The 474,882-nt window shown below is 54.1% G+C and overlaps 8 protein-coding genes, 1 long non-coding RNA gene, 1 other non-coding gene and 1 pseudogene across 11 annotated transcripts; 6 read left to right on the forward strand and 5 right to left on the reverse strand.

The window, feature by feature from the left end:
• Positions 1–82,278: 82,278 nt before the first annotated feature.
• Positions 82,279–89,499, reverse strand: CUNH3orf18 (chromosome unknown C3orf18 homolog). The gene is made up of 5 exons (XM_090284826.1): positions 89,199–89,499; positions 87,158–87,529; positions 84,445–84,470; positions 83,775–83,904; positions 82,279–82,910 (listed from the first exon to the last, which is right to left on the reverse strand). The coding sequence occupies exons 2-5, from the start codon at positions 87,431–87,433 to the stop codon at positions 82,830–82,832; spliced, it is 513 nt and encodes a 170-aa protein (XP_090140952.1). The 5' UTR covers positions 87,434–87,529; positions 89,199–89,499; the 3' UTR covers positions 82,279–82,829.
• Positions 89,500–92,188: 2,689 nt separating this feature from the next.
• Positions 92,189–100,639, forward strand: HEMK1 (HemK methyltransferase 1, mitochondrial release factors N(5)-glutamine). Its single transcript, XM_090284827.1, has 10 exons — positions 92,189–92,422; positions 92,714–92,805; positions 93,125–93,218; positions 97,244–97,378; positions 97,700–97,764; positions 97,988–98,037; positions 98,593–98,701; positions 99,536–99,631; positions 99,803–99,916; positions 100,058–100,639. Exons 1-10 carry the CDS (start codon positions 92,195–92,197, stop codon positions 100,149–100,151), a joined length of 1,077 nt encoding a protein of 358 aa, XP_090140953.1. The 5' UTR covers positions 92,189–92,194; the 3' UTR covers positions 100,152–100,639.
• Positions 100,640–116,009: 15,370 nt separating this feature from the next.
• Positions 116,010–121,096, reverse strand: CISH (cytokine inducible SH2 containing protein). Of its 2 annotated transcripts, none has more exons than XM_090284828.1 (3): positions 120,801–121,096; positions 117,803–118,011; positions 116,010–117,606 (listed from the first exon to the last, which is right to left on the reverse strand). In XM_090284828.1, exons 1-3 carry the CDS (start codon positions 120,818–120,820, stop codon positions 117,074–117,076), a joined length of 762 nt encoding a protein of 253 aa, XP_090140954.1. In that variant the 5' UTR covers positions 120,821–121,096; the 3' UTR covers positions 116,010–117,073. The 2 variants fall into 2 exon arrangements, with proteins under 2 accessions (XP_090140954.1, XP_090140955.1); XM_090284829.1 differs by lacking the exon at positions 120,801–121,096 and adding an exon at positions 119,508–119,538 and having other exon boundaries at positions 117,803–118,015.
• A 5,572-nt stretch (positions 121,097–126,668) lies between these two features.
• Positions 126,669–149,019, forward strand: MAPKAPK3 (MAPK activated protein kinase 3). The gene is made up of 11 exons (XM_090284830.1): positions 126,669–126,794; positions 127,037–127,313; positions 141,797–141,936; positions 143,355–143,419; positions 143,823–143,902; positions 145,518–145,641; positions 146,803–146,878; positions 147,127–147,251; positions 147,644–147,729; positions 147,972–148,052; positions 148,743–149,019. Exons 2-11 carry the CDS (start codon positions 127,089–127,091, stop codon positions 148,893–148,895), a joined length of 1,155 nt encoding a protein of 384 aa, XP_090140956.1. The 5' UTR covers positions 126,669–126,794; positions 127,037–127,088; the 3' UTR covers positions 148,896–149,019.
• Positions 149,020–165,338: 16,319 nt separating this feature from the next.
• On the forward strand, positions 165,339–383,806 carry DOCK3 (dedicator of cytokinesis 3). Its single transcript, XM_090284832.1, has 54 exons — positions 165,339–165,420; positions 197,528–197,611; positions 204,051–204,091; positions 206,206–206,261; positions 220,423–220,519; positions 244,209–244,357; positions 254,921–255,005; positions 260,220–260,261; positions 260,843–260,997; positions 287,116–287,197; positions 292,759–292,819; positions 293,982–294,129; positions 299,420–299,508; positions 305,773–305,898; positions 316,000–316,124; positions 317,513–317,675; positions 318,196–318,302; positions 318,748–318,919; positions 319,236–319,333; positions 320,540–320,623; positions 321,650–321,750; positions 323,678–323,759; positions 326,470–326,640; positions 329,497–329,689; positions 334,013–334,140; positions 336,359–336,505; positions 338,365–338,463; positions 343,398–343,492; positions 344,642–344,717; positions 345,207–345,307; positions 345,550–345,608; positions 347,733–347,881; positions 348,597–348,682; positions 350,861–350,887; positions 351,021–351,116; positions 353,508–353,568; positions 354,038–354,131; positions 356,196–356,344; positions 359,723–359,809; positions 361,155–361,259; positions 364,601–364,742; positions 365,597–365,763; positions 365,911–365,997; positions 366,409–366,588; positions 367,086–367,169; positions 367,291–367,407; positions 369,564–369,685; positions 370,781–370,919; positions 371,358–371,505; positions 375,752–375,870; positions 376,927–377,014; positions 380,699–380,821; positions 381,328–381,410; positions 382,066–383,806. Exons 1-54 carry the CDS (start codon positions 165,384–165,386, stop codon positions 382,573–382,575), a joined length of 6,216 nt encoding a protein of 2,071 aa, XP_090140958.1. The 5' UTR covers positions 165,339–165,383; the 3' UTR covers positions 382,576–383,806.
• On the reverse strand, positions 169,786–191,480 carry LOC150005500 (RWD domain-containing protein 1 pseudogene; annotated as a pseudogene).
• Positions 382,515–387,045, reverse strand: LOC150005501 (uncharacterized). The gene is made up of 2 exons (XR_016512455.1): positions 385,757–387,045; positions 382,515–382,842 (listed from the first exon to the last, which is right to left on the reverse strand). It is a non-coding gene; the product is annotated as an uncharacterized LOC150005501 (long non-coding RNA).
• LOC150005502 (U4atac minor spliceosomal RNA) lies at positions 384,651–384,778 on the forward strand. The gene has a single exon (XR_016512569.1). It is a non-coding gene; the product is annotated as a U4atac minor spliceosomal RNA (small nuclear RNA).
• On the forward strand, positions 386,257–389,439 carry MANF (mesencephalic astrocyte derived neurotrophic factor). The gene is made up of 4 exons (XM_090284833.1): positions 386,257–386,356; positions 387,065–387,192; positions 387,851–387,992; positions 389,010–389,439. The coding sequence occupies exons 1-4, from the start codon at positions 386,272–386,274 to the stop codon at positions 389,192–389,194; spliced, it is 540 nt and encodes a 179-aa protein (XP_090140959.1). The 5' UTR covers positions 386,257–386,271; the 3' UTR covers positions 389,195–389,439.
• Positions 389,440–391,277: 1,838 nt separating this feature from the next.
• Positions 391,278–394,104, forward strand: RBM15B (RNA binding motif protein 15B). Its single transcript, XM_090284834.1, has one exon. It carries the CDS (start codon positions 391,424–391,426, stop codon positions 394,094–394,096), a length of 2,673 nt encoding a protein of 890 aa, XP_090140960.1. The 5' UTR covers positions 391,278–391,423; the 3' UTR covers positions 394,097–394,104.
• A 3,400-nt stretch (positions 394,105–397,504) lies between these two features.
• On the reverse strand, positions 397,505–458,211 carry DCAF1 (DDB1 and CUL4 associated factor 1). Its single transcript, XM_090284835.1, has 24 exons — positions 458,075–458,211; positions 450,420–450,537; positions 445,616–445,692; positions 443,237–443,310; positions 440,514–440,627; positions 437,284–437,421; positions 435,557–436,069; positions 435,151–435,252; positions 432,904–433,062; positions 431,528–431,707; positions 430,830–431,039; positions 429,776–429,945; positions 426,413–426,537; positions 424,207–425,476; positions 423,428–423,626; positions 422,156–422,238; positions 421,582–421,666; positions 418,845–419,078; positions 418,176–418,269; positions 417,655–417,759; positions 417,370–417,443; positions 416,248–416,349; positions 401,765–402,017; positions 397,505–398,428 (listed from the first exon to the last, which is right to left on the reverse strand). Exons 2-24 carry the CDS (start codon positions 450,527–450,529, stop codon positions 398,370–398,372), a joined length of 4,530 nt encoding a protein of 1,509 aa, XP_090140961.1. The 5' UTR covers positions 450,530–450,537; positions 458,075–458,211; the 3' UTR covers positions 397,505–398,369.
• Between the last annotated feature and the right edge of the window lie 16,671 nt (positions 458,212–474,882).

Raw genomic sequence — 474,882 nt, forward strand, 5'->3', positions numbered from 1 at the left:
GGGTCCTGCCTCTGTCATGCCCAGCGCCAGCCTCGCTGTCCCCCATCTCCCCCCAGGTTCCAGTGCCTGTTCTGAATGGCCAATGAGGCCATCTGATTGGCTCATCAAGGGCAAATAATAGCTTTTGCTGAATCCAGCTGCAGCCAATCAGAGGCAATCAAGCACACAAGCCGCCTGATGGGCCACTCGGGCAGGCGCACCCCCGGGCACCAGACCCGGCCCCTCAGTCAGGTTCCAGAAGCCTCCCCCCTCTCCTCCTTTTGTGGGAGCTCTGGGGCGGTGGGGGGGGCTGAGTCCAGGAGGCCTCAGAGAAAGAAGGAAAAGGGACCCCGCTGGGCTCCACAGCACTTATTTGGCACCTGCTGTGTACCCCGAGCTCAGGAAAAGGACACACTCACCCCAGCACAGGTTCTGCAAAGCGGGCCCAGCTCCCAGGCCCCGGCAGGGCTCCCTTGCTTTCCTGCGCCCCATGTACCCTCCTCCCTCCCAGCACCTGCCCGCTGGCTGCCAGGCCGGCCCCCTGGGCGCCTCCGCGCCAAGTTCTCGCCTCTTCCCCGAGGAGAGCGCAGCCTCCAATCAGACCCTGGGGAGACGAGTCTTCAGTCTCCAACAGCAAACATTAATACCGCTAAAGCTAATTTTACAGATTTCCACTTCGAGGCCTCGCCTTTGTCCCAGAATCCCCCAGCCTAGGAGATTAGTAGTTCAGAGGCTGGAAAAAAGAAGGTATTTTAAAATTCAGCATAAAACTCTCTCTTAGCCACAGTGAACTAAAAAAAAAAAAAAAAATTAAAAAATTTTCTTTTTTATATTGCAAAGAGTCTGTTGGTGGGGGAGGAACCAGGTCCAGTCCTGGCCCCTGGTGGCGGGGGGCAGAGAAGGGGAGGAGTCAGGTCCCGGCTGCGTGTGCTGGGAACCCACAGGCCCTCTGCTCAAGGCTCTGGGGTGTGCGCAGCCCCCCTGAAGCCACCCAGGGCTTCCCTGATCCCAACCTCAAAACCCGCTGAGCTGCAGAGACATGGCCCGGCCCCTGGGACAGAACAGGCCACGGGCGCTTTGCCAGCGAGGCCGATTCCATTCCACGGCAGACTTTCCGGACTCAGTTTCCTCATCCAATCAGACGGCTCACGTCCCTGGCCACGGGACCCCTCCACCCCCCAGCACCTTCCAGCCCGGGCACCGCACAGCTCCGCACACCCCCGCCCAGGACCACACAGGCACGGGAGGAGTCTGCTGGCTCATTCCAGGAGCGCCTCTCCGTGGTGACGCTCGCAGCTGAACAGCACACAATCACTGGCTCTCCGGGGGCCACAAGCTCAGAAACATCCTAATGAAAAATAAATGTATTTACAGGGAGACGTCAAAGCCGCCAGGACGAGTCAAAGTAATATGCCTGCAACCAGCACGCGAACTCTTATTTCTTCTCCCTCCACGCTCCGGAGCTGCTCCTGCGGCGTGCAGAGATAAATATTTTAAATAGCGACACTTTGGCGATGCACAGTTATGCAAGACAAGGAATAATTAGAAAATAAATTACTTTTTTTAAACAGCGTTACAAATATCGGGCGCGTCAGATGACTGCTCTGCGCAGTCCAGGCCTGCGCCGCTCCAGAGGCCGGCACAGCAAGGGCCTTGGGGAGCAACAGCAGCCTGTCCCCACAGCCCCCAGAATGGTGACGTCCCCTCCCGCCCCTTCCGGGAGGCTCCAGAATCCAGTTGAAGACCACACTTGGCAGCTTCCAGAAAATCTCGGCGATGGAAAGGCTTCCTCCGGCTTCTCACCAGCAGGGGCGCAGACTAAAAATAGTTTAATCTCTTTGAAAGCAAAAGGAGCAATCAGCAAAACAGTCGCTAGGGCCGCGCGCTCCCCCCGCGCCCTGCCCCCGTCCAGCCGGGCTTGTCCCCAGTGCCAAGCATCATTAACCTCTGACCGACCCCTGGGCACCATCTTGAGACCAGCCCCCCAACCTGAGAAAGGTGTCGCTTGCCTGTTGTCCAGGACTCCTTGTGTCTATGGCCCCAAAAGGAAATACATTTGTGGTACGTGTCCTATAAACCCTGTGACATCTAGGAAGGAGGCAGGACAGGGAGCGTTACCCCTGCTTAACAGATGAAGAAACTGAGGCACAGAGCGGTGGAGTCATTTGCCCGAGAGAGAGGAGGCAGACCCAGGACTTGTCACTAGCCCCGGCTCCACCTCTGCAGGAAGGTGCTGGCGGCTTTTAACTAGCAACTAATCTGAGCCTCCATGCTTGGCTCCCAAGAAAACAAGACGCCCAGGGCAAGAAGGGACAAAGATGGTAGGGTGGGGGATGGGAGAGGCTCTCACACACATTCAGGGGATCCGGCCAGCTCTCAGCATGACTGAGTGGGTCTGTCACACAGATGTGCCTTGCTCACTGAGGCTGGAACGACACGGTGACTTCATTTCACCCACTGGCCTGGGATGGGATCTGGACACCTCTGTTCTGGCCCCAGGTCTACTCCAGCTTGCTGTGGGGCTGAGGGCCGGGTCCTGACCTCTCTGGGCCTCAGTTCCTCACAGACTGGCCAAGGTGACTGAGGGACTGAGGCCCTGGTGGCCCTCCTAGGCCTGCCTCACATACTCGCTGCCCCTCCTCACTCAGTCCTACCTCTGGGCTTTGTCCCCCTGCCCTTCCTTTGTACCCACCTGTCCCAAACCAGGAGCATAGACAGTGTCCTGTCCCCCGCGCCTGGTTTTACAGGAGAAATCTCAAAAACAGGGAGGGGACAGTCACGTACCCAAAGCCACCCTGGGGAGATCAGAGGCACAGCCAGGACCATGCCCTGGTCTCCCACCGGTCCCTGCCCAAGAGCTTCACTGCTTCCTCAGAGTCCAGAAGTGCCTGTCTCCTTCCCTCATCCTTCATCCAATGAAACCAGGACATAAAATAAACTGGCTCTGGTGGATGGTCCAGCTTGCCCCATGTCCCGAAATGCCATCGGAGAGGCTCAGAGACCCAGGGCTGTGCGGAAGAGTCACTAGAACAGCTGCCCCAAAGGGACAAGCCCTCAGCCACTGGCTAGCCTCAGGGAAAGGCCCTGGGTGACCCCACGTGCTGGGACCTACCACCTGGCCTACTCCACCTGAGCGCAATGAAGGTGGCGGGGGTGGGGGCCACCCAGGGAGTAGCTGCCCTGCTGTCAAGCAAAGACAGAACTTCACCCGCAAGGCGCTCTCCCACGCTGACGGTGTAAGCCAGGCAACCAGGGCTTCCCACTGTGCAGACGGGGAAACTGAGGCTCAGGATGAGGCACCTGATCCCAGGGAGAGAACCTGGCTGCTCAAGTCCCCCGGGAGGCCGTATGAGCCTCCTGCCTCTCTGCCTCCTCCCCGAACCCCTCTTCTGTCCACAGGGACTCTCTACAGCTCCCCCCTGCGTGGGCCTGGCCCAAGGGTCAGGCCAGGGCAGCAGTTCTTTGGCGCCCTAGGCAGTGGGCAGGGGAGCCTAGGCTCGCAGGGAGGGTCAGGGTAGTGGGGGGGAGGTCAGGAGCCTGGCCCGGGCACAATGCGTCCCTCAGCCAGAGCACGTCCTGCTGGCCCCGTCACCGTCCGGGCCCCGCATGGGTCCCACGGGGGAGCCCGGCACACTGAGCTTGCACTGGCCCTCAAGCCCCCACAACAGCGTAAAGGGCCACGCAGAACGGCATGAACCCCGGGTCAGAGAAAATGTGGAGGGGGCGCCAGGAATATTCTGAAGCTAGAAGCAGAGGGACCATGGTGACTGATGCAGCAGGCGCCCCTTTGCTGGTGGTAGGTCGGTGTCGGGGAACCCCAAAGACTAAGCCCTGAAACCCCAAATGGGAGACCAAGAGAAACTTCTGTAGGGAACCTGCAGCCCAGGAGGGCTATGTGGCCAGAGCACCCACAGTGGACCTTGGAGTCCACGAACCGCCCCCACGACGCCCAGCCCCCCCACCCCCACTCAGCATCCCGCTCTTTGGTGGGGCTTTGACTGGTTCTCTCTCTGTCTCTGAACTGTGAGCGGACCACGCGAAACCCCGCACGCTGGGGCAGACAGGCACACAGGAGTCTGACGCCAGCACAGACAGAGGGGACTGAAGGAACTGGGGTGCAGAGGGGGACGGTAGTGCAGAAAATGCAATAAATTATGCACGCTAGGGCTGAAGAAGAAGATCTGTTGTAGATAATGAGAACGAGGCTTCTCACTGTTGGAGAAGGAAGTCACCGGAAAGGAAGGGAGGGAGACTGGAACAAGCCCCGTTGTGCTGGCTTGGAGCCAGAGGGTTCAGTCTGAACGCACGGTTTCCAACACCTACAGAGGCACAGAGAAAGATGGGATTACAGGTATGTGCGGACGCATGGGTCGGTGCAGGTACACACATGCCCTGGGAAAGGGCCTGGAAGCACTGAGCACACTCAGCGCCGAGACTTTGGTTTCTAAATACCACCTGCCAATGAATGGAGCCCAAACGCCCTGGAGAAGCGGCGGACTCCAGGGAAGATGCTAGATGAGCGTAAGATACCTTCATGGTAAGAAAGTGCGCAGAAGGGTCGTGTGGAACGGGCACAAGAGCCAACCCGGAAGACTCCCAGTGGCCAAAGCTGGAACAATTTGAGCAAGAAAATAACTAATGATCGTGTGGAAGTGTAACCCAGAGAACAAGGGTCCCTGAGCCCATATGGATAGAAATAGAGCCTTGAAGCAGTTCTTCCTTACAGCAGGATTTCAGTTAACGAGCGTGGAAGGAATGAGGGACACAGAAGAACAACAACCGGTGCCACCGGCAAGCTCCGCCCACGGACGCTAAGATCCACGGGCGGAAGTCTGAGGAGAAACAGGGTATCTGCACAGCCTCAGAGCATCTCCCCCAAGAAATTAACTACAAAGAAAAACAGCAACTTCATAGTGGAGGAACCTTAACCAAATGATGAACATCACCAAACAATAAGACGTGCTCACACCGTGTGTCCCATCTGGTGTATGGAGAGGGACATGCCATTTCTAGGGTGTTCTTCCTCAAAAGGCATAGCCTTGACCTGCCCATAGGAGAACACCAGACAAACCAAAGGGAGGGACCTTAAACACAATAACTGACCGGTGCTTAAAAATATGTCAAGGTCATGAAAGGCAAGGGAAGACGGAGAAACTGTCCCAAGTGGGAGGAGACGAAGGAGGCGTGATAGCTAAATGCCACGTGGGACCTTGGACGGGACCCTGGGGTAGAAAAGGGACACGAGTGTGAAAACTGGCGGAACCCACGGCAGGTCTCCACATTGGTTAACAGAACTGTACCAACGTCAGCCCCTTAGTTCAGCTATTTGTCCTCTAGTTAAGCAAGACGACCACTGTAGAGGAAGTGGGGGGAAGGGTTAGGAAATTGCTGTGCTATTTTGGCAACCTCTCCAAGTTTAAAATTATTTCAAAATAAAAAAAAAATTTTTTTAAGACTATCATACACTCTCCCCAGAGAGCTTACAGGCATCATAGTAACAAGGAACCAAGAGCAAGATCTTATTTTGAAAATGCATCAGAATATGGCAACCAAACCGAGATGGCTCCTGATTAACAGACAGAGACGGAGAACGGGAGAGAGCGGAGGGAAGAAAGGAGAGGGTGGGAGGGAGAGGCTCTAGGAGGAGAACGCAGGGGAGAGAAGGGAGGAAACAGCCCAGGAACTCCCTCGAGGAAACGGCCCAGGGCTGAAGTGCCGCCGCGTGGAAGGGGTGAAAGGAGACTAAGAGCACCCCGCGCGCGGGGAGAGCACTGACAAGTTTCTAGAGACAAAAATCAGGTCGTGTCCGGGGGGCTGGGAACCTGAATGACTCCAGACCTCCTCGCGGCCACTCGGGGGGCTGGAAGGAATGGCGGGCCGCTTGGGAAAATCGGAGGCAAATGGTTTCCACCCTGGAGTTGCACACCCACCTAAAATCTCTGCCGAGCGTGGGAGAGAGGACAGGCTTTCTGCGGCCTCCCGCGGACCTCTTCTCTGGAAAGTCACGGCAAACGCTCTCTATCAAAATGAAGGAGACGACCAGAACCCGAGGAGGAGGAGGAGCCCACGGTGCCCAGGAAAGAGGGGCTCGGACCCAGAAGAGCGCTGACGGACGCCCCAGGCACACATGGAGCAGCAAGCTGGGCGGACGCGCAGTCAGGCGGCTCCAGGTCCGACTTCCCCAGACGGCGCGCTTGATGGGACCCCAGATGCGTCTGCAGGTATGAGGGGAGGTCGGAGAGAAGGGTGGGGAAGCGGGGGCAGGACTGGTAAAGATTCACAGAAAACTACACAAACTAACACCGGACAGTGTTACCTGCAGGGAAAAAGTGTAAAAACTACCCAAAAGTGGGGACTCGGCGTTCCGGTTCTGCTTAGCATTTGCCTGGTCAGGACAATGTCCCCATTGAACCCTGACCTGACCTTAGCACAATGTGGTGAGGGGGTCGGGGGAGGGATAGAACCGTGCATGGGCAGGGGGCCAGAGAACTAAGCTCTGCTCCCCCCACAGGGGGTGCCCCAAACCGAACAATCACAGAGCAGTGACGTCGTGGGCCACTTATAGAGATGTGGGCTCTAGGAGCAGAACGAGACAGCCCCTGGGGAGATGGGGATGGGGAGGAGGGGCCGCTAAGGCAGCGCAGGGACAACGATCACTTTATCCTGTGGGCGTGTGTGACGCTGATTTTAAAACCAGAGCATTCAGATTCCATTGAGAAATGTAAGGGGGAAAATGCAAAGGGCGAACAGGGGTGCGGAAGGGGGAGAGGAAAGAGAAAAACGCAGACAGAGTCAGGGACCGGACGGAGGGGGTGGGGCCTTAGGCTTTAACTCCCGTCTCTGGCTTTGAGACAGGGCCCCGCCAAGGGCTGCAGCGGGCGCTCCGCTCCGGTGTCCTCACTGTCACTGTGCCCTCTCGCTGCAGATTAAGACGGTTAGAGGTCTCAGTTCCCTGAGAGCCGAGTACAGAGTCCACACACCAGGCGCCTTTGACCAAAGCATCAGTTGGTGTTGGTGGGCCCTCCACCCCACACCTACATTTCCCAAACGCTGGGGGTAATCAGAAAGCGAGCTCACTGCCACCTGTCCCAGGGACAGTGGGGGACAGGGCCAGGTGGGGAGGGAGAAGCTCCGGGTCGAGTCTGTGCAGTCGTAGGTGCGCTCACTGTCTTTGCACCAACCAACCTCTGCGCTGGGGTCGGGGTGGCGCCCCTCGCTCAGACCCGCAGGCAGCCGGGCCTGGGGAGGGTGGGAGGGAAGGACGCAGAGGAAAGGAACTGCCTGAGAAGCAGGGCCGGGGGATGCAAATGTCCTTGCAGAGTAAGATGCTGCACTCAGACCCTCTGGGTGGGCTGGGTTCCCCTGGCAGGTCTTATGTCCCCCGGCAGGTCTTGAGTCTCAAAGGGGAAGAGGGAAAGCCAGGCGAGTACCCCAGGACAGGACCCTCCGTCACCGAGGCGTTGTCCGGGCCCAGGGAACCTCCATGCTCCTATGTGCTTCCTAGAGATCTCAGGTCCCCAGGGACCCAAGAACTTGCTGCTGCCCCGGGGTGTGATGCTGCTCCAAAACTCACCCTGCTCTACCCCATGGTTCACTGGGGGCCCGCCGCAGAAGGAGCCCCAGGGCCCCCCAACCCCATGGATGGACACCCTTTTTCAGCTCGGCCAAAGGTTTCTAAGGAGGCTCTGTGGGCGAGTGGGCTGCAGGTGGGAGAAGCATGCCTCCTGGGGCAGCAGAGGGACACATGTCCTATCCTGGGTGCCAGTCTGAGTTGGGAGGCAAAGTCCCAATCCGACGCCCCTGACCAATGAGGGAGCCCACCCAACTTCCTGGGAGCCCCTAGTCTGCAGTGAGGCGCAGCCACCGGCCTCACAAAGCTCTGGGGAGACATGGTGCAAGCTCCGGGCACCCTAGGCTGAGCTGGGAGGCTGTCGGACCCTCCTTGGTACAAAGCAGAGCGTTGCTCTCCAGGGCCGGCCTCCTGCCTCCCCACCAGACCTGCGTTCCCCTGAGCAGCTCTTGCACCACTTAGCAACGGAGTCGATTTACATAATGCATCGAGTGTGAGAGCAGTAATGGCTGGGGAAGCAGGGTGCCCGTGAAGTGAATGGCTCCTCAGGAGGGAAAATACCTGCTCCCACACCACCGCCTCCCCCACGGAATGGGGGCCAGCAGCTTGCTGGGAAGCAGGTGCCTTTAAGTGCTTGGTGGTGGCCAAAAGGGGCCCGGAAGCATCAAGCCGGCCCTAGAAATGGAGTGAGCCCAGGACAGAGACCCATTTGGGAGGAAATTTTCAAAGTACCCAAGTTTTGAACACAAACCCCCGCAGCCAGGCTCCTGGAGTCCACATGGCTGCTGGGCCAGGCTCTGCACCTGGAGCCTCCCTGGAGGAGGTGGCTCTCTGGCAGGTGGAAAGCTATAGCCGGGAGGCCAGGAAGCCAGGTTGCAGCAGCCCGGGAAGCAGTTAACACTCAAACACAAAGGCAGCGATGGAAGGGGGAGAATACATAAAAATTACCGGCACAGTAATTGCTTTTTATATAAATGATCTTTTTAAAAGCTTTCCCCGGTGTGAAAGACCCTCTTCAAAAAGAATAAATTCACGGCACACCAATTTATTCCGTGCCTATAGATGGAGCATAATGAAGGCTCCTCCGTCAACACCCGACGGAGAGGCAAGCAGCTTCCACTTGACCCAGCTCCGGGTTCTCCCTGCAGGAGGACAGGAGTGGCAGGGCCCAGGGCTCTGCGGGGGGCGCAGGGCAGCCCCGCAGAGGCCATCGGTGCCCAGGAGCAGCAGGCACACGGAGGAGTCAGAACAGGGGAGAGGGGCTATAGCAGCCGAGGAGCATGGCAGCCCTCCCTTTCTAGGGACAGGAGAGGGGAGGTGCCCGCATCACCTAGGGGATCAGGCTCCGGCTGCCTGCAGGGCATGAGGAGGAAGCTGGGAGATGACAGGGCACCTGGAGTGGCACGTGGGAGTGACTATCCTGGGCCGAAGGAAGCCTCCTGTAGCCCCCAGCTCTGCTGCACTCCTGCAGGCCCCCAAAGCGGCCCCCCCAGGGGAGAAGGGCTGCTCCCCCTCCCTGGGAGGCCCAGAACCTGGAAAGGAGGCTCCTGCCTAGTGCCCCTTGCAGCCACAGCTCTGTCATCTGTGAAGCGGGGACAAGGCCCCAGGTGGCCTCTCACAAGGCCTGTGCTCTCCACAGTGGGGTCCCTTAGTCCTGCACCCGTCCCGGGGCGCAGGCACACAGGAGTGTGAAGACACCTCCATTACAAACCGGCACGTCGCGCCCCACAGGGCCACGGAGCACAGGCCAGGCAGAAAGACTCGGGGACATGGTATATGAGCGCACACGGGAGCTCCTCACCCACAACTGTGCCTTCCCAGCCGCACTAATTAATCAGTTAAGTAGTTCTCGCCTGCTCAGGTGACAAGAGCTCCCGGCACCAGCCTCCTCGCAGTCCCAAGGCCCACAGGGTACCTGCTCCCACCTGCGCACAGAGCACGGAGAACCACGCACCCCATCGCATACACAGCGTGCACACGCAGGCTGGCTCCCACCCCCACGCAGCACATGCCTGTAGGAACACACGCTCGCACACACACGCACACGCAGGCCTGCTCACACCCCCATCCAGTACATGCCTGTGGGACCCCATGCTCGCACACACACGCACACGCAGGCTGGCTCACACCCCCGCGCAGCACATGCCTGTAGGAACACACACTCGCACACACACGCACACGCAGGCTGGCTCACACCCCCGCGCAGCACATGCCTGTAGGAACACACACTCGCACACACACGCACACGCAGGCTGGCTCACACCCCCGCGCAGCACATGCCTGTAGGAACACACGCTCGCACACACACGCACACGTAGGCCTGCTCCCACCCCCACATGCAGCATTTCATACAGGCCCAACCTCTCCCCCTTGTAGACCCACAAGTGCTCACCTGTTCCCCCCACCTGCACACGCATTGTCTACATGTACCCACACAGCATCATGCTTCTCTCTTCCACACGTGGTCGACTCCACTCCCGTCACCCAAGCCTCTAAAGGTCAGAGACTGTGCCCCCCCAGTGAGTCACGGCACCGAGAGCCAGCAAGCACCTGCCGCCTTCTAGGTCTGACTGCCCGTGTTCATGCCTGGGAGGCCTGGCCATGACCCTGCCCTTCTGGTCATGGTCTCCCTACCCCACACGACGGGGGGGCTGGACTGGGCCCCAGGGTGCTGGCAGCTCCTGCCTCCATGTGTACCCGAAGGGGGTGGGGAGCCGTGGGTACCACTGGCCTCAGCACTGATATGGAGGGCTTCCTGGGGGAGGGAGCTGTGGGCTGGGTTCCAAACTGGGGAGAGGCCTGAAAGGGATGAAGTACGTGAGGAGAGTGACGAGTGGATGAGGAGGAAGAAGCCCAGAAGTCTAGCTGGGGGAGTACCTGGGTGGCCTGGAAGCCCAAAGGCTCCTCGCTCGCCCTGCCCAGGTCACACACCTTGGCCAGGCCCTCGAGTCACTCTGGGAACAGCCAGCCTGCCATCTGGTGCCAGCTCTTCTCCTGAGTCCTTCTCCACGGGCCCTGCCTCTCCCGGGCCATCCGGCACCAAAGCTCTACTTTGAGGCACTGGGTCTCAGTTCCCCGACGTGGGGCCGGATGGCTCCCACTGTCCTGTGGGACAGAGTCAGGTCCCAGTCCCTCCCTCTTCAGTCCTCGGACGCTTATCCATCCACAGAGCAGTTATGAGCTGAGCACTGACTTTACGCCAGCCTGGTGGGTACATAATACACATGTGTACCCCACAGGTACCCGTGGCCTGTACATCCTCTCAGGTGGGGGCCCAGCCCCAACCCCGCGTCCTGAAGACAGGTGCTCAAGTCCTGGGGTCCCCTGATTTATGAGAACCAAGGACAGGTGAGGAGGGGGCCTAAGGAGCCCACCCAGGGCCTGCCCTCCGCCTCAGTCTCCCCCACACAAGGAGTTGGCCAGCCCCCCACAGGGGCACCAGGTTCCAGGGCTGAGAGAGAGGTGTGGGGAAGTGGGGGGCTGGGGGCTCTCTGTAAGCAGCCTGTGACACGAGATCCCCACACAGGAATTGGGGGACAGCAGGGGGGAGCCGGGCCTGGTCGTGGTGACTGCTGCTCCTGCCGCCGCTGGGGCTGGCTGGGCTTTGTCAGAACCAATTACTTCTCTGCTTCTGCCAAGTGCTTGGGGCTCCACGAATCTCAGGCAAGTGTCCGCGTGGCTGCCACACATCCAGCGATGGATGGGGGTGGAGAGGGGGGAGGCGTGCAGACAGGGTCAGCCTTCCCCAGGGGGCCCGGCATGGAAACCTTCCCAGCCTGCTATCCCCAGCCCCAACCTCCAGCACCCAACATGCAGACCAGCCCCCAGCGCTGGACATGCAGCCCCGTCCCTCTCCAGAGGCAGATGTAGGGGCCAGGGGGAGAGTCCTGCCCTAGGAAAGTCTGACAAGCACCCCAGATCCCCAAGATGGAAGGATTGAGGGCTGCCCGCTCCCGGGAAGGGGCCTGCAGCAAAGGGGCAGGCTCTCGGCCGAAACTACCCAAGAGAACAGTGTGCGTGCCTGCCTGGCGGGGTCTGATAGCAGCTGAGACTCGTCCTTAAACCGAGGGGGGCCTTGGTCACAGAACCCACCTGGTGCTGCCCGCTCAGGGGCCTCTGATCCCCCGCCCTGGCCTCGGCCACTTCTTTTTCTGACCCACTCACCTTGCATACCCAGGGCCAATACTGGGGCCTCTGCAGAGGCTGGTAGCTCCCTACGGCCCGGACTCCATTGCCAGCCAAGCCCCAGGCTGTCCTCTGAGCCCACCGGGACTGCGAGACAAGCTACCCAACGGTTGACTGATTTGAGAAACAGATCCCAGGTCCTTTCTCCACCTGCGCCTGCCTTCCCCACGGGTGCCTCGCCCAAGAAGCCACCCACCCTTCCCTGGCCCGTGGGTCCTGTTTCCTCAAGCCCCCATGGTCTTTGTGCCCCTCCCACTAAGACCCCCGAAAGATTCTGTCATGATCAACAGACGAGACAGACTGAATGTCTGTGTTCCCCCCAAATTAACAGGTAGAAACCTGATCCCCAGTGTGATGGCATTGGAGGCAGGCTCTGTGGGAGCCCCCAGGAATGGAACGAGTGCCCCGACAAGAAGACCCCAGCCAGATCCTGCCCCTGCTGCCATGTGAGGACACAGCGAGGAGACAGCCACCTGTGAACCAGGAAGTGGGCCTTCATCAGACACCCCGTTGCTGATGCCCAGATTGTGGGCCTCCCAGTCCCTGTTCTTTCCCAGCCACCCGGCTGCGGGGTTCTCTCAAAGAGGCCCGCGCGGACCAGGACGGCAGGGAAGAGGGAACCGACTTCCACACTCTTGGGCTGAGCCAAGCAAAGGGGACACCTTGGGCATTTGGACTTTCCAAAACTGTGACCAGCTCTTGGAGGACAGATAGTTGGCAGTGAAGGGCGGTCCGAAAGGCACCCCCATATTTGCAGGGCTCCACCTGCAGCCTTTCCTTGCCCCTGCCCTTCTGAGACCCTCACGTCTCGCAGGAGCACAGGGTTCCCCCGTCTCACAGGTGGGGAACCAAAGCTCAGAGGGGCAGGGCAGCATGGCCCAGGTGCCACAGCGTGGGACGTCCGGCCGGTCCTGCCTGCCCCCACCCCGCCCCTGCATTCAGCTGAGCCTGGCACACGCTCTAGGTTCCTATTCCGATTCTGCCGCTTACCAGCTGTGGGGCCTCAGGTGGGTCCCCCCTTTGGAAGGTACAGCTCTTCTCTCCTGCTCTGAGCTGTTTGCTCTCTGTCCTCTGGGCACTGACCTCGAATGTGGCCGCAGAGTGACCTCTTGGTACAAGCTGCAAGCCAATGGCCCCGCTCCCACGCCTGTTCCCACCAGACGCGGGTCTGCTGATCGCATCCAGAGGAGGCTCTCCCACAGACCTGTCCCCACCACAGCCGCGGCCTCCGCGGGAACCTGGGCAGCTGTCCCAGAACCGCAGCGGCCTCCGGGCAGAACTCCCTGTGCCCGCCTTCCCCGCCAGACTCTGAACCGGCCAGGAGACAACCACCCACTCATACCCATGCCCCTCTGGGGACCACCTTCCAGTCACTGCACCCGCTACCTGCTGGAGGTTCTTCTCACCCGACACCTGGCACTCTGGGGGGGCAGGAAGAGGAGAGGCCTGGGGAGGGGGGCGCAGGAGCAGAGAAGGAAGGGCGCTGGCCCTGACCCAGCCTCAGCAGCCCCAGCGGTGGGCGAGGCCCCGGGTGGCCGGTGCCCCTGGAAGGCAGGTGGACATGAGCAGGGGCCCCAGGGTCAGGTGTCTCGATGTAGCCCACTCCCCACAATGACCTCCTTGCACCCCCTTTGGGAGGGGAGCGGGAGACCCAAGCTGGCCTGCTGGCCCTCAGGCAGGCGCTCCTGCCACAGCTGAAACGGCTTTTGAAAAGCTTCGCCAAAATGGAATTTCCTCCTGCGGGTGACGAGGGCACGTGTGTGGGAGGTGGCAGCAGGAGGGCAGCAGCCCGCCCCTCCAACCTCACACAGTGACAGGAGAGAGCACCCCCCGACCTTGCAGTGTGCGGGGGGCTGGGCCAGGAGGGGCCACCCCTGGGACAGGGTGTGAGAAGGAAAGAGGTGGGGAGCAGGATGGGCTCAGGGGACAAAGAGGGGGTCCTGGCAGGGCTCCGGCTGGGCTCCCACAGATCTGCCTGCGTGTATCCAGTTACGCTCAAGTGGCGGCCTCCCCACGTCCCAGACGCCCTCTCCGGAGCGCCCTCGGCCCATGTATCCCCGCTGGGCGCTGAGCAAGAAGACCATATGGAGGGAATAATAAGACAATTAACTTTCCATTAAAGAATAATATATGTGGGTTTTTAGGGAGGCAAGCCGCAGCCATCCCTACCCAGCAGCATATTTCACACCCGCGCCCCCCACCACTGCCGCCCCGACGCGCCCCATATCCGATCATCTACCATGTACGCCAGGAGAGCGGGGGGCTCAGCTGGGTCTCACAGGGAGGTGGCTGGAGGGGGGTGGGGGCTGCAGGAGGAGCAAGCACAGAGCCCCTAGGACTCCGGTCCGGAGGCTTCTGGGAGCCTTGGGCGGGGGCCAGGATGGGCCTTGGGGGGCTCCCTCACCACCCCTCACGTGCCTCTGCGCACATCAGCTGGGACAGCCGCGGTGGTCCTGCGCGAGGGGGTCTGCCTGGCCAAGGAGCCATCTCCTGGGGCGCATGCGAACCACGGTGCTCTGACAGGACCAGCCGTTGGGGTCTGGGGTCACAGGGCTTGCGCTCCCCTTTCCTGGCCCTCCAGGGCTACTTCTGTCCTCTGGCACCTTCCCCACTGATAGGGTTCAGAGCTTGCCTGGTATTCCTGGACCCCACTAACCCTGCCTGAGAGGCCCTCCCCAAACGGGGGCCAGCCACAGCCTGGGCCAGCCCGCTCGGAGGCAGTGAGTGCACACATGCTGGAGGAGCTGGTGGGGAGGGTGGGGAATGGAAGGGGGGACACAGAGAGGCCTGGCTCTAAGGAGCCTGCACGGGGACCCTGTCCCCGCCCCTCTAAGCCCCTCAGGACAGGGGCCCTTGATGTGGCCAGACTTTGGTCCTTGCCGGGAGCCAGCTCCAGCTGCAGCGCTTCCAAATATTAATTACACATTCCCAGGGAGCGCCGAGCAGCCGGGTGCGCGGACGGCCAGAGGCAGGCAAGATGGGCGGGCTCGGTGCCGTCACAGGTTTGGAAGTACCGTTCCTGGCCATCTAAATGGTTGGGGGGCGGTGCACTGGACTGTCTGGAGAAGCACAGCAGTGGGGAGGGGAGCAGGAGACTTGGGGACAGGGAGCCCCCTGTCCTGGGGCCCTGCTCTCTGCGGACATAGCCCAGCAGGCGGGGGTGGGGGGTGGGGGTGGGGGGTGGGGGCTGCCCCAGGGTGGCTCCTTATGGCAGGCCCTGGGCCTGCACCTCTGCCTGGATACCTCTGCCCAACCCACCACGACTCAGGGCTGGCCTGTCGGGGCTCCTGGATGGGACTGGCTGGTGGAGACAGTCGGCCAGGACCTTGGTTCCCCCATTTGTATGACAGGGCCACAGGAGTAACCAGAAGCTGGGCTAATGCCCGCACAGGGGCTGAGGTGACCGGGGACACGGGCAGGGCCCTAGGCCATTTCTGCCCTGACCTGCAGGCCAGGGATGAGGGGGCGACTGTTGTTGACAGAAAGTCCTTCATAGATCCAGACTTAGCTTGAGCCTTCCTAGAAGGTGGCCCATGGTCCCCAGAGGTGGCCAGCCCAGGTCTCTGCTCCCAGCCCCGCTCTGGCCAGGCAGCATTCTCTCACCTCCGACCCCCACCCCAGACAGAGGACCTGCTATTCCTTCTGTAGCGCCCCTCCAAGAAGGGTGTCTCCTCCAGGTCAGGAACCCATCTCAGGGCTGCTGTACCTGATGAGCACTGGTCCTTCCTCACATCTGACTGCAGTCTCTCCTGCTTTGCTTTCCCCCAAGGTCTGCAGAGTTCTCGTCACCCTTCTACCCTGGACAGCCAGTCCGAAGGGGGCAGTTCCCTGGCTGCACCCATTGAAGTGACCTGGGCTTCGGAGCGGGGAGACAGGCCGTCTCAGCATCCTCCCCATGCACCCCCAGGCACCTGATGAATTATTTATCCTGATCAGTCTCATTATGTAAATGAGCTCAGAGCCCAAGCATATGCTCTCTGCTCCCCGCCCCCCGCAGGATGGATACAATATGGTGCTGATGGAGGAGGGTAGAGAAGGAGCTTGGGACACCTCGCTCAGCCTCCAGGGGCTCTGGGCAGGGCTGACAGCAGTAGGGGCCACACTTTTTCTACCTGTTCATGGCAGCAGGAGGTCAGGGCTGGGGGAAGGTGAGGCTGGTTACCCGGGGGGCGTGGCTCAGGAGGCTCTGGCTAAGCATGGCACCTGAGCACCAGGCCACAGAGGAAGCTCCTACTATGAGCTGGCCCTGGGGTTTGATGAGGAAACGTGACGGGGGTCTTCACAGACACAGCCCAGCACCCCACCGAGATGGGTCACGGTTCCAAACCTGTAAATGGGCCACAGTCTGCACCCAGCCATATCCCCAGGGGGTTGGGGTGGGGTTGGCAGGAAGGAAGTGCCAAGGCAAGGGAAACGCTCCCAAATGCCACTGTCGGCAGTTTCTGGGCTCTCACAGCTGCCAGCTCTTGTGGCTTCTAGCTCCGGGGGGGGCACCTCTCGGACTGGGACCAGCAGAGAGGGCAGCCATTTAGGGGAAGAAGGCCAAGGGGGACCAGATTCCAGGACCACCCCAGCGGCAAGCTGTTTGAGGCATCTCAGAATTAGCTCAGGGAGGTCTGGGGAGGGGCTGCCCCAACGGGAGAGCTGGTGCCAGGGCCCACGGGAGCGGCCCCAGCTGGGTCAGGGCTCTGCAGCAAGCGCCCTCCTGCCCTGTCGGAGCGGGGCACAGGCCGGGCACACGGCCCTCTCCTACACCCTGGAAGGAGAGCCGCGGTGGCTCAGTCCGGGTGGGGGTGGGAGCTGACTGGTCGGCTCCCATCGGCTCCCCCAGGGTGGCCTTTCCCTCTAGAACTCTTCACCTGCTCCCCTGCCACCCACCTCACCAGAGAGCCCTGTGCCAAGAAGCAGCCCCAGAGCCGTCAGCAGGAAGGAAGAGGCTGAGGAAGCAGGTGAGAAAAAACTAGAGCAGGACAGAGAGCCACTGGAGAGCTGGCAGCCGTCGGCAGGCCCAGCAATGCCAGGAGGAGCCGGGAACGCCAGGTCAGCACTTCGCCGGCTGCCAGGCTGCCCACCAGCAAACCACGCATGGCCCCTGCTCTTGCCCAGCTCCCACTGCCCACCTTCCCAAGAGCAGAGGCACTGGCAGAGGAGCCCCTGGAACAGGGGTCAGGGGTCAGGAGCCCAAGTCCTAGCCCCGGCTCCGCCAGGGTCAGCTGCGTGGCTTCGGCTTCCGCGGGGCGGGTGGGGGTGGGGGTGGGGGAAACTGGGCTCATGGATGAGTGTCTGGCATTGCTCAACTGCCCCCCGAAACGACAGAAACAGCGCATCCTAGGAGTGGAAATGATCAGTTAAGGGATTCAAAGCTCACTTCTAAAAAAGGGCGTGTACCCGCATCAGGCTGCCCACAGCCATGTTAACCACCTCGTCCTCCAGCCAGACCTCCCGGCCACACCATGGGTCAAGGATAAGGAGCAGAGAGGGTCCAGGGCTTGCCCAGGAGCACACAGTGGGTCCACTGAGCTAGGAGTCCATCTCTGGTCCTCACCATACAGGAAGCTCAGTGGTTCAGACAGAACCAAATCTCAGGTGTGAAAAATGAACGTTATTTTCTTACCGGTAAACCTTCTGGGCCTGAGTAGCCCATGACTATAAACTGACGGTGTCCTCGGTCGGGGTGAGGATTCAAAGCACGGGAGATTCTTGACTGGAGGTGCATGGTTAATGCCTTACAGGAGCTACACCTTCTGTCCCGATACGCAATGCGGCAGGACCCACGACACACATTCCAGGAAACTCTCGTTTCTTCATAGCCCCCCACACCGCACTTGGCAGCGCCCACCTAACCTGGTTAGTGCCAGGTGCCACTCCTGAGCATAAACTGATTTCGTTCCGGAACAGCTTCTCCTACAGCACCTTCTCGGCAAGCTCGGCCGGCCTCCGAGCACGGCTGAGTCATCGAGGGTTCACGGTTGGGGGGAGTGTGGGATGGGGATACTGTGATCCAAGCCCAACGACCGGGGTGGGAGGTTCAGAGAGGCCCGGCCACCGGGCGGACGACACCCAGCCTGGGGGTGGCTCTGACCTCCAGACCTGGACCCCCTCTCCCCGCCACCTTACCACCGCGTTAGACACCCCGATGAACCCCATCCTGTGCAGAGGCCCTACCTCCACAGCCCGTGTCACAGCCACCCCCATTTCCTAGGCGTGGGGAAAAGGACTGAGAACACGCCCTGGCAGCAGCCCCACAGAGGTTCCATCCACTGACCTGGCACTGACGGGGAGGGATGACAGGGACACCGGAGTATCTCCTTACAGAGCCCTAGGCCTGGACTCTCCATTGACCCTGCTGTTCCCAGGACAACCATCGGAGGAGACGCCCGTCAATCCCCTGGTCGGAACTCCTGGCCCCAGCCCCCGGCCCCTCCCAGGGCTCAGTTCTCTGAGCCTCTGTGTTCTCCCATAAAAAGCGATGGCTCAGGAGACTGACAGCGACACATCTTGCAGCCTTCTGGGGGTGACGGATGGCCTGCTCCTCACGTCGCTATTTCAAACATTAACATAATCTCCCAGGATGAATGTGGTCGCTCCCGTCTGATCAATCACCCGTCCCGCCCCTTGATCCCTCATCTCAGCAGGCCCGGACGTTCAACTCATCTCTCCTGACAGTGCCCTGAGCGGGCGGGCGGCGCTGCTCCCCGCTCTGTGTGGCCTGGCCACCCCACTCGCCGCGCGGACAGTCTCTGGCTTACGTGAACAGCTGCCTCGGCTGGACCCTCCAGGGCCTGGACTCCTGCCCCAGACGCTGCCTCAAACACCCTGACAACCTGCAAGGCCTGCCACCGGGGTGTCTGGGTGCCCCTGCCCACAGTCACCTGGGGAAGAGCAGACCAGGCCCCGAAGGAGTCGCTGTTTCTCTAGCTATGTCCCCACCTGCCCCCGAGGGTGCAGCCATGTGTGTTTCATGACGCCGCATCCTCAGCAATGCCCACCAAACCATCCTCGCGTCTCATTTCGGAAGCCCTTCCCCCACTCCCACGGGGAAGAGGGTCTGGGAAGGAACAGCCAGTCACGGCGGCCTTACCTCCCGGAGCTGCTGAACGCCCCCGAAGATCCGCATCACACCGTCGATCTCCTGCTCCAGGCGCCGGGCCCAGTGCTGCACCCTGCGTGCAGAGGAGAGAGGCGTCAGGGAGCCCGCCCAGCCCGGCACCCAGGGGTGCCCTGCAGCAGCCCCCCCTTCAGAAACCAGAGTGCACCCGTGATTCATTTGAAATCCAGACCCGGAGGCCCAGGGGGCCAGGGAGGAGAGCGGACTGAGGTTGAAATGCAGAGTCCAGGAACCTGCGGGGAGACTGTTTTCACAGAGAAGAGCCAGCCCTGCTGCTGCTGCTCTGAACACAGGGACCCTGGACACCAGGGAGGAAGGGAAGGGAGGGAGCCAGGTGGGGCCTGTTGGATCCAGGAGCCTCCTGTCCCCAAGGCTGGCTGAGGTCTGGGGAAGGGGAGGGAACACGAGTGGCTGCCGCCACCACCACGCCATTGTGTAACCGGGGAGGGCCCTGGCCCCTCTGGGCCTCTTCTGAGCAGTGGACTCGGACAGCTCCCAGCTCAGATGGCCCCGCCTTCCCAGCCCCTGGTAAACATGTGCTCATCTGAGGCCCTTGCTGGGCACCCAACATGGCCCACCCACCCACGGGTCCAGTTCAGACCATTTTGCCCCTTTCCCAGAACCTGGCAAGCCCCGTGCGTCCTTCACTCGAGCCACCAGCCTGAGCAGGTCTCCTTCGCACTGGGGCTGCCTCAGAGAGTATGAGAAGGACACAAGAGAACAGGCGGGTCCAGGGTGCTGCCCAGGGATCCTTGGAGTAGACAGGATGAACAGGTGGCCACACGGCCCTGTATTCTCAGCCCACACCCGTGAACAGGAGCTACCGGTACGTGGGGAGAGGCCTGGCCCAGGTTCTAACCCGTGACCCTCGTTCAGGCAATGCCCGATCAGGTGAGCACAGGGGCTGGCCAGGGAGACACTGTCCACACTGCCAAAGGTGCTTCCACTGTGACTGGGACCCCTTATCCCCATGCATCTGAAGAGGCCCCTCAACTTCCTGATCCCACAGACACAGCGAGGGCTCACAAGAGTTATCACAAGGAGTTAAATACACCACGGGTCAAGGGAGGGGGCTGGTGCCAGCCCCCCAGCCTCTGGAGAGCTACCCCAGAAGGCACAGGATTTGGAAGGCTGCATCTGGCCCCCGTGCCTGCCCCGAGCCTGCTACCTCTGTGTGTCCCCCGGTGCCACGTGCTGCCAGGACTCTGCTAGCTCTGGGGGTCAGAAGAGCTCGCCTCTGCCCCACAGCTCTCCTGTGGCTGGGGGGGCTGGGCCTGTGCCACTGTGTGTGCCCGGGTCGGTTGGCATGGGAACCCAGAGCAGGAGGCGGGCGGATCACTAATTGCAATTTGCCAAGCTGAATGTCAGGGCCATGATGAAGAAAAAGTCACCATCAAAAGAGGTATTAGCTTCGGCTTGTCGCCGGCTGAGCCTCAGTCTGATGTCCACCTCCACTCCCCCCCTTGGGGGAGAGCTAACCCCGAGCCCAGACAGAGGCCAGGCTGCAGGCCAGGCACGAAGGGCAACAGGCCTCGGCCTCCAGCTGCGCGAGGGCGAAGCCTGGTGGGGGACGGGGAGCCTGTTTGGCCCTGGCTCCCGTCCACCGGGCACGGATCGCTTGGCCCCGGCGATGGGCGGACAGAGTGGCAGGTGGCTGTTTTGTGTTCCTGAGACGGAGCCTGGGGGCAGGGCTAATGTTGAGATGGGCTGCTGCACAGCCCGGGGTCCAGCTAGGCAGGTGGCATGTGAATGGGTGATGTCAAGGAGCGGATCTTCTCGGGAGGCCATCAGTGCTGCCCTGGCCCTGACCCTGACCCCAGCCATTCACTAATCGTAATCCTTCCCGGGACTGCTACGTACAGGGTGCCCACTATGCATTCACGAGGTGCGGTGCCCGCACATCACCTCCTTCCTTGCTTCAGTCCTCACGAAGAACAGATGAGGAAACTGAGGCAGAGGGGTATCACGTGACCTGCCCAAGGTCACCGAGAGCCACCAGTGTGCACCTCTTCCCAACGACACCTTCGGTGCCGTCGTCACCTTGGGAGCTTGAGATCGGCCGTGGTGCGCATATTTATAAATCGGCGCACGCTGCCAGTCTCCGTGTTCTCTCTCCCCCAGAGAGCAGACCGCACCCCCTCACCGGCACCGCACTGACTCAGTCCCGGGCTGCTGGCTGTTTTCTAGTGTATCTATAGGTGTCCGGTTCTAGGATTGTGCAGATAAGGAAAGGAAAATTAATTAGAAGAACAGGCATGGATGCCAAGTTTTTATTTTGCTCAGACAACACATTATTATTATTTTTATCACCATTATTTCATCAAAAGAGGCTATTTTAACCCTAAAATTATTTTTTAAAAGAGCCAAATCTCAGGATAAAGTCTAATTCTTCTCCAAAACAGACACACTTCCTCCCTTCCTCCCTCTCGATCTTGCCCCCCCACCATGAGTGTGCGCACACACATACACAGTCTCCCCGCTCCCACCCAAAGGCTCAGCAGCTCTAGACTCTGCTTTGGGCTGCAGGGACTGGCCCACCCGTGACACACACCCCTTTCTGGGTCCTGGGGGGTGGGCTCTAGCCCTTGGTCTGGCACGTGGGGCCTGATGGGTAGACCCTAGCCCCCAGCTGCACTGCCCCTCACCTCAGTGCAGGGCAAAGTTATCTGATTATTCACCAACACCAAACCCAACTAAGAAGGCAATATGTGTGTCTAGAACACAGCAGACCCTTCACTTCATCTTCACAGAGATGAGACTTTGTGACTGGTGTCTCTGTACTGGCTCCAAGGGGTGACGCATGGGATGGAGGGGGACAGGAGTCAACTGTGCACCTGCAGAGTCGGGCCCCGAAGCCAGAGAAACCACCCATCGAACAGACTGACCCTGCAAGGCACAGTGGTCCTCACCCCAGCAGAAGGGCATGGGGGCTCTGGGAGGACCCACAGCCCCACTGGGTCCAAGGCAGACGGACCAAATCCCGCCTGGGCTTCCATCAGCTTGGGCCTAAGTGCCGGCTCTGCCGGTGCCTCCCTGGTCAGGCCGTGTGGACCCACCTGCTAGCTCCCTGCACCCCAATGACTTTTTATGCTCTTCACGGAGATGACACTGCTTATCTCCAAGTGCCAAATTAGCAAGACAACAGGAGAGAGAGTACCTGGGAGGAGGCACGTGGGAGCTGGGGCCAAAGTCAAGCACCGCCATGCCCTTGGAGGCAAGGTACCTGAACCTGGGGGCGTGGGGGTCGAGGCACTGCACCCCCTTTTCATAAATAAAACTGAAACCACTGGCAATGATGGGTGCGGAGCCACATACCATAGAGAAGCCAGACCTGTCTGCTGGGCCCTCCTCTGGGCTCCACGGCCCCGCCCTCCCAGGACTGTAGCCTCTAGGAAAGCCACCTCTGCCAGCCGCGTGACCTTGGAGAGTTCTGCCCCATCGGATCCCCAGCTTTCCTGGCTGTGAACAGGGGTACTAATGAGTGGCCAATGTTGGCCAAATCCACAAGGCGACCTTGATGGGCCGTATTATGATTGGACAGTCCCCTGAGGGTTAGCAGCCCCCACCCCCAGGCTTAGGAAATCTCCCATGAATGTCTGCCCTTGGGGGGAAGAGGTGCGGAGGGAGGGGGCTGTGGAGAGGAGTCCTTAGTGCTCCCTTCCACACCCTGTTCCCGAGATGAGAGGGGCCAAGGGCGGCCTGGGGAAGAAGCTGACACCCCGCTGTGCTGCGGGACCCCAGGCCTTATTCTCCAGGGCCAGCTCAGAACCAAGAAGTGAGGGAAGAGGTGGTGCCACCGCCAGGCAAGGTGCGGCGTGAGGGTCTGGGGCTGAGGACCCCCTTCAGGAGACAGAGCGCCCCAGCTGGGAGGTCCCTGGTCAAACTACAGAGCACTCAGTTGGGGGCCTCCAGCTCTGAAGCCTGTTGCATAGGCCCCCCCCAGAGGGGAGGTGGGGCAGGGCCAGGAGGAGGGGGAGGGGAGGAGGGGGAGGGAAGCAGAGAGGGGAGGGAAGAGAAGGGGCAGAAATGGATGGGGGGAGAGCCGGCATGCAGATGCAGCGGCATAGATTAAACTGTTGCCAGTCGTTAATTTTATACATGAAGTTGTTGATCAGAATGTGATTTAATTGTACAGTATAATCCAGGATTTTGGAATAAATTATGCAGAAAACTCATCTATAATTAAACAAATCAAAAAACCAGAGACAGGTGACACTGCAGGTTCACCTCAGAGGGCACGGGGAGGTGGGGGCAGCTGGACCCTGCAGAGGGGCAGGAGGGGGCGGGGGAAGGGGAGGGCTTCGTTCAAGAGCAGGCGGGGGAGGCCCGGGAGAGGCCAAGGTCTAGCAGGGGCCAGGCCCCTGGCACCCCCAACCTGGGCCTCTGCAGGCCTTCTCGCCACTCCCAAGGAGGCATATTTTGCCATCGAAGCCCTGCTACAGGCTGCCTCTACCAGGCAGACTGCCTGGATAAACCCCATTCCTCCAGCCGAGGGAGGAACGGCAGGCGAAGTGGGAGGGGTGGACGGCAGGACAGCACTGGGTTGGGGCAGGTGCGGGAAGTGGGGGGCAGGCCCAGCAGAGGCCACTTGCTGCCAAGGGCACTGTGAACCACACCTGGCGATGGTGTGAGCCCGCAGACCTCCTGCTTCTCTTCTGACAGGCTGGCCAATTATTCTCCCCGCTCTGGGGGAGGCAACAAGTTAAAATAAAGTGTTCTTTAATTACTCTGATTATATTTCAGCTGCCCTGCCACCTCCCACCTCCGTGCCTCTGCCATCTTCTAAAGAGGGAAGAAAAAAAGACAGGGCAGGAGGTAGGGGGGAGGGTGCAGAGGGCCTCCGTGTTAGGCTGACCCTGTCCCACAGCCACCAGAAGGAAGCTCAGCGAGCAGCTGTGGCCCCTGCTGAAGCAGAGCTGGGGTCGCGACCGGCCCCCCCCCGCCTAGGCCACAGCCCTGCTGCAAATGGCAGGAAGCTCAAAACTGTACTCCGGGACTGTGGCATTTCCAGAGCCACCTCCCCCTGGGAGTCCTCCGTGACCACCTAGATGATGGCCATCTTTACTTAGACTGAGTACCCAGATTCACCCCTGGCTCTTTCAAGACCTTGGACCAGGTGTGCCCCCAGAAGTCTTTGTTTTGCCACCTAGAAAACGGAGATGGGACTCATCACCGGTCCACTTCCCAGGATCCAAAGAGGAGGCAGGTGGAAACCAGAGCCCTGAGGGACTTGTGCACCCAGAGCCATTGGGATGGTGGGCCTCTTCCGCAACAGCTCCCCCCCTTCCTCAGACCTGCAGGTATCAGGCATGGACGGCTGTGTCCTGTCCTTAGACCAGGCCTCCAGGTGGGCTGAAGTGCCCCTGCCCTGCCTGAGACCCTGGAATGGGGGGAGACCCCTCGGGAAGGGCAGGGCCTCCTTCCTGCCTGTCTGCTCAGGAAAGAAGTCTCTTGGGCATCAGCTTCTTTCAGGGCTCAAAGCCCAGGATGGGCCCCCAACCCCAATTTGATCACAGCCTCCCAAGAACAACAGGGCTGGCAGAGGGCAAGTCCAGCCAAGGTCACAGACTCCCGGGAGGTCAGCTGGGGTCAGAGTGCCTGAAGGTGTGGAGCCCCACCAACCCTGGCCTCGGGCCGCACAAACCATGGCAGGCAAACGGAGGCAGGGTGTGAGGGGAGAGTCTGGGGCCTCCAGTGTGTGGCGGGATAAGGCTCCCAGCTAGCCACCCACCACTTCCCAAGCAGATGAACTAAGGCGCAGGACTCAGAGCGACAGGCTCATCCTCAGCGGGTTTGTGATTCAGCTGAAGGGACTCCTACTACAGGCAATGCTGTGCCCCCAGAGCACCGTCCCCACCCCCACCCGCCATCCCATGCACACAGGGACCTCATGCAGCTGGGGAGGGGCTGGTGTTGGCAAAGCTCGAATTACTCCAGATCCACTGGCCTCCACTATGTGTGTCTTGGGACCCTGCCCAAATACTGCTCCTTAATGAGGTGATTAATTACGGGCCGTCCCTTCCCTTTCTTTTCCAGGAAGAAAGCTCTCCCTTCCAGTTGGCTCTGAGCTGGGAGGCAGTAAGCCTGTGCCCCCCACTTCCATTAACGGTGAACAGTCACCCAGCTTTAATTAGGGCACCGGGTCCAGCCCAGTATTTACTCCTGATGGGGGAGGGGAGGAGCCAATGAGAGGAAGAGCAAGAGCCAGGGAGCAGTCTGGCCCAGGGCTGGGAGAGCCAGGCAGCCCACCTGGCCCCGAGAGAGATGCAGCACGTCCAGCCTTGCCCAGCAAATGGCCTCAGCCTCACTCCCCACCATCAGTGCAGGCTGCAGGGTCCACATGAGTAGCAGCAGTCAAGGAGGACTGCCTGGACGAGGCAAGCTAGGGACATGTGGTGGTGAGGACCGCTTGGAAAGCCCACCCGAGCCTGACTTCTTTTGCTGCCCCGGTTAGCTGTGTGACCTTTGTGACATCCTTGGCTTCCAGGTGAAGGCAGCAGTTATCACATCCACAGCCACGGGGTCCCTAGGCAGTGCCTCCGCCGGTCTGAGTTTTCCAGCAGCAGGAGAAGCCCCGAATGGGGACCATGCCCGCTTCCTAAACGGAAGCATCTGCCTGGCAGCCCTGCAGCGCCAGGAAAGGGGCTGGAGAGGGCCCTGAGGGGCGGGGAGCCAGAGGAGGTGCTGTGCTGGAGGGAAAGGCCCGTCTGTGGGAGAGGCTGGAGGGCTCTGCCTGGGTGGGAGGGCCCGGGGCTGACTCTCCACAGCCCCTGCTGGGGACCAGGCCCTGCTCTGTGCCCCCAGGAGCCTTCATTTTGCCACCTAGAAAATAGTCTGTTGCCAAGATGGCCTGAGGCCTCCACAGGCCATGTGGGGATCCATTTTCCAAGGGGTCTAATTGGGGCCTTCCTGCCTAGGGCCTGCACCTGTGAGCCAGGTGTCACAGCGGTGACAGGCCAGGGCTGTCCCAGTGCGGCCTTAATTCATCTTCATGGCAGTTGGGATTGTTCCCCCAGTCCTCAGAGGGGGAAAGGGAGGCGCCGAGCCACTGGGTGATGATGCCACCCAGTTAACGAAGGCCAATCACGATGACACACACACTTGTCCTCAGGAGGCCAGACTTGAATGCCCAGCTGCCAGAGCAATCACTTGGATAGCTAACGGGCCTCTCAAACTAAACGTGCCCCAAACTGAGACCCCCTGGATCCCCACTCTCTCTTCATTCCCCCGGGCTCCGAGGATGACAGCTCCCTCTGTTCAGGCCCGAAGCCTCGGGGGGACCTGGAACCTGTGGCTGTCACACGCACATCTAACCCACCAACAAGTCCTGGGCCTGAACCTGCCCACTGCCCACCCCGCCCACCGCCCGCCCCCCTAGGGTGAGTGCGGTTCTCAGCTCACGGGCCCTCCCACTGCACACCAGGGCTTGAACACACTGCCATATGGGCCTTTGCACACGCTGTTCCCTCTGCCTGCATCAGTCATTCCTCAGAAGGCCCCTCTCTCACCTCCTCCAGGTCTCTGCACACATACCGCCGGCTCGATGAAGTCGGCCTTGCCCCCCCATTTTAAGCGGTGCCCCTCCCTAGGCAGCCGCTGGCCTCCACGTGCCCTCCTGGGGTTACTGTTTTAGGCGGCACTCCCTTCAGCCTCTTCTCCCTGAGCTGTGAGCCCTGTGGGCAGAGGCTCCCGCTCTCCATCCTGGAAGGACACTTGCAGGCACACCTCCCAGAGTGCGGGAGGCCCCCCGCAGAGCCCTGCCCAGCCTGCAGGTGGCAGCCACGGGAGAGGGCAGGCGGACTGCACAGTGTAGGCCTGCGGAAGTGCAGGAGGCACTCGCTTTCCCCGGCTCCTCTCCAGATGAATTATTGAAGCTCATTTATGAGGGGCCTGCCCAGGCCTGTGGCTCCCGTGCATAATTCATGGCTCTCCCAGAAGGGCCAGGTGCCGGAGCAGCCGCTTCTTCCAGAAAGCCAGAAGAAAGTGCGGAGGAGGAGTGGCCCACCCCGGCTGCCCCCTTGTCTGTCACCTTTAGCAACAAGCAAGAAGAGTTCATGAACAGGCAGAGGCCTCCCCAGAGCAAAGCAAAGGATCCAGGCCAGGGACATGAGGTATCTGCCAGCCGCTCTGCCCACGTTCCACTACCTGCTCCCCAGGCCCAGGGCCACCTGCCCTAGTCACTGACACAGATCACAGGCAGTGGGAATCTCCAGTGCCTCCTCTCCCCGCACGCTCTCCAGGCAGTCAGACAAAACGGGAGTTGAACCCCTGCCCAGGCCCATTTAATAAGCAAGTCAACCGAGGTTCATCGAGGCTGGCTCTCGGGAGGTGGCTATATTGACACAGTGCCCAGGTGCCCAGCCAGGCGCTGGGATGGGGGAGCCATGCCCAGGCTGGGTCTCAGGAGTTGCGCTGTAGGGTCAGGGCACCTGTGAAGGTCACCAGGTGAGTCAGGGAGGACCTCCGGTCAGCTGAAACCTGACAGGAGGTGGCAAGATAGGCCCTGTGCACTTGTCACCAACCACCCTGGTCAGGTGCTGTCACTCATATGGCCCCATTGCCCCTTCTGCCGATCCTCCCTGTTAGGCAAACCCAGCAAAGCTTATCATTGACAAAATACTCTGCAGGTGTTCCCAACCTGGTGTAAACTCCCTACTAGCTCATTCCTCATGCATTCATTCATTATTCATTCATTCATTCATTCATTTATACAGTTATGAGCCAGGCTCCAGAGTGGGCGGAGGGAAGGGAGAGCGGGGAGCAGGGCCGATGCCGGCCTGCCCTCGGGAGCTAGAATTCAAGCAGAGCAGACATCTGATCTGACCACCCGGGGAGCCTTGCGGGGGGGGGGGGGGGGGGGAGTGAGGGGGGTCGGATGCACCATGAGGGGCCTGACCCAGGTGGAGGGGGCACTGCGGAGCTGGCGGGCAGTCGCACAGAGGGGGCAGCACTGGCCAGGCTCAGCAGGCAGCTCTGCCCAGGGCGATGCCCCATGAACAATCATCAGCCCAACATGGGCGCCAAAGCAGGCTGCCCTCCCGCAGTGAGAACTGCAGATTTCCAACCTCAAGCGGGCACATCCACGTGCCGGCTGGGGGAGGGTGGGGGGCTCCCCTCCAGGGGGAGATGGGGAGAGCAGGAGCAGGCAGGGACAGCAACCAAGGGCTCACAGGGCAGTCGGAGCCCAGGAGGAGCTCAGAAAATGCTGGCCGAACGACTGGGCGCTCCATCCTCACGAGGGCACAGCACAGGAAGTGCCCCATCGCAAAGAGGAGGAAAACGAGGCACAAAACGGCTCAAACAAGGTCGCCTACGGGATCCTCTGTATGACCCCCAGCCCCTCCCCTCCACAGTCACTGTCCCCTGGACCAGGCTTTCTGGCAGGCAGCAGGACACGGTAAGGCCAACGGAGCCCACGGCTACATGGCCCCGTGCGTGCACACCCCAGCCTTTTCCATTTTAGAGTAACGGCCTCCACCTGCCACCAGCCTGGATGGACATCACCTGGCTCCAGACCATGTCGGTCACTCAGTTTAATGGCTTCTGGGCTTGCCCCTGGTACCCCTCCCCAGCCACTCTGTGCCCGGGAACCTGGGGCTGCGGAAGCCCCAGGAATGAGCAGCGGTGGCCTTGGGGAGCATGTCAGCAGGAGCGGGATAGGAGATTCGGGAATTGGGGCTGGGTCAGCCTGGGTGAGCTTCTCCCCCACCCTACCCCCGCCCCTTAGCCTTGTCCCCCATAGGTGGCTTACCCCCATGGAAGGTGGCTCTGACTGCTCTCCGCAGGGCCTCCGGAACCCTGATCGGGAGGCCCAGGACCCCGGAATGGTGGGGACAGAGAGGGCCCGTTAGAAATCAGCCTGGAGGATGAGCCCCACCGCCCCTTGGACGCCTCCTGGAGCCCCAGCCACGCATGGCTACTACTCACTCAGCATCGCTCCCCCCTCCTTCACTGATGGTCCCCCCAGACCGCGAGCTCCCTCGGGCAGGTCTGGCCCATAGCTAAGTGAGGGGTAAGAGGCAGTCAGGAGGGGGGTCCTGCCCGAACCGTGCGCAGGCCGCGGAGTGGACAGCAGGGTGGGTGGGGCAAATATCAACGCAGAGGGGCAGCTGGGAAGGGGTGGGGCAGCCAGCTGAGGAGGCCCGGCGCTCCCTCTGGGACAGGTTGCAGACTCTGGCCACTGATCACATGCACTGGTACCTGGCAACAGTGGCTCTCACAAGCACTATGGCCAAGAGACTCCCAGAACCAGCAGGCTTTCTGGGGAGCCCCAGCCCCCCTTGCTAAGCATAGAGGGTGTCCTGTGTTTTTACCTCCTTGTCTCCTCTGATCATGGTTCTCTCTCTACCTTGTCGGCTCTGAAAAATGCAGATGCCCAGGTCCTGCCTTCACCCAATTAAATAACAAGAGAACCACAGGAAGATTTGGGGGGTAGCCTGTGGCACCAGGAGAGCCAGGCCCAGATGGGGCTCTGTCCCAGGCCATGTAAAAGCTGCTCAGACTTCCAAGACACAACCGCTGGGGCCGCGGACACCTGTAAAGACTCTCGGCTCAGCAAACACTTATTGGGCACCTGGTGTGTGCCTGCCTGGAGCTCCGGCCCACGACAGGCACCCACTGCCCCCCCCCCCCACAGGCACAGAGCCTCAAAGGGGAAGCAGCACGGCCTACAGCAGGACAAAACTGCTGGGCGGGGGGACCTTCAGGCAGCCGAGGAAGTAGGGGAGGCCTCGGGGAACAGTGACTCCCAGTAGAGCACTAAGGGACAGGCAGAGGTGAGCTGGACCCGGTGAGCCCTGCCTGAGGCTGTCAGGGCCCTTTGCAGCCCACCCAACCCCTCCCCCTCCCGGCTTTGTCCATGGTCAGTACATAGTAGGTGCTTGTTACACCCCAATGGAAGGAGTCGGCTGCAGTCCCGAGGGCGGAGACTCCTACCTGTGCTCACCAGGGAGGGCAGAGAGGACAGCCGCACAGAAGGGGTGGCAGGGGAGCGTCAGCTGCAGAGGAGCCATTACCCTGCAGGTCCCAGGCACGATGGGGACACTGAGGCTAAGAGGAGGGCAGGCGAGGGGCGTTCAGACCCCCACCGTGAGCTGGACACAGGTCAAGGCTAGGGTCGGGTAGAAGGAGAGGCACAGAAAGGGGGGAGGGGAGGCCAGATCCTGCGGCCCGAGCCCCTAAGGTTTCTGGGGCTGCACTAGCAGTGGTCTGGCTTCAACACTTGGACTTGCTGCCTCAGTGCTGCCTTGGGCAGCTCTAGGCACGGCCAGGGGGTGGGGTGGGGGTGGAGGAAGAGGGGTGGAGAGCTGGGGGAATGGGGAGTGGCTCTAGACTGCCCTGCTCGCACAGGTGGGGGCAGTACCACCAGCTCCCGGAAGCTTCCCGCAGGTGACCGCGGAGAAGGCCTCGGAAGGAAACCTAGATCAGAGGAAGCCTACTCTGGTCCGGAGGACCCACAGCTGTGCAGGTAACAGCCAGTCCAGGAAAGCCCCCTCCCCTCCGGTGACAGGTGAGGAGAGTGGCCAGAGGCGCATCCTGACTCAAGAACAGGACAGAGCCCAGGGCTGCTCCCAGGACCTGAGCCCTTGGCTGGCCTACTCCTGGAGCCAGGATGGGGGCAGGAACAGAACCCAGAGGGGGACAGGAAAGACCAGGGCCAGGTTCTGAGAACATGGCCTCATTGGAGTGTGGATCTTGTCATATCCACCAGGAAAGCCAACCAGTGGCACCAGTCCTCTGTGCAGTGAGTAGGCACAAGTACACCCCACTTTGTAGCTGCCCCTGACCCAGTTGAGAATGAAGTCTGGCAGGCAGCACCCAGACAAGGCCAGGCCCTCCCCTGGCCACACCCACGATCACCTCCTCAGCTGTGGCCTGTTTAGGTCAAGTCAGTTGCCCTGCTCCACAGCAGCAGGACAGGCCCCTCTGTTAGGGTCCTCTCAGTCACCCATGCCCTCCAGGGAGCGGAGGGGTGCCACAGGTCCGCGAGAAAGCCAGCGACGCCCCCCAAAACCACAGTCTGGGGACCTCCGCCTGAGGAAAGGTGGCCCTTGCAGAGGGATGGCTGTGATGGGAGAGCGTGGAAGTGTGGTCAGAGGACTGCTCGGAGGTGAGCTGCAGAAGGGCAGTGTGAGGCAGTGGCTGCGTGCTCCGTTACAGACTGCGGGTCCCCCAAAATCCCCAGAGCCTGCGGGTTGGGGGACAGGGAGAAGGGAACAGCTTTTTTTTTTTAATTTTATTTATTTATTTATTTATTTATTTATAGGGAGAAGGGAAGGAAGGGAGAAAGAGAGGGAGAGAAACATCAATGTGCAAGAGATACGTTGATTGGTTGCCTCTCACACGCCCCCAACTAAGGATCTGGCCTGCAACCCAGGCATGTGCCCTGACTGGGAATCAACCCATGATCTTTCGGGTCAAAGGTTGGCACTCAATCCACTGAGTCACACCAGCCAGGGGTGGGAACAGCTTTTAAGATGCCTTTGCATAACTATGGCTGGTAACTAGCATCTTCGTTATGCAAATGGTTTGGTTCTTCCAAGGCCCAAGGAGATGGGAGGGGTTTTGACTATGGAATAGAGAGGAAAGAGCCCCCAGGGCCTGCGCAAGGTTTCAACACTCATTGGGTTTCACACCAAGGCGCCTCGTGAAAGAGCCCCCTTTTGCTCTGTGACACTCCTATCCCAGAGCCGGGCTCTGCTCATCTTCTGTGTGATTTCAGCCTCACGCGGTCCTGCTGCCTCAATTTTTCCTGCCTGTGAAACAGGAATAAAAACGGACGGATCTCCTTGGATAGTGTATGTGAGATACGCCACGTGGGGTCGTGCTCACTGACGGGTGATGTGGTTGCCATAACTACTTCCTTTACAAACTGTCCCTCTAGCGTGCACGCCCTCTCTTCCCTTCCCCTCCCCTCCCACCTTCTGCCTCGGCCCCCAGCCGCAGGTTCACATCTCTTGTCTGCAAACAGACCCTGAGTCCTCAGTGTCCATCACTCCCCAGCCTCTTGCAAACGAAACTCAAGTCTGCAATCTCTCCCACCGCCAGCCCCAAGGTGACCCCATCCTTAGCTCAAGGGTAAAACCCTAATTAGCCTGAGCCAATCACAGTGCACCTTCAGTGACTGGTGTAGCGTGGCCATGTGACCCAGTGCTAGCCCATGAAATGTAAGGGAGAGTTGGATAAGCTTCTGAGCGAGGTTCCTCTTAAAAGGAACCCAGAGGGAACATCTCCTCTTGTACTCTTAACATCTGGTACGTGTGATGCCTGGGGCCGTGGCAGCCATTTTGTCGCCACCAGGAAAGTCAGCCACGGACAGACAGCCTACTAAAAGTGAGGCCAGCCAGGCGGAGTGCAGGGGAGGACTGGGTCCTCGATGACAGCATACACTCACCCACCTCGGGGTTCCCTGTCAGAATACTGAAGGCCTAACCATGATGGAAAAAATAATCCCCCGTGGTTACCAAGGTGCACACAGAGGTAGCCTCTTCTACTTGCGGCCAAACACAGACCTCAGACCCAGGGGCAGCAGTCAGCTCGGCGCCTGCTCCCGGAAAGCCCCCGCAAATGGGGCAGGGCCGCAGCAGGGGGCTCACAAGGAGCCAGGCGCCAGGCGAGGGACCCCGTCGGAATAGGTCCTGGCCTCGGTGCTCAGGTGGAGCGGGCTGGCTGGGCCAGGGGCGCGGGCAGCAAAGGCCGGCAGGTGCAGAGGCCAGAGCTCCTCCTGGGACGTGCAAGGGGCTGCCGGCTGGGCCGGAGCGTGGGTAACCCAGGGCCCGCGGCCAGAGACCAGAGCCGGCCCGCGCAGGCTTCTGGGGTGCAAGGCCACAGCTCACCCCCAGTGGGAGACACTGCAGCATGGCTACGGGGCCTGGGAAGGGAGGGAGGGACTCCCAGGTTCTCCCCCGACCCCTGACCCCCCCAGCTGTGAGAGGAGACATGCCTATCCCCGGGGGCCCCCAGCACAGGGGCCTGTTCTGCAGGCTCCCTTCTCTTTTCTGGTGCGTGAAGTGGGGGCAGGGCTGGGGTGGGTTGTTTGCTGTTTGTTTGCGGGAACCGGTGGCAGCACCAGGCCTGACCTTTAAGGCTTCAAACGCAGCATTTCAGGCGGCGCCGGCGGGAGGACGCGGCTGCAGGGGGACGTTATTAAGGCTAAAATGCCACATCAGGCTGGGAACACGCCGCGGAGCAGGGGTCTCTACCCACCTCAGGGACACGCCGGCCTGTCACGCCCACCCGCGGGGACACAGCTGTCCTTCCCGAGCCTAGCCGAAAGCCTCGCGGACTCTGAAGTGGCACAGAGGCGGGAGGGCTGCCGCAGGGACACAGCGGGCCCCAGGCCCCACACCGCCCCGGCTCCCGACTCCGCGGGCTTTGCGAGGAGGCCTCGCATCATCCCGCGTCCCAAGCTGGGGATGTTTTCAGTTGCGAGACCAGCTGTGCACCATCCCAGTGCAAGGACTGCCAAGCGGCGGTCCCCTCTCCAGCAGCCCGTACCGAGCACAGGGGACCAGGCTCTGCCCGCAGGGGCATGCAGCCCGCAGAAGTGGACCTGAAGGCTCCTTTCTGCCCCCATAGGCCTCAGCTTCCCCGTCTGCACGATGGCCCACCTGGGCCCCCAGGGGTTTCCGTGGCTGGGATCTATCTGCCTTTCCCAAGTCAGACTGTGCAAGGCCCATGGGGCCCAAGGAGATGGCCCCGCCCAGGCTCCTTGCCCCCACAGCCCTTCTTGGCCACGTCTGCCCTTTGCAGAAGCCCCGTCCCAAAATGCCAAGGACTCTGGGCTACCCCAGCACTGCCAACATGGGCCCTGAGGCTGCCAGGAGCACAAAGTCACAGTCACTCAGACACCAGAACCCATCAGTTCAAGGCCCACACAACAGCCCCAAGGACCAGCACCCAGCACAGGGCACCCAGACAGCCTTGTTTATGAAGAACCACTGGAGAAAGCCACTGGACGTCCCCCAAATAAAGGAGCATGTGGGGATTGACAGGGCAAAGCTTGGTACCCCAAATCGCCTGCAGCTACTGCGCAAACATCTGGCCGAGAACCCCAAACCTACAGCAGACGCCCCAAGGGATGCCCATCTCCCTTCTGTGGGCCGGCAGCAAGCTACCCCTCGGAGAGGGAAAGCCTCAGGCCAAGGCCACACAGCAGGGGTTCCACCCTGAGTCCCGACCCCACACAAGGGAAGGGCGGCTCGCAAAGCAGCGTGGCTCCACAAAGACTCGCCAGGTTCTCAGAGCCCCAAGTCCCCTGCGCCTCAAAATACTGTTCAATTTGCAAAACCGTGAATTACAAGGACGCAGCCTGTGTGTGTTCCCTTTGCTGTCGTCGAGCCAGTTGGGAGATGATCAAACTTTCCGGCTCAGCCTTCAACTCGGGCTGTTCCTGACATAAAAGTTTGCAAAGCCCTGGTTCTAACAACCAGGCAGCTTCATTTCTCACCGCCGGCATTTGCCCAGCCAAGCCCTGGCATTAACCTCAAAGGCAGGTGCAAAGGGGGGCACTGGGAGCGCATTCTGGGTGCAGAGATAAACTGTGTGCACGTCCACACACATAAGCACACACCACACACCTGCATTCATACGCACAGTACACGCACATACATCTGTGTGTGTGCATGAGCATGCATGTACACATACATGCATATAAACAACATGCAGCTAGGCACACACTGGCACACAAGCATGTCTTCATATACAAACGGACACTTGCAGATGTGTGCATACTTGAACACATCCAACACATGTGAACAAAAAACATAAGAGCACATGCATACAGACACTTCCACACACAAGCTTACACTTACACACAGGCCCAGGCAAGGGCCAAGCACAGGAGGACAGACCCGCAAACCACAGTGGAGTCTCAGGTGCGTGACGGGCTTAGCTGGGTGGTGGGCGCTGTGGGCCATGGGACAGGCGGCCAGCTCTCCGAGTGACTGAGAACGCTCCCCGACCCAGTCAGGGCCCATACGCCCTCAGCACGCACGCCCTGGGGACAGGCCTGTCCCTGGGACCTGGGACCTGGGACCTGTCACAGCCCGATCCTTTGAGGCCGCACCATCATGGGGCTCCTGTTTTAGAGAAGAGGCCCCATGACCCAGAGAGGCTGAGGAAGTTCTCAAGGTCACACAGCCTCAGACAGGCAGATGTAGCCAGCAGGAGAGGAGGGCATCAGGTGGGAGCCACGGCCCAGGGTGTGCGCAGGGCAGGGAAGAGAGGCAGAGGGGACAACCCTCCCCTGCCCCCCCCATCCCCCTCAGCCCTTTCTCCTTCATTTAAAGGAGTTATTTCCCAGGGAGGGGGAGATGGTTAATGATGAACAGAAAAGACTTCCTGTGCCCCTCCCTCTCTGCTAAACAATTAGGCTGATCACAGCTCCAAGTGGGTCAATGCAGGCGGCAGCCTCCACACACCCAAAGGGTGGCCGGAGGCCAGCGGGGAAGGTGCAGGCTTCCTCCTCACACAGGCAGACACGGGGTCCCCCTGGGCTGGGGGGCAGGCCTCACCCCACAGCTGGAGCACAGGGAGCAGCGGAGCTGGGCCCTGGACCTGTCTTCTCAGGGTACTGGGGCGTCTGAGTCAGAGGGCCTGCAGGAGAGGAAGCTGAGGCCCAGGGCGGCAGCGGGGCCTGTCCGAGGTCACCACCATGCTAGCCAGCCAGATGAGAGGACAGAGCTCCCCAGGGCCAGGCCAAGCCATACTGGGGACCCTCAGGCCCTGCATGTGAAGATTCCCGACCCTCCACACTTAATCCCAGGTAGACCAGGCCCCACCCCCACAGGCTCAGTCCCCAGCACCAGCAGTGGCCAGTGGCTGAGTGGGCTAGGGGAGGCAGGAGGGGGGCCCCATAAGGTAGGAGCAGGGCCAGGTCCCGGACACTAAACCAACAGCCCTGGAGTGGTGGGGCGGGGCGTCAGGCTCAGACTTCCTGAGCTTGAGTGACAGCACCCTTGACTTCCTGAGGTAGCTCCAAGAGATCCCCGTGGGGACCCTGCAAGTCCTCGAGGGGGATCTCGGTCCGCACCTGTACCGCCAACTCCCCTCTGAGCCACAGGCAGCTCAGGAGGCTCTTGGAGTTACACAGGACGAGAGAGGAAGGGAATGGGGAAGAAAAGCGAAAACCACACCTCCGCCCCCGCCTGGGAATAGGAGTATTGATTCTGTAGCTTGTTTAGACAGGAGGCACCAGAAACAAAAAAACTCAGCCTGACACAAAGAGATGCTCAGTCGGCTGGAGGTACCTGACCAGCATGGGGAAGCCCCCACCGTTGCCTTGACAGCACCCTAGGCCCTGGGCTCCCTCCCAGGCCTGAGGCCATGAGCCCCTCCCTTAAACACACAGGTCACCAGGTCTAAGGGCAGGTCAGCATTGGGGGGGCGGGGGCAGCCGTGGGCCAAGAAAGCCCCTCAGAGGACAGGGACAGGGACAGAGCTGGCAGGGCCAAAGCGGGGCTGCCTGGGTGCACCCCACATCTTAGGCCTCTTCATCTTCTCCCGAAGACTAAGGTTTGAGTCTCCACTGCCAACTTCCTGGGCCCTCTGCACAGACGTGCCCAGCCCCTGGGCAGGGCAGCTAAGTGACAAGGCGGTCCTTACCCAGAGCCACTCCAGGAGTTATGGAGCTTTGGGCAAGGTCCCTTTGTTTTTCTGAGTCTTAGTCTCCCCACCTGGGGGGGAGCATGACCACGGGTCTGAGGTCAGGGAGTGACCTGGGTAAGGGGCCCAGCCTGGGCGAAGTGAGGGGAGGCCACCATCAGCCTGGCGACCTCCCCCATCACAGTCAAACTGGGCTTCAGAGGGTGAGGGAAGTGGCCCAGTGTCTGTCCTCAAGGAGGTGACATCCCATGTGGGTGGATATGGCCTGAGCTAGGGGCACGACCCCAAGGCATCCGGAAGACTGGTGAGTGGGGGCCCATCCAGCTGTGGCCTGAGGCTGATGTTACAATAACTGCCATGGCACTCATGCCCAGACCCGCCCTGCCATCTTCCATTAATCCTCACCACCAGGACCTTAAGCAGATTCTATGATCTCAGTTGAGGAAACTGAGGCCAGGTCACCCCAATGGAGAGGGTCAGCTCTGAAGACCAAAGGGGGAGCCCACCGGGCCCACACCTGACATCCAGCATGCCCAGGGCCCACCCAGCCACATCTGAGCTGCCAAGAGCTGGCAGCTCCCACCTGTGTACACAGGCAGAGGGGAGAAGGGGGCTCATTCCACTCATGATTCAGTCCCTCCTTGGGGACACCAGTGGGACTGAGAGTCCAGAGTGAGACTCACCCGCAGACCAGGAAGGGACTCATCTAAAAACAGGCTCCCTTCCTTCTCCAGGGTTAGCCTGACACATCTTAGCCAGCAAGAGACAACCCATAAAGGTGGGGCACAGGGGGAACAGCAGCCCAAGGTCCCCTACAAATCCCGAACCCCAGCAGGGATGTGAGCACCTGGCAGCTCCGCACGTCAGTGTTGGCAGGAGGCCACCAAGCCTCACCCCCTCCTCCTTCCTGCAAAAGCTGCGGCAGGTTGTTGGGGAGACAGGAACCCAGATGTGTGATGCTGCCTTCCTCTAATGGGGAGAGTCACCGGGAGGTGAAGACGCGCTCAGAGGCCCAGACAGACACACGTCACCCACCATTAACCGTGGCGAGACTGACGCATGCCCGGTCGAGGCACTCAGGAAAAGGAGCACACACCCCAGCTGCCATCAATCTGCTGGGGCATCCGGACCCCTCAGGCTCCTCTCTGCTCCCCACTCGCTCACCATGGACACCCAGAGGAAGGGAGGCGCTGGTCAGCGCCGTCACTGGGGCAGCCAGCGGGCAGCTCAGCCGGGACCCCAAGGAGCAGGGCCAGAGAAACCCCCGGATGCAGGAGAACAGGGGATGGTGGGCCAACAGAGTTGACAGAAGAGGTGGGCAGGACAGGGTGGGCGCGAGATGAAAGGGAGGAGAAGGAAATGCAGGGGTGGTGGGGAAAAGATGAGAGACCCGGAGGAGGGGGCAGGGGAGGGAAAGGAGAGGGCCAGCATGGGGGGAGGAAAGCACACGGGAGGGGCAAGGCAGTGAGGGCCGCCCCTCAGCCAGCAGTGGCCTTTCCCAGCCACTCACCCACCCGCCCCCGCATGGGGGGAGCATAACTGGAAACTGGAAGAAGCAGGTGACCGGCGTGTGAGCTCGAACTCCACCTCACCCACCCCAGCCCCAGCCCCGCACAGGTGCGCGCACACACGCACTTGCGTACCTGGGGCCCCCCTCTTCTCTGAAACACTGATCCAGGTCCAGGTGGGATGACAGTGCCCCTCAGAACCAAAGCCCCGTCCCCCCTCCAGCTCTGACCGCTCCGCCCTCACTGTCAGCGGCAGCCTTGGGCCGCTTCGCCTGGTGGGCACAGAGCCACGCGGTCAGAGCCACGACAGAAATAACAGCCACCAGACCCTAAACCCACACCTGCTTAAATCCCAGCGGCTTGAAAAGCTGGGCCCCATCGTGCTGCCAGACGCTAATGAGGACATGACTTTCCCGTCTCAGGCCCTCACCACCGAGGTTCTCACCCCAGTGCCATGAGGCTGAGGGTCCCACTTCCTACCTCAGTAAGCCTCATCCTAGCCTGGGCATGCCTACCCTGGCGGGTTCAGGGAGGCCACCCCGCCACCCCCAGCAGCCCCAAGGCAGCAGCAGCCTGAGCCTTTATGTCGGTTCAACAAAAGCCCCAACTCCAACTAGCCATGGTGGTCACGAAGGGCGGTGAGCACACAGGGAGACCTCCCTCAATTCTCTCCCCTCTTCCTTCCAAGGATCAGTGAGCATCGCATCTGCAGGACCAGGGCAGCTGAAGGGCGCTGGCTGTCACAGTCAACCCTGTGTGTTGTCACACCATTAGTCACCTCCCCCGGACCCTCGGAGCTGCGCAGCTCCCCCCCCACCCCTTCCTCATTTTCTAATCACGGTTTCCAAGACACGTCCCAAACCCTCAAATTAGCTCCGACTCTCTCTACAGGATGAGAGCGTGCAGCGGGAAGTCACACCCACTGCTCACACCCGCCTCACCATCTTCTTGCTGGGGACAGAAGGTCAGGGGTTCGCTCTGGTCAGGGTCTCATGCTACCCTTCCGAGGGAGACCCACGGGGGCCCGGCAGCCACCTGACCCACGGCGGGCTGGAAGGAGAGGGAGTGAGGCGGGAAGAGGTGAAGAGAGACGTCTACGGACACCTCCTCTGGGGGATCTATGAAGCTGCTAGGGAATAATAACCGTGGCTTGGCTTTGAGGAATGAAAAACAACAAAGAAATAATTCTTTTGGTCTTTTTAAACATTGTAGCTTTAAGTTCATTTTCATCACAGCAAATGAAATACAAAAAGGCACCTACAAGCCCTCGACTTCCCTATGATTCTCTTCTCCCTACGTGCCCCCTACACACACACACACACACACACACACACACACACGAAACATCCAGACGTCTGATGTCTGACAGAGGACACGTCCGTGCGGCACCTGTAATTTGCCAACTGATCGCCCGCCTGAGCATCGCCAGGCTGTGCAAGGAGAGAGATGACAAGACGAAGAGAGACTCGGAGCAGTGCCTTTCCCGAGTTTGCCCCTCATCTAGCAGGTTTCCAGGCAGAACCGGGAGCCCCTTGCCTTGGGTGGGGCTGGTCCAGTGACGCACCGCCAGCCTCTCCCCGTCCCCAAGGCCAGATCCTTCCCCGTGGCCCCTGACAGCAGAGCTACCCGTTTCCCAAATCCTCAGCCGGGCCGCTGGTGAAGGAGACCAGGGACAGGTGGCTGCCCAGGGAGCTGAGAAGCAGATAACAGGCAGTAAGGTGGTCGCTGTGACCCAAAGCCACTAGGGGCAAGGGCCACCTGGGCACTGACACAGGCAGAGGCACGGTGTCCACAGAAGTGGTGGCCGTCCTGAAGGCCACACGCACTGAACGCCCACTTGCAGCCCCACACACATCTGGCCGGGCTCACCCCGCGGGAGCCCGAGTTTGTCGGCTCTTGGGGAGGGAGAGGAGGAAGCTTTAAGGGACACGAAAACCGGCAGAAGCTGGCAGGCCCCGGAGACGCTGTTTTCCTGCTGGCGGCGGCAGAAGGGGGCCGGGGTCCTCCCTGCCATTCACCTTCTGCCCCCATCCCAGAGCCTTCACCTCCCAATTGCGCTCAGCAGGGCACCTTTCTCCCAGGTATAATGGGGTGGCCAAGAACAGGGGACGCTGAACCCCTCGATGGCACTGGCCACAACCAGGTGCTCGTATCCTCTGCATCTGCCCCTCCCCCTCAAAGGAAAAAGCCAACAGAGACAGGTGTGGGGGTGCCCCCCCCACCTCTGGCTCGAAAGCGCCGGGTTACCACCCTGGAGAAAACGTGGGGCAGAGACGCGGCCCCAACTCCGCCGGGCAGGGGTCGCGGGCCACCCCCTCACCCAAGCCCAGGTTCCCCTTTCACCAGGACAGCGACAAGGGTAAAGGGTATCGGCTGGCAAGCTCCCCCCCAACCCCACCCCCGAAGCTCGGAGATCTTGCTCTGCTCTGTTCCGCCGGGTTGGGTGGGGGCTGGGGGGGAGACGGGGCACAGCGGGGAAGTTTCGCGACGCAGCCAGAAGCGCTGGGACCGCCGCTGCCTGCCCTCTGGGCTTGGGGCCACCACCCCCGGGCACAGCGGGACCCAGCGCTCCTGGCCCGCAGCGGGGCGCAGGGAGGAACGGGCACAGGCCGGGGGGCGGAGGGGGAGCAGGGCTCGGCCGGGGTCCGGCCGCCGGCCAAGGCCACTTACGTGTGCTGCTGGGGGAAGCTGTACGCTGAGGCTCCGGGGGCGGTGAGCAGCGGCAGCAGCAGCAGCAGCAGCGGCGGCAGAAACAGAAACAGCGGCCGGGGGGGCCCGGACGCACCAGCGCCGGACCGGGGGCCGCGGCGGGGCCGGGCTAGCGCGGTCCGCACGGGGCCGGGCCGGGAGGCGCCGCAGGTCCGAGCCGGCACCGCCATGTTTCCATTCAAGACGCGGCGCCGCGGGGAGGGAGAGGCGGCGGCGGCGGGCTGGGGGGCGCGGGCGGCGGGCGGCAGTCCAGCCTCTCTTCCTCCGCCTCCTCGCGTGGGGCCTCGGGGCTGCACGGGCCGCAGCGCCTCTGCGGGCTGCCGGCTGCGCGCCACGGTCTCTTCGACGCGCTGGCTGCTAGCGCTCTGAGCGCTCGGCCCGGGACCGGCGCTCAAATAGCGGCCGCCGCCAACCTGCCGGCACCGCCCTCGCGGCTCCCACCCCTCCCTCCCTCCGCGGCCGGCCCGCCCCCGCGCGCCCCCGCCGCGGCCACGCGCCCGCCCGTGCCTGCGCGTCCCTCGGCCTCGCGCAGCCGGGAGCCTGCCCTGCTGGCCCGCGCGACCGAGCGCAGCCCAGGCGCGCGCGTGCTGCGCCCCCGCCGCGGCCCGAGCTCCCGGTGTGCGCCCCTGCCCGCACGCCTCAGACCCCGCGCTCCTCTCCGCTGCCCCCGTGGGAAGCGGTCCCGGGCCCGTGGCCAGGGCAGGCCCATCCGTGACCCTTCTGGGGGCTCGACCTTCAACAAGCTGAAGGCCTCGGAGTCACAGGTTTAATGGAGAAATGGCTGGCTTCGCAGAGACCGGAGAAGGGGGCAGCGGTACTGAACCCAACCCCCCGGGGCTGGGGCTGTCTTCAAGAGTCCTCCAGGGGAAACTGGGTCCCCAGCGCCTGAGAGACAGCAAGGGCCTGAGTCTCCTTGCTCCCTGAGCGAGAACCTGGGTCCCGCTGCACAGTTGTGGGGGGCCGAGAATGGCAGGATGCAGGCTCTGCAGACACTCATTCAATTCCCTGGGCTAAGCAGGCACGGTGCGCAGACAGGCCCCAAGCCCCCGCCCGCGAGGCGTGCTCAGCCTCTGCTCAGACTCCTCCCGTGCTGGCTGGGGAGCGCACCCTTGCACGGAACAATCCTTCCTGCCCTGCAGGCCCCTGGCTGGCCCTTCCGCGCTGCAGGGCGACGTCTGGGGGGCTGGCCTCAATTCTTCCTCTTCTGCTTGTGGGCCTCTCAGAGCCTCCGTTTCCTCCCTTGTGAATGCGTGTGCCAGTGGCCACCCCCATTTCCAGGAGGAAGTGAGAATGGGGGTGAACTGCTTGGTAAACCAGAGCGCTCATGGTTGGGGGAAAGAGCACTCTGAGGTTCCCCGGAAGGTGCCCTGGGGCCCTGCGCTGCCCCTGCTGCAGATAGGGTGGGAGGATGCTCCCTGCCAGCTTCGCATGGGACAAGACTCTTAGCAGTGACCTCCTGCAGACTCTGTGCTTAACCCAAGGAGTGAGGGACAGCAGCCACCTGGGCAAGAGCCCCCACCTCACGGTAGCTGAGTGAGTCACCCATCAGCCACTCCCAAGTAGCCCGAAGAGGGTTTGCAGTTGGGAACAGTGGTGGCCCCTGGACTGAGGGCAGAGGTCAGGGGCTGGACCCAGGTCTCAGGACAACCTTTACTTGCTCCCCTTTCCTGGCTGGGCAGTTCCCACAAGCCAGGGCTTGACAAGGGAATGGTTTTAGATCCTCCTCCTCGCCTGACTTAAGTGAGTCTTCAGGGACCAGAATGAGGTTTGTCAACAGACCCCAGACTATTAGGCCCCCCAAAACATTATCTGAGGAAAGCAGTGCCCTGGGCCCCAGAACCCTGACAGGCTCCATCCCAGCTCCTCCAGCTGAAGCCTACCTCTACATCTCTGTCTCCCCTGTGCCCAGGGCAGCGCTGGCCTGTGACATCTTCCCCCATCTGTGTGCTGGACAAATGCCCATGCTCATGGCCCCAGGGAACCAGCACAAAGACTGTCACCCCTCCAGGGTGCCATCTGGGGTTAGGTAAGCCCCTTTCCAAGGCAAACTCTGCAGTGGCAGCGTGAGAAACTCCAGGACAGCTTCCCTGTCCTTTGACACCAGCGTGCCAATCCTGCTGCCAGAGCGCCCAGGCCATCAGGCCCCTGTACCCAGGCTGGGGGAGGCGCGGAGGCATTGGTAGTTGGGCATTTCAGTCCCAGCCTCTGCAGATGTGTACCTAATTGAGCCTCTGGCACCGAGGGAAAGGCGGGAGATTTTGGTTGACAGGCCGTTAAAGGAAGACAAATAAGGAAGGGAGATAATTAAGAGTAAACGGGTAGTAAGAGTTTACCCATTACAACCTCCAAGGCTCCCAGCAGCCTCGGTCTCCTGGCGGCGGGCTCCAGCCACAGGCTGAGATCATGGTGGGGGTAAGGGGGTAAATCAAGGGATCGGGAGTTCCATGGCAGGCACAGTGATGCCTTTGGCCGCAAAAGCCTGAGCTGCCCCCCTGGCCAGAGGGGCCTGTGCTGGAAGGGGTCGGGAGGCAGGAGCAGGTGAAGCTGCAGCCGCACAGAGAGGGACCTGTCCATGGCAGGGGGACGGGCAGGTGCTTGTTCTGTATGTGGGCTGAGGGGAGGTCAGTTCAGCAGACCAGAAGAAACTGAGAGGTCTTTGTGGAAACCCTACTATGTGCCAAATAAGTCGTGGGCTCAGTTATGCCCCCTGAAGAAGGAGGAAACCCATCAGGAACATCTGTCCAACATGCCCGGGGCAGCGAGATCCCCACTCCAGCCTGCCCACCCCCAGCCTCCCTTCCTAAGCTGCCACACAAGCCAGTGAGCTGATTGCTCCACTTTCTTAGCATTCCTACCTCTTGAAATACCCTCCCTCATCTCTACCACTTGAACCCAGGATATTTAGGGACCCACAAATACCACTCATTCCAAGAAGCTTTCCTGAACCCCTCCTTCAACTAGACAGGCCTCCGCCTTCCCGTCCCCACTCCCTGCCTCCTCCCCTCCCCTCCCCACATGTGGCAGCCTCTGCTTTGGGTTCAGGAAAACACTCGCACTCTGGACTCTTGTCAAGCTGGGACCTGAGTCTTCTTGTCCCTGTCACCCCCTCAGGGCCCCACACAGCCCCTGGCCATTGGGAGGACAGGACAAGAAGTGTTGGCATAAAAACTTTTGAGTGGCGTCTCCAGGAGCCCGCGGGCATGCCTAGGGAGAGTGGTCTGGTCTGGACATGAGAAGTAAAAGTTTGGGCGTCAGATATCACGGGTTGTCTAGGGGAGCCACTTTGCCTCTCTGAGCCTCTGTTTCTTTGTCCATATAATGGGAGACATGGTACCCACCTGGCATGGGTGGCCTGAAGACCCAAAGCATGTAATACCTCGAAGGCAGGACTTGGCACTCAGCAAAGGCTTAATGAAGGGGAACCACAGAGACTCAGGCATCCCCAGGAAGGGCAGGTCCTACACACAGGCAGGCAGGGAAGGCTTCCTGGGAAAGGAGTAGGGATTCCAGGCTGGCTTCACAAGATGAGCAAGGTGGGGTGGGCATATTAGGGAAGGAAGAAAAGGAGTCTCTCTGGGACTGGGCGTAACCTGGGTGAGGACCTGCCCTCCTGAGTCCTGTGGACCCCGCTCTGCCTCCACTCAGGTCAGCAGAGCTGGCCCTGGTGTTGAAAAGTGTCCTTCTACAACAGGAGGCTGTCCCTCCCTTGGGCTGGACTTCGTGGCCCTCAAAGGGCCCCAGCAGGACACACTCCATGAATGGGCTGACTGCCAGCGATCGCACCTGTCAGTGCCTACTTTGGCTTGCCACTCGTTCCTTGGGGACACCCAGGGATGCAGTTCCCCTGGCTGAGCATGGCGCAGAGGCAGCGTGGCCACCAGGTGCAGTCAGACAGGGACCCCACCTCTGAATGCATCAAGAGCCCTTCAGGGACCTTTCTCACAATAACCAACTCACAGTCAGTTGAGTGCCATTTATTATCATAAAAGGAGGGGCTGGAGTTCAACGCCCTCAGGTAGCATAAGCCGTGGCCACCTGCACGCCAAAGTTAGGACCACGTCTCACACTATAGACTGTCGGCACCTGCAGGATCCCCCCTCTTAGACAGAAAGTGGGACGGAGGCCCAGAGAGGGGAGACTTGCCCGAGTCCACCCAGGCATCAGCACAGATCAGGACGCCGGAGCTTTGAGTCTGCAGACCTGGGTTGTTACCCCAGCCCGTCTCCCTATGACCGGGAATGAGGCTAGTCAGAGCCCCCAGACCCCGAGCCCTGGTGACCCTGTTCTGGCCTCCAACATCAGAGAAGCCAAGAACGCAGTATGGGGCTCCTGGGGAAAACCAGACCTCCGTGGACTGCAGTGGAAGCTCCTTGGTTAGACTGTCAATACTACAAGGGTCACTGAACTTGGACTACTTGACCGAGAGAGGGCAGTGGCCAAATGGGTAGGTCTGGCAGATGTGAAAGGCTGGATCCTCGGCCCCTGGGAACTAACTCTCCATTCAGTGGGGAATACGGTACACAGGGACGACCGTGAACTTCTCAAATCATGAATAATGGTGTCACATAGGTGAAACAGGGCATGCGGTCGCTCAGCACTGTGAGGCTTGGGTGGTCAGGGATGGGGCCTTGAAACAGATGCAGAAGGGCAGGGAGGGCTTAGGTGGATGGAAGGCTGGAGTTGGGGAGCGAGCGGCCTGGCAGAGGGTCTGAGCAAAGGCCCGAGGGAGGACTGGGCCGAATTTGCACACAAACAGCGAGGAAGCTGTCTGCCCCAGCGCCTGCTTCTTCCTCTCTTGACCTCTTCACAGGGGGGCGGCGGGGGCGGGGGCAGCCTCCTGGGCCCACTCCCAGCAGAGGCAGGGGCAGGGGGACCCTATGTGTCCCTCACAGGCAGCACAGGCAGCGTGGGGACGGCCAGGCTCAGGGGTGACAATGAACCAGGAGGTCAGGACAGCCTGTTGGCCCCTGCACCCAGGATTCTAGGAGCCTGGGTGGCCTCATCCTTGGAGAAGGATCCTTGGCTGTGTGAGTGAGGGAAGCACAGCATTACCTTCACTGCCTCGGCTGCCTTTTCAAAGCTCGAGTCCTCCCAGCTGGCGCAGGGTGGAGGCAGGTGTGGGTGCCTGGCCAGAGGGACAGAGGGCCTGCCCCACCCAGCAGCCCTATCTCAGGGGTCCTGTTCCCACCAGGAGCTGTTCTGGACAGCCTGGAGATTTGTTCAGAGAGGTCTGGTCCCAAATGCCCTTCCACAGATGAGGAAATCAAGGCCCAGAGAGGGGCAGGCTGGTCTCATGGTTGTAGTGAGTCAGGAGACTCGGGCTCCAGGTTCAGGTGTCAGTGCTGTCCCCTGGGCCCCTCCAAGCCACCGGGGCATTCAGAGTCCTCAGCACCCCTCTCGGGAGGACCCTGACCTGAGCATCTGCTGGGGCGTCCCTTGGCACCACCCCATGTCCCACACGCAGTGGTATGTGTGGCGCACAGGCCCAAAGGCTGGGTGTGCCCCATCCCTGTAGCAAGAGAAAATAAGGACAAATAAAAGAGAAATTCTATCCTCAGAAGAGTATTAGATGTCTGTACAGCTTCCAAATAAATAAAAGTCTCCCCGGAGCTCCGGCCGGAATGGACAGCGGCTCTAACTCTCCAGGAGACGTGTTTTTCTGCCTCCAGGTGGAAGTGAAGAGTGTCAGCAACGGGCTAAGTAAGGCAGGCCCTGGTGGAGGCCGCCTTCCCCCTCCGTCTGCCTAATGCCCCGTCAGCGAAATGGCCATGGCAAATTGCCTCCCCTGATAACTGCCCCTCTGGGCCCTCGGAGAGCAGAGGAGTGGGCGCTGGCCTCCCCCACCAGGGCCGGAAGGGCTTTGGGCCAGCTTCCACCCCTGCCTGTGGCTGGGGTCTAGTTGTCAGGAATTCTGGAAACAACCTGTCTGTACCTGGCTCATTTTGCAAATGAGGAAACTGAGGCACCTAGGGCTTTGGCAACTTGAATGGAACCAGCCGCCATGGATGCGTCTCCTCCGCTCAGCAGAGGGAGAGAGTGTCCCCTCCCGCCACAAGAGGGGCAGGCGCTGAGTGGCAGCGTGCTGATGGACGTGACATGGCAGGAGAGATCCAGGTGAGACCAGGAAGTACCTGCTCAAATGAGGGGCTGGGGAAACTCCCTGAGGAAAGTCTTCGAATCTTCAGCTTCTTCTGCTAAAAGCATCTTTGGCTTTTGCCCATCAACCCTTTCGTGGCTCCGCCGCTGCTGGGCGGTTGAGGGGAGGGCAGGACCTGGCTCACCATCACTTAATTTAACTGATGGCTGCTGTTCCTGTGAGGGGCAGTTAGCACTTCATTTGTTGAGCCTGGAAGACGGATGAGGCCAGGTGTTCTTCGATTACTGCAGGAGGCGGGTGCCCAGGGAGGGTAGTGTTGGGAGGGGCTGCAAGGCCCCAAGGGAGGCTGCCCTGCCCATTTCATGAGGCCCCTGCTTTCTGGGGGTGGTGCTGGCACTCTGGACACTCCCCCTGAGTTCCTTGGACACCAGGCAAGGAGGAGAAGGGAGGCTTTCTGCCAAGATCCTGTCCAGCTTTCCCATTAGTGCTGGGCAAGGGTCTCCATCCGTAGCCCCTGTTGCCTGGGGCCTGAAGTGAGGTAGGGCAGGGGGCAGGGAGGAAGGAGGCAGGGACTCCTCCCCCCCTGACTGGAGAGCCCTGAGGACATAGATCCCGGAGGGGCCCCTCTCAGCCTGAATCTATTGCCAAAGAAGCCGGGCCGTTAGCTGAAAACATAACCCAAGCGCTCTTATGATTCAGCAACTACCCAGGCCCTTGGAGGAGGAGGAGGTTTTCCAACCCAGTTCCCTGTGACGTCTTCAATGGCACTGACCCAAGGGGGAATGGGTGCACCATTAGGATCTGCGGAGGAAGGTCACACTGCAGCGGAGGCTACTCTGCAGGCTAGAGGTGCAGTGGAGGCTGGGGACACCCAAGACCAGGCTCTGGTCCTTGCTTGGGGCCAGCCATGGCACACTCTTGTGGTCAGACCTGGCCCATGTCCCCACCTGGGGTGTCTCGTCTCCACTTGCTGGTTTGGGGCCAGTGCTGTGGCCAGGTAGGGGCCAGGACAAACGCAAACCGCAGAGGGCCCCTCGGTGGTCCAGAGACAGACCCTGAAGGTCTGGGAACCTCCTAGTCAGAGTCAAGCCCCTCTCTGCAGAGAAAGGCTGCCAGGCAGCTCTGACGGGGCGCTCGGGAAGCTGCACCTGTGTGGGGCAGTGAGCGTCCAGAGGAGAGTGAAGAGGCTCCTGCCCGCGTGGGTTCCCACCAGCTGGAAGGGCTCCCTCCCACCCACTGCCACAGCCTCCCGGAGCCCAGGCTGGCAGCTCTGCACCATCTTGCTGAGGTCTTAATTTCTAAATGAGTGAGGAGGAGCTTTGGAGAGGCAGAGGCGGATGGAGAGACATGCTCAGAGAGACAGAGAGACCTCGGGGAGGATCAGGATGTGGACTCAGCAGTTTGCAGCGAGCCTTTCAGGTCCTGACTGAAGATCTCAGCCAGCTGCCGTGGGTGGCGGGGAGCAGGCCACGGACAGGAAGACGGGCGATGAGTCAGGCACGGGCAGGCATGGGGGGATGGGGCTCGCGCCCAGGGGGCAGAGGGTCTGCCAGGCAGGCTCAGGCCCCGGGCGGGGAGGGGAGGGCCCTACCAAGCGTTAATGAATGACTCAATGACTGTGGGATCACGTATCCCCTCCATCGTGCTGGGATCTGGGCTCAGGGCTGCCATGGGACCCCTGCCAGTGCCGCAGCTCAGATCCCCGGCAGGGAGGTGGACGCTGCCGCAGAACTCCCCGGTTCCTGTGCCGCTCTCAGCCAGCCGCGCGCCTCTGGTTGCGCTGAGGGCTCTGTGTCAGCCCCGGCCCCCCGGGCCTCCGCCCCCTGGTACACATAAGGTAGCAAGTCTTCTGGGCACTCACAGGCGGGCTCCAGCACCCTGGCCTAGCTGCGCTTGTAGAAAGTTGGACAGGTCTGCAACCTCCTCACTCCGGGCTCTGCTGACCCCCTTGCCTTCCAGACCTGCCCTCGGCAGAATCTGGGGAGGATGCTGTGGTCTCACTGAGGGTCTGGCTGCAGCTTCTGAGTAACTGGGCACAGAGGAGGTTCAGCCCCCCACTGGAGTGGGCCTACTCCAATGTCCCCCCCGGGAACTGAGAACTTTATGTTTCCTGCACGGAAGACAAGACTTGCCTGGGTCACTGTGGCTTTCCTGTGATTTCCGAGCAAGAACTCAATGTTTCTTCCTGCAGGTGAATGAGAATCGCAACTGCACCACCGTCCCTCCTCCCCTCCGGTCCTTCCGTCCCCACTACACAGCAGGCACGGTGGAAAGACACCTAACTCCCACAGGAGAGTTCCAAGTGGGTAGCATTAGCCCCACTGAGCTGATGAGGAAACCCAGGTCTAGCAGATCCAAGGGGTTGTTCAGTCTGGCTGGGAAGCAGTGGAAATGGAATCTGCCTCTCAACCCATCTCTTTGTGGGTTGGGGCATGAGGACCACGTTATAATCTTAGAAAAAAAAATTTAATAAACCTGTCATATCTCAATATGCAAAACTATGCATATGACATGCAAATGAGCACTTCCTGCCTGCTCCGAGGGTGTCAGTGCAGCAGCCTTTGGGTTTAACCAGCATCCAGCAGTCAGGTGCCCTCTCTCTTGCTTGGACTAAACCTCTCTGCTCTGCCTGCCCCACCCAAGCGCCTCTGGGCAGGGCTTTAGGAAGCAGCTGGCACTTTGTCCCCAAATGGCCAGTGAGCAGGCCTCAGGGCCCCTGGGTAAGGCAAGGGCCTTCAGTCCCACCCCCTCCCCTTTCCAGGCCCAGCACAGTTGAACATGGACTCTGGATTCTGAGGACGGGGACAGCTTTCTTCTGTGGGAGTATGGGAGGGCTTTCTGGAAGCAGACAGGACATTCCAGGTGACAGCGACATGGCAGAGCTAGTAAAAGGTGTGAACGGACGTGGGCTCTGCCCCAGGAAAGCCAGTGAGGCGTTGAAGGTCTGCTCTGAGAAGCGAGGCTTTGCCATGATGAAAGAGCACAGGGCGCTGGAGCGGGCAGGCCAGGGGGCCACCAGGTGGGGGGTGGGGCCAGAGACAGCTGTGGCCGAACATCATGGGAGAAATGTCCCTTGAGCACAGGGTGGAAAGGACAGTCATTCCAGTGTGTTGGCCTGATTCACGGCTGGGGAGGCAGCAGACGTCCGGGGCCCAGGTGACTTTGAGCTCATTACCTAGTGTCACCATATCTCAGTCACCTTGAAGGTAAAATGGGTCCAATAATCTCCATCATTTTCCTCTCAGAGCTGCTGGGAGGCCACTGGGGGCTTGATCTGTTGCTGAGTCACCAGCATGCATGGAAGGGGTGCAGCCGGGTGCCCTTACACCCACCACCCTGCTGAGGTCAAGAGGCAGGCCCAGGCTGCCCCCGATGGCTTGGAACTTGAGCCGCCAGCCAGGGGCAGGGCTGGGACTGGAGCACATTTCAAGGACCAGTCCGTGAGGCTGGGGCAATATGCAGAGGCCTCCCTGGAGCTACTGAGGTATGCAGTGAAAAGGGGGTGACCTGTGGAGGAACGGGACAAATGGTGACAGGAAGTGGGTGGCCCAGGGCAGCCTGGATGCTTGTCTGCTGTTAGAGAGGCCCCAGGAAGCATCCCAGGGACTAAGCAGATTAGCTCGTTGAGTCGGTCAGATGGGGTCCGCTGCCCAGGAGGGAGGAGTCCGTGGAAGTCCTGCGGGCCGCTTCCAGTAGACAGGGTTCCCGTCTGTCTTTTTAAGCAACAAGGAATTCGTACATTTGATGCAGATCCCCCACGTGTGACTGGTTGAAGTGGGGTGCTCTGATGGAGGATGCTGGGTCCAGGGGTGTCCAGAGGCTCCCAGAACAGGCTTGGCATGCACATGCTATGCCTGAAGGGGGCCCAGGGAAGGATGGGGGCTGGGCCCAGGCCCCAGCTCCAAACAGGGTCTGAACTCGTCCAACCCTCCTTGGGTGACCTCAGGAAAGGCTTTTTGTGGCCGTGGGCCCCCTGCTGCCATCTACAGAACGGGTCCTTTTAGTACCTTGCCCTCCTGCTGGAATAGGAGCAGAGACTTCTCTCCGGGGCTGTCCCCCATCACAGAGACAGGGGTCTCTAGACAATGCTTCCAGAGCACTGAGGTCTCAGCAAACTCACTGGCCTCGTGGCTCAGCTCATTGGAACTGCTTCCCCTCATCCCCCCTCTGCCTCTCAGTAAGTTATGTGACTCCCCCCTGTCAGAGGCCGGGGTGACAGACAGCCCTGTCACAGCAGCCTAAGCGCCGGGAGAGCAATTGTTCTGGGGAAGACTGCCATTCCTCACGCCTGTGCCGTGTGAGGCACCGGGGGCAGAGCTGCCTGCCCTGCCCCGGCCCAGCCACCAGAGCCGGCTCCGCCTCGCCCGCCACGCACGGCTTCCGGTGTGTTATCCTTGTCATAACAATCAGAGCAGCCGAGAGGTATTGCTCTTAAACCCTCAACACACATTTTTATAACCTTTCTGTTTAATAAGAAAGAGACAGCTCCAATTAGCTGGGAATATTCCGCAGAAATGGGATTATTTTAAAAGCTCTGGCAATATTATAAAATAGCTTCAGTAAGTGAACAGCTGTCGCTGGGCCCCGCCCGACATGCGCACTGAGCCTCTCCCACCCTCTCTCTCCTGGCGGGGGGCCTCTCCCCCCTCCTCAAGGGCCCCTGAGCCCCTGAATTCTGCCCTGGCTGGTAGTCAGGGACCCCTCTCCCAGCAGCAGGGTGCCAGTTGTGGGGCACAGGGCACAGTGCCCCCCTGTCCAGCCTTGGAGTAGGGGGCTTCTTGGACCCCCGACTTCAGTTGGATCGTGACCTTGCTGGAGGGCTGCCCTTCCCAGGAAAGCCGAGCTCCAGCGTCATCTCTAAAAGGCCTCCAGCCCGTCCCGTTGCCCCTGGACCCGACGTGTCCCCCCTGGTGACAGGGCTCTCCTCCACTGTTCAAGTCTTCCCAGCCTCTCCCTTGCTCCTCCAGGCAAGGGGGCAGGGCAGCATTACCCAGCGGCTCCCTGTGGCTCCTGGGCCTTGTCTGAGTCCACTCCACCCAGGCCTGCCCCAGGGCCAGGTGAGCGTTTTACCTATGGGCCCGCGCCTCCTTTTTCTTGGGGCCAATGGCCAACGCCTCTCTGGAGCCTGCTCCACCCCCACCCACGGCCCACTGCACCCCTTCTCTCCAAAAGGACTCTCCGCTCTGTTTCTTTGCTCATCACAGCTGGCAGCTTTATCAGTCACCGTGTCTACGTCTCCAGAGCTGAGGGAAGGTCCTGGGGCTCCTGGCCTTTCTCCCTCTTCCCAAATGTGCTGGCAGAGCTTTGTAGAAAGAGGTTCTCACCTCCTGCCTCCCAAGGCTCCGGGGCTGCGTCTTATCCACAGCCCCCGCATTGGTGGGCAGCTTCACCTGGGCCACTTTGGGCAGTAGCCTGATGCCACCTTCTCTTGGAGCCAGCCCTGCCTCTGTGGGGAGGACCTGGGGACAGGGGTCTCAAGGAGGCCGTGGGTCCTCTTTGGCCTGCTGAGCAGGGGGGCAGAGGGCTCTGCTTTCTTGCCTCTCTGTCCCATGGCCCCCCCACGCACAGCAGTGATGACCTATGGTACCAGCCTCACCTCAAGGCTCAGGTGAAATGGCAGACAACATCTGAACAACCTTCAGCACCTCAGAGTCTGGCCCATGGACCCTGTCACTATGGTTGGGGAAACTGAGTCCAAGTAAGGAGAAGCTCCAAGGCTATATTCTAAGACAAGATGGAAGGCAGGACGCATGCTGTCCACCTCAGCCCTGGCATTCGACCCCGTGGGCCCTGGCACAGGTGATGATGGGATTTGAACCCTTGGCCCTGGTGTGGTGGGAAGGAATGAGCCTCAGTTATTCCTCCCCTCTCTGGGAGTCAGGAACCCTATGACGCCTGCCTTTGAGGGCAGGACTCCTGGGGCCAAGGATGAGGGGTGATTGAACACTGGGGTGAGCAGCTGGGCAGGGTGGCCTTCTATGGGCTCTCTGTGGCACAGCCGGGACACGGACTGGACCAACGGGGGCTCCTTGGGGTTCCCGATGCCCCACTCACCAACCCTGCCAAGTCCCCTCCAGGTCTGGCTGTAGATCGTGGGGCCTCAAGTTCCCCCTTGAGGCTAGTGGGAGGAGTAGCTCTGTGGCCAAGGGGACGCCTGACCCATGCGCCCCGACCTTGCCAGGCCTGGGTCTCAGGGACACTGCCTGGGGAATGGGAACAATCTGGGGGTGTGCTAGGAGGAGACCGCAGCCAGGAACTGCAGCAGGATGCAAATGCGCCATGTGCCAAATGGGGAAAAATGAATTTTACGCCCAGACAAAGTGACTTTTATCATGTTAACGACCATGGTTTGCTCATCATGTCTGCCGCAGTGAAATGGGGCCCACGGACGTTTTCTTTTAGTTCTGCTTTTAAATGACGGCATTTTCCCCCCTCGTAGCAGAGAAGCCAAGCCTCTTAGATTGGGATGACAAGTGCCAATTCAGCAAAAACAAAATGGGGGAATTAAAAAAAATCTTTATTTGTGCCTTCCAGACAAAATAGAGCTTAGGATGAGGAGCCAGAGTGTGGTGTGAAGGACCCTGGCCTGGAGGCAGGAACAAGGCTCTGGCCCAGCTCGTCCCTATCCATGTCCCTGTGAGACCTGAGACCTACCTCACCTCAGTTTGCCCGTGGGTACCAGGGCCCTAGGTTCTCACACTCAGGGAGCCCTCGTCCGAGGATCCGCGTCTAACTCGGCACACCGGGTGTGTCTGGATGCAGAGCCGCCTTATCCATCAGACTGGGACTCCCAGAGGGCGAGCCTGGGCAGTGGCGCCCCTAGTGGCCAGCAATGGGCCCTGCCGAGAAAGGGCCCAGATGTTTGCCGATGGAGTGTCCAAGAGGAGACTTGTTAGCCGAGCCCCTGACAGCCCCCCAGCCCCACACCCCATGCACATCACTGACACATGGCAGCTCCATATTGTGCTCATCAAGAGTCAGGAAAACACCATCTGATGCTTGTACAGCTGCCCAGCCCAGCACCCAGCCCTGCAGGAGGAGCCTCCGCTGCGCCCAGTGCCGGGAGCCTCGGCCCAGGCAAATGAAGAGGCCTTTGGGGCTGGCATATCTGGGAAACCTCTGCCCTGACACCGCGCTGTCCTCTCGGCAAGGCTCGCCGGGGTCAGGCAGGCAGGGCTTTCGATGAGCAGAGATCAGCCGACAATTAGCCGGCCCCAGCGGAGGTAATTAATCAACATCCCAGGCCTTCCGTCTGGGTCTGCCATGCGGATGCTGCCCCTGGGCCCTGGCGGAAGCAGGCTCGGGCCGGGCTGACACGGCTGGCTAGACACTGTTGGCACCCCCACCGCCACCAGCACCGTCACCAGCATGGCCTCTGGAGGCTCAGCGTTGCTGTCACCACCATAGTCACCGTCGCAGTCGCGTTGACCCCAGCCAGGGACCCACTGTCACCACCCCGGGCACACTCACCCGTGTTTACGCTTCCCGACTCAAGGCACTTTCACGCTGTCCCCTCGTTCGATTCTCCGCAATCGCAAAAGCTATGCAGGTGGCTGGCTGGTGGGGAGACTGAGGCATAGAGCAGAGAAGGGCCATGGTGGCTCAACCAGGGGAGATCCCGGCCTCCCAGCACATGGCCGACCGCCACTGCCTCTCCTCCCCGCCCTCTCCTGGTCCCACCTGCTCACGGGACGGAGCCTTCCAGTTGCACAGACAGGCCACAGTGGCACCGTAGTGGCTTCGCATAATGAAACTGATTTCTTTTCACTGCTAAAGGATCTGCTCCATGCCATCCTCACACTGAGACCCGGCGGACCAAAGAGCCCAAATCTGGAAAACGGTCATAGCAGAGCCAGGGGCTCTGAAAGGTCTCACAGTAGCGACAAGTGGCTTCTGCTCACCAGCCCCACTTGACCACTGGGACAGGGGTGGCTGGAGGGGCAGGAGGGGCAACTCTGCCTTTAGCACAGAAGCAGGAGAACAGGAACTTGACAACTGCCAACCGTGGCTGTGGATTTCCCCTTCCTGGTCTCTGTCTCCATCCCCCAGACCCACGCACCCACATTCTCCAGCCCCTGGCCCAGGAGGACTTCAGGGTTGAGAGGGGGCTTCCTCTGCCCTCCAGGAATCACAGGCTGGGCTTCGGGAAAGGATGCCCCAGGATGAGGCTGGGTGAGCCAAGAGGACCTGGGAGCCTGTCCTGTCCCGATGCAGCCTTGTGGGAAGGGAGGGAGGGTCTGAGCTGAGCTGTGGGCAGGGACTGGCCATGGGTACGGGGAGGGTTGGCACGGGAGAGGCTGAGGCAGAGACTGGGAAGTCGAGTGTTGGGAAGATTCAGAAGGGAAGAGGCTGGAAGCCTCAGCAGAGAGGCCAGGACAGGAGAAGGATGAATGAGGTGGAGAGAGAGGCCTCTAGCAGCTGTGGGTGTCCAGCTTGCTGGCTGATTATGGGCTGTGAGTCTCAGGGTCCATGCAGGGGTTTGTGGGCACCATCGGGGCACCCCAGGTACACACTGACCCTCCAAACCTCCAACCTGCAGCCTGGCTTCGCAGAGGAAATTGGAGCCTAGAGATTGGGGATGGAAACTGCTTGAGGGCTCGGGAACTGTGTCTGGGATTCTGGAACTCAGTTCCAGGGCTCCAGACCCCCAACTTCACGCTCATTTTGTTCCAGAGGCATGGGCCAGAGCCAGACGGGGCGGTGAGGAGGCAGGGCTGGGAGGGTCTGCGTCCAGGTGGGGCCACCTGGTGCCGAGGTGCCAGAACGGGGGCAAATGTGGCTCTTCCCACACCATCCATCACTGGGCTGGAGAAGGCTGATCAATAAAACAAACAATTATCCTGTCACTACTGATTGCAGACCTGGGGCACAGGCAGCAGCTGAGGGATAGCACTTGGGGCTCAGGGCAGCTTCTGGGGTGTTGGCCCAGCTTGCGGGTGCAGGGGATAAGAATTGTGGAGGCAGCTAGACGGAGCTGCTCTGGCGTGGGGGCAGGACCCAGGACCCAAAAAGCAGGGAGCCGAAGCTCTGTTGAAAGAGGTGGGAGGCAGGCCGGTCCCACCAGCTGGGGTAGGAGGCAACTCTGAGTAGGCTGGCTGGCCGTACCCTCTTCCCTGCCTTCTGGGGTTTCTCTCTCTCCCTGGGCAGCCTAAGTTTGGGGAAGGGGACTCAGGTCACCAAGAGTAATCCTGGCCAAAAATGAAGAAGGCTTCTCTGCCTGCCTATCCCACCTCCATCTTTAGCAGCTCTGGGTCCCTAAACACTCAGCCAAAATAATCTGGTCACCACTGCTCCGCGGGCATGTTGTCTTGGCTGCGCAGGCAGGGGACTGTCTGAGTATGGGGGAGGGGGTAGTCAGGGGGAAGCAGAGTGACCACCCCCACTCTGGAACCTGGGTCCCAGCTTCTGGCCTGGAGTGGAGGACCTGAGTGCCCCGAGCCCCTGGAAGGGTGGGGCAGGCCCAAGGGCCACAGACTCAGCAGAGAGGAGCCAGGGCTGCGTAGCCAGGGCCACTTCAGTCCCCCAGTTCTGTTCCCTGTCCTGTCCCCAGCCCCACGGAGGGGAAATCTCTCTCCATCAGAGGGAAGGGACGAAAGGAGAAGTGATTTATTATTCTATTCCATTATGCCTGTTTCCAGAGAAACTAATTATGGTGCATTGTTGTATTAGATACTTTCAGAAAGATTACATTTTCTTACTTTGGCCGATAAAAAAATTAAATCCATCAGTTTTCCTAAACACATTACAGTAAAGACAGACTTGCTCCTTGTAATTATTAATCAGCCGGATTTAATGCAAAGCGTGTGACTTAAGCTCAGTACAGTCACGAACAATGTCCCGGGATCGCATTTGGTATTGAAACAATTTTTCAATTTATTAAAAAGTCATTAAAGAGGTTGGGGTGGGAGGTGCGGAGAGCTGGGCTAAGCCGCTGAGTCAGGGTTGTGGATCTGGGGGAGGGTGGCAGGCAAGGGGGGCGCTCTGCAAGCAGGGAGAGACCCCACCTCTGTCTTACTCTAAGCCCAGCTCTATCCAAGGGGCCTGCTCCTGAGAAGTCAGCCCGTGCCCCACCCCAACAATCCCACCCTGAGCCCCCCAGAATCTGGCCATCCCGACTGTGAGCTCCAAAGGCCAGGGCGGTGGCAGTCAAGGGTCCCTCTGGGAACAGCTGGGCTTGCTGAGCCCCCTTCCTGTGGTCCTGCACAGAGCCCAGGGGCCCCCAGACTCCCATCCCTGGCAGGGAGAGAGGCCCCTCCTGCCAGCTCAGGCCCTTGGAGCCCCCAACTGGGGACATGTGGCTATTTGGAAGGACACCTGGTGTGGCCGGGTGCCTTGTTCCAGTCGCTGGCCCTGCTCACTCAATCATTTAATTACTCCTCTGACACTTCCTGCTCCCAGGAGGGATTTGCAATGGTTTATAGAGGCTGAAAAGCTACAAGCCCAGCTTAGCCTGAGTCCTGGCTGGGGTGGCAGCTGAGGGGCAGCAACAGGACCTGGCTCTGTCACGGCCCAACCACATGCGCATTGGTGACCTTGGGTAAATCAGTCAACCTCGCTGCACCTCCGTGTCAACTCTTGGAGAAAAGGGCTGCTGCCGCGTGTCTGGGTCTGCCCGTTCCTCGGCCCCTCTGACATCAAGGCACAGTTCTGGCTCCTCCCTCAGGGGCTACTTTATACATGTGTTCCCTCTGTCTGGAATACCAACCCCCGCCCCCACCCCAGCCATGGGTCGTCCTTCTGGAGAATTCCACCATCCTTCCTTCAGGACCCTGATTTTAATGACCTTCCTAAGATCTGAATGGGGCCTCTGGGTGTTCTCATGGCCCCTAAACTGCTTCCTCTCAGCACATAGTGCCCAACCAGGGACTCACCTGTCCTCATGAGCTATTGACTCCCGAAGGCCAAGTCCTGTCCCTGACATCCGCCAGCTGAGCTGAGCCCTGGTGCCCTTCCTCCATGCAAGACCCACCCTGGCCCAGCTGGGACCTTGCTTTACAGGGCAGGCCGTTCCTTCTGGGGCTGTAGTTAGAGGGTCTGGGACCCCCACAGCCAGAGGACTAGATGGCGCTGGGCCCTCATAGGCTTTCTTGATCAGTGCAGAGAGCCCCCTTCTGCAGCAGGACCTCTCAGCTCTGTCCCCTACCCTCACCCTAGTGCCCTGCTCTGGGTCTGCTGCCACGGAGAGAGCCTACAGGGGATTCAGCTCTTCCCACCCAGAAGCTCAGGGCCAGGTGGGGCTGGGAGCCAGGACTTACATTGCCACTGACTGCCAGGTGCCCTTGGCCGGCTCCACCTCTGTGTGCCTCTGATTTCCCGTCTGTATAATGTCCCAGCGCAACTAAACAGAGATGGAACCAGGGATCAAACCCTGAATGGAGTGGAGGCTCCAGAATAGGAAGGAGGACCTGGAGCAGGACCAGGGCTTGAGGGTCAGTGTAACTGAAGGGGCTGATGAGGTGGGGGCTGGGCCGCCTGCACAGGGTTGTCTGGCTCCGCCCTGTCACAGGCCACAGCCTCTGCAAACGACCGCCGGACACTGTGCGCCCTTCCCCCTCCCTCCCTGCACCTCTCACCTGCGGGCAGGTGGAATGGAGCGTGTTCCAGACACGTCATTTCCCGGGGAATTTATGGAGGGTTTTATCTTCCCTCCTTGATCACCAGTGAGCGGAAAGAGAGGGCACACGTGGTTCCCTCCCCTCCGGAGGGACAAGAACCGCAGCCCGGTCCCTCTCAAGCTTGGAAAATACTGTCTGAATCCCATCTCAGCAAACCCCTCTTCCCACTATGAGGCCTCGTCAGGGCCTGGGGGTACAAGGAGGGGATGGCAGCCATTTAGGCTGTCACGAGCTCCAACAGAGCATTTAAATCACTGGCACAGAGTAACAGCGCCGTAGATTACAGCGCGGGAGCCACACGGGAACGGCTTGGCAGAGGCGGAGGCGGGGGGTAAGAACGCACAGGCAGGCTGGTAGAGGCACTGCCCTGGCACCCTGGTCGGGGAGGCTCCCTGCAGCTGAGGTCGGCCTCCCTCTCTGCTCACACAGCCCCCACAGGAGCCCCCACACCCCTGAGCTTCTCCAGGGCCCTCCTCAGCTGGGGACCCATTCTTTGTACCCTCCACGCAACAGCTGAGGTGATGGCTCGTGTCTCCCCCAGGCTCCCTGTGGATCTTGCACCTAGAGGCCTCACAGTCACAGACACCCCTGTGAGCGGGTGGCGGAGGGGGGCTGGGGGCACCTGGCAGGGAGCTTGCCCGCTCCCATTCACAGGCACCCAGCTATTGTCTCTGATTGCATGGTATTAGCCATAAATTACAGTCTTTGGGAGGCCGCATGTAAAAATAAAATAAAATAAGCGTCAAAAGACAGAGAAAATATTGACTCTTCGGGGATGAGAAAGGATGGCTTGGTTAGATTAAAACTTGGGAGACAGGGAGTGTGGGAAGATGGCCCCCGGGACTGGAGAGCAGCCTGGGGCATGGTGGATGGAGGTAGCCGGGAGACCAGGATTCAGTTGGTCAACAAACATGCTGGTCCTGAGATCCTGGCTTGTCCAGGGCAACATGGAGGGGACACACGCAAGATGGGGCACTACTCATTTGGGAGACAACACACCCGTGAGATTCGCCAGGAGGAACCCCAGGCACTGACTATGGGGCCCAGGAGCCGCTGGGCTCAGGCCGCGCCCTGGCGAGGCTGTGGGAGCTCTCAGACGTGCTGAAGTGCACCCGCTGGGTGAGCGGCCCAGGGCCCATCCTGCCCTCCCAGCCCGGGGAAGAGTCTCAGGCCCCTCCCTCTCTTCCTGGGTCTGGGGCCTGGGGGGAGGCCAACATAGAGCGCGATTGCCCTCCTCGCCCAGGTCCCAGTTCGCTTTCTCACAAACACTCCTCTTCCAGTCCTTCCTCATCCTCTTCCCCTCTTTCCCCAGGCTGCCTCAGCAAGGGCAGAAACTATAGACAGAGGCAGGATGGACAGAGGTCCTGACTGCCTGGCACATTGGCCACGTCCACAATGACATTTCTGCAGCAGGTGGCAGTTTCCACTAGAGTCTGATACAGATCCCAGACCTACAGCACCTCGAGACCAGGTACTCAGCATCCCTGCAGCCCCAGACCCGTGGGGTTGGGCTGCGGCAGAGAGAACACTCAGAGCATGGGAAGGGTTGGCTCCTAAGGGCGGGAGTGGCAGAAAGCCACCCCCTCGCCACAGATTTCCTGGACCTCCAGGGGGCTCCCCTTGAAGGGACCAGGACAATTCTGAAGCTGCAGCTATTTTTCTAGCGGATCCTGGACTTCCGCTTGTTTCTTCAATGCGTGAAATGCCCTAAAAGGAATCCTACCTACTCCCAGCAACAATCTCTGGATCCTTCACTCACCTACCACAGCCATGGAAGGAGGAGACTCCAAGCCAGCCCGGCCCGGCTCCCTTTCCTGTTCTGAAGGGGGTCACAGCAGAACCACCTATAGGGTGCCCATCAAAGGAGACAATGAACTGGCTACAGCCGGGGCTGGGCAGCTGGACAAGGCCTGAGCTGGCTCCTTTCAGAGATGGGGGAGGGGCTCCTGGGGCTGAGACATCCCATCACCAGGAGCACCTGCCTGAACCTCTCCCCCCATCCTCACCTGCCCCTGGCTACTCCCACTTCCCAAGCCCACTGCCCAGTCTTGTTTGACCTCAAAGTGCGGCAGGATGGGGCACTGGAGCAGGCCAGCTGGGTGGGCCCTGGCACAGCCTCCGTTCTAGCTCCTGCACCCTCATTGGCAAGTGAGCCCCCACCCTGGAACACCTCTTCTGGTGAAGATGCCCGCCTGGCACCAGGCATCAGGGGTCGGGCCTAAGAGCCCCTCCTCGGCTCCTGCCCCTCCTCGGCACATCCATCCATTGCTGGTGTCCTTGAGCCTGTCCTCCCCTCCCTGTAGCTCGGCCCCCAGGGCAGCCTGTCCCCCCCCCCCCAGGCTCCCTCACCCCAGAAAGCCTGCGTGAGTGCCCTCCTTTGAACCTCCCCCTCCCTCTGAACCCCTCCCCTGCCCAGCCCAAGGGCCAGGCTGGCTGGTTTCACCTTGAAGCTCCCTTATCTCGGTCTCCATCTCCTGCTTGGCCTTGGCTGGAGCAAAATGGTTTTCTTTGTGCTTGCCCTGAGCAGCGGGGCCCAAGGGGGTGCAGGGGCGGGAAGTGGGCTATGGGGGGGAGAAATTTAAGTCCTGAAATCCAAGGGCCTCCCCTGCCTGCTTTTCCCACCCCCAGGCCCTATCCCTGGTCCCCGGCCCCAGACCCATGCACAGGCCTGACCCTACCCTATGTGCTGCTGACACCCACACTCACTGCACCCCTCTCACCCTGGGCGAGCAGATCGCGCAGAGCCCTGGGAGGCCCCCTCCCCTATGGGAACACGGTGGAGTCCCACAGGCCCACGCCCACATTTCTTTGGACTCCATTTTGCGCTGGTGCTTCCCTCTGGGCACGCACCCCCAGACAGAGAAAACATGTCCCACATACTTGTGCAGAGATCTGGGAGGTCGGAGCCCAGAGAAGCCCCAAGGTCCTCCACTCCCCTAACCCAGGCAGACACCCTGTTGTCCTGATGGGGAAGTAGAGGCCCCGGGGGTGGGGTGGGGTGGGGCAGGTGGGCGTCCTGGCAGGGGGGTGGGACTGCAAAGTTCCGGGGTGGGCGTTTGGGGTCCAGCAGCTTTCCCCGCCACTCTGAAGACAGGCCTCTCTGCTCGGCCATCCACCTGGGCACATTCCCTCGCCAGCCCTTCCTCTTGCCCACAGCAGTGAAGGACTCAGCACTCAGTCCTGGAGTGTCCCAGCCCCCACGTGCCTCCTCCCCTGTCCTCCTCCCTCCCTCCTCTCTCCCAAGCTCTCTCTCAGAAAAACCCCCTCACACCCCAGCCCTGCTCTGGAGCCCCAGCTCCAGGACCTTGCTGTGTGACTGCAGGCAGATCACTTCACCTCTCTGAGTCTCCATTTCCTCAGCAAAGGGAGTGGATAAGAGAGCGGACCTTCCAATCTCACCTGGTCTTGAGGAGCTGAAAGGTTCACCTGGAAGGGACTTAAGGCAGGGAGCAGGCCCTGGACCCACATAACAGTGATGGCCACGACCACCAGAGAGCTGCTGCCCTTCCCTGGCCCTAGCCTCCAGGATCTTTTCTTCTCTAGCAAACTTCTTGTGGGAGTTTCCTGCACCCCTGCCCTGCTTCTTCTCTACACACAAACTCCTACACATGCGTGCGCACCCGAGGGAGCGTGCCCCTCCACTCTGTAGCGCCAGGCACCACTCAGGACTCACCTGCACGGGCGCACACACCCACACACAGACGGGAAACAGAGTATAGTTCATTTGTAAAGGAGACTCCAGCCATGCCATCCGTCTTAAGCTAAAATTCAATGCTTCCAGGAGCGGCCCGCCGGCCACCCCACAGGGCCACTCCCCGGGACAGCGGAACACCAGTCGCCAGGGCCCAGTGGCGCTGGAGAGGGGAGCAGCGCTTCAGCCACCCCTTGAGGGGTCTCTAAGAGTCCTGCTGCCCGCGGAGGGCCAGAGCAGGAGCCTCTCTGACTTCTGCCTCCCACCTGTAGCCTTCAGGGCTTCAGAGGGTCCCTCTCTGATGCTGTTTTTTTGTTTTTTTTTCTCCCAGTCTTTTTGGGACCAGGGAGTGGGCTGAGGCCCTTCTCACGACCTGGGTGCCAACGGGCACTTCAGTTACACTTCTCCACCCCCGCCTCTCCCCGCCCCCAGCCACCCCCTCTGAAACAAAGTCCCCACCCTGCCTGCACTCGGTCCCCTTAGGCCTGTGGCACTCCCCAAGTCACCCTTCATTCCCTTCTTAACCTGGGGGACACCCATTCTGCAGGAGCCAGCCTGACCCTCCCTCTCCGGGGAGCAGCCGAGTCCCAGGTGTCAGGGAGGCTGGAGCCATGCGCAGGGCCACGGCGAGGAGGGATGGAGGACCTCACCCGGCCCCTGTCCTGCAGGCTCAGACGCCAGCCGGGCAATGGGGAGCCAAGGAGGGGGTTAAGGCGGGTGGGCAGCTCGGCCAAAGCAGGGCGCCTGGCCGTGGCTCTGAAAGGACGGGGCCGGCCTGCACGCGCCCGACACCGGAGGAGCCGGCCTGGCTGCCGGGGCGCCCGGGCTCCCATTAGCGCCGGGCCGGGCGCACTGGGGGAGTTGATGGCCCGCGCTGCTTGCTCCGCAATGGCCTGTGCTGTTTACGAACCCCTCTCCGGCTTGGAAATAGACTGTCTTTCCTGAATGATTTTCTCTTTTCCCATTTACTAAACATTGATTTCCCCCCTCCTGCGCCTCTAATAGAGCAGAAACCTATACGTCTTTGTTTGCTTTTCTCGCGCGTCGCGCTCGGGGCGCCAGCGGCGGGGGGGGGGGGGGGGGTGGTGGCGGTGTGGGGGGGGGGGGGGCGGGGAGCGCGGGCTGCTGCGCCAGGGCCGGCGGCCGCTCCGCGCATGTGCGTCCGTCCGTCCGTCCGTCCGGGTGGCGCTGCCCTCTGCCGCGGTGGCGACAGCTCCCGCGTGCCCGCAGGATGCCACGTCTGCGAGCCAGCCGGACCAGGAGCCCACGGCGTCTGGCGCTGCTAAGAGGACGGCTGGGGGCGGTCCCAGGAAGGCCACCTGTTCCCTGCCTCCCAGCTCGTCTCTGCCCAGGTGCCATTAGCAGCCGCTCACCTCCTCCAGAGCCTCCTTTGAAGTCCAGGTGCTTCGGGGGAGGGGCCGTTAGTGCCTGGGGCTGGATTCGGCAGTGGCCAGGCTGGGCTGGGACGCACGCCTTTCCTCTGGCACCAAGTCACCAAAGGGGTCAGAGCCCCTCCTCAGAGCAGGCCCGGTGCTGGCAGCTTGGCGTGGAGAAGGGTGACAGGTGACGTAGCTGCTTCCGGGGCTCTCACCACCGGGCCCACACTGCCTTCTCCTCAGAAGGGGCTGCAGGGAAGCCACTGCTCAGACCCAGAAAGCCCTTCCCCATCCCCGGAGGGGCAGCTCCAGCTCGGGAGGGCTGGGAGGAGATCGAATTCCCAGCAGTCAGCCTCTGGTGCGCTTCAGCAAAACTGGATTAAAATAGCTCCTGAACAGGTGCCTTCTGGATTAAGCATGGCCTCACCTGGCATAGTTTCTGGCACCATGTAGATGCTCAATTAAAGATCCTTCTCATCCTGGCCCTGACTTTTCCTTCACCCCACTGAAGAAGTACACAGGCCAGGGCAGGAAGGAAGGTACCTGAGTGGGAGATGACCTCAGTCACTGTGATCGTAGCCTGACCCACACATTCCCCAGGCCAGCCAATGGTACCAGCACTACCCCGGCAGGATGGGGGCCCATCTCCCAGCCATCAGGAAGCCGAGGAGCCTGGCAGATGGAGACCCTGCTAGACTGGGACTCACCTGTGACCTTGGCTCATCTCTTTCCTCTCTGAGCCTCAGTATTTCCATCTGGAACATGGATTCAGGGCCCAGGTGAGCTAACACTGCTGACCGAGGCTGGTGCTGTTCATCGCAACGCTCAGGAGCACCCAGACACATTCCCCAAGACAAGCTGCCAGAGCCCTGGATTCAAGTCCTACTCGCCCTTATTAACTGTGGGGACATGGGCGCCTCCCATCCCTCTCTGGAGCTGCTGATGGTCCCTACTTCATAGGGCTGTGCTGGAGATCAAATGGCATGAGGGAGCCCAGTTCCTAAAACCCAGTAATGGCTCCTTTCGTGGAGAGGGTAGAGGGGCTCAGAGAGGGAAGGGGGAGCCTGGGTGGGAGGTCCCCAAAGATGGGTAAAGACTGGGCCCCTGGTCTCCCTGCCCACTGGTTGTGTGCTTACAGTCTGCCCAGCAGACTCATGCTCTGCCCAAGAGCCCCATGAGGGGCCACGAAGAAACTGTAGTTCATTTCCATTTTACAGATGAGAAAAGTGAGAGCTCAGAGAGGGGATGGGTCTGGCCAAGTCACACAGCAAGAGGGAGGCAGACATATAACAGGCCCAGACCTCCTGACCCAAGGCTGAGGGGTCTGTGGTCACTGCATAGGCTAAGGGAAAGAGCAGGCACACTTGGCAGGGACGTCTGCTGGGAGCAAAGGCCTGGAGGCAGGAACATGTGCAACACAGGCTGAGGGGAATGGAGGTCAGGTTCAATTTTGACACTTCCCAGGAACTTGGCTCAGGCTTGTCTGTGAAACGCAGGAGGGGCCTCCATGGAGGCGTGCCTCACAGAGAAGGGAAAACCAGAGGTCTCGGGGTGGGGGCAGACTTTGAGGGAGGGTCCCAGACTCGGGCAGAGGCAAAGTCAGGCAAAACATCGGACTGGGAGGCCCGTCGACAGGCCAGGCAGACAGATGGATGGAGGACGGTGCAGATAGATGGCCAGACGATGAACAGATGGATGGACAAATGGACAGACCAATGAACAGATATTCAGAGAGCGCCAAGCAGCATTCAGCAGAGCCGAGAGGAGGAAGGGCATCCTAGGCAGGAGGACCTGGGCCAGCAAAGGCTCAGAGGTGTAACTGAGAGTGACCTCTGGGCTCTGGGCAATCGTGTCCTGTTTCCATAAATGTCAGAGGCCCAGGGCCACGAGGAAAGCAGGGCCAGCGTGGTGAGTGGTGGAGAGGCGGGAGCAGGGAGGGTTTGGCCCCTCCACACCCCTGCTGACCACAGGCAGCCCTCCCACAACAAGACAAAGGCAGTTCCCAGATGCAGGGCAGGGGGCGGGGGTCATTCACCTCCCACAAGGACCTCTGCACCCACAGCCGTATACAGCTGGTGCTCAGCGTGTGTCTGGGGGATGGACCTGGAGGGCGACACCCGCACTGCACCAGGAGCCAGGTGTGCTGGCCTCTGCAGCCGGGCTGTGACCCGGGAGGCTGACGGGGGCAGGAGGTGGGCCCGCCTTGGCCGCCCCGAGGGAGACAGCTGCAGCCACGCCTGGACCAATTAGTAAGGAAGGGGGTGCGGCAATAATTAAAAATCAAAAGCCAACAAGACAGCAGTTTAAAAGTGGAAAGAGTGAGTAAAGACAATTAGCAGAGACGAGGCGACAGGCTGGGCACGATACAAATGGAGCCGATCACAAAGCACTAATGACATCCGGAAACCACATTTTTACAGTGTCAGGGCTGCGTGATGAAACGCTGGGCCTGCTCTCCCGGACTGGCCTCCTGCAGTGGGAGGGTCCTGGGCTGGGCCTGGGAGGCTTGGGGGCCCGGAAACCGAGGCACGAGATAGAGGGGGGAATATGTCATCCCCTCCGTGTCCCCCCACAGGGCAGGGGCAGTGAAGTGCCGGACCTCCGGCGCACCTGGTTGCCGCGGAGACCCGGGGCCCTCCTGGCAGAGGGAGGCTGAGTCAGTGTGAGTAATGGCAGAGAACGCTGCCGCTGATGGGGAAAAATACATCTTCATAACAGGGTGAACCTTTTGGAAAATGAAATAAGTAAAATAATTGAGAGAAAGAAAATTGAGTTTTTATTGCTTTTTAAGTGTTTAAGTGGAGGTTTCATTTAGGGAAATTATTGTTGCTTTTATTTTTAGCCACTGGGTGGGGCGGGGGTGGGGGAAGCTTTGATTCAGGGTGGGGCTTGGGTCTCCTGCCCCTCCCCCAAGGAGCCCCAGAGGCACCCCCATCTCACAGAATGGAGAAGGAGATGGGGCTTCAGCAGAGGGTCTGGATCCCACCTTACTTCCTGGTGTCTCTTGGGGTCCTGCCATCAGGCTGGCCACTTGCCCCCTGTCTCGTGGGCCCCCCGACTCTGCAGGAATGCCCCCTCACCCTGATAGCTTTTGCCACACAGTCTGTGGGGGGGCCACCCCCTGAGCTCCCTCACCCCCCTGCACCTCCAGAGCCCCAACAGCTTCTTCCAGTTCCTCCACAGCATCAAGCTTTTCTCAACCCCAGGGCCTTTGCTCATGCTGTTTTCTCTGCTGAGAAAGTTTTTCCCCCTCACTTGGCCTGACCAAGCATAGGGGCTACTCTCACCTTTCAGCTCATAAATTAGGAGGCAGAAACCATGACTCATGGTACCACAGTCACAAAACAAATTTATTGGCACAAGTAACTGAAAAGCCCAGATGTGTGGGCTTCAGGCATGGCTGGATACAGGTGCTCAAATGTTATTACCAGAACACAGCCTCTCCATTTTGCTGTACTTCCCTGAGTGTGAACCTCATGCCCGGTCCGGCCCTCCCATGTCCTACCCCTTCAATGTATCTCATTCCCTGTCCCCTCAGCAGAAGCTCCAGAATCAAGTAGGTCACATGCCCATCCCAGAAAATCACTATGGTCCCTGAGATGGAGGAAGTTGATAGGCCGGTCCCTTCAGACGTGCCTTCTTCCAGCCGCCCCTGGACCATGGCTGTCCCTAGGGCTCTGTCCCCACTGGGGGTCTCATCCCTCCCCTCCCAGGCCATGCCCTCCCCTGCCATGCCCAGTGCCTGGTGCACATGCTGTTCTCATGAGTCCCTGATCACTGCCCCAGTCACCCATGAGACACCTCCTCCGGGTGTCTCTGATGCCTGGAACCCAGCAGGTCCATGTCAAGGTCAGGGTCTATCCCCAGATGTGCTGTTCCACCTGTTCCACATCCAATCCATCCCTCTTCCCAGCAGCCCCAGCAGAGACAAGGTCACGACAATCCATCCAGGACAATCCAGTTTCCAGAGGGGCCTCCCCACCACCACTTCTGCTCAAAACCATCCCTGGCTCCTTCCTGTCCTTGGGACCAGCCCAAGTTCACTGGTGGGCTCCAGGCACTCCCACACCCACCACACTGACTGCTCCAGCCCTGGGGCCCAGAAGGAAAGATGTGTGGTGTTTCCGAGCTCTGCAGCGCCCAGGGTTCTTTCTCTCTGGAACTGGAGGACGGAGCTTCCACCCGAGGACCAGGGAGGTGTGGACACAGCTTGCAGGCAGCACGTTGGGCTGCTGGGGGAGGGATGCAAACCTTCCCGGGACACAGCTCCCGTTTCTGTCCTGGAAATGTGCTCTCTACGGGGCCCTCCGGTCTCCGAAATGGAACAGGCCCTGGGATCAGCTGTTCCTCCCCTTTGGAGGGAAGCGGCCAGCGGAGTCTTTGTGCATCAGCCCTGCAAGGCTGACCTTGGAGATGGGAGGACAGTGGTCACTTTCCACAGCTCCCCTAACTCTTTTCTCTCCCTAAGGGAAGGCATGGGGGGAGAGGAAGGAGGGGAAAGGGGAAAAGGGAGGGAGGGGAGCGAGGAGTGGGAGAGAGGGAGGAAGGGAGGAGAGGAGAGGAAGAGGGAGAGGAGGGGAGGACACACCATCCTGACCAGCAGAGAGGCTGGAGGAGGGGCAGGCTGGCCACAGGGGAGTCCGCCATGGCTGCAGGAGACAGATAACGTGGGGAAGAAAGGCAGGCAGCTGATGGGAGCGCAGGGATTAGGGACTCCAAGGGCCTGTCCTGGGCCTGGGGGTGAACTAGGGAAGAAGAGAGGAGAGAGGAGAGAGATCCCACTTCTGGGGACCCTGTGCCTTGGGTGGCACGAGAGAGGCCCCGCCCCCACCGAAGGCGCCCAGGTCTCTGCCCTCGGGCGGTTCCCAGAGGGACAGGGCAGCGCGGACAGTCCCCTGGGCTCGGGACCCTCCCCAAATCAAAGAAGAAAAGCTACAGCCCATCTCCCACACGCCAGCCTGGCTCACTTACACCCTGACAGCAATGTGCGTTGCCCATGGAGGCACCAGGGACTGTCCCTGACCTGGTGGAGCTTGGCTGCCCTTCACCCAGGTGTCCCATAGAGCTGAGTCCTCACACACTTACAGCCACACTTGGCCTCTGGAGTTCTTACACTCTGCTTGGTGCCTGTGACCTCTCCCCAGGGCAGCCAAAGACCTGCCCGAGCCACTGGGTCCAGGCCTAGGTCAGGGAGGGACCCCGAGTGGCACTCTAGCATTCTCAGGGCTAGATTCCGAGGACACCCTTGTTCCCACCGTCTGGGGCAGGAGGAAGCAGGCCCCTATGGAAGCCCTCTGGGCCCCGACCTGGAGGTCATGGGGCTGGGCCTGGGAACCCAGCTATGTGGGGGCTGGGCACAGGCTCTGGCCTTGTTCACTGTGCTGTGCTCAGGGCCCAGCACAGGTGGGCACTCGGTGGGCACTCCCTGATGTTGGGGCGGATGAATCCTGAGCTGCCAGAAGCCGGGTCTCTGTGGTGCCCGGTGGGAGGGGCCCCTGCGGAACTGTGTGGGGACCTGCCTGAGGTGGCCTCCGCCCTGGGGGGGAGACTGAAGGGTTGCCCGGCATCAGCCCCGCGAGGTGGAGGTAGGGCCTGTGGGCAGAGAGCCTGGCTGCGGGGGGCAGCAGATGGAGATGAGTAGCCCCTGTTGGGGGTGGGGGTCAGGGCGGTGTAAGGCGGCCTCCGGCCAGATGGATGACTCAGGCCAGGCCGGGCCAGGAAGTTGCGGAAGCCTCCTGCAGTGGACCCGCCCAGGTAGCAGGGACCTGGCTGTCCGGTCTTCCCAGATCGCCCCCACAGGGACTGAGAGCATGGGGTGCAGCAGGGGCTGGCCCCACCCTGTCACAGATGTGGAAACTGAGGCCCTGCTGGAGTCTCAGTTCCCCAGTGGCCCAAGTCCCCACCAAGTGGTGGTTTTTCCCAGGTGTATTTGTCAAGCAGACCAAGGTCCTCCTCACAAAGACCTCAGGGAGGGGAGGGCTGGGCTGCTGGAGGGGCTTGGTACCAGACCTCATTCATTCATTCATTCATTCATTTCCCACATCTGCCCCTGGTATCCCTTCTGGCCTGCTATAAACCCTCCTGTGCCCAAGGCGGCCGGGCCCTCCCCTCTGCCTTGGCATCACCTGCCCATGCTCCTCTCCTCCTGCCACCTTGACCTCCTGGTTGTTTCTCCAAGAAGCCTCTGGACTTTTGCTTTTGCTGCTTTTACATTATTTTTTCCATTGGGAACCTTCCTGTCCTAGGTGCCTGCCTGACTAGCAACCCCTGACATTCAGGTGCCAGCCCAGTGCCTCAGGTGCCCTCCCCTCCTTGGTTGCCCACCTGAAGCTGCCCCCCTCGCATTTTTCACTTCCATATAACCTTAATTTGTTTCCTTTGGAGCCTAAAAATAGCATGTTTATTGGTTCACTGTTTATCATCTGCCTCCCCAAGGCATCGGGAGCCCCAAGGAGAAGGCACTGCACCAGGCCCCCCTCAGGAGCCAGGGTCCCAGCTGCTTTCCCTGCAGGCCCGTGAGTGCCCAGCCCCCCGGCCTCAGGTCAGTGTAAGGCAGGACCTGTCCACAGACCAGTAATAGGAGCGTCGTTGCCAGGGCGAAGGGCTGCCCATCTCCGAGGGCCCCACGTAAAGGCTTGGGGCTTGGGATCCAGGTTGTCAGAGGGAATCCAGATGGCCAGGATCACAAGGACCCCACACATCCAGAAAGCAGGTTCCCCAAGCCCTGCCTGGGCCAGGCCCTGTGGCTGGAGTCCAGAGAGGAAGCAGGCAGAGGTTGACATCACATCTGGGCACCTCCACCCCAGCATGGCAGAGATAACGAGAGGTGTCTGGAGCCAAGAGGTTGACAAGGAGGCTGGTGCAGCCTGTGTGATGCAGGGATTGGGAGGGACAGGCAGCAGGAGGGGAGATGCAGGGAGAACCCACACACCCTCCAGGACACCACCCTTGTGGGGACCGAGAGGAAATGTGCTCCGTGGGTCGGGGGCAGGGAGGTGGCTCCAGGGCTCAGCTCAGCCTCAGCTCACAGAGGGGCAATGCCAGAGCCTGTTAGGCCACCCTGGTGCTGAATTCTGGGTCTGGGACCAGACAGGGTCAGTGGAACCTCACCCAACAGTCCTGGTTCCTCGCCCCAGCTACCACACCCTCTGGTCTTTGCTTCTACCCTCCCAGTGTCCTTGGGCTTCAGGAAAGATCCTGTCTGGTTACCACCTGGGAATCAGTGGCCCTGGTTTTGGTGTGACTGTGGGTCAAGCTCCTGAGACCCGCAGCAGAAGCCCCTAGCCTATGTTCTTCCCGCCCAGCTAGTGCCCCTACAGCTACTGCAGGGGTGGTACTGAGAAAGCAGCCAGGGTCACCATCCCCACGTCCCTCTGAGATGGGAGGGGGTCTCTTTCCTTGAATGGGTTGTGGGCCCACCTTTCCTCAGCTCCTTGGAGGTCGGGGCTCCAGATAACCTCAGGGTCTCTTTGGAGGTCAAGACCACAGCTCCAAAGAGAAGGGAGGGAATGAGGGGAAATATGGCTTTCACTGCTGCCACCCGGTGGTTATAAGAGGCAAGGCACCTTCTTATTCAGTTCCCGGAAGGCAGTGGAGGGGACATCCCTCAGGTTCGGGGACAGAATATGCATTCTCCACATACCCCGCTAGGAGGCTGGCCAGCACCCTGGGCCTTCCTTCACTTGTCTGGACTCAGAGCTGGCCCAGGTGCCATTAGACATGTGCCCACCAGAACTTTCCAGAATGCCTTCAAAGGAGATCTGGCATCAGAGCGGGACTGTCTGGCCTCCACTGTCTTAAGGGAGGACGGAAGGGCTGAATGGCACCAGGGACATAGTTAATGCATCTTGATGGCAGAGAAGAGAGGGAGAACTGGGAGCCTGGAGGGAAGCAGGAAGAAGGGGGAGTGGGGAGAAGGGGGGAACGGGGAGCTGGGGGCATCCCGGCTGAGCCACGCCTGTCCTGTCTTTATCTTACAGGAGCAGCTGGCTCTCAGCACCCTGCGTTCCCCACTGGTTTCATAACAGCCCCCTCCTTTCTCTAGAATGGGGGGGGGGTTGCTCAGGACCCTCATGTTTGGCCAGCTGGAGCCAGCAGAGGGGTCTCCGGAGGAGCACATTTTCTTTCCAGCCACCCCTCAATTCCCTACCACGCTGCCTGCATCCAAGGTCATGCCAAGGTCACAAAACCTACTGAAGGAATTATGGTGTGGCAGGCAAAGTTAAAACTGGCTACAACCACGACTGTTCCCGGAGCCCACGGAATAAATCAAAAACAGCCCCTGTGTGGCTTTTCCGCTCCCTTTTCTCAGCCTGCAGGGGACCTACCCTACCCTGCCACCCTGTCCTGCTGGGGCTGACACAGCTTGCAGCGCCCCACCCTCCAGATCCCAGGACATGCTATTTCCCCAGGGGTACGTTTCCCAAACTCTCAATAATTCTGTCGAGAACAGCCTCCAAGAAGAGACAGTGTTTAAATCACTGGGGGATTTTTGCAGAGGTTTAACTTCTCTAAGTATAGAAAAGCCACAGGAGAAAAAAAAAATGGTTACATCTGACTACACACACAAATCAAACATTTCCACGTGGGAGAAAAAAATCAAAGTTTAAAGACAAGCAAGAAGCTGAAAGAAAAACCACACATTTCATAATGTATAAAGGGCTCCTATAACTCCAGAAGGAAAAGGCCAACGAACCCCCTGAAAAATGGGCAAAGCAGATGAGTATGTAGCTCACACACACGGAGACCCGAAAGCCTCAACCACAGAAGCCACGCTCAGCCTCTTTCCGCCGCGAGGAATGCAAATAAAACTGGCGAGGCTGGGAAAGGTCCCCGCGCGTGCCTGGCGAGCCCGGGGGGAGCAGAAAGTTGCGGGTGCCTGTGACGCTCACGTCGTGCGGCCTCCAGAAGGCAAGTCGGCAGTAGCTACCGCACTTACAAATGCACCTGGCGCTGTCCGCCGCTAGGAACCGGTCCTACAGATAAGCTCACGCGTCTGCTATGGACTCAGTCCCCAGCTTCGCCCCGGGTGTTCACTGGGCCACTTTGCGCCCAGAGAGTCGGCGGAGACAGCCTTCCCCGAGGAGCCGGCTGAGTGAAGACGGAGCATCCCGCCACCCAGACCACCCAGCTATTAAAACGGGCGCGGGTGGGACAGTGCCACCTGCAGCGATCTAAGAACAAGGTGTAGAGGATGCTCACTCAGGGTTTTTTGTTTTTGTTTTTTAAAGAGGGGCGAGTGTTCCGGGACACTGCCAACACCCTCCGGACTTCTCAGCTCCGTCTCCCCGGCTCTGTCCCCCAAAGGTGAGCTGTGTGGTGTGGGCAGTGCCCGGCTGGCTCCGCCCCCCGTGGAGGCGCTGGCCAATGGGAGCCCAGCAGGATTGAGCAGGCAGAAAGGGGGGGCTGGTGCTTGCTCCCGTGCCCCGCCCCAGTCCATTCTCCCCTTGATTTTTCCAAACGAAGATCTGATCGCATCCTTTCCTGTTCAAAACACTCCATGACTCCCTGTCACCCTCGGGGAGGGGAAGCCAAATCCCACCATGGGGCCCCACCATAGCCGTGTTTGAAGGTCTGCCCCTGCTGGCCTCTCATTCTGGATACTTCTCCAACTCTCTCAGGCCCCTAACCTCAGCACAGTTCCCTCTTGCCTGCAACCCTTCTCCTGCCCTGAGGGACAGCCTCAAAGGACCTCCTTGTCCAGCCCTTGCAGGGCCACCCCCCTTGTAGTGCCTGCCTCTGGGCTGGACCCTGCCAGGCAGCAGGAAGCAGGGAGCACCCACTCCCACACACCCCCAGTGTCCCCGGAATGCAGAATTTGGCTAACTGGACAGAGGTTCCACGGAGCTCTTAGCATCTGAAGTCCTTCAGGGTCTGTGTTCTGTAGCAGGACCCAGTCTGGTCCTTCTAGGCTTCGTAAAGAAGGTTCCCTGCTTGACTCAACTCTGGGAGGTGGGACCCAAAGAAGCCAGGGAGGACCCACAGGACTGGAGAGCAAGGCTTGAGGGAGGGCCCAGGGAGGGCTGCCTGTGGGAAGGGAGCTGTGTGCAATCAGTAAGAAGCCATGTTTTAAAAAATAAGTCTGCTGTTAGCAGTGGTGAAACAATATAATAAATATAAGAAATAAATCTCATTACCATGTAATGAGCTGCCTTATTAATGTGTTAAACTTGTAAGAAATGCTTAAGTGTTTAATTGGCACCTAATGAGGATGCCAATTAGGAATCATTATACATTTCTCTTAAAAATCCCAATTGGAAGGGGGGCATTTCAATCAATGCCACAGGGCTGGCTCCACAGGGCCCCTGTCCTGGTGGCACATCTGGTAGCTGTACCTGCAGGGCCACACAGCTGGTGCTCAGCCCCCTGGAGCCTACGGGAAGGTCAGGGCCACCTGGATGGGTCCGCTCCAAACCCCACTAGGCGCAGGGCCCAGTTTCTCCTGAGCCGCCGAGTCCTGCTGCTGATCAAAGGCCACCTGAAATGGCCTCTGTCAGGAAGCCCCCTGTTCCTCCAGCCGGATGGGGGGACTTGGTCTGTCTGGAGGCTTCGAGAGGCTGAAAGCTCACTAAGGACCAGGGCCGTGGCTCTTTGCCAGTGCCCAGCACACAGAACCTCAGCACCCCTCACTCAGCTCCCCCAGGAGCCCAGAGAATGAGTGACCAGGAGGCTGAGCTGGGGAAGGAGCTGCCGTGGCTGGAGACAGGCTGAGAAGCTGTGCATCTTGGGGTCTCCCCAGAGTCTGAACCTGGGCTTCTCTGCTAAATATCCTGGTGACCTTTACAAGGAGCTCCTATGTGCCTGGCAGGGCCTGGGGAAGGGCAGGCAATAAACTCAGAGTGATTTTGCACTGCCTGTCTCCAGGTCTGAGCCCCTTCCCAGAACAAGAAAAGCTGAGCAGATCTATATTCCAGGCCAGTCCAGCAGAAGGGAAACGTCCTGAGCAGCCGGATCATGATTAATTACCAAATTAATCACTCGGGTAATTGCCAGGGAGCTGGGAGGAGGGCAGGGAGGGAGGCTGCTGCCCATCACGGGCAGGGCCCAGCCAGGGGCGGGGTGGGGCATAACCCTGGTCCAGGCTTGGGGCAGGAGGGCAGAGGCAGGAGACAGGCTGCAGTCCGAGCAGATGGCTTGGGCAGACAGGGAAGCAGCAGGCGGAGGGCGTGGGAGGCCAGACCGGAGGCCTCCAGAGTTCAGTGGGAGCCTCGTGGCCCTGTGAGTGGAGGAGAGAGGGGCCTTGGGGGGGCAGCAGCAAGTGGGGCATGGCTGGGAGCCCAGGTTGGGTGCTGGGGCTAGGAGGCCAGGAAAGATGGCCGGGTGGTCTGTGTGGGCAGGCTTGGAAGACTTGCAGGGAGGGAGGTGACTGCCTTTGGGGGCTGCAGGCTGGGGGAAGGCAGTTGGCATCCCTGAGCTGGAAAGAGAATGAGTGGGTGCAATGGCCAGCCCCCCTCAGGCAGCCTGTGGACCCTCAGGCCTCCTGGGCCTGGAGCTTGTCTGTGGCTTTTGTTATCAGAAATGGCTTCTGGGGAGGTGGCCAAGGAACCTCTGCCATCCACTGATTTTCAGGAACCTGAGGGACCCCGTCCTTCCCAGGGGGAGACTACTCCAGGAGGCCGCTTGGAGCCAATCAGAAGGCTCTCCAGCCCCAGAGCTCAGCCGGCCTCAGCCTCCTCCTCTGCCCCAGCTGCTTCCACTTCTCCCGCCCCCGGCCAAGCCCAGAGGCTGGGCTGTGTTTCCAGGAGGCCCCAGGCCAGGCCTACCTTGGAGCAGTCACGGGCCTGACCCCGCCCTGGCAGTGGGGGACTTGGTGGGGCTACGCGCACACGGATGGGCAGACCCAAATTTAGAACTTGGGCCACGCAGGAGGGTTTGGAGAACAAGACCAGAGGCTGAGCCAGTAGGTGTGACCTGAGCCCGGCAGGCCCTGTGGGCCCCAGGGCCGCGGAAACACTGAGCCGGCCTTGACTCTGAGCTCCTGCCCCTGTGCAGGGCCACATCCCTGGCGCCACCTTTTGGCTCTTTAGTGTGTCATTTACTTAGCAGTATTTCCGACGTGTCAGGCATGGTCCTAGGCCCTCTACAAATACGAACTCTTAATCCTGTCGCGTAGGGAGGGCCTGCCCCTACGTACAGACAAGGAACATGAGGCCAGAGGTTCAGAGACTTGCCTGGGGTTGCAGAGTAGCCGAGCCAGGACTCCGATTAGCTTGTTCCTGCAGCAAGGGCCGTTCAGCTGAGTCCTGGTGCCCCGGGGTCCTGGAGCAGAGGTCTCTGGGGCACTGGCACTGGCACCACGGGGACAGGCAGAGCAGACCACCGCATGGCTGCTGCCCCGCCCCCTCCTCCTCCGACTCAGGTTGCCCCCATCAGCAGTAATCACTTTGCAGGAGCTGCTTGTTGCCTGCTATCTGCCTGGTTGGAGATGATGTATGGGGAGGAGGAGACGGTGTGGCTCCTGCCCGCCCCAGCCACACAGCTTGGCCGCTGCAGGCACCCACTGTCTATCTCACGGGGTCACTGACGGGGTGCAGATACAAGGAGGGGGACTCTCCATGACATGCCCGGGACCAGAGCTGGACACGCCATGGGAGATGTAAGGAGGAGCCAGAACTAGTCAGAGCCTGACCTGGGGGTCCCACAGAGCTGGGTTCAAACCCTGTGTGACCTAAGACCAGTCCCTGAGCCTTGCTGAGCTCAGCGGCAGGTGGGACAGCTGGCTGGTCTCAGGGGGGTCAGTGCAAGGGCGCCTCAAGGGTGGGGAAGGGGAGAGGTGTTTACTGCCTTTCTGTGTGACGCCCTGGTGCACACTGAAAGGGGCTGGCGTTTGAGACGAGGAGTTGACAAGTGTTTACAGTGACAGTCCAGGGTAGGAGTGATCCGCAGACACTGTGAGCTCGCGCCATGGCCACCAAAGGGCATGTCCCCAGCCTCACCCTTGCCCATCCTTCAGCCAGCTGAACCTGCCAGTGGGTCAGCCCTGCCAGGGACAGGAGGAGGGTGGCTCTCTCCACGCCCTGTGGAAGTCACGTGGTGAGGCTGAGAGGGGCCAGGCCCCTGTGCCACCCTCAGAGCTTGGCGCAGGCCTCCCCTGTCCCCAGACGCTCACAAGGGCTGCTGAGTTGAGTGGCGAGGTCTTTGTTCTCTGCTGGGAGAGGCTGTCTAGACCCCAGGCTAGCGCCCACAGCTTAGACACCCTAAACCCAAGGTGGGTGGGGGCCGCTGGGCTCCTGCTCCTGCTCTAGGAAGAACCATTCTACTTAATAAAAGTCCCAGAAAGTGCATACATTTATTGAAGTCCCCCGTGTGCTTTATATATATGAACTCACTTAATTTGTTGAGGCAAGACCCACCCGTTTTTTCAATCCTCCGTTCAATAAATTGCCACTGTGCACCGGACGGTCCAGGAGGCCCAGGGCCCAGCCCCGACCCAGCCCCAGCCCGGACCTGCTCCTGGCAGCGGGGAAGCAAGCAGCTTCCCTGCACCAGCCACCCACACTCCTGCAGAGGCCTCAAGGCCAAATTTCACCCAGGGCCCACCCCTCCTCACGGACCCCCCTGCCGCACTGCCACCTGGTGGCCACATTGGGAAGGGCGCCACTCACACAGGTCAGGCGTGGAACAGACCAGCGTCCCTCCGGAGCACGTGGAGGCGGGTGTGGTGTGGTGTCTCCGGGGCAGTCGTGCGGCCTGGGGAGTCTGGGAGAGCCGTGTCCGACGGACGACCCCCGCCCCCGCCCACCAGCAGCACCAGCGGGGCGCCCAGTATACAGGCGGTGTCTGTGTGCGACCCGAGGGGCCGGCCAGTGCAGTGCGGGCTCTGTGTTGGCAGGGGTCCCTGGTGAGGCCGCCATCGCTAGTGTCCTGGCTGGGAGGAAGCCCCTCGTCCTTACACCTTGCCCCCTGCGCAGCCGGAAGTGTCCCCCGTCACCTGTGTTCAAACAGTGCGAGACCCAACGCAGCGAAAGCCTCGCCTCGCCCGCGGTCAGAAGGGCCGATTCCTCCTCTGAGCCCTCCCGTCACCTCCCTGCATCTCTTGTTGCCTCCCGCGGAGGGGTGTCGCTCTTCTGTTCTCACGCTGTGCGGGACGGTCCCAAGGCCAGCGCCCCTGGGTGCCCTCGGCTTCGAAGAGAATGAATGAGGGGTGGCAGGAGAGGCCAGCTGTGTCTTCAGAGAACGTTCATTCCTTCTTTGGGAGTCTCGAGTGTGAGCTCTGGGGTGAGCCCACTTCGTGTCATATCTGGGCCTTGTCATAGGCGCCATGCCTCGGTGTCCCCATCTGTAATGTGAGGGCACAGCGGGGTCCATGCCCTGGGGCGGCTGGGGGGGGGGCGGGTTAATGGGCTCTGACTGCCTGTGCGCGCCCCAGGCGACCCACGCACGTGGACTCTGAGTCTGACCTACCCACAGGGATTGGAGCAGGAATCTGCCTCCTCCCCCACCCAGAGCTTTAGAGTGTCACCTTCTTGACTTGTTATCGAGTCACTGGTCCTGCCAGGGCTCACCCTCCAACCAAGTAGGAGGGAGAGGCTGAGTGCAGGGTGGGACTTGAAGGTGGGCCCACTAGACAGGCGGGGTGGGGGTGGGGGTGCCGAAGGGGCTGGGAGGGAAGGCAGGTCCCCTGCAGTGCCCGTAGCTGCCAACAGATGGCAGCAAGGAAGGCATTGGAGGCCGGAGGATTGGGGAGCGGAGTGCACCCACCCCACCCCTTAGGCTCAGCACCCTGCTGTTTGTAGGGCTTGCCTGACACTCCTTTCTGGCAGGTGTAGAAGAAAAGCAGAGCCCCTGGCTCTCAGCCTAGTGACCCCAGGGTCTCGATGGTGGATCGCTTCTCTTTAGGATGGGGGACAGTGCGTCCTCGCAGAGGGCACGAGGGTGAGGCGCGACTGTGCTGGGGTCGCATTGGGCGAGGGTAAGTGTTACTGGGACCAGATTCTGGCCCTTGAGGTGGCCCAAGGCCCATTGCCAAGGCCCCTGCTGGGCTGAGAACCCCGGAGTTTTCCCTGTATGGGGGAGACCGCCCTGTTTCTTGTTCCCCCCGCTGCACGCTGCTTACCTTTTCACCTGGCTCCCAAAGGTGTATACGGGGGGGTGTCTTCCTCTGATCTCCCAAGGTAAGGGGTGGGGGTGGGTAACCCTCTAAGGAGCTCTGAGGTGGGGCGAGGAAGGTGCCAAGGGCTGGTCTCCTGGAGTCGTGGGGCCCACCCACCCGAGGGTCTCCATGGGCGCCCTGGCCCTCCTCCTCCTCTCCCTGCACCCGAGGCTTGCACACTTCCGGCTTATTTCTCAGCATCCCTGGCCTTTCAAGACTGTCCTCTTCATGACCACAGATGCCCCTGCCTGCAGTTCCCCCCTGTCCTGAGCCCTGGGAGACCAGGTGGGATGGATGCCAGACGGGCGGTTCCTGATGCCCCCTGACATCCTCAGCCAAGGCCCTCGGCACTGGGGCCTGCTGTGCGGTGCCACTAGCAGGACAGGTTGGGGGTGTCTGCCCTCAGCCTGTGAACACCCCCAGGCACACCTGGACCCTGTCCCTTTCTTCTTCATATACTGTCGGCCCTCCCTATCTGCGCGTTCCACATCCAGAAATTCAACAAACCCTAGGTTGGAAATATCTGAAAAAGTTATGTTGTTGCAAAAAATTTACCTTGTTGCTGATGGGTACTATGTTGCTAGGTCTATGATGCTTACTTCTGTACTAAATACATACAGGTTTTCTTTATTTTACTTTCTTTATTTTCAGAGAGAGGGGAAGGGAGGGAGAAAGAGAGGGAGAGAAACATCAGTGTGTGGTTGCCTCTCGCGTACGCCCAACCGGGGACCTGGCCCGCAACCCAGGCGTGTGCCCTGACTGGGAATCGGACCCATGACCTTTCGGTTTGCAGGCTGGCACTCAACCCACTGCGCCACATCAGCCAGGGCAGATTATTTTTCTGGTCGCTCCCTAAACAATACAGTTAACAGCTAATTACCTGGCACTTGCATTGTATTAGGAATTATGAGTAACCTAGAGATGATTTAAAGTACAGGGAGGATGAGCCCGTTACTGACGAACACTGCCCCGTCTTCTATAAGGGACCTGAGCATCTGTGGATTTTGGTATCAGCAGATAGTCCTGGAGCCAATCTCCCGTGGGTACCAAGGGACCACTGTACCTGTAGATAGAAAGACACAGACATACGGTATGGTGTGTGTGTACACACCTAACACACATGTGCACACACACCCACTCATCCTTTTTGCCTGTTTGACTTTGATCTCCTTCCATCTCAAATGGAGACGCAGAGACTGGACAGATTCACTGACAGGACGGTGGTGTGGGGCCCGCAGAGGGGCTCGGTGATGTTTCTGGAAGGAATTCATGTCAAGGTCAGTCTGCTCTACTGGAGTTTCTGGGCTCCCCCACAGGACTTCCCTTTACATGCGGAAGGCGTCCCTGGCGTCTGCCCGCAGCCAGGCAACGGGATGATTGTATTCGCTTCAGCGCGAAGGTGACACTTTATGAAACATGAGGACCTCCTCTGAAGGCGCCTGCCCACATCCGCCATGATCCCACTTCCGCCCTGAAGCGCTGCTCGCTGTTCCTGAGGCGAGGTGTGCTTCCGAGGTGTGTGTGCCTGCATGTTTCGTGGGGGTCTTCCCCAAGGGGCCCCGTTAACTGTCAGTTTCGGGAGCAGTCATGGCAGGCGGGCGGCTCTGTCTCACTCCATCTGCCTGGCAGTGCGGGGAGTTCTGACCGGCCCACCAGGCCCAAGGTCACAGAAGGACATGCTAACCAGAACTTTCATCGCTTTCATATTTATTGATCTGACACTGTGGGAGACCCAGGAACTTGGGGGGAGTTTGGTTTCCCTCCAGGACTGGGCAAGAGCTACAGAACAGAAGGTGGGTGGGAGGGGAGAGGAGGAGGCTGTGAGGGACAAGGGAGGACAACCTGGTCCCCGTCACCCACCGTGGTCCCATCACCTAGCTGAGCCCACCTACCGGGAGAGGGGCCTGGGGCAGGCAGTGGGAGAGAAAGGGGTGGGGTCCTCCTGGAGCCCCCATCCCGGCCCTGGTCCCAGTCTTCCCCTGAAGGCCCCATTTTTGGGGTCCCCCAGATACTGGGTCTTCTTCAGCTTCCATATTCTTGGCCTGAGGTGCTACCCAGCAAATGGGAGTGGCCAGCCCACTCCCCCCTTCTCCTCTGGCCCCCGGTCCCCAGGGATTCTTTGCCTGCCTGCTGAGGGAAGAACCTCCCCTCAGACCAGGGTTGGCACGGACAGGCCCGGCGGTGACCCCAGTGCGGGCGGCTCGTGGGTGTGCTTGGGGCCCACACCCTTACCCAAGGCCTTGTCCTGTAGCCCCCACCTCTAGCCCAGGCCTCCACCTTGGAACTGGGGGGGCTTACCCCTCCTCATTTTCACTTCTGTTAGCCTGAAGGCTTAGCCCTTGAGGGAAGGTTCTGGTCACTTAAAGTCCTGGCTTGTGGGATATTTAATGCTAAAACTGGGACAGTCCTGAGAAAAGCAGGATGGCGGGTGACCTACTGTCACCCTCCCCCAGACCCTTCTGGACCCCGCAGGTGGGTCCCCCACACATAGCCCTTTCCACCCTTATCCATTCCTGTGCCCTGTGCTCTGGGAAAGACCCCATTATTTTGTCCCTTTTTGTGTTTCAGACCCAGCTCCCACGTGTCCTGAGGTGCCACACCTCCCCCCTGGCTTGAGGGGCTCAAGCACCCTCCCTCCTCTGGTCCCATAAGCTCCCGTTCACGCGAGCATCTCCCAAGGGGGTGGAGGCATCATGGCCTCGCAGTTGATGCCCGAGGCCCCAGTGCAGCCTCGAACTCAGGGTCAGCGGCCACTTCATCAGACAGATCAAGGAAAACCAAGCGGCTGCCACCGCGTAGCCGGGACTCCAGCGACGGCCCCATCCTGCCCCCACCCCTCCCGCCCTCCCTGGAGTTTCACGCGAGGTGCACAGGCCCGCACTCTCTTCACGGAGACGTCCTGACGACAGCTTTAATGCTCTCCCGCGAAGGTGCTGGGGGTTAAATCACAGCTCTGTGCGTCCTAAATTCTCCACAGCCCTCCGGTCCATTTAAGTGATAACCTATTTATAGCATCCAGAGGAGGGGATACATCCAGAATCTTCCCCCAGTGGGCCACCTAGGCCCTCACAACCTGACATGTGGTATTTGCCCAACAGAAGATTTGTACATGGCGCCCCCACGTCCCCTCCAACCAGTGGAGGACAGTGGCAGTGGCGAGGCTGGGCTCGGGGACCCACTCCTGGGCCTGCTCAGGTGCGCTGCAGGCCAGCAGCTCCTGGGGGCTGGGCGGCCCAGGGCCTCGCCCAGACCCCCCGGACTGGTTGGCTTCCTGCGAGGAATGGGGTGGGTGGGCGCCATGACCAGAAAACAGACCAGGTTTCTTGGGTCTTTTTCCCGACCAGCGATCCCCGCCCCACTCCAGGCAGTCAGAACACTGCCCCCCAGCCTGCAGCCCGCTAGCCACCCCCAGCCCCAGGTCCCCAATGTACAGGGGGACCATTTGCAGAAGCAGGTTCCCTGGCTTTTCAAGCCCAGGGAAGAGATGTAGGGGGCAGCTGCACCCTCACCTTTTCCTTCTCTTTCCTGCGGCCCCCGAGCATTGAAGGTAGAAGTGGCCACAGCCCCCAGCTCCTCACACCCCCTGGGGTCCTGGGCGACGTGAGGGTGGGGACCAGTGCAGAGGGTCTGCATCCTGCCCCCTGTGCTGGGGCCGGCACCCGGCTGTGCACATGCAGGAGCCCTTTCCGCAGGGCTGGGCCCTGTCTCTGTCCCCCGACTTCCACACCCATTCCCCCACTCCCCTCAGCTGCCGTCCTCGTTCAGGCCCAGCCAACTGCAGCCGCCAGCAGCAGCGGCTGGGAGGCCCCCCGGACACGCTGCCGCGTGGGCCTGCTTTCGGTATGAGCAGCCCTTCTGCCGGCACCCTCGCCCACCGGGCAGTTTCGGCTGCACCCTCGGGCGCCGCGACCTTACGTCCCTGAGGCCTGGGTGGTCACCTCTCCCACTCCAGAGGAGGCTCCAGGTCCCAAAGACAGGGCTCTCCCTCTGCTCCGCCCTCCCCTCCCTAGTCTCCCCGACTCCCCCCATGTGAGCGGGGCAGGCCCTGGTGTGCGGGGTCCGAGTGCGACACAGGGAAGCCGGCGGTGGCTCTCAGCATTCTGGGCAGGAGGGCTGTCCTCCGTGCTAGGACCCTCACGGCAGGGGACGTCAGTGGCCAGAGGCCCAGCCTGGAGAGCAAGCAGGTGGGTCCTCGGAACAGCGGGGGCCTCGGCGGAGCAGCCCCTGAGAGTAGGCCGCTCTGTGGGTACGGAGGCAGGTGTCTTCACCAGGGGTCCAGGCCTGTCCCTGGGCCGCTCACGCATGGATGGCATTGGCTACGTCAGCGAACACCAGCCGGCTGGGCCTCTGCAGGGGGCCCTGGGACGGGAGAGTGGTCTGCAGAGAGACAGGCACGGGCGTCAGGGACCTTGACCAAGGCCGCGCGCTCTGACCCCGTCCCCTCCATCCCCACTTCCGGTGCCCGCTTGCACTTGGCACCGGCTCCGCCTTCTACCTGGAATGCCCTCCCTGCAAGCTCAGCCTAGAAATTCCAGCCGGCTCGGGTGACTCCTCCCCCACAGCCCTCCCCCGCCGCCCTGGCAGCCCTCCCGCGTGGGCCTGGGGCCGCATGAATTATGCAGGCTCCGCGTCTCCCAGCAGAGCCGGGCTCACCTCTGTAACCCAAGGCCCAGCACAGTGCCGGCCCAAGGGAGGTGCGCAGGGAGCGACTGTCACACGGTCAGTGACCCCACGGGCTGTGGGGACTAAGGTTCTCAGCCCGACTTCTAGACTACCCCAAGGGGCAACGTGCCTTGATCCAGGTGACACAACTGGTGGCAAAACCAGGGGTCTCTGGTCACCTAGCCTGGCTTTTCCCGAGTCCAGCCTCCTAATTCTGCCCTTGGTAGGGCCAGACCCCCACTCCCAACACCCCAGCACCCTGTGTGGTCAAGGGACGGGGAAGTGCAAAGGGGCTTCATGGGTCAGGGGGAGACCAGGCCTCCTAACGGTGCTCTGGCCCTTGGGGTTTGGGGACTGACGGCAAGTGGCCACGCAGCAGGGCGTGCCTGTGGGCGGCCGTGGAGCAATTCTGTCCATTTCTAAGCGAACCTGACAAAACCCACACCCCCAACAGCTGTCACCTGACCTCACGGCAGGTGCCAGACCTCTGTGTGAGGAAGGAAGAGGGACGGGTGGGAGCCTCATGAACACGCTGCGGGGTGGGGGTGGGGGCTGTGGGGGAGCCTGGCGGGCGCCCACCTTGCCTTGCAGGGCCTGCACGGAGGCTGCGTCCCGCCCGTGCCCCAGCAGCTCCTGCTCCAGCTCGTCTTGCTCCTCCGTGGGGTCGAAGCTGTACATGGGCATGAGCTGGTGGCGTAGCTTCTCCAGCCTGGGGGTGGGGGTGCACAGGCTACGTGGGGCAAGGCAGGCCCCTGCCCTTTCACCAGCCTCCGGGTCCTGCCGGCTGACCGGCTGGGCCATAGCACACAACCACGTTTAGGAACCTAAGATTTCCCCTGGGATTAAATGAAAGCCATTTCTGTGCCAGCTCTGCCTCTCAGAGAGGTGGCCTGGGAGGGAGTTACACAGCCGCCATCTGTGGGGGTCCTTGGGGACTGCCTAGGTCAGTGCAGCAGGGCGAGGGTGGCGGGGCAGTTGGAGGTGATCCCAGCCTTCTCCTCGCCTCCTCTCCCACCCCCGATGCCAGGGTCACACCTGTCTGCCCTGTGTGGGACTCCTCGGGAGTCGGGCTCAACCCTCTTCGAGCAAAAGGGGCCACCATCAACCCTGAGAGTGCAGAAGGGGCCCTGACCCCCTGACCAGGGACAGGGGTGCTCTGGTGGGGGCCCTCCTTTCCCACCCCCATCCCTGGGAGCCCGGCCCAGCACCACCCACGGGCTGGGGTTTTGGGATGCAGCTAGGGAGTTACCTCTTCTTCTTCCTGATGTACAAAACCTGCAAGAGAAGAGCAGTGTCAAATGACCAGGAAAGGGGCCCTGAAGGGCCCAGCAGTCCCTCAGGACAAGGGACATGCTGAGGCCGATGAACGGGAGACTGTGGGTCCCCAAGTCCTCAGGGACCCAAACATCCTGCACTGTGCCCCTCTTTGAGGTTTCACTGGGGAGCCCAGCCTGGGAAGACCACAGTCCAGTCCAGCCCACACCAGCCAAGGACCCAGGCACTCAGCTCCTGCCTGGAGTCCCAGGGGCTCAGCACACCGCCTCCTCTCAACTGCCCCCAGGCCCAAAGACACGAGTGGGCAAAATCTAGGTGAGCCTCTGGGCTGGGTTCCTGGGGCTTCCAAGGGAGGCTGGTGGCCCTCAGTGGACAGGGACTAGGAAGAGGGCCTGAGCCACTGGACATAAGCCCAGATCAAACTCTGGCCCCCTGATGCTGGAGGGGCACAGGAAGACCCCAGGTCCCACACTCCATTGCACAGACTTGAAGACAAAGGCCCGAACAGCCCGAGAAACCATCCAAGACCCAAGAGCTCTGGGCTGGAGCAGGAAATCCTGGTACAAAGCACTGAAATGGGGGAGGAAGGGGTGACCACCGGGAAGGGACTCCAGGGACCTCTGCCACCAGCTTGTTCTCCCCGAGACTGGCTGATTCTGGCTACAGGAGCATGACCTTCTGCCTGGGGCACAGCCACGTCTCTAGGACCCGTCCCAAACCCTCTGTGGCTCTAATACTCTTTGTGGCCTATTTATAGCTTGACTCTGGTTTGGTTTCCAGTCTGGCCCAGAGCTCCTCCTGCTGCTCACTCTTGGGGGAGCCCCAAGGCCTGGGAAGAAACTGAGGTGCCCCTTGCTCCCCCATATCTCCTCCGGAGCGTTACATGTGGGTGGTACCTCTTGCTCTCCTGTGGGTGGGATTCGACAAGAGGTCTAGGTCTCTGGCCCAGCCCCAGCACCCTATATACACTCCCTCACCTCTCAGCCCGGCCCCTGACCCTCCTCCCTGCCCTGGGATACAGAAGGATCTCTGAGAGAGGCCAGAACCTTATCTCCATGCCTGTCCCCTGCTGTTCCCTCTGCCCCATCTGCTGACATCTCCGTCCTTCCTTTACAAATCTTTCCCCTCCTCACTGTCTAGCAGCAGCCCCGCCTCCTCTAGGAAGCCCTCTGCCACTGATTCTCCTCTGTGAGACATACAGCCTGGCACCGATTTGCTCCTCTGTGCACCCAGCATGCCGGCCTGGGGCTGGCGGGAGGAGAGAGCATCTCTGGCCCTGCTCCCTGGTGCTGAGGAGCTGTTTCCTGTCCTCTGGTGCCTTTGCTCCATAACCTCCCTCCCTTTCTGCTTTTGGCAAGAAGGCTGGCCATTCTGGCCCTCTGAACGTCCCTCCAGAGCCACGGGGAAGGGAGTCCTCCTAAGTTCCTGGGACAGACTCATGGAAAATTACAAGGGCAGACTCTAGGCCCTGTTCGGCCCCTGAGGTTAGGGTGTCTGCCTGTTTAACCGTTGCATGGGTGCCAAGGGGAAAGACTGGTGTTCTGCCTCGCCATGCCCTAGGAGACTGCTCAGAGCCTGGCCCCACTCGGCGTGTGGCATCCTGGCCAGCAGCTACTCCTTGGCAGTGATCCGGAGCCTGGGAGGCCCGTATGGCGACTCTGGTTTAACAGTAGCTCCAAACAGGCCGTGGATGAACCACCCATAGCCCTGTGTGTCAGAGCAGCACATTCCTGGGCCAAGGTCAGCCATCGGAGCCTGCGAGGGGCGGTGGGCACAATGCCACCCTCGCTGGGCATGCTGGGGGCCTCAGAGGCACCCGGCCCTTCCTGGTCTCAGGCTGCACAATCTGCAGTGACCCATCAGTGTCGTTCTGAGCACCCATGGATCACCCTGGAGAAGCTCGTATCTTCAGTGCAGACACCAGATGTGGAAGCATCCTGTGCGCTAGCAGGGGACCCTGCAGCCCTCACGCCAGCGCACCTCCATCCTGTTATCTGCCCAAGTCTGCCTTTCTTGTGACACCGTGGCCAGGCCTCCACCTTGAGGTCCCAGCTCTGATGTTGCCTCCTCGGTTGTCCCTGACCAGCCAGCCTAGAAAGGCGCCCCCCTGTCCAATTCCCCAACCCAGTGCCTATGAGCTCCCCTTGGCACCTTGGTTTTACGTCTTCCACTCCCTTTGGAAGGATCTAGTCCACAGGGCCCTGCAAGCTTGATCTGGGGCCAGTGCCCAGTAAATAATTGCCAAGTGAATGGATGAATGGACACTGCCAGTGGCCTGCCATCTGCAGGGCATCCCGCACACACTCCGCAGCCCCTAATCTGTCCCAAGCACCTCTGGCCTCTACTCCTGTTGTCCCATTCGTCTGCCTCACTGTTCTGCTTGCTGCTCATGGAACAGCCTGCCTCCCAATTTCTGTCCACCAGGATCCTCCACCTGGGAAACACCCTCCTCCCCAGCTCCTGTGTAGCTTGCATGGCCCAACTTAAAAACACCACGCATTCCTCAGAAATTTCTCTGGTTCTTCTGATTGCAGGCAGCCTCTCTGGTCTCTGGGCCCCAGTGGACAAATCCCTGGGGGAGGGGAGGATTGTGTGATCATTAACAGGGCACTCTTAAAATCGAAGCACTGACCACCCTCCTGCCACTGTGGGTCTTCGGGACAGCCCCAGCCGGCCCCCGCTCTCACCATGGCCACAGCCAGGCCGATCACTGTGATGATCCCGAAGGACAGAAGCATGGTGCCCATGCCAGCTGTGCCGCTACCCACATCAGGCATTCTTGTGTCATTAAAGCTGGTGGCTTCTGGGCTGAGGGTGGTGGTCTCAGAGGCTGGCCCCTCTGTGGCAGGCTCGAGGTCAGGCTCAGAGGTGGATGGGCAGGTGCTGAGCCAGCCCCTAGCAGACAGGATCCTGGAGTTCATGCTGAGGCTGAGGGAGTGTCTACGGTCAGTCAGCCTGCTCATTCACTTCTGGAATCAGGACTGTCCCAGGCTGTGGCCCTGCTACCCATGCAGGTGGCCACCTCCTTGGATAAAAGGAGCTTCCTGCTTCCCTGGATACTGGAAAGGAAAGTAGAAAAAATATGAGGCTGAGGATGGGACTCTGTGGCGAGATGAGGCCCCCTGAGTTCTTTTTTTTTTACTGTGTGGTTGCCTCTCACTCACGCCCCCAACTGGGTACCTGACGTGCAACCTAGTCATGTGCCCTGACTGGGAATTGAACCAGCGACACTTGGCTCATAGCCCCTGAGTTCTGAAGGCGCTGGGGAAATACAAGTGGAGGGCAAGGCACGTCTGGGGACATCAGGACATGTGCTTTATATAGCCACAGTTCCCATGTGGCTCCAGGAAGGTGGAAACGAAGCCCTGCCCCTCTGTGTGGGTCAGACGGCCTTACTAAGCATACTGGGACGACGTGAAAGGTAGTGGGGAGGTTCGAAAGAAAACAAGTCTCCCTGCATAATACCCTTCCCCCCAACTCTTCCTCCCCACGCCCCGCATCTCCATTTTCCCTGCCCCTGCATCCCTCATCTCCTGCCACTTTTTCCTCATCTGGAGGGAAACACTTGCCCAAGAGTCAGACAGGCCTGTCTTTGAATTCCAGCTCAGCCACTTAACTGGATGATCCTAGGCAAGTCACTCCACCTGTTCGTGCCTGCTTTTCAGACTCTAAGAACACCTCCCTCTAAGGGTCAGAGGGTCGTTGACATGTCAGAATGAACTAGTCCCGAGAAAAGACTTCGTTCAGTACCACCACCACCACCACCGCGCCCATGGTGAGCACCCAGGAAACGTGAGAGCTTCTCCCCCTGGCCCGCCCCCTTGGGCAAAGAAGTCATAGAAGCATGCCTGGAGCCGGCCCAGGCTGTGCTGGGAATGGGGCCTGGGACAGGTCTGGGGAGACGAGAAGACAGGAATAAGAGAGAGGCTAGAGTCAGGTTCTCTGGCAGGGCATCTCTGCAGGCTCTTGGGGTCACCGGATCCCCTACAGGGACCTAGTAGCTGTCAAGAACAAGGAGAAAAGCAAGGGGAGCGTGTCTTCTGAGGCAGGGAGGGAGCTTTCACTGTGAGGTGCTTTCTCCTCCCTTCCTGCCCCCCGACCCCCAGGAGCAGAGGATGGGAGATGTGCCCAGCCCAGGGTGTGGCTTGGGCCTTCCGGGCCAGAGGGCCCTGGCCAAGGTAGGGTAGGAAGGGGTCCTAGCCGAGCTGCAGTGTAGCCCAGGGAGAGAAGGGATCCACAGCCCGCAGCTGCACACACACCTCCCTGTGCTTGCTCCTGGGTATGTATATGGGGTGCCCCCCAGGGCAGATGCACGGGTGTGTGCGAGGGTGGCACACAGCTGTGATGGCTCCCTAGGCAGGGAAGAGGCTGGCAGACTGACAAGGGGTGGGAGAAGCTCGGCTCACTCTGCCCTCTACTTCCACCCAGGCTGGGCAGGTCAGGAGTCCCAGGTTTTTCCTTGGCTCTGCCACCAACCCCAGGACTGACCTTGGGCCAGACCCTTAGCCCTTTCAGAGGCTCCTTTAACGCCTGTGTCCAGAGAAGAAAAGGGGCCCTGCTCATCCCTGTCTGGGACTGCCTCGGGGTCCGAAGCGCAAGAGAAGGAAACCAGGACGAAAGGGGTCGACCCCGCGACCTCACTCCGAGCACCGCACACCCTTCTCCGCCAGGTTCCTCAGTCCTCCCTGACCCGATCACCACCCCCGCCCCCGCGACCTCAGCACTTACTTAATCCTCTCGGGGACGCCGAGCGCAGCGGGAGAGGCCAGGGGTGGTGGCGACAGGCGGGAGGACCGAGGCGGGGGTCTCCCCTAGGCCCCGGGTGAGGGGCGGCGGGTCTGACCCCAAGTCCGCCCGCCCTGTCCGCTCCGAGCACGGGCTGGGCCCGCTGCGCCGCACCGCCCGCAGCCGCGAGCGCCGGCTCCCCCAGTCTGGCCGGGATGAGCAAGGCTGGGACCCACCGCGGGAGTGGGGCCGAGGCCAGCAGCCGCGCGGGTCCGTGACGCTCCAGTGCCTCTCCTCCCTGCCGGCTCCGCGCCCCCGGGCCCCGATTGGCTGTCAGGTCCAGAGCCCTCCCGGCATTGGCCTGCTCGCCTGTCGCTGGGGTCCGGATCCGCCCCCAGCGGGAGCCGGGTGGTAGTTGTTGGACCCCACCCCTCACTGCCCGTGGCCTCTGCGGGAGTCCCGCGGGCACCGTGGGTGGCCAAACCCTTCCTGGGCCAGAACTCGGGCCCCGGGCCAGCCCGGCTCCACCTCCGCCGGGACAGAATCGAGGTCCTGTAACGCAGGCGGACGCTGCGGGCTTAGGGAGAGCATTGCACTGGGCATCCTCGGGCCTGCGTGGAACTCTGGTTCGACCCTGTTCTGGCTTTGTGAACTAGAGCGAGATGCTGCCCCTGCCCGGGTCTCGGATGCCTGCTCAGATGGGCTCTTGGCAAACGACACCCACCCGGGGGTACAGGTGGGGCATCTTTAGAGAAGTTGGGAGGACAGTATTAATTATCCTTGGAGTGGTGTTATTGGGCACCCCGACCCAGGCAAGGCTCCGAATACCCCTGACAACAGCCTCCATCCAGGGCGCGACCAGCTCAGCTCAGCCCAGCTCAGGGCAGGGGCCTTCAGGTACCTTCTCATCATCAGGTTTTCAGAGCGGTTTATGGAGATCACCGAAGGCGCTTGTTACGAACACTGATCCCCGCGGCTCCCCGGGAAGCTGTGCGTTCGAGTCCTCCGGTGAACAGCGATCTAGTTAGCAGCCGATTCTGGCGGGGGGAGGGGGCGTGGGCTGGCTACACTTCGCGGGACACCGCCATGAATTTTATAGGAGCAGCTGAGGGCCATAGAGGGCCGGGCACCAGGACAGAGCCTTACGACTAGTCAGCAAAGGAGTCAGGATTCAAACCCCGGCCCCCTACGTCCGGCTTCTAGTTCCCTGCTCCAAACCGGAAAGCGGGAGCGAGAGGGGCAAGAGCCGCCCTGGGGTTCCGTAGCCACCCGGCCCCCGCTCGGCTCGGGCGGGTCCGGGACCCTGGGTCCCGCCCACCAAACCGGCACGCGCCTCGGCTCTGTGACTGCGCGCGCGCAGCCCCGCCCCTCTCTGCTAGGCCACGCCCCCGGGCGTCGCGTCAGCTCCCGGACCCAGGGCCCGCCGGTGACACGCCTCCTTCCGGTCCGGCGGCGCGCCGCCCTGGCCGGGTGCCAGACGCCGCCTCGGAGCCGTGACCGGGAGCTGGAGCCGTGGTTCTGCCGTGACCTTCAGGAAGATCAGGGTCCCTAGGGAGCAACCCCACCCACAGCCAAGCACGTTCCCGCCGTGGGCCTGCATGCGTGGGGGGGAGTGGCGTTCACAGCGTCTCCCGCGGCCCTCGGGGGACTCTCCCGCGCGACCCAGTGGCGCTAGGAACCGTGGAGCTGGGCGACGGGGTTCGCCCGAGCCCTTTCTCAGCTGCGCCGAGCCCGGAAGCAGGGCGTCCGGGGCGCTCACCGCGGGCCGCGCACGTCCGGCAGCCCAGCCCGGGACCTTTCCTCCAGGCGCGCGGGCGGGTCGGGGAGCCCCTCAGGCAGGTATGCGCTAGAGGCGGGGCTCGGGTGGGGGCGCTGCCCGGGCTGCCACACCTTCGGGACACCCGCCTTCCCTCCGCACAACCCCCAGTGTGCATCTGGGGGTACAGGCTTGGGGGGAGGCGACCTTGCCTGGCACATCCATGTTGCGGCGTTGGACCGAGAGGGAAGCGCCCCCTGACTTCAGGCCTGCGCAGCGCTCAGGCGACAGAGACCCCTCTGCGGTCCGGAAGCCCCGGCTTCTGTCCTGCCCGGGACAGACAGTTCCCAGCTGGATGACTCGGGGCAAGTCGCTCCCCCTCTGCGGGCCCCCCTTTCCTCCCCCCGCTTGACTCTGAAGATGTGGCGCCTGGCAGGTGCGCAATAAACGCTTGTTCGGGCCTCGGGTTGTGTGAAAGGAAAGGGGACCACGGATTGGCAACCTTCGGGGAAACGCGCTTGTGATAAATACAAAATTAACAAAAAAGTGTCCGTGTCTTAGCTGGTGGGTAATGCTGACATTTAGGGTTATGGGTTCAGTTGGGGGTGGGGTGGGATGGCATTTCAGCGTCCCCCCCGTCAATGACAGCACAAAGTATCACAAGCAAACCCTCTAAGCAAAGGCAGCCCCCCTCCCCCAATACTGAGAGTATACAACACTGAGCCCCTCCTGGCTTGAGTGGCTCCCAGACCCTTGACATTCACTAATTCCCTGCTTGTCATAAAATTGGTGTTACTTCCCCTATTTTAGGGACAAGGAAGCTGAGACTCAGAAATAATGACTTTGCCCAGGTCATACGCTCTGGGTCCAAGGGGCTGTCCAACCCCGGGCCGACCCGTTCATTAGCAGGGGCTGAGCCCTGGGGTCGGCCCACTTCAGCCAAAAACGTGAAGGAAACGTCACTGATCACGACCAGAAGAGTCACATTGGTGGGTGAGGCCTAAAATGGAGTCAAGGAGGTGACAGCAAGAGCGTGCCCCTCTCAGGCAGCAGGTCAGAGGGGAGCGGGTCACGCAAGACTCAGCTGCTTCGTGGTTCTCCTTCCCTCTGCCAGGGCGGCAGCACATCTGAAGACCAGAGCCACGTAGAGGAGCCGGAGTCCGTGACCTCCATCTTGACCCAGCCGGGGCCAGTGACCTCTCAGCAGCTGACATCACAAGGAAGACTTGGGGACTTGGGGACCATGGAGCTTTGGGGTGGGATGTTGCGGGTCCTCCTGTCTGGCCCGGGGAGGAGGGGAGGCACTGGGGGCTGGGCCTTCAGCTCCCGGGGGCGCCATCCGCCGCCTGCTGGGCCATTGAGTGCCGCAGAGCTGGTCAACAAGTGGACAGCGGTCTTCGAGAAGAGGGGCGTCCCCGAGGCCCGGGCATCCAGTGAGTACATCGTGGCTCATGTCCTTGGAGCCAAAACAGTTAAGTGCAGTGTTGTTGTGGGGAGGGCAGGGCGGTCAGAGGACCTCGGGGAAGAGACTCCCAGGCTTTCCTGCCCCCCTGAGTGCTGATCTGAGGGAGATGCCATTTTTCTGCATGAATGCCCTAGGCGGGTACTCATTCATCCTGCAAACTGTTACCACGTGTGCCAGCCTAGAGGTTCAGGGATGACAAAGGCGGCCAGCGTCGGGCCCACGGGCGTTGTTCCCATAAGCAGTCTGGGTCAGGGTCTCTGGACCAGGGAGCCCTCATTCACGGTCTCTCTGGGGCAGTTTCAGAGCCTGAGGCCAGCACTTCGGAGGCAGCCCCTGACCCCTGGGCAACTACAGTGTGTCCAGGAGCTGAGCGTCCGCCGACTGCAAAGGTGAGCACCCCTGAGCCGGACCTGAGGGCTCTGTGAGGAGCAGGGGATCAGCACCCCGCAGCCCCGCCAAGTTCATGATCAGGAGGGAGGAAACTGCCCAAGGGCCAGGGAGGCGTTGGGCTGAGGGAGAGATGAGACTCTGGGGGTCGGAGTGATAAAGAGGAAGGAGGTAGGGAGGGAAGGCCTTGGCAGGAGTCCCAGTGCACAGGAGACACGGCCCTACCTTACACTTCCGGCCACGGGTGTTACCCCTCACCCAGGGTGTGGTGCTCTTGGTCCAGGCTCTGGCACCAATAGTCACCCAGCCACCCCTCCGCAGGATGCCTGTGCAGTACCTCCTTGGTGAATGGGACTTCCAGGGGCTCAGTCTGAAGATGGCGCCCCCAGTGTTCATCCCTCGGCCAGAAACAGAGGTGGGTGTGCCACCAGGACAGCAGGATGGGGATGAAGGTGGGGTTCAGGACATGTGCCCTACCCCAGACTTCCTCCAGGGGGTGCCCAGGCCCCATGGCTGCTCCCCTCTCTAAGTGCCCTTCCAAACTGGGTGTCCTGGCCGGCTGGGTTGATGAGGCCAAGAGGACAGACGTCTCCTGCTGGCTTCCTTGACTGTCCTCACCCCAAGCCATCGCCCCAGCTCCCAGGGCTGGCGGTGGCTCAGGGTGCCCTACCTGGTGCTGTCTACCAAGGACTTAGCCTGTGCCTGTCATTTCCCCAGGAGTCAGGCCTTAGGCTTGTGGCCTCCCTGACCCACAGGAAACAAACCTCCTCCCCGCAGGAGGCGTAGGCGAAGTGGGGAGGGCTGTGGCTGGGCGTCTGGGTACCTGCTATAGCTGTGTGGCCTCAGGCAGGTCCCTGCCCTCTCTGGGCCCAGATGATGAGAGGGTAGGGCCTCCAGACCAGGGAATCTGTGACTTGGTGGTTCTTTCAGATCTACTATCTGGTGAGGTAATCACCTCTGTCCCTCAGGTTACTAGGACTGGGGAGTGTGTGGCCCCAGCATGCTGTTCCCTGGCCAGGCACCCTGATCCTGAGAGACATGCTTTCTATGACCTTTCTTGTGCTTTCCTCTGCCTTTGTAGGTGGCAGAGCTGGGAGCCAGAGCAGAGCAGGGGGTGAGGCTGGGTGGGCCAGTGGGTGGGCCAGAGGGCACCAGGTTCTGAGAAAGGGGCGCTCCTAGAAAGGCACCCAGGCACACAAGCATTCCTGGGAGAGATCAGGCCATGTCTGCCTGCCCACCAGGGACCCAGAGCCCCTCTTCACTGTTCCAGCCTCTCTCCCTGAGCCAGGAAGTCCTCTCCCTGCACTCACCCCCACATCACGGTCCTTGCTGCCCTGCCCAGCGTCAGGACGGGGACAGTAGGGAGTCCAAGATCTTGCTGAAGTCACAGTGCTGCTGAAGGGCAGTGGAGTGGTGCGGGGAGAGGGGGTAATATGGGGGTAGCACTCAGACACCTTGACTCCCGGGTCAGGGCCCCACATGTCACCTGGGACTGCCCCATCTGGGATTGACTGAGCTGGAAAGAGGTGCTGAGACCCAGAGTAGGATGTGGCTTGCCACCTGCAGGCTTTTAGGAGGTCACCCTGTGGCCACCCCCCAAGTGTGTGACCTCTGACCAGGAGGTCAGTCACTATTCCCTGAAGCTGCCAAGGGTCAGGGTAAGGGAGGGAAGCTACCGTGATGACTTCTGAGCCCCCTTAGAGTTGACCTGGCGCCAGCCATATATTCCAGGGTTCTGAGTGTAGACTTCCGGCTCCCACGTGGGCCCCCCTTTCCTGGCTGGGTCAGGGCCAGGAGAGCATTTCTGCTGCAGCGGGAGGGGGTGGGGGGAGGGAGGCTGCGGCTGGGAGCCCGAGTCCTCGCCTCACTGTACAGACGTTTCTCAGAACTTGCCAGGCTCACCCCGATGTGAAGCCACACTGGGGGTGCATTACCAAGAACTCGAGAGGACGTGGCCTGTGGCAGGGAGTCGGAGACGGGCGCAGGGGAGGGGCGTGCTGCCTGGGTCCTCTCTGTCCACTGAAGGCTGGTTTCTGATAAAGGGTGCAGAGGTCTGAAACGTGAAGCCGTAGGTGTGCGGCCTGACACGTTGGGCTTCCCCTGGGGCTGGGCAGGCGGCTCAGACCCGGCCTGCAGCGTGTACAGTGAGAAACCTGAGGCTGGGGGGAGGGCGTTCCCACCCAGCCTGGTGGGGTACGGGGGGGGCTCTGTGCAGTGTGGGAGGCTCCACGTCGCATCTGTGATTGGCTTGAGGGAGGCAGTGCCACCGTCCTGGGGATGCCCCACCAGGGACGTGATCCTAGCCGAGGGTGCAGGGGCTCTTGGGTCCTGCCGAGGCCTTGGCCATCCTCTGGAGGGCGTGTGGAGTCCGGGGCAGGAGGTGGCTCCAGGCAGGGCCGACAGCTGCCTGCTCCCTGTGTCCTTCCTGCGTGTCCCTCTGCCCTCACCCCATGGTGTCCTTAGAGTCTTCCCTTGTTCACCTGCAACAGCTGCCCTGGGCCGGTGACCAACTCAGCTTTCGGCCCCCCTGCCCCCCCAATGGAGCCACCCAGGGAGGCTCTTCACTGGGTGAGGGAGGGAGAGCTTCTGGACTTCTTAGGGGTGTTCTCCACCCTTCTCCCCGGTGGTCCCACAGCCAAGGCGGCCCTCCTGTGGTCTGGAGTATAAGAGAGAGATGAGGGGGTGCTGGTGGCAGTGGGGGGTGCTGTCTCTCAGCTTCACACCCTGCCCACGGTGGCCACTCACACATGTGGGGTGTGTCTCTGAGGTTGGGGGTGTCTATTAGGGAGCTGGCCGCCGTGGTTGGCTGAGGGGTCATTCTCCAGCCAGAGGAGGTCTGTCTGTGGGCAGGAAACCCAGAGAGGCTCCCAGCCCTGACCAGTCTCAGCCATTCCACCAGCCGCTTCATACATGGCCTCCCCACTGAGACCGCAGGCTCTCGGCCACGGCCCTAGGCTGCTCGCCCTTTGCCAGTCTCAGCGCTGGGGCCCAGCTTGCTGCCAGTGCCCCACGCCTCCCGGCGTGCTTGGTGCAGGGCCCCCCCTGGCTGGAGCCGGGCCATCTCGCCTGTAACCAGTAGCTTGTGCGGTGCAGGGAGGGTGGGGCCTGCTGCCCAAGTTCTGCCTGCCGTGGGCTTGCTACTCTTGGGACAGGGGAGCTTTGCCCCTGGGTTTGGGGTACCTGACAGGAAGAAGTGCTTTTGGGGACTCAGCATGGAAGGGCTTCTGTGGAGAGTGGGGCCTGACTGTTGATTTTGGGGATTTGGAGGCACCTAGGGTCTGGGACTCAGAGCATAGCTCCCACGGCCACAGAGAGTTTTCCCCGCCCCTGGGAAGTGGCTGAGAGGCCCCGCTGTGGGCCAAGCCTTGCTGGTGGGGGACACCCCTGGATGCGTTAGGTCCCTGGTCTTGCCGTCATGGAGCCTGCAGTCTGGTGGGAAAGGCTCCCAGGGGGGAAAGTCATGGGGGAGAGCCTGGCAGGGGTTGAGCAGGTCTTCCTGGAGGAGGTGGACCTTTTTCAGAGGAGGGAAGCGCCTGCCTGCTGAGCCCTCCCGCCACGCCCAGAGCCAGGCCTCACTGAAAGGGATGCCTTGGGGGAGGGGCCACACCGCCCTTGCCCTGCGCCACCGCCACCGGGGCCCCCAATCCACTGCTGGTTAGAAACGCTTGGCCTGGGGCAGCAGCAGCCTCCCCCCTACCTGGGCTTCTGGGCACAGTCCCTGTGGGTGGCAGATGTGTGGGTGAGACTCGAAACCCTGCTGCTTCCAAAGCGACATGGTCTGAAAGGGTCTCCTGCTGCCGAGGTGGGTATGGCGCAGGCAGGACTGTGTTCTCACCCCACCCACCCCGTCTCACCCACCACAGAGGGGCTGTCCCTTCGGCCAGAAGCCTCCTGGGGGGCCTCCTAAGCTCAGCTCTGTGAGGAAGCTGGGGACGTCCCGGCCCTTGATAACTGGCCTTCATGAGCCACAAGGCAGGCTGAAGGCCAGATCATCACACTTGGGCCCAAGTTTCCTCACGGACCTGTTGTGAGGACCCGACAGATTCGTGTAGGGGACGTTCTGGAAGCTGGGCCAGGCACAGAGGGAATAGCCAGGGACCGTCAAGAGTGGTTGTTAGCATGGCCTCTAGCTGGGGATTATTGAGCACTCACCGTGTACCGTGTTCATAAACCATGTACTGATACCGTGTAGTTCACCAGCGTGGGTTGATTTACTCCCCACCCCGACGAGGTGGGTTATCCTCAACTGTGCTTACGTTTACAGATGGGGAAACGGAGGCAGCAGGACCTGCCCGTGGTCCCAGCACACATGAAGTTCAGTGTGGCTTTAGCCACGCCCCCTCCGGCGTTCACGCAGAGGCTGATATGCTGGGGTCTCCGTACCAAGACCCCAGGGGCCAGATTAGCGCCACCTCTGATCCAGACCTCTGCACCCCGCAGGAGCTGGTGGAATGGGTGCTGGAGGAGGTGGCCCGGAGGCACTGTGCGGTGGAAGCCCAGGGAGGCCCCGTCATCCTGGAGGTGGGCTGTGGGTCGGGAGCCGTCTCCCTCAGCCTGCTCAGCCAGCTCCCCCAGGTGAGCTTCCTCGGCACCCTGCACCGCACCCCCACCCCCGGGTAGGCCGCCTGGCGCTCACTGTCCCTGCCCGAGCTGCCTCTGCTAGAAGCGCTTGAGGGGAAGCCACCAGATGCAGGAGGACAGGGCTGCCCCCGGCCCACCACGGTCACAGCCTCTACCTCCATCCGCTTCTGTCTGGCCGGACCCTGGCCCACAGAGAGAGCGCAGGTGGGAGTATTTCCCTCCCTTCCTGGCCAGCGGTTGTCGGGGGCTGTGGTCCCCAGGCCTGGCCTCCCTGGCCCCTTCTTCCCATGTACCCTTCATGCGCTCTCGGAGCAGGGCAGAGTCATCGCTGTGGATAAGGGAGAGGCTGCCGTCTGCCTGACCCACGAGAATGCGGAGAGGTAGGCGGGCTGAGGACCAGAGGGTCAGGGCGGGGGCCATGGGGCTTGGGCTTGCTCTCAGCCCCCGTTCAGGTAGCAGACCCGCCGAGGCACGGGGAGTGGGTGGTGTGGCTCCCACTGGGCACCAGGTGTCTTGCAGTCCGCGGCGGGTTTATCCTCCGGGTCTTCGCGGCCGCGGGCTGGAGTCTGCCCCTGTGCTCACCCCGCCTTCCCATCTCCGCAGGCTGCGTCTGCAGGACAGGATTCAGGTCGTGCCCCTCGATGTGACCTTAGGTACTTCCCCACCCACGTTCCCCGGGGTGGGGTCCTGGGGACAGGTGCTGCTGGGTGGGTGAGGCACTCTGCAGAGCTGCCGGGGGGCTTCTCAGCATTTACTCTGCACACACACACACACACACATGCATGTAACACTCATACATGCACTCACATGCACACACAGGGGTGTCTCTCAGACCAATCCTTGTTGAGGACAGGCAAGTCCCTGCTGCCTCCTGGGCAGACCAGCCCCAGGGTTATTCTTATCTTCCAAATCCCCCGTAACTAATGAGTTATCTGGGGCCTGCTTGTTGTCAAGAGATAAGCAGGAGGTTAAGAGAAAGCCCCCCTGGAGCGCCCCTCTGCGCCCACCTTGCCCAGGCACAGCACGGCTTGGCCACGTTCTTGACCGAGTGTCTAGGCTGCTGGCCTGGGACCCTGGGCCCAGTTCTGCGGGTCTGGCTTATCAGGTCCCGAGGTGGGCCCCAGGTGTGGCTTGGGGAGAGGGACGTGGTGATGGGTGGAGCAACCACTCGACCTCCCCTTTTCTGCTGTGTGTGCCCTGAACCACAGAGGGGGGCTGGGCACGCCTTCTGCCCTGGGGCCCCATGGACCTGATCGTGAGCAACCCTCCCTACGTCTTCCACCGGGACATGGAGCAGCTGGCCCCCGAGATCCGCAGGTGCGGCGTGGGGTGGGACAGGGTGCAGGCCCGAGGGGGCCGAGTGGGGTGGGTCTGCCGGGGAGGGCCACACGTCAGGGGGTGCGGAGAGGGGAGGGTGCTGAAATGGTTCTGGTGTTGGAAGGGAGCTCACTCTGGAGCCCACAGACCTACCTATCTTCCCACTTAAGACCACTGGTCGACCACGGCGCCTCTCGAGCCTCGGTGTCCTGCCTCCGAAAGGGGGTGGCTGTGCTTTGCGGGGCCCTGGGAGGACTCGGCAATGACGCCGTGCAGAGTATCAGCCATGGGACAGAATACGCAGAGGGGCCTCAGGTGGGTGCGTCATTTTACAGAAGACTGAGGCCCAGAGAGGGAAGGTGCCATGTCCAAGGTCACGTGGGGGCATAGCAGGAAAGCTGGGACCAAGCCTCTGCTCCAGGCTTTGCACTGAGCCACCCTGCTCTCCAGAGCCCCAGAGCCCCAGACGAGGCAGTGGCCGTGTGGAGCGGGGTGCCGGTTCCCCTCTCTGGGCTCTCAGGGGTGGCCAGAGCCGGCTCCGGGCCTCCCGGACCAAGAACAGGAGCAGGCTCGGTGGGGAGACAGTCGCTCATGCCCTGGGGGCTGCTGGCCGATGGGATTCACGGAGCACGCGTGGCACTGCCTGGTGCGTGCTGCTTGTGGGATCAAGGGGGGTGGGAGGTGCCGTCATCTGGGGGCCCCTCCTCGGGGCCCTCAGGCTCTCAGCCCAGAGGAAGTTCCCAGGGCCCCCTCCATGGAGGCTCCGCTCAGCTCTGCCACACTTTTTGGACACCCCCTGTCCCAGGCTCTCACCTCCCACTGCTTCCCCTTCAGCTATGAAGACCCAGCAGCCCTGGACGGCGGGGAGAAGGGCATGGATGTCATTGTACACGTGCTGGCCCTGGCCCCTCGGCTCCTGAAGGACTCTGGGTATGGATGGGGCGGGTCCCCTGGGTCAGTCTCCAGCAGCCTCAGTCCCTCCCAGGGTGTCCTGGGCCTGCCCTGGCTGTCATTCTGCCCCCGCTGCTGCCAGCTTGGGTAACACTAAGGTGCAGGTCCCAGCCCTGTCTGGCTGAGCCACCCCATTTCTCCCCCGTGTAGAAGCATCTTCTTAGAAGTGGACCCAAGACACCCAGAGCTTGTTGGCAGCTGGCTTCAGAGCCGGCCTGAACTGTCCCTCAGCCTGGTTGCTGTGCGCAGGGACTTCTGTGGGAGGTGAGTGTCTACCTTCCTCCAGCCACACCGATCCTTCCACTGGTCCCTCACAGCTCCTGCCGTGGGGACAGGGGCTGTTCCCACTCATTGCTCACTCCCGGGGCCCGGGCGGTCACTGGCCCCTCGCTCCTGTCTCCTTAGGTCCCGGTTCCTGCACATCCAGAGGTCCGGGCCACAGGGCGGCTGCCCTGAGGATGCCGGGCCGGGGCCCCAGCCTGCCAGAGTGCCTGGATGACGCTTCTTCCCGGAGAGAGGGGGACCGGGCCTTCCAGAGTCCCGGACGCTTGGGGCATTTCCCAGGACTCTGGGATGCCCCTGCTCTGCATTTCTAGGAGGCGTGGGGGGAGAAGGAAGGACAGGGTGTCTTTCCTGGGGTGGTGAAGAGCAAGAGCACCCACAGTCTGGCTCAGGAGCCCAGTCTGGCTCTGTCACACCAGTGTGGCCAGTGCAGGCTGCTCTGTGTCTCTGGCTGGAGCAGCTCTGGGAATGGCAGGAGATTTGGCCAATCAAGTGTCAGACTGGCCCTGGCTGGTGTGGCTCGGCCGGGCAGAGCGTGTCCCATACACCCGAAGGCTGCGGGTTTGGTCCCGTCGAGGGCGTGCGAGAAGCAACCGATCAATGTCTCTCTCTCACATCGATGTTTCTCTCCCTCTCTCGCTCCTTTTCCCTCCCTCTAAAATCAATAAGGATCTCCTTGGGTGAGGATGAAAGAATAAATAAATAAACAAAAACGTGTCAAGAGACCAACAAAGGGTGACCTCACGTTTTGTCACCGTGCGTGACAGGCCCTCTGACCCCTCGTCCCCAGCAGTGCTGGGGGTGGGAGTGTCCTGCCCAGAAGTGTGGCGGGAGAGCAGTTGGACGGAGACACCCAGGGGCCCCTGGCTTTGGACACCGGGGGCCGGGCACTGGGCAATCTCTCCTGAAGGCTGACCCAGCCCTCCGCCGCCCTGGGTGCCCTCCTGCACCTCCCTGCAGACAGGGCCGAGGCTCAGCACAGGACCTCATCTATGCTTCGACTGGGGGATGGCTGCCTGATTTGGGGGCATGGGGGGCTGAGCGTCCTTGCTGCAGTTTGGGGTCTCAAGTCCACATTCATTTAGCCGAGGGCTTAAGCCAGTGAGGGGTGAGCAGGGCTTGTGTTTACTTTATTCCCATAGCTTTTAGCTAAGCCGTCCCTTCCTAATGGGTTTGTCCCTGGCTGGGGCCAAGGGAGTGAGAAGCCGAGACAGGGTGGGCACCAGCGTGCCCTCCACCCCAGCCCTTCTGTCCACAGCGACAGGAGACTGCCAGGTGACGCAGGTGGGAGCCTACCTTGGGTGGCTCAGAGGAACGTGGCAGACCAGGCCGGCTCGTTGTGCCAGACTCCGCTCTCTCCCGGGAATTGTAAGGGCCTGCCTGGCGGGCAGTGTGGTTTGGTGGGATGCTGGCTCCGGGCTTATGTCTTGCAGTGGGACCTTGGGCAGCAGCTTTTCCTGTGAGGAGCTGGCTCTTCTGGCCCCAGGGCCAGAGCAGGGTGGCGGCCTCGTTTTATTCTGTCAGCGAGGTGGCGTGTGCAGCTGGCACCTGAGTGCCTGCTCCCAGGGCTGGGACTTCCCAAGAGAAGACATGGCTGCCTGAGGTCCCATGGTGAGAGGTGGGCAGGCGGAGACAGGAAGTTAGGTCTCTCCCTTCGGGGAGTCTGTATTGCTGGGGTCACACCTGGTTTGAGTGACTTCCCTGCTATGGCTGGGGGTCACTTTTCCCTTGGCAGAAGTCACACTACAGATCCTAGGACCCTGGTATCTGCCCCTTGCCCGGCCCCAGCTGCAGGGACTCCCAGTTGCCCCTGGCACCCCTTGAGGAGGAGCCAGGCACTGCACCTCACGGCTGTTCTGGAAGGAACAGCCTGGGCGGCCGGGGTGTGGGAGGCTTGGCTTTGTGAGGCCGGCCGCTGGGTCCTCACCAGAGCTGCCGTTCCTCTCCCGCCTGTGCCCTGGGCTCTTGCTGTGTCCAGCGTGAGCACCTCAGGGCAGCTTCCCTGACCCGGCAGCCTGGCGTCCCCTTGTCCCACAGCCTTGGCCCGCCTCGGCCAGTGCTGGCTTCCCTGGCGCTCTCGCCGCCCGGCTCTGGCCCGTCCCTGAGGGAAGGCCTTGGCGAGCATGTGGGGGGGGGCGCCCCCAAGAGAGTATAACGGAGAGTGACAGTGGAGGGACAGCCGGGGTCACTGCGGCAGGAGCCGCCCTTGGGGACATCCTTCCCAGAAAACAGCAAGGCTTGACTCCCCTGGGACGGAGGCCCAGGCCAAGGGCACTGGCGGGGCCTCAAGCCCGCAACCGAAGGCTCGATGAGGCCTCGGACGTTGACCTCCCACGTGGGAGCCACACCAGCCTGGGTACAGATCCTGGCGTTTGCCCGTCACCAGGAAGTGTGTGACCTTGGGCAGATGCCTCCATCTCCCACGGCCTTGGCTTCCACGCCTGAGAAATGTGACAAGCGCTTTATCTTACAGGACAGCCATTTGGAGCCTGCAGGATGGCCCTGTCACGGGGCACTGTTTCCATCGCCGGCCTTGGAGGGCAGGCAGGGGCATCCTGTAGCCTCGGGCACCTGTCTGGTGCTCGCACCAACACAAGGCGGGCGGTGACGTGGGGGTCTGGAGGGCAAGGCAGGCAGGAGTTTCCGTCTTGCACTCCTGACTCCTCTCTGCCCTCCAGGGCCTTAAATCCCCCGAGGTCCAGGCCAGAGCAGCCAGTGGCTCGGCCCAGGGAAGGCCCGGCTCTCCTCCTCCTCCTTCCTGGGGTCGGAGCCAGAGACGAGCTGCCTCCTTCAGCATGTGTCCCAGGGCCCTGCAGGCGGAAGGCAGGAGGGTGTGGGGCTGATAGTGGAGTCCAGGCCCCTGAGGGCTTGAGAGCCGTGCCTGCTGCCCGCCTGGGCTCCTTCAGGCCTGGGGTGTAGAGGTCTGATGGGCGTATTCCGGGAGGACGATTCCACCCCCTCTTCTGACAGCTGAGGAAACTGAGGCTTTGCCTCGTAATGGAATGCTTTCCCAGCTGCGCATGGGTTTCTCCAGGGGCACATCAGCTGCTGTATTGAAATGTGCCCCCAGACTCTTTCCTGCTCTTCCTCATCCCCACCTGGGCCATTAACTTCCCAGTCCCTGCCCTAAACCCGTGGCCCGCTCCCTGTGACCACGTGTGGTGTCGGTGACCCGCAGAGCCCGGGTCTGAAAGGCAGAGGAGGATGGCTACGGGAAGGGCCTGGGGACTCCGGCCGAGGGCCCTCGGTACTCGGAGGGATCCTCCAGCGGAGCCAAGGTGCCCAGCCTCTGCAGGCCGCCGGTGCATCCCTGCCCACCTGCGGGCTCCTCTCCACCGCCCTGGCCTCCAGCCGCCCCGCAGGGCTGTGGTCCTGCCCAGCCACGCCCCCCCGCCCCCACCGTCAGCCAGGAGTGCCCTTGCCCACCACGGCCATCCACATTATCCTCTTCTTCAAGCTCCAGCGCCAACCACCTCCTGGAACACCCGTCCTGTCCTGACCGCTGTTCCCCCCGCCCGCGCCTCGCCCAGGCTTTGGCCAGTGGCGGTGACTCTCGGTCTCTTGCTTCTGGAAACCCCTCTGTCTCCCAGTCTCTCAGAGGCTCCACGCGGATCTGGCACCACCCGAGCTCGGTCAGTGCCCACCCGTAAGCCGGCAGCACACGTGTTCTCTAGAGCGGAGCTGGAACTTCCCACGTGGCTCCCGTCTGACCTGACAGCAGCCCTGACTGCCCGGGCAGCAGGGAGAGGGAGCCCTGAGGGCCTGCCCCCCCCCCGCCCCCGGGCCCAGCTGCTGCTTGAGCTGAGCCACGGCCACTTCCAGGGGTCAAGTCCACCTGATCTCTGCACAGCGGCCTTGCCAGGAGAACAGGCTGTCCTTGGCGACAGTGGGGGCAGGCACGAGGTTTCCTGGAGCTCTGGGCTCCGGCCAGCCCCCAGCCAGCATGTTGGTCAGAACAGCGGCCTGATCACCCCTGGTGACCCCTCTGTCCTGGACAAGCCCTCTGGATGGGGGTTGGGACTGGCAAGCAATCCTACCGCTCCTGTGACAGGAAGAACAATGGCCCCAGGATGCCCACCTTCTCATCCCCAAACCTGTGAATATCTCGCCTTACAAGGCAAAAGGATCTTGAGATGGGGAGGTTACCCTGGGTTGTCCAGGTGGGCTCGGGGCAGTCACAAGGGTCCTTATGGGAGGGAGACAGCCGTGTCAGGCGGGCGGGCTGAGGAGTGCAGACCGTTTGCAGGTGCCGGGAAAGACGAGGAGAGGGACTCTCCCCTAGAGCCTCACAAGAGCAGGCAACCCTGCCCTCACCTGGACTTTAGCCCAGTAAAACATTGGGCTGCAGCAATATTTCATAGGTATTCTGTACGCTAATATTGGTCCCCAAACATTGGGGTGAGGTAGTATTTCATAGAGAAATATTGTGTGCGCTAGTTTTGTGTCCCTCAGGTTCCTGGTATAGGCAGCTTCTGCCTCTCCCAGGAAGCCTGCCCTGACTGCTCCACTCCTACATGTCCTAGAGGATCCCCGTGCCTCCTCTCCCCCAGGGGAGTGTCCCAGCACATGAGTCTGGGCCACATGCTCCTGGAAAGTCTCAAGAGTCCACGACCCTGTCCTGGCTCTGGTGAGGACCTTCCAAGTACTCAGTCCCTGGTCCTGGGGCACGGAAGAAGTCCCCACGCAGGGAATAGGGACTAGGGGCTTCCCTGGGGCCTCTGATGGTGTCTCTGGAGGTGGGGGATCAGGGAACCCCATGCCCCTGAAAGCCTGGGCTCTCTGCAGTTCTAGTGCCTTTGCTTCTGGGAACTCACGGTGCTTTGGAAAGAGAAATGAGAAGAGGAGTCCCGGGGCCCCAGTGCCATCACACCCCCCCCTTCCTGTCCCCCTTCCGCTGAGTCACAGCTAAGAGCTCAGCACCTCAGCCTCCTCTGGGGGCCGCCGGGGTGGGGTGGAATTCAGGGTCATGGGAGGACACAGCATCTGGGGCAAGTCCTCTCATCCTGTCAACAGCCTCCATGAGGGGCCTTCAGTGTCTGAGAACCGAGGCCACCTCCCAAGCCTGGAGAGGGGGTGACTGAGGTCCCTGTCCTGTCTCCCCTTTCATCCCGAGGCCCTGCTCTCCCCCATAAGCATGGAGCACCAGCTGGACGCCTGGCCCAGGGCAGTGGCCGGTTCTGGTGGGGCCTGTCCTGGAGGAACGCGTGGACTTGGAAGTGGACTCCTGCTGACAGGCCCTTAAGGAGTGGCTGGGTTTTCAGGCTTGGTCCTCAGCAATGGGGAGTGTCCCCCTCGCCCCCCACCTGCTGGTCTCCCCCACTACTAAACGTAAAAATTGACCCTGAAACGGTGGGAGCCACGCCCGGGCCTGCCCTGCCCTTCAGACTTTGCCAGTCCCTGAGTCACCCTGGAGCTAGCGGAGGACACAGCGCGGCTGCCAGCATTGCCACCTGCCCCCAACACTGCTCCTTTCCTGAAGGCCTGGCAACGCCCTGTGTGCCCTCCCAGGGGGCTGAGGGGGCCTGGGGCACTGTGCTCTGGGCGCAATGAGGCCCTCAGGGTCCCCCGTTTCGGGTCTTGTTTGTCCCTGCACACGCTGGGCACCCCTCTGCTGTGTGCCAGGCCCGTCCATGTGATGGGGCAAAGGTGGGGCCGGACAAGGTGGCCAACACCCTCCGGTGAGTTGGGCGCTGCTCTCTCACTAAAGGGCCCGAGACCGTTCTCTGCTCCTGTGCACAGCGCTTCCCTCCCACTTGGTCTCGGGGCAGAGAGGCTGCCTTTGCCCCACGAGGCTCTGAGCCCACCCCTACCTGGCTGTCCCCTCACTCTGCCCCCCCACCCCGACTGTCTGGGGCTGCAGCTGCTGGCCTTGCTGCATCCCAGGGAATGGTGACGGCCACCCCCCACCCCCTACCTCCCCATTACAGTCAGCTGGTGTGCATCTGGGCCAGCTCAGGGCTGGGGCTGGGGGCACATCAGGACCTTGCCTGTGCACCTGGCTCGGAGGCCACGGGGAACGTTTGGGGGTGCTGGGGGGCAGGAGGGTAAGACTCAGCCAGGAGGCAGGGGGCTTGCAGTTCCACATGATTCGCTTCCTCCTCCGCAGGCTGCCCAGGCCGGTGGCTCTAAGGAAAAGTTATCACTGCCCACGTCACACAGGCGTACTGGTAGCGATCCACAGAGAGGTGGCCTCAGCTGTTCTCGCCGGGGCCGGGAAAGCTGCTAATGTGTGAGGTTTATCTTATCGCTGGCCACCCTCCTGACTTCTCTAAGGTCTGCTGTTCTTTGCTTCGTTTGCAACTTCTACACTTAACTTTTACCACAAAAAAGAGTGATAGATTTGTCTTTTCCTTTCTTATTGGTTTTCCTTGTCCTGGAACTTGGCCAAGACCATCAATATAGTATCGAAAAACAGTGACGGCCGGAGTGTTTGTCACTTGCGTCCTGCGAATGCAGGGCCGGCCTAAGTGCGGGCCATTGGTTTTGGATTGATGACCTTTCTCTGGTTTAGGGCTCGGTCAGTCCTGGCCGACTCAGAATCTTCTTCATTTATTCTAGAAGCACATTTGTTGGCATCACTCATGCAACAACCCTTGACTGAGTATTTGCTGATTGCCAGGCCTGCTCTGGGGCACGAGTATGAAGGAGAAATTGACACAGACCCGGCCCACCTGCAGCTCCTGGCCTAGTGGAGGAGAGAGGCAAGTGAACAGGACCTTGTCCCTGGCCCACGTGGCCTGCATTCGATCGCTGTCAGCTCGGCATTTTGCCAGTCACTGGGGACGGGCCGTATTCAGATAAGGCCCTGCTCACATGGAAGCCACATGGAACCCAAGAGGCTCACTTCCCCTTGCCCTCAGGTTCCCACACTGCAGCTGTGGTGCTCAGCCTGACTTCCTCTGCTGCAGAGGCCAGCTTGGTAAGTGACCAAAAGTGCCAGAGAGCTTACCCCACAGCCCCCGAGGCAGCCCTAAGCCAGTGCAGGGAGGGAGGTGGTGGATACACACCCCAGCTTCCTCACCCTGTGGGGCCACAACCCTGAGGCATGTTCCACCCATCGCTCTCCTGAGGGCTGAGCCTCAGCTGCCTGCAGAGGGACCCGCTCAGCCACACACCTGCTTTGGCTGCATTTCCTCCCCTGCCTCCCTTTCCCTCCCCTCTAGGGAAGCCGCTGCGTGAACCGGCCCTATTCCCAAGGATGCTGCAGAAGACACAGACCTCCCGGCTCAGAAACAAAGATCAGCTTGTCACTCCCAGTCGCAGCAGCAGATGAGCATCTTCTTACCCCACGTCCCCAAACCTCAGTGCCCACAGGGTGACTCAGTGAGGGCTGGTGACACTTGCATAGGCAAGAGGGTTACATTAGGAAGAGGAACCTGGGGCCAAGGGAACCCGGATCTTTTATAATAGGCTACGAGCAAACCTGCGCAAGCTTTACCCCGAAGGGAGATATGATCGCTATTATATTGGAGAATAAACAAATCTGCCTCTTTCCTGGAGGGAGTTGCTATCTGTCTTCTAAGGCTGTGCATTATAATCATCACCTTTAAAAGGATTGTTTGAAACAAGGGCAGTTGGGGCCCCTACCGGCAGGTGAACAGAATGGGGGGAGAACTGTGGAGCCTTGCCTCAGAGTCGCCTCCCAGATAAATTACTTGTGTTTGGATCCTTGTCTGAGAGCCTGCTTCTGGGAGAACCCCCAAGGCGAGGAGATGGTACTCAGTGGATTCAGATGTGGCACTCCTTTCTCTACAACTGCCCTGCAAAGAATGCAAGCGAGGCACCTGAAGGAAGAAAGGCTTCCTGGCCCAGAGTGAATACGGTTGTGATGTGCCTAGGAAGGTGCTCTAGAACAGTGGTCCCCAACCTTTTTGGCACCAGGGATCAGTTTTGCGGAAGGCCATTGTTTCATGGACCGGGCTTGGGAGTGGGGGACGGTTTGGGGGTGATTCAAGCACATTACATTCAAGCTCACCCTCTGATGTGCGGCCCGGTTCCCCACAGGCTCAGAGGTTGGGGACCCCTGCTCTGAAGGACTCAGAGTTTCATTGATCATGTTTTAATATTTAGTCCATCTAGAATTTATGGTGGTTTCCTGTGTGAGGAAGACAGTGGACTTTATTTATTTTTTTTTAATTAAAAAAATTATTTATTTATTTATTTTTTAGGGAGAGGGGAAGGGAGGGAGAAAGAGAGGGAGAGAAACACCAATATGTGGTTGCCTCTCGCACACCCCAACTGGAGACATGGCCCGAAACCCAGGCATGCGTCCTGACTGGGAATCGAACCGGCGACCCTTTGGTTCCACTGAGCCACACCAGCCAGGGCTAATTTCAATAATTTTTTATATCTGACTTTCTCTTATAGTTTATATGCCTTTCAGACATAAAAACCACAGGTTTACAGATTTTTATTGTTGTGAAAGTTCATTTGCTGAGAAGGAGGATAGCACAGTCTTGGGGTCTCCTTCTGAGTCCTGTCCCGAGTCCATGTGGACATGAGCCCCACTTTTTCTGTGGACGCATCTGCTTTGCCCACTGACACACAGGCCCGAGAACCAGCGCTGCACAGCACAGTGATGAACTATGGCCCTGGTTGCCCCCCACCCCCTCATCCTGCAGGGGTCAAAGGACTTCTCTGTCACAGCCCCTCCTCACAGTCCCCATGGGCAGTCTCAGCCCTTCTTGACCCCAGGACTGGCCCCTGGAGAATGGGCAGGGGGCCCTCTCCCTGTGACATGTACTGAGGGACAGCTGAGCAGTGACCTGAGGGCATGAGGGTGGAGCCAAGTCCCTGCCCACAGCTGTGTCCAGCCTTGGCCAGGGGCGCCTCTCCATTCTTCGGAAGGCAAACAGGTCCTCAGTGGCTAAAAAGCTTCCCGAGGACCACCAGCCAGAGAGGGACCACCTTTTCTTCCCTCCAGGCCCATCTAGGCCTGCGCCGGTCCCCTCTGCCGGTGCTGACCCTGGGACCCTATGAGGGAAAACCACTTACAGCCATTCCTCCAAAGCGGGTTTCGGCCGCCACCCAGTCCCAGGCCTGGACCACACCCCCCCAGCTGTCCTGGGAGCCCTGCAGTCTCTGCTCTCCGTTCTCCAGACAGGGACTCGGAGGCACCGCAGGCCGATGCGTGCTCAAGGTTACACAGACCCATGCTGGCGGTGGGGCTGCTCGTGGTGGCCTGGCCCGAAAGGGTGACAGAAGTCGCAGCCAGAGGCTGCCCGTCCACCAGCAAGGGGGCACTCAGTGAGCAGGGCCTGGCCCTGCTGACCCCACTGTGCCCTTGTGCCTGACTTCCCACGTACACCCGTGTGCCCACACCCACGCACTGCCTCTCCCCACGCATATATGCCGCCTATTTTCTCTACTGTTTCTGGCTGTGCGCTCTGTGCCCGCCCTCGGCTGGATGCAGAAGCTGTGCCAGACCTGGACTTGTGTTGACAGAGTCCTTAGAGGGGCCCAGCAGATTCACTGCCAAGATGGGGGTGTCTAAGGAGGCACCTGAAGTCAAGGATGGCTTCCTGGAGGCAGGGGCCCAAGCTGAGGCCTTAGCACCCCCTCCCCCTCAACTAGGTCATTGCTCGTCTTCTGAGCCTCTCTCCCTAGAGCGGCCAGCAAATTCCAAGAAGCGTCCACTCTCCCTGCAGCGCTGATTCCAAGAACTTCAGCTCCTGGCTGCGTTTGCTCAGGGTTCCTTCCTAGAACATAGGCCTCACCCTGCCCGGGCCACTAGCGTCTCATTGGGCAGCTGGTGGAGGTAGCGGAGGATTGGGTATCCTGGGAGGAGCGTCTCTAGGGACCCATCGCTGGGAGGGGGTGGCCCCATTGGGCAGGGGACAGGGGATCAGTGTATGTGGAGGCACTTCGACTCCCAGTCAGCTCTGGGGCAGGCTCAGTGATTCAGCTCAGACCCTCCCCGCACACACGGGAGGCTCAATCCTCGGCCCGGAACTCCAGCCAGCTTGCTGCAGGCTACCCTCCAGCTCCCCCTGCCCCCCACTAGCCAAATACCCCTGGGTCCCATCCCGTAGGCTAATGACCCAGGCCTTCCTCTGGCCACAGACCTCAGATAACCTCCAGAGGGACAGACCAGGGGATAGAGTGACAGACTCTGAGCAGGGAAGCGGAGACGTGACAGTGAGTCTTGGGGCCCTTGGAAGGACCTGGCACCCATATTATTAATCTTGTGAGAATTTCATGTTGCCTGGTCCTAACAGGAAGTCACCCCACTCCACACCCCAGCAAGTCAGGTCGGGTTGGTGGGGGTCAGAGGTGACCAGCCTTGATTCAGGGGCAAGGACAGGGCCCAGCTTCCCTCAAGGTCATGGGCCTCCCCCTCTGGGGCGTGTCCTCCACCCCCACCACAGCTGAGCTGGCACCACGCCTGCCCACTCGCCTGGGACCTGCCAGATCAGGTTGAGCAACCAGTTCCTGAGAAGCGTTGAAGGCTGTTTGGTTTAAAATTAACTCCCCACTTCCCCCGCCCCGGCCTCCTCGGAGTTCTTGGAAGAGGCGCTCTGCGCTCCTTTCCTGGGAAGAGGCCTCCGGCCGCAGCTGCTTCCATTCTAGCGAAAAACCTCACCCTGGGTGGGGGCGGGGTGGGGGCGGCCGCACCTTCTCTGCCCTGCACGAGGCCCAGAGATCTCCTGGAGCCTGGGGACCCCAGCTCTCCTGCTGAGACCCAGAGGAGAAAGGGGTGCTACTGCTCCCAAAGGACCCCCCGCCCCCCCGGCGGGCGCTGGCTTTGAGGGAAGAGGTCAAGAGCTACAGAGAGCAGCCGGGGCCCCCCTGGGGTAGGGGGAGAGGGAGCCCATGGCAGTGGCAGCAAAGCCAGGACTTGGGTCTCCTTTGAGACAGACATGGCTCAGGGAGATGAAGCCACCTGCTTAGGTCACCCACCGCGACTTTTCCTAGGTGCCCCGCTGGCAACACTGAGCTGGCGAGGGTCCCCCGGGCCACCTCCACAGCCATCACAGGGGGGGAGGGTGCTCTCTGCCAGGGAGCCACGCCTGTGTCTCACCCACACCCCTGCAACCTACCCCCTGGATAGGCTTCCCTGGGCCTCACCTCTCTGGGGCTCTGGAGAAAAGGTTTCCTGAGAACCTGCTCTTCTGCCAGGGCCCTGCACCCGAAGGAGCTGAGAAAGCACAGGGACGTTGGCCAAGTGCAAAAGTCAGCACACACGAGCACACACACGCACGCACACGCACCGAGCGATGTTACTCGGAAGCGGGGTGGGCAGCTGTGAAGTGCTCCTTTGGAGGAAGAGGCTTTGGCCCAATCCCGACTTTGAGTCAAACCCTTACCTCAGATGACGGAGGAGCCCAGCTCTGGTCACGGGGAAGGCCCAGTGTGGCTCACTGGTGCTGGGCGTGGAGAAAGTCCCTGGGACGGGGCTCTGCCTGGGAGCGTCGGCTGGGTATCACCCTCCCTCCAGCCGCAGGGTCAGAGTGTGGGTCTCCCCAGTGGGGACTGTCTGGCTACCTCCTGTGCTCTGGGCCCTGCCTGCGTCAAACAGACCTGGCCCACGGAAGCAAAATGTCTTTTCATTGAGCTTCGACCGCACTGTAAAGGCTGCTCCCGCTCTGGGCTGCGGAGAGACGAGCAAACGCTTCCATTCACTCTGTTCCCCGGAGCCGGGCCCACCCTTCCCAGTCGTCCCATGGCAGGGGCTCTCCCGCTGCCCTGGTCAGGCAGCTGGGGAACCGGGAAACCAAGGCTCCACGCGCTCTCACTACTCGCCGGAGTGATTTTGGAAGGGCTGAGCTTTGAACCCTCCTGTGTTCTTCCTTCTCACTTGGCTGATTTGCCTCTTCAAAGACACCCCCGGGGACTTTCAGAGGAAGCATGATGTGTGTGTGTGTGTGTGTGTGTGTGTGTGAGAGAGAGAGAGAGAGAGAGAGAGAGAGAGAGAGAGAGAGAGAGAGAGACGGGGGAATTTCATAAGAAGCCAAAGAAAGCCTGGTTTTAATCTTTTCTGGAAGGCCTGCTTTCTCCTCCTTAGGCCGGAGACCTGGGAAAACTCAAGCTCTGGAAGGTTCCACAGCATGCAGTGGGGGACCCAGAGCAGGCATGAGCAGAGGCCGGGGAAGTTAGAGGAGGCTTCTTAGAAAAGGGGCGTTAGAGTTGGTCTGGAAAGAGAGAGGAAGTTTGCCCTGCAGGACTGAGGAGGAAGGGCATTCCAGGACATGGTGGGACCCTTGGGGGCGGGGTGGGGGAGCCGAATGCAATGGCTTGGCCTTGGGAAAGCCAGACCCTGGACCCTGGAGTATCGCTTGGGTGAGATAAGGGAGAGGCCTGTGAACATCGCTCGTGGGGTCGGGAGGGCCAGGTTGGGTTCGTGAGCACCTCGCGCTGGAGCTGGTGGTCGGGCTGATGAGGAGGCCGTCGGGAGGGTCCAGGCAGATGACTGAGAGGTGATGAGGCTAGACCTGGGCAAGACAGCCATGGGGGCAGCAGGAGGGGCCAGGGCAAGGCGAACGGACTTGGAGATCAGCAGGCCAGGAGTGAACGTAGGGTTGTCCCCAAGACGGGGGAAGGGTGGAGGTATGTCTAGGGGCAGCGAAGGGTCCAGGTCTGGACGCCAGGATCCTGGGTGGCCTTGAACCCAGTTGTCCGCGTTGCTAGCAAGCAGGCAGCCGTCTCCAGTTCAAGAGCTCTAGGGAGAGGGGGACAAGGTCTCCGGCCTGGAATTTAAACCCCGTATGCCCGCTTTCTTCGTCGTTGATGACAGATCCGCTGCTTTGGCTCTGCGGGTCCCAGGCTTGCACCTTTGAAACGAAGCAGACCTGGCGGTGCCCGCCCAGCTCCCCTCCCTCACCTGTAACTCACCTTCGAGGGCACGGACCACGGAGGGACGGGCAAGCAACAGGCCTGAGGGAGACCCACGCCTGGGTCTGGGGCAAGGGTAGCAGATGGTCTAGTCTGTAGTGGAGCCGGAAAAGAAGTTGCTAGAAGATTGGGCTAGGCTTGTCTCCACCCCGATCCACACGGAGACCAAAAACGAAGGCCCTGGATGGCAAATGGTGCTGGAGGGTGCAGGGCTGGGCCTGGAGGACAGCGGCAGAGCTGATGGGGTTGGTGGCTTCTCAGAGGCCCAGGGAGTCCCGGCCCATCTCCGCTGCAGCCCCCACGGGGACCTCAGGGGACCCCCACACCTTTCCCGTCCATCTCTCAAATGGGATTAAAAGAAACAGACAAGGAGTAGTTACAGTGACCGCTGTAGCAGCTGCCAGATTGAACCTCGTCAGGCTCTCCTGAGCGTCACCTCAAAAATCCCCCTGGACCCGTCATGGCCCCTCTGAGAGAGGCGCTTGTCATGTTCCGTTTCTCAGCCAAGCGACCGTCTGAATTTAGCGCGACGGAGGGAACCTTCCCAGAACCAAGTGCACAGCGCTCGGTCCAGGCTGGAGGGGAGGCTGGACGAAACCTCAGGGGCCTCCCCTCTCTCCAGTCCTGGACACAGGAGCCCTAGCCTGCTGCCCAGAGAGGCTGTTGGGGTGACCTGCTGGGCGGCTGGCTGTGTGGCCAGCTGAAGCCAGGCACGGGGCCCCACACCCTGCAGTCAGGGGTGGGCGGAGGATATGCTCGCAAGCGGAGGAGATTGGATTTCCGGCAGAGCTCGAACCTGCTTCTTTTGAGGCTGGCCTGACGGGGGGTTTGCAAGGGCTGCGCAGGCTCCCCTTCTCCCGGAGCGGGGCCTCTGGGAGCTCCACGGGGTCCTCCAGGTGCTTGGCCGCACCATGTGCCCCCTCTGCCCTGGGCAGCCATTCCAGACTCCTTACTCCTGTCCTACCAGATGTGTACCTGCCCAGGCAGTTCCTGCCACCTGGGGTGTCCTTGCCCTAAGTTGTCACCATAGCCAGCTCCTACTTTTTGCTCGGGTGTCCAGGCTCAGTGCCACCCTGCTCTGGAGCTTTTTCCAAACCTCTCATCTGCAACAGGGTCCCCACACCCAAAGCCACTCTGCCCCACCCTCTGCTTTGCTTTATTTGCTCTCAAAACTTGCCCCGAGTGCCCACTTATTCACTTGCATGCTGCCACTTGCCCACCAGCCCATGAGCTCCCAAGGATGGGCACTGTGTCCATCTTGTTCCCTGCTGTGTCCCCAGGGCCTAGACGGAGTCCGGCCCAGTTGGTACCGAAGGAGCACGTGAGCTGGTACAGGACTTAGTTGGTAAAGCGTTGCCATCAGTTGTCAGTACGTGGCGCCAGGTCCGGCGCACCTACCGGACGGCTCCCCTTTCTCCCTGGCCAGTGTTGGCAGGGTGCGCCCTCTCAGGAACACCCAGGGGTGATTGCATTGTCTGGAAGGTTTTCAGCATTTGTTAAACTGGGTCTGTGTCTTTGGTCTGACACCCGATGACACACCCTCCACTGTCCCTTAGAACAGCATGACTCACTTCCTTGAGAGGGAAACATAAAAATAAGATTAAAGCAGAAAAATACCAGGGGTCAAATGTAGCTGGCAGTGCTTTCCCAGGCCAGAGCTGGCCCTGGCTTGAGCCGAGGCAGGGGTGGGGGTAGGACAGGCCAGTGGCTGCAGAGACCTTGGCAAGGAGGGACTTGGGGATAAAACCAGCATCCAAGAACAACCTACCTGAAAGCAGCCAGGCATTGCCATCCCACCTAGCAGGCCAGGGGCAGACGTGCAGTTGGAACACCTTGGGGCCTCTCTTTGTCAGCCCCTCTGGGCCTCAGTTTCCTTATGTGTGGAGTATGGGTAACAGGTAGGCCTGCTCCCAGGGTCGTGAGCTCTGCATGACGCGCAAAGCCCTGCCCACCGCCAGCACCCAGTAGGCACCCTGGGACGCCTCCCCTCTGTGGGCAATGAAGTTCCTCGGCTTCCTCCGGCCACAGCAGCTTTCTGTCCAGGCCACCACACCAGGCGGGGACCAGCCTACCTTTGGCCACTCAGTGTCTGCTACCTGCCCACCCGGCAGCTCAGATCTGGGGGTGGAGTACACAGAGGGTCACCGCAGGCGTTTTGGGAGTCACAAAGGCACTGAGATCCAGGCTGAAGCAATGGGAGGCCTCATGTATACCCCTGGCAGGGCCACGGTGAACTGGAGGAGGCGTCTTGTCAGGCCCTGTAGCCCGCGACAGAGAGGGCACAGGCCGGGTGCCGCGCGCCACTCCCAGGAACGGGCCCTCACCCACCTGCTCTCGGGCTCACCCCTATCAGCCCCATTCTTTGCCCCCAAGGTCTCGGCCCTCCTCGGTTCCTGCTTTTATCCTTTCCTGCCTCATGTCACCGCTCACCCCCTGCTGCTCTCAGCCAGCCAGCCTTGGCCTCCTCCACTCTGCAACTTCTACCTGTCTAAAGGCTCAGGGAAGAGGAAGGTGAGCACCAGGTACTGACTGAATAAGGGCGGGAGGACGATGAATGGGGTTCAGAGCTTTTCTGCGAGGTCTCCAAGTAAAGGTGCGGAGAACCGCACGACGGGGCGGGCTGCAGGCGCCGAAGGGGTCCGAGGGCAGGCCGTCGGACAGGCGCGCGTTTTCATATAACTGCCCTTCTTCCCACTTCTGCGTGCGGGACCCTGAGTGAGAGGAGTGGGCGCCCCAAGCCCACCCGCCCCCACCTGAGGTTACACCCTGCCTGCAGCTTCCTGGTCCCTACCCCCAACCCGGCTCACCAGGAGGAGAGACCCTTCCCCAGGCCTCCTCATGGTCAGAAATGCGAGCTTCCCAGTCACGCCCGGGCGCCTCTGCACTCACTGAACCTTCTCCGCAGGGTGACTGGCCATGACTTCTCTGACCATTGGCCTCATTATCTCAAAAGAAACCGTCCCCAGCACCTGTCCCCCTGGAATTCCCCACCTTTAATCCTTAACTGGCACCTCCTGTTTACACGTCAGGTCTGTGTTCCTCTGCCACCACCCCCGAGCCGGCAGTGGCCCGAGCAGTGACCCTGGAGGCCTTCCCCTCCCGCTGCCCGCCCTCCAAGGGGAACAAGGAGGTGTGAGGAGAAAGGCTGCACCCTGTCCCCTCCACTCTCATTGGGTCCCCTGGGCCTCGGCTGACCCAGATTTGAAGTGTGATCCTGATAATAAAATCAAAGGGAACAAGTATGTACAGAACTCCAGGGGCCCCACTCAGGGCTCCACAAATTAAAGGTACAATTTTATTGTCATTACAGAAAAATCAGTGGAAGAAAAAAAGACTACCAAACCGTTTTTTTTTTTTTGTTATAATAATTATTTTATAAAGTCTTATCAGATATGTATTTCCTTCCGTCTCTCGGGGAGCAGGCACGCCTTCCTGGGAAGGAAGCAAACCCAGCAGCTTGGAGCGGCAGCCCCTGCTCCCGAGACCAGCTCTGTGCAGGCGGAGCTCTGCCCTGCGGGGGTGCGGAGTGGGGGGAGTGGGACGGCTGCAGCTTGGGCTCCATTTTCTTGCCCATTCGCCCACCCCCCCAAAGCAGCGCTGGTGCAGAAGCGAGCGGACACATTCACAGGTGGGGGGTCAGCGCCAGGATACCCATGGCTGCCTTGCGCCCAGCACCCCATCTCAGGATGGGGCTCTCCACAGGGAGGGGCCAGAGAAGCGGGGGCAGAGCTGGGGTCTCAGAGCACCCAGGGCCCAGGGGAGAGAGAGGGGTGGGGTTGGCTCACCCTGAGACCAATCCAAGGAGAATAAATAAATAAATAAATACTGCCTAACTGTGCAGTCCCCAGCGTGGCCTGCTCCCCGACCGGGGGACTGTCACTGTCCACCTTAGCTCCTCTGGCTGCCATCATCCCCGAGAAAGGCGGGTTGGAAGGAAGGGGCCCGCCCCACCCCGCGAACTGAGAAACCAGGGCCACAGAGTCTCTACCGTCCGGGAGGCCACGGCAGGTGAGTGGGGGCCTGGGCCCAGCCTGCAGGCGAGACGAGGTCCAGCCCGTCTCCCTCTCTTCCGACGCACGTCTCACCACCACGGGGCCATATGGGAGCTGGGGCGCGACCTCCAAGTTGTGTGACACCTCCCCCCACCTGTCCCCAGCCCGGCTCCTGCCGACTCTTCCTGGTCCAGCTGTCAGAAGCACGTGGGCACCGCGATGATCGGAGGAGGGACAGCGCAAGCCCAAGTCCAGCTGGGGCCAGTGTCGCCTCCAGAGGACGGTTGGGTGAGGCGAGGAGGCTGCGCGGCCGGGGTCAGAGCTGGAAGGGGTACTGTCGGAGGTAGTCGGCCATGCGCCGGGGCAGGGGCAGGCAGTCCACGTCGGCCACCAGGCGGTTGATGGCCAGGCGGCACAGGTGCTGCAGGCTGCGGGCACTGCTCCTGCGCACAAAGGGCTGCACCAGCTTTAGGTGCACAGCGGTGGCCACGGGGGCCGGCAGCGCGGGGTCCCCAGGCGCGTCTTCCTTACGCGTAGGCAGGGCGGGAGCGGGGGCAGGGTCGGGGTGCTCGCTCCGGCTGTCAGCGGCACAGGAGGCCACATAGTGCTGCACCAGGCTGACGACGTCCGGGAAGGCCAGGATGCGCGGCCTGGACAGGCAGTTGGAGTCCAGGCGGAAGCTGGAGTTGGCGTACTCGATGCGCACGTTGGTGGGGCCGCGGGTGGTTTTGACTGACAGTGTGAACAGGTAGCTGGGGTGGGTGCTGTCACGCACTAGGAATGTGCCCTCTGGCATCTTCTGCAGGTGTTGGCGGGCCTCGGTGGCCGTAATGGAACCCCAGTACCAGCCTAGGCAAGCGGAGATGGGGCCGAGAGACTGGTCAGAGTGGAAATTATCGAGGGGCACCAAACCAGGGCGGGGCTCTGTCCCCCCTTCACGCTTCCCGGGGAAGGGATGGACCTCCCCCATTGGACTTAGCAGTCAGAGCTAAGCTTCCTCCTTCAGACTCTCCTGGGGAAAGCCTGCCCCCCTCCTCAGACTTACCAGATTCCCGAAGGTAGGAGAAGGTCTTGGCTATGCACAGCAGATCTTCCTCCGGGTCTAGCACCTTGGGCGCACTCTCTGACTGGGCTGGGATCTCCTCTACCACCTCTCCCAGGAAGGCCCCGGCAGGCAAAGGCTGCATACCTGGCTCAGGCTGGGCCCACAGTGGCCGCTGCCCGATCCGCTCCACAGCCAGCAAAGGACAAGGTCTGGAAGGGAGTGGGTGGGCAGTGAGCGCTCTCCCCACTCCCAGAGATGCCCTGCGCCCCAGACTGGCAACATGACTCTGGCCAGTCCATCTGACTGTGAGCCTCAGCTCCTTCTCTGCCAACCCACGGCTCCATGAGTCCAGGACCCTCCTCCCATTTATCATCACAAAATTCCCCGTGACTGCTTCCCCCACAAGTGTTTCTCTTTTGAAAGAGACTTCTTCACCCCCCTGCATTTGTTGAATAGTAAGTAATCGCGCTCTCTCTCTGTTCTGCACCAATCAAAACCACGGCTCATGCCCTAGACAGTGCTAACTCACAGTGGCCAGCTGCTGTGCTCAGCGCGCCGATGGGGCTCAGCGCAGAGCTGCTCGCTGGCTCCCTCCTGGCTGAGGGGGGCTGATTTAATGCACTGGCCCGGCTGAGCAACGGGAGGGACCTAGGTCCACAGTGGGCAGGGCTTATGCAGGCCTGCCTCAGATCCTGCTCTCTGCTCCTCCCAGCTGAGGGTGTGACTCTGGCAGAGGCCTCCAAAGGCACTGGCAAGCCCCGCCTCCCATAAATAGGAGCTCCTGCCAACGGGCAGGGTCCTCATCCCCATTCCAGGCCCACCCCTGGCAATCCGGCCCTCCAGGGCTCTGTGACCCTGTGCAAACCTTGCGCTTCACTAGAGCTGTTTCCCCAGCCGCACGGAGGGGTCCTACCAGCCCGGACACCCAAGGTCCCAGCCATGCCACATCCTCAGCTAGCTGGAGCTGGGTCCCTGAGCAGCAGCCTCCCTCTAGGGGAACCCCAGCCAGCACGGTGATCCTGGGCTTCCCGGGACTCAGGGGAATGGCCCTGGTTCCCAAGGAAAGGACAGCTGCTCGTCCCTCATTGCTCACAAAATGCATCCTTAGGTCTCAGCTCTGGGTCAAGGTAATGAGACCATGGGCTCAACCCTCAGTAAAAACTTATAACCCAGCCATAAAAGCAAAGGGTGTCAATATGGGAGTCAGAGTCTCCCTGCTCCTGAGCCGACCCTGCCAGGCCAAAGGAAGGGCCGGGGGGAAGGCCTCCTTGGCAGAGACGACAGTGTGGGTAAACAGTGCCAGGTACTGCTCAGATGGTAGGAGGAGGTGGGCAGGAGCCAGCGGCAGGAGCCGTACCCAGCAGTGAAGGTGAGAGATGACCGTTTGAGAATTTAAACAAAGAAGGGCCCCTAAGTACTCATGAGCAGAGGGGGCCCAGACCCTGGCACACCACACTTGCCTAATCCTTTTCCACCCCCTCTGGCTGCACTGCGGGGGGCTCTGGAATCCCACTCAGGGAGCGGAGGCTGAGTCCCGAGGAACCGGCCGGTGGCCTGCCCGCCGGGCCTCAGAGATTAGCTCAGGCCCAGGACCTCCCAGCATGGCGGGCAGTTAGCCAGTTAGGCCGGGGCCTCTGGGGGTGGCCACATCCGGACAACTAAGCAGGACACATGTGGATGCAGGCAACTCTAGGGCTGACATGGTGTCTGGGTGTGTCCATGGCTGTGTCATCGTCATGGCGGGGGCGGTGGCTGGTGTGTCCCAGGTGTGGGTGGCCGGTACATGTGTGTGCCTGCTGTGGAGCCCAGACTTTGGGTCCCGAGTGCGGCAAACTCAGCCCTGCCGGGGGGACCCCTCCACAAAGCTGGCAGCCCAAAGCTACAGCTGGGAAGCTTCTTCCCTAACCCAGGAGGGCCCAGCTGGCCTGTGGCTATCTGTGTGGAGGTCTTAAACTCTTGCTCCCAACCCTCAACACTGGCCCTGAGTTTCAGCTGAAGCAGAGTGAAAAAGAGTGTGGGACCCTGGAATCTGGGGCGGGGGGGGCGGTGTCTGAGGAAGGCAGCGATGGGGAGAGTGAGGTATTCAGGAGCCCCAGAATTCAGAGAAGAGGAAGGGAGATGCTAGAGAAATCCGGGAGAAGTATAGAGTACTTCTTCCTGGCACTCCCAGTCTCCTCCCTGGAGACAGCACAGCTCAGAGCAAGGGTGAGGGGTACTCAGCCTGGCCTCCCTTCCATCCTTCCTCACTTGGCACCACCCAGTTCTGATAACAGCAGCCACTGGGCCACCCAGCTCTCTCTGGGGGCTTACTCAGCTGTCAGATCAGTCTGGAGAGCGTCACACCCCTTGGCTGAAGGTGAGGCTGAGGCTCTGGGTGGAAGGAATGTGCCGAGAATGCTCAGCCGAGGCCAAGACTGACTTATCAGCCCCACCCCACTCCAGCAAGTCTTTGGGAAACTTGGAGGAGAGAGCCAGGACCCTAGACTGGGCTGGGGGAGGGTGAGACGATTGTGGGGGTGCCTCGGGCAGGACCTGGCGAAACCCAGAGTCGCGGGTGGGCAGATGCCAGTCTGAGGAGTGGCAAGGATCTCAGGCTGGTTCCCAAGAAGAGCCTAATTGCTAGCCCGAGGCAGGAGAGGGGCCGACCAGACAGCGGGGCAGAGGCTGGCTCAAGGTCGCCAGCAGGCCCCGTGCGGGCAGGCTCGGGGACCACAAGGGGATCTGGGCAGGCGAGCCGCGTCTTTGAAGGGGCGCTGCCATCGGCGTCTACCTGCTCCAGCCAGAACCCAGGCTCAGCCCACCCTGTGTTCCGCCCGTCGCCAGCCGACCCCCAGCTTCCCCACCCACAGTTGTCACCATTCCCTGTTGTCACCCCCGACGTCCTGCCGCCCAGCGCCAACCCGTCAAGCGCTCCCAGCCCGCTGCAAGCGCGAGGTCGGCACTCCCCCGGGGCTCGGGCGTGGAGGCTGGGCGGGGGCGCGGGACGGCGCTTCCTTACCCCTGAACGCAGAGGACCATGTCCCGGCAGCAGCGGCGGCAGTTGCGGAGCTGGGGCGCGGCCGGACGGTGGCGGCTGGAGGGAGCCCCGCGCGCGCAGACCGCGCTCGCAAGGCAGACACCCGGGGCGCACGGGCGGCGGGGAGGGACTGGGAGGCGGCGCGCGGGAGCGCCGGGCGAGCGCGGGGGCCGGGCCAGGAGGGCGAGGCGGGGCGCGCCGCCTAATCTTTTGTCCTCTGGGTTCCAGCCCTTCCCGGAAGCGACGTCTTCCTAGAACCGCGCGCGGCGCAGCCACTCCGAGGAGCGGCGCCCGCTTCTGGGCCTCAAAAGAAAACACCCTTGACGGGTTTCCAAGAACTTTCCAGGAAAATGAGGCGGGGCCCCGAGCGCCGCCCAATCGCGGCGCAGGGGGCGGGGCCGAGGGGCCGCGGCTGCCGGGCACTGGCTGGCTGGAGCGTGACCCAGAGGAGCAGGGAAAGACCCTATTTGGAGAAAGCCCGGGAGGGGCCGCGACTCTACGGAGCGGAGTCCAGACTTCCTTTGGGCACTTGCCTTTGCTGGGGACAGGCGCCCTTATTTCTTTGTAGATGGCAGCGCGTGGGTGGGGTCACAGGCCTCCACGGCGGTCTGTCTGGGGTGCAAGCGACTCCTGTGCTGCGCACCTGGAACCCCGGACTCTGTGTGTAGGGTGGTGGGGAGGTGAGTGGCGTGGGGTGAGGTTTGGAAAGGGATATGGGGGAGAGGGAGGGGGGGAGGCCCCAGATCCAAGCAGGTCCACGGGGATCAAGCCTGAGGCTACCACAGGCAAAAGAATCCAGGCAAGAACACGGTCCCTGAAAGCGTTTGGGGAGAAGGCGCACATCCCAACCTTTTTCACCTGGCTGGGCCATCCAGCCTCCGCCCATGCTGGCCTCGGGCTTGCCCACCAATCAGGGAAGAAGTGTTTACCCACTTGGGGAGGCAGGCAGGGTCAGTCAGCCCCCAGCTGACCCCACAGGACAGTCCACTTGTGTTTCTGAGCTGGTGGGTCTCCATAAAAATGCAGAAGTGAGATCTGGAGCTCCAAGTACCTGGAGTTAAATTGATGTACAGTGATAAAGGTAGAGGGACAGAGCAGTGACCCAGAATCCCATCCACTTGGAGCACTTGCTAAATTTGACCCCCAACATCTGGTATTGCCCCCATTTTGCGGACTGGGACTCAGTAGTCCCAGGGGACAAAATGCCTTGCTAGGAAATAGCAGGGTGAGAGTTTGATCCCAGATCTGAATCATGAACCCATGCTCCTACCCGTGACCTTCTCCGCCTTGTCCTGGTTCACTGAACTCACCAAGGAGCATTTTGAAAGACCATGGGAGCTGGGCACACCTCCTCCAAGCCCTTGGGCCAGAAGGAGGGTAAGAGAACTGGAAAAGTGGAAGGGTCCACTCCCCCTCACCCCCCACTGCCCAGTGTATACCCCAGGTTCCCTGGAAAGAAGATGAGCTCAGGTCACCTGCTTCGATGGCTTGGGGCCCCTGGGTAAGACAGGTCTTCAACAAGAGCTGTCTACTGTCCCATTACTATGAAGACAAAGGGACTTCACTCCTGCCAAGCAGCAGAGCCAGGATTTGAAGCTAGGTTCCTATGGGGCCAGATCCCAAGCTCTCTACCCCAAGACTCTACCCTTTCCCTCTGACTGTACCTACTTTATCGAACGCTTACTATGTGCCAAGCATTCTCAGTCATTTCATGGTCTAACTACTGCATATATTGTCCCCTTCTTACAGGTGGGGAAATGGGGCACAGAGAGGTTGCAACGTAACCTAGATCTCACAGTTGGCAGGTAGTGAGTTGGGGCTGGATGCCCAGGGCCCCAGCCCCTTCCCCACTTCCTCCCTAGGTGCCTGTGACATGCCAACACCCAGAGTCCTTCAGGATCGAGCTGACAAGTCCTGAGTGAAGCTTTCCTGCCCCCAAGCCAGTCAGAGCGCCAAAGCTCCCCTACAGGAAGTCAGGGATTTTGCAGTTCTGTGTGTAAAAAGGGCCCAAGGGTTTTGCCCTGCAACCACCCTTTGTGGGCGCAATGCACCTCACCTGGTGCTGGGAACAGTGGCGCGTGCCTCTGGTTTTCCCCAGGTGTTGGCGGTAACGTCTAGCCATCTCATTACGTACCTCCCTGCTCTGTGCCTGCTTCCCTCGCGTTCCTACTGACTGCTGGTCCCACACTGCCACCCAGTGGCAATTCCTCTTATGGTTTCACTTGCCAAATCTACAGACTCCTTTCGAGGGTAACTCCTCTCCTGCACGCGACGCAATGGGCCTTGCTCCGGATCTCCCTGCCCCTCCTCACCCAGAGCAGTCACAAGATGGGTCACAGAAGACACAGCAGTTTCTTCCTCAAAGCCTGGCTCATTTGGTATCTATCTTCTCACCATGTGCAGCCTCCCCCCTCCCAGAAGTACATTCCGGGTGTGTGTGCGCGCGCGCCCGTTGTGGGTGCGGCGGGTATTCTGCTCTTCCAGACACTTACTGGACCCCTGGTCACTGTAAGCTATTCCAAAGGCCTCAACCCCATCCCCGTGGACGTATAGCTATCATGTGGGCTGTTTGGCAGAGATGGCCACCCTGAACCCACCCCTGCCCCTGCCCAGCCATCCCAAATACTGAATCGTCGCATCAGTGTGTAGGTGGATGCGGCAGATAGCTGCTGGAACATGAGCAGAGAGCGGAAACCATGCGTTCTGACTCAGGGGTTAGCGAGCAGTTGAGAAACGTCTGTCTATGTGGGACCCACGTGGGGAATGTGTGCGCTTATGTGAGCACTGGCCTTGGTTATGGAGACTGCAAGGGCAAGGGCAAGGGCATCGCCAGTGCTGAGCCTTTACCTGTCTGTAGAGTTTGAATTTATTATAATAAGCAAGTTTTACGTATGCAAGTAAAACTCGTAAAAGTCCTCAGCAGAGGATGTGTTTACTGATTATTTAGATATAGAGAAAGGGAGAGAGAGAAACATCAATACGAGAGAAACATTGATCATGGAACCCTGCTGGTTTGAAGGTTGCTTTAAGGAGGCAGGGAAGACCCCCTAGTCCAACTCAGTGCGTGTGCACAGCGGGTACTCGCTCTCTAGAAGCTGCTGTTCCCAAGAGCCTGGACCTGCAGCCCAGGCGACCACGTGCATATGTGTTGGGGCATCAGAGATACGTGGGTGAGACGGAGGCCCCGGCGCCTGCAGTCCTAGAAGCAGCCTGTAGGTGACAGCAGAGGCACGCGTAGGGATCCTGTACCGAGTCGCACCTTGCCAGTCCCAGGTAAACCACCTGGTTCGTGTCCCTCAGCCTCGGTGTTGGAGATGTGGGTGGGGGATGTGCAGCAGTAGCGCAGTTTTTCAAGGAGACTGCAACAACCCCTGTGGCTCTAGCCAAGTTGTTTCCTCGCGGGGGGGCCTCCATTTCCTTCATCTGTGAAATGAGTTAAGAGTATGTAATGAGAAAATGGCTCAAAATAAGGAAGTCTTAAGATGGGCTCTCAGAATAGACCTAAATAGGAAGGAAAAACCACAAAGCTAATAGAGAATATCTGTCCCTGAGGTAGGAGGAGGAGACTTTTTAATTGCCAAAAGCCCAAACTATAATATAAGGAATTTAGAATTTCTGGGCTAAGGATGTTGTATCCCAAGGGAAAAAAAAAAATAAGCCAAGGATACGAGCAGGAGATGCACAAAGCGGGAGAGAAGCCAGTGGTCGAGAGACGCCCAGAGCCACCGGGAACTAGAGAAACACGAATCACAACGAAATGCCATTTCACTCAGCATTTTGTTGGCAAAAATTAAGACTTTAATAAGTACGCTGGCGGTAGGGCACCGTTAAGGACGTCGCAAGCCTTACAAGCCATACTGGAGGGCCACCTGGCAGCCCGAAGAGAAAACACCCAAGTCAAGTGGAGAAACAAGACTTCCTGCGCTGCTTGGGCTCTGGCTGTTACCAAAAAGCCCTGAGGAACTGGGATTGACTTTCGAAGGTAATAAAAGCCCAAGAGAAAAAAGGCCTGATACCTTGATTGGTTGTGTGGTCCATGGCAATCTTTCCAGGGAAGGAATGAAGGTTGCTTTCCTGAAAGATGGCTAGAAGGAACTTAAGGCACAATGGACCTGAAGGACTTGGAAAAGACAGGTGTTTACAGGCAAGCCTGAGTGGCAGGTTTGTGGCTCAGCTTCTGTGCCCTGAAGGGGCAGACTGAAGGTCACCCTAAATGTTCCTTGTGTAAGTTCCAGCAAAGCAGACTGAAAGATCATGTGTGATCATTTGCTGCTCTTGTTGTATTTATGCAAATGAACAGGATAAATTAAAAATTGACTTAATGCAGTCCCTTTAATGACAAGGAGGGTAATCTTAAGGAGAAAAATCGTGATTCAAGGAAAACCACAATGCTCAGTGGTAGGCTATAAAGCAGTGCAGCTGTCTTTAAAGTTTACTTTCATTTAAAGTTTGTTTTCATTTGAAAGTTAAACTATGTCTGTGGCATCATCAAAGATGCTTAATTTATAGGCAAGAAGAATGTCAAATGCCTTGCAACTGGATATCTTTTCAATAAGACAGTCTTACAGATTTAGAGACTTGTTTGTGGATTATGTTGCTTAAATTAACATGTGTTTTCTGTTTTCAAAGGGCACAAGTCTATGATCTCATTACCTGAGTGATTGTCTGTACGTATAGGCCTCATTTAATCCTCTCTGCAGCGCTGCCTCCTGAGACTCAATGGTTTAGCTGAACTAAGTGGTTGGGTTGGTGAAGAATGGGGTGGTCTGTGGGTTTCACTTTAAAACTGGTTTCTCTTTTCTATCTTAATGGGTTGAACAGAAAGGACCCAGAGGTCTGAGAGAGGGGAAACCTAAAATATTTCCCTGAGCCCAAACTAAGTATAATGGGCAAAAAGGTTTTGGACAGGTGAGATGTGTCTGGCACACCTTCCTCCAAAGAAGCCCTTTTTTCCCCCTAATGTGGGACATTGAAAAATTAATCCCTGCCTTTTGTCATCTAGTGGTTATGGATTGAATGATGCCTTCTAACCCTGTTGCCAAATCTGTTGCCCCCAGAATACAACAAGGATGCCAGCCTGTTAAACCAAGCACACTGTTGTCTGGGGACAGCCAACTGACCTGGAGTCTGTACGATCCTTCCCCATGTGGGAAGGCCACCCTCCCCTCCACACCCCCACTGTTATTAGGGATTTCTGGACCCAAGGGTAGGTAGGACGACGACCATGCTCAGCTTGAAGCAGCTAGAGGAGCTCGAGACCTTTGTCCATTGTCCCTTATAAGATTATAAAGGGTCTTAGGTCTGAGAGAGGGGGAATGTTATTTTTTATTGTTATAAAAATTAATTAATTAATTATTTAAAAAAAAAGAATAAGAATATAGGAAATGGTGAAGCCAGAGAACTTGTGTGCACGACCCATGGGCATGGACTGGGTGGGGGTGGTGGTAGAATTGCTGGGGAAGAAGGGTACTGGGAAGAGGGGAGCAAAGGGGAAAAAATTGGAATTATTGTAACATACATTTAATAAAATATACTTTAAAAACAAATAAATAAAATAAAAAATAAAAATAAAATAAAATAAAATACTTCCTGCGCTGTGATTTCATAGGTGGCTTGTAAAATCCTGGGCTCCCACAGCCCAGGCAGACCCGGTTGCTTTCCCGCGGGGGGTCCGGGCGCAGCCCCTGGAGCCCAGCAGGTTGCCGCCCACCTGGGAAGCCACGCCCCCTATCACGTCTGTCCCGGCTCTGGGGCGGGGCCTGCCTTGGGCTCCCGCCCCGCCCCGTCCTGCCTGGGAGCGCCTGGCTCTTTAAGGCTGACCAAGTTGGGCTTCAAGTCGCGGACGCGCGGGGGAGGGGTGGCAGTCACGTGGGCCGCGGGCGGCGCAACTTGAGGCTCCGGCACTGGTGGCCGCCGGCTCCCGCTCCCGCCGCCCCTGCCCTTCGCCCTCACCGCCACCAGGTTCGCTGCTGCCAGGTACGCCCTCGCTGGGCCCCTGGGCCACTCCGGCCCCCTCCCCTCCCGATAGGTGCCGGGGCGGATTCGCTTGGGCCCGGCTGCGTGACCACCGCCCCCTGCCGCGCGCCCGTGCTCTCAGGCCGTTCTCGCGTCCCTAGCGCTGTCGCCGGCCCGCAGCCCAGTCTAGCTCGGGGGCTCCAGGGCTGGGGTGTGCTGAAGCACTCTGGGCGAACCTCACTCTGTCTGCCCCTCTTCCCCAGGTGGCCCTGGACGCGCCACGCTGGGGCCGCCTCTGAGCGCCCCGCGGGGGCCATGGATGGCGAGCCAGGAGAGGAACAGGGGGGCCCGTTGCCCCCGGCAGGTGCACCCTCCGGCCCCGGCCCAGCTGGCTCGCTGGCCTCCGCGGGGCGACGGGAGCCCAAGAAGTATGCAGTGACCGACGACTACCACTTGTCCAAGAAGGTGCTGGGCCTGGGGGTGAACGGCAAGGTGCTGGAGTGCTTCCACAAGCTAACGGGGCAGAAGTGTGCTCTGAAGGTCAGTGACCCCCTCCCTCGCGGCCACAGTGGGGGGCCCGCGGGCCCAGCAGCAGAGGCCAGGGGCGCCCAGGATGCTCAGGGCCCCTGCTAAGCTTTTCTTAAGTTCAGCATCACGTTGCATCCTCACCCTCCCTGGTGGGGCCAGGCCCGGGGTCCTCAGTGCTTCATCGGTGGGAAACAGGTCGATCTGAGCTCCTGATACCCCGAGGAGCAAAGGGTGGAGTCGGCGTGGCTAGAGCCTGCTGTACCAGGAAGCGGGGGAGGAGTGGCTCCTGGCTCTGGGGTTCTGGCTCCTCCTGTGTGCTCCCACCCAAGGGGAACCCTCTTTCCATGAGACGCTCTTCCTATTGGAATGGGTCTGAGTTTCCCACTGAGGCCAAGTCACCACCAAAGCCTGGGGTGGGACTCCTTTCCCCTGTGGCCCCTGCCTCCCTGCCTGGGCTGGAGGGCGGGGAGCCGTCCAGAACCGGCTGGTGGGCAGGAGGCTGCTGATGGGCTCCCGCTGGGTCGCAAGCCCACATTGAAAGGGGCAAGCCCTGCTCCATGCCTGACGCAAGCTGGTTCCTGGGACGAGGGTGGCAGCCAGCTAGCCACGGCACACCACGGGCTCCCCGGAGGCCTGGCTGGGACCTCCCTGACACAGGTGGAATCCAGGAAGTTTGGGGGTGCTGATCTGATCTAGCCATTAGTTCTGCCTTAAGTCACTTAGTTCTGGGCTCAGGACCCTGCGCCCCACCCAGAATCCCTGGAATCTGGGAACTTCAGTCCGTTGCAGCGTGTGCCCGTGGCCACCTGGACGGGTGGAGCATGGCAAGGAGAGCAGCTCCTGCAGGTTAGAACCCAGCCAAGGATTTCCCATTCTACAGACGTGGCAGTGATGAGCCTGAGCTCAGAGTCCTGCTCTGATTCCTGGCACGCGTTTGCCAGCTCCGTGACCTTGGACTAGGTTCCAGAGTCTTGAAACCAGGTTTCTGCCTCTGTTCAGGGGAAGGCTGGGGGCTGCTGATGTGAGCGTGGAGTGTGTGCGTGGAGTAACTGGTAGAGAGCACGAGGCAGGCCTGGAGGGGCTCTAGGACTTACTTAGGGCACAGGGTCGGCAAGTGTCTGAGCAGAAACCTGGGCTCAGCTCCCTGTGTCTTTCCCAGGGGCACTAGGGCTGGTAGAGGGGGTCCTATCGCTAGGGTAGTCTTGGGGGGGATCAGGAGAATGGTCCGGAGGAGGCTCGGAACTGGGCTGCCGAGGCTGGGTCTCGGACACAGCTTTTTTGCTTACTAACCCAGCAGTGGAGTGGGGTTGGGGCCCTTTTGGGGCCCCAGGCAAGTGGTTCTTGGAGTCCTTCAGGGAAAAGATGGCTCTTCTGAGGGGGCTGGGGCCCAGAGGGTGAGAGGTGAGCCTTTCCACCCTCTCCCTGAGCACCTCCTTAGTCCTTCCACCTGTGCTAGCCTCAGGGCGCAGTCAGGTGGGGAGGGGGTGCCTGAGGCCAGAGAACCTCTTCTTAATACGGAAGCCTGGGCCCTGTGAGCCAGGCCAAGGGCTGAGCGGCCCTGTGCTGCCTCGGGAGCTGTGAGCGAGGCAGGCCCAGGGTGGGGGGCTGCCTAGGCTCTTCCCCATAGAGGCTGTGTCTGGGAGGTGACCCGGGAGCACTTCTGACCATAGCAACTTGCAAAGTACCTCCTCTTAGATGTAGGGCCTCAGTGCTGTCTCAGGGCTGGGCGGGGAGCCGGGGCCGGCCTAGAACGGGTCACCCTACTGCTTGCTTCAGGCTTCATGGTGAGCTCGGCCAGGGCTACTCTTAGGACCTTCAGGGCCTGGTGCTCAGTTGGCACTTGGGTGGGACATGGATTAGATTTGGCCCCCACCGTCCTGTTCTTGCCCCCTCACACCCCTCTCCCAGTGACCAAGCCAAGAAGCTCTTACCCTGCTAGGCTGGCCTGTATTCCAGCTTCGAAGGAGGGATTCGCATGGTCTCTGGCAAATCACACCTGTACTATGAGTGCTGGCCCGAGCCTTGAGGAGGGAGGTGGCATTTTTCCGCTTACATTTTTCCACTGTCCCCTGCCCAGGAGGGCCAGGGCCTGGGGACCTCAGCCCGTGAATGGGTCTCAGCCCTTTCTGTGCCTAGTCCTCTACCCAGCTGCCCAGGTCAGTCGAGTGGGGCCCCCGAGCTCTGTCCCTCTGCCTCCCCAGACCTGCATCCCGGTCTCCCAGGCTGGCCTGGCTTTGTCTCGTAGCCTGGATGTGTTCATGCTATCGCTGCCCTTCCCAGTGGTCCAGGCCTAGTGCCCTGGCCTCTCTCCATGCCCATCCCCTCGGCCTTGTTGCCCAAGATGGCAGATAGGGCCTTGCGTGAAGCACAGAACCCAGCAGGCACTCGTAAAACAGGAAGAGCTGTGGTCACTGTCCCTGCAGCTGTTTCTGTTCTTTGGGGGCCCTAGAGGAGCACAGTCCTCCTTCCTGGGGAGCGGGGCCTCTTCCGCTTTCCCTTTCCCTCAGCTCCTGACCACTGGCGTGGTCTGTCCAGGCCTTGGGCACACCCAGGGGCTCCCTCCGAAGGACAGCTTCCGCAGCCGATGCAGCCTTGCCCCTAAGCACCTGCTGCTGTCGCCTTGGCCGGAGCTGGAGGACTGCCTCCTGCCGGCTTCTTGCTTGTGCTCCCTCCCAGGCCTGACTGGTTAACCGGCCCCCCTTGGCCTCACTCCTCACTGGGCGCTGCCCCGAAGGTCTGTCTGCCATCAGCCACCCCCCCACATTCAAGACCCAGTCCCTCAACCCTAATCACACATATGAAAATTGGGGCCTGGAGTTAGTAGTCAGAAGTCATGTGACCCGATTGGGATGGGACCTCCGCAGAGGCCACAAGCCCCTCCCCTCCGGCTTCCTGCCCAGCCCACCTGTGGTCCTCAGCCTCGGTGGGCAGAAGTAACCATGGCCCTTAGATAAGTAAAAGCAGTGAACGGCCTTGCGGAGACAGAGGGGTTCGCCCCGTGGGAGGAGAGGTAGAGGCTTCTGTTTGGCCCCTGCTCTCTGCTCCCTGGGGCTGGGAGTGGGGCCCTGTCTTCCGGCCGCTGGAACATTTTGGAGGCCCTCGGCGCTCCCAGTGCCCTCCTCTCCTGGTCTTCACAGAGGACGTGAGCGGCGGGGACCTGGGTCCACGTGCCCTGGAGATCCCCGCGTTGCCTCATGGGTGGGGCCGGCCTGTCGGAGCCCGTGCTGCGGAGCTGGGTTTGGGGCTGGGTGGGGCTGCCGGGCAGGCCAGGTACTTCTTGCCGGGCTGCTGCCACCCCCTCACGTTCCTCCCCAGACCGGTTGGATCGGCCCCCGCAGGGCCACTTGGTACTGAGTCAGCGTGTCAGGCAGCCTGCGAGGGGCTGTGGCACAGGAGTCCCCAGTAGTGTGGCCGCTGCCCTGAGCTTCTCCCCGGGGCACCCCTCCTGGAGGGGACGTGTCTGACGGGCTCGGGAGGCTCCATGCTGGTGAGGTGCTGGGGGCTGGCAGTGGGCGTTTTCAGTGAGGCCCCCAGGGAGGCCCTCAAGCCCTAAGAAATGCACACATGGCGCTTCCGGCAGAAGTGGACTGTCTGGGGGTGCTTCCCACCCTGCCCAGCTGGCCTTGCTCCCCGCTGCTGTCAGGGTCCCCTCTGCTGGACTTCCGCCCAGGACCTGGGGCCAGCCCTCCAGGCTTTAGGCCTTGATGTTATGGATTCTGGAATTCTCATAAATGCTCCCCGTTTTCCAGAGCGTTCGGTCTGGCAGCCCCTGTGCCTCCTGCACGGCACACGTGTTACCTGACCCAGCTCCTGCCATTCATTCCCACTTCACGCGTGAAGGCGCTGAGGTTCAGAGGCGAGTGGCTTGCCCGCGGCGCATGGCTGGAGGGGGGCAGAACTGGGGTGAGCCGAGGCCGTTTGATGCCAGAGTCTTTGCCTCGAGGTCACCTCCTCGTGCCTCACGCAAGGCTGGGGGGCTGGGGGAGGGTCTCCGAGACTTGGCCCCTGGGAGGACGCTGGCATCGTCCTCCACGGCTCCCTGGCCGCCTGGGCCGGGCCCCCAGTGCTGCTGTGGCGTTTGCCTCCATCTCCTCCCTATGCAGGACTCCATGCCTGTCACTGGACAGGGCGGGACCCCACAAGGACCACGTGGCTGCGGGGCCGCCTCGGAAAGATGGCGTGCTTCAATCCCAAGCCTTGAGAGTCCAGAGTGCCACAGGCAGGAAGTCAGGTCCATAGGTGGGCGAGAGGGACGGTGCCAGGTCTGGGCCCCCCCGGGGGTCTTCAGGAAGGCTTCCTGCTCTCACCCAGGTCTCTGGCCAGAGGAGGATGTGGGTGAGGGCACAGGGAATGTGTGACCACAGCCTGGGGTGGACAGCTCGGTGCCTGCCGTGGAGGCCCCCTCCCCCACTCACGTCCTCCGTCCGGGCAGGACGTGGCTGCCCAGCGGGCTGCTGTCTAGGCCCCGTCGAAGCCTGGGCAGCCGTGGAGGACGGAGGGCTCCGTGGAAGCAGAGGTGTCTGTGCGGGGCCTTGAAGGGTGCGGACAGGTCAGCGGGACTCTCCCTCTGCCTGGGCCCACACCTGAGATCCATGCCTCTCCCTGTGGGGCCTCATAGTGTCACCAGATCCTCTGCGGAGTGGTATTGCCAGGGGTGCTCAGGGGCTCCTGGGTCGTCCTTCAGTCCTGGCTGTGTGGGGAGGGCCTGGCCTCTGTGACAGCAGAGGTCTGTCCTGTCTGCTGAGGTTTGCACTTGGGGAAGCTGTTTTCCTACTTGGATCCCTCATCTTCCTCTCCTAGGGCCCCCTTGGGACATCATCATGGGAGACCCCTACGAGGGCAGCAGGTGGAGCTTCTCAGTCTGCAGCCCCCCCCGACCCCCCCCCCCAGCTTCCTTGGGTCCCAGCCTGGCGACTGGCTGCTCTGTTTCCAAAGGTGTTGGCCACCAAGCAAGACCCTAGGTGAGGGGCGTCCCAGACATCTGTGTCCTGAGTGTGCCCCAAGCCTTCTGTGCGTGTCAGGGTCTGCTGGGCTCAGCGCAGTGCAGCCGTGGGTGCCCTGGTTCCCCAGGACAGTGATGGCTCTGCTGCCCTCACTCCCATCCACCTGAGGTCTCATGTGACCCCGCGTGAGAGGCCCCCTGGGCTGAGAGCAGAGCAGGGCTCGGGGCCAGCTGTCCTTCCTGCCGCTTTCTCCCTGAGTGACCTCGGATGAAGGCAGTTCTGGCATCTTCCGCAAACCCATTGTCTTTGGGGTGCATTGGGCCCTGGGTTTGACGTGTGGTGGAGAGCAGGGTTCGGTTGTGGTGGCTGTAACTGTCCCCACGTCCCTGCCCTGAGACAGCACAGGCCAGCAGACGCGGTCAGCGGGCAGAACTCCCATTTGGGGTGGCTTGGGCACATTTGGTGGCACGTTATTGGCCTTCATGAGAACTCACTGGCTTTGATCCCGCCCCTGGGGAAGCCAGCCCTGTGGTGTGAAGGGAGCTCTGGGTCCCTGGGCCCCTCCCCGCCCTCCCGCCCTTTCGGAATGGAGTGGATTGGGGCCTGTGGAATTGCGGTTAAGCTCCTGCTGCCTGGGGACCTGGGGTACAGCTGGGAGCAGGGGTATGAGGCGGCTCCCGGGGGGCCTCGGGAGGCCTCTGCAGCGCCGGACAGGCCTGAGACGCGGAGGACCCTGCTGGTGGGTTTCTTGCAGGTTTGGTGTGCGAGGTTCCCTCTGTCTTTAGACCAGGGCTCTGTCCTTGCCGCTCTCTCTGCAGGGCTTTCTGTCCTCCCCACCTCCTGCCCCTCTCCTTTCTTCCTTCTCAGCTCCGTTTCCCCCGCTGTTGCTCCGTCCCTCCCCTCCCAGGCCTGTCTGTCTCCCGGCTTCAGGCTTGGCCGGACCTTTCTCTGCAGCCTGCTGGCTGAGGGCAGGCAGAGGGCAGACGGGGGCTGGACAGGTCCCCGGGATTCATCCTAGTCATGGGCGGGGAGGGGCAGGACGGGAACGAGGAAGCCCTGGCTGGGCCCGTGCCACTCAACAGTGTCCCCTCCTGCGGCTGGCCTTGACCAGGGGCCGGGGAGGTGGCCTTGGCAGCTGGAGCAGCAGAGTCAGGAGCATTTGGTCCAAGAGTGTAACCCGAGGCATCCCCCACGGAGTGCGGGGAGTCGGCCTCAGCTGCGGCCTCTGCTGCCAGCTCGCTCTTTTACGGCTCAGTGAGACGTTTGCTTGGGGCCTGAGCGGGAGCCCCCGAGCCCGCGGGGGAGCCTGTGCAGGGACTGGGAGGGCTTGAGATGTGAGGTTCAACCTGCCCCCACCTTAGAGGGCGCCCCTGAGCGTGTGCCGCCCCTGCGCTGCCTGGCATGAGCACCCCAGGGCCGCTGGCTCCAGCCTGCACCCTGCACCTGGCCCCTCACCTCGGTGATGCTCAGAGGCTATTTTTAGAGGCATGAAGGGCCAGGGCCCTTCCTAAGGGGCAGCCTCCAGGAGGAACTCACAGCTTGTTCTGTAGGTGTCGCCCCAACATAACCCCTTTCCCAGGAGGTGGCAGAGGCGCTGGCGTGGCTCTGCTTGCTGTCTGGCAGGCAGTGGCGCGTGACCGGGGGGCTGGGGACAAGAGCGCTCATTTCTCCCTTGAGTTCTTCCCGCAGGCTAGACACAGGCACAGCAGAATCTAAGAATGGGGTGTTGTCCCCCCTGTGCCACGGAGGCAGAGACTGAGATTCCAAGAGGCAAAGTAACTCCCTCAGAGTGTCACACAGCGGGACACGCCCAGGCCGGGCTGGAACCCCAGCCTGTCCGGCAGCCACGTCATGGCCCTCAGCCACGCCTCCCTGTGTGCCGGGCTCCGCTGGGGGTCAGGAGCGGGCCTCTCCCATGTCACGGTCTGACCATCTGTAAGATGAGGAGCTGGGTGCTCTGCCGGCCCAGGGCCCCCTTTGGTGGGCAGTGGTGTGGGCGGTGCCAGGAAGCAGGCAGGTGCTGTGCCCCGCCTTGTCCCCTGCTGGAGCCACTCTTGTAAGTGGGTGGGCAGCACAGAGACTGGCTGGAGGGTCTCCCAGGGTGCCTCTCCTGAGCCAGCTAGCAACTGGACTTCCCAAGGGAGTGGTCAGCGTGGTGACAACGCCAGCAGGGTCTGTGCTCTGCTAGGGACAGGAGCTCAGGCTGAAGACCCTCTCTGCTGGGCTCCACGGCCCCGTTAAATCCTTGAGGCCGGCTGAGCCTGTACCAGGGGCCGTCTCTACCCTAGGAAGGCCTGAGAGAGTGGAGGGAGCACTGCAGCCATTGCCACGGCAGGAGTGTCCCTCCGTGCTGCGAGGCCACCACCCCGGACTCCGGGAGGGCCGGGCCTTCTCCCTCCCCTGCTTCCCGAACTTCTTCACGTCTGTGGCTCCATGGCCTGATCAGAGAGATGAGGCACGTTTCCCCGGAGCTGGCTGCGTGTTGGGGCCTGGGAGCCCTCCAGCTGAACAGGAGGCGAGAGGGGCCAGGGGCCAGGGGAGGTTGGAAGCCAGTGGCCTTGGCTCCCCGGGAGGAGCCTGCGTGGGGCGAGGGCTGTCTGTGCTCGGCCCGGCCTGTGTGGGGAGTTGCAGGGACGCGCAGGAAGCGAGGGCAGTGGGAGAGCCAGCCCGCAGGTCTGCCTTGGCTCCGGGCAGCGTGAGGGCTGGTCCTGGATCCCAGAGGACTCTGGACTTGGAGGGGCCTGTGCAGGCCGTCTCCTCGGCTGAAATGGTGGGGGCCGGTGCAGCTGTGGAGGGCACGAGCCGGGGGGAGTAGCGTGGCTGGCCCAGGGCGGGGCCCCAGGGCACCCGCCGCTGTCACGGCCACAGAGGCAGAGCCCGGCCTCGAGCCCGGGGTGTAAAAGGGGCACAGCGCAGTCCGCGTGCGCCCACCGCCCAGAAGCCCACATGTCCGGCGGGGGGCAGGCCTGGGCCCTCACTGCAGGCTGTGTGACGTTGGGCACCCACTTGCCCTCTCAGCGCCGCAGCTCCCCGCAGACGGAAGGGTGAAGCGGGACCCTCTCGGGACGCGGTGAGCACTGAATGAGGTGGCGTCTGTGACCAGGTACTGTGGCCCACGGAGTGCTGGCAGAGCGCCAGGGAGGGACAGTCACACTGGCCGGAAGGGTGAGCACCCAGCTGGGCTGGGCACCTGGGGTCAGTGGTATCGAGTGAGCGAGCCGCCGAGTGGGATCGGTGAATGGCCAGGTGAGGCGGGGCCAGGGCCTGGCCGGAACCTCTGGCCTGAGGCCCGCCGACCCATAGCTGTGCGTGGGTTCCATTCAGCCCCGCGAGGAGCCGGGAAAGCTGGGCAGAGGAATGACGGCACACGCCTGAGGCGCTTGTGCCAACGTGGGCCAAAGAGTTAGATCTGATGGTGGCGGGCAGTTCTCCGCAGAGCTCCGGGGCCTTGGCGGGGGCGGGGGCGCCTCTGCTCTGTAAGGAAGATGCCGAGGCCTTAAGAAGGACGTTCCCTCTTGGAATGCTGAACTCGAGGTCAGTCTACACCGTCCGGTCCCTGGAGCTGAGGCCTCTGCTCTGGGTGAGCAGAGCCGCCAGCAAGGGTCACAGTGGCGGGCCAGGGGCCAGGGTGAAGTGTGTGCCTCACCCTCACCGGCACCGACGGCACGAGGCAGGGGTGGCCCGGCAGCTGGCCGTGGGGCCTCGTAAAATGAGAGCCTCGTCCCCACAGGAAGATGATCCCAAGTGCCCACCGCCCTGGGAGACAGCAGGGCCCGCAGACCTGGCGGAGTTGAAAATGCTTGTCACGCGTGGGGTGAGGTAGATCCACGGCGCTTTCTCTCATCCCTCGCCTCCCTCCGTAGAGAACGGAGGTTCCCGCCTTGAAACCAGTATGAGTTGAAAACCCCTGTTTTTCTTCAATATTCTGTTCCGTTCCGAGGAGGCCTGAGGTTGGCCTTGACCATAGGCACCGCAGTGCCCTTGCCTGAGGCTTGGAGGAGACCCCAAGGCGGGAGGGAAGGTGTCAGGGGACACGCCGGCCCCTCCTGCCTTTCTGCTCTGCCTCCCCGGCCCAGGACAAAGCTGGAATCCCAAGGAAGCACCGGCCTGCGGTGTCCTCTCCGCCCCCGCACGTCGCTGGGCCTCGGGCCTCCTGCGGGCCTCAGTCTCCCTGCGGGTCCAGAGCAGATACGTTCATTTCACTCTGTACCTTCTGCAGAATTATTGTTGCAGGTGTTGCCTGGCGTTATGCTTGCCCCTCATATCGTAGCTAATGCTCAAGTCCCTGGAGAGTGGGTCTTGGGAAAGGTCAGGGAGTCCGAGCACACGCCCCTCCTCGGGGCAGAGAGCCTGCCTGGTTTCCGTCCCCGCTGGGACTCCCGGGAGGGTCAGAGTTAGTGCGTGCTTGGTCACACTTACGAACTGACGTGGGTTCCTGGTCCATTGTCTCTTCCAGGATCTGACCTTTTTTGGTTTTATTTGGCTTCTGTCACGCAGTAGAATTATAAATGCCAGAAGCCCCGTTGTCAATGAGCTGGGCAGTGGAACTGGGGCTCGTAGTGGCCATGGGGCGTGAGAGGGACCGGGCCGCTGGCCTCCGGCAGGGTCCCTTCGTTAGAGGTTGCGGGTTGCCGTGAAACGCAGCGTTCATAGTTCTTAACTCGCTGGTGCCTCGCTGATGGGAGAGATTGTGCCCAGCTCTCTTCCCCCGGAAGGCGTGGGTGTTCCTGCAGGGGCCACAGAGCGGCTTGGCCTGGGTGGCGGGTTAAGCGGCTGGGAGTGTGGAGGTTGCGGGTGGGGTGGAGGAAGCTGCTTGTCCAGGCTGGTGGCCTTGGGGCCTCCTGTGTGTGTGACAGATGGGGACACCTGGGAAGAGCCCAGCTCTGAGTGAGCTGGCTGTGGATCCTGGGTATGTCAGTGGGCTTGTGGGCCTGCTTGGCGGTCCTTCCTGGGCTGGGAGGTGGCCGTGGAAGGCTGCTGGGGGCTGGTCCCCAGGCTGTGCCTTCCCAGAGTCGCTGCAGATGTCCCAGCGCTGACCCCCTGAGAAGGCAGACAGAGGGCTTCCATAGCTCTGGGTGGGATAGCGGGGATGGGGCCGCAGTGGGAGGGGTCTGAGCAGAGGCTTCTGGGCTTGGTCACCTGCTTAGGCAAGGCTGTCACAGGCTGAGACCCCCGGTCTTCCTTGGGCACCTCTCTGTGTCCAGTTCTCTGCTAGGCACTTTAGAGAAGTAGTAAATATTGAGTGAATAAATGGACAGGGGGGGGGGTCCCATGCTCAGGGGTTCAAAGTCAGCATCTCAGAGGCTGGAGACATGTGTGTACCCATGGCCCCTACATTCACACATGCCCTGTGTTCCCTATGCCCATAAGGCCCATGTATACACCTGTATACATGTATGTACCCATGTTCCCATGCCCACCCCCCACCCCACACGCCTGTATACCTGCATGTACCCATGTTCCCATGCCTACACCCCCCACTCGTATACCTGCATGTACCCATGTTCCCGTGCACCCCCCACCCCCCACACCCGTATACCTGCATGTACCCATGCTCCCATGCACACCCCCCACCCCACACACCCGTATACCTGCATGTACCCATGTTCCCGTGCACACGCCCCCCTCCCCCACTCATATACCTGCATGTACCCACGGTCCCTTGCACACGCCCCCACACACACCCGTGCACCTGTGCACACATTTACTTCAGAACAGGTTTCCCGAGTCTTGGAGCTGCAGTTCGGCCTCTTCAGCTCGGGGCCGCTCCCTCCTGTCCTCACCCCTCGGGGCGGGGCTGTGTGGGTCCTTCCAGCCCTGCCGTCCTCCAGCCCGGTGGCCCCAGGGCAATGACTTCACCCTCCTTCATTCTCTTCCATCTGTAAATTGGGGCTGACTGTCCCCACCCCACTTGCCTCACCGGGTGGCACCCAGCACTCACCCCCATGAGATACAGGAGAAAAGCTGGTCAGTAAACTGCCTGTTGTTTTCCAAAGAGTCAGGCGCGGCTGTTTGCCCAGCTGGTGGGCTCAGGCCTCCCTCCACCCGCAGTGACCAGTGTCCTGGGGCGGGAAGGGGTGCTGCGGGCGGCACTGAGGAGGCCTGGCCAGTTCTGAGAGCCCCATCCCACCTGCTGCTGCTGGAGTTTTGCTGGGGTCCACGGTCCGGTGGGGCTGGCAGGGGTCTCAGCCACCAAGCTGTGGGCTCTGGGGATGCGTAAGAGAACTTGGCAAAGGACAGTGAGGGGAGAAGGGAGGTGGAAACCTCCTGACAAAGCGCAAGGTTAGATCAGTGTCCTGCGTTCAAGGAAAGGTCACCTCACATTCCATGCTGGTCTCCCTTTACGGGGGGGTCACACCGCAGGTGCAGCCGGGAGCCCTCCCTTAGGGGAAAGCTGGGGTTCGTCTCTCCAGTATGTGTCAGGGTACCTGGTGGGTGCTAGCAGGAGCTGTGGAGCTGCCCAGAAGCTGCCACAGACCCTCCCGCTTCTGGAAGCCCAGGGGACATAGGGTGGGAGTCGAAGGAGGCTGGGGCCTGCTGGGTTGGCAGGAGGCCACCCATCTTTTCTTCCAAGCTGTGACTGGGGACCAAGATGTCTGTTGGCCCCTTTGGGTTCAAGCATCTGGATATGGGGTCCGTGGAGGCCCAGGGGCTACTCTGTGGCGGCAGGGATGTGGGAGAGGGGCTACAGTAGGCACTTTGCAAGGAGCCCTTGGCCAGAGGTCCCCCTTGTGGTTGCCCTCCCCCCAGTCTAACCCAAGCGCTGCCCCTTAACACTAGGGAAACAGAGGCCCGGAGGAGCAAAGGACTGACCCAAGGTCACACTGAGAATCGGAGGAGAACCTAGGCCTCCTGTCTCCTCGCCCTGTGCTCATTTCCACGCCCGGGAAGATGGGGCTTTTGCTGGGAGACAGCTTGTATGAAAGGTGGTATGGACTCAGGTACTTGCATGAAGGAAGCCAGCTTGTAGCAATGGCCTTGTGGGCTGGAGCAGTCAGGACGGGCTCCACGGAAGAAGAGGTAGTCGGGCTCACCAGAGCGGGTGAGCTGGAGACAGTGGGGAGCAGGTTCGGCCAGCTGGCCACGGCTTTCCTGCGCTGAGCCTTCCTGAGCCCCTCTCAGTGTGTGATCTTACTCTGTCCTCGTGATGCGTTAGGCAGGTTTATCATCCTGAACCCTCAGTTATAGATTTGGTCATTGAATCTATAGATGTCATCTGAGCCAGTGCTCTGTGCCAGGCCCTGCACCCAGTAGTGGGACCCAGAGGTGACCAGGCTGCCTGGCCCTGCCCTTCGAGGACACAGCCGGATGAAGGAGCCAGCATGGTGGCCTCCTGGCTGGGGAAACAGCCGTGTGATCTAGGACCAGTTCCTCCTCCTCCCTGTGCTTCAATTTCTCAGCTAAAGAATGGTGATAATGAGGTCCCTTCTTCCTAATATTTATAAAGGGCTCCGAACAGAGCCAGGCATGTTGAAAGTGCAGCCCGTGCGTGTGTGTGTGCGTGTGTGCGTGCGGTTATCAGAAGGGACAAGCTAATTGTAGGTTGTGAGCAAATGCTACATAGGCGGGAGGTAAAGGGAGAGGGAGCCTTCTGGAGAGCTGGAAATGTTTTCTGTCTTGATGGGGGTGTGGGTTCCAGGGGTGTGTGTGCACTTGTCAAACTCATTGAACTAGACTCTTGAAATTTGTGTATTTTGCTGTATGTAAGATAGACCTCAATAAGCAAGCACATATATAAAAGAAGAAGAATAGAGGGTGGAGAGAAAATGAGGGACCTTGAGGTCCTCTTTAGAGAGGGTAGTCAGGGAGGGCTTCTGAGAGGAGGTGACATTGGGATTTCTGGAAGAGAAGAAGGCTGTAGTTATGGGAAGAAAGTTGAAGAAATGGAGGCTCTAAGAGGTTTGGGACTCAAAGTCAGCTGTAGGGATCCAGGGTGACAGCCCAGGAGATTCCTTGGTGGCTGGGCCTGGGGGGCGGGGGGAGCGGCACTGAGAGAGGTCAGTGGCGGCATCGGTCGTGTTTCCTAGGAGCAGCCTTCAGAGCCCCTCAGTTCCGCGCCCAGGCTATGGGCTTGGGAGTTTCTGAGGGAAGAGAAGGGACTTTGGTGGCAATGAAGATGCCAGGAGCAGGGCAGGTGCGGAGGGGTCCAGGAGCCAGCCTGGGGGCCTGACAGAACAGGGTCAGGTCCGGCTGGGGGCAGGGAGAAGTGTTAGGGGGCCAAGGACAGAAGGGGCGCAGAGAAGACAGAACAGAACAGGGAGGGAGGATGGGGTGTCCTGGGTCCTGTGGCTAGAGCCCCCTCAGGACACAGTGGTGAGTGGGGTGACCAAGCGTCTGCCCCCAGCGCTGTGGGCAGGAGCTGTGTGGGCCTGGAACTGAGGGGCTCTGTGGGAGGCTAAGGCAGCAGGAGCAAGGGACCCCTGGTTTCCAGGCTGGGGACGGAGCAGGGGCCTTGGAGCCGGTGGAGGGCATGCCCAGCTCCCGGCACTCCCGGGCTGGGGCGAGCGAGCAGCTGCAGTGGGGGGCAGCCAACGGGCAGCAGATGCCAGAGCGCACTGCCTGCCTTCCTCCCCGCACGGTTACCTTTGCCTGGAGGGCCTGGGCCCGGAGCCTCCCGACACAGTGGCCGGCAGAGGAGGAAACCTAGGCCCGGGCGGCCGGGAGTCCTGCGTGTGCCGGAAGGACGGAGCCGACCTGAATCCCAGCCTTGCTTTCCCACGCTGTCCCCAGCCCCACTCAGCTAGGAACAAATGCGGCTGGGCCTGTGCTGAGTGGCCTTGCGGGTGGGTGGCTTGTCCCCATTCTCCCCGGTCAGGGCCACTTTCCTCTGCAGGCCGACTTCTCCTCCTCCCCCGTCCCCCTCCCCTGAGCAGGGCCACCCGGGGGGCCGGGGCCAAGTGCTTGCTTCTGGGGATTGGCCTGATGCTTGGAAGCCATAGCCCAGGGCTGAGGAACCCTGAGCGAGGATCCCGGGGCCACCCCTCTGCTTCCTGCCCTGCCATCACGCGTCCTGTGGGGATGACGCTGCTATTATTCTGTGGCTTGGAGTTGTGAACGTTTGCCTGAGGTCACACTGAGTCATTGAAGGAACTTAGCCCCAAACCCAGACTTTGCCCCACCAGGTCCTGACCTCCTTCAGCTAGGGTCCCCTCTGCCCCGGACTCTAGCTCTGGGTCCTCGGGTCCTCACCCGTTGTGCCATCCCATTGTAAAAATGAGACCAAGCATTGTATGGCCCCCGGCCTGAGATCCCACAATTGATGTGTGATGGGACTTGAAAACCCATTCAATTTCTGCTTCAGTTGCCACACCCCCCCAAGGGAGGCAGGGGCTTCTCTGCCCCTCCCAGGGCTTTCCTGAGTCACCAGCCCAGCTGCCTGAGTCTGACCCTCCATCAAGTCTAGAGGCTCATTGGACCACAAGTCAGGGACACCTGGGTCCCAACCCTCATTTTGTCCTTCATAAACTGGGCGACCTGGGGCTGACCCCTGGCCCCAGAACCTCCCGGGGCAGCTGCTGTGAGCCTGACGCCCGTGTGCCGACCTGCCCGCAGATCCTGCACGACAGCCCCAAGGCCCGGCAGGAGGTGGAGCACCACTGGCAGGCCTCAGGCGGCCCCCACATCGTGCGCGTCCTGGACCTGTTTGAGAACATGCACCGGGGCAAGCGCTGCCTCCTGGTCGTCATGGAATGGTAGGTCACCCGCCTGCCCGCCCGCCTCGGGCCTCGCCACTGCCCTGCGGTCCCCGGACTCCTGCCGGCCTTCCAGGGGCCCTCTCTCCAGAGAGCAGCCCCAGGAGGGACCCCAGCCCCTGAGGAGCAGCAGCGGGCAGCTGCCGCCCCTGCCTGGCTGTGCCCAGGGTGGGAGGAACCCCTGGGGGCTCCAGGAGGGCCCCCCGGAGCTGATCTCTGCTCTGTGAAAAGGGGCTGGGTGAGCTGTGGAAGGCCACCAAGGCTGAACGCAGGCGGGCGGGCGGAGGTGTGGGGGAGAGCGGGGTGCGCACAGTCCCCTCAGCTGTCTCCTTCCCTGGGCTTGCGCTCACTGTCCCATCAGACGCTGGGTAATCCGGACCCAGAGCTGGCAACCCGCGGCCTCCTCCGCCCAGGGCTTCTCCCACTAGTACCATGGCTCAGCCTTAGCCTCCCTCAGACCCTGGGGCGCGTGTCTGGGCTTCCAGCTCCTCTCCATCTGCCTTTTGGGTCCCTTTTACCCTACAGGTCAGTAGCTTTTGAGGGAGATTTGGGGTTCAGATCCTGGCTCTGCCCCCCACTAGCTGTGTGATCTTGGGCAGCTGTTGACCTCTCTGAATCTCTCTAACCCCCATGTAAAACATGGAGGAAGATTTTTTAAAAAAGATGTTATTTACTTACTTTTAGAGAGAGGAGAAGGGAGGGGAAAAGAGAGGGAAAGAGAAGCATCAATGTGTGGTTGCCTCTCGCACACCCCCACCTGGGGACCTGGCCCACAACCCAGGCATGTGCCCTGACCCGGAATCGAACCGGCAACCTCCTGGTTCACAGGTCAGCACTCAATCCACTGAGCCACACCAGCCAGGGCTGGAGGAAGATTTTAACGTGGCACTCACCCTGTACTTGCCTCCATTCCAAGTGCTCGTGTGTGCTGCTGGTTCAGTCTTCACAGCTGTGTGAGGCTGGCTGGTGCTCTTATCTCCATTTCACGAGAGGAAGCCGAGGCACAGAGAGGTGAAGGCACCAGCCCAGGGTCACACAGCAGTGGGCACAAAGCGTTTGTCTCAGGCACTGCACATAGTAGGTGCTCAGAAAACAGTGGTCATGGAGATAATCGACACCCCTCATTTGGGGAAAACTGAGACTTGTGTGTTGGGGGTTGCCCAAGCCTCAGCTCGGTGGGCGTAGTGTCCCTGGAAATACAAGGGCTCCCTGGGGTGGGAGGTGGGGTGTCTGTGCTCACCACCCTCCCTAGTTCTAAGGGTTCAGTTCAACCACGCTGACAGGCCACCACGCTCTGGCTGTTTGGGCACAGGGAAGCTGGCAGTGACTGTTCCCCAGGGGAGGAGCCACAGAGCCTGGGACCCTGACTCGGGGCGGGGTGAGTCGCCCTCTCCCTGCTCACAGTCCCCTTTCTCTAGCATGGAAGGCGGTGAGCTGTTCAGCAGGATTCAGGAGCGCGGCGACCAGGCTTTCACTGAGAGAGGTACGTGTGTGCGGCCGCGTCAGTGGGGGGGTTTGGATGAGGCAGGCCACCTCGCGCTGCTGTGTGTCGCTGGGCAGGGCCCTGCTCCTCTCTGTGCCTCAGTCTCCCCCGCTGAACAAGAGGGTGAGACGTGTCCCCAAGGACGTCTGTGGGTCTGTCACACCTTGTTGGAGAGGGGCTCTCGGTGGCCTTGGGAGGAGGCCCCAAAGTTTCTGGTGTGGACCAGCAGCTGAGCTGGGGAGACGTGTAGGTGGGTGAAGGCCTCTGCAGAGGAAATTAGGGTGACTGGGGTGGCGTATGCGATGGGGGTCCTGAGTTGCAAGTGCTGTCCCAGGGGAACATGGTGGGTCCCCAGGCTGCCTGACCTCTGACTGCCATGACCCCCCCCCCCCCGTGTCTGCAGAAGCTGCCGAGATCATGCGTGATATTGGTACCGCTATCCAGTTCCTGCACAGCCAGAATATTGCTCACCGAGACGTCAAGGTGAGGCTCCAGGGCCCAGGCCAGGGGGCCGCGGGGGGAAATGTGGTCCACGACCCCCAGCAGCTCCCGGCAGCCACTAGACGGAGGCCAGGTCCCTTCAAGGCCTCTGCTTCCTGGCCCGCACTCATGTCCTCAGCCTCTTCTCCCCTGGCTCCAGCGTACTCATTCTGCCCTGGCCAGACGGGTCTCCTTGATCCCCTCAAACAGGGCAGTGCCGAGGGCTTACTTCAAGCTAGGAGGCCCTGGCGAGCATCTCGTTTAACCCTCACCTAACCCTGTGAGGTCAGCTGCCATTGCCCCTTTGACAGATGAGAAAACCGAGGCTCGGAGAGAGATTCAGTGTCTTGTGCAGGGTTCGTTCATTCATTTATTCATTCAGCAAGGGATTTGGTGAGCACGGAGCTGGGCCTCAGGCAGGGGCTGCCTGACGCTGCTGGGGCTTCTGTGAAGTACGAGCCTTAGTTTCAAGAGGTCAGGCCTGCTTACTCTTCCCATGGGTGAGTTCACAGACGTCCTGGAGCTCAGCCCTCTCAGTTTCCCCTCCAGGGAGCACTGTGTCTTAGAGGTCGTTGGGGTCAGCCCAGCGAAATGCAGACCGAGGCCGTGCTACAGATGCGCGCACGAGCCAGCCACTGCTAGAGCGGAATCCCAGGCCTGGGCCCTCTGCCAAGGCCAGGAGCACGGGCCACCTGGGCTTGGTTCCTCCCCACACTTGGCAGAGGAGAGCTGCGGGGCCGGCCACCTGCTGCACAGGGCCTTCCTCTGGCTGGGTGCTGCCAGCCCTACAGTTCTGCGTGGGTTCTGGATACACGCGCAGCCAGGACAGGCTCACCTTCTGAACTCTGGCTTTCTTTGGGCCCTGGCTTCCTTTTTCCCCAAGGGGAGGAAAACCTTCCACAGCGGAGGTTCCCTTGTGCAGACAAAACCTGCTTCCCTGTTTTTATGCTGATCCAAGGTCAAGTAATTTCTCTAGAACCTGAGAAATAGCTTTCACTGGCTCCACACTGGAACTTCAGCCAACACCCTGTCCTTCTGTTCTTCTCCATGGGCCTGGCTCCTACCCATTCATTAAAAACCAGCTTCAGGGCTGCCTCCTCCATGCAGACCTCCCCACTGCCCTCATCCCTCCGTCCTCTCTGTGCTGTGCAACTGGGAAGAACTGCCTCTGGGCAGCTCCTGGGGCCTAAGCAGTGGTGGCCTCCCCCCTGAGCGTCCTCAGGCAGGGCTGCGCTTCTGGCTCGTTCCAGGCTGGGTGTAAGGCCATGCTTGGGGGTGCTGTCCCGTGGGCAGCCCGTCTTCCCCCGTAACCCTCACTTAGCGTTTCGTGGCAGCATCACCAGCTCAGGCTCAGAGGTTCCTGTCCCTGGGCTCTCTGTGAACACTTGCCTCAGTTTCCCCTCTGTGAAAGGCAGGTATCACCTCCCAGCCACCTTGGTCTTTTTTATTTTCGGCCCAGGTTGTTGGTGGCGAAGGCCCAGGTCTTTTTCAGGAGATGGACTGGCTCTTCCTGCATCAGTTGGAGTGAGACAGGGAGGCAGTCTGGCTGAAGGTCACCTTGGGACTCATCCCCACCTGGTGCCTAACTCCAGACCAATGTTTTCTATTCCCGGCCCAGCCCGAAAACCTGCTCTACACGTCCAAGGAGAAGGATGCGGTGCTCAAGCTCACCGACTTCGGCTTTGCCAAGGAGACCACGCAGAATGTCCTGCAGACGCCCTGCTACACTCCCTACTATGTGGGTGAGTCCTCGGGTCATGGCGTGTACCTCCCTCCCCCGACTGGGCCCTGCGGTGCTGTGGGCGGCGGTGGGCCGCACACGTAAAAGGGTTAAAGCCCAGCAGGAGGGAGAGGGATTCTGTCTGCATGGGGATGGTGATTGGGGGCTCAGGGGGGAGGCGGTGGAGGCTGCAGACATGGTCTTCCAAACTTCAGCTCTGCGTTTGAAAATCGATGCAGGAAAATTCTGGCTGTGGCCTGTGAGCTGAATGACATCACAGCAGCTCTAAATATATTCGCGATAAAAGGCTGCCACCGGCTCTGGACGGAGCCCAACTGCAGAGCTTTTCCTCCTTCTCCGCTTCTTATCTTCCTGGGATTCATATTCAGAAAGTGGGCAGGCCTTTCCCTCTGCATGAGAGGGATGCAGGCACCAGCCGTCTGTCTTGTGGAAGAGGGTCTCTCAGGCCAGGGCGTGGATTGGACCTGGGTGTGTGTACACACTCACGCTTCCCGGAAAAGGTCCTCGCTCCCACGGGAGTGGGCAGCCCCCAGATCCGGAAAAGTCCCCTGCCCACTAGTGGCAAGGGCCCCCTTCAGCAAGGGCTCGCCCTCAGGCCAGTCTGCCAAGAGCTGCTGAAGGGGTGGGAAGCCCCAGAGGCAGCAGAAACGGCACTTTGTTTATCAGGACATGTTCTGCTGTATTTTGCCTTAAAAGAACCTGGCCTACCCACCTCATTGCTCTCACGGGAGGCCCAAGGCCCGTGGGTGGGAGCCAAGATGGCAGAGGGGCCCAGAGCTCTGCCCTGAGTCCTTTCTTGCCCTGTTTGTTCAGGGGGGCAAGGGACACAGGACAGCTGGTGGCTGAGGCCCTTTCACCTGTGACAGACTGGCCTTCTGTCCTCCTGCTCCGTCACCAAGGCTGAGCCCGGCCCAGAGGAGCTGGGAGACCATCCTTCCTCACAGCCCAGCCGCAATATGGGTTAATGTTTTTTCCGGGAGCTGTTTTTCTTCCCTCAATTTCACACACGTGCTGCCTTCCCAGAAGGTGCCAGACACCAGTCTGCTCTGCCCTACCCCCCAGTCTGGGTGCCTGCTCCCCACCTTGGCCCAGGCTTCAGGCTGCTGCCTGGGCTCTGAGACCCTTGGAGCTGAGAGCTGCCCTGTGCCCTCTGCTCTGGCAGCTCCTGAGGTCCTGGGTCCACAGAAGTATGACAAGTCGTGTGACATGTGGTCCCTGGGCGTCATCATGTACATCCTGTGAGTACCACCCCCTCTGCTGCTGAGCACCTGAGGGGTCCCTCCTCATGCAGGCTGCCCTTCCTTTAGCCTGGAGGCCCCCGATACAAGGGCAGGTGGCCCGGAAGAGCCTGGGGGGAGGGGCAGAGGGCTGGGGCTACTGCTGCGGTGTCTGGCCGCCCGTCTCCCCAGACGGGACCTCGGGGAGGGGAAGGGGCCTGCTCTGGCCGTGTCCCCACGCCTGTGCCAAGAGACCTGCCCTCCCTCAGCCTGTGCGGCTTCCCGCCCTTCTACTCCAACACGGGCCAGGCCATCTCCCCAGGGATGAAGAGGAGGATCCGTCTCGGCCAGTATGGCTTCCCCAACCCTGAGTGGTCGGACGTCTCGGAGGACGGTGAGTGGCCGCTCTGCCCCGGACCCCGGCCGCCTCCGTTCTGGGCGATGCTGCCCTGGTGCCACACTGACCCGTGTGCACGTGCTCACACCCCCACGTCCCAGGTGCGGGACCCTAGGCCAGTCAGCTGACTTTCTCGACTTCCGTGTCTCTCCCCGTGGAAGGGGCTCAAAGTTTGCCTCCTCAGCACTTCCTCCGCCTGTCCTGCCTCACTCGTATTTTCCCTGCCCCGTCCGCTGCTCACTGCTGCGTGCCCAGTGACCCCAGCCGGGCACGGACGGGCCAGCTCCCTGTCGCTGGGGGCTAAGGACTTGGGAGCGCGTGCACAGCTGGCGGTCTGGGGGGCCCGGGCTCCCAGGAACCCCCGCACCTCACCAGGCTCCCCTCCCCAGCCAAGCAGCTCATCCGCCTGCTGCTGAAGACGGACCCCACAGAGCGGCTGACCATCACGCAGTTCATGAACCATCCCTGGATCAACGTGAGCGCCCCGGCCCTGTGGCGGGTGGGGTGGCGACGGCTCAGGGGTCCTTGGCGCGGGCTGCAGACGTGTGGTAGTGCCCCGCCGACAACCGCGCTTTGCCACTGTCCCGCCGGGCTCCTCCTCCCTGAGCCCCGGTTCCCCCATCAGAGACCGGAAGAAGGGATGTGGTGGGTGGGTGGGGGGCAGCGAAGTCCCAGATGCACGCAGGCCCTAACCCACGGACTTGGGGCTCCTTGCAGCAATCCATGGTGGTGCCGCAGACCCCGCTGCACACGGCCCGAGTGCTGCAGGAGGACAAAGACCACTGGGACGATGTTAAGGTGGGTGGACTTGGCCTCAGTTTCCCTGCAGGTTCTAGGGTTTTGGAAAATGGGACCCCAGGGTGGTGGCTCCCCAGGTCTGGGCCGTGGGCTCCTGCCCCTGTGGCTGCACCAGGGTCCAGCTGTGGCGCGTGGACCCTGGAGCTGCGCTGCCCCCTCAGGGTGGCACTCCCGGGACACTTCCTCAGTGAAGGGCGGTTTGGGCCAGGGGCCAGGGAACGGCCTTTGGCTCCAAGCTTTGACATAACCCGTCTTATCTACAATATTTGGGAGGGTGTTCGGCCTGGTTTTTGGCTCGGCAGAGGCCAGCATACGGGGCAGCAGCTCAGAGCCCCCAGCCTCCCAGGGCCCGGTCTTCAGGCTCCAGGGCTCTGCGCGCCTAGTAAGATCACGTCCCCTGCAGGCCTTTTGGTTCTGAGTAGGTGACACGGCTCCAGGTCTCTGTCCTAGTTACCCTGGTGTCCCAGGGAGTCATTAAGGCACTTCCTGTGCCTCCGAGGATAAGCGGGGCGTCTACCGCAAAGGGCTGTGGAAAGGGCTGGGCGGTGTGGATGAGCAGGCCCGCGCTGGGCACGCAGTGGGTACTCGGGCAGCAAAGGTGGTCATCGCCATCAGTGACGTCACGAAGGGGCTGCCCAGGCAGGAGGGCGAGGGCTCCTGAGGTCAGCACGTCCTGCTATCTGTCCCCAGGAGGAGATGACCAGCGCCCTGGCCACCATGCGAGTGGACTACGACCAGGTGAAGATCAAGGACCTGAAGGCCTCTAACAACCGGCTCCTCAACAAGCGGAGGAAGAAGCAGGCGGGCGGCTCCTCGGCCTCACAAGGCTGCAACAACCAGTAGCTCGTGGGGCCTCGGGGAAGCCGGGCCTCCGAGCCTGGGGACAGACTGGAGCGGACGGAGGCCCTGACCCACAGGCCCACGGTCATTTTTTTTTAAACAAAAGGACTATTTTGTTGTGTTTTAATTTGTCACTTACAACTTCAGGATGGTGGGCCGTGACCCCAAGCCTCCTTCAGAGCCTCGGATCAGGCTCAGGCCTTCGAGGGGGGCCGTGCCTGCGGCTGGGAGCTACCTGCTGTCTGCAGTGCTTTCTCCCGCCGGGAGTGGCCTGAGACCCGGGGCTCTGTCGTGCCCTGAGTGTGGCCTTAGACTTGTAGGCCAGGGACGGCTGTGGCTGAGCTTCCCTCCTTCCATGAAGACACCCCCCTGTGGTGTGGGCTGCTGGGCCTGGCCTTGGGAAAGGCACTGGGCCATTGGTTGCCATGGTGACCAGGGACAGAGTTGCTGTCTGTGAATGCTGAGCACGAGGGCAAAGGCGGGGGACAAGGGGCAATCGAGGGCCTGTCTGCCTTTGCCTTCCCGGGCTGCTTGCCCCGCTCAGGCTCGGCCTCTTGGGTCTCCCGGAGCCCACAGGGCCAGTGGGTCTGCCTCCCTGGTGGTCCAGCCCTATCCTGCTGCAACCCCACCCCACAGGGCCCTGGGAGCCCTTCCTCCACAGCCCCGGGGCCCAGCCCTCCGTTACTAGTCCCTGCCCAAAGGGTGGCCTCTCATCTCAACTGAGGGTGGGAGGTATTTTTAATGCCTTTCTACTTCAGAAAATGTCACTGTGACAAAAACCACTACAGCTTCTCTGCCCGCACCTGCTCACAGGACCCCAGGCAGGAGAGCCTCTCTCTGTAGTGGTTCGTTCTCCATCCTTGCCTGGTGGACTCCTGGGGCCTGCCTGTGAGAGGGGGTGGCTGGGGGCAGGGCCAAGGGGCTCCCTGTTAATCAGGGGTCTCTTCTGACCCTCCGGAGCCGACCCGAGGCCGTGGAGAGCTGCCGAGGGACGCTTTGGAAGTCTGCTCCTGGCCTGAGTTGGAGTAGAGAGCGTTCCTCCTTGCCCGTCCAGGCTCACCAGCCCCACGCTGCCCTGACGGGGGTCTGACAAGTGCCTGACACCCAGCCTGCTTCCTGGGTCCTCACCTCTTTACTGGCTGGGAAACCCGAGACTGTGTCCCACAGGACAGCACTGCGGGGTTGTCCTTTTAATAAACAGCATTTGGGCGCATCCCCTGGCTTCTGGGTCTCTCTGTGTCTATCGTAGCGGACAAAGTGGCCGAAGGGCAGATGCTCACACCTGCTAGTGCCTCCCTGCCCCCACTGGGGAGGGCGCCTCAGGCCTGGGCCTGGCCCGAGCTGGCTGCAGCGCCACTGTGGGCTCCCGGGGCGCGGGAAGGTCAGAGGAGCGGCGGGATGGCAGCTGCCCGGTGCGCCCAGCTCCGTGCCGCCTGGTGCGCTGTGTGTGTGAGGCCGACCCGCGGCCCCGTGTGTGCCAGCGTCTTCCCACGGTGGCCACCCCCAGCTGTGTGCCAGCCTGCTGAAGGGCAGGCATGGTGCCTGCTGCAGCGCTGAGCTATTTTCAGAAGCTGCCAGATTTCATTTGGCAGCGAGAATGTTGGGGAGGGGCGGGGGCGGGGCACTGGAGACTGTCTTTTGACGCTTCCAGCAGCGGAGCACCCTCCACCCTTAGGGGTCCTCGCGGGCAGCCTCGAGGGGCCCTGGCCGTGGCATATTCTCCCAGGCCCCGTCTTGAAGCCTCCCGGGTTTCTGAGAGCTCATCAGGCTCCCGCTCCCCAGCAGCATGCCCTCCCCCACCTCCCTTCCCCTCCGGGGCTGGGGGAGGTGCCGAGATGCTGGAAGGCAGGGACAGGCTCACTCCGGAGGTGTGTGCTGCTTCCCAGCCCTGCGACCTTGGACAGGTCCTCCAGCTTTCCTGCGTCAGCTTCCTCGGCCGTGTGGGGGGGACGATGGTACCCACCCTGGGAGTCATCTGGGGGCTCAGGCCGAGGGTGCGTGGGAAGTACTGGGTGCGTGCCTGGTGAGTGACTCGTACCCAGCACCCTTGTGCCACCCCGGCCACCTTAGGCATCAAGGAGAGAAGTGTTTGAAGCTGTTTGAGGCTAAAGCAATCCAGCCCCAAATTCACCTCTGGGATTTTCCACACAGCAAATCAGGCTTTCTCCCCCCCATGGGGTCTCACTCCCAAGGGCCTGCGCTCCCGAGCAGCATCAGGTGGGCTTTTTGGACCTCCGTTCCAGCCCTAGGCTTCGAAGAGGTGGCCCAGCCTCTGAGGGGCCTCTGGCTCCCCAGATGAACGCTGGGGGTCTCAGCAGGGGCTGTGGTTCAGACCAACCCTTGTCGCGGACTCTCCAGCGAAATGAGGGCCAGATGGGAAGGTGAATAGAGTCTGTCCAGTCACCAAGCTGCCCAAATGCAGACGGACCCCTTCCCTTAGCTACCGAGCACCCTTGTGCCCGCGCCCCCGTGCTGGGGCCAGGAGGGCAGCCTGGGGGCACGGACAGGAGTCTCACTTCGGGGAATTCACGCTCAAGAGGGAAAAGAGTAAAAGATGACGCAGATACCTGTCGGATCTCAGGCTTGAGACTCTGTGGAGGAAGGACATGGCTCGAGGAGGAGGCGTCGCGGGCCAGTTTAAGGCAGAGGGAATTATGCACCCCGGGGGTGGGGAGGGTGCCTGACAGGGACAGGGCGATGCAGAACTGCTGGGACCGTGCGCCCCTCAGCTCTGCCTGTCTGTGCTCCTCCCCGGGGCTGCCCTTGACCTTCCACCTGCACGGCCTTCACACGAAGGACCATGGCTTCAGCAGCCTCGGCATCTGCTCGGGTGTCTGCCTGCCTGCCAGTCCCAGGGGAGGACTCCTACTGGCCCATCGTTGTTGTGGGGGAGGGGCATGCCTCCTCCTGTGCCCAGGTGGGGGAGGGGTGTGTGGCAGAGAAGAGATGGAAGGATTGCCCCTAAGTCTCCAGTCTGCTGGGTCACTTCCAAGAGCTCACGAGGAACTTGGACCAGTGGCAAGCCCAGCCCAAGGCCTGGCCCCGTGGTCTCAGGAATCGGGCAACATTCACAGACCGAGGCTTGGGGACTGGATGCCTGGCTGGTCATCCTCTTTGGACCTCAGTGCGGCTGTCTGAGACGTGGAGACAAATCCCTGACAGTCAGCTGGTATCAGGTGAGCTAAGAAGCCAAGTGGCCACGTGTTCACATCAGCCCGTTCAGACGCAGGCATTTGCGTGGGCTCCATGCGACTTCCCTGGGAGCTTTTGATAAGAATCCACAGAGGTATATTCATACATGTGCATGGGCGAGTGCTCGTGTGGGCGGGTGCTTGTGTGTGTACGCGCGCATGACCTTTGTTCCGGTGAGGTTGCTCCCCCTGACCCGTCCACAGCAGAGTCCTCTGTCTTGCGGACCTGGTGCTGGCTGGTTTCCAGCCGCTGGGCTCATTGTTATTCCACACCAGCCCCTCTCCACCCTCGTTTCAGCCCTTCCACTTAGTGTCACAATGGAGCCTCAAAATACAGCCTGCCGCAGCCCCTGCAGGGGTCTCGGGGTTTGCAGGCCTGCCTGAAGCTCTCGCTCCCGCTGGCACGGGGCGGAGGCACAGGCCCCGGGGAGCTGCCTCCGGATCTGGCTGCCTTGGGCTGAGTGAGCCTTTGTCCCTAGTGCGGGCTCAGAGCTGCCCCAAACCCAGCAGGGTAAAGTTCTTCCCTTGGTAGCCAGCAGGCAGGGGAGGGTCTGGGAAGCCCACTGCCCGCCTGGTGTTTGGGGTTATTTTGTTTAGAGCCAGGAGACCTGAGCTTTGGTTTGCATGAAATCTTAGGCAAGGCCATTTCCCGTTTTTTGAGGTTCCCCGTCAGTAAAATGATGAATCAGGGCCAGAAAGTTGACAGATTGTGGAAATGCATGGTCTCAGGCATATCAAACACTTTGCTGGGCCTCAGTTTTCTCATCTCTTAAATGGGAGTGAACCTCACAAAGGTGAGCAGGGCTGCGGTGGAGAAGGGGAGAGGGGTGGCCAAGTCCAAAGGCCTTGCTCGCCAGTGCTGCCCAAGTGTCTGCTAGGTGACACGCCGAGCTGCCGGGACTCTGGCCAGGAGAAGGCAGCCAGTGAGTGACTCAAGGGGACAGATTTCCTGGGGCTCCGAGCAGCTGCTCAGGTGGCTTAATTGGGGTGTAGGGCCACCTGCTGGTCACCCGGGGAGCACTCGGTAGATGTGTGCCTATTGTGTGCCAGAGCTTGAGGGAGCTGTGGTCCTGCCTGGGTGGGTGGGTGGGGGCACAACATCATGATGAACAGCTGCCATTTACTGAGTGCCTACTGTGTGCCAGGATGGTGCTGGAGCTTTAGCTGGGTCACCTCCCTCAGTCCACATGGGGAACCTGAGCCGCAGGCTCTTAGCCACTGCCCTCACTGCTGGAGGAGGTCAGAGGAAGGAATGCTACTTTTGACTGGGGACAATCATAGAAGGCTTCCCAGAGGCAGTGACATATCAGTTTGAAGGGCAAGCCAGATTGGGATAGACAAAGATTTTGGGAAAGGCTGTTCTGGCTGTAGTCAGAGCCCTGTCTGATGGAGCTGCCTGCCTGCCCTTGAAGCCCTCTCTCTCTTAAAAAGTCCCTGGCAGGCCAGGGTCTAGTGCTCTGTGCGGTGATGCTGGCCAGGGCTGCCAGGGAAGACAGGGGAGGCAGAGGAGGCTCTGGCCAATGGCAGCCAGGCAGGTCCAGAGAGTCTGTCTGTCCTCACAGGGTCGTGAAGGGATCCAGGAACTGGAGGCACAGGGTGGCTGCTCGCTGCACAGGATGAGGGGATGGGTTTGCCCAGGGTGTCTACTGGGACAGCCCTCTCTGGGCTATTGGCTGGGGCAAGCCATGCAGATGGGAGTCCTGTAATGACAGAACCCATAGCCAAAGTGGGGTGACAGACACGGGCAGGACAGCCTCGGAAGGTCTCTGAGAAGGACACACTCTGCAGAGGATGAACAACAAGAAGGTGGCTGTGAGAAGAGCAGAAGGAAAGGCATCTCAGGCAGAGGGAATGGCAAGTGCAAAGGCCCTGGGGCTGGGAAGACCTAAGCCCTGCCAAGGCCTATACAGGATTGTCTGCCATTTACCCAGATTTTCTAATAGTCAAAAGCTTGGGGCCCTGACTGGTGTGGCTCAGTTGGTTGGATATCATCCTGCAAATCAAAAGGTTGCTGGTTTGATTCCCGGTCAGGGCACATGCCTGGGTTGGGGATTTGGTCCCTAGTTGGGGTGTATGTAAGAGGCAAATGATTGATGTTTCTCTCTCACATCAATGTTTCTTTCCCTCTCTTCCTCCCTTCCCCTCTCTCCTTCCCTTTCCCTCTTTCTAGAATCAATTTTTAAAAAAGCTTGGGGTTCAAGGAGCCAGGAGAAGACAGTGCTGGGAAGTCAAACGCCATCCTGGAGGAAGGAAAGAGTGGGTGGAGGAAGCAGGAGAAGGAGTCTTCTTCTCCAAAGTCCACACATGAGCTCCTGAACTTGAATCATCATTCAGGCCTTGGGCGTTGGAGGGTCAGTCTCCCACCCCCGCCCAGCACCAGCTGACAGTGGTGAGAAAGCTTCAGATTTGGTGAGGGCCACCCACCACCTCCCAAGCAGAAGACAAACCCTGGGGTGCTGCCTTGTTCTAGGCCCAAGGAGGGACAGGCTTCAGCCCCTTGTTCCAACCTTGGCGCTGGCAGTCTTGGTCCATCTCCCTGAGCGCCCTTTCCTGCTTTCCAGGGCTGGATTTTTGAGGCCAGGAGCCATGGCCCAGCTTGGGACTGATGAATGAATCAGGTCAAATACAGCTCGTATGGTCCCAGGCGAGTCTGTCCAACCCCTCAGACCATGTCTGGGCTGGAGCTATGGAGACATCTGCACCTGGGTTCCCACGAGGAATAGCATCGAGTCTCTAAGAGCAGCCCAGCGGTGTGTCCACGGGCCGCTGTTATGGCTAAGCAAGTAGCTTCCAAAGTTTGTTTCTGAAGTATAACTTACATCTACATTTAAACTAATGAATGAATACTCATGTGGCCAGGATCCCAGCTGGGATATAGAATATTCCCATCACCCAGAAAGTTCTCAGGAACCCCCACTACAGATGCCAACCTGATTCCCGTCCCTCTGGGTAAGTTTTAGCTGTTCTAAGACGTTTATATAAATGGAACAATGCAGGAGGCAAGTCCGTGGCTTTGGGCTTCTGGCTTGTTTTGCTTCTTTTGGAGAGTCACCCGTGTTGTATTCTTGGCAGCTCTTTCCTTTTTATGCTGAGTGATGCTCAATTTTATGACTCTATCACCATTTGGTGATATTGGGTTTTTCCATTTTGTGGCTATTATGAAAAAAAGCTACCATGAACATTCACGTGTAGGTCTCTGTGTGGATCCATGCTTTCGTTTCTTTGGGATAAGTCTTAGAATTGGAATGGCTGGCACAGTCAGTATCTAGAAGTGAACCTCCTGGACATACATTAATGCATGTTTAACTGCTTGAGAAGCTGCCAAGTCTCTGAAGCGGTTGTATGATTTTATATCTCCTCCAGAAATTGATGGGACGTCTGGTTACCCCGCATTTTCATCAATGTCTGGGGTTACCAGTCCTTTTAACCTTAGCTGTTCTGATGGATGTGTAGTTTTACTTTACATTTCCCTAATCGTTAATGATATCGGGGAGCTTTTTGTGCGATTATTGGCCATTTGTGTAACTGTTCAAGCCTTTAGCCTTTTTATTGAGCTGTGGGAGCACTCCATAAATTCTTCATACACGTTGTCACCTAAATGTGTTGGGGATGCTTTCTCCCACACCTCGTCTTCTTAACAGTGCTTTTTATGAACAGAGGCTTTTAAGTTTTTAAAAGTTTGATTTATCCTTTTTTGGTGACAATTTTTTTAAAAGATTTTATTTTTGTAGTTTTAGAGTGAGGGGAAGGGAAGGGGAAAAAGAGGGAGAGAAACATCGATAGGTTGCCTCTCATACCCCCCGCCCCCAACTGGGGACCTGGCCCACAACCTAGGCACGTGCCCTGACTGGGAATCGAACCTGTGACCTTCCAGTTCACACGCTGGTGCTCCAGTGCTATCCTTTAAAAAAAAAAAAAGATTAGTTCTTTCTATGTCCTGTCCAATAAATCTTTACTTATCCTAAGGTCACAACATATTCTTCTATTTTTTTCTTTCCTAGAATCTTAATTTTAGTTTTACGTTTGGGGCCATAACACACCTGTAATTGATTTTTGAATTTAGTGGGAGCTCAGATTTGAGGTTTATATATTTTCCATATGTATATCTAGATAATACCATTCTCGTAAAAAAATAAATATTTCTTTCCCCATTGAATTGCTATGATATTCATCTAATATCACTTGACTGTACATGTGTGGTCTAGTCCTGGACTCTATTCCCTTCCATTGATCACCTAGTTGTCTATATATTTGGTAACGCCATACTGTATTGATTACATTCAATCCATGAACATGGCATATCATTCTTTCTTTTCTTTTTTTAAAAGATTTTATTTATTTATTTTTAGCAAGAGGGGAAGGGAGAGAGAAAGAGAGAAACATCAACTGGTTGCCTCTCGCTCGCCCCCAACCGGGGACCTGGCCCGCAACCCAGGCATGTGCCCTGACTGGGAATCGAACTGGCGACCCTTTGGTTCACAGGCTGGCGCTCAATTCACTGAGCCCCACCAGCCAGGGCTTGGAATTCTTATCTAGGCCCTTTTTGTGAGTTTTGTTGCTTCAACTCCACCATGAGCTCCTTAAGGCTAAGGTATGCACAGCTTTCTTAAACTTCCGGTGCCTTCCGGTGGGTGAAGAGAACTAGCTCTTAGCAAGCCCCACCCCCGGCACGCACAGTCACCCCATTAAGACTGCAATTCTGTTCTGAGGGCCTCCTTTCTCTGTTGAGGCTGGCCTGAGAGGTGTCCACCCGGGAGAGTGAGCAGGGACGCAGGCGCTGTCATTCCCTCAGGCCCTTTCCTGAGAGCAGGTTTCCATGGGGGTGCAGGGCATGGGGCACAATTATGCTTGGTGCCCTGGTATTGGGTTGGCCAAAAAGTTCCTTTAGTTTTTTTCTGTACCATGGCTCTAGTAGTGCTTAGCTGTCTTTAACTTCATTCGAAACGATTTTGTTAGATTGTATTTGTGACAGCTGTCATATCAGCGTGCATGAAAAAAATGATCAAGGTTGTTGAATTTTTGTGCAGCCCTTTTAATATTGAGGATGGAAGAAATATGCAACGTTTTCGATGAAGTATGCTGTATTATTCCAAGAAAAGTAAAAACGCAATTGCAATGTAAAGAAAGATCTGTGCAGTGTATGGAGAAAGTGCTGTGACTGATGGAATGTGTCAGAAGTGGTTTGCGAAGTTTCTTGGTTCCACTGACATTTTGGCCAAATAATTCTTTGCTGTGGGGGTATCTTCTGCATTGGAAGATACTTAGCAGCACCTCTGGCCTCTGCCCGCTAGACGCCAATAGCGGGAGATAGCGGACATACTCAAAATATCCAAATCAATAAAGTTATTGGTGAAAATGATAAATGCATCTTTTATTTTACGGAAAAAACCAAACAGACTTCTGGGCCAACCCCATACGAGGAATGAGAAGCGGGTGAAACGAGCCGCTGAGAGGGCAGGAGCCTGCTTTGCTTCACCCCCAGGGGTGCCAGGAGCCTCCTTGGGGCCCTCGGTGCACTCACTAATGACCGCCCTGGTTCTCAGAGGCTGGGCTAGTCCTCGCTTCCGTCCGGGCAGGGGGTTCCGTGGAGGCAGCCCGGCCACAGACTCGGCCACGCCGCTGGCTGCTGCTCTCCGGGGGCACCTGAGCCCTCGCACAATTTGGAGCCGGCCCGATAACGCCTAGATTCCAGAACTGTGGGCGCGCACAGCACTGCGCCACGTAGAGTTAGAAAAAGATTTCTCTAAAAATAACCACCGAGGAATATTTAATTTGATAGCAAGACTGTGACTAATGCATGAAACAGAGAGCGTCTGTGTGACAAGACAGTACAATAATGGGGAGGAATTCATGTTTGACCTTTAAACCGGTGCAAAATGAAACAGAGCTCCGCCTCGGCAGCTGAGACTCCGTGGCTCTAGGGAACCTGGCTGTGAGCAGGGGGCGCGCGGTCACGGAGGGGGACTGGCGGTGGACGTGTCCCTCAAGGAACCATGGAACCAGCTCAGCGAAATCAGTACCTTTTGGTGTTGAGCAGAGAGAAGGGGCTGGTGCTGAGCTCAGCGCCAGCTGGGGAGGGGCGGATGCAGGAGGCCAGCCCAGCTGGGCGGGGTGACCGAATCAGCTCTCACAGCCCCGTTCCCCAAGTGCGTTTCTGGGAAGCCGTCTGAGTGGTTGGGGCAGGGAGCGGGGTTCCAGGCTGCAGTGAGTATTTACCCTGTGCCAGCTCTGTCAGAGCTGCACACGCATCGTCCTCACACCCGTCCCCGGTGCAGAAGCTGTTATTATTCCCTCTGGTCGGAGGAGAAAGCTACGGTCAGAGAGGTTAAGCTACTTGGTTGGGGTCACCCAGCTGGGAACGGTCTGGAGCTGGATGTGAATGCAGAGACCTCAAGATCTATTCACTGTTGCTAGGTCACTGAAACTTGAAAAAGTCCAAGGGTTTGCAGTAGCCTAGACAGACAGGTTGGGGTTGCGGTTTCGGCAAGGGCCACCTGGTATTGAGTTTTCATGAAAAAGCACCATGACTCCTGGCATGATAGGTTTCCGGACTGAGGTCACTTCCCTGATCATTCCGAAATTCATGCCTGCATGTTATGAATTCTGATCCATCCCCCTCAGTGCTAACTGGAGAACAAAACACTCCCCATCTCTTAGCGTTGCTCTTCCTCAGCGGTGACAGTGTGAGTATGGGTCCTTCTGCTCCCGAGGCAGGGTCCTGCATGTTCTGAGCACGCATGTAAGGTACAGAATTTGTTTTTGCAGCCTCTACTGAACGGAGATTAGCAGTGGGCCCTGATCGAATTCAGGGCCAGCTTTTCTTGGCCTGCCTTGTGCTACTCTCTCCTTAGACCCTGAGCATGGCCAGAGCTGTGGGTGACCAGCAAGGTATTGAGACGGCAGTTGAAGCATTGGGGCCCAGAACCTGTCCTGGGCTCTGGGGGGTTGGCTCTCGTCCTCCGCACCTGGGAGATGAGTGCTAAGCCTATGCCCAGGTGTGTGTGCCATCTTGAGAATCAAGGAGGGATTGGCTCAAAGAGGAGGGGGAGCCTGGATTGTCCTGGGTGAGGCGTGGTTCTGCCCAGCCTTAGCTGGGTGCTTGGAGAACGGGGAAAGTGCCATGGTGCGGCTGAGCCCAGAACTCAAGGGGATGGGCCTTTGCCCAGGTTGTCCCCTCAGCAAGCCCAGGATCTGCCTGCGGGCCTGGTCCTAAGGCCTGGTCTTGCTTCCATCTCTCGTCCCCGCTGCTCGTCCCCTCTGTGGTCCCAAGGCTTGGCAATGGTTGCTGCCCCAAGACATGACCCGACCTCCCACTCCAGCCACACCTCCTCACCACCCACTTACTTGCTTTTGCTCACTTACCATGTCCTGGCCGCAGTGGCCTTTTCGTATCTCGGGGATCGCATGCTCCCTCCTCATCAGACCTGCCTCTCCACACGCTGTTCCCTCCGCCCGGAGCGCTTCCTCTCCTGTACTTGACTGACTCACCCAAGAAGTCTTCCCTGATGTACCGGACTAGGTCATACCCCTCGGTGAATACTCCCTCTGTGCACTATAGTCTCCTGTCCTCGTACTTATGTCTTTAATTAGAGACTCGTTTGTGTGATAATTGATTCAAGGTCTCTTCCCCACCTCTCCCTTCCCTGCAACTAGATGGTAAATTCTGTGACAGCAAAGACGATGAACTTTTTATGCTCTGGACCTGGTCCATAATATGTGCTCAATAAATACGCGGTAAATGACTGATTAAAAGTTTCCGCCCTTCAAGGTGAAAAGCAGGTGAAGGGGTGGGGATGGTCTCTGTTACCGCTGCAGCCCCACCCCAGAACAATCCAGAGATGGGGGAGCCCGGGCTGTGCCTGGCAGCCTTTGTTTTGCACTTCAGTGGATTCGTGAAGGCATCGCAATTGGTTGCTTTTTATGTGTAGAGAAATTACCTCTGTCCTGAATGGCAGTATCTGTGCTATTTTGGGCTGTTTTTCTCTTTTGGGCCTGTTTGTATTGGGGCAATAATTTCACCATTTGGCTATGCAGAGGCCCAATTAATATTATAAATATGGTCCCATAAAATTCACTTCTTGACATTAGAATGTTTTGTTGCTAATTACTCTCCAAGGTTTTTAATTTCAATTCCTCCTCGGTGACTTATTGCAGAAATTCAAGGGCACAGTTATTTCCCCCAAAGGGAAAGGAGAACGGAGGAATGCCAAGTTTTTATCTACTTGTCCTTCCTGCCCGGAGGATCTTACTTATTTACTTATTGTTTTTTGTATCTCCTCCCATTTTCCTGGACAGAAACAAACAACAAACCCACAAAAACGGTAGTGGAACGAAGGTATACATTTCTGTGAAAAATTACTCCTTCAAGCGATAGTTACTGAGCACCTGCTATGAGTCGGTCCCTGCATGCTAGGCCCTGGGGGTGCCAAGAAGAATCCAGTGTGGCAGTGACTCCAGGTGGCTCAGAGTCCTGAATGGCCAGGGAGGACGTACTGAGGAGCCTGTGGCTTATCCAGGGCGGCTCGCCCTGCGGCTTGATAGCTATGGCCCATCCAGAAGTGCCCCATCAGTCTCCAGGGTCTGAAATCAGGGAAGCTTCGGTCATTTCTCACTTGGCAGACCCCGGCTAGCTGCAAGGAATCTGCATTTTAGCATTTTGAATGGGCTGATAAAATAGGAACAGATGGCTAAAGTTTGTCATTTTGGGGAAAATCATGAAATACGGCACAGCTTAATCTGTCTCTTTTTCACACTCTTCTCTATGCCCTCCCCACTGCAGAGATATTCAGATGCCACAAAATCTAAAGCAAAATATTAATAATATCCTTTCAGTCACTTAGGTCTCTTCACGCGAAAGCGCCTGTACATTGTCAGCCATCGCTGGGTTAACCTACTCCGATAGGTCTTTGTTCCCATGTTGCCTCCGGAGGGCAGGTCTCCTAAAAGGGGTTGCTTTGGGGGAACGTAAGGAGCGGTGGTGACGCGAGCCCAGCTTGGGTGTCTCTCCAGCACAAAAGAAAACTGGCTCCGTAATGCTTTATTCTCAGAGCAGACCGACCCTTTGAGGAGCCCAGCAGGCAGAGACGAGCTGGGAACGGCCTCTCCACCTGCCCCTGGAAGGGCAGCTCCTGATCCAGAGAAGGCGGGATGTCACCGCGGTCGGTCGCCTGCACTTCGCCCAGACCTGCCTCTGTCCCCACACTGCATCTCTCTGAAGTTTTCTCACTCTTCTGCTTGGACAGAGCACCAGATGAGGTCAGCTGCTGGGAGGCGGCCGCGAGTGCTGCTCTGGCACCAGGGCCGGCAGCTCCAGGGGGAAGGAGCATCGTGTGTCACTTGCCTACTGCTTGCCGACTTCAGTAGCAGGAGCCTCCAGAATGCTCCGGAATAAACATCATCATTGTGGCCACACATTGTTTTATGAGCTGAGTCATCAGCCTGGCTGGCTCCTGAAATGCTGCTGATTCTCTAGGCAGCAGAAGGCAGGAAGAGGAGAGAAGTGGGGTTCATCCAGCTTTATAGGTACAGGACCAGTCTCATTCGCCAGAGGTGATGGGGGCTTTATCATCATGGAGTTGGCTTACGTAGAAAATCGTTGATTAGCTTAAGTTTGATTTAACAGAAAAAGATGATGCTTTCTGCATCTGTTTGGTTATGGGTTACTTTTAACATCCACCAATCTTAAAGAATTTCCTGCTAAAAACTTGATTCCCTTCCCACTCATCAAGCTGCAATTTATCATCTGAGGTAATGAGTCTAACCCCAAAGTAATAGTGACATACGAGGTCAAACTGCACACTTTTTTGTTCTTACACAAATTGCTCTATTGAGCTTATCTTTTATATGGATCCCTAATAGGATGTCTCAATGAATTTTTAATTAAAGCCGATGTGCCTATATCAAAGAAATTTACTCTAATTAATTCAAGTTTCTGCATTTGGAAAGCTGTGGCTGGCTGAAGCAAACTGCTCAGTTCTTTTTTCCAACCTATTTCATTATGTCCTCAGGGAACATACAGGCAGTTCACCCAAGAGGCTATGGGAGCTGAGTCTCTGTTAGGCGACAGGGCCTATGCTCGTCTCTGTGTGGGGTAAAACTGAAGGACTAGCAGCCTTTGCCACTGAAGAAGGAAAGAGCTATTTGCCAATGTGCAAGGGGGACACCCTTGATCTCTTGCAGGAGGGCGGGATGGGGAAGAGCTACAGGTAAGGCCCTCAGAGGGAGCAACGCCCCTTCAGCCAAAGGCAGTGGGGAAGCTTTCCTGGGAGAACTGCCCCTTGGAAGGTGTGGAGCATCCATGTTTCAAGAGAGGAGAGTACATGGGCTGAGAGATCTGTGTGCAAAGGCCCAGCCAGCGCCAGGGAATAGCAAATGCTTATGTCCGGAGATGCGATGACCCAGGGGACTTCTGGGAGAGCAGTTTCCAGGTGACAGCGTCAGAAAACAGACCCTCAAGGACGAAGAGTCAAACAAATTGCATTGAAATCAAGAGATCTGGAGTGGATGGTTCTTCTTCAAAATCAGATGAAGAGGAGGAAGAGAGAGGGAGTAGGGATTGAGGGCATGATGGAGCAGGTGTTCCCGGGGCCACAGGAGTCCGTGCAGCAGAACAGAGCAAAAATGGGGGACAGGGAGCAGCCATGGTACAGTGGGGTCCTGGGGACCCTGAGAGGGAGCAGACAGTGAAGCTGGGTGGGTGGCGGTGAGAACATAAGAAAGGGTGAGTGGAAAGGCGGGGAGGGCGGGTGCCGAGGACCCTGACATTCAGAGGCAAGCTGGAGGTCAGCTCACATGCTAGGACGGGTGTGTGAGTGAAGCTGACAGCCAGCTGAGAGCTCAGTCTGGTGGCCTGGGAGCCCGAAGAGGGGATCGGAGCAGATGCTGGGGGTACGGGAGAGCAGGTGCACAGCCTTGCTGAAGGCCGATTCTCCATGACATGTGCTGTGCCCTTTTGCTTCAACTCAAGAAAACAACCTAAATTTAGCACAAACAGCAAGACTGCGGGAGTCTGGGACTTCTCAGGGCCCTCTGAGGCGAGGTGTGCCGTCGCAGGGCAGGGCTGTCTTCATCTGGGGGAAGCTGCCACCTAAGATGGATTCAGACTGGGAACAAGAGAGGAAACTTCGGGAAAACCCGTCCTTAGGCTGAGACGGTCATCACAGGGATCAGCTCATGGAGAGAGGCTGGAGGATGGAATAAGAGCTTTAAGGTTGTTCGGAAGGTCTGTGTAACTTGGCCCCACTGCTGGGTAGTGTTGTGGGAATGTGGGTTTATGCCACGATTCACATTCCACGGCAGCCACTGGGCAGGGGTCTATCTTCCTGGGTATCAGTTAGCTAGATAAAGAAGGGTATCTCTTTCATTATGTTCTTAGACCAACAGAAAAAAAAGTATCTCGGTATTGAGAAAATCATTTACAAAACCTTTTCTGGGGGCAGGAGTGAGCAGCCTTCCCTGGTGGGAGGGAGTCTATAGGTCAGGAACGTGGAGTCTGTGACAACAGAATGGTCCCCCCATCCACGGTTTCACTTTCTGCAGTTTTGGTTACCTATCTTCTACTGCGGTATGAAGATATTAAATGGAAAATTCCAGAAACAGACAATCCATAGATTTCACACTGCACGTTGTTCTGAGTACAGTGATGAAATTCTACCCGGGACGTGACTCATCCCTTTGTTCAGCATATTCATGCTGTAGACGCTCTCTGCCCTTTGGTTACTTGGTAGCCGCCTGGGTTATCATCAGATCCTCTGTCACAGGCTTGGTCCCATAGGGCTTGTGTTCAAGTCACATTTATTTTACCTCCTGATGGCCCCAAAGTGCAAAAGGAGTGATGCTGGAAATTTGGGGACGCCGAACAGAAGCCATACAGTGCTTCCTCTCGGTGAAAATGTGTGTATGAATAAGGAGAAAACATAGGGTTTGATGCTATCTGCCGTTTCTCCTGGGGGTCTTGGCATGTACCCCCCCCCCCCCACGAATAACGGGAATTAATCGGGACTACTGTAACCCAGGGGAGTCCAGTCAGGCCTGGGAGGAGGAACCGACCGCGAAGGACACTGTGAAGGGAGAATCGACAAGATTTGTTGACTGCCAAGGTATTTTTGTATGTGTCTTCCTACTCAACAAGAGTGTGTCAGGTGCGCGGCCGGGCGCGGCCAGGTGCCTTGCACCTGCAGCTCGCCTTTGGGGACCCCATTTCTGGAACCCCAGGTGAAAGAGCACAGGGGCCACGAGATCCTGGCCTTGGATGAATTGTCGACCTGGTGTCAGGAGGTGACACTTGTAGGCAGAACAATGGAATGCGAGGGAAGGGAGAAAGGAGGAAAGTTTCGCGCGGGGCCAGACGCCCAGGACGGCCTGCAAGGCGGAGACCTAAGAGCCGCAGAGGCCGGGGCAGGGGCCCTGATGCCAAGGAGCGGGCGCTTCGCTGCTCAGAAGGCACTGGGCCTGCTCGGTCCCCAGACGTTCACCACGCAGCCACCTGCGCGGACCAAGGGCCCACAAGGCCTCCCGGACACCCGAGGGCCAGGAGCACGAGCACGCCCCGCCTGGGTCTCCCGTGGCTACCGCGCCCCGGGCGGCCTTTGCGGGTGCGGCCGTGATAACGCCGTGGGGGGCCCTGGGGGGCCGCTAAAACCGGTATCCCTCCCCCCCTGCCCCCTGGGCTCTCCGCTCTCCAGCCAGGGGCCCGCGGCGACCTCGACGTGCCTGGCCCGAGGCAGCGGACGCGGAGGTCGCGGGGGCCCGAGCGCTTCCCAGCCGCCCGGGCCCGCCGCCTCCGTCGCCCGCTGCCGCCCAGGCCCCCGGGCGGGCCGGAGAGCCGCTCCTGCCCGCGGCCGCGCCGCCCAATCGCCTCTCGCGGATCTCCCTGCGCGGCGCGCGGCGGCGGCGGGTGGGCTCTCGCGCGGGCTCGGCGGCGCGGGCTCGGGCTCGGGCGCGCCGGGGAGCAGCGCATGCGCGGGCGTCCCGCGAGCCCGGGGAGCCGAGCCGAGCGGCGGCGGCGCCGGGAGCGGGGCGGCGGGGCTGCGCGCAGCGAGCGGCGGCTCGGGACCAGCGGCGCCGGACAGGTGGCGAGCCCTCGCCCGCGCCGCCGGGGACCACCGGGCCGCCCGCGCAGCCTCGCGGTCCGGACGTGGCGGCGGCGGCGGCGGCAGCGTCCCGGGCGGCCGGGGAGGGATGCGCCGCCCACGGCCCCGCGCTGCCTGACCGCCCCCGCCTCGGCTCGCGGTGCGCCACAGCCGGGCCCGCCGCGCTGTCGTCCGGCCGCCGCGCCCGCGGGGCCGCGCCCGGCCCGGCCATGTGGACCCCCACGGAGGAGGAGAAATACGGCGTAGGTAGGTGCGGCCCCGGCCCGGCCGCGGCGGGGGCTCGGGGGACGCGCCCGCATTCCCGGCCCCGGCCCGGCCCCGCCTCGCTCCGCGCCCGCGCGACCCCGCCCGCAGGCTGCGCGGCCTCCGCGCGGGCCGAGCGCGGAGTGGGGGCGGTGCGGGCGCGGGGCGCGGGGCGCGGGGCGCGGGGGTGGGATCGGGCCTCGGGGCGCGGGGAGGGCGGCAGGGGGCGCTGGCGGCGCGGGCCGGGCGGGTGCGGGCGGGCGGGCTGGGCAGGGCCCGGCGGCCGCGCGGGGTTGCAGGTGCGGGGCCCCGGGCAGTTCACACCCGAGAAGCCGAATTCTGCAAATCTGTTTTCTCCGCTCCCAAACCTCAGTTTTAACGAGTTTCCGCCCCTGGGTTGAGGAGCCCAATGTTTATTTTTGGTCTGCAACATTACAAAAAATATGTAAAAAACGTTGACATCATTATCCCTATTCGAAATTTGCAGACGTTTGGCTTTAGATGTTTGATCCGTTTTAATTTGTTTTGCCTGAAGTATTACAAATGATCACCTTACCAATGGGAAGTGATGTTTAGACATGTCTCAATGTTAAACATCGTGTGTATTATGGTCTGCGTTTCGTTAAAAACCAACCACCCAACCTGTTTTCAGATGAGGCTGGCATTCCTCTTTCTTAGAATCCTCTTTTTTAATGTTACAAGTGTACCACTACAGAAGCTCAACAATTCTTATAACATTTAACACCTTCTAAAAGAGTATTAAATGATTTAAGGGATTGAATGGTTTACTTGGATAATGTTAGCGTTTCGTGGCAATTACACGATAGAGGAGCCCTGTCCCCTTGCATTATTGTACGTCGCTGTCCTCTTGTTCAGTTAGAAACAGGTGTAAAATGTTGAGTGCACAGTTTTCCCCCAAATTGCCATGGAAGAGTATGGCTGGGAAATCTGTCTAAACAGATTTTGGTTTCCCATTTTGACTGCAGCTAAATCAAGATTTAGCTCACGGTTCAGTACAGAACCACTTTTTAGACAGGCAGTGCTAACAAGATGCTCAGGAGCACCAGCAGGCGAGCTGTGTGCAAACCGGGTTGGTCTGAGTGTAAGGACCTGCCGTGACATCTGCTGGCAGGAAAGCTTGTTGGGGACGGCGACTTTCTCAAGTTTTTGGTGAGCTCGGCTGTCCCGGCCGAGTGACCTCGGCCGGGACAGAGGTGACAAAGGGGCCCTAGAGCTTGAGTGGCTCCCGAGCCAGCACTGGGAAATGATGCCAAGAGGAGGGAGTCACCACCGGGGATGGCTTCCCTTTCTCTTAACGCTTCCCCTAAGTACGGAGTGGGTCCTGGGAAGTGAGGAGCTGGCCTGTCTTCTCCGCAACTCACCCTGGGTGCTGGGTGACTGTCATAATACATAACGGATGTGAAAGTGGTCAGCTGTCCAGTGGCGCCTAATTTCTTCTGTTTTCCGGAGGAACCCTAGATTAGTGGAGTTTGCAGACAGTGAGTCTTGGCTTCTCTTCACTGGTGGTGTGGGCAAGTAATTGAACATCATTTTCTTTCTTTTTAAAAAAGATCATTGATTTTGTTGAGAGAGAGAGAGAAAAATCGATTTGCTGCTCCACTTACTGACGCATCATGGGTTGCCTCTTGTATGTGCCCTGACTTGGAATCGAACCCACGACCTTGGCCTATGGGGCTGATGCTCTAACCATCTGAGCTACCTGGCCGGGCGAACACCATTTTCTTAATGTGTAAAACGGGGATAATATTTACCTACAGGGTTGTGAAAATCAAACGAGAGCCTACCAAGTGTCGAATAAATGCAAATTTCTTCTTTTTCCCGTAGTACTTAGAGCAGTAACAGCGCTAAGTAGCTGTTCCCTCAGTGTGTTCTGAGAGGAGGCAACGCGAGGTCATTGAGATTGGCGTGTGTGAATCTCCGCGTCACCAGGACTTGGTGTGCGATTTACCGAGGAAGGTAGAATGGAATTCTTGATTTCCTAGGACTGTGGGTTTAGCTTTAGAAAACTTGTTATTTGCTGTGGAGGGGGGCACATCACGGGCACGGGAAGGACTTAAATGTGTGTTAAATGAGAGAGAGTGGTTCTGAAGATAGTAGCAGCTGGAATTGAGTGGAATCAGCTCCCTTTTCTGCCAAACAAGGCAACTCTCTTCTCCCATCTCTTTCTTCTCCTGCCCCTTCCTCAGTCACGGTCCGAAAGTTCTTGTATAACTTGTGCAAAACCCAAGATACATTTTTTTCCCCTGTAAGCATGTTAGAGCTGCATTCTTGGCCTTCTCATGAAATCCAGTTCAGTTTGTTGGGGTGGCCAAAAAGTTCATTTAGTTTTTTCTGTACCATGGCTCTAGTAGCGCTTAGTTGTTAACTTCATTCAAAAGACTTTTGTTAGATTGTATTGTGTCAGCGTGCATTAAAAAAAAAAATCAGAATTAGTGAATTTTTGTGCAGCCATTTTAATATTAAAGCATACACAACATTTTCGGCATATTATGCTTTATTTCAAGAAAGGTAAAAACGCAACTGAAACGCAGTAAAAGACTCGTGCGGGGTTTGGAGAAGGTGCTGTGACTGATGGAACGTGTCAGAAGTGGTTTGTGAAGATTCTTGGTACTACTGACATTTTAGCCAAATAATTCTCTGCTGCGGGGCTGTCTTATGCCTTGGAAGATGCTTAGCAGCACCTCTGGCCTCTGCCCACTAGAAGCCGATAGCGGGAGATAGCGGACATACTCAAAATATCCAAATCAGTAGTTATTGGTGAAAATGCATCTTTTATTTTATGGAAAAAACCAAACAGATTTTGTGGCCAACCCAATATAATGTAGCTTAAATATTGACCATAAAATGAGAAAAATCGTCAGCTAACAGTGGTATGTGAGCTGCATTATTTCTTTACTTGCTAGCTTGAAAAGCTAACCCTTATTGTTATTCCTATGAGAAGATGTTTTGAGTTTCAGCTTTGATTGTTATGATCAGCTTGGAGCACAGATTTCTGCCTCTGCCTGTTAACCCTTCCCTTCCAGCAAGGAGAGCCACCTTGCATGTACTTTCCACTGACTGGAGGGCTCGCTTGGGTGCGGGTGGGGGGAGGAGCCTTTGTTGCGTGGGTGCGAAGGCGGGTTTTTCCATTGCGCTGGTACGCGTTTGGCGTTGGGAAGGCTTTTGAGGTACCGTAGTAATATCTCGCTGCCTTTTATTTATTCTTTGTAACTTAGAAATTCTGTATAGGTTATAACATTTTAAAATTATTTGATTTGTTAACTTAGGACAAGGTGATTGCTAAGCTTTTCTTTCAATTTAATATTCTGTAGTTGACTTTAGAGGGAGGGGAGGAAACTGCCCTTTTTTGAGGATCAAAAAATTCAGCCCGCGGGCTGGGGATTCTCACGTAGGTTGCACCGTGTGGATTCCCAGCGCTGTGCTAATGTTACCTTCATTATACAGACGAAGAAACGGGATCTCAGAGGCCGGTAGTCCTTTCTCCGTCCTTCAGCAATTCACTCTTCCCCTTAAGTTCTTCCGGGCAGCCGGCAATATTTTGTGATATACTCGACTCTCTTGCTTCTGTTTCCAAGATTTACGAGGGGCTGTTCTTACTGAGCCCTTTCCTCCACGTTCTGACTCCTTGCGCTGCCCTTCCTCCTTGAGATGGTCTGCTTCCCGCCCTGTGGCCGTGAATGCTGGGAAGCCTCACCTCCTCTCATTTTTTATTCTACCTTTCCAAGAAGCTTCTCCTTATAAGGTACCTCAGGTGCAAACCATCCAGCTATTTTATTGAAACATGTCTTTTCCTGTATCGATTGCACCCCTACCACCAAATATGGAAACCAAAGACCAGGAACAGACTTTCCTATTTATTCTCTAATGGCCCCGGGAACCCCAACAGTGAAAAAAACAATGTTTGTAATTAAGCTCCTGAAGTAGAATAGCAGTAGAGGTTTGGATACACGCGTATGAACTTGGCGTCTTAGCAGTGGAGGCTGCTGCAGAAGGTCATCTTGTTTATTCTGCTTCCTGAGGTACATTTTCAAATAGTCCAGGGCATTTGTTGCCTATTCTTTTCCAATCCCCACTTAGCAGACCTTGAAAATTTTTTCTTATTACCAACCAGAATGCATTATATTTCAGCTTTGCAATGTCCTATTTATTTTTTCTAATTTAAAAAGTAATGCATAGTTTCTGGTTTACTGTTACCTGATTCCCTTTTGCTTTATTTTCTCCAGATGGGGGGTGGGGAACCCCAATGCTGTTTTTTTTAACATTTTTTATTTTAAAGCTTTGAGTCTTTAAAAGAAATGTGATTTATAAAGTTTCTGTGGGAACTGAGAGAACCAGTGTTTGCACATTTCACTCACTCTGCTGGACGGCGGGCTCCGGCTCAGGGACACATGGCGAGGGGGGCTCTTCCGTGACCGGCTCCAGGAGGCAGCCCCAGCCTGTGAAGCCCCCGAGGGGCTCCGGCCTCTCAGAGGTGAAGACGTCCACTAGGGGGAGAGAGGCATCCTATATCCAGGACTTGATTTTGTTTGGGAAAGGGAGGATGGGCTTGATGTGTTAGGATTTAGTGTTTTAGTGTTTGCAGGGGGCTTCCACGGCATGGTTCTGCTCGGGCCTTTCCCATAATACCCCCTCCCCCCTCTTCTTAAACAGATGAGAAGGAAGCGGGAGTGGAGAGCCGCTTAGTGACTGTGATCTGCGGTGCTTACTGAAGCCGGAAGTCCTGAGTTGAGACTTGAACTTGGGGAGTCCCGGCCAGTTTCTTTCAGTACCTGGTGTTGCCTCTGAAAGGAGCTTGCAGTAGTGTCTGTCTCTAGCTCAGAAGACAAGGCGTTCTCTACGGAGTTTTCAATACATTGGACAGTTATATTTGAGGAATTTTATTTCTTTTATAAAAAATGAAAAACCTTTTGTTGTAATAGTTTATTTTTTATTGTATTTTTCATTACCATTTATACCCCTTATGCCCTTTCTCCTCCCCCATCCCCCCTTAGGACTTGTATTTCTATATTAAATATTTTTGGAAGACTTCGTAGGTATTCAGGGTTATGACCTTGATGTAATGATTTGCATAGACAGCGCACATGCAGGGCGAGCCGCGTCCGAAGGCGGGGTTTAAACAGCAGTGAGCCGTATGTGGGGGGTTCCTGCCCTGGTTCAAAGGCTTTGTTAGTCGGGGGGAAAGGAGTTGACTTCAGCAATCATTTACTGAGCACCTTCCCATGCCAAGAGGCCTCTGTTTTGATCTGTAACTGGAAATTATGAACATCCTTAATAGAAAAGGCAATATGCCACAATATTCTATAGACTGTTCAAATGTTATAGTTAATTTATCAGGCAGTTTTAAAAAAATTATATTCTATTGATTATGCTATTACAGTTGTCCTGATTTTTTCCCCTTTGCCCCCTCCACCCAGCACCCCCACTCCCTCAGGCAGTCCCCACACCATTGCTCATGTCCATGGGTCACGAGTAGGTTCTCTGGCTGCTCCATTCCCTATACTGTACTGTACATCCCTGTGCCGTTCTGTGACTACCTGTTTGTACATCTTAGTCCCCTCACCTCTTCGCCCATCCCCCACACCCCTCCCATCTGGCAGCCATCAAAATGCTCTCCGTACCCACGATTCTATCCGTTCTTCTTGTTGGCTTAGTTTGTCTTTTCATGCAGTGTTTTAGGAGAATGTGCTTTAGAAGCATTGAGCAAAATTGTAAACATGAGACCGTTTTTATCTCGCATTTTGGGGCACATTCTGAAGCATAAGAGTCTCACAAGAATGGTCAGTGAGGTTGAAAGTACTTTATAGTCACACCGTATTTTTACATTGGTGCTGAATTTTAATTTCAATAGTTTGTATTTTGAATCTCTTTTTGAATTCTTGTGTGTTTATTCTTTACTGTAAAGACACTCCATTTGATCTGAAATTATTCCCGCTGTGTCAGCATTATTGGATCTGCTATATTAGGGCTTTAATTCCAGTGTTATGCCTTTGCTGGAATGAACAAATCTGTTTATGATTATGCTCTCCAGACTCCTGCATAACCCCTCCTGACATATTCTGCTTGGAAAAGCAAGATCCTTTTTTCACATAAAGGCTCTGGGAACTTAAACAATTTCATAAATAAATTACCACATTATTTCAGCTGTGGCCCAGGTACTCGCAGCTGATTGGCTCTGTCACCTTTGGGACACTCCAGTGAAGACAATCACTGTGTTGGGAGAAAGCCGTTCAGAAGCGTCCTGTTTTCCTGCTCCTCTGCGATGGACTATAATCCCAGCCTCCTGCTTCCATCTGGTTCTCTCTTAAAAATTCATTTGTGAGCTCTTGCTGATTGATGGGTGAGGACCAAACTTGATGGAAGAGTTAGTGTGTGATAAATGCAGAACTTTATACTGTAGACTTAGCGTCATACCTCAAATGTATGCGCATGGGGCCTTTATTCAAACACATTTAGCTACCGCGCCCTCTCCACGTTGTGGGACAGTCAGTGTTCCGGTGAGAGAACTGTGGTTGGAGCACTCTTCCCTGCTGAATAGAATAGACTCCCTCTCACTTACAAGTCTGTGTTCTGTGCCTCCATATAGATAATTTGCATCACAGCCCTTTAGTCATTCACAAAAGTTTAGAATTTTAGGGGCTCTTCGAGGTGAGGTTTAAGGCTCCAGAACTAAGAGCGGGGCTGGCTGACATCGCTGACATTCATTAAACGTGTCCTGCGCACAGTTCTGTCATGTTACGGCCCAGATTTGTTTTTCTGAGCCTCATCTGCTGACTTGCTTGTCCTTTGCACTTTGGCCAAACAAACTGTTCCCAAAGTCCCTCCGTGTGGACTTAATTGGACCGGTGCTGCCGGGGGCCAGGAGACTTGCCACATGTTAAATACCTCTTGTCGCTTGTCGCATTTTGTCTTTATTCATATTATTCCTTCTGCGTGGGGTGCTCCCCCCATCTCTGTCTCTCAAGTTCTTTCCTAGCTGTCAAAGTTCCTTTCATATAACGTCATTTTCGTAAAACTTTTTCTAGGCCCTGGACCATACGCCTCTCTTTCTCCAACCAGAGAAGTTTTATGCTTTTATATTCCAGGACACTTTGTGCCTTACAGTGGTATATTTAATTCTGTTTCATTAGACTAATGTCTTTCCAACTTTTGACTGATCTATACTGTAATAAGAAATACACTTAAAATTGTTATCTCTTACATATATGTATGTATATACACAAAAATATACATATATGAAAAAGTTAGAAGTTTTGTGATGTACGACTTATATGTACTTTGTATAGTGTACTCTGATATTTTCTATTCATTGCTGTTTCATTATATTGATGGATTATGTCATATTTATGTTTGTATTATTGAAAGATATAACTCAGAACCAGGGCTGTGGAAGATTTCATGCATATATTTGTAGCATTGAATTGGACGTTTTTTGTTAACGTGGCATAAAGCTTGATTTTTGGAGACTTTTAAGCTTGTCAGTTTGATACAGAGAGATCTAATTAAGATCACTGGGGAGAAGTAGGAGGGGCTGTAGGAGGAGGTTGTCAAGGCAACGGGAAGCTGTCTCGGACTGGATTGGCTGAGAAGCTGAAGCCCCCAGAGCCAATGGAAATAGAAGGAGGTCTGGCTCTTTGGCTGACGAGCTTTTCTGGCTCCTGAGCTGGCTCTGTCTCAGGCTTGGGCTCGGGCTCTGGCGCTGGCTCTCGGGCTCTTCTTCCTCGAGGACGCCTGGATGACGGCGCTGCAGCTGCCTGTGTTTCCCAGCGGATGGTATCTTGGATGGGAAGGAGCTCCGGGCACAGCCGAGGATCGGGCTGGCCTGGCAGAGGGTGGCAGGTGTATTCTTTGGCTGTCCTAGAGGGAATAGGCTCTGAGGCAGAAGCCTGCCATTTTTCCGGAATCTTATTAGGTTGCTTTAGTTTGTAAACTAACCCTGCAGAAACTAACAGGGAATGCTAGGAAAACCCAGGCGTTAGAGCCTTCATCGATGGGCTTAAGTGACTGCTTTTGAATAAAGACTCTTTTTATCTGTCGTCAAACTTTTGCTTCTGGAATTTTGCCCAGAGGGTGGCGGTGGGCAGTGGGACCCCAGCTTGCTGTTCGGTGACAATTTCACACTAGTTGCTTCCATTCAATTCATAGCAACTAAACTCTTTTGTTTCATATGAACTGATCTCTTCTATCCTGAATTGATAACACGCATAAATGTAAAATTTGTTTTATTTAAGAAATATATTACATTTATTTCTATTACATTTCATTGAGGACGAGTGTGTTTGTCTTTTTTTTTCATAATTAAATTTATTGAGGTGACATCAGTTAATAAAGTCGTAATAGGTGTCATTTCTATGACACACGATCTGTGTACTGCACTGTGTGCCCACCACCCAAAGTCAGATCATCTTCTGTCACCATGTATTTGGCCCGTTTACCATTTACTCATCCTCACCCCCTTCCCTCTGGCGACTGCCATGCTGTTGTCTGTGTCTGTGACTTTCAGTTTTATATCCCATGTATGAGTGAAACCCTGTGGTTCTTAGCTTCTTCTGAATGACTTCCTTTGCTCAGCGTAATGTCCTCGTGGTCCATCCGTGTTGCCGCAAATCGTAGCGTTTCCTCCTTTCTTACAGCTGAGCCGTGTTCCATGGTGTGTGCCCCACGTCTGCTGTGCCCAGTCCTCTGTTGACAGGTGCGCTGGTGGTCACCCCGTTTTGGCCACTGTGGATAATGCTGCAGTGGTCATAGGCTGCATATATCTTTGCAAATACATGTTTGTGACTTTTTTGGGTAGATACCCAGAAGAAGAACTGCTCAGTCATATGGTAACATTATTCTTAATTTTATGAGGAATCGCCACACTATTTTCCATAGTGACTGTATTAGTTTACATTCCCACCAGCAGCGAATGAGGGTTGCTTCATTCTCCACAGCCTCTCCAACACTTGCTACTACCTGTCTTGTTGATAACAGCCATTCTAACAGGTGTGAGGTGGTATCTCATTGCAGGTTTTTTAAAAAAATTCTCACCTGGCCCTGGCTGGTGTGGCTCAGTGGATTGAGCACCAGCTTGCGAACCAAAGGGTCGTCAGTTCAATTCCCAGTCAGGGCACAGGCCTGGGTCGTGGGCCAGGTCCCCAGTTGGGGGCGCATGAGAGGCGACCACACATTGATGTTTCTCTTCCTCTCTTTCTCCCTCCCTTCCCCTTTCTCTAAAAATAAATAAATACAATCTTAAAAAAATAAAATTCTCACCCAAGGATATGTTTACTGATTTGAGAGAGAGAGGAAGGGGAGACATTGATGTGAGAGAGAGACATCAATTGGTTGCCTCCTATATGTGGCCCTACTGGGGATCGAACCTGTAGCCTTTTGGTGAACGGGACGATGCTCCAACCAACGGAGCCGTCCAGCCAGGGGTCCCTGTAGTTTTGGTTTGCATGTTCTTAAGACCTGGTGAAGTTGAACATCTTTTCATGTATCTGTTGGCCATTTGTCTGTCTTCTTGTCTGTTCAGACCCTCTGCCTGTCTTTTAATTGGTAGTTTGGTGTGTTGTATGAGTTCTTATATATTTTGGATATATATTTTGCAGCTGCTGTTTGCAGATATCATCTCCCATTTGGTTCATTGCCTTTTTGTTTTGTTGGCAGCTGCTTTTGCTGTGCAGATGTTTTTTTAGTTTGATATAGTCCCAATTCATTTATTTTTGCCTTTACTTCCCTTGCCTTTGGGGTCAAATTCCTAAAATGTTCTCGTAAGACCAAAGTGCATAAATTTAGTACCTGTGTTTTCTTCTATGTGATTCATTGTTTCAGATCTTGTATTTAGGTCTTTGATCCTTTCTGAATTAACGTTGGTACACGGGGACACACTGTGGTCTAGTTTCACTCTTTGCATGCATGGGACTGTCCAGTTTCCCCAGCGCCGCTTACTGAAGAGGCTTTCTTTCCCCACTGTGTGTGTTCGCTTGCGTTGTCAAAAATTCTTTGCCATATGCACGTGGTTCTGTGCTTTCAGCTCTGTTCCGTCGGTCTGTTTGTCTGCTCTTCTGCCAGCACCGCGCTCTTTGGTTTATCGTAGCTTCGTGATGTAGTTCGAAGTCAGGTGTGTCATGCCTCTTGCTCCATTCCTTTTTTCACAGAATTGCTTTGGCTCTTTGGGGTCTTTTTTGGTTCCATATAAATCTGATGAGTTTTTGTTCTATTTCTTTTAAAAATGACATTGTGATTTTGATGGGGATTACATTAAATATGTATATTGCTTTGGGTCTGCTGCTTTTCATTTCACTGTTAGTAATGATTTTTAGTTTTCAGTATGTGGATCCTTCACATCCTTTGTTAAGTTTATCCCTAGATTTTTACTCTTTTTGTTTCAGTTGCAAAAGGAAATTTTTTTTCATTTCTTTTTCCAAAGTTTCATTGCTACTATATAGGAAAGCAGTGGGTTTTTGTACATCGATTTTGTGTTCTGCGACTTTACTGTATTTGTTTATTGTTTTCTGATAGTTTTTTTTTTTTTTTTTTTTTTTTTTTGGTGCAGTCTTTAGAGTTTTCTATATACAGAATCATGTCATCTGCAAAAAGTTACACTTTTACTTCTTCATTCCTATTTGGGATGCCTTTTATTTCCTTCTCTTGCCTGATTGCTCTGGCTAGGACTTCCAAAACTATTTTGAATAAGAGTGGTGGTAGTGGGCATTCTTGTCTTGTTCTTGGTTTTAGAGGAAAAGCTTTCAGTTTTTCACCATTGACTGTGCCATTGGCCGAAGGTTTGTCATGTGTGGCCTTTACTATGTTCAGGTACTTTCCTTCTGTACCCATTTTATTGAGTGTTTTAATCATAAATGGGTGTTGTATCTAATCAGATGCTTTCTTCTGCAACTTTTGTTAAGATCATAGGATTTTTATCCTTGGTCTTGTTAATGTGGTGCATCGCATTGATTGATTTGCGTATGTTGGACCATCCTGTGCCCCTGGAATGAATCCCACTTGATCGTGATGTGTTATTTTTCTTAATGTATTGTATTCAATTTGTTAATATTTTGTTTAGGATTTTTCATCTGTATTTATCAGAGATATTGGTCTGTAGTTTGCTTTTGTGTGTGTGTATGTTATCCTTGCCAGGTTTTGGTGTCAGGGTTATGTTTGCCTCATAAGGGTGGGGGAGTGCGTTTGGTTTGACGTTGGGGCGGGGCTGGACGTGTTGGTTCACCAGTATGGCCTCTCAGGTCTTCTTGAAGCTGGAGTTTGTGACCCCGGAGAGCACGGTCTTGTCTTTAGCCACACAATTGTAAACCTCTCTTCTGTCTTTTCCAAGTGGCCGATAAAAATGTTGAAAATTTTTATTATCTAGAGGAAAGTGTCCAGTGTATAAACAAGGGGATTTTGCTGTGTCTGGTTCTGAATGCGGATGATCTGATGACTTAGTGAACATTTCATGGCAGTGGCCGCTGGGCCACCTTTGTGAACCTGATAGTGTTTAGGGTCAGGATGGGCTCCTGGCAAGACCGTGGTCTGTAGCCCAGGAGGAAAGATGCTTCTAAGAGGTCCGTGTGGCCTTACTTCAAGTGTGAGGAGTAACAAGAAATTTTAGTATCAAAAAGGTATCAAGTCCATTTTCATCTTCCTGTACAGGAAGGGGGGGGGCAAACTGGGCCCGAGCTTTGTTGCTGACAGTCTCTCCGTATTCCTACACTGTAGAGGTGCCGGGCAGCTCATCTGTTGCACATAAGGCTAGGACCTCCCCACCTTGACTGGTTTGCTCAGGCTGTTGTCATGCGACAGGAGGGCATGACTGCCTTTCTCTGCCCAGGGAGCACCAGCTTATTAGAAAGCTCAAACGCCACCTCTGTGATGCCTTCCCCAGCCCTGCCTGCATTAGTAAGCCCTGCTTCCTGCGCCAGGGGCAGCGGCCCGCCTTCTAGAGGGGCGTGTTCGCTTGCAGATCCTGCGTGATCTTCTCTTTGCCTCGGGGGATTGAGCATCTCCAGGACAAGGAACTTGGTCTTCGTGTTTGTAACCGGAGGACCAATCACATAGTGCGTGATCGATAAACACTTAATTAGGAGTCCAGCCCAGTGAAGTCTTATTTTGCTTTGTTAATCCTGACAGCGTTTTAAAAGGCAGGCTATAAATCTAATATTTTATGGCTGTTAGAAATTGGTGATACCACGAATATGCTTTTTCCCCTTGGTTTTTCTCTCTCTTGAGCCTGTGGGGAGGGGTTACTGCTGAGTCCATACGGCTGATTTTGGGCGGGAGCCTTACGAGTCCTTGTGACTCCATGTCCCCTGGAGCTCCGGGTGTCACAGCGTGACTCAGAGGTCTTGTAGCAGGTAACAGGGATGCAGTGGGGACTGATCCAGTGGTGCCTCTGTCATGTGATATCCGTGGGGAGGCTGGGGGACTTCTCCAGAGAGCTCACGGTTGAACCTTTAGAAGCACCAAGGAAAGAATCTTTTTTTGTTGTTGTTGGATTTTTTTTTCTAAAATATAATGTAGTGTATTCTTTTCTGTGTTGTGGATTCAGTATGTTAAATTCACGTGAGCTTTTTCTTTTTCTGTGCAACATTTTCCTTCTGATTATATAAGCTCCGTATTCATTGTAGAAATGTTGGTAAATATAGAAAAATACACAAAAAGAAATCAGGTGTATCTTATTTTTGTTACCCAGACATAACCCAGCTCAACATATATATTTCCAGTCTTTTTAAAAAAATTTTATTTATTGCTTTTTTCTATTACAGTTGTTCCACTTTTTCCCCCGTTGCTCCCGCCCACCCCGCCTACCCCTCACCCCCCAGTCCGTCCCCACCCCGTTACCCCGTGGTCCGTGTCCGGGGCTCATTTATACAGTTTCTTGACTAGACCCTTCTCCTTTTCCCCCTTCTCCCCGCTCCCCTCCCCCCGGTCACTGTCCCTCTGCTCCTCGTGTACCTGCCTGCGGTTCTGTCTTGCTCACTTGATTCTGTTGTTCGTTACTTTTTTCCTGTATGTACATTTCAGCGGGCGTTTAGTAAGCGTAGGACCATACTGTGTGTATTGTCTTACAATCTTCTCTTTTAAATCTGTAACACTGTGAACATTTCCTTCTGTCTGGAATGTTCATTGTTTTACTTTACTTATTTACTTATTTACTTTTAGAGAGAGGGGAAGGGAGGGAGAAAGGGAGGGAGAGAAACATCAGAGTATGAGAGATACTGTGTATCCATTGGTATGTTGCCCCTCATACACCCCCAACTAGGGACCTGGTCGCAACCCAGACATGTGCCCTGACTGGGAATTGAACCCGTGACCTTTCGGTTCACAGGCCGGCACTCAGTCCACTGAGCCACGCCAGCCAGGGCTGGAATGGTCATTGTTTTCACAACTGCTGTTCCACAGTGTGGATGTACTAGAACTCACCTGATCTACTTCTGAGCAGCTGGCGGTTTGAAATTAGTTATTACCAGGACAGTGAGGGTGCTTGTTTTCCTGCAGCCTTGTCGGCACAGGACGGTGTTTCCCCCACAGGTTCGGATTTTCTAGACATTCAGAACTGATACATGCTTCAGAGGACTAGGTGTCCCCTTCTTCCAATTCGGCTTCTTGGGTGTCAGATGCTTAACTGAGCCCTCTGGTGTCTGACGCTATTAAAGCAAACGAGTTACTGTGACCCTCAAACAGCCACACTTGTTCGCTCCCTCGCCGAGACCCCCTGGAAGACCACTCATCCCCGTTCGCGGTCCTTTTGTTTGTCCCTTTTCCCGTTTGGTTGTGATGCTCTCAGGGAGTTTCGGGGCTCTGACTCGTGGTCAGCGTGTTCTTTCTGTCTCCCCGTTCCTTTTCTCTGTAGCTACTGATACGTCCAGTGGCCGCCCCCTCTTTTTCCCACATGCCAGTCACTTGCTTCTGCTACTTCCCTCCTCAGCCACGTGTACAGGCCGGACCTCGGCTGGGCCTGTCCAGGGAAAACGGGACCGTCAGCGCGTGAACGCTGGAAGGCGCCCCCTTCCTCTCCCTGGAAGTGAGGCTCGGCTCCGTGGGAAGGCCCATCTGGGAGCAGAGGCAGGGCCCTGGGGGTGACAGAGGCCGCTGCAGCTGCCCTGTGCGGAGGGCAGCACCTTCTGGGCGGGTGCGTGGGTATGTGGGTGTGTGACGTCCGGCCCTGCTGCCACCACCTTGCTGCTACAATGAGAGCCAGGAAGGAGGGGGTGTCTTACTTTTCGTAGGGGACAGGGAAGAGGCACTTAGGGGTGCATATAGCATCACAGGTTTTCTTTCGGGAAGAAACTCTTCCGATTCGTTCAGACGTACTGCAGTACTTAAGCTCCAAGGAGCGTTCTATGGGCCTGCGGGTGCTGACAGGCGGTGGTTCCGCAGTGCGGACTGCTTCTGTTGACTGGCTTTCCCGGGAACTGGAGCAGATTTCTGTGTCGGGCCCGGAGAGTCACCTGTTGTAATTGGTTAAGTCTTCCCCTCGATATTTAAACGTTAGTTTTATTAATACACGTTTTCAGCGTACAGTTCAGTGGCATTAAACACAGTTAAGTGGTCGTGTAACCATCGCTACTGTTTATTTCCGGAATAAACAGACCTCTCCTCCCAGCTCCTGGTGACCTCTGTCCTGCTCTCTGCCTCCACGAGTGTGTTCTGTGTACTTCATGTGAACGGAATCATACAATATTGGTCCTTCGGTTTCTGGCTTATGTTACTGAGCATAATGTGTTCAAGGTTGATTCATGTTGGAGTGCGTATCAGAATTTACTGTATTTTCATGAGTACATAGTACTCCATTGTATGTGTATGTGTCACGTTTATTTGCCCACTCATCCTTTGACGGAGTGCACTTGGGTCGCTTCTCCCTTTTGACTCCTATGAATAAAGCTACTATGAACGTTGATATGCAAATATCTGTTTGTGTCGCTGTTTCCAGTTCTCTTGGGTACATGCTGCAATATCTAGGATTGGACTCCTGTTTTCCTATCCCTGGGGTATATACCTAGGAATAGAATGGTCACATGGTAATTCCGTGTTTAGTTTTTTTGAGGAACTTCCAGACTGCTCCCCCCTGTGCCCGCACCATTTTATATTTCCACCGGCAGTGCACAAGAATTTCAATTTTTCTACATCTTTGCCCATACTTAGTTTCTGTTCATTTAAAGAGTGTGTGTATAATAGCCATCCAAACGGATGTGAAGTGCTATCTCATTGTGGTTTGATTTACTTTCCCTAGTAATTAGTGATATTGAGCATCTTTTCATGTATTTATTTGCCATTTGCATGTTGTCTTTGGAAAAATGTCTCTTTAAGTACTTTACCCATTTTTAATAGATTATTTTTCTCATTAAGTTATGTCGAATAGTTCATACTATATTCTAGTTGTTAACCCTTATTGTGCATGGTTTTCACATGTTTCCTCCCAGCCCGTGGTTTGCCTTTTAAATTTGGTCTTTGGTACATAGAAGTCTTTAATTTTGATGAGGTCATAGTGGCCTCGCTCTTCCCTGTGGGGGGACGCGCCAAGGCAACCAGTGGGTGCCTGAAACCACAGAGAGTACCAAACCCTAGGGGTGCTCTGCTTTTCCCCCTGTTCATACCTTTCCATTTAAAGGAAGCACTTTATGAATCCTCTTTGTCGTATTCGAATTGCTGGCATCACTGCTCCTACACTTTGGGGCCATTACTAAGTGAAATAGGGTTCCCTTCCGCCCTCCCAGCTGATAAGCCTCCAAGTGATCCCCATACTTATGCTTCTGTTCCTATTCTGGTTTGCTTAGTTTGGTTTTGTTTTTATTTTTTTAGGTTCTGTTGTTGATGGTTTTGAGTTTGTTGTCATTTTAATGTTCATACTGTTCTTCTTTTTCTGAAGTAAGTACCGTTGACATTTCATATAATAAGGACTTGGTGATGATGAACTCCTTTAGCTTTGCCTTGTCTGGGAAGCACTTTATCTGCCCTTCCATTCTAAATGATAGCTTTGCTGGATAGAGTAATCTTGGTTGTAGGTTCTTGCTTTTCATCACTTTGAATACTTCTTGCCAGTCCCTTCTTGCCTGCAGGGTTTCTTTTGAGAAATCAGCTGATAGTCTTATAGGCACCCCTTTGTAGGTAACTCTCTGCTTTTCTCTTGCTGCTTTTAAAGTTCTCTCTTTATCTTAATGCTTTGGCATTTTAATTATGATGTGTCTTGGTGTGGTCCTCTTTGAGTCTAGCTTGCTTGGGACTCTGTGCTTCCTGGACTTGTATGTCTATTTCCTTTGCCAAATTAGGAAAGTTTTTCTTCATTATTTTTTCACATAAGTTTTTAATTTCTTGCTCTCCCTCTTCTCCTTCTAGCATCCCTATGATTCGGATGTTGGCATGTTTAAAGTTGTCCCAGAGGTTCCTAAGCCCTTCTTCATTTTTTTCAATTCTTGTTTCCTCATTCTGCACTGGTTGACTGTTTTTTTCTTCCTTATGTTCCAAATCATTGATTTGAACCCCGACTTCCTTCCCTTCACCATTGGTTTTGTGTGGATTTTCCTTCATTTCACTTAGCATAGCTTTCACTTCTTCTCTTACGCGTCTGCTGTACTCAAGCATATCTGTCAAGTCTGTGAGGATCTTTTTTTTTTTTTTAATATGTTTTATTCATTATAGTGTTACAGTTGTCCCAATTTCCCTTCCCTCTGCTCCCCTCCACCCGGTGGTCCCCCTCCCTCCAGTTGTCCCCCTCACTTAGTCCATGTCCATTGGTTGTGCATATAGTTCTCAGCATCTTCCTATCTATCCCACTCCCTCCTACTGTGCTTCTTAATTCCTGTACCATCTCCCTCCCTTTCACCTCCCCACCCTGCTGACCTCCCCCCAGTATGTTCCCCGTACCTATAATTCTTTTCCCACTCTCGTTGCCCACTTAGTTTGCCTTTGTTTCGATTCCCTAGCTTCTGTTGTTGGTTCTTGTGATGCAGTTTTCATTTTAATGTTCATAGTTTTGATCCTCTTCTTACTAAACCAGTCCCTTTAACATCTCATATAATAGTGGTTTGGATCTAATGAACGCCTTCAGTTTTACTTTGTCCTGGAAGCACTTTCTCGGCCCTTCTGTTCTGAATGGCAGCTTTGCTGGATAGAGTATTCGTGGCTGTAGACTTTGGATTTTCATTACTTTGAATATTTCTTGCCAGTCCCTTCTTGCCTGCAGGGTCTCCCTTGAGAAGTCCGCTGATAGTCTAATTGGGACCCCTTTGTACATGATTCTTTTCTTCTCTCTTGCTGCTTTTAAGGTTCTCTCTTTATCTTTAATTCTTGACAATTTGATTATTATGTGTCTTGGAGTGGTTCTCCCTGGGTCCAGTTTTTCTGGAACTCTCTGTGCTTCCTGGACCTGTAAGTCTATCCTTCCCCAAGTTTGGGAAGTTCTGCTTTATTATATTTTCACATAATTTTTCAATTTCTAGTTCTTCTTCTTCACCCTCTGGCAACCCTATAATTCGTACGTTTGATCTCTTATAGCTTCCCCAGAGGTTTCTGACCCTCTCCTCACTTTCCTTACTTTCTGTTTCCTCTTTCCACACTGGTTGACTATTTGTTCCTTCTCTGTGTTTTGGTTTGTTGATTTGATCTCTGGATTTTATTTCCTCACCACTTGTCCTGTATGTGTTTTCGTTGGTTTCAGTGTGAGTGGCTTTCAATCGTTCCCCGTCTTGTTCCAAATCTTTTGTTAATTCTGTAAGCCACCTTATGACTATAGCTCTGAATTGAGCCTCTGAAAGGTTTCCTATTTGTTCGTCTGTCAGATTCTTCATCTGCTGCCTGGTGAGCTGCGTCACTGGGATTTCTACAGTTGTCTGCCTCATTTTGACAGATTTGTGTTTTGCTCTGCTTCCTGGGAAGGCTATAGGGGGCAGAGCCCGTGTACTCGTCACAACCTGGCGACCAGTGGCGATCCGCAACCTTTTTCGCCATGCTGTGGTGCTTTGTGTGGGGGCGGGGGTCCAAGATGGATTCCTGCCGTTATTCTCTGCTGGGAGACCGGGATCCATCCTCCTGCTCTCTGGGACTCACCATCCAAGGCAGTGTGGGGGCTGCCTTTCCCAGCGTTGGGGTCACAAGTTGCCTGGGCTTGACTGCAGCCGGGATTGCTCCCCCTGCCGCTGTCCCCCCTGCTACCGCATACAGCACTGCCCGATTTTGCCCCTCCTACCCATATGACAAGCACTGCTGGTTTATAACTTCGCACGTTGGGCTTCCGTGTAGTTTTATTTCCTGGAATTTCTAGTTATCTTTTGTTTTGAGGTAGTTGTACTCCTTCCTAGTTGTAGAGGGAGACCAAGCGTGTCAGTCTAAGCCTCCATCTGGCCAGAAGTTTCAAGTCTGTGAGCATTTTTATCACCAGTGTTTTGAACTCTGCATCTGTTAGGTTGGCTATCTCCTCATCGCTTAATTCTCCCACTGGAACCTTGATCTGTTCCCTCTTTTGGGCCATACTTCTCTGTCTCCTCATCTTGACAGGCTCCTGTGTGTGTTTGCCTCTGTGTCTTAGGTAGAGCTGTCGCACCTGTTATGTTTAGATATTTTTCAGTACTGGTGACCCTTTTCAGCACATTGTGATGCTGTGTGTGGGGGAAGGGTCTGAGAGGGAACAATGCTGCTTTCTCAGCACTCACCCCTTTTCCAGGCACTTCTCCTGCTTCCTGTATGGGACTGGCACCCCTCTAGCTGTTGCCCTGGTGTGGTTCCCAGAGTGGGTGGGTTTGCAGATGTTCTAGGACCATGGGGATCCCCTAAACAAACAGACTCTGCTGAGAGACCGGCAGTCTCTTCCTCCGCCCCACCCCCAACTGGTTTTCACAGTCAGAAGCAATGAGGCTTTTTTTCCCTCGGTGCTGGGACCGTGAGCTGCACAATCTGGTCTGGGGCTGGGAGCGCTCCCCAGGTGTCCCTCTTGACTTTTATAATGTGTGACTATGCTTTCCACTGGCTGGCCACAACCACTGCCTTGCTGCCACTGCTGCTGCCACCAGCACTGCCACAGTGCATCCTTTCTGCCTCTTCTCTGTCTCTCCTAGCTGTCTGGATGAGTATTGCTTCTTTATTTCTTTGTTTGTTGGACTTTCATGCAGCTCAATTTTCTGGTAGTTCTGGTTGTTTTTAGTTTGAAGTTAGTTGTATTTCTTGTTATTGTTGTGAAGGGTGGCAAAGCATATCTACCTACGCCTCCATCTTGGCTGGAGGTCTAAATTATATTTTATTGATTATGCTATTACGGTTGTCTTGATTTTTTCCTCCTTTGCCCCTCTCCACTTATATCCCCACTCCCTCAGGCAGTCCCCCCACTCTGTTCATGTCCTTAGGTCATGCGTATAAGTTCTTTGGCTATACTATTGTTAGTTTCAGATGTATAATGAGATTGTTGTCAATTTCTCTTTTTGATAGTTTATTATAGTCTATAGAAATGCAACTGACTTCTGTACATTGATTTTGTATCTTGTGACTTTACTGGATTTGCTGATCAGTTCTAATACTTTTTTTGATGAGTGTTTAGGGTTTTCTGTGTATAATATCAAGACATTTGCAAATAGAGACAATTTTACTTTTTCCTTTCTGGTTTGGATGTATTTTATTTCTTTTTCTTGCCTAATTTCTCTGGCTAGGAATTCTAATATAACGTGTTGAACAATATATGTTGAACAAAAGTGAATGTGGGAAGCCTTCTCCTGTTGATATCAGAGAAAAATCTTTCAATTTTTTACCATTGAGTATGATGTTACCTGGGGTTTGTCACATGTTGTTTTTATAATGTTGGTATGTTTTCTTTACATCCACTTGTTGAGAGTTTTTATCATAAAGTGATGTTCAGTTTGTTCAGATGCTTTTTCTGTATCTGTTGAGATGATCATGTCATTTTTGTTTTTCATTTTGTTAATGTGGTGTATGACATTGATTGATGTGTGGGTGTTGAACCATCCTTGCTTCCCTGGAATCAATGCCACTTGGGCATGGTGCATGTCACTTTTCTGATGGTATCATTTCAGTATAAAAGTTTTAAATTTGGATGAAGCTTAATTTACGTATTTTTTCTTTGTTGTTTGTGCTTTTGGTGTTGTATCCAAGAAATCACTGCCTGATCTAAGCTTATTAGGATTTACTCTTATTAGGATTTTACTCTTTTGTTTAAGCATTTTGTAGCTTTAGCTTTTGCAGTCAGGTCTTTAATTTATTTTGAGTTGATTCTATGTGTAGTGTTAAGTATACATTTTCATTCTTTTGCACATGGATATCGAGTTGTTTCAGTATTATTTGTTTAAAAGACTATTCTTTCCTATTGATTTATATTTTGGGGCACCCTTGTGAAAAACAATTTGAGGGCTTGTTTCTGGACTCTCAGTTCTGTTTCAGTGGGAGTTATGCCAATACCACACTGTTTTGATTACTGTAGCTTTGAAGCAAGTTTTTCAATAGGACATGTGAGTTTTCCAACTTCCTTCTCTTTCAAGGTTATTTTGACTATTCTGGGTCCTAGCATTTTCCGATGAATTTTAAGGTCAGCTTGCCACTCTCTGCCAGAAGACCAGATGTGATTTTGATAGGGATTGTATTGCCTGTAGGGTATTGCCATCTCAACAATATAAAGTCTTCTGAATCATGAGATGGGATGTCTTTCCAATTATTTAATTCTTTGATTTTTTTTTACCAATGTTTTGTAGTTTTTGGTATATGTCTTGAACTTCTTTTTAAAAATTTTTACTTTTTATTTTTTGATGCTGTTACAAAGAGTTGTTAATAAATTCTGTTTATAAAAGGATTTGTATTGTTCATTTCATTTTTGGATTGTTCACTGCTAGTCTATAGAAATACAATTAATTTTATATACTAATCTGTGTACTCAACATTGCTGAACTTGTTTTTCCATTCTAGTCCTTTTTTAGTAGACTAATTAGGACTTTCTCTATAAAGTATCGTACCATATCTGCAATCAGGGAGAGTTGTACTTTTTATTTTCCAATCTGGATGTATTATTATCATAACTTGGCCGAATTCCCCCGTTAGTGCCCCTGCTACAGTGTTAAATAGAAGTAGCGATCTGGAAATCTTTGACTGTTCCTGACTTTTCAGGAAAGCCTTCGGTCTTTCACATCATAATTATGATAATAGCTTATTATGAGTTTTTCACAGGTGCTCTTTATCAGGTTGAGGAAGTTCACTTCTGCTTTTAGTTTGTTGATTGTTTTTATCAATAAGGGATGCTGGATATTGTCAAATACTTTTTCTGTGTATACTGTGATTATTGTGTAGTTTTAGTCTTTTATTCTATTAATATTGTATATTAATTGATTTTATATGTTGAACCAACCTTTCAATTCTGGGACTAAATACTACTTGGTAATGTATAATCAATTTAAAAAAATGTTGCTGAGTTTGGTTTGGTAACATTTTCTTCAGGATTGTTGTATTTGTATTAATGAAAAGATATTAGTCTGTAGCTTTCTTGTGAGGCCTTTGTCATTTTAGTATCAGGGTAATACTGGTCACATAGGATTAGTTGGGAAGTGTTCTTTGCTTTTTTATTTTTTGCAAGACTTTGTGAAAGATTGATATTAATTCCTCCTTGAGTGTTTCGTAGGATCCTCCAGAGATACCATCTGTCCTGTGCTTGCTGAGCTGTGCCTTTCTTTGTGGGAAGTTTTGAAATGACTAGTTTGATTTTTACACTTGTTATAGGCTTAGTCAGATATTCTGTTTCTTCAGTAATTTGTGTCTTTTTAGGAATTTTCTCAGCTTATATAAGTTATCTAATTTATTGGTGTATAGTTGTTCATAGTGTTCCCTTGTAATTAATCCTTTTTATTTTTATGAAGTTGGTAGTGATGTCTCATCTTTCATTGTTGATTTTAGTCCCCATCCCCATCTAGCTAAAGCCCTGTCAATTTCATTGATGTTTTCAAAGACTAACTTTTGGTTTTGTTGATTTCTTCTATTTTCTTTTTTTTTCTATTATATTTACTTCAATTTTAACCTTTATAATTTTCTTCAGCTTGTTTTAGGTTAGTTTTCTGTTCTTTTCAAGTTCCCTAAGGTAGAAGATTAGGTTGAAATATTTATTTTAAAAAATGCATTTTTGGCTCTGAGTCTTTTAGTTGGACTTCACCTGCCTGTAGAGAGAGGTATGTATGTATACCTGAGGCTGAGGATCTTAAAAGTAAAGGGCTACGATTGATTCTTTGCTTTGTGGTCTTCAGTAAACTACTGAAATTTTAGAGCATAAACGTGTTTTAGTGAAGTTAGTCTGCAGTGTGGGTAATGAGAACAGGTGCTGAGTTTGGAGCCTACTTGAGTTTATGCAGAGAGAGGTTCACTCTCAAACCACGGAGAGCCTGGTGAGCACTTGGCTTTGGGCGCGGAGGGTGAGTTCTTCAAGAATTTACGGTCATATTTTGTGTTTCAACTACAATAATTCTGGTGTGTCCTAAATATGGTGGGCGGCACAAAGAAAGTATTACCGTCTCCAGTCTGATAAATCATATTCTGTATTCAGGTACGTGTTTGGAGCTGCAAGTGCATAGTATCCCACTCTACTAGGTGTCTCCGTTTGGCTGTCTGACGGGCACCTTACCTACTTGACGAGATGGAAGCCTGTTCTTGCTTCAGCATTGTGTGTGTGTGTGTGTGTGTGTGTGTGTGTGTGTGTGACTAAATGGTATCAGTCACATGAAGCTAGAACTGTGCCAGTAGTATTCAGCAGTCACCAGGTACCAATGACCCTAAATGTCTCCTGAGGGAAGGGCAGAGGCCCACTGTGACCCTTTGGATTGCTGGGCCAGGTTTTTGATTGGTCTGCCTGCTTTCAACTTCGATATTCTTCACTATTCCCCTCTCTACACTGCAGCTTCCTGAGTGATGTTACTAGAACAAACCAGATCTTGTTACTCGCTTGCTTAAAATCTTTTTATTGCCTCTCTTAGGGTGAACTCCAGATTTTTAAAAATTACTAAAGTTTCTTGTACTCTGGCTCCTGCTTATCTCTCAGCTTCATTTTTCCCCAACAAGTCGTTCATCTGCCATATCGAATCACTGAGTTGTCTACAGTGTGGCGCGTTCTCCCTGCTGTGGGGGGCGTTGGAGACCCAACCCTGGTTTATGGCTCTTACTGCCGAACCGCGAGCCTCCCCTCTCCGACTGTGTCATCCACCCGGCTTAGCGTCTTCATTTCCTAAGAGAGCTGTGCTTTCTCGTGGCTCTTTGCTCTTGACACGTGCTGCTGTTTTAACGCTTCTACTCTTTTCACCCACTTTTTGTCTTATTCATGTCCAGCCTTCGATTTTTAGCTTACGTTTCCACCTGGAGGCCTTTTCAGGCCCCTAGCCCGGGTCGGACCCCTCTGCTGTGTGCGTCCATTGCAGCCTTAATGTCCTCTACCATCGTGCTCAGCACGTTTTATAGGGATCACCCGTCTTTCTCCTCCACTGAGCGGTGAGCTCTGCGGGGGCGGCCTCTGGTCTCTCGGACTGACTGCGGAGCCCCCAGCACCTGGCGTCCTGCTGGACACCTGGAAAAGGCTCAGCGCGTATTTCTCGGCTGTCTACCAATGAGTGACATGATTAAGTCTGCTTGGGGTGTCGGGTGTTTCAAAGAGAAGGACCTGTATGGGTTCGTGCTTGAGAAGTGAATAGTTTTTCAGAAGGCTGGAATGAGGGCGGCAGTGATGAGAGGGGGGGGCGTTTGGGAGAACAGCACTGACAGCGCTTGGGCATGAGGCAGTTGGTCGCTCTTGGTCCCAGTCAGGTAAGGTGTGAATTTGAGAAACTGTTGAAAGGTGAGGCTAGAGGATGAGGAAGGGACCTCATCATGTGAGGCCCGGTGTGCCGTATTCATTTTGTCAGCACTGGGAACCGCTCACGTTAAGGAGGGACTTTTAACATCTGTTAAATGCTTACTGGGTCTTAGGTTTTTTCCTTAAAATATAGTATCATCTCATTTAATTCTTACACTCTCTTTTTCCTGGCTACTGAATTTCATCTGAGCTGTGTAAAGAGTGGTATCTTTTTTATTTTGACATTCTTTGTGTTTATAATTATATCCTAAGCAGGATCATAATTCTTTGAAGTCAGGTTTTTTAAAAAATGATGCTCCTCTCTATCCCACAGAGAATTTAGGTCAGTTTTGGCATAGTTTTAGCTGTTCTTCCAGTTTTGATGAAGTCTTATCAGTGCCTTTTGAAAAATGCCTCCTAGCTGAGCTCAGCATACTTAGAGATATCCTGATTATTCGTTTCAGAGTAGAATATAGCTTCTGCTGTCTGTGTTTTGTATCCTGAGCTTCTGTTATGAAATTGACAATGACTTAACATTTTTTGGGGGGTTAAATAACCACTTTATGCTGTTTGTTTTTATTAAATCACCAGAGCTAACCAAGTGTTTTCACATGAACTACTTTTAAAACCTTTTGTATTTGTTTAGTTGATCTTTTGGAACCTTAATTAGGGATTTTCATTTTTATTCCTATTAAACGTTTTTCCATTCATTTTAGCTCTTAACGCTAACTTACTTGTTTTGGATTTCTTTTTAAAATGTTTTTCTTTAGTTACAGTTGACATTCAATATTATTTTCTGTCAGTTTCAGTGTGCAGCATAGTGATCAGACAATTACATAATTTACAGAATGATCCGCCTGACGGTTCTAGCACCCATCTGGCCTCATACATGGTTACTACAATTTTATTGACTGTTTCTTTTAATTCATATACAGGGGTGGGTAAAAGTAGGTTTACAGTTGTTCATACGTAAAGTAATACAATGATTAATAATAATACAAGAATCAACTTTGATGTACTCACAACTAAACCTACTTTTGCCCCCTCCTGTATTTGAATAGCTAATACAGGGCTTACAAATGCCGGCATATAAATGACTGCACACCAGTGTGGTGTTCCCGGGCCCCTCAGGCCTTTCCCCTCCCCACGGCCGCTCTCCACGTGCCCGCCCGGCGCGCCTCTGTGTGTGCCCGGCACTGGCAAACGGGCACGCGTGTGCTTCTGCAGGTGCACCTGACCCTCGGTGGTGCTTCCCAGTTTTTTTCTATATGGATCTTGCGTGTTTTCTAAGTTTGTTTCTAGATATTTTACTCTTTTGGTTGCTGTTGTAAGTGAGGTCATTTTTGTTGGCGTGTTTCTGTTAATTCCATGTATTGACTTACATATAGTTACTCCTTGAACAGCATCCTAGTTAGGGGCGCAGACCCCTGTGCTGTCGAAAACTGGGTAAAACTTTTGAGTCTCCACAAACTTAACTACAACCATCCCTCGGTATCCATGGGGGATTAGTTTCAAGACCCTCTTTCCCCCGCTGCCCCCACAGATACCGAAAATTGAGGATGCTCAGGTCGCCTCTGTGTGCCTATAGACTACCGCAGGGTACATACGCCGGCGCATGTCACTTTATTCGTGTGGATTTAGCGTGGTACTTACTTAGCATGTGGTAGGTTCAAGTTTTGCTTTTTCCACCTTTCTGGGATTTTTTTTTTTCTTAGCAATTTTTAGTTTGAATTTTAAGGTCAGTTTATTAAGTTCAATGATGAAAGCAGTCAGAGGAATATTCCCCTGAAAGTTATTTTTTCTCAGAAAAATGAAAGGAAAAATCAACACCCTCCTCGCATAGCCACAGATGCTGTGGCCTCCAGGCCTCCGCGATGGGGACAGGCCATTCGCTGGATCAGCAGGACTGAGGTCCGGACCGTCCTCATCATCCTCAGCTGCAAGGCCTTCATCCCCTGGAACAGACGCATCTCCCTCCACATTGTTCCCGGCCTCCCCCGGGACTGGCTATCAGATGTGTCAAGATCATAATCTGTCTTGTAGATTCGCTTCCTGCTCGCTGTTCTTTCATTTGTTTCTTCTTAACTTCCACGGGCTCTGCATCAGACGTGGCTTCCCAGCTTAAGAAATTCTCATTTGTAACAGCAGTGCCGTGAAATAATTGCTTTTCGGCTTATTCTGCTTTTTGTTTCTTTTTCTCCTCTAGTTTTTATTTGATCTCTTATCTCATTTAATTTTTCTTGCACGGCTGTCTTAAAGTGAAAATCATCATCGTACCAGGGTTTTCTTCTGCCTGAAATGCTAATCTGAAAAGGCCCGTGGCGTCATTATCTTCTAGATTTTCCTGGGAGCATATTCCGTAAGGTGGAGGGGCCTTCTCTAGATATTTTTCATTCTCTGTAAACGTGAGGGTAGTCAGGACGGTGTCCTTGTTTTCTCTAGCCTCAGATGTCGTGGGGAAGATGGGAGGATTATCTGATGATGCCGTAAGGAAGTGGGGGCAAGTGGACCCCAGAGCCCAGCTTGGTGCTGCTTCTTGCCATCACCTGTCGCCGTGACCCTCGCTGCTGCTCACGGATATGCCAGGCACCTGGGTGGCACTGCAGCTGGGGCCACGGCCTCGCTGGAGGGCAGGCGGCAGCTGGGCCGCTGTACGGTGTGTGGTTCATGGCTGGTTGGATCTGCACGTGGAAAACCTGCTGATACGGAGGGCTGTTTGCAAAGGTAGTTTTTGATATGCCAATTTGTATATAAAAATTTAAGGGCTTTTTATTTTCTCTTTCTCTCACAGTAGATGGTGAAATATTCTACCAGTTTTTAATTTTTTTTGTCAGATCGGCAAAAAATGTATTTTTTGGTGTGCTGCAGAATTTTAGTAATTAGTTTCTGTGCGCCAGGAGATGAAGAAGGTTGAAAATTGCTGGACTGTTGGCATGAGTTTGGTTGTCTTAGCCTTGCCCGTTGTTTTTCAGCTTTTACGATTATTTAGGTTCCGTTTCCTTTCTCATCTTCTTCAACCTTTGGGTTACAGGATTAAAAAAATTTAAAACCTTAAACCGTGGTATTAGTTAGATTTTAGGAGGGAGGGGGATTAGGCGCTTGTACTTGGCTAGCTTTCTTTGAAATTTAAATTATAAAACTTTATGGCCCGACTATATGTTAGAGCAGAGGAAGTGGCGATTTGTGATGTTCCCAGCCTAACAAGCCCAGGAATTCATCAAGGAATTGGTTCTCAGGTATTGGCTTCATACTCATACCAGTGGAGTAAAGTGTCTGAAGAGGTTATCCCTGTAAATAATCGTAAAACCCTTGTGTTTGAATGCTTGACCCAGGGACTAAGATCAAGAGTGCTAAATGCTTTCACTGATTTTAGAGAGAGAGGAAGAGAAGGAGAAACACTGATGTGAGAGAGAAACATCGATCATTGCCTCCCAAATACACCCCGATTGGGGATCGAACCGACTACCTAACATGTGTCCTGACTGGGAATCGAACCCGCAGCCTTTTGGTGTATGGGATGATGCTCCAACCAGCTGAGCCACCTGGCGAGGGCCCAAAAGATTCCTTATACCTGCTTTAAGCCTGCTTTTTCATTTACCCTGTTCTCTCTGCCTCTTCCCCATCTTTAAACAGCCACTGATCTGGTTTCTGTTCCTGTAGGTTAGGTTGCGTTTTCTAAGACATTTTTTAGTGTACTGTCTTTTAAAAATTAAAAAACATAATTGAATTTATTGGGGTGTTAATAAAATAATACAGGCTTCAGGTGTACAGTTCTATAACCCATCATCTGTGTATTGTACTGTGTGCTCACCCCCCGAAGTCAGGTCTCCTTCCATCACCACTTACCCCCCCCGCCCCCTGCCCCCCTGTCTGTGATTATGAGTTATTGTTTTTGCTTTGCTTATTCTCCTCACCCTTTGCACCCAGCCCTGCAGACCTCCTCCTCCCTAACAGCTGTCGGTCTGTTCTCTACGAGTCTGTTTCTTTTTTTTTTTGTAAGTTAATTTTGTTCGTTAGATTCCACATATGAATGAAATCATTGGTGTTTGTCCCTCTCTGACTGGCACATTTTACTCGGCGTAATGCTCTCCAGGTCCATCCATGCTGGTGCAAAGGGTAAGATTTCCTCCTTTTTTACTGCTGAGTAAGTACTCCATCTAAAATACTATATAAACCCGTCGGGCTGTGCGTACTTGTTAGCCGGCCCCTTTCTACTCAGCCGAATTGTCTTGGGATTTATCTACGTCTTTCCACATCTCAGGAGTTCACGCCCTCTTTTTACTGAATAGTAGGGCTGCGTGGTGAGTGTGAGCTTAACTTTTTAAAGAAACAGCCAGACTTTCTTCCACAACGACAGTGCCGTTTTGCATTCCCGCCAGCGGTATTTGAGAATCCCAGTTGCTGCGCATCTTTGACCATTCGGTGTGGCCAGCCTCTTTACTTCCGGTCGCCCAGGGGTGTGTCGTGCTACCGCACACGCCTTTAATTCGCGTTTACTAATGATGTGGAGCATCCTTTTATGTGCCAACTGTTTACCCCTTTGCAGCGGATGTTTAGTATTTTGCCCATTTAAAAATTAGGCCATTTTCTTGTTGTTCGGCTTTTTTAGTTGTTGAAGTTTTGGAATCATTAATTTATTTAAGCCATGTTTTCAATTGATCTTAAAATTTCATGCCTCATATCTCAGTTTTTATTTTTACCACAGCAGCTTTTAATAAAATTGTGGTAAAATATATAAAATGTAACATTTACCACTTTAATCACTTTTGAGTGCATTCACCATGTTGTGTAACTGTCACCATGATCTATTTCCAGAAATTTTCATTATCCCCCCAGAACTCTGAACTCACTAGATAATAATTGCATTCCCTTCCCCCCAGGCTAGATGTTTCATATAAGTTCAGTTTATTCTCTCTTCTGTTGCTTATGATTTTGGTGTAATACATAGGCAAACATCACCTTATTTAAGGTATTTACGCCTAGGATTTCTTCAAGGGCTTTATAGTTTAGATCTTACGTTTAGCCTCCGCCCCACTTTCAGGTGCAGTTCGCGTGTACGGAGCAGCAGACCCCTAGCTGTGCGGAAGGGCCGCCTGAGTAACGCCCGTCTCGGCATCGCGGCCGCCTCCCCAGAGCGTTCCCTTCTGTGCTTCCCCGTCAGTCCCCGCTCCTCCGGGGACCGCTCATGTTTTGCTTTTATTCACCTTCGATTAGGTTAGCCTCTCCTAGGTCATTTTTGTGAATGGAATTATGTAGTAACTTTCGTATCTGACTTTTTTTGTTCAGTATAATGATTCTGATATTTATCCATTGTGTTTCCTGTATCAGTTGATTTTTATTTTTGATTGGTAAGTGGCATTGCATTATATGAATATTGCATGTTTTAAGTATTCTCTTCTTGGGTTGTTTCCAGTTCTGGACTATTGTGAATAAAGCTCCTGTGAACATTTAAAAGAAAAAAGATTTTATTTACTTTTTAGAAAGAGGGGAAGGGAGGGAGAAAGAAGGAGAGAAACATTGATTGGCTGCCTCTCACACCCCCAACTGGACACCTGGCCTACAACCCAGGCCTGTGCCCTGACCGGGAATCGAACCGATGGCCCTTGGGTTCACAGGCCGGCAGTCAACCCACTGAGCCACAGCAGCCAGGGTGCCTATGAACATTCTTGTAGAAGTCTTTAGCTCACGTGACCTTTTTTTTCTTTTCTTTTCAGCTCACATGTCTTTTATGATACATTTTTTATTTCATCCTTTTTTTAATTTTTGTAGTTTTATTGGGGTAATTTCTATTGTCCTGTCCTTGAATTCACTCCTGCTTTCTTCAGTCTTTTCATGCTCATGTTAAACCCATGTAATGAATGTGAAATTTGTAATATAGTGTAATTTTCAGTTTTAAATTCTCATATTTTACTTAGAGATTTCACTTGTGTTAAAAATTTTCATCTCTCATTTATTTTGTTCATCTTCGTCTGTCCTTCAATATATTGATATTAGTCCCTTAAAATTCTCTTATGCTAGTACCAACATGCCGGTCATCTGAGGGTCTTGTTATTTTGACTTTCTTTATTGAGTATGGGTCACATTTTTTTAGTTCTTTCAGTATTTTGCTTTATTATTTTTTAAGATTTTGTTTTCAAGAGGCGAAGAGAGGGAGAAAGAGAGGGAGAGAAACATCAGTCGGTTGTCTTTTACACGCCCCCAGCTGGGGACCCAGCCCGCAACCCAGACATGTGCCCTGACAGGGAATCGAACTGGGGACTTTTTGGTTTGCAGGCCGGCGCTCAGTCCACTGAGCCACCCCAGCTGGGCTTGTCAGTATTTTATAACCTCCGCTTTCATACTGGCCCTTGAGTAAGCGCAATGGAGACTAAAGTGAATGCCATGCTGCCCCAGGGACGGTATGGCGGTCGTTTTGAGCTGCGGCGGGGCTGGGTTTTGCCGTCCGTTACTCCCAAGTTCACCTCTGGTCTCAGATGAGTTTGCGAGCGTTACTTGCTGTGTGTATGTTGCGTGTTTCTTCTTCCGATTGGACTTCGGTATTTAAGTACCCGATGCTGTGGAGACCTCTTTCTTCCTTTCTAGTCCACCTCTAGCACATACCTGCCCGCTCCGTGAGTCTGTCTTGTGGAAATGGAGCCGTGTGTGGGAGCGCTAGCTCTTCGTGCTGGGCGCCTCCAGGTTCCACTGTGGCACGCACCTCGCGTGTCTATTAGGAACTTCACGGCTTCCAGTCCAGCGGGAGTCTGTCGGGGGCAGGCTTAATCTGTTCACATCTCCAGTGTCCCAAGTTGTTTGCTGTCTCCTTTCACCTAAGAGGGCATTATCCCTTCTGAGGTTTAGTTTCTTAAACCTCCTTGTGTTAACAGGCCTCTGATATCTGCAAAACATGTGGTTTTATTGTTATTGTTTTAGAAATAGTTATGGCAGGAGCAGGGGTCTGTCACAGCCTTCTAGAGCCTAACAGCAAGTCAGTGATGTGTATTTAACAGTATATACTAGCCAATTCAGATACATATTTCTTTCTTACCAAGCTGGGAAGACCAGGATTTGCCCCACATGTTTGTCATGGGAAACTCCCAGTAACAACTTACCTTCAGTAGAATGAACTAGCTCTCTCACTGATTCCGTCAAGGCGTGAAGACCTACTTTACATAAACATGTAATGTCTTTTCCCTGCAAATAATAGTAGCCTCAGTTTGTCCCGTACCAGCTATAGGAAACCTGGTATTGTGGTATTCTGTTAATTTTTTTTTTCATTCATAATGACTGCAACTTAAATGATATTCTTGCATCTATGGTCATGAGGGAGATTAGCCCGTAACTTTTCTTCCTTATGATGTCATTCCTAATTCAAAATGACCCCCCTTTTCCCTGCTCTCCAAAGTATTTTATTTATGATTGGTGTTTCTTTCTCAAATGTTTGGACAAATTTACTGGTAAAGTAATCAGGAACTGGTATTTCATTTGCAGGACTTAGAGATACTTTTCTATAATAGATATAGGACTATTTTAAGTTTTTAACTTCTCTGTCAGTTTTTAATAAGTTTCATTTTTCTATAAATTTGCCCATCTATTCTGAATTTTCAAATATGTTGGTATCAAGTTTTTTGTAATATCATTTTATATGTGATTTAATTAATAACATTAATGTTTTAAATTTTGATTGCTAATATTGATAATACTTTTTCCTGATCAGTCTTGCTTAGGTGACTATCAATGTTAGTGTTTTCAGAGAAGCAATTTTCAATTATAAGTCTTGATATATGGTGTTATATTCTTGATAGTCATAAGTTTTGGAATCAGTTTATAAATTTTCTAAGAAAAGACATGGGATTTTGATTGGTATCTATAGATTTTATGTTCTATATTTGCTTTTTGTTAATTTCTGCCACTTTTATTAGGATTCTGTTTCTCAAAGCATAATCATATTTATTTGGTGATTCTTTATAAAAGTATTTGTTTATAGTAGATAAGAAACTTCCATATATTTCTTAAGTAATTGATACATGCTTGCCCAAAAAGGACAGACAAGTCATGCTGAGGATGAGCGAGACTCCGTGTACAGAAACCTTTTCACACACACGCACACGCCGCTCAGCAATAGGAATTCTGCTAAAATGTGCTTCGGTGTCCTGATCTGCTTAACATTTCCTTTCAAAATATTGGTTACGTTGAAAGGGGCTTACATATTGGAGAGGTGAATTAATGAAGAAGGGAGAGAGTATATATATAAGAAAATGTAGTGCTTAGTTTCAGGGACACTGATGCTGTCTCGGTATTTAAAAATGCTAACTGATGTGTTTACCCTTGTTTTTCTAGTGATATGCAGTTTCCGAGGATCCGTCCCTCAGGGATTGGTGTTAGAAATAGGAGAAACAGTCCAGATTCTTGAAAAGTGTGAAGGTAAGTACAGACATGTAAGGCGTACAAACAGTGGTCATTTCGGGCCGTATGATATACATTTATTTTATATAACGCTATATATAGTATATTATCAACAATCACGTTGTTTTATTATTTTTTTTAAAAGATTTTATTTATTTATTTTTAGAAAGAGGGGAAGGGAGGGAGAAAGAGGGAGAAAAACATCCATGTGGGAGAGAGACATAGACCGGCTGCCTCTCGCACGCCCCCTGCCAGGGACCCGGCCCGCAGCCCAGGCGTGTGCCCTGGCAGGGACCGAACAGACAGACCAACTCTTGGCTCGCGGGATGATGCCCACCCAACCCACTGAGCCACAACAGTCAGGGTGTTCTATTGATTTATTTTTATCGTATTTTCCCCATTACCATTTATCCCCTCTCTAGCCTCTTGCACCTCCCCCCACCCCATCAGCAGTCATTCTGCAGCCGTAATTAACCACACTGTAATACGCTATTATAAAACTCAGCTTGATTTTTGTTTATCATAAAGATATGAGCTGTTTTCATATAAATGTTAGAATTAGCTTCTCTGGCCAACAGTGTATTTGTGATATTGTTGTGTGTAGTAATTCATCCGTTTTCCTTTGTGTATTGCCTTCCATTTAAGGGTGAGAGTGTGTGTGTGTGCATGTGTGTGCGTGCGTGTGTGCACAGTGGTGACTGAAAGAGACATGAGTGGCTTTTGGGATGCTAATATTTATCTGAGTGGTGGGTGTACAGGTGTATACATTTTGAAAATTTTTTAAACTGTAGATGAATGATTCGCACACTTATGGATGTTAGGTATCCACAAAAATTTACTTAAAAATAAAGACATTTGGCCCTGGCTGGGTGGCCCAGTTGGTTGCAGCGTCATCCCAACACCAGAGGCTGTGGGTTTGGTCCCTGTCAGGGCACGTACCCAGGTTGTGGGTTCGGTGCCCGGTCGGTGTGTGTACAGGAGGCCGCTGATCGGTGCCTCTCACACTGGTGTCCCCCCAACCCCCGCCCTCCTCCCTCCCTCTCTAAAATCAATAAAAACATATCCCCAGGTTAGGACTAAAAAAGATCATATTGTCTGTGATTTTATTTCTATGAAATTTAAGAACAAGCCACCCAACAAATCCGGGGTGATAGAAATCAGAATAGTGGTTGTCTCTGGGAGACTGTTGACTGGAGGGGACTTCCAGGCGATTGCACAGCTCTGTACCTCGTTGAATTATGGGTCACATTGGTGGCACATTTGACAAAGCTCATAGAACTGGACATTACACAATATGCAAATTATGCATCAGAATTTATTAATGTTAGAAAAAGGGCGAAAATTATATTACAGATTGGAAAACACTTTTGTAGTGGTGTAACTGACAAAGATAAACAACCAGAATGTGAGAAACATAATAGGAGAGTAGAAAAATGAACACGAAATCATCACGGGCTTCATAGGAACGCTTGATCTTGTCAGCAGTTGAGTTCTGGCAAGCTAAAACCGGAGTGATGGGCAGCTCCGCACCCAAATACTGGCACAGCCCCATTTCAGCGGGCAGGCTGATGCTCCGCTGACCCCCAGTGAAGCTGGAGGCGGCTGTCCAGTGACCGAGCAGTTTACCTTCCAAGTTTATACCTTAAAGAAGTGCTTTTTGAGCTGTCTTTATCCAGTCGTTACGGGGTTACAAATTCCATGTAATGGTTCACTATCTGTATTCATAAAAAAGAATAAACTATGAATATAATATTAGAACTATATTGGTATCAGTAATTGTTCAATCAGGAGACAAATCATACTAATTATTTGAATAGGGAATATTTAATATAATTGTTGGGGTTTTTTTGTATTGTTTTTTAAGACTATTTCATTTATTTCTGCTCTGATCTTTATTATTTTCTTCTACTCACTTGGGGCTTTGTTTATTGTTCTTTTTCTAGTTCCTGTAGGTATAAGGTTAAATTGTGTACTTGGGATTTTTCTTGTTGCCTGATGTAGGCCTGCATTGCTACGAATTTCCCTCTTAGGGCTGCTTTTTCTGTGTCCCACAGATTTTGGGTGGTTGTGTTTCCTTTTCATTTGCCTCAAGGTATCTGGGTTTCTTCCTCGGTCTCATTGCTAACCATTTATTGTTTAGTAGCGTGTTATTTAGCCTTTTTGTGTTTTTCAGTTTTTTTCATGTAATCGATTTCTAATTTCATACCCTTGTGGGTAGGGAGGGTGCTTGATGTGGGTTCAGTATTCTTGAGACTTGTTTTGTGGCCTAACATGTGGTCTGTCCTGGAAAATGTCCCATGTGCACTTGAAAAGAATTATATTCTGCTTCTTTGGGATGCAGCGCTCTAAAAATATCAATTAAATTCATCCGGTCTAATGTGTCATCTAAAGCTACTGTTTTTTTTTGTTGTTGTTGTTGATTTTCTGTCTGGAAGACCTATCCATTGCTGTCAGTGGAGTGGATAAGTCCCCTAGTATGTACTATCGATCTCTCCCTTTATGTCTGTCAGCATTCGCTTTACATATTGTACTTGGGTGCCCCTCTGTTGGGTGCCTAAATATTTACAAGGGTTATACCCTCTTGTTGTATTGGTCCCTTTATCATTATGAAGTGTCCTTTTTGTCTCTTATTATAGCCTTTGTTTTACAGTCTGTTTTGTCTGATACATGTATTGCTACGCCATCTTTTTTCACTTCCGTTAGCATGGAATACCTTCTTCCACCCCTTTGCTTTCAGTCTGTGTGTGTCTTTTGGTCTGAAGTGTGTTTCTTGTAGTCAGCACATGTATGGGTCTTATTTCCTTACCCTTTCAGCTACCCCATGTCTGTTGCTGGGAGCACTTAATCCATTTACATTTGAAGTGATTATTGATAGGTATGTAATTACTGGCTTTTTATTATTCATATTTATGTTCCCCCCTCCTTTTTAAAATTTTTAAATAATTTCTCTTTTTATTGTTGTTCTAGTACAGTTGCCCCATCCACCCCCCCATTGCTCTCCCTGCCCCCCTCCCACAGTCAGTCTCCACCCCGTCGTTCGTGTCCACGGGTCATTTATCCTGGTTCCTTCCCCTTCTTCTGAAAGAAGGACCTCTGACGTTTCTAGTAATACTGGTTTGGTGGTAATGGACTCCTTTACCTTTTCTTGTCTGGAGAGCTTTATATCTCTCCTTCAGTTTTAAATGTTTGCCTCTTTGGGTAGAGCGGTCTTGGTCGTAACTCCTTGCTTTTCATCACTTTGGATATTTTGTGTCAATCCCTTCTGACCTGCAAAGTTTCTGTGGAGAAATCAGCTGACAGTCTTATGGGTTAGTCCCTTGTAGGTAACTAACTGCTTTTCTGTGGCTGCTTTTAAGATTCCTTTTTTGTTTTTATTTTTTTATTTTTAACAAGTACTTAATTGTTCTGTTACAGTTGTCCCCAATTTCCTCCCTTTGCTCTCCTTGTTTTTAAACTTTACTGTCTTTAAGCTTTGGCATTTTAATTATGATGTATCTTGGTGTGGGCCTCTTTGGGTTTAGGACTCTGCACATCATGGCCTGTGTATCTATTTCCTTTGCCAAGGTAGGAAATTTTTCAGTCATTATTTCTTCAAATAGGTTCTTGCCCTTGTTCTCTTCGGTGTATATTGTTACTCTTAATGTGGTCCCAGAAGTTTCTTAAACTATCCTGTTCAGCGCCGTGGGATGTGCAGGTAGTATGGCATCGCTGTTGAAAGTGGGAACTGCGTATTATCACCCTCACCAGCAGGGTCTGATTTCTCTACATTCTCTTGCCAACACTCGATGCTGTTAAGAATTAAAAATAAAAATTATAGCCAGTGTGGTAGAAGTAAAATGTTATCCTGTTGTGCGCGTGTGTGTTTTAGTCAGGTTATCGACTCACCCTTTTTAGAGCACAGTTCTGTGAATTTTGTGAGTTTTGACAAAGGCATATTTGGTAACCAGTACCACAGTCAGGATACAGAACATTTCCATCACCTGCCAAGTAACATCATGCTCTCGTATAGCTGCCTTCCTTTCCAGCTTCCTTCCCCTTGCCCTGGCAACCGCTGATCTACTTTCTATCCATCTAGCTTTTTGATTTTTCCAGAGTGTCGCATAAATGGAGTCACACACCGTATAGATAGTCTTGTGTCTGTCTTTTCTCACTTAGTGTAATACAGGCAGAGAAACTATAGCAGAACTCTGAAAATAATAGATTGGAGTTGAGAAAAGTTGGTCATGAAGTTTTCCTTCTCGTAAACTTGCTTTTATTGTGAAACTGAACCTCACTGTTGTCACTGCGTGCGAGTGCTGGGGGGAGTAACTGTGTCACAGGGGCCGTTTTAGCAGCTGGGAAGCCGAGAAACGAGGGTCGTGCCGTTCAGCGCCCGGGACGCCGGGTGACGCGAGGAACCGGAAGTCTGGGCTGTGCTGCCCGCCTGCCACCCAGAAAGCTGTGCGGCTTTGGCATTTTCCTGTCCCTGACAGTTTCATCTGGGCGTTTTCATGGAACTGGCTACCTGTCCTCTGGGGTCTTCTCTAAATTTTTGTATCGTATTCAGTCGAAAGGGCTTTGTGCTTTTTCTTTGCTCATTTGGCAAGTTCTTTCCGTAAAGTTCTTATTGAATTGATTGGGGTGACACTGGTTAATAGAATCACACAGGCTTCAGGTGTGCAGTTCTGTAACCCATCGTCTGTGCATTGCACTGTGTGGTCGCCACCCAAAGCAAGTCTCCTTCATCGCCATCTGTCCCCCCACTTTCTCTCCTAGCCCGCCCACCCCCGTCCCTCTGGCAGTCACCGTACTGTCGGAGCTGTCTGTGAGTTTTTTCTTAATCTTCCACCTTGTTCAGCAGGACCCCGCTTCCCCCCCCGTGACAGCTGTCAGCCTGTTCGCAGGAGCTGTGAGTCTGTTTCTGTCTTGTTCGTGAGTCAGTTTTGTTCGTTAGAATCCACACATGAGGGAAATCGTAAGGTAGCTGTCTTTCTCTGACTGGCTTATTCACTCAGCACAATACTCCGGATAGAAAGAAGTAACATAATTAAAATGTCCATATTACCCAAAGCAATCTATAGATTCAACACAGTTCCTATCAAGATACCAATGGTGTGTTTCACAGATCTAGAACAGTTATTCCTAATACTTATATGGAGCCACAGAAGACCCCAAAAGCCACAGCAACATTGATAAGGAAGAGCAAAGCTGGAGGAGTAAGCTGCCTGAGAGCAAACTGTACTCCAAGGCCACAGGAATCAAAACAGCCTGGAACTGGCATGAAAACAGACACATAGGTCAATGCAACAGAATAGAGAGCCAGAACGTACTGTGGGGTAAAGACAGTCTATTCAGTAAATCGTGTTTTGAAAATTGGACAGATACGTGCAAAAAATGAAACCAGACCACCTCCTTACACCACACATAGAAATAAACTCAGAATGAATTAAAGACTTAAATGTAAGACTCAAAACTATAAAAATCCTAGAAAATATAGGCAGTGAAGTCTAGGACATTTTTTGTAGCAATATTTTTTCTGATGGATATCCTTGAGCAAGGGAAACAAAAGAAAAAAAATGGGATTACATCAAACTGAAAAGTTTTTGCATAGCAAAGGAAGCCATTAACAAAATGGGAGAATATATTTGCAATGATTTATCTGGTAAAGGGTTAATATCCAAAATTTATAAAGAACTCACACAACTCAACACCAAAAATCACAAACAATCCAATTTAAAAGTGGGCCAAGGACCCGAATAGACACTTCTCCAGAGAGGACATACCGATGGCCAACAGACATATGAAAAGATGGTCAGCGTCACTGATCATCAGGGAAATGCAGATTAAAACTCCAGTGTGATATCACCCCACACCTGTCAGAATGGCCATCATCAATAAATTAACAAGCAACAAGGGTTGCCAAGGACGTGGAGAAAGGGGAGCCCTCCTGTGCTGTTGGTGGGAATGCAGACTGGGGCAGCCACTATGGAAAGCATATGAAGTTACCTCAAAAAATTAAAATAGTACTGCCTTATGACCCAGTGATTCCATGTCTGGGAATATAGCCAAAGAAACCCCAAACACTAGTTTGAAAGAATATAGGGACCCTTATTTTCATGGCAGAGTTACTTACAAAAGCCAAGATCTGGAAGCAGCCCAGGTGCCCATCAGTAGACAGGTAAATAAAAAAGCTGTGGTACGTTTACACAAGGGAACACTACTCAGCCCTAACAAAGAAGGAAATGTTACCACTTTCGACAGCATGGATGGACCTAGGGCTTTGTGATGAAAATTGGGAGTGTCGTATTTATTGTAAGACCGCGCCGTTTGGAGTAAACCGCTGCTGCTGATGGCTCAGTGAACGTGCCTTCATTAGAAAGCTTTGCAGTAGTTAATTTTGTCCTAACAATACTCTTTTTATGTGTCATGGAAAACGACAGCAATATGATTTTAATATTCTCTGTGTGCTTTCTTTTAGGTTGGTACAGAGGAGTTTCAACCAAGAAGCCAAATGTAAAGGTAATGAATAATTCTATTACTTTTTCTAACGTAGGAAGCTGCCTGCTGTGTTTGGTATAAAAACAATTCTTACTTGCTCATCTTTTAACCTTTTACAGTAACCACACTCGTTTTTTCCTTTACAAACCTGTATTAGTCTCTACCTCAGCAACATTAGAATGGTTTTTTTCTAAAGGACAAAAAATACATGTATGGTCATAGCTGCAAAGCTTATCTTGGAAAAGCCTATTAGGACATTTAATATCTTGTCTTTCAATTATTTGACAAAAGTAAATTGACTTATTCCTAGGCCTTGTCCTGTGGAGCCATTGATTAGATGAATTTTTTTGTGAAATACAAAGTGAAAAAAATTTCAAATAACATTCAGTTAGGTGTCTTTGTTGATCATAATGTTCTTGTTAAAATATGAATTTAGACTAGACTTATAAGTGCATAATACTGATTTTATGAACTAGCTTTTGTGTTTATTCTGTTACTGATTAATATTAATTTGCTCAAACAAAATATTTTAATTATCAGTTATAATACACTTAGAAACATTCTTCTTAAATAATCCATTTACAAAATCTTTTTTCTGTTTACACTTTCATATAATTAACTATCAGCTTTTCTTATGTATTTTCTGTAGCTTAATATTTATTATGCTTTGTCTTGTATAGAAAAAATATCAAAATTATCATGTATTTTATTAAAGAAAATTGTTCAGAGTTCTAAGCATCAGTTTCACCAGTAGAATCATCCATTTTGTTAGTTTTTACCGTAATGACTATAAGAACACAATACGTTCAGGCTTTGAATCTTCATAGCCAGCTTCTCATCTTAGGCACTGCTGACATTTCAGCCAGATAATTTTTTATTATGGGAGGCAGCCTTGTGCATGATAAGATGTTTAGTAGCACCCCGGTGGATTGAGTGCCAGCTTGTGGACTGAAAGGTCACCGGTTCAAATCTCATGCCTGGTTTGAGGGCCAGGTCCCCAGTTGGGGGCCTTTGAGAGGCAACCGATTGTTTCTCTCCCACGTCGATGTTTCTCTCCATCTCTTCCTCCCTCCCTTGCCCTCTTTCTAAAAAATAAATAAATTAGTTTAAAAAAGATGTTTAGTGGCGTATATCACCTCTGCTCACTAGATGTCAGTAACATCCCCCCGTCTGGTTGTGACAGGGAAAAATGTCTCCAGTCATTGCCAAAGGCCCTGGGGTGGGGTGGGGACAGTAACATTGCCCCTGGTTGAGAACCAGTGCTCATAGCTAACGTTTTTCCTTATAGTTTCAGTTTTAAAACACGATTTTCAGGGTTTACTTCCATCTTGCGAATGCTTATAAGGACATAATTTCTATTAGTATTTTTTGTTCATTGTCTTAATTTAAAATTGTCAGATATTTAGAACATGAATAAATGGGAAATCTTATAAATGATTGGAGAGCTTATAATTTGTGAGACTGTGTATTTTGGTAATAACAACTCCATTCTTGAATCTTGGATTATTGCCCTCTTTTTTAAAAACACATATCTCTGTACCTCTCAGTAACTTTTGTCTTCTTAAACAAATTGATTAGAAAACTTTGTTTTTTAAACACAATACATTTTTTATTCCTTAGGAATTGAAATCATATTATGGCAAATACCAAAGTGGAAACCATTTGGGAAGAATGAAGCATAAAGTACTTATAGGCTCCCAAATTGATTAATTCTTGTGAATACATATATTAGCCAGAGTCTGAGAATTGTCTCCCTAGTGCTGAGCTGAATAATCTGTCAGTCGTTGGTCAGGCAATATCGTTGCTTTTGTAGATACATACCAAGCTCTGTACATAAGTCTATGTCCTGAGAGTGATTTAATGGAACATTTTCAATCTATAACTTAAAAAAGATATTGTTTGTAGCTAAGATCACAATTTTTCCCTGAGGATAGACTGACTGCAAATGACAGTGAAATGCTATTGAATATGATTTGTGAAACATTGCATTCTTAATTAGCAAAGTGGTTGCTACATCCACAGATCTGCTACGTTGTCGACAGTATTTCCGTGCTGAAACCTGACTGATGTTTTATTATGTGTGAGACGTTAATCACAGATTACTTTTTCTAATAAGAAACTTTTCTCTTTTACAGGGGATCTTCCCTGCAAATTATATTCACTTGAAAAAGGCCATTGTCAGTAATAGGGGGTGAGTAGTTGGCCTTACGGAGCTTACTTGCGGTGTTCGCTGGCTGCAGAGGAGGGCTTTTCGGTTTTCTGTTCGTTGTATAAACATGCTGTTAACTTGTTTCCCTGCCGAAAGTATACTTGCTTCATTCATCATATATAATTTTGAGGACATAATTTAATTTATTTTTCTGTATGCTGCAAAGGTAACCTGAGTTGTGGATTTTATAAAAACCATTATGCATGCAGTGTTTTTAAAATGATGTACTCTTTTGAGAACACTCCTTGATAGGATAGGAGTTAGTGACAAATATGTCATTTTGTATATATCAAAGTGAGGGAGACTTTTAAAATCTCATCCTTTGCAGGTAGAAATTGGAAAAACATTAAAGGCATACCTTCAGGATAAAAAGATAGTGTATAAAATGGATATACAGTTTGATCACAAATTTGAGAAACAAAAGCAATCTCTGAGTAGAAGAGAGATAAGATAAAAATATAGCAAAATGTTAACATTTGTTTTCGTACGATCTGTGATTTAAAAAAATTTTAAATTATGTTCTATTTTTAAAAGTAATAAATATTATAAAATGGTTATTTTATTTTTTAAAATTTACCACTTTAAAATATAAAATTTAAGGTACTGCATAACTATGATAGCTTTTGGTATTAGAAATAATGTTTTTGATCTGATGTTGAATAAGCCTCCAAGTAACCTTTGGTAAGTTAGGGTTTAGTCAGGAAAAGAGAAACTCATGAGTCACTCTGTGAGGTAGGATTTAATATAGGGAGTTATTCACACACATGTATGAAGACTGAAATAGAAAAAGGAAATACTGATATAGCCCAGAATAATAGCTGCAGGAAGCTGCCGCCGCTCCGCTGGCTGGGAGACACAGATAATAAGCGGGGGTACCAGAACCCCGACACTTGGAAGGCCAGTCTTAAGAGCCACCGGCGCTCAGACATCTGCAGAGGTGACCTCACCTGGCGGCTGCTGGGCCCCACGAGGAGGGGCAGCGAGGCTGTTTCTGGGACGCCAAAGGCAGCTGGAGGCGGAACGCGTTTTCTCCCGCGGGGAATCATATACAGGAACGCCAGGGAGCACTTTTCCGTCCTTCCTTCCTTCCTCTTAGTGTCTTTCTAGGGCCCCTGGCCGACCGAGAGACTTGTGAATCAGGTGTGCGAAGCTGGGCCCCAGCGTCGGTGCTCCGGGGGTGGGTGCGGAGAGGAGACGTGTTAGCGAGTGACTGCGGGGCCTCCGAGGGGGACTGTGTTATTGAGGCGCAGTAAGAATGTAACTGGGAAGGTTCCGACGTACGTGCGTGGCCAGCGCGCTGATTTTCCTCCATGTTCTTTTATGAAGTATCAGACGCAAGGATAGAGGGCGAAAATTTGAAAATCCTGTGTTAGGAAGCTTCTGCAACAAATCCGCTGCCCCCTCAGGCTGTTCAGGAAGGACTGCCAGAGAGAAGCTGTATGGGAGAATGAAAAGGAAGTACCTAGGCCAGGAGGAAGAAGACGCAGAGTTCAGGAAGTGCTAATAAAATGCGTTTTCTGGATGTGAATGGCTCACCTTGAAATGCACAAACAGCACCTCTGATTAATAACCTTGGTCGGTAAGGGGCTCAGGAGAGCTGAAACTGGGCAGGAGGCTGCCTGGAGGTGAGGGGGGAAAAGGAGGGGAGCCTTGTCCAGGGGCCCAGCAGCGGAGAAGGCAGTGCACCTCCAATAACCAGGACCTGCCTTAAATCAGGAGCCACGTCTCTACTTATATAGTCGGAAAGAAATTGGGAAACCCATGGCTCGCAGAAGATCCTGCCTGGATTCGTTTTGTTTCAGGAAGACAAAGCAACCAGGGCTGCAAAGAATTACCCAGAGCAGCTGTATTTATGGGAAGCACTCCGTTTCTGTGGTATCAGAAAAAAGGTCTTTTGGATGTAAATTTCAGAAAGATACCTGGAATCAATTCGATATACAAATCTCCTGCAGATTGATGGTCCAGAATAACATTTCTAAAATCTGAACAGAATATTAAAGTCTCTACAGGTGCTGAAGAGCAGTCATTATAGGCAGGAATAGGAGAAAATATTTGCAAATCATATGTCTGGTAATGGTTAATATTAGAAATATAGGAAGAGTTATTTGGGTGGTGGATTGGTTGAGTAAAGGAAGGAAACTTGATTACTAATTCAGTTTCTTTAGTGTTTATTGATTTGAGTATTCTGTTATTAGTCAGCTTTGTTAATATTTTCTGTTAACATATTGTTTGTATTTTCCAGGAAGTTTTTGCATCTCATTATGTTTTTTGTCATAAGGTTTTCATATATTTTTAAGGATATTTAAAAATCTTGACTACAGTTTATGATTCTGTTCCTTCTGGTATATTAATATTGTTTTTGTGCGCTTTGAAACTTTTCACATCATTGTTCGTTTTGAAATTTGCTTTGATTTTGCAAAGAACTAGCCTTTTTGCATTGCTAATTATCACTGTCTCTCATTTTCTATTTCAGTCATGTTCAGTTTTCATAAATAATATTTTCTAGTTTCCATTGTTGTTAACCTCTGTGTTTTTAATTTTTAAAACATTTTTGCCACTTCTTAGGTTTGGGCACTTAGTGAATTTATTTTTAGTGTTTTCTAATACAAGAATTGTAGATTATGAAATTTCCTTTATATAATACTTTAGCTGTATTATACAAGGTTTCATACTTAGTATGTATTTCCAAATCTGTAACCTCTAGAACATTCTTTTTTAGTTTTATAATGTTTCTCTTTTGCTTATCTGTAAATTGTGGACTGTAATGTAAACTAAACCTCACTATTCCACCACTTAAAAACAGGCAGGAAAAGAAGAGGGCAGGTGTCAGTGAAGGAAAATATATCAGCGTATATGACCTAGCGAGGAATGACATATAGTAGATGTTACAGACATGCCTCTCGACCTCGTTGGAGGTACTAACTTGTATTAATGATTTCCCGTGTTTACCACCCACTTCCGGAACCCTTTGCTTTAGCAGTTAGCACCTCAGCGGCGGCATTTGCACCCGTGGGGGGGGGGGTGGGGGGGGCTCTCCCATCAGCTTTCACCTCAGCATGGCGGTGTTAGGGTGCTCCCTGGGGGCCCCTTCGGGTCTGCTCATACTTTTTACATTTCTATTGTGTAGCTAGCAACAAACCCCTTTTTTGTTGAGGACGAGTAAAACTCAGTCATGCCAGCCAGTTCCCAACCTGCCTCTTCTTTCTCCTGTTTGCCCAGTGGCAGGAAGAACCGGAACCCGGAATGGCGTCATGTAATTGAATATAGTTGAACCATTTTCCTTTGGATTCTAAATGAGCAGAGTCCTCAGATACGAAAAGCTTAAACTTTGCAGGTGAATCATTGTGATTGGTGGTAAAAAGCGCCCCTTCCGTCTCTGCTCCTTCCTTCGCACCCTGTGTCCTGACGGTGGGAGGAGCTTAGCTCGATACCTGCGTCTTGACTGTGGGAGGAGCTTAGCTCGGTACCTGCGTCCTGACTGTGGGAGGAGCTTAGCTTAGTACCGGTGGCTGGTTCTGTGCATTTATTACACCATGTGAACAGTGCCCCAGTTTTTAAAAAGGTGACAGCAAAGTCATTTACAGTCCTCTCTGTTTTAAATAGCATAATGCTCTGAGTAGTGAGTTGGTATTATCAGTAAATCCTGTGTGCATCCGTCCTTCTCCATTGAGCCACATCAGCCAGGGCTCTCCTTTTTTTTTTTTTTTTTTTTTGGTGTAAATGAGTTTCTTGCTCAGCTTGTAGTTTTATATACATTAATATGACAGCAATAAGGGCTTCAGTTAAAGGCCGTGTTGCCAGAAATAAAGCAGGCAGAGAAAGGAAGTCCAGACCCTGTTATGAAGAGTGGGGTCCAGTGTAATGACCTGCCTAACAGCGTGGGCTCTCTGCTTGGAGTGTGGTACCAGATTAGAGTCTAGGGCTACCCACAGCTCCTGCCCAGATCTGACTCAGACGTTATGGTACCGGATCAGCCTTAATGAGTGAAAGGCCATGGACTTGAGCTCATGAACAGCTGCTGCTCCTCTCACCATTCATTTGGGGATATCTGGGAAAGGAGACAGACTAAATCCGTGGTACCTGGCGGCAGTGATGGGTAGGTGTAGGGAATGGGGAGAATTGGCTTCCTTTGCCAGATACCTCGTTTAGGGGAGCCAGTTTAAACATCTTCAGGCAAGGCAAGGAGCCCTCTCATGGGTACAGAAGGAAGCAAGGCAAGGACACCTCATCAACAGAGAAGAAGGCTCTTTTTTCTGCAGCAAAGGGAGGTTTTGTAGAGGTAGAACTTAAGGGTCTTCTAAGTTGTCCATTGTTTCTTTTCTGCCTCTGCTCTTCCTTCCAAGTCAGTAGCTTGCCTTTTATCTCAATACTTATGAAAAGGCCGTGAATCCGTCTGCCGCTGTAGTTCAGCGATCATCAGGATCCAAATTAGGGCTGGGTGTTCAGCTCTTTGAGCGCTGAAGCTGAAAGCTTGCTCTGAACTCTTTAACAGAGCATCAGTGAGGTGAACATCCACCTCCTTGTCGCCCTGGTCTCTGGCCCAGAGATCGTCCTTTCAGGTACGTGTTACGGAGTGTCTCACATTGTCCCATCCATCCGTTCTGCATCTGCCAGATTGACTTAGCTCTTCAGTTTGGAACAGAGTTGAAGGCAGGATCAGCAGGTCAGCAGTGCCCAGAAAGGTCTCTTGCTGTGGATCATGCTGGCCAAGTTGGCCGTTTGATTTTATTTCTTGCCTTTGATCTCATCATGAGTCCTTTTAGCAACCTTCTCTCAAACTCAGCCCTCAGGATGGGGCTAAGGAGCCAGTGTTGGACTCTGCTGGGAGTTTCATGGGTTTCGGTGGCACGAGTCCTAGGAGCCTGGTCGTTACTGTCACCGCAGATGGTTGGGGGCCTGGGGGCTGGAGGTAGACAGACGGGAGAGGGACTAGGAAGGGGAGCAGTACAGCGCTCACTGAAGACCAGAAACCAGGGTGTGAACAGCCCAGAGGGAAAAGTACAGCATGAGCGTAAAGAAAGGACAGCCTCGTGTGGTAAATCGTCGCAGCGTGACATAGGGTGAAGGCGTGAGATCTCTGGGATCACGCTCCCTCGCCCGTGCCCCTGGAACGCCATGGAACGCCTCTCCCCACTGCTGTCTGCGCCCCCCTGGTTGGTTGTCCGCACGACTGCCGGAGCGCCTTAGAAAAAATGTGATCGGTCACGTTACTCCTGAGCTTGAAACCTTCCAGCGGCTCCCGGCTCACTCAGGGCGAAACCACGGTTCTCCCCGGGTGTTACGGTGTGGCTTCCCGTCACCCCTGCAGTGTCCCCCCCCCCCCACGTTCTCCGTCTGCTTCAGTAACGCTGGTCACCTCGCATGTGTGGGGCGTCCGTGTGCTGCTGCCCGAGGGCTTTTACTCCCGCTGTTTCCTGTGCGCGGGACGCTGTGCCAGGCCCACCCTGTACTTCCTCGGCTCTTTCCTCACGTCTCCTCTGTGAGGCCCCCCACGACGACCTGATTTAATCCTAGCTGCTCCCCTCCCCTCCCCCACTCAAAACTGGACGCTCCGCTGCCTCTGGAAACTGACCAAGTGCTGACAACTTGTTTCCTTCCTTTTCTCTCCTCCTCCGGGTCATGGTTTCCTTTTCTAAATCAGGGTAAGTGGAGCTCGGGTCATGGGTCAGTGCTGTCGTCTTGGGGAGACCGAGGAATTCATGCCCATCCTTTTTTACTTCTGCGGTGGAAGGCACTCTGCTCCCACATCTGGGGTTTTTCTCCGAACTCCGAGGGGGTTACAATGCAGGACAGCTAAGGAGCAGGAAGTCCCAGTGTCCCCTAACACTGTGGTTCTCTTCTCTGGGGTTCCTGTCAGGAGTAAGTCCGAGTTCTTTTTTTTTTTTTTTTTAATTAAAAAAGTTTTAAAGAATTTTTCAATTACAGTTTACATTTGGACGTACAGCAAGGTGGGTAGAAAATCACGTACTTTATAGAGTGGCCCCCCTGCTGCCTCAGATCCCCACCTGGCCCCGTGCACGGTTATCACGATATTGACTATGTGAGGGGAGCCCCCCAAACCAGAATTATCTCCTGGAGGGCGGGCCTTTCGTAGTCCAGCCTTCCCCTGCTGGGCGAGTGTTCTAGGAGCCCATCCGGATCCGTGCACCAGTTGGCATTGTTGTGAGAGGCTGCGTTCGGCTTCAGTGAATTTTTTTGGAAGACTCTTTCAGTGTGTGCACCCATTTCCTGTGGGTGATCTGTGAGCGCACCTGCCCACACCACCCTGAGCGTTCAGCAGCTTTTGACCAAAAAAAACACCGCATGACCCCTGTGCTCCGCCCTCCCTATTCACCCGCTCTCACCCTGAGTGACTGTGTATTTTTGTGTCCCTGGATGGAAAGAGTCCTCAGAGTGAGTGTTTTGCTGACGTGGAAGAGGTGAAACAAAAAACGGCAGAAGCACTAGAAGGCATCAAAATTGACAGGTTCAAAACCTTTTCTGAGCCGTGGGAAAATGGCCCGGTAGGAGTACTGCATCAGATGGAGCGGACTTGGAAGGTGACTGAAGTTTAAACGTGTAAAAATAAACACGCAATTTTTATAAATAAATTCCGTTTTGGGGGGTCCCCTGTTCTCTGTTCTGTGATCTACGTCTCTGTGACTGCTCTGGAACTACCATCTTCTGCTGCTGAACCCCTCCAGCTCCCTAACTCCGGGTTTCTCTCCCCTGCCCCTCTGCCCCTGACATGGCCCTACATACTTAGGGTCTCTCTTCTCTTTCATCCACATTCTCCACTGATCGCCTCAGTATTATCTTGCAGGAGGCTTTCTCTTAAATTCTGTCCCGCATGTATCCTTTCTGTTGAGGGTTTTTTCCCATTGCTAATATCTTGTCATTAAACAAAATTGTAATGTAATATGCATAACATGAAATTGAGCATTTTCGCCGTTTTGAGTGTCAGCCCAGCGGCCTTGAGTACAGTGACGATGCTGTGCAGTCTGGGCCAGCGCTCAGCTACAAAACCCCAACCGTCCCAGGCCAGACTCGGTGCTCTTTACACAATAACTCACCACCACCACCACCACCCCCTCACCCCCTGGGAACGTCTGTTCTATTTTCTGTCTATGAATTTTCCTATTCTGGATGCCTCATCTAAATGGAATCACGCAGTATTTGGCCTTTTGGGTCTGGCTTATTTTACTTATTAGCATAGTGTTTTCATAGCTCATCCCTGTTGTAGTGTGTTATCAAAATTTCATTCCTTTTAAAGGTTGAATAATATTCTCGTGTATGGCTATATCATGTGTCATTGTTCCATTCAGCTGAAGAGCAACATTGTGTTGATAATTTTTTCATTTGCAAAGTTCCTGGTTGGCCCGTTTGCACATCAGTTGGCTCTTGTTTTATTTCTGTTTGCTTTTGTATTCTTTTCTTTTTTAAATAAAAATGATTCATTTCTGTAAGCACTGTGAACATTTAAAAACCTTTATCAGACTTTTATAAAATCCTGATAAGAATTTTTTGTATCATTTTTTGGCTTTTGAACATTAGGTTCTTTGTGCATTTTCGAATTTTGGTTTTTAGAAGGGGGAGGTTTTGTCCCCCCCCCCCCCCCTCCCTCTGGGTACCTGTGTCTGGCGCTTGCGCAGCAACCCCTACCTGCTCCCAGTGCCCGACTGCAGAGCCAGATTTTACAAGAAGCGCTTGAGGTCTTCCCCACAGCGGCACTGTGCCTGTGGCAGCTCTTGACCTTGGGGACGTGTTAGGCCCAAGCCCTTTAGCCCTACAGCTTGCTACATGCCGTAGTTCAAGGGCGGCTCGGGGGCACGCTCTGCCTTCCCACTGGCCGTCTTTCGGGGAGCTCCAAGCAATGCACCTGGCCTCGGTCCTCTTCTTGTTTTGAGTACTTTTTGTGCCTGTTCTCCCTCTATATCTAAGTTACTCGTTGTCACTACTAGCTTTTGACTGCAGAGTCTGGAAGACCTGTGATTTCACTCTGGGTCACTCCTCTGGGTTTTTTTTCCATGAACTGTTGATGCTCTATGAAGATGTTCATTTTATCTTGGAGTTCCAAAATGTATTAGGATTTCTGTTTTGCATTTTCTCTGCAGTACATTGGGAGGTGAGGAAATTTGCCAAAGCATGAACTTACAGAGCTATTTGGATAAGGAGTGTTTGTGAAATATATTTTTAAAGTACAGTATACAGTTTAACACATTTTGCTATTGTTTTATTTTAGAGGTGCTTTGGTAATTTGTAAGTAATGAGAATTAAAATATTAAGAAAGAGTCAACAATAACTATGATTTATTAAGTATTCTATATACGAGGCATGGCATTTGAGCCTTGACCCCCATCATGTTACACTCTGAGATCCCAGATTGGTAGATGGGATTATATGATTATTTGAGATGAAACAATCAAGACTTTGGGAGTTCAAGTGCCTTTGCCAAAGCAGCACGGCCAGGAAGCGGGAAGGCAGGACTTGGAAGGCCGAGTATTTTATCCTCCCACCTGTGCTGTCAGCCACGATCCTGGGCCGTGTCCACTGAAGGAAAGGACCCTGTCTGCCCTCTGCCAAACCTCACTCCTCGGCAGCTCTCTGTTCTACACTAACTCAGGATTCCTTTAGAACTCTCCTTCCTGATCCATCTTATTAGATGGTTTTTCCTAGTGTTCTGACTACATTCTTGGCCCAGGAAACAGAGTGTTGTAAATAACGCTGTATCAGCACTTTAAGGATTTTCGACTTCCAGTCAGGATGGCAGCCCAGGCCGACACGGCCCGCCTCCTCCCACAACCGCATCAAAGTTACAAATAAAATATACAATAACCATTACTCAGAACTGTCAGAAATCATGTTGAATGGAGGTCTTGACAACTACAGAATTAAAAAAACTGTTGTTTTCAGGCTGGTAGGAGGGGCACAGACGGGACCGGCTGGTCCCACACCCATGCAGGGCGGATAAAAAACTGGGACGGATGTCTCGGGAGCGAGGAGTCCCAGCGCCACACCAGGACCCCCAGCCCCAGGGTTCCAGTGCCGGGAAGATAAGTTTCTACAACTTCTGACTGCAAATACCTATGCGGATTGAGTCAGTGGAAGAATCTGCTGGAGCCCCAAGCAGTTTCTCTTGAAGAACCCACCCACGGACCCACCTGCACAGACAGGCTCACTGCCTCTGAGCTCCAGCACCGGGTAGCAGCTTGAAAGGCACCACTGGTGTATAGGAAGAAACTGAAGAGGGTGCCATATCTGAGGCTGCATCAACCTGGTAACACTCTGACCCACCCTGGAGATCCCCAGAGACTCCGCCCCACCCAACTTACAGGCCCACCCAAGCTGCTTCTCCATAAGAGTGGCTGAACTTGGCTCCTGCTTCACAACTTCCTAAACCCTCTCAGATAAGCAACAGCCGGCCTCAGCCCCAGGCCCGGCACTAGCAGCAGCCAGCCTAGATTCACAGCTTGGCTTCACCTGGGAATCTCCAAGCCCAGCACAGGTAGCAGCCACTTCAGGTTGCTTTATAGCTCAGGCAGGAGAGCCCTGGGCAGAACACAGGTGGGGGCTGACCTTGGCCTGCACCACCTGGGAAACCCCAGGGCCAGAGCACCCAGTGGACAGCTACAGACCACATCAGAGCACCAGCGCCCTGTCCCTGCTCAGCTGGTCCTCCACGGAGGGCAGAGGGTGGTCAGTGGTCACAGCCAGTCCTTGCAGCTGACTGGCCTGGGTAAGTCCCTCCCATTGATCTGCCAGCAGCAACCAAGGCTCAGCTACAAGAGGAGGGTGTACTCAGCCCACATGAAGGGCGCACCTTGAATACACAGTTTGAGTGAGGGGGGAGGCTGTGTCACTGGACCCTACAGGACACCTACTACATGAGGCCACATGACAAAGACACAGAGTCACAGCAGCTCTACCTAATATATAGAAACAAACACAGAGAGGCTGTCAAAATGAGGAGAACATGGCCCAAATGAAAGAACAGATCAAAACTCCAGAAAAAGAGCTAAACAAAGTGGAGATAAGCAGTCCGTCAGATGCAGAGTTCAAAACACTGGTTATAAGGACACTCAAGGAACTTAGTGAGGACCTCAACAGCATGAAAAAGATCCAGTCAGAAACAGAGGATACACTGATTGAAATAAAGAACAATTTACAGGGAAACAACAGTACAGTGGATGAAGCCGAGAATCAAATCAATTATTTGGAACATAAGGAAGCAAAAAAAACCAATCAGAATAACAAGAAGAAAAAAGAATCTAAGACAATGAGGACAATATAAGCAGCTTCTGGGACAACTTCAGAAAGTCCATCATTCACATCATAGCGGTACCAGAAGGAGAAGAGAAAGAGCAAGAAATAGGAAATCTATTTGAAAAAATAATGAAAGAAAACTTCCCTAATTTGGTGAAGGAAATAGACATGCAAGTCCAGGAAGCACAGAGAGTCCCAAACATGATGGATGCAAAGAGGCCCACTCCAAGACACATCATAATTCAAATTCCAAAGGTCAGAGATAAAGAGAAGATCTTAAAAGCAACAAGAGAAAAGCAGTTAGTTACCTACAATGGAGTTCCCGTAAGACTGTCAGCTGATTTCTCAGAAGAAACTTTGCAGGCAAGAAGGGACTGGCAAGAAATATTCAGTCATGAAAAGCAAGGACCTACAGCCAGGACTGCTCTACCCAGCAAAGCTATCATTTAGAGTCAAAGGGCAGATAAAGAGCTTTCCAGTCAAGAAAAAACAAAAGGAGTTCGTCATCACCAAACCATTAGTCTATGAAATGTTAAACAGACTTAAGAAAAAAATCAAAACTGAACAGTAAAACAACAGTAAATACAACAAATCTATCAACAATTGAATCTAAAAGTCAAACTAAGCAACAAACAAGAACAGAGCCAGAATCACGGATGCAGAGAGCGTTTTGATGGCTGCCAGCTGGGGGGTGGGGGTGGGGGATGGGCGAAGAGGTGAGGGGACTGAGAAGCACAAGCAGGCAGTCACAGAGTAGCCACGGGGACGTTAAGGACAGCACAGGGAATGGAGCAACCAGAGAACTTCTACACATGACCCATGGACATGAGCAATGGTGGGGGGATTGCCTGAGGGAGTGGGGGTGCTGGGTGGAGGGGGCAAAAGGGATAAAATCAGGACAACTGTAATAACATAAAATATAATTTAAAAAATTTCAAGATATTGAGTGTATATTATAACCTAAGAGAAGTAAGTCAGTTTTAGTTTAGACTTGTGTTATTTTAAATTGAGGTAAGTCCAGAATCTTGGAACTTTAAAACAGAAACAATGTGAGTTCCCATACATCTCAGTCATTAAAGTATATAGCTGGAAACCTAATAGATGAAAGTTCCCAGAAACTTGATTCCAGTTTATTCTGTGTATTGTTTCTGCATTAATCTTACGGAAACACAGCTCCCGTGTTTATTTTTATTTTCGTAGCGTCTGGTTTCAGTCTCTCAGCCTTGCGCTGACAGCGCCGTTCTGTCTTCTCAGACGCGTCCCGTGTGTCCCCAGCACAAGTCTTCTTTAACACGCTTTGCTCGTTACTTTCTCTGCACCCCCTTTCCTAGCGTATGACAGCCGCCGGGCCCTCTCCTGGCCTCCTGCCTTACAGCCCGACCTGCCTTTAGGAACCTCGTGTTCTTCGTGAGGCTTTATCTGACCCACAGGAGCGAGCCTTCTCCTTCGGCACAGCCGTAGCACGCATAGTCCGCGTCACAGGGCACCTGTCTGAGCCTCAGGCTCAGGTTTTCTTTGGAACCGGAGACCGGTGTGCTCAGCGAAAGGAGCCCGTGGGTGAAAGACAAACGCCACGTGACCTCACTGACAGGAGGGATCTAATGCACGAGAGAAGCCAGGGAGCAGAACGGGCCCAGAGGCACAGACTCACGGAGCAGACTGACGGCGGTCAGAGGGGGGGCGGGAGGCCGGGGCCGTCTGAAGCAGCGGAAGGGATCCGTCAAGGACAATATGAAGGACCCGTGGACACGGACAACGGTGTGGGGGACGATATGGAAGTGGGGAGCGGGGGTGGGGGTGGGGCGGGGCAAAGGGGGTCCGTTGGGACCACTGTAATAGCATAAACAGTAATAAAATTTTTTAATTGCCAAACGGTTGTTGTCTCCGTGATTGTTTTTGTCAATCTCCTGATTATCTCTGTAGCACTTAAGACGTACCACACAGAAATAACCTTTGAAATTTTTATTCATATCCAGGCATCCGGTAGCTTGAAGTAAAGGCGGTCTTCTCATTCAATTCACTTTTGTATCAGTAAGTCATTAAGACTTCCTTTTCAGAGCTGTCATTTATGACTGGCTTACTCTTTATCGGAGAGGGAATTCAGTATGACTTGTTTTTAAAAACAAAAATAAACCATTTATTTAAAAACTGTTATAATACTTGAAATAATCGGTAGAGCCTGAGAATCAGTACCTTGGATGGTAGTGACACAAGGAAAATATGGATTCATATTTCACTCTGTGCAAGCCCTTGATGAAAGCTTTTATTTTAATAAGCTTATAAGTTAGATGAATATGGATAGTTCTCTGGCATCATCCCAAGATGATTCTTTTTGTCTGCTGGAATAAATCACACAAAATTAAACAATAAAGCCATAAAACATAATCAACTAACAAGTTCATTGATGCTTCATATTAATGCATTGGGTCATCTTTGAACAGAGTGGTGATTGTCAGCTATTTTTTTGTGTAAAGAAATGATACTTAATGCTAATGTTGTGAAATATACTTTCCTTTGCTTTTTCCAAGTGGATAATGTTCTTTTTGGCCAGTAAATCAGAATATGGGATCTAATCCCCTCAGCATATCAGCGTGTGGAATCTTTAGTCTCAGAAAATGTTTTTTCCCCTCAAAATTGGCATAGACGTTACCAAAAACATCATCAAGCCACGCCCCTATTTGAACAACCTTTCAGTAGCTTCTCTTTTTCAAAACGCACTGAGGTCTGGAATCTTTAGTGTCATTTAAAAAAAGCCCTGGGAGAGCTGGCCTCGGCGCACCAGCCTTCTTTAAGTGTTTCGATGTGTGACATTGTTTCCTGCCATAGTGGCTTCCTTTGTGCTCTCTCCCCTGCAGACACCGGACCGGGTCCCCTCCCTCCCTGCACGCCTTTTCTCTCATGGCCACTTTGCGTCCTTTCTGTCTTTGCCACTTCTTCAAGGGGACTTCACAGAGCCTCTCTTGTTAAATCATGTCTCCTGTCCAAAATCTCCGACTGTACACCTTAATTTTCTTCTTTGTTTCACCGTTCATACCTGTTTGTTTTGTTATGTGTCTGGTTCCCTGTCCAGCCCAAGAGTTCTCTGAAGATAGCGACCCTGCCCGTGTTGGTCACTGATCAACCTTTAGCAGTTAGCACAGGGACTGGCACCATCGTCTTACAAGGTGGGATGAGAGGAACCCAGGACATTTCTGTTTCCAGAGTCAGAATTCCTCCACCAGACCTAGAATCCCTCCACTATCACTGGTTTCTAAGAAAATACAGCACCAGGATAAGGGAGAGCTCATAAAACCACTCAGAACCCAGTGCCCCCCCATTGCCATATTTTATAACAAGAACACGAGCTATTTTGCAATACTGATAAATGTTAAAGGACACATAGATAATTAAAAAATCAATATACTGCGAGCCAAGTGTCGCTGGTTCAGTTCCCAGTCAGGGCACATGACTAGGTTGCACGTCAGGTCCCCAGTTGGGGGTGTGTGAGAGGCAGCCACACAGTGATATTTCTCTCCTTCTCTTTCTCCTTTCCCCTCTCTCTAAAAATAAACAAATAAATAATTAAAATCAATATAAGCAAGACTTGGGCATTGCTATTTTCTTTCCTTGAAAAACAAGAAGCTTAAAATGGTATTTTTATCAAGTCTGTCTTAAAGGCAATATGTATTTCTAAAAGTAGAATTGAGGAGATAGATACAGATGTAGCAAAACCCAAGTGTTTCTTCATGAATTGGGTTTTGTTACATTGTTGCAGCGTATTGCTGCGGAGTACCTCCGGGAGTCAGGCGCGTCTCTCTTTCTGCTTGCTCGGCTTTAACCTTGGCGGGACACACGTTGGGGAGGGCAGTGGACAGCACTCTGGTAATTATCAGAGGTAACCGGCTGTTTGTTGCGATTGCAGGCAGTATGAAACTGTCGTCCCGCTTGAAGACTCCATCGTGACAGAGGTCACGGCGACTCTCCAGGAGTGGGCCGGTCTGTGGAAACAGCTCTATGTGGTGAGTATTTGATAACTAGTTTGTCACATCATGAAAGTCCCGTTGCACCAACTGAAAAAAATCACCCTGCCCATGTCAGTAGCAAAATGTGTAGGCTTCTGAGTGTTCCCAGGTTTTCAAATGTATATTCTTAACACTAACTAAGTACCGCGGGCTGCGTTTTGGTCATTGTGACGAGAACACAGTATCCAGATGGCTGTGGTCTCCCCACCTCACCCCACCCCAGTCGGTGAGACGGGTAGGCCGTAGCGCCCGGGCTGTTAGCTGCCTTATGCATGCTGCGCCCCCAGAAGCTTTCCCAAAACAGGTGTTTACTGAATAAATGAACACACTTCAGAGGTCCATTGTGACCCTAATGGTGGGTAAAGGCCCAGAAGTTGTATCGCCAGTTTCTTACAGCTACTGGAAGTAAAACACATCATATATGACACTTTCTGCTAGGCCCGCAGTTAAGAAGATGAGTAAAAACACAGTCTATGTCCCCTGGACACTTAGGGACTGGCAGGGCACACAAAATCTAGACCGAAAGTAAGTGACAGGGCCTGAGTTCTGAGCAAGATGTAGTAAGTTCCTTACATTTTACTTCTACTAATCACAACAAAATCCTGAACAAAACCTCTAAATCACCCACCAGAAAACCCCGAAAGTTGGGGAAGAGAAGGTGGACTGACTGCCAACCTTGGGACCCAAGGGCTAGTTCCCTGGTGGTGGTCTCTTTCTTGCTTTCCATATGTCCCGGCCTGGGTTCTAGAGAGCCCACCACCTGGAAAGGCTAATGCGCGCAGACTGAAGACAGCACCGAGGGCTGCCTTTCCTCCTTAGCCCTAGGACGGCCCCCTGAGGCAGACACTTGTTAGCCTGTCCTGCCCGCTCCCTCGGAGAGCATCCCCGTGAACCCTGCGCGCCCCGCGCCGACCCGAGCAGGTGTTGCAGTGGGAGAGTCTGCGGCCAGAGCTCTGCCTCTCCCATGCCCCCTTTCCCCCACGCCCCCTTTCCCCCACGCACGGCGCTAAGATCTGCTGCTCCAGGGGAGCCTCGGGGCTGCGCTCTGAGGTATGCCCTCTCCTTCCCCCCTCTCCTTCCCGTAAGGGAAGCGATGTCTCTCCCCGGGGGCGCCTGTAGGGAGCACCCTGACAGTTCCAAGGCGGCCCCGCTCCCCAGCAGGTCCTGGGGGTAGGACGCTGGCTTTCACAGCCGGTCAGCATTAACGGGGTGTTGCCCTGACCTTAAACAGTTCCGGGAACGAAACCTTGGTCAGGAAGAAGCGTCCTGCTGCAAAGGAGCCCGGGGTTGGAGCCCTTGATCTTCACTGGCGCCTCCCCAGTAGAGCCTGCGGGCGGGGATCTGCACTGGCGCCCATCCCCCCGTGAAGGAGGCAGTGGCCCCCTCTCTTCCGTCCTGTGGGCAGGAGCCTGTTTCCCAGCCTGGCCCCACTGAACGGGGGCAGTGCTTCTCCCCAGCCAGGCCCATGCTGAGGATGAAGTGCGGTCGGAGTCCTGCCGTCCAGAGAGCGCACCAACGGGCAAAGCCGGAGGGGCCCCGGAGAGACCTTGTAAACGAAGCTGACATCTGAATCAGAGCCCCCAGAAGGGAGCCTGGAGTTGCCTTTGAATCTAAACAGGCGGACCACCTGCTGAACCGGCAGATTTAGGCAGGGATCGGAGCGTCCTAGTATGACACTTAGAGCGGCCAGCGTGCGGCGCCCCATGGCTCGTCATGCGAAAAGTCGGGAAAGCCTCAAATGTAACGAGGAAGCATAATGGACAGATGCCAGCTCTGAAATGACGTAGGAATCGAAATCATCAGCAGGAATTTTAAGGAAGCTTTTGTAAAATTGCTCCAATGAACAACTCCTAAAACCCTTGAAACAAACGGAAACAGAAGACTGCAGCAAGGAAGTAGAGAATTTTTTATCTAAAGATAGTTTTTGAGGCAAGTCGGCTGATGACCCTTGCGGCTCCGGGGGCAGGGACCGCCCAGAGGCGCCGGGGAGGGCCCGGCAGTGCGCGCGTGCGTGCGGGCGGTGCGCGTTCTCGTGGGCCGTGGGCCGCATGCGGCTCGGTGGCCGGGTGATCTTGGTTTTTAGTTTCACAGACATGTCGATTCCTTTAGTTGAACATCTTCTACACACAAAACAGATGGCTTAAGATTTTTGAGTGGAAAGGAATTTAGGTCTTAAGAGAAAAGGGACCCCCGGGGTCCTCACTGAGGGTGGGAATGCCAACTGCTGCAGCCACCGTGGAAAAGTGTGCAGTTTCCTCAGAAAGGTCCGAGTGGGGCTGCCCTGTGACCCCTTGACTCCACTTCTGGGAGTGTACCCTCAGGGTCCTGAAACACCAGTGATAACGAGTATGTACACCCCCAAGTTCATAGCAGCATTATCTATGATGGCCAACGTCCAGAGGCAGCCCGCGTGCCCATCCGTGTAGGTGGGTGGGTGGAAAAGCTGTGGCCGTTTACGCAATGGAACATGACAGGGCCGTGACAAAGAAGGGCCTCTCATTACCCTCTGTGACGGCATGGATGGACTTGGAGATCATTATGCCAGGAAAAGACAACTATAGGATGATCTCATATGTGGGATCCAGTGAACAAAATAAACTGATGAACAAAGTAGACCCAGAGGCAGGGACACATGGGACAGACGGACAGCTGTCAGAAAGGGGGCGGAGGGGGGGCTGGATAGAAGAGGATGAAGGGATCAGCCAGAGGACATACATGAGTAGCCCATGGACACACACAGACACCAGTGTGGTGATGGCCAGGGGCGAGGGGGGTGGGGACTGAGCAGCGTTGGGCAGAGGTGGGGGGAGAAGGGGTGTGTAATGTGTCACCAACAAAAAAAATGGACTTTCTGGCACAGGCGTGCCTTCGCTGGGTCGCTGAGCCATCAGGGTAAGAGTGTGCACCACTGCCGCTAACTGCAGAGGGCAGGAGCAGCCGAGAAAGTCTTCCGTAGGGAGAAGGTGAAGAATTATGGCGTATTTATTTATTCAATGAAGTTAAAGAGAAAGAGAGCTCTCATTGCCCTCCAAGAAACCTTTTCTTCCAGTCTTTTTTCTTAAATTGGTAATTTCTTTTCCTTCCTCATTTTGTATATATATAATCTTCCCATAAGCCCCGTTATTCGTCTTCAGAATATATCTTAAGCCTCTCAATTTCTCTCCCTCTCTCCATCTTTTTTACTGTTTTGAGTCTTGGGGGAAAAACTGTGAAACACTGACCTAAATAAAGAGGAGAAAGAAGGGGTGGAGTGTGTGTGGCGTTTTTGTTTCCTTTTCCCTTTGTTCCTTCCTCTGCACAACGGGAACTGCACTCTCTTTAAAATGCATGTGGGGTGAGAGTGTCCCTTCAGGGGTCCCCACTGCGTTTAGAGTAAGTGCCAGGCCTGGTCACGATGCCTGTCTGTGTCTCTCCCGCTGTCCCGGTAGCCAGGGCGCTGACCTCTTTCCGCCGGGGACTGGGGACCATTCCTGTTGCCGACTCTCCCGTTGGCATGGTCACCCCCCGGCTCCTCACCTTCTGAGTCCTCCTCCCTTGCTCTCTCCTTAAACGCCCCTTAATCTGAGAGGCAGGCCACCCAAAGCAGGCCCCTGGCTGTTACCGCCGCTGTGTGGCCCGCCTTCAGGGACATTTTTGTCGATAATTTAGCACTCCTTGGTTCCCTTGCTCATCTGTCAGTCCCGTTAAGATAAGAGCTTGTCTTGTCCTCTTATCTCTGTATAACCCAGTTCCTGACGGTGCCCCATGTGATGCAGACCCTCATTCATTTCCTAACACATGTTCGTTGTCTGTGACATGAAAATACACAGTAGCTGTTAGTAGGGATGGGAAGAGAAGGTCCTCTTTTTTCGTGGGTCTGATCACGTTCTTTTTCTGAAGTCAGTTGACGAGTACTGGCCTCAGGGACAAAAACCCCGCAGTTCCTCAGACCCATGTAATGACCTTGGACAAATGACACTTCCACTTGGTATGGTAATGTTTCTAAGCTGTATTTGACCTTTTCGGCCTCCTAGTATTTCAGGAGAAATACTGGTCTATTAATGTGTGTGGTTATTAGAAAAAATGAGTGTTGTTTTTATTCTCAAGAGCATTAAATCTATCCAGTATGATATGACTCATCAAATATAATGAAAGGGCTTGGTCCTCAGATATAAGCATAGGGTTTAGAAAAATAACATAATATTTTATCCCAACAAAAAATAGCCAGAGTCTTTCCATAGCGTTCCCCTTTTCTGTGCTTTAAATTTTTCTGTTGATTCAGTTTTAAAAAATAGTAAGGGCAAAAGAAGATGAGAAGAAAACCTCAATAGATCTAAGTGGTTTCTCGCATTTTTTAAAGAGTTGCTAGTCTGTCTTTCAGCAGAAAATGATTATCCATCCTGAGCAGTAAATTATTATACTTGTAGTCTGTAGGTCGGTTGGGAAGGGGAGCAGAGGGCCATAGAGCAGAGCAGAGGAGGCCAGGCTATTTCGCAGTGAGGTCTAGAGCACTCTGTCCCACGTTTCCTTGTATGTTTCTGTATTGGTGAAACTTTAAAACACCGAGAGGTAAATGTATGAGTATGGTTTACCACGTAACAGAACAGTCCCCAACGCTGACAATGAAAAATGCATCCACTTTAAGGATTTACGTGTGACAGGTCTTCCTTAACCTGCTTTTTAGGTATGGACCCTACTGGCCACTAGGGTATTACCAAAATTTCACGTGTTTTGTGTATAAACAGACCACCTTCCTAAGGATCAAGAAATTTAAACATGTAAATAAGCTGGCACAGGCGGGGTGGCAGGCAGCCTCTAAGGTGCTGCCCCGTGGTACTTGCCTTGGTCCCCGGTATTCCCGCCCTTGTAAGGTTCTTCTCACTTCACTGTAGACTGGACTTAAGGACTTGCTTCTAATGAGTAGAATGCAGGAGAAATGATATGGAAGTTCACTTCTGAGATTAGATTTTATTTATTTTCAAATTTTATTGAGAGAGAGAGAGACAGATACATCTATTTGTTGTCCCACTTACTGATGCATCATTGGTTGCTTCCTGTGTGTGCCCTGCCTGATCAACCCCGTGACCTTGGTGCATCGGGATGGCGCTCTGACTTGCTGAGCTACCTGGGCAGGGCTCTGAGATTAGGTATTAAAGATGGGATTTCCATCTTGGGTTCTCTCTGTCTGTCTCTCTTCTTCTCTCTCTCTGTCTCTGTCTCCTTTGTTGCTCCCACTATGAGGGGACATTAGCTGCCATATTTCAAGGGACTTTGGAGCGGCCCATGTGAGTGGGTTTGGAAGCATATATTTCACTTTGGTCAGGTCTTGAGATGCTTGGAGTCCTGGTCAGCGTGTTGCCTGCGCCCTCGTGAGAGCTCAGCGAAGGTGCTCCCAGGTTTCTGATCCATGAAACTGTGAGGTTCCGTTTGTGTTTTCCAGTCTCCAAGTTGTTCAGTATTTTGTTATGCAGCAATAAATAACTACCTCAGTTAATGGATGGGTAACAAAAACAGCTAAGGCTGCTCTATCCGTAAGTACATTAGCACTTGTAATTCTAGTATATTTAAAAGTGTTTATGAAAACAGGACTTTGGAGCCAGTAAGAGCCTGAGAGGTGACTCATCATTTCTGAGATACCGTATGTTCTACTTATTTAGTTCATTTTTCCTCCCCTGTCTTGTATGTCAGCTTCATGAGAGAAGGGATTTTTAAATTGTCTTGTGCATTTCTATAACCCCAGTATGTGAAATAGCGAGGCGCCCCTTCTGCATCATCGCTCAGTGAAGTGGTCAGAGTTGATATTTTCTATGGAAGTACAGAATAGCGGTGTTCACTGTGACTTAGTAGGAAGATATAGCTGATTTAAATGGAATAGACTTTCCACAGTGTTTTTATTTTTAAGATATCATATTGGTCATTCAGGCCTATTCGTTTTTAACGTTTCATATTTCATTTGAGAACAGTGCCTTGTAAAGACGGACTTAATCTGACTTGAAGTCTCCCATTTCCTCACTTCAGAGGGACGGCTTCCTTCCCAGGCTACCGTGTCTCACCCTGCGCGTGTGCTCGCGCTGGAGTTCGGCCACGGCCTCCGGGCCGCCCCGCCTTCAAAATCGACTTGATCGACTTGCCTCTCACACTCCTTATTTCCCAGTCCTGCTTTTTATTCTCTAGCATTTATCTGCATTCTACTTACTTCGTTTTTATTATTTTCTCTCTCTACTGTGATATAAGGCTAATGAGAGAAGGGATGTTTTCTTTTTTAATTTCTTTTTTATTGAGAGAAGGGAGTTTTTTTTAATTGTGGGTTTTGGAGTGCTGTAACCTGGTGTCTCAGACGGTGCGCGGCCTACTGCGGGTCCTCAGCAAGCACTCGATGAGTGAGCGGCCGCCTCTGCTGACAGCGCTCCTGGGAGAAGCAGCCATTGGGAATCTGCTAAGTTACATAAAATCGCTAATGTTTGATTCCACTCTGGGCCTGTAAAATGGCAATGCAATATTCAACCTCATAAATAGCTGGTAACTTGGTTATCCACATGCAATATTACTGAAATAAGGGGTTTTCTAAGAAAATGCATGCGGTATATTTATTACCAATAAAAGAATTACAGGCTGATTTGTAGAGATGGACTCGATATGAATATGCTTTTGAGATCAAGATCTTTATTAATAGGATTCTTCTATTATTTATCCCCTTTTTATTACTTTAAATTTTTTTTCCATCTCTTCTGCAAGCCGCTGAAATTGTAATAGACACATTGCCCTCTCCAGCTGCGGTCTTGCAGGAAGCCCGTTGCCACCTGGTCTCAGAGGTGCCTCTGGCCGATGGGGACTGGGTCTTAGCTTCCCTGTCACTGCCTGCGGGAGAACCACCGTCCAGGAGGTGACCTCAGAGTGCACCGCGCCTGACAGAAGGTGCAAAGCTGTCCTCCAGACATTATCAAGGAAGGGGGCTAGCAGGGCACTCTTCCTGAGAGGCTCCTGTGATGACAGCACAGAGGGCTCCGAAAGGGGGCCCCTTGCACCCACCGCCACCATGCAGAGGACACGCCGGGCAGCTGGCTCTGTGGGCCCCAGCCCAGGACCTGCGGTCTTGCTCTACGTTGCAGTATTTTCAAAAAATAGAAAATATGTATGTGTACACACACACACACACACACACGGTTACACACACATAGGCCGTGTGCTGGCAGGATTTTTGTGCTGCCTCTAGAGGATAGTGTGGGAGAAGACATGCTGGAATTGCAAGAGCATTTTGTTATTCTGGGGCAAAAATAGTGCAGAATATTAGAATATTCTAGTTTGGGGATCCTGTGGAAAACCTCGGTTATGTAACAGCCTTGTCTCCGTCTCTTCTGTGTGCCATCTGCTCATTGCGTATGCGTTTTGCTGACTGCAGTGTAAAAATAGGAATTAGAAATATTGAATATGTCCTATCTGGATAGGTAAAACACAGTGACGATAGAATTTTCATGGTTCCCTTTTTGCCATGGTCCCTTTAAATGTCTTCAGCCATGTTTGGAGTTCTTAGAAGTCCTTGAATCTGTAGCTGGTTGTCCTTCACTGGCTTTGAAATTCTCCGTTTTCAAACGTTGCTTCTGTGGTTTCTCTTCTGCTGTCCTGGGGCGGCGGTTACACATGTGCATTTGATACAGGTAACATAACCTAGTTGCATGTGTCAGGCTCGGCGAGGTGCGCGTGCCCCTGCCTCGTGCGCACGCCTAGGATACGCCCCCTGGTGATCTCGGCGAGGGACCAGGTGGTGGCTGCGGTTCCTCTCCGTGTCGAGCCCTGAGTCCAGTGTTTGTCTCCAGCCTTCTGCTGAGACGTGTGCTCGCTTTTGGCTCGCTTTGTGGTGGGCTTTGTAACCCCGAGGAAGAAGGATTTTAAGAATCAGCGAATGTGTGGAGAAGATAAGTAGCGTAAGGGGTACTGAGCACACCCCAGTAAGCTTCCGTCCTCTGAATCGTGGCCCTGCCGTGCTCGCTGCCTGGGCATCACGGAGCCCGGCTTTCCCTCCCCGGCCACTCTGCCCCTCGCTGTCCTCTGTCCCCCCTCTTAGCCTTTCCTCCCAGCTCAGGAACGATTAACCCTCCGAGGGAGGAAGCGGGGGGCGGGACGATGGGCTGCCCTCACTGAGTTTTCTTTTGTGAGGCCTGCCTGTCTTGAAAACTCTTCAGCTTTAAAGAGCTGTGCTTTGTACTTTTTCAAGCCCCCCGCCCCCCCTTTTTAAGCTGTACTTACAGGAGCTCGGGCTGCTACTAGCTACTCCGTCATAACCAGGAGACAGACGTTTTCATACTTTTAAATGTGATACGCCTGTTGCCCTGGCTGGTGTGGCTTAGTGCATTGAACGCTGGCTTGTGAACCAAAGTGTTGCCGGTTCGATTCCCAGTTGGGGCACAGGCCTGGGCGTGGGCCAGGTCCCCGGTTGGTGGTGAGCGGGAGGCGGCCACTCCATGTTTCTCCTGTGCGTGGACATTTCTCTCCCTCTTTCTCCCTCCCTTCCCCTTTCTCTAAATAAACAAACAAATAAATAAAATCTTTAAAAAAATGACAACAGCCAATGCAACAATAGCCATCTGGTGTGAATGAATAAATCTGATACGCCTTTAATCAGGTGCCTCCTTTTTGTTCTGTGCTTTATCTGCACACTTAAAAAAAATCCTCTGCTCTGTTGACACTGCATCCTGGTGTGAGTTAGGGCTGAAATCTCGGCTTCATTGCCTGTCTGTCCGGGTCAGCATTACGGGGCAGAGCTAAGGGAGGGGAGTGCCAGGGCCACCAACCAGATCCGTCCCTCCAGCGGGGCTGCTTTCCCGGCACCCTCTGGCCATGGCTGCGCCTTCAGACTCTCGGAGAAGCAGCAACGGCAGTAGCTGTCCTGTGCTTTTAGTCCATCCGCCTTAGGCCTTAAATTAGGGGGGGAGCGGGGAGAGGGGTCTATGCCGGCGCCTACTTTCATCATTTTTTTTACAAGCAATTTTCTGTTCTGTCGAGATTAGAGACTCATTTGGGATACCGGCTACTTCTCCCGAAATAAACTCTGGAAAAATTATTAAAAGTGAGAAATGAAGATTTCAAGAACTAACACACACCGACTCTTTCCTCTGTGTGTTTTTTTTTATTCTGCCATTAAGTCAATTCAGTGAATTTTAAAAATTTCTCATTTTCTGTCTTCTGTTCTGAAATTTCCAAATGGTTCTCTTTTATATTATCCATTTTTCTGCTGAGGTTTCTTTTCTTTCTTTCCTTTTTGTTTCTGTTTTTGTTGAAATATCTTTGGATCATAAAGTTGGAAGCAGCCGCACTAGTTTCGGGAGCTAATCCATTTGTCACGGCCGTTTGCTCAGCCCCTCCCATGCTGCACAGAAGCCCCTGTAGGGGGCTGCGGGGGGACAGACGCGGCTGCAGCAGCGGTGGGCGGTCTGTCACGCTGGTTACGGCGCTGGCGCCGAAGGGACCCTTCGGAGGGGCCCTTGCGTAGAGTGTGCGCGCACGAAAGAGACATCTGTGACGCGTGTCAATTTTAGTCTTGAGGGAAGCGGTCTTCGTGTGTGGGCGTCGGAGCTGGTTACGGTTGTCCATCCTTGTCCGAAAGCCCTCCGTTATCAGAGTGAAGTGACCTGTTTTGGCCTCTACTAGACCAAGGTCCGGCCCAGGAGCCGTGGCGGCTGCACGCTCCTTGTCACTGGGCTCGTCCTCAGATGGCGCGAGGCTCCTTTTTCTGTTGGTCCTTGCTAGTGGGAGGGTTTCCTCCTCTGAAGTCCCCTTTTCCGTCATTGGTCCTGCAACGAGTAATGACGGTGTCTTTTCTTCGGGCTCAGACTTGTCCCCTGCAGCTCCTCCAGGGCATCCATGGCACTTCGGCTTAGGAGCCGCTCTGGCGGGTGGCGGTGGCGGTTGCTTCTGGCGTGGAGATTCCAGCTTCATGTTGCGTTTTTGCTGCTTGGCTGTTTGTTGTTTAAGTTGGTAATCCCTCTGCTGAGGTTTCTTATTCCGTCATTTATTCGGAGTTAGAATAGCTCCTGTAAAGCGTTTATCTGATAACCCCAGCATCTTGCTGCTCTCAGGTTTGGCGTCTCTTGATTGCCTGTCCCTTGAGACTGGGTAGCAGTTTCCTGGCTCATCAGGTTCAGATCCCGTAACTTTGCATCGTACCCTGGAGTTGACCGTGTCGTGTTGTTGAGAACCTGGAGTCTCTTATATTGCTCCGGAGAGTGTTGATGCTTTTCTTTTAGCGGTCAATTAATTCGGCTAGATTGAAATTGCTCGCCGTCGGGCCTGGCAGGTGCAGTTCTCCAGCCCTTGGGTGTGAGCTGCTTTCGGCTTCCACCGGCAGGCGCTGCGCAGGGTCTGCCGGACGCTTGGCCTGAGTGTAAGGACGGACCTGACTCCGGGCCCTCCTTCTCAGGCCCTCTCCCCTCTCACCAGGGCCTTGGCTGCCCAGGGTTTTTCTGTTTCCTTCAGCCAGAAAGACGACTGGCCTTTCTTATCGGCCACGGAGACTGTAGCATCCCTTAGGGCAATATCTGTTTTTTTAATTAGAAAATTTCAATTATAGTTTACGTTCAATATTAAGTTGTATTAGTTTCAGGTATATAGCACAGTGGCCAGGCAGTCATATACTTGATAAAGTGTCCCCCCCGATATTTCCAGTGCCCCCCTGGCCCCGTACCTAGTTATTACCTTATTATTGACTGTATTTTCTCTGTGGTACTTTAGGTCCCCGTGACTGTTTGGTAACTACCAAGCTGTGGGTCTCAGTCCCTTCACCCTTTACATCCAGTGCCCCAGCCCCTCTCTCCTCTGGAAACCAATATAAGCTGAATAAAGGCAAGTAGGTTTTGGGAAGGAGTTAAATGTGGAATAAGTAATTAATGTGAAGTAAGCAACAACCCACCACTCCTTTTAAAAAAAGATATTGCCCCGTTTTTTAAAGCCCTTCCCTAAGGGTGTGGTCATTGATGTTAGAGAGGGAGGGAGGCGGGCGGGGAACATTGATACGAGAGAAATGCTGGCTGGTTGCCTCCCACACATGCCCCGACCAGGGATTGAACCCGCAACCATTTGAACCCGCAACCTGGGTAGGTGCCCTGACCGGGAATCAAACCCGCAATCTTTTGGTGCGTGGGATGCCGCTCCACCCAGCAGCCACCGAGCTGGGGCTGTTGCCCTGTTTTTAATGAAACCCAGCACACTGACTGTGTGCGCCCCTATGCGCACTGCAGCGTTACTTACACCAGCCGAGCTCTGGAAGCGGCCCCGGCGCCCATCAGTCGCCTACTGGATAGAAGGAAGCAGTGCATGCGTACGACGGAGCATTACTTGGCCGTCAAGGAGAATGAAGGCTTACCATTGGTGACAGCAGGGGTGGGCCTCGAGGGTACGATGTTAAGTGAAGTCAGTCAGACAAGGAAAGACAAACCGTATCATTTCACCTACATGTGCAATCTGAAAAACCAAGTGAACAAAATAGAAACAACCTTACAGAGAGGAACAAACTGATGGTGCCAGATGGGAGGGAGAGTGGGGTGGGGCGGGTGCAAAGGGCAGGTAGCAAACAGTCGCGGGGATGTGAAGTCCGCACAGGGGGTAGTCAGCAGTACTGTGCGTGGCGCCAGGTGGCGCCATGAGCTGGGCGGCCTCCCGTAAGGTATATACATGTTGTGCACCTGTAACCAATACATTGTGTGTCAACTGTAATTGAAAAATAAATTTATAAAAAAGAAATAAACATTGGCAGTAATTTAGAAGCCCCCTGTGCTCTGCTCTCTGTTGAAATGACCATTATCTTGACTTCCGTGATAATTGTTTCCCTGTTCTTTTTCTCTAGAACTTTCTTCCTATATGAAGACCTTGGGAGTTCTTTGTTCGTTCTTCTATTCCAGAAATATTTATCATTTCGTGTTTCATACTTTGCTGTAGGTTCTAGAGATGCAACAGTAGATGAAATAGAGATAATTGTCTACTTTCGTGAACTTGGTAGCCTAGCGATAGAACCTATGTTTTGTGGTGAATTTTATTAAAACACCTCTCAGAGAACCTATGAAAAGATTTATTGTGTAGCATCATATCTAGAGGCCATTAATAAACCTTTTTTCCCCTTTGTCTTATTCTTTTTAAAGATTTTATTTATTTATTTTTAGGGGTGAGGGAGGGAGAAAGGGGGGAGAGAAATACTGATGTGAGAGAGACACATTTACTGGAAATCTCTCACGCACGTGTTCCCGACCTTGGACCTGGCCCATGACCCAGGCATGTGCCTCGACCGGGAATTGAACCAGTGACTTTTCTCTTTGCGGGATGACACCCAGCCCAGTGAGCCACACTAGCCAGGGCTCTTTGTCCCGTTTTTTAAATTCATTCATCAGATGTGCGTTGTGTACTTAAAGGAACCATGTTGTGTTATGCCCTAGAATGCAGTGATGAGCAAAACTGAGACTTGTTCCACCCTTTATAAACCTGTTGGTAAAAGAATCTGGTTTTCTTTCTTGAAGATAATTTACAGATTAGGAATGAGTTTTCCAGTTGTTTCAGCTTATTTTAGTAGCGTCTGTCATACATGTGTTAAGCTAAACCATTATCTGATGTGTCGGAATGTTTATGTCCTCCCAAAATTCATATGTTGAAAACCTAATGCCCAATGTGATGGTATCAGGACGTAGGGTTTTTGGGAGGTGCTGAGGCCAGGAGGACGAAGCTCTCGTGAATCCAGTTAATGCTCTTACAAAAGAGGCCTTTTCATGTAGGAACCCAGCAAGGAGTCTGCAGTCCGCTGCCCCAAAGAGGGCCTTCGCCAGAACCCAGCCAGGCTGGTGCGCTGATCCGGAACCTCCAGCCTGCAGAACTGAGAAATACGTTTCTGTTGTTCGTAAGCATTTCTGTCTGTGGGATTTTGTTATAGCAGCCTGAATGGATGAAGACATTATTTTATCATGTAAAAGAACGCTGACTTTTCATTATTCTTCCTGTTCTTAACCACTGGTGAATTTGTTTGAAACAACAGTATTGTACCAGCTATGTAAGTCAGTCATTTTTAAGACTGAATATTTATAAAGAATGGGAATTAGTCTAGGTATGTGAAAAGTGACCATAACAATGCTACAGAGTAATCACGTTCTTTTTAACATGGAAAAGAATAGCTTAGCTTAGATCTTTTGAACTTTGTTTCTCTTACTAAATTACAGAGTGTAGTGATAACAGGCGTGCGTATTAGTCACTGTTCTCCCAGCCTTTGAAAATAGCTCTTAATGCAGGAAGGAAAGTCTTTAAAAAGAGAGAGGGAGAGCGAGAATTAAGAGCATTTCCAGTGCTATTTTTTTTGCATATGCCATTTCCTTGAATTTGAACCTTGAAATGACTTTACCTAGGTATAATTCCCAAATTGACTTTTGTTTATTGTCCTTTGTATTTGAAAGTGATACTGCTGATGAATTAAACTTTTTATGGATTATCGTAACATAACATGGCATGTTTTCCCTGTAAGATGCAAGCAGATTGATTCTATTATTAAAATAAGGACTAATACTGACAATTACAATTCAGAGCTTATTATTATCACTTGTCTTGCTTCTCACATAATTAATAGCAGTGTTGTTAAAATGACAACTTTGTGACATTTGATGTCATTTTATCTTACCATCTTCTTGTTCCCAAAGTAGTTAAACTTTCAGCTGAAGGGGAGCTCTGGCTTTCTGCCCATGACCCTTGAAAAATGACAAAATCTGTCATAAGCGTAACAAGTGCTGATCAGAGTCGGGAGTCCCATAAGAGATGTTTACTGAGGATTAGGAGAAAAGCCTTCAGGTGGGGAGGAATTCATGGCTTTAAGAAAGTCGGGGACTCTCGGGAATCTCAGTAATAGGCAATTCAGAGGCCAGGGCTAATTTAAATGCTAGATCTGGCCTTAAAATCAAGAAAATAAGGTAAGAATGAGGTTATCATCCCCAACATATTTGTAATAACGAAATGAGTTTTCCCTGCGGGAGTCACTGCCAAAAGCACTATCGGATCGTCCACGGCACAGCAGCAGTCAGGTTAGAGGCAGGGCGCAGCCCCGGACTTCCCGGGGACTAGTATGAATTGACCTAAAGCAAAACGTGTCAGCCGGAAGAGTGTTTCAGAGAAGAGAGGAGCGGAGCAAATGCCCCTCCAGACAGATACTGGGGAACAGGGAGTGTTGTGAGGCTGGCCTTGCCCCTTCTATTTGGGGGGCACCTGCTCCTGGTAAGCAAGGTTCCAGGATCTCGTCCGGAGAGAACTGATTTTTTAGGAGTCAGCTGTGAAGTAAAGTAGAATTTCAGATCTGAGCCAGAAAGCGGTGAACGCCAGGTACCGCAGAGAAATCAGCTGTTCCGAATAATCAGAGCCAGGGGCGATTTCACGCGGCCCCATCTATGGAGGAAGGGAGAGGCACGGATACAGCAGGGCGGGATCAGATTCCCTGACTTCGTGAGGTTACACGCATTCCAGCATCAGACCTCCCTTTGAATGCCCACGTGACACACGCGTTTCCCCCATCGGTGTGCATGCCTCTGGCGGTTTGACTGTGTGTGCAGCGTGGGTAAGGCGCCCTCACCGTCTCTCCTGTAGCGTGATGCCATGGCACGTGGCTTTGCCGGTTACATTTTGATTTGCACCGTAAGTGAGGGGTGAGTTGCGTGTACCCCCTGGCTCACGGCGCGCCGTTACCCCCAGTCGGTTTACTGCAGCTCCTCCCCTGTCCCTGTGCTCCTCATTCCCAGCCCTGTCCTCCCGCCCCCGCCCCTGTCTGCCTAACGTATGTTCCTGGGTGTGTTGTTCTCCCCAGAGGTTTTATGTGTGTGTTTTTAAGGTTTGCAGATGTTACCGAACTTTATATTTTCCTAAACAATATAATGTCATCGTATGTACATCTAGCTTGTTATTTCTTGTCGTTGCTCCTGGTTGCCTTCAGCTCCTGCTGCTCTAGGCAGTGCGGCCGCCAACACCTGCGAGTGTCTCCTTAGGACGCCGCTGGCCCGGACGCCGCGCTGCGGAGCGTGCGCCTGTTTAACGCGACCAGGTCCCCTTCCCCACATTGCGGGCCAGGCTGCACTGCTGTCGTGGTTCTTTCCTCAGTTCTGGTGGGGATAAAGTGGTCTCCGCTTCCTGCCGGCCTGCCTGCTTTTTGCTGTTTTCTGGTTAGAAGTATTGCTGACCGTTGCTTTACACATTTATGTTTATCATGTCCCCTGTGTTATTCACATCTTTCATCTCTTTTTCTAATGGGTTTTGTCTTTTTCTTGTTGATTTGTAGGAGTTCCTTATGATTTTTGTACCTGTTATTGCCAGTCTTGGCTGGTGTGTGTATCTGTTCTCTGCTCCGAGCCTGTCACCTGCCTGTCCGTCACCTCTGTGGTTCACTCACTGGACAGAAACCCTAACTGGTACCGTGATCTCCCGAGCTGCTCCCTGTGGTCTGTGGCGTGAGGTCTTGTTTGACAGGTCTTACCCTGTCCTCTCTCCCAGTCACAGAGAGCCTCCTCCTCCTCTTCAGCTTAGTAGCTCCAGAGTTTTACCTTTCATATTTCTGTCTTTCCCATCTGGAATTCACTCTCCAGATGGGAATCTGGGATTCCAGTTTTACTTTTCTCAACATTATAAGCTGGTTTCCCCCATACCACCTACTAATCAAGCTGTTCGTTCTCCTTGGATTTGTAATGTCGGCTGCTCGCCCAGGTGGTTTCTGGGCACTCCTTCTCGTCTGCAACGTTTCAGTGTTTATCCAGATGCCTTTGTGGGATGCCTTACTACACGATAAAGTAAATCTTAATGTTTAGCAGGGCATGTCTTCTTTCTCCTCTTTTCCAGAGTTGATGTATCTACTCATGGCCTTATTTCATCCATATATTTGAGTTTACGAAGTTCCTTTATAAAAAATATCTTCTGGGACTTATAGTGGAATAGCCCTGAATTTAGAAACTGACATGGAGGATATTTAATTTATTGACAATGTCAGGTCATTCTAACAAGGAGCACTTATTTTATGGTCTTCCTTATTTTAACTAAACTTTTGTTTTGAGGTAATTATAGATTCACAAACGGTCTTAAGAAACAATACAGAGAGATTTAATGTAAACTTTACCCAGTTTCCCTCAATGGTAACATCTTCCAAAACTATGTTACAATATCAGCCAGGATTTTGACGTTGGTACAATTCACCAATCTTGTTCAGATTTCTCAGTTTTACTTAGACGTGTGTGTGTGTGTGTGTGTGTGTAGCTCTATCCACTTTTAATTTGACCACGGTGGGCGGTAGTCAGCATGTGACTTCATATAACAAGTTTCAGAACCACAGAACCTCCCGTGTGGCCCTCCTGTGATGCACCCACACTCCTCCTACAACCAGCCCCTGCACCTGGTCCTTAACCCCTGGCACCATTACTATGGTCTCCATTCCCCAAAGGGTGTCATTTCAAGAACGTTATATAAATGGGATAATATATATTATTCAATGCAATAGTTTGGGGGGTTGGCTTTTTTCACTGAGAATAATTCTCTGGAGATTTGTCAAAGTCACCGTGTGTGTCAAGAGCTGTATTCCGTGGGAAGGATGCGCCACAGTGTGTCACACCCCTCACTTGATTAAGCCATCCGGATTGTTCCTAGTTTGGGGCCATTACGACTAAAACCTCTATGCACGTTTGTTTACAGGATTTTACGTGAACGTAGGTTTCCGTTTCTCTGGGCGGAGTGCCCCAGAGTGTAGCGGCCGCGTTCTGTGGTCATTGCGTGTGTAGTTTCATAAGGAACTGGCAGACCGTGCTCTGGAGTGACTGTACACCCCCCACCCCCCAGCAGCGTACGGGGCTCCTGGTGCTCCACACCCTCGGTGGCCTGGTTACTCTCGCTCTGCCTTGTTCTTCACCGTTCCGGTGAAAGTGTAGCGGTGTCTCGCTGTTTTAATTTCCGTTGCCCTAGTGGCTAAGACAGTTGCATGTCTTTTGACACGCTTGTTTGCCGTATGTGTGTCCTCTTCAGCGAAATGTCTGTTCGTGCCTTTTGCCTCATTGCCTTTAAAAATATTTAATGGAGTTTTACGTTTTTTCCCCCGTAGACAGTCTTGTGCATAATTTGTTAGGTGACCTCCTCGATACTTTATAGGTTTCGTTGCTTTTGAGAATGGTGCCATGTATTCCGTTAGATGTCTTAGTTTATTAGCAGTACTGTGTTGATGTTTAAAATCTTACATCTGTCAACTCTGAATTCTCTTGTTTGGTTTTCTTTGAAACGGACAGTTTGGCCTCCTCCCTTCTAATTCTTATTTTTTAATTGAGTTTATTGGGGTTACGTTGGTTAATTATATAGGTCTAAGGTGTACAGCTCTACAGAACATCATTTGTGTGTTGTGCTGCGTGTGCGCCACCCCAGGTCACGTCTCTCTTTGTACCACCACTTATAGCCCCTCCCCCAGCTCGCTTCCGCCCGCTCCGCTCCCCTTCCTCTCTCTTCCTCTCTCTTTTGTGTTTTTTTTTTCTTCAGGTTTTCCTTTTACGTCATAAATAAGTACTGAATTGTATCACTTTTTAAAAATCCATTGAGGAATTCATTTTTCTTTTTTAATCACTTACATGGTAAATTAATAGCTTTAAAAAGTCTTAAACCATGCTTGCTTTCCAGCGATAAACTGAACTGCGTGTGTGCAGACAAGGGCGGGGCTCAGAACCCCGCGGTCCCTGGAGGGCGGGGGACGCCCGCCCCGGGAGGGAGGAGTGTTCTTCACGGCGCGTCTGCAGCCACCTTGGGTGTGTACCTGCTGCCCTGCCCTTTCTGCGCTGCAGCTCAGGACCGTATCCTGCCGGGGCTTGGTTGGCAGGGGAGCTGCTGTCATTTCTGCCCTGTACACGCTGTCACCAGTGTGAACACTGTGACGGGAGAGGTGTCCCGCTGTAGTCAGGAGACCCAGCTTTCTCGGCGGCCTCCTCGGCTGTGGAATGCGTTTCCTTTCTCACTCACCGTGGGAACGAGACGCGTCCTGCCCTAGCCTTTGTGCTGGTTCCGGCAGGGCATCATGGCGCAGCTGCTCGTCCGGCTGGTTTCACTCGTTAATATTTAAAGTAATAAACAGCAGTGAAGGCTGGATTGAGACTCGGCTTAACTTTGTGACCCAGAGCAGCCCACTTGAGGTGGGGGACAGAGGAAGGCCTTTTACAGTAGAGGTTTTTAAATTTCGTCTTTTTAAGAAATCCTCACCTGAGTATATCTTTATTGATTTTAGAGAGAGAGGGAGGGAGGAAGGAGGGCAAGAGAGAAGGGGAAGAGGGAGAGAGAGAGGGAGAGAGACATCAATCAGTTGCCTCCGATACACATCCTAACTGGGGGTCAAACCCGCAGCCTAGGTACGTGCCCTGACTAGGGATTGAACCTGCAACCTTTTGGTGTATGGGGCAATGCTTCAACCAGCTGAGCAGCCCAGCCAGGGCTTGACTTCATCTTTATAAGAAAAATCAGTGAGATGTGTATATATGAGTTTTTAAATAGCATGTGAAAGGCAACTAGGCCTTTAATGAAAAGGTATAGCTCTTCTCCCTGTCTGCCCCTGCTCCTGATTTCCACTGCTCACCCATTGTATTCAGCTCCTTTAGTTACTCTGGTATTTCACATTCCTAAATAACATTCTTTCCATGTATATCTTGATTTTTAAAGTGTTGGGGCACATTTAATGATCGCCTGTCAGGTGTGTGTTCCATGTCAGGGTGGCTCTGAGCCCCGGTGGCTACGCGTGCGTGACGCCCACAGCGGTCCGTCTTTCTAGCTCTGCTCAGTGCCCGTGGAGCCCGGCCCGGGCCTCTCTTACGGGGTCAGCCCGTCTCGTATGTGCGCTCTCTTGTTTCCCGCTGCCTTCTGTTGTCCCCGAGAATCCCGCCTTCTCCGGACATGCTTGGACTTCTGCCGTTTCTGTCTGCGCGGATGTTTTAGAAGTTTTTTCCTGCTTTTTTAGCAGTGACAGGAAGTAGGGCTGATTATGTAGGAAAGCTAAATATTACCACCTGCCCAGTTATACCGTTGTTTTAGTCTGCTGAGGAGCAGACCTCACAGTAGAAAAGGATTGTTCAGCCTGAGTGGGGCATTCAGCTGTCCTGTGGTGTCAGGTGACCCCAGGTAGACCGTGTGCCCTGGGGCCAGCGCCCAGATTGCTCACCGGGATGGCGCGCGTCCTCCTCTGCTAGCAGAGCCGGGAGTGTAGTGTGGTGTTGCCCCAGAGCTGGTGGGGCCTCTGGCGTTGAGGTCTCTGGTTGGAGAGGTCATTGGGTTGGCCTGGAAAAGGAAATCAGCACTACATTGATTGTAGTAATAATGCTGCTTTCAGATTATATGATCTGTTTCGTTCCTGGTCCAGGGTTAGTATTCCCAGCTGTATACAATTAGAGCCAGTAACTGATTTCTCTATTAGAAAAATTACTGTACAGTTTTCTATACAAACTACCTAAAGCTTATGGCCTAAAACAACTACTATCATACATCATTGTCCTCTGGACTGGGCAGCTTTTACACGGATGGGGCTTCATCGTCCTGTCGCGGTCGGACGGCGGTAGGAGCTGCGGTCGTCTGACGGCCTGCTCGGGCCAGGCATGGCCACTAGGATGGCTCGCTCGCAGCGGGGCTGCTGACTGCTGTCACCTTGTGGCCTCTCCTTGTTATTTATGTCACAGAGGGGCAGCTGGATTCTGAGAGGGACCCTCTCAGAAACGTGTTCCTGGAGGGAAGCGCAGAAGCTGCCGGACTAGCTAAGGGCTGCACCTAGAACCCAGCCTCACTCACCGCCCCTGTGTTTGCTTGGTCAGAGCAGCCCCAGGACCTGCCTGGACTCAAGGGCATGGGAAATAGATCCACCTTATCCCAGAGGAGTGTCAAGGGCACATTTTTGCAGAAGAGCACTTGGGATGAGAGATATAATAGTCATCTTTGGAAAATACCATCTGTTCGAAACTCTTGATTAAAAAAAACAGCCGTAGCCCTGGCCGGGTGGCTTACTTGGCTGGAGCTCCATCCTGTGCACCAGAAGGTTGTGGGTTCAGTCCCCAGTCGGGATGTGTATGGGAGGCAACCAGTCAATGTTTCTCTCTCACATGGATGTAGCTCTCTTTCTTCCCCTCCTTTCCCCTCTCTCAAAAATCAATAAATGGGAGGTCTGTCCAGAAAAAGTCCAGCCATTGTTATTATAATGAGAATTGTTTGTGTGACATCAGTGTAACCTGGTGGCCAAGGAGAGTGAACTGGAATGCGCATGCGTGGGAGGGACTTACCCAGGCCAGTGAGCTGCAAAGACTGGCTGTGACCACTGACCACCGCCCTCCGCCCTCGGTGGAGGATCAGCTGAGCAGGGACAGGGTGCTGGTGCTCTGATGTGGTCTGTAGCTGTCCACTGGGTGCTCTGGCCCTGGGGTTTCCTGGGTGGTACACGCCAAGGCCAGCCCCCGCCTGTGCTCTGCCTGGAGCACCTTGCCTGAGCTATAAAGCAATTGAAATGGCTGCTACTTGTGCTGGGCTTGGAGGTTCCCCGGGGAAGTGAAGCTCTGAATCTAGACTCAGGGGATCTCCAGGGCGGGGCAAACAGTGTTAGCAAGATTGGTGTAGTCTCAGATATGGCACCTGCCTGCTTGCTCCAAGGGTCTGGGGGCGGGGGGTTCAGGAAAGGGACAGTGGCCTCTGCCCACGTGTCTGCCTGCGAGAAAGCTGTCCCCTTGATGCCAGAAACTTTAGTTCTTCCCCGTATGCCACTGGTTTTTCTCAAGGTGCTACCCTGGTGCTGAAGCTCAGAGAGAGTGAGTCTAAAAAAGTCCACTGCGGGCTCTTTAAGAGTAACTGCTTGGGACTCCAGAAGTTTCTTTTACCAGCTCAATCCCTGCTGGTTTTTGCAGCCAGAAGTTATGGGCACTTATCTTCCTGGCACTGGAACCGTGGACTTGGGGGCTGGTGTGGGGCTGGGACTCCTCACTCCCGAGATAGCCCTCCTGAAATTTTACCCACCACACGTGGGTGTGGGAGAAGGCTGTTCCGTATCGGCGCCCCTCCCGCCAGTCTGGATGGAGGTGGTTTCTCTGACTCCATAGCTGTCAGACTTCCATTCAACTCAGTTTCTGGTGGTTCTGAGTGATGGTTGTTCCGTAGCTTAGCTGTGACTTTGATGTGGTTGTGGGAGGAGGTGAACTGTGTGTACCTGCAGTGCCATCTTGACTGGAAGGCCAAAAGAGTGATCTCTGACTTCGTCTTTTACCCCTGATCTGTCAGCAGAAAACCGTGTCAAAACCCTAAGCCCTGACATTTGTGTCATCACCACTCCTGCCTTCTCCGTCGGCCAGCCCTCTGTGGGTGCTGCAGTGAGCAGCCTCCGGACGGGGCCCTGCCCTCCTCTTCGCCTTTCGGTGGCTTCCCTTCAGCGGCACGCTCGCAGTGGTGTTTCCAGACCTAAGTCACATCACGTCACTCTTCTGCAAATTTCTAGTGGCGTCCCGTCTTCCTTGGAATAAAAGCTGAAGACAGCCTACAGAGGCCTGTCTGCCCTGGTCCCTGTCGCCTCTGACGGCTCCTCGCTGCTCTGCCCTTTTGGACTCCGCCCCAGGTGGGCCGATCCCTCTGTCCCCCAGGGGCACGCCACGCCCACTCTCACTCCAGGGCCTTCGCTCTGGCTCTCTTCTTCTGCCTCTAAAACGTCTTCAGGGTGCTCAGATGCTGTGCCCTTATTTCATTCCTGTTTCTGCTCAGAGTCCAGCTCCCGGAGAAGCCTTCCCTTGACAGCCATACCCGAAACAGTGCCTTCTCCCACCCGCAGGCAGCCCGCCCCGGGCCCCCGTCCTGTTCTGCTTTAGTTTCTTTCCTTAGAGCTTCCCACTGCCGTCCCTTCTTTGTTTTCTTTTTGTTCGTCTCTGCTCTGGAGCATGAAGGCATCCTGGGAGCAGGAACTTCTGATGGCAATCCAGTGACAGCGCCCAGCCGGTGCTCTGTGAGCATCTGTTAACCGAGTGAATGAATAGGTGCTCGTGTATATATGCAGTGGGTTATGGTGTGTGGGCTTATGGGAAAATGACAATTCTGACTTTCTGTTGTCAATTTGGGCAGGTAGCCTTGTTTTATCAAATCCGCATTGCCTTTACTGCTTGTCTTCACATGTCAGTTTGCCAGACGAGGCGGTGCTTAGGCCTTCCTGCTTTTCGGGCTGGCAAGACTTTGTAAGTCCCGCCTTCCTGCCAGTGTGTGTCCCTTCGGGGTGCGTGACTTTTCTTCGTATGTTCATCGACTACAGGAGGGACGAGTGCCATTTGAAGTATAGTTAGAGCGCATGATTCCCAAGGTCTTCCGGGCAAAAATAATTTCTCTCTAAGACGGCCCTTTAAAGGTCTAATGCTCCATTAGATGATCTCTCCGTAGGATGATGCTTCGAACTTTTCAGTCGTCAGATCACTGCCACCTAAAAACATTAGCTGATTGTACTGGTTTTTAGTTTGCTTTATAATTAATTTTATCTGCAGCCCCTTAAACCAAGCTTATTTTGGCAAGCCCCCTTTTTGAGGAAATCTCAGATAGAGACCTTACCAACACTATAGTACAGGGCAACAATGTTTAACCTTTCTTATGTCATAGCACACAAACTAATTATTAAAATTCCGTGGCACACCCAAAATATATTTTAAAATTCATAACACCGCGTGGCTCTTGTTGTATTGGTTGCTGTCATTTTCATTTGACAACCTAAAGAAAAAGAGGTCAGTGCCCCTGACGAGTCAGGTGGTTCCTGTTGGAAGAACTCCCGCGGCGCCGCAGCGCGCCACGCCCCCCGGCGGAATGGCGCTGGTGTCGGTGGGTCTGTCCTTGAAAACGTTCTTTTAAGATAAGTGACATTCCAAGAATTTTAGTTGTATAAAGTTATGCTTCTCCATAATACAATAAAAACCTAAAAATTCCAAAATCAGAATTTCACTGTGAGCAAATAGGAATTTAGTTTTCAAATCTGTGTTCTTAAGTGTATCACTTTGCTCAAGTACGTACGTCATGGCACTTAAACTTTTTACTTGTAAATACAGTCACTCTGACATCGTCGGGTTCATTAAAAGGTTCCCACTTAACTCGTACAAAGGTCACACTTTTTATTAAACTAAAAAGAGTAGGAATCTGTGACACTAGGGACACGTACTGTTTACAAAAGCTAATTAAGGCTGGTTGAGGCCTGGAAACCTGCAGTGAACGGTTCTCCAGCGACTTCGGCTTTAGTTTGAAACCTTCGTACCTTCAAAATAGGGCAAGGGCTTCTTGCGCCTCCCCCCCCAGCCCGAGCGGCTCCTGGAAAGGCCAGAGAGGTCGCTGGTGGTGGGAGGCGTTGTTGTTGCAGACGTGGTCACTCCCGTCCGAGAAAGCAGACCGAGGCGCCTGCGTAACGCTGCTCCGATTAAGTCCCGTAGCTTTGATTTACTGGGAAAGGAGTCGCCCAGGATGGAGCATACGTAGATACACAGCACCGTGCTTGGTCCGGGTCATTTATATTAGTTGTCAGATGTCACTGGGGAGATGTTTTTAGACAGTACAAACTAAGGACTTTATGATTCTTAAATAAGCTTCTCTTTACATTGCCTTTTTTAGAGATTTAGAGAAATGAGCACTTTTCATAGTTTAATTATTTCTCTTTCTTTTTTCATTCCCTTTCCATATCCCTCTTTTATTTCACCCAACACCAAAAACGCCCTTTCAGAAACACAAAGTAGATCTTTTCTACAAACTCCGCCATGTGATGAATGAACTTATTGACCTGCGAAGGCAGCTACTGTCGGGTCACCTGACTCAGGATCAGGTGCGGGAGGTTAAGCGCCATATCACCGTGCGCCTGGACTGGGGGAATGAGTAAGTATGACTGTCCTTTGGGCGTCTGTCACTCCCTTTTGTGATAACTCGTCATGGGCTTGGTACCCGAGCAAAGCTGCTCTTTAGCGACCAGAAGCCATTGCCCTGTTGCCCACCAGGCCCCGGTCCCGTCTCCTGTGAGTGCTGTGCTGTGGCCTTTCGTTCAGCGAGGGGCGCTCACTGGCTCCCTGGCTCTCGGCCTCCACGTTCACTTCTGGAAAAGCACATCAGACAACGTGACCCCCCCCAGTTCCTCCGTGAGGGATCCCCGTAATTAGAATATGCTTCTGTTTCACCCTTTAGTGCCTTTTAAAACCATGTGAATTTGGTGTCCTTTACATGTTAGAGTCACGCAATGACTCTAAATCAGCATATACTACAAATTGGAATTTCTGCATCTGTCCCTTAGGATATTCTAAACTAATTTTCATTCAGGTCCAGTCCTGCATTTACGGGTGTGATTACTTGCTGTTGCCATTAGGATTGTACAACTACAATCCCAAGTCTTTGGTTTAGGAAGCTAGAGTCAGTAGCATTCAGATTTTATTTCTTCCTGGACTGAGCAATTGATATAAATTATCTGGTACTTTTGTCTCATTCTCTTAAAATCAGGTCGATTGACCTTTGAAGTGGCCAGGTTGCCTCCTGCTTAAGGTGTGCATATACCTGAAGGGTATTAGTACAAGTCGTTGGCTCCTTTCTCTCTCAGGACATCACTGAAATGATAGACAATAAAAAGAACTGGAAGGGGGCCAGCAATAAAGGTCATATATGAACCCGTTTCTAGAAATTGGGAAGTATATGTGGGGGCAGTTTTAGCTAATAAAGGAGTAGCTCCTGGAAGATGGGAGTGTGCCTTTGAGGCACACTTAAAACGGGGGGGTTGCTTCAAAGTCCGTCAGAGGAAGAGTCCACCACCCTGAGACACTGCCTGGCAGCCAGGCGTTTCCCCTTCAGATGAGCAAATGCAAAGCCCAGCTGCCTGGGGGAAACTGGGGAAGAGTGTGAACTGGGACTGACTGCGGAGCCTTCCCTGTTGCATTTAAGGATTTCAGACTGTAATGATCCCTTCCACTTACCAGAAGGAGGAAATTGGCAGCTACCCACCCGTGTACAGAAACCTCCCCCACTTCTTCTAATGCCTTTTCAACCTGAGCGGACAATTGAGTATCACCAAATATTTGAAGAAACCCTTCCATAGGGAAGAGACAGAAACTGGGGAACAAAATACCTGGCCCTGAGTGAAATAACCTGGCCCCAGAGAGAATTAGAGATGAGGGAAGAGCTTTTTAAAAATCTCCGAGTATCCTCCAAGAGAATCAAGAGGATCCATTATGTAGAATAAGATGCTGTGAAAAAGGAACAGAGAATGTGATTTCCAAACTGAATAGGAAGATAATTTTATGTTGTTAATAGGAAAATGAAAAGATGGGCAGAAATTGAAGAAAGAAGAGCAATACAGATATTCAAGCCAGTGGGCTTTATCATTTTCAGGAAAAAAAGAGGGAATGAAGAAGTTCTAGGTCTGGCTGGTGTGGTTCAGTTGGCTGCAGCATCGTTCCATGAACTGAAAGGTCACAGGTTCGATTCCTGGTCCGAGCACATGCCTGTGTTGCAGGTCTGGTCCCTAGTCAGGAGGCAGCTGATCAGTGTTTTTCTCTCACATGGATGTTTCTCTCCCTGTCTCTCCCTCCTTTCACCTCTCTCTAAAGATCAATGAGCATGTCCTCAGGTGAGGATAAAAAGAAGAAGAAGAAGACATTCTAAAGAAAATAGAAGAAAAATTCTCAGAGCCAAAGAACCAGGAGTCTTAGGGTTGAAAGGGACCACCAAATACACAGTCTGATGGGGAAAAACCCAAAACCCCCAGCAAGGCACATGAAAATATTTCAGTATCTCGGGGGTGATGAGAGGACCCCAAAAGGTTTCCAGACAGCAAAACAGGTCTTAGGCATAAGAATCACGTTGGCCTCAAAAGTTTTATCAGTAACACCGGATGCTAGAATATAATGGTTGGGGCATGATTTGCTAGACAGAATGTTATAAACAACCAAACTATCTAGTCACGTGTGATGGCTAAATAAAGCTATTCTGACATATCCAAGGATGCGGAAGTCGTCTTTCCTGGCCCCTTTCTTACCAAGGGACTTGAGAATGTGTTCTTGAGGAACTGGAAGAATAAATCAGGGAAGAGGAGACACGGACTGTAATGCACAGCGGGCCAGGCTCTGAGCCGTGCTCTTCCTCAGCAGAAAAGAAGGAGGCGCCACCCTACATTGGTTACTTGTGACCTTGGAGGTGACAGGAGCCCGTCCTTGTTTGCTTATATTACACCGTCTCCTGACTGCTCGTAGGGCCGTGCGGCACACACCACAGGCCCGTGCGTGATACGCGTGGGCTCAGGTGTTCCGCAGGCTACACGGGGCAGCGCGCACCTCAGCACAGGGCAGCGCGCCCACTCGCCGCAGGGCCCCAGGCCGCGCTCTGCTGTAGAACGGCATCGTTGCGCTTATTAAAAAAATAATTACACGCGTAACATTTCCAGGAGCCAAGTGAATTGTTACCCTTGACCTGGTAACGCTAACAGTTGTATAAGTCACTGTTACAGTAACTATGCGTACCAGTCAATGAAGAAGAGAATTGTCTTAGAGATATCAATACCTCTATATAACAAAGCTTGGGAGAATACCAGGTTTTGCAATCAAATCTAAAAACGTAGAGATGATAGCTTGGAAACAAGTCGAAAGCATTGGAAAAAGGCGAAGACCAGTATAAACGCCTGTCAGTAAATTACAGTTATTTCACCTTCGTGAATACCTTTTTTTCTCAGCAATATGTGTGTGTGTGTGTCTGTCTGTCCGTCTGTGTCTATGTCTGGAGGGGGGTGGAGTATTTATATGTCCACTTGAATAAATGAAAAAAATAAAACTGGGAACATAGTTCAATGCCCCTTCTCTGCCCTTCCGTCCCCCCTCCTCTCCCGATTCGTACTCTCCCCGCTTCTCTGTATCTTCTCCCTGCTGTTCCCCTCCCACTTCTTTCCCCCCTTCCTCTCCTTTCCATTTTCCCCTTTCCCTCCAGTGGAAAAATGAGTCACTTAAAAATTTAACTGAGAACTTTGTAGGTCTGTCATCATTAAAGGAAAAAGACATCTTGCTCCACAGACCAATAGGACTCTTCTCTCTGGTTCTCACTTCAACTATTTCTTTTAAAAAATTTCCTTTTTACTTTGAAAGAAGAGGTGGAACACTGCAGAAATGAAGCCATTCCGTGCTATTCGGTTGCGTGACGGAGACTGTTCCCCACAGCAGCTGAGCACTGGTCCCTGTGCCCATCGTCCTCATTTGTGCCCCGGGAGTGCCCCACTTCTCACCCGCCACGCTTTCGTAAGGGCCATAAAATGTCGGTGCTTAGCACACGGTGGCGTGTGTCGGGCGCACAATCAGTGTTTGCCGAGTGGCTTTTTATATTTCAATTGAGGTGATTAAATATTATTTATAAGCTCTTATAGAGACTTTATAGCTCTGCCTTCTCAGAACCTCTTTCAGAAGCTGTTGATGACAGCGTTTAATAGTTCGTGAGTACCTCTTCCCCTGCCGCTGCGACGAGTGCGTGGTCTGACTCACGTGCACTGTTGTAACGAAAGGCCGTTGTGCCCTCGGGAGAGGAGCTCTGTTTTACCTGATGAGGAAACCGAGGCCCAGACACTCTGTCCAGTGCTGCGTAGTGAGGGGTGGCGCTGGGTTTGTACCCGGGACTGGCCCCCAGCCCTTGCTCTGGCTCTCATCATTTTTAAGTGTGAGTCTTAAATCCAGGCAAATCATTGCCAGTAGTTCTAGTCCTCGGATTATCTGATCTTTCTTCTATACTTCTGCTGAGTACTGTATGTCCCATAATATGTATCTGATTTAAAATTGAGTTAGAACTTCCAAGGACAGAAACTCAACTGGCACTTTACATTTTTATTTAGAATTCAAATGCTGAGCTTTCCTCAGCGACATAATAACACTTTTTATTTTGTTTCCTGAGTTTAATAATTACTTGGTAAAAATTTGAATATTTGGGCATTAAATGTATGTGATGTGTTGACTCAGTGTATAGACTCATTCCAGAAGTAAAAATTATTAAAATTGTATCAGGTAGGAATCAGCACTTATAAAATTGTGTTCTTATATTTTTAGGAACCAAACTATAGATAGGGCATAACACAAAGTCCTGTTCAAGTTCACGAGCCGTTATGTATCTGTGTTCAAGGCTCCCATACAAAGGACAAGTCAGTTAATTACACCCTTTCCAAGGGAACTTTAAAATAATTTGTCCAGCAGTGTAATTTTAATGTGTTAATTTAGTAATTTCAGCACCTCCCTCAAGACAGTTACAGAAGTTTCTTCTCCGTCTCTGAGGTCATCGCTGCGGTACGTACGGCACGGCCAGGTCAGAATTGCATCAGCCCAGCACCGACTCAACCTGACTGATCTTTGCCTTAGAAAACTACCTGTGTGTGAGGTTTCGGTGTTTAAGGGAAATCCCCAATAAATATATAATTTCTAGCTTTTCTCTCCCTTTTTATAGTCCCTCCCTCTTCCGCCTTTCTTTTCTGCCTTCTCTGGCAGATTTTCACACACCCTCACGCCCCATCCCCCGACCTTCCCGCTTGGTTTATGCCCCACGCCCTGGGACCTGCGCCTGGAGAACGCGGCACAAGCGGCGGTGTTTGAATTGTAGTTTGGCAGCAGTGACTGCCATCCACCCACCACCCAGCACGTTTCCCGAGTAAGTTTTTATCTAAGGGTCAGAAGGGTTCTGACTCAGTCCTTTCCCTTTGAGGACCTGGGGATATTTTTCCAGCTTCAGGACGTCTGAAATGAGCAGAGGTTTCCAGTGACTTCTCAGGCCTCTTCTGATACCAGGGTGTGGGTCCCACAGTCAGTGTCCTGTGCTGCTCAGGAAGTCAGGGACCACTGTGTCACAGTCCTTCTCTCAGGTCATCATGTTTCAGTGACTGCCTTACACACACACACACACACACACGTACACGCACATGCACGCGCGCGCACACACACACACACATTCTTTGCTCTCCCCGTACCCTACACTTAGCACAGCACAGCGCCCACACTTAGTAGGCGTTACGTGAATGAATCTAAGTAATAAAACGGGCTTGTTTTGATGCCTGGTGGTCACCCATGTACCAGGCGGGCTTTGCTACTCTCTGGATTGCTGTGTTGACACAGAAATCATCCCGCTCACTGCTAGCACTGAACTAATTACAATCACAGCCATTAGGGCTTAACTCGCATGGTCACGAGCAGAGAGGCAGCAGGAACAGTGGAGACACCGAAGTTCAGAGGGAGACAGACCTGGCTTGAGACAAGCCCGCCTCTGTTTCCTGAACGAGCCAGAGTCACCCTCCCTCCACTTCAGTTTCCTCGGTTATAAAATGGGTCTCAGACTGTCTGCTTCCCACAGTATTTACAGATCGTGTACATAAAATGCCTACCCCAGTAAATATTCAGGAAAGGGGAGCTAATTAGTTATATCTTACCCTGTTTTATTGTTATATACATGCACCATGTTTCCATTAGTATAGTTACCGTCTGTATGCCGTGGATACTGTGAGTACCAGAAAAGGGCACAGCCCACGAGAAATCCTAACAAGTCCAGTCTTTCTCAAACAATTCTGAAGAACTAAGTCCTAATGCCTTAAATCATTTATTGTGTGTAATTAATTAACTTCGGTTGTTTTCTGTGGTTCAGATGAGGAACCCCAGAAGAAAAATGTACAATAGAAAACAAAACAGAATATAGAACATTCAGAAGAAATGTAAAATTCAAAGAATTTGATACGGAGCTTCAGGGCCTTCAGAGAAGCGCACCAGAAAGAGCGTGGAACCGGGGCCGTGTCTCTCACCCACTGCTGTGGGCCCCAGCTCGGCAGGAGCCTGGCACAGAGCAGGTGCTAGTGAATATCTATTGAATCACTGGAACGAATGAATGAGTGAGCAATGGTAGGTGGCGAAGGAAGACGAAATATTTGTTCGAGGACTTTTCACCTAAGCAATTAGGACCATTTTTGAAAACTGAGCTCCCTACTCCATCTGTGTGTAGACACAGGTAGCTGTGTGTCTCCTGCTTGTGTCCGTCTGTTTGAGTCTTACTCAGACATGTCTCTCTCTGGTCACAGTCCGTCTTCTTTCAGCCGTGTGGTGGCTGGCGACGAGACACGTAGTGATGGAACTACAGCAGCAATAGCAGTTGGCAGTGCCGGGCCCTGTGCCGAGTGCGTCACGTGGATTCGTCCTTACAGCCGCCTATGACGACAGGCAAGACAGGGCGGCTCGGGGGAAGGCCAAGGCCAAGGCCACGCCAGGCACTGGCCTCGGAGCCCGCGCGCCCACTGCTTGGCAGCACGGCCGCCCTTCGCCGTGAAGGTGGAGAGGAGACTGCGGCTGCCTGTCCCCGCACTTCCTGTTCGTCATTCTGAGGGTGGCCCATCGGGAGCCTTCTCCCGGGGGCCGTTTGTGGCGATTGTGGGCTGCGTCTCACTGCGGCGTCACCCTCCTTCCCGTGAGGACGGCCCCCCAGTTCAGCTGCTGAAAACCGCTCTTCATCCACTGAACATGAGTGTAGCGGAAGGCGCCTGCCTTCTCTTTTCTCAGTCACCATTCGTCATGCTCTTATTTTCTAATGAAACCGAGACATTAAATGGTACGACGCCCCGGTGACGTGAGGGGCATCACTCTGCTCTCGGGGGACAGCGAGCCTGATGAACGCCGGCACGTGTCCGCCTGGAAGCTGCCCCACTTCTGGGGCTCACCCTCTCGGTCTGGCGCGGGAAAGGTCTGGGCGGTGAGTGGGTGGGCGTGCGGGTGGACAGCGAGGGGACAGGCGGGCTGCGGGGGCCGAAGGGCTGAGACAGGGGTGGCGTGGCCATGCGTCCCCGGGCGGGCCCACCGCGGGGCGGGGCCCTGACCGCCAGGAACACCGCACCCGAGGCCCGGAGGTCCGTCTGGACCGCTTCCTTGAACCGCTGCATTGAAGACACCTGGTGCGATTGGGTTGCCCGCGTGGTCTTTTTGTTACTTAATTTTAACACTTAGAATGCCACATATTCTGTGACCTCTAGGGGTTAAAATTTTGTCTCATTTTTGTACTTAAAAAGGTTTCACCAGCATGACTACAGAAAATTTAGAAACTGTTTCAAATGCTCACGTGTATAACCCCACTTCCCTAATACAAATGCTGATATCCTTTGTGGTTTATTTGCTGTTTCTCCACATGCATGTAAAAGTATTTCAGATATTTAAGGCCGTATCTGAAAAGCTACCTTTATGACGTGGATTGCTTTTTCTGACACGAGAGGCGGGGAGGCTGTGCCCCAGCCGTCCTGCCCCCCCGTGGCCCTCGCTGCCTCACGTGCCGGTGGCCGTACCGGCCAGAGGCCCCAAGTGACTGCAAGACAGTCAACCATAGTTGGTAAGAGGTGCCTGATAGGAGTGTTGCTTTGATACAAGAAGCTAGGATTCCAGCGGTAGAAAGACAAAGTTTCTTATAGATTTAAGTACATTAACGGCAGTAATCAGATTCGACGGCATAATCCTTCATTAAACTGCAAACCGTCCTGGTTAAGGCCGACAGCGTATTAGTGGTCTTCTTATCATGCAAGACCGTGACGTTTCTATTTTTAGGATTTAGTACCGAAAAGTTCTTTCCTCTTTAAAAACTCAGGTTCTTCTGTTACAGGATAATGCCAGCTATCATAGTCAATAGAAAAAATGACCCAGGGACGTGGACAGCAGTGTGGGAACTGACTGTGGGCATGGGGGTGGGAGGGGCGGAGGGGGGCAAAGGGGGAAGTGGGACAGCTGTACTGGAAGAACAATAAAAAGGGAAAAGAAGAACTTGAGTTTTTATCCTTTAATAGAACCATGTTTTTCCTTTTTTCTTGCCTGCTAGGAAGTGCATGTCTAGATTTTAATTCTTAACCATATAATCATATTAGCCTATACAGTTAGTACGTTTGCTTCTACCTTCTTCCTATAGGTAGGATTTTCCCATTTTTATTTTGACAGTCTTATAATTTCATTAACCTTTTTATATATTTTCATACAAAGAGAATGTAAATTATAACTGAAAGAAATCTGCACTTTAAACGTTCGCATGACTTTATTTTAAATGATTGGAAGTTTTATGTACAGAAAGAGCCTATGGAATTAGTTCTGCTAGCATATTTGAAAAGTAGTTCATCTTTTCACGTGTCTGTTGGCCACCAGCATATCCTCTTTGGAGGTGTCGATTCAGGTCTTTGCCCATTTTTTAATTAGATTGCTTGTTTTTTTGGTGGTGTTTTGTAAGTTCTTTCTTTAACCCCTGATCAGATGTATTGGCGAATATGTTTTCCCATTCTGTGGGCTGTCTTTTAATTTGGTTGATGTTTCCCTTTGCTGTGCAAAAACTTTAGTTTGATGAAGTTCCATTTGCTTATTTTTTCTTTTGTTTCCCTTGCCTGAGAAGATATATCTGATAAAATATTGCTACAAGTTAAGTCTGAGGTTTTGCTGCCTATGTTTTCTTCTAGGATTTTTATGGTTTTGGGTCTAACAGTTAAGTCTTAAATCCATTTGGAATTTATTCCTGTGGGTGGTGTAAGGAGGTGGTCTGGTTTCATCTTCCTGCACGTATCTGTCCAGTTTTCCCAGCACCATTTGTTGAATAAACCATCTTTAGCCCATTGTACATGCTTGCTTCCTCTGTCGAATATTAATTGACTATAAAGGTGTGTGCTTGTCTCTGGGCTGTCTGTTCTGTTCCATTCATTTGTGTGTCTGTTTTTATGCCAGTACCAGGCTGTTTTGATTACTGTGGCCTTGTAGTTTAGTACTAATCATCAGAGAGATGCAAATTAAAACCACAACAAGATATTCATCTCACACCTGTCAGAACGGCCATCATCCATCAACCAGCAGACAAGTGCTGGCAAGGATGTGAACAAAGTGGAACCCTTTTGCGCTATTGGTGGGAATGGAGATACCCCAGAAAATTAAAAACGGATCTGCCTTGTGACCCAGCGATCCCACTTCTGGGAATACACTAATATACCAAACACTAATCAAAAAGAACATAAGCACCCTTATGCTCACTGCAACATTGTTTCCAATCACCAAGATATGGAAGCAGCCTAAGCGTCCATTTACACAGTGAAATGCCACTCGGCCATAAAAAAGCAGCAAGTTTCAGCCCTTGCCACAGTGCGGATGGACCTGGAGAGCATTGCGCCAAACGAAACAAGCCACTCAGAGACAAACATATGATTTCACTCATGTGTGGGCTCTAACGAACAAACTGAGCTAACGAGCAGAACAGAGACAGACTCACACAGAGCAAGACAACAACTAAGGAGCAGGTGGAGGGACTGAGCACAGAGGACAGAGGACTCATGGACGTGGATACCAGTGTGGGGATGGCTGGGGGAGGGGCCATAGGGGGCTAAATGGTAATGGAAAAGATTACAATAAAGATCATTTAAAAAATAAAAGCAGTTCATAGTCTAGTTGAAGAGAAAGAAACACACACCCTTCTTCCATCATCTGTGGGCTCCGTTTGCCAGGTGCAACGGTTAGTGACCCTTGTGCAGAGTAGGGGGCTCACAGAGCACCCCTCAACCCTGATGGGAGTTACAGCCCCTCTCCTCAGAAGAAAGCCATAAACGCGCCTGTGCGCGTACTGCTGTAGGCAGTTTCGGGGTCCACAGCTCCGCTGGGCTCCAGGTGGAGAGCTGTTTTTCTGGAGAGGAAGAAAGGAGTTACCGTTTGTTGACTATAAATTAGGTACCGTGTTTGAATCCAAGAGTTTTGTGTCCAGAGCTACCTGCTGCCTCCCAGTGAGTCAGGAACCACCGTTACTTCTTCCTTTCTGCCCAAGCCATGCCAGGCCTTCTAAATATCCTGTCCTTTAGTAGTGGCGCTCCCTGGTTAAGCTTTCCTCTGGAGTTTCTTAAGAGACCGGCTGATACGTGGGGGTGTCTTTAACCCAATGTCAGTGTTAATTAAATTGGAAATGAGAGAAAACTCAACCAAAACATATATTTCTTTAAATTTAATATTTTCAGCAGGTATTTTTTTTATGTGTTAGACTTTGCATTACACGCCTACTTGGATCCTGGGTAACTTTATGGTGGTGGATGTAATAATGCATGACAGAACCTTGAGCAGACTTGCAGCGTGGGGAGAAATAAAAACATAAGTGCGACTTATTAATGATCTATAGAAAGCCCATCCTTAATAAACTCAGTCAATCGATTAACAACGCGATATCAAACACATCCTTCTTACCAGCACAAGGGGAACTGCTTGATGACTAGACGTACGTCAGACTTAAAGTCCCTAGCCTTATCTATCTTCCTAAAGGTGAGCACAGTTAAGGGTCACCGGACAAGGGGCATGTCCCACCTGGGCAGGGTCCGGGCCTCAGTCCACTGCGTGACGGCAGGTGTGGGCTTTCAGGCACATGAAGGGGAGCAGTCTGAGGACGTGACAGGCTGACTGTGGTCCTTCTCTTTACTAGGCATTTGGGTCTGGACCTGGTGCCTCGAAAGGACTTTGAAGTTGTGGATTCGGACCAGATCAGTGTCTCAGACCTCTACAAAATGGTAAGGAAGCCAACACAGGGCGGCTTTTCCTTGCACACCTCATTTTGCTCCTTTATTTTTTCTAATTACACTGTGAAATGATGTTGCTACAATTGTTCCTTCGTCTTTGTCCCAGTATAATTAAGGGCTCGTCCTTATTCTGACAACAATATCACACTTGCTGTTCTAACCGGAATTACTGTGCAGAGCACTGGGTGTGTAATGTCTATGGAGCATTTCTCTGTTGGCGTTTCTGGTGAACGGAGCTCCTGCAGCCTACACCAGTTCCTAAATTTTGTCTCTGCCCCACAAAGTCGAAGGTCACCAGTTCGATTCCCTGTCAGGGCAGATGCCCAGGTTGCAGGCCGATCCCTGGTTGGGGGCGTGTGAGAGGCCACCAGTCTTTGTTTCTCTTGTACATGGATGCTTCTCTCCTGCTCCTCCCTTCCTTTTCATCTCTCTCTAAGAATAAGTAAGTAATCTTAAAAAAAATTTTTTTTCTCTAGTTGAAGGTGAAAAGAGCCAGTTTTTGGTTAGTGCACTGTTTAAACCTGGAAATAAAGTATCACTATTCCTAAGAAAGACAGAACCTGTAAAACCCTTAGCTGTCTGTTGGTTATTATAAGAATGTATTGAGTTGACTAATGACCAAGTTTACATTTCACAGGCTGACTGAGAAGAAGTAACTATAAGAAAGGTACAAAATTTTAAGGTAAAACAAACACCAGAAACCTCAGGTGACTACCAGGCTTAGACTAAGGGACCGGGTAAAACTCCCTTTGAGGGGTATTTACATATTTAAGGGCTATATAGTGGTGAGAATGACAGGTTTTAGAAAGAATTGCAAGTTTCTTTAAAAGAAAACAAGAAGGTGTTCAGTTTCACTCGCTGTCAGGGAAATGCACATAAAAACCACAATGAAATATCACCTCACGCCTAGAATGCCCGTCATCAAAGAGGCAAGGCAGAAGTGGCCGCGGGGACGTGGAGAAGGGAGGCCTCTGCACTGTCGACGGGCATGTAGGTCTGTGTGGCCGCTCTGAAAAGCTGTGTGGGATAACTCCAGAAATCAGACACGTAGCCAGCACATGACTCAGCCATCCCCCTCTGGATACGTATCCCAAGGCACTGAAATCCGGATCTCAGCGCGATGGTTGCCTTCCCGTGATCGTGGCAGCACCAGTCACAGGAGCCAAGACGTAGGAACACCTACGTGTCCCCTGAAGGGTGAATGACGGAAGGAAACGTGGTGTAAATGTACAATGGAACAGTATCCAGCCGTAAGAGAGAAGGATGTCCTGTCACTTGTGACAGCGTGGATGCACCTTAGGAGTCCTGTGCTAAGTGAAACAAATCGGCTAGGGAATGGCAAATACTTTGTGGTCTAGTATGTGGGATCTAAAGACGCCGAGTTCATAGAAGCAGAGCAGAGTGGTGGTTGCCGGGCTGGGGCAGGGGGCGAGCAGGCGCTGGTCAGAGGCCCAGCTGCTGCGGCTGGAGGAGGGTTGAGCTCCGAGGCTCTGATGTGCAACATGGTGACGGTGTTGACAGCGGTGTGTTGTGCGCCTGGGGGTTCCTCACGGAGCAGGTCCTCAGCCTTCCCCCGGCGGCGGGGTCATTCTGGGACACGAAGGGTACGGTCACCTCACTGCGGGGCTCACGTCACAGCGTCCGTGTATGTGCGTCAAGTCCTCTCGCTGTGTGCCTTACGGTTATACCATGTCAGATGCCAACGACAACTCAGAAAGCTGGGAGAACCTTGCCCAGGATGAAGGTATGAGTCTCCAGACTGAGAGGGTCAAACGCGTACTTAACACCTAATTGTGAGACTTCAGCTCACAAAGCCTGAAGCTTTCTGGGAGAAAAACAGGTCACCGCCGAGGAATTGTTGGAAGAATGGCATTCGTCTTCCTAACAGCAGCACTGAAAACCAGCAGTAACGGAGAATTGCCTTTAAAATTCTGAGGGGGGAAGGTCCAACCTAGAATTTTGTGTTTACCGAGGCCCATTATCAGTCAAGTGGGAAAATACCCCGAAGAAAATTGTAGTCACTTAAAGTCTCAAAAAAAAAAATAAATAAATAAATCTTTCTTTAAAAACCCTGTTCAGGAAACTACTGAAGACTAAAATATTTCTTTAAAACGGAGGAACCCAGAAGACGCTATTCTGTGCCGCCCGAGAGAGGAATTCTGACCCAGCTGAGAGGCACAGAGGGTCCTCAGGCTCACGTGGGGGCAGCCCCAGGACACGGCTGTGCCGCACACAGGCCTGGGGAGGGCCGGTCCCCGCAAGCGCACGGGGCGGTGGCAGGGGCGTCCCCAGGCGGAAAGCCGCTTCGCGCAGCATCTGGTCGTTTTACCGCGTGGAGAGCGCGGGGGAAGGCCACTTTGCGGGGCTGTGGGAGGGCGCAGGGAAAGGCCCCGTCGTCCGAACAAGGCTAAGTTGTCTCCTGTACAAAAGCAGGGCGCAGAGGAAGAAACGAGGTGTGGCGGAAGCCGCCTGCGCGGCTCAGCAGCGAACAAGATGTAGATGTCACAGCAGCATAAACGGCTTCGTCTGAAGCCTGTGAGGTGTCAGCGCAGAGTTGGAGTGAGACGGTGTAACCAAACGCAGTGACCCCCGGCCTCCGTAGTGAGGGGCCAGCGGGGGAACCTCGGACTGGACAGAGCGTGCTGTCAGTAAGACATTTACAAATACTTGGTGACTTCTGGGAAAAAACGCAGTAACAGGTTGAAAGTCCTTATCTTTGGGTAACAGGACACAGAGGACTGACAATCTATTGCAGGCTTTTTAAGGCTGTTTAATTTTGAAAATTATGTGCTTATATTACTTCTAATATCAATGTTAACTTTATTTATTTTTTATTGTTTATGCTATTACAGTGGTCGCAATTGTCCCCCCTTCGCTCCCCACTTCCATAGTCGTTTGACGTACCTTGCTAGATACTCAGGATGTAAAGGTGATTAAGACGGGTATTTTGCTCCCTGAGAGGACAAAGGCCAGAGCTGGGTAGCGGACGTGGACACACAGTAATCACGGTGTGTGATGGGGGCCTTGTGGACGCAGGGACCGGCGCCCAGCTGGAGGCTGCCTGGCGGCAGGGCGGGCTTTCCCTGACAGCGGTGAGACAGACACCCCAAGGCGCCAGTCTCTGGGCCTTTCTCTGGCCGCCGTGGGCTGCCCTCTCAGACGAGGCTGACGATGCCTCCCCAGTGTGATGCCTCTCTGAGCTCTAGGATGACACGTGTTATTGTCAGCGTGGATGGTTCACACTGAAGGCAGCTTAAACGTCCCTATATAATTATAACTGAACGTTTATATTGAAGACCGGTGGTCATTTTTAAGACTCAGTCAGTAGCCCCACTGCTGGAGGGTGGCCGGTGCAGCCTCCGAGTTTACAGGCCGGCGGCGGGGCCCTCCAGGCCAGGGAACGTCCCGGTGGATGTGGGTCAGTCACCACAGGCTCTTGGCTTCCTTTTCTGAACGCTTGGTTTTTAAAAAAGCTTTTTGTAGCCTCTTTTATATCCGAACTTTTTTTTGTACACACACATTCTGTGTGATGAGTTCCCCAGCCAGCGCAGGCCCGTCTTTATTATGCAGTTGTCCCTTGGTGTCCGCAGGAAGCTGGCTCCAGGGCCCTCCCCAAACACCCAGATCTGCGGATGCGTGTGTCCCTCGCATGAAATGGCAGAGTATTCGCATGTAACCCATGTTTGCACGCAGGCCACAGCAGGGTGGTGCCTGCGCACCACTTCATCCGCATGCCCAGTGCAGTGCTTGGCTTGTGGCAGGTTCAGTTTTCACTTTTTGGAATTTCTCTGGGATTTTTTTTTTCTCTAAATATCTGAATCCATGGTTAGGTGAATCCATGAATGTAAAATCCACAGACACAGGGGGCCAACTGTATTTAATATGTATCATGGGAATGTGTATTCCCACGAATGGATATTAATAGTCAATAATAACTTGCTAATTTAGCTATTAATGCACATGAATATTTAATTATTAGCTGTATTAATTTATTATAGCTTCTGAGAGGCACTTAAGTTAATATCTAATTGTACTTCAGTTTTATTTAGGGTTAGATATGTGTATTTGGGAAAGGAAGGAACTCGCTCTCCCCAGCCCCCATTGTCTGTGCCTGTGTGGTGGGGAGCAGCTCCCCAGATGAGGCCTGCTGTGCACCCGAGGTCTGGGACCTCGTGTGTGTGAGCCCCGAGTGTTTCCTGGCACGGTTACTTCTAAATGGGACTGACTCTTCTCTAACAACTAATTATAAAGAAGAATGCCAATAAGAAGAATACCAGCCTGGCTGGGCAGCTCAGGCGGTTACGGCGTCTCCCTGACGCGCCCTGGTGGATAAGTGGGGCACCAGAGTGACGTCTGTCTCTCTCTCCCTCCGCCCGTCCTGTCCCCTCTCTCTAAAATCAATAAATTGATAAAAGAATACTAATTATAGATAACAACGATCAACCACCTGCAGACATTACGCTAACTTAATCTGCACAAAGTCCTGGGAGGCTGAGTTCAGCACAGAATGTTATTCTCAGTTAACAAATGAGTCAGGATTTAAAACCAGGTGTCCTGGCTGAGGTCCCTAGCTACTGTGTCGTGCAGCTTCCCATGATGAAATTTGAGCGTCGTCATAACCCTGTGAGGAAGACAGTAGAAGCTTTTATCTTAATTTTACGGTCAAAGAAATGATCCTTGGAGAGACGGAGTGGTTTCTCTGACGCTCCACAGCTTCCTTGGTGCGGCTGGGATTGGAACCTGCCTCTCCTCACTTCAGCCAGCAGCAAAGGCTCAGCACGGGGAGATGTGTGTGTGTATGGGGGGGCCTTTTGCTTAAAAGCCGTCCTCTCTCCAGTGGGGAGAGCCTGGAAAGGCTGGGCCTCCCAACGCAGGGCAGGGGACAGTGTGTGGGGAGGACAGAACCAATAAAGAATGCAGTAGCAGGTGCCGCCTGTGACTGGGCTGGGACTCTGGGCTGGAAAGACTTGGGTTCAAATTGGACTGGGCCTCCTCCCTGCCGTGTGAATGAACTTGGGCAGGCCGCTTCCTGGTGCTCAGCCCGAGCTGTCTCCATTCAGTACAGGTAACATCCCTCTAGCAAGGTTATCAGCATGGAATGAGGTCATATATGTACGAGACGTAGCAGAATGCCTGGCCTGCAGAAGATGCTTACTAAAAGTTGCCTCCGCGGCTGAGTGAATTTTTCTCTCTCTGTTTCCCCAGCACTTGTCCAGCCGGCAGAGCGTCCAGCAAAGCACGTCCCAGGTGAGCCGCTGGGCCCGGCTTCCCAGGCTTTGCCCTCTGCAGCGGGGGTGCCACACAGCGCGGACCCCTTGCTTGTGTGTGCCGTTCATCCAAGGGGCCCCGGCCTTCAAACAAATGTGTCCCGTCTCCGCGCCGCTGTGCAAATTTACACGAGCACAGCTGGAAGGAGGGAGACTGAGAGACGAGAATGAATTAGTCTGGAGAAAATAAAAATGTCATTTAGGACGGTGACCGTTACCACCCAACAGTGTACATCAGGTTCTTCAGGGTCATGTCAGGGTCGCCAAGAGACGACTTTGAAAATGGCTCCCTGGAGAATTGAGCTGTCCGTGACCCGGTGGAGGCTTGGAGTTGCCCTGTCAGTGGGCATTCGGTTCCCCTCTCGGTCACTCCCTACTCCTCCCAGGTGCGCACCTGCCCATCTCAGACCGAGCGTGGGGACGCAGCACCCCTGTGTTAGAGGTCACACTCCGGTCTCTCCCTCAGTGCAGGGAGACTTAGTCATTCAGTTTTCATGTTACTCATGATTCGTGTCATGAAACCCCTATGACAGAAGCCCCCGTTTTTGCGTCCCCGGTTAGGTGGACACCATGCGCCCACGCCACGGGGAAGCCTGCCGGATGCCGGTGCCCCATCACTTCTTCCTCAGCCTGAAGAGCTTCACCTACAACACCATCGGGGAAGACGCTGACGTCTTCTTCTCCTTGTACGACCTGAGGGAGGGCAAGCAGATCAGGTAACGTCGCCAGCGGCTCCGGTGAGCCGGGGCCCTGGGTGGGGACGGCATGGCTGGGCCGTGGGCGCCTTTGGCCCCCGGAGAAGACGGACGCACGGATGAGGCAGAACAGGATGGAGTGACCTCCTCTCGTGTAGCCGGGGTTCTGCCTCCAGCCCCAGTGTATTCCGAAGGCCTGTGGGTGGCCTGCTTGTTACCCCGTTTCTTTCCCCGTGTGGAAGCTCATAGCCCAGCCTTGACTCTCCGCGCTTCGGGGAGAGGAAAGGCTGCATCCGCTCGCAGTGCTGGCCCACTCGAGGCCGAGTCCCGGAGCGCAGGGAGCCCAGGGCTCTGCCTTACTGCGCGTGGGGCTCAGGGTACCCGGGAGGGGGGCTGCGGCCCGCGGGAGGGCAGCCTGGCCCTGCGAGGGGGGAGCACCTGCCGGCAGGAGGGGCAGCGGGCCTGGGTGGGAGGACACGCTCTGGAAGGGCTGGCGCGGAGCGGGGCAGGGCAGTGAGGGGGGCCCTGGGGCAGGACCAGTGGCAGCGCGCTTTTCCCCGTAAAGGGGGGAGGCGTCGGGGGACACGCTAGGCTTCTCTTCCTTGAGAGGTGAGCTCGACTCTGACCTCTGTAGCCACCTGGGGATCTCCGGGAACCCACACATTTCTCCGTAGTCTCGTGGGGCCGAGAGAAAAAAAGTCTTGGGATACTTTGTATTGCTTGGTCACTTCCCGTGTTGAGTAGTTTGTTTGTTTTTGTCTTACTTAAAATTTGAAAACAACGGTTTCTTTTCTGATTGAATGTTGCATGTGGGAAATTTTAAACTGGAGGCTTTAAAGTCAGGACAGAGGAGAATCAGAGCTGCACGCTCCCCGACTGCCCCTGCGCAGAGTGAAGCCCTGCGCGTCCCCTGGGCGCAGTGACGGAAGGGTGCGCCCTGCACCCGTGACGGAGGGCGCGCAGGCCTGTCTCGGCACCGGCGGCTTCCCGCGTGCGCCGCTGGGGACGCTGTGCTGGAGGGGCCGCGGTGGTGCGGCGCGCGGGCAGGGCTGCCAGCCGGCCGCGCCTGGGTTCCTCCTGCCAGACCACGGGTGTGTGTGAGAATTCTTCCTTTAAGCTAAATTTCGTGAGAAAGTGTAATATATGAAACAGATAGAGCACAGCTACTCCACTGTTGAAGGGGAGGGGGACGTCACGGGACCACTGTGCCCGTCCCCACCCAGCGCCCCAGGAAGCGCCAAGGGCCCCCGCGTCGCCCCTTGAAAGCCAGAGCAGCCCACGTTGTCAGCCTGCGTACCGGGGGCTGCCGTCTCCCTCCGGGGCCCCAGCACCACACGGCGTCTGTGCCCGCGCAGGACAGAGAGGGGACGCCCGCGCTCCAGTGTGCAGTCCGTGCGGGGTCGTCAGTGCGCCGGTCATTTCAAAATTGAATTTACTGTTTATAGTGTAGCCTCCGGAAACAGCAAAACATCTTAAAGGAAAAAATGTAAAAAGGAAATTGGTGTAGAGTTGCTGGAAATGTTTAGGTAAGTTAAAAACCCCTTTATATTGGAAAACTATGCTACTTTCCATTTGCATGATCAAAGTATAAGGTCATGATTGGCAATGCCATCTGCTTTATGTAGTTCTGAGAGTGAACTAAAGAGCAGAATTTTAGAGCTAGGGTTAATCAATACATTTTCTTTGCATTAGGATTTGTGTATTGTTTAAGCCCTCAAAAGTTTTCGATCATTGTGCGGGTATTGCTAGGAAACCATGCCTCCATTATTAGGAGGTGTTCTGTGGGGCGTGGATTGCTTTCTCAAAGCCGTTGTCAGAAGTCCCGAAAGGCTGGGCAGGTGTCCCGTCGCAGTGCTGACGCGGAGCAGTCGGTTTGGTGCTTTCTTCCTCCCCAAGAGAACTTCCGTCCGTCAGGTCCTTCCAGTCGGGTCTCCAGTCAGACGGTGCTCGGCTCGTGCTCCGTGTGCCGTGACGCCCCCACCCTGGGCCGGGGACGTCCGTGAGCAGCGGGAGGGGCTGAAGAGAAGGCCAGGTTTCCTCTCCCTGTCCCTCTGCGGACTCTGCGGGCAAACCTGGAACCGGAAGGGCTAGAGCGCAGGGCGAATCGCAAAGCACAGAGCGCGTCCTGATGTGTCCTGACCGGCGAGCATTAGGTGACCTGCGGAGGGAAGACGCAGCTGCTGGCAGGGCCTTGGGTGTGTGTGTGTGTGTGTGTGTGTGTGTGGTGTGTGTGTGTGTGGTGTGTGTGTGTGTGGTGTGTGTGGTGTGTGGTGTGTGTGTGTGTGGTGTGTGTGTGTGTGGTGTGTGTGTGTGTGGTGTGTGTGGTGTGTGGTGTGTGTGTGTGTGGTGTGTGTGTGTGTGGTGTGTGTGTGTGTGGTGTGTGTGTGTGTGTGTGGTGTGTGTGTGGTGTGTGTGTGGTGTGTGGTGTGTGTGTGTGTGGTGTGTGTGTGTGTGGTGCGTGTGTGGTGTGTGTGTGTGGTGTGTGGTGTGTGTGGTGTGTGTGTGTGTGGTGTGTGTGTGTGGTGTGTGTGCGTGTGTGTGTGGTGTGTGTGTTGGTGTGTGTGGTGTGTGTGTGTGTGGTGTGTGTGTGTGTGTGTGTGGTGTGTGTGTGTGGTGTGTGTGGTGTGTGTGTGTGGTGTGTGTATGTGTGTGGTGTGTGTGTGTGGTGTGTGTGGTGTGTGTGTGTGTGTGGTGTGTGTATGTGTGTGGTGTGTGTGTGTGGTGTGTGTGGTGTGTGTGTGTGTGGTGTGTGTGGTGTGTGTGTGTGTGTGTGTGTGGTGTGTGTGTGGTGTGTGTGGTGTGTGTGTGTGTGGTGTGTGTGGTGTGTGGTGTGTGTGTGTGTGGTGTGTGTGTGTGTGGTGTGTGTGGTGTGTGGTGTGTGTGTGTGGTGTGTGTGTGTGGTGTGTATGTGTGGTGTGTGTGTGGTGTGTGTGTGTGTGTGTGTGGTGTGTGTGTGGTGTGTGTGTGGTGTGTGTGTGGTGTGTGTGTGTGGTGTGTGTGTGTGTGTGTGGTGTGTGTGTATGTGTGTGGTGTGTGTGTGTGGTGTGTGTGGTGTGTGGTGTGTGTGTGTGTGGTGTGTGTGTGTGTGGTGTGTGTGTGTGGTGTGTGGTGTGTGTGTGGTGTGTGTGTGTGTATGTGTGTGGTGTGTGTGTGGTGTGTGTGTGTGGTGTGTGTGGTGTGTGGTGTGTGTGTGTGTGGTGTGTGTGGTGTGTGGTGTGTGTGTGTGTGGTGTGTGTGGTGCGTGTGTGGTGTGTGTGTGTGGTGTGTGGTGTGTGTGTGTGGTGTGTGTGTGTGGTGCGTGTGTGGTGTGTGTGTGTGGTGTGTGTGGTGTGTGTGTGTGTGGTGTGTGTGTGGTGTGTGTGGTGTGTGTGTGTGTGTGGTGTGTGTGTGGTGTGTATGTGTGGTGTGTGTGTGGTGTGTGTGTGTGTGTGGTGTGTATGTGTGGTGTGTGTGTGTATGTGTGGTGTGTGTGTGGTGTGTGTGTGGTGTGTGTGTGTGGTGTGTGTGTGTGTGGTGCGTGTGTGTGGTGTGTGTGGTGTGTGGTGTGTGTGTGTGTGTGGTGTGTGTGGTGTGTATGCGTGGTGTGTGTGTGTGGTGTGTGTGTGGTGTGTGTGGTGTGTGTGTGTGTGTGGTGTGTGTGTGGTGTGTATGTGTGGTGTGTGTGTGGTGTGTGTGTGTGTGTGGTGTGTATGTGTGGTGTGTGTGTGTATGTGTGGTGTGTGTGTGTGGTGTGTGTGGTGTGTGTGTGGTGTGTGTGTGTGGTGCGTGTGTGGTGTGTGTGTGTGGTGTGTGGTGTGTGTGTGTGGTGTGTGTGTGTGGTGCGTGTGTGGTGTGTGTGTGTGGTGTGTGGTGTGTGTGTGTGGTGTGTGTGTGGTGTGTGTGTGTGGTGTGTGTGTGGTGTCTGTGTGGTATGTGTGTGGTGTGTATGTGTGGTGTGTGTGGTGTGTGTGTGTGGTGTGTGTGTGTGTGTGTGGTGTGTGTGTGTGTGTGTGGTGTCTGTGTGGTATGTGTGTGTGGTGTGTGTGTGTGGTGTCTGTGTGGTATGTGTGTGTGGTGTGTGTGTGTGGTGTGTGTGGTGTCTATGTGGTATGTGTGTGTGGTGTGTGTGTGTGGTGTGTGTGTGTGGTGTGTGTGTGGTGTGTGTGTGTGTGGTGCGTGTGTGGTGTGTGTGTGTGGTGTGTGGTGTGTGTGTGTGGTGTGTGTGTGTGGTGCGTGTGTGGTGTGTGTGTGTGGTGTGTGGTGTGTGTGTGTGGTGTGTGTGTGTGGTGTGTGTGTGGTGTGTATGTGTGGTGTGTATGTGTGGTGTGTGTGGTGTGTGTGTGTGGTGTGTGTGTGTGGTGTGTGTGTGTGTGTGTGGTGTCTGTGTGGTATGTGTGTGTGGTGTGTGTGTGTGGTGTCTGTGTGGTATGTGTGTGTGGTGTGTGTGTGTGGTGTGTGTGGTGTCTATGTGGTATGTGTGTGTGGTGTGTGTGTGTGGTGTGTGTGTGTGTGTGTGATGCTGTATTCTTCCAAGCAGAATCATACCTATTTAGCCTTGAAATCCCAATCTCTGCTTCAGCCCTCTCCTCTGAGTTTTGAGGCCTTGTCTCCATTTTCCTGCCAGGCCTCTGCCGTCGGGTGTCCCCAACATTTCTGCCTCAGCCTGTGAGACCCAAATCCATCTTCTGCCCTCACGGGTGCGCTTCCTCCTGCGCTCCCTGGAGCAGAGGCATTGAAAGGCATTATTTGCTCGGAGACCCACAGCAGCACCTTTGGGGGCCTCGTGGGCTCCTCCCCCTCTGTCTCCGCCCCTTCACAGTTAATCACTGTACATATTCTGTAACCTTCTGTCTCCCAAGTATCAAAGTCACCAGTCCCACTCTGTCCCCACTGTCACACAAGGCCCTTCACGTTTCTCCCCAGCATAGACCCCCCAGAACCCACCAGCCTCCCACCCGAGGTTCCCTGCGCACCGCCTCCAGGCTCCCTTGTGAAGACCGCAGGCTGCCGCGTCGGTGCCACGTGGCCTGAAGCCCTCGTTGTTCGGCGCGGTGCAGGAGGTCCGCCGTGACGCGGGTCTGCCTTGTTCCCCACGCTCATTCATGCGCCCCGTTTCAGTCCTGGTGGCTGAGCTGGCTTTCCCCAGACACGCCTCGCTCTTCCATGCTTCCCGACTCTTGCTGGCTTGGTAAACTCCTGTCCGTTCTTGGAAACTCAACTCTGTGGAACCTTCCTCAATGTTTGTGGGTGCAGTCCACCCCAGGACTTCCCCGTTGCCCGTGAAGACACCCTGTGCCAGCTTTATCCCGTTACTGGGTATGACGTGGTAATGGTGCCCATGCACGTAGGTCTCCCGCACAGGACCGGGAGTGGCCTCTGCCAGCTTTTAATCGGGTTGTTTGTTTATCATTTTGTTGAGTTATAAAAGTTCTTCATGTTTTCTGTATACTGGACCCTTATCAGGTGCACGATTTGCAGATATTCTCGTTCTGTAGGTTTGAGTCACTTTCTCGAGAATGTCCTTTGATGCACAACAGGTTTTAATTTTGATGAAGTCCAATGTTTCCAGTTTCTTCTGCCATTGCTTTTGGTATCACAGGCGCTTTTAAAAAATTGTGTCCATATACGATGAACAATTTGATACCAATAAACTTGTATTTGTACGTGAAATAATGGTATTTTCTAATAGCAAATATTCTAAGGCAGTCTGAATGTCTGTAAGTAGAGAAATGGCTGAATAAATAATAGTGTAACCTTTGAAAATACTGAGGCAAAAAGGAGAGGGACTGAGTCATTTTCCTGTTGTTATATAATGAGTTGCAGCAAATGTAATTGATGAAAAATTACTGGATTCTAAGTCCCCACTTCTGTGGGTAGGAGTCTGCCCCGGTGTCGCAAGGCCGAAGTCCCGGTGTCACCTGGGCTGCATTCCCGTCTGAGAGCGCCGGGGGACGCTTTGCTCCCAGCCTCACTGGGTGTTGGCAGGAACCTGTTTCTGAGGTTTCCACGTCCCTGCCGGCTGTCCGTGGGGAGCTGCTCTGCGCCCCTAAAGGCCCGCTTCCTCACCTGCGTAGCCCCCCCCACCTTCAGGTTAGCAGCCGTGCAGGGAGTCTGCCCCAGGCTGGGACCCCCGGCTTCCTTTTCTTTTTCTGCATCCGGCAGGAGAAAATTCTGCACTTATTCTAAAGGGCTCGTGGCCTTAGGTCAGGCTCACCCATTGTGCAGTCGGGTGTGTCCTATAACATAAGCTGATTGTGGGAGTAAAGCCACCATCTTTACAGCCGTGGGCATTAGTAACCCTGGGAACTGGGGAGGTTTGAGGGACCATCTCAGAACCCTGCCTGAAACAGGGACTCCGTCTACGTTCTGTTATATAAAGAAGTTCATGAACTATTTTCAGCTTTTACAACCATGTGCATAGTATGATTTGTATTTTTGGAGAAAACCTATACATATATATATACATCTATATGCACGCAATGTATATGTATTATCATCTTCAGGAAATTTTTAAAAGACTAAAATTTTGAAAAGACTCTTTGAGCCGACAGATGTTTGAAGTTTTGGTAGTAATTCTTTCTTAAAGTAGCTGCCAGCAGTCTTAAGGGAAAGACAATTATAGCAAATGGTGACAAATGCTAGATTTGTTATATGAAAAAAACAATGCCCCAAATTTTCATTTATCCAGCTTGACAGTGTGAAATAAGTGTCCGCTTTGCTTTTCAGTGATGATGGGGCAACAGAAGAACACAACCTATGAGTGGCCAGAATTTAAAATGCCTTTTCTGTTTTTTCCTGATATCATGGATTCATTCCCCTTTTGTAAAGAAATAGTCCAAACCATCTTCTTCTAGAACAGAATCTCTGTTACCTGGGTTTGGTTCTGTATGGACACACCTGCCTCGTCTGCTCTGTGCCCGGCTGTTCACAGCAGGGGTGCTGTTGTGTGACAGCTCACTTTCTCTGTCGCGCTGAGGTGCCCGCTGAGGTGCCTGCTGATGTGCCTGCCACTGGCCCTTGCAAGCTTAGCAGAGTCCTGAAGCCTGGGGGCACTCGTGACTGATCCCATCACTTAACTGGCTTTCCCCAAGCAGTGCCGTCTCTGCCAGGCTTCTCTGTGCGGCCTTGGGGGTGTTAGGGTGTCCTCAGAAACTCTCCCGTTCTTGATGGTCGCCCGAGAACACTTAGCTTGGCCGTCTTTTCACAGACGCTGTGCGAAACCAGCTAAAAAGCCTCATTTCTTAATCTCCTGCCTGGAGTTCACTCGGCATTTAAAACACCCTTGTGTAGAATAAACTTTTCCTTGAAAATCAGTTGCTTCCGTAATTGAAGTCGAGGACTCTGCCTGAGAGCCAAGCATTCTGCCCAAGTGAGAGAGGCCGTGAAAAGCTCCGGTGCCCCTGGGGAGACGTTTTCTTTTAAAATGGTGAGTGAGAACATTGTTTATTGAGTCCAGCAGTGTTGCTTGCTTTTGCAAAAGAGGTCAGGTCTCGCGGTGCACTTGGAGCTCATCTGCAGGAGCTCAGGCTGCTGGTTACGGTTCTGCAGTCCACTCCTCCCCCTTAGGGCCCGTGGCGTGGTCTAGCCTGTCTGACCTTGGATGGGGCATAGACTCCAGCCGCTCCCCAGAAGTCCCCCAAGGGCTTTCTGCATCCCAGTAGGAATAAGAGGAGCTAGAACCCCGGCTCTGGTGACTGTTGACCCTTGAACAACATGGGTTTGAACCTTCTAGGTCTTCCTATATGTTGATTTTTTTTTTTTTCCGGTAAATATACAGATGGCCCTCCAGGTCCCTGGGTCTCACATCCGTGGATTCAACCAGCCATAGATCACCAGTATTTCTGACTAACGGTTGGGAATCTGCAGGTGTGGAGGGCCGACTTGAGTGCATTGTTCTCTGCCAGTCCCTGTAAGGGACTTGAGCACCTGCAGATTGGGTGCCCGTGGTGGGGGTGGGTCCTAGACCCACTGCCCCGTGGGTACCGAGGTACGGCTAGACCGAAGTTTGCGGGCAGTCGGAAGTTACATGTGGGTGTTTGACTGTGCCAGGGTGGGGGGGCGGTCAGTGTCCCCGAATCCCCACGTTATTTAGGAGCCCGCTGTGTGTCATTCCTGTGGCCTAGCCAACCCAGCGCGCTTCTGCATGTGCGCCCGGGGCCTCAGGTCATGCTCAGGGATGGCAGCGGGAAAGTCTGCTCAGAGACAGGCAGAGTGACACTTCCACTTTGGTTACGTACGGTGGCCTTCGGTTGAACCTCCGTTTTTTTGGTCTGAGATAAGGTCAGAAGTTGCCCTCCTGTGTCCACCGTCTCTCATTATGTCAGCTGGAGAAAAGTTTTACCACCATGTCCTACAGAGTCTGGATCGAAAGGGTAAAGAGTGATCAGGTTCTTTGAGTTCTTTGTTTGCAAACAGTTTGCCTTCTGCTCTGTCTAGACCATCACGCACAGCACGAAGTAGGAGAGAGCGAATAATGCTTCTGACGGAAGCTCAGAAAAACCCTCTGCCTGGAGAGGGGCGGGGTACTAGTGGTGGGAGTTGTAGGAGGAGACGGTATAGTCATTTATTTAGGGGTCAGATGAGCGTCCGCAGGTACAGGCTCTAGAGCTACAGCAGTGAGTAAACACGCGCACAGCCCTGCCCTCGCGAAGCCCGCATTTCCTCACCAACGGGGGACGGTTTCCCTGCCTCCCACCGCGGCGTGGGGCATCGCCGGGCTGCAGAGACGGGGCTGTTAGGGGTCGTCTTAGACAGAGGGAGACTTCGAAAACGGAATCTTCGGCTCCTCCCACGGAAGGGAAAAGCGCCAGGCCCTGCGTTCCGTCCGCGTGTCCGTGAGTCAGGGCATCAGGGTTTTTGCTTGACACGATGTCCTCTGTGCCGCTTGAAGGCACAAAACGGAGACTCACGAAGAGCAGATGGGAACCTGAGCACTGGGCGTGGGGGGCTTGGGGTCCGGGGGGTGCCCTGTGAGGCTGTCGTTGGGGTGACGAGAAATCAGGCACAAGGAAGAGAAGAAATAGTGCCGACGAGAGGGACCCCCGAGAGGGACCCCCGAGACCGGGCTGGTCCCTGCTGTGCGCGGGAACCAGGGGCACCACCGTTGTCACTTGCCGACAGAGTAAAGGTCTGAGAGAAGTGGGGACCCAGAACCTCAGATACGAAGTGTGCGCAGCGGTGAGCTGTACGAAACCCGTTCCCTGGCTGCACGCAGCGGGGAGTCTTCGGCTGCAGCCCGACCGTGTGGACTGAGGCTGACCTAACGGGGCACCCAGGGGTGCGGCTGCGGCTTTCTTGGGGGAGCTCCGGACAGCCTTCCGTCGGAGCGCGGGTAGAAGAGAGACTCATGTGGAAATAGATTCAGCCAGTTATTTACCTTGGACTCAGTTAATTATTGTAAAAACTCCTCTACCCGCCCCCTCCTTACATGTGACCTAAGCATGTTTAACCCTGCAGGGAATTTTTACAAGAACGTATTTGAGCCAAAACCGAAGGCAGCTGCTGGGAAGCGAGATCTCGATGCTCCAGAGAGGAGCCGTTCTGCGGTTTCTCCCGTGCGTTTGGAGTTGGGGGGGAGCACAAAGGTTGTTACATGGGGGTGGGAAAAGCGGGGCCGGGAGGGGTGCAGGATGGTTACCAAGGTCCTGTGCTTTCCTGAGGGCCGCGAAGGCTTATTTCCAAGGCGGCTAACCCGAGTGCACAGGGGCAACAGGCAGGGCTTGCCTAGGCGAAGGCACGTCTTTCTCGCTAACACAGTTTTGTGCCTCAGGCAGGGCAGTCCGCCGGCGGGTGGGGTCACCCTGTGAGGTTGCCTCCCGTCACGGGGCATGTCAGTTTTATCACAGAACCAACCCCCTTTTTCATTCACGTACTCTTTACAGGGACTCTTCAAAGTTTAAAAACCCTCCATTAAATATCGACCTGATAGGTGCCCCTAAGTTTCGAACCTAAACACATACAAAGATAGTCTTTTCTTTCACGGGCTTTTAATGGAAAGTGGAAATATTTCAGTATGAAGACAGAGCAGGGCGACGCACTAAACCAGTGACAGCGGAGGCCCAGGAGCCGGAGCCCGGGCTGAGCTGGGACCGTGTGTAGAGCGAAGGGCAGAGGCGCTCGTAAAGCAGGAGGGACTCGGTCAGGGCCAAGACATCCCAGTGTCTGGGAAATGGAAAGCAAAGTTGCAGATTGTAGGTTGCGCAGGAGAGCCAGCCTTCTAATCATCCCTTGTTTATTGAGCAAAAGTTCCGTTATCTTCATTGCTGATCACCTTTATTAAACAGACTTAGCTCTGAATTTTAGGGGAGCGACTCTTGAGTGTATGTTGAGGCCGTTAACCACAGGAGGGGATGTAGGAGAGGACAGGTTTAAGGGAGCTGGTTTTAGACCAGTTTTTTTTTTTTTTTTTAAATAATTTGTTTGTTTATTTTTAGAGAGAGGGGAAAGGAGAAAGAGAGGGAGAGGAACATCACTGTGTGGCTGCCTCTCACTCACGCCCCCAACTGGGGACCTGACGTGCAACCCAGGCCTGTGCCCTGACTGGGTAGACCAGTTTGGGGAGAAGGAGGGCAGGCTGGGGGGAGGCTTTCCAAGGGGAGCCCAGAGATAGAAGAGGGGGTTCCATGGGGCTCGGTCTCCGGGAATCAGGCATGGGGGGATAGAATCATAAATAAGTTGAATTAGGCTGTGATATATTTGGAAGAAAATGAAAAGACAGTCATGCTTAATGGTTTTTATTTTCCTTTGAGGCTTAATTAGAAATGTGATGGTTTGGATTGGTCTCTGGGGAAGGAGGAATAGAAAGGGACAGGAGTGGATACTCCTGGAATGCGTGTGATGTGCCAAGCCGCATGCCAAGAGTTTTACATGCCACTTAATTCAGTCCCTGCGTCAACTCGGAGGTTGCCCCGTTTGCTAGAGTCCGGCCCAGGACCCAAGTCCTGACCCACCTCCTGTATTTCTCCTTCCCCATGTTGCCCCAACGATGCATGAGAGAATAGCCATGCATAGCGCAGGATCAGCAGGACACAGAAGTCAGAAACTTATGGGGCCCTCATGGTCATAACCATGGACACCAGCAGCCGCAGCAGCCCGGGGGCCCTTGGTGGGTGCTCACTGTCCCTTCCAAGAAACAACAGGCAGCTCTCCCGATCGGCAGTCCCCGGAGGTACAGATTCTTGGTGCCCAGATGCGGTCTCCCTGGGAGCCCGGATTTAAGAGAAGAGCTGAGGAAGAAACTTAGTGAGATCAAATTAAATATGTGTCTGCTCCAGAAACCCTGAAATGCAAGTTGTTTTCTTCTTACATAGTTCGCCTGACTTTTTGCACCAAAACATCTTCTTCCTTCCTTTAAGGAAAGTGTAGTCTCCATTAAGGCTGACGCTGACAAGGCCGAGCGCCCTGCAGATGGCTGCAGAGGGACGGTGAACTGAGTTAATACTAACTGGTCGGTGGCATTTGCGTGGGTATGGCAGTACTGTAGAGGACACGGAGGACTCAGCTAGCGGTCAGTTTCCTGCCGCCTGGAAGAGCGTCCTGGCGCCCAACGTGGGCCTGCAGGACGCATGGGTGTGCGAAGGCACGGAAGTGACCGGGGAAGCCGCAGCCTGGGGCCCTTTGGTAGTCTCTCCTCGGGAGGGGGCAGGTGCGCACAGACACACACCCAGCTTCTGCGGGGACATGGAGCTTCCGAAGCCTGTCTGACCCCAGGTGGAGAACTGCCCTGTAAGGACTGAAGGGCCCGTTCTGGGGACAGTCTCTGTGGTGTCTTAGGACCCGTGCCTTGGCACCTGCCTCACCCCATCTGCCTGCTCTGGCTCCACACTCTGCTCCTGACCAGGCTGTGCTCACCTGTGACCAGTCTGGCTTCACCCCACTGCCCCTGAGGCCAATTCAACCCTCCCATGACCCATCCCCCATACCAGCCCTGCCTGTGAGTCTCCAGCCTCAGCCCTGGGGGTCAGGACTCATCAGGATTCCTGGGTCCTAAGCTCTCGGAACTCACGCTCCTGCTAGACGCTACCTCTCTCACCATGGCTGGTGCCGCCAAGTAAGACAGACTGCTTAGCCCCGCGGCGCTTGCATCTCCTGCGCTGTCACATGGCAGCGTCCGCTTCGTCGGGTGGTGGTGCAGGCGAGGCCCCTAGGGCAGGCCCGGCACACAGGGGGTCTCAGCGTTCCGTACATTTGGGGAAAGGGTTCTTAGCTCCACAGGTTTATCCAGCCTTCATTCACTTACTGGTTTGTTCTTTTCTTTCACAATTCCCGTTGTTATTTTATGTGCTGGAGCTTTGCTCTTGGGCTCAGACATCAGCGTTTGCTCTGCTTTTGTCGGGCTTCTGAAAGACAGGACGGGCAGTCAAGGTCGGCTGGCACGGCAAGGCTGCTTTCCCCGCAGAAGCGCTGCTTTTGCCGGGCGCCTTCCCTGGGACCTGTCAGTTTTGCCTAGGACAGCAGAGGGGTTCCATCAAGCTAAGATGCCATCAGAGCCCTGTGGCAGCAGCGGGCACATTCCGAATGTTCATTTGTCGCTGGGAAGCCCTCGGGGGCCTTTAGGGCAGGACAGAGCTGTGTGCGCACTGACGGAAGCTTCGGGGACAGCTGCCCCTTTAGTGCTGCTCGGTTTGCTCTCGGCTGCCTCGCTGTTCTCGTTCTTTTGTCCTTATGAACGTAATGTCACTAGAGGCTGGGGAGACTGTTAGGCAGGGCTGACTTCCACTCAGTATGCCTGTGACCGGCAAGCCTCTGTGCCTGCTGCTTTGGGAGCTGCCGAGATGTCGGGGTCCAGCCCCCGCTGCTCCACGGGCAGTGGCAGGACGTGAAGGGTGTGACGAAGGGCCAGGGCCGGCCCCTGGCGGTCATTCCCTAGAAGGAAGGATTCACGGGTCAGTGTGCGCGTGGAGCTGTCCTCCTAGCTGGGGTGTTTGGCAGTGACCCAGTGAGGAGGGAAACACAGCCGGATTGCACGAGGGAAGGACGCAGACAATCTGGGGGAACCTGCGTGCAGGCTTCCTTACGCTCTCTCCTTCGCATGAGTTTCTAATTTAATTTTAATTAAGTTTAGTTACAAATAACTGCACATAGCTAGTGGCTACCATATTGTACAGCACAGCAGGGAACCCGGCGGACTGAGTGACAGGGTGAGCAGCTCCGCGGCAGGCGGGCGGGCTGCGTCCACGGGCACGGGGCGTCCATCGGGAGAAGGGAAAGATGAAGGAAGGAGGGAAGTGAAGGATGAGAGCGTCCTTTGTGGTCTCAGATGTATCCGTTTGTGCACAGGTACAGGCACATAATCTCTGTAGGGACATGGAGCTGTTCTCAGATTGGTTTCTTTCTTTTTGATCAATATTGTATCTTATTTTCACCATTTAAGTATCTACATCATAAAAGACAACTGGGATGAATACAGGCTTTGCAGGATTCAGACTTGAGCTGAACTTTTGTCTTTATACCTTATTAGCTACGTTGCTGTGGTATTGTCTTTAAAATAGCACCAATGTTTTTTCCATATTAAATGAGAGTAAAAAAGAACTTGACACAGTGCAGTGAACATTGTTCCTGTATTTTAAACTAAAAGAAAAAAAAAAAGGAGTTCTTAAGTATTTTCAAAGTTTTAGTAGTTGGGAAGTCTTTATTTGCTTAAAAAATATTTTTTAAATTTATTTTTAGAGAGAGGCAGGGAGGGAGAAAGAGGGAGAGAAACGTCAATCCGTTGCCTCTTGTACAAGCCCACCGGGAATTGGACCCACAACCCAGGCAGGTGCCCCGACCGGGAATCAAACTGGCGACCTTTCAGTTTGCAGGACGAAGCTCATAAACTGAGCCACCCTGGTTATGGCTTTACTTTTATTGCTTGAGATTATTCCTGAGTTTCTCCGTCTTATACTTCAAAATCCTAGAAAATATCTAGTAAAATGTCTGGCACATTTAAATATTTATTTGGCTCTCAGGTTGGCTGAGGTTTCCAGCTTCAGTTCAGGAAACAATGAAGACTTTTCTGTTTTCCCTCTGTGTTTATTTTGGTTTCTGTGAGCCCTGCTGTTCCCATTAGGAATCCCTCGTGGCCTATGACATCACCCGGGAAGCCTTTGCATCACTGAGGCGCCGAAATGGCAGCAGAAATAGTAACAGGAACAAGTTAGTAAGTATAAGTGACGCACATTCTGGTGTCCTTAGAGGGCTTATGTAGTTACAGCAGGCCAGGTCCGTAGGAGTGCGTGCGTGTGTGTGTGTGTGTATGTGCTGTATGACAATCCAGGAAAGGCCTTAGACACACACTATGACTTTCCTTCCATCTGTGAATAGTCCTCTTACTTTCTATCATGCCTGTGAGAGAAAACGCGTGTAGTGAGTAAGGGAATGACATTAAAAAGAACAAAAACGTTCACATTTTGAGCAAAGAACTGGGGAGCACAGAACAAAATGTTATCGGTGTAAGTGTGTGGTGAGGGAGGGGAGCGAGCCCGGGGGGTTCCTTTTCCCGCTGAGAACGGGGAGGAGGCCCCCGTCCCCCACAGGAGGTGCCGTGTGGGAACGTGCCGATAGACTCTGGCGTGTAGCACCCACGCTGGCAATTGCTGCTGTCCTGTTCAAAACCTGGGTTTTTGGTTTCATTTCTGTTCTGCTGTGTAGAAGGTCCAAGGCCAACTGTGAAGACCGTGGGAAGGCTTAGGCATTGAATTCCTGGAGGGAGAGATGTTTGCTCATTCAGCTTTCGCTTTACACGCAGTCGGGTCCTGCTAGTGCAAGAGGGGAGTTTTAAGGCCATCTTTTTTCAGTCATTAGCGCGTCCGTGAGGGAATGCCGCTCTCGGATTACGTTGGGGATGATCTTCCATAAAGCACGCGTGCTTTTCTGTGTTGCTACTGCAAAGACGGTGTTTTTATAAGCGGAGAGTGAGCACACTCAGCATTTGGGTGCATCTTCCCTCTTTGCATAGTAAGTAAATTCGGCAGCGTTGGACCAAATTATTAGTTATTTGCCCTTAAGTGCTTTATTTTTCTGCAGTAGTGCTTGGTCACATATTTAAGCCCAGTTAAATAAATGATAAATTCTACACATTTGATGAAAGCGTTCTTAGCTGAACGGGTCTTTTCCGGTCTTCGTTCCCCTGTTGATTTGTTCATTCCCTTCAGCACCACTAGCTTTAGGTTACGCTTGGGAGGCTGCAAGGGGGCCGTCTGCAAAGGGGCCTTGTCCGCACCAGACTGGGGAGCTGCTCCGAGTGCGGAGGGGCGGCTGCTGTCCTGACGTTCCTCTTGTTTTGGCCTTCAAGGGCGTCATGGTTACTTTTTATAGCCCTTCAGGCTGCTCGATCCTTAGCTGAGAAGCATAAAACCGTGGCACTTCTTTGGTTCCCGTAGATATGATCAGCAAACACATAGACGGCAGGGTTAGCCCCCAGGACCCCCCAGACTTTCCTGCACGGATGACACCTGCCTTAGGAGCGTTGTCACTTGAACGCTGGGCATAGCAGAAGCGAGCAGACTCGGCGCCGTGCGGTCCTGTCAGCACGGCCTCACCCTCGCTTCACCCGTTTATCCATCCGGGTGGGAACTGGAAGCCCGATCCTGGGGGCGCCTCAGTCATTAGAGTGGGGACCACGGTGGTTCCCCTGGAACTGATCACCGAGTTCCCATTTAGTGCGTTTCCGTGAGAGGTGCATCTTCGGGAGAGGGGCATGATTTCTAAAGACCCTCTAGGGGCTGCATAATTATAAAAACGCTATTATCACTATATCCGAGGATAGGTAATAACAATTTTACTTATGTGTCTCTTTCGCTTTAGAGAAAATGAAAAGAATCTGTTTGTTGGGACTGTTTGTCCTTGAAGAGTCTCTGCTTGTTGCAGATCAGGCAGAGCACTGCCTCCTCATCTGTCTCCTGGGGGCACGCAGGAGAGCAGGTGCTGCCAGCAGAGCTGGCACGGGGGCTCGGCACGCGCCCGTCAGAGGGGCACTGGAGGCCCTGGGGCCGGCTGGGACTCCGTGCGGCACCCTCTGAGCTCCTGCAGACACGCGTCGCGCCTCTCTAGGGCACGACGTGGTTTGCGGCCCTTTCCCAGAGAGAGAGACGTGCCATGGGAAGCCCCCCCATCCCCTACCCCCTCCCCCCGGCACAATTTTTCTTTTAATCCCATTCCCTGAGATGAAACACAGGAAAAGCGTGGGCCGCGAATTCAAACAGATTCAGACCAGAATTCCGGTTTTACCATTTTCTCTGCTTTCTGAACTGGGTCCCTCTGACACTCAGTTTTTTCAGGGGTGAGATGCCTGTTATGAGGCTTAAAGGCAATCAGGCCAAAGAAGGGACACTTTACACAGGGCCTGGCACACGAGAAGATGCCCCTGCAGTGGCTGCCGTGGCTGCTGCTCTGGCGTCCTGATGGGGGCGGAGCTGGCCCCCCTCTCCCCCCCAGACCTTGCCCGGGGCTTCAGATGTGACGCGGGCATTCACCCGCAAAGTCAGCGGGCACACCTGAGCTCCCCCCGCCTTTGTATCATCTCTGGTGGGCGCTGTGGCGTCCAGCCAGCTTCTAAACCTGGCCAGCTCTGTCTCCTAAGCGTGTCTCACACCCCTTCGCCTCTCTTCGGTCCCCAAAGTGCACCATAGCTCCCCAAGGCTGCGCCGCTCGTCCTCGGGGTGTTTCCTGTGTTACCCACCGGCCTTCCGCCCTGCAGCCCAGGGGGTCATCCGGAGGACTTACAGGTCAGCGCGGCTTCTCAATGTTGTTCAGGGCCTCTCTGAGGCCCGTAAGGGGGTTTTCCGAACTCCTTAATCCTAACAACCGACTGAAACCTTTTTTAAAATAGAAATTTTGGGTCTCCCTCCAAGATTCTCTCCTCTGGAGGTTCTGATGCAGAGGATCTGGGATGGGGCCAGGAATCAGCACTTTAAGAACTTGCCTGGTGCTCCCTTGACGGCTCCTTTGCCCACCGCCCAGCGCCCCGGTGACCCCCTGCCCCGCGCTCTGCGCTCCCCCACCACACAGCTGCCTTGTACGGCAGAGTCCGCCCTCGGCGCCCTCTTCCCGGGACCCCCTTCCCTCCATCTTGGTGTGCCCTGTGCAGATGCCGCAGGCCTAGCCGCAGCGCCAGGATTGGCTCCCCTGTCCCCTGTAGGCGGTCTCCCCGCCTCCCAGGAGAGCTTGTGGCCCCTTCCTCTGGAATCAGAGAAGTTTTACATTGTGCTGCAGGTTTTGGGCTCTGTATCCCCCTCCCGATAGACTCAGAGCCTTGAGGATGGGGACCATTTCGTTTCTGTATTCCCAGCATCCATCTCAGTTCCTGGGACACGGTGGGAGTCCATGAATGCTTGCTGAACAAATAAAAAGGAAGGAGGAAGTCTGGCCAGGACATCTCAATTGTACCAATAGCTGTACAAGTGTTCTTTGGAGCCCTGAAGTGTCCCCCGGTTGGTGGCTAGGAGAGAGGCCTGGCCGGGGAGGATCCTACCCCTGCCCTCCTCCCTCCGCTTCTGACTCAACCAGAGGGGCTCTGTGTGAACGTTTTTTATATGTTGGTGAACATATGAAGGGTTTTATTGAAAAGAAGAGGAAAGCTGATACTAAAAATGAAATGGAAAACCACAGCACTAACCCGCCTTTATGAGACTCCTTTATGCGTTTCTGCGCTTCCTGCTTTAGAATGAAGTGGGGAACCGTGAAGAGCCTGAGAAATGAAGGCGCGGGACCCAAAGTGGAAAATGAGTCTGTGAGGACGTGTTAGAGGTTTCCCGATCCTGCTGGGTGGTACCACGTGGCGTGGCCTGGGGGCCACTCGCCAGTCTTAGGCACCTGCAGGGTTGTCATGGGAGGGACGCTCACTGGCGGGCACCTTGTCCCACAGGGGCCCAGGGGAGCAGCGTGCCATGAAGCTGCAGAAGCTGAGAGAATGCCTCCGACTTCCCTGGGGAGTGCGCTTGTATTTCCGAAACGGAGTCTTGGGGAAGCGCCCGCCCCAGGACCTGCGGGCGCCTCCCTGAGGCCACCTGACGTTAGCGTCGGGGCAGAGACGTGCGGAATGCGATGCACGCGCCAGAACTCCCCTAAGAGCAGGCAGCTGTGCATCGGAGCTATTGTTAGACCTGGTGCGGGTCCGAGTTCCGGAGTCCGTCTGTGAGAACCTGCCCGGGGTCGGGAACTTAGTGCGGCTTCAGGCGCTGTGCGTGCTCAGCTCGCTGTCGGGGCGGGCGCTGGGCAGCCCGCTCCCGACGTTGCTTATTGGAGAGAAAGGGGTTCACGCCAGCCCTTCTTTTCTCTTGGAAGGGGTCGCGTGTTCCCACCCAGATTATCTAAGAGAAAGCCTGGCCGGTTGCCCTCATACAGAGCTGTGGGTGGTTATAAAAATCTCACGAGTGAACTTGACTCTTTGACCACAGTTCTTTTCCCACCTCTGGGAATCAGGAGCAGATGCTCCCGGTCTCGTTGGCCGATTAGAGTCAGTCAGTCAGTCAGCAGCCACCCAGTGGGGTTCATACGGACGCCACTGCCTTCCAGAGAGGCAGATCATGGGGTCAGACATCGCCCGTCATTGGTACTTAAAAGCCATCGCAGCATTTTAAGCTTCTGAGAAGTCCTAAAGGATAGAAACCCGTGTTTAATAAAATATTTCCTAGCAATATTTAACCACTTTTCCCCCCAGAAATGGCTATTGCCAAATCAGGAAACATCAAGTAGATTGGATAGATGTTGGCCTTCAAATAGTTTGAATGTTAACAGAAAGCATCATTTATTTATCATACACTTTGGAGAAGCGAGCAGAACGGGAAATGATTATATGTGTACCCAATGCCCTTAGAAATGAAGAGCACACACACAGTTCTTTTGCATGTTTCACAGGTTATGAGGAAGGGCAAGGGAGAGGAGGAGCAGGAGAGACTCCGGGGGAGGAGTGAAGCCCAGGTGGGCCCTGTGAGAACTGCCTTAGGGGCCCCCCTCCCCAGGCGAGGAGAGCGAGAAGACCTTGGGTTGTGACGGGCCAGCAGCTCTGTCCACCCACCGTTTGCTTTTACCTGTTGTCTTTGGACCAGAGCTTGGTGTGGCCCCTCCAAAGGGCACCCCCTCTGTGGTTATCAGGGAGCTCCAAACGGGGACTCAGACAGATGGGTGTTCTGCCATCACCAGCACGTGGCCCCACGGTGGCCCTGGGGACCGTCTCCACTCCAGGCACCCATGTAAGAGGCATGTAGTGCTAAGCCTGGCAGTGGCCCACCTCACCCCGTCAGCATTTCCGTCTAGAACGGTCACACGGCCTCCCTCAGCTTCAGGGGAGGCTGAGAACTGTAGTCTGTCTGTCTGTCTGCTCAGGATGGGGTGGGGAACGTGGATTTTAATGAGCAGCGGACTGGGTGCTTCTCGGTCCTTGGCTGCCAGGTTGGGAGGTTGGCTTGTGCAGGCCGTCCTGTCTGCCCCCTGTGGCTCATGAGTGTTCCTGCCTAGCGTGGCGGTGGCGCTGCCCGTAGTACTGGTGACTTCCCTCAGCACCTTTGAACACCCGCACCGCAGTTCTCCAGGGAATTCCCACTTCCATCCATGCAACGTTTACTGAGCACCTGGGCTCCTGAAAGTACTGGAAATACAGCCGTGAACAAGGGTCCCCTTGTGTGCAGGGAGTTTATGCTCTCATGTTAGAGAAAGATAATAAATAAGGAAAATCAGGAATTGGTGCCAAGTGCTGCAAAGAAGAGAGAGGGTAATGGGGAGACGAGGAGCATTGCTTTGGCCGACACCTCAGCATGGGCTTCTCTGCGAAGCCGGCTCGTGGGCCCGTCCACTCGGGCTGAGAGAACAGCGCTCCAGGCAAAGATCACAGGCAGCTCGTGCAAAGGCCCCGAGGCGGCGCGGAGCTTGGCTTGGCCAGGGCACTTGTGTCTAGGGGACCAGTGCGTGTGGGGAGCAGTAAGCAGGAGAGGCTCGGGCCGGCCGGGTCAGATGTTCTGCACAGGCCTTGCGGGGCTGCAGGGTCTGACTTTTATTTTATCTGAGAGCAGGACGGCGCCCTGTAAGGTGACTTGTAGTTGGTTTTCCGCAACAGCCTTAGGAGACATAACTCACATACAATAGAGTTCATTGTTCAAAAGGTGCAGTCAAGCGGCTTTTAGCAGTGTTGGGTAACCGTCATCACAGTCAATGTGAGAACATTTTTATGACCCGCAGAAGAAGTTCGTACCCTTTAGAAGTCACCGCGTTTTCTCCCAGACACCCAGCCCTCGGCAACCGCTAAATCTATTCTCTGTCGACATCTGTCGGTTTGCCCGTTCCGGACGTTTCCTAGAAACGGGGTTTTACAGAATGTGGTCCTTTGTGACGGGCTTCCGCCACTCAGCACAACGTCCCTGAGGCCCGTCTGCGCCGCAGCGTGTATCGGTGCAGCCTCCCCTTTATGGCCGATCGCTGCCCAGCGCACAGCTGTGCCTGCCGTGTGCTGTTCCTCCACCCGGTACTCGGCGGGCACTTCGGTCGCCTTCCCCTTTCGGCTGTTGTTAATAATGCTGCTACGGACACTCATGTATTTTCATCCCTTGTATATGTACTTAGGAGAAGTGCCAGCTCATATGTTAAACTAGGTTTAATCTTCTGAGGAACTGCCAGACTTTTCTAAAGTGGGTGCGCCCTTTTGCGTGTCCAGCAGCGGGGTCACTGTCGTTCCGTTTTCCCCGTCTCCTTGTCAACATGCCGTCATGTGCCTTTTTGATTCATGTCAGTGGAGTGGGAGTGCAGCAGTACCTGCATCGTGGTTTTGCTTCGCATTTTCCTAGCGGCTGATAATGCTGAACATCTTTTCAGGTCCTGTTGGCCATTTGTTTATCTTCTTTGGAAAAATGTCTATTTGAGAAATGTCTTTTCCTTTGTAATTGAGTTGTAAGAGTTCTTTTTATGGTCTAGATACAAGTTTCTCATTAGGTATATCATTTGCAAATATACTCTCTCATTCTGTAGTGTGGTTTTCCCTTTCATGATGGTGGCCTTTGAAGCACAAAAGTTTTAAATTTTGATCAAGTCCAAGTTCTTTGTCTTTCCTTTGATTGCTTGTACTGTAACTGTCTTCCTAAGAAACCACCACATAATCCAAGGTTTTAGAGATTTATATTTTCTTCTAAGAGTTCTGTAGTTTTCACTGATGTAGTTACGTCTTCGTTGAAGTTTCTGGCCTTGATGAGTAAAGCTGCTATAGACACTCACATACAGGTGTTTGTGTGGGTGTGTGTTTCTATTTTCTTGAGTGAATACCTAGGAGTAGAAGTGATGGGTCTCATAGTCAGTGTATTCTGACTTTATAAGAAACTGTCACGCTGTTTTCCAGAGGGGCCACACCGCGTCACATTCCTCTGAACGGCTGTGGAGTTGTCCCCTGGTGTGTTGGCGCCCCAACTTCAGCTGCCCCAGGAGGTGTGTAGCGGCATCTCGCTGCGCTCTTAGGTGGCGTTTCCCTGGGGACCAGCAATGTTTTCTTGAGCTTATTTGCCACCTTTGTATAATCCCTGGTGAAAGCTGTGCTCAGATCTTCTATTTTTTAAAATTTATCATTGAGTTCTGAGATCGCTTTATATTTTCATCTAAATTCAGCCCTTTCTTAGATGAATGCAAACATTTTCTTGTAGTCCATACTTGTATTTCATTTTCTCAGCACTGTCTTTCAAAGAGAACATGGTTTTAATTTTGATAAAATCCAATTTATCATTTTGTTGTCATTTATGATATTTGCGTAATAATCCAGGATCACAAAGATTTTTTTCTGCTAACTGTGGAAATACAGTTGTGAACAAGATATACGAAGGTGCTTGGCTTCATTTATCCCCTGTGATTTCGTAGAGTTTTGGCTTTTATATTTAGGTCTATGATCCATTCAAGTTAATTTTCGTAGGCAAGGATCAAGGTCGAGTTTTTTTAATGGCTCTGTTGAAATTACTGTGCTTTCTTATTGAATTTTGATACCTTTATTAACAATCAGTTGAGTATATACATGTGAGTGACCCTGTCTTCTTTTTTTAATTGTATTTCTTCATTACCATTGAGTCCCCTTCCACCCCATCCCCGCCAGTCACCACACTGGTGTCCACATCCATGAGACTTTTTCCTTCCTGCTCAGCCCCTCCACCTCCTGCCATCCCCCCCCTTAGTGCCAGCCTGCTCTCTATGAGTCTGTCTCTAATTCGCTTGTTTGTTCAGTTCATTAGATTCCACATATGAGTGAAACCATATGGTGTTTGTCTCTCTCTACGGGCTTATTTCATTTAGCGTCATGTTCTCCAGGTCCGTCCACACTCTTGCAGTGGGTAAAACTATCTCCTTTTCATGGCCGAGTCGTGGTCCGTTGTGTAAATGTCCCGTAGCTGTTCCATCCACTCATCTACTGACAGACACCGGGGCTGCTTCCGTAACTTGGCAATTGTAAGTAACGCTGCAGTGAACCCAGGGGTGCTTATGTCCTTTTGAATTAGTGTTTTCGGTTCCGTCAGGTATATTCCCAGAAGTGGGATCGCTGGGTCAAAAGGCAGATCCGCTTTTAGTTTTCTGAGGTGTCTCCACACTGCTTCCCACAGTGGCTGCCCCAGTCTGCATTCCCACCAGCAGGGCACTAGGGTCCCCTTTCTCCACGTCCTCGCCAGCACTTGTTGTTTGTTGGTTTGATTGATGATGGCCGTTCTGACTGATATGAGGTGATATCTCATTGTGGTTTCAATTTGCATTCTCTGATGATTAGTGATATTGAGCATCTTTAAATTTGTCTACTGGTCATCTGTATGTTCTCTTTGAATAAGTGTCTGTTCAGGTTTTTTGCCCATTTTTCAATTGGGTTGTTTATTCTTCTGGTGTTGAGTTTTGTTAAGTTCTTTATAAATATCAGATATTAACCCCTTAATCAGACGTGTTGGCGAATATGTTCTCTCATTCTGTGGATTGTCTTTATTGTCAGTGTTTTCCTTCACCGTGCAAAACCTTTTAGTTTGATGTAGTCCCATCTGTTTATATTTTCTTTTGTTTCTCTTGCCTGGGGAAATATATCCCACAAAAAATTTCTGTGAGCAGTGTCTAAGATTTTGCTGCCTATGTTTTCTTCTAGGATTTTTATGGCTTTGGTTTTATTCCTGTGCGTAGTGTAAGAAGGTGGTCTGGCTTCATTTTTCTGCGCGTATCTGTCCAGTTTGCCAACGCCATTTATTGAATAAGCTATTCTTAGTTTATTGTACATGCTTGCTTCCTCTGTTGAATATTAGTTGACTCTAACGGTGTGTGTTTATTTCTGGACTCTGTATTCTGTTCCATTCATCTGTGTGTCTTTTTATGCCAGTACCAGGCTGTTTTGATTACTGTGGCCTTGGAGTATAGTTTGATATCAGGTAGTGTGATTCCTCCTACTGTGTTCTTTCTCAGGATCGCTGTTGCTACATGGGGCCTTTTGTGGTTCCATATGAATTTTTGAAATACTTGTTCTAATCCTGTGAAATATGTCAGGGGACTCTTGATAGGAGTGGCATTGAATTGATAGATTGCTTTGGATAGTATGGACATTTTAATGATTTTAAATCTTTCTATCCATGATGACAGACTAATTGGTGCTCTCTTGTATGTAACTACCTGCTTTCCTCTTGTGGCTTTTAGGATAATCTCCTTGTCTTTAAGCCTTGCCATTTTAATTAGGATGTGGCTTTGTATAGGCCTCTTTGGGTCCAGCTTGTTTGGGACTCTCTGAGCTTCCTGGACCTGTATGTCTTTTCCCTTCTGCAGGTTAGGAACTTTTTAGGTCATTATGTCTTCAAGTGGGTTCCTGATTCCTTGCCCATCGTTCTTCTGGCATTCTCATGATGCAGATATTGTTATACTTCATGTTGTCCCAAAGGTTTCTTAAGCTCTCCTCATTTTTAAAATTCTTCTTTCTTTTTGCTACTTTGTTTGGGTGTTTTTTCCTACTTTGTCTTCCAAATGGAATTTTGTGCATTGGTCCTTTAAGAGGCTTTCTGCATCTCCAGCTATCTCTCCCTGGCAGACAGAAACCCCGCTGCTTCTCACAGCCCTTCCTGGTTCTGGTGCTATGGGCTGGGGAGCCCAGCTTAGGTTTTATACCCCACACATCTCAGGTGAAACCCTCCCGGCCGCTGAAATATCCCTCCAGCACTTCAGCTGCCACCCGTGGGAGCCCAGCCGGCCCTGCCAGTCTCGTTGTGGTGACCGTGGTTTCTCCTATCTGCTCTTGGCTATAAGGCTTCTCTCCAGCTAGTACTCAGTTGACTATCGGGGTGATTCTTCTGTAATTTAGTTGTGATTCTAGTTTAGTCCTGGGAGAAGGTCAGCGTGGATTCCACTTACTCCTCCGTCACCTTGGGTCTCCCCTGTCTTCTAACAAAATCCCCCTTAACCCAACACACTCATTCCACTAAAAGTTTATAACTTCCCCTGGTCACAGCCATTTTCTTTAAAGGGTGGTCTAGACATCATTCTGCTCCTCACGTGTTACTCCTCACACCGGCCTCCGCCTTTTTCTCTGCTGTTTCACTAAAACAGTTCTTGCCAGAACCACCAGCTTGTCCCTGATCGACACCCGGTGGACACCATTTGTCTGGTTCCGCGTGTGTCTCCTGAGGCCCCTCCCACCCCTTCCAGACACTTCCTTCCCGGGACTGACAGTGCAGGGCACCATCCTCCGTATTTTCCCTATGTGTCTAATTTTTCTTCCTTGGCCTGCTTCTTTTTTTAAGATTTAGTTAATTTATTTTTAGAGAGAGGGAAGGGAGGGAGAAAGGGGGGAGAGAGAGACATTGATGGGGGAGAGAAGCATCGATCAGTTGCCTCCCGTATATGCCCTGACCAGGGGCAGAACCCACACCCCAGGCATGTGCCCTGACTGGGAATTGAACCAGTGACTTTTCGCATTGCGGGATGACGCCCGGCCAACTGAGCCGCACTGGTCAGGCTTCTCTTGCCTACTTTTTAAATACCAATGGCCCTCAGGATTCTGATGAAAGCCCTTTTTCCTTCTCATCCTATCTACATCTCCTCCTCATTTCCATCTAATCCCCTGGTTGAAGAATCTCAAATTTATATCTAGCCCAAACTTTTTCTGAGCTTCCTTTCTGTGTATTTAACTGCTTACCAGGACCATGAGCTCTATGAAGAAAAGTACCTTGTATATGTCTTATTTACATCTGTATTCCCATGTTCTGCACACGGAGCTTAGTAACTGTTTGTTGACTAAATGAACAAGTGAACAAACTGAGCAACTCATGCAATTGATATTCTATCTCATAATTCTAGTACAGTTTTTACGGTGGCCCTTTTACTGAGACCACAGATATGTAGTGAGTACATGAATGACTTCAGGCACAGGAGAAGTAAGTACTTTCAGAATCACTTACATTGGTTTGCCATGGCTCAGTTTTCTTTTGTTACAGTTGGTCGGGGCCCTTGGGATGCGGAGATGGGGGTGAGGTCCTTGGCGGGGGGCCCTGTGGAGGTGGGGAGCCAGGAGACAGTTCTCCGGGGGTTGCAAACACTGTTTCCGAGGGCTTTCTTGTCTTTTTTTTTTTTTGTATTAGAGTATATAATATTTCTGTGTTGGTTTTTTTTTTAGTCCAATATTTTCCTTGAGGATTAGCCTGTATTGTTTGGGGAATAACATATTTGAATGGCCCTAGTAAGTTCTGCTTGTTGCTTTAGTTATGATACATTGTTTCTCTTCGACATTTTATCCAAATTTTTGTAAGTCTCTGTAACATTTTTCTCGCAGCCCCGAAATGGTTCTTGAGAGTTATATGGAAGATGTAAATTGGGGTACATAGATTATTTTGCATCTAGCATGATGTGTATGTTTATGATGTGAGTGTTTACATCAGAGAATATATGTGCCTGTTATGGGCTTAGCGTTATGCCTGCAGCTTTGGGGGTCTTTGGGTTAGTTCAAGGCAACCATTCCTGCTGCCCTCAGGGAGCACACACCTTCAGGGAGATCAGAGCTGCAGGCGACAGGGAAACAGCAGTCCCCGTCAGGCAGCTGTGGGGTCCCCTGCATGCTGCTTGGCGAGAAACAGAGTCCTGCAGCCAGATGTGCACTTGCCTCGCCTGTCGCTGCGAGCCGTGGGGAAGGGTTTCTCTGTCAGTGCCCGTTTTGTTTGTCCTGGAGCATGCGTCCCTTACCTTTCTCTGTCTCTCTCTCCTCCGTTTCAGCGAGCGGTTTCTGGTGAGGCTGAACAAGAACGGCGGGCCCAGGAACCCAGAGAAGATAGAGCGGATGTGCGCCCTTTTCACCGTACGTGCCAACTCTCTTTCCCTTCCCTGCCGCTGACTCTCGCCGGGGCTCTGCCATGGGGATGCTGTCGCCCTAGAGACGAGCGTTGGCTCTTGTCTCCCCGCACACTGGGGAGACGAGCACTTGATTTATGTTTCTGTCCTAATGGAAGATGTAAAGAAAGCTGAAGTTAGTTTTTAACTGAGTTTTTTACTAAAAAAATATAATCAAGTGCCTTTTACTGGGGTGGATTTTATAAGCTATTTAATGTAAGAGACACCTGAAACCTGAGAAAAGTCTTGCTTTTCTTATTCAAGGCCACTGGGAATCCCTCTCACGTATGTCCAGTTTCTCAAAAGACAGCCCTCAGATTTATAGCTTTGCTGCTTTTTTAAAGAGAAACTAGATGGCCCTCTGTCGAACACCCGACAGAGGACGTTTTCCTTCTGTGGCCTGTACTTATGAGCCACCGCGCTGTCATCGTGGTCTGAGACCACACGCGTTGTCTCCAAGGAGGCAGGTGACCTGCTTATTGGGAAGGGCTCAGCCTCGTGATGCCACGTTGCCTTCTGTATTTTTCAGGTTGATTCTGATTTACGAAGGTTTTTTGTTTTTTGTTTTGTTTTTAACCCAGTTACACAACTAGCTGCCCCACTTTATTTGGGTTCATTTATGCGCTGAAGAAGAAAACAAGGCTGTCCGAATTTTAAACCAGCTTTGACTGCCTTGGATTCTTTGATCGGCCTCAGTGATACTGAGATGCACCAAAAGCCATTGGTGCGGGGCCGTGCGGGAGCCTCAGGGCCACTGCCTCGTGTGCGGGGCGTGGTTGACAGGTGGCCATCAGGTGTCCCACAGCCTCTTAGACCCAAGTGGGGTTTGTGGTACGATATGCGACTTTCTCTGAGAGGTACAACTGGACTTGCTTGCCTGGCTCTTCTGTTTGTTTTCTGCAACTTTATCTTTCAAACCTTCAGACGCTGTCACTGCGGCCTCAGAAGCCACTTGCACTGGGAGGGCCGCTACTGAATGTGCCCCAGAGGGACAGGAAGCCTTATAAATCTGGCCGAGCTAAAATGCTCTTCTGTTCTCCCTGGGGCTCAGCATGCAAAGCTTAGGAGGCAGTGCAGGAAGAAGGAGCAGAGGATGTGGGCCCATGGAGATGGGTAGGGGAGTTGAGGGGTCTTCGTCTGGGAAGGTCAGCGCTCGCTCTTTCACAGGAGGAAGCACAAGGGAAAGAGCCCAGGCGGCACGTAACGGCTTTAGGCTGGAGGGCGGAGGGCAGGCTTCTGCACTGGGCTCCGAGCTGGGCACGGGGCCCGCCCTTCTGGAACCGCACGCGAAGGTTGCCACGGTTCCAGGAGGTTCTTCTAGGTCCCAGTGGTCTGATCGTTTCTGGCTAAAGCAGCAAGAGAAACTGTGGACCCCTTGCCCTCTGGCGTTGGGGGAGCAGAGCCGTGTGCCATGCGCTCCCTGAATGCGGTGGGCGCAGCGCGTCTCTTGGAGAAGTGAGCTTAATTATGATGATATTTGAATGTAATTACAGTCGATCTAAATTCTCACTTCACAGCGCGCTCCTTATCTATATGGGCCCAGAAGCCTGGCTGCAGCTCCCGCGTTGTAAGTCAGAGATGCGCGGGGCACGCGGGACGCACCGTGGTGCGCTGCGAGGCTGCCACGGGGGCAGGCACAGGCCGCTGGGAGCGCCGCTTCCACGGCCCCCGGATTTCTTTAAAAAGACCCCAGAAGTGATTTGAGGAATTTTTAGAAAGCACGCGAGATTTTTTGACCCAGATTGTCTTAGGCAGGAGTTTTGTGTTTTACTTCAGGTTACATGAAAAAGTAATTTCGGTGGAACCTGTCTTCTCCTTACCGAAAACCTGAGTTCCTCGTGTAGGCTAGAGGCGTTTCCCACGCTGGCACACGCGCTGCAAAGCTTCAGCGTAAGCGCAAGGAGGTGCGGCCGCCCCTGTGCCTAAGGCCGGCCCGTTGGCAGCCTCCGCGCCGGGCACGGGGTACCACGCAGACAGAGCTGTTTCGCAGGGTCGCTCAAGCAGATGTCACAGCCACAACACAGACGGTCGCAGTGGCCGGGGCACGGCCCTGTCCTCTGGGAGGCCCGGGCTTTCCTGGCCTTGCTAGATTTCAGAGCTCCCCATACAGGCAGAATTTTGTCCAAGAAGGAGGCACTTCCTATTTATGTGGGTGTCTAATGCAGCGGGGCTTCTCCTGCCTTCCATGAGAAACCCCATGTGGCGGTGTGTCGGAGCGTGTGAGAGCATGTCTGTGTGCTTCCTCCTCACCAGGTGCCCAGGGCCTCACACATGGTCCCGACAGGTGCTAAGACCCCAGTCATGACTTGTCACATAAGTAAACGAGTGTGTCTATTTTTTATTAGATTTGAGTGACCAACTCAGAGAATGAACTTGTATTGTTTTCCCTGCGTTAGTTGGTGTTATACTTGCCACATTTATTTATACTCTTCCACATTTCAAAGTAGAATTTTAGGTAGTGATTTCTTGGAATTAAGAGTGAATTTCATTATTAGTACAATAACATTGCACATTAAAATATTGCCTTTTTCCTGCAGTATAAGTATGACTAAATTGGTTTTATTTTATATCTGTAAATCCCATTGTCTCTCCAGACAAATGGCAGTTTAGGCACAGGGAAGGGCGGTGGCTTTTCTGCATTTCCAATGGAAATTAGTAACTGAGTCTAAGCTGCTGAGTCCTGAGTCACTGCCCTCTCCGCCCAGCGTGTAGCTGGGGATCAGCTGCTTATTGTGTGGCATTGGGGGATATGGTCGGTCCAGTGAGTCAGTGGAAATTCAAGCCTTGCTCACCCAGTGACTGGTGGGCCCCCTCTGCCCCTCTTTACGGGTCTTATGAGTATTTTAATATGGACAGCTGCACTCGGTACTTAGATTTGAAGAGTCTGCATTTAATAACTCCGTGGTAACCGTGTTTAACCATGTATTTACATTTATGTTAAATTTTACATTAAAATTTGACATTGAAATTATGTGGCACTCATAAATAATTTTGCTCAGAATATTTTCTTGCATTGATTATTATCATATGTTTATTGACCTCACGTAAATACCACAAAGAGTTCTGGGTATCATGTACAACATGGTCAGAAAGAGCCCCTACCCAGCCATTTGGAAAATACTATAAGTTATATTTAAGGCTTCTTCCTTTCATTCAACCAGGCAGAGCCAAGGGAGAGGTCCCATGCTCTGTGTACAACCCATCTGATGAGTTCTCTAGTTATATTGGGATTGATAATTATAAGGACCTTTGATAGTTTGGATTAACATAGTCGGAGCTACACAGAAGGAACCATTTCACTTTGAAATGTGCAGAAATTTCTGTATCCTTCAGTAACAGACGTGTTTCAGTCCCAAAAAGCACATAAAAATGATAATCTGTTTTCAGCTGCTATTCGCTGTTTAGTAGCAGTCTTAATAAGTGTCAAAAACACAGAACTATTTTGAGGATATAATTTTAAACTTCATTTCCAAATTAGAGGAATTAGTGAAATGAAGCCAGAAACTCCCATTTTAATATCAAAAGACAACTTTCATGTAAAAATATACCTTTGTGATTCCAGAGATACCAATTTGTTAGACTCTTTTATAACCTATATCATTGTAAGCATATTTTATTATTCCATGAAGAATTTGACTAAATACTATAACCATCTAGAATCTAGAAGCTTCCGTTTCACTGTTACACATTACTTTTTAATGTCTCCTCTTCTTTTACATGGTCAGAACCGCCCCACAGGGCAGAGCTGGGGCCGGGGCGAGGCAGGCAAAGTAGAGGGTTCTGAAAAGGAGACCTCCTTAAGTTTTGAGCCTTAGGTGCCCTGCAACAGGATTTCAAAATAAAGCAAACACAGGGACTCTGAGTTCATACCAAGTTCATTCAAAATTATGACGGCCACTCGGTTGTCCCTTTTCTTCTTTATCGAAGAGAGATGGGCATCTGGACCAGTCCAAGGATGAACGCGTGGCAGGAAATGAGACTAAAGGCCGCTTTCCTAGGAGCATGACGGAGCTCACGGGAGCCTGTCTCGTTAAGGACAGAGGTTCCTCCACCTGCCATTATTAACTCCCAGCAATGACTGGGACAGAGCAGTGGGTTGAGGGCCTGGTGGAGAGTCTGAGACATCACTTCCAAGTTCAGCGTGTTAGATGGAGCATAAGTGCATGCTCCTAAATCAACATTTTGTTTCAAAATGTGTTCTAAACATAGACAATATATAAACTTATTTTTATAACTCTAGTTTTAAGTTTCTGATTTCAACTTAGATTTGTTAAGGTAGCCCTTAAAGTTTTCCAGAGAAAATTATTTTCAGCTTTATACTCAAGTGCAAATGGTACATGAGGCCTGTCCAGAAAGTACCCAGCCATGTACTATGAAAACTAGAGACATGTATTGAAGAAGTCACAAGATACAAGAAGCATTGTACATGGGACAATGATGCCTCAGTCCCCTTCAAAGTAGGCACCTGGGGACCTCACACAGCTCTCCCAGTCGCCATCAGCTGCCCTGTTGTATTTTCCTGAATCTCACTGATGGTCTGAAATCTTCTCCCTTTCAAAGATGATTTCAGTTTTGGGAAAAGCCAGAAGTCACAGGGCGCCAAATCTGGGCTGTAGCGGGGCTGGGTCACCTGGGTGATTTGATGTTTCGCCAGAAATCTCTACACAAGATGTCATGCATGAGCAGGCGCGTTGTTGTGATGACGCTGCCAGTCACCAGGTGCCCACAGCTGTGGCCTCTGAGTCATCTGGATAGTTTCTGTGGAGGGATGTTCAAGTTTAACCAAAATGTGATGCTGATTCGCCGCTCTCCTTGCTCAGTCATTTTGAACGTGGTGACCACACAGCACACACGCTCACTCAACAGTGTCTACCACCCCCACTGACTAGTACAGTGAAGTCGTCACTGTTCACACACGCGCATTCCAGTCCCCTCTCCTTGGCTGCCAGGTTACGCTGATGTTGTGCAAACCGTTCTCATTATAATAACAATGGCTGGGCTTTTTCCGGACAGACCTCAGTTTAGAAATGGAAATCATATTATTGATGTTTCACAAAGACCAAATTAATCTATTTTCAAGGGAACCTATCTAGTGTCCCACAACCATTTGTGGACAGTGGGATAAATGGGAAACGAGCAAAGCGTGAATCTTAGAATTCCAGTCATTCGTGGGCTTTTGTTGTTTTCCCATTTCTGTGCATTTAACATGTCTTTTTTTATGAAGCATCACGTGGTATTAGCAGTGTTGCGATGATTTCTGATGTGAGAACTCTTAGAGATATTTGCTAGGTGTTCTAAATGAGAGCCAGAAAAGTATCATCAATCAGATCAGCTTCCAGAGGCTTACGGGACGTGCCTTTGGCTGTGGGGTTTGTGTAAACGCTAAACCGCTACATGCTTGCACCCCCCTCCCCCGTTCCTGACTTATGCTAAAAGCCATAAAAACAAGCCTCATGAGGTTCAACATGAAATGTTAATTATTTTGTGTGTATTCGTTGCCTTAATTGACTTGTTTTTCTCTTTTCTTAGGACTTGAGCAGCAAAGACATGAAGAGAGACTTGTATATAGTTGCGCATGTGATACGAATAGGTACTGCCCGCCCTGTCCGTCCCCGTGACTGAGATCAGCCCGGCTCGGGATGCGTGTCTGCCACCTAGGGCTTCGTCTTCTCCCCGCCTCGTGCCCGTCCTGTCGGGTCTCGGGGGCAGAGGCCAGCCTGTGTTGGAGCGCGGCCTTCAGCTCAGCTGCTCTGGTGGCTGAGTTGGATAAAAAGGAACACTTTTTTCTTCACTTAAAACCCTTTGTTCCCTGTTTGGTGTAGACCCAAACTCCTTATTTCAAGCGGTCTGCCTATTGGCATTCTCTTTGTCATCGTGCCCTGCCTTTGTGCCCGCCCTCAGCCACAGGCTTCTACAGCGATGGCCGTGGTCACCACCTTAGCAGGTGGCGAGTGGCCTTCAGTGCGTTTTGTATCAAAAAGTACATATCTATGCTATTCCCCACAAAATCAGAGCGGCTCCGTGCCACGCAAGATGACAACGGTGACTTTTGCTCCTGTTCTGAGGGTGGTTTGCCCAGCCTCGCCCAAGTTTATGGCATAATTTGGGGGCTGCAACTAACCGAGCCTTCCGTCTTAGGTTTGGGTTCTGGTAAACCTCACACACTTGGTCAGTGAGTACGTTTTAACCTGCTGTCAGCGAAACACTGCTCTGCTGGGCTTTCACTTTGTTTGTTTGCTTTGCTTACTTGGTCAGGCGCGTGTCAGGGTTTCAGTGCTGCGTCTGCAGGCCTTCTCGCCACTGTGCGCACAGCCCGGGGAAGCAGGGGAGCGAGGCTCCCCCCACCCTTCGAGCTGGCTCTCGCCCCTGCGGTGGTTCCGGGTGAACTCTGGCAACCAGAGCACTAAAGCTTTCCTCCTGTGCTAAATATCCATCTTATTAGCATGCTGGTTTTTCTAAGAGATTCACGAAACCCCTGTTTTATTGTTGTGTGGTTAATAAGCGGACCTTGGGTGCTGAGGCAGGTAATGAGGGTGACTGATGGAACATGATGCAGCGGGAGAGCCCCGGCCCGAGGTCCACTGGGCGTTTCTCCACGTGAACGCCCTCGTGTCCTGGATGGCTCTGTTTGGTCCTCAATCAGTCTGCTGGTTTGGGGGATCTGTAGTTCTGGCACCCTGGGATGACCCCCAGGGACGCTGGAGAGGGGCCTGGAGTGCTCGGTCTGACGGACGTTCTCTGCTGTGTCCCAGGACGGATGCTCCTGAATGAGTCCAAGAAGGGCCCTGCTCACCTGCACTACCGGCGACCGTACGGCTGCGCGGTCCTGAGCGTCCTGGATGCCCTGCAGTCGCTCACGGAGTTAAAGGAAGAAAAGGATTTTGTGCTGAAGGTTTACACGTGAGTAACGGACATCAGAAGTACTAACGATTTGTAACATGAGGTAGATACCCCGGCGCTGTCCTCAAGAGAAGCACTTGTTGACCTTGTGGGACACAGGACCGTCAGCATACGTAGGAGAGAGAGTGTTTTGAAAATGCAGAGACTTTGAGTTAAGGCTTGGGTTGGGGGTCCTGGCAGCTGTGTTTCTGATAAGCTTCCAGGTGGTTCTGAAGCAGCCGGGTTGGGAGCCCTCTTTCCTAAAGTGAAGGTCTGAGCGCGCACACTCCCTCTCTAGGCAGGACCCACGACCGCTTACACGCTTACAGGAAGGCTGACAAGGAAGCTGTCCGTGTGTCTTGGATGCGAGCGCGCCTTCTGTGTCCAGGGCCCGCCCACAGCCACGGTCCCCAACAGTCAGGAGCCAGGCCGCCCTGTCTTTGCCGAGAGCCAGTTTTCCGGAGGGGCCGAGGCTCCCCCCTTCGCTCTGCCCCCACAGATCTGAAAAGCCCCACCCAGCCAGGCCGGCGTTGTCTCTAGTGTCCCCCAGCCAAGGGGCCCGCCTCACAGCGGCAGGGCGTCTCCTCCCGACTCCTGTTAGACGAGAGGGAAGCTAATAAAGAAGCACAGGACCGGGCACTCCATCTGTCTGTGCTCCGGAGCCTTAGGCACGAGTAGCAGAGCTGAGAACGTGGTGAGTTCGGTGAGTTTTTAGAACAAGTGTATTTCTGTGAGAATATTTTTTAAAAAATCTGTCCCATTTGGGTTCTAACCAAATACTGTTTTTCCAAGTTAAATCTGGCAGTCACCACGTTACTATGTCTTCCCCATAACACTGTACGGATGTTTTTCTGGGTAATCTGTTCTGTCTGGTTCAGGCCTAAAGTGAACCTAATCCACAGTTACACTTACTTTGGACCTTTACATGATGAACCACATTGTAGTAATTTTAAATTTATTAGTAATTTAAAAAATAAGAGCCATATCGCCTTATTACCTGTGCTGGGTCTGTTCTATTCAGAGGTACATACTTGATGGAATGAGGCTCTTTCTTTGGAATAGTAACTGATAAAGGGAATTTTGGGGGTTTTTTTCTCCCTTTCATGTGTCAGTCGCAGACTTGCTCCCATGTCCTAAGTCTCTTCATGGATGGACAGTGGGACCTGCTTCTTGATACGCCCTCCTCACTGTGAGCAGGACTAAACAGAAATCAGACTCATCACCGTCGCCCTCTGCCTCCGCCCTGTGCACGTGGCTTCTGTGTCGCACCGGAGAGCTGCGTGTCTGCACGCGTCAGCCGCGGCCGCTTCGGCGCGGACCCTCACGGCGGGCAGGGGCCCACGCGGCCTCGCCGCTGCCGTCACGCTGTCAGGCTCCGTGGGCCTAATTGCTCCTAAAACCACAGCGGTCGGTGCCAGCAGGAGCCTTGGCAAGGAGTGTGATTTGTGTGTAGCTTCTGCTTAGCGTCTTCCTGTGGGCCTCGTCTAAAATATCAATGCTAAACACACAAAGAACGTGTTTTTATAGAGAAGATTGTTTATGTTTTTCTAAAGGACAGATAGAGTTAAAATGTAGGATAATTTTTCCCCTCGAGAGCTTTAACAGGCTTTCCAGCAGGCTTCGAACCGCGTGTTTGCGGTGGGCTCGTGTGTGTGTGGAATGGAGCTTCCCAGGGACTTCCAGGGGGCGGCTGGTGAGACGGGGTTGAAACTTTAAAGGGTTGGCTGGTTGCTGCTCTTAGCGTTTTAGCCTTTGCCAGGACAGGATTGTGCAGGATACAAATCTCTTGTACTGTTTTAATCAATGAATTGGCAAAATATGTCATTAGCTGTTGACATTCTCATCGCGCCTTTGATTACTCAGAGTCAGCGTCAGACAGCGCAGACGGAACGTGTCCTGTCGTGGCCGCTGCTCTGGCTTTAGAGATGCTACTTAGTACCGTGTGTGGTGGGAAGGGCACCCCGTCCTTTAAGAGAATTTCAACAAGCAGCCAAGGCATGAAAACCGGTCTCTCCCTAATGAGCCGAAAGCCTTACAATCACAAAGTAAATACCGCGCTGTGTTGTCTAGTCTGATGTAGGTGTCATGTCTTTCCTTTGGCCAGGAGGACAAGGGTCACAGGCAGGCACAGGACCTGTGGAACGTGGCACCTCGGGCGTGAAAGGAGAGGTGTGCCAGGGAGCCAGCGCCACTGCGGGGGTGGGGTCGAGGGGTGTCCGCAGGCCACGCCCGTGACCGATTCCAGGGTGCCTGTAAATACGTGGTGGCCGCTCTCTGCCTTCACAGTGAGAAAGCCCGGACACACATTTTAGATCACCCCTCATGAAATAGATAAATAACTACTTTAAATATTGAATGTATTGCTTTAGTTACATTTTAAGTTATATAAAATGTGTGTTAGACATCATAACCAAATGTTGTACAAACTTGATAAGTATTGCTTTCCCACACTCTCGTATGTTATGAGAGGATCTTACTCAACACCTTCGTACTCGGTCATGCCCTCGGGTCTGTGTCGTCACCGAAGCCACCGGCCAAGTCACCTGACAGGTTTTCAGGGCATATCGTTTCCAGTTCCGTCAGGTTGGTGTGGACACGTCACACTTCGAATCCTTGATGACGCTTTCACTGGGAATTCGTCTTGAGGCCCGATGACATTTTTGCGAAACATTTGGGCGCTTGATGCTTCTGTGTGCCCGTCTGTCCCGCAGGCCCGTGGGTGCGGCCTTGGCGCCTGAGAAGCGCGTTCCGACCCTCCTTGCTGAGCGAGCCTGTGCGCCTGCCCTGGGGCCCCTGGGCGCTTGGAGACCCCACGGAGGAAACCAGAGCCTCTCCCTTTATTCCTTCAGTGGGACCGCTGGGCATGGCGTGGCAGACGGGCCACTTCCTTGCCAGTGCTGCTCACTGCCTTCGAGGGGAGGGCGGGCTCCCACGGGGACTCACAGGCCTCTTTAGATCAGCCTCTCCTCCATCTTACGATTGAGGATAAACTGCCAGCGTCAGTAATCATGCTCTGATATCAATTCGATTGGGTATGACATAATCATGCCTGATTATAATCACGTCATTTGATTATTTAATTAATGCCTACCTCTGTCATTTTTCTTTACAAAATATCTTAGTGATTGGTTAAAGTATGCTGACGACCCCACACCCACTTCGTTTCCAGTGATTTGAGGAGCTCCTCTTGGCATTCTGGAGAGGGAGGTGTTTGAAAGGCCAATTAGGAGAGGGCTGCACTGGTCCAGGAGGGAGACGACACCAAGGCCAGGGAAAGAAGTCACAAGTGACAGATGTAAGACAGCAAAATCGACAGGGTTCTGGTTTCATGAACGAGTGGGTCCCGCTTAGTGAGAGGGCGTCTCTGGAGCCGTCAGGTCGGAGAGAGGCGACAGAAGCCGCGTGGTAGTGACGGCGGTCAGGCACTCAGGGCTGAGTCTGGGCTGGAGACGCTGCGCTGCGGCCTGGCAGCTTCTGGTGGTGGCTGCAACCATGTTGCAGGAGGGGTGCCCAGGAAAGCGGAGAGGGTCAGAAGGAAGTGAGGGGGCCAGAGGCGGAGTTGTGAAGACCACCAACAGCGAGGGCTGTGCAGTGGCAGAGACAAGCCGTCAGTGGTCTGGCACCTAAGCTGTGTGTGTTGGGGGGAAGGGCACGTGTGAGTGGAATAATGCGCATTGTCCCTGCTGTGTGGTCAGCAAAGGACAGGCCTCACTCTGCTGCCCAGGAACCAGTGAGGGGCTTCTTTGGAGGGAGTTCATTTTCAGACTCTTCTTTTGAAATCAGAGGGGAAAATATGTTGTTTATGACAAAATGTAGTGAGTTCTGTTAAAGGAGGTAACTGCTGGTTTTACAAACCTGGAAAGTGACAAATGCGGATAGAGACCCATCTTTGGGTCCGCCCAGCTGGGCACCCCGCTGGATCGACTGGGTGGGAGAAGAGGCAGTGTGCGCGTCAGACGGGGAGCGCCGGGGTGCTGCTGCCAGCGCCTGGCACATGTCACTGCCAACCAAGTTGCTAAATCGCACGCGATCCTTTTAAAGAACACTTTTCCCCTTCCTTTGTTTCGGAAGGAATTCTCCAAGCAGGCAGTACCCTCCCAGCTCTGTGAGAACCTCGTCTTTGACCGTCCTTTGCGGGCTGATCTATACCGACTGAGGAGTCTGAAGGACTGCTGACTGGGTAACACAGTTAGGCCAGTGCCAGACTCCTTGAGCTCTGTGTGGCCTCCGTACCGTCCCTTCTACTTAGAGCCGTTGGACCTCGCCCTGCTGGACGGCGCGTGGTACAACTTACTGAGCTCTCCTCTTGGAAGCGGCTGGCCTGGCCTGCACGCTTCTGCGCAGCCGTGGGAAGGCCCTGTGAATGTCCCTTTGTCCGTGGGTCCTGTTTTCTGGGGATAGTGGGTCCCTGCCTCCCTGTCCAGCAGGGGCAGGAGTGGGACCAGGGCGGTGAGGACTGCCAGCGTCACACAGAATTTTCAAGAAATCATCCCGATCCCATTCCAGTTGTTTCACTGGCGCGTCTGCATCAGGATGAGGAAGTCATCGTCTGTTCCTGAGCTACGCCACGTGGTTGTGTGGTCGTGGCCCTTGGCATCGCACTCAGAGGGGAAGACCCTTGGTGCCGTGAACGACCAGGGGCGCACGTTGCTCCTTCACTCTCCCGTTTGTCCCAGTCCGAGGCCCCGAGGAAAGAACTGCATTCTTCCACATTTAGGCGTCTGCCTTCTCTGCTGAGTCCTCCTTCCCCTTGACTGTGGAGGACTTCACAGCGAACCAGACCCAGTGCTCTCCCAAGCACTTCCTTTTATTCGGTCTGGCGGAAACACCGCCCAGGCAGGTATCCACGCTGCCCTGCGCTTAGCAGGCTTTTCCTCCTGGGCCAGTGTGACAGCAGCCGAATGACGGAATAAAGCTACCGCCAAGCATGTCAGCTTCTGAACGGTAGTGCTCGGTGGCAGGATCTGTTTTCTTCTCTAACAGGAACTTTGCCCTGACGCCTGGTTCTTTCTGTTGTTTGTTTGTTTTAGTGCGTGTGCGCACACATAAGGGAACAGAAAAGAAGAAACGTGATCGCTGGTAGAGTGCTGTCAGGGAAGGGGGTATTTTGCCACATAAACAGTATTTGTAGAGATTCGTTTTAGAGTTTCTGTTTTTTCCCCAAGTGTGAATCTTCTCTGTGCTGCAACAGAAAATGAACCTTGTCTAATTCAGTAAAATATGCATGAAGTGTCCCTTTGTGCTTTGTGTCACACGTTGGAACGTGTGTTTGAGACCCTTGAGAGTCACGGCGCCTGTCCTTCTGTTGCAGGTGCAGCAACGAGGCCGAGTGGCCCCAGATCCACGAGAACATCATCCGCAAGTCCAGCACCAAGTACTCGGCCCCCAGCGCCAGCCACGGTGACGTGCTTTTCTGGCTAGAAGTTCAGCTGCGTGTGTCGCGTTTGTAGCTGCTGATCTCACGCCTGATCGGGTCAGGTCCCATCAGTTGGCACATGTCAAGTTCAGTTCCCCACGGACATTCTTCTCCTCCCCAACCCCTCTCTTATTTCCTTTTGTGATCATTTGGGACTTTTTTAAATTACTTCCAACCAAAATATATTTTCTTTTTTTTTTTCTGTGACAGATGCCATATGCTCTGATAGGCAACCTGAGTCTGTCACATTGTGAAATCTGTGTTTTCCTGAGCGAAGATTACACACGCAGCCCCCCCCCCCAAAGAGACAGATATTAATGTCCCTTTTCCTGTTCCCGTGTAGCATTAGCACCCCCACAGAAGCCTGGTACGGATGAGAACCGAGGACTAGTCTGCCAGTATCAGTCACTCTAGAGCTAGAACAGGAAGCTTATTACCTGGCAGAGTTCATCTTAACTTTTTTCCTTTTCCATCCTTTGCTTTTAAAACTCTGTTTATATAATTTCTGTCTAAATCTTGGTACAGTTCTGCACATTAGAAAGATTGTTTCCTAAATTGAACATTAATTGCTTGGTTAAATTAGAAGCACTATTTAAATGCCTATGAACTTTTATATACCCTTAAAGATAGCCCTCAAATATACATAGAACCCTGTTTTCTTCTGGCAGTTTCTACCTCTAAATTATGTCATAGGCTCAACAGATATTCAACAGGGAGGGTCCTCAGAGCAGCTGCACACCAGAGGCTGCACAGTGGGGGACCCTCAGGTGGAAGCACTCGATTCCTCTGAAACTCTGCAGCATCGGGGTCCTCGGGGCGTTTTACTATTTTTACGTGGCTGTTTTCCCTTATGGATGTGCCGAGGTGTCAAGGAGCTCCATGCAGGACGCTTGAAGGGGGAACGGAGTCCGTATTCCTCACCTGAAACCACCAGGCTGAAGCGAGAGGCAAATAGACTCTTGTTTTTAAAGTATAGAAAAGTTACTAGCCATTTGGAAAACTATCCTTCACATCAATATTTATAATGTTCGTTGCTTTATTTACTTACTTGATTTATAAAGAGCTGCCCTTGACTATCACTTCTTGAGACATAGTATGATTAGAATATGGAGAACATTTTTAAAAAGTGAGGTGGTGGCAGTAACACATTAGAAGAAACAGCGGGAAGAGCAGCTTTTGACGTCCCCACGTGAAGACGCTGACCTCCATCGCACTCCCTAGAATACGCAGACTGTGCCGTCTTCAGGGTCTGTGGCTTCCGTCCGGAGCTCAGAGACCTGGGCTGGTTAGAGTGTGAGAACAACACCCATCCTTCCGTGCTGGGGGCGCCGCAGACCTCAGAGAGCTCGCTCGGCTGGGCGGCCGTTGTGGGGGGCCTCTCCGTGCACTTGGGGAAAAGCCAGAAGGAACAATAAGCTGCTGCTTTTCGAGTTGTGTGTCTGAGTGCTCTTTGGCCAGGCTTGACTTGGAAGCTGGTTGAGATCTTGAAAATTACCTGTTTCTCCCCCCTCATTAAGTCAATGAGGAAACTGCTGCTCAATGAAAGTACTTAATGGCTGGACAGGGAAGCCCGGGCTTCCCGACCCCCGAGCGCCGGGCCTTCCCTCTCTACCGCCAAGCTTCTGAGCGCGGGTCTTCTACTCCTGGGCCCTGGGGTCTTCGTGACAGAGGGTTTCACATTTGTCAAGGAATAGGTCAGGTCTTCATTAGTCTCTTAGTTAAAGATACTTCTGTATAAAGAAATAATTTTCTTTGCTACAAACTGTCACCCATCTTTGCTAAGCGTGCTGGGTAGGGCACTGCCTGGCAGTTCTGCTTCAGGAGTCATTGGTGCTTTCCCTTCGGGACAGACCATGTGGAAACGCGGAGGAAATTGCTGTGTTGATGCGGAGAGTAAAAGTATCGTTCAGCAGGAACTGGTTAGGTGCGGCGTTAATGTTAATGTTAACATGTGTGGTCGCCCGTTTCCATTGCTGGCCTCCTAGGTGTGCAGCCACCGCCCTGGCTTTCAGTAAGTCACTGAAGCAAGTGAAGACGGGTGAGACAGGGGACACACTGGTCTTCTTTGTATTTTCAAATTATATTTTATTGATTTTTCCCCTTTATCTCCCTCCACCCAGCACCCCCACTCCCTCAGGCAGTCCCCCCACCATTGCTCATGTCCATGGGTCATGTGTAGAAGTTCTCTGGTTGCTCCATTCCCTGTGCTGTCCTTAACGTCCCCGCGGCCACTCTGTGACTGCCTGCTTGTGCTTCTCAGTCCCCTCACCTCTTCGCCCATCCCCCACCCCCCAGCTGGCAGCCATCAAAACGCTCTCTGCATCCATGATTCTGTCTCTGTTCTCCTTGTGGGCTTAGTTTGTTTTTCAGATTTAATAGTTGGTAGAATTGTATTTTTTGCCATTTTATTGTTCATAGTTTTGATTTTCTAGTTTTTCTTAAATAAGTCCCTTTAACATTTCATATAATAAGGCCTTGGTGATGATGAGCTCCTTTAGCTTTACCTTGTCTGGGAAGCACTTCATCTGTCCTTTGATTCTAAATGATAGCCTTGCTGGGTAGAGCAGTCTTGGCTGTAGGTCCCTGCTTTTCATCATTTGAATATTTCTTGCCAGTCTCTTCTTGCCTGCAGAGTTTCTTTCCAGAAATCAGCTGACAGCCTTATGGGAACTTCCCTTTAGGTAACTTATTTTCTCTTGCTGCTGTTAAGATCCTCTCTTTATCTTTACCCTTTAACATTTTAATTATGATGTGTCTTGGAGTGGGCCTCTTTGTATCCATCATGTTTGGGACTCTGTGCTTCCTGGACTTGCATGTCTATTTCCTTCACTAAATTAGGGAAGTTTTCTTTCATTATTTTTTCAAATAGATTTCCAATTTCTTGCTCTTTCTCTTCTCCTTCTGGTACCCCTATGATGCAAATGAGGCTGCTTATACTACCCTCATTTTTTTTTGGATTCTTTTTCTTCTTGTTCTGATTAGTTGTTTTTGCTTCCTTATGTTCCAGATTATTGATTTGATTCTTGGCTTCATCCACTCTCCTGTTGTTCCCGTGTAAATTGTTTTTATTTCAGTTAGCATATCCTTCGTTCTTAACTGGATCTTTTTTATGCTGCCGAGGTCCTCACTAAGTTCCTTGGGTGTCCTTATAACCAGTGTTTTGAACTCTGCACCTAATAGATCGTTTATCTCCATTTCATTTAGCTTTTTCTGGAGTTCTGATCTGTTCTTTCATTTGGGCCATGTTTCTTTGTCTCCTCAGTCTGGCAGCCTCCCTGTGTTTGTTTCTGTGTATTAGGTAGAGCTGCTGTGACTCTGTGTCTTGGTCATGTGGCCTCATGTAGTAGGTGTCCTGTAGGGTCCAGTGACACAGCCTCCCCTACCACCCAAGCTGGGTGCTCAAGGTGCGCCCTTCATGTGGGCTGAGTACACCCTCCTCTTGTAGCTGAGCCTTGGTTGCTGCTGGCGGATCAACGGGAGGGTTTACCCAGGCCAGTCAGCTGCAAGGACTGGCCGTGACCACTGACCACCCTCTGCCCTCCGTGGAGGACCAGCTGAGCAGGGTCAGGGCGCTGGTGCTCTGACGTGATCTGTAGCTGTGCACTGGGTGTGCTGACCCTGGGGTTTCCCAGGTGGTGCAGGCCAAGGTCAGCCCCCACCTGTGTTCTGCCCAGGGCTCTCCTGCCTGAGCTTAAAGCAACCTGAAGTGGCTGCTACCTGTGCTGGGCTTGGAGATTCCCAGGTGAAGCCAAGCTGTGAATCTAGGCTGGCTGCTGCTAGTGCCGGGCCTGGGGCTCACGGAGGCCGGCTGTTGCTTGTTTGAGAGGATTTGGGAAATTGTGTCTTTATATTTTTAAGTGACTATTAACTACAGCTTTGTATCCATACCTTGCGGTTAGATTAATTTACATTATTAGTCCTCACCTAGCTCTGCCATGAACGGTGGAGGCGGAGAGGAGCAGGGCCAGTTTGCGGACTCTCCGGCATTCCACGCAGGAGTGTTGCCAGTTTGTCCAGGTGTTGTTTGGGAGAGGCTTTAACCTGAGATGAAATTCACTAATGAAACAGTTTTCTTGTGTCAGGGATCATATCAACAGAGAAACTGTACAGACCTAGTTACTTCCGAGTTCTTTGGCTGGAGAGCTGGGCGATCGGTGTGAAGCCCCGCGTGCTGCAGAGGGGCTGGTTGCTGGCGGGCAGGCGGGGGCGCCGTGTCCCTGAGCTGCGCACAGAGGCTTGCTCTTCACCTGGGGCTTCCGAGCCAGCCACGAGGTCCAGAGGTCCCAGGACCCCGCCCCCCGCAAGACGGGGTGTGGTGTTGATAGCGTCCACTGGCGGCTCCTTGCGGCCTTCCTGGGCCCTGTCACCTGCTCTCCTGCGTCAGCTGAAGCCCTAGTCCTGTCATCTGTTATGATTAGAGGTTGAGAACAGGTGTTCGGGAGTCATCGGGGTGGTGCACGAGTCCTTGGGGCGGCCCGAAAGCTGGATGCCTCTCCCGGCGCCTTTGGTCTGCTCGGGCACAGGCTGTGCCCTGCCTCCCGGCCGGGGTGGCCACTCAGAAAACGCGGTGAGAGGCAGTCAGGGGCATGTGAGTGAGTCTCTGCTGGTGCAGAGTGGGGAGCGCGCCTGGTGCTCTCCCTTCCTCTGCCCTCCACCCCCATCTCAGATTCCGGAACCTGCCCCGTCCTCCGCTGTCTGCTCCAGGTTAGGCTGCCTTCGGTCCGTGGATTCCTGTTCACACAGAGAAAGAGATCGGATATCTGTGTAAAGACCCTGCAGACGGATGAGCCGGGGTCGCGGCGCTTCCCTCCTCTGCAGGGGTCACCGTGGCTGGGGTCTGGCCCCGCCCGCAGGCCCATAGGCTGGTGGTTGAGTCCACCAAGTGATTAGGCTGTAAAAACGTTGCTGTAAGGGCGGTCAGAGTCTCAGACCCTGATGACCCGACCACAATGCCAACTGAGTACCACACGCCTGCGTTTCAGGACGGTGTGATCCCGGTGTCAGTGACACCTGGTGTGTGCAATCCCATGGCTTCTTGGGGAGCAGGAGCTCAGCTGAAGCAATGAGATCACCTTGAGGTTCTGGCTGTGAGAGCGCCTAGTCCCAGTGCCTGTGCCTCTTCTGACTTCTTTTTCCCCTTTTCCGTCCCTCTCCCTCTCCCCGTTCTTATTCTGCAGCGTCGCTGGCTCCTGTCTCCTTCCAGCCATCGCTCTTCTGATTGTCCTAATTATTATGACACCTTCTCCCCGCTCTGCATGTCCATTTTCTGCTCAGCTCCCCAAGCTGCTGCATTCACGAGGCTGCCTCCTGCTAGCGCACAGCCCAGCAGCTGCATTGATCTTGTTAACGGCTCCTTTCATTCACGGAGCCTTGGAGGCACCGCCTCGCTCCATCTAGGCTTGGCTGGCCTCACAGCCTTCTAGCCAGGGCTGCAGGGGGGCCCCTTGGGGGCAGGGAAGGGGGCAGTGTCCCGGAGATTCTTCGTGCAGAACTCCTAGGGTACAAGTAATGAGCCAGAAGCCAGCTTACCTGAGGGGACGTTCCAGGTTCTCCCAGGCTCTGACGGAAGTGAGGGTCTGGCACTCACGGCCTCTGAGACCAGGCTCCCCGAGCCTCACAAAACCCCCTTCATTCCTCGCGGCGCACTGGTTCCCTGCAGAGGGAACGCGGGGTCTGCGCTGCCGCTCCCTTTACGAGCCGTTGCCCTGCTGGCTGATCGCACTGCTCCCCACACTTTACTGCGCTTGTAGCATAAAACACAGTGCTCTCAGCTCACTTATTTCCAGCTGGCGGGCACCCTGACACACGGTCTTCTTCGGTCACACTGGTGTAGGCCGCCACTTTTTCTGTAGATGTCTCGGGGCCCCTAAATGTGCCGCTCCCGGAGCTCGTCCCTCCCAGTAGGTATTCCGCAGGGCCCAGCCAGGCCCTGGGTTGAATGCTGGCTCACAGAGAGAAAGGCAGCTCCCCCTCCCAGACCTCAGCCTGTGTTTATCGATTACGTAGTTCTCTGGGTTATTGGGGTCGTCTTGACTTAAATTTCTTTAGCTTTCTAGGACGGTTCTTCAGAATAATGTATATTTTCTGCATCAATATTTTTCTCAAAAAATGCTGAACTTTGCATATTTTCCTTTGCAGGCCTGGCTGCAGAGAAATGAGAAAAGACAGAAAAACGAGACTGCCTTTTCTAGCACTAAACACAGGCTGGAAACGTGGGGCTAAGGAAGGACGTGTGTTTGTTTTTGCAGGCCTCATCATTTCTCTGCAGCTTCTCCGCGGGGACATGGAGCAGATAAGGAGAGAAAACCCCATGATATTTAATAGGGGATTGGCGATTACGAGAAAACTGGGGTTTCCTGACGTCATCATGCCAGGTAGGCAGAGCCCCGTGGGGCTGGGGTGGGACAGGGCCAGGAGGGTGGATCCCAGCGCCTGTCTCGGGAGCAGCGGGTGCACTGCGCAGTGGGGAGAGCTGCGGCCCTCCCACGCCTCTGTGTCCCAAGTCAGGTTGCTGCCTGCAGTCTGCAGCCAGTGGCTTCTCCGTTGCTATTTGCTCTTTTCCAGAAGCCTCCCCCCACCCCGCCCCGATTCACCAGGTTAGCATGACGATCCAGCAGCTGGCTCTGTCTCCATGGTGGCTGGTGGCAGCCTCTCCCATGGACGTTCATGGGGTTTACACTCCTCTCTTCCATCACAGGCCTTGGAGGAGAGTTGGCACACAAGAGCCTCCTCTTTAAGGGGAAGAATATACCCAAATATGTGCCTGTGGCGTTGCTGAGTTCCGCTCATGGAGGACTAGCAGATGCATCTTAACATGTTAGAAAAGTGGATCAGGCAGATGGTATCCGTCAGGCATTGTGAGTCGTATGGGCCAGTCGGTTTCTCGGGAACTGTCTCTCCCGCCTCGTCTAACGCCCGCTGGAGAGCCAGGGCAGAAAGTGGGAGTAAATACACTGACCCTCCAGTGTGAGTCCAGCGTGTCAGTCCCAGGTTTGCATTTCCTAGGCAGGCAGATGCAGGCAGCGCTGGAGAAGCAGGTCCAAACAGGCCATCAGAGCCAAGGGGGCTGCAGGGGAAGGGGAGGGAGAAGGGTGTCTCAGACGGGCGGCAGGTGGCCTGATAACCAGAGAAGATGTGAACAAGGGGGGGGGGGGGTTCAGGGCAGACAAACAGCCGGTTATCGGGACAAGGTACAGGAGCTACGAATCTACCCTTTTCCACTGAGATTTAATGATGCACTAAAAGCTTGTTTGCTTTTGCATGGAAGGGCCGGGCCGGGCCGGGCTAGACCGAACTGATTGTGAGCACTGTGAATTTCACCTGTTTGGGGTTCTCCACGGTGCGCTGAGTTCTCTTGTGCTGGATGTTGGCCAGCACACACCGAAGGGGAGTGCGGCCTGAGCACAGGGAAGGCCCATGTGCTGGGTCCCCGCTGCTGCCCCCCTTCCCACGCTAGGCCCAGACTTGTCTTCTCTTGCCTTCGACGCCTCTGTGTAGACACTGTGCATGCAGAGCAAGCTGCGGGGAACAGCCTCACCCTTCTGCTCATGCACAAAAAGGGGGTCTTCTGGATGGGAAACCTGGGCCAGTCGGTCAGCCCCGTGCTTGTTTTTCAGTGCTAGGGAGACATATGCTTACGAAGGCCCTGCCGTGGATGGGCGTCCTCCCAGGACGTCTCTCCCATCCTGCTCTGACGCTGTTCCTCAGCCGTCTGTGGCCCTGGGTACTGGAAAAAGGAGAGGCCGCGCATAGTCCCTGGTTTCCTGGCAAGGTGTCATGGAAGAAAGAGCAGGCGGTTACCCAGATTTCTCTGGTGGTCGACTTTAATTAGACATCCAGGCTCATGAGGTGGAGCCATATATTCTAAGAGATGTATTTAAAGTCTGTCCTTTCTTTTAAGAACTTGTTTGTCTAAGGTTTGGACATTTCCTTCCAATTAATCTTCACACAGAGAATCAAAACCAACTGAGCAGAGGCTAGAAAGGAACACGCTTCAGTCAAAAATGTCTCTTAGCAAAGTTCTTTCAGAAGTGACCTTGTCCAGGCCTCATCTGTGGGCAGAGACCCTTTGTGGAGCGCCGTGCATCTCTGTGCATTGGTGACACACGGGTTATAAAGGACTTCCGGGTATGCTACGCGTCACCATGGAGACCAGCTGTATCAGGCAGGCTGAGGTTAGGGGGGACTCTCCCTCCCCTGGGCAGCTAAGGGGTCATCCTGTGATTTGCCCCACAAGCCAAGGCGCTGGCGGTCCTGGGTGGTCCTGGGCGGTCCTGGGCGGTCCCTCCGGGGCTGTGAGTGTGCCGCTGTCTGTGCCGGGTGCCTCTGAGTACCGGCGCTGTGGCTGCAGCTAAGGGCGGGGCTCGGGCAGAAAGCTGCCCTCTGTGCAGAGCTGCCTCCTCCCCCACCCGCCTCCTCGAGGTGGCCGCTCTCAGGGTGGTGCGCTGACAACTGCCAGCCCCGTTAATGCGCCCCGAGGTACCATCAGAGTGGGTTCGCCATCCTCGGGCAAGGTGCCGGGACTGGCCTGCAGGCCCTGCTGCAGCAGCAGGAAGAGCGTGGGGAGTGGTACCTTGTGGCTAGCCTGTCTGGGGAGAACATGACTGTGGTGAGAGGTTCTCTCGTGGACTTCCGTGCCCCGGCTGTTCCGCTCTCGGCCCTCCCAGCACTGGGGTGCCCGGGTTAGGAGAAGCTGTGGCCGCTTCACACGCAGGGGTGTGGGAAATGAACACAGAGATAAATTACGGCAGCAGCTGTCAGCATGTCAACACTTCAGCCTGAGAAATCAGAGCGAATGTAAAACTTAGAATTACTCATAAACTGGGGCTACTATCTTAGAACGGCCCAGCACTGGCAGACGCTTGTCTGGGGGAGCCCACAGCGCTGTGGCAGAGCCCCGGGGCCGTGCAGGAGCTCAGGAAAGGTCTCGCCGGCGCCCTCCCGTGGCTGCCACGGGCGTGCACGCACACACCGCGCGGCTGCTGTGTATGGCGTGTGCACTGCGTGCCGTAGCTCAGGCCCTGAGTCCTGGGTTATAGAACCGAGAGACGTGGGGATTTGAACCCCATTTTGAGACGGAGTGCACACGGCCTTTTGTCGGTTCATCGCCTTGCCGTGGTCCTTCCCCTTCCCGCCAAGTCCGCTTTAGCTCAGTGCAGAGCTACTACCTGTAGCGTGACTTCGCTCCTTTCCCGAATTTCTTCCAAGAAGACGGGCGGGACAGAGGTGAGCAGGACAGGTGTTCAGGTGAATAGGCAGAAGTTCACACCGTTCCCAGGAATTCACCTGTCGGAATTAGCCCCCAGAAGAACCTTTAAAAAAGGTGTTGGCCAGAAGGCTGTAACTGAAGGGGATGATTTAAAATCTGCTCATCTGAGAAGGCCGTGCCCTCTCTAGCCCGGGGCCGAGCCTGCAGAGCAGGGCCGCCGCGGCTGGCTGCCCTCTGGTTCTTAGCGCTCCTGGGCGCTCTGGGACCAGCCGCAGCGCAGAGCTGGGTCGTGGCTGCGTGGGGACTATAACATTGTAACTTCTTTCTGAAGCCTTCGATTTTTAAGGCTGTCATTTGCTGTGAGGAATATGGACCAGGGTTTTAAATGAGTTAAACGGTTTTCTGTCCTGTCAGAAAAAAGCCCGCCCTCTGATGTAGGGCGACCTGTTGACTAAGTGTCCCCCAAAGCACAGTTCTGGGACTTCAGTGTGGATCAGAGCCGCCTGTGCGGCTGGGGAACCCCAGCTCGCTGGGCCCACTCCAAGGTTCCCCCCGATACAGGAAGTTTGGGGCGGGGCCTGCGAATGTGCCTTTCTCATGAGCTCTCAAGGGGTGGTGATGCCGCTGGTTTGGGGGCCCCTTTGAGGACCGTGCCCTAGCGAGCGCTCTGCTCTAGGGGTGCTCCGCCCTCCCCTGAGTCAGACCTGGGGCAAGCGCTGCTCCCCTCTGATTGCCCTGAACTTGAGCATCAGGAGGCAGCGGTGCAGGCCTACTCTCCCTCCAGGGGACCCCCGACTCTTGCCCTTGTGCTCAGAAGAACACCCCGTCCTCTGCTCTGCCCCCCGGTGAAAAGAGCCCGCCTCGTCGCCGAGCTGCAAGTGATGCTGATTCTCTTTTCCTGTGTGTCTTAATTGTTCTTGTTTCTCCCGGTGCTGCCCCTCATCCTCGCCCCTTTCTTTCTGGCGCAGAGATGAAGATAGTTGGGTGTAAGTGTCCCCTTCTGTGTGTCCCGTTTGCTTCTTGCCTGCTTGGTTTCCATCTTCATTTGTTCCATGGAATGTTGCAATACTGGGGTGGGGTGTCATGTACATTATTAACCCTTCATCAGCCTCACCTTTTGGGGTAACTGACAAAACTTAAGAAGAACAGCACCCCGCCCGGCCGAGGAGACTGGGTGTCACTTTGGGTGGCCATTAAGATCTGAGGAAGCAGAGGAAGGCTGGCAGGGTTAGAAAACCATAACAAGCCCTAGGTGCACGGCTACAGGGAAAGCCTTTTTTTTTTTTTTTTTTTTTTAACTCCTCACCCGAGGGTATATTATTGATTCTAGGGAGAGAGAAACATCAATTGGTCGCCTCCCATATGTACCCCAACCAGGGAGGGGACCCACAGCCTAGGCGTGTGCCCTGACCAGGAATCTCACTTTTCTGGCGTACGGCCTTCACTCCACCCCACGGAGCCACAGAGCCACCCAGCCACGGCTACAGGGAAAGCGTTTCGTGAGACAGATCAGCTGCTCCCATTGAAAAGAACACGAGAACGCTCATTCCGAGCTACAAAGGACCAGAAAGGCAGCAGGCTTCTCCTTTCAGCCCTGCCGGGCCCATCTGATACAACGTGCAAACACACAGAGACACGGCTTTTGAAGGAGAGCTCTCCTCAGAGGGAGCGATGGCAGTGCCCCCGCGGACCGGGGAGCCGCAGGACTGCGGTCCCTCCGAGCGCCAGACGAGGCTTTGACAGTGCATCCGAGGGATGGTTTAGGCTCAGCCCCTCTGGCCCCACAGCAGATTGGACGGTCATCACATCATCGGCCCGTGAGAAGAATAACCACATAGAGCGAGGTCACTGTCCCCATTCCTGTCGTCCTGTGAGAGCAGGCGCGTCACTGGCTTTGTGACAGTAGAAACTGGTAGACGTGTGACACTGAAGACTCGGTTAGAAAAGTCAAGACCCTGTCTTCCCTGGGCGCTGGAAGAAGTCCTCCCAAGAGCCTTCTTCCTTCTTTTTGTTCTCTTTGTCTCTTCCTCAGAATCAGAACGTTGACAGAATAGCACATTGGTTAGACTTCTGAAACTGCCCACACCGAATGGTGGCTCATGTCCCTCCACCTCCGTGAACGCTGTGTGGAGACTTCGCTCCTGTTCTGCCGAGAGGCAGAATGGCCGCCGTCACAAGCAGGCTGCTGTGACGCTGGGAGAAAGTTCTAGTTTATAACATGTGGCCCTAAGGGAAAGCAGGCGCTGTCGCCGGAGCCCTCCTGACCCCGTCCAGGAGTGGATGGGGCAGAAGTAATACAGTGTGAAAACTACTCGCCTTGAACCCAAAGCCTCCTAACGTGGGATACAGCGATCCCTCACTTATCACGGGTATTCCATTCTAGACCCCCCGCGGCAGGTGAAAATCCGCAAAGTAGGAACCTTACGTTTATTTCAGTCTTTACTGTACAGGACCGCAAAATCCCACGATACAGAGAAAAATCCACAATAAATAATTACATATAATATATTTTTTAAATCCCACGATACAGTGAGGCCGCCATAAATGAGTCGCAATATAGAGAGGGACTGCTATCCTTTATACAGAAGGAACACACAAGTGAGCGGCCGCGCGTGCGTGGGCCGTCCTGGGCCGGCTCTCCTGGGACAGGGCTCTGCTGAGGCCGGGACAGTGTGGCTCCAAAGCCCCACAGAGGCTGGAGTGTCCGCAGAGAGCTTGTTACCGACAGATGCGCTGGTGCCTGAACTGTACCTCAGAGACTCCGAAACCTGTAGGGAGACTGCTTTCGGTGAGACCCGCGAACACGCGGTGAGCCCTGCGAGCTACACCGGGAGGCAGGTCTTCAGAGGGTCAGACCTGGCCACGGAGGCCGGCCGTTCTGTGTCCCTGTCGGGCGCAGCGCTGTCAGGGTTCCCCAGCCCCTGAGACTGGTGGTAGCTGGAAAGCACCGTTCCATCTAAGCCCTCGCTCCGTAAGGACCCCAGAGTGTTTCCGGCCAATCCCTGACATAATAAGATGGCCTCGGGTTCATTACCTTGCTCCTTCCCAGCAGGTGTTTGTGGGGACTTAGGAATCTGGATTTTTTTCTTTTTTTTCAGCCTCACCCAAGGACATGCTTATTGACTTTAAAGAGAGGGGAAGGGAGGGAGAGAGAGGGAGAGAAACATTGATTGGTTGCCTCCCGTACACACCTCGGCCAGGGACCAAACTTGCAGCCCAGGCCTGTGCCCTGACCGGGCATCAGACTGGCAGCCTTTCAGCCTGCCGGGTGACGCTGCGCCCCGCCGAGCCCCGCTGGCCAGGGCTGGGTTTGTGTGTAGCTGCAGTGTAGGGACGCGTTGACACGTAACTGCGCCAAGCCAGGTATCGGCAAACTGCGGCTCACAGACCAACAGCGCTTTTTTCTACCACCTGCCGGCTAAGAATATTTTTTCACATTTTACAAGGGTTTTGGAAACAAAGAACATGTGACAGGAGACCTGTGGGACCCACAAAGCCTAAAATATTTACTGTCTGGCCTCTTACAGAAAAAACATGCCAACCTCTGCCTGTTCTTAGCTCCCTAGTCTCCTGACACGCAGCGACAGATGTCAGCAGTGGGCAGCGGCCACCGCGTGAAACTGCAAGGACAAAGACTCTGTCCTGAGGCCCTCCGACCACACAGCCACAGGCATTCATCTGCCACCCAAGAAGCCCCGTGTGTGTTAACTGTGCACTCAGCACTCGGAGATGGAAGGCGTGGCTGGCGGTGCTGGGCGCTCTTCCAGCCTTAGGTGGCAGAAGGCACCCGACAAAGGGAGGCAGGGCTGCCCTCAACAACGCCTGCTCCCACTTCCTGCCCAAGAGCCTCCCCTTTTATAGCCCAGGGTTCCTCCATGCTGTGTAAGAGCTACCCAGCCCCCACCCCACACCCAAACTTCATGAGCATCTCCCCAGCAGCACCCCATGTGCTGGTCCCCTGGAGTTAAGCCCTGGAGAGCATTAGAATCACCTGGCAACTTTTCTAATGTATGTGCCCAAGCCCCACGGGACTCTCACCGGGTGGATGCTAGAAACACTTTAACAAGCTCCCTAGGGGATCCAAACGCGGCCTGACCTCAGAAACCACTGCGCAGGCCTTCTCCTTCCTACGTGCGTGGTAACCTCCCTGTCTTCGTCCCTCTCCTGGCGGTCGGTGCTGAAGTTCACGGGAGCCTCCTGGAGGCAGTGCCTTAACCCCAAAGCATGACTCCCCTGGTGGGCTGTGTGAACATGCCCGAGGGGCGGCTGAAGAGCAGGGAGCGTGGGCGGCTGGCTGTCAGGCAGTGCTGGGTCGTCAGGTCCCTGTGGCTTTTCACATTTGCTTGTTCTTAGGTTTTCTGCAACTGCCAAAAGATGTAGTGGAGAGCTTAATTTCAAAGGTCCCCCAGAGAGTTTTTGACAAGGAGGCCCAGCAACGTTCACGCTCAGGAAGTGCCGTTCTTGGAATTGAGGCTGTAATTTGCAAAACTGCAACCCACAAGGCACCCTAACAGCCGTTCTGATTGAGAACAGCCCCGGCCTGAGCACATCTGTTCTCCAGCCGAGGGGCAGCCCAAGGCCCGAGGAAACCAGGCTACTTCAGTCTGCAACCCATGGGTGCCGCTGCTTAGATTGATGCATTTTCTCTGCTAGATAATCGCTCAAGGCTTTCTGTTTAGAGAGAAGATGTTGAAAGAATGAAAACTGTAGGGATCTATAGCTCAGTCGTTCCATCTGAAATTGGCGTTTTGGTTTAAGACGCCCCGGAGGAGCTGCCCAGAAACCGGGAGCTCCCTCTGCAGGACCAGCCCAGACCGAATTCCGTCCTTACCGAGGTCCAAGGCAAGGCCCAGCTTTGTGTTAGTATCTGTCTCGTGTATGGCTCGGCAGTTGGAAAGGCTTCTTTTGAAGGATTTGCTTATTGCAACGTGGTTAACTTGCGTCTAGAGCCACAAAAATTGTAAAATTATGCACAAGCTAGAATACTCTTGCTACTAGGCAACCCCCTGCTTTCAAAGTCCCTCGTGGGTTACCTGAAGAGGAACTCCCAGAGGGTGCTGGTTTAAACCCGGGTGATATTTACACAAAGCTCTTGTTCTGTAGGTTAGACATTAAAATTCTCTAGACTACTCACTTTTCTGCCAAATTAGCCTATAAACTGAATAATTATTTAAACTCCATAGTAAAGCTAATAGTTAATTAAAAAGCTTTTTATCAGAAGGCCCTGCGATACCTGTTTCAATTGTTAAAAATTAAAGGTGTAACCAACTTTGATTTATTCCATTATCATAGCAGTAACCCATAGTAAAGTTCCCAGTTAATGTTTTCTTTTCTATTGAATTTATTGGGGTGACATTGATTAATAAAATTATATAGGTCTCAGGTGTACAGTTCTACAATACATCAGGTTTATATTGTATTGTGTGTTCACTGCTCCAAGCCAAGTCTAGTCTCCACTTAATTTTGAATTCTACTTTCAGGACTGGTGGTAGTGTGCTTCTGTTCCGACAGTAACAAGCTAGTGAATTTGAGTTTACCCTCCCCTCCTGCTTGCACACCTGCGTGCACTTTTAATGATGTGCCAGGAGGGCCCAAGCTGGGATGTCCTGTAGAGACAGATCGAAGTCTCCAAGTCACCAAAGGTTAAGGTGGAGGCTCTGCTCAGCCCAAGAGGAAAGTCTGTGCAGACAGCAAGCACAGATGTCCGCAGGGCAGTCGCATTTGTGTGTGATTTTCAGAACACATTTTCCTCTTCTCTGCACGGTGGCCTCAGGGCTGTTTGTTTGGGGAACAAGATGGTTGTCACACAGAGAAGGTTCTCCGCTCTCCGAGGACAATTAATTCCTTCTTATGGGCTGCTCTTCCCCACTTGAGCCACAGTATTTTGAGAGCTCCATTATGTGCCCAGAGAACCACGATGGCACTCCTAGGACAGGAAGGTAACCTGGGGAATAGGCAGCCTGGTCATGAAGACCCCAGAAGCCCGAGCTGCCTGCCAGCCCTGCTCTGCCCCCGCGTCGTGCGTAAGAGCCTCAGCCACTTCACAATCAGAGAAGAGGCTGTTCGTCACCATCGCGTGTCTGACCGAGCCAGACACTCCCTGCTAACCAGAAACAAACCCTGTCTGAGTCACGGTGATTCCAGGGAACGAGCACATTGAGATGTGCCAGTTTTTCTAAGAAATGAAGTAGGATGTCTGCCTTCCGCATTGGCTCGCTTTACAAGTTAATTGCTCATCGTCTCTCAGTTGATTTCTTCAGGCCACGAATACATCTTCACTTTGGCCTTACCTGTTTTTGTTTGTTTTTTATTGTTCTGTTTGTTTTTTTTTGTTTTTGTTTTTGTTTTTTTTTTGCTATTTTCTTCCTTGGAAGATGCTCCTGCCCTGAGTCCTTACTATGTTTTTTTGAAAGTCAAAGCCCTTCTTTAGAAAGTGTGACTAAAACTCATCACGTTGCAGATCCGGAAGCTTAGAGCAGCCCAGACAAGCTCCTCTTATCCGGGAACAGCCCGTCCCGTTCCCCGTAGAAAGGCAGACGGGATGCAGGTCGTTCCCGCAGGGCAGCGTGAGCCACTCCTTCCCGTCTCGGGCGGCCGGTGTGGGCAGCGTGGGCTGGAGCCAGCGCACAGGGAAGCGGCAGGTGCCCCCCGGGTTGTCGCCCCGGTGCTTTAGCACTTGTGCTTCTGGGGGAGCGACCCCGGCTCCCAGAGCACTTGTCACAGAGAGGAGAAGGCCTGACGCGTCCTCAGGGAATGGGGTCTGGAGCTGGGCCTCCGCAAGGAAGAAGTGCTGTGGCCTTCAGGCAGGCTCGGAAGGTTAGGACTGCAGAGAGAAAACCTGTAAAAGAAGAAAAGACTTTTTTTTTTTTTTTTTTTGAGGGAAAGGAGGGATTAGTTGAGACGTGGACAGGACATGATTGACGTTGATTCTCGGCTCTCTCCTCCGTGGGAGGCTGCAGCCGCGGCGACTCTCCCGGGAGGAGAAAACCGAGCGACAGTCCCCTGTGCTCTGAGGGATGCTTCTCCGCCCCGCCCTGCCCCTTCCTGCCGGGCACGGGCTGGGCAAGCCCTGCGGAACCCAGACTCAGAGGGCACGTGGCTGAGCTCTGCTCCCCGACACTGGTGGGGTGGCCATCGTTATTAACCGAGCTTGGAATGCCCCGTGCACCCCGGACCCTGGAGGCGCCAGCTGCCAGCCCGGTCCTCCGTGCGGGTGGGCCGGCGTGGCTTCTGTGGTCGTGCAGACACGGCATTTCTCTCCCCACAGGTGACATCCGCAACGACCTGTACCTGACCCTGGAGAAGGGCGATTTCGAGAGAGGGGGCAAAAGCGTACAAAAGAACATTGAAGTGACCATGTACGTGCTTTATGCGGACGGAGAAATCCTGAAGGTAAGGCTCACCAGCCAGTTTGGAATGGAGGCTGACCCTGACGTAATCCCACCACCTCTGTGGGCTTTGTCCGGAGACCCATCCTCCTTGGGCGGGATGGAGCCCAGATCACCCCTGCACACTCTTCTCTGCCTCTGTCTCAGCTCGGGAGCCCTGGACGGGCTTTGATAATGACTTCCAGTGCCAACAGCCTTTTTAGGAATCCTTCCGACGCCTTCCTGCTCCAGCTTAGACCTGTTTCCTCTAGTTCTGTCCCACCCGTTCCTTCTGCCGAGCCTCCAGCCGCCTTCTTTTGGTGACTGTTATTAGGCCCCACTCCTTTTGTTCCGGGAGCCAATACAGGAGAGTGACATTTGCTCTTTGGTCAAGGGGGAGACTTAGGCACTCACTTGCTGGTCCTCAGTGATGTGACAAGGAGCAGTGGGCTCAAGCCCTGGAAGATGCTTCCGGCCCGTGTGCTGCCGGGATCCCTGAAAGCGAAGGGGGGGCTGTTTCACTGTGGTCAGTGTGTGTGTCCCTGTGGTCCTGTCGTGGTGGAGTCCCTGGCAAATCCCCAGGCGTCATCTGCAGAGCGCTTGGCCTACAGCAAACCGGTCCTTTCTCAGACCTCGTCTGTGTATGCTGACCACAGCCTTGCCAAGCAGGCAGGACAGGAATGATGATCCACCTTTTACAGAAGAAGGAGGTGAAATTAGCCAAAGGCACCTCCCAAAGCGAGGCAGAACTAGAGGAGAATGTTGAAATGGTGGTCAAAACGGTGATTCGTCATTTTTAAAACCCACCTCGAGGACGAAGGCACATCCACGGTGCACCCACAGAGCTGCTGCCCCCGCCCCCCCGCCCCCCCGTGCGGACAGGGAGCCACTCCTGAGTGTCTGTGGTGCGGCTTCCTGTCCTGCCGGCGGGGGCGCGGGCGGTCCCAGGACTGCAGCTTCGTGGCACTCTTGGGGAACGGGGGTGAGTTAGGTCTGGCCCCCCTGGGACAGTCGGCTGCGGGCCACCAGATCGGCCGGTGCAGCCCTGGGCTGGGGGGCTAGGAAGCAGGCTCTCTCCGCTGGGTAATTTCTTTGTGTGGCTGAGCGGTCAGTGTGCCATGTACAGCTGCCCTCTTCCCGGGAGGCCACCGTGTGCTTCCTCAGCAAGGAGGCAGGGCCAGCCTGCCTCAGTGGCTCAGATGCACCTTCCGGCGTCTTGCGAGGAGCATGCGACTGCTGCGTCCTCAGACCGTCGACACGGAAGTGCTGAACTGAAGCCAAAGGAAGTTTCTCACGTGCCGGATGCCTCCCGGCGGGGAAAGGAGACCGGCCCAAGGGAGGAGGTGTCCCAGTGACAGAAAGCCGGGGGCTCCCTCCAGGGAGATGACGCCTGGTTTTGCTTCTCTCTTCCAGGACTGCATCAGCCTGGGCTCAGGAGAGCCCAACAGGAGCTCCTACCACTCCTTCGTCCTCTACCACAGCAACAGCCCTCGCTGGGGGGAGATCGTGAAGCTCCCCATCCCCATCGACCGGTTCCGCGGCTCCCACCTGCGCTTCGAGTTCCGGCACTGTTCCAGTGAGCGCGGCTTCTCTTCACGCCCCTCTGAGCACGTGGATGTCACGCTTTCCTCTCTGGCGTGGAATTAAGAGAGTTCTTATTACCGGGGCGAGAAAATGAGAAGCTAGGAAGGAACGGCCATTTCAGGCCTGGGATGTCACGAGGGGCTGTTCTTGGGACAGTGATTTAAAGCCACGGGGTTGGGCATTGGCTCTTAGTGTCCGACCGGGACACTGGGTAACTGCGTGTCGTTCCCCTTTGGGTGTTACCTTCACGTGTGTCCCGCGGCTCGTGGGAAGCCTCTGGCTTATCAAGACCAGCAGTTGCATCTCTATTTGGGTCTGGACAGCCTGTGCGCCCTGGGGTGTGAGCGGACACGCGGTTCAGTACGTTGCTCCGGGTGCCTGCGGTCAGATGGGTAACTAACAGAAGGAAGGGACTGAGGGGTAAAGAGCACAGGCGGTGAGCGCAGGGGAGTCTCTACGTTTAAAAAGTGAAGCCGGGGGGCAAAGCAGCTAACACTGGGCTCTGGTCACAGCAAAGGACAAAGGCGAAAAGAAGCTCTTCGGCTTCGCGTTCTCGCCCCTCATGCGGGACGACGGCACCACGCTCTCGGATGACACCCACGAACTGTATGTGTACAAGGTACGGGGCCCGGCTCTCGCCCCCTCAGCTCCCGGCCCCCAAGGCCATGCCCAGTGAGGCGGCGCGCTGGACGCAGAGTCGGGCGCGGGTGGGTGGCAGCGGGAGAGCAGCGGGCAGGCTCTTGAATTCACGCCCTTCCCCCACGGGCCCTTGTCCCCCCCCCCCCCCCCCCCCCGCACTGGTCGTGGAGACCCGCTGCCGCCCTCTGTGCCCCTGTGGCCGTGGCTGGCACGTTCAGGGACCTGTCTGAGATCGTGGTCTGTCGGCTGTCGCAGCCTGCGCCCCCACGGCCGCCTGCGCCCCAGGAGGAGGCTCCGAGCCCTGACACCTTCTCTGTAGAAGGTGTGTCAGCCAGTCTGGGGCGCTGCCGGACGGAGCGCTCCTGGCTGTGACTCCCACGGGTGGCGGGCTTCAGGGAGCGCCGTGTCCCCCCTCGTGCCCGCAGTGCGACGAGAACAGCACCTTCAACAACCACGCCCTGTACCTGGGCCTGCCCTGCTGCAGGGAGGACTGCGGCGGCTGCCCCAGCGTCCCCTCCAGCCTCGTCTTCCAGCGCAGCCCCAAAGAGTCCTTCTTCATCTCCACGCAGCTCTCCTCCACCAAGCTCACCCAGAACGGTAGGCGCAGCGGCGGCCGGGGCCCGCCCTGCCTCGGGGGCCGGCGTGCGTAAGGGAGGCTGAGGTTCCTGCTGTCACCCACAGTGAGGGGATTCTCGGCGCCTGAAGCTGAGGGAAGCACTGGGCAAGCAGCAGCCCCACATACACACCCAGAGCTCACAGATGGGACTTTGGCCTTGACCTCAGCACTGAAGAAGCTGCGGCCGTGCAGCCCCTTCTCTTCCTCCAGATCCCAGCTGTCCGTGGGTGGGAGAGTCTGGGCCTTGCTTGTCCCGGGCATGGCCGGGGTTCACCACCTTTTGGGCTTGCTTTCTAGTGGACCTCCTGGCTCTGCTGAAGTGGAAGGCCTTCCCGGACAGGATCATGGACGTCCTGGGGCGGCTGCGGCACGTCAGCGGGGAGGAAATTGTCAAGGTGAGGCTCCCCACGGCCCCCACGTGCCGCCCGGGCGGGATCTGGGCAGCAGGCTTCCCTGCCCCCTGGGTTCTGCCAGGGAGCCCCCAGTCCCCGGGGAAGCCGCCCTGGTGTTGGTGCCGCGCGCCCCCCTCAGGTGTCCCTTCCCTTTCCCAATGTCGCTCTCACTTTCCGTGCTCTGTGACCCTCCTGCCACACGCCCAGCCCGGGGCCTTCTGCCTCTACCTCCCGGTGAGCGAGTGGGACTCTGAACCCACCCCATTAGCCTGCAGCTGCCGCCGTCGCCCGGTCTGTCACTCAGAGTCCGACTCGGGCTGGCGTTGTCAGCGATGGTGGCAGTTTTCATTGGGAAATTTCAAACCTGCACAAAGGGAGGCAGGATAATACCAAGGGCCCTCCAGGCGCCTGTCACCGGGCTCCAGCCACCACCGTCCCATAGCCGGCTCCGCCCGCCCCCCTTCCTGTCTTGCCTCCCGCTGTCTGTGGTTTTGAAATAAATTGTAATCGTTGTATTATTGAATTGCGTTTTGACCAACAGAACATTAGCTTCGATAATTAAAGACTACCAGCACCAAAAATATTTCTTCTCTCCCTTGGTTTTCACACCTTAGAACTCAAAATGCGCGTGCTCTAAAAACAAACCGCAGCGGGAAGCCAGTGTTTCCAGATTGTTTATTCTCGTCGATCATCCTTAGCCGCTGCATTCTCCCTCCTCCTGGGACACTAATTTCTAGATTAAATCAGCTTCTCCAGGGAAGGCCTGGCTGCCACACCCTCATGCAGGTGTCCTCTGCAGAGTGAGGCCACAGGAGGGGAGCAAGGGACGGCTGAGCTTTCCAAGGTCCCAGGAAAGTGAGCTCTTTTTCTCAAATAAGTTTGGCATCAGAATCACTTAGACAGTCTTGGTCTTAAAATCGCTGTCCTAGATGGAGGTACTGGGTGTTACAGGCCGGTGCTCTTTCCCTGGGAGTTGAGCGCTTCTGCGACAGGAGGGGCCTCTTGCCATTCCTTTGGGCTCTAAGCAACCCCCCTGGCCCGCCTGGTTCCCCTCACCAGGCAAAGGTGGGTGCTGGGTTCTTCCTGAACGGTGTTTCGGGATATTCGGTCTTTGAGTTTGTTTGCTGGGAGGTAATTCATCGGCGCAGGGAGATTGGACTGCGTGTCCAGGGCCCTGAGGCCAGGCCTCCGGCTTCTGTGTTCTCGCAGTTCCTGCAGGACATCTTAGACACGCTCTTCGTGATCTTGGACGACAATACGGAAAAATACGGCCTGTTGGTGTTCCAGTCTTTGGTAAGTCTCCCCCTTCCTGGCTTTCTGTTTGCGGTCACGTATTTTTAAACGAGGGAAATGATTTACTAAAATGTGCTCGGATGCTTCCAGTAGAAAAGGGACTGAGGAGTATCGCCCCAGAAGACTAACCCACCTACGAGGCTGAGCCCTACAAGGTCAGGTTTGAGGAATTCAGCGAGGTCAGGTCCGGGCCTTCACTTCGTGGTTCCGGTGCTCAGCCTCATCACTACGGCAGAGCTGCCTGGCCCCTAAAATAGTGACCTACACCCACAAAAGGCCCAGAGACTAGTATAGAAAACCAGGTGGTCCATTTTTTACTTATGAAGTTGGATATAACCACCAGAGAAAGCAGAGACTCGCTCATGCTGGTCTGAGCATCATGCTCTCTCCCTCTGTGAAGGAGTCGGGGAGCAGTGTTCAGGGGGTCGCTCAGGGAGAATAGGCGGTGATCAGGCTGTCTAGTGCAGTTTGCCTGACGCCCCTGCTCCCACAGGAGTGCTGTGGATTCAAGGGGCACCAGGTGTTACACGTGTACCTGGTGGATGAGGAGCAAAGGCAAGAATGGCACCGGCAGAGGCTGCCCCTCTGGCCTCTCCTCTTCCTCACGTCCCTGGCTGGCCAGCCCCATTGCCGAAGGGCACAGCCTTTCATAGACTCATTTGGCTCCGAGGACAGTATTTATTTTCCTCGTTTTTCCACGTTTTTTGAGATGCGATAGTATTTATGCCACCTACACAGGTATTGTTTTGCCTCCCCCTGGTTCATACGGGGTACTCAGCTTTATTGTGAAGAGGCTCAGAGTAACGCGCAGACAGAGGAGCCCCAAGTCTGGATTGGGGGTCCAGGAGTGGTAGGAACAGAACAGACAAGACAGCAGTTCAGACGTAGAGTAAAAATCTTACGTTCACTGCCCGTGGGGAGCACTGGAGAAAACACAGACAGCCTACCATCCTTGAAAGAGCTCTGTTTTGTGCTGGGATGGGTCTGAGGCCTCCAGGGAACCCTGACTCCCTCCCTCTCTCCCAGGTGTTCATCATCAACCTGCTCAGAGACATCAAGTATTTCCACTTCCGGCCTGTAATGGACACGTACATCCAGAAGCACTTTGCTGGAGCCCTGGCATACAAGTAAGTCCCATTTGGCACCCGCTGACCTTTTCTTTTAACTTCTTTAATTTTGAGTTGTGGGAAAATCCCCATCACGTGAACGCTGCCATTTGTAAGCGCCCCGCTCAGTGGCATTACGCACATCCACGTTGTGGTATGACCACTACCACCGTCCGACTCCAGCGCTCTGGCTCCCACAGCGCTGCCACCCTGTGCCCATTAAACACCGGCTCCCCGTTCCTCCCCTGCCCCAGGCCCTGAGCAGCTGCTGGTGGGTTGTATGTCTCTCTGAGTTGCCTGGTATGGGCACCTCATATAAACCGAATCATACGATACTGCTCCTTTTGTGTCTCGCCTTTTTCACTTAGCGTAACGTCCTCGGTGTTCATCCACGTTGTAGCCTGTGTCCGAATTTCCTTCCTTTTAAACTGAATAATGTCCGTTGTATGTATGAGTATATGTCACATTTTGTTTATTCATTCATCTGTTTTATTCTGCTGGTGTATAGGTCTTTCTTTATGCCAGTACAATACTGTTTTGATTACTATAACTTTGTACTAAGTTTTAAAATCAAGAAGTGTCAGTTTCCTAAATTAGTTCTATTTTTCAAGATTGTTTTGACTGTTTGGGGTGCCTTGAGATTTCATATGAAAATTTTTTTTATTTCCTCAAAAATATCCTGCTGTGGGCCTTCAGCTGACATTTTAAACCATAGTTTCTTACATAGTTGTCAGACCTCTGAAAAATAACTTGCCTTTTCCATGGGAAACGTCTGAATAGCTAAGTAGAGCACACACAGATCAATGTCAAAAATAAAAAGACAGCTGATAAATGAGATGATGTAAGTGGTAAACATGGGAAGCACTCTGGGTTATTTAAAATCATTAATGCAAGTTTTAAAAAGTCAGCATTTTCTTTGCTGACGTAGCACGGTTTTTGAAAACACAGACAAAGCCCAGGGGCTGTGGCGTCACCGGAGCTCTGACACGTTGGCGTCCCTCTGCCGAGCAGGCGCCGCGCTGCATGTTGGACATGTGTCGTCTCGTCGGCGCTCCCAGTGACTTGGAGACGCACTCTTGTTTCCTATACATTTTAAGTGAAGAGAATGAGGCACAAAGGGATCAAAAACTTGCCCAAGGGCCCTGGCCAGCTGGCTTAGTCGGTTGGAGCATCATCCCCGAACACCGAAAGGCTGCGGGTTCGGTCCCTGGTCAGGGCGCTACGGGAGGCAACGGATCAAAGTTCCTCTCTCACATCGGTGTTTCCCGTCCCTTCCCTCTCTCTCTAAAAATCAATAAACATATCCTCAGGTGAGGATCTAAAAAACAAAAACCAGTTACTTCCTTTAAAAAAAAGAAAGAAAGAAAGAAAGAAAACTTGCCCAAGCATACAGAGCTAGAAGCTGACAGGCTCTAGGTGGGAACCCGGCTCTCAGGCCCGGGCCTGCACTCTTGACCTCTGCGCTCTGCTGCCGTGTGAACATGCAGGACTCCTGGCCCCGCCGTCCCGTGTCACCCAGGTGGCTTGGTGCCTGAGGAAATAAAACAGGTGGGGTGAAGGTGGGGCAAGGAGGGGCGCACGGGACTCTCTGCAGAGCCCGCCACGTCCCAGTCAGTGTCGTGTGTTGTAGGCACCCAGCAATCTCAGACGGAACAGAAATACAGGTGCAGTCCAAGGCTCGGGGAAACTTTCTTGCCGTCAAAGAGACGTGTCGGGGACAGCGGGAAGGAGCGATTGTAGTTGCTGACTCAACTGCGGCCACGCTCCGCAGGCCAGGCGCGCTGGCTGGTCCCCGAGGCCCGCGGTGGCACGGCCACAGCGGGTCTCAGGCCTGTCTGGCTCGTCCGCAGGACGCTATTTCCTGTGTGGCTGAGCCCGGGCTGAGAGCATTTCAGGCTGTGTCGCTTACGAATTAAAGTGGGGTTTCTGGAACGATTCTCTTTCCCAGGGAGCTCATCCGCTGTTTGAAGTGGTACATGGACTGCTCAGCAGAGCTGATTCGGCAGGACCACATTCAGGAAGCCATGCGGGTAACGTACCCAGCTCGCCGCCCGCAGGCATCCCCCCCACCCCCCACCCCGTGCAGCCCCAGGGGTGCAGTGTGCGGGCGGCGGGTGAGTGTGGATGCTCGGTCTCAGTATGTGCCAGGGGCCACATTGTCCTGCTTTCCCTGTCTCAGTTTCACCCCAGAGGGTGTTTATTCCTGTTGATGTTCTTAAAGCAGCAGGGGGTCCCCACGTGCGGGGCTCCCGGCTGTCCCCTCTGGTTTCCGCCCACAGCCTGAGCCTTTGCTGCCACTGGCTGACATATTCTGTCTCCTTCTCAGCCAGTGCTGGTGGCATCTTGGGTTAAAATGAAGATCTTTTAATACTTTTTCCTTCTTCGGGAGTTACTGGACATTGTTTCTTAGAACTGTTTTAAGTAAAAAGAGCTGTGTTGATATGTTGAGAAGATAAACTTAAGACCTTGCCCTTTGGGGGAACTCGGGGTCCCCTGTGGCCACGCTCCTGCTTGGACAGGTGCCATGAGAAGGCATCCCCTTGCCTTGCTGGGCGGCTCCGTTTATAGGAGACCGTCCTCACTTGCGAGGCCACTCTTCTTGGCTGTAGCCTCTTTCCGTGGCCACTGCTTCTGCTACAGAGAACGGCCTGTGGGGACGCTGGCCCCTTTTGTTCAGTGGCTCTCCAGGCGGCAATTTGAAGAAAGCTGTCATAGCCCCTGGGAGCTCACTCAGAGCAAGTCCATGCTTTCTCCCTTTCTGTCCCTGCCCTTCCTTATTCTTGAGTTACTTATATTTTAATTGATTTTTAACCACGTCTTTTAGCAATAAAAGAATGGCAGCAAGTAAATTCTGCTTTTCCTCTGTCCTCTTTTAATATCACATCATCTGTTGAAAGTCAAACTGGGCCTGTGAATTGTTGCTCTTGGCCACGTGGTAACAGATGAAACAGATGCTGCTCCAGCGCATAAGACGCAAGAGGCAGAGGCAGATCACAGAGCCGTGTTTTCCCTGCTGCTTCTTGGCACGTTCTGTACAAACCGAAAGCTGCGAGTCTTACCCCTCTCCTCCTGCATACAGCTCACGTCTGTAGAGCAACCAGCATCCGTTGCAGGTGCTGAGATGTGAAGAGAAGTCAGGCCTGTTATCTTGAAGAGCATGTGTCCAGGGCCCCACGGGGAGCAGGCACGCGCGCTTGTGGGGACGAGCTCAGGTTCTGTCCCTCTCTGACCACAGCACCTGTCAGGGGCCTTGCATGATATTTGAGGGGGTAAAGGTTAAGTTAAATCGAAAAGATTTTATGTGAGTCCATAAATTAATTGCTTAAGGATACTGGAGAAGGCATTACAGGATTCCTTTGCCTCAGGAATTACTCAGTCGGTTATTCAATCAGCATCGATGGGCACCTGCCAGGTATCAGGCAGTGTGTTAGCTCCTGGGGATTCAGCAGGGGTCCAAGCAAAAAAAAAAGGCTAAGCCTTTATAGCACTTCCATTCAAGTGGGGGCAAAACAGACAATAAATACATGAAACAGGTAAATATACAAAGTTAGTGGGAAAAAACTTGGTGCGTACTGTGAGGGAAATGAACCTGGAAATCAGCCAGGAACAGACGGATTGGAGAGGAGGATATACGTCAGGTCAAGATCGTGGAGAAAGCGTCTCTGAGGAGGTGCCCTCTGAGTCGAAACCGGTACAAGGGGCTGGGCCAGGCCTTCCAGGCCGAGGAAACGGCGCGTTTAAAAGCCCGGGTGGGAAAGAGCTTGCGTTTTCAAGTGGCTGAAGTGACCAGAGCAGGCGCTCCCCAAGGGCAGATTGAATGTGGGAGGTGACGGGAAGGAGGGGCTGAGGCCACTTCCCGGGGCTCTGGCCAGGCCGGGGGGGGGGGGGTGAGGCGGGCCGTGGATGGAAGAATGAGGTTTGGGGGGGCTGCGTTCAGAGGGGCGCTCTGCTAGGGGCTGCAGACCTGTTCTTAGCGCGTCAGGCCCGTTGAACGGCACCGGATCCTCACGCATCCAGGGCCGCGGTCCTTATCAGGCCACTTCCCCCTCTTCAGCAGGGTTCAGTTTCCGGTCCTCTGGACCAACTCGTAAGTCTCCGCCCGATCCTGTCGGCCTCCCTCCTCGCAGGACTCACGTGCCTCCGGCCAGGCACCTCTCCCCCTGTCGCCACGTGGTGAGGACCAGGAAACCCCCCTTCTTTGGGGCTCTGGCTCCCTACCCCTGCCCTTCTTATTTCACCTCCTCCGTGCCTGCTCTGAGTCAGGACCTTCCCAAGGAAATCCTGCCGCTGAAGAGGCTGATAACAAGGGTGTTCTCCTTGTCCCCCTGTGAACGGCCTGTCAGGGTGCCTTGGCAGGCGTGAGGGTGGCGTTCCTCGGGGTGTTCCAGGAGGACAGCACCCACCTTACTGCCGAGAGACGGCATTTTCTTTGGATACCGTATGTCTTGGATTCCGCTGTTCTGTTTCCCTCACAGCCTGTGATTCCTCAGTTCCAGGGTCTCGAAACACAGCTGTGAAGGTATTTGTCTTCTCTCAGGACGATGGCAGCTGCTGCTCAGGGCTCATTTGTATTTTAGGAAAAGTTAAATACGTAAATAAAGGACTTGTCGCCACAGTTGGAATTCCCCGCCACCTGATAGGAGTGTAGCCTTCGCTGCGACTTCGCCCTTCGTTTCCTGCCGCGTTAGGTCTTGCCCATCTTCTCACACCGTTCCCTTCCTTCCGCTCCCGCGCCTCCAGGCCTTGGAGTACCTTTTCAAGTTCATCGTGCAGTCGCGGATCCTGTATTCCCGCGCCACGTGTGGGATGGAAGAGGAGCAGTTCCGGTCCAGCATCCAAGAGCTTTTCCACTCCATCCGGTTTGTCCTCAGCCTGGACAGCAGAAACTCGGAGACGCTCCTCTTCACTCAGGTCTGTGGGCTGCAGGGAAGCCTTGCTGCTGGCTTCTTGTCTGTCTTAGTGGGCGGCCTCTCTGTCCTCCTGCTCCCAGAGTCACAGGAGCCCAGGCTCGTGTGTGCTGGGCACGGGGCGGTTTACGAGGAAATACCTGACAGAACGAGAAGCGGCCTTCATGTCCAAACCAGCGACGCCCAGCTGCTGAATGTAAGACAGCCCGCTGGCTTTGTGGGGGAGAAGCACAGCTTCGTTCCCAGGGCCCCCTCTAGACAAAGTTTACTTTGCTATCATACTTCAGTTGCTTATGAACATCTTATTCACAGTGTATAGGGAATTTAATCTCCTAGTCACTGTATTAATTAAAAACACTTCAGATTAGTACTTGGCCATTCCAGCAGTTGAGAATTACATAGGTTGAAAACTAGCAGAAATAACAAGAAAACTTTCGCCAAAAATTAGGATAATCAGATTCTATTAGAAATATCAGTGTGGGAAGGAAATCTTCTTTCCTATATCAAAAAAATCTGGACAGCTAGTCTGTTACATTTTTCATGCAGCCGTACCCTGGAAAGGATCAGGGATACTGTCCCCTACCCGGTCACCAGGGGGTTACTTTCTCTTACAAATGTCAGAACTGTTTCTAATGAACATCACTTCTTAAAGTTTTTGAAGCCAATTATTACATCAAAACCTGTCAGCTAAGGCCCAGCCGCCTTTCTCACGCCCACTCATTCCGTCGCTTCCAGGCCTGCCACGAGTACAAAAGTGTGTGTAAATGTCCCATTTAAGACGAGAAGAGTTTTTTACCACGTCTCTATGTTGCCCCTCGGTGCCAACTGCCTTTAGGCCCCTTGGCCCAGAGGACAGGCGAGCAGTTGGGAGCTAGACTCTATAAAAAGTGGGAATCCCTCAAGGCCCCCAGGTTCCTCTATAAGAAAGTCTCCTTCCGTGGTCTCCCCACTAAGTACCTTAAACAGCTCCCCCCGCCCAGCCTGCATGTTCCTGCTGACAAGGGCCCGGGCCCCTCCGCTCAGCCTGCGGACAGAGGCAGCCAATGCCGAGGTAGTTGGCAGAGCGGCAGGTGTGACCCCGGGCACTCGGCAGCGCCCCTGTTCAGTGGTACATCCCTGCCGTGTCAGGAGAAAGGGGCTCAGCTCAGGCCCGAGTCCGGGTCGGCCCCGCTGCTTTGGTGCCAGGCTCACGTTTCATGAGTCTCAGGGGTCCCCCCGAGTGCATTCTTCAGACAGACTTTATGTCTGATCCCAGCCCAGTGTCTGTCCGGGTGCGTCAGTGTGGGAAATTTCATTATTTAAGAGAGCCCCTCAGCTGCTGTTTGCTGTTGGTTATGAAGGGCCTGCTCTTCCCCCTTTGTCCTTCGTGTCTAACTGCTCATGAGGGTGTGCTTCTGTGCCGGTTCCAGTCGCTGCAGAATCCCTCCCTTGTTATCTCGGGGAGTTCCAGGTCTGCCGGCGGAATTCACGTGAGGTGTGTGCGGGGGCCTGGCCTGAGCGTAGACCGCGGGGTGGCAGGCCTGCTTCCCGGGGCGTAAACGCCTGCTCAAGGGAAACAGCCTCCCCCCGTGCTCGCCACTCAGGACGGGTGTCCGCTCGCCCCCTTGCCTCGGGGTGACTCCCCGTCTCCCTCTGTGCACCTTGGGTTCATCATGTAAGAGGACAGAAAAGTGGCACAAGCATCCCTCATGCTGCCTCCATGCGGACGAGAGAATGGGAGCCCGTGTTTATGGAAGGCCTACTGTGTGCCAATCACGAATGAGAGCCAGCGTTTATGGAAGGCCTACTGTGTGCCAGTCACGAATGAGAGCCAGCGTTTATGGAAGGCCTACTGTGTGCCAGTCGCTTTACTGGAAACAGACTTTATGCACCTAGCTTTTTTCTTATGCCAGTGTCTGGGGATAAGTATGGTAACAGCGTCACCCCATTTTATAGATGAGAAGACTGAGGATTAGGCAGTAACTCACCCAAGGTTCTGGGGCAGATAAATGGTAAAGCTGGGATTTGAACTCATGTCTCCCTAATTGCCAGACTCATTCTCTTTCTCCTCTACTGCTCTGCCTCCCGAAGGCACTGGAATTATTACTGGATTGTCCTCAAGAGGCCCCTCCTGAGTCTGCTAGAGCTGAGGTCCTGGAAGAGAGGTGTCCGAGCACGCACGCTCCCTGGGCCATCTAGGTCACTGAGCTCAGTGCCATCATTTCAGAAGTCCCCAAGACGTCATGCCTGACTAAATCCACACGGTCTCCGTCCTTGGGGTTTACACTTGCGCCCCCAGACATCACATATGAAGGAAAGAACGTCTTCAGATTTCATGGTTTCAGGTGTCCCCGTCCCGGGAAAACGGCCCCGCGCTCAGCTGGGTCGCTGGCTGCAGGGCTCTGAGCAGCTGCAGTTAGCACTGCTTGGAGGTGCTCGGCCCGGACTGCCGTTCTCTCTCTAAGAGGCTCCCGGCTTGAGTGTGGGGCCAAAATGGAAAGGCCAAGAGCTTGATCACAGAGATAGGAGTAGAAAAGTTAACTCCACTCTCTAAGCGTGAACAGCTGTGGATATTAAGCTATGTTGAGCTGATTTCACTTTCTATTCCTCTTGCCAGCAAACGCCTTGGCAAGTTGTGAAGGCGTCACGTGGTCTGGGTCCCAGTCGGTCTTGTTTTGATTTCCGTGTTGGTTCTCCCAGCTCCGTGTCCCAAGGATGCCGCAGGGGTGGGCGGAGTGAAAGGCCAGGGAGGGGGGCCCGCTCCCAGCAGGGCCCCCCGCAGGGCCTTCCCCGCCTCTCCCCACCTCGGGTCGTTGGCAGAGCCTGCAGGGTGGACACGCACGCACCCGCACGCTCACCCCGGCCCCGCTCGCTTCTGCAGGCCGCGCTCCTGAATTCCTTCCCCACCATCTTCGACGAGCTGCTGCAGATGTTCACCGTGCAGGAGGTGGCCGAGTTCGTGAGAGGGACCCTGGGGAGCATGCCCAGCACTGTGCACATCGGGCAGTCGATGGACGTGGTGAAGCTGCAGTCCATCGCCAGGACGGTGGACAGCCGCCTGTTCTCCTTCTCGGGTAAGAGTTGAGATGAGAGTCAGACTCACCTTTCCAGGGTGCCAGCCAGGTGATGGTCAAAGGGTCATTTTTATCAACCATCATACAAGAAGCCAGTGGCCCTTAAAATGCAGAGTTTTTGGTAAACTATGTTCAAAAATGCAGGCAAAACGTAGGCCTACTGCCTCACGATTTATTTCTAGAGACGCACGTGGCATGGCCTGCAGAGCAAGCCCAGGCCCAAAAGTATAGCCAGCTGCCAAGTGCGGGTCCTGCCACAACCCCAGCAAGGTGAGGGGACAGAGGGAAAGGAGGGGAGCAGGAGGGAAGGCTCTAGCCCACGGGGAAAGGGTAAGTCAAGCAAATAAAGAGACCCTAAGGGAGGCCCAGAGGACCCAGTGTGCTTTCTTGATTCCTCGTCTCACCAGTCAGGTGGATGCCCTTTCCTCCCTTTGAAGGAGCCCCTGAGCATTAGACAAAGAGACAAGCAGGGAGCCCTCCACACTCTCAAGCAGGTCAGGACACCCTAACAGATACCATCAGCAGCCCAGGCTGCCTTTCAGAAAGAACCTCTAGATCCAAACCTGAAACCACATTGACTATGATCAGCTTGCAGCAGTACCAAGTACTCAATAGCCAAATGGGAAGATCAAGATGAGCCTGATCCTGGGACTTCCGGCCAAGATGGAGGCATAAGTAGACATGCTTTACCTCCTTGCACAACCATAAGAAGGATCACAACTACCTTAAAAATAAAAAACACCCAGAACTGCCAGAAGATAGAACTGTATGGAAGTCCAGCAACCAAGGATTGAAAGAAACCGTATTCATCCAGATGGGTAGGAGGGGCAGAGCCAGGGTGGAGAGGACGCAGAATGGGCGACAAGGCAGTGGCAGCGGCAGCCAGCAGAACAGGCCGTCCCACATTCATGTGTGATGGATGGAGTGATCCCAGCCCCAGGCCAGACCGCACAGCTCACGGTGCCAGGGCCAGGCAAATAAAGCCGCATGGCCTCTGGCTGTGAAAACCAGTGGGCATGGGGGCAGCGGAAGAAACTGCCGGTCTCCCAGCAGAGTCCATTTAAAGGGCACACACAGTCCTAGGATGTCCGCAAACCCACCCACTCTGGGAACCGCCACCAGGGCAACAGCTAGAGGGGCGCCAGTCCCATACGGGGAGCGGGTGAAGTGACTGGAGAAGGGCGGGTGCCGAGCAAGCCTGCAGCAGCCAGGCAGTGGCGCTGTCCCCTCTCCAGCCCCTCCCCCACACATAGAGCCACAAAGCGGCGAAGCAGGTCGCCCCGCCCTGGCGATTACCTAAGGCTCCACCCATACGACATGATATGTGCACCAAGACAGGGAGTCAGAGCAGCTCTACCTAATGCACAGAAACACACACAGGGAGGCTGCCAGACTGAGGAGACAAAGAAGCACGGCCCAACTGAAAGAACAGAAAACCCAGAGAAAAGAACTAAACGAAATGGAGAGAGACAGCTTATCAGATGCAGAGTTCAAAACACTGGTAGTAAGGATGGTCAGAGAACTCACTGAGTACGGCAAACACATAAGGGAAGAAATGAAGGCTACACTAAGTGAAATGGAGAAAAATCCACGGGAACCAACAGTGAAGGGAAGGAAGTTGGGGTTCAAATTGATGATTTGGAACATAAGATAGAAATAGACAGTCAACCAGAATGGAATGAAGAAACAAGAATTTAAAAAAACAAGGAAAGAATAAGACAACTCTGGGACGTCTCCATAAGTGCCAAAGTCTGAATCATAGGGGTGCCAGAAGGAGAAGAGGAAGAGCAAGAAGTTGAAAACATACTTGAAAAAATAATGAAAGAAAACTTCTCTAATTTGATGAAGGAAACAGACATACAGGCCCAGGAAGCACAGAGAGTCCCAAACAAGCTAGACCCAAAGAGGACCACACCAAGAGACATCATAATTAAAATGCCAAAGATTAAAGATTAAGAGAGAAACTTAAAAGCAGAAAGAGAAAAGCAGAGAGTTATCTACAAAGGGTGCCTATAGGATTATCAGCTGATTTCTCAGAGGACACTTTGCAGGCAGGAAGGGACTGGCCAGCAGTATTCAATGTGATGAAAGGTAACCTACAACCAGGATTACTCTATCCAGCAAAGCTATCATCTGCAGTGGAAGGGCAGATGAAGTGCTTCCCAGACAAGGGAAAGCTAAAGGAGTTTATCATCACCAAGCCCTTATTATATGAAATGTCAACGGGACTTAAGAAAAAGATCAGAACTACAAACATCAAAATGACAACAAACTCACAACTATGAAAACAATCTAAAAAATAAAAACAAAAACAAACTAAGCAAACAACCAGAACAGAAACAGAATCATAGGTATGGGGATTGTTTGGAGGGTTATCAGCTGGGAGGCGAAGGGGAATTAATGGGGAAAAGGTGCAGGGACTAAGAAGCATAATTGGTTGGTACAAAATAGACGGGGAAGTTAAGAATAATATAGGAAAGGGTGAAGCCAAAGAACTTACATGCACGACCCATGGACATGAACTAAGGGGGGTGGGATTGCTGGAGGGAAGGAGAACACTGGGTGGAGAGGAGCAAAAGGAAAAAGAATTGGGACAACTGTACCAGCATAATCAATAAAATATACTTAAAAAACGTATTTTGGTAGTAAAATATTTTAAGTTTGACTTTTGAAGTATACGACGAATAATTTCGCAGTCCGGGCTGCACACGTTTGCAGTACTAAAGGGATGTTCTCTTTAACCTCACCTGCGAGTGTTGGGTATTGCTGATGGTAAAGCTGCCACCAAGATCACTTTTCTCTCAGTAGCTGTTCATGGCAAACACCGTCTCTTCACCGGCGCCTGGAGAGGAGATTTTATCCGGGGTTCGGACACGCTGCCACTGAGGCCACTGGCCACCCTCAGGCTCTGTGCGCCGCTTAAAGCACTGCTTTTGGACTGTCTGGGAAGGATAGCGGGCTGCTCTCCCTGATGTGCTTTATTTCTAATAGTCTTGCTTCCCGTGATCATGTGGAACACGTGTTCTTAGCCTTCAGGTGGCCAGGGGAGTGTGTAATCGGATTCTGAGATGGTGAGTCCCCACCTGGCTTGCGTTGGGCGCCTGCGTTGCGGCCTCCGCCCTGAAGCAGGAGGGCTGTCCCCAGAGCCGTCCCAGGGCCGCCGTTTAACCAGCACATCCTCGGAGCACACGGGTTCGGTCTCTCCTTGAGCAGGCAGCTGCTGGCGGTGACAGGCCCTGCCTTGCTGGTGCGTGGGTCTGCAGAAGAGATCGCGAAGTGCTCTCCCAGCCAGGCATCTGCTCTTAAAGCGGGAACAGCCGTCGGCCCGTTTCATCGGAACACGTTCTAATACCTACTTGACAAGGCGGTCTCAGAATCTCTGTGTGTCTGTGTGTCGTGTCATTTGGTTTTGGCCGACAAAGGTTTTCTTTCCAAATTTCATCTGGAGCCCTTCACTGTGGTGAAACATGAACACTAAATCCAGGGCACCAGGGCTTGTTTGTGTTACTGGTAATCGGCCTGAACCAGGCTGGCCAGGTGTGGTGGCACCTGCAGGGACCACAGATGTGACGTTCACACGTGTATTCTCATCACACCTTCGAGGAAGTGCAGAAGGGGCCATTGGCACCTCATTCTACAGATGCGGGAAGCCAAGCCCGCAGGAAGAAGTGACCTGCCTAAGGCCTTAGAGGGAGTCCCTAAAGTCGCATTCCTGAATGCAGGGCTCTACATCGTCACCTCCCGATGACAGTGCTGTCTGGGTGACTTGAGGAGGAAAGACAAGTAGGACTGGCAAGAAGGGTTTGCTGATCAGTTATCAAAGGCTTGCAACGCAGGCCCTGCCTCTGTTCCACTTGCGGCTGTGGATGCGTCTAGCGAGCCCGAGGGGGGAACGGGCAGGCTGATGGCTGCCGCAGAGTAAATACCGGGGGGGCGGGGGGACCTCCACCCAGTCGGGGGGTCTTGCAAAGGGACCATTTACAGTCCGGGTGACATGCACAGGTTCAGTCACTGCCGCTCACAGAGCTGTGTGTGTCGTTTTAACGGAGTTTTCACGGTGACCTACGCCTTTAATTTGGAGCCTAGTCATTTAGAGAGAGTCCGTTTGGGGGCCACGTCCTAACGTTCATCCTGCACAAAATGGCACAGGTACTAAGTCGTGACCCAAGAAAGGAGGAAAAAGGAGGTGGAAGGGTAATGCTGTGGGATCTTGTAATGCCCAGGAAGTGGGGCTTCTAGTTCTGCAAGCGGGAAGGGTGGCCTCCCGCTTGGCTTCTGCCCCAGCGCCGCAGGGCTCCCTCACCTGTGCGCTTTCTCCCCCAGAGTCCCGCCGCATCCTGCTCCCCGTGGTTCTGCATCACATCCACCTTCACCTGCGGCAGCAGAAAGAGCTCCTCATCTGCTCGGGGATTCTCGGCAGCATCTTCTCCATCGTCAAGACCAGCTCTCTGGTAGCGGCCCCGCCCCACCCCGCCCCCTCCGCTCTGCCCCAGACGGGTGTTGCTTTAGCCAGGGGTGGGCCAGCAGAGATCGCCTCGCGCACGCCTCAGCCAGAGAAGCTGCCCTCAGTGCCAGGAAGGTGCCCGAGGGAAGGGAGGCCTGTGTGTGCCCAGCAGGCTGCCCAGCACGGCACAGTCGGGCTATTTTTAAAAGTTTGAGTGTCATAAATGCACTTAGAAGCGTAGTTCTCTGTTGTACCAGGAAGCCCAGTCCTGTGCCCTGCTGAGTCTCCGTCAGAGGCGTCGGCGGGGCCCCTGGCAGCGCCCTGAGGGTGCGTGGGCGTGAGGAGAGGGGCGCGGGCAGGCCGAGGGGCAGCGTGTCAGCCGCCTGGCCGCTCCGTCCCCCCGCGGCATCCCTGGGCCGCGCCAGGTGAGGTCAGGAGCTGGGAGGGGTGTTGCCCACGGGGCTCCGAGCCTCACGGGGCGGCAGAGTTGTGCTGTAGGGGAGCGGTTTCAGCTAGTGATGTTTGTGCTTATGTTCTTCTTTATATTTTCTTTTAAAAAGAAATCTGTGGTGGTGGGGGGGGGAAGACATGTACCCGGTAGAGATCATTTATTTTAATGATATTCACTTACGTATTTGTGATAATAGAAGAAATGCACATTTCTTATAGAAAAAAACGGGAAACATAGGAAAGTATAAAGAAATAAATTATAAGAAGAGTGACTTTTTTATCATACCATCTTACTAAGTCGGGGCGAGGTTTCTGGAGAATAACATTTCAGCTGCACTGGAGGTGAAGGCCAGGAGCCAGCGGATGGCGTACGGTCCGACAGCCGCGTGGACCGGGAGGGGCCCCAAGGAGAGGGCCCGCTCGGTGTGAGCAGGACGCAGGGCCCCGCGGGGCGCACTGGTGTCCAGACCTAAAGTACCGTCTGGCGGTGGGCGCAGCGGGGCGGAGCTGCCGCGAGGGTCCTGGTGGCCCCGCTCTGTGCTCTGGGCTCCCGGCGAGGCCCAGCGGCTCTCCTCCCCACCAGCCGCAGAGAGGCAGCGGGAGGCGCAGGAGGTCGGCCCGTAACCCAGGGCAGCTCCAGGGGCTGGGAGGCCTGTTGCGGAAAAGAAAACGAGAAAGACCGAGGGTAAACCAAAGGGGAGGGAGGAGTGAGAAGAGATGAAAACCTGAAGGAGGTGGGCTGGGGCTGGACACTGGGAGGCAGTGAGCTGCTCGCAGCTGCTCGAAGAGGCGTCACAGGTCCGGGTGGCACCGTCAGGTCAGCAGGTGCGGCCCGGCTGCGGGCGCAGGAGCTGTGCGCACGCCTCGCATGGGACGGGGCCGTGGCCGCTGTGCCGAGTGGGTGGGCAGGGGAAGAACGAAACCGCGGCTCCGTGAGAGCAGACGCCCCCTTCCTCCTTGCTCACCTCTGTGCACTCACGTCCTCACACAGTGACCGGCACGTGAGGAATGTTTAGTGCGTGATGGGTTGGCGGGGGGGTGGACACGTGGACGTTTGGGCCAGCAGTACCGTCATCTGTGAGATGATCAAGACGAAGCCACAGGCTTTGCGATGGAAAGTGGGAGGTCTGTAAGACGGGAGCCCGGACGTGTGGCTGGGAAGCAGCCCCCAGCGAGGCGGCGCGCGCCACGTTTCTGTGCGGCCACTCGGGAAGGCGCACTGAGCCCAGAGTCCTTCAGGGGCACCAGCGACCACGTGCAGGGTGCTGAGGGGCGAGACGTGGGGTGCAGGCAGACGGGCTGGCAAAGATTGAGGCCACCCGGAAGGAGAACCCGGAGGAGGAAACAGCCTTGAGAAAGACCGGGAGACGCCTGTGTGCGTTGGCGATGGTGAGGGCGCTGCCCCCCACCCTGCGGCGTGGGTGCCCCTCAGTGCGGCCGGCAGTGCCGTGCGGCCGTTTGTAGGGAAACCAGAGAAGGCCTGTAGCTCAGGACCTTGGCTTCCGTCCCGTGTGCTGAAGTGAACGTACCTGCTTGCGGTTCAGAACCGGGGGTGTCAGGTGGTGCGGGGTGAGGGTGAGCCCCCGCCACCACGCCGGGTCCGCAGCAGGGGGTCCTCACTGCCTCCCGGAGCCGTCGCCCCAGGGTCCTTGACGCCACCTGCGGGCTGAGAGTCCGGCGCGAGGGCCTGTCCCGTCCCCAGGGCCTGTCCGTCCCCAGGTGGCCCGCCCTGCGGGGGGCCCGGCGCTAACTGTGCTCTCTCGTGCTCGCTCCAGGAGGCCGACGTCATGGAGGAGGTAGAGATGATGGTGGAGAGCCTCCTGGACGTGCTCTTGCAGACCCTGCTCACCATCGTGAGCAGGCCGCACGCTCAGGAGGCGGTAAGAGGGCAGCGCTGCCCGCAGTGCACGGCGGAGATCACCGTTAGTAACTAACGCTCAGGTTTCCTTGTCTCCTGTTCTAACCCGGGGCTCCTCCGCGCCACCCCCATCTCACCGCCACTGCCCCCTCCCCGCCTCCCCCGCATGGCCGTCAGCATGCTGTCCCCCCCACCCCACCCCCAGGTCCGACTCCATCCCCACCCGGAAAGCCCAAGGGTCTCACTCGCAGGAGCCCGCCCTGGGGCAGACTCAGGAAGCTTCCCCGCCCTGCACGCCGTCCCCGCGGGCCTTTGCCTGCGAGCCAAGCCAGTCTCTGTAATGTGGGACGGAGTGGGGGGGATGCAGTGACGGTGTCCCTTCCAGGGACAACCGCTCCGAAATGAGGAGCTGCAGGGTACCTTGCTCGGCGCCTGCTTGAGCTCCCCGGCTAGGTGCTCTCGTCCCAGGGCTCATACCCCCGTGTCCGGCCTCGGGAGCGCGTGGGGAGGTAGAGCTGCCCTGGCATTACTGGGCGGCCACCCCCCGTGACCCAGTGAGAAGAGAAACGGACAGGGAAGGCCTCTCCGGAGGGGCCGCGAGGCAGGAAGCCCCCAGAGCTCTTCCCCTGCACCCGGGGGGGCTTCTTGGCCCTGACGTTGGAGCACAGTAGACGTGACAGGGGCTCTCAGTCGGCAGGTGGGACAGCGTGGTGCTCCTTTTGGAGAAAACCCTCTCTGGGCGCCAAAGGTGTCTGCCCCTTAGTGGCGCCTGCTGCGGCCGTTCTCGCCGTGGGCACAGACGCCAGCCCCTGGCCTGTCCCGGCACCGCTGCTGCTGACTGACGGCGACAGGGCCCCTGCTGCGGGCCGGACCCTGCTTTGTGTCCCCTACGGACATGGGCTCAGTTGTTAGCAGTCCTGATGAAGGGTTTCATTTCGTGTAGGTTTAATGACGGTGATGGTAACTGCCGTTTGCGGAGCACTTCTTGATGCACCGGGCCTTTTACTTAGGTGCTTTCTGTATGTTCATCTGACCTACGAATTTTGGCTTATTCCTATTTTTCAGATGAAACTGAGGTTCATATGTATGTATATATTTTATACACATGTATGTATAATCATTTTATGGGTCAAATTCCCATGAGTTGAAAGCCCTTGAAAATTGTCCAAATGGAGTCATTTTCCTGCATTTGTTTCTGAGGAGGCCGTCTTCCGAGGAGGGGCCGTGCCCAGCTGCCCAAGGCCAAACCTGCCATGGCGTGGCAGCTGTCTGGGGGGTCCTCAAAGCAGGGTTTTCTCCGATGGGCCCCAGTTGGAGTTTGAAGGAAGTTTGAAGACTCATTTTTTATCTCTAAACCTGCACTTGTCTGGAAGCCCGTAGCTTGTCTGCGCACAGAGGCCAGTTCTGATTCCTGTACCTTGCAGACAGTTGTGTTGGCCTGCTGTGTTGCACCTGCCTGGTCCGCTAACCACATGTAGGCCCTGACAGGGCCCCGAGGGGGTTCTCGCAGAAGGACCCAGCAGGCCGGGCAGAGGCCACATTCTGTCCGAAGAAGGCCTAGCTCCCTGATCCAGGTCGCCCGCCCGGATTCAGTACAGTGCCCTGGCCTCGTCGAATGACAAAGGACCGTATAGGCAGAACGTCCCTAGGAAGAAGCTAGAATATCCGTCTTACTTTGCGGTGCTCCTTTGTTACAGGTTAAGGCTTTTCAGCCGCCATGTTGCAGAAGTTTTACTAAAACTGCCCAGCCCTCCAGCCCTCACTTCGCAGAAAAGAAAACATATTTTCAGGGCCCGAGTTGTCCCCTTCCTTCTCATGATCATTGGGGCCATTTCAGACCCTTCCTTCTGTCCTTGCCCTCTGTGGATTGGGGACAATATCCCTCGTCATTGTCTGTGCTAAGCGGTTCTTGGGTTTCCCCAGGGCGAGTACGTGTCCTGCCTTCTCTCACTGCTTCGCCAGATGTGCGACACCCATTACCAGCACCTCCTGGACAATTTCCAGAGCAAAGATGAACTCAAGGTAGGCAGCAAAACACTTACCTTTCACCCAGGAAGGGAACGCGTTGGCTGAGCTGCCCTGGGGCTTTCCCACACCAGGGGTCAAGTGCAACTGACCAGGCCGGACTGTCAGGGTACAGGATCCACAACCCCGCTTACAGCCGAAAGCCGACAACATTCCCATGTAGCCAGACCCCATGACGCTGGCAGGTTTCCCTGACCCATAGCCGCTCTGTGACCGTGTGCTTCTGTGAGAAGCTACTCTGGGCCCCACCGGTTGGCAGCACACCAAGACTCCTACCTTTCTCGTGCCTATATTTTGCCCCTGCAAACCAGGCCTCACTGTTTAGAGACTATAATAATAATAATGGTAACCCATTATTATTATTTCTGGAAGGTAACCCGTAGAGAGCAAACGTGAGCGCTGTCCATGGGCTGCTGGACTCTGGATCCGGAGCGTGAGGGGCAGAGAGCGCAGAGCAGTGGGCCCACCGTCCCAGCGGCGTCCCCATGCTTCCCCTGGGGGGCCCGCTGCCGACAGACCTCTGGGGCTGTGTCTTTGCACTAAAACATACCACCCAGTTCGCTTCTGGGTAAAGGAACTGCTGCGGACTCTAGGCCTGTGCTCTTCCTACACTGAAAGGCAAGGCCCTTGCATTTCATAGTGATGCCTTACACCAGCAGTTCTCAACCTGTGGGTCGCGACCCCTTTGGGGGTCGAACGACCCTTTCACAGGGGTCGCCTAAGACCATCGGAAAACACATACGTAATTACTTATTGTTTTTGTGATGAATCACTACGCTTTAGTTATGGTTGGGGGTCCCCACAACATAAGGAGCTGTATTAAAGGGTCGTGGCATTAGGAGGGTTGAGAACCGCTGCCTTACACTGTAATTCATTTCTGTGACCTTTCTTAATCATAGCGTGTCAGTTAATAAGGTGTCCCTTTCTGCTGTCCGGTCCTGCCTGCCTTTCCACAGAGGTGACCTTGACAACCTGGAGTCGACCCGGAAGTTACCCAGAGCCCAGTGCGCACAGCCTGGTCAGGCCATGCTTGACTGGGGTGTGGAGCTTGAGACTCTGGTCTTCGCTATTCTAGGTCATTTTCATCTGGGAGGGGCAGGGGTGTTACACTCACCGATTCTCAGAAGCTCAGGCTAGCGTCCTTCTCTTCCTGTTTAATTACATGTTTACTTTTATCACAGCAATATGAACGCATAATTTTAAAGGCCAAACGTGACAAATCTTACAACAAAGAACAGTGCGTCCCGGGCTCAGCCTGACCCGTGTCCCGCCGCTGGGGCCCAGAGGCAGCCGCTGGGGACTCCTGCTATTCTTCAAGCAGCTTTTCCCGCCATTTTTCATTGCCAGTTATGACCTGTGTTCTTCTCCCCGTGGAGCGTGAGGATGGTTCTCTTACATCGTTCTTCCACACGCATGCACACGTGTCTTTCCTCTCATTCTTCCAAATCGCGTGTCTGTGTGCGTGCTGCGGCGAGCCAAGAGCTGTCCTGCTGCACTTCCTTTCTCGCAAACCTCTTTGTTTCTCCTGGAATGCGTCGTCTCTCTTGTCATTCGCTTGCTTTTATTTTCTTTTGGCTTTCTGATCGGGCTGGGGTTCCTTACGGTCCCCGTCATCTGTGTAATACAGCTCCTCCCCCCACCTCCTCGTGGTCACATGCGATAGACGCTGTCAGGCCGCTCTCTTTTCTGCTCTTGGAGACCTGCCCTGGTTCTGCTTGCTTCCGTCTCTGCCTTTCACGTTAGAGACTTCCCTGCTGCCTGTGGAGACGCCTGGCTATCAGCCTGCGTCCGAAAGCGAGGACCTTCTGTACCGACTGGAAACCCCGTGTGTGCGGGGCTTGTCTCCAGCAGGCTGACGACCGGGGAGAGTCTGGCCACTTGCTCAGAGCGTCCTCCAAGCCCCGTGCCTGTTAGCCTGTTGTCTGGGAGGGTGTCGCCTGCCGATACTGGGGAACCAAGTAGGAAAAGGGGGCTGCGGGCCCGCCAGCTCAGCAGGTCAGCTCTCCGTCACTGCCTGTTTCTGTTTTGCCACCTCAGCCCTCAACTGTTGCCGTGTCCTTGGGGACAGGTCCTCGGCGACCAGCTGCCCCAGAGAGTAGCCCCCAGGCTTCTGCCGCAGCGGCGGAAGGCTCGAGCTCACTGAGCTGCTTGGATATGGAGCCGAAAGGGCTTCTTTCGTTAAATTTGGGAAGTTTGGACCAATATTTCTTTAAATATTTATGTAATATTTCTTCCTCTTTCTGTCGCGCCTCTTCCTGACGCTGTTATTTGTATGTCCGTGCACCCGATGGTGTCCCCGGGTCTCTGAGGCGCTGTTTATTTTTTTTTACTTTTCTTCTTTCTGTTCCTCTAGATAGTCTCCCCTGCCCTATCGTTAAACCCTCCGATCCCCCTTCTGCCAGGTCACATCTGCTGTGGAGCCCCTCCGCCTCAGTGAGGGTGCTTTTCAACTCCAGAATTCCTGTTGGATGCTTTTAACGTCATTTCTGTTTTATTGATGTTTCCTGCTTGGTGAGCTGCTGCCCGTACAGTTTTCTGTAATTCCTTAGTCGTGGTTTCCTGAAGCTCATTGAACATATTTAAAGCCACTGATTTAGAGCCTTTCCCCGGTCAGTTCATCTGCGCTGCCTCGGGGCAGGTTTCTGCCGACTTCTCTTCTCCTGCGTGCGGGCCACGCTGTCTGTTTCATTTCACTGCTCAGAACTTTTTGTTGTAAAATAGACAATGTGAGTAACCTGGCAACTCTGGAAAACATTACCCCACACACACTCACACACACACCACATACTCTCTCACACACCACACACTCACACACACACCACACACACACACCACACACTCACACACACACCACACTCACACACCACACACTCACACACACTCACACTCATACACTCACACCACACTCACACACACACCACACACTCTCTCACACACACACCACACACTCTCACACACACACCACACTCACACTCACACACACTCACACTCATACACTCACACCACTCTCACACACACACCACACACTCTCACACACACCACACACACACACACCACACACTCTCATACACCACACACACACCACACACTCATACACACACCACACACTCACACACACCACACACACACACACACCACACTCTCATACATACCACACTCACACACACACACTCACCACACACACACCACACACACACACACCACACTCACACACACACCACTCTCTCACACACACACCACACACTCTCACACACACACACCACACTCACACACACACCACACACACACACACACACCACACACATACCACACACACACACCACACTCTCACACTCACACTCATATACTCACACCACACACTCACACACACCACACACACACACTCTCACACTCACACACTCACACACTCTCACACCAAACACTGTCACACACACACACCACACACTCACACACACACACCGCACTCACACACATACACACTACACACTCTCACACACACACATGACACACTCACACACACCACACACTCTCACACTCACACACACACACACTCTCACACACACACCACATTCTCACACACATTCACACACACCACACACACACACACATTCACATCCCCAGGTTTTGTTGCTTTTTGTTATTTTGTAGTTGGTGGTGATGATGTTTGCTTGCTTGTTTATTTGGTGACTTTCCTGGACTAATTTTTACATGTCTCTATTATTAGTTGTGTGCAGCTACTGAAGTCTTCATTCAGGTAGCGTAGTGATCAGCTAATAGCTGGACAGAGATTTCGTTCACTGCCTTAAATCAGCAAGTCTTCCACTCTTAGCAAAGTGAGCGTGCCGGGGCTCAGGGCCCTGCTCCAGCAGTTTCGTTACTGCCTTAGCCGTCACTTCCGCTACAGAGGGCCCCCCAGTCAACCAGAGGCCTCTCCTGGCAGTGGGGGGAGGGTGTGGCCTTGTACACGTGTGGCCTTCTAGGTCCCCAGGAATATGCCAGAGCTTTTCAAAGACCCCTGTGGATGTCTCATTTCCCAGGTTTGTCTTCTAAGTGTTGCGTGCATTCTCTTGTCTGCCCCGGCTGATAGGCTGCTTCGTGTAGCTGGGATGTCAGGTTATTACAACTGACTGGTTTTCCAGCAGGTGCCCTAGTGATCAGGCTTTCCTCACTGAGTGGGCTCTGAGTCAGGTCACATAAGTCCTCAGAGTGGGGCTTTCCTGGGTGACTACCAAACAGATCAAAAAGTAACAATTCTCCGGGAATGGCACTTCTTCAGGTGCTGCTGCGAGGCCGCATTGTCCCTCAGTCGCTGCTCAGCTGCTGGTTCCCACTCCTCCTGTGGTTCCGTAGCCACTGTTTTCACGGCCACCGTGGGCAGGGAGAGAGGGGTTGGGACTGGGAAGGTTAAAAACAGGGAAGCTCGCTCTTCCCACGGAGAGTCAACCATTTTTCTTGAGTAACACTCCTTGGGTTATTGCAAGCCTTTGATTAACCAGTCTTGGCCATGATTTCATTGCTTCCTTGGAGGAGCACATTTTTGGAGGCCCTTACTTGTACTTCTCCTGTCAATGTGTTCCTGACACCCAAGAAAGCAGATTCTTAAAATCAAATACGCAGGCGCCATGACCCACAGAACGAGACCCACACACTCAGTTGGTGCCAGTTCCCCCGGCATTTCCTAGGCTTTGGGCTTCGGTCACCGGGCTGAGTGAGCACAGAGCTGCCTCTGTTCTGCCTGGTTTGGGTCTGCTCCCCTGTCTGACCTGTGAGGGTGCCTAGAACACGCTCTCTTTAAGAGAAAGCAACTCACAGAGGGACCGGGCACTAACCCGCCGGTCCCACCCGCCCTCGAGGTCCGCGGTCGGGAGCGCCCTGGTGAGGGAACCTGCGCTGCGGGGCGGTGGCTCACGTCAGGCTTCCCCCTCGTTCAGGAATTCCTGCTGAAGATTTTCTGTGTGTTCCGGAACCTGATGAAGATGAGCGTCTTTCCTCGGGACTGGATGGTGATGAGACTCCTCACGAGCAAGTGGGTGTGGAAGGCCCTGCACTAGCATCCCCAGAGTTCTCAGACTAAGGAGTGTGTGTGTGTGTGTGTGTGTGTGTGTGTGTGTGCAAGAGACGAAGCAAGAAGGAGGTCAAGGCCAAGGCCATGGGGACAGACGAGAGGTGAATGTGAAGAAAACGTTTTAGGCACTATCAGCAGGACTTGACCATTTTACTATAAGTTCAAAGAGAAGAATGAATCAAAGATAGTTTTAAAAAATGGAGCCTAAGTGCCGGGCAGCTGATGTCATGGTAAGGACAGAAAAGGAGACTCTAAGGAAGGAGCGATGATGCCCGGGGGGCTCCTCCTTGAGGAGGACCTGTTCCCTGGCCCTTAGGCCGCTCCTCAGAGCGCCGCACGCTCCCCGGCCCCTCCTGCAAGAGCAGCCTCTTCGTTTAAGGCTTTTACCTTTCACAGGTGTCGCCCCCTCTGCGGGTGGCCCAGCCTCACTAATGCGCTGCGTTGCCTCCCTCTCCTGCTTCAGAGCCCTGGCGGGCGCCGTTACACACCGGCTGCCACCGCTGCACCTCTCAGCCTGTGCCCCGGCCCCAGCAGGCCGGCCCTCATCGCGCCCCTTGTGTGTGCCCAGCCTGAGACTGAGGGTGGCGTTCCACACCCGCGGCTGGGGTTAGAGAGACTCCCGGATGAAGACAATAGTATATGACAAAGATGTTTAGTGACTATGAATCCCTGTTACCAAGGTAGCAAATAAAATTATCCCCTTTCAGTCCTCTGGTGGTCACAGTATGTGTTCCTTACCCCAAAGGCCCCAGGATACTAGAATCACTCTTTGAACTAGAAGAAACTTTAAAAATCCATCCGACCCCCAGAGCCCCTTTTATAGGCAGGGAAACTGGGGCGCAGACGGAAGCAGCACCAAGGCCAGATGATGGCAGAGCCAGATCAGACCCCCTGATGTTCTGTGCTGCTCTGCCGGCAGCAGGGCGCTTCCCCGCGGCTGGTTTCAGTGGGGTTTGTGCCCTCTTTCCCTTTACAGTCACATCTTAACATCTTGCACGAGAGCATGTGGTACCCCAGAGCCGTGCACACAGGCCGCAGACAGCCGATGCTAGGCTCTCAGGTGCCACTGTTAGCCTTTAACGCTGCCAACGCCTTGTCCCCCTCCTGCAGCATCATAGTCACCACCGTCCAGTACCTGTCCTCTGCTCTGCACAAGAACTTCACAGAGACAGACTTCGACTTCAAGGTAGGCGCTCCTGAGGCCCGTCACTGTCTTCGTAGTAACTCCAGAAAACCGGGAACCAAGCTCGCTGTTTTCGCTTTTGTTTTGCTTAAAACAACCATTTTACCTTGCGTACCATTTTGCAGGTCAGGGATTTGAGAAGGACTCGGCTCAGTGTCAGCTTGGGGCCTGGGGCAAGCTCGCTGGTTTCTTTATATTATTATCACTAATATGTTGGTAGTGCCAGACAGCTTTCAGCCTTGGTAGCTTGGGAGGTGCTGGGAGCTAGACGCCCGCGAGTATGCTTCCTAGTCTAGAATTGGCACGGTTGGCTTCAGAGGAGTTGGGGAAGAAAAAAAAAGTCCTATTTGCAAAGATATTTAAAAAGGAAAAAAAAAGAAATGAAGATCTTCAAGTTGCAAAATGAAATCTGTGCTACATGCGTGTATATTTAGAAGCTCTGCTCACAAGGATAAGGACTCGGGCTGTCACGTGTTTTCTCTCTCTCTCTAGGTGTGGAACTCTTATTTTAGCCTGGCGGTTCTGTTCATCAATCAGCCGAGCCTCCAGCTAGAGATCATCACTTCAGCCAAGAGGAAGAAGATTCTAGATAAGTAAGGATATGCCCAGATGGGGCTGTGTTTCCACGGGAGGCTCCTTCGGAAGCCCACAAGGTTCCCGCCGAGGCGGCTTCCCAAGGAGCCAAGCGAGGGCGCGCAGCTCGGCTGAGAGCCAGACGGCTTAGTATTTTGGGAAACAGCAGAGACAGCGCTGAAGCACTACCCGCAGCGGGTTGGGAGCCTTGTCTTCCTGAAGTCCTCCCGCTAATAACTGGCTCCTGTGTCGGTGTTTCCAGGTACGGCGACATGCGTGTGATGATGGCTTACGAACTCTTCAGCATGTGGCAGAACTTGGGTAGGTCTTTTCTCCGTACTTATCCCTTCCACATGCTACAAAGCCACATAAAAAGCGGCAAGCCTCGTAACTTCCCCAGGTTTTGTGACTGTTAATTCAGACCCAAGAAATCGTCACACGTCTTTAACCTCACACCTGGTATGGGTGGTGTAGCACATGCGCACAGAGCCCTTGGCAGGAGAGCGAAGCCGAGAAGTAAGACCTCCGTGATACATATTCACAATCCCTTTTTTGAGAACTAAAAGTCAGAAGGAAATAAAAAAAGAAGACGCGGGCTCCGGCAGTCTTCCCCGGTTCGAGAACTCATGCCTAGAAGGTCCCCTGTGCTCCTCGCGTCCCAGCCTGGGGGTCGCAGGCTCCGGAGCACAGGTCTCCAAGGTACTCAGTCCATGAGCAGGGCAGCCATGCGTTTCCGTAACGATTGAAACACTTCTTGAGTTTCTGACGTTCAGGCAGGGAGATCGCACTCCTGACACCAGTTGCATGAAGAGTGGATATAAGAAGGGACTTTTAGCCCCTAAGTGGGTTTTAGTTTCCTTTTTTTTGATAACTTCTCTCTCCCGCTTCTCTGATACCCGCTGCTCTGGACTTGACACTCTGAGGGTTTGGGGCACCATACCTGGCCTGCTCTGGTGGCAACGTGGGTCCTCCTTTGCTATTGTAGGCTTTTAGTAGCTGGGGAAGCTGCTGTTTCTCTTCCTAGTAAAGTCTGCTTTCAAATAAACTCATGGCTCTGAGGCCTTGGGAGTGATGACCATAAGATCTTATAACCCTTCATTAACCATCCCAATCTCTACACTAGAGGCGGCAAGTAAGGTGTGACGCATTTCTTCCTGCCAGCAAGCACCAGGGCCTTCTCCCCACGGGTGGAGATGCTCCTCCCCATGCAGGTTTCCAGCTTCAGTACTCTTACGTCCTGCATGCAGCACAGTTTGGGTGTAGATTTTAACCTGAAGTTGACTCTGAAAGCCCCGGGAGCACAGGAACTAGCAATTGTACAGAACACCAAGAGTGGAACATGCAGAATCAGCCTCAGGGCTAACACCTGATCCTTAGGGAAGCTTTCTAAGTAGACGAAATTGTTAAAAAGATGCCTAGTTTTCCTCTCTCATTGTTTCTGTTGGAAATGGCCTTTTCTGGACCTCAGGAATTGAGTCTGCTTTGCTACAGCAGTCATCAGTACATGGGTGCACAGCATGTCTCCTCCTTAGTCTCCGAGGGACGGAACAGAGGTCTCTGGCGGCTGGTTCATTTTGGTTTACCATTGCACGGAACAGGAAGTTCTGCCCCCAGTTCTCAAGACTGGCCCTGGATCTGGGAACATGCCCCAGGTCAGGCAATTGCAGGGAAACCTGCATCACCCACTTCCCATGGACAAGGTCTCATCACAAAGACTGAGGGGTGAGCTGAGCTGGTCTGAGCAGATGAGGTTCTACCCTCAGAAATGCAATGTGGAGGGCCGCTGGTCAGGATGGTGGCGTGGGCAGACCTGGCTCACCGTGTGACACAGCAGCCTCAAAGTTACAACGAAAATGCAGACCAGCCTCAGCCAGCTCTCGGGAGTCGGGCAGGGCTTTGCAGGAGGCCCCTGCGATCTCAGGAGGGGGCCTCGTAGGCACTCAGGAGCACATTCAGTGAAGAGGCTCCTGGACTTCAGACCTCTCCTGGCTGGACCAGGGCGTGAGCATCCCCATCACTTAAATGCCTCCAGGCTAGAGCTGGAAGCCCCAGGAGTGTGTGTTGGGTTTAGATGGATTTTTCTTGCTAAGTAACTGCTGTGAACAGACTCTGAAACAGTGACTCAGAAACCCTGTTCTGTCCAGAGCAGTGAACTGTTTCTTGACCTCAGAATGATTTTCGGGTAGTTTGTCAAATCTCCCAGTAAGTTCTTTGGAAGGGCAATTTGTTCCCATTGAACATCCGTCTTAGCTGGGCTGGGCCAGTTTTAGCCATGAACTCTAAGCAGCCAAGAGAGGGAGCACCTCAGGAAGCCGCAGGGAGCACTCTCTCAGCTCTCAGACGCTTCTAGGGCAGACCTCAGCGTATGCTGCGCACCCACGTGGGAAGCTTCCGTGACGGAGCAGAGCAAGCATGAACTCACGCCTGCTGGGCTTTGTTGTTCAGGTGAACACAAGATCCACTTTATTCCGGGGATGATCGGCCCTTTTCTGGGCGTGACGCTGGTCCCACAGCCAGAAGTGCGGAACATCATGATCCCCATCTTCCATGACATGATGGACTGGGAGCAGAGGAAGAATGGCAACTTCAAGCAGGTAAGACGGCATCTGGCGGAGTCCCGGGTGCTCTCCTCTGAGCCGACCCCTTTCTGCCCGGGAAGCCGAGTCCGATGGCCTGGCGGTGGGCCCCGTGGGAGTGAGTCGTGGCTTGGCCACCTTGAATCCTGTTCAGGGGTTTCCCTTTCCTGCTGGCCAGAATTGATGTGTGGATTTTCTCCTCGCAGTTTAGGAGTCCAGGGACAGGTGCAGGGGCCCCCGGGGGTGACCCAAGGGCGTTAGGTCCCACGGGGACAAACAGTGGGGCCTTTTATCCGGAAGGAGACTCCGGAGGAACTCTGTCTCCCTCAGCCCAGCCGAATGGCAGTCAGGGTAAGGACCAGCCCTCGGCTTCATGCCCTTGTAACTGGCTAAACCCAGGGTCAAGTTCTAACCAGATGTTTTTTATACGTACAAATCCTTCTGAATGAACATTTCTAAAGAGAGAAAAACCTTTGACAGAGGCCTATTTTGGATCAAAATACTTTTCGCCCCAGGAAGTCCTTACTTTTTGCCCTAAACTGGGGAAAGGTTCCCGCTCGTTTAACCCACCGGAGTGGGCGACTCCTGGCAGGGAGGCCGGTGGCTTCCGGGGCTGTGAGGACACCCTGCGTTGCCCAGGGTGTGTCAGTGCGAGGACAGGACGGAAGCCGCCCCGCCATCCTCGCCTGCCGCAGGGCCCGCCCCCGCTCACTAAGCCTCTGCTCCCCCCCAGGTGGAGGCCGAGCTGATTGACAAGCTAGACAGCATGGTGTCCGAAGGGAAAGGTGACGAGAGCTACCGGGAGCTCTTCGGCCTGCTGTAAGCCGCTCCGGCCCGGCGCCCGCGCTGGGGGTGGGGTGCGGCCCGTGCAGGGCGGGCCTTGGAGGGGGCTCACCGGGGGAGGCCTGGTGGGGTGGTCCTAGCGGCAGCAGTGCGCACCTGCCGTCCATCCAGGGTGCCGTGGTGACGGGAGAGGCAGACGGGTGCGCACCCCGGGCCCCTGCGCTTGCCGGCGGGAAAAGGACCGCTCGCGCTGTGTCTTCCTAGCAGGCGCTGCATCCGGTTGGGCAGATCAGCTTCATGGGGCTCCCTGAGGGCTCGGTGCTGGGAGAGGGTTAGGTCCCTGCGTTGTCAGCTCGTCCAGTCCACGCGGGAACACTCCCGTGGGTTTTGTGATGGGAACGGGTCACGCTCCCTCTCCAGGCCCGTCTCCCTGCTTGTGAAACGGGGCGGTTGCACTGAACGACCCCAGGGGTTCTCCCAGGTCCACCCTCTGTGGCTTCTGTCTGCGGTTCCTGGAGGCCAAGAGATCTTACAGGATTTGTCACAGGGCTGAGTCCAGAGGGAGGGACTCAGGGGAGCTGGGGTCCACCCGGACAGATGGTGATGTTGGGTATTTTACATTTTTAAAAAACAAAACCTTAAGGCAATTACATCTCTAGAGTCTCCTCCAATCTCACTTGTTTCCGGCACTGAGATTTTGTTTTAGTGCATATTGGAGATGAACCTGTAACGTATTTTTCCAGTAATAATACGGTACGTTTGCTTAGAACTTTACATGGTACTGAATGTGTAGACATGTCCCGTTTAATCGTCACAACACCCCTGCGGGGCAGGCGGGGCAGGTCCCATCCTGATGCGCCGGGAGCCAGGGCAGCGCGGCCTCAGCTGCGCACCCAGGAAGGAGCCCCTGGGCGCGGGGAGGTGCCGGCCTTCCGGTTTTACGAGGGGGAAGTCTTCCTCTCTACCACGCCCACTCTGTCCTTTGATGAGTCAGATGAGTCACACAATAAAATGTGGATCTGTCGGAAATTTAAGTAATTACCATTGGTGAGAATGAATCCATCTTTCAGTATTTCTCTTTTAGCTGAAGCTGTCGCTCATTGCGGCAGGAAGGCAGGGAAAGCCCTCCCTAAGCCACTAGCAGACGGCTTTCCTGCAGCAGAAGCGGCACAGAAATGGCTTGTAGTTCCTAACTGCCTGGCCAGACAGTTCTGTGAGCCCTTCTAGAGCCGTGTCTCAGACCGGAAGCCCCGCTAGCGTGGAGCGGCGTTTCCCAGCCGCGCTCTGGGGAAGATTGCGGGTTTGCTGGGAGAAAGGATGAGTGGGTCATGGGCTGATGCGCTCAGAAAGGATGCAGTGGACCGAAACCGGACCGGCCGGCCCCTGTGGCCGCAGGGTCTGCAGAGCCTCTGATGTGCACAATGATGTGAAAAGTCTCCAGGCGGAGGGTGCTGTGCTCAGCGCTTGGCGTGCGGTGTGCTCACGGGGTACCCTCCCTGTCGCCCAGGGCGGCGGGGCTCTGTGGGACGGTTTTGGGGTGCTGACACAGCGGCTCTATCCACGTGGGACAGAGGCCGGCGCCCATGGTCCTGCCCCCTCTTCTAGTAGCAGAGGTCCCACGGGCCTCGGTGCCGGGGAGACCGTTAGCGGCGGCGGCATTCCCTGCCGCCAGGCCATGCGTGTGAGTCCCCAGCGGTGTGCCCCTCGCCGGGCCTGCCCATCCCGGCGACGTTTCCTGAGCTTAGGGGAGTGGGGAGAAGCCTGCGGGCAGGCGGAGGACCTCAGGCGCTGGGCCCCGCGGGAAGCCAGGGTGTGTCCTGCGGCAGCAGGAGCCTGGGGCTGGCCAGTGAGAAGGGGACCTGGGCACTTGGCTCTCGGCTCTGGCACCCCGACAGTGGAGGGACCTGGTGTAGCTCCTGGGGGGCCCCACGCTGGGCCCTCGAGGTGGGGGAATCGCTCGTTCCGCATGAAAGGGCAACTCGTGTACTTGCTGAGGATGACTCTGAGCGGGGACAGGTCCAGCCAGCCCGTGGGGGACTCTTAGCTCAGCCGCTTCTTCAGAACAAGCCCCTCCGTGGTCACCGACAGGGCCCGGGGCTTCGGAGCCCCCCCAGCTCAGGGCGTCCTTAGGCCCCCGCGCAGGAGGAGGGGATGTGCTCACTTGTCGTGCCGCTCAGTAACTGCCTTGTCGTTGCTTCCTGCTGCGCGGAGTAGGACCCAGCTCTTTGGGCCGTACCCCAGGTAAGACTGCCGGGCGGCACGGCGCGCGTCCGGACTCGTCGCAGGGCCCGCGGGCGCGGGGGCCCCCTCTCGCGCCTGGGGACGGCCCCTGAGCGGCGTGGCGTGTTTGTTTCCCTCATGCTTCCACAAACAGCCTGCTGGAGAAGGTGGAGCAGGAGACGTGGCGCGAGACCGGCATCTCCTTCGTGACCTCAGTCACCCGCCTCATGGAGCGCCTTCTTGACTACAGGTATCTTCTCCGGCGCCTGCGTGACCCCTCAGGTCAGGATACTCCCTCCCGCGAGGGCGTCCTTTGACCCTTACAGCTGAGACCATGTGCCCCTGAAAGGGGGGACTCCTCTGGCGTAAGGGGCCATCCCCAGTTACTGAGAATCTGCTGATGGCCAGGGGTGGGGGCTGAGGAGGAGGGGGAGGGGAGAGGATTCCTCCTGCTACGTGGGCACACGTTCCCGGGGGACATCCCAGGACGTGTGTCCAGTCTGAGAGTTCATGTGAAATCAGTGTTTCCATGAAGACCCGCTTTCTCGGTCCTTCCCTGGCTTTTGAATTAGCGTACGAGTGACAAATTCTCTCAGAGGTCTTCAGGGCTGGTGGCCTCGGGTTGCCTTTTGGAATGTAGAGGAAGAGGGTAAGGAAGCAGGAGGAAAGGAAGAGGAAGCCCAGCCCCAAGCGATCGCTGCCCGCTCTGGGCTGCAGGACACGGACAAGCCAAGGGGGAGAATGTTCGCCCCGGGGACCAGGAGGCGGGAGCAAGCGGAGGCCGCCACCGCTTGCTGCTGGGTAGAAGGGGTCGCTCTGCCGGGACTTTTGCTACGCGAGGACCCGGTGTCTGGAGCCCTGGCCTGGGTATGGCAGTGGGACTCCGGGGACTAGTGCTCGCGTCTTGAGCTTCCCCTCTTCCTGCAGCACAGTTACGCTCTGGGAGCCTCAGACCGTTGTCCCCGCACTCTCTGAGGTCACAGGTGGCTTCGTGCGTGCCCGTTGCAGGACAGAGAACTGGCCTGTCCGTGCTATACCATCGCCTTCCCTGCACCAGCCATCACCAGGGCGGGTGGGCGGGCAAAGCTCTTTGCCTCTTCCTAGCTACACCCACTGAAGGTCGTCCCTCTTCACTGTGGCCTGCCAGGAAGAACGGGAACGCATTTCTTAGGCTCCAGGCCCTCCTTCTGCTCATTTGATTTCTCTACCAACCTTGCACACATAAACTGACTCACGGCCAAAACCGACTTCATTCTCCTCCATTTCTTGTCTCAGGGATGGTGCCTGCAACACAGAGTTCAGACTCTTACGTGACATCAAAGGCTCTTCATGCACTGGCCTGTGTCCGCCTCTTTGGCCCTGGCTCCTGCCAGTGCCCAGGAGCCATGCCCTGCACCCCAACCTCCCTGTGTTGTTCCTTATTAGCCTAAAAGGAAACGCCGTGATGCTTATGATGGCTCCCACTTATTAAAAACATACTGTGTACTTTGTGCTTTACAAACGTGGTCTCTAATAGCGTAAGCGGCCCTGAAGGGGGGTCCTTATTTTTGCCAGTGAAGAAGCATCCTTGGTGGGAAGTGCCGTTGCCGGGATTTGAACCCAGACTTCCCCGACCCCAGCGCTGTGCCTCGCCCCTCACCCATGTCACCACCCACACTCGTCCCTTCGGGCTTGTCTGCTCTGTGTCCTTCTGGGAGCTGTGCCCAGCCAGGAGCTGAGCTGGTTGTCTCTGACACCTGCTTCAGAACGTGGGTCACCTTGGCTGCTGATCACTTGCCACCTTTCTGACTCATCCCACAGAAGAGAGCCAGCTCCCCGAGGACAGGAACCTTGTCCTTGTCTCCCTGGTCCCTGTGTGGAGCCCCGATAGTCCCCGGCAGGCGTACAGGACATATTGACTGATTGGATAAACGTGCGGGAGGATTATGCAGGAACCGGGAAAGTCTCTGCTTCTACCCCAGCGCAGTGTAGTTCAGTGAGAACGTAACGAGACCACAGCTGTGTAACACAGGCAACTGATGATACAAGTCAGAGGCTGCACCCCAGAGTGACTCGAACCGGCAGCGTGAGACTCGGTTTTATCCGGGCGTGAAGCCTCGGTGCTCAGAGAAGCTCCTTGTTAAGCCCGTGGTAATGTCTTCAACCCTGCGTGAGTTCCAGACATTCAGTGTCGGACCTCAAAGCGCTCATTGGTAGCAGCTGTGTTTCCCAGGTTAGAACGCAAAGCCCTGGGAAGGTTTCCTTGGTGCCCTGGAACAGATAGGGACAGAGCTGCGGTTGCCTAGCCCGTGGGGTTCTGTTGGAAGAGGCAGCTGGAGGTCACGGGCCTTCCTTTCCCAGGCGCCCCCGGTCACGCTGAGGGTTGCCCAGCCACCGGCCCCGGCACAGCCAGCCCGCCGCACACAGCCCCAGCCGGATGCTTCGGAAGCCCCTTTTAGAAGAGTCTCCCCTGCGCAGCCCCCGGGGGAAGCCCCCAGGGAAGCGGCTCCGGTCGGAGAGCAGCCCAGTCTCGCGCTGGGCCCCACTCATGCAGCTCTGGGGTGCCCCAGAGGCGTGGCTTCTCGTCCCGGGACGCCCGCTCACGTCCCGGGACGCCCGCTCACGTCCTGGGACGTCTGCTCACCCGCGCTCTCCCTTGCAGGGACTGCATGAAGGGCGAGGAGACGGAGAATAAGAAGATGGGCTGCACGGTGAACCTGATGGTGAGCGGGCCGGGCCCCTCCTGCCGTTGTCCAGTAGCAGCGTTTCTGCCCCGCCCTGCAGCCGGCCTGGCCCTCCTGCGGCGCACGGCTGTCGGACTCAGAGCCCAGGTCAGGCCGCCTGCCGGCTGCTGGCGTCCCGGAGGCCTGCGCCCCTCCACACATATCCCCGCTTGGGAAAGGAGCGAAATGAGCTTGTCGTTGGACAGAGCTCTAGCCTGGCCAGTTGGCAGGGCCCCACCGACCGTGACGTGCCCTGACCCCCCCGTCTGCACTGGCGCTCCTCTTCCTCACTACTCAGGGCTCCTGCAAACCTGCCGTGGCTTCGCCCCACGCAGCTGTGCCGCCTGGAGGGTCTCTCCCTTTCTGGTGTGGGGGGCTCCTGCCAGCACGTGAGGGCTGTGGCTGGCCGCCTGAATCTCAGGTATGGCAGCCTCTCCCACCTTCCTGCGTCCTTCCTTCCCTCTTACAGAACTTCTACAGGTCGGAGATTAACAAGGAAGAGATGTATATTCGCTACATCCATAAGCTTTGTGACATGCACTTGCAGGCCGAGAACTACACAGGTGAGTGGGGGCCACGTGCAGACCCCACGGGTACGCACAGCTGGCAGGGAGAGGCTCTGGGCCGGTGTCTGCCGGACGTCAGCACCCCCTGCCCCTCGGCTCCTTTGTAACACGCGGTGGAGACAGCAGGCGAACTTCTGCGTACGCCTCGTGCCCTGTCCTCTGCCACCTGAGGCTGCTGTCCCGTTCCCCTGCCGCCTCTTCACCGCCTCAGAGGCCTCCTGGGCGACTTCCAGATTCTGGTGTGCCCGGTCCAGGCCGTGCGGGGCTCGCCGTCATGCCTCACGCACGGAGCCTCGCTAAGGACCTCCGCGGCCGACACTAAGGGAGGCCACGCACAGGAACGTGTGCCCGGCCCTGGGCTTCTAGAACTGGAGCTCGCTGGCAGGCCTGCCCTGCCGTCTAGGCCCTGCCCCTCCGGCTGCACAGCAGCCCACAGCGCGCTCCCGAAGGGAAGGTGGAGGGGCTCTCGGGCAGGCTGTCGTCGGGCCTGCCCTTTAGCCCGTTACCAAGGCCTTTGCTAACAGAGCACGTGTAAAAGCACGTCAGCGTGCCTGTCCGCCGCTGTTCCCTGAGCCCTGCTCGGCGCTGGGAGTCCTGCCGACCACCGTGTGCCGCGCCGCCCCCAGATGCCCACCGTCTCACCGTGGGCCCCAGCTGCGCCATCCTAGCCCGTGAGCTGTAGGACTTACACGTGCGTGCTAGGCCAGGAGATTCAGGCTGTCCCCCGTGAGCGCTGCCAGACTTGGGGGGCTATGTGGAAACGCAGAAGTTCTCTCCTTGTCTCTAGATGTCAGGGTGTTCGGCACAGAGGCCACTTCCGACTGCGGAGCGTGGCAAGGGCTAAATGGCAGCCGGGCTGACCCTGCTGTGCCCTGCGTCCCGGCCACCTGTCCTTCCAGCACCTCCCTACGAGGGCAAAAGACCGACCAGTTCCCCGTGTCAGCCGCATTTACTGAACTGGAGGACGGGGCTGTGCCTGGGACGCTGGGTCACGGGTTTGGACAGAGAGACGGTGGAGGCTTCCTCTGGTGGCCTCAGGAGTGACTTTTGAAAAGAACACATTGCTTCCTCTGCCTCGAGTGCCTCAGGGGCTCCCCAGGTCCGGGGGCGGGGGGGGGGGCGTGTGCATCCCTGGGCAGGGGGGCCAGGGGCCGGAGGACAGGCAGAGAGGCAGGGAAGGGGAGGCCTGGGGGGTCTGCAGGCCAGGGGACATGGGTCACCAAATAATTAGGAATCGGGTCCTTCATAGTCCTGGGGAACAAATCTGAGTATGACCTTGAAGGCCAGGCAGATGCCAGACTGATTAACTTCCCAGTAGGGGATGAACCACTAAACATGAGCAAACAGAACAGGAAAGAACAATGCAGTGAGGATCCTGAGCAGTGGCTGGAATTCACTGTGACTCATTCCTTGGGGTTTAGGGAGCCATGGAATTGAGCTGCGGCCTTATATAACCCTCTCTGACCATTCCACATGTGGGGTCGGGTGGTGCTGGGTGGCTGCCCTGGGTCTGGCATCAACGCTGGGTTCCTCCAGGGACAGAGCTCTGGCTGCAGGCCCACCGCACGGCCGTCACTGTTCGCACTTCCTCCCTCTGGTCCTTTCAGAAACAGCAGAGATGAGCAGAAAGGGTCCTTCCCAGGGCCTTCCTGGGATTAGAACGTGAAGGTAGAGGCATTGAGCCTCTCTTAGGGAGGGCGGGAAAGAAGCATTGGTCAGTGCTGCCCACCCCCCGATCCTGAGAAGCTTGGAAAGGAAGCTGTAGTCAGCTGAGCACAAACACAGCCCAGGAGCTCTCTCTGACATGGTCGTGTCTCCCAAAGCAAGGCAGCCTGCGCAGCGCCCCCAGGGAGCTGGGCCCGACTCCGTCCGGAGCCCAGGTCAGGTGACCGGGGTGTTTGGCTCCTTCGGGCCATTGTCAAGGGCGGCTGGCTGGCCGGCTGGCTGGGCGGCTCCCCTGTCCCACCCGTGGTACCAGCACGCCTGACGTGGGCCGTGCGCACCGCGTCGCGCCCCGGCGAGCTGCCCGGCCCCGGCCCTCCTTAGTGCCTGTCCCCACAGAGGCTGCGTTCACGCTGCTCCTGTACTGTGAGCTGCTGCAGTGGGAGGAGCGGCCCCTGCGGGAGTTCCTGCACTACCCGCCGCAGACCGAGTGGCAGCGGAAGGAGGGCCTGTGCCGCAAGATCATCCACTACTTCAACAAGGGCAAGGTGGGGCCTCTGCCTCGGCACGGTGTGGGGGCCGTGTGGGTGGGGGCCCGCGCGTGTGCGTCAGCTTGGGCGGCAGCATGATTTTCTCGGGGGGCAAACAGCTGATTCTGGGACTCGAAAGCCAGTTCCAGACTGGGGGTGTGAGAGGCAACCCCACATACCAGCTCTGCACGTCTGTAAAGGCTACTGCGCCCACGGACGGGTTCCAGCCCTAGCCTAAGGAGCCCATCCACCGCTCCCTGCCGCCTGTCCTTGTCTGGGTTCCTCTTCCCCGCAGCCCAGCCTGGGCCTCTCTCCTTGGCTTACTCTCCGCCAGACTCGGCGCTGCGGGGCTGGCACACGTCGTCAGCGTTGGCGCAGGCTTCCTCGGGGACTCCTGGCCGCTGTGCTCCCGTCCCCAGGGGGGCTGGGGGCCCCCTGCCCGGCGTGCCCCCCGCCTTGGCCTCTGGCCCAAGCCCTGGAAAGGCTGGGCATGTAGCTCGTCAGAGGCGTTCTTTCATTACTCAGCTCTGAGCTTGCTTTGACGGCTGAAGTAGGGTCATTCGGGGAACTATAGTCGCTGAGCCCCGAACTTGAATGGAAATTGGTTTTTTAAAATGAGTTTTTCATTATACAAGAAGAAAGATTTAAACCTTAATGACTTCTGCCCGCAGATCGGAAAATATCTCTCAGCGTATGTCACATAGGAGACTTCTGTGTTTGTGAGGAACACTCACCCCTGCAAGGGGTGCACTGGTGGGCACGACCCTTCCCGGAACCCCGGGCGCGCTCATGCTGCCCAGCCCCGAAAGGTGGCCCGTGCTCAGGTCTCACCACGGCCCCTGGCTCCCGCACCGTCCTGGTCCGGAGCCTCTCCTTGCTGGCCCCGGGCTGGACATAGGGCCCCGCACCAGCGCACTTCCTGGCCCGCAGCCCACCCAAAGCTCCCGCAGGCCCGGCCAGCCCCCGCGGCTCGGAGCAGGTGGCGTAAGCCCTGTGTGAGGGGCCGTGGGTGCTCTGTGTGCATTAGTTCTCTCTTCTGTCCCTGGGCGGAGAGTGCACAGCGCGTGGTTATTTATCCTCATCTGACTGGTCCTGCCAGGGAGGGCTGTGAGCAGGAAGGGCCCCTCCCCACCCCACACGGAGAGGTGGTCAGAAAAGCAGGTTTAAGGCTCCGTGGGGACAAGAACCTGCCCGAGGCCCATGGCTGCGCAGGACGGGCAGAAGGACCCGGAGGCCCCGCAGGCTGCTCTCTCGCGGGTCTCCCGGGCTCGCGGCCCGGCCTCGGCTGTGCGTCGCCAGGGAGCAGGGGGCGCACAGGCCCCTCGGGGAGCCTTGCCTGAGCGCATCCTCATGGGGGCGTTTGCCACGTCTGTTCTGTGGGCTCACGCGGACGGTGCAGCTTCTCTGTTTCCGTGCCTCGGGACGGGATGCAGCCAGTGGGCAGGGCCAACCATTCCATGGGAAGTAGTCAGGTTTTGTTTTGTTCTGTTTGTTGTAATAGCTCCAGAAAAGCAAAACCTGGCTGTTATAGGAAAAGTAACAAAATCTTGGGGTCCCTGTTACTGGCCTCTTTTCCAGTTTGACTAGAGGGGCCCCTAAGTCAGGACAGCTTCTCTGCCGTCCCTGGGGGTCGGGGCACCACAAGGGTGTGGAGCAGCGCACTTCTGCCGGGGCTGGTGGGAGCGACTGGGTCTCAGACCCTGGGAAGCAGGTGCCTTGCCTCCTGCCAGGAGGAAGGAAACCACGAGAAATGATGCCGGGGCGGATGTAGCGCGTTCCCCACCTGTGTGTGGGGGCGGCTCTCAGCGCCCCCAGACGCGTCCGTTTTCCAGCACAAGCCTTCATGGCTGGCAGAGTATCTTAACTCTCAAGGTCCTGGCTTACTCTGAAGGTGACTGGGGCTGGGGGAGGGCTTGGAGCGGCAGCGTTTCAAATGGGGGCAGAGAGGCCAGCAGGCAGGGGGGCGCCGAGCCCACGAGGGGAGAAGTGCTGCCCTACTGGGCGCTGCCGTCTGCAGACAGAGCTCCCTCGGCCCCGCACGGGACCCAAAATGAGCAGCTCCCCACGGCGCGCTCCTGGTAGGCGGGCCGGAATTCTGCACGCGACCCAGCTGCTTAGCCAGCCGGCCCTGCCGTGGGCCCTCGCCGAAGCCTGCCCACGCAGAACCTGGAGCCAGGGAGGGGACTGGCATGTCCCCCCTTGAAAGCTGCGACGTGTGGGTGCGAGAACTTTCTGGCTCCCTGAGGCAGTCATTGTATTGGGGTCGGGGGTCAGGGTCTATTTAAAATTCTCTCCTTTTCAATCTTTTTGATTGATCCTGCGTTTTCAATCCACATGGCATTAATCACTTAAAAGGGTAGAAATAATATGCTCTTTCTGAGAAACACAGACCCAGAGGAAATACGTTGTCCTTCTCCCTGATGCTGTCTCAAACCGTATTTTTCTACAAATTAGCCCTTATTGTTTAAACTTTCATACTGAAATATTTATGGGTGCAGTTACATGAGGTTTGCTTCAGAAGCTATAGGAAGGGGTCAGTCAGTCGGTGGATGGGGTTTGAATGACGAAAGCTTGGCCGTGAGCTCTTCATTGTTGAAGCTGGGTGACACGTTCCGAAGGGTTCATTCTTCTATTCTGTTTCCCATGTTTAAAATTTCCTCTAGTATAAAAAATATTAACTAGTATTTAGATGTTAAGGAGAAGAGCCTGGCTGAAATATCAGGCAAACCAGTGGTTCCCAACCTAAGCAGCGGAGAAAGCATTGCATTAAGAAGAAGAAACGGGCAGCATTGCCCTGACCGAGGGCCACTGCAGCCCTCCCCAGGCAGGCACCTGTTGGACGGACCTGGGGCCTGCTTGGCAAGGGTTATCTGAAGCCTACTTTAAGGTTTAAATCTTTCTGTAAAGCAAATTGTCAGGTTTGGTCTCCAGGCTTGTTTCTGAGCTTAAATAATCTTAATTTTAAAGTCACTGTTTCCTTTATCAACTCATTAAATGATCCTTCCTGAGAACCTGCTCGTGCCTAGTACTGCCCTAGGCCCTGAGGATGGACTACACTGAGCCCCTTCCCACGCACACTTCACCGACTCACTGAGACTAACACCACGCCGATGCCAGTGCTGTTTTCAAATAAGGCAACTTCAGAGTGACGAGGTGCCTGCCCCGGACCAGGCAGTCAGGGAAAGGCCCCGGGAAGGTGGGGGCGTTTGAGGAGAAACCTGAAAGCCGACGTGTGCTATGCTGTGCCCTGCGTGTTGGCTTTGCGCACGTATGTGTTCTCTGTGACGTATGAGCCCCGGGGGGGCTTTGCCTGTGCCCTGTGGCGTGTGTGATGTGGGCTGGGGCCCTCCTGAGGATGCGCGCGGGGCTAAAGCCTTGGTCCTGTTTCCGATGCAGAGCTGGGAGTTCGGAATCCCGCTGTGCAGGGAGCTGGCATGTCAGTACGAAAGCCTCTACGATTACCAGAGCCTCAGCTGGATCCGGGTGAGCTCGCCACTCCCCCACCCCGCCCTGGCCGCAGGCCCCGGGGCTCCCCTGGCCGCGGTTTCGGAGTGAGCGCCCCCAGCAGGCCCGGCCCTTGACTTTGGTGCTGTCGGCCTTAAGGAGGAGCAGAGGCCAAGGTGTTTACCTTCGAGGCCCTTGCAGTTTGGCTGGGGAAGCAAACGCTTGATAAACGTGATCCGTGATTGTATGACCCGGCCCCCAGGTGCTCAGGGAAGGGGCAGCAGCACACGCCGGAGAGGACGGGCGTACAGGGAGCAGGCGGCAGCTGGGCTGCGTGACGAAGCTTTTCCTGACGTGGTTTTGTTCGGGAAGCTTCATCTGAAAAGTTTGGGAGGCCTTTCCCTGGTGTGCCTGTGGTCACATTCAAGCACTTCATTCTCACTCCCTTCTTTGAAGCAAAATATTTAAAAGTTAAGCAAACTGCCCTGCGGACTTGAATGTGTCCCCCACACCTGGTGGCCGGCACTGGGCTCTGGGCCATCACAGCTGCCGGGCTCACTGGCAGCGAGGCCGGCAGTCTCTGCTCGCCCTCCCGTCCCCTGGGCTGCGTCCCCGACCCCAGGTGGGGCTCGGGCTTATGTGACAGACGTGGGCCTCTCCCAGTAGCTTCTTGGCTGGTCTGTAAAGGCCTCTCCTTCCTGGCGGGCTGGGCTGATGGAATACATGAGTGCTGTCTTCCCAGGCAGAGCCCACTGAGTTTTTCTGCATGGAAAGCCAGGTCAGCCAAGACTAAAAAGCTTCCCAGCCTTGGACATGCCTGCCAGACATCATGGATAGTAGTCCAGTGTTTAAAGCTTAAAATCTCCTAAATTGGCAGTTGAGCCTCCTCTCTCTGTTAGCCTCTCTCTTCACACGATCGATGAACAAAAGCACTGCAGCTGGACTGACGGGAGACGGTGCTGGGAGCGTTAGCCTGGGGTCGGCTGCTGGGGCGTCAGTCGGCACCAGAAATACCGGGCCGGGCGCAGGCGGCGGGGAGGTGTCAAACACACGTGTTAAACATCCGCCTCTCCAAGTGCAGGAAGCCCGGGTCCCTGTGGAGCTGGGTGCAGCCACGGGGATGGATGCACAGGGCAGCCTCTCGGGGCTGCTGGGACAGGCCTGTCCCCACCCCACCATCAGGTGGTGATGAAGGAGGAGGGGGCATCCTCTTCCACCCTGCAGCTCCCCGGGCAGAGGCTGATCATGGCTAGGGGCTCGCTTCTTAGCCAGACCGAGCTGCTGTGTTCTCTGCAAAAGCCATGTCTCCTCGGGTCTCAGAGGACTCGCTTGGGGCCGCGGGCAGGCAGGCCAGCCCGAAGGCAGCCGCCTCTCTCGTTCACAGAAAATGGAGGCCAGCTACTATGACAACATCATGGAGCAGCAGCGCCTGGAGCCCGAGTTCTTCCGGGTTGGCTTCTACGGCAGGAAGTTTCCTTTCTTCCTTCGGGTGAGTCCATGCAGGTCGTCCCAGCTTGGGTCACATTTTACACGGGACTCGCTGATAACCTGTCCCGCCACGTTTTTCCCTATTCCGCCGGGTACGTCGCTCGGAAGGACGGACAGCCGGCAGAGGCGCCTGGCGCTGCCTGCCCGGCCCGGCCGCCGCCGTAGGCCCTGCGTGCTCTGCGGTGCCGTCTTGGGGGCGGCTTTCCTACCGGCTCGACCCGGGTCCTGCGGGAAATGACCGGGGAATGTCACCTAAGTACGTTTAGAAACCTTCCCACCTGTGCTTCTAGTGCCCGGGACCCTCCGTGGAACCCCCTCAGCCAGACAGGACGCCCGTGTGGCCCTGACCGCAGCCGCGGGCTGGCCTCCTGGGGTTTCGCACTGAGGATGGCGGTTCTCCCCGCTGGCTGCGCGGGCCTCCCTGCGGCCAGGACGGAGAACTGTTGATCTGAATCGCCCCAGAGGTCAGGCCCCTTTGATCCTGGGGCTTGGGGGCAGGCTCTGGCTGTGGGAAGCCGTTTCTAGGCCACCAGGCGGCCGCGTCTCTGCCCAGGGTGAAGACAGACGTTTCTCTCCCCCGCTGCCTGGAAGGCTGGGCCGGGACACAGACCGTGGAGGGAACCGCTGAGCGTCGGGGTCCTCACGCCGCTGAACAGCTGTGGTTTCCTTATTTATTCACACGGTCCGGAGGCTCCGGGAGGAGTCAGCTGGGCTGCGGGCTGTGGCCCCCGGGGATGGTCGTTCTCAGGGACCTCGGTGACGCTGTGCTGATAAAAGGGCCCTGGGGTGCAGTTGAGACCTAAGACGAGCCTCGAGTGTCCCCAGCGCCAGTCTCTCTCTCAAGTTCAGTGTCCACAGTCTCCACAAGCAAGTGGAGAAGCTCATAGAGTCCCTTTGATGTGCTTGGGGTCCTGTCTGACTGGAGCAATCGCTTTGGTCAGTGAGCAGTAGTAAGCTCGCTGTCACATCGAGGGTCAGCTGTGCTCAGCGCTCCCTTCAGAGAGCCCGTCTGCTGGCAGCAGAGCTCAGACGCCCCACGCGCGTAGGCGAGGCAGGTCCGCGCGCGCACTCCCTGGGCACGGTCGTTCTAGACCCAGAGGAGACATGGCTTCTGCAGGAACTGACGGCCAGCAGACGGTGCGCCCTTGTGCCCCTCGGGCAGGCTCTCTGGCTGTTTCCCAGGAGTGACTGTAGGAGCAGGACGTGACCGAGGAGAGGACCCCCTGCGGGGAGCGGGGCTCGCTCACTCTCATGGTCACGGCCTGGGCACCACCCAGCCAGCCTTCGGAGAAGCAGCGCGTTGACTGCCCCGTCAGCGCAGGGCCTCCTGCGGCAGTAGGGGTCAAGGTCAGAAGAAGAGCTGGAGGGGGCACCTCGGGAACGAGAAGCCCGCGTCTCGGGGAAGTCCTGTGACAAGCTGACGACTGGCCCTGTAACCCATTTCTTTCTCATTTCATCTGCAAACCGTGCCTCGCCCTCATTTTACTCACCCTGTTTGGTCCCATCGTTTGTGTATCAGAGGCCAGGTGTCACTCCAGAGCATCGTTACTTTGGATGTATGGTACGAAGTCAGCACCTGGTGTCCCCGATTTCTGCCCCTGCCCAGCAGAAGGACTCCCACCCCTCATGCTCACAGCACAAGGCACATCAGTGTCTCGGGGCCCTCAGAGGGGGCTGACAGGTGGCACCTGGCATAGAAACCACGCCTGAGCTGCCCGTAACGCTCACAGCGACAGTCTGAACGTTCAGGTGTGCTGTCCAGGGCGCTGGTGATGGAGAAAGAATAACAACGGGTGTGAGGAAATGTCACCCGAGTCCCCAGAGGGCGCAGTCCCCAGGAGCGAGGCTTCACGCGCACAGCTCAGCCTGCCTAGCCTCCTGCTGCCTGCCCTTGTCTCCGCTGGTCAGAGGAGGTGGCTGCTTGCCTTGTAGATGACAGGGACACAGTGCAAAGCTGGGGCAGCCAGATCTGCCTTGTGGAGGGGTGCCGGGCTTTCGCCTGAGCAAACTTGAAACCGACAACGGGCCCAAGGTCAGTGCTACATGCCTGGCTTCTGCTGAGCCTTTCCTGAGCACACAGGCCGTTGGTGGCTTCGGCTCTGTCGGCCTGCGTCCTCTGGGCCATCTGCTGGCGCCGTCTCACAGACGTGGGTCCCCAGTACTCTGCGCAGAGACAGGAAGACACCCGGCCCCCCCTGCTTAGGGGACTTTGTTTCTCTTTACTTGACCCATGGACAGATACTGGCGAGCACTGTACATTTGTGAGTGGCTGTGAAAAGGCCAGTTTTTCACAATTACCTTTTTTGCCAGTTTTGCTTATCAGGCAGGTGACTCAGAAATGTCTGTCCTTGGACTACGGTCTGTCCCACTGGAGAGGCCAGCCTGCTTCTTCTGACCTTGACTTCTGTGCCGGCGTTGCCCTTGCGTTCTGATCCACCCACACATGCGGCCCAGCGTTAGCTGGTCCTCCCATCGTGAGAGGGAAAGTAAAAGCAGGGTGCAGACCCTATTCCAAAGAGGCCGAGGTCTTCCACGGCCTGCCCAGGGTCCCCCCGCGCTGGGAGCCTCCTCCTGCCTCTGCCTCAGCGGACGGGCCAGGGGTGGCTGCCAGTGCCCTGCACCGCTTGCCAAATGGCTCTGGTGAACGGCGGACAGGCGGAGAGCTGCCACCCGAGGGCTTCCCAGGAGCCTCCCCCGCTGCAGGCAGACAGCGCAGCAGTGCTGGGGGTGCCTTGTCATGGCCTCAGGCCACCAGGGGGAAAGGAGACCCCACCCACACCAAATACGGCCTAGCCCGGGTTTTAAGAACCGTGTGTTTAGAACGACACTCATTTATCCCGCTGAGGTATTTGCAAAGGAACTGCTGCCGTGAACAATTCCTGAACACCGGCTGCGCCCCGGACGGCGTGTAGGTGGTCTCTCCCAGCCGACGGAAGCGACCCTTCCAAAGCGCACACCGGCAGGCCTCTCCGGTCGCCCCCCACCAGCTCTCCACGCACCCCTTCCTTCCAGCGGCACCTTTCCCTGTCTCGGCCGTTGTTGCTGGCCTGGTTGTCACGGTGGCCCCACGCAGATGGCCCGTCCCCACTCCTCTCCACCAGGCTCCCCCTTTCAGGACCCGCGCCCGACCTCGCAGCCCTTCCTCGGTGCCCTCCGTCCTCCAGGCTTCCTGCAGCCCGTGCCCTCCCCCTTCCGTGCCCCACCTCCCTTAGGCCAGGGACTGAGTGCCGCGCCCCTGCCCGCCCTGGGCGCCTGGGCCGTGTCTGTGGGATGCGCGACCGCGGACCCCCGCGTGGCGGAGGGGCTGTGGCAGGGCGCAGAGTGCTCTCCTGTTTGTGACAGAACAAGGAGTACGTGTGCCGCGGCCATGACTACGAGCGGCTGGAGGCCTTCCAGCAGCGCATGCTCAGCGAGTTCCCGCAGGCGGTGGCCATGCAGCACCCGAACCACCCCGACGACGCCGTCCTGCAGTGCGACGCCCAGTGTATCCTTCCACGTGGGGGGCGGGCCCTGCGAGGTGAGGCCCCGCTGTCTGCTGCCCCTCTGCGGGGTTGTCGGCTGAGCCTGCCCTTAGCCCTGGCAGGGCCTCGCCGTCGGGGCTTCAGCGGGACCCTTACCCCTCAGGCTCGCCGCCGCCTGCGCCCACGCCGCCCTGAGAAGGGCCCTCCTGGGCAGTCAGCAGCGATCACTGCACAGGGGCAGGGGTGGAGGGGGGGCTGTCAGGGACGCCGCCGGTGTCCGCCCTGCTGCACCCCCGCGTGCATCTGTCACCGTCCCTGGTGTGGTCAGGAGGACGGCGGCTGGGCTCCAGGGGCGAGGCAGGCGGAGGGAGTGGGGCGCAGAGCGGGGCGGCACAGGGGCCTCTGAAGAACACGCTGGGCGCACATCTGCCCCCAGCTTCCGTGGAGACCCCGGGACAGTTGCCTGACTGTCAGAGGAAGCAGGTGGGCCCCCCACGCTGCCTCCCCACAGAGACCCCAGAGCACCTTACTAGAAGGCTGTTTTACAGGAAACAGTTTACCTACAGCAGGCAGGCCCTGAGGACTTCCCCCGCTGTGGGATGGGCACCCTCCTCGCCCCGACCCCTTCCGCTCCTGAATGCAAGGGGTGCCGGAGAGCCCCTGCGGCTCGCAGGCCGCCTGGCTGAGGGCTCTGAACACGCGCCGCGGGCTCAGGGCTGCGCCTGACGGGGCTGGGCCGATGCGCCCCTTGAGTGCTGCCGCCTCTGCCACTAGGGCGCGGGGCCGTGACGCTCCTCTCGCCTTCGGGGGGTGACACGGGCCAGCCCCTCCAGTCCACCTCTGCCAAGTCTGGATTTCCCCTTCACTTCCGGTCCAGACTTGCAGATCTATGCGGTGACGCCCATCCCAGACTATGTGGATGTCCTGCAGATGGACAGGGTCCCGGATCGCGTCAAGAGCTTCTACCGTGTCAACAATGTGAGGAAGTTCCGGTACGACAGGCCTTTCCACAAAGGCCCCAAGGACAAGGAGAATGAATTCAAGGTGAACAGCCCGAGGAAAGCCGGGCAGGGTCCCCAGCCACCAGGGCAAGCCCCGCTCTCTGGAGGGCTCATCACCGTGCGGTCCCCAGAACAGGCGGGGTGTGGCAGCCCTTGCCTGACGGCCTGCCCCGCCCGTGCCTCCCCACAGAGCCTGTGGATCGAGCGCACCACGCTGACCCTGACCCACAGCCTGCCGGGCATCTCGCGGTGGTTCGAGGTGGAGAGGAGGGAACTGGTGAGCCGCGCTGCAGGTGGGGCTGGGCTTCACAGCTGCTCCCCCCGCCCCGGCCGGGCTTTGGGGACCTTTCCCTAAGGGCTGAAGAAAGACAGAGCGAGCTTTGGCCCCCGCCTGGCCGAGGCTTTGTGCGTCTTCTCCCACTCAGTCCCCACAGCAGCCCGAGGCAGCAGGTGCCTGCAGTCTCCCCGTTCACAAATGGGGACACTGCTCTCTGAGGCACAGGAAGCCAGAGCTCTGACCTCAGAGCTGGCGCCCCGCTTCCCAGTGCCTCCAGACCGGCAGAGACGATTAGAAAGGGCCTGGGAGGCTGGGCCCCAGGAACAAGGGCAGGGAGGCAGCGTCACAGGACTGTGAGGAGGGCGAGACTGTCACTGCGCCGGCGCTGACCGCGCGTGCCGTGGGCCCCAGGTGGAGGTGAGCCCGCTGGAGAACGCCATCCAGGTGGTGGAGAACAAGAACCAGGAGCTGCGGGCCCTGATCGGCCAGCACCAGCACCGGCAGGCGCACGGCAACGTCAGCCTGCTCAGCATGTGCCTGAACGGCGTCATCGACGCGGCCGTCAACGGGGGCATCGCGCGCTACCAGGAGGTGAGCGGCCCGCGCGGCGGCCAGCCTCCGGGGGCGGCCTTCCCGGCTGACGTGGTCCCGGGGTGAGGCTTCAGGCTCCCCCCGCCGGTTCAGGTGGGACAGCTCTGGCTCGGTTCTCCCTTCTTATTCTCTGCACTCTGCCACGGAGGGACTCCTGCTGGCTATGGAAGCGTGCTACGTGGCCCCCAAGGGGCCCTGGAGCCCAGCGCTTCACAGGGAAGTGAGCCGGGGGCTGGCCGAGGCAGTGGCCCCACGCCCTGGCCACCAGGCCATCTAGCTGTGACGGGCCGGGACTAGCACCCAGGTTTAGGTGACTTGGCCGCCATCAGTCCTTAGACACAGGAAACACACCCGTGACGGCGGGAGGGCGAGCAGGCCACCGGAGGTGCCCTGGGGGGTGTGCCCAAGAGGAGGCAGCCCCAGACTCAGACTCCCTGAGCCCCATCTAAGTAGCCGTCTCGGGAAGAGTCTTCCTGATGTGGCCTCTTCTTTGACAGGCCTTCTTTGATAAAGATTACATCACCAAGCACCCCGGAGATGCTGAGAAGATCACCCAGCTCAAGGAGCTCATGCAAGAACAGGTCCGTCTCCCGGGGCTTAGAGACGCGGGGCCGGGAGGGGAGGGCCATGCACCACAGAATGGCCGCCGTTCCCAAGGGCGGCTCCCCGGCTCACACAGCGGCCTGGTCCGTCACCTCACAGGTCCACGTCCTCGGAGTCGGGCTGGCGGTTCACGAGAAGTTCGTGCACCCGGAAATGCGCCCGCTCCACAAGAAGCTGATCGATCAGTTCCACGTGATGCGGGCCAGTCTCCACCACGTAAGCCCCCCCCCCCGCCCCGCCCCCGCTGCCGCAGGCCCGGGCGTGACGGGAGAGCTGTGTCCACTGCAGAAGTGGCATTCTGTCCAGGGAAGGATGCCCGGGACCCCTCATTCACTGCCCCCTAAGGAGAAGTCAGATTCAAGGGCAAAGAACGTCTTTGCAAGGTGCTGTGCCAATGAAGAGGGGTTTCCTGTGAGGCAGAAAAGAGCTAAAGTCTGTGGCCCGTGAGTAGAGATCTCTTTGGAGATCTCTTTCACCCCAAGAACCTGAGGAGGTCAGGCACAGCCTGCGCCGGCCCACTCCCTCCATCTCTGTCCTCCTGTCTCCCTCCCCACCCTTGTCCCCTCTCCTCTTGTCCTCTCGCCCTCCCCGCCCCTCAATACACCTGCCCCCTCCAGCTGCCTGCCTGCCTTCTCTCCCTCTTCCTGCAACATGTCTGGTGACTCGTGTCTGAGAAAGCCTGGGGTGCAGGGAACTTGCACGCTGGCTGCTCTCCGCGGGGCCAGGCAGGCTCTGAGGCCGCCAGGCGGGTCCGGCCCAGCCCTCACGCTCACAAGTGGGAGCAGGGCCTGTACTCCGGGACCGTTTTCCCTCCGAGAGTCTGCAGGGGGTGTTGGCTGGCTGAGAACGGGGTTCACGTGGTCTCGAGCCCCTGTTCACATACCCTCATCTCATTTCCAGCCATTGGGCTAACTCCACGTGTTTTCTAAACAAGCAAGCCTTCCTGCTAAACAAGCCGACGTGCCAGATCTCAAGGGGTGTGAGCCCAGTTACCTGCTGCCCTCCTCATTGCCTGTGACCCCGAAATAGAGGTGGCAGGGAGACGAGGGACGCAGAGATGGTCAGTGCTGGGCAGGGCCGTCACGGACAAGAAGTTCTCTCCCAAGGCATCACCACTGGCCGTAGAGGCCCTGGAGGGGGCTGGACCACTCAGCTCAGTGGGCCTGACCTTTGGGAGTGACTTGCCTTGTCCTCAGAGGCTGGAGGCTCTGGCCCTCTGTCCCTGCAGGTCCTCGGTGCAGGTCTCAGCTGTCCCTGCTTGAGTGTGGCCAGCACCGAGTGTAAAAGAGAAGCCTGTCTGTGGTTTGAGGCGTGGGCATGGTCCCCAGAGGAAGCCCTGGGGAGCCTGGCGTTCCTTTCTGTAATGATTCTTCCTTGGTATTTCAAGGAGAAACGTGCAGAGAAAAGGTCTTCTGTGTTTCCTCTTAAAACTTGGCCGTCTGTCTGGTAAAGAACTTGGCTATCGTCACTGAATCTGAGGGGTATTCCGTGACCTCTCCTTCCCCTGTATCTCCCGCTGGCTTGGCCGGGGTTCGCTGTGTGCAGACTTCTTACTCACAGCAGGCGGCTCAGGCGCACTCGAGCCTGACCGCGGGGCGGAGCGGGCTCTCTGCCCTGCAGGCTTTCCGTCCCTGCAGCACGAAGCACAGAATGCTCACCCACAGCCGGTCTAGGGCACACGAGGGGCTGTCCTCTCCGGCTCCCGCAGTCACGTCAGCCTTCCGCACGCTCCAGAAGGTGGGGGCAGAAAGCCTGCTCCTTCTTCAGGGCACCCCCAGCGGGCTCGGGCCCACAGATTGGGCAGGACTTGGGAAAACCTGCTCAGGTGTGCTCTTTGCTTTCTCAGAGTCACAAATAGGGACAGAGACCAATGTGCCATCACCCAGGAGGGCCCAGAAGCAAAAGTTTCTGCTGAAATGTCTGCATGCTTAGTAAGAATTTAATTCTGCTGAAATAGGACAGTGCTGTTTCTCAGGCACTTATGTCAGGGTCTTGTGGCCTGACTCCCCACACACGGTGTCACAGGCGACATAGCCCGGTCACTAAGAGCTGGTTCGTTTAACGATCCAATGAAACGCACCCCCAGTCCTTCTGTAAGAGGCGCCCCCTGACTGACAGCTGGAAACCAGCCCTTCCTCCCCTGTGGCCCAGCTCTGTGCTACCTGCTCCCCAGTGAAGAAGCCTGCTCACGCCCCCTGTGAGCTCTGTACGTGGTTAGGAGGGCATCTCAGGCACGAAGGGGTCGTTGCCCAGAGGTTGGCAGTTCCGGTCCAGCTCGCTGTACATGATTCTTCTCCCTGCTCGCTCTTCTCAGCCCTTAATAACGTGTTTGTTGCTCCCTCTCTGACGGAGGGGCATTCATTTCTCAACAGGAGTTTCCGGGTTTGGACAAGCTAAGTCCTGCGTGTTCAGGCACCAGCACCGCCCGGGGCAACGTGCTCGCATCCCACAGCCCCATGAGCCCCGAGAGCATCAAGATGACCCACCGGCACAGGTACGGCCTTACAGCTGGGGAGTGTCACCTCCCCAAAGTCTGAATGTCCAAGGCCAGAGCCAGGGCGTCTGCAGTAGGGCCCGTGCCCGCACTCACATGCCCTCTCACCCACGTCCACATGGGCCTCTCTCTGCGTCCCGTCAGCCTGGGTGACAGGCGTGTACCTGGTATTGTGGGAACCTGGAGGAGGGACGTTTGGGGTGAGCCTTGAAGGATAAGCAGAAGTGTGAAGGCAGGAGAGAGCTGGGGTCAGGAGGTGACGGAGCAAGGTCCGGGCAGAGTGACCAGCATGTGCAGACGGCTCAGCGCGTGAGCGAGCAGCCAGGCCAGCAGCAGCCCGAGCCCCGTGGGGGCCGTGGTGCGGGACCCCAGGGCCGGCTCCGAACGCCTGGTTCATTTAGGCCTTCCGACGCAACCCCCAGGGGAATGCAGATCACCAGGGGATCTTTACCAAGGGAGCGCGTGATGCTGGGGACGAGAAGCGGCCGCTCTCAGCTGGGGAGGCCGGGGCTCAGCTGAGGCCACTCAGAGCCCCCAGGGCAGGAAGGCCAGGCTGGGGAAGGAGCCCCTCCCTTAGGCTGGTCTGCGGGCGGGGGTGGCAGGCAGCACAGAGCGTGCTCAGCGGCCAGAGGGGAGCTGCTGGCCGGCCTGTGACCACAGAGGAGACAGGAGGCCCAGGGACGGTCACAGCCGGCTACTTGGATAACCTCCCTGTGCCAGGAAGACACCCTGAGCAAAGAGCAGATCCCAGCCGGGGGTGGTCGCCGGCTCAGGTTGACGTCCATAGCGACGGGACCTCAGCTCCGTGGCCTGACGCAGCGGGTCTCCCTCACGCCCCCTGAGAACCTGCTGGCATTGTCAGGACCGCTCAGCTCTAGGTGGAGGCTGCGCCAGTCTCCCCTTGCCCCCCATCACAGGGCCCCCGAGCGGCAGGGTGGGCTCAGGACGGTCAGGACGGCTCCCGGCCTCAGCTGGGTAGCGCAGCGGCTGAGCCGGGGCCGCCTTGGCACGCTCCGTTCTCCCGCTGCCCCAGCACCGAGTGAGGTCTCGCAGCCCCGGGCCTGACCCCGCCCCGTCTCCTCCTCTCGTCCACAGCCCCATGAACTTGATGGGCACAGGCCGCCACTCCTCGTCCTCTCTCTCCTCACACGCGTCCAGTGAAGCGGGAAACGCGGCGGCGCTGGGAGACGGCTCCCTGGGCGAGGCGCCCGAGGACCTGTACCCCCACATGCAGGTACCGGAGCCGCCCGAGGGGCCAGGGCCGGAGCACCGTACCTGGAGGACGCGCCTCTCTGCTGGCTGGGCTGGCCTGAGGGCTGACGCCCCCGCCTGATTCTCCGGTTTCTGGACTCAGAGCACCCAGAGCCGGCAAAGCCGCCTCCACCCGCACGGCCCGCGTTGCCGTGTCCAGGCCTTAGCTCCCAGGAAGGAGATCCGGCCGCAGCCCTGGCTGCTCTGACGGCCCCTGCCAGACTGCCTTCCGCTGGCATGCCCGGCGGCTAAGCCCTGCTTCCCCCGTGGGCACCATCACTAGGACCGGCCTCGCAGCCTGCCCCACGGGTGGTGCCGGCGCCCCTTAGTGCCAGACGCCGGGCCTGGGGACCTCATGGCGCCCGGCCCTGCTGTTCCGGTCACTCAGACCTCTGTCCTGCTGACTTCTCTCCCTTTGCAGCTCGCGTATCCCAATCCCAGGTACCAGGGCTCAGTCACCAACGTCTCTGTTCTGTCCTCATCCCAAGCCAGCCCTTCTTCCTCCAGCCTGAGTTCCACTCACTCAGCACCGTCCCAGATGATTACCTCTGCCCCTTCCAGTGCCCGAGGTAAGGACGGCAGGGCGCTGCTCGCAGAAGGGAGAAGAAGGGGCCCCGCGAGCCCCGCATGCCCCCCCGCCCGCCGTCTGCGGCCGCGTCTCTGAGCACGTGCCCGCCCGCGGCCCCAGCATGAGGCGCCCGGGGCTGTAGCTGCACCCGCGCCCTGGCTGCGCCCCGGCCCGGCTCCGAGCAAGGGCTGCATCGCGCTGCCCCCAAGGCAGCCAGCCCCGGCCTCTGCCCCTCACTGAGAGGGCACCGCCTGGGAGCAGCTCAGTTCTTTTCCCTTGAAATGTTGGCAAGAGCGAAGGTCAAAGTTAAGGCAAAAGTGAGTCTTGAATCAAGCATCACGGCAAAGTACGAAAATTAAATTTGAAGGCTAAAATTAACCCTGGAAAATGTTATTCTAAACAGTAACAGCAACCCCCAAACACTTTGGTCAGGTGGAAAAGGTTAATCCAGAGCGACGGCTCTGTGAAAAGCTATTTACTTTGCGAAACTTGGCTTGATTTCTTATTCAAAAGGGTGTAAGTATTGCTCTCGGGGAGCCGGTATCTTGTTCACATTCTGATTGTAGTTCCCGCAGTGAAACTGACTCCGTCCTTTTCAGGGGAAACGCGTGCAGTGGGAGGGAAGCTCGCTGTGCTAGCTCAGCTCTGGGGCACGGGGCAGACCAGGCAGGAACCTAACGGTGTGGGAGGAGCCTGCCAGTCGTCCCGGCTGCTGCTTCCAGGCTTCAGAGGGATGGAGTCGTTGTTCTTATTATTATGAAGACAGAGAAAACTGCACCCGTTTGTGACCTGGAGGCTCATTAGAGAAATAAAATCTCTTCAAAGTACACCGACCTCCAAGGCCCCGGGAGGAGTGGTGAGGAGGACAGGGGCCAAGTGAGAGGGGGATGCGGGAGCCCAGCGCGAAGAGCCTCCGCGGGGGCGGTAAGACTGCAACAGGCCCCGTCACAGGCTCCCCTGGAGCACCTGGCCCGGCCCCCCATTCCCGCGGGAGAGGCGGGGCCCGTGCGAGGGCCTTCGGGCCACCCCGCCGGTTCGTGGCCACAGTGAACGGGGATCCGAGGCCTTCACACTCGCCCGCTCTCGGTCCGATGCCCAGCCAGCTCCCATGGCTGCCTTCCGGCCACGGGCCGGCGTTCAGAGAAGGGGAGCAGCGTTCAGAATCAGACTTCGCTAGTGGGAGGAAAGGCAGATGGGTTCACTCCCGCGGCTGGCAGGTGACAGTGTCAGCCGGGAGCGCAACTGGGGCTCCCACCCTGAGTCCCTGCCGTGGCCTTTCCCTGGGGCTAGGGCTTCCCACAGATGGCAGCTGATCTTCCTCAGAGCAAGCATTCCAAGAGACCAGGCAGAAGGCTTCCAACTACTCAGCCTTGGAAACCCCAGAAGGTTCCTTCTGCCACGCTCTGTTGGCCAGTCACATTGCTGAGGCCAAACCAGATGCCAGGGCGGGGACTGAGGCCGCCCCTCGCGTGAGGAGTGGCGTGTGTGTGTGTTCTGGGAGGCCAGGCACTGGCGGCCACCGTCTCTGGAGACAAGTCATCGCGATGGCCAAACTCCAGAACATCCGTGGGTGAGGCTGGTAGAAGCGCCGTCCCCTTCCGGAGCAGACGTCAAGTACAAAGTAACAAAATGGTTACCTGGGGTTGGGCCCAAAGCGGGGGCGGTGACACGGGCAGAGGTACTTGAGAAAGAACAAGAGGCTACCTCTGGGCTGCAGCACCCATGTCCTGGCCCGTCCGGAGGAAACTGAGCGCACCACGGACCAGGCCCGGTGTGCGGCCCTCTGAGAGACCACAGTAGGCAGGGAGCCCAGCAGTAGATGGAAGGCGTGGCCGCTGCATTTGGGGCGCCGTCTGGTGGTGTGGATGAGAAGGCTTTCGTGGGACAAGTGCTCCCGGGAATTCTGCGCCATGGAGTCACAGTCCCACTCCCAGGAGCGGTCAGGACGCCCGGGGCCGCGCTGCTGTGGTCCCCGCCTTCGGAAACCTTCAGGCTGAATGGTTTGCAAGGCAGAGTCTTAAATTCTCGTATGTTGGCAGCGCCCTCTGGTGGTCAGAGGCTGAGCGGGACTGGGAGCCGCGGGCTCGTGATGGACCCTCCGTGAAGAACGCAGTCCTGCTGGGACTTGGCCTCCCTGGGGCTTGCCAGACACCCCTCAAATACTGCAACTCTAGTCCTGCGACACAAAAGCCCTGTGTCCGTTTAAAAGCTGTTTAAATGCTCTCGTGAAAAGCAGCCCTCGCTCCTCCCTCGGGACCAGCTGCTCAGGGCAGAGGGCAGCAGGAGGGGTGAGAGGCAGAGCTGGGACATTTCGGGGCAGCACAGAGCATGCCTCCGTCACGGCTCCACAGGGGCCTCCAAGACACGGACACAGAGACCGTCCGCAGTGCCTGCAGGGCCTGTCGGCTGCTGGCCCTCCCTCCCAGCCCCCCAGCGTGTCTCAGGATATCGAGGACACAGACGGGGGGGTCGGCCTGGCCATGAGGTCGGGGACCGCGGCCAACCCGAGAAGGGCAACGTGCTGTGTGCAGCCGCGTGCCTGGCATGCAGGGGGTGGCAGGTGTGGGTCTGACATGACAGCGCTGGCGTGCAGGGCCGTGTCTGCTCCCGGGCGCGCCGCATGGGGCTGGCGGGGCTAGGGAAGCGTCTTGCTGGGGAGTGGGGGGTACACTACAGAAATCACTGGGGTTAGGAGCTTTTCTCCTGGGGTCTGTACATGGCCGTCCTCCTGAAGTTGCCTCAGTACAGGTTCTAACACAAAATAGTGAAATCAGTAAAAAAATACCAAAAAGTAGCCGTTCAGGCCTAGTTTTTTCAAAAAAGCACACTTGACTCATTTCCTTATCAATAAAGGCTATTTTAAGACTAGGTCTTAAAGCCAGCCCTGAGTTGTACGAACAGGATTGCTCAGACCCTCTGTGGAAGAAGACTGCAGAAGCAGTAGTTATATTACCGGTTTGTATTGCACTGGCTTCTTCAAGGTATGTAAGCCTCCTCTTCGTAGGCTCCAGTGCGCAGGAGCGGAGCTGCTCACGGACTGCCGGGCAGGCTGGCCGCAGAGGGCCCCTTCCGGTCGGGCCCGGCCAGCGCCTGCCCCGCACCCTGGCCCCGGGGACACGAAGCCTCCAGAGCTGCAGGTTCACCGCTCACATGGAGCCCGCGGGCTGGTCTCGCCTCCCCAGCACCGCAGAGAGGGCTTTTAGCTGCTGGAGCCTGTCAGAGGCTTCCTGTGAACAAGTAGGGGACACCGCAGTCTAGGAGACCCTACGATGAGGGGTCGGCGTGACCCCCCTAGCTTCCGGCGTCAGGCGCAATGAGCAGCGCACGTGGGGAGGAACTCCCCAGTCATCCATCCCCGAGGAAAGCCAGCAAGCTAAGTCTCAGCAGTTCTGTGGAAGGCCCCTCAAGGGCCGTGGCGGGACCAGATCCGGGGCCTGTGGCTGCGGCGTGCATTGATGGAGACAGGGCCACCCCACATCTTGCATGGTCTGGCCTCCATGATAGCCACACAGAGGCCTCAGAGAGAGGAGTGGGAACCAAGTTAACAGGAGCCTGGGCTAAAGCCCCATGACCCCCAGACTTGCCCCGTGACCCCTGTGGTCACTGAAGGGCAAATGTCAGAGTAGGCAGCCCTGGAGAGCCACCTGGGTGCAGGCCCTGGGTCCCCAGGCGGTCTGGCTCCAGGGCTGCAGTGAAGTGGCCAGGAAGTCAGAGGCTAAGTGCTGGGGGCCTAGAACCTAGAAGGACAGAACCTCTGGGAACAGTAGTGGGTGCCGGCTGGGCACAGGGCCCGCGGCGTCTGGAGAAGGTACGTAGTGGAGACAGTGTGTCGAGTCAGAACTGTGCTGCTGCGTTACCCGAGCATCTCTGTCTCCGTGATGGCTCCACTGCAGGCTGGCCTGGGCCCCCAGGAGGGCCCAGCATTTAGGCCACACCCGCCTCCCGAGAGTTCTGGGCACAGGGGCCCCTAGTGGCCTGGCTCCAGCCTTCGGCTCTTCACGACCTGCCTCTGAGCACAGTGGGTCCGCGTCGCTCCCGTACACCTGCCTCCACTGGGATGTGAGGTGTAGCCCCCGACACCGTCTCCCCACCAGACTCTGCTTCGTTCCTCTTGTGCTTGCTGAACACCCCCTCACCCGGCTGCAAGGGGACACCTACCCTGGCTCCCTGGCCCCAAGGGTCCGTGCCCGCCGGGCGCTCCAGCTGTGGCTTGTCATCTGTGCGTGCTTGTTCTCACTTGGTTACAGGCTCTCCCTCTCTGCCAGATAAGTACCGCCATGCCCGGGAAATGATGCTGCTGCTGCCCACGCACCGGGACCGTCCGAGCAGTGCCATGTACCCAGCGGCCATCCTGGAGAACGGACAGGTAGTGACCCCCGCCGGCTGGGGCCCTGCTCACCGCCCTTGCTGGGCCTGCTTTCGGCTCGGTCCTCCATGCCTGCCTCCTCCTGCTGTGAGACCCCCAGAGGCTGCGGGCTTCCGGATGGGGTCAGCAGCCCAGATGGAGGGCAGCAGGGAGGCCTGGCGGCAGGGTGGGAGCTGCCGCGCTCCTGTGGCTGGCTGGCCTCTGCCAGGCCCCCGAACTCCTCAGCGCTGAACAGGCTGGCAGAGGAAACTGGGTCTTTCCTGTTTCAAGGAAGCAGCGGTGGACCCGGCCCTGGAGGATGGCCTTGCTCCCTGTGTGTGAAAGGCACCTTCGTTAGGGCAGACTCTGCCTCTTTCCCCCACCCAGTCCCCCGAAGCCCCTCGCTACCTGCCGGCGCGACGCTCCGCACCACCTGCTCAGCCTTCCAGATGCCCTGCCTGGGGGCCGGGACAGGTCCCATGGGGACCCCCCTCCCCTGCCCCTGGCCAGTCGGCCCTGTCTTCCTCTCAGCGACCATGAAATCAGCTCCAAACGCCTGTTCCCTGGCTCCAGAGTGCCAGCAGTTCCTCAGTGGCACCTTGTGCCTGCGTGGTCCTGTCGGGGGGAGGGAGCCGGTCAGCTTGGCCGCTGCCCACCAAAGCATCGGGTCCTGTCTGTGACCCTAGGCCTGAGTGCCACACTCGCCCTGCCCTCGGGGCTCCCCAGGAGGCTGCACTTGCCAGCACTCAGGGTGAAGGGGGTCCCCAAATCCTTGCTGCCAGTGTGTCTCCCTGGCAGGACAGACAGGTACCCTCAGTGCCCATCTCCTTTCCTTGGCCGTGCGCGAGGCAGGCCGGAGCCCAGCCCGACGCCGGAGGACGGTGCCCCGCGCCGCACGCAGCAGCCCCTGGAGCCTGGCTTGCGGGGCTGCACAAGCACGCGCCGGGGCCCTGCTTTGACGTCCCCCAGCTGATTTTGGAACGCCCTGGCGCCTGTGTCTCACAGCACTGCCTCCCCACCCCTGAGGTATAACTGGTGGTTTTCACCCTTTTTGATGTTTTTTTTTCCTTCCTTCAGCTGCCAAATTTCCAGCCGGCCCTGTTTCAGCAAGTGGTTGGAGCCTGTAAACCCTGCAGTGACCCCAACCTGTCTGTGGCTGAAAAAGGTATTGTTCCCCTTCCCGGGTGGCCTCCCGCTGTGTGTCCCCACCCTGAGCACCTGGATCACGTCCCTGAGCGCCAGCATCCGGGCCTGTCTGCGTGTCCAGAGTCCTGGCCAGTCCCTGTGCTCACCATGCAGCCAGTGTCTGCTTGCTGCTGAAATTGGGGCTTGGTCAGTTTGTATCTGTCCCACTCGGAGAGGCCCCAGCTGCCACCTGCCCTGAGCCCACCTTTCTGGGAACTCAGGCGGCCACATGCAAACGGGGCAACTACTCCCGTGGGCGCCTCCAAACCAGCCCCAGAACTCAGCGAGACGAGACCCCTCCCAGCTTGGGCCCTCAGGGGCCGCTCCCCGTTGCTCAGGACAGACCTGTAGCCTGACATGCGCAAGAAGAATGGGAAGGACGGGCCAAAGCAACACGAACTTCCCAGAGACAGCCCTGCCCAAGGGAGGCTGGGGGCACCAGAGGAGTCCCTCCTCTTGTCCCTGCAGCTACGGGGCCCGCCTTACCAGAGACCAGGAAATCCCTAAAACAGGGCTGCTTAGGTAGAGGAGGTTCACCCTATGTTCTGTTGTGGCGAGCGGATGGGAGAACCTGCCGGGGCCCACGTGGCCCTGGCCCGGAGCCCCGGACATGGGGCCTGAGTTAGGTTTAACATAGAGGGGACTCTGCTAAGCCCGCCTGCCACACAGGACCCGGGCCCCCGTCAGCCCGTCTCCCTGCGGGTTCCCCTCCCCCCTGCTCCGCCTGCTGAAGGTTACAGTGCACTGAGTCCCCAGCAGTACACGGCTGTCCCATCAGAACACGTCCCTCTGACGCGGCCGTCATGCTGCCATTGCGCCTCCTGCCCAAGTGCTGTCTGCTCTCCGCGCCGTCACTGTTCTCCGTGCTCATTACGGGGGACAGGCCCGTGTCCTGTTTTAAGTTCAGCAGACACTGGTCCACGACCCCAGTGCCTGGTGGGCGTCGGCACCAGGAGCTCAACCACAAGGGGCACAAAAATCCCAGCTGAGGACGCCTTCCTGGCCTCGAGGACACACATCCCTAAGACACGCGGCTTACCTGGACCTCCTGCACCTGCGCCCCAAACCACGGCGCCTTTTGGGCCTTGAAGACCAGAATCCACAGTGGGTTTTCTTCATCCGAGGTGTGGAGCCATCTCAGAACTAGCGAGAGCGCAGACAGCTCAGAGACCAAGTAGGTGCTGGCAGCCAGACCAAGACCCCACATCAGCCAGACACAGAAGAGCTTCAGGCCTCAGACCAGGCTGCAGCAAGAAGCTGGACACACCGTCCCGAGGTGTGGGAAGGAAAGCGGGTTGTCTCAGGAAGGAGGCTGAGCGCTGGCTGGGTAGCTCAGCTGGTCAGAGACGGTCCCAAGAGGCCAGGATTGCGGGTTCGGTCCCTGGTCACGCGCGTGTGAGCATCAGCCAGTGACGCTCAGTAAGTGGAACAGCAGCCCTCGCCCCCACGTTCCCTCCCTCCCGCTCTCTAAGATCAAGAAGAAGAAAAGAGGGCACAAGGCCAGCACTTTCCTGGAGGAACACACAGGCCGAAGTCACAACCTCCCGAGCCTCCACCTGGATCCTCCAGGGCAGGAACCGCACGTACTTGGCACCACTCTCTTGTCACCAGGATCCCGAGTCCCGCGAGGACTCCACTTCCCGCTTGCACGCGCCTTCCCTTGCTGGGCAGTGACTCCCGGACCCCGCAAGCCTGCCCTCGGGGCTGCGGGCTGTGCCCTGGGGGCCTCAGGCCGGCAGCGGACCGCAGTTCCCACGCACAGAGAGAAGCGGCCCTGCCCTCCTTCCCCGGGGAACGTGCTGCGTGGGGAAGGCCCGCTGGCCGCCCTGCCGCCGACACCGGGTTTCCGGTGCGCATGGGGCCGCTGCAGCGCGGTCAGCTTTCTTCCCGTCGCCTTCCTGACGGCAAGGGCGCCCTCGCGGGTGAGTCCCTGCAGCCCCACGGTTCTTCCAGGGCCTAGATGTGCCTGGGAGGCTGTCGGACCCTGTGGGAGAAGCTGCTGCTTCCCTGACATTCCGTGGCTTTCTATGGAAATGGAACTTCTCTTTGGGGGAGATGGCACCTCAGTGCTGAGGACCAGGAAGCCTGTGGACGGGCCCGGCCTGCCCTCGGGGTGACCCGGGCTCTCTGAGGGGCCTTTTGGTCCATCGGGCGCTCATCAGGTTCAGACTTCTCTCCGCTCTTCAGGCCACAGCTGAGCGCCTGCCGCCCGGTCACTGTCACGCCCTCCCTCCAGCTGCGGGCCGCCACCCCATGGGACTGAGCAGCCCTCAGAGCTGGTGCTGGTCAGACAGGGGCGTCTGACCCCGTGTTCTGCTGCAGGGCCCAGCCGGGTCCTGAGCAATGAGGGGAAGGGGGTGGACATCACCACTTATCCCTGGACCGCATGGGGCCCGTCCCCTCCTGGCCACCTCCTCTTTGAGGGCTAGGCTCCAGCGCCTCCCCTTCCAGAGCCTCCCGGGTCCCAGTAAGCCCTGGCATCCCCCACTCGGTACCCGGAGCGGGAGGAACCCGCACCCTGGCGCCCGCAGGCTCACGTGTGTCACGGCTGCCTGGGAACAAAGCTGGGGAGCAGCCCTTGGGTCGTGAGTTTCCGCCTGCCTCTGACAGCCCAGCAGCGAGCTGGCACCTGCCTGGCCCCATCGGAGAAAGGGCATGCTTCTGCTCGGTCGTACCTGCGGTCCGGGAGGGGATGGCCAACAGGGTTCACGTGTGCCCTGCCGCTCCTGCGGAGTGGCCTCCTCGGACCCCGAGGTCCAGCTGTCCCTCCCCTCCGGTGAAGTCACGCACTCCCGCTGTGGCTGAGGGCTGGGGTTCTGGCTTTGGGCTCCCTCCTCAGCACAGGGGGGGCGCTCTGTTCCCCTTCATCCACAGCGCGCTCCAGCCTGCGTCTGTGGCATGTGGGTGCCGGGAACTGGGCCTCTCGACATGCGCCAAGTCACCCCTGGGCTTCACAGCCTGACCTCTCAGCAAGCAGGTCCAGGAGGACCCAGGCCCTGACTCTCAGGCTTGATACGCTTCCCTCCAGGGACCAGGGGCCAGGGGACACCAGTCCTTGCCTAGAAAACACCCTGTGTATCCCAAACCCACGCAGCAGGCACAGAAGTGACAGGAATGGGCAAAGCTTGTATGTTGCCACGGGCTCTTAGTGTGAGGCCGGTGTGGGAGCCGCGCCTGCGCACTCCCTGGCCATGGGGCAGCCCTGGAGGGGGCCGTCTCTGCCTGCCGCCCACCCTGCTGCCTGCTGTCCCCTTGGGCCCGGGCAGGAGGAGAGCCCTGACCCACCTCTGTGAGAAGCTCTGTGGCCCGTGCGCTCTGCTTTCCCAGGCTCGCGGGCCTCTCCCACACTCTCCTCCCTTCTCTTCTCTTCTCCTCCTGGCGAGCCCCGGAGGCTGCACTTCCTCTTGGCGCGCCTGTCCTGAGTGCTCTTCAGCCGTCAGCTCACTCTGTTGCCATCCCAAGCGGCTCCTGTCCCTGGCCAGTCCCTCCAAAGGGCCACAGTGTGTTGGGCCAGTGCTCTGTGCCCCCCGGGGCTGATACGGGGAGTCCCCATGTGCCAGGCACCCAGTGCACAGCCCCCCGAGAAGCCCGCCCTGTAGGAGGGCATCTCTCACAGGGGGGCTCGAGAAGTAACCTCCCTTCACGCCATGTGTTTCCCCTCCAGCGGGGCCAGCAGCCCCCAGCAGCTGGAGCCTGGATAGCGGAGCCCACGAGGCCCGGCCCTTCCTGTCTGCCCATATGGGGCGCGCTCTGGCCCCCCCAGTGCCTCCCCGAAGCCTGCTGCATGGTAAGAAGACCTCCAGCGGGTCCCCCAGACAGTCCCTGGTCTACAGCTCTGCTCGGGGGCGAGAGCGGCAGCCTTCCAGGCTGAGAAGACCAGCTGTTCTCTGGGCCGACGCTGCCACAGAGGAGCGTTCCCGCCCCGGGCAGGGCCCTGCTGGGCCTTGGGGTCGGTGAGGCTCTGAGCACCGCAGCTGAGCCCAGGGAGGCTCCTGGCCAGAGCTGCCGAAGACACCAGGGACTGTCACCGCCCAGCAGGGGGCTGCAGACCCGCCCCTGCCTGCGGCCTGGTGATCGGCTCTGACACACTGACACACTTGACCATCTTGACCTCCTGTGTAGCCTGAGTGTCTCTGGCTCCAGCAGCCTGTGTTTGGAGAACTTCGATGGAAAGAGAGACGTCTCTGTGGCCTTCAGTGCCAAGGGGCTCCCAGGATACTCCCCCCGCGTCTGCCCGCTGGCGCGAAGCCCAAGAGGGGCCCGAGCTGAGGCTGTGGTTCTGTTCCTTCGCAGGTCACTACTCCTTGCACTTCGACACCTTCCACCACCCACTGGGTGACACCCCGCCGGCCCTCCCCGCCCGGACCCTGCGAAAGGTAGTGTGCAGAAGCCGCAGCCCGCCAGGCTGTGAGATGGGCCATCTCCCTGCTCCGCACCCCCTGGGGCCCTGCCCTGCTCCCTGACAGAGGCACACCTGGGATGCAGATGACCGATGTGTCCTGCAGCCCGTGTGAGGGGGCGGAGGGCTGACAGGGTCCCGGCTACAGCAGCACCGGGGCCGCGTGTACGGGCAGCTGCTGACGCCACGAGGGGGCCGCGGACCAGCCCCGAGGGTGCCCGCAGAGCATCTAAGCCGGCCTAGTCACAGCCAGAGCGTCCGGCACCAGAGCTTTATTAAAAAGACAAGACACACTTTCTCACAACTTGGAAAAGACTGTGTCACCGATTTTAGCAGCTGAATTTACTCATCTGGTCCGTGGCCTCTGCGCCTGCCTGAGTACCCAGCCCTGTCGGTGCCCCGGGGCCTGCTCTGGCCCACAGTGGCCACACAGGCGATGCTGGGGCTCCATGGGCTTGCTGGGGCCTGAGGGGACGGGACGGGGGGCAGGGGGGCTGCCGCAGAAGGAGCAGGACATACTGTTGCACACGGCTGTGCGGAGGTTCATTAGTAAGCAGACCGGTTCTCATCACACGGCAGCCACCAGCCAGTCTGGGAGGGGGGTTCTGACGGGCCTGCCCTTCCTTTTGCAGGCCCCGCTGCACCCCATCCCGGCCTCCCCCACCAGCCCCCCGTCCGGCCTGGACGGCAGCAACTCGACGCTGTCCGGCAGCGCCAGCAGCGGGGTGTCCTCCCTGAGCGACAGCAACTTCGGGCACCCCTCCGAGGCCCCAGCCCGAGCCGACACCACGGACTCTGTGCCCGGCCAGGCCTGGGGTGCAGACGAAGACCTGGAGCCACCCTACCTCCCCGTTCACTACAGCCTGTCCGAGTCCGCCGTCCTGGACTCCATCAAGGCGCAGCCATGCCGAAGCCACTCCGCCCCGGGATGCGTCATCCCTCAGGACGCCATGGACCCGCCCGCGCTGCCCCCCAAGCCCTACCACCCCCGCCTGCCGGCCCTGGAGCACGATGAGGGCGTGCTGCTGCGCGAAGAGGCCTGCAGACCCCGGGGCCTGCACCGCAAGGCCTCGCTGCCGCCTGGGAGCGCCAAGGAGGAGCAGGCACGCATGGCCTGGGAGCAGGGCCGCGGGGAGCAGTGAGGAGCGGGGGGCAGCTGGCTCAGCCACGCCAGGTCTGAAACGCGGGTCCCACCCGGGAGCCGGAGACGCCTCGCACTCAGGAGGGAGCCGCCAGTCTGCGTCCTACTGCCGTGACCTTGGGTGTCCCCGTGCGCAGAGGCCGCAGCAGCATGAGGGTTGTGGCTTCTCTTTTTATTTCGTTTCTCCGTTTCCATTTCTATGGGTTTTCCTTTCTTTGTTGTGCAGTAGACGCTTTCCTCCTCCTGCAGTTCCAGACCACGTGGAGCTCTGTGGAGATATTGCACAGACAGGATCGCCTTGCAGCCGTGGGGGGCCCGTGGTTGGAGCCTAGGCCCTCCCTCCAGGGTGGAGATGCACAGAACGGAAATTGCACTAGGGACCTCTTCTTTTGCTGTGCGGATGGAAGAGCTCATGTTTATATTCAGGGATTGCGTGGACCATGTGAACTACATGTCCCAGGTGGTGGACAAGGGGGCTACAAGCCGTTTTGCACAAATGCCTGCTCACCTGCCCACTCTTGCGTCCAGGAGAACACAACTGAGCACTGGCTGGGCCCACCTGCCGGCTCCGGCACGTGACCTGGCCTGACCACAGGCCCTGGCACAGCGCCAGGCTCCCACTGGCCAGTCCTGCCTCCAGCTCTGTCTCGGATTTTTCCCTTCGCCACTTTTATTTGATCATTTGCTCCTTTCCACTCTCCGTACACCTCATGCCCTGCAGAAGCCCCTTTGGCAAATGGATCTGCAACGGTTTTACCTCCTACCTTCTGGGGGCTTGAGTGGGAGTGTGGAGCCAAAGGGACTGCCCTGGCCACCTTCCTCCCCGGGGCCCAAGTGACCATGTGTTGAAAGATTAGCTGGTAGAGGAGTGAGGCTGAGGTGTCGCAGGGGCCGGAAATCCTGAGCTTTCAAAAGTGGCCAGAATGCCCGTCATCCAGCTCCTGAATCAGGGATTTTCAGCACTACCTCTGAGCAGTGGGGTTGGCTGCCCAGCCAGGCTTCCAAGCCCTGAGGACTCATGGTCAGGTTCGGCAAGCTTCTGGGCAAGCAGGGTGGGAAGGAGCGTCTCCTTTTGGAATCAGGGACCCACGCAAGTTGAACTATCCTCTTCCAAGTGGCCAAGTGCAGGGCCCTGCTCCAGGCGGTGGGGACCACCCCTCAGGGTTCAGGGCGGGCAGGAGTGCCCTTTCTCCAGCCTCCCCAGTCTGTTGGACAAAGCGCAATGGAATCTTTATGGGAAACTTTTGGGTCAGGGCACTGATTTTCCTCTTGGTTTATTATTTGGGGGGAACAGGGTGAGGAAGTAATAGTATTCTACCAGGGTGCTTCTAAGTTACATTAAAAAGTCTGCATAGACTTTATCTTTCTTTCGCTTTAGTTCACAACTCTGATGGTCACAGGGCTGCCTTCTCCTCGTTCAACAGGTGTGTTCTCCCCTAGTTACTCTTCCGCTGGCCTCTCCGACCGCCATGGCCAGACCCCCACCCCTTCATCGTAGCCCCTTTCCAGACAAGGCCACGATCAGGGTGTTTCTCTTGCAAACAAACACCAGCTGTTTAACAGGAATGCCAGCAAGTAACCTGTTAGGAAAGACAGAGGGCCACATTCTCTTCAGGGCGTGTGGGGGCGTCATCACCAGTGTGGGTCCTTTCTGGTACTGAGGGGGCCAAGGGAGGGCAGGCCTGGGCCGCTGGTGTTCACCGTATTGGAGAGTCGGGGGCTAGTTTTGTATTTGATTCTTGGGTAGGGGGGTATCTGGATTCTAGGGCACTTTGAACCTCAGTCCCTGGACGAGGCAGTCCTCACGTAAGAACGTCTCCCTTCTCCGCTGGGTGGCGTGGGAGGGGGCGGAGGGCAGGGTGGGTTCACTTGGCCTTCTTGATGATGCCAGGTGAGCCAGGTCTGGTTTTGCTCTCCTTTCTCCCTAACCGGATGAAAAGAACAGATTCCAGGTCCCTCCTGTTGGCACATCAGCCAGTCTGATGGGAAGTGGGAGGCCGGAGCCGAGAATCCTCTGAAAAGATTGTGAAGTACTGATTTTCATTCTTTCAAGCTTACTTGTAAATACCTGTTGGAACCACCCTGTCCTCGGGGTTGTGCTGCTGCCCAGTGAGCGTGCAGCGAGGGCGGCACTGCCGGCGCCTGAGCAACACACTCGCATCACCGAGCGCTCCGCTTTCCTTGGTGCAAAGTTTTTTGGAAAAAAGAGAAATAAATAAATAAACCCATACCTATTTGAATGCTGTGTATTTGTACAGGAAATTTGAGCAACAGATTGTATAGAGCGTGATGTCCAATCGGTACTCAGCCCTGTAAATGTGTTTTTAACCTCTGGCCTCCTGTGCTTATTTAAAGTAAGGAAACTTCTAACCATTTCTTTTGTGTATTTATGTTTTAAAAGAAAAAGGTGGTTTAAAACTGATCTTACCTGTACCGGAAAGCAAAGTCAAAAAAGAAAGAGATTTGTACTCGTGTCCCGAGAGGTATTTTACTGTATATACTGTGGTAGCATGTTCTGCAGCCGACACGTCATGTGAATTTCAGATGTAAATACCCGGCGCCCGGCCGCCCCTCCCCCACGCCTCTGATTGCTGTGATGTGAATTAAAGGTGAATACCTGACACTGACCCACTGACTTCACTGGCCCCGCCGCCGGGCTGCAGGCCCTCCCGCCCCCTAGCAGGCGTCCTGGCCCCCAGCACGGGCAGCCAAGCCGTGCACGTGAAAGGAAGGCGGCCAAAGCGGAAACCTCCCCCGGCGCCCGTCTGCGGAACCCCAGGATCCCCCCGCAGGAAGCGCCCAGCTGGCCCGCAGGCGACGGCGGCGGGCCGGCCACCTCGGCCAGGCTTCCGGAGCCCGTGAGGACACGGGGAACTGCCCCACGAGTGGAGACAAACCTCCTAGGCCCACTTCCTTCCCCCTCCGAGGCGGCCCGTTTCTGACCCCTAGGCCACGGGACTCGCCCTTCCTAGGGGAGGCCGTCCCGCCCGGGCCGTCGGCCCACGCGCGGTGGGGGCGGCTCGCGGGGGCGCAGGCGGCGGACGTCCGGGCTGCTTGGGGAGATTCGGACATCATCCGCAGGTCCCGCAGGCGCCGGCTCCTCTGCAGACGCACCGCACAGGCTGCTTCCCCCGCCCCCGCGATCGTTTAGAAATCGGGGAGAAAACACTTCGGAGCCTCACCAGGGGCGGCCGCCCATCTTGTCAGCCCTGTTGAGTTGCGGCTGGCCCCGGAGCCCCCGATCTGCGCCACTAATCGGGGCCCTGGGCGGTGAAGGTCTGCGGGGTTTTCTGGACGAACGTGGGGGCCCAGAACAAGGGTAAGCGGGACAGTGGCCGAGCCCCACTTGAATGCAGCTGCCAGCCTCCGCCATAACTGCTGCCCTTTCCCAAGATGGCGGAAATGCCGCTTCCGCTGCCACCGCCTCCGCTTCCTGCAGCTGACACTGCTTCAATCAGCGGCCGACAACTGTCTAGGGCCGAGGGCGGTCGCCGCCACCGGCCAATGGGGAAGGGCAGCGTGGAGCCGCCCGTCTGGGCTCCGGCGGCCATGGACCAATGGGGTCGCGGTATGTGGGAGGGCGCGGGGCGTCGCCCGCCAATGGGAAGCCACGGCGCGCGGCGGGGACCTGGAGGCTGCGCAGCGCCGCGGGCGCGGTTCAGTCGGGCGGCAGCGGCGGCAGAGGAGGTGAAGGAGGATGTGGCTCACGCACGGGCTGGCGGTGGCGCTGGCTCTGAGCGTGCTGCCGGGCACCGCGGCGCTGCGGCCGGGCGACTGCGAAGGTGCGGCGGGGCCGGGGTCCGCGTGCCGGGGCTGGCCTGGCGCGACACTGAACGTCACCAGAGCCCCGCCAGGCCGGGGCTGGAACGGGCAGGGTCCGCGCGAAGAGCGGCCAACCCCCGGCCTAGAAAGCGTTTCATGGGCCTGGGAAGCCGGCCCCACGAGGAGAAGCTGGGACTAGATCGTGTGGGAAGCCTGGCCTGAGCCGGGATAACGCCGGCGTGTCCGTCCTTCCGCACCACCGGGCAGAGGCTGTCGGGAGCGGCCCGGGTCGGGCGTCCGGAGGGCGGGCGAGGGCACCTGGCCGGGGCCGGTGGGGTTGCGAAGCCGCGCCCCGGGGTCCGGCGTGGCGTCTGGAAATGAGCAGCTTTCGGATCGTCTCTTTTTAAGCCTCCGCGTTGCCCGTTTTCGAGGTGACAGTGAGTCCATCTCAAGGCCACGTTCAGTCTCGGCTTAAACTTTGCGGAAGAAGCAGGGAGGAGCCGTTCGTGGGGCGCTGAGAGGGGCTTGCTCCCCGTCTGCCCGGGTGGGCCAGGGGACCCCAGCACCCAGGAGCCGGTTCTGTCCAGCTGTGGGCGCCAGAGGAAAGCCGGGGACGGAAGAATTCCCCGCTCCGTGCCTCCTCCTGACCTCGCCGACCCAGCTCCCCGCTGGGGGATCGGGGTGCCGCTGGGTGAGCGCTGAGCCCCTGCCGTCCCTCTCTTTTCCAGTTTGTGTCTCTTACCTGGGGAGGTTTTACCAGGACCTCAAGGACAGAGATGTCACCTTCTCCCCGGCTTCTATTGAAAAGGAACTTACAAAGTCCTGCCGCGAAGCCAGAGGCAAAGAGAATCGGTTGGTGAGTCGCGGGGGACTGGCGCGTCCCCCCTCCGCCTCCCGGGCCTGGAGCCGGGCCCTGCCTGCCCCCGTTCTGTGGGCGGGCGGCGGGCGGTGCCCGCGGAAGGAAGGGCTCTCTCTGCAGCTGCCCTCGCTTACCCTGCTGGTGCCGACTGAGCCGCTGCCCTGCGGGGCACGGGGAACGTCGGGGGAGAGAAATGGCCATCGGGCAGGGAAGTGCCGCGGCGGGGCGGGCGGCAGGAAGAGGAGGGACGGGATGGCCGGGGCAGGGCGGAGTGGTCAGTGCTCCCTCCGGGGGACGGTCATCCCGGGCGGGGAGGAGCAGCCAGGCAGAGGGCACGGCCGGTGGTGGTGCCCAGAGGCCGGGGGAGCTTGGCCAGTGCGAGGACGGGAGGGCCGATGCGGACCAGGCGCGCACGGGGTCACACTGAGCGCGGGAGCCCAGCGGACGGCCCGGCAGTCTGGCCGTCTGTCTCTCTGTGTAAAGGTTTGAACCCTGGTGACTCCCACCCTCGCCTGGGGGCGCCGGGCGGCCAGCCCTGGCCGGGCCTGCAAACCCGAGGCCCTGGCAGAGACAGCTGTTCCGAGATGTCAGTGCGTTTGGGGGGAGACAGTCTCGAGTGGAGCTTCCTGAAGACCGTTGTCCTTCCCTGCTGCAGTGCTACTACATTGGGGCCACAGAGGACGCGGCCACCAAGATCATCAACGAGGTGTCCAAGCCGCTGGCCCACCACATCCCCGTGGAGAAGATCTGTGAGAAGCTCAAGAAGAAGGACAGCCAGATCTGCGAGCTGAAGTACGGTGAGTGCGGGCCTGCCCCGGGCGCTGCGCCGGCGCCGCCTCCGAGGAGGACGGGAAGCCAGGCCAGGCGGCAGGCGGTGGAGGTGGGGGCGGGGCTGGGGCTCTGGCATGGTAGTGCCTGGAGGTCAGAATGGGTCTCAAAGAGGCGGGGCATCAGCCAAAGGAATGGGAGGACATTCCAGGCAGTGCCGAGGCAGCCAGTGGCGTGCCAGGTTGGTTGGTGGAGGAAGGTCTGCCTATTGGCCTGGGCCAAGTTGGGGACACGAGTTTGGGGGCAGAGAGAGGGTGTGGTCTGGCATCCCTTGGGTTCAGCAGGCTTGTCCTGGGTGCAAACTCTGAAGACCCAGGGACCATTAGAAGAAGCGGTGTGTGCAGACTGGCGAGCCGGGAGCTGAGGCCCCACAGCGTCTCCGGAGCAGCCTCTGGGGGAAGAATAGTCAGGGCCCGAACAGTTGTCCTTTTCTCTACAACTTCAGCGTCACCACCATATGTTATTGCGGCTTGAGTGTCCAAAGGCCCGTGTTCCCCAACTCGTGTCCAGATGCCTGGACTTCCGGGAGTGACCCTGGGGGATGTGCTTTTGGCTCAGGGTCTCTCATCACAAGTAGTCACGGAGGGGAAGCTCCTGACTAGGGCCTGGTTGGAAAATGGGTTCTGTCTGCCCGGTCACCTTGGGACGGTCATTCCGCAGTAACTTGACCTCTGCCATGACTATTCCAGAGGCACTTGGGGTAATGGGAGCCACATGCGTCCAGTAAGAACCCTGTGACATCCATCCCTGTCTCTGGTGACACTGCCACTGTGAGACTAGCCTTCCTGCTGAAGGGGCGACTTCCCCCTCTTGGGGGCAGCAGGCACTCACACCCCTTTGTGTGTCTCGAGCTGTTGGCCCGTGACCAGTAGGACTGCTTGCTTTTTCAGGGGGTGCGCTGGCTGGGCAAGGGGAGCCAGCCGGGCACCGTTGGGGGTCTGCGGCTGCCCCCGCCCAGCTGGTCACTCCCCTGCTCTCTCCCCCAGACAAGCAGATCGACCTGAGCACTGTGGACCTGAAGAAGCTCCGAGTGAAAGAGCTGAAGAAGATCCTGGACGACTGGGGGGAGACGTGCAAAGGCTGCGCAGAGAAGTCTGACTACATCCGCAAGATTAACGAACTGATGCCGAAATACGCCCCCAAGGCAGCCAGTTCACGGACTGATTTGTAGTCGCCCGGTGCCTGCTGCACCCGAGGGAGAAACACCGTCCCGCTGTGTCTTCCCCAAACAGCGTTTTGTAATTTATTTTTAGGCCGGCCCCTGACAACGTCAGGCGTGACGCCTGGAGCTTTCCTGATGCTGCTGGCTCTCCAGCGCCCCTGTGGGGGACTCACTTCCTTCTGTTGCTGGTTTTCTCTGGGACTTCAAAGTGTGTCTGGGATTTTTTTATTAAAGGAAGAAAATTTCTAGCTGTTCTTGGAGAATTAAAGTGAATCCTGAAACAGGGTGTTACCCCCAGTGAAGATCCCACTGGTTTATGCTTTCCAGTCTGCAAAGGGTGCCTCAGCCGTGAGCGCTGGAGGTACCGGGGGAGCCTGGGCTGAGGCTGTGGGGTTGTGCGGGACTTGGGGGGCAGCCTCAGGAGAAAGCTGGGCTTGACCACCACCACCACCCCCCAACCCGCAGTGGCTGCTTCTTGCAAGGCTCCCAGGGTGGAGTCTGATGTACAAGGGAAGGGCTTACATCTAGGCAGCGTGGCTTTCTGCGACAGTGACCTCTGAACTGCGTGTGTTCGGTACTGTCACATTGCTAAAGGTGCTTTTGGCCTGGCTGCCCCTCTGGTGTCCAGATCGAGCCATCCATCGCTCAGGCCCAAGCCTCTTGAGTCCTGACTGGGGCTTTGCAAGACCAGCAGGGGTTGATTTGTACAAAGAGCTGGTGAGGGGCTACCCTCTGTCTTCACCCAAGATAAGTCTAACTTAGGAGGTCCTCGGGGCTTGTCCCCAGCCCTGTGGGGGTTGGTGCTTGGGGTTCCAGGTGTCGGCACAAACTGGTTTGACAGAAACATCTCTGCTTCTCGGGCCTGCAGAGAGCACCTAAGGGAAGGACCAAGAAGCAGTTCTTTCCAAGGACTTGCTCAGCCCTCGGACCTCTTCACCGTACGGCTCCTAAATTGTTTGCAACCTGCTGTCAGTCCCCTGGTGCTTGGCAGCACCGTGTCTGAAAGGAAAGCAAGAAGGCTGAGCCACTTCTCAGGCCAGGAGGTCCCTGACTGTCCCTGACTGGGGACATGGGGTGGGCCGAGTGTCCTGAGCCCCTGAAAGATGCTGGGGAAACCCACTGCTGGAGCCAGAAGCCTCGGAAGGTGGAGTGGCGTGTCGGCCTGCCGGCCTAGGTCCGTGGCCAGGGCTTCCACGCCCACCAGGCCACACGGGACAGGGGAAACGGCCCGGCTGTGTAGGGCCGACCTCCACGGTTACCTATGAAAGGGTTAATGCCTCCGGACGCGGACTTCACGAGGTCCAGCAATGCTACAGGTGTTTCTTCTAAGCCCACCCGCCTTGCGCCCGTTTTAGCGGCTGAAGGAGCTGCTTTATGGTTGTGGGAGGAGGAGAGAGCCGGCCTGCGCTCTTCCCCACCCCGGTTTCCGTGGCTGAAGTTGGGGCAGGCTCCGCTGCGCCTCCAGCACCTCTCCTGGCTCGCCGCACGCCCCCTGGGAGAGGAGGTTCGGTCCCTGGAGGGGGACAGAAGGGCCCTGGCCAGCGACAGGTAAGCGCGGCGATTCGTGGTTAACCAGTGGGTTTGGCCCCCGCGCTCTGGCGCCAAGGAGCCCGTTCCCACCCCGTAAACTAATGGCCACGGTCCTCACGACCTCCGGGTGGGTGGGCACGGAGGGGAGGCGCTGCAGGTGAACGCGCACGTAGAGGGAGCCCGGGTTGTGGGCCACGGGTCCTGGGCGGGCTCCAGTCCTGGCGGTCGTGGACCCGTCAGGCGATGCCACGGAGGAGGCTGGGGGCGGGGGCGGGATTCCACGAAAGGGCCGCTGGGGCAATGCGCGCAGAGGGTGGCGCCAGGAGCGGGGCGAAGGCAGCCCGGCCTCGGGAGGGCTGATTTCAACGCAGCCCCGAGCCGCGGCCGCGTCGGCCACATGGTGTCGCCAAAGCTCGCTGTCTGGCCGCGCTCGCCCGCCAGCCGTGCGGTCACGTGGCACGGGGCGGCGCAGTCCAATGACGCAACACCGACGCAGCGCTCGTCCCGCCCACCGCGGGGTCACATGGTACGGCCAACGCAGCCTAATAACGCGACGCCCAGCCCCTGGGCGCCGCTCCCGTCCCACCCCGCCGCCGCGCCGAGTCCTTTTGTCCAAGATGGCGGCGCCGGGGGCGCTGCCTCCCCGACTGTCGCCGCTGCCGCTCTGAGGGACCTGCGGGCCGCCCGCCCGCCCGCCGCGCCAGCGCCATGAAGAGGCAGAGCGAGCGGGACTCGAGCCCGATCGGGCGCGGCTCGTCATCGTCAGCCAAGCGGCCGCGGGAGCGCGAACGAGAGGCGGAGGCGGGCGGGCGGCGGGCAGCGCACAAGGCCTCGGGCGGCGCCAAGCACCCCGTTCCAACGCGGACCCGCGACAAACCGCGCGGTAGTGGAGGCGGCGGGGGCGGGCATCGTGACGGTCGTGGCGCCGGGGACGCCAATCACCGTGCGAGCAGCGGCCGCTCCTCAGGCTCGGGCGCCGGGGGCGGGGGACGCGGCAGCAAGGCCTCCGGGGACCCGGGCGCTTCAGGCGCTTCGCCTCGTTCGTCTCCACTGCCGCCGCCACCACCACCGCCCGGGGCCGACCCTGCGGGTCCCGGCTCGTCGGCGGCCGCGCCCGAATACAAGACGCTGCTCATCAGCAGCCTGAGCCCCGCGCTGCCCGCCGAGCACCTCGAAGACCGGCTCTTCCACCAGTTCAAGCGCTTCGGCGAGATCAGCCTGCGCCTGTCGCACACGCCGGAGTTGGGCCGCGTGGCCTACGTGAACTTCCGGCACCCGCAGGACGCGCGCGAGGCCCGCCAGCACGCCCTGGCCCGCCAGCTGCTGCTCTATGATCGTCCGCTCAAGGTGGAGCCCGTGTATCTGCGCGGCGGCGGCGGCGGGAGCAGCCGGAGGAGCAGCAGCAGCAGCGCCGCCGCCTCCACGCCGCCCCCCGGGCCGCCCGCGCCCACTGACCCGCTCAGCTACCTGCCGCTGCACGGAGGCTACCAGTACAAGCAGCGCTCGCTGTCCCCTGTCGCCGCCCCGCCCCTGCGGGAGCCTCGCGCCCGCCACGCCGCCGCAGCCTTCGCCCTGGATGCCGCCGCGGCCGCCGCCGTGGGACTGTCCCGGGAGCGGGCCCTGGACTACTACGGGCTGTACGACGACCGGGGCCGCCCCTACGGCTACACGGCTGTGTGCGAGGAGGACCTGATGCCCGAGGACGACCAGCGGGCCACGCGCAACCTCTTCATCGGGAACCTGGACCACAGCGTGTCGGAGGTGGAGCTGCGGCGGGCCTTCGAGAAGTACGGCATCATCGAGGAGGTGGTCATCAAGCGGCCTGCCCGCGGCCAGGGCGGGGCGTACGCCTTCCTCAAGTTCCAGAACCTCGACATGGCCCACAGGGCGAAGGTGGCCATGTCGGGCCGCGTCATCGGCCGCAACCCCATCAAGATCGGCTACGGCAAGGCCAACCCCACCACCCGCCTCTGGGTGGGGGGCCTGGGGCCGAACACCTCGCTGGCGGCCCTGGCCCGCGAGTTCGACCGCTTCGGGAGCATTCGGACTATCGACCACGTCAAAGGGGACAGCTTCGCCTACATCCAGTACGAGAGTCTGGACGCGGCCCAGGCTGCCTGCGCTAAAATGAGGGGCTTCCCGCTGGGCGGCCCGGACCGCAGGCTGCGTGTGGATTTTGCCAAAGCCGAGGAGACCCGGTACCCGCAGCAGTACCAGCCCTCCCCGCTCCCTGTGCACTACGAGCTGCTCGCGGACGGCTACACCCGGCACCGGACCCTGGACGCCGACCTGCGCGTGCGCGACAGGACGCCCCCGCACCTCCTCTACTCTGACCGGGACCGGGCCTTCCTGGAGGCGGACTGGGCCAGCCCCGGGAAAGGCTCCGACCGCCGGAACAGCCTGGAGGGCTACAGCCGCGCGGTGCGCAGCCGGAGCGGGGAGCGCTGGGGGGCGGAGGGAGAGCGGGGCCTGCCCAAGCCCTGGGAGGAGCGGCGGAAGCGCAGGAGCCTGTCCAGCGACCGCGGGAGGACGGCGCACTCCCCTTACGAGGAGCGGGGCAGGACCAAGGGCGGCGGGCCGCAGGGCGACCGCGCCCCCGAGCGCACCCCCGAGCGCGGCCGGAAGGAGAACCACTCCAGCGACGGGACCAAGGAGGCGAGCAGCAACTGCCTGGGCAACAGCAGGCACGGGCCCGAGGAGCGCGGCCACCACCACCACGAGGCGCCGGACCCTTCCCACGGGAAGAAGGCCCGCGAGAGCGAGCGCAACCACCGGACCGCGGAGGCCGAGCCGAAGCCTCCCGAAGAGCCAAAGCACGAGCCCAAGAAGCTGCGGACTCTCTCCGAGTACGCCCAGACGCTGCAGCTGGGCTGGCACGGGCTCCTCGTGCTCAAGAACAGCTGCTTCCCGACATCTATGCACATCCTCGAGGGGGACCAGGGGGTGATCAGCGGGCTCCTCAAGGACCACAGCTCCGGGAGCAAGCTGACGCAGCTCAAGATCGCCCAGCGCCTCCGGCTGGACCAGCCCAAGCTCGACGAGGTCACGCGGCGCATCAAGCAGGGCAGCCCCAACGGCTACGCGGTGCTGCTGGCCACCCAGGCCGCGGCGGGGGCGCCGGGCCCCGAGGGCGCGGCCGCGGTGGAGCCGGGCCTGCAGCGGCGGCTTCTCAGGAACCTGGTCTCCTACTTGAAACAGAAGCAGGCGGCGGGCGTGATCAGCCTGCCGGTGGGGGGGCCCAAGGGCAGGGACGGCACGGGCATGCTCTACGCCTTCCCGCCCTGCGACTTCTCCCAGCGGTACCTGCAGGCGGCCCTGCGGGCGCTGGGCGAGCTGGAGGAGGAGCACATGGTGATCGTCATAGTGCGGGACGCCGCCTAGCCCACGCGCGTCACGGGAGCAGTTCCTCTGAGAGCTGGTCCCCCGCCTCTAGCCCACCCCCTCGGTTAGAAGTTTCTGCTGGGTTGTTTCGGTTCACTAGGTGGGGGCAGGACTCGGGTCCCCCGCCATAACTAAGTTCTTCGGTTTGGGGGATTTTTTTACAGTGATGAGAAGGGACTCCTGTCATGTTGATTTCTAGTGTACGAGATACTGTCTGCTGTGCTCTGTATTTTTTTATTTTTTGACTAACTGTATGGAAAGTTGTCAGTAAAGCCTTTCGTCAGAGGATGGATTTTTAACCCTGGTTTAATCGAGTTTTTCCTCAAAGATGGAAGACCTTCCCCACTGCATGCACAAAATGCCCTGCGTCCTTTCTAGCCCCGGCGGCCTGCTGCGGTGGCGGCTCCCGGGCCCCCCGCTGTTGGCGCTGAGGCAGGGCTGGGGTCGCACTGGGGCGGGGTCTTGGCTGAGCGCAGGTGGGCTTGTGCAAAGGAAGGGGCTGCGCGTCCGTCAGCAGCCAGCGGCTGCAGGAGGCTTTGGTTTGGGTGGTTTTGCCCCAAACGACGTGTGTCCGTCCATGTGAGGTGTGGCCGTTGGACGGGGTGCCCAGTCTCAAGGCCTTTTGCTAGCAGGTGGTCTTGGCAGCCGTGCGCTCTTGTAGAGAGGGGCGGTGCAGGATTGGTGCCCAGGGGTCTTGGTGCCACAGGCCCCCCCCCCTTGTTCAGCCTCCCTTCTTGCCTTAGTGTGGCCACCCAGGGACACTTGAGGCCAAATGCTGGCCTGGAGGGTGGGAGGCAGCTTTCCTTGCTTATTCTTGACCTTGTGGATTCTGGCCCTTCCTTTGGTTGTTCAAACCACTGTGGTCAGTGTGGAGGTCTGTGGGGAGTCCCTGGAGCTTTGTGGGGGCCACGGAATCTCTGGTCTGAACACTTGGATGCTGCGGAGGCGCAGCAGGTAAGGGAGGCGCTGCATGGCGAGCGTGCCGAGGCCTCCCTCCCGGGCACCGGGCACCACAGAGGCTGCACCCCGGGACAGCATGCTTCCGCGGGGAGGGGAGCGCCGTCTCAGGGGTGCTGTGCAGTGCTGGAGCGCACAGCCATTCAAGCCCAGCGGAGCCACTTGGGGCATCCCTGAGCTGGGAGGGAAAGGCGGCTTGAAGGAGCGTTGAAGTGTCATCCCGTGTCTGATTCAGTTAGTAACGCCAGCACGAGCAAACGAGGCCAGGGTCACAGCAATCGTCAACATGGGACAGACGCCATCGAACGTGTGGGCGCTGGTTTGGATGTTCCAGAAAGGTCCTTGTCAGGGCTGCGGGAGAACAGCAGCTCCCGGGAGAGGAGCGAGCCCCCACGTGACCGGGAACTCCTGCCTCCACCTCTGTTGGCCACGCCAAGCTCCCCAGGTGTGGCGCCCCACCCCAGCCAGCGCACCTCCGTGCAGGTGACAGGTGGCTTTGGGAGACAGCTGGGAGGTGGAGCCCGAGGCTGTCTCTCCCAGACAGTGAAAGGTATCTTTTTGAGACCTGAACAGATTTAAAGCAAACGGGGAAGGTGCCCGGGGAAGCCCTGCTCTCTGGGCCTCAGTGGTGCTCACAAGAGCAGCAGCAGGTCCTTAACGGAACATCAACACAAGGAAAGACGTGTTCAGTGTTTGCCTGTCTGCACTTGAGCCGTGGCCCGCGCGTCCGTGGGCCCAGCGGGCCCCGGCCACACCATTCCAGGGCAGGAGTGGGCCTGCTCTCGTTCAGGGCAGGGGACGGAGGGCTGCCTTCAAGACTCACTGCAGGGTTTCCCGCACGTCTCGGGCAAATGCTGGGTCACAGGCCAGAGCTGCCTTGCAGGGTGCCTTCCGAGTGGGTGCTCAGGACCCAGAACACTACGCCACTCCCCCTCTACCCCCCCCCCCCCGCCTTCCTTGACACAAGCCTAGAAAACCTGAGGACACTTTTCAAACCCCGCTTTGTCCACCCTTCTTCAGGGACAGGGTTTTTCTGGTCGCCGTAAAAACTTGCTTTGGTGGAGAGCCACAGCCTCTTGTGTGGCCTTCCTCTACCTCAGACCCTCTTCTCAACCACTTCCTTCCTTTGACTCTTAAGACAACAGGTTCTGTGACCTTTCAGAAAGGCCTCGGCCAGCACTAACGGGGCACCCTTGGGTGGCCGGGGCCTGGAGAAGACACTGTCATGGCAGGCGTCCAGCACCCTCCGTGGGGTCCGGGTCCTGCCTAGGGTGTCACTTAAATGCAAAATCACCACAAGGCAAAATCCGCCTGTGACGGTTTGCCGCCGCTCTCCGTGTTTTCTCCCAGGCGACTCAGACCGGAGCCCGGGAGGAGGGCAGCGCTGAGCTGCCTCAGCCTCTCGGCGCGTCCCCAAGGGCACGTTGTCAGGTCAACCTGGACTCTGCTTTGCTCTTGGAGGTCTCCCCTCTGCCCGAGAGACCTGTGGGCGCTCCCCCGAGCCGTGGGCAGAGCTCAGGGAGACAGTGTCTTGGTTAACAACGAGAATGTAGTGTTTTTGCTGTTTCCTTTAATCCATTTTCTTCTAATCCATTCAGCACCAGAAACTAGTCTACTGGTTAGGTGTTAGCAGCCTATTTAAGCTGAGACCTCTGCTCTGTAGAGGACCACGAGGCGCCTGGGCGACACAGGCCTGCGTCTGTGTGGGGGACTGTGTGGCGCTCCGAAGCCCCGCAGGGCTTTACCAGCCTCTGGTGAGTTTCAGCTGTCTTGTCTTGCCTGTTTACTTCGCAACCAAATTTGTCGCCTCTTCCCTGAGCTACATGCCTACGTGATAGCAACCAAGGACTGCTACTTGGGCAAACTTGAAGGAAGGAAGGGATAAGAGTCCCCTATTCACGGTGGGAGGAAAGTGGGCACGGTGAGGGCGAGGTGCAGCGCCTGGTACTGTCCCCTACGGGCAGCAGTTTAACCCCAGGTCAACTGTAAGGGCCTTTGGAGCACCTGCAAAGCCAGCCTGACCGAGCCCCAGTTGCCCCTCAGCTGCCCCTAAACTGCCCCAGCTACAGAAGTGCTCACGGCCGCTGGAACACTGCCTCTCGGGGACTGTACCGGTCAGCCAACTACCGCTTAGCCCAAATGCTCCCACGCCTTAGCTTTGCCAGCTCATCCCTCCAGAATGCCCCAGGACCACTAATGTGACAGCTCCGCCACTGTGTGCTCCAGAGCCGCCTGCCTGATTCAGAGCCCAGGGACGGGGATGTGTCCACAGTGGGCAGGGCCCTGGGCGCTTCCCTCGGCCCCCTGCGAGGTGCTTTGTCAGGGACTGAGCTACTTTTCTCCCCAGAGTGCTTTTTTGGGCAGAAGGTCTTACCACCGTCCCGGACTGCCTCTCGGAAGGCGTCTTTCCTGCCTGGCTAGAGCTGCAAGGAAAGGGAGGACAGGGAAAGGTCATAAACAAAGACAGACTTGTAGTTTATTTTGTGTTTTTTAAAATAAATACACTTTACATTAAAGAAAAAGGCCTTTGATTTGTAATTTCCACACTGGGGAGAAAGGGAAGAAAAAAAAGATTCTTGAAAAACTGAAGGACAAAAAAACTAGAGGGGGTGAACTCATATCCCAAGTTCCCTCAACCCCACAAACCGACACCCGCGCCCCCACTGCCCGGCGTCTCAGCCCCCAAGCAGTGCCTTGCCCCACCTGCGGCCCAGAGGGGAACATGAACCCGACAGCATGTGAGGCAACAAAACAAGTTTAAAAAATCATATATTATATTTATAATAAAATATTCTTAATCCTTATCAATTTAAGAAACCACGATTTTCCTTTTCATTAAATACGTATGTAAAAATGCCTCTATATTGTTCTTTAGACGTCATTTTCTTCCATAGAAAATGAGTGGGACAAGGGCCTGGTGGATATAAGTTCATACCCTCCGTTATAAATGCCTGGCTTTTTTTTTCTTTTTAAGTTTTCTAAAAAACTATTTCTTGTTCTTTAAGTAAAGAACATTATACAAAGAAAATATATTGTGAAATAACCCCAGAGACGTTTTGTTTCTTTCTCCCTTGAGGAAAGGTATGTCCATCCTAGGAAGGGGGAGCAGACTAGGGCCCAAGCCCTGCTGCCTTTTGTGGCGGTTACTTTTGAGGCGTCCTCAGGTCCCAGGGTGACTCCAGGCCATCGTTCTCCGCGTGCAGGCCCTGCAGGTCCTTAAAGACGCAGCCCCGCGCCGAAGGGCGGGCAGGTGCTCTGGATTCGTCTGACCCCATTTCTCGCCTGCCAAGGACCTTCCCGGGCCGACGACGGCTCCTCACTCGTTCAGAGACAAGATGATGTCGTCTTCCAGGTCGGAGTTGTCAGAGCTGTCGGCTGAAAGGTAAGCAAAGGGAGAGGCCGATTAGGCCCTGGGCCGAGGGAGCTTTCGGGGGGACACACCTGCGCGCGCACCTGTGTCTCAGCGAGGCTTGTTACCTTTCAGAAACAGGAAAACACATCAATTAACCCCCTGGAGCTGGCTCTGGAGAATCTACTTCTTGGCGACAGAAGTCACCCCTGGGACTTCCTGCTCTCACCTTTGAAAGGGCCTGGATGTGGTGTCCTCTGACTCCTAGAGGTCCCTCCCGCCTTGGAGGCCCTAAAGGGACCCACAGGCGCACATCCCCTCCCCCAAGCTTCTATTCTTGGTGCCCTGAATGGCTGCGAGGGGCACGGCTACAGGGGGCAGCGGGTCCGCCCCCATAGCCCTTGGACCTCCGGAGTCTCGGGTGAGCACAGGCCTGCCTGAGCCCAAGCAAGGGTGAGATTCTCTAACACCTTAGCCACTCTCTTCAAAAGAGCTCGTAAAGGCAGAGACTGTCAGCCAGGGGTTCAGTCCCCAAACTTTCTGAATGTAACCTGCAGGGGACAGTCTCTGAGGGGTGGGGGCAGTGGCGGCAGAGGCACCATATCTGGCTGACCAAGACCGGAGAGAAACCTGGTCCCTGACTCCTGAGGACTCTCGTATTTTCTGAGTAAAGGTCTCAGTACCGGTGCTGGTGACTCCCAGCTCAGGAAGCTGACTTTATAGAGGGCCCCGGGAGGAGAGCAGACCCTGACCTGTGGCCCTGCAGGTGCCCCCCCCCCCCCCGGGTCCCACAGGAGCCCTCGTCAGTCTCCCCAGACAGAGAGCACCAGCCAGGGACGCCGAGGAGAACAAAGCGTGTTCCCACCCGCTCCCGCCCCTCGTTCACTACAATCTCCTTGAGGAAGAAAACTGAAGCGGAGAAAGGAAAACCAAGAAAAGCATGGCCATGGTTCAAGAAAGCCCTGAAAATAAGCCGAAGACATGGCTGAAAAATCGGTGTTCCTGGGTGGAAAGGGCACGACGTGGCCTGCCCTTGGTGAGGAGCCTACCCAGCCGAGCCAACAGCCTCATCAGCACGTCCAGAGCCCAGCGCGCGTGCACGGCCAGTGGCAGAGCTCCCGGGTGGCCCCACTGGGAGCCGCCGGGGCCGAGCTGACCTACCGAGACCCGAGTGACCATCAGCTGGATAGCCACTGCGTCCCAACAACCCGGCCTTGCGCCCGGGGCTGTAAGGCAGCCGGGTGAGCATCACGCCACCTGCCTTAAGCACGCGAGTGTCACATGCAGGCTCTGCAAGACCCTTCGGGGCGGGAACACTAGTTCTGGTGTCAGGACGCTTTTCTCTCCTTCCCTCGGCCTCTCCAACCCCTTCAGCGGGTGTGAGGACCCGATGTTTGCTCTGTAACACACAGGCTTTGGGGGGCAGGACTGACCAGAGTCCAGGCGCTCTGCACTGGGAATCAAGCCCTGGGCCTGGGATCCAGGGCCTATGTGAGGGAGGTAGGAGCACATGGCCGTGGTTTTCTCTAGCCCTGGTGGCTTTCATCATCTCCTAAAGGCCCCACAAGCCCGCAGCGACCGAGCACTAATGCTCTGGAGGACCAGTGAGGGGTACAGGGGCACGCCCTCTGCTCTGCTGGGAGTCACCGTGGGCCTCTAAAGCGGGAAGAGCCATGGCGCACGCGCTGCGGGTGCCACCTCTTGGTCACCACCTCAGTGCTAGAGCCCAGGCTCAAATGTCCTCAAGGTGTCAAACGTATTACGGCGTTTCTACATCTCAAGCCTTCCCGCCAGGTTAAAGTAACAGTCGCTACTGATAGAATGAAGGTTTCCCGACTGTCTTGAGCTAAAGACAAGACTTCCGAAACAGCAAAGGCTAAAGGAGGCAGAAGTTTGATACAAATTCAGTGGCTTCGTAACCCAGGTGAGACGGGGAGGCTGGTGCTGTCCTGTGGGGGCTCCACCCCCAGCTGCTCTGTCGCCTGCACGGTTACCTGTAACTGAAGGGAAATGGGACTCGTGCCCGAGCGCCACCGTTCACATGACAGAAGGGTTCAGTGGAGCTTGCCCTTGTATCCTCAGTGCTGGCCTGTGTCCTATGCCCCTCTTAGTCCCTCTTACCTGACTGGCCATGGCTAGGGACAAGGCCAGTCTTCCTCCACTGAATCGCCTCAACCCCGTACGGAAAAAATGGAAGGCGACGAACAGCAGACGGGCGGACAGGAGGCACTGCCGCGCAGCCCGCAGAGGCCTCCGGCGAGGAAGCGGCCTCCCCCGCCAGCCGCCCTCCGTCTTGGGGACCAGAGGCATGCGTGAGAGACACCTGTCCCCGTATTCACCTTGCACTCTCTCCTCCTGTCACCACAACCCCGTGACCACAGGAAACCAAACCTCTGAAGACGTCCGGCCCCTGCTGGGCCTGTGCCAGCACAGTACGCTTTCCAGAAGGACGGACACGCTCTGTGTTTGTGCTCTTCGGTGTGGCAGCCGTGTGAGGCTACTGAGCACTTGAAATGTGAACATGAAAACGAGGAACTGAAATTTTAAATTGTATGCATGAGAATTTTAATGGCCGTGTGTGGCGAGTGGCTACTGTGTTAGGAGGCGTGATACCACGGGTACGAGCACGGTGCTGCGTTAGCTGCACGAAAATGGCTGAACGGCACGGGGCGCCCCCAGCCAGCCCGGGCAGCACTAGGCAGAACCAGGGCCACAGCGAGCCGGGTCTGTCAACAGTGACACGTCATGGAGACGCTGCCAAACGTGTCCTCTGGAAACACTCAAGAGTACAGCTGAGAGCTGGAGCTTTTTTCTCACTTAGATTAAGGGAGGTGGTGGGGGTTGGGGTGGGGGCGATTAGGAAGGGACAAAACAAAAGCAGCAATAGGAACATTTGCCCCTTGGCCTTCAAGACCAAAGCAGACAAGAAAGGGCTCCTTCACAGGAGGGCTTTGGTTTCTTGACAACTTCAGGAAGGTGTGCGTACAGAGGAGCCAGCCCTGCCCTCGGGAAGAACTACACTCTGCCTTCATTGGCAGACTCGCCCTCCAAACAGCCTTCACGGGGGAATAGGAGTTGAGAAGCTGCAGCAGAGGCCATATGGGCCACAAAGTGTAAAACGGGGCTCAGGGCCTTTGTAACAAATGCCTGCCAGCCTCTGCCTTAGAGCTAAGTGGTCACAGCTGTTTGGTTGCGCAGCCCGAGGAGAGAGCAGGGCATGGAGACGGGGAACTGCTTTCCCTCAAGAGGCCAGTTAAAGGTCACAGACCCGTGGTGTGGCTTCCACAGTGGACTCGGGGGGCACAGGGAAGGCACCTCCCCCTGGGTGCCGAGGCTCAGCCCGTGGTCGGTCCTGGACTTACTGTCCCCCAGGATCAGTTCCACTTCCTCATCTGCATCGGAGTCTTCGTCCTCCCCGTCCTCTCCCTCCTCTAGGAGGTTTGCTAGCTCCTCGTCAGAGGGAGAAAAGTCATTGTCCCCGTCCTCCCCTGCGTTCTCGTTGTTGTCATCTTCCTCCAGCTCCGCCTCCAGCAGCTGGTCCGTGTCGAGATCATCTAGGTCATCGGTGTCATCGTCATCTTCATCATCGTCCTCCTCCTCCTGTTCCTCCTCCTCCTGGTAAGAGAGAGCATTCGCTGCATTAGGACACACAGAGGCCTGACTCACGTGGGCCATGGGATGTCTCCCCTCCTTCCCAGAGGATGGGCGGGAACTGTCCACAGAGTACTCATGGAGGCCAGCAGGCTCGTCATTGAGGGCCGAGACAGGCACGTACGTGTCCCCCAGGACACTCAGAGCACCCCGCAGGCGAGGGCGACCGCTCACAGAGGCACTCCTAGTCACGCAGCTCTTATCCAAAGGAACAGAAAGTGTGCTTTGCAGCAGTCTGTGCCACCAACGTTCTAGGTTCCTGACTAACAACCTCAAGGGGGCTCTTCTCTGTCCTGCATCAGCTAAACTAAGTGAAATCAAACGAGGCACTGGGACAGCGGCCCTGCACCTGGAACCTACCTGTTCTGCCCAACAAAACAGGAAGAAAACAGCTGCCGACTCATCAGCTCCTAAGCCCTTCAAGTTCTTGCCCTCAACATGCCCGAGGACAGGGGTAACCCTAGAACGGCGCTACCATGAGCTTCCAACAATCAAACCGCCCAACAACCCCTCGCCGTACAGAACAGAGCAGGTGACTCCACTTTCCGTGACAAACCACAGACAACACTATGCTAGAGACGCTGTCCCGACTTTCATTCTTAAGAGAATGTCCCAAAGGCAGGAGCTCCACCAGAAATCAAAATACTTGGCTCTAGGTACCCTGACACATTCTGGCATTTGTCACAGACTTCAGCTTTGCACTAGTATCCAGATTATTTCCCTTCAAGCAAGAGAGGACATGGCACCTCTTTGCTTTGATAAGGGTAAGAGGTGTTTCCAAATAAATGTAACCAACGTTCAGTCACTTACCCTCCTGCTCAAACATCAACAGTCAGCCTTGCCAGCAGGAAAAGATTCTAATTTTTGCAATAATAAAATATAAATTTAATACATCGACCTAATCAAGTCAAGACAGAACAAGCCCAACCTAAACAGAAAACATTAAAACACTTTAATTCTAAAACTAGACTCAAAGCCCACCTAAAACCTACCTACCTTCTCCACACGTCTCCAGTTCAGCAGGTGAAATCTCCAGTATATTTTACTTCTCCCATTTCTATGGCTAAACACCCAGTTACCTGCTGTTTCCCATGAAGCTGGGGTCCCCAGGACTCCCTCTCCAGTCTCCACAGCACTCACCCCATTCCCCCTCCTGCCGTCCGCAGTCTCTGCAGCTCCCTCTGGTCTTATCCCTTCCAGAAGCTCCATAACGCTGCCCTTGTGACAGAATTACAACAGAAGCAATGACCATTTACTGAACATCTATCTAATGTCAACTTCTCTGAGTCCCAATTTCTTGGTAAATTAGGTGATTTAATTAAGTCAGTGGCTCCTACTCAGGTGGGACCAGCAGAATCACCTGGAGAAAATGGTTTCCAAAATACAGACACATGCCTAAATCCCACTCAGGTACACAGAACTGATGTTTACAAATGAAGCTCACACGGGTGGACCTCCGGAAAGGTTCTCCAGGAATGGTGAAATGCACCCCTAATGAAGAACCAGGGAGCTCAAGATCACCTCTGAAGTACCTTCTAGTACTAACTTCTACTTTCCTATAACAACAGGTACCCCATCCACAGACTCCCCATGAGAGAACCTAAAACATGAATCCAGGCATCACCACTGACCTCTGCTACAATCACACTGTCTTATTCTCTAGGACTTAAACAGTATCATCATTTAAATCAGTGCAGCATTTGCTTCTAAATCATTCAAAACTCTTCTTGAATATGTGTCTATTGTTCAACATAAATAGCTTTTAGCCTATATTCACTTCAAAAATATAACCAATCTCTTAGAAAACCACACCTCTGGTCATACTTCAAGAAGTGAACCTAGCCCAGGATGGTGTGACTCAGAGCATCGTCAGGTAAACCAAAAGGTCGCAGGGTCAATTCCCAGTCAAGGCACATGCGTGGGTTGCGGAGGCGGCGGACTGACGTTCCTGTCCCTCCCCCTTCCCCCCTCTCTCTAAAATCAGAGTTATGTCCTTGAGTGAGGATTAAAAACAGTGAATCAAAAAACAAGATAGCAGAGTAACATTATTTTTTATGTAATTCAAACCAGAGCCTACTTAACTATCTCGATATTTCAACATGTCATATTTTGTAAAATTTAAACAACTGCTTTTCCTTCCGTTGACACTTGTTCCTGGTGTTAACTATTCTTAAAATAAGCTACAGGTTCATTTCAGAGCCATAAGTGCTTATGTTTTTCTCTCCTCAATGGCAGAATTTAATTCACATACATTTTGGCCCTGGCTGGTATGACCCAGTGGATTGAGCGTCTGCTTGTGAACCGAAAAGTCACCAGTTTGGTTCCTGGTCAGGGCACAGGCCTGGGTGTTGGGCCAGGTCCCCAGTTAGGGGCGTGCGAGAGGCAACAAATTGATGTTTCTCTCCCACATCAATGTTTCTCTCCCTCTCTTTCTCCCTCCCTTCCCGTCTCTCTAAAAATAAAAAAGAGGGGAAAAATTCACATACATTTTGAACTTTTTAGGAGAGAAAAAAGCCGTCCAGGCATCAGTGACCAGGCCTACAGCAGACGTGGGGTCAGTAAGAGCTCCTAGCAGTGGGGGACACACACAGGAAGCACAGTGCACAGTGTCCCCCAGATTCCAAGTGGGAGTGGAGGAAAAAAGTGCATTTATACCCTTGTTTCTTAATACAAATTTAAAGTTAGCTATAATTAGTTAAAAAGTATTGGCTTTTCAAAATCTAGGAACAATGATCAATTACTAATCTTTGGTTCTGTAATTCTCCTAAAAACCAACATTAAAGGTGACTGAATTGATTTTTAAAAGCAACAGATGCCCAACTTCCAGTGGGTGATAAGAGCTTTGGTAAGTGACTGGCTTATCTCCGCTCCCACCAGATGCCTGGAGGCGGCAGCCCGGCAGCCCAGGAACCAAATACGGCTGTCACACACACTGGACACCTTCGTACAACAAAGTAACGGCACTCTCCACTCCTCCTTAATCTCCAAACTTACTTAAACACAAGGGGAGACAACCGCTTTATGGTATGTACAGTATATCTCAATGAAGCTTTTAAGGTAAGTAAATAGCAGCCATCTACACAAGCACCTTACACTGGCCCATTTCATCAGATGCCAGGCTCCTGAGTTTATTTTGCTGAGGCGAAAAGGCAAATTCAAAGGTGGTGACCACAGGTGCCTGCATCCCTGAGCCATTTAAGTCGCACCTGGGACACATGAGAAGCCCTGAGAGCAGATATCCAGACTAGGACAAAACTTTAAATAGCAAATGACTCATGAAAATGAAGGCTCTAGTTTTAAAATCAGGTGAAGCACACAAAGGAAAGTGAGTTTAAAAAAAAAGGCACAGGAAGAAGTGGTGGGACAAATACGATGCAGACAGCCAATTCAGCACAACATGACTGAACTCCTAGGAAGACCTGTGAACCAAGAGGACCGAGGAAACGTTCGGAAATAGACACAGTTTTATCCCACTAACATCTCTAAATCAAAAGTCAGAACACCAAGGGCTCAGGGGGAAAACCAGTGTCAGATGGACGGCCTCCCAACGAAAGCGCCAGACAACCGTACGTGGTACCGCTTTGTCATGAAATGTGCCTGGACCCTGAGGAACAGAAGCGATGCTCCCTTGCCCGCACGCCCGTGGGCCCCGCACACCCACGTACCCCAGCCGGGAAGCCCGGAGGCCTCGCACCAGGGCCCTGTTGACCCGAACTGTCCGAGCCAAGGAAGCCTCTCTCCTTCCTGCATCGGTGTCGGAAGCCCAGACAGAATGAAATTATGTTTTATTCTTAATTGATCTGTTCATTCAAAATAAGAGCAAACGGAAACAATGTGTTCAATATATGAGTGTGAGTGTGAGTGTTCTCATGTGTAAGTGAGATGAGTGACAGCAGTGAAAGAGGGGGCAGGAGGGAGGAGCTGGGGTTACTCCCATCACAGTAACTTGCGTTCCCGTGGAGAGGCAGACTGGGAGAGGAGAATGAGCCCCCACTGCTTACAGTGTACACGGCAAGTCCGAGGGCTGCCACTAAGAAAGTGAGGAAGCGTAACCGACAGGCGAACGAAGGAGAGCGGCGTTCTACCAGCTGCTCAGTGAAAACCACCAGAAGCAGAAAGAGCAGAAAACAAAAGCAGGAACGGAGAACAAGGGCAACCAGTAGAAAACGGTAACAGACATGGTGGACATGACCCCAATTACACCAGTTACCACTCTGCGTGCCAATGTCCCAAATGCATCAATTGAAATCAGACATCAGAATGGATCAAGAAAAAGACAACTATATACGTTGTCTACAAGAAAGTTACATTAAATATAGACACATGTAGATTAAAAACAAGTGGGTGGAGAATGATAAACCATGCTAACATGCATCAAAAGAAAGTGGGGGTAGCTGTTAATTTCAGACAACACACTTTAGAGGGAGGAAAGTTATAAAGTTATAAGTTAAAAAGGGCATTAAATAATGATAAGGGGGGGGGTCAATTCTCAAAGACATAATAATCCTTAACATGTCTGTGCCTAACAACTGAGCATAAAAATCTGTAAGGCCAAACCTGATAGAACTACGAGGAGAAATAAGTGAGTCCGCTATCAAAACTGGAGCCTTAAACACCCCTCTGTCAAAACCAGACACAGCTGAACTCGCCAGCGCCTGCGACCAACTGCGTACGCATCTGTCTGCAAGCTACCTGCCCAGCAGCTGAAGACGCATGCTCTCAAGCTCACACAGAACATTCACCAAATAGACCACATTCTCGGTCATAAAACACAGCCTAACAAATTTCAAAGACTAGGAATCATACAGTGTCTGCTCTCAGCACACAATGGAATTAAACTAGAAAGCAGTCATTGAAAAGTAGCTAGAAAATCCCCAAACAATACACTTATAAATAACACATGGATCGAAAAAGAAATCTCAAATTAAAAAGTGCTGTGAACTAAATAAAAATAAACACAACTTATAAAAACTTGGGGGACTGCAGCTAAAGCAACACAGAGAAGGAAGTTTATAGCATTAAATGCGTACATTAAAAAGGACCCAACACCAACCACCTAAGCTTCCATCTTAGGTTCGGAACTAGAGAAAGAAGAGCAGATTAAATCCAAAGAAAGCAGAAAAGTAAAGAGAAATAAGAGAAGAAATCAATGAAACTGGAGACAGAAAATAGAGAAAAATCAATGAAGCCAAAAGCCAATTCTTTGAAAAGTTCAATAAAATTGACAAACCTCTGGCCAGGCTAATTAAGAAAAAAAGAAAGAAGATTACAAATAACTAGTATCAGATATGAAAAAGAGAAAAACATCACCACAGGTCCCATGGACATTAAAACATTAATATAAAAATATTAATGAGCAACTCCATGCCCACAAATTTGATAACCTATTAAAAAAATTGAATCAATAATTAATAACCTTCCAAAGCAGAAAGCACCAGGCCCCACATGGGTTCATTGCTGAATTTTACCAAACATTTATAATAAAAATTATATCAAGATTGTAGAGATTCTCTACAATTCTTTCTGAAGACAGAAACAGGTAAAGTACTTCCTAGTTTATTTTATGAGGTCAGCATTAGCCTTAAAAAAATATTAGAAAAAGATATTACAAGAAATGAAAACTGCAGACCAACGTCTCTCATGAACATAGATGTAAAAATCCTCAACGAAAATTTAGCACATCAAAGTAAAATAAGTCAGACAGAAAAAGACAAAAACCATCACTTCACTCCTCTGTGGGATATAAAACAAAAAGCAACAAACAAACTCGCAGACCCAGACAACAGCGTGGTGGTTCCCAGAGGGAGGGGGTGGGGAGGGAGAAGAGGGGAGTGGGGGCCAAATGTACGGTGACAGAGGAAACCCACCTCTGGGCGGTGAGCACACAGCGCACTGCAGGGATGAGGTATTACAGAGCGTTAACAACTCTGTAACGGAAGCTGAAACTTACGTAATGGTGCTACCGAAGTCCACAATACGTAAAAAGGCGATACACCACAGCCAAGTAGGAAGTATGCCAGCTGCGTTAGGCTCATTCACATTTTAAAAATCAACTAATGTAATTCATTCCTTTAGCAGATTAAATTAGAAAAACTATGATAATATAAGTGATGCAGAAAAAGACCAACAAAACCCAACATCCACAATTAAAAACTCTCAGCAAAATAGGAATGGAAGGGAACTTCTTCAACTAGATAAAGAACACCTACAAAAAACAGAGGTAACATCATAGTTAATGATAATAAACTCAAACCTCTCCTGCTAAGATCAAGGTGACTCCTTTTCAACATCATAAGCCCTACTAATGCAGTAAGACAAGAAATGGAAATAAAAGGTATACAGATTGGGAAAAAAGAAAACTGACTTTTTTGAAGATGACATAATTATGTATAAAAATCCAAAAGAACTGACCAAAAAAAAAAAAAAAAAACCACCTTCTGGAACTATTAGGCAATTCTAACAGGGTTGCGGATACTACGTTAATTCGCAGTCTTTCCTCTATACTAGCAATAAACAAGTGGAAGATAAAATTGAAACCACAGTATCGTTTACATTACCACCCATAAAATTGAAATACTTGGGTATAAACCTAACAAAATATGTACAAGATCTACATGAAGAAAACCACAAAACTCTGATGAAAGAAATCAAAGAACTAAATGAAAGGACAGCCTTCCCAGTTTGGGGACAGGAAGACTCTCAGCACGCCAGGGTGTCAGCTCTGCCTAACCTGATCTATAGAGTAACACAATCCCATTCAAAATCTGAGCAAGTTACTCTGTGGACATCAACAACCTGATCACAAAGTTTTACGGGGGGCAGAACACACAGAATAACCAACACGTTATCGGAAGAGAAGGACAAAGCTGGAGACACAGTGATGCAGACAGTGAAGTGACGGAGACGAGCAGATCAATGGGACAGAACGGGGAGTCCACAGAAGACCCACATAAATAGAGTCTCTTTGACAAAGGAGCACAGGCAAGACCATGGAAAAAAGTATCGTCCACAAACAGTGCTGTAACAGATGGACATCTACATGCAAAAATAAAACCTAAACACAGACCTTATACCCTTCACAAAATGGATCCTTGACATAAATGTAATACGCAAAATTACAGAACTCCTAGAAAATAACTTAGGAGAAAACTGGAGAAGACCTTGGGTTTGATGATAACGTTTTAGGTGCAACCTCAAAGCACAATCTATAAAAAAAAATAATTGATACGCTGGGTTTCATTAAAATAAAAACTTTGGCTCTGCAAAGACATTGTGACGAGAGAGAGAAAGCAAGCCACAGACTAGGGAAATATTTGCAAATGAAATATCAGGTGAAGGACTGTTAGCAAAAATATTCAAAGAACTCTTAGAACTTAATAAAAACACAAGTAACTCAATTAAACAAGGGGCAAAAGGCTTTAACAGACACCTCACCAAAGACACACAGGTGGCAAATAAACATATCATATGTCATCAGGGAAATACAAATTAAAACAAAAATGAGAGAGCCTTTCGCTGAAAAGCAGCTCCCTGATGTAAGGGGGGGACCCAGAAGGGACGGCGACAGAGAGGTGCCTCTCAGTCTGGCAGCAGCCCCCAGGAGGGGGTCTTCCAGAAAACATCTGCTGCAGGCTGGTAAAAACCAAGACAAATTCCTTTCTAGTTAAAAGAAAAATCTTAAACCATGCATTTTGATTATATAGAAGAGTACAGCTAAAGGAATAAATGTCTTAATTTTCAATTAAATAAATAAAGGTGATAGCACTACACACCTATCAAAATGGTCACAATCCAGAACACGTACCGCACACGCCCGCGAGGCCGTGAGCCAAGGGAGTGCCCCCCGCCGACCCGACGGCGGGAGTGCTAACGGGCACGGCCACACTCGCCACCCAATCCAGCGGCAGCGCTCCTTGGCATTTACTGCTCAGAGGAGTTGAAAACATGTCCACACAAAAGCCTGCACAAAAAGGTCTACAGGAGCTTTAGTCCTAATTGCAAAAACTACACAAAATTATGCCACCGCAGGGCTCGCCGAGGCAGCACAGACACTAAAACTGGAACAGTACAGAGCAGAGGAACGTGACCCCTGAGCAAGGAGGACACGCAGAATTATGGCAGCGCAGCTCCTAGGCAAAGGTGGCAGTGAGGGAACACCCTGAACTCGCCTCCTCCCACAAACGCCTGGAATCGGCACCTCCAGGCAGCGCGGTTCCCCATGAAAGACCCAGGGCCGACTGAACAGACTGCACAGCGAACAGGAGATCACACAGAAATGGCAGGAGAGACAGAGACGCGGTGCGGTGGGACCCCACCTCCGACGCACACGCCCGCAGTGCGGGGGGGCCGCTGAGGGACCTGCATGCACCGCACAAGAACCAGAGGTTTAAAGGGCAGGACTACACAGGAGGGAAACCAGTTTATCCCGGAGCGTGTGCCGGACAGGAGGGGCATTGCGGGAACTCCCTCCAGTGTCGGAGACACCAGAAAGCAACCACTGGCTGTGCTCCCTCTGCAACCTGATCGCACGGGCAGGCGTGTGATACAGGCACGCTAGCCACCTGGCCAAAGCCAGCCCAGCGTGCCCCAGGCCTCAGGCCACAGCAGCACCCCAGCTTGACCCCGGGACTACAGCATGACCTCGGTGAGGCTTGCCCAAGGGGACTCCTACAGCCCTGACGCGCTCTGGCCCCAACCGGCCCCCCAAAGCAGGCTCCACACAGCTCTCCCCAGCTCTCCCGGTGGTCCATGCCCACTCCAGCTGGCCTGCCAAAGACACCTGGCCCATGCGGTCTACAAAAGGAAAGCGCCCATCCAAGGCCACTCCTTCAAGACCAAGAGAGGCTGCTGTGTCACCTACTTCACAGAAACATGGAGAGAACCAAAACGAGAAGAGAGAGAACTGTTTTCAAGCAAAACTCTTCAGAAAAAGAACTAAGTGAAATAGAGACAATCCATCTACCAGATAAAAAGCTTGGTTATAAAAATGCTCAACGAACTTGGGAGAATAAATGAACTTCAACAAAGAGATAGAAAACATTTTTAAAAAATTGGAACTGAAGATTACAGGAACTGAAATGAAAATACACTGGAGAGAACGAACAGCACACTGGGCGATGCAGAAAAACAAGTCAATGAGCTGGAAGACAAGGCAGTGGAAATCACCCAGTCAGAACAGCACAAAGGAAAAAGAAATTTCAGAAATGAGGACAGTTTAAGGGACCTCTGGGACAATAGCCAACGTGCCAACATCCAAATCATAGGGGTGCCAGAAGGAAGACAGAAAGGAACAGAAACCTATTTAAAGAAATAATAGCTGAATACTTCCCTAACCCGAGAAAGCAAACAGAGTCCCCAAAAAAATGAACTCAAAGAGGCCCACCATAATTAATATGAAAAAAAGCAGCTAGTTACATACAATGATCCCACATTAGACTACTAGATGATTTTTCAGAAAAAACTGTGTAGGCCAGAAGGGAAGAATGGGAGAAAACCTGCAACCAAGGGGACTCTACCCTGGCACGATTTTCATTCAGAACTAGAGAGAAAAAGAGCTTCCCGCACAAGCAAAAGCTAAACGAGTTGGTCCCCACTAAACCTGCACTACCAGAAATGTTAAAGGGACTTCTTTACTCAGAAAAGGCCAAAAATAAAAAATATACATAGGAAAGAAGAAATCTCACTGATGAAGGCACACACAGAGTAAATATGGGTCAACCAATCATAAGCCAGTACAAAGGTTAAACGACCAATGTAATCAGGGCATGTGTAACTAAGTAATAAACTAAGGGGCACACACAAAGATGTAAAATATGGCAAAAACAAACGTGGAAGGGATGAGGAGTAACTGGTGCTTTCTGAATGCATTCTGACTGCAGCAAAAATCAACTTAAAACAGACTGCTATAAACACAGCTTGTTATATATGAATCTCATGGTAACAACAAACCAAAAACCCGTGATACACAAAATTTTCAAAAACACATCACTAAGAAAGTCATCAATGTACAAGAAAAGAAAGCAAGAGAAGAAAGGAATAGAAAGGACTACAAAAACACCCCCAAAACAGTTAATAAAATGGCAATAATTACAAATCCATCCACAATTACTTTAAATGTAAATGGACTGAAGGATCTAGGTACAGACAACTGTGGCCACATGGATGAAAAAAGACTCATACCAGTGCTGCCTAAAAGACACTCACTTCAGACCAAAAGAGACACAGACTGGAGTGAAGAGATGAAGAGATTTCATGCAAACGGTCCCAGAAGACAGGCTCGGTAGCAACAGAGACAAAATAAAGCAAAGACTGTAACAAGAGGCACAGGTCCACCTCAAGAAACAAGAAGGCAACCTAACCTGACACCCTGAGGAGCTGGAAAAAGAAGAGCAAACAAAGCCGAAAGTGAGCGGAGGGAGGGAATAATGAAGATGAGAGCAGAAATAAATGAAATAGAAACCAAAATGTAAAATTAAAGATCAATGACACTGAGAGTTGTTTTTTTAAAAAACCTAAACATAATAAACCCTTCACCAGATTCATCAATGGCCTCTTTCACTGAACAAATAATCCCAAAATTTATATGAAAACACAAAAGATCTTGACTAGCCAAAGTAATCTTGAGAAAGCAGGACAAAGTTGGAAGCATCCTGCTTCCTGGTCTGAAACTCTACTACGAAGCTACAGAATGAAACAGCCTGGTACTAGCTCAGAAACAGACACACAGATCGACGGAACGGAACGCAGAGCCCCCGACTCTTCACCAACGATGCTGGGGAAACTGGACCGAGGCAGCCTCAGAATGAAGCTGGATCACTTTCTTACATCATACACAAAAATGAACTCAAAATGCATCAAAAACTTAAGTGCAAAGCCTGAAACCATTAAACTCCTAGAAGAAAACATAGGCAGTAAACTTTCCGGCACTGGTCTTGGCAAGATTTTTTCGATATGTACCAGGCAACAAAAGGAAAAATAAACAGGACGGACTGCATCAAACTGAGCTTTTGCACAGTGAAGGAAACCCTGAAAACAAAAAGGCAACCTATTGAATGGGAGAAGGTATACAGCAAAAATGATGTATCTTAATATTCAAAATATATTAAGAACTCATACAACTCATCATCAAAAAATAATCCAATTAAAAACTAGGAAGAGCACTTGAACAGACATTTCGCCAATTAACACACAGAGACGGCCAACAGAAACAGGAAAAGATGCTCAGCATCGTTGATAAGGGAGATGCAAATCCAAACCACACGAGGTGCCACCTCACACCTGTCAGGATGGGTCTCATCAGAGACAGCGAGGGCATACAGAACAGGGCGCGCTCGCGCACTGCTGATGGGACTGCACACTGATGTGGCCACTATGAAAAACAGCCCGGCAGCTCCTCAGCACGTTAGAGGCAGAGCTGCCGCAGGACCCAGCAAGCCCACTTCTGGGCGCTTATCTGAAGAAAACGAGAGCGCCGGTTCAGGTATGTGCAGCCCCACGCTCACTGCAACGTCACTTATAACAGCCAGGGTGTGGGAACGGCCTCCATGTCTATTGTTCAGTGACTGGGGAAAGAAGATGTGGTACGTGCACACGATGGAACGTTACTCAGCCATGAACAAGAATGAATCTTGCTGAGGCGACAACACAGATGGACCTGGAGAGCATTATGTTCAGTGAGATAAGTCAGCAAAGAGAGACGAGCCCCATCTGATCTCACTCACAGGGGAAACCTAAAACACACAACAAAACAGAAGTGAGCTCACAGATACAGAGAACAGACCGGTGGTTGCCAGAGGGGAGGAGGGTGGAATGACAGGCAGAAAGGGATTAAGAAATACCAATTTCCAGTAACAAATCTTAGAAGCCACAAAATGTAACGAACAGCACAGGGAGTACGGTCAATATCACCCTAAGTACGCACGGTGACAGACGCTGCAGACTGACGGTGACCGCTCTGTAAGGCAGATGAATGCTGAATTACTATGCTGTGCACCTGAAACTAACAGTGCATGTCAACTATAATCAACGTCTTTTTAAAAATTATGCCAGCACTTAATTGCCAAGATTATTCAAAACTGCAGCCAAGGGGCTCTTCCATGGGTGAGCGGATAAGCGAACCGCGGCCCCCCCAGACAACGGGACGGGATTCAGCACTCAGATGAAATGGGCTTCCCAGCCCGGAAGAGACACGGGACAAACTTAAATACACGGCGGTAAACGGAAGAAGCCAATCTGAAAAGGCTACCTACTGTAAAAGTCCAAATATATGCCATTCTGGAGAAGGCAAACACTATGGAAACAGTAAAAAGATCAGTGATCGCCGCAGTCGGAGGAGGGGCATGAGCACGGGGAGCCCAGAGGACCCCACGGCGATCCGGCAGCTGGAAAAGCGCACGCTCTGGTGTGGGGTGCTCCTGATGGGGGGCTCGGCAGTGGGAAGGGGGCATGTGTGGGGGATGCCTGCGCGTTTGCTTGAGTTTGCTGCGGGCCTAAAGCTGCTCTCTAAAATAAAGTCTATTCAGGAAAAAACAAAGATTATTGTACTGAGGATGTCATTTTCCGTACGGGCTTCATAAAATCATCTTTTCATGGTATCCCCACGAGGACACCCATCTGAGTCTGAGGGGAGAGGCCAGGCGGAGCCAGGCAGCGCCCCTCCCTGGGAGGGCGCACCCCAGAGGGCAGCCCCGGACGCACGGCCGTGAGGAAGGCCCTGCTCAGATTCCCCACGCACACAGAAGAGTCTCCTCTGCCGCCATGCTCAGACACCCACTCCTGGGGATGGCGCGTCCTTTCTGAGCACTCATACACGCGCGCTCCGCCAGTCGGAACACTCCATGACAGACAGCGGGGAGCAGGCGAACACCCCCAGGCCTCGCAGGTGAGTCTCTGCGCTTCAGCGCTGTGCCCGCAGGTGACTGGGTGCCCAGCGACTGGGGGACAGACCAGAGGGTCACCCCCGCGGAGCCCAATAGCAGCGCGCACACTGAGACCTCACATGCATGAAACAGCACGCCCTGCTCAGTGCCGGCCAGTCCCTGTCAGAGGAAAACACGGTCAGCAACCACAGTGTTGGACTTCAGCCAAAAAATACTTATCAAATCACCATTTTCAAAACCTGCGGGTTTAAAAAAATTTTTTTTAATCTTAATTAAGTACAGGCTACTTGGGCAGGGCGCCGACAGGCCGTTCTGCCCCAGCCCTAAGCAGCGAGCGCGATGCACCGAGGAGGGAGGAGGGCGAGACCCACGGCAGGGCGAGCAGAGGCGCGTGGGCTTCCTCGCACCCGGGTGGCCCGCTCCTCACCCAGAGCAGCTCCGTGCCCTTAACCAGGAGACAGAGCACCAACCCAAGCACTGCCACAGTGGAAGGGAAAAATCAGAAAATGAACCCATGCTCTGGAACAGAAGACATTTATCCGCTTTGGCATCTCCAACAACACGGTAAAACCTGGTCCCTCACGTTCGGCTTTGTATTACTCACCCAGCAATAAGTATCTCTCAGATTACAGAGAGCATCTGGCCCAGAGTGCAAGCTTGGAAAAAGAATGTGGTTACGAGCCCAGCAAACTGGAAAGAGTGACCGAAACGCTTCAGAACCGATCCTGACACACCACACAGGGGACGGCCTAGCATAATAAGGCCCTAAGTTAAAATCCCCCATGAAAAGGAAAAGCTAACGCTCTGTGGGACATGAAACTACCTACTCAGATTTCATCAATGTTTAATTTTTCAGAAGCATAAAACTCTCCGTACCTATAAGCACTACACTATTATTCTGCAAACAGACACTCCACAGAGCGGAGGAAACGCAGACCGGAGCTGTGAGACGGCGCCGCCGTTCCTCCGACCCCAGCGGTGTCCCTTCTGTCCGCACGGACACTGGGAGCACGGACGCTGTGTGCCCTGAAGTCAGCCGGGGCCCGGGGCCCAGGGCGAGCTCAGAGAAACTTCTAAAGCAAAATTGCCCTACAAATTAACTTACAATGGAACTCACAGGACCATCAGGTACTGGTTCAAGTTTTGTAATAACAAAAGCTGCCTTCTCCTGACGCCCAGCGATCGGGGGTACATGACAGGCCTTTGCAGCAGGCCAACAGGCAGCAAAGGCTGTTCTTTGATAACCCGGGTAGCAAAAAGCAGAGCGTGACCTCTGTAAGACCGTTCAGCAGCAAGAACCCTCGGAGAGCACTGACCTGGTCCTCCTCTTCATCTTCATCCTCTGCCAGACGCTGCCTGCCCACTTCGTACAGCCTGCACACGGTGTCCATGTTAAGAGCATCGATGCTGCTCTGGTTCTGAAAGAGAACACCCAGCCCACAGGAGCAGTCAGTCTTCAGAAGGCCCACGGCAGCCACGCCCCAGCTCTGACTGGTCCCCATGCACCTGGGCCCTGTAGCTACCCCAAACTCTGAAAATGCCATGCCTAGGAAAGAGAAAGAAAACCAGGGTGAGAGGGCGTGGCCGGTGAGGAACAGGCACACGAGACAGCCCCCTCCTTGGAACAAACCTGTCTTGCTCTGGCCAGAGACCTCAGCGCCTCTAAAAAAGGGGTGACTGGCCCTGGCTGCGAGGCTCAGTTGGCCGGGGTGTCGTCCCGCACACACCAAAAGGTTCCAGGTTCGATCCCTGGTCAGGGCACATGCCTAGGTTTTTAATCCTCGTTCAATCCCAGGTCGAGCCATCTACAGGAGGCAACCAGTCGATGTTTCTCTCACACTGATGTTTCTGTCTCTCTCTTTTTTTACTTTTTAGTGAAGACTATTTATTTTTAGAGGGAGGGGAAGGAAAAGAGAAAGAGAGGAAGAGAAACACCAATGTGAGAGAGAAACATCCATCAGTTGCCTCTCACGTGTGCCCCAACTGGGGACCAAACCTGCAACCTAGATATGTGCCCTGACTGGGAATCGAACCAGCGACCTTTTGGTTTGCAGGATGACACCCCACCCGCTGAGCCACAGTGGTCAGAGCCATCAATGTGTCTCTTTCTCTCTCTCTCTCCCCACCTTCCTCTCTCTCTCAAATTAAAAAACATACCCTTGGGTGAGGATTAAAAACAATTAACAAAATAAAATTTAAAAAGGAATAACATTAGTCAAGGATAATAGGAGACAAGACTCTCCACACTACTGTACAGTGCCATTTTCTTACTTCCCTTATACTATATATCTCTCAAACTCCATCAAATGAGGTTACTGATAATCTACCATCAGGAACGCATGAACTACATATAACAGACCTTATGTCAAACCAAACGCCTGTGGCAAAGTGACCCTGACCCCACAACAGAGCATCAGGGTTCTGCTCGCCCCCTTTACCTCGATGACAGCCAGGTAGCAGTCTTTGGTGTCAGTGCACAGGTCGAAGATGTTCCGCTTCACGTCAATGGTGGCTGGAAAACAATGTGACAAAACCTGGGGTTGGACTATTGTTGAGACCTTAAAATCATCTTTTCCTCTAACAGAATTCAAGGTGGTTGTTCATAAATATTTCCATAACTCCTCTGCTTCTCCATGAAAAATGACAGTCCTCTCAGAAAAGGGATATTGTTAACAAGAAACACCAAACATGTCAGGTGACCACGTCTGCCCCTTCGTGCCTACCTATAGGTTTGTAGTCGGTTGCATTAAATGTTCGGAAGGAAGACCCGAAAGGGCTTTTCATCCTCTCTTCCATTAAATCGTCTTCATCATCTGCCTGTAACATAGCTAGTTGGGGGGAAAGGGAGGAGAAAGGGGGAAGGGAAGTGAAATACTATTAGAATCAAAACATGCCCTGTTCCCAAGTGTCCCCTAGCATACCCCGACTACTTCAGCAAACCACGTCCTTAGCCTCTCCCCTAGCTCCCAACAGGTGTTAACAGGGTGAAGACTTACCACATCACAAGACAACACATGCAGAGCTTTTTAAGTTCATATGACACACATGGGAAATCACTGCATGAGATTTCTTTCTCTACAAGATTTCCTTATGTTCAAAGCCCTAAATCAACATTATTTTCTTCTTCTCTTTTGTTGCCATTCATATATCATTTTATCTTTTACGCTATAACTTTCAAATGCTTTCCAATGCACATTTGCAAGCACTTTCCACAAAGGAAGTAACAAGAGTGAGAGCTTATCACCTCCATACATCACGGTCCCTGTATGGTTGAACACCACGCGACACTGATCCAGAGCAGGAACTGTGTGTAAAAGATGGAAAGTGCGAAGGTCCCACTAGGAGGGGCGTGGTCAAGAAAAACTACTTCATTTTATCTTATTTAAAAAAAACTATTTTACACGAAACTTCTCTAACCTCCTGGGGAAAATTCTGAAATATCCCCGCCCGCCCACCGGGTATTAGTTGTACAAGTCAGCGAGATCATGGTAAATAAAAGCATGTGATTCAGCAACGTCTCTAAAAACCCCCTCTGGTACCCTCACATACACAAAAGCTGCTTGAGTTTCCTTCCTCTCAAGAGCAGAACTTCATTTTACTCTCACGCCTAGTGACTGACTTCTGTAGAGCAAAGTAAAATCCTTCTGAAGACAGATAAAAGTCAGTTCAATACTTGGGGAAACAGAAGGCAGGATGTGGTCAGTTTTCCAACACAAAGAAAACATGCTCGTGAAAGTCAACACTGACATGATCCCCAGGAGAGTGACTAGCACTTCAACCCAAAGGAGAGGCACCGGATGACGGCCTGTGTGCAAACCGTGTAGATACTTGAAACAGATAGTGACAGAAAAATAAATCACTCCTGTCTCACAAACCAGGCAAGTGGAAAGTAAGGCGCAGGCATAAAGGATACAATCTCAGTATTGATGATGATCTCCAGCCCGTTCGGATGGAAAACGCCACTGATGTTCATGTTGAACTTGTCAAACTTGTGGATGGCCTGTGCAGAGCGGACATCCCAGAGGACGCCATCATTTAAGACAAGATCGTCTGTAGGATTAAAGGTGGCACAGTTCCTCTTGTAGTTGTTGGCAAGATCTGGGTTAAACAGAGTCAACAGCTTGTTGCCAGTCTGAATATCATAAATCTTTAGAGAAGAAGGGGTGGGAAGAGAAAAATCAGACCAATCTATTCGTTGACAAACTCAAAGAGAAGCTGTGTAAAATACCCCCCCCATGTTTTCCAAAGCCCATCAAAATTACAAAAGTCCTAATACTGGAAAAGAACTGGAAAACAGGAAGACCACACCCCCAGCAAAGCTCAGTGCTCTGGCTCCCATTCACGCCTGAAGGGTTCACGGCAGGAAAACAAGAAGGGGGTCCGCAGGAGGAAGAAGAAACCTCTCTTCTCCCGCCCCCCTCAGGAAACGAAGGCTTTCTAAGACTGGAACTGAGAACTTCTCCACACGGACTAACGCCCATTTCCCACAGACGACTCTCAGGTCCCTATGACAACAGGCACCAGTGCAACGCCTTCCCCTCAGTCGCCCAGCGTCCACGTCCCGGCCCTGCACTACTAGCGGCCCCAGCGTCCACGGCACACAGACCCCGCAGAGACCGGGCCTTTCCCATCGGCTTACAGACAGGCTGGAATATTGCCGCCCTTTTTTTAAAATCCTCCTTTAATATAAGAACAAATAAGAAGACACCACAAGGAAACAATCGAACAAATCCAGACCATGGGACAAGATAACTAGCCTGGTCTCTTCAAAAGTCAATGTCATGAAAACTGGAGAAATGGTTCTCGGCTCTAAAACATTAGTGAGACATAACAACCAAATGCAACATGTGAATCCTGGCTGGATCCTGGTTCAGAAAAAAACAAAAACATTTGAAACCAAACATAGCAGGAACAATCGGGAAAACTGAGTATGGAATGGATATCAGATATTTGGGAATTCCTATAGATTTTCTTAAATTTGACAAGAGCGTAATTATGTACTAAATGTCCTTACAATAGGATATACATGCCATAAGACAGGAATAAAATGCCATGATGCTTGCAACCTACTTTCAAATTATTCAGAAAAACACACACAATTACACAGAAAGAAAATATGGAAAATCATTAAATTGATGAATCTAGCTGGTAGGTGTATGTACTATTCTTTCAACTCTTCTATATATTTTAACATTTTCAAAAGTTTGGGAGAAACCCGTCACCGCCCCTATCCCACACTTCAAGCTACTACCCTGCCCCCCAACTTTCTTTTTCAGCAAAACGCCTCAGAAGGCCCGTCTCTGCTCAGTGCCGCCCGCCCCTCGCCGGCCGCTCCCCACGAACCCTCTCCCGTCGGGTCCTTCCCCACAGAGACCTACATGGGACCAGCTCCCGACATAGCTAACGACGACCGCCACGTTGTTCAATCAAAAGTCACCTCTCAATTCTCCTCTCACGCAACTCATCAGCAGTTTCTGACCCAAATGATCAAACCTTTCTCAAGAGCCTTCCAACATCTTCAAGGGCACATCCTTCTTCTGGGTCTCGTGCCGCCTTCCTGGCCACTCTCGGCTCTCCTTCCCAAGCTCCCCTCACGTGCAACGTCTAAATACTGGCACGCGCCCCGACTGTCAGACACTGCTCTAGCTTCCTTAAGGACCTACTCCAGGTTCATGGCTCTAAATACCATCAACACATGGACAACTCCTATATTTATATATGCTATTCCAGACATCTCCCCCTCACCTCCTAATTTGTATGTTCATCTGGCCATTCCCTACTTGAGTGTCTAAAAGAATCACAGACTTCATGTGTTCAAACCCCAGGGCCCAGCCCCATCACGTGCCAGTGCCTCTACCATGCCCACCTGGGCCCATCACCACTGTAGCTCTCACAGGTCACCTGGCACAACACCCTCCTACCTGGAGAGCCTGCTCTTGCTACTCTCACAGAAACCAGACTCACACTTCCAGGAACTTTAAATCCAGTCATGGGTCCTCTGCTCACCCTCCAGCATCTTCACCCAACTCAGAGGTAAAGCCAAAGGTCCTAACAACAGTCTGCAAGATACTCCACAACATGCCTCCACTAACCCGACTCTTCCCTCCCCTCTCTCCCCCTCCTCCCAAGTAAGAGCTTACTCCCTAGACATCCCTTGTAGGACACTCTTCCCCCCGCTATCTGCACGGCACCCATACGCCCTTCAATATGTTACGTAAGCATTATCCAGTCACCACCCACCCCCAGTAAAACAAAGTACCCACACCACTAACAAGCGCTCTCTTACCTCCCACCCTGCTTTCTGTTCTCCACAGCACTTACCACTTGATATACTATATCTTTGCTTCTTTACTAATTGTCTCTCCAATGAGGCTCCATAGAGACTTTTTCATCTAAAACTTAGAATTTTAAAGTATCTGCTATGTTATTGACATCTTTCTCAAACTGCCAGACTGAGTTCCTGTTCATTCCTTTTACATTTTTCCCAGGGAGCTTAGAACCACTTCATTACACTTCTAGATTCTAACCAGAAAGAAAGTCGGTGAGTAATTTCTGGTTGCCCCCAGGACTCACATCCTCACGTTATGTAGAAGATTTCCGTATGAACAACTAGGCACCATTAATTTGAAAGCAGCAGATCCAGTACTTACGTGGGCAATGTCTCCTTTTGTGCCTATGACCCGATCCTGAGAGTGCTTACTGAACTCGACATAGTGGTCTTCTGTGAAGGAATGCCTGCAGACAAACAGAAGCATGTACTCCAATGACGCCGGCCCCTCAGGACACACTCAGTGACCGATAATGAAGGGGATCCTCAGGCTCTTGCCCAACTATGCTCACTTCAAGATTCTTGATTCCCAAAGAGGAAAAGACTGTACACTTAAGATTAAAATTCCCTCCACCTAAGCAAATCCATAATAATTAACAGGAATTACTTGGGTAAAGAAATGGCTAATGAAGCACATGTGCTTCTGAAATATGCCCCAGCAGAGTGTGGCTGTCACGGGTCACATGAGGAAATAAACATGCATGCCATTCTGGATTAGTGAAGGGTCTGCTCTATGGTGGAAATGTACATATCTGGTAAGAATATCTAGAAATTAAGATAAGACATGAGCCACAGTGTTTCTCTCTTCCTGAAAGGTTCTGAGTCCGAGAACCAGAGGAAGGCGGGTATAACTAGACAGACTGTAAAACAGAGACTAAGCTGTAAAAGATACGCACTTCATATCAAATACTGATTTCATTCCCCAAAGTGCAGACAGAGGCTGGCTCCAAGTAGCAGATGTCAGAAGCAAGGACCCATCCTAAAAGAAGAAGGTGGGTAACCATATGTTTATATAAATATAGACATCATTATTGCCATTAGCATTTTAAAAATATAAGCTTAAAAGACATTGTTGAATAATAAAGAAAAGAGAAAAAATACCAGAAAGTAAGAAATGGTCAGAAGCTGTTAGGATTTAAATGCACCTGTACTGTCCTAAAAAATAACTAAGTTTAAGATAATATTAAAGCCCTGGCTGGTGTGGCTCAGTGGATTGAGCGCCGACCTGTGAACCAAAGGGTTGCCGGTTCGATTCCCAGTCAGGGCACGTGCCTGGGTTGTGAGCCAGGTCCCCAGTTGGGGGCATGCGAGAGGCAACCACACATTGATGCTTATCTCCCTCTCTTTCTTCCTCCCTTCCTCTCTCTCTAAAAATAAATAAATAAAATCTTTTTTAAAAAAAGAGAATATTAAATCCTCCTGAACTAGTAACATAAAATGCAACAGCTCCAAAGGTAAGGAGAAGAAAAAAAAAATTGGAAAGATATCAAGGTGATTCCTTATTTTGTAATATTTGGCCATATTCCTCAGTCTTGAAATAATCAGTCAACTGAAACTAGGACTTGTAAAGATTTTTCAAATAGAAAACCAAATAAAGGGTAAGCCTCCCTTACTCTAAAATCAGGAAAATTACCCTTGTCATATTAACAGTTCTGACTTTTTGGAATAGCAAAGTGGTAATATCAATTCCATCTACAAAATAGTACTAATAAACTATGACCCACTGGAATCATGTAATGCTTATTTTCCTAAAAATTCAGTTTTTAGACTTCTGAGTAAATAGAAAATTTTTATGATCATAGTTGGTAATCTCAGTTTTCAACTAAGGCAAATTAAATGACACATGTCATTTATATATCTCACACACACACACACACTTACATATACACAGATAGACAGACACTTCCAGGTCTTAGAAAAGGAGCTGGCAAACTTACTTAAAAGGCCAGATAAATACTTTAGGCTCTGCGGGCCACATGGTTGCAACTACTCCACTATGTCGTTGGAGCACAGCAGCAGCCACAGACAATACATAAAATTACATGAGCATGGCTCTGTTCCAATAAAACTCGATGTGCAAACAAAGGCAGCCAGCCAGCCAAAGGGGCTGCAGTTCACCAGCCCGTCTTAAAAGAACGACTGAGAACAGCCTAGGATGGGTCCCATACCCTGGAAGGTTCGAGGTGTGTGATGGCTGAGTTGTGACAGTTGTAGCTGGCCTCCTCCTGTCCACTGAACACATTGTAGAGCTTCAGCTGCCCGGTGCAGGTGCCGAGCATCAGGAAGCGCTCCCGGGCCGAGAACGCACAGCAGGTGAAGCCGCTCTCGTCCTCATTGGCTTCCCGGAACACAGAGATAGGACGGAACCTAAGCCAGAGAGAGAGGCGGGCGGGGTGGAGGGAATCAGAGACCAAGAACGTGCGGGGACTCAGAAAAAGAACACTTTGCTAGAATGATAAAAGAAAAAAACATAGAGCATTTATGTTTTAAATACCTTCTTCCAACACATCGCATGACCTTTAGTTGTTCCTTTTCATTTTAAACGAGAGAAAAGGACCTCCACCCACAAGTTTATACAATAACTAAAATTCCCATGTCTGAAACCCGTAATTCCACGATGTTTACGTAAGATCTGTAAGGACCAAAATAGGAGACAACTTGGACCAGCACAGAAACAAGCTGGGGAGGCTAGAGACAGCATGTTCCATGGCTTCTAGAAAACACACCAGTTGTGATAAGGACTACAGTATTATATCAGAATGTTGCCAACAACCACACAAGGAACCCATGGCCGACAAAAGGGGGTACAGTCGCATTGTTCAGCTCTTCGCACAAACTGACAGTCTCTACAATTTTAGGCCAATAAAGGGTTTTCCGGACTAATCACTGTATGCCGATAAGGCCCAGATCATTCCAATCCCCAGGGAGCGAGGCGGCCTCTCCTTACCTGCTGAAGATAAGGTGCCTGTCAAAGCACCCGCCATCCACCCCACCATACTTGGGGAACGCCGCCCTGCGGTTCAGCCTCGAGGTAAAGTTTATGGGCGCCTGCCGCCTCTGTTTCGGCTCAGGACACTGGTGAGGAGTAAAGAGAGAGAAGGGGGGGCAGGTGGCGACTGGGTTCTTGCAGCGCGCGTGCTGCTCTCTGAGATACTCCGTGATGATGCTGTCCAGCGTAGGCGGGGAGGGAAGGTGTCTGTCCAGCTGCTTTTTTATGGCTGGGCTTTGGCTGTAGGCGCCATGGTCCGACTTCTGCCGTAACACTCTGATCTTCCTGCCATTGCAGGGTGACGGTCTCTCTCTGATAAAACTGATCCTACCAATCAAAGGGGAGCTGCCTGCGTACGAGGGGCCCGGCACGGCTAGTGAGCCCTGGGCGGGCCGCGGCTGAGGGTGGGCGGCGGGGGCAGGAGGGGCAGCGGCACCCACGGCCACGTGGCTGCCCAGGCGCGCTGCAATGCCGTTGGCGATGCGAGGGGTTCGGGGCAGAGAGACGGGGGAGGCGGCAGTGGCGGCCACAACCGGGGTGAAGGCGGAAGAGTGGGAGGCGGCCGTCATGGGCAGGTCGGCCTCCTTGGTCAGCACGGTTGCCGTCTCCCCAAGCCCTTTCGAAATGAGGTGGTTCCGTATCAGCAGGAGCAGCTCCTTCTCGGGGAAGGAGATCCGCGACTGGGCGACGACATCGGCCTTCTGCAGCCGCGCCAGGGACACGTCGGCGCCCACGAGCAGCGGCTTGCCCGACACGCGCTCGATGAGCTCGGCGGCGCGCTTGCAGAAGCGCACGTGCTCGCTGCGCTTGTCCTGCAGCACGGGCTCCTTCATGAGCTGCTGCAGCTGGCAGCCGCTGAACAGGGGCAGCTTGCTGACGATCTGCCGCACGGCGCCGCTCCGCGACAGGCCCACCAGCGCCTTGCAGGCCAGCGCCCGGATCTGGTCCGCGTCCGTGATGGGCGTCTTGACGGACAGCAAGGACAGGAGCACCTTGATGCCGTTGTTGGACTGCACCACGTTCCACATCTTGGCCAGGGTGTGCTCGCTGCTCTTGGGCGTCTGGGGCAGCTTCCTTCGGGGTGTCCCAGAGATGAACTTGCCGATGCTGGAAATCCGGTTGTCCGGACCGCACACACAGTTGATGATAATCTGCAGCGCTGACTTCTGAATTTCAGCGTCGTGGATGAAGAACTCACCCTCAGCCACGCCCAAAATAATGCTGATTCCTGTTAGGGGGGAAGCAAAACACTTACATGATCCCTCGTAAAACTCATGGCCAATTTCAACGATTGTCTCAGAGTCAAAATTTAAAGTTCTATTCATTTTGTTTCACACTTTTTAAAAAAACGTACAAGGAATTGTCTATATAAAATACAGTCAGTTCCTCTATAATGTGTCTTTGTATATGACGCAATACCGCATATACAGTTGTTAAACAGGGGATGATGTCAGTAGTGTGTGGCAGTCACCAAGGTTAATGTGCAATCTTTCTTAGGTAAGGAGCACAAAAAACAGCGGGACTAGGTTGAAACCATCAATAGGAGAGAAAAACCCCTCAGTCTGGCTGCTCCAGGGTGGCAGGGACCTCCCTGCCGTAGATGAGGGAAGTTAAGACACAGGCAGCGGGGCCTGGCTCTCCGCCCAGAGCAGTGCCCCCAAGGCCCCACGGCCAGTCACACTGCTTCCCAAGCCCGCGTGAGCAGCAGCCCTCATCAGCCCTGCTCTTAATAAAGTGTATTTTCAAACAGAGTATATTTTCCTTTGGTTTGTGTGTATGATTGCTTCTATCCATTCTGAGCTGCCTGCCAATTACTAGTTTTACTAGGGCTTAGATTATAAAGTTTGCTTAAGTTTTTTACTATCTGTCCCCACCATGTTTCCTATAAACCTTCTTTACACCGCAAGACTGCAGAGTACAAGGTTTTCAGGAGCGCACATACACTGTTATAGCAGAAATGCCTGTACCACTCAGAAAACCCGAGTTCTCTAACATGAATCCATTGTGTGGAGCTGTATGGCATTACTTAGACGGGACAGACAAGCTACCCTCCCCTACCACCTTCTGCTCTTTCTACTTAGGTCAGGTACGTAACCACAACCACACTGGCAAAGGAAAACAAACCCAGACCAAGCAAGGACAAAAGTGGCAGCGCGTAACCTACCTACAGTGGAGACGGTGGAGCCAGCCTCGTCCAGCACATCTACGGGCTCTGCCAGCTGGAGCTGGATTTTTGGCACAACAGTAAGAATAGCCAGGACGTCCAAAGCAAAGCGCACAGTGTCATTCCTGGACAAGAAGAAGAATTAATCAAAGGGAAACAGGAGACAGCCACAAGAAACACAGAGTTTAAAAAAAAAAAAAAAAGAGGAGAGAGTGAGAACGGATCAGGACCACCACCTGTGTGGCTCTGTCCCTAGCCACAATATAAACAGGATTTGTAAGTCACTGTGACATTACTTGGAAAAAACATGGGAATGAAATTTTCACCTATCAAACTGCTAAGATTAAAAACAAAGGATAATCCCCAATGCTGGTAACAATGTAGAGATGAACGCTCTCAAACTTTTGGTGGGGGTAGAAATTATCAATAGGACACACTCTGTTTAGAAAATAATCTGGAACTATGAAACAAGGTTCTTAAAATGCCCAGGAATTTCAGCTCTTGGAATCTGTCCTAAGGAATCATTAGACATAAAAACAAGTATCTATGTATTAAAATGCCCATTATCACATCATTTAAAATAGCAAAAGAATTAGAAAATCTACCTGGACAACACGAATACATTGTTAGTTATGATACACTCATATGATAAACTGTCCTGCAGGCATTGACAACTGTTTTTAAAGAATGCTTATTAAAGGATGAGGGGAAGGCTCAAAATACAACATTCATGCAACAGAATTAGATATAAAATTTAAAATGGGACAGTATTAAGTACTGGCAAGAAGGCAGAGAAATAAAAACTCCCATACACTGCTAATGGGAGGAGAAAGTGGCATGATCATTCTCCAAGCCCTTAAGATCCAACAGAGATGAAACCCAGACACCCTTTAACCCAGATTGTACACATCACATCCTCTGGAGACTCCAAAAGGAGGTTCGTGGAACCATTCCTTTGATAAAAAAATAAAAATAAAAACCATCACCATACATGAAATGTCCATCAAGAGAATAAACTGCAGATAGAAATACAAGAGTTCAAATAAATATCAACATGTATAAACCTCAAAGACATTAAGGGAGAAAAAAATCTGCAAAAGATGCATATAGGATAATATTTATATAACTTAAAAGCATACAAAAGAGAACGATATTACTGTTTATGCAGCCACACAAATGTATAGCACAAATACATGAATGCAGAGAACACACCCCAGACTCAGAAGACTGTCACTGGGCTGGGAGAGGGGTGGGGGGAGACAGAAAATGTAACGGAACTCAGAAAGCAGCAAGTGTAGCCACATGCCAACCCCGGGTACAGACTGGTTTGATTATTCTCTGTGCCTTTCTATATACTGAAATATTTCATTAAAAAGATTAGCATAATTAAAAACTATAATTTCAATTATGTACATTTACATACGTTATAGAAAAGAAGGCCATGAAGAAATTAACAGTGACTAAGAATAATTTTCTTTTCTCTTTATATAAGGTTTTATATATTCTAACGAGAAACAGGTATTTAATTTTATTTTTTAAAATAAACTTTTAAAAGACATATTCCAAACATATTTAATTTTCTTATTAATCCATATAAAGATTTCCCAGTCCAAAATGTATTTATAATCTTGTTATCTTTTGAGCTTTCATCACCATTTAAGCAAAGTTCTCAAAGTAAACATAACAGCCTACTGTAATACCGTAAAACGGTGGTTCTCAGAGTGGGTCAGGGAACCACTGGGGGTCTCTGGGACCCTTTCAGAAGGCCCTGTGATATAAAAACTACTTTCCTAGTAACAGTAAGATACTGTTCCCCTCTCCCACTGCCATTATCTCACAAGGGTGTACAGTGGAGCTTTCTGGAGACTCTCATGCGTGATGTCACACAACACTGGATATAGAAGCAAACAGGAGGTATTAAACCAGATGTTTTTAAAACTTGCTGAAATCATCTGGCTTTATGTTGGAAATTCTTCATAAAAAATAACATGCAATGGGTTCATATTATTTTTAAATAAATTCATAAATAAATAATTTCCTATTTTCTCCATTTTAATTTCTCATATGGTAGGTATCACTAGATATAACACAAAAACAAAGCTCTTTGGGGTTCCCAAAGTGGTCCTAAGATCAGAAAGTATGAAAATGGCTGCTAGCATCCCCTGGACTTAACACCCTGGGGGTTAGTAAATAAGCTTGTCTGCACCATAACTAAGCCTCTTGTGTCCTTATGGCCATGGATGGGTGGGGAAGGTCAAGAACCACTACATACACAAACTTGGTTTTTCTTTCTCTTCAGACTCCACCTCTTCCGACTCAGGTTTAAAGCTTCGTCCAGCTCCCCCCACAGAACCCGCCCACCCTCTGGTTCTAGCAGCTGTTCTCTCTGCACCGCACCCTGCTCTGCTCTGACTGCTTTCAACTGGAGTGTGAAAAATCACAACAAAAGCAAAATAGTTTCATGAGAAGATAAAATAAACATTATATATAACTGTCAAGCAGTAGGAAGACGTTTAAAGTCTAAGTACCAAAGAACACTGGACTCCAGGTCTCAATCAGGATTTCAACACCCCCTGCAGCTGTCACCATGGAAATCATGTAGCTTCTCAGAGGACAGATGATGACCCCTGCCTATGTACAGATTTGTTTAATTATTATTTTTAAGTCCTCACCTGAGGATTTGTTTACTGATTTTAGAGAAGAAGAGAAAGAGAGAAAAACATAGATATAAGAGAGAAACATTTATCAGTTGCCTCCCATACACACCCCAAGAGGGGATCGAACCTGCAACCTACATATGTGCCCCAACCGAGGATCAAACTGCAAACTTTTTGGAGTATGGACGACACTCCAACCAACTGAGCCACCTGGCCAGGGCATGTGTGCAGTATTTAGAATCACCAAGACCAGCAGTATAAACAAACACTCTGTAAATTAAAAATGATATTATCATGTGCCCTGGCCAGTGGCTCAGTTGGTTGGACCGTTCTCCCGTACAACGAAAGGTCGCAGGTACAATTCCCCAAGTCAGGGCACTACCTAGGTTGTGGGTTCAATCCCTGGTCAGGGCACGTACAGGAGGCAACCGGCTGATGTTTCTCTCTTACATGGATGTCTCCATCGCGCGCTCTCCCTTGCTCTCTCTCCAAAATCAATAAACATATCCTCGGGTGAGGATATTTTTTAAAAAACGACCACACCTTAAAAAAAAAAAAAAAAAGAAAGTATTATCATACTTAATCTAGTTACTTAGACCAAAATTTCAGTAAGTTCACCAAATGTCTGTTAAGCATACACTATGTGCAAACCAGTATCAGTGGCAAGCAGAATCTAATTTCATTTGAAACCTCTCCCCGGTCCCACCTTGCATAGTAGGTCTTCCAGTTGCAGGCAATAGAAATAAGCTGCAGCAGGAGCTGAACACAAGAAAGCTTGAGGAAGACTTCCGCAGGTTCCCAGTAGAGCTGCGCCGGGCCGTACTCTATCAGAAACTCCATCATTTCCACAATCTGTTCGTGAGTATACGAACACGCCTGTAAGGAGAGACACATCATTAAATAATTCTATCGTCTGCCTGCTGCCTTCTCCAGCACAGCTCAGTGGCCAGCAGGTTTTAACAGGAAAGCTAAGTAATAATAGCTTTCAAATTCCACAATCCTTCAATCAATAGCCCACGTGTGAAAAAATGAATGTTTAATCTTTCATTTATAACTGGACTCACAATACATTCTGTCCAAAAAGGTAACAGAATGTTCAATTTGTTAGTGCATATACAACGTGTTCATAGCTTAAGAAGAAGAACCACATAAAATAATGGGTTTCCTTTACTTGTGACTTTTATTTTATTTTTGTATTTTATTTATTTTTAGAGAGAGAGGAAGGGAGGGAGGAAGAGAGGGAGAGAAACATCAATGTGTGGTGGCCTCTCGTGCACCCCCAACTGGGGACCTGACCTGCAACCCAGGCATGTGTCCTGACTAGGAATCAAACCAGCAACCCTTTGGTTCACAGGCCATCATACTTGTGATTTTTTAAAACACACAGATACTAATCTTCATCCCAAAACATACCAACTCCAAAAATGAAAAAAGAAGTGGAGTTACAGGTGCACTCTTCCAGAATAAAAATTTCACCCAAGTAGGATATCTAGTACTTTTCATAAAAGGCAGCGTTTTACACACACTTGTGAGTTCATGTTTTAGGTCTAGTATCCCAGCGAAGCAGCAATTCACAACTGGGAATAAAATAAATCCTTGAAATCCACCTGTTGCGTCCATTTTCAGGCATTCTGCCTCTGCAAAGGACGAGTATAACCCAAAAATGGAGATCTGCAATGACTCTACTGATCTGAATGTGAGCTTCAGGCCCACAACTGCTCCAGAGCGTGTTCACAAGAGCCCAAGTCAAGTCCTCTCACCTTGTATGGAGGCTGAGGATGGACAAGAATGCCGCCCTCAGTCCTCTGAAGTGACTGCTTCACTTGCTCCAATTTAATGGCCAGGTGAGCCTCGAAGTATTTGCGCAAGGCCATACAGGTATGCTTCCCAGTTTGGCGGCTAGCAAATATTTCATCATCACTCAGAAGTGCACCCTGATCTTCCAAATTTAGAATCTCCAAAGTACTGATCTATTAAGAAAGAAGCAAAAGAATGGCACAAAAACAGTGGGGTGAGAGGGAGACAATAAATAGGAAAAAAGGAAAAAAAAGATTTCAGGAAACTTTCACGTCCAACAAAGCTGACAAGTAGCAAAGCACTCATGTTAAGAGGAGCCATATGAAAGCCAAACATTAAACCTGCACTGGAAAATTACAGGCTTCAATCCATTTAAAGACATACAGGCACAAAACCTTTTGCTTTTAGAAAGCTCAAGATTATCAAGAGCAATTTCCCCTGTAAGATTACTAAATTCAAGGCATGTCTGTAATGGCACAGACTCCTCTGAGTACAGAAAGAGGAAGAGAAACCTGTGACAGGGGGGTGGAGGGCTTCCTCTCCACAGAAAGATAGCAAACTTCCTCCAATAAGAAGCTTCCTCTCCTCAATGCTGCTGAAGGGCGGCCCAGACCATCGGGACCCCTACTCCTGGCAAAGAGAAGCCACTGACGAGCCTCACCAAGTTCACCAGTCGACGAAGACCATCATAGCGGTCGAAGAGCTCCAGCACAGCCCGGAAGGAGAAGCAGATTGAGAAGAACATGGTAGCGTGGCAGCATCCTGAGGCGTGAGAACACTCCATTAACCACAGGGTATAGTTCACCACATCAGACAGAACATTGTGGGGATGCATGCAAACCTGCAAAACATAAAAATAAAACAACGTTTAATTTTCGGGGACAAAAAAATTCAAGAGTCAACAGATACTTTTGCACAACACAATGACCATTCCTGGGCAAGTCATTCTGAGTTTAAAGTTTAAGTCACAAATGAAATTTTATAACAATCTACTCCAAACGTGAAAAACACCTACATACATTTAGATAGATATTTATATTCGACCTATCCTTACTACCAAATTTTGCAAACATTTACATGCTCACCATGCTGTTACGCAGGCATGTGGATCCCCACGTAACAGACGGGGCAGAGGCTCGGAGAGGTAAGGGACGCTGAGGTCTGCGAGGTGAGCGTCCATCTGCCCACTGATTCACTCACCCCCACGCTGGGGGGCAGACGAGGATCTCTAAAGCCCTGCCCAAGTCTGCAGGGTACGTTTTCGCTACCTCGGCCATAACTGCTTTTGTACAGACACACACAGATTAGGTTACTATTCTCAAAAGACTACATACCCTGGCATAATGTTGATCTCAAGAGGAAAAAATGACACATTTGCAAAGATGAATAAAGACACAGCCCCAAAAGAATTTACCAGCTTCATTCTACCAAAAAAGCCACACCACACAGAATATTAGAAAATTGTTCCAGGCATAGAAATCACGAGAGTCCTCTAGGGGTGTCAGGGGACCCACTACTTTTAAAATGTACAATCCACTTACACTTTTTAAAAATCAGTAAATAAAAAAACCTGAACTGGAAAAACAAGAGAACCAAAATGGGAGCCTGTGGGGCCCTGAGAACATATTAAGATGATTTTACTATCTCCACCACAAACTATTTGTTAATACACACAAAGCATCACCTGTTTTTATAATAAACTGACTAAAAAAATGCAAAATATCGCTCCACTGAGGGAATATCTGCAAAGAGCCTGAAGACTAATCTAAATGCAACAGAAATGGCAAAAACTAAATAAAACTCCCAGACCCCAATCCATCTTGACCCCCCCAATAAAATCAGGATAAAAAAAAGACCTTCCTAAACAACTTGACCTTTTTAGAAAGCTTTGTAAAGATCAGACATTCAGATTCCTTGCTCTTTTCATTAAAATTTACTCCAACTCTTCATTTTTTCTTATACAAAAGTTGTTCTGTGAATATGCTAGACTGCCCCCACCCAACCCCAGTTCCACAGACCGGAAGGGACTGGACTTACTCTTTCCATGGCGTCCTGGTTGTAGGACAAGTAATACAAGCACATGGACACCCCAGTTGCAGCCATAGAGGGACGAGGAATTTCCAGTAACTTCTGTACGCCACCGTGCGCAACAAATTCTGTGGCAAACTTGTTGTGGAGCAGGAGAGATGCTAGGTGCTAAACAGAGACACGTTACCATGGAACGATCCAGAACTGCGATTTTCAACCAGCGTGTCACAAAACATTTTAAAACGTGCAACACCTAATAATTGAGTCAGGGGCACTGGCCTCTTTTCCCTTAAATTATCAAACTGAACAAATGACAGCAGCCAACACAACAAGCCGTCCCATGTGAATGAACCAAAGTTATACCTACTTTTGTTAGATCGGGAAAAAAAACAAAAACATTTTTGGTGTGCCGCGGAATTTTAGTTACTACTTCATGTGTGTCACGAGATGAAAAAAGTTGAAAATCACTGATCTGAAAAAATCACACGATCAATTCACAAAATATTAAATTAAGCTGCTAAATATAAGAAATTCCCTGAAATAGAAAACCATTCCTTCACAAAAGAAAAACCAATAGTGCTTAAGGGAAACAAATATTTTTCTTAAATCTATGATTCTAATATTTCCTTCTAACACAAAACATTTTCAAGGCAAAAAACAAGAAATGAAAAATACTGTTATAAGTAATGACATAATCCTACAACCATTTTATTATCACATAGCTTCTTTAAAGGATTTTGTTAATCTTCCCATTTTAATCCTAACATAAGCAGCGCTATGTTCTAGCTTTGGTTCAGTCCCTGGCAGGTCATCTAATAAAACCCCAAACTTTGCTTTCATTTCCACTGACCCTAAATATATCCTCCAAAGAACAATCTTCGGCAAATTATCAAACTAGTAGATTTTTAGAACTAATCAGAATGCACTTTGAATAGACTTAAAAAGTTGATCTTTTAAGCCCTGTTACCGCCCTAGTCAATGCCCACTAGCCTCTCCGGGAGGACCTGCCTTCCAGGCAATTTTAAGTGCAGAGCGTGCAGTGCAACCACCCAACGTGGAGGGTCCTCGGCAGAGCAAGGGCTCCCCCTCCTGTTGCTCGGGCCAAGGTGTCCTCTGGGTGGTAAGGCCGGCACAAGGTACAGAGAAGACAACACAGATTTATAATCACATGGTCTGATACCTGTGCCGATCTCGCCAAGGTCAGTGGCAAAAACAGCAGATGTGCACCCTCTTCAGAGGCCCTCCCAACACTCCCACTAAGCCTTACAGAGCGTGATCCAATCCCTTCCCTCCGTACCCTACTTTCTGTGTTACACAGACCCCTACCACGCTTCCGCCCAGTCCTTCCGCCCAAAAGCAGCTAACCCGTGTCTGGGTCCCCTCTAACATCCAGGCCACTGTGGCAGCTCCAGGGCCAGGAAAGGCAAGTGGGGAAACCGAGGACAAGCAGGCTCCACCTTTATTGAGAATCTTAATTCTGTGTGGCTCAACACAGCCTGTAACCTGGCTCATATGCTAGTTATGAGATTAATACTAATTAAAACTAAGTTAAAAATGCAGCGCCTCCGCGGCACTAGGCACATTTTAGGTGTTCATGTGGACTGGCAGCCCCTGCATCAAAGGGCACAGGTGCAGAACATTTCTGTCATCACAGAAAGGGCTACTGGGCAGCAAAGCTCCATGATACAAGAACAAAGCTGTGATTTCAAAGACCCATAAAGAGCATTCTCTCTTTTCTGGAAACTACAACTTCTGAGAGAACAGACCACTCCTTCCTCTGTGCCCTGCACTTTTTTTGCAACTTCTGTAATATCAGAAAGAAATCCTAAGTTGACATGCCTGTCTCTCTTAACCAAACCATAAAGAACAGAGTCTATTTACTGACTTAATACTAAAAACATCACAGGATGGAACTTTGTTCCTTACTTTCATGTCGAGTATAACTATGACGTAAGATACTATACACGCAGTTTTCCATTCCTATTCAGCAGCCATAAATGAGGCCATTCCTAGGTCTAGAGCCAATTTCCACCTTAACATTCAACCCTCTAGGACTGATTCCTAAATTTCTGGGGAGGCACTCAGGAAGCCTCATTACTCCTATCTAAACAAGAAATTTTCATTTGTTCCTGTTCTGACACATCTGACAAAAGAAAGCCCAGAGTGATGAAAACCCGGGTATGCTACATTCCAGAACACATAGGAACATCCATGTCAGTAAAGGGTTCAGTCACCGCATATTCTTAAGAACTGTACCTTGAGTGCCTCAAATGTAAGCAGAACGTCATTAGTCTGTTTCAGGTCAATATAGAACATCATCAACTCCCGTGATCCAAGCTGCATGAATATGGGAAGTAACTGAAAGGAAGACAAAAACAACTCTTAACGTCTGGCTCTTTTTCCACCTATTTCCTACTCCATCATGAGGTCAGACGACTAAAGAAGTAAGGTACCTCTTCCCTACCTCCTTTATGAAGATAAACATACAGACACACTCTGATTGAAAAGGCCTCATCAGAAGTGACCTGTGTCAAGAGCTTGCCAGTTTGGGACAAAGATTTTTTTGTATTAAAGTAAAATGTATACAGCGCTACCATAAAATATCACAGAAATAAACACAGTAATTCCGTAGTGTGAGCAGCACCCTTCCCAATCAGCTTACCTCCTGATATTCTCCCAGAGGGGTCAAATACTGAAGAATAAGTCGCTGTTCAATAGCAGGAGTCATAGGACAAAGGGTGTAATTGGTGCCAATCACCCAGGGGGACATTTCTGACCAGCTGCTATTAGACAGCTCAACAAACATGCGATCTGGATCAGAGGGTGAGAAACCCAGCTTCTGCTTGGCTTTCCTAAAGTTCTCTCTGTCCCCCTGTTTTGCTGACTTGTTTTTCCTCAGCCCTCCTTCCTCGGGCTTTGCTGCGGAGTTCACTCTGCTGCTGGTCTTGTGGCCTGAACCAAGATGGAAGGAGATGTCCATGTCTGCAGGGGCTTCCTCCTGGACGCCGTCCACTGCGTCCACGGCCATGTCGCCGTAGTCCATGTCCACGGCTTCCTCATCCAGAGGCAAAAGGGGCTCGGAGGAGAGCTTCCGGGGGCTGGGACGCTTGCTTTCTTGCCGCAGAGCCACCTCCTGAAGCTGCAGCTCCCTCAGCCTTCGAAGCACGATCGCTACCTATCGACAGATATTGAAACAAAACAGGTTGTCTCTTCTGCATCTAAATATAAATTGTTTTTAATAAATAATTTGTATTCCCACTTACAGAGAACTAGATACTCATGCAGGTATTCCGATGTTAGGTAACAGTAAAGATTTAACAAATACGTTGACTAGATTCCTACAGCTTGATGAAATAAGCAACAGCAAAATCTTATCTCATTCCCCATAAAATTTCCCAGAGAACCCAAACCAGAGGATGTGCACATAAAACATATCATTCACAACTGGATCAGACCATCGCAGCTAAAGGCTTGAAGACACTAAATATATTCACAATTTTTTTAAAAGTGTCCTTGAAAACAGAATATGAAGCTTTCTTAAACTTGTATCAGTTGTAAGTTACATTCTGTTAGACATTGTCGTCTATATTATACATAATCACATAATCTGTTTTTTGAGTGCACCATTTATTTTTTACTTTTCTTCTTATTTTGGGGGTCAACCCTAAAATGTAGTATTGTGCTTAGTTTTAAAAAGAGAGAGGGATTTTATCAGCAATTTACTTTGAAATGCATAAAAAAAAGGAATGATGGATGAATATGTAATAAAATAAGTACAGTAAAATGGTCACAATTTAAGTGGTGTATATACAGCTTTTCACTGTAAAATTCTTTCAATCATTCAATTTCATTCAATGTTTTAAAATTTTCATAATCCAGATGTTGGGGAGGGAAAAGAAATGGCCCTTATCTGGTATAAATTATCATGATCCCTAACAAGATAAAAAACAGCATTTTCAAATTTAAAAAAAAAGGAAAATTGAAACTCTTATGAAAAGTAAGCGTGTCATGTTGAAATTACAGGTACACTCTAGTACAGTGTAATAAATAAGATCTACCTATTCAAGTTCAGGTAGCAAAAGGAAAGAAACTTGTGATTATTCACCTATCTTATGTAAAAATTAATTTTTTTCAAGACGAATTATTTTTAGAGAGAGGGGAAGGGAGGGAGCAAGAGGGAGAGGAAACACCAGTGAGTGAGAGAGACATTGATTGGTTGCCTCTCACATGCCACCAACCAGGGACCTGGACTGCAACCCAGGCACGTGCCCTGACTAGGAATCGCCTGACTGGGAATCAAACCCTCAACCTTTGGGTTCGCAGGCCTGGCATTCAACCCACTGAGCCACACCAGCCAGACCCAAAAATTCATTTTAACATAGTCCTTACCAATTGTGAATTTTCATCCCTGTAGTTGGCAGCAATGTCTTGATTTTCCATAGCACCTCCTAACAGTCCTGTAGAATATGTCCTCAATGGCTGATCAGCTTCTCGGGCCCATTTGAAAAGATTTTCAACAATTCCTTCCTATAGTAAAGGAAATGAAATAGTATCAATACAATTCAGGAAAAAACTCATTTTCATAATTAAAAACATAAGTGAAGATTTCAGTCTTATGAAAAAAATTTTAATAAAGTATGTTAATGTTGGTCATAAAACTTAAAAATGCAAATAAACAAAGTGCCTAACAGTAGATGGTTTAGTTAAATATCTGTGCATCTGTGACATACAACCCTGGTTAGCCATTACAACTCAAGGCGGGGTGGGGGGGCATCAATTTATTGTTCCACTTAGTTATTCATTCATTGGCTGATTTTTTGTTGTTTTTTTTAGACTTCATTTATCGATTTTTAGAGAGAGGGGAAAAGAGGGAGAAAAAGAGGGAGAGAAACATCCATGTGAGAGAGAAATTTCGACCGGCTGCTTCCTGCACGTCCCCAGCCCACGCACATGCCCTGACCAGGAACTGACCCCGGCACTTTTCAGTCCGCAGGCCGGCGCTCAGTCCACCGAGCCACACCAGCCAGGGCCCATCAATTGATTTTTGCACGTGCCCTGACCAAGGATAGAACCCACAACCTTGGCAGATCAAGATGACACTCTAACCAAATGAGCTACTGGTCAGGGCCAACAATATTTTCCTTTAAACTTTGTGCATTTTATGTCTTTTTAAGAGATTTTATTTATTTGTTTTTAGAGAAAGGAGAAGGGAAGGAAAAAGAGGGAGAAAACATCAATGTCGATATGCCAGAGAAACATCAATCAGGTGCTTGTCTCGCACCCCCAACGGGGCCCCGGCACGTGCCCTGACCAGGAATGGAACCATTAACCTTTCAGTTTGCAGGATGACGCCCAACCAGCTCAGCCACACCAGTCAGGAACTCTTCCCTACAGCCAAGGAACCATTCTCCTATATACTTCAAAACATATTAAACTTTTTTAAAAAAATTAACACTGAAAAATACACTTTAAGAAATTCTGCTTTAAAATATTGGATATGGAAATATATTAAATATAAGCGTCTTCTGTTGTTCCTCCTTTCTAAACACTAAGAAATACTAATTCCAACTATCCCCTCCATCTACAAACTACCGAGAATTTTTGTCTCCCTCTTACCCTGAAAAACTGTTTACTTTGGTCATTATCTCTAAATTGACTGAAGTACTCTGAAGACAGTTTCTACTATTAGCTGGCCTCTGCTGCTGCTGTGATGAAGTCTGCTCTGTTTGGTCTGCAGGAGTCTTTTTCACTCTGTTGCTTTTAAGATCTCATTGTCTTTGGTATTCTTCACTGGGCTTCCTAAATCTGGGTGGTCATGTCTTTCATTTATTTGTAAAATCTTAGCCTCATCTCTCTGAATACTGCTTTTCACTTATTAATCTAGTCTCTCTTCCTGAAACTCCTTTAGATCCATTTTGAACTTTCTAGTTCCAGTTTCCATATCTCAACTTCTCTCACATTTTTCAACTCTTATTTCTAGAAACCTCACTATTGGTTATCCTATTAGACCTTCCAGTTCATTAATTCTATCTTCTGCTGTGTCTAAACATCCCTCTAACTCATCAATTAAGTTTTTAAATTCAGTAACTGTAATTTGTATTCCCAGTAATTCTTTGGTTCATTTTCCAAAAGGGCATTCCGCCTCCCCATAGTCTTGAACTATTTTTTAGAGTTTTAATTCCTTAGTTTACATCCAATAATTTTTAACCATTTTTAAGTGTATAATTCAGCGGGATTAAGAACATTCACAATGTGTAACCATCACATCTACTTCCAGAATGTCTTATCATCTCAAACAGAAACTCTGTACCCCCACTTTCAATAGTGGATAGAACTAAACAAAAGGTCAATAAGGAAACAGAGGAGCTAAACAACACCATAAACCAATAAGACATAACAGAGCTGCAGAACACTCAATCCAGCAAGAGTAAAATACACATTCTTTTCAAGTACACATGGAACATTCTTCCAGGATAGACCATACGTTAGGCAATAAAACAAGTGTCAATAGATTTTTAAAGACTAAACTCTTACAAAGAAACTTCTCCAAATACAACGGAATGAAATGGGCAATCAACAACCTGAGGAAAACTGGAAAATTCATATGTGAAAATTAAGTAACACTCTCTTTTTTTTTAATCTATCCTCACATCCAAGGACATTCTTGACTGTAGAGATGGGAAGAGGTAAAGAAAGAGGGAGAGAAGCATCAATGTGAGAGAGAAACATCAGTTGGTTGCCTCTCACATGCACCCCGAATGGGGACGGAACCCACAGCCTAGGCATGTGCCCTAACCGGAAATTGAACCTGCAACCTTTAAGTTTACAGAATGATGCTCCAACCAACTGAGCCACACCAGCCAGGACTAAACAACATTCTTAAAACCACCAATGGATCAAAGAAGAAATCACAAGGGATATTGGAAACCTCCCTGAGTTGAATGAAAACAAAAAGCACAACATGCTAACATGTACGGAATACAGCAAAGGCAGTGCTACGGGGGACATTTATGGCTGCAAACATATACTTAAAAAAGAAAGCAAGCTTCAAATCAATAAGCTAGCTGTACAGCTTCAGAAACTAAAAAATGAGTAAAGAAAATCCAAAGCTAGCAGAAATAAGTAATAAAGATTAGTTAAGATAAATAAAAGTGAATAAAAATACAGAAAATTAATGAAACCAAAAGTTGCTTCTTTGAAAAGACCCATAAAATTGACAAATTACTAGAATCAAAAATGACAGATGAGACATTACTACCAATTTTACAGAAATAAAAATAAACCAATACTATGAACTCACATTAAAATATTTTTGAGAAGGATATAATTTTTTTGGTCTCCTGCAATGGTAGCTAATTGAAGATTTTAATACACAATACATACTGCAAATCATAGCATTAATTACAATGTTATTCTCTGAAATACTTTATGTGGCTCCCAAGCAAGTGCTCATAAAAAGAGCTGTTTTTAAATTTTTCTTACCGTCTTTTTTCCATTTCTTCTTACATATATTACTGCTGTAGTAAGAAAAGACTCTAACAATTATTGTAACAAAGACAAATGAACATATCAGCCCTCAGTTAAAAAATAAAATGATGACTCTTCTTTTTAGGAAGTACCTTTTCTTGAAACACAACAGCGGTCTCCAGGCCGGGCATGATGTCCAGCAGAAGTCTGCAAGCGGCAGTGTTTAAAGGGGGCTCTCGGCTGGTCATCACATACGCATTCACCAGCTGTGAAGCAAAGCAGAAATACTTCTTGTCTTAAACTCATTCCTGTCAAATTACTCAAGTTTAATAATATATTCTCGTTTCTTGCCTAAGAGGTATTAAAGAAGACTATACCTAAAATTACTAATCAAACTTTTAAATATTATACTTAGGACCCTGCTGAGCCATGATAATATCGTATGTAATTTCTTCTGCAGCTTTAAAGTCAAATTCCCCCAAAACAACTCAGCACCCACAGAAATGAAGCTCAAGGGACATCACAAAGAAATCACTCCCCATGTTCACATACATTTTCCCCCAGAAAGATAAAGCAGGGAAACACAAGCCCATACTGGATTCTTGACAATGGTTATAAAAAACTGAACGTTATATTTTTATATAAACATATTAATAAAACTTTCCTTTGGGTACTCATCAAATACTTACTGAGTCCCTACTACTAAGCGGCAATGTTTTGTGCTGGGTATACAGTAGTCCCTCTCTATGTCACATGTCACTTATCGCAGCCTCACTGTATTGCGGGATTTTTAAGGTATTATATTTAATTATTTATCATGGATTTTTCCCTATATCGCGGGATTTTGCGGTACTGTAGGTTTAAGAGTGTAGAATATGTTTAAGAACATAAGTAGTGTTTATAAAAGTGTAGAAAAGGTTAATAAGGGAGTGGGAGAAGTTAATAAGGGACAGGGAACTGTTTATAAGCATGTGGGAAGGGTTTATAAAGCCTTAAAATACATATAAATACTAAAATAAACGTAAGGTTCCTACTTCGTGGATTTTCACCTGTCGCGGAGGGTCTAGGACAATGAAGAAGACACAGTCCTACTACCAAAGGGTCCATAACCCAACCAAGGTGACGGCTGGGAAAATAAGCGTCATGAGGACAGGACGCTGGAGGAGCCTGGAGGGGCCGTACACCCCGCAGAGGACTCGCAGAGGCGCAGAGAGGAAAGGCTTCCACGCCAGAGCAGAAAGGGCAAGGAGGAGGAGCTGAGCAGCAGTGGGAAGGAGAAAAGGTCCAAAGGGCAAGAACTGAAAACTGGGAGAACAAACGCCAAAGACAGACCGGTTATACACACCCACTAAAAACGTCAGGGTTAGCTCAAGGGCGGCAGAGAGCCACGAGTGGGTTTAAGCAAGAGGGCGCCAGGGCGACCCCTGCGTTCAGGGAAGACTGCCGGACTGTGGCGACCGTTGGAGCAGGACACACGAGGGACACCCGCTCCGAGGCTTCGGAGTAACCCAGGAAGAGATGGCAGTGGCTAAACTCTGGCCTGGCAACAAGGGCAGAAGAAGCGGGACGATCTGTGAAGGTTAAGGGCAAGGGACAATAAGACCACGGAGGGAGCGAGTGTGGAGGAATAAAGGTGACCGCCAGCTGGCTAGACAGGGGTCCCATCACTGAGCTACAGAGCAGGAGAAACGGGCTGTGGCGCCAACAACTAGACACACGGAATGCAAGCTGCCCGCGGGAAACATCCGGGTGGGGATGTCTAGAGTAGTTGGAGGTGATCTGAAGCTGAGAAGATACATCGATGATAGAGAAATAAATTGGGAAGTAAATGTAATACAGATAATAATAGACTAGCCCTGGCTGGTCTGGTTCAGTAGATCGAATACTGGCCTGTGAACCGAAGGGTCACTGGTCTGATTCCCAGACAGGGCACATGCCTGGGTTGCTGACCGAGTCTCTAGATTGGGGGGGGGGGGGGGGGGGGCTGGAGGCAACCACACACTGATGTTTCTCTCCTTTTCTTTCTCCCTCCCTTCCCCTCTCTCTAAAAATAAATAAGTAAAATCTTTTTTAAAAAATAATAGCTAATACTTACTGAGCCCGCATGAACCAGATTCTGTGCTAAGTACTTTCCATGCTTAATCTTATGCAAGGATTACAAAAACATTTCAAGGTAAGAACCATCATCCCCTACCTTACACAGCAGGCGAACAAAGCTTGGAGCAGCTTAAGTTGCCCAAAAATCAAACTGTCAGTGATGGTGGAGCTGCACTTAAACTCAAAACATGGACCCCTTTCTCTCCCAGCTGCGAAAGCCCATTCTCTCAAGCATCACACCATTCTGCCTCCAAAAACAGCCACAACTGACTGAGCAATTACCACGTTTAGGAGATGCGAGTGAGGGTGTGTGTGTGTGTGTGTCTGTGTGTATGCACGTGTGTATCCCCCCATTCACTCAACAGCACCAAGTTAGAGACGGCACCCTTCCCTCCCCCCACACTCCCAGTGCACACACCACAGTGTCGGTGCAGAATTATGCTGCATACATCACTCTGATTTTTCTACTGAGGAACCTAAGAGGACTCCTATATGCCCAAACTCAAAACCATCTTGCCCAAAGATGAGCAGATGCCTTTGGAGCCCTCAGCAATTTTCAACTGAAGAAAAATACACACCTTGAGAAAATACCTTGGACTTTGGCAAGAAATAAGTCCATGGTGACTCTGATTTCACTGAACCAATAGCAAATTTAAAAATCTACCTACTCTACTTCTACCTTTGCCAAGGCCTCAGGAGAAAGCACACTATTTACAAAAAACCGTAAGGTATAGCATCTGCTGCTGATGATGATCTGGAGAAAAATAAGCAAACCTACTGCATTCATGAAATCGTCATTCTTGAAGAGTATTCTCAGCAGGTGGCCCAGCATACACTCTGGATCAGCCCGACCTACCAAAAGAAGAGGGGAACAAACAAAAAGAATGAGTAAGTCATCCCAGTCAGGCAGCTCTGTAAAGGTCCCTGGAGGTCATAAGTACTAGTAAAGTACCAGCAAAATGAAAGAGAAATAAAGAGAAGATTCTTTTGACAAATTAGATTTCTTAAGAAACAGTCTCTGAAATTAGAAGTGACAATATAAAAACTTGAGACACTGCTCTCTTGCCTTCCCGTTTCCCAGGATATTGCCTACATAGTAATGCTGAAGTAAATAAATGAGCACTTGACCCAGACCAGCAACGTTAAATGCATACAAGGTCTACAAATGCATACAAAATGCGTATAAAAGAATCAGAAAGGAACACAAAACAAAGAAAATCCCTGACTCCCAGTCTCAGGAAGGGAGGACGTGCAACCTCTTTAATGGGCGGCTTAGGAAAAACAGGCTCCCGGCCCAGTGCCGACAGCAGCTACAATGCCGACAGCAGCGGAGATGTGTCCTCAAACCTGTAATGACATCCCAGGCTGGGGGGGAGTGGGAGGGGGATCCCTCACCAACTCTAAACATACAGTAACCTTGGCCTCGATTTCCAAGCTCCTGTGGAAAGAGAAGAGACCAGGGACCTAGATTCTACTCAACACAGCCTAAAGGTGAAAGAATTGGTTAATGGGTGGGAGAATTATTGGCTTGTTTTTAAAACAGATATCATCTATTTTATTTACTTTTCATTTCAAAACATTAGAGTGGAAAATTTAGTGAAATGATAAAGATGTAAGCTGATGATAATGAAGTTTTTCTCAAGCTATCATTAGTATCCCTAAGTAATTCACAAAAAGAGAAGTTAGAGAACAGGATCATAAAAACAAACGAGGACCTCAGATTACCAACTTTCTATGTTTAGAAATAATGAGACCAAGACCTTCACACTTATTAACAGAAATAATGCCTAATGACAAATACTGCCTAACGTAAGAGGTAGGGAGGAAGAAATCATCTTTACATTTCTCCTGAAAAAAGGCATCTGTTTCTGTCTCTCCCTTCTGCCTCGTTACCACTTCCTCCTGTCTGAGGCAGTACCACTGAGCATGACCGTCTGAGTCCTTTTCACACTGCCACACGTGAACTAAAATCGTTCTTTCTCACGCACTGCCTCACACTCACGTCTTCATGCCCCAACTGCCTTACTGAGAGTGTGGGTTAAACAGGGGAGCAGTCCTCTGCAGCCACAGGCGGGGACGTCTAGGGCAAGAGCAGCAGACAGCATCGCATCAACGGGACGCTCCATCTGAGATGCCTCCCTTCCATCTGAGAACACATCTCCGAGGAACAGAAATGACCCCTGGAACATCCAGGTGCGTACACAGCGCTCCATTTTGTTCAGCTCCCCCTCATTCTCTCTATCTGTCCATACCCAAAATCTCAAGGCTCTTTTCTCCACCAAGAACTGCTCTGGTTTTTGAGAGAGAACACTGACACGCAGGATGGGCCCACACACGACTTCGGCTTTGCCCACTGGTAACCCGCCTCAGAGAGGACACAAAACGGCAGTCTCAGGCCCCATACAGTTCTGTATTATAGCAAATTCCCTGCCGAAGCAGGCGGGGCTGCCATGACGCTCATTACCTCAGCCCCAAATAAAGCCACATTAACAGGAAACGGCCTCCTTTAGCTGCTGAGACACTGAAGCAGACATCAAGAAGCTGCTCATTACTCAAGGCCCCAAGTGTGTATCAACTCCGTAACTAAAAGCGAGACACTGCATGCATTCTCAGCTACGTTTCGCCAGTGAAAGAAAAGTTACCGTTGTTAGAAAGGTGAAGGCACGGAGGATAACATCTTTCCGTGTAAAAGTCCGAAGGGAAAGCATTTTTCTCTGCTTATAGTCTTTGTACTCATATCAAATGAGTCAATAAGGCAATACCTACATAAGTTAGTTCTTTTACATTAATTACCTTCTATTTGATCTGTAAATATTTAAAATTATTTCAATTTTTCCAGAAATTTATTTTTCCTCACTGCTCCCACCTTTTTCAAGTATATTCTATTGATTATGTTGTTACAATAGTTCCAATTTTTCCCCTTGGCTCCCCTCCATCCAGTACCCCCCTTGCCCCAGCAATCCCACCCCCCTTAGTTCATGTCCATCGGTCGTGCACGTAAGTTCCTTGCTCACTGCTCCCATCTTGAATATTTTAACAAATAGTAGGTCTTAAAACTTAGCATGAAATATGCTATCTCAATTGAAAAATATTTTCTATTAAGCAATTTTCTTTTGTAAGAAAATCAGAGCTAGGCTTAAGAGAACACAGGTCTCACCAGGATGTCGATCATCAAATGGGTCTGGATCCCCCTTACGATATTCTTCAGTTTCTTTTTCAATCAATTCAGACATCCTAGCACAAAGGGAAGAGAGGGTCAGCTCCAGACAAGCATATAAGAACGTGTACCCACTGCCTACAGTAATCCAGTCAACAGTCGAAGTACAAAATAGAAGCGAAAAGCAGGGAAAGGGTATTTTCCTGATGAACAGAGATCGAAACCACCACCTCATAAAACAACTGCCACTTCCAAAGCCATTCTTCTCTCCCCTTTCCTGTCTCAAAAAATAGCACTGCCCTCCTCTCAGAAGCCAAAAACCCAGGAGTCGTTATTAAAACCTTCCTTTTCTCCCCATCCCCCACAACAATTCCCGTCAGCTCTACCTACAAAATACCTCTCGACTTCAATCATCTCTCGAATCTTGACCATTCCAGTCCTCGCCCAGACCACCATCGCCACCTCCCCGACTACCTGCAACAGCCTTTGTGCTGGTCTCCTTGCTTTTCTGCTTCCGCCCCTGACTCAACGGCCAATGACTTCCCACCGCGCCTGAATGAAACGCCGTGCTGCCACGGCTCGCAGTACCTTGCTTCTGTCTGCATTCTGACCCCTTCCACTCCTCCACCCCTTCACCCCAAGCGTCATTAACACGGCCTTTTCTGCCCTTCAGAGAGTCCAGGTTCATTACTGCTTCAGGTCCCTCCTACGCGCCGTTACCTGTAACGGTCCCCGCCCCCCGTGAGCTTCCTGCCCCGCCGCAGCCACTTTCCCTCTCCCACGACAGGTCAGGCCTGCCTGTCCCAGGATGGATCCATATGCGGCTACTTTCACTCAGCATATTCTGAGTCACCCACGTCGATTCATGCACCAACAGTTCCTTTTTATGCACGTTCTTTTTAAAACAAGAAAAGTCACCTTTAGAGAAGTCCAAGCAAGACTGGGGTTTTATTCTGTTACAATGACGGTCAAATACAAGGCTGCCCCACTCTCCAATACCTGGCATGCTGGCCGACTCACACGCTCCTATGCGCTTTACTTCCACAAAGCTTCCTGGTCTTAAAGGTTAAAGCCCCTGCAAAAATTCTTACCCTCTCTAGTATATTTTTCCCCATCAAGCCTCAGAATTATTTCTACTTTTTCTACCTTTCCCTCTAAGCTCTGAAAATTATCTTCGTCACAAAGGACAATTACACAAAATATATTTTAAGTTAAGTTCTACTAGTATCTCCAGCTGAAACTAAACAATACAGCAGAGCAGAAATTTAAAACATGGATTCTGGAGCCAGATGGCCAGGGTTCAAATCTCCCACTGACGGTGTGTCAAGTTACTTCACCTGTCTGTGCCTCGTCTGTGAAATGACGGTAACAGTGCCTGCTCCTCGAGGTTTAGGTTAATACATGCCCTCTGCGCGGAGCAGAGCCTGCCCATGAGAGCTAGTGAGGCGCTGCTCCTGTAGACACTGAGAATCAGAGACAAACGGAAACACAATCTGAGGCAGACACTGACTGGGACAGAGCAGGAAGGAGCCTTCTGGGGGTGCCACCCAAGGTCGACAATTTGATCTGGGTGATGGCTTTACAAGTAAGAAAACCCACCAAGTAGAGTGCTTTACAGCATATAAGCTATATTTCAATAATGTTTAAAAGAAAAACCACAGAACCTGGATTAAGCTCAGATAGCTTGGCCCAATGTCCATGCCTTTGTACAGAATCAAGTCAAAGGCCTGATACAAATAACATAACATAAATAATAAAAATCAATTAAAGTTATAAACAGTTGTTCTTTTCAGAAAAATTGCAAAAAATTCATTAAAAAAAAAAAGTGATCAATAAAAGAGTGGGTAGGCCTGAAATTCATTTGCTTCTCATGGAATACACCAACTACCCAAACCTGCAGCCCGTGGTGGGGGAGGGGCGGGGGGACACGGTCGCCACGACAGTACCTCAGGAAACGCCCGGCAACCTAGCAGACCCACGGGTTGGAGGAGGAGGAGGACGGAAGCTGCCCCGATCTAAAATACGCCGCACTTTGAATTCATCCTATCGTCCCTCCAATTCCCCTCTGAGCGCGAAGCCCGTTTCAGGGCCGCGCCCCACGCAGCTGTCTCCTGCAGCCCGCCTTCCGCTCACCCTCCGCCCCGAGGGGCCCTCTCCTCGCCGCCACACAAACGCCCCCAGTCCCGTCTCTCCTCAATGCCTTTCTCAGTCACATTGTTTTGCATTTTCTAGAAAACCTGTTTCCCTGCTTCTCATCAAGCTATACTCTACCACCTTTCAAATCCCTGTGCCAAGGAAACTTGACCTCACCTTGTACTGGAAAGCCCACTGGAACTGGAGCTACAACCCAGGACTCTAACCTTAGATGTCCACTGTCTGGCTCTGAGGATGGCTTTCTTGCAACAATGTAACTCTGTGACACTTTTAGTAACAAATGAGGAAGCTGAGAGTCAGAGAAGGGTCTCTGCCGGCTCTAACAAACAAATGGGCCTCAAAGATTTGTTGAATGAATAAGAGAAACTGACTCGTTCAGTTATTTCCATTCCCGCGCCCTCTCCAATGTTAACGAACCAATTACCTATTTAGCATTTCACTGAATACTACTGTGTACTGTTCTGCATTGTCTCTTACCCACTAGTGCATCCCAGAAAGTTAGCTCCCTGAAGCCGGGGCCCTCTGTTTTAGGCTTTGCACTGCTGAGAAACTGAGCACAGTGGCAAAATGATGGTTAGATATGATAAATGTGAAATAGTCTTGAAAATAAAACTTTTGAGTCTGTTCAGTATACATGTTTGATAAATTTTTTTTGAACAATTAAGTGAATCCACCACTAACATGATGCCCATTTTTGATTCCTCTTTTCATAGTTGCATCTATAATCCACATGTTAACTGCACAATGCTTAGATTCTTTAATTCACTGTGGCTGCATCTGACGTATCTTGTGATTAGTTCTTAATCTCCAATGCCTCTACAAATTAAAACCACTTTCCACCAATCAACAACTATATCCTTTAAAAAAAACCTACTTTCACATGCTCCCCATGTATCAAAAGCAGTTATGAACAAAAGTATTTAACCCTGTTTAAATTTTCATAAAATCAGTCTTCTTTATCCTAAAGAATAGATCACTGCCTAAACAAAAGCTCTTTTCACTGCTATGATACCAAAAATCAGATATTAAAGATTCCCATGTTCCAGTGACCTAGGGAAAAAAACATAAGCATCCCCCTCTCCAGTTTTTTTCATTTGCCCTCCTCCTTAATACGCTCGTTCAATAAAATTTTGTTCCCCACAGTCTACTACATCCTAGGCAGTGAACAAGCCATTGTCTGAGGAGACACCAATAAAAAGGTGTAGTGCCTACCTTCCAAAAGCTTACAACTTAGTAAGGAGATGCACGTAAAAAGATAATTATAGTACAATGTGGTAAGAGAAAAAATGGGAGAAAATTATCATATATATATGAATAGTAGGAATAGTAAAAATAAAAGTTTTTAAAGGAATGCCCAAACATAGGAATATCAAAGTCAGAAAAGGTTTTAAACTGTTTCTAAAAGAACTAGAACTTGCCAGGGAGACATACTAAGGAAAGGCATTTCAGGCCAAAGAAACAGCAAGCGTAAAGGCACACAGACATCAGAAAATGTGGCACTGCTCCTAACTGAAGGGAACCAACCTGCATAAAAAGGAGGTGCGGGTCAACCCCGTAAGTGGCCTCATACGCCACTCTAAAAAGTATACATTTTATTGCACAGGAAAAAGGGAGCCAGGGAAGAATCAAGAGCAGAGCTATGACCATCAGGTTTTTGTGTATGGAAAGACGAAATCTTTCAGCACAGGGGAGGATGTACTTGAAGAAGGTAAACTGCAGACAAGAGAGAATGCATGCTGCCTAACGGGCCAGCCAAGAACTGATCGATACCTGATGAAGGAAGCAGGAGCGGGGGCGGGGGGGGGGGGGGTGGCGGGGAGAGAAGGGAGCAGAACCCTCAGGGCTTGGTGACTAATCGTGCTGGTAGAGGAGTACACTAAGGAGGGTGGTTTTTGGTCTTCTAGTTGAAAATCATTTACGCCAAGGCAGGGAATAAGCCATGAACAGGAAGGCACGTGGGAGGAAAATGATAAGCCCCGTTTTGGACACAGCACGTTTGCGTGTCTGTGGAACAGCCAGGTAAAGGTGTGTGAAACAAACGGCTGCGAAATGGATCTGAAATTTTTTAAAAGCCGGGTCTGACGCAGAAATAGAAATCTGAAAGTTAACATAGGAATAATGTTTTAAATCATGGACAGAGACAAAACTATCTAGAAAGAATATTTAGGGTGAAGGGAGAAGGGAACCACAAATGAAGCCCTGGACTTAGAACACAAGCAAAAGAACCTACAAAGGGGAATGAGGACAAAGGGCCTAAGGGGAAAGGTAAGAACCCGGAGCTTCAGGAAGGAGGGAGAAGAAGGCTAGTCCAAAAGGGAAAAAGTGGGTTCAGTCGCAGTGAAGATGGAACGTTCCTTTACTATTCTCCACGACTTCCTTCTTCAAAAAGTCATTTTGCCCTGACTGCTGTGGGTCAGTGGGCTGGGCGTCAGCCCGCAAACCAGAAGGTCATCGGTTCAATTCCCAGTCGGAGGACATGCCTGGGTTTCGGGGCAGACCCCTGCTTAGCAGCACACAAGAGGCAACCGAATGATGTTTCTCTCACACATCAATGTGTCCCTCCCTCTCTTTCTCCCTCCTTCCACCTCTCTTTAAAAGTAAATAAAAATTTTTTTAAAAAGTAATTTTTAAAAAACTTAATTGTTCATACCTTGTAAGGATAGGTACCATGTCCTGCCCACTACCATGTTCCTTTTCCCACTGCTCCAGCAGGGTAGTGAGCTCAGCTTTGGAGTCCACATGTACCGCTACCGTAGTCATGGCTTGGCCTAAGGAAGCAAAAAATAATAATAATTATTATTATTATAAGAGAAGACAAAAAAAAACTGACATACTTCCTACAAAAAGAAAAGTGAGGGGAAAGAAAAGGGATGAACAAGTACAGGAAATAATTAAAAGCAAGGCAAGTTTAACCCTTGGACCCTCTAAATTATCTTTGTAAGTGGTATAGCGAGAAACCTGGGATTGGGGCCTGGATGTCCACTATGGTGAACACGTCCTGTCACTGCTCTCAACCTCTGTTTAGAGACAGAGAAACGGACTGAAATCGTGATTCTTAAACGTTCTAGGATCAAGAAACTCCTCTGAGAATCAGACAAAAGCTATGGTCCCTTTCACCCCTCAAAAGTGCATATTCCTACATACTATGTATGAAATAATCCCAGGTCTAGATCTCTGAGCGCCAAAACTTTGAGGCTACATTTTTTTAAAATACAAAATGTAGTAAAAGCACCTCCCCAAAATATTTTGCTCATTTTGTTTGTTTTATCCTCATTCAAGGACATTTTTTCATTGCTTTTTAGAGAGAAATATCAATGGAATAGAGAAGCATCAACTGGTTACCTCCTGTACGCACCCGGACCAGGGACCAAACCCGCAACCTAGGTATGTGCCCTGACCGGGAATTGAATCCACAAACTCTTGGCTGCAGAACAATACTCCAACCAACTGAGCCACACCAGCCAGGACTATTTTGCTCTTTTGTAAGTCTTTGGGGAAAAGTTCTGTGAAGATAAACAACACTTTCCTGTTCAAGTCTTAACAAAGTGAAAGCTGGGAGAGAGCATTACCAGCCCATGTGTCCCTGAGGCTTCCTAACCTCTCTCACAGCTGACTTCCTGGGAGGGGGCACTGCAGGGTTGAACAGTCAGCCCAGGGGGCTCCAAGGACGTGGAGCTGAGACTGGCTTTGGAGGACCCACAAGACACACACTGGGAAAAGAGGTTTATAAGGGGCTCCAAAGGGGATAAATGAGACCCAAATGTTTAAATGGTTTATAGACCAACTTATTTGCCAAAGTAGCTTTAGGATCAAAATGTCAGATCCTGCCACGCAAAATGCGTTAGTTTCAATGAAACAGCAACCATTTTATAAAACGTTTCACACCAGAAAGGGATTACTAGCTGATCTGGGATTACTGTTCACTCTGCTAAAGATATCTACCGTAAGACCAAAAGAAGTATACAAAAGTATCAAAAAAGTAAACACCTGCATTTTACTAAAGTAGAGGCGATTCTAGTAGCAGTGAATCATGTCACCTGGTTTACCCGTAACTCCAAAAAAGAACAGAGTTCCAAAACCAAAGATTAAAATTCAATTAAAAGGCTTCTTTCCTGCAGAGAAGACACTATATTTTTCAGATTTTTTTTTTAGTATATTTTATTGATTATGCTATTACTGTTGTCCCAATTTCTTCCCCTTTGGCCCCCTCTGCCTAGTACCTCCCTTCCTTCCAGCAATACCTCCCTTAGTTCACATTCATGGTCATGCATGTAAGTTCTTCTGCTTCTCCATTTCCTATACTATTCTTAACATCCCCTCGTCTATTTTGTACCTACCAGTTATGCTTCTTGATCCCTGTATCTTTTCCCCTCTGGTCTCCCCCTGCCCCCTCCCCACTGATAACCCTCCATATGATCTTCACATCTGTGGTTCTGCTTCTGTTCTAGTTGTTTGCTTAGTTTGGTTTTGTTTTTTAGATTCATTTGTTGATAGTTATAAGTCTGTTGTCACTTTTATGTTCACAGTCTTGATCATCTTCTTTTTCTTAAATGTGTCCCCTTTAACATTTCACATAACAAGGGCTTGGTGATGATGAACTCCTTTAGCTTTACCTTGTCTGGGAAGCACTTCATCTGCCCTTCCATTCTAAATGATAGCTTTGCTGGAGAGAGTAGTCTTGGTTGTAGGTCCTTGCTTTTCATCACTTTGAATACTTCTTGCCAGTCTCTTCTTGCCTGCAAAGTTTCTTTGAATACTTCTTGCCAGTCTCTTCTTGCCTGCAAAGTTTCTTTTGAGAAATCAGCTGGTAGTCTTATAGGCACCCCTTTGTAGGTAACTCTCTGCTTTTCTCTTGCTGCTAAGATTCTCTCTTTATCTTTAACCTTTGGCATTTTAATTATGATGTGTCTTGGTGTGGTCCTCTCTGGGTCCAGCTTGTTTGGGACTCTGTGCTTCCTGGACATGTACGTGTATTTCCTTCACCAAATTAGGGAAGATTTCCTTCATTATTTTTTCACATAAGCTTTCGATTTCTTGTTCTTTCTCTTCTTATGGCATCCCTATGATATGGATATTGGTACGTTTCAAGTTGTCCCAGAGGTTCCTGAGCCCCTCCCCATTTTTTAAATTCTTGTTTCTTCATTCTGTACTGGTTGACTGTTTATTTCTTCCTTATGTTCCAATACATTGATTTGAACCCCAGTTTCCTTCCCTTCACTGTGGATTTTTCTTCATTTCACTTAGTGTAGCCTTCACTTTTTCCCTTCCGCGTTTGCCGTACTCAATCATTTCTCTGAGCATCGTTATCACCAGTGTTTTTAATTCCATGTCTTTTGGGCTGGCTATCTCCTCTTCACTTAGTTCTTCTTCTAGAGCCTCGATTTGCTCCCTCTTTTGGGGTATACTCAGTCTCCTCAACTTGAGACTTCCTGTGCTTGCCTGTGAGTCTTCCGTAGAGCTGTCGCACCTGTTACATTGTAAGGGGCAGAGCCTTAGGTATTCATCAGTGAGAGGCGCTGTGTGGGGGAGGGGCCTGAGAGGGAACAACGCTGCTTGTCCTTGCTCATGCTTGCTCGCCACTCGCCCCTTTTCCAATCACTTCATCTGCTTCCTGTATGCAACTGGCACCCCTCTAGCTGCTTCTCTGGTGATGGTTCCCAGAGTGGGTGGGTCTGTGGACATTCTAGGAACATGGGGGCCCTCTAAACAAACTCTCCTGAGAGATCAGCAGTTTCTTCCACCACCCCAACTCCCACTGTTTTTCACAGTCAGAAGCAACAAAGCTTTATCATCCTCCTGCTGGAACCATGAGCTGCATGGACCGGCCTGGGGCTGGGATCGCTCCCCAGGTGTCCCTCCCGGCCTTTACAATGTGTGACTGCTCATTCCGCCGGCCACAGCCATCGCCTTGCCACCACTGGCACCTTCTCGCCTCCGCCACACTGCATCCTATCCTCCCCGGCTCCCCGGCTCCATCCCTCCTACCCGCCTGGATGAGTATCACTTCTTTATATCTTTGGCTGTTGGGCTTCCATATATTTTGATTTTCTGGCAGTTCTGGTTGGTTTTCTTCTGTTTTGAGGTAGTTGTAATCCCTTATGGTTGTGAGAAAAGGCGAAGTGTCTACCTACACCTCCATCTTGGCTGGAAGAATACATTTTCAAATTGATTTTTCTAACCAAAGTTACAAAAAAATATGTTATAGGAATGACTATTATGGACTTCTGACCTTAAGAACCCGCAGGCTGTATTTATTACTGTGACTACTAACTTTGGTGCATTATTATTAACTAAACTCCAAACTTGATTCAAATTTCATCAGTTTTTCCATTCATGTCCCTTTTCTGTTCCAAGATCTCATCCAGGAAACATTGCATTTAGTTGTCATTTCCCTAGTGCCCTCTGGGCAATGACAGTTCTTGAGTCTTTCGTTGTTTCTCATGATCTTGACAATCTTGAGAAGTACTAGCCTGGTGGGCTGGGTGGAGAAATAATTTAACCAAACATTTACAGAAATTAACAACAATCCTCAAATTCTTCCAAAAAATATATCAGGAGCTAGCATTTTTTCCTAATTTATTCCATGAAGCCAGCATCAGACCCATACCAAAGCCAGATAAAACATCACAAGAAAACTAAAGACCAATATATTTTATGAATTATAGGTGCAAAAATCTTAACAAACGCTAGCAAATACTAGCTTGGTGTATAAAGAGAATTACATCATGACCAAATGTGATTTTTCCCAGAAATGCAAGGGTGGTTCAACACATGGAAGTCAATTAATATAATCCACAGATTAACAGAATAAAAAAGGAAAAAAATAAAGATTAACTGACTGATAGAGAAAAAGCAGCTGACAAAATCCAACACCCTTTTGTAATAAAAACAATGAACTGAGAACAGAAGAGAACTTCCTCAGCATGATAAAGGGCACTTTTTTCAAACCCACAGCTAGCGTTATACTCAATGCTGAAAGACTGAAAGCTTCCCCTCTAAAATCAGAAACAAGACAAGAACACCCACTTTCATCACTTATATTAAACATTGTACTGAAGTTCTAGACAGAGTAATTAGTCAAGAAAAAGAAATAAAGGCATCCAAGTTACAAAGGAAATAGTAAAATCTTTAGTCACCAAATGATATGATCCTATGTATAGAAAATCCTAAACAATCCACCAAAAAAAAAACTGTTACAGTTAATAAATTAGCAACGCAAAGCTACAGAATACAAGATCTACACTAGCAATGAACAATCCAAATATAAGAAAACAATTTCATTTGTAATAGCGCCAAAAAGCGTAAAATACTAAGGAAAAAATTTAACCCAAAAAGACACAAGACATATAGTGAAAACTACAAAACCCTGCTGAAATAAATTAGAGAGGACCTAAATAAATGGAAAGACATCCCATGTTCATGGACTAAAAGATTTAACATTGTTAACATGACGATACTTTCCAAAGTGGTCAAAGGTCACTGCAACCCCTATTAAAAAGCCTAAAGACCTTCTTTGCAAAAATTGAAACTTCCACCCAAAAATTCATATACAATTGCAAGGGACCCTGGCTAACCAATAATCTTGAAAAATAAGTTGAAAAACTCACATTTCTGATTTTAAAACTTGCTACAATGCTACAGTAATCAAGACTATGGTACTGGAAAGACATGGATAACAAATCAACAGGACTGAGAGTCCAGAAATAAAATCTCATTTTTACAGTCGGTTGACTTAACAAGTTTGGCGAGACCATTAATAAGAAAAGGATTTATTCAAAGACCATTAGACCATTGGTAGAAAGACTACTGATCCTTCAACAAATCCTGCTGAGAGAACTGGAAATCCACATGCAAAGGAGTGAAGTTAGATCCTTGCCTCACACCATGTACAAAAACTAACCCAAAATGGATCGAAGACCTAAATGTAAGAGCTTAAGCTACAAAACTCTTAGAAGTAAACATAAAGGAAAATCTTCATGGCCTTGAAATTGGCAAGGGGTTTTTATTTATAACACCAAAAGCATAAGCAACAAAAGGACAAATAAACTGAATTTCAAAATTCAAAATTCTTGTGCATCAAAGGACAGAATCAAGAAAGTGAAAAGAAAACCCATAACATGGGAAGAATATCTGTAAATCATATATTTGATAAGGATCTAGTATTCAAAATATATAAAGAAGTCCTACGACCCAACAGGAATGAAAAAAAAACCTGATTCAAAAATAGCAAAGATCTTGACTAGACATTTCTCCTAATGTGGACTAGTGAGAAAAGCAAAGAGTGTGTGTATCTCCAGAATAAAATATCCCTGGAAGAATATACCAGGAACAGAGAATAGCTATTACGTTTGTGACAGAGAACTGACTTTCTAAGGGATGAAGGTAAAAGGAAGATTCCTCATCATATATTAATACCTGAGTTCTACCTCTTTTCAACTATTCCATAATTTTTTAATTGAATCATAAAATCTGTCCTTTTCTCACACACAATACTGAATGGCCTATTCAGCAGAATTGTCCTAAAGCCTAAAACAAAGTCCACGTTAAGGAAAGATCCCATAAGGTTACAAACCTGGAACAAATGTTTGGAAACATTCTTCTTTGTTTAAAAAAAGTAACTGGGGAAAATCATTCAAGTTTAGAGCTTCAAGTAAATACACCTAATAATCAGTACGAAATATGAAGTCCTGTGTAACAACTTTCTATTATTGCCCACGACCATCTCCTTTACAAGAACGACGTAAGGAAATTAGCAGTAGACCAACCCCAGGCCGTGTCCGACCACCAGGGCCGCGGGCTCACCCCCGTGCACATGCACACACACCTGGGACAGCAGGTTGGCGTTTCTCCCCCACCCCCCACAAAAGCAATAACTTAAAAAACAAACAGCTTCAATCACTTCTAGCTAACATGTGGTTCATTTCACCAGATTCCTTCTCTATTAAATTTAACAACTTAAATATTTACTGTGCTCAGCAACTACGCGAGGGGTTCTGAGCATAAAGTTCTGTCCTATATATTCTCCAAATTCTATTAGCTCCTTTTAAAAAACTTGTATTGACTTTATCGGGGTGACATTGGTTAATTAAACTGTATAAGGTGTCAGGTCTACAAGTCTATGGTACATCATCTGCAGGTCGTACTGTATGTTCGCCCAAAGTCAAGTCTCTTTTAGCTCCTTAACATCCAAAACTCCGTCCCCGCCCGAAAATGCCTACCTGCTACAGGTAACCCCAAACCTCGACGTCATCGGGCGGAGAAACGCCGGGTCCGCCCCTAAAGGGTCTAAGCAGGCAAGCGTGCATAACCCTAAAGGTAAACCCCAGTAAACCGCGAAAAGGGCATTCCAGGACAATGTCAAGGACCCTCTCACTCCGTAACGACAACGCGTTCAGAGCAGGAAGATGCTAATATGCTTATTAAAACGCAGGCTAATTAGAAGGCTTCGCTGAAGGGAGGGAGAAAACAACGTGACGGGGACGGGGGCGAAGCGTCTGGGACTCAGAACGACTACAGAGACCCCAAAACTACTACTCAACGAGGACGCGCCCCGAGCGCTCCCGCCGCAACGGGAGGAAGCCGTTCGGGAAGAGAAGACGGAGCGAAGCAAAGGCCTGGGACACGCCAGCTGCGAGCGACGGGCCCCCACGGAATCGGGTCTCCGGGGAGCCGCGCGGGCACTCCCAAGTTCGGGTCCACGCCGCTCGGCCCTCACACCCCTGCCCCCGCCACCGTGGGGGACGGGGGGGCGGGTGCCCGGAAAGCTCCGCCCCCTCGCCCGGCCCGGGAGCCGGGAGCGGCAGGGGGAGCCAGCCCGAGGCCGAGGGCGGGGAGGGGAGGGGAGAGCCCGCCCAGGGGACCGGAGCGAGAGGCGGAAGCAGTCTGGGAAGGGGGCCGCCGTACGGCGGGGCAGATGGAGCCCCCGAGCCCGTACGGAACGGAGACTGGATGCCTGGGAGGACAACGGTGACAAGGGGAACGAGGGAGGCCCCTCCTACAGGTAGGGGCGGGCACACCCCTGCCCCTCCGACTCCGGGCGGAAGAGTTAACTCTCGGGGAGCGTCTTTCGCGGACTGGAGGAAGAACGCGGAGGCCCCGCCCCCGAGCCAAGAATTTGGAAAAGGAGAGATCCTGTCAGGCCCGGCGCCCAGCCTCCCCGGAGGCCCGGCCCGCCCCCTCGCCGCCGGCGGCCCGGGCAGGTGACGCCCCTCCCCCCGCCCGCGCCCACTCTCCCGCCCGCCGGGCCATGCTCCCTGTCTCGTCGCGCCCCTCCCAGACGGCCGTTTTCCTCCCTTCCCCGCTCACCTTCCCGGGCGGCTCCGCCGCTCGCCCCTGACCCCGCCAGCGGCCACAGTTCACACACACCGCCTCAGGTCCCGCACTCTCCCTCACTCACACACAGCGCGACCACGGCTCCAGAGCGGCCCACATATTATGCGTCACTCGCGCGCCTGCGCGCGCGCGCGCGCGTCCCCTCCCCCCCTTTCCTACTTGGCGCGAGGTTCGCTAGCCGGAGGCGGGAGAGGAACGCCAGCGCGAGCGGAGGAACATTGACGAACCTCAAAGCCGCCTGGGAAATGAAGTTCCGCTTCTAGGGGCGGGGCCCGTCAGTCTCAATTAGCGCAAGAGCGCTTCTCCCGCGCGTATTGACTTCTGGGACTTGTAGTTTACAAGAGTAACTCGAACGGCGGCGTACTCATTGGCTGCTTCAGAAGGCGGAAACGCAAAGTGAGGAACTCGAGCCCCTCCAGCCAGTACTGCAAACGCTGGAAACCTCTGTCCCGTACTATGTTTCGTGTGACCGGGGAGAGTTTTTGTTTTATTCTCCCATCTGCCCCATTATTAACATACCAGGATCTAAGAAAATATTGTCCACAAGCATATTACAAGTCACAGCACCCATTAGACGGAAAGCTCTGGTTTTTCTTTGTCTTTCTGCTCAAGACCTAGCCTGTCGGTATTGTATGTGAGGAAAAGGGAGGGAGGGGGAGTCCAGAGACCAGGCAGGGCTGAACTCGGAGGTCATCTAATTTAATTCCTTTATTTTGCAGCTGGGAAAAGGGAGACTGAAAGAGAGTCACTTGCCTAATATCACACGACTAATTAGCAGCAGAACCAGAACAACTGACTGACTCAGGGATCCCTTTGGGGGGACGTGAAAGATAAATGCGACTTCGCAGATGAGCAGAATCTCTCCCTGACAGGATCCTACCCAGCCTTGATCTCTCTGGGAGTCCTAAGCAAGTTTCTGTGCATTTCTATGTAGTCCCCAGAGCCGACACTTTCACTTGGGGAACACGGAGCACGGCAGGCCCGCTGCCGGGTTCCACAGCTGCTAAGAGGCCAGCGGGAGCCCTGGTCGGGTGGCCCAGTCGGTTAGAGTGTTGTTCCACTTATTTATGCAGCCATTGGTTCCTTCTTGTACGTGCCCTGACCGGGATTGAACTTGCAACCTTGGCGTACGGGGACAACAGATCGATGTCACTCTCCCTCTCTCAATCAATAAAAAATAAATAAATAAAATTTAAAAAGCCCAGAGGCTGAATGCTGAGTCTCTTGATTCCATTCCCCACTGGACCCCATTCCCCTTGTTCTGGGGAAGGGACTTGAGTGTGTGACTTGGAGCAGCAGCTGCTCAAGTAGAAAACTCTAGAACATGGGGTGGCAGCGCCAAAGACGTGTCGCCTCCCTGCAACCCTTTCACCTGCCATGACACAGAGCTCTCTTCTCAGTGCTTCTGGAACTTTGCCTATATCAATAATGGCCACGACCATTTCCTGACTTTACAGCAGGCTCAGCTCTGAGCCAAGTGTTCTACCAACGCTCTTGCATATAACCTTGACTACCACCTCGCAGGGTAGATGCAGTTAGCCACCTAAGCAGACGAGAAATCTGGGCACAGAGGGTGGCTCGAGAACCGGGGCCCAGGTTCGTGGGTCCAGAGGCTGAACTCGGAACTTTCCAATGCCTGGCCTCTAGCACCCCTTCAGCTGACTTTCCGACCATGCATCCCTGGGCCATACGCCCAAAATGCATAAGGACGAGGTGCTCCGGCCTTAGATACCGTCCCTCTGTTCATGGTTTAGCCAGTGCGGAGGTGACTTCCCCGCTGGCTGGGGGCCCGAAAGGCTGAGAGCCCTCCTGTGAGCGCAGGATCCCCTCACCCGTTCCCAGCACGGCCTCCGCCCGCCACTAGATGGCACTGCTCCCCTTCAGAAACCCGGCCTGGGACGCTGGGTCGGTGACGGGAGTAAGGGGCTTCGGAGACACACTGGGGTCGAGGAGACCAGGGAAGCAGAGCAGGGACTATGCAGGGCCTGTCCAGAAGCTGCTCCCTCCAGAGTCTGTGCTGCAACGTCTGCAGCCCTTCTACCCACGCGAACACCCCCCACACGCACACACAGCCACAGCTGCAGGCACTCTCAGACTTCCCACCCTGAGCCGGCAGAAGGGCAGCACCCAGGTTTTCCGGGCTGCATAGATATCCCAGGCATGCTCCCTGACACATTTCACAGGACGGGCATACATGCCAGATACACAGGCGTGCACGCCGGTGCATGAGCACAGCCAACACTTTCACACCTAAGTACACACAGGCACAAAGCCGCAGCAAGCCCCAGGCGCGTACACCAGCTTGGCCTGACACATTGCTTCTGATTCACTGGAAAGAGATTTCTTGACCTCTTTGGAAAAACATCTCTGGACTCTGTCCCCCACCCCTTCCCCGGCCCCACCGCCCTCCATTCTGCCTGTGCACCGCCCTACCCCCCACCACGTGTGAGTCAGAAAGAAACAGCCACCATCCAAAAGTGCAAGGAATGGTGCTTGCAGGGTTGCCCAGTGGCAGAGAAAGAGCACGAGCAGTCCAGGCCTAGCCCCCCACCAAGGGCTACAGACTTAGGTGAGCCCCACCTGCCCTCCCTGCCAAACTAGCAAGGCCATGCCCTGGGGGAGAGGGGAGTACCCATGTCATGGGTAGGAAAACCAATAGCACCAAATGTTCTGGGCCTCAGGGGAGGCCCTCTCCCCCTCTTCACCCTTCCACCAGCCCTTCCCTCCCCTTGCCTACCTCCAGGCTCACCTGACCCAGGGACTCCCACTAGCCCGTCCACATCCTGGGGCCACCACCACCCCAGTGCCTCCTCCAGCAATTCCTATGGCCAGGAGGCAAGGCCAGCTGTCCCACATCCACCCCCGCTCTGCTGTGGGTCGGACAGCTATTGCAATTGTCCAGGAGTCACAGGAGCTGACAAGGACGGGCCTGGGGCTTCCAGGGGCTGGGGACCCCAGCCTGCACAAAAGGAGAGTTCCAGTCATTCACTCGGTGCCCTCCTCCTGCCTGGGAACCCCAACAACCTCCTAGAAAAATGGAACCCTAACCCTCTTCACCCGAGGGATGTGTACAGCAACCACTCCAGTGCGGCCGCTCCTGCCCTACAGAGGGAGAAACTGAGGCTCCTCAAGGACAACCGTTCAAGGCCACACTTGGTCAATGACCACAGCAGGTGAAGTCTCCAGAAGGCCGTCCCGACCCCCCGTTCCCACAGGCACAACTTTCTAGATGGGCCTGAGGCTCCGGTGGGGAAACGAAGCAGCAATTCCCAGCCCCACCCCAGCTCCCACGCACCAGGGCCCCAGCCAGGGCGAGGAGCCCCCAGAAGAGCCCTGTGCAATATTTAGGGCGTACGTATATTTTTAAAAATTATTGTTTATCCGAAATTAAAATCGAACTGACAACCCCCACCTCAGAACCACTCTGCAGCCCCAGGGCCTCATTTAAATCATCTGAAAAAATCCAGCTGCCTCCCAGTCGGGCCCACTGAAGATTCGACAGGCTGAGCAGAGGGGGATCCCTGATCCAAAAGCTGACAATCTGGGTGATGTCAGGCTCAAGTTCTTCCCTCCTGCCCTTCTCTCTTTAACCCTGTGGCTGAGGGTCAGGGATGGGAAAACGGTGTTTCCTTTGTATTGGGAAGCGTTTGCAGGAAACAGGACAGCGGAGAGCCCAGCTTTGGAGGCAGACGGACGTGCATCCTAATAGTGGTGCTTCCGTTTATCAGCTGCGGGACCTCGGCCTAATGCCTTCCCCTCTCAAGCGTCAGCTTCCCTGCCTAGAAGATCAGAATAAGGACGCCTCCTTTCTAGCACTGTTACGGGGATTAAACGGGGTGCTGCGTATCAAGCGCTTGGCTTAGGGCCTGGCACACCGCCATGCTAGCTAAGGGATGGCCCTTCTGGGTCCACGGCTCTCCCTGTTGAAGTGCTTCGGGACTGCCTCTGCCCGGCTGGTTTCCCTTGGGCCCCAGGCCTGTCTGCTGGAAGAGCTCTGACTTTCCTCATTTAAATGAGAAATGCACTTCTTACCAGAAAAATCCCAGGGCCCTTTTCCAGAAGCACTGGGAGGTAGTGGAGTGACCACTCTGGGGCACCAACTATGCGCTCTCTGGCCCAGCCCAGCACTGAAAACTGAGTGGGTCAGAGGGTGGTTTAAGAGGACCCGCTCCTAGGCTTCCTCCCACCAGCAAGGGCTACCACCAATCAGGGGCGAAGGCGGTCAAGGCCAAGGACCCCCATGGATGTGACGCCAGACATGCCACCCTCCGCAAACCAGCCACGGCCCCTGCCTCCTGCTGAAACGCCTGGAACTCTCGCCCAGAGAATACTTCCTTCCCTGTGGTTCTCTGGTAGGATGGTGATGGCACAATCCAAGTAGAGGCCAGAGAGGATGGCCAGTGGACCCTCACAGCGGCCCTGCCCAGCACGAAGTGGTGCTCTGTGCGAGGGCCGAACTCTGCTGTCCAGGCATCCCGGCCACCTGTCAGATCCCCCAGCCTGGCTGCCGGTATCACCCCTGCTGACTCCCAGGGCCCTGCCCTTCCAAGAGGCTACGCTCCAGGTGAGAGGTGGAGGCTGGGGAACAGGTGCGGGGCAGGTGAGGAGAACGCACGCCCAGCCCCTTTGCCTCTGATTTCTGGAATCCTAAATCCTTCCAGGAAGAAACAACAGCGGAGTCAGCGTGGCAAAGAGAAGCCTTTGGATTTTGGCAATGGCTGTTTGTAGCCACGAGATCTTTTTCTAAGATTCAGGAACCTCTGGCCTGACCCCCTTGAAGCTCCTCTGGGGATCACGGAGGCAGACCCTGATGGAGGTTCCGGTCACTTGGTCAATTCTTTCACTTAGGAAAGCTTAGAGAAGGATGGCCTTGTCTAATGGGGGGAAGCTGCTCCGACCCCAGTTCTGAGGTCAGAGACCCGCCATCACCACCGCCTGGCATAACCACCTCCTGCCCCTGCTCAAACCTGCCAGCGATGGGTCTGGACCTTTCAGAGAGAGTGCCAGGTGCAGCCAGGAGTGCCCAGTGAGGCCTGGGAGCCAAAGTTGCCAAGGAGAGCTGTGTCCTGAGTTCTTACAGGGAGGCTGCTCCTCTTCATTCCCTCAGAGGTGGGGGTGTTTCTCCATGAAAATTTACATGATGTTACTGGGGAGAGGAGCCCCTCTGCCCGGCTCTACTTCACTAGGCCCACGCTTGTCACAAGATAGCCTTTTGTGAAGTCACAAAGCTGGCTGCCTCCCCCACGTGACCAGGGACCAAGACAACCAGAGACTAGTGGGCATTTTTTGTTGTTGGGGAGTGGGGCTTCAGAGGTGGCCTTTGGACTCTGGAAAGGGGGTGTAGGGTCTGGAGGTGCTTTGGCTGTAGGGGGCGAGGGGGTCTGCTGGAGACCTGGGGATGAGGAGTTTCTCAGGTTCTGGTCATTGCCAGGAGGTGAGGACAGCGGGGGCCTGGGGCTGGTCTTTGGGACGGGCTTGCCCCCCCAGATGCAGAGGGAAGGGGGAAATGAGCTCCCCCCAAGGCTGCATATATATAAAGGTGCTGCTCACTGCTCTTCCAGGTGTTCCATGGCAGAGAGACTAAGACCTCCAACCATCCAACCAGGGACCCTATGCTCCCTGCCCTCCGCTCCCCTCGGTGCCATCCCTCCGTGGCCATGCACTTGAGGGCCACTCCGCCTGCTTCCTGGGCAGGCACGGGCTGCCCAGGTCTGTGGCATTGGTGAGCTGGCCTGCTCAGAGGAAGAAGAATGCCGGCGGAAATGGGGTGCTCAGCCCCGACTTTCTCTGGCATGTAGACATGCAAGCCGTCCAAGGAGCCAGCCCAGGGGAGAACGCAGGTGGGAGGAAGGAGCTTCCCTGCGGGAAGCACAGAAAGTCCGCTGCCACTGTGGGAGGTCGCTGCTTGTACGTGGGGGCCGGAGACGCAGCCCCGCGATGGAAGCCTTGTTGTAAAAGCAAACAAAACCGTCTTCAGTCAAGTCAAGGATTCCTGAGCTCCGGCTCTGTGGCTGGCCCTGTCCCCTGTGTCCCTGGGCTGAGGAGGATTCAGCCTCTGGTGGAGATGACAGGTCCTGCCCGCAAGGGCCCAGAGTCTGGGGACTGAGTGATTACGCCCAGTGACCTCCCTGAAAGAGAAGGCTAACGTTCAGGGCCACCTGGAGCCCAAGAGCTCCACCTGCCAGGCCAGGGCCCCCCATTTCTCTCAGGGGAAGAACAGACCAGAATCTTGAGGGCTCTGACAGTCAAGCCAAGGCAGCTGCACGCAGCCTCTCCGGGCCTGCGGGTCTGTCTCATGGCGTCGTTCATTCAGGCCAGGTCTCCCCCGGGGGCCTCCCACTGTCCCCGCTGCGCTGCGACCAGCAGTGCACTGTGGGGGCAGACCTGGCCTGAGGGATAAGAGACCAGGGGGTGAGGCTGGGCGCATTTCCCTGTCTGTCCCTCGTAGGTTTATTAGCTCTATGGCTTTCAAATGTTGTTGGTACCGTTGCACCGTGGGATCTTGCACATTCATTAAGTAGCTAGAAGGAGCCACGCTGGGAGTTGCGGGTCATGGTGTGGCCAAGTACTCACCAATTCTGGGAACCCCGTTTGAAAGCCATGCGTCCTGTGCTTTCAGATCCTTCTGGGTTTGACTTGTCAGGCATCTGTGACTTCAAACCCCAGGCTTCACACAGGACGGGAACACGCCAAGGAAAGCCATGTTTAGTGGCCACCGCGGAGCCCTGTCCTGCTGTCTTCTGCCACTGCCACTTCCAGCTCCTGGTTCCGGCGCACCTTATTCACAGCTGCAGTGCACCCCCAGCCCACCTGTCACCCGGCCCTCGGCTCCCAGCCTGGCTTCTCTTGCGCAGGCTCTGAACTCAGCGTCCAGGGCTCAGCGGCCCAAGGCCCGCGGAGAGGCCTGAGTCGGGAGCACGTCAGGCACGTGTCTGTCCCTGAGTTCAGTAGGCAGGAGACAGGAGACTGTCTTTCTCCAGGTAACATTCAGCTTTGAGGCCCCTGTAACCTCCAGAATTGTCCTTGTCCCTATTTGAATGCAGGATGTACTTGATTCCATGGGGCTGCCAGCCTCACCCAGGAGCCAAGAGATGCCCAGGGCAGCCTGGATGGAGCTCAAACCCTCTGCTTCCCGTTTCTTTGCCCTGAAGATGCAGAACAGAGGGATGCGGGCAAGGTGGGCTCCCTACACCACAAGCCAGGCAGGTCTGGATCCCAGAGGCTTTTGTTCCAAAGAAGCCATGAGAAGCATCATGGCCTTGGCTACCCCGAGGACAACAAATTCCGGAGAGCAGAGTAAGGGCACCATGGACCTTGTTACAAGGAGATGTAGTTGTCACATTGTAGCTGAGAGCAAAAGCTGCTCTGCCCTTCTGGCTGCGACGCAGGGCAAGGAAGAGCGGACACTCCCTGGGGTCGAGCACGGGGAACACGCCAGGCCCTTCCGTAAGCTGACAGGCTGGTATGAGATTCTTAGCCCTGGCTGCACGTTTGAATCTCCCGTGGGGCCTGCTCACTCCCGGACCCTAGTCCGGATCCATTCCACCAGTGTCTCTCCAGGAGGGGCACCGGCAGCCTGGGCCGCTGAAGCTCCCCAGGCAGAAAACCACTGTTCTAGGAGCAGAGACTGGCATTAAACAGGATGTGGCTATGATGGTCTTCGCCCTGAGGCGGGGCCTAGAAGCTTGAAATCCCAGGGCCGGAGAAGCTGGGCCCTGCTGCTCCTGGAAGCCAGGGGACCACCTACCTACCTGCACACCTACCCACCTGCCCCTCCCCAGGGGAAGTGGGACAGAAGGCTCAGGATCCAGCCCCAGGGAAAGAGCGTGCACTCTGGCTCAGGGGCCCTGGCCACCCTCTGAGCCTCAGTCCTTATCTGGAAGGCGGGGCAATATTGCCTCCTTCAAGGGAGCACCGGCTGCAGAAGGAGCTCCAGAGACGCAGCTGCCAGGTGGGTCCCAAGTGATGACCTGTCCAAACCCGCTGGTTCTACACATGAAGATCTCAGAGTCCCGAATGGAGAAGTTGTCCCGTCCATGCAGCCAGCCAGAATCCCTCCCCACCCAGGCAGCCTCACATGACCACGGCTGTCTGTGCTAGGCTTCAGCTCTCCTTTTCCAGCGAAAATTTGAAAATGGTCCCTGGGGCTTCTAAAGAAGCACACGGGGCTGTTGCAAATGCCTTTGGAGGGTCTTATCTGAGCTGCCTGGCTGACCATGGGGGAGAGGGTGTGTTAGGCCGGTCTGGCCATTTGGCCCCAGTGGGCTATTGGTCTTGTCCCTTGGAAGGTTCCTGATGCAGAGAAGGTGCAATACCTCGGTGCCAACGGGGTGGCCCCTAAGACTAATGAGCACATGAGAGGGGCACCCCTTTGTCCCTAGTGTGGGGGCCTGGGGTTAGGAAGGGCGGGGAGAACAGAAAAAGGCATGGTTGGTGCTCCATGGAAGCCTTTTTGGTCCTGACTTGGAAGCCACTGAGCAGGAACTACTTTGATAAAAAATAAAACTGTATCGAAAAGTAAAATATGTATGTCATTGTACATCTGGTCAAACCCATAGGCTGTACCAACACCGTGAGTGAACCCTACTGAGGGCTACGGGCCTGGACGATAGCGATGTTGTTTCATTGGCTGTGACAAATGAATGTAGCATCTGGTGGGGGAGGCTAGTCACGTGTGGGTTAGGGGTTTGGGGAAAACTGCTCTAAAAATACAGCCTAGATAGAAAAAGCAAATGAACAAATCAAGGTGAACCTGACAGACGCAGAGAAGAGGACCCTCCCACGGCGTTTGTGAGGATTACATGAGCGGACAGAGAGGAAGGGCTTACTCAGCCTGACTCAGGCGGATGGTCAGCGTAAGTGGCTTTTGTGCTTTATCCTGAAGCCATCTCTGACCCATGGTTCCCTCTCAGCTGCCTCTCCTGGGACGGAGGTGGTGGGACAGGCCCTTCCCACTCTTTATCTCAGCCTGCAGAGGCACCAGTGGCTTTGTCACTAGCTGAGTCACGTGGTTTACTGGTGGTGCTACACTAGGCCTCTGGTGACACTTAGCTCTGCTGGGGCTGGAGTTCTGCATGCAGCCCAGGCTTCTGCCAGGTGCTGAGCACCTACTTGGTGCAAGGTCCCCGGCTCAGCCCCTCAACGGTGCTGTGAAACAGGTGTCACGCTCCATTTTCACGGAGGAGTAAGCTGGGGCTCAGGGACGTTAACTGACTCGTGCCACGCTGCTCAGCTCTAAGGACAAAGTCTAGAGCTCCTGCTCTCTCCTGCTTCAGAAAAATAAAGGCAGGGGAGGGGAGCATTCAGCCAGCAAGCACCCCAGGATCTGCGGACTGTGGCACCCCCTCCCTAAGCAGCCTACTGAAACTGTCACCTTGGAGGACATCTCCCCAGAGGGGCTGGAGCAGCTTGGGGGCCTCCCCAGGTCTGTTGGGATGCCTGCCATGGGGAGGCATGAGGAAGCATCCAAGCCCCCCTCTTTGGGACGTGGGGTTGGAGGTGCTGGAGCAGGGACCCTCATTCTCCAGCCTCCCTTTCCTGGCCCACAATTCCCTTTTTAGAGAGCTCATGCCTTCCTTTGTGAATCTCCTTGCTTGCCTCCTTCTCCAGGCGGGAGGCAGATGGGGATGAGGGGCTACCTTGGAGGTAGCTGGGCATAATCTGGGAAGGCTTCCTGTAGGTGGTGAGGGTGAGGGTGAGGGACAGGCTGCAAAGGAGGAGGGAGACGGGGGTGAAGGGAACCCGGGAAGAACTCAAACTGCGACTTCCCTCTGCCCCCTTAGAACCGCCGGTGCGTCTCTCTCTGGCTGATCACTCATTTGTTCATTCAGTGGTTCATTCATTGCCCACCACGTGCCGGACAGGAGACGGGGTTCTGCCTGCTGTTCACGGGCTCCGAGGGGTGACAGCTACGCACACAGCCATGCAATGTGCCAGACGCCGCAGTGAACGTGTTCTGGGGCCGCAGAGGCTGCTTAGGGGGGTCAGAGCACCCAGGACCGTTGGCACGTAGGTCTTTGAAGGCCAGATCTGTTTCTCGAACCCTAGATATGCTTATATAGGAAACAAATACTTTTTATTAAAAAAAATGTGTTCCCTGGCTCTTAAACAACATCAGGTGCCCCAATACTGTGTGTGTAAGCCCCACATCCAACTGTGGGAACATCTTTCTGGATCCCATGGGTCCTTAGCTCTTTGGGGGTATGTGTGTGAAATGACACATAATGTAAACTTTGCGGTCCTAACTATTTTCACTGCACAGCTCAGTGGTATTATATACATTCCTAGTGTGCAGCCACGACTCTTGGCATCTTATGGAACAACACTCCATACCAGTTATCGGTACCCCCGTTCTCCGCCGTCCTGGGGACTGCCGTTCTGCTTCCTGCTCCTTGAGGTTGACCGCTTCGGGTACCTCAGATCCGTGGACTCGCTCACACAGCTCCTGTCTTTCTGGGGCTGGCTAGTTTCACTCAGCATAGTGTCCCCGAGGTTCCTCCGTTGTGACATGTGTCAGAATCTCCTTCCTTCTAAAGACCGAATGATATGCCACTGAACGTGTGCATCCCAGAGCTCTGAAACCCGGGGACTCTCTGTTTACAGACTGGAGCGCTGAGGGCCCGGACATCCTCGGTGGTCCCTGGAAGATGAAACGGGGTAGGGAGCAGGGCTGGGGTCGGAGCGGGGTGGGGTGGGGGGGCATGGGGGAAGGGAGGGGCAGCGCTGAGGATGCATCGGTGTGAATCCCCGTGGACTTCGCTGTGGGGAGCCGGGTTCCCCCCAGCTGGAGCGGTGGGTTTGGTCCAGGTTCTGAGCTCCGAGGCTCTAAACAACGACACTTCCACGAGCTCTGCTTCTCAGGTAAGCTCCCCTCTCCCCAAAAGGCGTCCCCAGGCAGGCAGGTGTCACCCCGCCACCTCCCTTCCCGTAACCCCACTTTCAGTTACCGAGCCTGACCAGGCCACTTCCTGTGACAGCTCTGACTGACCCTGCCTGGGCCACTGCCACATCCTCCCTAAACACGGTGTGACTCCTCTGGCCTTCACTCTCCGTGCGACTTAAAACGCAGACTGTGTTAGATCCTCGGTGTGGTTGCCGAGGGCCCAGCTGCAGCCTCGTTCCTTTTCATTTCGCTCAGGCAGTCCCCGCCCCTTACCTTGACCTCTGCAGCTCCCCTACTCCTCCCCCTTCCAGCCAAGTCCCATTCCTGCCTCTGCCTGCCCCGCCCCTCCTGTCACCGCAGTCTAAGCTGGGACCCTGCTCGGTCACTCTTGCTTCAGTTGGGGCCACTGTGATAATATCCAAACCCCACGAAGATCCTCTAAGCAACACCAAGAACTGATTTTAAGAAGAGAAGTGGGTATTTTTTGGATCCACAAATAGGGACCTTGGTCCTCCTTCCCTCCTTTCTCTGGGACTCTCAGCGAGTGTCCTCTGACTGGTGCTTTATAGTTCTCTGTATCTTTGAAACGTGACTCCATATTTATATATTGAGATATAGAATCCAATTGGCCCACCTTCAGTTGGGCACTCTCCCTGGGCCAATCAGCTACTGCTAGGGCACTGACATAGCACATATATGGTCTTTAGGCCTCGCTCCTGAGTGGGTGGCCCGTGTTCTAAGGGGGAATGTGGGCTAGGTAGACCCCAACGCTGTCTCCTGCAGCTCTTAGGATACTTACCCTGTTCTTCCCTCTTGTAGCACAATCGCCTGTGACTGGTCCGCCTCCCCCCGTGGGCATAAGTTCTTGGAACAGAGGCCAAGTTGTACAACTCTGTCTCCAGGGCAGAAACACCATGTGCCCAATAAATGGGACGAGATTCCAGGAGAGCTCAGAAAAAGAGCTGGCTTTGAGGTTCATGGAAATGTCACAGAAGACGCGCCATTTGCGCCGGGCATTAAAGCACAGTGACTTTACTAACTGGGAGCAGAGGTTTAGCAAGAGGTGGCCCTGTGGCCTGAATTGGTCCAGCCGTACATTACTGAGCACCCAGTGATTCACAACACATTGGGTGCTGAGTGGGGTAAGACCTGGCAATGGGTGAAGAGTCACCGAAGCGGAGGTCAGGCTCCCGGAGGGCCTGGGCCCAGCACTTCCTCCTCTGAGCCCCCCTGCTGGTTTGCTCACACAGGAGTTAAGGCTGTGTTACCATTCCTCGTGTGTCTCTGTCCCCCAGGGGCCTCGGGGGCCGTGTACTTTTTCTCTCCCTGTAACAAATCCCCAGCGACAATTGAATGAAATGGAATCCCCTCGTGGCAAGTGGCGACTGTGGACAATGTTAATATTCCATTCAGCGCCGGCATGGAGCTCAGTCCTGTTGCAGACTTTGAGGTTGCTGAGATGGCCCAGCCTGCTCCCGTCTGGAGGAGTTACCACAGTGCCAATAAGAACGAGGAGGCTGAAAACAAGATAATTGCAAAGTGCAGCTGAGTCTGGGGAATTCCAGTCAATTTCATGGAGAGGCGAACAAGAGCCTCTAATCTTCTCTGGAAGGAGACGTCGGGGTTGACTTAAAATAGCAGAGATCAGCCAAGTTTTCTCTGCGTTACATAAACCTGCACACATCTTTAGGACTTCCAAAGAGAGTTTAGAGCTATTTTCCTATTTCTTTCTCATCGCTGCAAGCCTGTTATTCCCATTTTACAGAGGAAGAACCCACCTCAGAGAGGTTTAGTGATTTGCCCAAGGTCACACAGCATGTGAGAGGAGCTGGTCTCCTCTCGCCTCCATCCTTGAGAAAGAACGCTCAGCTGCGTGGAGGAACTTACAGCCCCTCCCAGACACTCCAAGTTCTCTCCAGGCCTCAGGATCTCTAAGTGGAGACCATTCTTCCTCCCGGACACAGAAAAGCAGGCATTGACCACCTACTATGTGGGAGGTGTCATCCCTCCTCCCTATTGAAACCTGCTCTCAGAAAATCACCAGCATAGCCGTCATTTATTTCTGAAGTAAGTAAATACTCCTACCTGCTCACTAGTTCTTAGACCTGGATTTAAATTCTGGCTCTACCAGTTACTGTCTGTGAGATCTCACGTAACTCAACCTCTATGAGCTCTAGTTTTTTTCTTTAAATCGGGGTAAAATTCACATAACATACAATCAATCATTTGAACACTTCCACACATTCAGAGTGTTATGCGACCCCCACTTCTATCTAACTGCAAAACATTTTTATCATCCCCCCAATAAAATAAAACCGTTAAGCCATTGCTCTCCATGGTCCACCCCCATCTACCTCCTTGAGCCCCTGGCAGCCGCCAATCTGCTTTCTGTCTCTATATATTTACCTATGTTTGATCTTTCATATAAATGGATTTATCCAAGGTGTAACACTGTGTGTCTGGCTTTTTTCATTTAATACTGTTTTGTTTTCAATATTTCTATATGTTGTCCTGTGTATCAGGACTTCATTCCACATCTTGTTTATCCGTCCGTTGGTGAACACTTGAGCTTGTTTCCTACCCTTAACTATTGTGAAAAACGCTATAATGAACATTGGGGTGCAAGTATCTGTTGAGCCCACGCTTTCAATTCTTTTGGTCATATAACCAGGAGTGAAATTGCTGGGTCACATCAGGAACCACCAGCCAGTTTATAACAGTGGCAACACCATTTTACATTCCCATCAGCAACACGCAAGCGTTCCAATTTCTCCCCATCTTCACTAACACTTGCAATTTTCTGTTTTCTTTCTTTTTTCATTATTATTTTGTAATAGCCATCCTAATGGGTATGCAGTAGTATCTCACTGTGGCTGTGATTAGCACTTTCCTAATGATTAGTGATGTTGAGCATCTTTTTCTATGCTTATTGGCCATCTGTATAACATCTTTGGTGAAATGTCTATTCAAGTCTTTTGCCCATTTTTGAATCAGGTTGCTTAGCTTTCTGTTGTTGAATTGCAGGAATTCTTTATGTATTCTGGATATTAATCCCTTACCAGCTATATGATTTATAAATATTATTTTCATTCCGTGGGTTTCCATTTCACTTTGTGGATAGTGTCAATGGATGCACATCAGTGTTAAATTTTCAAGAAGTCCAACTTGTCTATTTTTTTTTTCTTTTGTTGCCTCTGCCTTTGGTGCCCTATCCAAGAAGCCATTGCTAAACTCAATATTGAAAATTGGTGGGTTTTTTTTACTTTTTAAAAATTGTTTTTCTCTTACAGTTGTCCTATCCCCCTCATTGCTCTCCCCCACCCTGCCCACTCCCCCCCCCCCCCCCCGTCTCCCAGTCAGTCCCCACCCTGTTGTCCATGTCCATGGGTCATTTATACTCCTTCCTTGACCCTTCCCCTTCTTTTGCCCGTTTCTCCCCTCCCCCTCCCCCCTGGTCACTGTCAAGTCTGTTCAAATTTTGTCTTGTTTTAAGAGTCTTATAGTTTTGGGTTTTACATTTATGTCTTTGACATATTTTAAATTAATTTTGTATATGGTGTAAGGTAAGGATCCGGTTTCTTTTTCTTTTTCTTTTTTTGCATGAGAATATCCAGTTTTCCCGTGACCATTTGTTGAAGAGACTATCCTTTCCTCATTGAATGATCTTGGCATCCTTGTCAAAAATCATTTGACCATAATTGTGGGGCTTTATTTTCAGGCTCTTTATTCTGTTCCATTGATTTATATGTCTGTCTTTATGCTGGTACAATACCGTTTTGATTACTGTAGCTTTGTAGTAAGTTGTGAAATCAGGAAGTGTGAATCCCCTGGCTTTGTTCTTCTTCAAGATTGTTTTGACTCTTCGGGGTCCCTTGAGACTTCACATACATTTTAGAATGGATTTTTCTATTTCTGCAAAAAAACATGGGATTTGACAGGGATTGCATCATATATGTATATTGCTTTGGGCAGAATTGACATCTTAACAATCATCAACACATGTCTTTTCATTTATTTGTCTCTTCTTAATTTCATTTAGCAACATTTTTAGTTTTCAATGTGCAAGTCTTTTTTCTCTTTGGTTAAGTTCATTTCTAAGTAGTTTATTCTTTTTGATGCTAGTGTAAATGAAGTTGTTTTCTTAATTTCCTTTTCAAATTGCTAAGTGTTAAGTGTATAGAAATGCAACTAATTTCTGTGCTGGTTTTGTATCCTGCAATTTTGCTGAATTCATTTATTAACTCTAACTTTTTGGGGGGCATGGAATCTTTAGAGTTTTCGACATATAAGATTATATCATCTGTAAACCAAAATAACTTTACTTATTTTCCAGTGTTGATATTTTTTATTGCCCACTTTCTCTGGCTAGGAATTTGAGGTCTATGCTAAACACAAGTGTGAAAGTGGGTATCTTTGTCTTATTCTTGATCTTAGAGGAAAAAGTTTCAGTTTTTCATTGTTGAATATGATGTTCGCTATGGCTTTTCATACAGGGCCTTTACTGTGTGGAGGTAAGTCTTCTGCTCCTAGTTTGTTGAGTGTTTTGTTTTGTTTTGACCACAAAGGACCAATTTGGTTGCCTCTCATCTTTTTCTTGCCTCATTGCTCTGGCCCGGACGTCCAGTGCAGTGTTAAGTAGCAGTGTGAAAGCAGGCATGTTTGTCGCATTCCTGGTCTTAGGGAGAAAGTTTCCAACACTTGCAGTATTTCACTATGGGGTACGATGTTAGTTGCCAATTTTTTATTAATACCCTTCGATAATGTTAGGGAGGTTCCTTCCCTTCCCAGTGTGCTGAACATTTTTATTACCCTGCCTCTGGGAGCAACCAAGTGTGGTGAGGGTGAGCAGATCCCCATGGCCCTGGAGCCGGGGGCCCCTCACGTTTCCCACCCAGCCCTAGCACAGGGGTGATGACTCGGAACCGGAGCCATTAAAACCTCGGCTCTGAAGTGATCTAGGAGTGGTCACCGACTGAGCTTTCAGGAGTTACAGTGAGAGGCCAGAAATGAAACCCCCCAGCCTGCCCAGCTAAACCCGGAAGTCCAGCCGGGGCCACCTCTGTCTTTCCTTTCCTGTACCCATGCCTTTTGCACGCTGTTCTGCTTTTCAAAGCCCCCTCACCCTCCGAAGCCTTTCTTTAGCAAGTCTTCCTCCATGGCGTAAGATGGAGTCCGCTTGCTTGCGGGGACAGAGCCTCCCGAGGTTCTGAGCATGCTGCTTTCTAACCCACGAGCCTGCCGTTTCCCCATGGTTGCCAAAACGACTACAGACAGGCGGACCCCATCCCTTACTTGCAGAGGATAACCTAAGTGGAAATCCACGCGTGTGTGTGTGTGACACAGTGACGAAATTGCATTCAGGGGCAAGGGACTGAGATAAGTGAGCCTTTCTGGAAAGTTTCTGCAGACAAGGGAGAAAGTGTCAGGCTAAAATTTCCTGAGTCTCAGGAGCCAAGGGACTAAGTGAGAACGGAAAATGTGAGCACACATCGAAGCTACGATCCTTTTTGGAGCGCCTTCTGCAGACCCAATGTCCCACTGATAGTTTGGGAAACCACATTTGCATGTTTAAAACCTAATTGGCTCCAAAAAGAACTCGGTCGGTCTCCCATCTATAGGTGCGAAAGCCCGGAAGAAGAGGGAGTTGAGAAGGGCTTTATTTTACTCCAATTTCACGAGGAAGGCACAACCTCTTTTAAAATCCACTTTCAGAATTTTTCCTTCATCTCGCCCACGCTCACAGGAGGAGGAGGAGGAGGAGGAAGCGGAGGAAGGGAACTTGGGGTGGTAGGGGAGGCAGCCCTCGTAGTTACCGGGAGCCCACGTGGCGGTCCTCGCCAACCTGAGGACGCAGAAGCGTCCCCCTGGGTGGCAGTGATCAAGGAAGCCTTCCTCGCCC

This window comes from Furipterus horrens, unplaced genomic scaffold, assembly GCF_987537825.1.
Source record: "Furipterus horrens unplaced genomic scaffold, mFurHor1.1.pri manual_scaffold_7, whole genome shotgun sequence".
In the NCBI taxonomy this organism is placed as follows: domain Eukaryota; kingdom Metazoa; phylum Chordata; class Mammalia; order Chiroptera; family Furipteridae; genus Furipterus; species Furipterus horrens.

What these genes read in the sequence shown, in the direction of transcription:
- RBM15B (XM_090284834.1), top strand. Translation starts at nt 391,424, where the DNA reads ATGAAGAGGCAGAGCGAGCGGGACTCGAGCCCGATCGGGCGCGGCTCG.
- DCAF1 (XM_090284835.1), bottom strand. Translation starts at nt 450,529, where the DNA reads ATGACTACGGTAGCGGTACATGTGGACTCCAAAGCTGAGCTCACTACC. An exon ending in ATTTGATGATCGACATCCTG is followed by an intron (nt 443,311 to 445,615) that starts GTGAGACCTGTG and finishes TTCTTTTGGTAG; the next exon opens with GTCGGGCTGATCCAGAGTGT. An exon ending in CAAAAGGAGACATTGCCCAC is followed by an intron (nt 419,079 to 421,581) that starts GTAAGTACTGGA and finishes TCTTCTCTAAAG; the next exon opens with ATTTATGATATTCAGACTGG.
- CUNH3orf18 (XM_090284826.1), bottom strand. Translation starts at nt 87,433, where the DNA reads ATGAGCAGGCTGACTGACCGTAGACACTCCCTCAGCCTCAGCATGAAC. An exon ending in TCGGCCTGGCTGTGGCCATG is followed by an intron (nt 84,471 to 87,157) that starts GTGAGAGCGGGG and finishes CTTCTCTTGCAG; the next exon opens with GTTTTGTACATCAGGAAGAA. An exon ending in TGCAGGCCCTGCAAGGCAAG is followed by an intron (nt 82,911 to 83,774) that starts GTGGGCGCCCGC and finishes GTCTCTCTGCAG; the next exon opens with ACCACTCTCCCGTCCCAGGG.
- HEMK1 (XM_090284827.1), top strand. Translation starts at nt 92,195, where the DNA reads ATGGAGCTTTGGGGTGGGATGTTGCGGGTCCTCCTGTCTGGCCCGGGG. An exon ending in ATGTCCTTGGAGCCAAAACA is followed by an intron (nt 92,423 to 92,713) that starts GTTAAGTGCAGT and finishes TCTCTGGGGCAG; the next exon opens with TTTCAGAGCCTGAGGCCAGC. An exon ending in ACCCACGAGAATGCGGAGAG is followed by an intron (nt 97,765 to 97,987) that starts GTAGGCGGGCTG and finishes CCATCTCCGCAG; the next exon opens with GCTGCGTCTGCAGGACAGGA.
- CISH (XM_090284828.1), bottom strand. Translation starts at nt 120,820, where the DNA reads ATGGTCCTCTGCGTTCAGGG. An exon ending in ATGGTCCTCTGCGTTCAGGG is followed by an intron (nt 118,012 to 120,800) that starts GTAAGGAAGCGC and finishes ACTCCCTTCCAG; the next exon opens with ACCTTGTCCTTTGCTGGCTG. An exon ending in CTCCTACCTTCGGGAATCTG is followed by an intron (nt 117,607 to 117,802) that starts GTAAGTCTGAGG and finishes CCGCTTGCCTAG; the next exon opens with GCTGGTACTGGGGTTCCATT.
- MANF (XM_090284833.1), top strand. Translation starts at nt 386,272, where the DNA reads ATGTGGCTCACGCACGGGCTGGCGGTGGCGCTGGCTCTGAGCGTGCTG. An exon ending in GAGGCAAAGAGAATCGGTTG is followed by an intron (nt 387,193 to 387,850) that starts GTGAGTCGCGGG and finishes TCCCTGCTGCAG; the next exon opens with TGCTACTACATTGGGGCCAC. An exon ending in GATCTGCGAGCTGAAGTACG is followed by an intron (nt 387,993 to 389,009) that starts GTGAGTGCGGGC and finishes TCTCTCCCCCAG; the next exon opens with ACAAGCAGATCGACCTGAGC.
- MAPKAPK3 (XM_090284830.1), top strand. Translation starts at nt 127,089, where the DNA reads ATGGATGGCGAGCCAGGAGAGGAACAGGGGGGCCCGTTGCCCCCGGCA. An exon ending in GGCGTCATCATGTACATCCT is followed by an intron (nt 146,879 to 147,126) that starts GTGAGTACCACC and finishes GCCCTCCCTCAG; the next exon opens with CCTGTGCGGCTTCCCGCCCT. An exon ending in TGAACCATCCCTGGATCAAC is followed by an intron (nt 147,730 to 147,971) that starts GTGAGCGCCCCG and finishes GGCTCCTTGCAG; the next exon opens with CAATCCATGGTGGTGCCGCA.
- DOCK3 (XM_090284832.1), top strand. Translation starts at nt 165,384, where the DNA reads ATGTGGACCCCCACGGAGGAGGAGAAATACGGCGTAG. An exon ending in CAGCATGTGGCAGAACTTGG is followed by an intron (nt 345,609 to 347,732) that starts GTAGGTCTTTTC and finishes TTTGTTGTTCAG; the next exon opens with GTGAACACAAGATCCACTTT. An exon ending in AGTTTCCTTTCTTCCTTCGG is followed by an intron (nt 361,260 to 364,600) that starts GTGAGTCCATGC and finishes TGTTTGTGACAG; the next exon opens with AACAAGGAGTACGTGTGCCG.